Source organism: Pipistrellus kuhlii, unplaced genomic scaffold (genome assembly GCF_014108245.1).
Source record: "Pipistrellus kuhlii isolate mPipKuh1 unplaced genomic scaffold, mPipKuh1.p scaffold_m20_p_4, whole genome shotgun sequence".
Classification (NCBI taxonomy): Eukaryota; Metazoa; Chordata; class Mammalia; order Chiroptera; family Vespertilionidae; genus Pipistrellus; species Pipistrellus kuhlii.
This window is the reverse complement of record NW_023425540.1, coordinates 55,764,888-56,341,603: the sequence shown is the minus strand read 5'-3', so window position 1 is coordinate 56,341,603 and position 576,716 is coordinate 55,764,888. Positions and strand designations below refer to the sequence as shown.

General features: G+C 38.2%; 1 protein-coding gene and 1 long non-coding RNA gene across 12 annotated transcripts; both read left to right on the top strand.

The window, feature by feature from the left end:
- Positions 1–140,565: 140,565 nt before the first annotated feature.
- Positions 140,566–555,992, top strand: FBXL17 (F-box and leucine rich repeat protein 17). 11 transcript variants are annotated; one of them, XM_036410706.2, is made up of 9 exons: positions 140,568–141,728; positions 156,708–156,830; positions 158,090–158,347; positions 171,374–171,505; positions 254,396–254,503; positions 272,869–272,999; positions 409,213–409,289; positions 532,649–532,791; positions 553,127–555,992. In XM_036410706.2, the coding sequence occupies exons 1-9, from the start codon at positions 140,709–140,711 to the stop codon at positions 553,265–553,267; spliced, it is 2,133 nt and encodes a 710-aa protein (XP_036266599.1). In that variant the 5' UTR covers positions 140,568–140,708; the 3' UTR covers positions 553,268–555,992. The 11 variants fall into 11 exon arrangements, 10 of the variants coding, with proteins under 10 accessions (XP_036266600.1, XP_045427782.1, XP_045427781.1 ...); XM_036410707.2 differs by lacking the exon at positions 156,708–156,830 and having other exon boundaries at positions 140,566–141,728; XM_045571826.1 differs by lacking the exons at positions 532,649–532,791; positions 553,127–555,992 and adding an exon at positions 413,033–413,151 and having other exon boundaries at positions 140,566–141,728.
- Positions 192,814–209,384, top strand: LOC118703605. Its single transcript, XR_004983097.2, has 3 exons — positions 192,814–192,824; positions 206,845–208,842; positions 209,042–209,384. It is a non-coding gene; the product is annotated as an uncharacterized LOC118703605 (long non-coding RNA).
- Positions 555,993–576,716: the final 20,724 nt, after the last annotated feature.

Genomic DNA, 576,716 nt, shown 5'->3' with positions numbered 1-576,716 from the left:
AAGGCAAAGGTCATGGGGACACAAATTCTTCCTATTATGGATGGATTTGGAATATATTTTGGAGGTAAAGGTAAAAAATGTTTTAAAAACGTGTTTAACATTTCTTTTAATGAGACATCTACCTCTTATCCAGAAACTTATTAAAGGCCATCACATTTTCCTTTAGGATTTGCATTCATTGGTCTACAAATATACAGGATGGGGCAAAGTAGATTTGCAGTAGCAAGTATGTGAAACACAGAGTTTCATCCTTATATTATTTATTAATTATTGCATTATTTTCCATAGGAACAACTGTAAACCTACTTTTCCCACCCTGTTCTGCTTAAGTGCTTTCATTGTGCAGAAAGAGGGGAAAGACAACTATCACTCAGAAAAATTTGAATGTGGTAATAAGAATTGTGGTTTGTGAGGAAAGGACAGGATGAAATTAAGCAGAAATTTTTGAGAGTCCAAGTCACTTTTTCCACTGTTTTCTTCCATATGTGTGCTGGCATGAACAGAAGCAGAAGCAATGAATGAAGAGGAAGGTGATCTGGGCCTTTAGGTCACATATATGAGGAGGGAAACCAGAGCATATTATATTAAAGAAGGAAAGGTATTAAAAAAAAAAAAAAAAGACTCAGGAAGTTCTAATTAGGAAAAGGCCAAATAAAGGTGGAAACAGTACTGTAATAGGTCCACACAATGTCATCAACTAGCTAACCTCTTTGGAAGAAAATTTATTGAGAGGTGTACATTTCAAAAAGAAACCATTTTCATAAAAGACATCATCTCACTACCTGGAATAGAGCCTGTAATTTCATGACATTCAACTACCTATTGAGATCCTTGTCAAATACATTGTATACATACATGCATACACACACACACACACACACATTGTTTTAGGAGGGGCTACAGTTTTGTGGAGGAGAAAACCCAAGTAAAGACTGATTGGACAGCTTGATAAACCTAAGACAGGGAAATACGCTAAACCAAAGGGCCCTTGAGGGAGCTCTATATTCTCTAACAAGCACAGAGCCTCTGCAAAAATCACCCTCAACAACCACAGAAAATGCACATTTTATTTTTCTGCTCCTTCTAGCAGATACTGTTTTGGATTTCTAATGAGAAACAAGCTTGCATTCATGACCCAAATTTTAAAACCTGTAGGTCACTGTGTAGTAAACAGAGTAATAGATTTTGCTTTTCATTGCTTTGCTTTAGATCAGCTAAAACAAGTATGCCCTCTAGCCTCTAAAATCTGTACTGCAAAGACCATCTTAACAAAATTCACTTCAGCTTTAGTCTTGGTCCTTGAAGTTAAAAGTGAACAAAAATGTGGCTCACATTTACAAAGACCCCCCTCCAGGTATAAGTAAAGCAATTAATCTCATTTGGCTGCATTAATATGGCTATTGTGAGGTAAATTTGTCCTCTTAGATCTACCAGGAAAAAAAAATTTTAATTGCTTTTATGCTTTGCTTTTGTACTCATAGTTTTTAAACTTTACTTATTATAGAAAAAATACTCCCTAAAATTTGCTAAGTAGGAAGTTATCTATCATGTCCTAATAAAGGCACATTTATAAAGACAAATTGTGGATGTTGCCTGCCTGACCTTCATTAGCCATCTGACATTTAGGGTGCTGATCTTTAAAAAGCTGCCTCAGCATCTTCTAATCGTGCTTTGATTTTATCTATTTCTACTTCTTTGAAACAGTCAGTGGAAGTGTTCTGAAAACACATTCTGTTTATTTATTTGTTTCTTTGATCCCTTTATGTCCTGTCTGAATGCTGGGGCCAACCTCACCTTGAAAGAATGCAATAACAGTTCTCAGGAACAGGAGCTTCAATGCCTTCATCCTGGGCCACCTTTAACAGATTTTCTGGATTTTCCCCTTTGATTTTTGAATAGTGAATATATTTAAACACACTGACATTTTGGCTAAGTCTCTTTCATGGTGTTGGAATTCAGATAATTGTCAGTTGTTTTGTATTTTGGTTTTTTTAAATACCTTCTTACCTAAAATGAATTGCTGCTAATTGCTCTGATAAACTGTAGTACATAGTTAAGAGAGAGAAAAAAAATTTTAAAAAAGCCTTAGTCAATCTAATTTTATTTAATGGACAAAGACAAATGACTGGTTCACTTTAGTGAGGAAGACCAGGGAAGAAGAGGAGACAACATTAAGGATTAAATGTTTCCAGCATTTAATCAAGTTCTGGGTCTTTAAATCTAAGTGACTAATCTCATTTGGTTAATTTAAAGCTGCTTGAAAATAACATGGGAATGGTTTGAGATATCTTCCCTGGTGTTCAAAGGACCTCATTCATAGCAACAGCTCTGTGTACCTGAACATTTTGTGTCATACAAGCGTCTTCATTTGACATCTGCACTGGAGAGAACAAACAAACAAAAATCCCCTTACAGCTCTAAAACCTCAAACCATCCTGGCGCTTTGAAAGATCTTGTCAACTTTGCATTCAAGTATGGAAGTTGTCAGGACTTTGGCAGATTTTACTTGGGTCTGTCCTGTGGTTACAGGGAAAAGGTGGCTGGGCCTGCAGTTATCCTAAAGGTGTTTTCACTCACACAAATGATGCCTGGACTGGGAACACTTCAACAGCTGGAACCAGAAGAGTGCATATTCCTCGGGCATCTGTCTCCCTCTCTGTGCTCGCTCCACGTGGTGTAAGGTGGCCAAAGCTACTACTGTATTCTGTTCACAAAGATCTACTCTGGTTCAAGGGGAGGCTCCACAGACTTGAACAGTGATTAGAAGAAATCAAAAGAATTTGTGGTTATGTTTTTAAAAACCCATAAGATCTGTTATAAGAAAAAAGAAGAAGAAATGACCTGCTTCTCCATTAGGTTATCCTTCTCCCTGATGTCCACCCATGTTCACCAGGCTGCTGCAAACTCTCTGGCTTGGAAATTCATCGGCCTTCCATTTCCCATTCTTCCTTTGTAGAGCTCTCAACTTTGGAACTACTGTTCCAAATCCTGATGATCTCTCTCTACACTAAGCTGGTTTGGTTTCTGTTTCTGACCATTCTTTGCAGCTCTGTGTACTTATGGGCAAATACTATTCCTACCACTGGGCAGGCTACTGGGAACCAGGTTCCATCCTGGGCAAGAAATAGCTTTGGTTTTCTGAAATAGAGATTGAGTAGATATTAGAGGCACTGAATTTGAAGTGAGCAAGGCCAAAAAGGAAATATGCATATGAAAGTGGCAATAGTTCACTGGACTTCTTTCTTTGTGACTAAGAATTGGGTAGAGCACGACTGGTGTGGCTGAGTGATTGGGCATCAACCTATGAACCAGGAGGTCACAGTTTAATTCCCTGAAACATGCCTGGGTTGCAGGCTTGATCCCTAGTAAGGGAGAAGGCCTGGGGCAGGGTAAGAATCGGGTGAAGGGGGACAAAGGGGAATAAAGGGGGCAATTCTGTAATACTATCAACAATAAAAATGAAATTAAAAAGATGTATCTTAATCTTTGAACTACCAACTTATAAAATAAATGGAAACATAAACCCATGCTAAACTGGGTATGATTTGTAATAAGCAAGGATTTTACCACATTGTAATCCTGCATCAACTTTTAACACAAATTCTTCCTGGCACTTCTATTGAACTGTTTTCTTGAACAGTTCACAAAATTTTTATAGATTAATTTTGGATTTTTTAAATAAAATTCCTCCTCAAAGCAGTGCTTATTTATTACCCATAATTCAGTGAACTATTTTTTTTAGTGAACTACTTCTTTTTGCTTCAATAAGAAAAACACCAGAAAAGCAATTCTGTTGCCTCGTATAATACATCTGTTCACATTTCTTATAGCTAATTTATTAAAAAAAAAAAAATTAAAATGGCAGTCTGAACTGTGCTTCTCATATTATCTGGAAATGTTGTGTGGTTAGCAGTTCAGTCTCACATTTGCAGGGGGCCAGCTGTCGAAGATGGTACCACAGGGAGTCACTCTAATTTTAAGACATGGTGCAGAGTCACATATGCCTATAAATCTAAATGCACTAGAATGCTTATGGGAGCACAGTCATCATCAGATGTGAAAATAAATCCTTTATGGCTTTCATTTTGAACTTCACCCTTTACTTGACTGAAATTATCTTCTTCAGATAATGAATGAGAGGCCTCATAATGAGTGAACAAGTTTCCAGGAGCAATCTCATTTGCAAAACTTCTTAAAATTCTTGTCAGAGCCCATTTTGAATATAGCCAGGGCAATTATTTCTATTCCCTTTAAGAAGTATTGACCTTGCTAATATTTGTGATATGTTATAGTCAACATGTAATGAGAAACCATAAAGTGCAGATTTAAAAAGTTTGAAATTCACATGTACTGGCAGCCACACCATGAAAATATGGTGTTTCATTCCACACATAGCAAAGATCATCATGCCAACCTACAAAACTGTCTCTACCTATTTTATAAAATAATTCTTACTTATATATAAAATAGTTAAAGCTTTATTAAGAGAAGGAAAAAATGGAATTCAACTCAAACACTTCCTCATTAGTTTCTGAAAAGTCAATGTAATTCCTATTAATTTATTTAATCATCTAGGTTTATAACTATGTAAGTCATAGTCTTCCTTCTTAAATATTTCTTAAAAGGAGTACAGAATCTTGCCGGGACCGGTTTGGCTCAATGGATAGAGCGTCGGCTTGGGGACTGAAGGGCCCCGGGTTCGATTCCGGTCAAGGGCATGTACCTTGGTTGCGGGCATATCCCCAGTAGGGGGTGTGCAAGAGGCAGGTGATCAATGACTCTCTCTCATTGATGTTTCTAACTCTCTATCTCTCTCCCTTCCTCTCTGTACAAAAATCAATAAAATATATATTTAAAAAAAAAAGGAGTACAGAATCTTTAATAAGTACACATTTTAAAAAATGAAAATTAATATTTAGATCAAATGTAAGCATCTTCTTCTTGCTCCTCCCCAACAGCAATTCTAAACCTTTCAATACACAAAAGTTGAGGAAACTTGGGCATGTTCCTCTGACCTCTCTGAGCCCCCAGTTCTTCAATTGTGGGCATTAAATACTCACATGTGGGATGATTAGAGAAGATGCAAAAGTAAAGGTGGTTAGTTTATTATTCCTTCAACAGGGAGTAGTCTCCTTCCTCCAAACATGGACTTTAGTAAATCACTGTTTAAAATCAGTTATCATCACCCTCCTTTGGGTTGAGGATAGGACATTGCAGATGTTATTCATTCATAGTGTCACCAAAAGCCCAAACCGATAAAACGGCAGGTAACACACTCACCATTGTTCCAGCCCAGTGCCCCACTCAGAGCCATTGCCTAACATCACTGGTCCTGATCAGGGCTACTAAGGATGGTTGAAGAAAAATCTTGGGTTATGATTGGTGATTCCAGCCTCAGAAGAGCCCCTTCGCTCAGCCTTATACATATCCCAGAGTGTTCTTGTGTCCATTTGCCATAAGGGCTATTTCATACAGTCCTTCTTGCTCTCTACTCCTCCTTCTCTCAGCAGTTGATTGTTCCTCCTATAACGCTAAAAAAATGGAGACTTCAAGACAGGTGCTTAACCTCTCACCTTCTCCCCTTGCCCCAAACCTAACTCTATTCCTCATTTTTCCCCATTTCTAGTGACCTTCAAGTTTTCCCTTTTCATTGACTTTTCCTTAGTTTGTAAATGTGGCCAAGCCTCTCCAATCCAAAAACAGCTCCTGTCAATCCTGCTGTCTCCTCTAACCACTTTCAACCATCAGTCTTACTCCTCTCTCTTTCACTGCCAGCATTCCTGAAGGAGTGTCCTGAATTCATCTCCATTTCCATCCAGACTGGGTTCCACCCCAAGCATGTTGCTGATGCTACTATGATTAATGAGTGCATTGCAGACATCATCATGGGACAGAAAGTATAAGTGTGTGTCAGTCCAGGACCTCTGGAAACATTTGCCAAGATGAGATTAGATGTGCAAGATATTTATTGAGGGAAATGCCAGTGCAGGTTAAAGGGGCTAAAGTAGGCAGGGAGAGGTCTTAGATCACACTGCAGGTCTGATACCTGTGAGAGGAGAGACGGGAGGAAGGGTTAAATGAGAAAAGTCATAGACCACAGTGCAGGTCTAAGAAAATCTTAGCTGTGCCGATGGAATGTCACTGAACAAGTTTCCTGTTAGAGAAATCCTGTGTTGAGCAAAAGTGGGTTGGCTCTACCCTTGCTGTGCTCAGTGATTGGGAGAAGACTCTGAAAGAGGGGTCTCAGTGTTGCCCGGGGGTAGAAGGTAAAAGTTATCAATCAACTATGTTCCTTACAGCAGGTTGGAGATGTGCACAGAATATCTCCATGATCACCCCAGTCTACATCTGCGGCACAGATTCACCTCTCCGTGAATGTTCTCTGAGGTCTGCATGTGCCTCTATTCCTGAAGGGAAACCAGAAAAGGGAGTTATCCTGTAGGAATAAACTATAGCCACAGTTGCTACAGTTGATCTCAATCTTCAATGATAACTATCCTCCCCCCTCCTCCCAGGGCCCCAGGCTTCCCCAGCCTCAGCCTTTCCCCAGCACACAGCCCTCCTTTGAACATCTAACTATCACTGGAATTTGATCATTTCAACCATCAGATTTTGATTGCTCTCCCACTGCCAGGAGATGGGGGTCTTCTTTATAGACTACCAGGTAAGCTCTCACATTTAGAATTTAACCTTTAACAGCTCTTATTAGGGTTCCTAACTGTCCCTTTGTGAGGCTTCAGTACAACTCAGCAATAACCAGCCAACTCCAAGGAAGGCCATGTTCTCCCCATATTTTTCAGGCCATGTTCTCCCCTGAATCCTCCCACGGACAAAGGCATTCTCCTTCCATGATATTTCCCAGCACCATCCCAGACTGCCTTTCCAGACTCATCTGCCACCTGTCTTCTCCCACAAGCACCTTAATCTCCTCACGCTTCTCCTAGTGTGTTTTGTGGCATCATGTGTACAGGCCTTTGCCAGTGGTATTGCTGCTGCCTACAGCTTTCGTTCTTTTCTACCTTTCTCCATTATTTAGATGTAGTGCAAGCATCAGATCATGAGAGAGTCATAAAGTAGATACTCCTTTGCTTTAAGGCCAGCCAGCCTTGGGTTGTAATCCCAGCTGTATCATTCACTGCTGGGAGAATTCAGTAGCTTCCTGGGGATGCAAACTCTTCTGCTGGTACTCAAAGGACAGAGATAATGAGTCTCCTGGAAAGCCCCAGAGTGCAGCTCAGGCTATGGTAAGGGTGCAGTAAGGTGCCCAGACTGGGTGCAGATGAGAGCTGAACTGGGGTTTGGGCCTTTTAAAATGCATCCAAGGACTCCTACAGGCCAGGCTGTCTCTGTAGGCCGTGGAACCCTGAACCAGTCAGAAGAATTGGGTTAATGATTGCTGGAGTGGTGAGAGGTAAAGAAGTTGAGTCAGTTGGGTCTAGACTCACATCCTGACTATTACTCAGTTGAATGACTATGGGTAATTTACTTAAGCTTTCTGAGCCTCAGATTCCTCCTGGGAAACCTGGAAACAGTGAGCCTAGCGCATAGCATGGTGGTGAGGATTGACTGGGAATGTATAGAAAGCCTCCGGTATTCTGCTCAGCACGCTACAAGAACTGGATGGAATGCTGAAATGACAGTTATCAGTTCGCATTCCCGGCTGAGGTGAGGGTCTCTCTTTAGGTCAGAAAACCTGTCACAGATGGTGAAAGGAGGCTTCATGCCTGAGGAGCCAAGCTGGCCTGTTTTGTCTTTAAAGCTCTTTGCCCCCTTCTTCCTGGACTCTCATCTTCGGTTCATTCAGTGCTCCATTTCTCCCCAAATGGCCGAGTACAGTTCTCCCCAGCTCGTGCCCAATGCTTTGAATCTCATTTCCTCTCTCACTTCTCTCACATTCACCTGTTCTGCCTGCCTCCTCCCCACCTTTGATTAGGGCTTTGCTGGGGAACTGCCTAATTAACCTGGTGAAGCTATTAAGGTCAGGGCATTAGTGGCTGATAATGCTGCTTTCTTCCTAGGGACTCCGCTGTATTTTAATAGGAGTCTCCTTACCTTGATGGGAAGGAGTGACAAATGGGCTAATTTTAGGATGCTTGCAAGGTCAACATCACTGGGACAACAACCTACATAACATCCAATCAGAGGACAGAACCGGAGAGAGGGTGCCAGACACTGGCTGAGAGCAGGCCTCTCCTGCGAAGTTGGCTCATGCTGCTGAGGGAGCAGAGCTGCCTTAAGGAGCACACCACGCTGAACTGGGCTGCAGAGAGGGCTCATGGGTGCATTTCTGGGCCACTGCTTTGACTCAGAGCCTCAGCCTCCCTGTCCTCTCCTCAGGTCTCTCTGACTCCTTCAAAGGGTCTCTTTCTAATCTCCCCCCCACCCCCCATATCACTAATGGGAGACTGTTAGAAAATACCATTCTTGCCAAGCCAGTGTGGCTCTGTGATTGAGTGTTAACCTACGAACCAGGAGGTCACGGTTCGATTCCCAGGTTGTGGGCTCCGTCCCCAGTGGGCGTGCAGAAGGCAGCCAATTGATGATTCTCTCTCATCATTGATGTTTCTATCTCTCTCTCCCTTCTTCTCTGAAATCAATAAAGTTTATATTGATTTAAAAAAAAGAAAAAAGAAAAGAAAATACCATTCTGAGGATGTAATCCTCTTGTTTAAAAATCTGTTACCAGATCCCTATTTCCTTCAAGGAAAAGTCTAAATTCCTCAGCCCGACACAAAGTCCTTCCTGCGTGGCCCGACATCCCTTGTCCAGGCTCATCTCCTGCTACCCCCTCACACACCCACACCCCAGTCCAACCATCTGACTTGTTCTTCCCTAAGGTCCCCGGACCTTACATTTATAATCCTGACACCGGATGGTCTTCTTCACCCCAACCTCACATCGTACCCAGCTCCTCCTCCTCCTCCTCCTCCTCCTCCTCCTCCTCCTCCTCTTCCTCCTCCACCTCCAGCAGACTCCCCCAAGGGCTCCCATTCACTGGCCCTCCACCCTCCCTTCACCTGGCAAACTGATTCATTTTCTCTCTCCACTTCTAAAAAGTAACTTGTTTTATATGCTTCATCCCACATTAAGGGAAAGCTCTTTAAGCATGTGGAGCATGTCCTATCTGTTTGAATCCTCAGCCTCAGAGATTCAAGGCGATCAATAAATGTGTTCTGGATGAAATGAATACGGCTATGAACGACCCAAACTTAATTTACATTCTGTATCTACCACATATTATTGGGCAATTTATTTAATCTCTCAGTGCCTCCATTTCTTATTTTTGAAAATGAGAATAAAACAACTGCTGGTGAGGATGGAAATGAGACTTCATATATGGGAAGTGTCCTGGGGGGTGGGGAGAGGGGACAGCTGGATGTCAGCTGGGCTGCTGCCTGCACCGTTGCTCACCTCCATGTGTAGCACTCTAGTTGAGTTACAATACGTTTGAAGTCACATAAGTCACTGGAGAAATCAAGAACCTGAGGGGGAAAGCCAGGGTTTTCTGAGTACCTCTGTGTGCCTCGCCTCGTGCTTTGACATTTTACTTGCTGTTCCTAAGGCTCTTTCTCCCACCTCAGGTGTCTGACTTTCTGACTGCATGTAGTTGGAGAGTAATAGTAGTTATTCAATGAACATTTTTATTTAAATAAGTTAAATAGAATCTTTTTACATTAACTGAGAGTTTGAAAACCATTTTCTTCTGCTGTGCCTTCTCAGTAATTAAGTTACAAATTCTCCAGTATTTCCTTAAACAACTACTATTTGCTGGCATACACACACACACACACACACACACACACACACACACACGCTAGTAGCTTGGTGCACAAAATTCATGCATGGTGGGGGAGTGTTACTCAGCCCAGCCTGCACCCTCTCCAATCTGGAACCCCTCAAAGGATGTCCTACTGCCAGTTTACAGGGATTCCGCCTAGACCGACAGTCAGACATCCCTCTCGCAATCTGGAACTGCTGGCTCCTAACTGCTCACCTGCCTTCTTGCCTGCCTGATTGCCCATAACGACTCTGCCTGCTGACCTGCTAGCCTTGAACTACCTCCTACCACCAGCCTGCTCACCCCCAAATGATCCTCCCAGCCAGATCACCCCCAACTGCCCCCATGCCAGTGAGCTCACCCCCCAACTGCCTCCCCTGCCGGCCTGCTCACCCCAATTGCCCCCCTTGCTGGCCTGCTCACCCCAACCTTCCCTCCCCATTGGCCTGCTCACTCCAAACTGCCCATTCCCCGCCATCTTGGTCGGGTTAATTTGCATATTCACTCTGATTGGCTGGTGGGCATAGCGAAGGTATAGTCAATTTACATGTTTCTCTTTTATTAGATAGGTTATATATATTAGAGGCCCAGTGCACAAAATTTGTGCAAGGGGGGTCCCCTCAGCCTAACCTGCACTCTCTCTAATCTGGGACTCCTCAGACATCCCTCTCACAATCTGGGATCACTGCCTCCTAACTGCTCACCTGCCTGCCTGTCTGATCGCACCTAACTGTCCCCCCCTGCTGGCCTGGTCACCCCCAACTGCCTTCCCTACCAACCTGGTTGTCCCTTACTGCCCCCTCTGCCGCCCTGGTCACCCCATGCAGCCTACTACTCAGTCATTTGGTCACCCCTCATTAACGCCCCTGCCGGCCTCTCCTTCCCCAGATCCTGTTAATACCTCAGCTTTGATTATGTTAGGTTGTAATATTTTAATAATAAATCTAGTACCATTACAAAGACCCCATTAATATTAAGATTTCTCAGTAGCATGATGACATGGCATTTTAATTTATGACACAGCATTCCCGAAGGAGTGATACTATTAAGAAATTCAATAGGCTGAAACCATTTGGCTCAATAGATAGAGCGTCGGCCTGCAGACCGAAGGGTCCCAGGTTTGATTCTGATCCAGGGCATGTACCTTGGTTGCAGGCACATCCGCAGTGGGGGGTGTGCAGGAGGCAGCTGCTCGATGTTTCTCTCTCATCAATGTTTCTAACTCTCTATCCCTCTCCCTTCCTCTCTGTAAAAAAATCAATAATATATATATATATATATATATATATATATATATATATATATATATATATAAATTCAATGGGTAAATTTTCCTTTTTTGCATCATCTGTTGAATCGATGGAATCATCACTCAAATGTTATGTTGTGCCAATGGTTGGTCTTCAGACATATTCTGTGAATGCCACCACTTTCTTTCAGCTTCAGAATGTCAACAAAACAACCAAATTCACGATTGACAATGGGAGATGGAAACACATGCATTCAATTTGCATAAGCAAAAGCTTTATATGTATGGCACATGAGTGAGTCAACATTTATTTTTAAATTGTCAGTACGCATCATAGGTACTGGCCTGTTGGTTGGTCAGTTACTTAGCCTATTATTATATAGATAGACATATATATGTGTGTGTGCATGAGTGTTTATACTGTTATTGAAAATTGGTTAAAAGAGACTAGTGTCCTTTAAATTGGAATACATGTATTTGTCTACTGGTTTTTGCCAGCTTTGTGAATAAAAAATTCAAAGAAATAAATATCTACAACAAATTAATGTATTTTCTACTAACAACAAATATAGGAAATAAAAGAGATAAAGAGATTGAGAGAGAGATTCCTATATGTATATAACTAAATAGATAAATCTTTTCCCCATTTGATAACTATTTAGAACACACTATTAGCCTGATATCTTGGAATAGCTTATTTGTTAAATGCTGGGAGAATCAAGTAACTGTAAAGGGTTCAAATTGCTATGGAATGCCAATCTTTGAGATGTATCTGCTCAAAGAAACTGACAAGAAATCTTTCAGGAGCCAGAATCAGAAAATCTTCTAGATATAAAAGCAAAAATACTACAGTAAGTTCTTGGTTCCTGAACACTTTAAAACAATTGGAAGTGACAAGAAAACATCATTTCCTTGGCTTTGTGCAAATTCAGTTTGTCATTACCTTGGGCAAGATTCTTCCAGTCCTTCACTATCAGATATGAACTATAATATATGCTGTTACTTATTGCTTACACAAGGTTGTCTCTTAAAAAATGCATATCCCCAAGTGTACATAAATAATGGTATTTTGCTGATATTTAATTTGTGTATGTTTATGAATTTTATTTGTAAAGGGCCTCATATATGCCATATGGTGTATTAGACACTGAGTATACAGCCATAAGTCAATGTCTATTCTCATGAAGTTCACATTCTGAAGACAGGAGCTGGGGGTGGATGGATAAAATATAGCTATTTAGTAAATTGATGATCAAGAAAAGTATCAGAGAGTGAAAAGTGCTGTGCACAGGGAACATAAAAGTCCCTACAGTGTGAATAGGCTAGGCAAGTTGAAGTGATGGGTTTAGTGGTAGAAGGTGAGGTGGAACATCAGACTTAGAAACTCTAAGTATTAGTTTGGATTTTATTCTCAGTGCAATGGGAAGTGTTGGAGAGAGTTTATGCTAACTAGTGACAGAATGTGAAAAACATTTAAAAATTTGGGTGGAGAACAGATTGCAGTGAGACTTGAAGCTATATTGTATGTCAACTATAATTGAAAATTACATTTACCATAAATAGATACATGAGATTTTTAGTTAGAAGGTATGATTTTGGGTTGGGAAAAACATGATGGTGGTGTAGACCGGCACAATACTCAGTTTGCTGTCCTTTTAGATTTCATTTAACTCTGGTCTGTATAGCCTGCTGAGCACTGGTTCTTACACCAGCATTAGGGATCCATGAACTAGACATTATTTAAACTGAAGCCTTGGACCAGGAGCATCACATCCCCTGAAAATTTGTTGGAAATGCTGCATCTCAGGTCTGCTGAATCCATGTCTGCATTTTAACATGACTCCAGGTGATTCGTATGCACAACGGAGTGTGAGAAGCCCTAGACTAGAAGCTTCCCAGCAGGAAAATTCTCCTTTATCTCTTATCCTTTGTGCAGTCTTGACCCAATTGCCGACCCATGGCTGCAAGTGACTTGCATCTGACTAATCTTGTACTTTCTCATTGCTTGGCCAACTCCATGCCCTCCTCCTACCTGGGTCCTTCAGTGGTTGGCTTGGGTCCCACTTTGCTTCTCTATGCTTCACCTCTGTGTGACTGTAAACAAGTTGATTTTCCAACCTAAGTCACAATGTCCTCAGCCATTAAATGGGGATAAAAAGATCTATTTCATAAAGCTCTTAAAAAAATTAAATGAGGCAATATATATAAACTCTGTACCTCAGTGCTTGGCATCATAGGACCTCAATAAGGAGTAGTTGCTATTGTAGTTGTCCTTATTCTCTCTATAGCAGTAATACAGCACTGTACCAAACAGACAGCACCCCCTGCCCTGTGGAGCTCACTTTCTCTAGGGCACTGCTAAGTAAATGCTTGCTGGGTGCTGTAGTCACATCTTGATGTGCCATATGGTCAACACCAGGCCAACGGAGTCTCGGAGATTGTCAGAACGCTAGCTGTCAGGTTTTTGTATGCTTATGATCTTTACCATATTATGCTTTTCATTATGGCTATTCATGTATTTTCTGGCTCATCAAACTCTGAGTGTCTTGCTTCTATGACTTACTCCCTGGCACCTGACACATAGTAGGTATACTCAGGGAATGATGAAATTTTAGGAAGCCCCTTTCAGAACGCTCTGTCTTTAAGTATGAGGCTGCTGCAGTGAGGGCTGTCAAGCAGCCTTCTCCAAGGAGGGTGTTCCTGGTTCCAATCAGACACCATCCTCTTGGATTACATTGCTTTTCCCTGTGGTTGAAGGTGGACATTTGTATTTCTAGCCTCACTGTTCTTAAGCAGCTTTGCCATGGATGCTGATGGCTTCAGAGAAGACTTCCAGCTAGAATGCCATGCTAACCACAGGCTGGTGCTGAGTGCACAGGTGTCTTGTCCACTATGGTACAATATCTATCCATTCTCTCTGACTTTCCGATGGAACTTTCCTGCAATGCCAAATGACTACCATCAAAATATCTGGGAAACTTTTGGTTTAAATATAAAAATAATCTCAAAAGCAATTTCATGGAGATTAAAAAAAACAAACAAACAAACAAAAAACTGCCATATGGCTCTTTTGGCCTCGTCTGCACTACTATTAATATCTAATTAACACCCATTCCTTTTCCAATTAAATCAGCAGATTTGTTTTGGCAAATCTAAGGTAAATTCAATTCGTCCTCTCTTTACTGACCCCTTCTGTAAGGTCAGGGCTGGTGCTTCTGTGAATCAGTTTCCTGAAAGTAGATCCACAGGAGCAGAGAGGACTTGGAAACCAAGATCAGCTGGTTCACGGAAACAGCATAAAATCACTTCCCAGTGGAGCTGCCCTCCTCACTGGAGTCTCCTCACCAACATGCTGATTAGCTTCTCTTTCGATAACAAGCCCCAATAAAGCCGCATCTCTCAGAAAACACCCATTTCCTCTACATCCTCAAATCCACCATCAAAATCCAAGATGCCTGGCGAGATAATTAATTCAGACATTTGACTGAACAGCCCTTTACTCCTTATTTCTCCCAAGTAGCAAGTTATGCTAAGTGCAGGGTTAGGAAAACTCTAACTCATGAAACAGGCATTCATTTTACTTTCAAATCTCCATCTCCAGGGTGAAGGGTCAGAAAAGGCTACGACAGAAAATCCTGCAGAAGAAAATCCCCCTGTTGCCCGGCAGCCAGTCATCTTCCTGCTGCATAAATCATCACATTCATCCTGCAGAACGTGGGCTCCAGCTGTCAGCAGAGGGCCCAAAAGAAGGGCTTTCTTCAAGGTCTCCGACTGTGACAGTTGCACTTATTTTGGGTCAGCCTGACCGATCAACGCCTTTTCAAAATACCAAGATTCATTAAAGAGTCACTCCTACTCCTGCACTTGGTGCTGCCCCGGCCCCACCCTGGGGATGAGAAATCCACGTCATTGTGCATGGTCTCCAACGGCAGCCCACCAAGGCCTCTTGTTCCCCTCCAAGGAACTGTCTACATGCAGTGACTGTCTACATGCTTCTGCTTCACTTCTTTTGGCAAGAAACCGAAACATTTAAATGACAAGGAGAGTGTAGACTCTTAACTCTAATCTGAAATAAATGACACAGTCCAATAAAGCTGATTTTTTTAAAGTAAATATTTCTGGACTTTCTTAACCCCATTTATTTTTATTTTTCTGTCCTCTGTATTGTCAGACATAAGATTAATACCCTTCTGAAGATTAATAGCCAAGCAGCAGGATGGCCTCAGATACACAGGGAAGGATATGACATTTGGCTTTGGCAACCTTGCCCTGCCTTTCACATCTTTCCCAGATGGCAGCATTTCCTTCTTATCACTTGTTTTCCCATCTCACCTGCAGGCCTGTGCTCATAGCCCCTCTCTGACTGCCCCAAGATCACCACTCCTGCATGTGGAATTCTCCTTCATTATCTCTCATGACAATATACCCGCCCCCTGCCCCCGACACACACACACACACACCACAAGTCTATGACCCCACCTTGGTTGGAACTAATGCTAAAATAGTGTGGTTTATTCATGAAGGTTGAGAGGAGGACATAGCAGCACATGGGTTGGAAAGCTCCTTTTATCCTCCTCTGCTTCTGCACACCTGAATCTGATGACGGTCCTTGCCATGACAACAACCTCACTGCACCTTCAGTGAAGGTGGAGGGAGGTCACCTCACTCTTGCATCTGTTCAGGTGCTGTGACCCCAGAACTTGGGAAAGAAGCCCTGGTGGGAAAGAAGTCTGTCCACAGGAATCTCCAAATGAACTTTTTAAAGTGATTCTTGCAGGGTGACACTTACATTTCCCCAAAGTAAGAACTGAAACACAAGGCAGGACCTCATTTGGCTGCTGACTCTCTACCATGAGTTCCCACAGGTGGGCCAAGAAGGTGAGGGGAGGCATGGGATAAGAGTTGACTGAAGGCAGCTACCCCTGCCTTGACTTTTCCAAATAATCCTGAGCCCCCGGGTATTTACTGGAATCATTATGCTTAGTCATAAAGCAGGCATCCTTGCTTAAAGAGACACTGCAGACGCATGTGTGTTCACAAGGATGCTTACCCTGCTGATAGTATCTAATGGTTACTTTCAGTTCAAATTGTTGTTACAATAAAAACCTGAGGAGGCAGGCAAGTGGGGCTGTTTGGTTTCTTAAACCAAGCAGTCCCTTAATCCTCTCTTTCACAGAAACTTGTGTCTGTGGGTCAGCCCCGGCACAAAGGAATCACTCCTGTGGAGCCCCTGCTGACCAGGAAGTAAGGTTTTGTTCTTACTTCAACTGTGGTTGCCATTTGCTTGAAGCAATCTGCCATTGGCCACCATCAGGTATCCATTATGGGCAGCCAGACCAGAGGCTTGCCAGTGGGGTAGGATCTGAGTGCCACTGGCAAGAATTTCATCCCTCTTGAACAAAATAACCGTCCCACAACCCTGAAGGAAGTCTTCCCACGTCCATGGTCTCAAAGGTAAACATGCATCAGAATTAGAGAGCGGGTTTGCTAAAACATGTAATATTGGCCCCATCCTTTGAAGTGTTGGTCCAATATGTTTGAGATGGGGACTGAGAATTTGCATTTTCCCTAATTCCCAGGAGTTGTTGATGCTGTTGGTCCCAGGACTACACTCTGAGAAGTACTGTTTTAGGTAAATGTAACAGGTTAGTGTAGAAGAGATTAGTGATTAACCACCTGGAGGTTCTGAGGAAAGGGTAGCCTGAAGGAGGTGAAAGAGTGGGACTGGCCTTGGGTGGGACACTGTCTTCTGACCTAGTAGGCAGCCAGACATTTTTCTGCTGCTCCTGATAAGAGGGGTGAGCCACAGGAGTCAGGTTGGTTTCTTCCTGGCTCCTTCACTTTCCATCCTTTTTTTTTTTTTTTTTTTTTTTTACTTTTTTCTCTCTCTTCCTCGTTTCCTTTCTAAGTCACTTTATCTGAGATATCTTGTAAAATAGGTTATCTCAAAACTGGATTGACAAGTAAATCAGAATGCCATCTCAGCAACAAATTTCAACTGAGATTGGGACCCTAGGGAGAAAGGTTCTATGAGGGGTGAAATGAAAAAAACAACAACTGAAGAATAGTAAGATCCTCCTCCAGATCCACACTCCTCACTCACAAGTTATTTTTTACTAGGAGACACAATTAGGCAAGTTAAACAACACTATTGCTTCTGTACCACACCTATTTTATTCAAGCTTCACAAGGTGGTACTGTTACTAATGCTTTGTTTTCAGACGAGGAAATTGAGGTTTCAAAGGCTAATCACATGGGCACAGTCACCCAGCAATGCTGACCTGGAGCACAGGTCTTAGTCCCAAGTCTGGGATGGCTACCTTCACAAGACCGACTGGAATGAATGTGATAGACGTTGCTGGTTGGGGAGGAGTTGATAATCCATAGAGGTGATATTTTGACAAATAACTAGATACTAGGGAATGGGAAGGTTCTGCAGTCTGGCTAACAAATTTAGAGGGTTGAAATATACATGCAGAATGAAAAGTAAGAAAGTGAGAGGAAGAAATGAGAACTTTGAATTGTTAGGGGAGAGATTAAGAACAGCATCAGCTCATCACCCAATTTGCCCTGAACTCTCTCTTTATCTCTGCTACCTATCACAGTGACCAGCTGGGAAAAACCCCAGGCCCTCTACTGTGCTTCAGTACCTGTGCGGACCCCTGCTCCCCCACACACACACCGGGCATGAACATATACACCAGAGGGACTGCCCCCCTGGGATTACCTTGGTTTCCCACTGTTAGCAATTTGAACTTGGCTCTACTTCTAGAATTCCCAATGAATGCCTAATGAAAATCTCTTCCAGGAGCACAGCCTATCTTCAGACTCAGCACTGGTAAGCTACACTAATTTTAAGCCAGAAGACTTCTCTTGACTCCCCTGTTTTTACAATTGACCAGTTTGAAAGCAGCAATCATTTTGATGTCTCATTTTCTCTTCCACAGAACTCAGCCAAATACCAATCCATCTGACTGGGAATGAATCTGCAACCCGGGCATGTGTCCTGACCTGGAATTGAACCTGCCAGCGTCTAGTGTACAGGTCAATGCTTTAACCGACTGAGCCACACCAGCAGGGTTTGACTCATCCTTCTAGACACAATATTTAGTAAAGGGACAGGCAGAAATGACTTAAATGAGACATGAGTCTCTGTTCTAAAGCTTTTGTCTAAAGCTTAGAGAAAGAGAAGATCATTTTCTGTAGAGAGTGCTAGAAGTAACTATGAAAAAAGACTGGGCTGCCAGGAGTTAACAAGTATAACATGATAAAGAAGCAAAAGAGAGAAAAAAGGAAAAGTGTAGGAGCAAGGTGGGAGTCCCTGGATCCAGCTCTGACTGAAGCCAGAGCACCCGCTTGAGTTTCCAGGTAAGTGGGCCAATGCACACCTTTCTGAGCTTAATCCAGTTTTAATTACGTTGCAGTCACTTCAACCTAAAGAATCCCGACCAATACAGCTTTTGTCTCTATTTTCACACATCTCCTACCCATCTACAATTATACTGAACTATTGGCTCTTGTCTCAATAGTGTAATGACTTCACGTATTTGTGCTTTTGCTTGTGATATTCTTTCCATCTGGAACACAGTATGCAATCATCCTTTTCAGCCCAATATTTTAACATCTTTCAAATGTTACCTCCCACCTGATGTCTTTTCTGCCCTTCAGCCTCTTGCCCCCATGTGAATCTCTCTCAATGGAGTCTTCTTTGCCATTAAACACAACATGTTTCACCAGTGGTTCATATTATATGCTCAATAAACTAGTATGAATTGAGCAAAGGAAAATGAAGGGCTTTACACATAGAAATGAAGCCAGCACTTGTTGAATTAAATTGACTTTAAGTCTTGAAAAAAATAACTGAAAATAGTCTGTTACCCTTCCTGGCTTTTGTTTCTTCCAGCAGACAGGTAGGCGTTGTCACTGCTCCGTCCATAATCACACATGCTACTGTAAACTGTAATTTGGCAGCATAAAAGCACTTTAGTTTGAACTTGTGGGAAGCAATAGAACTTCTGGTTACTGGGAGACATTTGATTACGTTAATACTGGTGCTTCTTCTACGTAGAGACTTGGCTGTTTTGTTATTGTTTCTATATTTGGATTCCCCCCCTCCCCTAGCCCCTCAAAGTCAATACTGTAGATTTATTTCACTAGCAATGCCAGTACTTTTGAGGCTATTGTATTGCTTTCTTCTTTCAAGTATTGCGAATTCTTCCAGCCTTGTTGGTTTTGCTATGACACCATTTGAAAGGAATGTTCAGTTGCATTCAGTGTTTATATAACAACTGCCAGTTTATCCTCTGAGTGATTTACAGCTCCTCTGTGGAATAGCAAAGTAAGGACACTGCAGTTTGGCAGAAGAGAGGCGCCTTCTAGAAATGCTGACCTGAGTGGTTAACAAGAAAAAGCCAAACACCTTGAGTTTCTTATCTATCTGATGCCAAAGGCCCACGTCTGGTCCCTTAAATTAAAATAGTTGCTTCGATGTCACATAAACATAATCTATGGGATCAGACATTGAATGCAAAAGGAATCCTAGGACTGAAATCCAGACTTTTTTTCCCCCCCCCTTCACTGCCATAACCTACATGTACTTGAAGAGCTTCTTAATAGTTTAGCAGGAAAAATATATATATATATATATATATCAGAAGGTTATGATTGACTGGTAAGTAACTTAGAAAAGGAATCTAGATAGTCTATGCTTTTTTTTTTTTCAACTTCCTGCACTGTTATTCATGTGGGGCTTTCCAGGAAAGGCTAAAAGCCAAAGGAGCATGCTGACCTTTGAATTCCCAACATATCTTCTACATCTATTTTTAAAAATCCTCACATGAGAATGAATGAAAAAAAAAAAAATATATATATATATATATGAATGAATATATATATATATATATATATGGAGAGAGAGAGAGAGAGAGAGAGAGAGAGAGAGAGAGAGAGAGAGAGAGAGAGAGAGAGAGGGAGAAGGAAGGGAGAGGGGGAAAGAGAGAGAGGGAGAGAGAGAAACATTCATGTGAGAGAGACATCCATGTGAGAGACAAACATAGATAGATTGCCTCCAGTACGCACCCTGACTGGGGATGGAGTCCTCAACCGGAGTATGTGCCCTGACTAGGAATTGAACCCAAAAATGGGATGATGCTCCAACCAACTGGGCCACACCAACCAGGGCCATTCATCTGCTTTTTATCTCAGTCATTACTGCTTCTGCTGTTTCCCAATTTCTCTCCACTTTCCTTCTTTGTGCGGGCCAGCACGGCTAAGGGTGAACCCCAGTGGGGATGATGAAAGGACTGAGAAAAGATAGGCAAGAGAAGGAAAGTGGGGACTCGGTGGGATGCAGCTTCCCTGATTAGGGACTCAGCAGTGCCACAGACTATAAGCTGATGCAACAAGGCAAAGTAAGGGCGTGGTCAAGATGTTTACAACATTCTCTTGGGTTTCCATCCTACTCAATTACATGCAGCTGATCAAGCTTTGTTTACTTGCAGCCTGTATCACTTAGGCATGTGGAGCCATAGGTTCAAGCTTACAACTATAGCTTTTGGCTATAATTGTGCTGAGAAGGCTCTGCCCTCCAGGCTGGGACTTGCACGTGGCCATGAGAGGACTGTGCCCTCTCATTAGTCAGAGGTTTGGACCTGTCCAAACACTGTAGCCACACCCTACACTTTTTTTTTCTTCTTTTTTTTTGCATAGCTTCTGTTTATTCCCCCTCTTTAGTCTCGATCATTCATAGACTTATATGTCTTACCTTCTCTCTTGTGTATTTCACTTTGTTCCCAAAATGAACAATTCCTTATAATGACTTAGTGTTTTTAGAGATATGTGCAAAGAATTTTTTAAGGAGATTTTTTTTTAAGGAAAAAAAGGGATAGGGGAATGAGGAATGTCACATATTATTGTGGATTTACACCTCTTTACTGTCATTTCTGTGGGACGTGGAGGAGGAGAAATAAATACAGGTCAGCTTCCTGAATGGGCCCGCACTTAGTTTCTGCACTTTGATGGGCTTAGTCCACTTTAACATCATTTGCATGCTTAAAAGTAATACATTTCACAAAACAAATCTCGCTGCTCTGGTATTACAGCAACATCATAATGAGCAGGAATCTAAAATGAGGTGAATTTTAAGAAAGGCAGAGTTCAACCACTCCAGCTGAGTCACTGGACTAATTGGTGGCCTCACTTCCAGGGGAAGAACTCACTTCCCAGAAGCTTTGTTGGGACTGACCATCAGTGGATTTTTCCTGATATGCTTTATGCCTGGGAGAGAAATGAAGTCCACCTTCTATAAGGTTGAATCATATTTTCAGGATGGGCTGAAATTGATAAGAAAAAAAACCAAAAGCTCAGTTCAAGTGGGCCAACCACTGGCATTTTTTGTTTGGTTAGCTACCTTAGTGTCTTTTTTTTTTTTTTTTAAGTCAGCAAGTGGTAATGATGGCTTCATAACACAACCATGGACAAGCAGCAGCAAAATTCTCAAAACAATTAATAATGAATGTGAGTCCTTCTTCCCCTCATTTCTCATTGACATTTTTATTTTCCTCCATGGTGAGACAGACCATAGTAAATCATCTACACTCAGAGGCCACTGCTCTCAGATGGCAAACATTTGCAGGGCAGTTAGTGGAGGGCAAATATTTAGCCTTTGGCTGTGGCACAGGAATTTAATCTGAGAGAAAATAAGTGATCCATTTGAGATTTAAATACATGATCTTGCCTCCATGGACCTACACAGTTTCTTTAGGGAAAAATAAAACAAGTTACCAGAAAGTATCTACTTATAAAGCTTGCAAGTTCAGATCCAGACAATCACACTAAAATGAGTCTCATAGTGAGGCCAGCAGTAATTCTTTTGCTGGTGGAGTGCTTTGCCCTCAATTGTAAAAACAAACAAAAACAAACAAGCAAAAAAACAACAACAACCGCAACATCTGTGAGCCACAATAAAGTAAAATGCAATAAAACAAGTTATGCCTGTACTTACCTACTTAGGCATTTACTAACTTCTGTCACAGGTTCAGTATTTTGGCATGTTTTAGAGATGGGATGGGGTAGCATCAGCAATCAAAAAGTAGGATCCCCATTAACTGACCATCTAGTTGGTTAAATAAGATACATGTGAAGCAAATTTTAATAAAGAATGCAGGTGGTTTTCAGCCCTATGTTGGAATCACTCGGGAGCTTTGAAAAATACCAGCACTGAGTCCTACCTATAGAGGCCTGGTTATTACAATGTAATTTGTAGTAAAGTACACTTGACCCTTGAATAATGTATAGTAAAAAGTTCATGTATAACTTTTTACTCTGCAAAAACTTAACTACTAATAACCTACAATTCACCATAGTTTGTATGTTTTATGTGTTATGTACTGTATTCTTACAGTAAAGTAAGCTATAGAGATTATTTAAAAATCATTAGGAGAGAAAATAATTTATAGTACTGTACTGTATTTCTTGATACCATAGTTTACATCATCTGTTCACAAGATGAATTATCTGTCAGTGCCTACATCAATATTGTCTTCTATGATACAAAACACTGTATATGTTGCAATATTACTAATAGTAGATATCAATAATGAAAATATAATGTGAAAAAGAAACATTTATTCACAGATAGAACAATGCATGCATTGAAAATGAAGAAGCAGCAATATGATGCTTTATGATAGCCTCGTCTGATTAATACAATTGCTTCATGGTAGTAAGGAAATCTCCAAAATATTTTCCAATGCATTTATTTTTAAAAATCTGCTCATGAGTAAACCAATGTTGTTCAAGGGTCAAAAGTACTTGGTTGTCTGGTGAGGACTGTAAGTCTTGGAGCTTGGTTCCCAACATTGGCAGCAAAGTCACCTGGAGGACTGTTAAAAGACCTTGCACCCAACTCAGTGAGATCAGAATCTCTGGGGATAGGGCACAGCCATCAACGTCTCTTAAAGCTCTCTAGGATTGAGAGCTATATCCTTGGGAAAAGTCATAGCAAGGGAAGGGAAGCAATGTCTGGTATAAATCAAGAAGATTCCACGAAGAAGGGCATAGGATGTTTTTGGCACAGAGGAAGGGGATGGCCTTGGGTGTGAGGAAAAGCCTGGGCAAAAGCAAAGGGCTGGAACTGAGGCTGGTGGGAGCTCAGTTGAAATACATGCTGGATAATAGCTCTCATTTGAGAAAGGTGCAAATGTTTGGAGAGACAAGGTGAGTTAAAATTGGGATTTAAAAGTCAGATGTCACACCTATTGAAATGGTGAAAATCCAAAACACTAACAGCACCAAATTCTGCAAGGAGGTGAAGCAGTAGGAATTCTAAGTCCTTGCTGGAGGGTGAACAAAAAGAAGAGCCACTTGGGGAGACAGTGTGGCACTTTCAGAGAAAACAAAACATTCTTAACATACAATCCAGCAATCATGCTCTTTGGGATTTATCCAAATGAGATGAAAACACATGTCCACACAAAGACCTGCACACAGATGCTTATAGCAACTTTATTCATAACTAGAGGCCGGGTGCACAAAATTCATACATGGGGGAAGGAGGTCCCCTCAGCCCAGCCTTCACCCTCTCACAATCCTGGACTGCTGGTTCCTAATCGTTCACCGGCCTGCCTGCCTGGTTGCCCCTAACTTCCTCCCCCTGCCAGCCTGATCACCCCTCACTGCCTCTGCATGCCAACCTGATCACTCCTAACTGCTACCCCCCTGCCAGCCTGGTCACCCCCAACTGCCCCCACCTGCCGGCCTGGTTGCCCTTAACTGCTTCCCCTGATGGCCTGGTCACCCCACGCAGCCTGCTTGTTCAGTCATTTGGTTGTCCCTCACTAATCCCCTGCCGGCCTGGTCATAGGCAGCCATCTTGTGAGGGTGTGAGGGTCAATTTGCATATTACCTGTTTATTATATAGGATTGCCTCAAATTAGAAGCAATCAAGATGTCCTTCACTGGGTGATGAATAAATAAAGCTAAAAATAATGAAAAGGCATGAAATACCATAGAGAAGTCTTAAATGCATATTAGTATGTGGGGAAAAAAAAAAAAAGCTGATTTGAAAAAGCTGCTTAATGTATGATTCCAACAATACAACACTGGAAAAGGCAAAACTATGGAGACAGAAAAAAAAAGTCAGTGGTTTCCAGGAGTTACGGGAGGGAGAGATGAATAGGAAAAGCACAAGGGTTTGGGGGGAGTGAAACTTCTGTACAATACTACAATGGTTGACACATGTCATTGTACATTTGTACAACACCAAGAGTGAATCCTAATGTAAACTATGCGCTTTGGGTGATATGGTGTGTCCATGTAAGCTCCTCAGACATAATAAATGTATCATTCTGGTGCTGGATGTTGATGGGGGACTAGGGGTATATGAGGACTCTTTATATTTTCTTCTCAATTTTGCTGTGACCCTAAAAGTGCTCTTAACAATAGTATATATTTTTAAGAGGGAAGTGGAAGGGTGAAGCTAGGATGAAGAGTTGAAAGTTTAAACCAGAGAGGTGATTTTTTACCTTTTTTTTTTTTATCTCATGTCACACAAACTAGTTACTGAAGTTCTGCAGCACACCAAAAAATATATTATAATTTTTGCCAACCTGACCAAAAACAAAATAGGTATAATTTTGATTCATTCACACTGGGTGGCTATTGTTGTTTGCTGTTGCCATTTTTTTATTTGACAATACCTGCAGGGGTCCTCAAACTTTTTAAAGTGGGGGCCAGATCACGGTCCCTCAGAGAGTTGGAGGGCCGGACTATATGAACTACTAATTCCTACTGTAACTGTAACACCTCGGCTGCGCTCACTGCCCAAAAAACCTGGCAGGCCGGATCAGACTCCTCTGCAGGCCGCATGTGGCCCGAGGGCCATAGTTTGAAGACGCCTGGGGGAAAAAAGCTCAGTGCCCCTGACTAAATAGTCAGGTAGTGGCATGTTTAAAAAATCCTTGCAGCACACTGATTGAAAATTGCTGCACTGGAGGCAACAGGATGCTTTTATGTTTCTTGGACAGGGAACAATGTGGTATGGGCAGTGTTCTAAGAAAAACACCTTGGCCACAGTTTATACAGTGGATCAAAACAGCGAGAGGCTGTGGCAATAATATAGCTGCAGGATGAGAGAGGGCTGGAGATTGGGTGAAAATCTGAAACCCACTGTGAAAGAAACCTTCATGATTGACATCTCATCTTGAGCCTTATGGTTCTCTTTTCATTATCCTGATAAATTAGAGCCATGTTGAAGTTGTCTAAAAGGGAAGGAGAAAAGTACGAAAAGAGAGTTGAACCGTGCAACTAGACTCTGCAAATCCTTACTTCAGAATGAGGCTGGGAGGCACATAGGGAAAGCACTTGAGTACATTAAAAAGCCACCGTGTGAATTATTTTAAAAATCTAATTTGCAAAGGCCATTGGCACTGCGTGGGTGCATTTGTAAGTCAGGCAGTCACCTAAGTAATCTTGAACTAAAGCTAAAGCTATAATTTCCATGAAAAGGCTCAAAATATTAAAACATTAATTGAAAAAGGGCACTTGGAAAATCCTGTTTGCAGAGTTCATTCAGCTGGGCAGGATAGGGTCAGGCCAGTTTTTCATCTGCGGGCCAGGCTAAGCCTTTTTGCATGATTGCCCTGGAAAACAAATCCTTCATATGGTAAATGAATGGCTCCTTGGTCTGTTTGCTTTATTAAAGGCCATCGCAGTCGTTTTTATTTATTATGCTCTCAGTTTCTACTAAACTCTCAAACGTGCATATAAAATGTGCTGTGTTATTTAATCTGCTAGCTATTGTTTATTCCCTCGTCTTATGAAGCCAGGGCTGGCAGCCTCAGCTTTCATTATAATGACTGTGAAGTGTCTGTGGCATCTGTGATGAGGAGCAGCCTGGCAGGACAGGGTCTGCTGTTCCCTGCTCTTCTGTGGGCCAGCAATGTGGGGGAGGGGGCACAGATGCTTTCCCAAGAGCTCCCTCCCACCCCCCAACAGCTCCTGCCAAGCCTTACTACCCTTTAGAGGACAGAAGGTAACTCAATGTCAGCAACTCGCACAAGCTAATCTTTCCTCTGAGGCAGTTGACAAAAGCTGCTGAGAACAGAAGGGATTCTGGGCTCCCTCTCTGAAGGTCTTTGCCGGTTTCAAGGTCAGGTAGGTAATACACACTGTGTTTTAATTAGAGCAGACACTACAGAGGAAACAGAGGAGAAGGAAGAAGAGAACTGGCATAGCTATTGTGGTCTAAGTACTTTACATTAGCGCATTTTATTTTTCTACCATCCAATGAGAACAAAAACATTACTTTCCTCCTGTTAGAAGAGGAGGAGGAGAAGTAGGAGAAGAGGAGGAGAAGGAGGGAGAAGAGAAGGAGGAGGGAGAGAGGAAGAAGGGAGAGAGGAAGGGGGAGGATGAGGATGAGGAGTGGAAGAGGGGTAGGAGGAGGAGTGGAAGAGGGGAGATGGGGAGGAGGGGGAGGAGGGGGAAGAAGAAGAAAGGAGAGGAAAATGAAATAACCCAAAAGCAGGCATGCAGATGAGAAGTCACTGGGCAGAGATAGAGCTGGAGGTGCTAACCCAGGCCTGCCCAGCTACAGAGCCTGAGTGAATACTTCCCATCACCCTGCTCCTTGTCATGGTTCTGTTGCCAGGCCCATTGGAACCCTGGGGCTTTGCGCCTCTCTGCCTGTGGGACTCGCTCCTTCATTACTTCTGAGGTGCTTTCCCAGATGGCAGAGCCCAAGGCTCACCCAAGGAAAGTTACTTCTCTGTCCCTCCTTCACTGTAGGTCAGCTGGGAAGTTCTCATTCTCCTCGCACACATGATTTTTGTCAGTGGTAGGATCAATTTAGCCCATCAAGCACCTTCCCATCAGGCTTGTGGCTTAAGTGAGGTGTCCACATTTGATGTGTAATATTTTGTGAATTCAATTGATGTGCTACTTCTTTGAACCCTTTTCGTAGCCCATGTTATGACCATCTGGACATTTCCTTCTCTTGGAGTTTTTGGGATGGCAGCCAAAGCAAGTACAGAATGCTGAACAGATCAATATAGTTAAGCGCATTACCATAATCCACCGACATTAAAACGTCAATACCTCATTCCCCTGGCAAAGCTTAAATCAGAAGATTCCATGGCACAGTAGATAGATTCATTAGGCTGTCACCTCTAGGAATGGATTTCAACACAGCTTCGGTCACTTAAAAAAATGAGTTTGATGTTGTTAACTTTGCCAAACTTTATCAGCATTTGGGCTCCAAGCTTAATCCAATCAGGTTAGCAGCTTTTCCTTATAAAGGGGGGACTCCATATTTGTCCCACAAAACACATGATGACAACGCAGGAATCCACTTGAGCTCTGTGTGACTGACTGGTGTTCTGTTCTATCAAATGCACCTGCAAACATTAGACTGCAAAGCTTCCCATACAACCACATCAGTGTGTTAGGCCAAGATGAAGAATTCTAAAGCTCAGTGGCTATTTCTCAGGCACCCACTGTGTGCCTAGGGCAGGATTCAGAGGACTGGGGCTTCCTTTCAGAGGGTGTATTATAATCAGGGAAACAGACAAGCAAACATACACGTGAGGCAACTTCAGGTAATTGTGGATGCTATGAGGAAAGCAGACATGAACATGTGAGGTAGAGGGGTGAGGAAAAGGCTTGCTGAGAATCTGGGCCCAGCATAGAAGAGAGTGGCCATGCAGGAGTTTGGGGGTGAGGGGAAAGGAGGAGGAGGCATCCTAGGTAGAAAGAATAGTAAATGCAATGCCCTGAGTTGAGAATAAGCTTACTTAATCTGAGAAACAGACACAAGGCCATTGGGAGCCTTAAAGTCAGAGATGCTGACAGAGCCTTCCTGGACAGGGTGAAAAACCTTTGGGAGTCACTGGGGATTTAAAGTAAAAAAGTGACTTTATTTTATTTTATTTTATTATTTATTTTAATATTTGTTATCCTTATTAATTATGGCTCATTCTTTAAAATAAATATTGTTCTGACTATGGCAGTGGTTCTGAACAGGAGGTGATTTTGCCCTCCGGGGGACATTTGTCAATGACTGGGGAATTTGTTGTCACAACTGGGGTGTGCTACTGACATCTAGTGGGTAGAGGCCAGGGATGCTGCCAAACAATCCTATAATGCTAGGGGTAGCCTCTGACAGCAACTGGCAGCCAGCAGGGGAAACAGGAAGCTGGGGCAGGGACCCAGGAGAAAGTATGGTTATTTGGCTTAGAATGGCAGCAAAAGGGTTGGAGAGAGGTAGGGCGATTCCAGATGTATTTTGGAGATAAAGTTGATAGGACTTGTGGATAAGTTGGCTATGGGAAGTAAATGAAAAAGGAGTCAAGGTTGACTCTCGTGTTTTTAGTGTGAACCACTGGGTATACAGTGAAGTCATTTACCAAGATGGGACAGAACAGGCAAGGAATCAGGTGAGAGGGGAAAGACCAAGAGTTTGTTTTTGGCATGTTAAATATGAGATCCAGTAGGTATGGAGTGGCTGAAAAATGCATCTGAAACTGAAGGTAGGGGTTGGTTATAAGCATTTATTTATTTTTTTAATATGTTTTATTGATTTTCTTACAGAGGGGAAGGCAGAGAGATAGAGTTAGAAACATCAATGAGAGAGAGTCATCGATCAGCTGCCTCTTGCACACCCCTTACTGGGGATGAGCCCGCAACCAAGGTACATGCCCTTGACCGGAATCGAACCCGGGACCTTTCAATCCGCAGGCTGATGCTCTATCCACTGAGCCAAACCGGTTTCGGCAGTTATGAGCTTTTAGACAGCATTTAAGGACATGGGACTGGATAAGGTCACCTAAGAAGAAAGGATGGCTAAGAGGAGCAGAGAGGATAATGCTGACCTGTCCAATGGTTAGGGGCCCAACTGAAGAGGAAGATGCAGCAGTGGGCACTTAGAAAGATGTTAAGGAAGCAGAAGGGAAGCCAGGGGAAGGTGGTATCCTGGCGGAAATGTGGGGAGAAGGTTGGAGAATGGAGCTGTCATCCATATTGAATGTTTCATAAAATAAAAGAGAAAAAAAAATTGGGCTGGCTCAGTTTGGTCAAGGTAGCAGCATCATAGACTAGAGTAGCTTTGGTGACATGGATGGTATTGAACCCTGACTGGAGTGGGTTGAAGAGAGCATGGGGTTTGACCTAGCCAGTTTGGCTCAGTGTATAGAGCATTAGAATCAAACCTGGGACCCTTCAGACCAAAGGGTCCCAGGTTTGATTCTAGTCAGGGGCATGTACCTTAGTTGCAGGCTCCTCCCTGGCCCAGGCCCTGGTCACAGTAAGTGCAGGAGGCAATCAATTGATGTGTTTCTCTCTTGTCTTTCCCTCTCCTCCACTCTCTCTAAAAATTAATGGAAAAATACCCCTGGGCGAGGATTAAAAAAATAAAAGAGTGAGAGCATGGGGTTTTAGAAGATGAAATCACAGAATATGAAGTGCTTGATTGTCCTTGCAATAAATATTGCTGAAAAGAAAAGCAGAGAATTGGGATGGTTTGCAGACGTCCAACTGTAGAACAACAAATAAATGTGTGTGTTTTTCTTAATAAATCCTTTCTTAAAAAAAATATTTTATTGATTTTTTACAGAGAGGAAGAGAGAGGGATAGAAACCTAGAAACATCGATGAGAGAGAAACATCGATCAGCTGCCTCTTGCACACCCCCTACTGGGAATGTGCCCGTAACCAAGGTACATGCCCTTGACTGGAATTGAACCTGGGACCTTTTAGTCAGCAGGCCGACACTCTATCCACTGAGCCAAACTGGTTTCAGCAATAAATCCTTTCTTTTGTAAATCCCAATTTGTAATATTTACTTTAAAAATTAACCAATAAGAACTTAAATATTTTGTGATTTTTTTAGGGGTTGGTATATAACACATGTATTTTATTAAAATAAAAACTATTTTATGAATGAAATTCTTAAAACATTCCAGAACCACTGAAGAACCACCAAAATGTCAGGAAAATAGTTTTTATAAACATGTATTTGGAAAACCACTACACAAAATTAATTTTAACAAAATTTCATGTGCCAGTCACTAGGGCAACAAACTTTTACTCCCAACAAGTCCTCTCTCCTGAACCTGAAATTACATAACAAAACCTTAACTGTGGTGCTCTGGAGGGGAGATAATGCCCTGAATTAGGGTAGAGAATTGTCTTGGAGATCCTAACCTGTGCCTGGTACTCTTCCTGATGTAGCTTCCATGATGAATGAATCCTATCTTTAAACATGAAAGGCTCTTGAGCTTTTGCAAACATGGAAGGCTCTCACTATCATACCAAGTCAGTGCCAATGAGGATGACCAGAGTCTGGTAATAGTTTCTGCCAGGCAAATGTCTTTTATGTAAATTGTCTTACGGGGAGCTTCCAAACTCTCTTGGATGAGAGAGTGGTTAGAGGTTGGAGATAGTCCACAATCCTTCCCACATTATCAGTATCTTCGGTATAAGACTTCTGACACAGAAAAGCTTCCCAAAGCTCCAAGAAAGACTGTATTCATGCTTTGGGGGATGTTTCTCCATTTTTAAATTTTTTTTGCACATTTCACTTTCCCTTAATATCATTTTTCACACACACACACACACACACACACACACACTTTAAGTTTCAGGCTATGTAGATTAATTTTTAGCCTTGAGATAAAAGTCCATTCCTAGCCATTTAGAATGTCTAGCTTAGTGTTTATTTGACAAGTTCAAAATGTTTTCTTGTCCCCACATTATAATAGCAGAACATTTAGTATTTGTGGCCCGAGAGATTGCACAATGACAAAGCAGAAGCATCTGAACACATTGCAATAGCAACTGAACAAGTTCACAAGTTGGAAAGACACACAACACTTGCTGGTTTTGCCGAGAATGAAAGATAAGCCTTCTGGCTTGTCTTGATTAGATCCTAAGTTAATACCATAGAATTTTGCAGTGAGGAGGGACAGCACAGTGTCATCTAGTTTTACCATCTTAATTCCCAAATAAAAAATGTAAGGTTAAGGCATAAGAGTACCTGGCGCAGGGCAGAAGAGTAGGACAAAACCAGGTCCTCCTTCATAGCATCCTCCCTGGGCTCTCTCTTCCCAAGCCCCCTCTCTACTTGGGTCTTGTGGGCAGGGCAGCCCTGCTTCCTGAGCACTGGCCTCTCCCTGTGGCTGAAGGATTCTCCAGTGTGTCAGGCTGTGTCCTGCTTTTAGCACCCTCGTCATGTAACTTCTCCTGCCCAGAATATACTCCTCCCCACAATTACTTGGCAAAAATTTCTTCATTTTCAGGATTCAGCTAGAGAGAGCCTTTCCAAGGAGCATCTTCGGATCCTTATGAGTAAAAAATAAAAACAAACAAAAAAGCATTGCCTCTTTTGGGTTTCTACTATAGAAAGAATAATAATGACTAATGCATTGAGCATTTACTACATGTTGGTAATATTACAAGCCATGTCTTGAATAACCTTGTAGCATACTTATGCGATAGGAGCTATTATTTGTCTCTAGCTTAAAAACGAGGGAATTGAAGCTCAGAAAGATTAGGTTATTTTTAAGAAGTGCCAAAAGTGAGAAGCTTCCCCTGTGGGAGCGTCAAGCATCCCTCGCGGAACCACTGTGCTATGTTACTGTACCGAATAGCGGTTGTGGCACCCATAACCTGGATGTGTACTTCAGTTTGGTATATGTCTTCCTTTCCCACTAGACTGTAAGCTGCTCAAGGGAAGGGTCTATGTTGTGACTGCTTTGCCCATATACTTAGCAGCTTCTGGCAGAGGGTCAGTACTCAATGCGTATTTGCTGAAGGAGTGCATGCATGGATGGAAATCATTTTTCATAGGTGGTCCTTAAAGTGCAGTTCCAAATCAGTCCATGCATAATGATAGTTTTTACATGAGCAGGCTGGATGGTGACTTATCTGCCCGAATGATGACTTCCCCAAATAGAAGCTACGGTTTGTTGGTAAAAATGTCAGACAATTTAAAGGCTTTATAGACTAGCAAAATCAAATATTTCTGTAGGTCACTTATGAAGACTTCAGATTTCTCTTTTTTTGTTTTGTTTTTGTTTCTTGCTAGGGAAGAAGTGGAGAGGAAGAGAGGAAGGAGGTTGCAGGGGCAGGGCTATTGGAGTGGAGGTCAGGAGAGCTGGAGCCCTGCTCTGCAGTCACTGAGCTTCAGGTGGCACTCTGGCAGCTGAGACAGCCTGTGCAAAGAGCCCCTTCCCTTTCTAAGCAGGGCTACACTTCCTTGTGTTCTCTAAGGCAGTGTTTCCCAACCTTCTCTCATGATGAGAATCACCTGGTGGAGTTGTTAAAACACAGTTTCCCGGATCCCAACTAAGAAGTGCTAAACTAGAATTTTTGGGAACATATAGGTAAAATTGTATACTTAACTAGTGCTCTAAGACAGATTTTATATACAGAGCACTTAACTAGTGCTCTAAGACAGATTTTATATACAGAGCACTTAACTAGTGCTCTAAGACAGATTTTATATACAGAGCACTAAGTTAGGTATGCAATTTTACCTATATGTTCTCAAAAATTCTAGTTTAGCACTTCTTAGTTGGGATCCGGGAAACTGTGTTTTAACAACTCCACCAGGTGATTCTCATCATGAGAGAAGGTTGGGAAACACTGCTCTATATTACAGATGTGAAGCTGCTTGATAAAAGTCAGAAAATGAAGATTCACAAAATGAAACTGAATCTATGCTTCTTTTCCAGGGCAAGGCCTTCAAAGGTTTTGCGTTAATGGTGAGAACAGCCTGAGAAGCTCTCACCTGTAAGTGGTCTTCAGCCAGAAGGGGCTGGAAATATGCTGTCACCTTGAGCTAATCTCCCAGCCCATCCTGTGGGAGGGCAGGAGCTCATTAAATGTCTCTTCTAGCACAAACTTCCCACGTTTTATTTCCCTTACTCCTGAAATCAATGCATTATCTCTCTTCACACCACCAAGATGGGTGGGCACTGGATCCGAAGGCTCTGTATGACCTGCCTCTGCTTCTTCCACTGCCTTTCTATTAATGCTCTAGATTTGGTCACATCCACCCTCTCTTCTTGATTATTGCTAGTTCAAAGTCACTTGCTTCTGTTTCTTTTTCGTTGTTTTGTTTGTTTGTTTGTTTGTTTGTTTTATTTTTGTCCCTGTGTATAGGGGGGGGGGTGTTTTTGTGTGTGTGTTGTTGTTTTTTTTAGATGATTGAGAATCATCTGATGAAATACCAGGGCTCACTTATGCCATCTTCTAGCTATAAATCTTGGGATTCACACCCATCTCTTACAATAAGAGAAATACACAAGCATATATATTAAAATGTAAAACCCTTTAAAAGAAATTACTTACTTTCCTTAGTTGTTTTGAAATTGTCTTGATTTTTAAAAAATATATTTTATTGATTTTTCACAGAGAGGAAGAGAGAGGGATAGAGAGTTAGAAACATCGATGAGAGAGCATCATCAACCAGCTGCCTCTTGCACACCCCCTACTGGGGATGTGCCTGCAACCAAGGTACAGGCCCTTGACTGGAATTGAACCCAGGACCTTTCAGTCCGCAGGCCGACGCTCTATCCACTGAGCCAAACCAGTGCCGGCTAGATTTTTAATTTTCATGATTTTATCATGAACTGTATTTTATTTAAAAAAAAAAAGTTTTTTCCCAGTGGTTAGAGCATCAGCCTGCAAACTGAAGGGTCCCGGGTTCAAGTCTGGTTAAGGGCATATGCCTAGTTTGTGGGCTCAGTCCCCAGGAAGGGACATGCAGGAGGCAGCCGATCAATGATTCTCTCTCATCATTGATGTTTCTATCTCTCTCTCCCTCTTCCTTCCTCTCTGAAATAAATAAAAATATATATTTTTAAAAAGCACAAGCACTAAAAATTTAGTATTTGAAATTAACTATAAATGCTTATTTTTTAATTCATAAAAGGCTATGACATTTTCAGTGATAAGCTATGAAGCTCACAGCATACAGTTTCTGATAGATATTTTTGGACAAGGTATGTCAGCTGTTCTTAATATTATAAGCTTCCTTTTATGCTCTAGTACTTTCCTTTTTAGACTCGCTAGATATATTTATAGAAGATCAAATTTTCCTCTCAAGCTGTTTCAATTGCATCTTTGTCAATGACTAATCTGACAGACCAAGTAGGAGATTCTTTTTTTTTTTTTTCATCTTAGCCAATGCTAAGCATATTTTGTTTTGTTTTGTTTTGTTTTGTTTTTGTGAATTCTGAGAAATCTAGCAATAATAGACAAGAAATAAAGAGTCGTCCTAACCGGTTTGGCTCAATGGATAGAGTTTTAATGGATAGAAGGGTCCCAGGTTTGATTCTGGTCAAGGGCATGTGCCTTGGTTGCAGTTGATCGATGTTTCTCTCTCATCAATGTTTCTAACTCTCTCTCCCTCTCCCTTCCTCTCTATAAAAATCAATAAAATATATTAAAAAATAAAAAAGAAAGAGTCCATGTTCTCATTCTCAAGATGGCCATCCATATATATAAAAAGCCAGGGGCTGTCACGATAGAAACAATCAGACAGACAACCAAACAGGCTGCATGGGGTGACCAGGCCAGCAGGGGCATTAGTGAAGGACGACCAGGCTGGCAGGGAGGAGACAGTTAGGGACAACCAGGCCAGTGAGGGGGCGGGGGAGGAGGGGCAGTTATAGGCAACCAGGCCAGCTGTGGTGGGGCAGTTGGGAGTAATCAGGCTGGCAGGCAGTGGCAGTTAGGGGCAACCAGGCCAGCAAGGGGGAGGAGGGGTGCGCAGGGCAGTGAAGGGCAATCAGGCCAGCAGGCAGAAGCAGTTAGAGGTGATCAGGCTGGCAGGAGGGGCAGTTAGGGCAACCAGGCCAGCAGGAGGGGCAGTTAGGGGCAATTAGGCTGGCCAGCAGGTGAGTGGTTAGGAGCAAGCAGTCCAAGATTGTGAGAGGGATGTTTGACTGCCAGTTTAGGCCTGATCCCAGAGATCAGGCCTAAATTGGCAGTCAGACATCTCCTGAGGGTCGCCAATTAGAAAGAATGCAGGCTGGCCTGAGGTGACCCTCCTTTCTCCTATGCACAAATTTTGTGCACCAGGCTTCTAGTGTGTGTGTATACACACACACACACACACACACACACACACACACACACACACTGTATTTTCCGGCGTGTAAGAAGACCCCTAATTTTACAGTTAAAACATAGGTTTAGGCCTATATTCGCTGTATAAGACTACCTCCCACTTCAAAGAAAAGACTTACTTTGCCGTCAAGATCTGCAGGTAATTTTTGTGCAATTTTGGTCTTTTGCCCCTGATTTTTGGTTGACTTCTTTTTCATTTCAAAAGTCGTCTTATACGCCAGAAAATACTATATATATATATATATATATATATATATATATATATATATATATATATATATATTTCCTCACCAGAGGATATTTTTCCCATTGATTCTGTTGGAAAGGGTGGAGGGGAGAAAGGAGAGGGAGAGAGAAAAAGAGAGACCTTGATATGAGAGAGTCACATGGATTGATTGCCTCCCACATGCACCCAGACCAGGGCCAGGGATCTAGCCTGAAAAAGGAATGATGTGCCCTTGACAGGGAATTGAACCCATGACCTTTCAGTCCTCGGGCTGATGCCCTAACCATGAAGCTAAACCAGCCAGGCAAGATGGCCATATTTTTGAGATTATCCTTTTTGCAAAGTGGCAGTGCATGCTTCTGCTTCAGTAACTTTGCTGTAATGGAAAGTCATACAAGTGTTGCCAGAATCAATACTTTAGATGCGTGCATCTGTCCCAGACAGCAGGATTCACGGTAGAAATACTGTACACCTTGTGTTTCTATTTGAAATGATCCGAGTTTCTTATTTGTAGTTATGCTGCAAGATGGTGTGATTCTGAGTCTACTTTCTTCCAAAGTGATACATAATTTTATTGCCTTGTATTTTGGAAGAATGTATTGTTTTATTTCTAAGGCATTGAAAAATTATTTCATTCCTCTGTATTTGTACCAAGAAGAAGGAAGCAATTATCCATTTCTATTTCTTCTCTTTCACATTAGTTGCCAAGCTAATCTTCCTTGTGCCTCCAGTGGACATTTGTCTACCAGTTATTTATAGTGAGCTAATGATCATTCTTCAGGAATTCCTGTCTGTGCTCCACATTTACACTGTAATAAGGCAGTCAGCTGGCAAGAAAATTCAATGAGGAAGCCCCTCTCTCAAAAACCGGCTTCAGGATTTCCCACAATTTTAGCTGGTTAGAAACAGGGCTCAGTAAGTATTCTTCCTATGCATGTCACCAACAACACATCAGGAATTTACAATAAATGGAGGCATCCTTGTGTGAATGGCAGTCAAAGTTCCTAAATGTAGACTGGGTGTGCAATTGCACTTCTGCTATTGTTTACATACCTCAAGCAAATCTTAAACCTGGCTGACAGAATGCTTCTTCCAGGAAGCCCTCAGGGCAACCAGATCTCTAAACTCCAGGGTGTATGTGCTAGGGGATTTAGAACAATTGTTCTTTCTTTGGAGGATGACTTCTTCCTCTTTCTGCTGACACCTCTAAGAGCAGGAAGAGAGCCATAAAGAGAGAAGTAACACAATACTGTGTTCTTTCCTGGCACAGCCCCTTTCCCAAGCTTCTCCCATTTTTACCAACAACCGTGCATTCTCCTTACTCTCAGACATCCAACTGGAAATAAGAAAATTGTCCTCCTTGCCGGGCTCAGAGTTTGGTAAGAGGAAAACCTGCTTAATATGAAGTATCCTAAAATAAAGTGCTTATGAAAGCAGATAAGTGGACTGAGATTTCTTATCTTCTTATTTTTGTGAGGCATTGACATTTTGTCAGGAGTGCATACTGAGCTAGGACATGGGGACATGGAAACTATTAACTACAACTTAGATGTGAACTAGAACTCCATCTCTAATGTGACATTTAGAGATAAATGTATTATTCGTGATCAGGAAGATGTAGCTTTGTTAGCCACTGGCAGCCACCTCACTACCATGAAGAAAGCCAGCCTGAGGGCCAAACCAACACAAGGAGGAAGGAAGGCAGAGCCAGTGCTGCAGGGAAATGGAGCCAGAGCCCTGTTCAAGCCAGGCTGGAGACCAAAACATTGTGTACTGCACAAGCCAATAAGACACCTTGGATGTGGAAGCCACTCTGCACATTCTGTTACTTCCAACCAAACAGCCCAATGGACTCAGAATTTGATCTCAGATTAAGGTGTTGAAAGTAACAGACTAAAAAGTGATGAAGTTGCTGAGAGGAAATTAGATATTTTAATAGACACAGTTGTATTCTAGGCTGTGAAATTGACATAACTGGATAACACAGAGATTGTGACTATGTGTCTATAATATTTAGGCTATAGCACTAGAGAACCTGGTAAGAGAAACCAATAGGTCAGAATGCCTACTGCTCTTCGATCTAATCCCTGAATAAAAAGGCAAGTGTAGCTGTCTGCTCTTCACTTCTAGGCCAGCTCTGCAGAGGATCCCTGGATACCACTTTGTACCTGGAACAGTTCCATTTTAGATTCACAGATCTTGTTACTCTTTTCCTTTTTGCTAAGACATAAGCAAACCCATTATGGTTTTCAAATAGGATTTGAACCACTTTCTTAAGAATGAATTCCACCCCTGGCTAGTGTGGCTCAGTTGATTGAGCATCGTCCCATGCACTGAGCGGTTGCCAATTCAATTCCCAGTCAGGGCACATGCCCAGGTTGCAGGCTGGATCCCAAGTAAGGGGTATATGAAAAGCAGCTGATCTATGTTTCTCATCTCTCCCCACCCCTCCCTTTTACTATCTCTAAAATCAATCAAAACATTTTTTTTTAAAAGAATGAACTCAAGTATTAGAGTAGTTCATATATAAATCTGGGTTAATTTAGAATGTCCAAACACATATTCAACTAAGAAGAAAGTAACACAGGTTATGGGGAAGATGGAGTCAGAGTGACACTTAGAAATCTTCCAAGGCAGAGGCCCAGCCTCTGGTTCCGTGTCTGTGAAGTGTGGAGAGGCATACAGAAGACATCCTGGGGGGCATCAGGGAAAATGCTTTAGCCCTTCTTAAAAGAAGTTCTGGGCAATTCCAAAAGAGAAAGAGCAGAAGGAGGTAAATTTAGACAAGAAAACATAAATAACTCAGAAGTCTCAGTAAACAATATCAGACTTGGTGGTTCAAACCCATAACTCTCCCTCCAAATGCCATTCTTTGGGACCATCCATAGAGCTATGTCTTAAAACCCAGCCTCTGCCTATCACAATGCCTTTTTTTACTTAAATGTCACAACTAAGCAGGGTACCATCTGACTGCATCCCAGTTGTGACAGATTAACCACTAAATCACCCTTGCTGGATTGGATACAGTGGGAGTTCAGTACATGGACAACCGGTCTAACTTGCTCAAGGCTCCGTGCAAGGGTATCCGGGGGTCTCAGAACAGCTCTTGCTTCTCACCCAGGCAGTTACCCTGCTTCTCCAGCTGTGTAATGGCCCAGCAATTTAACCGGACGATAAACACAAATTACACTTTTAGCTGTCCCAAACTGTCTCTATTGTGAGCACTGGAATGAGCCAGCTTAAGGGAACAAACATTCAGGGAAGAACTAGTTGTTGTATTGTCATTGCTCACAAAAAAACAGGTGGATGCAAATTCCTCATCTCATTGCTTTGTTTGGTTTGTCTTGTTTCCTCTCATTCAGACCTCTCTCTTCCCATAACCTATTTTGTATGCTGCTGGGTAGATCCAGCTCCTCTTCCCCAAAGAAAGCTAAATTGTTTTTAGATAAAAATGTCATCTGCCTTCCTCAGAATGGAAAATTCAATCATACAAATGGCTGTACAAATGACTGTGGAGCCTGATTCTCCATTTCCGATGTGGCGTCACTTAGCATGAGATGTTCTTCAGCAGCTGTTGTGCATTCAGATGGAGGCTGAAGGCCCGCCCACCAATCACAGCGGAGGACACAAAGCTGCGGCTCCCGCCCGCCAACAAATCACTCCAGGCTGGAGAAAGTTAATTGTTAAGAGAGCTGCATTTGGGTGCACCAAACTTAGAGGGCAGGCCAGAGACATTAAGTAGAAACAGTGACTTGCAGTGTGGTCTAGAGACAAATAAGTCCCTCTGGCAACGGTGGCATCCCCTGTGAGGTTAAGGCATGGAGGGTCTGAGAGCCCGAAAAGGGAGGGGCCATGAAGCTAGGAGACATGTCAGCTGGTTTTCACTGGGTTTCTACTACTGAATGCTCATTGGATATTTCCCTGGAATTACTGCTCTTCTCTGACATGTTTTTTATGATCCATCTCTTTTAGTAGACGCAGTTTAAAGGCAATTTAGTTTGTGAGTACCCATATTATTCAGACTCATGATTGGAAGGAAAGGGGCTAATTGTTAAAGACAACTGCCAAGGAAAAATTCAGGGGGATTTTCAAAAAATTTATCCTAATGTGTTTCGATAACTTTTCCCCACAAGAGTGGAAGCAATAAGTTAAAGTGCATTAGGTTCCTCATTCAGCATCCACAAAGATGGTGCAAAAGGGAAACTGAGTATCCATTTGGGGCCAGGACTCAGTGGGAGGGGTTTTAGAAAGCCCTGTAAATAGGAATTCTTATTTTCATTTGCACGGGTAAGGATATTGAGGCTGACAATATTTAAAGTGCCCAAATTTCCACACAGAGAGTGAGTGAACTAGAATTTGATCTGTCTGCCTCTAGGCTCTTTGCATTACATATTTCAACTTGGGATATATGACTTGAAAAACGTAGATTTCAGTAAATCTTTCCCACCTTGGGCCTCCTCAACATTTAGAGAAAGTAATATATGGGAATTGCATGCCTTCCCAGAGCAAATTACTCATACCTAGAGAATAATTTCTCTCTTGTATTTCCTCTTCCACAACTCTCTCTTCCCTTCTCCTATTTGTATAAGCATGGGAATTTGTAGTAGAATAAGACAGTAATCCTAGGAAAAATGTGATCATTCCCACCAAAATATGCTAAAGTGATAGTCCAAAAGGTTTGATATAATTTCTTCCTTCATCAAAAGGCATCCTTTCAAAACATAAATAAATAAATAAAATAAGCACACACTGTCCTCAGTCTGGCTGGTGAGCTCCTTATGTAAAGAAATATTTAGTCTTAAACTTCATCATGGCTTTGACCGGTATCTCAGTGGTTAGAGCACATGTGTCAAACACAAGGCCCGCGGGCCAAATCCATCCCGCCAGGCCTTGCAATGAGGCCCGCACCGCGCTGTCATCACTGCACTCCGCTGCGTTTCCATCACAATGACAGTTTATGACTGTTCAGTAAACCATTCGGCCCGCGATTTAGGCTGGATTTTAGATTTTGGCCCCTTCTCTGATTGAGTTCGACACCCCTAGGTTAGAGCCTCGACCCACTGATTGAAAGGTCTCAGGTTCAAGTCCCAGTCAAGGGCATTTACCTGGTTGCAGGTTCTCCAGCCCAGTAGGGGCTTTGTGGGAGGCAATCAATGTGTCTCTCACTCAAGTCTCAGTCTCTCTCTCTCCCTCTCTCTCTCTCTCTCTCTCTCTCTCTCTCTCTCTCTCTCTCTCTCTCTCTCTCTCTCTCTTTCTCACTTTCCTCCCACTCTCTCTAGAAATCAGTGGAGAAAATATCCTCAGGTAAAGATTAAAATAAATAAATAAATAAATAAATAAATACTCAAATAAATGTACCCTGAAGGAATATCATAGAAGCAGGGGGACAGTCTGTAAATTCCTCTATCCCCTCTATCCATACTTCTTCAGAGAATCAGAGAGAGAGGTGTAAAGACCCTGGGGTGTGCCACCATGTCAGTTTCAGCAATTTTTTTTACTCAACTTTACTTCCTTTTAGGGAGAAAACCAGGGGGTGATATTGTTTTCCCTCTACAACTCTGGAACTTGCTTTGATCAACTATCTCAAATCAACACAAAGTAGGTCAGTCTCTTAGGTTTTTTAAAGCTAAAATGTGCCTGAGAAAGGTTGCTAGCATATTGAGCCAGCATTTTAAAATTTCTTCCTTTGGCCGAGGCTGGTTTGGCTCAGTGGTAGAGCGTCGGTCTGCGGACTGCGGGGTCCCAGGTTCGATTCTGGTCAAGGACCAACCGTACATTGGTTGCAGGCACATCCCCGGTGGGGGGGGTGCAGGAGGCAGCTGGTTGATGTTTCTCTCTCATCGACGTTTCTAGCTGTCTATCTCTCTCCCTTCCTCCTCTCTGTAAAATATCAATAAAATATATATATTTTTAAATTTCTTCCTTTGAATTCATGAAACCTCCTGAGGTCTTTTCACTACATTATCACACACTCCCCTTAGGGGGCTTGTTGTTGATCTGGTTAAAAGCAAATCTGAGCACTGTCTCCTTTAATGTATCTGTTCCAGGCTGGGAGACTCTTCGTAATTGTTGTATTTCCAGATCTTTTTGGTCTCTTCTGGTTTAGACGTAGGAATGCATAGCTGCAATGTGGCAATCAAAGTAGGGAAGGTGATCATTTACATTCTAACACACACAGAGACTTTGTACTCAAGGTTACTTATAAATCAAATAGATGTCATTTCATAAACACCTCCAAACAACTGTACTCCATTACCGAAATGGGAAGCAGTGCTGTTAATGGGTATCTAAGGACTAAAATCAATTTAACTTACAGGCACTCAGCTGCTACAACAGTTGTGAACATGTCTGAATGTTAATAAACACTGATTAGTATTAATATTATACAAGACCTTAAATGTGGCTAGCATGAAATTCCTAATCTAATGGACAAAGAAGCCTGTTGACAAAGATTTATTCTCTTTATTCCCTTGTCTAAAGAAATGTTCTGTAGGTTTGTCAGTATTAACATTAGTTTCACAAAGAAATTAAGGCATTTCTTGAATTTTAGAGACAATAATAGTCTCATGAAAAGGAAGTTGAACACTCATTTGTCACTCAAAGACAACACTGAAATAATACCGAGCAAATCCATGAGCAGCAAGTGGAATGTGAAAATTAGGAGGAAAGACAGTGAAGATATGCAGATCATGATAATATAGAACAGCTGGGGAATGAGGGGCTCTTTCCCAGAGAAGTTGACAGCAGCTATGACTTGAATAGCAAGTGATAATATTGGAACATGGCTCCACTTAGGTTTCCTTTCAACATGTGTGTAAAGGATCACCATGAAGGGAAGTGAAACATATTGATTAGAATTGAAGGTTCATGTGAACCCCGAATTCTGATTTCTTCCTATTTTTTTAATCATCATTAATTGCCTTGACTACCCCGTGATACAAAATGACTGGATTAAGAGTAAAGATATAAGGAGATATAAGGGTAGGATTAATATGGGTCAGTGAATTTTACTTGAATAATATCTAGGATAATTATATGTTTTAATATTGTTATTGAGATATAATTGACATAAAATTTACATAAACATTGTGAAATGATCACTGGTCTCCCCCCGCCCCTCACCCCCAACTATCCTCCCCTGCTGGCCCAGTCATTCCTAACTGCCCACCCTTGCCAGCCTGGTCAGGGGAGGACAGTAAAGGGTGACCAGGCCGGCAAAGGAGGGCAGTTAGGGGCAACCAGGTCTGTGGGGGAGGACAGTTAGGGGCAATTGGGTTGGCAGGGGAGGGCAGTTAGGGGTGACCAGGCCAGCAATGGAGGTAAGTTAGGGGCGACACAGCCAGCAGGGCAGGGCAGTTGGGGAGGACCAGGCCTGCAGGGGAGGACAGTTAGGGGTGACCAGGCCAGCATGGGAGGGCAGTTAGGTGCAATCAGGCCAGCAGGGGAGCAGTTAGGTGTCAATCAGATTGGCAGGGAGTGGTTATGAGGTGATCGTGCTGGCAGGCAGAAGTGGTTAGGGGCAATCAGGCAGGCAGGCGAGCGGTTGGGAGGCAGCAGTCCTGGATTGTGAGAGGGATCCCAAATTGAAAAGGGTGCAGGCTGAGCTGAGGGACACACACACACACACACACACACACACACACACACACCCATGCACCAATTTTGTGCACTAGGCCTCTAATCTGATAATATGTTAGTACCCAAAATATCTAAGAACTCAATCAACTCAATAACAAAAAATATACAATCTGTTAAAAAAAAAAAAAAATGGGCAGAGGACATAAAAAGACATTTCTCCAAAGAAGACATACAGATAGCCAATAGACATACAAAAAAAAAAAAAAAATACTCAACATCATTAATCATTAGGGAAATGAAAATAAAAGTAACAATGAGTTACCACCTCATACTGTCAGAATGGCTATCACCAAGAAATCCACAAACAAGTATTGGTGAAGATGTGGAGAGAAGGGAACCCTCCTGCACTGTAGTTGATTATCTAAATTGGTACAGCCACTGGAGAAAATAGTTTTGTCAAAAAAGTAAAAGTAGAACTACTATATAACTCAGCAATTCCACTTGTATATACTCATACAAAATATACTATTTTTTTTTTGCCTTTGTATAACAATACTGAAGTCTTATAACAATAGATTATAGTTCAATTTGCCTTTTTCACTTAGTGGTATATCTTGGTTAAACTTTCCCCAATCATGTTCCCCTCATTTTTAAAAACTTGCTCATGCAATATCTTCCAGTAATAAATGCATCATCATATAATCTATTTATTATTAACTATTTGATGGAAATTTAGTGTTTCTAGTTTTTCACTAATACAAATAATACTTCAAACAAAATTATTGTTCTTGTCTTTTTGTGCAACTTATGGGTATTTTTCTAGAAAAGATACCTAGAAGTGGACTTTCTAAATAACAAGTAAAATAAAAATATTTTACTAGATTATAGGACAAAACTATCCTCTCATAAAGGTTTAATCATTGCACCCAAGAATGCAGGAGAATACCTGTGTCTCTTATACTCTTTCCTTAGCAGATATTGCCCTCATTTTCTGCAAATAAGATAGAAAATTAATTACATGTGTCTATTTTAACATGCACTGCTCTCATGTCTAAAGATGTAGACAATTTTAAGTATTAATTAGACATTCTTGTATTTTTTTCTGTGTAATGCTTGTTTTATTATGCATTTTAAAGTTTGAATGTTTGTCTTTTTCTTCATAATTTGTAAGAATTCATATTATTTTTACATTGTTTTGGCTTATACATCAGTAATCTTTTAACTTTAAGATGTCATTTTGTTTTTCAGAACTTGTGATGTGCTTTTATTGATTTTAGAGAGAGAGGCGGGAAGAGGGAAAGGGAGACAGAAACATTGAAGTGAGAGAAAAACATCAGTCAGGACCAAAACCACAACAGGGGTGTGTGCTCTGACTGGGAAGTGAACTAGTAATCTTCCAGGGCTAGAATGATGGTCAACCAGCTGAGCCACACCAGCTAAGAGATAAAACGGCTTAGGTGAGCCCATGATTTAAGAGAGAGATTTTGAAGAATCAGATTTTGAAAGGGGCATGTAAGTATTTAGGTCAAACAATATATACGGCTATAGACACACAAATATATATATACACAACTTAACTATGCAATTCAGAACAAGGTGTCAGACTTTAACTAAATTCATAGTAGACTTGTATGCTAAACACATATAAGAACCCAGAGCATAAATTCGTCCCTGAGAGAATAATAATAACTGACATATAGGACAGGAGGGAGCCATTTCACATGTTCTTTCAGCAAAAAGTATAGTAAAGGGGCTTAGAGGAAAAATGTTTCAGAGAGAGCCAGGACTTGCAAAACAGGCCAGGTGAAAAGAATATTAATTCTAATATGCAAGGCAAGCATTCAAGGGTGAAGGTCTAGAGATTGTAATCCATCCTTCTCTATGCCAAATTGAGTGCCATCCATACCATGGCAAGAAAATGTTTTATTTAGGGCCATGAACTCGTGAAAAATTGAGTAGCATCTATAAATTTTATTCACTCCTTTTTCCAGATCATTAAGGGTATTAAACTCAACCAGACACAACATGGACCCTTACAACACACCAGTACACATTGCCTTAGAGTTAATTATGCCATCATTAATCATTTGCCCATTGTTTATAATCACCTGAGCATTTTTAATACAACTAGATTCTTATTCAAGCCAGTTTTAAATTAATTTTGCAAATAAGATTTGGAGGGTTCAGATGCAATGATCTGTTGACACCTACATTCACCAATTAGGCAGTGTTCTTCCTCGCTCCTCTTTGGGAGTTTTTCTGATAGAATGTGCCCTCTGCAGATCCAGCTTTATGTTAGACACAGCTCCTCTCTGCTCCAATTGTTTACAACCTTTCTCTTTCAATAGCTGCACCATGACTTTTTAATATGTTGACATAAGAACAACTAGATGACGTTGACCTGAATCACACTTTAAAAAAAAATTGATTACATATCTGTTTTGTTCCTTATTCACTTTTTATCCATCCTGCTCCTACCTTTGTTTCAGCATTGTGCCCTGGTTCTCCACTGGCAGTAACTTGTTGATGTATTTCTTTAACACTATTTAGGGCCTTACATGCCTGGATGTATGTTCTGCACAGTGCCAATTTGGATGGATTGCATATTTTATAATGTTCTCAGACTACATTTTAAAAAGAGCTATTTTTCTTCTGTGTGTGTATTCCTGACTTTACAACAGTTCTGTACCTTCCTTCTTAAATAAATTATACGTCTATAAATTTATTACACGTTCTATTTTTCTGGGTTCGACCCTTTTCCAGCTCTCTGATTCTTTTATTAATTTTTAACTAATAAAACCCAAGTATAATATGTACATACTTTAGAAGCAAATAGTTCTCCAGGGTTTGTAATAAAAAAGAGTAGCCTTCCATCCATACTCCATCATATACATCTTCAAGAGACAACAGATTTCAACTTTTTGCTGAATATTTTGGTATTTACCTTCATGACTCAAGATAATGTGCTTGAATTTCTACCATTGATTTTTATTTTAGACATTAAAGGCCCAGTGCATGAAATTTATGCACTGGGGGGGGGAGGGAGTGTCCCTCAGCCTAGCCTGCACCCTCTTCAATCTGGGACCCCTCAGGGGATGTCCGACTGCTGCAGGGATCGGGTCTAAACTGGAGTTGGACATCCCTCTCACAATCCAGGACTGCTGACTCCTAACTATTCACTGCCTGATTGCCCCTAACAGCTTCTGCCTGCCAGCCTGATTGCCCCCTAATCACTCCCCTGCCAGCCCGATTGATGTCTAACTGCTCCCCTGCCGGCCTGATTGCCCCAACTGCCCTCCCCTGCTGGCCTGATCTCACCCCCAACTGTCCTCCCCTGCTGGCCTGATGGTTTCCAACTGCCCTCCCCTGATCTTGTGATGACAAGATCTTGGGGTGGCCATCTTGTGATCATGCAAGGGCGAGATGCCACCTAAGCTTTTATTAGTATAGATTATCTCTGAGCAAAACTCTCCACTATGAAATATGGGGATTTAGCTCATTTCCCCTGTTACTACCATACATGTGTTCCCTTTCCTTTATCTCATCCTCCCAATATGATTTATCATCATTTTTATTAGGTTAATATCAGGGTTTATTAGGTAATTGCTCTCCATAGCTGAAATGTAAAAACTTTTCCTTTCTGCTTAACTTTTTATTTTTTCTGTTATCTCAATTATTATTAAACCTTTAAGTATAATATGTTATAATGGCTCAGCATGTTTGACTGAACTGCATATTCAAAATAATCTGGGTTTTCAGGGTTAAACTGATTTTTGAGGAAAATGTCAGAGGAAGACATGTGGTTTCTAAGGAGGACAGAATGATGAGCCTAATAAAAGGGTATCTTTTTAAACTGAGATTTCTTAACCCAGTTACCCTAGAAACAATTCAAAACTCCCCCACCCCCAATTCTTCTCACTTACAAAATGGATTTAGATATTCTCAGTTTATAGATTTATTCTTTTGAAAAAAAAAATTCATTTCTTTATTTGTACCCAAAGGATTGTTTTTAACCTGTCTTACAGCAGGGAATCCATTCGGAGGAGCCTCATGGTGAATGTATTTTGGAATTTGTAAAGTAAATTGTTTGTGTGGAAATAAAACTCTCCTCAAGGGCATCCAGCTTTCTGTAGCTCCTACCCATTATTTCACATATCAAGGAAGAGTGACTCTTTCTTCTGATTACCTTACTCCCTGATTTTGAATCTCAGTCATTTTCATTCATAGTCAACTCTTTGTCCCACTATTGAGCCAACTTTGAATCCCATGCTTCACTGGGAAGATTTACCAGTCTTTTTAAAAATATGCATAAAGATGCCCTGGCTGGTGTGGGTCAGTTGGTTGGAGCATCCTTCAGGGCACTGAGCAGTCACAGGTTCAGTTCCCGGGTTGTGGGTTCAGTTCCTGATTAGGGCACATATAGGAGGCAAGCAATCAATGTTTCTCTCTCCCTTCCTTTTTCTCTAAAATCAATAAAAATAAATCATAAAGATTTGTAGGTGGGAATTCTTTCTTCCTCTTGAGGTTGCTGTGACGGGGAGGGAAGCTATGTTAGCATTCACTGTGTGCCAGCACTTCTCTGCCTAGATGAATGTACTAGTAAGTCTATTGCTATTATGACGAATTTTATTATCAGCATTTTTGCCATCTGCATGGTTTTTGCACTTGTGCTGATTGCTTTTCTCAGCTTCAAATTTCAGCCTTCATTTCAAACTGGCGATGCAAAGATGCACGTCACTGTGGGATCTCTGGGCGCTCTTTGCTGGAGCAGGGGCATGCAGCCTATGCTTTGTGGGAAGTTAAGAGGAGGAGAGGGTTTGAAAAACAGTTTAGATTAGGGATCTTTTAATTGGGGCTGTTACTCATAAGGAGAATGTTTTCAGCTTGGTGGTCTGTGAGTCAATGCAGCTTTGCAATTGTTTTGAATAATTCAATTCAGTTTAATACAAATTATTTAATAAAATATATTGACTGAGTCTCAATCTGTCCTAGGTACTTCAGACTTAGGATGCTCTGGAGGCATAAACAGGAGTCTCTGCCTTGCGTTCACTCAGCTGACCAGGTAAACTCTCACCTAAATTAGAGGCCTCGAGCCGTTCTCACAGTGAGATGGCCTGCAGGAGGTTCTGGGGGACACACAAAAAGAATATATAAGTCAGACTATAGATAATTAACGTGGGTCTATCTTCAGGATGCTTCCCACTACTTCTGGAGCAGGGGAGCAAGTCCTTCCACAGGGGAGCTTTGGTGGTTCACGTTTATGGTATGCTTGGGGGTCCAGACTGTTTTTGAAGTTATACCATTTTTAAAATATATATATTTTATTGATTTTTTACAGAGAGGAAGAGAGCGGGATAGAGAGTTAGAAACATCGAAGAGAGAGAATCATCGATCAGCTGCCTCTTGTACATCCCCTACTGGGGGTATGCCTGCAACCCAGGCACATGCCCTTGATTGGAATGGAACCTGGGACCTTCCAGTCCGCAAGCCAATGCTCTATCCACTGAGCCAAACCGGTTTGGGCAAAGTTATACCATATTAATGTCACTTGCAATAAAATGGTTTTACACATAACTAGTCCTCTCTTCCTCAGACCCTGTCATTTTGCAAGCAGGTAATTTCTGTGGGAACTATGTACCATATTCAAAAGCAGCCGTTAGCTTTCATAAATCCTACAGACATATTTCTGATGGGTATGGGCCGCTTCTTCAGAATTTGAAAATATCACAAAGGTGAAACATTTTCTTCCAAAATGCACCTTTTAAATATACTTTGCATCACATTCTGAAAACAGATTCAAAGTATATTTCTTACTCAAGTGACATTGGTAGGAAGGTTACTGACATATACACTATTCTTTATTTCTTTTTTGTACACTGTAAAGTGGGAGCCTTGCTGGGGCTTCTCTCTTTCCATTTTGGTTAATCCACCTAATTTTCACTTTGGCTTAGTGATTACCTGATTAACCCAGCAGGTGTTACCATGTACCACACAACCTTTTCATAGCAGCCAGTGTCAAAAATGCATCTATTCTTGTGTGTACCCAATAGGCCTCATGGATTTTTATTTATTCAACATTTTTAAACCACAAATTACAATTATTATTCTTTTGCTAGAATTGGATCATATTTCACCAGTGGGAGCCCCTTCAAGCTGGTTCTTGTGTTCTTTTAAAATACCTCTATTAAGTTTTGACTATTTTCTTTCTGGCAAAACAACTTGTACTTTACCTGCCCTAAATCTAGAATCAGCTATTTCTCCAATTAGCCCTAATTTCTGTTAGTGAAAATTAATATAGAAGCCAAGATCTGATTACTCAACATATTCATTGATATGCTCATTGATACTTGTTATTTTTTTCTCAGTGAACCAAGCTAGAAATTGTACATATTTTAATTTCTTTTCAATTCTTTTTCCTATGGATATATTATAGTTTATAGTTTGTAAGTATGTATAGTAAGAGTTTTATGTACTAAAGCAATTCTTCTGTTAGTTACTGATTTGACATATAGTTAAATTCATTAAATTCATTTTATTTCTAAATTGCAATTTAAAAATTTTTTATTTTACTTTTGAATACATAAAACATTTATTTGGTTCGAAAGTCAAAATAAGTAATGTATATTAGAGAAATATCATTTTTATCTCTATTCTGTCCAACCCTTACACCCCCATTAAAAAATGATTTATTGGTTTCTGATTTGTGCTAACTCTCTAATATTTAGTAAATATATATATATTATTCTTATACAATATATATACACCCTGTTTTACACTCTCATTTTTTCTTGACAATATATCATGGAGATCACTTTATATGAGTTACTATTGATCTTCTTAATTCTCTTTTAATAGTAAGATAAAAATATTTCTTTTTCTTAAGTTATATACTAGATATACTAGAGTTTATACAATCAACTCCCAGGTAAGGGAGAGAGAGAGAGAAACATCAATGATGAGAGAGAATCATTGATTGGCTGCCTCCTGCATGCCCCACACTGGGGATCAAGCCCCCAACCTGAGCATGAGCATGTGTCCCAAAAGGGAATTAAACCATGACCTCCCGGTTCATAGTTGGATGCTCAACAACTGAGTCATGGCAGCCAGGTTTATGTTTTAATCATTTTTGTGTGTGGCTTTGAGAGAGAGAGAGAGAAAGACAGAGAGAGAGACAGAGAGAGAGAGAGTTATCAGAATTTACCATTTGTCCTCAAGGCCAATATGCTTATTTGGTTTGTTCATTTACAAGTTGAGGCTGAATTCCAGTATGAATATATATCTAGGTTAGTCCTTGAAGGCTACACTAAATTGGATTTCACTTGAAGAGTCTTATTATAAAACTCACTCAACCAGACCTCTAAGTCTTTGAAATTCTTAACTATATAGGAGGATGAGAGGAAATCAGAAGTGTAAATTCAGTGACACTTTTTATTTTAACAGCAAGAAAATCGAAAAGCAATCTGAAAATTGGCAATTTCTTATCTTCATCACACATAATCTTTCCTCCTAACCATTTGCAGTATGTGACTAGACTTTCATTGGCAGCATTATACACCTCAATTCAACAGAGTGCTTATTTTAGAGGAAAGAGTGGTTTGATATTAACTTTCAATGATTTGTAATAAATAAATTTCCATATTATTACTTGGTGAGTCAAAAACAAGAAGTTCTTTTTCCTTTGAAGGCTTTTCTGTTAGTTCTGTAATCAAATTAAAAAATTTTCCTCCCCCCCCCCCCCCAGTTTTAAAGTTTTTTTTACTGATTAGATCATTGGATGTTTTATCATACATACAGAGACTAGTCAAGGAGTCTATTATTTATGATCATACGTGGCATGGTATTTTTAAAATATCTACCTAGTTCTGGACTGCAAATATGCTTTGTTCAGTACAGTGATATAAATATGATTAGAGATCCAATAGCAGAAAAAAAGGTCAAATTTATATACATTATTCTTTAGAAATTGTATTAAATACAACCAGAAATGTGTTTAGAATGTTTTTGCTGTTGTTGTGTTGATCCTCACCTGAGGATATTTTTCCTATTGATTTTTAGAGAAAGTCAAAGGGAGGGACAGAAGGGGAAGAGAGAAAAAAAGAGAAACGTTAATATGAGATAGAAACATCAAATGGTTGCCTTCTCCAAGTGCCCTGAACTGGGGCTGAGAATCAAACCTGCAACCCAGGTATGTGCCCTTGACTTGGAATCAAACCTGAGATCCTTCTGTGTGTTGGCTGATGCTCTAACCACTTATTAACACTGGCCAAGGCTGTAGTTATATTTTAAAAAGAAATATTTTTCTGAAAACTTTTCTACACAAATTTTACCAACATTTTAATTATTAAATTATTGCGATCAGAAAATTGTTTTCTTCATCTACTATGTGAAGTTATCAAAGAACCCTGAGTTAGATAAACAGACTTCAGAGTTTTGCATTTACACTAGATAAAATTCTGTTTCAAATAAGGCTAATAATAAGAATGGTGTGTTTATACACTGATCAATTTCCTGATGTTATTTATGCTTCATGAAAATAGGAAAAGGCTTCCACCCTAGAAAGGGTGACCTTTTTCATTTACCAGTTAGCAAAACCAAAGGAAGATTTGAAATTGAATATAAATCTATGTAGCTGACACACATACACACACATTCAAGATCTGTCATTATTATGATTGCTGATGCATTCTGGGTTAGTCCTTCCAGGTTGATGTCTATTGGTTGCCCCCTTTTTGTTCTCCATGTGCTGGTTGTCCATAACATGGGACACGAAGCTTTGGCCCATACACACCATAGGGCTCACAGGTCTAAACCCTGACCCATATTGACTGCCACATTGTGCAGGAAACCTAGCAAGTCCTAGAGTTTAAGTGGGAAGTGTTGTTTTGATGGAGTAGGCCTCTTGTCTCCATATGCTCTAGGTATATTAGCTGGAGGCGCCAATGATCCCATAAACTGAATTAGGTTAGACAGAGATCAGAAATATGTGTCTTACTTTGACCACCAGGCATTTCTGAATGTGCGTGTCAGAAAGGAATTATATAACAAAGATGAATAGCTTTTCCTGGCTCTCCTAGCGTATCTGCTTCTTTCCTTGCTTTGTTTCAGTCAGCATTGAAAGGAACTTGGAAGATACTGTTAATTATCATTCATATTCATTCTCCTTTGCTCCTTTGACTCGAAAACATGCCTGAAGTTTTAGTTTGACACCTTACTGACCAACTAGAGATTATATTTCTCAATGTGCCTTATAGCTGTGTGAGGCCAAATAGGATTTAGGTCATTGGGATGGGAGTATATCAGATGTGGGCATTCTGGTCCCGTCCATAAAAAGAATCCCCTGTACCTGGCTCCCTCTTCCCCTCTCCACCATTCAGGGAAATGACGACAACAAGAGCAGCTGCCTTGGACCTAGAGGTGGAAGCTCCATCCTCAGGATGGTGGGGCCAGCCCAGCACCTGGTCTTGGTGTGAGCACATGGAGCAGAGCCACCCTTTCACCTAAATTGCCTACTTCTGGATTGTTACGTGAACAGGAAAGAAACTTAATGTAAGCCAATGTATTCTGGAGTCTTTTTGTTACTGTACTTTTGCTTATGTCCTCACTCATGAAACAGCTCAGAAAATCTTAACTGCTGTCTGAACCAGCAAAATCGTCATCATTTTCATTGTCCTAATGCTATTTTAATCACCTGATGTATTCACCAAGGCACTGTTCCTGTCGATTACCATATTAAAAATCAACAACACCAATGTACAGCATAAGTGCAGTATAATAATACACAGTGCAGGTGACAATGACAACAGCACATATGCATCCTGAGCAGCGTTTCTGTGCTGAGTATTGGGGCCTGTGCAGACTTCACATCTCTTCCACCAAGATGAGTGTCAGAGAGAAAATGATGTGCCTACAGATCCTTTGGAGAAGACAAGAGTGTGATTGGAAAAAAGGGCATGGAGAGGTGTGGTTCAAGTGTGGAACCACAAGTAGTATCTCTTTTGGAAACACATTTGCTGCTAAGTAACTGGTAGTAAAATAAATTCTGAAACTAAAATGAACAGCTTCAGTGAAACCTGAGGTCAAATATACTACCGGTAGAGAGCAAAAAGGCAGCGGAGTAACATCCATCACCCAATCAATGCCTGTAGGTAAAACTGTCTGCTGTTCAGACAGCTGAGGATCAGGCCTGCTCTCTACGCCTTCCCCACTTTTTATCCTTCAGAGAGAAGGCTGGCTGTGCAGAGACTGCGGGCAGCTGCAGGCGGACAGGAAGTGCAGACAGTGGAGTTCTTACAGGTTTCTGTATGTCAGAACAATTCCATTTCCAAAAACCTTTAATGCAGCTATGCAATATATTAGAATACTTGTTTTATTCACTAGTCCTGCTTAGCTATATGCCACAGACTTTATGCTGGGTCTTAGATGTGTGTATTCCTTTGTAAATCTGGTAAAAAGACCAATGTGAGAATTTCTTCTGAAACAGAAAACAGCATCAAGCATCTGAGATCTTCCTGCCACAAATTTACCCTCTCCTGAGGCACTCTTGTCTCCTCTCCAAGTATATGAATGTGTAAGGAGAATTTTGTCTGTTATGGCTGAAGACATGGGACACGTACTGCTGAAAATATCTGAAAATAGTCAATTAATACAGGAATGTGCCTCAAAGTACTCATATAGGGATAAATCAAATGACTCTTACTTTAGAAAGCCCTACAAACAATTTTTTTTGCCCACAAATTTTGAGAAATACAAGATATTAATTTTCCATGCTGACATTTCATTCATCACATGAATGAAAATTTTCATATTCCAGCAAGGGCAGTGACATCAGCACTTGTGGCCACTCTATGGTGTATCCCGTCACTCTGAGGGCAAGGTGAATGTCTACACCTTAAAAAGAATTGTTACTTCCCATTAGGTGTTGGTTTAAATATGAAAAATAGTGCCCTTTTATGAAATTTAGGGTAGCTGAGGAGCAAGATACACATAGACAAAGTGTTGACTTTTTCAGAGATTTCAAGGCCAAATGTAGTTAGCTGCTAAAAATAGAATGAGTGGTCTAAAAAAATTGTAAAAATTCTTAAAGCACCCAGCCCTGGGCCAGGGACTTCCACTTACTAGAATTGTCTCACTCAATCTTCTCCACAGCCTCTGAGTATTCTCCCCATTTGGAGAAATGAAAGCTTACAGAGTAAAGCAATCTGCTTAAATTCATGCAACTAGTAAATGAGGGGTTGGGACCAGAGGCCAAGGCTGTCTTCTCCAAGGACTTGAGCACCGTGGGCCAATTAGACTTTCGTAGGAGAAGCGACTACACTGAGCCGAGTTTTAGAGAAAAAAGCATTTGGCCAAGGGAAGAGCAAGGGCCTTCTGCGTCAGGTCTGAAGGGCATGAAGGACTGGAAGGCAGGATCCTCAATCCCAGGGGGTGATTATTTTTTTTCCTTTCTTTAAGACGTGCAAAGAGCTAAGCAGTGAGTTGTCTCTCCCATGCTTACTCTTCATTTGCTCTCTGTTTCACTGGTGGCCTAATTATATGAGTTAATTTGGAGGGCAGAAAAACCTGCATTCTATAATTCAAATGAAAAGCCCTCAATTTCTTTTTTGTAGAAAGGCATCTGGATATTAGCATTTCCAATTGTGCCCAGGAGCCAAGAAGTAGACAAACACGTCAGAGAGTTGACTTTTCATTATGTCCTTGAACATAGCATTGCAATGGAAACTCTAGTCCAATTAAGACATATGCCACAGACCTAAGGTTCCAAAAAAGCTACTCAATTTGTAAAGAAGATTCTGTTTTAAACCTCCTGGAAATATCAAGCTGGTGACTCCTAGCGCTTCTAAGACACAGTTGTCTCCAAATTGGCCCTCTGTGTTGTGCCCCGGGGCAGCACAGCAGAGCAGCAATTGTGTCTAATTAACCTCCTGCTAAACGCAAAATGTCAGAAAGGCAAATCACTGAAATAGAGTGGGATGCTGGGCTGTTGTTATTTTAAACAAGGATACAACAGGCAGTTTTAGATTTTGAGGCGACTATTCTGAAAGTTAGCAGAATATCAGTACCTTTGTGCTAGGATATTTGCATGTCAAATGGTGATGTTTGAATAGGTCTTTGATGAGGCCACATTTTAAAACCAGGAGCAGAGAAAGACAGAAATTATTATAGCTAAATATTAATTTTTCAACCAAGTTTGGCTCCATGTAAAATTCTGTTCTCTGCGTAACTCAAGGTGACTGTAGTAGTTGGATTTTTCCTTTGTTCAATCATGTGGTAGCCAGGCAGGAAGAGTAAAAGACTGCATTACTATGCAGTTGGAATAGGCCAGTGGCCGGCAAACTCATTAGTCAACAGAGCCAAATATCAACAGGACAATGATTGAAATTTCTTTTGAGAGCCAAATTGTTTAAACTTAAACTTCTTCTAACACCACTTCTTCAAAATAGACTTGCCCAGGCCATGGCATTTTGTGGAAGAGCCACACTCAAGGGGCCAAAGAGCCACAGGTGGCTCTCGAGTTTGCCGACCACTGCACCAGGGGAATGGAGCAGAGAGGGCAGTTCATTATCATTAGCAACAATAATCTTGACTTTTCCATCACAGACACATATCTGCTGTATCTTGTAAATATCTTTATCACAAGCATTTTTGCTGTGTAACGAATTTGCTGTAAAAGATAAAATAAGTGGTTGACAGTTTGTTTTACACTCAGCAGACTTAATGTATTTTGTCAGTTTTATTTCTCCATTGACAAAGAAGTTCTCACAGTATTTCCATTTTTATATTATGCAAATCTTAACTCTCATAATATTCATTACAGTGACAAATCAATGTGGTTGGCCTAAAAATAGTGGGTGACAACAACTATGTATAAAACTAGATTGCACACTTTACTAGAAAGTAACATATCTGTTTGTAAATCCGTCAGTGAGCACAGTCAACCTTCCCAACCGTTAAAACCCAAACTTTACCGCGCTATGGCAAATAGAAAAGAGATAGCTACTGATTCACAATAGTCTTCAAGCATTAATTACTGATTCTTTAGTTGGAAATTGATACTTCTCTTGATGTAGGAAGAAACTATAATGAAAAAGAAAAAAATTGTGATGCCAAATGGGATGAATCAACAACCAAAAAAGTATTTTATAATACTATCAACAAAAGACTTCAGAAAGAATGTATTTTCATTTGTTGCCATAAAGCCTTTAGTTTTGATATTAATTTTTTCATGATTCTTTATGTCCTTTTTAATAGCCCTCTCTTTTATTTTTGTTCTTTTATCTTTTTTTCTGTGAAATTGCCTTACTGGCAGTTACATAGTAAAAATGTTTGCAGTGAAATTGCTTGTGGCAAATATGTTTGCAACAAAACTACCCAGAACCCCACAAATGGATGCTACTGAAGCCGTGGAGGTAGGAAGTCAAAAGGGTCAAGGGTGGGAACTCTGCAGGAGGTGGAGACATAGAACAGAAAGACAACCTCATCACCTTTGTAACTTCTGCCATATATTTTAGTTTGCAAGTGCTGTAATTATAAAGTACCACAAATCAAGTGGCTTAACCAACAGACCTCTGTTGTCTCACAGCTCTGGAGTTTAAAAGTCTGAGTTCAAGATGTCAGCAGGGTTGGTTCCTTCTGAAGGTTGTGAGGAAGATTCAGTGCCATGCTCCTCCCTGTCTTCCCGTGGCTTGCTGGCAATCTCTGGCATTCCTTGGCTTGTAGAAGTATCACCTGGAGCTCTGCCTTCATCTTCACATGGTGCTCTCCTTATGTGACTTTCTGTGTCCCCCTTGTTATGACACCAGTCGTATTTGATGAAGTCATCCAGACTGAGTTCTGGAAGGCACTAGTTGGCTGTCTTACAGAATTTCACCATCATACATCCCAGGCCCTATGATCTAGGGCACATGTGTCAAACACAAGGCCCGCGGGCCAAATCCGTCCCGCCAGGCCTTGCAATGTGGACCGCACCGCAAGGCCTGGCGGAAATGCTGGCTGAATCACAGTAAAATAAGTTACTGTAGGACTTCTCAAAAATTTTAATAGGATAATGTACATTGTAAATTGGGATAGGGAAGGTGGTATGCAACATCTTCCTATCTCACGCTATTAAAAAAACTTTTTTCCCCCTAGAGAACTTTTTAAAACCAATCCTCTCAAGAAATATTTTGGAAAATAAAATGAAATCTGAACCCACTTCAGGAGGCCTGGCTTCCAGCTTCAGCATATTATTCAAAGAAGCTAAAACCTTTTTGAATCTTATTATCTTCCTCATCTTCAAAACTGAGGAAATTTGCTCCAAAATATTTGTTTAGGTCTTGTAAAAATAACTTACTAATTTCTTACTCACAAATGTCATGATTTAATGTCATCTACCTTTTGTGTGTGTGTGTGTGTGTGTGTGTGTGTGTGTGTGTGTGTGTCTGATTCTTTCTATTGTATTAAGGAGTTTCCACCAAATGAGGGGCTATTCTAGGCAACTTAGGTGAGACATATGAGAAAGAATCATGATACTGCTCCTCAGAAGAGTTTTCAGTCATGTAGGAGACACAGACATACCCATCTTTGTTTCTCTCAATCTTACCCATGTCTGGCTTTGGTATTCAGAAGAAATATGTGCAGCAAAAGATGCAATAAAGTGCTCTGTTATTTCTCTATTCATCTTCATTATCTCCAGTGAGATAATAAGCCAACATGAAAACCAATGAAAGGTTAACTGTCCCTTTCTCCTAATAAAGATAATATTTTAAATGGTTTCTTAGAAAAATCTGGCCTTGGTTTCTCTTTGTGACTTTCTTTAAATTAAAAACTAGCATAGAGAACTGAATGACAAGAAAATGCAATTTCATAGGAAACTTTGGATGGAACACCCAAAAAAACCAGTTTCTAGTATTAGAGAACTTTTGCACATTGTGGGCAATGGATGGCACAAAGGGCAAGTGGCTGTACCCTCACACCCTGGAGCCTGTCTCTCTTGATGATGCCCCAGTGTTCCCCAGGGTCCTGGTTCCAGATGCTGGAAGTTGGGTTTGACATCTTGAACCCACTGAGCAGTGTGGTAAGAGATTGGTACCTTCCTCTAGGGCAGGGGTGGGGAACTTTTTTTTTTTCCTGCCAACGGCCATTTGAATATTTATGACATCATTCACTTAATGTAATTCACTTAATATAAGTTGATGCTGCTATGAAAAAAGCTCCTAGATTTATTGAATTTTGAGTCCTGCCTATGGTTGCCTTGGCAGAGCCGGACTAAATGATTTCACAGGCCGTATACGGCCCGCGGGCCAGACATCCCCCACCTCTTTTCTAGGGTATGGTTGGAAGAGTTAGCAAATAAAAATACAGGATGTGTAGCTAAATATGAATTTCAGAGAAACAACAACAAAAAATTTTAGTGAAAGTATGTCCTGAATATTGAACAGGAAATATTTATGCTGAAAATTTTTGTTGTTTCTCCGAAATTTCAATATAGCAAAGCATCCTGTATTTAATCTAACAGTCCTACTCTAGGGAGCCATTTCATAATTTGTGGAGGGAATTTTGTCATCACAGTGCTATATTGTGTATGTGTTGGAGTATTTTATACAATAGGGAATTGTCCCCTAGCCACACGACTTTTGGATATCCCACTAGACACTCATAAAAACAAAGCTAGATAGTTTTAATGTGTACTGATTTAATATGCAATGGAATAATAAAAATTAGAATGCACCAACTTTTTAAATTAAGGGGTGATTTTACTTTGTTTTGTCAGGCATGTTACCAACAGTTGTTCATCATTCCTGAAAACCATGTTACTTGTGGCCACAAGGCTTGTGCTATGAGTCGCCAGTATACCACACCTGACTCAACTGTAGCTGTCACCATCACAGTGATTCTTGTGTGTGTGCAAGCCCCTGATTCTTCATTATTCTTTTTTTTAAATATATTTTATTGATTTTTTACAGAAAGGAAGGAAGAGAGATAGAGAGCTAGAAACGTCGATGAGAGAGTAACATTGACCAGCTGCCTCTTGCACACCCCCTACCGGGGATGTGCCTGCAACCAAGGTACATGCCCTTGACCGGAATCGAACCTGGGACCTTTCAGTCCGCAGACCAATGCTCTACCACTGAGCCAAACTGGTTTCGGCCTGATTCTTCATTATTCTTGACCCTAAGTTCTTACATATTAAAATATAGTATTATAAATTACTTTCCTTTTATTTCTATTTTACATTAAAATGAGGGCATTATCCATTATGTTCAAAATATTTGTGGAGATGGGTTATGTTACCTAAGAATTTCATTTCAAGAAAATAAGGGGGGCCTTGGGCTTGCTAGTGTCCATACCCACTGCCGGAGGGACCTAGAACCTCAGTTTTGTCTCCCGTGCAACATGGAAATAGGCTCAGGTGAAAAAAAGAACTTTGAAGGAAGGAAAGTGCTAAAATTTTAGAGGAAAAATAAAAAAGGTATGACTATGCAAACATATTGCAATCTCTTCACCCCTTTCTTTTTCATCTTTCTAAAGCCCCCTGAGAAGCATAAGTATTTAACTTTGATACTGCTTTGAGCATTTTTAAAATTTTATTTTTCCCCTAAGCATTTGAAGACTAATTATTATACATCATTGCATGGATGTATTTCTTTGCATTAATCAAAGTCTGTTTCATGAATCCTGAAAGATCTAAATGGAGAAGTTCAAACCCTGATGCTGCTTAGGGTTTATTAATAGCAATGTGTTCGTCAATATAAGTAATTATAATGTTGATTAGGGCTTTTTAAAAATCTACTTCTGAGTGAATACCTTGTCTCACTACACAGAGGACAGACCTAAATCCTGAAGATATCCAATATAATAATTACAATTCACATTCTAGGCTATTAAGCAATTTGCCTGGCAATTAACTCTTATATGGTATCTTAAGCCATTCTTATCATAATAGATAAATAAACCAACGAAAGAGATTGCTTGGGAGAAGGGGAAAAACAGATGCTAGTGACTAGAAGTGACAGAGAGGAAGGACAACAATGAGCCAGAATGTTCTGTTATCAAGGGCTGTGGAATAAACTCCCCTCAAAATTAGCAGCTCAAAACAATAGCCAGTTTAATTATATCTCATCATTTTGGGGGTACAGGAATTCAGGTAGGTTTCATCTGGGCCATTCTTCTGCTTCAGGCATCATCTACCAGGCACTCGGGGATTCAGCTGAAGGATGGCCTGGCCTGGAAGGTTCAAGATGACTCCCTTCCTGTGCTCGATGCCTTGACAACAGAATTAGGAGCTTAGCCATGTTAGACTCCTTGTTCCCTTCATCTCATCTTTTCTGCAAAGTAACTGGACTGGTTATTTGATAGCAAGAATGTGTCCTATAAAGTAAAGGAGTTGGTTTCATAGTGCATTGGCCCAAAAACATGTGCAGTGTCATTTTTCCTGTATTCTTTCAATCACAAATGGTACACAGATTCTGAGGGAAAGAAAAGAGACCTCACTGCTCAATGGGAAAAAGGTTGTAGAACTTGTGGCCACTTCACCAACCAGATTTGGAAGAAATAAAGAAGATGAGTGGGTTGATGGACACACATTGTACCACCCCAAAGTACCATGTCCACGCAGGAAAGAGATTGTGGAAAGAGACAGAGGGGAATGCACAGTGTAAGATGAACAAGGTTGGCAGAGGGACTGCTATGCAGTCCTGCAGAAGCCTGATAAGGTGTAAGTTAACATCATCAAAGATTACAGCATCATGCAACATGTCAATGTCACACTAGCTCAGACAAAAAAGTACAACAAGTAATATTTTAAACTATTGCATTATACAATGCATATTTTATTCCTGTAAGGTTCCTTCTCCAAAAGCCCTCTTTGGAGTGAGGAAAGAACCCAGCAAAGGCAAGACATGAAATGTTCCCGCTCGGACTTCCAAGTTAAGTTCAGGCAGCATTGCACGCAAGACTGTGAAAGAGTCAGGGAGTTTAGAGCAAGGAGGACTTGCAGTTTCAAATGAGCCAGAATTTAGGGTAATACAAATTTTGAGTTTATAAAATGTACCACAGGATAGGGAGGATAAAAATACAATTGGTTTGTCAAGAACTGGGATGTGTTATGTCACACAAACTGTTATCTACCTTTTATATGTGAATACTGCTGAGGCACAAGGCGTCTGGGCCAGAAGAAGTTCTTTATTGATACAACCACTTCAACAGCCAGAGTGGTGCTGCACATGGATCCCCCACGCCGAGTCCCACAGGCTTCTTGATGAGAATGTGGAATCTTTTAACTCAAGTGGTGAGAGATGGAGAATAATGGATTTTTTCTACTCTTTCAGAGGAGAGAAGCAGCTGCCTTCATTCCCCTCCCAGAATAAGAGGAAATAAAAAGAAAACACACATACAACTTTTGTTGCCTTGAGATAGGATGGGAAGGACCCTAACCATTTGATTGTAAATAAAATCTCTCCAAGAGTAGGATAGCCCACAGTTCCAACCTGGAGAGGTCCTGGCTTCATCTCTTTTTATATATAAATTCCTAGGAGCTAACCTGGGTGCCTATGGCAGGATGTTTGGCTTTGGGGAGATAACAGAAGTTATACTATCCTTTTGGATCAGAGCAGTTAGCTACATCATTAGGGAAACAAATGGCTACAGATCTAATCCTTATGGTATGTGAAAATGTGTCCAGGGGAAGTGAAAGCTAACATTCTCTATCTTGATGATGTTTACATTTCTGTGTCTCAGGAGGCCTGGGCTTTTTACAGGAGCACTGAGGAGTCTGGGGAAGTTTTATTTCCCTGAAATGATGTAACAGTGGTCTCCTGACATGTAGGATGACAATAAAAATACCTGCTACACTAGGAGTACAGGTGGAAGCTATATATATTTAAGGGCAGCAAGCCTACCATAAATCTGGTGCCAAAGTTAATCCATTTTTATTGCTTTTAGCTGTGTGTACAAATGACCTGATCACAGTGGCATAAGCAAACAGGAATTTATTTGCTAACAAAAAGATAAGGAGCTCAGGTCTGTCCTGAAGTTATCAAGGATTCAGACTCCAAGCTTCCTACTGCCATGTTGGTATATGGCCTGCTGGTTGCAAGATGGCTGCTCTAGCTCCTGGCAGCACAGATGCATTCCAATCAGCAAGAAAGGCAAAAGATACATATCAGGTTTTGTGTTTTTTAAGTCATGGCAACAATAGCTTTTGTGAAGCCAACCCAGTAACTTCCATTTATATCTTACTGCCCATCCCTAGCAAAAGAAAGTCTAAGAATGTGAATGCTTATAATAATGGCATTGGTACTTTGAACAAAAGTGGGTTACATTTACTGAGAGGAAGTGTGCTCAGAACAGCAACCAGCAATATCCCCATTCCCTGGGCCTCAACCTAAGGGACACCCCAAGTGGTTCGGGAGTAAACTGAATGTGGGAGAGATTTCTGCCCCACTTCCGGTCTGGAAATGGGAAAGGAGGGTCCTCTTCTTGTGCTGGAACTGTCCAGAGTGGATGGGAGGTATGTTAGGGCAGAGAGACTTAAGCACAATTTGGGTCCATCCATAAGTTCATGCCTCCCCAGTATGGCAACTCAGAAGGACCAGAAGGGCCAGAGGACTAAAAACCATCCCAGTCGGGGGTGGGGAGGAGGATGCAGAAGACATGGAGCAGGCCACCAGAGGCTCTGGCAGAATTACAAACATCAGTATCATATTTCTGCCCAAGCCCTCAGCCAGGTGTGGCCAGGTACATCAGCCATAGATGCTGTGCTACAGAGCCCAATCCCCAAAGAGCCTGCAAGGGGTGGAGGGGGTGGGTAGGGGGAGGCAGCAAAGAGATGAAGCCCCCTGCAGACCCACAAACACTGCCCCAACACTGTAATGGTCCCTACATCCCCCTGTACCCCAATATTATTGGGGTACAGGGGGATGCAAGGAAAGGCTATGAACTTGACACTGTGTTACTCTAAATCCTGAACTAATCATAATTAACCGAGAGACTAAATGTTAAACTGATTGTGACTAAATTACCTCTAACCTGCAAAATCAAGATTATTTGTCCCACCATTTAAAGAAATAATGAGTAGGATGGGGTTGGGTCCTGAATCAGCTGAATTCAGCCTAGAGACATAAAAAGTTACATGTCTACACACTAGAGAAGTATGTCAATTTAAATTCTATGGTCACTGGTAAAGTCCTGATTATGGGATGAAAGTTGTTAAAATTAGAAAGAGGTGACCATTTCTGGTAGCTATGCAGAGTGTGACGACTAAGCTAATGTCTTTACTCCTCGGAGCACAAGCACTGACTGACTGAGCCTCCCACGAGCAGATGCCATGCTTCATGCGGGCAGCCTCATTTTAACTGATAAAGTGGGGGGTACAGACTGTATATGGAGCTCTCTGAGGATGGGAGAGGGGTCCCCGCAAAGGTGAGTGAACCAAGGCAGCTTCCGCATGGTCAGGTTCTGAGTAAGGAGACTCTTGTGGGGTATGCATTAGGCTGAGGAACTCTTAACAGTTTGGGGTAAGTTAGGGGGGACGTTGTGGACAATATTTCTGCGTTAGTACCTGTTCCACTCCAAGAGAACGGATGAAATAGAATGTTTTTCAGTACCTACTTGTCATTAAGGAATTCTTAGGAGGAAGTGATAGGAGAGGAAGATGGTAAGATAATAATACTTACAATAGCTATTATTGGCTATGAATTTCTACTGTGTGGGAAACATGAAAATAATATGTATTATCTTTAATTCTTACAACAATTCTGGCATATGAAGAAGCAGACTCAGGAAGATTATGGCACTTATCCAGGAATAGACAGGGAGTTAAGCCCGGGCCAGGGACTCCAATGCCAAAGCAGGGATCTTTTCACGGTGCTGTGTGACACCTGGGACATGGGTCCCCTGCACAGCTGGGGTGACACTTAGGCCACTTACCCAAACCCTCTCACTCCAAAAACGAAAGGAGGTTTTTAGAGACAAGGAATTATATTTTACCCCTGTCCCTGGACACCCCAGTCCTGCAAAAAAAAAAAGCAGTGGCTGAAGGTCCTTACATTTAGGTCTGGGTTCCTAACCAACAAAATCTGGGTGCACAAGGAAGAGGAAGAGGATCTTCCACAGTTTGTGAGTTTGTGGTAACGGCAATAAGACTCCTGATTCCTAAAACATGCAGTCAGTCTTCCTGGTATAAACACAGTGAACTTTTTGAAATTCATAACCAATTGCATATGCATTTGGGATTTTTCCATTACATTCTTTAAGCTACTCCCTCTCAACCTCATAGCAAGTGATGTCACCCCTGGGGGGCCACCAGGGAGCACAGGGATTTCATGTGTCTTAAATCTGTGTTCAGATTACAATGGAGTCAGCCCCATTACAATATTTGCAAATATTCAGCTCATTATTTTCTTTGGATCACTGGAGTGCAACACTAAAAAAATCCAAATTTGAATTTTTGGTTTATTTCCCAGAATAGAATTCATTCTATCCAGAGCTTTATGAGTCTCTTTAGGAAGCTAAGGGCTGATCTCATCCTATCCACCACAAAAAAAAACAACCACTGAACCCTATGGTTTGCATCTCAGATATCTAACTTCCTCCTTTTGTCCAAACTCCTCAGGGTTCCCTGGGGGCGAAAAGATACTGAAGCTTGGACATAAAGGAGAGAATGACAGTGCAGGATGAGAAAGTTTATGTCACCAGCCAACACAATGTAAGAAGGTCCAATGTTTGGGAATTGATCTTCCAAACATTTTGATCTTTTCATATACAACAAAGATAGAAAAAATGTGGTATTTATTAACATGTTTCACTAATTAAATTTAAAACTTTGCTGCCACAGACTCTTGAAGTAATTTGAAACCAGGCCTACATTTAAGTATCCAAGCATATGGACTTATAATAGGACTAGTGGCCTGGTGCATGAATTCATGCACATTGAAAGGAAATTAATTAGAAGAAATATTTCAATATCACTATTCACCCTTTCTTTATAATAAAAGTGTCAACCAAATTCACAATCAACGATGACAGATCAAAACACTTGCATGTGATTGGCACCAGCAAGAGCTTTATACATATCATGCATGTGTGATTCAACTTAATCTTTTATAGATATAGAACAAACTTGCTTAATTAGACATGTTTTCTGATTTAGCTAAACTTTTTCCAACCCATTGAAGCACCCCAACTGTCTGGTAATTGTCAGAAACACAGCAGTAAACATCAACATGAAGCAGATTATTATAGTAGATCATGCAGGGAGAACAAAGGGTAAAATATCTAACTGCAGCAGTATTTGACTATATTCTGTGCAGTGAGAAAACCTAAAGTCATTTTCAAGGTCCACCATTTCTTACTTCTTTTCAGTCTGGTCAAGTTTCTAAACTTTCTAAATCTCCATTTTTCCAGCCAATGAAAAGAAAATAGGATCCCACTGAGTCTCCTATCTACCTACTCCAGGACTTCAGTGAGGATCAAATGAGATGAGGCACGGGGAAACACTTCACAGATATTTGGTTACAGTGTAAAGTGTTTCAACCTGGCTATAAAGCAAGTCATGTTCCTGGGCTGAAGAAACTACAAGGAGGCTAATGGTTGCTAGGGAGAAGAAGCTGGGTGTTGCTATGTGTTGTCATTACCCAGATGGAGGAAAGGACATTTAGCATATTAGCATTTTATATAAGTAGATAATATCATCTATTGTGTTGTCCACTGGTACCTCAAAAGTGATCCTGCAAAAAGGGAATAAGCCCAACATGCCAGGGTATGATTTTACAGCAGGAAAACTCACAATGTTTTAGGGGGTCAAGCACACCTGGGCGTGATCTGAGTTGGATCTGGCAGGTGAAGTTTGCCAGAAAGAATTTCTGGAGTAGAAGGAGGCAGATTTAGCTGGGTGGGACAAGACATTAGTGGGCAGGGCTTGGGGCAGGGTTCTGGTACCACAAGGACAAAAATACTTTAAGAAACAAAAGTAAAATCCAAGTTACAAACAGTTTACACAACCAAGGTGAAGGGGAAAGATCTGCAGTCTGATAAATTAGAGGCCACCCTTGCTACTGCCCCAAGTACCACAGACTGTGCTATTAATACAAGTGAGAAGGGGGCATTTCATGGGTTCATGAGGCTGGTTCACAGGTCAACAAAGAGGATGCTTCATTCCACACTCCAAGGGGCATCTGAAGGGCATCTCTTCCCTCTACCCAAGGACAGGGCTCTAAGGGAAGGCCAGAGAGGCAGTGTCTGCTGGGGCTGCCCCTCTCAGTGGTTCTGAATGGAAGATATTTTAATGTGCACATGTGGGGCCTTAGAACCATTAGCCTGGTACAGGTAGAGCTGACGGCACTGACTGCACATTTCCATTTATTTGTGCACATTTAAGACTGATTTAGAAATAATTCTAAAGTACCTTGCTCCAACTTGAGCATCGCATACTGTTGAGTGTGAAGAGCCAAGGAAGCAGTTCAGCTGAAGCAAAATCTATTATATTTGCTAGAGGTAAGGATCCCAGAGTTTTCAATACCAGAGTGATTTGATTCCAATCCTCTGATTTAGTTGTGTAAGTTTCTCACATGAGCCTGGAATGCTTTACACAAGAGAGATGAAGGACCAGCTGAGCAGTGAAACCAAGCAGGCCCTGCAAATTGGAATCTACCGCGCTTCCTTGCCAGAGACCGCAATGTCTGGCTGACGGAACACATTTATTTCCCTCCACTGCTGAGTCTTCGGGAGCATGCCTGTCCGCAGCTCCTCACAGCAATAAACGACTTTTTTATTCTGGTGTCCAAGCTCACCTTCCACCCAGACTGGAGTAATAAACTGCAATCTGAAGAGGTGGAAAGGTTTGCCTAGAACATAATTCTCACGCAGATTTGCTTCTGGCATCTTGTTTGGCCCCGTGTCTGAGGCTGTGATTGATTAGGGTTGGTCATGACGGCACAAAGCTGGAGCTGTTATCACTCGATGTCCCTTCCTCTGAGGAAGATAAATCCCAAGGAAAGGCCCGCGTGGCGGGAAGTGCGGAACTCAGAGCTTTCTGAGGCGTGCAAGGGGAGGCAAGTCAGCCTCGCCCACCGCCCACCGAGCTCCCAGAGAGGCCCTGGACTTTATTTTCACCAGCAGGGTAGCTACTGTTCAAAGGCACAGGGTGGCACGCACACGGGGAAAGCTTGTGTTACTTGGCTAGGCTAAATCTGCTGACAGTGAAAGGGTTAGGACGGCACTTCCCCTCTTTTTTTCCCATTGTGAATTGAAAGGCACTTTGAAAATATATTTAGTGTCTTTGAACATTTCTGGGCTCACTGCTGGTAACATTTATAGAAGCCACATGGGGACATAGAAGCCTCATTCTCAAAAGCAAGCTGAGCTGAATGAAAATAATGAACTAAATATTCTGTCCTATGTTGGGGGACGAGCCAGGCTGAGATGACAGTGGGTCCCAGTTTTCAGAAACCTAGAAATTCACCTTTGAGGCCTTTCCCCTCTGTATCCCTTATAATCACCAAGCCCTGTCAAGGTTGCCTCCTAAATATCTCCTGAATCCATCTATTGTTTCCATCTCCATCACAAATACCTGGTAGTTAGTTTTCACTGAGTCACACAAACTGTTTTCTCCCTCCTCCCCCCACAATGTAAAATATGCAGCACAATAGTATTGGTGCTTAACGATACATATTCATATAAGTATAAAGAAATACTATATAAGGTTGATCAATACCAAATCAACTATAATGGTTATATGGCATGGGCTGGTGGGGAAGGTACGTGAGGAGAGCCACACTAAGTGCATTGAACATCACTGGCACTATATCGCCTCAAACCATGTAGAAGTACATGGCATCTAGTTCTGAACTTCAAAAGCCATCACTCGGTCTCACTCCCAAATATCTTATCTTTTTGCAGCAGAAGAGATTTTCAGAATATCTTATCTGCCAAAGGTTTAGAAGTAAGTCTTGAAAATGTTTCCTACATATTCTAAATATAGTATAGTCAGCACATAGTTATTTCCCATGGGAAAAATCTCACAATTTAAATGGCTGAAAGATGTTTATAGAACACCTGCTAGTGTGTGTGTGTGTGTGTGTGTGTGTGTGTGTGTTTAGGCATGTCAATTTCATCTAAGCCACTCTAAGCAACTCTGCTTCAATGTTAATGTGTTTATGTAATCATTTTTGTTTACATATGTTTTTGTAGTTTTTAAATAGAGAATAACAACAGATGCCAAATAGGTGAACAAAACTAACAGATTTTTCATTCATTAAGATAAAATCATAGTGAAATCTTTCAGAGGTAATTAGTCGAGAGCAATCTCCACATAGTTAAGCCAGGTTTAATGAGAGAGCACATTTCTGAATTGGGTTGACTAACACAGACATGTCGAGGGCCCATTGTCCAATAAAGAAGGTTTTAGTGATAACAGTATAAGCAAATATAACTCTTGATTGTGGTCAATGAAAAAAGAATCTCTGTGTAAACCTGGGAAGTCTTGTTCTACAATAAAACTCCACTCAGCAGACCAAGTAGACTATTACTTCATCTGATGTTCAAGTTTTGTGATTATGATTGCCTTTTGTTGGTTGTATGAGGTGACTTTTATCTTGGTTTGGTGCTCTTTCTATATTAGAAAATTCTTGCTTGTCAGCCTAATAAGTTTAATAAAAAGGAAGGGGAAAAGAAAGAATAAAGGGAATTCTTCCTGATTTAGAAAGTAAACATGCTGGCTATCTTCCCTTTGCCCCTCTCCCATTGTCTAGTTTTCTCTGCCCTGCTCTGGCCCCTGGAAGCTGATGAACTGTCAGGCTGGTCTCTCCTAGATTCTGACTTTCAGTTGAATTCAAACAATGAGAGGCCCTGGGAATGGGTTGGTTTATTTCCCAGCATCTTCCCTGACAATTAGTCATGCATTATCTGCATCCCTCTACCTAAGGCCACAGCACTCGTCAGCCAATATTTCCATATATTTAACAACTCCTGGTTTTGATAATTCTTCCCCCTCTTGCCCTCAGGCATTGGGTGATCCTGCTACCTCATTACTATTATCCCAGAGACCACTAACACTGCCCTTATTAAGTTATTCTACAATTATCCAACTTAATTATAACACGTAATTCTGGCTAGAACCCTCTTTGATAGAGCTGAGCAATTTTGGTGTGAGATGAGACCTAAGAGATAGGTAGAGAAACAATTGATCTAATATGATCAGATACATTTCTTAAAGAGATTTTCCTGAGTGTAATAATAAAAACAATAATAGTAAGGAAGCCAGAATAAATATATTAGATCACTTAGGAGACTTTATCAATTGCCCATGAGAGACTATCAGTATTTGTCATAGGTTAGATGAGATAATGAAGATTATTTCCAGGTTTCCAGCTTGCATGGATGATGTAGTGGCTGTAACATGGAGATATAAGAAAAAGTATTCACTGTTTCTTCACCCTATTACCATTTCCTGATGAATCCAGAGCAGGTGTTTTGATAGAAGTGGGCCAAGGATTTTCAATGCTTTGGGCTGGATTGCAAATGATAACAATGTGGGAAAGAGTAATCAGAAGAAAGATTAGGATAAAAAGCATTGCTTGCTTTTGAATTTTGCTGAGACCCAGCCTTTGATCAAATTTGACCTAAAGAAATGAGTTGGGGTTTTCAAAATACTGAACTAGCCTCAAAAAAAGCTGATGTGTGCTCCATTCCTACCGAAGTCTGCAAGATGCCCCAAGCTTTTCAGATCACACATACAGAGCACATACTGTGTGAATAGCGACTGTGAGGTCAATGCTATTCTTGTCCTGGGGTCGAACAGGGGATTTCTGGCTCCTGCTATTTCACATTCTGCTTGTTACAAAGAGAGGTGAAATTCTCCCACAGCAGGCGAAGTTCTTTTCTCATCAGTAAAAATTCTTTTAGACGTAGTGGCTTCTAGTTATTCTCTTAATCTCTGCATCCTTGATTTTCTGATTCATGATACCTTTAGGGTAGTTTTACTACACAAAGGACATCACTCATAATGACGGTTTAGAATAATGCAAGAAATGAGTCTTTGGTGTGTTTGCTATGTAAATCAGGCCAACACGTGACGCCTCCCCCTCTCCCCCCTAAATTTACAGAATACATTTTCTTTATGATTCCCCAGGCATTCAGCCAAAGCCAAAAATCAGAACTGATTAAATTTAGGCTGGAACACACTATACTTCTATCACTTGCCTGGAATGCCTGACTCTGGAGCTTATTTGTTTCTTGTTTGTGATTTTTATGGGCTATCAAGCTGCTATAACATTGAGTATTCCTAAAATCCAGGATGGGTATGAATATTTCTTATTAAAAAGAAGTTTCTAAAGTTCTTTATATATTGACTATTGGCCCAGTGTACAAATTCATGCACAGATGGGGTCCCTTGGCCTGACCTAACAGGGCTGCAAAAGGTTGGCCAACCAGAGGCCATGGGAGGTTGGCTGTGGAGGAGCATTGACCACCAGAAAGCATCTCCTGTTTGCCCCCTGGTGGTCAGTGCACACCACAGCAACCAATCGACCTGTCATTGGGTCACTTAGGCTTTTATATATATAGATGATATTGGTTCTTCATCTGTAGTAGGCATTGCAAAATATTTTTTCCCAGTTTGGCAACTATTTTTTTTTTTAAATTTCACTTATAACACTTTTTGGCATGATAAATTTAAAAAAAATTATGTCATCTAATCTATCAATTTTTCCCTTTTAAAAAATATATTTTTTAATTGATTTCAGAAAGGAAAGAAAAGGGAGAGAAAGAAACATCAATGATGAGAGAGAATCATCATTTGGCTGCCTCCTGTATGCTCCCTGACCTCCTTCTCCCAGAGATCAAGCCAGCAATCTGAGCATGTGTCAAACCCTGGACCCTCCAGTCTGCAGGCTGATGCTCTATTCACTGAGCCAAACCAGCGAGAGCTCAATGTTTCCTTTTTATTGCCTCTGGATTTATTTAAGCTGGATTTTTAGTGCAGCTTAAATGAATCTTTCCCCTCAAAAAATCAATTCATCTTTGTTTCCCTGTGCTGTTTTATTTTTTACATTTAGATCTCTGATCCATTTGGGAAATTATTTAAATACTAGAGGCCTGATGCACAAATTTTGTGCGAGAGTAGACCACCCTTCCCCCAGCTGCTGGCACAGATCCCACCTGGCACCCAGGACTCAGGCTTCCCTTGCAGCCTGGCTTCATCTGGAAAGTTGTCCAGAAGGATACCCGGTCTAACTAGTATATTGTGCTTTTATTATTATAGATGTCTCACACAGTGATTTGAAATTCTGCCTTCATCACATACTAGATTTTATATATTTGATTCTATATATAGACTTCGTTTTATTCAATTGGTTGGTCTATTCATCACTGTACCAGAGCAACACTGTTTTAATAATAAAAGCTTCATAGCATGTTCTTATGTCTGACAGTGCTTGTCCTCTCTCAGAAATGTTACTTTTTTTTTCTTTCCTTTTTAAAAAAAAAATATATTTTATTGATTTTTTTACAGAGAGAAAGAGGCATAGAGAGTTAGAAACATCGATGAGAGAGAATCATCAATCAGCTGCCTCTTGCACGCACCCTACTGGGGATGTGCCCGCAACCAAGGTACATGCCCTTGACTGGAATCAAACCCAGGACCTTTCAGTTCCCTGGCCAACGCTCCATCCACTGAGCTAAATCGGCTTCGGCAGAAATGTTACTTTTCAATGTCTTCCTAAATATTCTTTTGTTTTTATTTTCTCATATGAATTTTGCAATCAACCTGTTTAGCTCCATTGAAAAATTAAAATTTTTTAATTAGGATAGCATTATAGTTTACAACATAATGATTTCCTTTTCCTTGAGATCAACAGAAAAGTATTTGCTCTTGCTTGTTGTCTCTTTCTGAGCTAACCTGATTAGGTCTAGTGTCCATCCAAAACCATCTCTCTCTTAAGTTACAGTCAACTATCAGAGATCTTAATTCTATCCATAATGTCTCTTGCCATATACCATAATATAATCATGAGAGTGATTTCCATCATATTCACAGGTTCAGACACACTCAAGAGTGGGGATTATAAGAGGTTGTACAAAGGGCCTAAGAATCTTAAGCGCCATCTTAGAATTCTGCTACCGACACCACAGATATATTAGAGAAAAACTAAAATATTCTACTTTTTTGTTGTAGTAACACACTCCAGTGACTACAGAAGCTGGGGAGGTGACATACATGAATAACCTGAACCAGGTCTGGCAAAGTACACTGTCACGCTTTGTTTAGCAGAGAAAGCTACTCACCTCCAAACAAATGTCACTCAAGGACATATAATAGACCACTTACCAGATCACTGATTTTTTTCAAAATAAATTAGAAATCTGAATTTGTATGTGTAATCTGCCATTTTTTTAAATGTTGGAAACTAGCTTCAATTTTAAAAATGTATATATGTTGTGGGCCAAACAATTGGTAATTAAGACTGTATTCAGATGACTTTCTATCATTTGTGGAACTAAACTATTGTGGCCCCAATACTGTATAAGTAAAATAACTGTGGGATTTTTTTGTTTTGTTTTTTGTGATTCTGAATCTTCCTTTCATCCTAAGTAATCATTGAACTTGTCCCATTTTTATGGATTCAAATAGCCCACATGAAATTCAAACTGCTTTAAATTGGTTAATCATTTCTCAAAGCATTTACCTTTCAAGCTTAAAAAAAAAAAATAATTTACCTTCCTTTTATCTTGAAACCAAATACAACAGGGCAGATTTTTATTCATGCTTCTTCTACTAAGACAAGGTATAATATATCAAGTTTTAGTAGCATTTTGATGTATTGCTTTTGAAAAAAAACCATGTGCCAAGAGATTAGTGATATGACATCTGGAGAAACAGTTGCCTTCAGGTTGAAAAGCAGAGGTTCTTTTCAATTAACTTATATCACATTAGACATTTGTAGCATGAAGTTTGACATTAGGACAAATTTATTAATAATAAATCTATTTTTCAGGTAAATTGTAAAATTCAATTAGTTACTCTCTGAAGAATGCTTTGTATGTAGGAATTGCCTTATAAACCTCATGTACAATTACTTATTAATAACTCAATATATTTGACATGAATCAAAATTTCCCATGATAATTTTGTGGTATAAATGTTGTAATTATAAACTCAATGCTTCTAAGCAAATAGGAAGGAAGGACTAGTGTAAATAGATGTAAGTATTTTGGAAATAAACAGTAATCCAAGACAATATTTAAAAGCCAAGAAAAATTGTTGTACAGGAAAATAGTAAAACTGTAGGGGAAAACAATAAGATTTGACTATGGAATGAAATAAGGGAATTAACGACACCCTATAAATTCTTATAGTATTGGAAGATTCATAAAAACACCTCAGTAGCTATAAACAGGCATCTTTTATATTAGGATTAAAAAGTGTCCCTCTCATAATATTGCCCAGTAACTTGGAAATAAAACTATTAGAACTGTTAGGACCCTGAAAAGACAATTAAAGCCGAAGCCGGTTTGGCTCAGTGGTAGAGCGTCGGTCTGCAGACTGAAAGATCCCAGGTTCGATTCTGGTCAAGGGCATGTACCTTGGTTGTGGGCATATCCCCAGTAGGGGTTGTGCAAGAGGCAGCTGATCAATGACTCTCATTGATGTTTCTAACTCTCTATCTCTCTCCCTTCCTCTCTGTACAAAAATCAACAAAATATATATTTTTTAAAATAAATAAATAAATAAAAATGGGCAAAGGATTTGGCTAGACATTTCTCCGAAGAAGATATACAAATGACCAATAAGCACATGAAAAGATAATATTTTTAGCCACTAAGGAAATGCAGATTCCAATCGCAATGAAATTCCATTTCAACCAAAGGACTTGCATGAATGCATATAAGCCTAACCAATGGACACAGACACCAGGGGGTTGAGGGCATGAGTGAAGGGGTGAGGGGGGGGGGCAGTGGGGCAACAAGGACACATATGTAATACCTTAGTCAATAAAGAAAAAAATTAATAGAAAGAAATACCATTTTATACTCACTAGGATGGCTAAAATAAAAAAGTCAGATGATAACAAGTATTGGTGAGAATATGGAGAATTCAAAACTTTCATGCGTGCTGGGGAATGTAAAATGGTGTAGTCAGTTAGAGAGCTTGTTTGGAGATTCTGGCAGGAGAGCACAGCTACTTGTATACCCTTGACTGAAAACATATCTTCTCCTCTGAGGGGAGGTCATCCTCTTCAACTGAGTGCTTACAGGTAGCTTTTGGGGAGATGCACATGGATCAGAGAGGGAGGAAAGGACACCCGCCTAGCCAGCCAGATCAGCTGAATCAGCCCTGGTGATCCATGGGGTGACAGTTGTCACAGCCATATTACCCTCACATCCTGGTGTAACCACTTTGGAAAATAGTCTGAATTTTCTTTAAATGTTAGAAATAGAACACCACTTTGTACCTACTACAATGACTAGAATTTTTAAAAGGTGATAATAATAAATGTTGGCAAGGATGTAGAGAAGTTGGACCACTCAGACATATCACAGATATTGTAGAAATGTAAAACAGTGCAGCCACTGTGGAAAACAGTCTAAGGTACTTCAGAAAGTAAGACATAATATTAATATGTATTGTAATCCAGCAATTCCAATCCTAGGTACACTCAAAATAACTGGAAGCAAGGACTAAACAGATATTCCTATATTACCGTGCACTGCGGTATTACTCACAATACCCAAAAGGTGGAAATAACCCGTGCCCATCAACAGATGAGCTGATAAATAATATGTGGTATGTATATACACAGTGGATATTATGCAGCTATAAAAATGAAGTTCTGATGCATGCTTCAATATTGATGAATTTTGAATACATCTAAGTGAAATAAGCCCCACCTGAAAAGACAAATACAAAATGATTCCACTATAAGAGGTACCCAAAATAGGCAAATTCATAAAGACAAAAAGTAAAATAAAAATTACCAGGGGTTGGGAGAAGGAGAATCAGAAATTATTACTTAATATGTATAGAGTTTTGATTTGGGGTGGTGAAAAGTTTGGAAATAGTGGTAATGGTTGTATAATATTGTGACTAATATCACTGAATTGTACAATTAAAAATAGCTAAAATGGCCCTGACCCAGGTGGCTCCGTTGGTTGGGCATTGTGCTATGCACTCAGGAGGTTGCTAGTTCGATTCCCAGTCAGGGTACATGCCCAGGTTACAGGTTTGATCCCCAATCCTTAGTAGAGGGTGTGCAGGGGGCAGGCAATCAATGTTGCACTCTCACATTAATGTTTCTCTTTCTCTGTCCCTCTCCCTTCCCTTCTCCCTCTAAAGATCAATAAAACTATTCTTTATAAAAATATTATAGTTAAACTGGCAAATGGTATGTTATATATATATATTTTACCACAATTTAATAAAATTAATAAAGTAACATACAAAAAACATTAAATTGTATACTTTAAATGGGTGAACTGTGTGTTATGTGAATTGTATTTCAACAAAACTGCTATTTTAAAAAGCTATTGCTGTTGAAGCCCCAGATACTTCTTTTTTTTAAAAACATATTTTTTTTTATTGTTCAGAGAGGAAAGGAGAGGAGAGAGAAATAGAAACACCAATGATGAGAGAGACTCATTGATTGGCTTGCCTCCTGCACTCCCTACACTGGAATTGAGCCCGCAACCTGGATGTGTGTGGGTACATAGGTCGACACTCAACCACTGAACCACACCAGCTGGGCCCTCAGATACTTCTTAAGTATCACTTATATACATACACAGAAATAAGTATTGTATATTTATGCATTGCATTTCTGATTTCCAGCAAGCTTTCCTGAATATCTCTCATCCCATCACAGTTAACTCCATTCTCTTGCTTCATAGCATTTTCTCCCTTCCAGATTACAAACTTGAGAACAGGGCCAAGTTTGCATTTAATTCACTATTGGTTCATAGTGCTTAGCATAGTGTGTGGCACATAAATAGTGTCCAATGAATGAATGATTGGGTCCAGAGTTTACATAAATATTATAGCTGTGGGTCTGATCAGTAATACTTGAAGACTATGGGTAGATAGCACAAATAGAGTTTATGTAAGACAGTGAGTAGCACATGATTTTGAAGACTGTCTTAGGAGCCCATCCCAAGAGACATATCTAAAAGCATATTAAATACAATATATATGTGAATTTATTAAAGAAAGCTCAACCCAATCGTAATTTAAAAGGTGATACAAGAATTTTCACCACCTAATAGTTAGGGTGCTATTTTATATTTGGATAAAAGGTTCACTTATATGTATGTGAAAATTGAATTTTAGAGAGAAAATGTTAACAGAAACTTTAAATTCTATAAACAAACCAAAAAATGTCAATATGAAAAGAAAACTACCAAGTAGAGGTCAAGAGATCTGATTTATTATACTTCTATTTTAAAAATGACATTTCAAGTAAAAAAATAAAAAAAGATGAATAAAACAAGTGTCTGACTTAAGAGAAAAAGAACTTTAGATTGAAGAGGTCTGAAGAACAGTAAAGCAAGAGCAAAGGGAAAACTCAAACTGAAATTGGGAAAATATTCCTGGAGCTAATTACAGTCGGCAAGTGGAACCATTTGCCTAAAGAGGTAATTATAGTAAACCCAATAACGATGTTCAAATGGAAATATGGAAATGTTAAATGTTTATGGAAAATGTGGTGTTCAGTTTTCTGATACAGGAAATTCTATTAGCTGACTCATGAATCCATTGCCCTTTTCCATCTTCTCCTTTCTTTTTGCTCCCTATGAAGTTTTGCATTTTATCTGAAACTGGGTTTGACGAGTGTTTTACAGCTGTGTGCTTAGTCAGCATTTCATATTTTATAGGAGGCATTTATCTGAATGCCCTATTAAAAATTTCACCAAAAAGATTAGGCCAGAGAAGATTATACAATATGATTTTCTCAGCTTCAGTTTAGTGCAAGAAATTCTATTTTAGCCCAAAATTCCCCAACCTAAATGACAATGTCAGTTAGTAAGATATTCAACATCTCTTATTCACACAGTTAATATTCTATGCAAATATCATACATTTATTATATATTTCAAGATACAATTTGGGATATCAAATTTAGATATCCTTTCCCACACCCCCAAAAATATAATAATAAAGGATTAAACTCATAGTATTTCAATGGGGGAGAAATTTTACCACCTATGTTTTCTTCCAGGATTTTTATGGTTTTGTCTAACATTTAAGTCTTTAATCCATTTTGAGTTTATTCTTGTGAATAGTTTAAGAAGATGGTCTAGTTTCATTTTTTTTTTGCATGTATTTGTCCAGTTTTCCCAATACCACTTATTGAATAGACTATCTTTACCCCATTGTATGTCCTTGCCTCCTGTGTCAAGTATTAATTGACCATATAAATGTGAGTTTATTTCTGGGCTCTCTCTTCTATTCCATTGATCTAGGCATTCAGTTTTATGTCATTATGCTATTTTGCTGATATGGCCTTCAGTATATTTAATAACAGGTAGCATGATTCTTCCAACTTTGTTCTTCTTTCTCAAAATTGCTGTAGCTATTTGACATCTTTTGTGGTTCCATATAATTTTTGGAATATTTGTTCTAGTTTTATGAAATTCATCACTGGTATTTTTATAGGAATTGAATGGACTCTATAGATTATTTAGGGTAGTATGGGCATTTTAATTATGTTGATTCTTCCTACCCATGAACATGGTATATGCTTCCACATATTTGTATCTTCTTCGATTTCTTTCTTCAGTGTCATATAATTTTCTAAGTACAGGTCTTTTACATCCTTGGTTAAGGTTATTCCTAGGTATTTTATTATTTTTGTGTAATTGGAAATGGGATTGTTTTCTTAATTTCCCTTTCTGATAGCTCATAATCAGCGTATAAAAATGCAATCAGTGTATAAAAATCAGTGTATAAAAATACAGTATCTAGGATTTGGAAACAGCCTAAGTGCCCATCAGCAAATGAGTGGATTAAAAAACTGTGGTACAACTACACAATGGAACACTACACAGCTGTTAAAAAAAAAAAAATTCTTACCACTTGCAACAGCATGGATGGACCTGGAGAGCATTACACTAAGCAAAATAAGCCAGCCAGACATAGAAAGATAAATATCACATGATCTCACTCATATGTGGAATATAATGAACCATATAAACTGATGAACAAAAATAGATCCAAAGACATAGAAGAACCTGCTGGAAACAAATCAGTTTCACTAAAAGAGAGATGTGGACAGGAAGCCAGGAAGGCTGGTCAACAACCTTAATTGCTCTAACCACTCACCCTTTAGTTGAGACATTGTTAGCTGAAGCAGCCTCCACCTTGTTTGTCCCGTGTAGGTTTCTGTTATTTCCTGCCTAAGGGCTACATGTAAATTTATGTTTATGTTGCCTAAGATGTTTTCCCCAAAGCCTTAATAAAAGGGGATGGCAGGGCCAGAGCAGTGAATAGTTCTCCCACTAGAGTTGGACTACCGCCTGGTCCCCCATATTGCCAAATTGAATTTCTTCAAGTCTCAAGTCTCTTCATTTGTGTGTGGCCCTTCTCCAGAACTCAAACCTTGAATTGGAACTCTTTCCACTTGGGTCGTGAAAGAGATTCCTGTAAGAACCGAACAGACCGTCAAATCTCAGAGGAAAGGCAGGGAAGTGTGGGCAGGTGGAAAGAGATCAACCAATGAATTTGCATATATGCATAACCCATACAGATAATAGGGTGGTGAAGGCCTGGGTAGGGAACAGAGGAAAGCTGGGAGAAGTGAATGGGGGGAAAAAGAGGACATATGTAATACTTTCAACAATAAAGATTTTAAAAAATAATTAAAAATTTAACTGCTTTATGACCCAGTGGAAATAAATCCAAAGAAACTATACACACTAATTCAAAAGAATATATGCACCCTTATATCCACTGAAGCATCATTTACAATAGCCAAGATCTGGACACAGCTCAAGTACACATCAGTAGATGAGTGGATAAAAACCAAGATATAAAAGACCTGTACTTGGAAAATTATATGACAATAGAACACTACTCACATATAAAAAAGAGAAATCTTACCTTTTAACAACATGGATGAACTTGGAGAGTATTATGCTAAATGATGTTAGCCTGTTAGAGAAAGACATGTACCATATTGCCGGGAATGACCTGCAGAATCCGAGTGATGGATGAATGATTACTCTGACACATGTTTCTGTGAAAGAGAGGGCTAAGAGACTGCTTGGCTCTAGGATTCAAACAGCCCCATTTGCCTGCCTCCTTAGGCTTTTATTGTCACAACAGCTTGAACTAAAATTAACCTCTAGACACAATCAGCAGGGTAAGTATCCTTGAGAAAACATGCACATCTGCAGTGTTTTTTAAGCAAGGATGTCTAAAGACTAAACATAAAGATTCTGGTAAAACACTGTCCCAGGGACTCACACTTGTTTGGAAAACTCAAGGCAGGGGCTGCCACCTTCAGCAAGATCCCTGAAGACAGGACCATGTCTTAGGCTTCTTGTGATCTATGGTGCCCAGATAGTCTTGATGCTGATGAGCATGAGATCTTAAAACACACACACACACACACACACACACACACACACACACACAAACCTGTTGAGCCCGGCCAGTGTTGTTTAGTGGTTGAGCATCAACCCATAAGCCAGGAGGTCACAGTTCAATTCCCAGTCAGGGCATATACCGGGTTATGGGCTTGATCCCCGGTAGGGGTGCAAGAGGCAGCCAATGTGCAATTCTCACTCATTATGGGTGTTTCTATCGCTCTTTCAGCCTCCCTTCTTCTCTCTGAAACCAATAAAAATTTATTTTAAAAAATACCTGTTTGAAACATTTACAGGCATTTTATTTCTATTTTTTTAAGTATCCTGATGACTTCCTTGTCTAAAAGCCTGTTCCACCACATAAACTAACTAGAAAAAAAATTAGTTTCTTGCTACCTGTTATTTAGTTTACTTCTTAAAATTAAACAATCTCAGAGGTGACAACCAAGATTTAGAGAGATTAAGTGAACATTTAAAAAAAAGTTTTCAGAGTTCAAGATAATTCTTACTTTGTCAGAATAAAAATGTTTGACATGGATAGAAAAAGAATTTAGACCTTCCTTTTATAGCTTGCTTCAGATGAAATCCTTTAGAATAGGAAAACCTTTTGGTCTTTCTTGTCTCCGTACTTCATTTGTTTATGGCTCTATGTATTATTTATGTTGTGCAAAAGCACTGTTTCTAAAATCTGTCCCATACAAAAAAAAAAAATCCACCATCCTTGTTATATCAGGCACCCTGAGAATTGATCATAAGCAGCATTAGGCAGTTAGATGAACTAAGTATAGAAATGATGATGATCGAATTGAGAAAATCAATTGCCTTTTTCCCCTCCTCACACAGTGCCCTGCAGGGAATAGATAAGTGCAGACTGCAAATAGTTTATTACTTGCTAGTTCTTCCTAATGTCGAGGCAGCACCAAAGTTGACAAGGTAACAAGTAGTCATTCAGCCAAAGGTCATTTTCTCTGGCCCAGCAGCCTCTTCACTTGGAAATACAATCTGGGTCTAATGTTGGTTTGAAAGGAAAGGTCATTATACCACCCAGCTCCAGGCTTCAACTTTCTAAAGGTTTGAAAATTGTGCTTCTTATAAAAATGAACTCAAACCTGTGATAGTTGTGCTTTATTGCCAGTGAAAAGAACTGATTACCATGGTTAGCATAACTGCTTTTATGGAGAAGGAGAAGCCAAGCAGGGGAGGATAAATCGTGTGGCTCTGTGTAGGAAGTCGAAGATAAAATTCATCACTCCAGTTAGCTTTCAGAAATAAATAGGAGGGGGAGGGGGCTCTTGATAACGATTGTCTGTGCAAGCAGATAGGGAGACAGTGAGGTCTGAGGGTGCTCCCCTGGGCAGGTCACTGGGACTACTGCGCAGAGGGGAGAAACCTCGGACAGCGGAGGCTCTTGTAGGGCAGCAAAGACTTGTGCTGAATCACCTTGTGTTGGGCACAAAGACTAGAGCCCCAAAGACAATTGGATTTACATTTACAGTTTCTTTTCTTTTTTAAATATAATTCTTTATTGTTGGAAGTATTACATATTAGTATGTCACCTTATTTCTTTTAAAAAAAATATATTTTATTGATTTTTTGCAGAGAGGAAGGTAAAGGGATAGAGAGCTAGAAACATTGATGAGAGAGAAACATCGACGAGCGCCTCCTGCGCACCCCCCACCGGGGATATGCCTGCAGCCAAGGCACATGCCCCTGACCGGAATCGAACCCGGGACCCTTCAGTCCGCAGATCGACGCTCTATCCTCTGAGCCAAACCGGTTTTGGCCCCTTCGTTCTCCCATTGACCGCCTCCAGCCTATATTTACAGTTAAAAAAAAATCCTACTGTTGAGGGCAAATCTAAGCAATTCTACTGGGGCAGAGGAAGTGAAACTTGCGTTTAAGATGCAACTTTCATCCTTTCATCCCATTCAGGGATTGGGCTCTTCTGCTTCTGGTTTTACTAATAACATTAGCGATGTTGGCCAAAGCCATTTGGCACTGACTCAGGCTTGTCTCTTTGGGAGCCAATTAGCTCCAAATTGAGTAATACTGATTATTGCATATGATATGGTTCTCCTAATCATGTTCTCTATTTAATCTCTTCACTGTTTATATTCACAAATTTTAATGCCTACTTAAATATATCTCCGATATCTGTAGATCTTCACAGCCATTCTTCAAATAAAACCAGACTTAAAATAAAACTGCTTAGTTCATAATTCAGCCCATATTACTTGAAGAGAGAAAATGACCCAGCCTCAATATATATGTGCTTCCATCGCTTACATTTTGAAACCTAACTATGGACAGATTATCTGGCATGTCCAATCATTCCTTTGGGAATTTTTCATGGGTTTGTGAATATATGTCAGAAGTGGGTTATTCAAGCTTGCTTAGATTTGTGTGCTGATCTTGTAATAACTCCACAATATATTGGCCATAATTCTTTCGGTTGGACAGCCCCCACTTGTCCACACTGCAGCATTGCAGCTTTATTTTGGGGCCATCTCCACTGCAATCTCCATCTCTCAGAGGGACAGCATCTCAGGCCACTCTGAATCACAGCAAGCTGAAAACAGAGCTGCAGTTTCTCTCTCGCCATGAAGAAAACGTGTTCCTCGGCTTTAAGTTGACTAAATGAACAGAAGGTTGGTTTTGCTTCAAAGAGAGTAAGTGCATTCACAGCGATTTATAGGTTAATTAACCCACAGGCTGGGAGGAAAACTGCCACAAATATGACAACAGGTTATATCAATATTATGAAAGAAGTCACACACATTAATAAGAACAACAGTAAGTCTCTAGTAAATGAAGTACAAAGAGCGTATAAGAGACAATCCTCAAAAAGAGTAAATGCAGCTAGTAAACAAATGTGGAGAAATGTTTGGTCCTAACAGTAATCCAATATATGCAAATTTTAAAAAGAAGATATTGCTTCAAACTTTACAACAGCACAAAATAAATAAATAAACAAAATAAAAATATCCAATGCTGCTGAAGTGTCAGAGTCCATTATGCTAATATAGGCTGCCAATCACATTTTAATTGGCTCAGACCTCCAAGGGACATTTTGACAATAAGCTTGAGAATGTTAAAATCATGCATACATTGGAGTCAATAGTTCTAAAGAAAGTAATCTAAAATGAAAAAAACACCTTTCTTGTGCATAAAGATATTCATTTCAAAATTATTTACCTTAGCAAAATTTGAAACAACTGGTCAATATGACACTTTGAACTATGTGAAATATTCCTCCTCTGCCTCAAATACATTAAAGCCTAATAGTAGACTAAAAATACAGTAGTCTTCCCCCTTATCTTCAATTTCACTTTCCAAGGTTTGCTACCTGTGATTCCATGATCCAAAATATTACATGGAAAATTCCACAAATAAGCAATTTATAATATTTAAATTGTGCGCCATTCTGGACAGGGTGATGAAATCTTGTGCCATCCTGCCCAGGACACGAATCACCCCTTTGTCCAGCATCTCCACTCTATGTATACGCCCCACAGCGGTCACCTGGCAGCCCCTCTTGGTTGTTAGATCAACTGTTACAGTATCAAAGGGCAAGAACAGTGATATTAGCAACGAATATATACCAAAGTACTCCCTTTAAGTGAAAAGGTGAAAGTTCTCAATTTAATAAGAAAAAGGAATTCTATGCTGAGGTTGCTAAGATATAAGAACAAATCTTCTATCTTCTATCCATGAAATTTTGAAGAAGGAAAAAGAAATTTGTCCTAGTTTTGCTGTCACAACTCAAACTGCAAGTTACGGCCACAATGCATGATAAGTGCTCAGTTAATAAGGAAAAGGCATTAGATTTGTGGGTGGAAGACATGGCCAGAAAACGTGTTCCCATTGATGACAATGTGCTGTGCTAGAAAGCATTGAGCCTCAAAGACTTCAGCAAGGGATCCCCTTAAATAATTCACCCTAAGCCATTTACTACATGTAAGGGATGGGTACATAGACTCAGGAACAGGTTTGAACTGAAAAATATAAAAATTTCTAAAATGGCTGTGTCTGCCAACGAAGAAGCTGCTTTCACATTTCTGGCAGAGTTGAGGAAGCTGATTAAGGAGAAAGATATCATCCAAAGCAAATCTCCAATAGTGATGACACTGGGCTCTTCTTGAAGATACCCAATAGTATGTACACTCATAGAATCACTAGGGCATAAAACATGCAAGAACAGATTAACTCTGGTGTCATATGGCAATGCTATAGGGCATAGGATAAAGCCAGGGTGTTGTACAGAGTAAATGACTCCCAGAAATAAAAACAAAACTTATCTGGGAAAAAAATAAAAAAGTATCTGCCAGTGTTCTGACAACATAATCAGAAAGTGTGGGTGGTGGCCATCATGTTTATGGAATGGCTCTGCCAATGCATCACAACAAGAAGAGTAGCACAGTACAATAAGATAATTTTTATTACAGTATATTGCTATAACTTTTCCATTTTGTTAATCTCTTACTGTGCCTAATTTACAAATTAAACTTTATCACAGTGTTTATGTATGGGGGAAAAGCAGTCCATATATAGGTTCCCTACTATCTATAGTTTCAAGCATCCATTGCAGGGTCTTGAAACTTATACCCTTACGGATAAGGGGGGATTACTGCACAGCCAAAAATGAAGTATTGAATTGAGAGATAGATGTACAAAACCCACTGAGCAAGATAAAAAGATAGAAAATGTAAGAGATATTAAGAGACATGAGGGATAGCAAGATCAGGTCCAACATATAAGTAATTGAAATTTCAGATATAAGAATAGAGAGAATGGGAAGAAGCAATATTTAAATAAATGTGGTTTATATTTTCCATCTTTAAAGAGACATGAGGGCTCAAGTGAAAGGGGACACACCAAGTCCTGAAGAAAGTAAAACCAATGCACATCTAACCACATCAAAGTGAAACCAAGAGTATCAAAATCACAGAGAAAATCCTAAAAGTTACCGAGGGAAAAGTCATACTACCTAGAAAAGAACAAAAATGGGCTCAGGCCATTCATCTCTGACGTGTATCTACATAATAATTCTAGAAAAGATTCCAAAGGTATTACTGAAAATACTGAAGCCCACTAGAAGTTGGGTTTCTCAACACTACTTGTTTCTTTATCTGCATCGGATATTTATTTCCCTATAATTTTATACCCTGGTGCCGAAGTTTCCTAGTGTTTACATCGTTACTCAGTTAGTTCTCTTGTGTTTTCCCTATATATATAATCATATCACCTTGAAATAACAATACTTTTACCTCCTTTTTAGTAATGTTTCTTCATTTGGGTTCTTGGTTTTATTTAATTGTGTTGACCAGAACTTCCGGAACATGTTAAATAGCCTTGTCTTGCTCATCACTTTATGGACCACTTCCAGAGAACAACCTTAAATTAGGATAATGTCATTCAAGGGTAGAGATGGATTCTTTTTTAACATGACAAAAGATATATATTGACTCTTGTTTTATTTATAGATTATTTATAAAGAATGGATGTTAAACATTACTAAATTCATTCTCAGCATCTATGAAGATGACTATAATTTTTCTACTTTGATTTATTAATATGGCAAATTATATTAATAGTGTTTCCTGATGTTGAATTATTCCTACACTTCTTAATAAAATGCCACTTGGTCATGGTTTATTATCATTTTAATGTGCTGCTGAGTTTTGTTTGCTGATGTTTTATTTAGATTTATTACATGGATATTCATAAGAAAGTTTGATCTGTCTTTTTCTCTATCCTGCCATATTTGGGCTCTGGTATCAATGTTTTCTCATTTTATGAGAAAGAGTTGGAAGCTTTAGTTCCTTTCCTATATACTGTAACAATTTATATAGCATTAGAACTGTCTTTTTGGAGACAAATAAAATTCTCCTGTGAAAATATCTGGGCCTGATGATGTTTGGGGGATTTTATTTTGACACATTCCATGTTTCTTCTCTGATAATGTCTGTTTGTATTGTTAAATCTCTTCTGATATCAATTTTGGTAATTTAATTTTTCCTATGGCATTACTTTTATTGAGGTAATTTTCTATATCTTATGTATTACATATGTGTGCATATTTATATAAAATCTGAAACACAGATAAAATACAATAAAATACGGGTTTTCCCAAAAAAAACACCTTTAGTGACATATTGACTTGATGCACCCTGATCCCAAGCATTAATATTGTTTTCCTACAAATAAGGAATGTCTCCTTTCTAACTAAAACACAAGCATCAAATTCAGGAAACTAACACTGATATATTATTATTATCTAATCATCAACCCCCTATTTAGGTTTCACCAATTGTATCAATAATGTCCTTTCAAGCAAAAAGGTCTAGTTCAGAGTCCTCCATTCAGTTACCACATCCCTTCAGTCACCCTCAGTGTGGAAGGAGACATTCCTTCTGTGATTTTCATGATCTTGACACTTTAAAACATGATAGACCAGTTACTTTGTAGAATGTCCCACAACTTAGGTTTGTCTAATATTTTCTTACGTTTAGATTCAAATTAAGTGCCTTTGGTAGAAATATCACAGAAGTGGTGGGAAATTTTTATTTTAGTCGTTAAATTTACCACTCCCTTTTTTTAAAATCTCTGGATTTAGAGCCATAATTATAAAGTCATTCCCACACTAAATTTAGAGGGGTTTTTCACTCATTTTTCATTGGTATTTAAACTGTCAGAATCTTACCCTTAAATTTTAGATAAACCTGAAATTTATTCTTGTCTATATTGTGAAATCTAATTTTAAACCTTTTCCCAAATGGTTATCCAAGTCCATCTTTGCCTCAGTGATTCAAGATGCCACCCTTATCATATAATGGATTTCTCTATGAAGTGGGTTTTTGTTTGGGCTTTCTATTCTGTTCAGTTTTATAATAGTCTGTCTATATATGTACTACTACTACACTCCTTTAATTATCAGGGCTTTGTTATTGTTTTTGGGTGTGTTTTTCCAGATATTTCTTGCATGTTTGTTTTTCCATGCAAACTTTACGAGCAACTTTCCTAACTCCATATTAAAGCTTGTTTGTGTTTTTCTTAGGGTGGCACCACATGAATAATTTTACTTAAAGAAAATGTCATGAGTTTTCCTCTTAAAGAGCAGAGAATATATTTTGCATTTGTTCAAGTCTTTGTGTCTTTCAGGAATGTTTCAAGGTTTACCTTGTATAGGTTTTAGAAATGCCTTCACTTTATTCTTAAATATTTGCTGCAGTTATAAGTGGGGGTATTCTCTATCGTTATGTAGAGGACTTTACTTTGAAACAAATTTGCCTCACCTCTATAGTTCCCTCTCTTTCTTCTTCTACCTGAGTTAGTTGTACACTCTTTAAGCCACCCCTCTGCATGAAGTACAGCTCATCTCTTCTATTATATTACACAAGTGGAGGGTCTGGCATGTGCTAGGCAGGGTCACAAGTAGGTGGTGCACTGCTTGTCTCCAGGGCATATAATGCTCACTGTAGTCTATGGTCCTATGCAACAGCCTTGTCAGGAAGTTCACTGTATTATCTCTATTAGGCATACAGGAAGGATAGAACAGTAAGGTCTGTAGAGTGTGGCTTATTATGGAATTACATCTGGCAATATCTATCAAACATTTGTCACTTTGTTCTCTGAACAGCTCATATAAGCAGTTATTGCCTAGTACAGGGGTCGGCAACCTTTAAGACATAAAGAGCCACTTGGACCCATTTTCGAAGGAAAAAAAAACACCTGGGAGCCGCAAAACCATTGCAACATTTAAAACAAATATAACACTGTATATATTGTTTCTTACCTTAATACTATATACCGGATTGTGCAGTTAGCTGTCAATCTGAAGAAAAAAAGGACTTTTTCACTTAACAATGTAAAATATATTTTTGCAAATTAATAGCTAATTAAAATATTTAATTTACCTGGTTAATGGGATTTTTGCTCCTGAACCTCAGTGCACAGTGTCTGCACATCAGGGCTGTAAGACGTTACCTTCATTTTCACACAGGCTTGCAAGTTGTCATCTGTGAGGCGTGATCGATGTTTGTTTTTAATATATAATAGTTCATGTTGGAGAAGACCTGCTCACATACATATGTGGAGCCGAAGATAGACAGGACTCCAAATGCATACTTTTTCATGTTTATATAAGTGTTGGGGATGGCATTCCATGTTTCGAACACAAGTTTGTCCTGTTTGGGAAGGTTTTCAATATCACTCCATTTATGATTCTGAGCCAGAATGGCCTTCTGACGGGCAACATCCTCAAGAATAGCGGCCAAGCATTTGAACTTGGACACCCATATATCTTTGTCGGCTATATCAGCCAGTTCCATCTCAAGATCAGGTTGACTTACACCTGCAAATGCAATCATATTCAATAGGGATGGATCAATCGCCAGGGGAGTGACAGGGAAGGATAATGTGTTTTTTTCCTCTCTGAACTCACAGAATTGTTTCCCAAACGAACTTTGCATTGTGGTGATTGCAGACTTCAAATATTCCAAGTTTATCATATCATGACTTTGTTTGAACTCTCTCAAAGAGGGAAAGTGAGACAGTGTACCACTCTGTAAATCTTTGACAAACACTGTCAACTTGCGCTCCAATGCTAAAACCTCCTCCAGCTTGTGCAGGGATGTGCCTCCTTTCCCCTGAAGGGTTGTATTTAGTGATTTTAGATGTGCTGTCATGTCTACCATAAAATGTAATGTAAATGTCTACCGGATTGTGCAGTTAAACTTTCCACTCTGGTTGTTCCAGCTCAGGAAAGGTGAACTCTTTGCTGGCCAGGAAAGTTTTTACTTCTTCCAAACATGCGACAAAGCGTTTTAGCACCTCGCCTCTGGACAGCCACCGGACCTTGTTGTGGAGCAGGGGGTCAGAATATATGCTTTCCACCTCATCCAATAGCAAATGGAACTGGCAGTGGTTTAAACCCTCTGCCATTATCTTATTAGCAATCTGAATGACCACATCCATCACTTTTGTGCATTCCGGGAGAAATGTTTGAGCACACAATGCCTCTTGGTGCAGGATGCAATGAAATGAGAGCAGCGTTCTACCCAGAGCCTTCTGCAGTAGAGCCACAAAGCCCTTTGGTGCTCCTCTCATGCTCAGTGCCCCATCAGTAGCCACTGAGACCAGGTGGTTGGTGTTTATTTTTTCGGCACTTAAATAGTCCAGGACAGCCTTACAGATATCCTCACCCCTTGTTTGGCTGTAGTCCGGGGAGGAGGTGGCGCTGCCACTGGCACTGTAGAGCAAGTCCCCATGCAGCGCCGGGAAGACAACAGGAGCTGCAGGGTCCGGAGCCACTGGCAGCACCACATCCTTGCAGCACGGCCGTGCAGCCAGGATGTTGTCGATGCTGAACATGCTGGCGGGCATCCCCGAACCCCACGCGGGGCTGGGACCGGGACGGGACGGGAGGAGTGCCTCAGCGTGTGGGGAGTCCAGAGCCAGAGCAAACCGAAAGAGAGCGCAGGTGAGCGCGGCTGCTCCCTCCCCACCCCGCCCCTGCGCCCGCCTCAACAAGTCACCTTTTTAAAAAAAAAAAAAAACAATTCACCAGGCCCCCAATATTTTGTAAATTAATTAGTGAGCCATGCATGCCATAAAAATAATTCATCAGGCCCTCCAATATTCCGTAAATTAAATTAAGTAAATTAAATTTAAAAATGTAAATAATAATCTAATTAATTTATTTATTTAAAAAAATTTTATATAATAGCCACAAATTTCCTACAGTGTACATCTTACAAAAGGACCTGTCTCCCTTGCTTAACCAACAACAAAAATTAGTATTAGAGGTAAGTGATACAGCTCCCCGCCCGCCCCCTGCTGTCGGCCCTGCTGGGAGCCGCAGCAAAGGTTCAAAAGAGCCGCATGCGGCTCCGGAGCAGCAGGTTGCCGACCCCTGGCCTAGTAGAATAATTATTTGATTACATATCCATCTTCCTTCACCTGAATCTTTCTTTGAGAGAAATAAAGACTTAATTATTTATGAATTAACAATGTTTGGCACGTAACACTAGATGTTCAATAAAGGTTCACTGAATGAATGAATGGATGAATGAGTGAAGTTTGTCCATCACAAGCAGGTTGTACTCTATATAAGACATAAGTGTTCCTCTTCTTGTGGTTTTATTTGCTATCCCAAATTTTAAACTTGAGAATTGTTTCCAGAGTAATAAGAGGACATACTAGTAGTATTTATACCTAAAGTAGTTCTTAGACTGTGACCACTTCCATGAATTGTTAGATCCTCCTAGTGCCTCTTTTTAGTAGACATCTCAAGATATCAAAGCCATTTGATTCCTTATGAGCCCTTTGCATGTTTTCAGACACCACAGATTATACAATAGATTTATTGCCACTGTGAAAACTTCTCTAGCTAGGCAAGAAAGATTTCTCCCAAAATGATATAAGAAAAAAAGTAACTTCAGTGAAATCCACTGAACACAACCACATTTTTTCACTCTAGTTTTTACTCTCTCTAAAACCTTAAATTGAACTCACAGTGGGTGTTGTTGTTTTTAAATCCCCACCTAAGGATATGTTTTTCTGAGAGAGAGAGAGAGAGAAAGAGAGAGAGAGAGAGAGAGAGAGAGAGAGAGAGAGAGAGAGAGAGAGAGAGGAACATTGATGTGAGAGAGAAACATCAATCAATTGCCTCCATGTGTACCCTGACCAGGGATCGAACCCACAACCTAGGTATGTGTCCTGACCTGGAATGGAACTGTACTTTTCGGTGTAGGGGATGATGTTCTAACCAACTGAGCCAATGGGCTGGGCAATTCACAGTGAGTTTTTAAAGCTTCAGAGGAATACATTGTTTTCTGACATTTTCCTGGTTTACTTCTCCAGGCAAAGAGTTGTTCAATTTCATTCTGAGTCTTTCAATTTGGTAAATATCTTTACAAATACTAAAAAGATATGTTTCATATTTTTTACAAGCACATAGCACTTTTCTTTCAAGAATCCTCAAGCAGCAAGTAAACAAAAACAGTATTCTTAGAAATGACTATGAGAGGAACTAGATGTTAGTTACCACTGAATCTCTTCTCACTTGATGGAAGTGAGAAATGAGGAGGAAAAGCAAAAAAATGTCAAAAATAAAGGAAAGAACCATGGGATGATCTGATCAAATCTAAATCTCTCAAGAAAGTGCCATCAACCTTTTAGAATCAATAGCCTAATAGTCATTCATCTTCAGATGGGCTTAGGTTTCCAGAGTGCAAGAATAGGAAATGTGAGGGGGGAGGGATTATGTGATGACTAAGGCCAGCTTATTTAGGTGGGGCTAAGCAGTGGTAGGTCGTCATCTCTTTCACTATGTTGGGGAAAGCCACTGCTTCTCATGAAGCACAGGGAAGGGATATTACCACAGTAACTCTTGAGACAGGAAGGAGGGGACAGCATTCCACTTAGTGCTATGACAAAATGTTCTTGAAACAGTGAGATAAACAAGTACAAAAACACACACACACACACACAAAAAAAAACAAAACAGTAGAAGGCATGCCATTGATGGCTACAGCCAGATTGAAGGCAACTAAAACCTGGTCCTGTGTCACTCTCAGCTGTGAAAATATAGACTTTTGCCTCTTGTCTGATATCAAGAAGGGTTTTTTAAAGAAATGTCACTTGATAAAGTTTGTCAGCATGAACTTTCATCCTTACAATTTGGGAGAGAATATATATCTCATACATCCTAAATCAATTTTATCTCTACTCATATTGAAAATACAATTAAGTCATGACAATTAACTCTAAATATTAGAGTCTGGTATCCTGTTATTTCAGGGGGAAAATGTAGACAATTTAATAGGTGGTCACAGCATAGACAAGATATGTTTCAATATATAATTATTTCTACTACCACTATTCAACATAGATATACATTTAAATTTAAAATGTATAATGTCAAAGTGAAAAAAAACAGTTTTCTGTGATGTTTTAATATTTCCACTTTTCATGGGGAAGCTAAAACTTTTCTTCAGATCCTGTTTATCACAAGAACGCTTGAAAAACACACATTGTAAGACTCATTTCTTTATGAGGAAGGTTTGCATAGTCTGTGATCATTGGAGACTAATGGCATTTAGAGCTATTATTTTCTAATTGCCTGAGAACCTAAAGTCTTGGTTCTCATCACCTTAATGCTAAAATCAAGGTTTTTAATGTTAAAAGCATATTGATACCTTTTGTTACTTAAAAAATAATGACCTAGTTGTCTTTGAAATTATTACAGGCATTCTTTTGACTTCCCTATAGCAATCACAGGAGGAATGGTTATTTTCTCTGCTTTAGTCAACTTTTTTTTAGGGCTGTAAAACAATAATTAAATTAGTCTACTAAATACACATAATAGTGCCAAGAATTTTATAAGAGATTCATGAGCTTTATAAGAGATCCATAATCACTTCTGTTAGTAGCCTGAAAACAAGCAGAACATGCAAGATAACCAAAGAAATTCTGGATTTGAAACCCCTGTGGTAACTATTGATCAGCAAAAATTGAGCAGGTTATTTATGACTAACCTCATGTGATTGATATGGTCAACAACTCTGATATTAAGTTCTTTCTATTTACCATTACATAGCCAATATTCTTAGTTGTAGGAAAACAACTGAACCACTTTTGCAATTTTAGAGACTCAGCTTGTGACTTAAGTTCAATTTAACTGCCATGTATAGCCAACACCTCTATGATCAATATCAGGAAAAAAGAATGTTCTCCTGTAATAAACATTAGCAAAGGGTAAGTATATTTCTGTTCTTCAAAGACTGAATCAGTTTAATCTAATTTTAGTTCAAAGTTCCATTCATCTCTGCTTCTGCATCAGAGAGAAAATTTACTTTATTTGATTAACTACAAGGACTGGAAAGAAGTCTCTTATATATCTTAATATTAAATTCAATGCATTCACATAGAAAGGAACAATTCTCTAACCTTAAGTAAATTATCTCGAATTGCATTGGTCAAAACAAAAATGTTAATATCCAAATAGAATTTAGTGTGCTACATAAGCATGTGAAATCACTTAAAAGTAAAACTAATTATTTTGTATCAGAGCAATAATAAAAGCTAAAGTTCTGCCTCATTGTTCTCCAGTGAAGCATGAATAATTTGAGATTCAGGTAAGTTTTCATCTCCCTGAATCTCCCACAGATTTTTACCTATTTCATTATTCAAACTCTATTTCTTTAGAGAACTTTAGCTACCTCAGAACTGATGATACCAGATTTTATACCTTCTGAAATTATCATTTTTAGATCTGTCTCCAGCACTCACACAAAGCAAATTTGACCAGGTCCTACAATACAAAGAAAGATCCCAGCGCCTAACCTTGGGATTCCCACTCTCCCTGAATCTGGCCTGGTTCCACTCCACAGTCTCTAACACTCTCCCTTCAAATCTTTTTTTGTTCAGAGGTATCGGCCCCATCTATTCTTTCCAGGAAGCTACCTATAGTAAAAAAATTTAAGTATTCTCTTTTATGGCTGAAAACTCTTAATTTATTGGGTTGTTATTGGTTAATAAAATTATATAGCTTTCAAGTAGAAAACAGCATGACATAGACTACAGAGTAACCCTGGGCTACACTTTTGGTATTCTTCCTCTACCCTATCTGGAACACATTTGTTTATATGTCATTCTACCTTTTCAGACTGTGAGTTCCATAGGGACAGGGATTGCATCTCACTCTCACTGAGTCACCATTGCCTACCAGATATAGCACTATGTGCCACATATTGAGCTAAACTGTGTCATATTCACTAGTTTATTTAATTTTCCCAATAATCCTTTGGGATGTACTACCCCATTTTACAAATGAAAAAATTCACTGGGAGAGTTTAAGTAATATGTCCAAAGTCACCTAGCCAGAGTGTCAGTAAGAGAAATCATAATATATTTGCATACATTTGCATAAGCAAACATGTTGAGTTTCTTACACAAAAATCTTCTAAATAAGAATAGGAAGATAAAATATAGTGTATTCTGATTATCAGGAAAGGAAATGTATTTTCATCTTAAATATATCTTAAAAGGTCAGAGGCCCTTGGTGTATTTAAGAATTGTAATGGTAGCTCAGTTGTTTAGAGCATTGTCTGACATGCTGATTTCTCATATGATCCCCGTTCAGGGCACTTTTAAGAATCTATCAATGATGCATGAATAAGTGGAACCACAAATTGATGTTTCTTTCTCTTTTTTATTATATATATATATATATATATATATATATATATTACACACACACACACACACACACACACACACACACATATATATATATATATATATTACACACACACACACACACACACACACACACATATATATATATATATATATATATATTATATATATATAATTGATTTTTTTAACAGAGAGGAAGGGAGAGGATAGAGAGTCAGAAACACTGATGAGAGAGAAACATTGATCAGCCGCCTCCTGCACAACCTCACTGGGGATGTGCCCGCAACCAAGATACATGCCCTTGACCAGAATCAAACCTGGGACCCCTCAGATCCACTGAGCCAAACTGGTTAGGGCTGATATCTTTTGCTCTTTCTTTCTCTCTCCCTCCCCACTTCCTCTCTCTAAAATTAATCAATAAATAATTTTTAAAAAATTGTATTGGAATATTATACCATATTCCATAAAAGCCAATAAAATAGCTAAGCATGAAAAGTTCATCAAGATATGTTATATGAAAGAGCAAAATGTAAAAATTTAATATATTATGCTGGTATTTTGTATAAAAGTAGATGGATTTTTTTATGTGCATGTATATGCATAGGATAGCTCTAGAAAGATACAAAAATGTTGATAATAGTGGTTGTGCTAGAAACAAGTAAAAAAGGAGGCTTACTTTTCACTGTACCTATGTTTCATAACTCTTAAAAATTTTTGTATGTGCATGTATTACTTATTTTTAAATAAATTTAATTTTTTTGAATTTTTTAAATGGAATTATTAATTTCAACAAGACACCCAAAATTGATAGAATAATCTTATGCATATAAATCCTTTTTCTTTTTTTTTTAACAAAGCACACATTTTCCACAAGAGAGCTTTCACTGGTATATGGTCACAATGTGTGGGCTCTTCACTTTGAAATTTCACCCACAGGGGTGAGGCTGCCACTGTTTTCTTTCTTGCTAACAGAGCAGTCAGATCACAGAGATATCTACTTACACTAAAAGAATAGTAGATGTATTTAGAAAATGAAATTTCATCAGCATAAAAACAATTGGGTTGAAATGAGGCTCTCTCGACCTCACTGTCATTAGTGTCCTATTATAACCAAATAACCCAGATACCTTTGAGTCCTTTGCTGAGTTTCATGATTTATTAAGTGGAGACTCTGATTGCTTGTGCAATTAATGATATACATTTTATTTTCAAGAAGGATTTTATTCATTTCTTATAAGTATTAATCATCTTGTGATGATAAAAAAAAAAACAACTTGGAATTTGGGTCAGAAAAACTTAAGGGATTAATGTGACTCAAGTGGTTAGAATAAGACTAAAATAACCTTTATTCAGAATTTGTAAAAAATAAATAGAGTAAATTTTTCATTAGAGTGGTTTCAAAACAGAGAAGAAACATACTGGAAAGATTCCCTTTGACAAAACATAAAGATTAAGATGGGAATAACAGAATTATAAAGAGATGTTTTTCTATATTTGAAAATATGAAGAACCCATGATTAGAAAGCTGTGCTAGTCATACATCTGGACCGTATGCTTGAGACAAAAAGTCTCTATCTGAAAAAAAAAATGTGTGAAACCATTTTATGTCTATAGGTGAATATGATACCTCATCTTTTGTGTGTGTAACTTGATACTTTAAGCCCATTTTTTCCTCCTCCCCCCCCCCTTTTTTTTAATGTTCACCTGAAGACATACATGTTTACTGATTTTGAGAGACAAGGGAAGGGAGACAAGAGATCGAGAGAGAGAGAGTTAGTGATGTGAGAGAAACATTGATAGGTTGCCTTCACACACATCTTGAACAGCCTCCCACACACATCTTGACCAGGGAATCAATCCCACAACCTAGACATGTGCCTTGACTGGGAATCAAACCCTCAACCTTTCGTTGCACAGGATGATGCTCCGACTAATTGAATTACACTGGCGAGGGCCCAAATTTTCTTTAAAGCCTTACACATGAGTGAGCAAAGAATCACTTTTTCCTACCCACTCCATTGTAGCATGACAACATCCAGACAACTTTATCCAAAAAAAGGCTTTTGCCAGGAGAAACAAAGATATGTACTAAGCCGAAACCGGTTTGGCTCAGTGGTAGTGCGTTGGTCTGCGGACTGAAAGGTCCCAGGTTCGATTCCGGTCAAGGGCATGTACCTTGGTTGCAGGCACACCCCCAATAGAGGGTGTGCAAGAGGCAGCTGGTCGATGTTTCTCTCTCATCGACGTTTCTAGCTCTCTATCTCTCTCCCTTCCTCTCTGTAAAAAAATCAATAAAAATATATTTAAAAAAAAAACAAAACAAAGATATGTACTAAGAAGAGCGAACAATTTTGTTCAAATCACTAGCCTTCTTATACTGCTCTGTAATCCTTGACTGAATAGATGTCATTTCCTTTCTGCCCAACATACTATAAGATGATGGAAAAAATATAAAAGAAACTACTGAAGAAAAGAACATACATGTACTCAGAGCAGATAATCACATATTTACTTAGAAATAATAAGCTTATATACTACCAAATAGAGAACAATAAGTGATAACATTTGGTCAGTTCCTCCAAAGTATGGAAAGATTATGCAGTTATAAGCAATTAGAATGGGAAGTGATTCATGTGGGCCAGAGTTAGAGTCATAGAAACATTAGTTCGTGAGATGACTTCAGAAACATGAGAAGATTAAAAGAGGCAGGAAATGTGGCTAAACCCAAAGCAAATATTTCAATAATGCATATAGACAACAGCAAGCAAGGTATAATTAGGAAACAATGATGAAGCCAATGATTGATTCACTAGAGAAGGCAGAGAAGGTCAATCTGGAAGAACAACTGGTATAAAAGAATAGAATCTGGATTTGTTCCTCTTGAGATTAAATGCCTCCATTTGAATGTCAAGAGCCAGGGAAAATAAATTATACATACGTGCAAAGCTTAGCTATATAAAAATTCCCTGAAGTTTTAAATTTTTATAAAAGCACTTCACTTAACCAAGGTTGCAACCTCATCTGCACATGGTTGAGAAAACTAGGTGTAAGCAATAGAAGCCTTTGACTATCCCGGGGAGGAGGATCACAAACTCATACATCAAGGTCACCTAATTTGCCATTAGAAAAGTGACTCTTGCTCAGAGCCCATTCATTCTTATTATATAGAAAATCCAACTCCCCTCTCCATTACAGATTAGAAGCAAGAAATTAAAATGGGTTGCTTCTAGACTCAGGCATTCTGACCATTGTAATATTTGATAGGTGGCAGTTTGACAATGAAGAAGGAGGTAGAAAATGTATTAAAAGCAGCCATAATTGAAAGATTTTAGTAATTATTTACTTGAAACTAAGGTCAAATTACCTCAGTAAAATATCTTCATTCAATTATTTTAATGCTTCCTTTAAGCTTTCTAGTAACTTTGTTCTTATGGCAGAAGCTCATATTGTGTAATTCAAGCCAAAAAAGAATAGCTGAAAATATGCAAAAAAGCCAACTTCCTCTCATTTTCTGACCAATTACAGATGCTACATCTTTTATTTAGTTCCCCATTATGACATGTGGTTATACTTACACTTGATATCTATAACATTTGCTTCAAGAGAGCTGAACAAAGACTATTGTGCCACTACAATATCCTCCTTGTAATGCTGTAATCACATCTTTGCAGGGAAATAACAAACTTTTAAATAACAATGTTTAAAGGCATATGTGGTCCAAGAAAACACTTTTTTTTTTCTTTACTAGACAGAGTTCTTGCCAACACAGTTTTCTTCTCATTGATTTCTTATCATATAAACTGGTCTAAGTGAACACATAAAAATGGAAATTGCTTCAAGGCTGAATACAATCCCGATATAGCAGTCATACTTCGTTGCTTTTCTGTATTAATCATTAACCCACAAGAAACTAAAAGCATGCTAAGACTTACTCTGGAGTCATGTGTTTTTACCTTGGACTGCCAAACTCATGTCCAAATGTGTCTGGAAGAGCAGGTGAGGATGGTATCATGGTGTGGGAATCTGGGGTTCTTTTCTGGGGCCATATGTTATGATTCCTAAAATTAAGATAATAATAATCACAACCAATACGTTTTGAGTACTCATTATGCCCAGGCACTAAGTTGCCACCTAAATTAACTCATTTTTTTAAAAATAATAATCTATTAGGCACCATTGTTATTATTCCTATGCTAAACATAAGGCAGCTATGACTGAGTGGTTAAGTAATTTAACCATAATCGCAAAGCTATAAATTAGAGCCTAAATTCAAAAGCATGTCCATCACACAGAAACTCTCCAGTATCTCAACTGGGATTTCCTCTTCTACAATATATATTAATTACTATACCTTTCAAACAAATACTACAAGAATTGTTTTAACATTATAAAGTTGACAAGATGATACAGCATCTCCCTAATTATTGCTCTCTGCCACACCAGCTTTATGAAAAGGGTAAGGACAGCAGAGCAGAATTCTAAAACACAGCTACAGCAACCTGCAGCGCACTTGCTGATGTCCAGGAATATGTCAACAGTTGATTTTGTAGCCCTATCCTCTCCCCTTCTTGATATTAACGGAAGTCCTCAATATGACTGTTCACTTCCTTGGAAAGGCAAATATTGCCACATAACTGCTCTTAAGATTTGGTTTGTAGTCATTCCCAGGATGTTAGTCATGATTCTTTTATGTGCAAAGGGATAAGACCAACTCAAGCAATTTAAGCCAATATAACTTGAGCCAACGTAAAACTAAGGGTTTATTATTGGTTTCAAGTGAAGCTAGATGTGGTATGCAAACACGGCTTACCCCAGGTTGCTTTCATTCTCAGGATGGCCTCAACTGGTGGCAAACCTACCAGAAGGTCTAGGTTTAGCAATCTCAGAAGACATAAGGGAGTTTCTGTTTCCCACTAATTTCAGCAGAAAGCCGTACTCCGGAGTTTATTGCTGTGACTAGCCTGTTTGAGTCACAGGCCTACTTCTGAACTAATCTCTGTGGCAAGATATGTAATGCTCTCATCTGCATGTAGAAACCACTGGCTCTAGAGAGAGGCTCAAGACAGCTGAGTCACAGGCAGCTGATTCAGTGGAAGAAAGGGTTTCCCCAGAGGAAGATGGTTTCCCCTCAATATAGGAAAAAGGATGCTGAGCAGGGATAAACCTCAATGTCCCTTATATCTACCATGCCAGAGGATAAATTGCCATCTTGTCATACCACTTGGAGACTTGGGGTTCTCTGTCAAACTGACTTCCCAAAATGAATTAACCTGTGGTGAATCAAAACAAAAGTGAGTCAAAGAAGCCCTAGCCAGTTTGGCTCCATGCATAGAGCCTGCGTACTAAAGGGTCCCAGGTTTTATTCTGGTCAAGGGCATGTACCTTGGTTGTGGGCTCAGTCCTTGGCTCTGGTCAGGCATGCGGAAGGCAGCCAACTGATGTGTCTCTCTCACATCGATGTTTCTCTCTCTCTGTCTCCTCCCCCTCTAGTCTACTCTCTCTAAAAGTTAATAGACCTCTCCCAGCCCACCCCCTGCCCTTCACCCCAGGCCTTCACCACCCTATTGTCTGGTTCCAGGGTCATACATATATGTATACAAGTTCATTGATTATACAGATATGTATACAAGTTCATTGATTGATCTCTTCCCACCCACTCATCCTCCCCTGCCTTCCCTCTGAGGTTTGGCAGCTTGTTAAGTGCTTCTATGTTGTTGTTGTTTTTTTAATCTATTTTTGTTCAAAAATAAATCAATGAAAAAATATCCTTTGGTGAGGATTAACAAAAAAAATAATAATAATAATTTAAAAAATGAAGTGAGTCAAAGAATATTAACAAAATTTCACTGAATCATGGCAATGCAGATATAGCAATAGCAGAAAATGTAGCTGATGGTGGCAATCAGAGATGTTGTGGTTATTTGGACAAAGGCGACTTTTTCTTTAGTGAATAAAGAGGTATTGCTACTAAAGTACTTTGCTACACCACACTCCTCAAATCAAATTCAGATAGCTAATGCTTATTATGAAAGTAACTGCATGCTGTGTATGCATCAGACTTTGTAGCTTTACAAATTTGCAGAAAGCAATATTGTCCAGAGTAATAATTTTAAATGCCAAAAATGCTACTTGGAAATAAAACATGATGGAGCTTCAATATTCTCCTACACACAGAGCTTTTCTAATTTAATTCAATTTGTCATGCTACATAGGTTTCCATTCATTTGAAGTTGCAGTCACCCAATTCAAGCAATTCTATTCTTGTAAATATATCATTAAGAAATTTCATTTGTAAGTTAGTGTTTTTAAAGTTGGAGTCCATTTCCCATTCAAAATTTATTATAAATAGTGACTGGATTCTAAGGCTAGCCAAAGTATTAATCAAGCATTTGAATGTGCTGGGTAAAGTGCCTAGCACATTGTAATCACTTGTAGATTATTGCTATTACTATTAGTTACAATATGATAAAAGCATAAATAAAATAATCAAAATGACTGTTTTAAAATAATAAATACAAATTAAGGTAATGAGCATTTAGAAAAATTACTGACAGGGTTACTCAGTAAGTTACTATGAAGAAAAAAAAACATGATGTCCTATTTATTTTAATTCCTAATTCTACTTCACAAAGAATTTGAATTTAATATATTTCAGCTTAAATTGTTTATTATCACTAAAAAAGAATTTAAGAAATTACCTTAATACTTTTTAAAAATAGAATATTTTAACTTGTTACATTATAATTTAATTTTTGATATTCTATGTGTTGAAAAACTCAAATTTTGTAAATATAACTAGATCCATATATATGAGACTTATACTTAATGAATTGCTTTTCATTTACCAAGAACTTTTCAGAATTTCTCCTTCCACATGCTTACATCCAGATGCAATTCCATTTATAAATTGAGGACATAGTGCATTGCTATTACAAAAAAAAAAAAAAAAAAATACACAGCCATAAATGAATTTCCATCCTAATTATTTACACTTTTCTCTCTGCAACCTTAATATTCTATTCCTTGGAGCTGTTTGCAAACAAAATATCATCCAGGATTAGTAATGCAGACATTCTTTTGACATAACTGACAAGTACATGTTGATAACTTGCATAATTTCTCAGTAATATTAACTTTATTTAAGAATTAACTCCACATATGTATTATAGAATAATTAGATGCCAATTTTGATTTTTTTTAATTATGTAAATGCTAAAGATATCTAACTGCTCTCATTTATCTGACCCCTTTTACTTTAGTGACAGTTTTGGGGAGACTTTTAAAAATTAAATGTCTATTAAAAAATAAATGTAGAGAATCATGGGTGTTTAAAAATGTCAATGAGTTAGTGTCAATAAAACTGCCTCATTAGGGTTTGAACTACTACTTTCCAAGTATCTGGCACATTGCCACACAAAAAAGAGAGGAATCAGATTGACTGAAATTTGCTTTATTCTTTCATTCACTCAAAAATCACTTAATATGTGTCAGGCACGTTTCTGGGTTCTAGGAAGACAGGAGTAAATAAAACAAAGCCTCCATCCTCCATGGAACTTGTACTCTGCTTGAGAAAGACAGACAAATGAATACATAGAGTTATTTTCCTAATGGTGAAAAATGAAGCAGGGTAAGGATAAGGTGGGAGAGGGCAGGGTGGTGATCACACAAGACCTATCTCAAGAAGTGACACTTCCCAAGAGACTTGAATGAGGAAATGAGCCATACAAAAACATCTGATCAGGAAGTGCAAAGGCCCTAAGGTAGAGTAAGCTCACTGCGTTCAAGGAGCAGCAACACTCTCGTGGCTAAGACTAGTAAGCAGTCAAGAGGGAGAATGAGCCAAAACCGGTTTGCTCAGTGGATAGAGTGTCAGCATGTGGACTGAAAGGTTCCAGGTTTGATTCCAGTCAAGGGCATGTACCTTGGTTGTGGGCATATCCCTAAGTGTGCAAGAGGCAGCTGATTGATGACTCTCTCTCATCAATGTTTCTTACTCTCTATCCCTCTTTCTTCCTCTCTGTAAAAAATCAATAAAATATTTTGTTTTTGTTTTTTTAAAAAGAGGGACAATGATAGAAGATGAGGCCCTAGAAGTGGAGAAGGCAGAACCTGTAGGCATGCAGGGCATGGTAATGGGTTTAGGTTTGCTATAGTTTCAAAGTGATGCCCCTGGATGGCTGGGGATAAAGAGTGCCATGATGTGAGGTTGGAAGAAGAGGCTCCAAGGAGGTAGGAAAAAAGTCAGCCATTTCAGGTTATAACATTGATTCTTCACTGCCCAATTTTCAAGATGAAAAATAAAAACTGTTTCTGTGCAAGTGGTGCTGGGAACAGAGAAAAAAAAAAAAACAGCTGTTTAGCTGAAGTGGTACAGATGCAGCTGGAATAAAATACCTGTTTCTACAATGACTGTAGAGAAACCCCTTGCACAAACTGCCAATTTACAGTTCTTTGTGGATGGCACAATAAAGAAGAGTATCCTAGTAAAAAGCCAGCATATTTTGAGACGCATCTACCACCTTGTCTCCCCTCCCCACCCCCTTAGCCACAGCCTGACTCCTGGGAGCTGTTATGAATAGAAAAGCAGAATGGGTACTGCAGGCACTGCACACCTTCTTCCAAAGTAAAATACTGCCATCTTGAGGTTTCCAGAGTACAGAAATAAGGCAAAAAACAATGTCTGTTTAACATGTCTATATGCAAGGTATTTGATTATAGAATACCTTTACAGTAACAGAAATAGGAAGTAAGCCCTGACAAACTCACTCCCTTGCTTTGCTTGGCCCAACCTGTACAGTATTAAGTGGGAACTTTTTACAGCTGATTTTGAAAACTTTCTGTTTCAGTGGGGTGTAAATTCATTACAAATAGAGGTAGGTTTTGTTTGGGGCGATTTCCCCCCTCTGTAGCAACTAACATTACACCTGGTACCTTTTCAAAAGGTAAATCTTCTGCATCCCTTTTATGATCAATGGCCTATTCAGGTTTTTTTGTATAAATTATATTCTTGTGGGAAACATCAACTTTCTCCAGATTGTCAAATTCATTGCCATAGAGTTGCATACGATATTCTTTTGTAAAAGTTTTAGTCTCTCATCTACTTATGTTTTTTTAATATAAATTTTAATCATTAATAGTATATCGTTTTACTTTCTCTTATTGCTGGAGGATTTTAAGGACCTGCCAGGAGAGGACCGTGGCTTAGCCGGAATTCCAACTCAGGCAGGCTCACACTAAAACGCTTCCTCTCAGCCACCAGGCAATACTGCCTCTTAGCACAGATGGAATAGACATATTAAATTTTGGAAATATGTCATTATAGAAGGAAAAATGAATTTCTAACGTATTATCAGATGACCTGATATTTGTAAAAGTGAATTATAGCAAAAGTAGTCATTTGTGTTTATATGCACATTAAAAAAAAAAAAAAATTTGTAGGCATATTCACCACCAAACTGTTGACAGCAGTAGTTATCTCCGGGCTGGGAGCAGATTCTGAAACCTTTACCTTTACCACACTCTTCTCTCTAAAGAGAGTCAGCATAAAATACTAAGTCAATGAAAAGGAGGAAGAGGGGGAGGGAAGGACCCAGAGGAGGAGAAACTGGTGGTGGAGGAGACTATTGTCAATGTTGGAGGCTGTACAATGTGGAGAAGACACTGCATGTGACATGAGGAGTATCCCTCACACATTCTCTCATCTCCAGCAGCATTTCATTCTCTCCGTCTCTTCCAGCCCCTCGCCTTCTTTAATTCCCAAGTACCCCTCATCTTGATTTTTAAAAATAAATCCTTCACCCTGTGGATTCCTCCAGTTCCCATTCTTTTCTTTTTTTTTTTCTTTCCCTTTTCAAAATATGGCCCAAGATCTCAAAGAATATTGTTTTTATTCTGTTTCTATGTCCTCTCGGCCCAATGCTTCCTAACACACCTGAAGCTCATTTCCAAGGCATATCCATGCTGAAATTGTTCTCTCTGAGGTGAGCATGGGCAGCTAATAACCTCCTCCCCACTCCCCCACCTGCTCCAAACCTGGTACCGACCTGAGTGCTGGGCTCTGAGGGAGGTGCTATGGGTCCTGCAAAAACAGGGTCTGGGGAGCTGCAGAGCGATTCCTGGTCACTGGGAAAGAGGGGGCATCCCCCTCCAGGCAGGAAACGGAACTCTGCAGGGGCAGGAGGCTGAGGGAGGGCACAGAAGAAATGCAAGCACCTGTGGCCTAGGCCCTGGCTTTGCTCTTAGGACCCGGGTGTTTTAAATTGCATGCTGCCCCTGGAAGGAGGAGAGAGATGGCAGGCACACTGTGAGTTTGAAGAAGACAGATGTTGCCCTAACGGTTGCCCAGTGGTCAGCAAACTCATTAGTCAACAGAGCCAAATATCAACAGTACAACGACTGAAATTTCTTTTGAGAGCCAAATTTTTTAAACTTAAACTTCTTCTAACGCCACTTCTTCGAAATAGACTCACCCAGGCCATGGTATTTTGCGGAAGAGCCACAGTCTAGGGCTCAAAGAGCCGCAGTTTGCTAACCATTGCCCTAACGGGTTTGGCTCAGTGGATAGATGTAGGCTTGTGGACTGAAGGGTCCCAGGTTCGATTCCGGTCAAGGGCATGTACCTTGGTTGTGGGCACATCCCCAGTAGGGGGTGTGCAGGAGGCAGCAGACTAATGTTTCTCTCTCATGGATGCTTCTAACTCTCCCTCTCCCTTCCTCTCTGTAAAAAAATCAATAAAATATTTTTTTTAAAAAAAGAAGAAGAAGAAGAAAGATCTTTCCCAGGTCTGACGTCCTCACCACAATCACTGCAGGTCAAAGATGTGATTTTATCAAAAGAATCAACATCATTTTCTTACAAAATGACGTCTTTACTAACAAATTCGATGGAGTGACCCCCCCACCTCCCAATGTCTCTTAACAAGAGGTAATCAAATTCCCCGCAGAAAGGCAAGGCGGGCAGATGCCCAGATCCTACACAGAAGAGAACCTGAGTCTTTCCCTCCCATGGGAGAAGAATAGAGGAAAGGCTTGGTTTAAGGAAACCCCTGTCCTCCCTTCACAAGTTCTTTCTCATTCAGAGCGGCCCATATTGGCAGCCTAAGGAAGGAGTGGCCCAGCCCCTGTGCTCAGTGGTTGAGCGTGGACCCAGCACCAAGAGGTCGCTGGTCCGATTCCTGTCAGGGCACATGCCTAGGTTGTGAACTTGATCCCCAGCAGGGGGCATTCAGGAGCAGCCAATCGATGTTGATGTTTCTCATGGATGTTTCTCTCTCTCTTCCTCCCTTCCTCTCTCTCTCACATCAATGAAAACATTAGGGGAGAGAGAAGGAGTGGGGGAGAGGGAGAGGGGAAGGAGGAGGAGGAGGAGTGGAAACCCTAGCAGCTGCAGACATTAGGTCTTCCCTCCTCCACTGGAGCCTTCTGAGGACTGACAAAAGGGTGGGAGTGAGACCCTGCTGGCTGTGCAGGAAGGGAAAGTCTGCAGCAAAGGCCGCCTACCACAGAGCCAGGGATTTAGGCAGTGGTCTCAGGGGGGCAGGATTACTCAAGGCTCTGTAGTGCCTGGGCCTAGAGCAGCAAGGCCCATCCTGTCCTACAAGACCCCTTCCTTATCAGTGGATACAGCCCAGCTTTCAGGCTGCGGCCACAGCCAGGTATAGGTGGGCCCACGAACCCTGGGATCCAGAGGAGGAAAGAAAGAGCTTGTGGGAATGGGATCTCCCCCCTTGCTCTTTACGTACCTGTCTGCTTCCTCTCAGGCCTCAGCTCATAGGTCACCTCCACCTTGGGGCCCTCCATGCTCACCTTGACAAGGCCCCCCCTCCCCTCAAACCCCTCTAGAATCCTGGTGGTTATCACCTTTGGGTTCTGATGATCATCAGGATAAATTACGTTGTGTATTCCTTTCTTTCACTCATTTATTGCCTCTCTCTCCACAAGAACAGGAACTTATCTGCCTTGTTCCTGCCTGTCTTTGCTTGGTTTACCCCCCCCCCCAAAAAAAAAAAGAAAAAGAAAAAAAGATTTGGCGTTTGAGGTTGATAATCCAGGCAACCTTGAGAAGGAAGAACAGAGAAGGGAAGGAAGGAAAGCCAATAAAATGAGCAGGTTACCACTAAAACCAAACTGGGTCTCAGCCCTTCAAGGTTGAGGAGACTGGCCATTTATGAAACATCTCCTGGGCCTCACTGGTTAAGGAGCCCTTCAGAGGTGCTAAGGAAGCTCCGAGCACAGGCCCAGGCCTAGAGAACACCATCAGCAGGGAAACTTGAGCAGCATTGCCCCAAATAGGAACTGTATGCAGGCAACCTCTCGAGAAGACTACGTGCATGTGGCTATGCAAGAACAAGGTCGCCTCTGCCTGTTACAGCATCAGTTCCAAGATGAGGCTCTGGCACCTGGTCACTGCTCCATAAACTACAATTGAATAAAGAGAGGATTGAGACATGAATGAATAAACGTGGGGATGAATAGGGTTCTAGTAATTATAATGCCAGAGAAGATTGGTTTTTTTTTTCTTGGTGTTGGCCTTAATTTTGAACCATGTTCTTAGATTTTGCATCTTCCTTCTGCCAGGCTGAAGGTCCATCAGATTTTTCCTGCCACATACTCCTTCTGTTCCTCTTCTTGTTCCTCTTCGGCTCCTTGGCTGTTGTTTCACATTTATCTTTCGTCATGCTCATCCCACCTTCAGGGGCGGGAAAAAAAAAAAAGCATTTTCCAATTGACTTCATCTGTACTCACTTTTCAGTGAGAAAAATATTGCTAGGTTTCTTGGAAATAAATATAGCATTACTTATTGATCCAGTTTTCCTGGAATGTAAGATATTGCCTATAAATTAGTTGGCCTACTTTCAGAAGTTGCATTAATTTTGTCCAGGCCAGTTGAGTACCCTTTAATGCACAAACCGCAAGAGAAGTTGAATTTACAACAATGCACACAGCAACCATTAATCTAGACCAATGCATACTAGCGACAATGTCCTCCTTTCCTTCTTTTTATATACGGACTTTTCATCTGGGCTATGAATAGGACATCTATCTTGTCCTGAGAAAAATTGCATTATATCTTAGGGGTAATGCATTTAATCCTTGATTAATAATAGTCAAAATCTTTTAACCTTAAATGAATATTGCTGATGTGCACATTCTTTTTATTTTTCTTCCCAGAGCTCTTGGTTCTTATAAATCTGGCTTAATTTTATTACATAACAAATTCTCTGCAAGAATGATCTTTCTTTAACCATCTATATAATAAAGAGGTAATATGCAAATTTACCATCACTCCAACACACAAGATGCCCCCCCCCCAATATAGACACAAGATGGCTGTCACAAGATGGCTGGCAGGGGAGGACAGTTGGGGGTGATCATGCCTGTAAGGGAGGACAGTTGGGGGGACTAGGCCTGCAGGGGTGGGCAGTTGGGAGGACTAGGCCTGCAGGGGAGGACAGTTGGGGGAGGGAGACCCGCCTGCAGGGGCGGACAGTTAGGGGTGATCAGGCCAGCAGGGGAGCAGTTAGGTATTGATCAGGCTGTCAGGGAAGTGGTTAGGAGATGATTAGGCAGGTGAGTGAGCAGTCCTGGATGGTGAGAGGGATGTCCAACTGCCTGCATAGGCTCGATGCCACTGGGATTGGGCCTAAATAGGCAGTTGGACATTCCTCAAGGAATCCCAGATTGCAGGCTGGGCTGAGGGACACTCCCCCACCCCCTCGCACGAATTTTATGCACTGGGCCTCTAGTGCAAACAACAATAATGAATTTGAAGTTACTAATTACATCTGCTTATATTTCTAATTGTTTTCTATGGGACATTCTCTCTCATTTATCATAATGAATAGTTTTTTTCTGGCTTCATAGTTACCTGCTACAACACTGGATAATACATACAACTTTTCTGGGAGAGGTCATTTAAGTGGTACTATTTGAACTTAAAAGTATTCAATAAACTCACTTCTCTTTATGTTTTCTGTGATAATTAATTTTTATGATAATTGGCTAGGCCATGGTATCCCAGGTTTTGGTCAAACACCAGTCTAGATGTTTCTATGAAGGTATGATTAACATCTAAATCAATCAATATCTATATCTATATCTATATATCTATATCTATATCTACATATTAAATACTAAGAGGGCTGCTGTACATGAACAGAAGCTTAGGGTCAGGAGAAAAAGACTGCCATCAGTACAGATGTCTGAGCCAGGGACAAATGACTTTGACCGTGCACTAGTCAATGATGTATGTGCCAAATAGTTCACAGAAGGCCAGCAATGACTGCCCTGTGTAGTCACCAGCCCAGGGGCAGCTGAGCAGTCATGGGCTTTAGAGCCAGCAATGACTCAGAGAACACTTCTCTGGCTACCAACTCAGAGAGTCTCTCTCTCTCTCTCTCTCTCTCTCTCTCTCTCTCTCTCTCTCACACACACACACACACACACACACACACACACACACAAACACCGAACACTCTCTGGAGAGAAGCAGGTCAGAAAAAGACAATGAGATTGAATACTCAGGCCAAAGATTATGAACATCCCCCAAAAGATAATTAAAATGGAAATAGATTGAGACACTATTGATGGGCAAGATTATAATTTGTTTATTTTTCCTGCTACATAGCACTGGTGGCTGGTGAGGTATTTTTCCATACCTAAAAGGAGTGTGATTAAGAATTTTTAACACACCACACACAATTCAAAAAAATTAATTAAAGAGAACAGTAATTAAATCAAATTATAATAAGACATCTCATAGTAGGTGCCTGCTCCTTAGAAATGTCTGTATACCAGGATCTCAAACTCAAGTGCTTTAACAAGAATCGGAAAGGCAACATAAATGAATAAAACAGACTTAAGTTTAAAAGAATCTTTGGTAACCTGAGGAGCACGTACCCCAAATAAAAGCATTGCAAATTCTGCGAACTGGTTCTGACCAATGGGCCACCATTTTCAATAATATGCAATACACATGTATGTTTGTTATATATATTACAGCTTGATATAATTGTATCATAGTTAAATGTTTTATATTTGCATTTAGGCCTCCCCTTCCAAATACTGGAAAGTGTCCTATTGATCTTTATATCCCCAGGATAGATGACTAACACAGTGACCTGCAATAAGTGATTGTGGAAGAAATGGTGAATGAATGAGTAAATGGCCAGGGCCCCACAGCAATAGATCATCCAGACCAATGCGTTAACTGAATAATGGCCGGAGGAATCCAGTCACCGACCTGAGCATGGAACACCTCCCAAAGGTCGGCCTCATTGAGAAGTGACGTGCAATCAGCCGACAGCTTCCTGCTTCATGGCAGTCTGTAACCTGAGATTCTAGAAGCTCCGTGTTTGGAAAAGGCACTCATTTTTCATTAGGTGACCACTGATTAGATTATTATTGCTGGAGACAAGCTGATTAAGGAGTCACTGAATCTTTGGTCCTCCCAGGAGGGCGGTCGTTGGGGCACATTTACATAATGACAACTTCCCAGCTGGAAGCTCTCCTGTCTGCCAGTGTCACTCAGCGATGAATGCTGGGCTCTCACTGCTTGGGCCTTCAATAAATGTTTCCAATCGGGCAGTCTATTGGAGGAAATTATTATTGAAAAACTTCATAAATGGAAATGCACCCAAAAGGAATTTCTTCATGCTTCTCGGTCTCTCGCTTCACTTTTTACTAGAATGTAAGTTTCTTGAAAGTAAATTTCTTAAGGTGGTAATGGTAGGACAGTAGAGGAAGGGGAGGGTTTATATGTTCCACCTTAGAAAGAACGGGTGCATTGGGGAATTTGTTAACAGAATATCACCTTAGTCCTGGCCAGTTTGGCTTAGTGGACAGGGTGTCAGCTGTGGACTGAAGGGTCCCAGGTTCAATTCTGCTCAAGGGCACTTGCCCGGATTGTGAGCTCAATCTCTAGTAGGGGGTATGCAGGAAACAACCAAGCAATGATTCTCTCTCATTACTGATGTCCCTCTCCTTTCCTTTCTGAAATCAATTAAAATATATTTTTAAAAAGAATATCACCTTAAAAGGGATGGGAAGGCATAGGGGTGTGTGTGTGTGTGTGTGTGTGTGTGTGTGTGTGTGTTATAGGCATTGGAGAGTGGGGGATGTATTCTCTATCGGAGAGAGTCTATCCTAAATATCATTGTATCTGAAAAGTAGAAAAGTATCTTTTCATTTAATATAGTATTTTTCAAAAGAGAGCAGTCACAAGCCTCCAAGCTGTCTTGTTACTTTTTCACCCTTACTTTTCATTTTCAAAAGCTTTTCAAGGCTCATTGTGTTTCTCCATTTCTACATAAACAGTTGATTACACTCATTAAATGAAACATTCATTGTGATACGAAAGAGAGAGGGAAAGAGAGGAGTGAGAGACAAAATTCCGCCTCTGATTATTTCAGATTAGTGAAGCTTCAGTTATTTTTTAAATGGATGCCATTAATCAAGCCCTTAAGTTGAATCATAAAAAAAAAATACAAAACTGAACTTCAAATGCAACTTTGAAAATAGCCAAAAAGATGTAGGGAAAATTAGCTTATTTGTATTAAGTCTTCCAAATTAAATAAAAGTCTAATTATTTTTTTTAAAAAAAGAAAGAAAAGAAGAAAGGAAGGAGGGAAGGAAGGAAGGAAAGAAGGAAGGAAGGAAGGAAGGAGAAGGAAGGAAGGAAGCAAGGAAGGAGGGAAGGAAGGAAGGTGGGAAGGAAGGAAGGTGGGAAGGAAGGAAGGAAGGAAGGAAGGAAGGAAGGAAGGAAGGAAGGAAGGAAGGAGGGAAGGTGGGAAGGAAGGAAGGAAGGAAGGAAGGAAGGAAGGAAGGAAGGAAGGAAGGAAGAAAACTTTTTTACAGCATTGCTAGCCAGGAGTCCTTCTGGACCACGTAATCATATTCTACCCATATGTCTGAAATAGGTGAAACATTTTTTAATGCATTCTTTTAACATTATTAATTTACTTAGTAAATTTACTTTTTTTCATAGTGATGGTTACGCTCCCATGGATCCACATTGTGGAAGCACATCAAGATTGAAAAGGGTGTATTTCAAGAATGCATGGAGTTCAACATCATAAAATCTACTAATGCAATTTGCTACATTAACAGGTTAAACAGGGCAAAACATAGCAACACCAAATCTTTATTTTGCTCATGAACCTGTAATTTGGACAGGAGGAGGTAAAAATAGTCCCTCTCAGCACCGCACTGGTTTCGTTGGGGTGACTCCACTGGGGCTGAGAATTCAACTTCCGAGATAAACTCACTTACAAGCAAGTGGATGCTAGCTGTTATCTTCCAGCCAAAATTTCTAGGGGCGCCTCAGTTCCTTTCCACGGAGCTGCTTGGGCTTCCTTTCAGCATCCTGCTGGGCTCCAAAACAAGTGTTCCCGAAGACCTACGTGGAAGCTCCTGCATCTTAGGGTTTTGCCTTGGGCGTCTCCGAATGTCTGTCTACTGCATTCCATGAATTAAGCAAGTCTCTTGAGCCAGCCTAGAGCCAGGAAGAGGGGACTACCTAGTCTGGTTTGGAGGTACCAACTTTCATAGGAGTTGGATGGGAATACTAGCTGTGCACACCTGGAGACCATGTCTGTGGGGAGGCACAGCGCCCTCTCTCCCCTGGAGCTGAAGTCATTGATCCCATGGGAAGCTGAACCTGGGAGCAGCCTTTCCACGAGGCAGAGAAAGTAAGCTGGGTCTCAGATCATTGACCAGAGGACCCTCAGTGAGCACCACAGGGAATCTGTTAGCCAATCCTCTCACTGCTCTCCAGGTCTTTCTGTCTGTTTGTGTCCATTGTGTACTGGAGGCTTCCTGGGCCTCTTGAATCTGGAATCTCACGTCTTTCAATGGCTGAATACTTCAAGTCTCTCTGTTCCTTCTCTTGGCATTCCTATTATTTGAACATTGAGTTCTCTGAACTAGTTGTTTGTTTATTTGTTTGTTTGTTTGTTTTAACTTTCTTATCTTCTTATTCCTACTTTCCATCTATTTCTATTTGCCTTGCTTACAGGGAGGTTTTTCAATTTTATCTTCCAACATTCTATTGAGTTTTTCCCCACTGCTAACATGTTTTTAATTTCTAAAACTTCTTTTTGTTCTTTATTAAAAAATTTTAGCTTTCTCTTCTTGCTTCATAGTAACATTTTATCTTTCTGAGGATATTTAGAACAGTGGTTGGTTTTTTTTTGTTTGTTTGTTTGTTTGTTTGTGTGGTTTTTTTTTTAAGTTTTCTTCTACTGGTATCTGGTTAGCTTCTGTTTCCTCCAAGTTTTTGTTTTGTTTGTGTTTGCCCTTCTATCAACGTTCCTCACGTACCTGAAAATCCTCAGCTCCCTGCCCTTGGTAAAGAGTAGGGGACTAAAAAGCATGTGAAGAAGGCTCATCAACCCAGAGCTTCTCTTTAAAAGAAGAGGGCTATTTGTTGGGACAGTTGTGATATTCATATATCAGGTACTCTTCTCTGTCTGATTATATTACCAAGAGTCTTCTGACACTGACAGAAGGGTTGACTGATCTCTAGAAGCTAAATGAAGGAGGAAGGGTGGGAATCTCTGCTTCCACCTCAGCTGAGGGTGGAATTCCATTCTGTGTTACTTTACCCAGAGATAAATTTCCAGCCTTCTGCCTGGATGGACACTGGACAGAGGAGGCATGTTTATAATCCAACCATTTCTCAAACAACATTTGCCCACACCCTTTATTATAGTATGACCCCAACACACACTCCCATCCACAGACACAATGCACCACCAGCTCCACAGGCATGGAGTCCACAGGCCTGAGCTTCTCCCAGCCCTGGAGTCAGCTGTGAGCTGTGTTCCCACCCCGCGTTCCTGGCTGTTGGCTTAAGGCCGGATCTTGCAGTCCGTTTGCTCTCAGCCTTCTGCTTCCAATCTTCCAAGTTGGTTGCTGTTTTCTCCTTTCACCACGTTGGGGGTATATTTCAAAATATACCTTGTCTCTGGTCAAAAGGTGCAAACTTCCAGTTATAAAATGAATAAGTCAAGGAGACGTAATGTACAGCATGGTGGCTACAGTTAATAATAATGTGTTGTATAATATTTGAAAGTTGCTGAGAAAGTAGATCTTAAGATTTATCATCACAAAAGAAAAATGTTGTAACCATGTAAGGAGACTGATGATTCCCAAGCTTACTGTGACAATCATTTTGCAATCTATACATATATTGAATCATAGTGTTGTACACCTTGAACTACTACAATGTTATATATCAATTGCATTTCAGTAAAACTGCAAAAGAAAAAACTTATCTGTAGTTTTAGTATGGCTTAGTAAGGAACATACCCCAGTCAGCACCTTAACCTCGAAGTCTTCATTGTTTTATTTTGTATGTATATCTAGCTGCTGAGCAGTGTTCAAGTTTGTTCCTGATGAAAATGTTAGCCTCTGAAAGCGAGTAGGTAAGACATACACAAAAACAATCTAGTCTAGTTTTACGCTTGTAAAACTACTCTAAATTACCTAACTACTGCCTATCCTATGGTAGTTTAACTTTTACAAATTTTTAAGTTTATTGGCATATAAAAGTTTATTGGATGACATAGCAGTAGGGCCTGGCACCAGACTTCATTGGTTTGAAAACCAGGTCTTGTGTGGTTTATTAAACTCTTCTGAGACTCAGTTCACCTCTAAGTTTATTGAGAAGATTAAATGAGTGAAAGCAGATAAAGTGCTTTGAATAGTGCCAGGTAACTAGTAAATGCACAGTAAGTTTTAAGACTGAGAATTGAAAAAACAATTTAACATATTGACATTACATTAAGTCACCTTACATACCATTGAACAAAATGTCCTTCAAAAAAGTTAACACTGCTTCTTTAACAGGAAAATTCAAAACTTATAATAATTTCTTTTTTTTAAAATATATTTTATTGATTTTTTACAGAGAGAAAGGGAGAGAGATAGCTAGAAACGTCAATGAGAGAGAAACATCGACCAGTTGCCTCTTGCACACCCCCTACCGGGATGTGCCTGCAACCAAGGTACATGCCCTTGATCGGAATCGAACCTTGGACCTTTCAGTCTGCAGACCAACACTCTACCACTGAGCCAAACCGGTTTCGGCTAAAACATATACCGTATTTTCCGGCGTATAAAACGACCCCCTAATTTTACAGTTAAAAATTAGGTTTAGGCCTATATTCGCTGTATAAGACTACCTCCCACTTCCGAGGCAACACCAGTTCTTTTTTTAATAGACCGCCTCTCTGACTCTGGCCAATCTGAGCAGGCTTTTTACTAGAACACAGTGTAGCTTCGGGTACAGAACATGTATAATTTGCATGCATAAAAAGCCTGCTTGGATTGGCCAGAGTCAGAGAGGCGGTCTATTAAAAAAAGAACTGGTGTTGCCTCGGAAGTGGGGGGTAGTCTTATACAGCGAATATAGGCCTAAACCTATGTTTTAACTGTAAAATTAGGGGGTCGTCTTATATGCCCAGTCATCTTATATAATAATTTCTACTTTCTACTTATATTAAACTTCATCGATTCTGACAAATTCAGAAGAAGATGGTAGTTTAAACTTTCATCATAATTATACCGTCATAAAATAAACTATGAGTGGATCATTGAACATGTCACTTTAATAAAGCCAGTACATAATAGCAAGCTAAGCTCCATGGGATAATTCCTTCATTTTTTGGTGACACATGTTTTAAAAGAATTACCTTTCTTTTGGTAATTTAAGCCAAATAAGTTTTTATCTTTCTGCTATCAAAATGAACTTTCTTTTATGTTTCATTGCTTTATCAGAGAATGTAATGCTTCCCTGATGATAAAAATATTTCACCACTTGAAAAGCAACAGCACAGTTCTTATAGCATGAAGCAAGAGTGACATCTGGTGGTCATACAAGTTTATCACATTCAACTATGCACTTGGAATTATGTTATTTGTGTTTTAAGGCTCCTTTTCATAAAAAATGAAACAACAACAAAAATTTTTTTTTTGCCCTAGCTTGATTTGGCTCAGGGGACAGAGTGACGGCCTGCAGACTGAAGGGTCCCAGGTTCAATTCCTGTCAAGGGCACATGCCTGGGTTGTGGCTCGATCTCCAGTAGGGGGCGTGCAGGAGGTAGCCAATCAATGAATCTCTTGTTATTGGTATTTCTGTTTCTCAATGAAATCCATAAAAATATATATTTTTTAAAAAACTTTTTAAGATGAGTACTTTCATATTTTATGAAAATTGTTTTAGGTAAAACAACTCTTTTTGTTTTACTCTACAGAATTTACAAAATTCACCCCACAGCAAAAAGGAACAAGAAGACAAAATGATGAAGCTGATTTAGAAAAAAAAAAAAAAAAAAAAAAAAAAAAAAAAAAAAAAGATCATAGATACAAAAGAAAGACAATTGAAAGCTAAAATATAAATAATTGGTATGAATAAGAGGATAGGCCTTAGGGAACACAATTTTTAAAACTTTCAAAAACCAGAGGCATACCTAAATCTACAGGTTTAAATGGATCACTGTATTACATTTAAAAGGTAATCAACTGCTCTGCAAGACTGTGGATTCTCAGAGGGAAGGAGTGGGTGAGTGGAGGAAAGAGCTCAACCAAAGGACTTGTATGCATATGTAAAAGGAAAGAGCCACATGCTAACCTGACAAGCTCAGAGGAGCCTGCGTGGCAGTCTTGCAAACTCAGAGACCTAAAATAAGCACAAAAGATGGTTTAAAAATTAAATATTTTAACTACAAACAGGTCATAGTGGGTAGTCCTGTCCTAGGCAGATATTTTCCCAAAGATCAACTTCGATCTTCTTTTACGAAGCCCATTTGCCTTTTTGCCTCTAAGATAACATATCTATGAGATGTCTGGGTAACTTGTAACTTCCCTTTTTCTGGAGCCCCTGGAGCACAACCAAACGTGGTGGGAGCCAAGACAGATGCCTCAAATTCCTTTCCTTATCATGTTAATTGTTCCTGCTCTCACTTAAGTACACTTCCCTCATTTTACTTTTTATCCAATCCCAGGGGTTTCCCACCGCTTTGCTTTCTCCTGCCTCCTTACTCCATCACCAATGAATTTCATGTAACCCACCTATGTCCCTCCTTTGATTTCAGTGTATAAATAGAAATATAACCCCACCATTCTTCGGAGCATTATCTCAATCCTTTGAGGTTCTGTTTCCCGGCATATGTCCACAGTTTGGCTCAAACAAACTCACAAAAATTCTCTACAGGTTTCAATGGTTTTTCTCGTTAACACATACATGCACAACCCATGGACACAGACAATAGTGTGGTGAAGGCCTAGGGGAGAGAGGGAGTGAAAGGGGTGGGGGCAGGGCTAGATGGGGTCAATGGGGGAAAAAGGGGACATATGTAATACAATAAAGATTTAAAAAATAATAATAATCAACTGCTCCACAAAATCATGTATAAATATATTTACTTACATTTAATATCTTCTTTATTCAATTTAATTATTCAGTGTCCCAACTGCTTAACTAGTAGGAAATTAAGTATCTCCCTCTTGCATGTCTATCCTCTCACAGATACCCAAGAATCTGATGGCCATCGCATCCCCCAGGGTCAGAGGTAGGGTACTCCAGCCTGCACGCCTGTGCAGGAATAGAACTGGAAGTCAGTCACGTTAGAAATCAATATTGCCAGTTCCTATCTATTGTAACTAGCATAGCCGGTGGCTTCCTCCCCACAGCTGACCACCTGCAGACACGGTGCTGAAGCTGGAGGGAGGGAGCTGTGTCCCAGTGCTAACCCCAACCCTGGCAAGCACCTGGGTCAGGGGAGTGTGCCTGGAGGAGAAGGCTCTGAGATGTGTGTGGGGGGCGGGAGTGGAGGAGGGGGGATGTCTAGGAAGAGTAGAGGAAGGCCAGGGCCAGGGACAGGCATGGGCTACAGGGCTTCATTATTCCTCCCTTTTTCTCCTCCACATTTGGCTCCCAGACAAGCCCCTGGGCTGGTGCAGTGCAGTGCATTGTGCAGCAGCCACTCCCACGTGCCACCCTGGGGTATTGGGTAGCGCAAGAACGTGGCTGCAGGCTGGAGCTGATAAAGATCAGTGCAGGCATCCAGCTCTCTCCTCTTCACTGCATCTTCCTATGTCATCGGAGCTCCACCCACACCCCCACAACCATGGCCTCGGCAGCTAGGCAGGTAGAGGCAGCTCCCGTTCCTGAGAAGTAGTCTGGGCTAGGCCATAGAGCCTGGGCTAGGGGTCAGGGGTGGGATGAATGCGTGACCTGGTGCAGATTGCTTTATTCCTTGACACAACACCACTCCTAATGCATCTAGGATGACTCAGGTGGGACCTGGGTTTTATTTTTGCAATTTTTTTTTTTAAGTTAGAAAAGGAAATGCTAAGACCCAATTCACTAGATTGCTAAACTGCTTGAGCATCCTGCATGGAGAGCACTGCCCAGGTCTGACGCCCTGTGCCTGGGGGCGGGAGGGTGCCCACACTGCGGAGGTGAGTCTGTGTATTTGGAATTGGAAGGCAAGGGAGTGTCCCCATTTCTTCTATGTATTTCCTTTGTGCCCTAGGGTCTTCGGTAATTACTTAGAGTAGGGGTGTCGAACTCAATCAGAGAAGGGGCCAAAATCTAAAATCCAGCCTAAATCGCGGGCCAAATCGTTTACTGAACAGTCATAAACTGTCATTGTGATGGAAACGCAGCGGAGTGCAGTGATGACAGCGCGGTGCGGGCCACATTGCAAGGCCTGGCGGGACGGATTTGGCCCGCGGGCCTTGTGTTTGACACATGTGACTTAGAGCAAGGTTTGGGCATACTGAGGCGAGGTTGGAGGAAATGGCCGCATGGAGACAAGACCCGAGCTGCCTGGGTGAATCCAGCCTGTCTGATGGTCCTGGGTTTGCAGTGGGTGCATCTCGCCTGCCACCAACAGGCAGCTGAGCTTCTGCAGCCACCATCAGAGCAGACAGGGGGCTTACCCAGGTAAGGGCTTTGCCAGACATGGCAGAAAGATAAAGGGCATAGGAATTTAGAGAATTGGCAAAGGTGTAATTGAAATGAAAAACCTGCCCTATGTATTCTTTCCCTAATATCATTCCTGCCCCCTTTCAGAAGTAGTTTATCTTAATTATTAAAGGCCCCAGGAAATGCATTATTTAGGAGATCTTGCACAAAGGGCTTTCTTCTTCTTTTCTTTGTCCCTTTTTTCTTTTGTTTTCTTTTTTTTTTTTTTAGAATTGAAAATTTTATTTATTTATTTATTTATTTATTTAATTTATTTTTTTACATATTTTAATGATTTTTTTTGCCCCCCTCCCTCCCTCCCACATATCCCCTCCCTCCCCAGAGTTTTATGTCCATTGGTTGTACTTATATTCTTTTGTTTTCTTTCCTTCAATTTATGTAACTACTTTTGCGAATGTTTTCCTGTTGTCACATCAACTTCGATGCCTCTTACCCTTCCAGCAGCCTAGTCTAAACGTGTCAGGTTGGTCCAATTCATATCCTTAAGTATCTAAGAAGATTTTTAATAAATCTACCATTTCCCCCCATTAACAGTATTCTCTTTGTGGTGACTTTATTTCTTTGTTTTGCAGCCAAGCCTCCTTTTTTCTACTTATGAGTTTTCACAGAGCTTATCTATTTTCCCCAAGAAACATACTATTTCCTCAGTCTTAAAGATCTAAGACTGCACACTTTCATTATTATTTTTTAATTTCTTTATTGATTAAGGTATTACATATGTGTCCTCATACTACCATTATAAGACTGCATACTTTTAATTAAGTTGTACCATTTTCTTTCTTTTTTTTTCCTTTTTTTAAATTTATGGATGAGAAGGAGGCGAGGGGGCAGGGGATGGGAAACATCAGCTTGTTGTTCCAATTATTCACTGGTTGATTTTTATATGTACCCAGACTAGGATAGAACCTGAAATCTTGGCATATTGGGATAATGCTCTAACCAATTGAGCTACCCAGGTCATTCTTGATATTGCTCTTACCTCTGTAACTTCTGCTCTGCCTCAGTCACTCTGATTCAGTTGCTGTTCTGGGACTCCAACCTCTGGACTTATACATTTACTGCACCACACACACACACACACACACACACACACACACATACACATCAGCATAACCTACTTGTTCATTGCATTCCTTGCCCTGTTCAAATGTTATCTCATCTGGAGGCTTTTCTTAATCACCTATGTAAAATAGTCCCCAGCCTCCAAAACACAAATTCTGTTTTCAAGAATGTAAGCCTCTTGACTCAATCACTTTAAGTAAGTTTTAAAAGCCTGGACAGTGTGGTTCAGTGGTTGAGCTTCAAGTTATGAACCAGGCAGTCATGGTTCGATTCTCAGTCCAGGCATATTCCTGGGTTGCAAGTTTGATCCTCAGTGTAGGATATGCAGGAAGCAGCTGATCAATGATTCTCTCTTATCATTGATGTTTCTTTCTCTCCCTCTGTCTTCCTCCCTGAAATCAATAAAAATATTTTTTAATAAAAAAAGAAAGTTTTATTCAACATTATATTTTAGAAGTGTTTGGTTCAGAGTAGATTCTCAAATGTATTTGTTGATTGGATGAATAAATAATCCTTAAAGATGGATATATGTAAGTTAATTTATTAAAGAGAAATTTGTGTTTTAAATGCTGCAAGTTTTGTTGATAAAATATACACATGCACATACATATCCTGCTTTGTTTTATGAAAAGATTTAAGGTGGAGGGTAGTGAATAAAAGTGTGGACACACCTGTCAGAATGGCTATCAAAAACAAATCAACAAATGACAAGTGCTGGAGAGGATGCAGAGAAAAAGGAGCCCTCAAGCACTGCTGGTGGCAATGCAGACTGATGCAGCCACTGTGGAGAACAGTATGGTATTTATTCAAAAAACTAAAAATGGAACTCCCATTTGACCCAGTGATCCCACTTCTAGGAATATGTCCCAAGAAATAAGAAACACCAATCAGAAAGAATATATGCACCCCTATGTTCATAGCAGCACAATTTACTACAAGATTTATAGCTAAGATATGGAAACAGCCTAAGTGCCCATCAGCAGATAAGTGGATTAAAAAACTGTGGTATATCTGCACAATGGAATACTACGCTGCGGTAAAAAAAAAAAAGAAAAAAAAAAAGAAGAAGTTCTTATCATTTGCAACAGTATGGAGGGACCTGGAGAGTATTATGCTAAGTGAAATAAGCCAGTCAGAGAAAAAGATAAATATCACATTATCTCACTCATTTATGGAATATAATGAACAACATAAACTGATGAACAGGGACAGATCCAGAGACAGAGAAACACCAATCAGGCCATCAAACCTCAGAGGGAAAGTAGGGAAGGATGGGGGCAAGAAGAAGAGAGCAACCAATGGACTTATATGCATGCATATAAGCCTAACCAATGGACATGGACAACAGGGGGGTGAGGGTGTGAGTGGGGTTGTGGGGGGTGGGGAGGTAATGGGGAAATAAAGACCTTAATATAACACCTTAATCAATAAAGAAATTGAAAGAAAAAAAAAGAATACCAGGAAATAAAAAAAATAATAAAATAAAATGTGGACACATTTACAGATAAAATTGAACCACCATTAGCCAAACTATTGACCTGTGATAGCTGTGGACGCTCAGAAGCCTGTGCGGAAGAGGTGCGGTTTCTGAGCTGGGCTGAGCTAAAACAGCAGTGATTATGAACCTGCAGGTGTGTGCTAGGCCTTTCCCTCGTAATTGCTCAATACCCATTTAAGAGGCTTGTAATGCTGGCCTTACTACAGGTAAGGAAATGGGCTCCTGGTGAAGTAATTTGCCTTAACCTTCTCTCACTTTCATATGCAACTAAGCTAGTGGATTAATGAAGTGTTTAGATTACCAAACATAGTACATTGGTGGTGACTTGCAAAATGAAATTATGCTTTATTGAATTCCTGTGAAGCAGGAAATGTGAACAAAGAGGACTAAGGGCTGACATTATAGTCCTTCCTAACAATTCACTATGGAAATAAGACAGGAAAATGAAATAGGTGGGATTTGTCTAAAGCTGAAAATTGTCCTAGAGGTAGAAAGCAAATGGAAAAAATTAATGAGAAGTGTGAAGGGTTGATTTCCTAAGAATTAGTGGTAGAATCCATCTTACTTAGCATCTTTATGAATGATTGGGAGGAGACTCTATCAAAGAACTGTGGGGTGTAAGTATTTTCCTCTTGTGTTGCAGGAAAGGCTTAGATAAGAGATGGCAGTCATTGAGACGTTAAGGACTCACCTGAGGGATTTGAATAGCTGACTTTGGGCCAATTAAATGCCCTGTTACCATCAGAAGAGGGTGTGTGTGTGTGTGTGTGTGTGTGTGTGTGTGTGTGTGTAGGGGTAGTCGGGGAAGTATCCAATGACTGAAATACTGACTGAAGATGGAATAAAAATGGAAATTTGGGGGGGGAAAGGTGGGGCAAGGCTGAGTGTTGGGCAAAAAACACACAAACAACAAAACATGCACAGAAAACAAACAAAACTATTAACATTTTTCTCAGAGGTAACTGAAACCTCCCCTATGAAATTCTGAGACAACCACCACCAACAACCTCAAAAACAACACCCTTTTCCCTACTTTTATGTAAAAGTGTGAGGTTGATATGGTTGGAATATTGCGTATTTTTTATTACTACTCTTGAAAATAAGTTTTTTGAAGAACTAAACTCACTGGAAAGATGTGGGCAGGAGGTGGCTGCTTAAAGCAACTGAGAAAGTGTGAAAATACTAGGCTGAGGAGAATTGAGGAACATGGGATGTTGGTAAGAACACTGTTTTTTGTTTGTTATTTTTGCTAGTCAATCTCTGCTAAGGTATGTGTTAGGTCGCAGAAGGAGGAACACATGACATGAGAATGGTGAGGGATTATGAATTTACTCGATCATCTGCACCCAGCACCCAGTGATGGGAGTCAGCGGCTGTTAAAGGACTTTTGGCGGGCTTTTTCTGGGCAGAGACTTCTGCATGCATACCCGGAGGGGGAATAATGGAATGTAGTTGCAGCAAGCGAAATGTGGTCTAGCAAAGGGAATATCCACAGTGCAATGACCTGAAAAGCCAGTTCCTAGGGAAGGGATATGAATTCAATTGCTCTATCAAACCTAACAGTATGCATCTCTGTTGCTGGCTTTCTGGGTGTAATTCAATACTTGACCTTCCCTGGATTTAAATTGCCTTTCCAAAATCATCTTTTATTCCAGGCCATCAACATGCAGCACTGAAGTGCATCTGACTAACAAATGTTAATGAAAATCATTGTCATTATGATCCTTTAAAAACCAACTCATCTGCCCTATCCTGTGAAGCCTTCCCAAAAGATCTGTCACCCTCCCACTTGAAGATTCACAGATGCTTTGTTCCAGCCTTACTGCTTTCCACAGCACTCTTTATTCCACCTTACTTCCTAGTTATTTGTTTATTCACATACTATCCTCCATTGTTAGCTCCTCAAGACAAGAAATCTTGTATTCAACTTCAAAATTCGTTATGTATCTCTTAACATTTTTATCAGATTTATAAAGAATAAACATGTTTATGTTTTTCTAAGATATAAGTGGTGTCTTACAAGATACGAGAAACATTTAAAGGATTTGGGTGGTGGTGTACAATGTTTATGACTTGTACACAACCAGAAAAAGTCATTCATTCCTGTAAGAAGAAGATGATTGTAAAATGATGAAAATACTATGCTTTGATATATATCTTTGGTACTTCCTCAAAAAAAAATTTTTAAATATATTTTATTTGTTTTTTACAGAGGGGAAGAGAGAAGGATAGAGAGTTAGAAACATCGATGAGATAGAATCATCGATCAGCTGCCTCCTGCACACCCCACACTGGGGATGTGCCCACAACCAAGGAATATGCCCTTGACCGGAATCAAACCTGGGACCTTTCAGTCAGCAGGCTGACGCTCTATCCACTGAGCCAAACAGGTTTTGGCTCAAAATTTTCTTAAAAATTCAGCTTAGATAAAGAAAAATGTCTAGTCTAGCTATTTGAAGAATACTGTCATAAAAGTTGGGATAGAAGAGCTGGTAAGAGGAATACAAATTTTTATTGATTGCTTTCTCTAAAAAAAAAATGACAATGAGATTCATCTATCACATCACTTCTTTTCTTGTATTTCCTTAATTAATGAAAAGCATTTACATAATTTCCCTCAGTTTTTCTCTAAGCCATTGGTAAAGAAAAAAATTCTATGGAATTTGTTAAAGATGGGTAAGGCAGACTTAGGACCATCAATCAGGTTAGGTATCAAGACTACTGCAAAGGGGTTTTATAATAGGAATATATTGTAGCATTGACAAGTGGAAATGTATAGCCAAGGTGGAAGAGGCATATGGGCATTGCCATATCAATGACTGGAAAATTACTAAGAGGAAACATCAAGATCAGGGAGATTTTAGCTAAATCAACTTAACAGGATTCTTGCTAAAGATAGGCCAGGGTGATCATGAAGTATGGTAGCAATCAACTCAGGTAGACACTGCTGTTTGGCTTCTGTACTTATTTGTTTGCTAAAACAATAGAAAGTTATTTTGATTTTCTGAACATATGTATGCTATCCCAATACTTCATTGATGATGGTTTGAATATCCCATTGATTGTGATCTCACTAGCCATCGAAGCACATTCTTCTGGGAACCAGGACAGCTCAATTATACTAAATTGTCTCAGTAGCTATGAGAAGGCTAAAAGGACTAATCCTAATGTAACCCTGATATTCAGAACCAGTGACCTGAATCCAAGCCAGCAAGCTCAGTGTACATTCCTGATAACCTATAATTAAGTCCCTTTCTCCTCACAGATACTGGTCTTGCAGAACCTGTTACTGGGAACAGTGCACTGCCCCGGAGGGAGGGTTATTAATGCTGGTGCCAGGCCAGACCATCAGATATGGCCTGGAGATTCCCCAACATCTGGGGCCCGTCTTGCAAGGCCAGCGAGAAGAACCGGAACATAATCCATGCTGGTGGGACAAAGATCACAGGGATATAAAGGAAAGCCCCATGCGTAGTCCTTCACTCAGATTTGGAAGGCTGTTCCCTGAGTCCACTAGCGTATTAAACAGTGTCCCTCCTTTTTTTTCTCAGAGGTGTCCTTGGTTTTCTTTGGTCTTCTGCAATAGCTACAGATAACGAGTTTCGGTTGACTCAGTGGTCTGGAGTCAGAACAGACCCTAAATTGTCTCAGTTTCTACAGATAATGCATTCCTGTTGACTCAGTGGTCCCGGAATCTGGATAGCACAATTGTTCTAAATTGCCCCGGTGGTCCTAAATAATGTGTTTCTGTTGATTCAGTGATTCGTAGATACTTTAGATAACTAGCTTGCTCAATTTCGCTTCTGTAAATGCTTTGCGCGAAACAGGTTCCTCATTCCAGACCCAAAGATGTAATCGATACCTTTGTGAGATTCTGCCAATATAAGCCAGATGTGGCAAGCTGTTCGGGGCTGCGAGATTTGGAGTGCTGAATTGCTCCCTCCTATGCCACTGGCTTTTAATAAATGACGCCATAATTCAACTTCTTGAGGTGTCCTTTGTAAGATGGGGATACACTGCAGCAGTCAGACACCTTCTAGGGGGTGATGGAGAAGAAGAAACCTGATCATACTGATTCAGGTTGTTTTATTAAGCTGGATGATTTATTTCCCAGGTTCTTGTCTGGATGGATTCGAGACAAAAGGTGGTAGATAAAAAGCATAGAAACTTTATTGCAAGCAAATACTACCTCTAAAACCTCACTTCTAAATTCTAAGCCTAAGACTGTGCTCCCCTTGGCACAGGGGTCCCCTAAGAAGGATGACCACTGCTTTCTTTGTCCTGAGGCATTAAATGGGCTGAAGACTCTCCTTCTCTACTGTGGGACCTTAGCCCCCAGCTCCCACAGCCCCCCACAGCCACTTCGTCATCTTATCTGTTTAAGATGGAGTCACTTTTGATTTTATCTTAGAACTTTCTCGCAATGGTGCTAGCCTGGGGATGTTTTATCTTATAGCTCTCCCAGCTGCTCACTCAGGGCTGCTTTTGACTTAACTTATGCTCATTTTAATTGCTCTGGCCAGAGATACCGCTGTCCTTGGTTTATGGCTGTTTGAATTGCTCAGGCCAGCAATGTTTCCCTCAACCCGAACCTCTCCCTCCTAAGGCATTTCTCTATCCTCTGTACAAATAAGGTAAGTACCCTGGCATCTTCAAGTCCCCATCTATGCATTTCTCCCCCTTGAGCCCTCTTTATTCCATAAGCCTTCCTAATTAAGCTAGCCAGCTAGCCCTTTCAATGTATCCCTGACTGTTGGAGCTCTTAGGACCTTTGCTCTGTGACACCAGAAATTCTGAAGATCAAGAAGAGCCAGGTTGTGCCGAGACCGGTTTGGCTCAATGGATAGAGCATCATCGGCTTGGGGACTGAAGGGATCCAGGTTCGATTCCCATCAAGGGCATGTACCTTGGTTGCGGGCTTTGGGGAAGTGATCAGGTCATAAGGATAGAGGTCTCATAAATGGGATTAGTACTTTTATAAAGAAGACATTCCACTGCTCCCTGACCCCTTTCAGGGCATGTGTGAACACAGCTAAAGTTACCTATCCATGAACCAGGAAGTGGGCCCTCACCAGACACTGAATCTGCCAGTGCCTTGACCTTGGATTTGCTAGCTTGCAGAACTATGAGAAACAAATGCTTGTTTTTTAAACTGCCCATCTATGGTATTTAGCTGTGGCAGTCCAAAAGAACTTAAGAAAAGGGTCAGTTTATTCTAGATTATAAAATAGAATAGAGAAGCCCTAGCTGGTTTGGCTTAGTGGATAGAGCATTGGCCTAGGGACTGAAGGGTCCCATGTTCCATTCCTGTCAAGGACACATCCCCAGGTTGTGGCTGGATCCCCAGTGAGGGGCATGTGGGAGACAGCCGATCAATTATTCTCTCTCATCATTGATGTTTCTGTCTCTCTCTCTCCCTTCCTCTCTGAAATCAATAAAAATATATTTATCAAAAATCAATAAAATAAAATAGGATAGTGAAGACAATTTGAAAAGTGAATTATATTTTCTTTGCTTTTGTAATACCTGAGTTTGAAAAAAGGCTATAAAGCATGTTAAAATTTTACCAAAGATTATTCAGTTTTAATGACTTACTTGCTTGGTTCACTGACTAATAACCTTTATTTATAATATGAAAGCTCAGTCTCTTTTGGTTTCATATTATCTCCCTGCATAGCAGAGATTCTGTGACTTATCAGAATAGTATTGTTTGTGCTTTATGTTTATTTTAATATATATTTTTTTAAAGAACCATGTCTTTTTTTTGAAAGAGCTAGGTTTCTTTACAATCATGTCACCTTCTATGTTGACCTTAAAAGTCTTTTATTGACATTTTGATTAAATAAGTAACCAAGTATTGTTTCTTAGTAACTTGTGAGCTTACCTCAATTAAATATTCACATATCATCTGACAACTCTTTTGAAATTGTCTACCTGATACCAGAAGCCTAAATTTTTAAAAAACAAAATAAGAATGTAAAAATATCTTTTACACCAGCAATTTTCAACCCTTTTCATTTCATGGTACACATAAACTAATTGCTAAAATTCGGCAGCACACCAAAATGTATATATTTTTGTCTGACAAAGAAAAGAAAAAAACAAGGTATTATTTTGATTCATCCACACTGAATGGCTATTGTTGTGTTGTCATTTTTTTCTTTGACAACAATAAGGAAAAGAGGTCAGTGTCCCTGACTAAATAGCCAGGTATTGTATGTTTTAAATCACTGTTTTACATTTTAAGATTTTCAAAGGGACCTCAGGAAAAAAAATGTCACAAAGATTTGGTGTTTCATGCTATAAAAAGAGAGATGCTAGAAATAAATAGATTTGTTTGCAATGTTCTTATTGTGAGAATTAGGTGGGAAGAAGAGATGCTCACCATTTCTTAGGATGGGTTTGTATTCACAAATGTCAAGATAAATTTCAGAGATTGGATGTGTTATGGAACCTCCCTAGTGCTCTGCCAGTACCCTTGCTGTCTACAATAGGTTTTTACTTTCATAGGAAATTGGATCAAAACTCAAGAAATAGCAATGTGTTGCACACCAATAGAGAATTTTCTTTCATTGTGATATATTTGGTTTGCAGTAATAACTGAACCATTACTGCATAACCTATAGATAGGTTATTTTTTTTAAATTTTTTATTCTGATACTTGCCTCCTCAGGACTCTGTAACTCCTTAAGTTACAGCCCAGAGTTTACCTCTTAAACAGATAAGGACAGGCTGAGAGACTAGTGGAAAACAACCACATCAGGCATTTCAAACTATCAGCATTTCTAAAAACAGATCTTGCTCAGGCTTCCAAGGTGATTTCACTTAAGTAACTTTCAGACCTTACCAATGAACTGAGTCTCAATTTCCAAAACTTTTTAGTCCAGAGACTCAGGTGTTTATAAGAGCAAGATCTAGCACAGCAAAAGTTATTTAGAGAGGACTGCGTGGGAAATGAGGGAAATTTTATTGTGGTTACTTGTTTAGTATACTGTTGATGTACTATTGTTCTATGTCTTGACTATATAAGGAAGTTATTTCTTTCTTCTTAAGCACCCTAACCCACAACAATTTAGTAACTGCCTTGGAGGCTGAAATAAAACATTTTTACATGGCATTTGATTCTCACTGACACCCCAGATTCACAAACTTTTTACTATGTCTTACTGCTGTTCATGACAATATATTTATATTCAATAAGAATCTGTCTCCCTTTATAACTGGACAAAATTGCTTGGAATATGTGATTTGAGAATGATGCTTTTAAATAAGCTATGACAGGCATTTTTATCGAAAACCAAGGTTGACTCTACATATGGAACCAATAAGCCCACCCAGGAAAATTGGCTTCCAGGATCCCAAGTTAACACATGATGAGAGGAAGTTCACTTAGGCAAGCCGGGAAACTTGGCCAATTTTGAGGGCCTCAAAAAGAGAGAGGAAATCATTAAATTTATAGGTACCGAACATGAAATCTGGTGAAGAGTTGTTTTGCTCCTTGATTTCTTACCCTCAGGATAGCAAATAATAGGAGTTTTTAAGATGTCCAACCAAGCTTCCTTACGAAATCTCCCAATCAGAACTGGATTTTGTGGCCTTAATGCCTAGAGCTTAAGTTTGAGTAGCAAACTCAAGGAAGCTTCTAAGGCTGGCTAACACTGCTGCTCAGAGCCTTCTCTCTAGGAGCCAGTAGTAAAAGTTCCAGACTTTCAGCGAGGCTAGGGAAGGCGAGTGAGATGCAGCAAAGTCATGCCAAGCAAAAGGACAAATCAGTAATACGGATCCTGCCTTTATTTAAAATTTTGACATTTTGTTCACTTACCGTATTTGCATTCCTTTTGATTTTCAAAAACATTGCATCAAACGATTAGTCACTCATTATTCATTGATCAGTTTTTAGTTCTCCCTTAAATCTTGTTTGGAGGCAAGTACTTCAGTTGCCTCACCCTGGTCCTGGCTTTGTTTTGTGAGCCACGTGCTCTGTGACACCTCAACTCTGCCTAGTAACAAAGCAGCCAAAAACAATAGGTTAATGAATGGGCATAGCTGTATTCCAGTAAACCTTGAACTATGAAGATTGAAACTTGAGTTTATGTGTCACAAAAAATTACTCATCTTTGGATGCCTTTTAACCATGTAAAAATGTAAAAACTATTCTTACTCAGGGGAGGTAGGAAATACAGGCATAGAGCTAAAATTGGCCCCTCGGCTGTAGTTTGTGGACTCCTCCCCTTGCTTCATCTCTATAAACAACCAAGGACACACTTAACCAAACCTGCCCTTTTGTGTGTTATTAAGAATAATCTTTGAAATTATTATTATTACCAGGAGAGAAGACTGTCAGGAAAAATTATGACATACCTTAAAATGAAAAAAGTATTACTGGGCGTCCTATGAAATGCGAGATGCGGTTTAGCCAAGTTTTATCATTATTTGTAACTTCCATTGTTTGTAAGTTTACCACTTGATTACTTATAGAGAACCACTAGTAATACAATTGATTTTTGCTGGTGAAGATGCAATTGATTATTTCCCTATGTATTTTGACCATTAAAAAATCTATTAACAAATTCATTTCAGCACTTTTGATTGCCTCTATTTGTGTCTTCAGAATCTCCTTGAACTCGATTTTTATGTGTTTCTAGTAGCCCCAATAATTGAGTTGAAACATTCTTTAACACGTTTATTTTTGTACAAGGTTTATGATTTTATCTGTTTTTGTTGTTGTTTTCTTTTTGATTCTCTCCTGAGGATTTTTTCTATTGATTTTTAGAGAGAGTGGATGAGAGAGAGAAATATCCACGTGAGAGAAACACATTGCTTGGTTGCCTTTTACATGAGCCCTTACCAGGGTCGGCGAGGATCCTACAACCCAGGTATGTGCCCTTCACTGGAATCAAACCCAGGACCCTTTGGTCCACAGGCTGACGCTCTATTCATTGAGCCAAACCTGCTAGGGCCTGATTTAATCTTTCAAATATATCCCTTAACAATGGGTTAAGACAAATATATATTATTATTAAAAGTTTAATTCCATATCCAGGGAAGTGAAGGTAGCTGTTGGATTATTCATTTAATATTTTTTGACCATCTGAAGCAGGTTGTTAAAGATGCAAACATGAATAAGGAAGACCAGTTCCTTCCTCTGAGAGTTAATGATCTAGGCCACCTCCTAGTCCTTCCTATTGATTCATCTATTGAGTTCATGATCTAGGCCACCTCCTGGTCCTCTCTCATGCTACAAATACTTATTGAGGCCTATTGTTAGTACTACAGCTCAGCCCATTTGGGTTGAATCATCTTTTTCAATATGACATTCATTGTCTTACTAACATGTTTAACCATGTTTCTATGGGGAAAATATGTTATGCATTTCAAGCAACTTATGTTGCTCAATTAAAAACCTTCACAACATCTCTATCGCTTTCTCAAATAGAAGAGGAAAAAGTCCTACTTCCATATTTCTTATTACTACAAGATTAAGAACAATTTATAAATAATTTTTAATTATTGTGTTGAAAACTCACTGTATTATCCATGGATTGTATATATTTTCCCTGTAATGGGATTATCACTTACAGTGTTTCTTAAAATCCTTTTCTGGAATTGCCTACAAATGTCGCAGTATATTATTGTTTATACCTCAGTTAGATATTCATTCATTTAAAGATAATTTGATTTTAAAAAGCATCTTAGTGTTTTGGGAAAAAATTTGGTCTCATTGTACAGATGTGAGACTAAGGATAAAAAACGATAAGGTTTTAGATGAGCTTCTTTCCACCTTAACTCTTTTTCTCATAAGAAAAGTAAAAGTTATCCAAAAGCCTTTTAGCACTTTAAAGTCTATAAAGTATTAAGTATATAGTAGTAAATGAAATTTCCATTTTAGTCCTTCAATTCCTGTTCCCCCAATTTCATTTACCAGAGAGTACCACTATTAAGAAATATGGGTACAAAAATTAACAAATTTCATGACTAGCAATATGATACATATAGACACCAAATTAAATTACTTAGGAGTTTCCAAAAATAGGTCTATAAACAATAAGTACATATATATTTTTAAAATATATTTTTTATTGATTTCAGAGAGAGGAAGGGGGAGGAAGTGAACAAAACATCAATGACGAGAGAGAATCATTGATCAGCTGCCTCCCGAACACCCCACACTGGGGATCGGAGCACACAACCCAGGCATGTGCCCTGACCGGAACTCAAACAGTCATCTCCTGGTTCATGGGTTGAAGCTCAACCACTGAGCCACACTGGCTGGGCTGCACATATAATTCTAAAACCATATTTGCCTATAATTTCCCTTTTTTTTTTATGACCATCGTAGGAACTTGGTAGATAATAAAGGTGATATTTTAGATCAGAATGTTATCACTATGCCTAAAATGCATTATCTGGTGAGTGCAGCTTACAGATTTTCTCCTAGTTTCAATAATGATCAGCATTTCTTATGTCTCCCTCCCATCATTTTTAAGATACCATTTGAAAGTAAGTTATAAATACCATATTTCACCTTAACTATTTTGAAATGCATCTCCTAACAAGAAAAGACAATCTTCTATATCATCATGGTATTCTTTTGATGCCTAACAAAATTAACAATCTACACTAATAAAAGAGAAAATGCAAATTGATTGTATCTTTGTGATACCCACCATCCAATCAGGAGTATGCAAATTAACCCAACAAACATGGCAGGTTAATTTGCATACACAGGCCCCCAGCAGCTGGGGGTGGGACGCTTGCATTGTTGCCATGGTGATGACACAGGCATTTCACACCACCCCAGCCACTCCTGGCCTCTGGGCAGCATGGGAAGGAGGAAAAGCTGTGCCTGCAGCCAGGGTAAGGAAGGCCCATTCTGCACAAATTTTCGTGCATCGGGTGTCTAGTAATTATATAATATCATCTAATATCCAGTTCATAGTCAAATATCCTTACTTGTACAAAGATAATTTTCTTTTGAATCCATTCTAGGGCCATACATTTTACTTGGTGTTTTTGTTTCTTCAGTATTTTCTAAAAAATATATTTTATTGCTTTTTCACAGAGAGGAAAAGAGAGGGAGAGTTAGAAATATCAATGAGAGAGAAACATCAGTCAGCTGCCTCCTGCACACCTCCTATTGGGGATGTGCCTGCAATCAAGGTACATGCCCTTGACTGGAATTGAACTGGATTTTTCAGTCTACAGACCGATTCTCTATCCACTGAGCCAAACCAGTCAGGGCTTCTTCAGTCTTCTTGGATTTAATCCAGATGCCCTACTTTTGTTTTCATGACATTGAATTTTTGAAGAGTCTAGGTTAGATGTTTTATAAATTATGGTTCTATATTCTTTTTTTTCTAAAGTCAGGTTTATTGAGATATGATTTATGCAGTATAAAATTCATCCTTTTTAGTGGATTGTTCTAAGAGTTTTGACAAATAAACTCAATCATGTAACCACCATCAAACCAATATAGAATACTTCGAACTCCCCCAAAAGTTTCATTCTGCATTTTTTCAGTAGATCCCTCCCTCTCTCCCCCCTGCTAAATCTTGGCAACTACTGTTCTGTTTTCTGTCTCTAGGTTTTGCCTCTTTTGGGAAAGTCATATAAATGAAATCATACACCATGTAGCCTGTTTAAAAAATACTTTTTTATTGGTTTCAGAGAGGAAAGGACAGGGAGAGAGGGATAGAAACATCAATGATGAATCATTGTTCAGCTGCCTCCTGCACACCCTCTCCTGGGGATCAAGCCTGCAACCAAGGTACATACCCTTGACCAGAATAGAACCTGGGACCCTTCAATCCACAGGCTGATGCTCTATCCACGGAACTATACCAGCTAAGGCCTATGTAGCCTTTGAATCTGACTTTTTTCACTTAGCATATATTGAAGATTTAATCAGCATGTAGATATATCACAATTTATTCATTCACTAGTGGGAAAATGAGTGGTGTGCATGTTTTGACAAATATGTTTAAAGTTGCTATAAATTTTGCATATAAACTTTTGTGTAAACATACATTCTCATTTCTTTTCAGTAATGCCTAGGACAGGGATTGCTGGATCATATGGTAACTGTGTGTTTAATTTTAGAATATTCTGGCTGCATGTTTTCCTAAATAACTGTACGAATTTGCATTTCCACCATCAGTATATCAAATATGAGAATATTGGTTGTTCCACATTCTTGCCAACACTTACGCCATTAAAACATCTTTAGCCATTCTAGTAAGACATCTTCTGAGTTTAGTTTGATTGTCTTAATGAGCAATGTTGAGCTGTATGTTTTTGAGGGCAGGACAGTTTCTGGACTAAGTGCCTTTAGAAAGACCTACCCCCCAAAAACATTAAAGTTATTCCTCTATTGTTTTTTGTTTGTTTTCTACTATCAAGCTTTCTCTCTTTTGACTGAGATAAAAAACCAAGCCCCAATGCCTATCCCAGTCTAGTCAGAAAGCTGCCAGAATTTTTCCAATCCTGACATTTTTTACTTGTTTGTGTAGATTAAAATTTGTGTAGATTAAAACCAAAGGAAGAGATAAGTTAAAGTTAGGAAGTGTCTGGTATTTCTTGAAAATTATTTTTGATGGCAGCACACACAATGAGAAGCTTTGGTGTGCCCTCTTTCATTTACACTTTCACACACACATATGCTGTCCTAATGGCACCCCAGAAAATGTATTCCATACTTGTTTTATTTTAGAAAATATTATTCCCCCATTAACCCACCCTTCAAAGTTTCTATTCAAAGGACTCATTATCCAACTTGATCTTAGCAAATGTTCCCTATAATGTGCCTGAAAAGGATTAATTTTTTTCATAGACTGTTCTCCGAAACTACACTTACAAGAATAGACTGTGAAGCATATCTCAACACTGTGGAGGTTCAGTCATTCAGAAATGAGATATTCTAGGAGTGAGGGAAAGCTGGGTGGTAATGAAAGTAGCTGAAATAGGCAATACAATTTAGAGTAGGTTTTAGGGTTAATTTCCCTTAGAATTAAAGTTCCTTTTGAAATAACATTTTTCTTTCAGCTCTTCATAGACTCTAATCATTTTCCAATAACTGTGCTTCACATATCTATTTAGTGAAGATTTGGAACACTTTCTCTTAAGACTTCCAAAGTAAATTCCCCTCTTTCATTAAAAAAAACAAACATGTAGAATGTTGTTGATGGGGAGAACGTTATTTATCCTTTCATGGTTGCCATTGGAAACAACTGTTAAGAAACAGAGCGCCTCCAGACTGCAGCACAGGACATGGCACCGATCACTATTGCGGGACTGTTACCTGCTGGCAAGTCAGCCCTGAACACCTTCGATTTGTAGTCCAATAAAGATTCAAACTGTTCAAATTAGATCAAATACATTAATGTTTAGGGATATCAACTTTAAAAATATATATCTTTTATTGATCTTAGAGAAGAAGGAAGAGGGAGAGAGAAATATCAATGATGAGAGAGAATCATTGATTAGCTGCCTTCTGGGGATCGAGCTTGCAACCCAGGCATGTGCGATTGGCCGGAATCGAACCTGGGACCCTTAAGTCCATTGAGCCAAACAGCTAGTGCAGGGATATCAATTTTTACAAATATGGAAGAAAATAGGAGAAAATACTAGATTGATTTGTCAGGGGGAATCATTGGCAAAACAATAGGAATTGGCAAGAAGCCCTAGACATACACACACAATTCTAAAATAAGGCTGAAGTACTCCCCTCCCCCCCTGAAGGGGGCCAAAAGACCCAAACACTTATATTTCACTTATTCCCATTTTTCAGGTTGGGGTGGGAGAGGTGACTCTTAATAACAAATGTTGTGGGACAACCAAATTTAAAGAAAATATGTTTATGTCTGCCTTGCCTGTTGGGTTTTAGACAATAAAATTTTAATCTCCATTCCTTTGTCTTGATATGTGGTTAGTGGGAAATAACGGACCCCAAATAGGGTTGCATCTGCATCACTGCATGCTGTAGGCATAACTGAACACACACACACAAGCTAAGTTAAAAATGACTTACAAACAGTAATACATAATCGAAAAGCAAGTAAAACAATGGGAACCCAAAGTTACTCGAAGATAACACAAGTTCTAAAATGATAAAGTGACCTAAAAGGTTGAGGGAATTTATGAGGTTAAAGAGACCAGACTCCAAATCATTTCTTCCTTTGCTTTCACACTTAGATATGGCTCTAAGTTTGTATATTTAGAGAGAAAAATAACACACACAAAAAAATACTTTATTGTCCTTTTCTATATCCAAGGAGGATTATCCACTCTCTAAGTGTAGTGACAAAGAACAACATCTGAGCATTTGGGAAGGAGGCAACAGAAGACAAAAGTCTCATAACCCAGGGATTAATAAAGCCAATAGTATCAGACATGGGATTGGAGGAGAGGAGAGTTACCAGTTTCACCACAGCCCTCTCTTCTTCTGTCCTCACTTTGTCCCAGGTGGGATTACACGTGTGATTTTAACCGGTTCTTCAAATTCATCCAGTTTGTGGGTCGTGGTTATAATTGCTTTATCTCTAGAATGGGAGATAAAGCCAGTTTTTAATAGGGAACAGGTCAGGAAGGGGCAATCTGCTATTTACTGGTCATCAGAATTGGGAGTGGAGTTAACAAATTTGGAGTGTCAACACTTAGGAGGACAATCTGTACTCTTGAATAGTTTGTGGTATTATACTGATAACACAAATCTGTCAGCATGTACAATTGGGGTTTGCCATTTGAGTCACTGAAAAGTAACTGCGTTTACCATGAGTCATTATATAACTATTTTAGAATTATACAATAAGAATCCCAATTGTTACTAAACCAAGGAGGAAAAACATGAAATTGGTTAGGGAGACACATGTAACCTACCCCATTTCCCCCTAAAGGCCTTGCTTTACCAATTAAAAAAAATCAGAAAACATCAGTTAATATAGGACATAGCTGGGCACAGAATTGAGGAAATATAAAAATACAAGTGGTAAAACACCTTTGTGGCTGATTAATTTAGTTTAAGTAGAGAAAAAAATATGTGTCTTAAGCAAAGAAAAATAAATAAATAAACACCGTGGCCTTAATTATTCCATATATTTCTATGACAATGGAAGAACAAGGAATTCTGTGTATTAACCTGTGGTTCACTATTTCCTTTCATGAGTTTAAAGTAATCTTTGTAAAGTTATGGATAATTTATTATTTTGCTTTCTCCTGTTAAACTACAAGTCTTGATTTCCAGAGGGCTGTGTTTGAGGGTTGAATACCGTACATTTTTCTATTCCCACAACCAATGATCACAAATGTAGCGATTTAAAACAACATCTATTAGTAATTTCATAGTTCTAGATCCCAGAAATGGTGACTTAGGCTCATTTGGATTCTCTGCTCAGGTCTCACAAAGCTGAAATCAAAGTGCCAGTGGGGGCAACGATCCCTTTTGTAGTTTGGGGTTATCTTCCAAGCTTATCTATTTGTTGGCAAAATTCAGAAGAGTCAGGGGCTAGTAGACCACCTGCCATTTCTGGCCACTCAGCCTTCTCCTCAACACCTTCAAGGCCAATAGCAAAAGCATCCAAGCTTTCAATCTTCCTGTATTCTTTTAAAGAGCTGGCTTGGTTACATCAGCCCCTCCCAGGATAACCTCCCTTTAAAATGCAGCTGATAAATGCTGTTGATTCTCAAGTAAACAAAGAAGGGGTTAATTCTGATGCAAGTGATAATCAGTGAAGACTGAAACACTACTAACTGCAGACTGTGGTAGCTGCTGTGAAGGACACGGACAGGGTGGTGTGACAGATTAACTAGAGAAGAGCTCTTGGGACTGGAGGTGGTGATATTCTGGCTGAGACCTGGAAGATGAGCATGAATCAGCCATGAGAAGAGCTGAGGGAAGAATAGTCCAGGCAAGCAGCTGAATGACTACGCCTGAAACCAACTATTCAAGAGTACAGATTGCCCTCCTGAATGGGATTCTCTGAAAGCTGGCTGTTTTGGCTATTATCCTTGGCTGTGAGTCTTTTGACAAAAGCACAATTCAACAAGGAATTAATTGAACACCTGGGGTGTTGCATGCCTTCTGGAGGCATACAACAATGCCTTCTGCCCCGGGAGTGTCCTTTTAGGCCACCCAGTGTACCAAGCACAATCGGTGGCATCAGTGGCATGTTAACTGTGTCCTGTCACTGGTGCCATAGGATGTTTTAGCTATTTATAAAAATCATCATTACCCCTCTGCAAGCATTAAGCCTTTTTTATACATTTATAAGCAAATGTGAATTTCAAAGGGACTATATTCTATGTCAGCAAAGAAGAAAAGGCTTTCCTGTTAAACTGTTTTCAACATTTACATTTACACAGTGGCTTTCAGTGTGAATCTATGTCCTAATGCAGGTCTACCACAAGGTTAAATTGTATTCAAATATGAAAATAAGTCATTATTTTGGAATTCTTCATCCCTCCCTAACCATCATCTTGTCTTCTCTACCTAACTCATAAATAAGTCACTTAATTCTGAAAACTCCACATAAGGAATATTTCTCAGTCCTTCCCCTACTTCATCATCCCTGCCATGACAGCCTTCATTCATACTTTTAACATTGACTCTTTGGACAATCTTTCTGCTGAAAGCATCTTCCTACTCTAGTCCATCTTCTGTACAGTTCCCAGATTATATTCCTAAAAACTGAACACAATCTGCTCTCATAGAGCTTACATTCTACTGGAAGAGACTAAAAGTTAAAAAAAAAAAAAAGGACAAAATAAATGTGTGATAACGAGGTATGTATAAAGAAAGTAAAAGCAGAGTCAGAGGAAAGAGTAAAGGAGGAAGGCATTTTATTTCATTTCAGTGTTATTAAGATATAATTGATAACACAGCACTGGGTAAGTTTAAGGGGTACAGCACAAGGAAGGAATAATTTGATAAGGTGGTGACATTTGATTACAGCAAATGTGAATGCCCTCCGGCCAAAGACCAGCAGGAACGCATCCACAGCTAAACCAAGTTGGGTTTCTTGATGTTACAGGGAAGCAGACAACACACCATGCGAAACTATGGAGGGTCTCCGTAGGAAGGGGTTGTAAACACTTATAGGATTGGCCTTGTATAAGGTGATTTGGGGAAGGATCAAAGCTTTGCCTTGAAATGGATGCTGTCAGGAAGCAGAGGTAATTTTATGATTACATATTTTAAGAATTATCTAGAAGGCAGGAAGAATGAAGCAAGGCTAAGGTTATAACTGGTCAAGAAATTGTAAGTCACTTGATATTAGCCAGAACGTTTGAACATTTTGATGGTTTGGAGAATGTTATTTGCTGTGGTTAGACACGATTATGGAGGGGCCTTACTTTTGTCTATTATGGTCACAGAGCAGCTATGTCTGATGTTGGTGTTTTCAGAAATTATGTGCAACTGAACACTCAGATCTATCTGAGAATGCCAGTGACACCAGGGTTTAGCGGTGTCAGCCCAGCTCTGGTAGTTCAGGCTGCTTTTCTTTTTGTAACAAAGCCATCAGCTTCTACAATAATCTCTAAATAATCTCGTATTTGTAATTGTTTCCTAAGTATTTAGAATATCATCAGTATTATTATTTAGGGTAGGGAGTTCTAATACTCAAACCTTTGGTAACAGTTTACTTAATCAATGCTGTAATATACAAGGCCTATGCTACATGCCTGGTAAAGAGAAAAATAGCTTGAAAGGCTCTGGAATGGAAGCAAGAACTTAGTGCTATGAATTTCAGAAACACTTCAAAAGTCTCAGAATCACGTGCCTCATCTCTAAACCAAGAAGTTAGATGATATGAGTAACTCTTGAGAGGTCTGCATGGTGCCGCGCTATCTGTGCAGTAATCACACGGGGAGGTTATCTGTGAAAATTAGATAGAGGTTTTAGGACCCCCAATCCCAAAGTCTGATTCAGCCCAAATTTCTGAGATTCATCCATGTTATTCTCTTTCTTCTTCTTCAGAAATTACTGAGTAGTATTCAACTGAATGAATATACCTGTTTATGCATTCTCTATGGATGGCCATCTGTGCTGCTTGTAGATTTTGGGGATCATGAATAAAGCTGCTGTAAACATTTCTGTGCAAGTCTTTTTGTGGATACATACTTGTTATTATTATTATTTTTTTTGGATCAATACCTATTACTGCAAATGCTAGGTCATAGTGTGTGTTCAACTTATATGAAATGAATGGGTCCATAATTTTGACATAGTGAAAAAACAAAACAAAAACAAACTTAGAATCCCTCTCTGTTTGTTCAAAGTGTAGCATCATAGAGATGGCAAACAATGTCATAACCTCAGGCAATTCCAGTCACTCCTGACTGCCTGTCCTCAAAAATTAAGCTCTGGAAGATCCGTCGACAGCCAAAGGGATGAACGCTGTGTGGATGATATCTGCAGGTAATATAGTTTGGGTGGTGCATTCGAGAGTCACAGGTAGTAACTGGTACATAAAACCCCTTCATAAATCTTTGCCTCTAGGATTCTTCATCAGAAAGGGATACTGACAGACCTAAAGCAAGTCATTCTTCACAAACAGGGCGTTATTAGCCAAGGTTTGATGGTATGCCTGTGGGAAGCCAGCCACCGTGGTGGAAGGTTACACAGGCTCAGTCAATGGTCCCTAAAGTGGATGTGCCTTCTCTTGCAATACTGCTTCCTCTCAAGTTATCCTTAGTGCCGCTTTCCTTCTGTAGGTACCCGGGCCCCACTTAAAGGAAAGCAGAGACCATTAGAAAGCAACTTTCACTTCCTTCCCAGAAACATCCACCTATCTGTACGCGTTCGTCTGTCCTTTCCTTATTCCTTCCCATCGTGGTGAAGATGGTATCCCTCCTGAGGTACTTGCCATTCCACCTTCTCAAGGGCCTTGCTGTATTCATATTTCTCTTTCTGTCTCTCTCTCTCTCTCTCTCTCTCTCTCTCTCTCTCTCTCTCTCTCTCTCTCTCTCGTAACCTCCTCGTTTGCACCGGCTTTTTCCCATCACTAAGCCTCTTCCAGTTTCTTCTCTCTTGTGAAAGCTAACCTCTCAACACCAGGTACCAGGCTAGCTGTTGTCTTATCTTTCTGGTATCATTCCAGCCAAACCTTCTGAAGGGGAGTCTGCAAAGCCTACTTCCTCTTTCTCATCTGACTCACCGAGGTCTACCTGGAACCTTTTTTTTTTTTTTTTAAACCATAAAGGAGGCATTGCACAATAATTTTTAAAAGTATATGATGGATAGATAGATGCGAGTCCAAGGGTGCTGACGGATAGCTCATCCATCACCTGAGGTTTAGGATGACCCGCTGCGTTGAGAAACTTATCTTTCCGGTGTGTACAGGTAACTTGATACATGCTTTCCTCTTGAATGAAAGTTACATAGTTAGTAGCCTAACACGAGTAACAAAGTATGACGAGTGGAGAAACACAGTAGCGTTGCACTGCCCATGAACCCTTTCCATGGGAACGCCAGTGCCCACCACCCAAGGGGTCACCCCTGGGCCACCCCGCCGAGGCGGCAGCCCCGGCACAGGCCGGCCTCCTGGCGCGACGGCTCCCCGCTGCTCCGCGGCCACGGCCTCCGGTCTGAGTCGCGGGCGGGTGGGGCGGGCGGAAGAGCCGAGCGGCTCCCGGCCAATGGCAGTTCTTGAACTTACACCTCCGGACGTCAGCGCCGCGGCTCTGCAAACGGATGTCACACAGCTGGCTCGGAAACGTCTCCGCCCGCCCCCGAAAAGGGGCGTGGGTCCCGCCGCGGCCCCGAGGAGCCCGGGGCGCCCGCAGGGAGGGTCGCGCGCCGCTGCCCGCTCGCCCCCGCGCCCTCTCGGGCCAGCCTCCCCGCTGTCCCCATCCCGGCGTCCCAGTCCGGCGGGCGGACCTCCCAGAGGGGAGCCGCCAGCATCCCATCCCCGCCCCGAGCGCGCCGCCGCCGCCGCCGCCGCCGGCTCCGCCCCTCCCGCCCCGCGCGGGCCGCGCGCTCCTGCGGCTCCCAGCCGCGTCGCGGGCGCGCGCGCCGCCGGCGGAGCCGCAGTTAAAATGGTCCGAGCGGGACCCCGCGCTGCCCCCGCCGCCGCCGCCGTTGCCGCCGCCGCCGCAGGGACGGACTGAGCCGGTGGGTCAGGCTCGGACCCGGCCGCCCAGCCTGCAGGCTCGGCCTCTCCGTCGCGCCCCCAAGCTCGCGCCCCCCCCCCTCCCCGCCCGCGCCCCCGGCCGCTCCGGGCGCAGCATGTAGCCCCGACGGGCGCCGAGCGGCCCCAGCGGACACACACCCCCGCCGCCGCCGCGCGTGTGTGTGTGCGCCCGAGGGTGCGAGCGTGAGCGCCGGGGGCCCCGCCACGCCCGAGCCCGAGCCCGAGGAGCCCGCGCCGGAGCGGCCTGCCCCGCCGCCGGGAGCCCCCTCTGCGGGCCTCCCCAAGCCCCGTCCCGGTCCCCCCTCCGCGGGGCCTTCTATATGGGCCACCTTCTCTCGAAGGAGCCGCGTAACCGCCCGAGCCAGAAGAGGCTGCGCTGCTGCAGCTGGTGCCGCCGCCGCCGCCCGCTGCTCAGGCTGCCCCGCCGCACCGCGGCCAAGGCGGCCCCGCAGCAGCAGCCGCCGCCGCCGCCGGCGGCGCCCCGGAGCCGGGACTGCTTCTTCCGCGGGCCCTGCATGCTCTGCTTCATCGTGCACAGCCCCGGCGCGCCCGCCCCCGCCGGCCCAGAGGAGGAGCCGCCGCTGTCGCCGCCGCCGCCGCCGCGGGACGGGGCCTACGCCGCCGCGGCCGCCGCCGCCTCCCCGCAGCACCTGGCGCGGCGCTACGCGGCCCTGGCCGCCGAGGACTGCGCCGCCGCCGCCCGCCGCTTCCTGCTGTCCTCCGCCGCCGCCGCCGCCGCCGCCGCCGCCGCCTCGGCCTCGTCGCCGGCCTCCTGCTGCAAGGAGCTGGGGCTGGCCGCCGCCGCCGCCTGGGAGCAGCAGGGCCGCAGCCTCCTCCTGGCCGGCGTGGGGCCCGTGCGCTTCCTGGGGCCGCCCGTCGCCGTGCAGCTCTTCCGGGCGCCCACGCCGCCGCCGCCGCCCCCCGAGCCCCCCGAGATGGTGTGCAAGCGCAAGGGGGCCGGGGTCCCCGCCTGCACCCCCTGTAAGCAGCCCCGCTGCGGCGGCGGCGGCGGGGGCTGCGGCGGCGGCGGCGGAGGAGGCCCCGCGGGAGGAGGCGCCTCGCCTCCCCGGCCCCCCGATGCCGGGTGCTGCCCGGGCTCCGAGCAGCCGCCGCTCTGCCCCCCGCCCTCCTCTCCCGCGTCCGAAGGTGCCCCCTCCGAGGCCGGCGGGGACGCGGTCCGAGCCGGGAGCACCGCCCCCTCGCCTGCCCAGCAGCAGCAGCAGCATGAATGCGGCGACACGGACTGTCAGGAGCCCCGAGAAAACCCTTGTGATTGCCCTAGGGAGCCGCCCCCCGAAACCCCGGACATCAACCAGCTGCCGCCGTCCATCCTGCTCAAGGTGGGTCTGGGCGGAGGGAGGGCGCAGGGGTGCGCGCTTGCCCCCAACCCGGCCCCTCCTGGGGAGGGGGGGTCTTCTCTCTCCTCCCTCTGAGCGCCGGGGAGGGGGGGCCCCCCCCGACAGCCAGAGACGTCCAGAGGGGAGAGACTGGGAAACCAGTGGGGGAGGATGCTTATGGCCTACTTTTAGAAGTTAGGAAAACTTGGAATCTCATGCAATGTCTTTTAATAGCTCGGGTTTGTTAGGCACAAACAAACAGGGTTCATCTGCTATTGGATTGCCAGCCCAAGTGGCTTAGAAACTCTTTGTAGCGTTTCTGTGACATGTTTTTATTAAGTGAGCAACTTGCCTAAGGGTCGGCTGGGTATAGACTTTATATATTAAAGTTCGAAAGTTTTCTAGCTACTTTCAGGTTGGATAGATGCTGGTTGATGTCACTAAGAGTTAACTTTTTCGAACATTTCCTGTGATCAGGCACTGTGCCAGAGTTTTAGATACATAATATCTAATTTAATTTCCCAAGTTACCGCGGGGAGACAGATATTGTCAATATCATTACTCTATGCAAGAAGGAACTGATATGTCATACTATGTGCCCTGCAGCACAAAGTCAGACATCTACAAGTGGTATTTGCTCTAGTGGGGCCTGAAAAGCTTGAATGACTTGCCCAAGGTCACACGTAGAAAGTAGGAGGTGTATCTGGGAATTTAGGCCTGCTTGGCTTGAGAAACCTCTTGTTTATGCTATGTTGTATTCGCTTCCTACATTTTAACCCGTACATAAAAGCGCACAGATTTCTGGAAGGTAAGGGGAGGCATTTGTTGTTGGGGTGGTGGTGGTGGTGAGCGGAGCAGAGGTGCGTGTCCTGTGGGAGCTTTGCCTCACTTTTGAATACTAAGTAACATTTGCAGTTTTGTCATTGCTGTGATAATCCTAATTGTGTGATAGAGTTTGCATTGTTATTATTAACAAGTTATTTCTTTCTTCATTTTCTCTCTTCTCCCCTCCCACTCTTTCCTGGAGCTTAATAAATGTAATCTTTCCTTGTCACAGTGATTGATATTTAAGACCAGCAGCAAATAACTTAGGTAAAAATTTGGCTACTTTTATTGTGACTGAAGTAACTGTCATCAATTACAATTGTTACTGTCTCCAATATACTTTGTATGATTAGGCTTTTTGCACATTGATAATCCCGTGTTTTTATCTGTCTTAGTGTGATGTTAATGTTCTTGACAATTATACAGCAAGAGGGGGTAAGCTAACTTCTACTTGTGTCAAAATGTAATGACTTAACTCTCATGGAGGTATATTTGTTGGAGGAGTAATTGCCTCTTTTGTGTGTCCAGGATGTGCATTTTAGAGCAGAGGGAACTTTTTTCTTTTTCTTTTTGTTTGTTTATTGGAGTTAGACAATTTTTTAAAACCTGGAATTCTTTTTTCTTTATTGATTAATGTATTACATATGTTTCCTTATACCCTCCCATTCCCCCCCCTCGCCCCGCCCCACACACACAATCATGCTCTCACCCTCCCTGTTGTCTGTGTCCATTAGGCTTATATGCATGCATACAAGTCCTTTGGTTGATCTCTCCCTCTTACCCCCACCCTCCCCTACCTTCCCTCTGAGGTTTGACAGTGTGATTGATGCTTTTCTGTCTCTGGATCTGTTTTTGTTCATCAGTCTATGTTGTTCATTATATTCCACAAATGAGTGAGAGCATGTGATACTTATCTTTCTCTGACTGGCTTATTTCGCTTAGCCTAATGCTCTCTGGTTCCATCCATGCTGTTGCAAATGGTAAGACACCCCCCCCCCCCCCCCCCCCTTTTCTTTTCTTTTCTTTTTTTTTTTCTTCTTTTTTTTCTTTTTTTCTTTTCTTTTCTTTTTTTTTTTTTTTTTTTTTTTACCACAGTGTAGTATTCCATTGTGTAGATGTTTTTTAAAAATATATTTTATTGGTTTTGTACAGAGAGGAAGGGAGAGAGATAGCGAGTTAGAAACATCGACGAGAGAGTCATCGATCAGCTGCCTCTTGCACACCCCCTACTGGAGATGTGCCCGCAACCAAGGTACATGCCCTTGACCGGAATCGAACCTGGGACCCTCCAGTCCCCAAGCCTACGCTCTATCCATTGAGCCAAACCGGTTTCGGCCATTGTGTAGATGTTTTTTAATCCACTCATCTGCTGATGGGCACTTAGGCTGTTTCCAGATCTTACCTTTGGTAAATTGTGCTGCTATGAATATAGGATGCACATATTCTTTCTGATTGGTGTTTCTAGTTTCTTGGGATATAGTCCTATAAGTGGGATCACTGGGTCAAATGGGAGTTCCATTTTTAGTGTGTGTGTTATTTATTTATTTATTCATTTTTTAGGAGACTCCACAGTGGCTGTATCGGTCTGCATTGCCACCGATGCATGAGGGTTCCTTTTTTTCTGCATCCTTGCCAGCAGTTGTTACTTGTTTATATGTTGATGATAGCCATTCTGACAGGTGTGAGATGGTACTGAATTGTCGTTTTGATTTGCATCTCTCAGATGATTAGTGACTTTGAGCATGTTTTCATATGTCTCTTGGCCTTCCTGCTGTCTTCTTTCGAAAAGTATCTATTTTTCATTGGGTTGTTTATCTTTCTTTGGTTACATTGTATGAGAAGAGGAAACTTTCTTGAGTCCTTTAAATTGGTGGGTGACATGGACAAATAAAGTATCAGCAAATATTTGGTATAGAAGATTGATTGCTGTCTTGTTATTTGTCAGGTAAGACTGTTTAAAGACAAAACAAATAAAAAAAACCAGGTATTTCCTGCTTTCTACCAAAACTGGTTATTTCTTGAGGTAAGGAACATTTGAATTAAAAAAGAAAGAAAAAAGGACATGATCTTATAATAAAGAGAATCCCCATAGGCAAACTTATTCTATATGTTACATTGTTCTTTTTTACTTTTTTTTTTTTTTTTTTTTTGCTGTGGACTATTGAAAACTTGGTCTAAGGGACTTTTGGGAATTACTCATTAGACTTGCCCTGTTGTGATGGAGAATTTGGACATGATATGTAGATATTTTACTATATTAGACACTGGAATAAAGATGGTCTATGTGGGTTTCACGGTCCTAGTTGTATTCAGCAACAAGTGAGTTGTACTGTCTGGAATGAATTGAAATCAAAGTTTTTTTTCTGTGTTTACCTGCCCAAATAGAATTTTCAGGGCTAAGGCTTTTGGGGCATAGGCTCTGTTGACATAGATCTTGTTTATGCTGTATGCCCTCCTCTAAGTACAGTGCCTGGCGTTTAGTAAATATTTATGACCAAATGAATGACCACATGTTTAGAAGTCTGTGCTGACACTCTGGGTGAATGTGCCATACCACTAAGATAAGTGTCTAAGAAATGTTTATATCTTGACTAGAGTTGTTCTGAGCTACAACAGAGCCACGTGATGTTGAGAGGATGCTGGCCATGTTTCTGGTGAGAACTGGAAGTGTCTGGCTTGGAGAAGACTTAGGCAGCTAAGGCTTTCCCTCCCTTCCTCCCCTCTTTCCTTTTCACAGTATAGGAAGGGTTGTTGCATAGAGAGGCACAAATCCATCATCTCCATTGGGAACATTCAAATACAATAGCCACTAGCCACATGTGGGTATTTAAATTTAAATTGGTTAAAATGAAATAAAATTTAAAATTCAGTTTCTAGATAACAATAGCCACATCAGTAGCCATGGGTGACTGGCCACTATTGTACTGGGCTGTGCAGATCCAGAACATTTCCATCATTTTACAAAGTTCTGGTTTGTAAAAAATTTTTTCATAAATGGCATCAAAATGTCCATGTTCTGCAGTTTGTTTGTTTGTTTATAGTTTGGTTGGTTTGGAGGTATTTTCACATTAGTGAGGGTATAGTTTCCTTCATTCTTTTTAACTGCTGCATAGTACCCCATAGTGTTATACCACCTGTATTTATTTCTCTAGTACTGGATGTTTCTAATTAATTGTTACTACAAATGATGCTAATAGATTTTTTTCCTATGTACACATCATATTTTTTCTAGGGTAGATTTCAAGAAGTGGAATTTCAGGCCCAAACTGGTTTGGCTGAGTGGATAGAGCATCAGCCTGCGGGCTGAGAGATCCCAGGTTCGATTCTCGTCAGGGGCATGTACCTTGGTTGCAGGCACATCCCCAGTGGGGGATGTGCAAGAGGCAGCTGATTGATGATTCTCTCTCATCGATGTTTCTAACTCTCTGTCTCTCTCTCTTCCTCTCTGTAGGAAAATCAATAAAATATATTTAAAAAAAGAAGTGGAATTTCAGGATTGAAGAATGTCTGTATTTGGACATTTAGAAAGTCCTATCTAACAATAAGAGCTGTGTAGAAATGAAACTAGTTCTTTCTTGAAATAGTGAGCCTCACTGGAAACCATAATTATGTAACTTCAGCACAGGAAGAGACCTTTGACAGCAGCATCTGGTCTTTCCCCATGTCTTATGCATGAAGATACAGGCTGGAGAAGTCAAGTGGCTTACTTCCCCTAAGAGAGAGAATGGCAGACCTGGGGCTAGAATCTAGCTTAGTGTTTCTAGGTCCAGAGATCTTTTCAACATCCTGTGTAAGAGGGCCTGAATAAGCTCTCAGAACTTCAATGAAAGAGAATCCTGAATGGGGAAAAGGGGCGGGACAATGGAGAGAGGAGGAGCTTACACCAGAGTCATTATGAGTCAGAGACTAATTTAAAGTTGGGCCTGTAGGGTTGAATTGTGGTCTTTAATATAAGAAATTTGAGAAGCAGGGACTAGGTCTTCAAAGGTCAACTGTGATAGTAATATTTTTTTAAGCACTTAAGTCTGTTACATTTGCTCATTGAGTGGTTATGGATTGTTTTGGATCAAATAAGCTAGCTTTGATCTTTGCTACCTGTTGCCTTTATGACTTAAGTAACCCTGCCTACTAATATCACAATTAGATATTTATATGGTAGAACCATTATGCAACAATTTTACCAAGTGATAGCAGTGGAATGTATTTCTTTATAATGGCTGTTTGAGTAACTGGATAAGTTGTGTTCTATATTTACATTTTGGAGACTTGGTGTGCTATGCTTAGATACCATTCCCTCTGCCAGCAGACCTGTTTCCAAAGAAAACCAGGTGAGAGATCCAAAATCCACCAGCACCATTAGGAAGCCGCCTCGCTGTGCACGGACCCTTGACAATGTGTCAGTAGGTGTGAAGTCTTTATTTGTACAGCTTCATGACCCACAGGTTGCTTTAGAGTTTAAGGGAGAGTTTCATAAGAGAAAGGGGCTTTGAAGGAAAGCTTACGTACCTGATTTATTTATTTTTTTCTCTCCAGATATGCGAACAAGGATGAAAGCAATGCAAATAGAGTCAAAGAAAAAAAAAATACCACTTTTTAAAGCTTTGAATGTAGATTACTAGTGGGGAAGAGTAAATTACCTGTAACATTTCATGAGTTCTTGATTTAAGGCTCCAGTACCAATAACCTCTAGAAGGCATGTCTCTAGCGTTCCAGGAATGGATGTAGCCAGCAGTGAAATGGAGTGTCCTGAGGAAGTCAGATTTAAGATTTTTCTTTGCTGAAGAATGCAAAGCAATCTTGATGAACTTAATCAGGATACCTACCCAAAGGTGTGATTTGTTTTCTTATTTTAAGAAGGCTGTAAATTTTGCCTTAACGAGTAGCTGTCAACGGGATAACCTTGAGTAGTTCTTGGCCAATTTGGAGTATTACCAGGCTGTATAAATGATAAGGAATGTAAGGGAAGATAAGTGAAGGCAAATACAGAAGCATTTAATATTAACATAAGAGTTGTGTGACTTTGGCTAAATATCCTATTTTATGTTTGACTTTGGCTAAATATATCCTGTTTTAGTTTTGCCAAAGTCTTGGCCAGTTTAAAGCCCAAGTGATATTGTAAGGCCATACAGTGGGCATTGGAGGCTGCCACTGAGAGGGCCTTGGAGCATCAATGCCCAGTAGTAATGAGTACATTTAGCTTACACATCTTTGCTTCTAGATACCATTCTCCAATAAAAGGGATCAGTGCTCCATGGAGAAATGGCAAATTTCAGGGCTAGGACAAGGAAAGTACAAGATGAGCCTAGAATATTTTGTGCCAGGACACAAGGAAGTCCTCAAAGAATGATGGACATATGTCAAAAGGATACATTGTTTCATTGTATCTCCTCCCCCGACTGAAAGTCTTCAGTGACTGGGTTTAGAATAAAACTTATTCTTATTTATTTATTTATTTATTTATTTATTTTTTAAAAAAACTTATTCTCATTTAAATTTCATAATATCAGACTTTGTGGGTTCGATCCCGGTTGGGGTGCATACAGGAGGCAACTGATGGATCTGTCCCTCCCTCCCTTCCTCCCCCTCCTCTCTCTAAAATAAAAAAGAATTTTTTTAAAAAAGTCATCATACAATATGTAGTTTGGAATATTGTGTTGCACCTTTAATACTTATCTCTTACAACACCTAGCATAGTTATTGTAAAATAGCTACAGGCAATGGATATGTCTCTCTCACATTGATGTTTTTCTCTCTCTCTCTTTCTCTTGCCCTCCTCCCCCTTCCATTCTCTCTAAAAATCAATGGGAAAAAATATTCTCAGGTGAGGATAAATTTAAAAAAAAAAAAAAAGGAAGAGAAAATAAAACCCATCACCTTTACTTCTTTTCAAATATTTATATAATTTATATACAGTTTGCCTGCTCATAAACCTTAGCTCATTTTTTTTCAGTAATATCTAATAGTAGATAAAATTTGTGCATCAAGATATGAAATGGTCAAAAGTAGGTATTGGTTTTGTTGATTTTTAAGTACTATAAGATTCTGTGGGCCCTAACCAGTTTGGCTCAGTGAATAGAGAGTTGGCCTATGGACTGAAGGGTCCCAGGTTCGATTCCGGTCATGGTATGTACCTTGGTTGCAGTCACATCCCCAGTAGGAGGTGTGCAGGAGGCAGCTGATCCATGTTTCTCTCTCATCGATGTTTCTAACTCTCTATCCCTCTCCCTTCCTCTTTGTAAAAAATCAATAAAATATATTGAAAAAAAAAAAAAAAGATTCTGTGGGATAGGTATGACCAAGTGTTAGGCAACAATGCATTTTGGAAGTTTTTTCAGTCTGAAATAATCTTATATCTTATACTAATGTCTCATTCAAAAATTGGATCTTTCAAAAGGTACAAAGTTCCAGTTATAAAATAAGTAAGTCATAGGGGAATAATATGCAGCATGGTAGCTATAGTTAATAAGATTGTATTGCATGTCTGAAAGTTGCTAAAAGAGATCTAAAAAGTTCTTACAAGAAAAAAAAAATTTCTAACTAGGTATGGTGATGGATGGTAACTAGACTTAACTGTGGTGATCATTTTGTAATGTATACAAATGTTGAATCATTATGTTGTACCTAAAAATATTATAATGTTACATGTCACTTCTACCTCAATAAAAAATAAAGAATCTTTCAAGGTATAGAAATATATGGATATCAGCCCGGTAGTGATTAATTCAGATTATATCAATAATAAGACATACGTTTTCTGGTAATTAATAGCTTAGTTCTGTTGCCCAGATCTGCCACTTAAGATCAAGAATATTAAGTTTGGCCCTGGCCTATGTGGTGCAGTTGGTTGGGCATCATCCCATACACTGAAAGGTTACTGGTTCAATTCCCAGTCAGGGCACATGCCCAGGTTGCAAGCTTGATCCCTGGTAAGAGGTGTGCAGTAGGCAGCCTATCAATGTGTTGCTCTCACATTCATGTTTCTCTCGCTAAAGCTAAATATCACTTAAAAAATCTTAAAAAAAAAAAAAAAAGAATATGAAGTTTAGTTTCAATTCAGGTCATGACTATAGGTTACTGCTGATTCCCAGGATCCATTCCCCTTACATTTTTTTTAGTAGTAACAGAATCCACCATGTTTTAGTCAGGCATGTGACCACTTAATTAGACGCTATTTCTTAGCCTCTGTGGATAGGTGTGACTGTGTAACTAAGATTTAGGTTGGAAGCTGTGAGTGGAAGCACTGTGTACAACTTTCAAGTCATACCATACAAGGCAGCTGCTTGTCCTTTGCTTCTTTCTCCTTTTTCCAAGGGCAAACTACTGGGATTAGAACAGTCAGCCATCTTTCACACTCTGAAAGATGTGAGGGCAGTGATGGAAAAGCAGCAAGATTTAAGATGATAGGCCCTGGGTTTTCTACATCCTTAATGGAGTCTGGACTTCTGTCAGGTTCAAGCCATTGCTAATGGGTTCTCTGTAAAGTAAGCCATTTCCTGGCTTGATGTACGTGCCATCAAGTTTTTCAGTGTCATCCCTTGTCCCCTCTCCCCTTGGAGTTTTCTTTATTCTTCAAATATGTTGTTCCGGGCCAGTTCTTTGCAGATGCATGCTCTTTTTTCTTCAAAATGACCTTTGAAATGCTTTTTCTTGAATCTCATATTATCCAAAGATAACTCAGAACTGCCTTTGACTATTTCATCTTAAAGCCAGTGAACAAATTTCATGTCTTAGTGCCTCCCACAGAATCCTAGGGACACGTGCACAGATGTTTGTTACGAAGATAGTTTGGGGAAGAGTGGTAATTATCTGAGGAGTTAGAATATGGGTGAGATAGCATTTTAATGACAAAGAAAAGCAGGAATCTTTAAAACATTTTAAATATATTTTTATTGATTTCAGAGAGGAAGGGAGAGGGAGAGGGAGATAGAAACATTAATGATGAGTGAGATTCATTGACCAGCTGCCTCTTGCATGCTCCACACTGAGGATTGAGCCCACAACCCAGGCATGTGCCCTGACCGGGAATCAAGCCGTGACCTCCTGGTTCTCAGATGGACGCTCAGCCACTGAGCTACTCTGGCTGGGTGAAAGCTGGAATCTTTAAATATGTTATCTATATCTGTGCAACATACTGTGTCAGGACTTAGAAGTTTAAAACCACAATCATTTATTATTTTACATTTTGTGTGGTTTTGGAATTCCCATGTGGCTTAGCTGGGTCCTTAGTATTCTTTCTTTTTACTTTTATCCATCTTTACTGGTACTGGTTTTATCTTTCCTTTACCCACTTAGTGAATTTCCTTTCACCAGGATGAAGAAGCCTCATCGAGATCCACTTAGATTTAGTCAATTACTTGTGGTTTATAACAATCATCTCACTTTTACATGAGAGAAAACTAATGTTTCAAGACGGTACTGTCCAAAGTGAAACATTTTAAATAAGGTTCTTCTTTGTTGTAATGACTATGGTCCACATATTTTCTATTCTTTAAGGAAAAAATTAGCCCTTTAAATTCATGTAGTAGTGATTTAATTGTACACAGATGATTTGGTCTCCTTAAATCGCAGTTTTCTCATGTGTAAAATGAGGAAGATGAGCATAAAAATATCCATAAGGGAGGAACTTCCAACTATGGGTGCATGAAGAGTTTGGTGACTACTCTCTACAAAAAAACAAATTAAAACTGGACAAAATTGCCCTAAATTATCTGTGCCTTTGAAATTGACCAAAGGCAGACAACATATTCTCTTTCTTAGGGAAGCTGCTAGAGCTTCAAGTGAGAAGAGCGGAAGTCTACATTCTTGCATGAGGCCTCTTCTGTAGCCCCCTGCCCCAGGACTTTTGGCAAAAACCAGAGTTTGGAAGACCAGCGTCTTTGATGCCAGAGAGGCTATGTCATTTTGGGCCAACGAGTAAAACTGCATTTGTCAACTAAAAGTGATGAAGTTGGTGGAGGACAAACAGGGAAAATCCACATACGTATCTGTAAGATTCAGGTTTTGGGGCCTACAGCTTTGGTGCCGGTGAGATGAGTGGGGGATCAGCTAGGAACTTAACAGGCAGACCTTGGAAACAAGACAACCATAGAAAGATAAGTTCTTCATCTTAATTTCTGGCTTACTGTGAAGCTATTGACATTGCAGGAGGCCCTGGGAGTGTCTAGCAGAAAGCAGGGGCTAAAGCTGACTTGAAAATGGCGAAGCCTGAGTGTGCTCTTTCCAGCCCACACAGAGATTATGGATCTCCACAAATATACTGTGTTTCAGTTGCCTGGAGTATTCAGTGCAGTGACATGCAGTGCAGATCTGTAGCCTTGGAGCAGCAGGCTTTATATACCACGTAGGCTAGGTGTATAGTAGGTTATACCGTCCAGGTTTGTGTAAGTGCACTCTGTGATATTTACATGACAAAATCACCTAATGATCCATTTCTCAGAATGCATTCCTGTTAAGTTATTTGTGACTGTGTTTAGTTATGTTCTTAGCATTTGCCCCGAGGTTTATAATTAACAGCATAATTTATAACAATTTCATTTTGGTTAATATTGTTCCGTTGGCCTGAAGCCTGTTGATGGGAGTGTCCTGGGTCAGAAATGCACACAGTGCTTGCCCAGGCACACCTCTGTCCTAGCCAGTTCGAGACATTTCCTCCAGCAGGGCCCTTATATATGTTTGGACCTGCTCTTTTGCTTCTTGTTTATGATTAAAGGTTACACTTTAGCAAAGAACCATCAGGCAACTTTGAGGAACAAGATTTATTACTTTCATATTCTGGAGGGCCCACATAGCCAGGTCATGGTTAGAGAGAATGTGGACTTGGGGCTCTGCCTTTAGTAAAGTTCAAGGGTGGGGTGTCTAGAGTTTTGCGGGTTTACTTTAATGGACAAACTTAAAGCACAAGTGCAGGGATTGGGGCAGGAATTAGAGCAGGAAGAGAGAAATGAGGCCACTCTAGGTTAGCCAGGCCTTTCTGAAGGTCAGACCTTCATGGGTGGTGGTAACCTAGTTCCTTATCTGGTTGTTTTGCTAGTAGCTGTGTCATATAACTAACAGTATGCTTACTCAAAATTGATGTATTTTGAAATAGATGTCTTGGCAATCAAAAGCTTGATGTCAGGCATTTAAACTACAAATACCAATTTAGTGTTAATCCTAATATATCAAAAGCCAGGGGCCATCATGACTGAAACAACTGTATGGACGACAAACAACAGGTTGGCTGGGGTTTAGTGAGGGACCATCAAATGACTGAAAAGCAGGCTGAATGGGACCACCAGGTCGGCAGGGAGTTTAGTGAGGGATAACCAAACAACTGAACAGCAGGCTGCATGGAGAGACCAGGCCAGCAGGAGGGCGACCAGACCGGTGGGGGGGCAGTTGGGGGGGAACAGGCCGGCAGGGGGGAGCAGTTAGGGGTGATCAGGCAGGCAGGCAAGCAGGTGAACAGTTAGAGCCAGCAGTCCCAGATTGTGAAAAGGATGTCTGACAATTGGATATCCCTCTAGGGGTCTGGATTGGAGAGGGTGCAGGCTGGGCTGAGTGGACCCCCCCCCCCACACACAAATTTTATGCACCAGGCCTCTAGTGGTATATAAAAACGTTTTCATATTTATGTTGTTATTGCTGTATATGTTTTGTGTTGATACAATTAACACAACTAATTAGATTTCTAATTATTATTTTATGTGGTTGTCATTTTCAATCCTTTAGAAATGGAGTAAAAGCCAAAAATACATTAACAATTAACTGAATTTTATATTTACCTGCATAAATACTTACCTTTATTGGTGTTCTTTATTTTTTTGGGTGTGCTTTCAAGCTACTGTGCTTTCAAGTGTTCCTTCATTTCAGTCTGAAGGATTCCCTTTAGCATTTCTTGTAGTTAGGTCTACTTGTGATAAAATCCCCCAATGTTCATTTATCTGGAAATATCTCAATTTTGCCTTCATCTTTGAAGGATAATTTTGCTAGATATAGAATTACTGGTTTAGAGTTCTTCTTTCAGCGCTTTTAAGTATGTTATCCCATTGCTTGCTGGCTTACAGGGTTTCTGATGAGAAATCAGATGTTAATTTGATTGAAAGTCTTTTGAATATAATGAATTACTTTTCTCTGCCTGCTTTCAGGGTTCTCTCTTTATCTTCTGACAATTTGATTATAATGTGTCTTAGGTAGATCTCTTTGAGTTAATCCTATTGGGATTCATTGAGTTTTATGACTGTCTAGATTTATCAGATTTGCCAGGGGACAGAAATGTTATACTTAGATTGAAATTCCTATCTCATTTTACTTGGCCTGTAATTCCATTGTTAACCTAGTTTTCAAGATTTTGCTGTGCAATTTCTTTGGGTTTCTTCTACACATGTGTAGCTTTGTGGTTAACTCAGGTTTGTTTTTGTTTTTGTTTTGTTTTTGTCACTTCTGTCACTGAATTAGGAGTGCTCTTTCCAGATCTCTCCTTTGATCATTCCTTCACACTCTGTGACCTAGTGATCTCTTTTCCTGGTTCTCTAGATAGAAAAATGGAATTTCCCTCATAGTTATAGCATGTGTTATTTGCCTGTGCTGCTATATGGATTTGCAGAATTTGGGCTGTTTACATGATGAAGTGGTAAGAAAAAGGTAATGGAGGTTCTTCTCACACTCTTTGGTCCACAGGATTTTTTCCTGGTTCTTGTGGCCAAAGATGGGCTTATGGAATTTTAGGTGCCTGCACAGCTGACACATTGCAGCTCTGTGACTGAGGCTGAATTTGGGACATGGCCAGTAGAGAGAATAGGGAAAAGTGAAAGAAAAGAGAACCCCCCGAATGGGGACTCTTCCCACATTCTCTTTTTCTTTTTTTTAAATATATTTTATTGATTTTTTACAGAGGGGAAGGGAGAGAGATAGAGAGCTAGAAACGATGAGAGAGAAACATCGACCAGCTGTCTCTTGCACACCCCTACCGGGGATGTGCCCGCAACCAAGGTACATGCCCTTGACCAGAATCAAACCTGGGACTTTTCAGTCTGTAGACCGACGCTCTACCACTGAGCCAAACCGGTTTCGGCCACATTCTTTTTCACAGAGGCTCTCTTTCTGTCCAGAGAGATGACTTTCTCTTTTTGTTTTCATTAGTTATGCCTGCCATATAGTTCTGTACTGGGGCCATCCTCAGTTCCACACTGGTAGAGAAAAGGAAACTCTGTTACTGGAAATTCTTTAAGTTTGGCTCACCTCCCCAATCCATACGTTATTAATCTTTTGGACTCCTGAGGTAATTGCATTTGCTATGTTGTCCAGTGGTTTTAGTTGTTATGAATGGGGGTGAAGGACTGCAGTGGGCCTAACTACATCTCTGCCAATGATTCTTAAGCCTGTTTCCACTTAGTCCTTGGAGGACAAAAAAAAAACAACTATCGGGTCTAGTAATAATTAATGTCGTTTTTAAACATTCGTTTAAAATCTTGCTTGGCGTTGACTTGTATTGACATAACCTTCAAACACGTGGTATCTACAGTACGTGTGAAGTGCAATTAACAAGTTTTGCTTGAAAAAGTTTGTGTTTGGTTTGGTTTTTGTTGCAAAACTAGGGCTAAGAAGATGGCGGATGAAGAGCATATTCGGCACTGCATGCTTTACGAGTTCCAATTAGGAAGAAAAGCAAGTGAGGCTGCAAAAAACATCTGTAGTGCTCTTGGTCAAGATGCAGTTAGCGCCAGAAAATGCCAGCGTTGGTTTGAGAAATTTCGCGAGGGAAATTTTTTGTTAGATGACAAGAGTGGTCGAGGCCGTGTGTCCAATTTTGATCAAGACGCTCTTCAAGCTCTTTTGGTGCAAAATCCTCAAATTACCCAACAAGAGCTTGCGACAACTTTAAATTGTTCACAAAAAACCAATTTCCAATCAATTGCGTGCACTTAGCAAAGTCCAAAAGTTTGGAAAATGGTTCCTCATGAGTTGACCGACAACCACAGTAATCAAAGAGTCACAATTTGCAGTTCGCTCCTCTCTCGTCAAAACTGTTTGCCGTTTTTAGAGCAAATTGTTACCGGAGATGAAGAATGGGTGCTGTATGTTAATTTGAAAAGGCGGCCTCAATTCTCTATCCACTGAGCCAAACCGCTTTCGACTAGAAATAATTTTTGTTAAATCATTTACTGTCTCTTTTATGTTCAGTTTTATCTGATTATCTCTGAAATATCTTATAGTTGGTTCAATTCAGGATCTCAATATGGTCCACAATTGTATTTGTGATAATGTCTCTGAATTTTAAAAAAATCAATATTGGTCCTAATCCTGACCATTGAAAAATAATTTTTACTTTTAAAATTCTTTTAAAAATAAGCATTTAATTTTGGGATAATTTTAGTCAAAAAAGTTACAAAGGTAGTGCAGACTCCTCCTTACGCACTTTCAGTTTCCCCTAAATTAATTACCTTACATTACTACGATACCTTTGTCGAAGAGTGAGATCAGCTTTGATCCCACAACATGTTTTTGTGCTTTAAAGTAGTGACCTTTTCCCAGTTCATTCCTCCTTATTCTCCTCTTATCTTTGATACTTTCTCAGCCTTTCTTTGTTTTTTCCTGATCTTGATTTTCTGAGGAGTCCTCATCACATATTTTGTGGGATGTTCTATATTTGGGATAAGCGATAGTTTCCTTGGGATTAGATTGGGTTTATGAAGTTCTGGAAAAAAATATTGTCTAGGTAAAATGTCCTTTTTATGACATTAAAAAAATCATATAAAAAGTTCACCTGGTTCTAAGGTCAGAACTATAAAACAAGGTATCTTCAGAATAGTTTCACTTTCATCCCCTTCCTAGCCTTTTCTCCCTTCCCTTAAAGATGAGTATTTTTAAAATTAATTTTTGGCCTATCCTTTTAAATTTTTTTTTTTAAATGTTGGCAAACATACACACACATACATGTGCACACTCTCACACATGCATACATCTCCTTTGCTCCTTTTCTTACGTGAAAGGTAATGTTGGTCCGTGTTTTTTACTCCTATGCCATGTTTTTCTCTTTAGGAGAGTCTCTAACAATGACTCTTCTAATAATGGCTTTTTGTATTCAACATATTTTTGTGCTTTAAAGTTAATATTTTTCTAAGAAATTAAAGCCTTTAAAATGTTTAAGCATATACATGGTTTCTTCTATATTCACAGATATTTTCCAATTTATCCCTGGATGAACGCTGCCTTTCTGCATCATTGGTTTGCAAGTACTGGCGTGACCTTTGTTTAGATTTCCAGTTTTGGAAGCAGCTGGATCTTAGTAGTCGTCAGCAGGTATATGTAATCTAATTCTCAGAAACACTCAATTTGATTTATTAAAAAAAACTTTATTCCTCTTCAGAAATTACATCTTTCATGTTGTAGTTTTTCAAGATAATTTAAATGACTGTAATCTGTAATTCTGTGCTTTAGTATCTTTGTATGTGAATTTAAGTTAAAAAAGAAGTTCTTATCGTCAAGAAGATAATTTCTAGTTTGGATTGATAATTTTGGGTTGCTTCTTAATCCTCTTTGTTTTATTCCTGTTCATTTTTCTTTTTCATTACCCCTTTAAAACAATTAAACTTTCCCCTTTTTGCAAGGGTCATATCATGAATAACAGTTTAATAGTAGAAAATGATGGCAAACATTTATATTGTACTGCTGATGTGTCATATACTGTTCTACTGGCTTTTACATATTAATTCATTTTATCTTCTTAATAACCTTATGAGTTGCACTATTATTATCCCTATTAATATATTATTGTTATAATGTTAATAATACTAACCTTATACTGTTATTATAGATGAAGTAATGGAAGCAAAATGGGATAAGATAGCTTATTTGTTTTAATTTTAATTTTAATGAAGAATTTTTTAATCCTCTTCATTACCTGGCTGCCCAAAAAGTTTATATGCTGGCATATGTTAAGGAAAAAAAAAGGGTTAATAGTGCTTATTGCAAACCATTTGCAATTCTTCCTTTAAACTTGTGTGCCAATACTTGACATTGGAAATATATAAAAATATCCAATAAGGATAGAATTTTTTTAGAGTACTAAAATTGTTCTAAATCCTTCTATGATATTTGTTAGTAGTGGTGTGCTGGTAAATGTGTAACAACTGGCTTTTGAAAATGAATGAACAAATAAAAAGCCCTAATTTGTAATAGTTGCCATTTTCTGTGATATGACTACTCTGACTGTAGTTAATTTCACGCTACCAATGTGATATCACTGTATGTAGTGATGTCATGGATTTGGAAAGAAGTACATCTTACACATCTTGTGAGTTGGAATAAGCCAACTCTCACATAACCACCATCACTCAAGAAACACCAAGGTTTTAGGAGCTCTTTCAAGAACCTAGAGACAGAAATATCAAATATGTTTTTATTATACCAAAGTTCTTACCATGCTTTAATGTCAAGCAGAAAGATTTTCTTGTGGTTTTCATTCAATAATCTAATTATTTTGTTTATTGGGGGGAATGTAATAAAACAATGGAAAATAAGGTTCTACATTAAATATATTGCTTTTTTCTCTCTCACAGGTCACTGATGAATTATTGGAGAAAATTGCATCAAGGAGTCAAAATATAATTGAAATCAACATTTCTGATTGTCGCAGTATGTCTGATACTGGCGTGTGTGTGCTAGCATTTAAGTGTCCTGGACTTCTTAGGTATACAGCCTACAGGTGTAAGCAGCTGTCTGACACCTCCATTATCGCGGTTGCCTCTCACTGCCCTTTACTTCAGAAAGTTCATGTGGGCAACCAGGACAAACTGACTGATGAAGGACTCAAACAGGTAAGTTTTAACATCTAAACTCAAAATGTCTTCTTGTAGCAGCACTTTAAAAGATTGTTGTCTTAAAAATAATTCCAAGAGACTAAAAGAAGTCCTTTTTTAATGCATACATGAATATTTGTTTGAGTTAGTGTGTAGTTGTTATAATTGATAAATTAATGCACTTGTGTTTTTGGAGTTAGTACTTGAACCTCTGTAACCAACCTTTTTAAAAAAAATTTTTGTTACTTGTATCTTGTACCAAATTTTGCTTTAGGTAACAATAGTGTGCAGTTTAGGTTTGCATGGAGCTTTAAAAATTAACCTTCAGTTTTCCTTTTATGTTACTAAACTAGAGGCCTGGTGCACTTATGTGCATGGAGTGGGCGGGTGTCCCTTAGCCCAGCCTGCACTCTCTTCAATCTGGGACCCCTCCAGGGATGTTTGATGGGCAGTCGGACATCCCTCTCACAATCCAGGACTGCTGACTCCCAACTGCTCACCTGCCTGAATGCCCTTAACCGCTTCTACCTGCCAGCCTGATCTCCCCCTAACCACCCCCTTGCCAGCCTGATTGGCACCTAACTGTCCCCCTGCTGGCCTGATTGCCTCTACCTGCCCTCCCTTTCAGGCCCGGTAACCCCTAACTTCCCTCCTCTGCTGGCCTGGTTACACCTAACTTCCCTCCCCTGCTGGCCACGTGACCCCTAACTTCTCTCCCTTGCCAGCCTGGTCGCCCCTGACTGCCCTCCCCTGCCGACCTGATCGCCCCTAACTGCCCTCTCCTTCAGGCCTGATCACCTCTAACTGCCCTCCTCTGTAGGCCTGGTCACCCCCAACTACCCTCCCTTGCAGGCCTGGTCCCTCCCAACTGTCCTCCCCTGCAGCCCCAGTCACCCCCAACTACCCTTCTCTGCTGGCCCAATTGCCCACAACTGCCCTACCCTGTTGGCCATCTTGTGTCCACATGGAGGCAACCATTTTTGACCACATGGGGGCAGCTATCTTGTGTATTGGAATGGGGTAACATGCTTATATGATTTGAAATACCTGTTTTAAGGTATAAGTGAAGTAGAAAATGAAGTAGGGAGTAGAATATGAAGAAAAAGGTGATAATTATCCATATTTATTTTATCTTAATAATTGGATTAAAAATAGTATCATAATATATTTTATGTTTGATCCACTCCCTTTGGCAATGGTTTTTAAGATTTCTTGTCAATGAATATTGAATAGCTTCTATGTGGCAAACCTAGAATTTGTGAAAATTTTGAATATTTGATAACATTCCTATTACTATACTAGGTACTTTTTGTACTTTTACATTTAGCTCTTGCAATACCTTTGCAAAATAGTTGATATTAAACTCATTTTGTAAAGGAAGAAATTAGGCCATAGAGAGATTGATGAGTTTGCCTAATGTTTAGCAAGTGGTTGAGCTGAGAATTAGCCTGGATTCTCCAAACCTACTATTGTCTTCCACATTTCTGACCAGTAGACTGTACTCTTTTGGACCCTGAAGAAGGGAGAGGTCATGTACATTACCACTCTCCCTACAGTACCCTTGACCAACATTTTTTGAAAGAATTCATTAATAATTAAATTTAAGAACTTTGTCAGGAATAATGTTTAAGTTTAGAATTGGAATGCACTTACCAATAAAAAAGAGAGTCAGTAAAGTTCTAGATTTAAATCTGATCTGAGATGAACTTAGAAATAAAAATGAAGATCCCTAAATTTAAAGATTACATATGAATTAGCTGACAACTTTGAGACTATGTAAATCTTCTCTAGAATGGTGAGGTATTTTAGAACCCCTTAATTTATAATAGATTAGATGTTTACTTCAGATTTGCATCGTGTCTGAATTATGAATTAATTATATATAAGCTAGTAATCTAATAGAAGTAGTAAAACAATCTGAATATTTTTCTTTCTGAAGTAATTCTTTTAAGTGATTGCCTTACATTAAGTAATTACAGAGTAACCTTATTGCAGTGTGGAGAATAATAATTTCCTATACCAAAGACTGCAATAGCAAGGGTCTCCTATTTTAGCCTCTTTCTTCTGATGAAATGCTTTTGTGGGATAGTAGAAAAATAATGCCTTTTCTATATATATAATAGAAATAAAAGTTTTATGAAGAAGTGTGTAGCTTTATGTACAGTACACACTGATATTTTCTATTCTATACTACAGGGTGGGCAAAAGTAGGCTTATAGTAACATTGTGACATTCTTTTGAGGTAATAAAGCTACTGTAATAATCATAAATTGCATGTACTTTTTAAAAACATATTTTTATTTTTTTTCAAAGAGAGAGAGAGAGAGAGAGAGAGAGACATCAATGATGAGAGAGAATCACTCATTAGCTTCTTCTTGCACACTCCACCCAGGGAGCGAGCCTACAACCTGAGAATGTGCCCTGACCGGGAATTGAACCATTAACTCCAGGTTCATAGGTCAACACTCAACTACTAAGCAGCACTGGCTGGACCTGCATATCTTTTTTTTCATACAAATAACTATAAACTTTGCCTACCCCTGTATTATTTTAAATAAATATTGGCCTTGATCTAATTAGGAAATTAATTTCATGACCCAGTGATATTTGATAAGTTCTGCTATGCAAGTGTATTATACTTTTAGTGAATTAACAACTTAAAAATATCTATATAATAAAGAGCCAAGGTCATATGACTATTATGACTGAAGGCTCAACCAGACCAGAAGTCAGCACTGACTGGGGCCACTGCTGATGCCCCAACCCAGCACTGTCTGCCTAGGGGGCTGTGGATCAGGCCTGGAGAGAACCTGCAGAGAGAGAGGCAGGGTGTGATCTGTAGCCTCTGGCAGCCATTGATCAGAACTTGCCTCTTTTTTCCCCCTGCCTGGCTAACAGCCGTACCTCCATTTCTCTCCAGGCCTCCACTGTAGCTGCTGATCAGCTCCACCTTTCTGATCAAGCCCTGTTGATAAGCCCAGAGATGCTGACTGGCATAGAAACTGACCAATCAGAACCAAATCTGGATGAATGTAAGGAGCCAATGGCTTTCTAGGAGGCAGAGCTTTTGACGCCAACTGACATAGAAAGTGACCAATCAGTCCCTTGTCAAGTCCCACAGGGGCAAGGGAGGGTATAGCCTCAAGTGCCTGCTGATTGCTCCTTAAGGCTCCTTATGGGAACTTGGCCTCAGCTGTGGGTGCAACCATCTTTGTGACAGAGTGATGATCAATTAGCATATCCCCTCTTTATTAGATAGGTTAAAAGGCCTAGAATGAACTATTTATAATTTATGAATTTTCTTAGGATTATTTGTTTTTACTCATAAACATAGACATTATTGAATTGTTTCTACAGATCAAGTGCAAGGTGTGTTTTTTTCTCTCCTGTTAGTACTGAAATGTTTTAGAATGCAATGCCTTTTTATTGCATTCTAAAACATTTACATTCTAAAACAATATACTTCATTGATAACATTTTACAGTGTATTTCCATCATAACTATAATTTTAATTGACTTTAATGAATACTATGTGAAAGTGTTTTGTGTTTTTTTAAAATTCTATTTACAAAAGCAGTTACATAAAGTATCTCTATTTGGAGTTCTAAGATATCTAAAATTTAATATTTTAATAATTGCATTTTACATAATAATATTTCTCAAACTTATGGTGAAATGTCTAAAAGTCAGGCTGTTTTTGGCTGAATACTGTGTGTGTGTGTGTGTGTGTGTGTGTGTTTATAAAATACCACTGTGAATATTGGTATTTTTCTTTTTATAAAAATAACTGCTAATAATTGTTTCAATGGAATGTATTTCTGTCATGCTCATCTGATAAAACTACAATCACATATTATGGGCAAGAAACAGCTAGTTAATTAAAAATAGTAAGCTATTTCACTTTTTTTAGTATCATATTACCATCTGGCCCTTGCCAGAAAAAAAGAGATAGCAGTAGCCAAAGTATTGAAATCAATCTAAGAAATTGTATCCTTTAGGTTAATATTTTATGCGACTCTGTATTTTATTTTAGCAGTATAACATCTCAATCCAATTCGTGGATCTCTATAGAAATTTCTAGAAATAGTGTCTATAGGCATCTTTTCAAATTAAAAAGGCACACAAATCAATGTTGTTACATTTAGTCTTGCTACATTACAAGATTTTAAATCTTTAAAAATAAACTTACAGAATGATATCAGGAAAATGGCAGAGTGGGCAGCTCCAAAACCTCATTTGTCCACAGAAACATGAAGAAACAAGCAGAAACGGTTAGAACCAACTTTGCTAGCACTCTGAACTGACATTGCTTTATAGCGAAAAAGTGAATGCTTAACCAAGAGAAGGGTAATTAAAAGTGGTGGGAAAGCTTTGTGGCGTTTTGATTTATCAGTGCTTCCCCAGCTTGGCAGCAGGTTTGAAGACAGCGGCTTACGTACCCAGTGTGGGATCGAGGTTCCTAATTCCAGAGGGAGACAAATTACTGTATTTGTGTATTCTAATCTGCCTGGAGCTTGTTGAGGGACTGATGCATGGTGGTGCTCTGATCTATTTCACCCAATTCAGAACTTATTGATGGTGGAAAAGCAGTGACCATTGATTGAAAACATTGTGAGGCCAATAGAAAAAAACAAAAAACAAAAACCCGCCTAAACCGGTTTGGCTCAGTGGATAGAGCATCGGCTTGGGGACTGAAAGGTCCCAGGTTCGATTCCTGTCAAGGGCATGTACCTTGGTTGCGGGCATATCCCCAGTAGGGGGTGTGCAAGAGGCAGCTGATCGATGACCCTCTCATCGATGTTTCTAACTCTCTATCTCTCTCCCTTCTTCTCTGTACAAAATCAATAAAATATATTTAAAAAAACAAAACAAAACAAAAAAACCCAAAAAACCCTTCAGATGCTTGGGGCAACAGTTTACGCCTGATTTAAGCAATGGATTACCTATGTCCTAATTGGAAAGCCAGGGAGAGAATTCCTTTGGGAAATTAGGGCTGTCGGAGGAGCTAGTATACATATGGGGGAATTTAGAAAGCCGTATGAATATACATTGAGTGGCCAGATTATTATGACCACCTGACGTTTGAGGGCAAATTAGCCGTACACTGCATAGTATGGGATATGGAAGCCGAAGGCCTGTTCAAACACCAAGATAAAACGTCTCCAATTCGCACAGGAACACAAGGATTGGACAGTCGAACATTGGAAAAGTCATGTGGTCTGATGAATCACGTTTCCAGTTACATCATGCAGATGGCAGAGTGAGGATTTCACAAAACAGCATGAAAGCATGCACCCCACATGCATGAGTACAACTCTTCAAGCTGGTGGGGGCAGTGTTATGGTTTGGGGCATGTATTCCTGGCATGATTTGGGCCCTTCAATTCATGTGGAACAACATCTGACTAGCACAACATACCTAAGTATCGTTGCTGATCAGGTTCATCCTATCATGTTGATGCCGTATCCCAATGGAGATGGCTTCTTCCAACAAGGCAATGCGCCATGCCACGGTGCTCGTATTGTGCAGGTGTGGTTTCAAGAACATGAGGGAGACTTTACCTTGCTTAGGTGGCCCCACAATCACCAGATCTCAATCCAATTGAGCATTTGTGGGACGAAGTTAAAAGAGCCATCAGGCAGCTGGTTCCACAACCATCAAATCTCACAGAACTGGACAGTGATATTCATCAGGCGTGGTGTCAGGTTCCTCACATCACCTTTCAGCATCTCGTGGAGTCAATGCCAAGAACCACCACCACAGTATTGAAGGCAAAGGGTGGCATTATGATGGGGTGGTCATAATAATCTGGCCACTCAGTGTATGTTCTAGAGCAGGGCTAGTGCTTGGGAAAGACTTGGGGAAAACATTAAACTGCCTTGGAAGTGAAGACCAACGCAGTGTTGTAAAACGGCATTGCTGAGTGTTAAAAGAGAACCCTAACATAGAACCTGTCTGTAAGGACTAGGGGAAGTATTCTTTTTTTTATTTTTTATTTTTTATTTATTGTGTGTGTGTGTGTGTATTTTTTCAATTTTATCTGGTGTTGTCTTTAAGCTCTTGGCTTTCAAGAAAATATTTGTCAGAACTTTGGAAGATCACTGGCTTGTTTCTCAGTGGTTAGAACATTGGCCTGAGCATTGAATGGTTGCGGTTTCAATTCCCAGTCAAGGGCATGTACAAGGGATTGAGCCTGCAATTTAGATATGTGTCCTGACCAGGAATCAAACCCACAACCTTTTGGTGTATGTGATGATGCTTAACCAACTGAGCCATTCAGCCAGGGCAGTGTTTTGATTTAAAAAAAAATATTTATTTGATAGAGAGAAAGAGGGATGAGAGAGAAACATCAACATTGATCGGTTGCCTCCTGCACACCCCCTACTGGGGATAGAGCCAGAAACCTAGGCATGTGCCCTGACCGATAATTGAACTGGTGACTTCTCAGTGCATGGGTTGTTGCTCAACCACTGAGCCACATTGGCCTGGCTGGGCTGGCTTCTTTTAGGTAAAGTGGCTACCAACACCCACTTCATTAACTACTTTCCTTCTGGTTGACTGGTGGGTGCCCTTAACACATTGTTGTTCTTGAGTTAGAGGAGAGTTTCTATCATGAGGCCTCTGATTTGTACATTTACTAGGGAACCAGATACTAGAATGGTATTGATAAAAATTTAGACCGTCTTAAGTGACATACTGGGGTTCTATGTGTTAGGTCCCCCATTTTCAGGGGTGAACAGTGAGAGTTAGGATTGTAGAGTGCCAGACACAAGTAGCCATGGAGTACAGGCTGAGTATGGAGAGCTGTTGTGGGAGTCAAATCCCATAAAGTTAATGACCTCCTTTACCTGGAAGGGCCCTTGGACAGCAGTTTTCCAGTATCCAGCCAAGGTGAGTGGTGCTATACATCCAGTCAACATCAACCAGAAAGGTGTTCTTATCTGATGATTACTTAGCATTTCAGAGTGTTCCTTCGTAGGATAGAAAGTATCATGGCTATAATTTCTAAGGTGCTTGTAGATTCTGTAGGTACTGACTTCTTGCTAGGATAAAATAAATAAAATTATTTACTTGACACAGGAAGAGAGCACTTACAGCTGAGGGTTTCCTTCCCTGGCACTGGCTCCTGCAGAGGGAGGTTTGTTCTATAGCTGGTATCTGCCCTGCAGGTTGTGATTCTGTGCACCCACTTTTGTTCTCTCTCCAATGGTGGGAGAGTGCTGTTCCCTGTAACATTTTCTGATGGATGTAAAGACAGTTGTTGATTTTTCAGTGCAGCTTTTTATTTGTTGTTAGGATGGTGTGGCAGCTTCTAAGTTCTTTACGTGCTGGTCTGGAAATCAGACGTTGATTTTATTTTTAAAAAGGCATTGCAATTATTGGATGATCACCTTGATTTTGCTTACACTCAATTTTATGCTTCCTATGGTTGATCTGTGAAAAGCCCAAGGTCTTTCCCAAACCCCTCTAACTTGGATGGTCTAGATGAGGCCTTACTCCAGGGCTTGGATCTGAGGTACGTGTTTGGGGCCTCAGTTGGAGGCCAGGGCTCTTATCAACATCTCATCATTTTGGCAGGGACAGAGCTACAATGTCTTTAGCACTGTCTTCTTGGAGAGAGAATGATGTATTTAGAGGAGTTATACTACTCTTAGGTAGAGGACTAATTGTGTTAAATTCAGGGCATGTTAACGGATATTCTTACAGGGTTTGGTTGATGCCCTCTGAATGTTTTCTCTGTGGATGGTTGCAGCATTGAGACATTTGAACACATCAGCAAACTGGGAAATACTTGCGTATAATGATCGACTCTAGTGCCCGGATAGTCTGGATCGTTAGGACATTTGTGGTTGGGCTAGTGGTGATTAGTGCAGAAAGCACTGATTGCAGATGCAGTCTTGCCTATTAGGTCTAAAACAGAGCATCAGTTTCTGCAGGGAGACTAAATGGCAGTAGTTATAATTATAAATGGAGCAATTTCCTCTAATAAGTGGCTTGGGCTCCCATGCTGCTAATGTCCTTTGAGGCCAGCTAGTCCAAAACATGAGGGTAATCAGCTTAAATAGCCCACTCAGGCTGCAAGAGTATGACTTTACCTGTCTTAACATGAGACTCTGCCATGCTTTCCACACACAACTGATGTCTAAGGCCCTACAAGAATACCTCCATCACTCCTTTGATGTAGATTCTGTTCTTCTATTTCTCAACAGTCCTGGTGGGTGCACTAAGTGTTGAGTTCTCTTTATTGCCTAGGATCTGAACAAATTGACAAATAAGATAAAGGAATAGTGACAGAGGAAAAGTATTAACCTTATTATTCAGAAAAGATAGATTGGAAAATGTTTGGTAATAGAGTTAAATGTGATTGTTGACTCAATGCTGGATGGTCTGGAACATTGGGTCACTTGTATTAGAGTAATGGTGATTAGTGCAGGTAGCACTGATTCAATCTTTCCTGTTTGTCTAAAAGAGAACACCAGTTTCTGCAGTGAGAGTAAAGGCTGGGTCTAGACATCTGTGCTTCTGATCAGGTGGCCAGACCAGCAGAGGCCTGCCTCTGTCGAAGTGGAGGTTGCTTGCTTCCTGTGGGCAGTTCTTGCTTTATTCCTTTTAGAACATCTGTACTGATGTCTTGCTGTGAGAGTGGAGGGTTTAGCTCACTCATCCTTCCTTCTCATCTTCCCATTATAGTTTTGGTTAAATAAGTATTCACGGTGTACATTTTACAATTATGAAATGGACCTTTTTCTCTCTAGAATTTTGTTTTTATTGAAATTAACGAATGTCCCCTTCACTTTAGTTTTTTATAGTCTTAACTAGAGGTCTGGTGCACAAATTGGTGCAAAGGTGAGGTCTGGCCGGCTCACCCCCATCACTGCTGATTGGGCTGGGCCGGCCAGGGAGAGGGACTGCCAGAGGTTGGCCAGCTGGCCCCGCCCCTGATTGGGGTGGGAGGCCCAATCAGAGGTGGGGATGGTGGGGGAGGGGAGGGGACGGGAGAGGAACCACGGGCAGTTGGCCAACCCTGCCCCCATCTGGGTGGGGGGCTAATTGGAGGGAGGGGCCTGGAGGAGACCCACTGAGCTGGAGCTGAGCATGTCCCCAGGCTTTTCAGGGAGGACGGTCTCAGCAAGGAACCAGGAACCACCAGAAGGCTCTGCAAACAGGCCCTGAGCTCCCTTTGGCCAGGTGGAATCAGAGCTGGTGTCTCTGTGTGTACATTAGACACAGCCTGGCACTAGCCTTTGTCTGTTGCTCAAATTCACTGCATCAAAAAACTTGTTCCCCTTCTTCTCTTCGGGCCCTTACAACAAATGCAGGCCAATTGGAAGACGTGGGCCCCAGTGGCAGAGCCAGGCCCCACAATCACCGGGAATTTAGACCCAAGACAACCGGGTAACAATCTCTACGGAACAGAACACACTGTTTTAGAGTCTTAATTCTCCCCTAAAATGTGCCCAGCTGCTCCTCTTTAGCCAGGAAAGACTGAACTAAGGAACCAAAGACCGAGTTTCCTCTGAGGTGGGATCCACTGGGGGCCGGCTGGTGGCAAGTCCCCTCACAGGCAGCTGCCTTCTCCCCAAGCTCAGTGTGCTCTGAGCCGGTCCATTTGTGGTGGTGATGGGTCCTGGGCTGCTGGTCAGGCAGAGGTCCACAAGGTTTCTCTCCACCACCTTCCTGGCATCCCAAGCAGTACCCTCTTGCCCGGAGTGCTAGGCGGCTGTTGCTAGAGCTGGGACTTGGAGAGTGAAGGAGCTGGCCCACACCACAAGGGACTCACAGGTGGCCAGGCCGTGACTCTCACCCATTTCTCAGTCTCACGCATATGGATTGGGCTAAAGCCCACTGCCCGAGACTGCCACCATGTGGCACGTGAAGGGGGGGTGGTCACAGCAGGGAGAGGGGCCCCTTGACCTGCCAGCCTTGGTGATGTCATCTTGGTGCCCAGTTGATTGAATTTGTTCCACAGACCCTTCATCTCAAGCTGCATGCTCATGCTGGCCACCTTCACGTTCTTCTTTACCAGTGCCTTAGCAGTGGCCGTGCAACTGGCCCTGGACCTTTGGGCATGGCAGCTGCGCTGCTGGTGGTCCCTGTGGCCCATACATCATAGCAACTGGTCATTCTGCCGTGATGGTTTCTGGGCTTTTATCTATTTCCTAGAGGGCAGTTGCACAAAGAGATTCATGCAATAGGCCTTCCTTCCCTTGGCTTCCAGCACTGGTTTACCTCTGGCACCTGGAACCCAGGCCTTTGCTCTGGCCAGAGGCTACCACCTTTGCTGCAGACTCTGGTCAGAGTCTGCCTTCTTCATCTTCACTGCAGACTCCAGCTAGCATCTGCCATCTTTGTCTTTGCTGTGGCCAGAGAGTCACTCCTGTAGATTCCTTCGACCCCTGCTCTTCCTCTCATAGCAGGCATCCTGCCCTGCCTGGCCACTCCGTGCCTGGAGCAGTTGGGTGGCCACCATCTTAACATTTTGATATGCTTACTTTACTATATATCTATACAATTATCCATTTCTTTTTAGTTAATTTTTTAGTATCTTATCTAATAAAAATGTTATGCAAATTGACCATAACTATGCTACACCCACAAACCACACCCATCGGCTAATCAGAAGCAAGTATGCAAATTAAACCAACCAAGATGGCTGTGGCCACAGAGCGAGCAGAAGGCTTGGGTTTCCTTGGCAATGGAGGAAGCCAAGCTTCCCGCACACCCTGGCTGGCCTACTCCTCTACTCAAGGCTACAAAGTTTCAATTATAGAAGATAAATAAATCCAAACAAAAATGGCAGCAGCCATGTAGCTGGAGAGAGCAGGAGGCTTGGGTTTCCCCCACTGATGGAGTAAGCCAAGCTTCCTGGCCTGCCTTGGCCTCTGCTCAAGGCTACAAAGTTTCAATTATAAAAGATAAATAAATCCCAACAAAAATGGCAGCAGCCATGGAGCTGGAGAGAACAGGAGGCTTGGGTTTCCCCTGGCGATGGAGGAAGCCAAACTTTCTGCCTGCCCTGGCCTTTCCTGGCCTCCGATCAAGGCTACAAAGTTTCAATTCTAGAAGATAAATAAATCCCAGATACCAGGGTCTCCATTTGGGTCGCTGGGTGTGTGTGGCCAGCCTGCAAACCACCACAGGCCCCTCGCCCAGGCCACCCCCCACTCTGATCTGGGGCACCTTTCAGGGCAAACCAGCCAGCCCCCACCCATGCAGCTGCCCTCTATCCTATCTAATAAAAAGTAATATGCAAATTGGCCATCACTCCAGCACACAAGATGGCTGCCCCATGTGGACACAAGATGGCTTCCACAAGATGGCCAGCAGGGGAGGGCAGTTTGGAGGGACCAGGCCTGCAAGGGAAGGCAGTTGGGGGCAATCAAGCCTGCAGAAGAGGGCAGTTAGGGGTGACCAAGCTTCCATAGGAGGGAAGTTGGGGGCGACCGGCCTACAAGGAAGGGCAGTTGTGGGGGGGCCCAGACCTGCAGGGTAGAACAGTTGGGGGGGGACCAGGCCTTCAGGGGAAGGCTGTTAGGGGTGACCAGGCCTGCAGGAGAGGGCAATTAGGGGCAATCAGGCTGGCAGGGGAACAGTTAGGCATCAATCAGGCTGGCAGGCAGAAGTGGATAGGGGCAATCAGGAAGGCAGGCAGGCAAGCAGTTGGAAGCCAGTAGTCCTGGATTGTGAGTGGAATGTCTGACTGCCTGTTTAGGCCCGATCTTACCGGGATTGGGCCAACAGGTAGTTAAACATCTCTCGAGGGGTGCCAGATTAGAGAAGGTGCAGCTTGGGCTGAGGAACCCCTCTCCCCCTGCTCTATGCATGAATTTTGTGCACCGGGCCTTTAGTATATTTAGAAAGTCATGTGTTTTTAAGGCCCATTTTAGCATTTTTAAAATTTATGGTAAGTACTCCTCTAGGAAAATTTTTATTACTAATTTACACTCTTAACAGTGGTTATTAGTATACTTTGAATCCTTGCTACACTGGGTTTTATTGTTTTTACGTAACATTTTTGTTAATTTATGATATATAGCTTGTTATTAAAGTATGTTTCTGATTGTTTTGATGAAAATATCCACTGTAGATTTTGAAAATACATTTAATTTGTTCTTTGGTGATACTTAATGTTTTTAAAAGGGATCATTGTGCTTGTTCATTAATTATTTAAGGTACAGTTGGGATTTCATTCAGGAAATCACTAGTCCTAACTAGAGTATTAGTATAGCACATTCAGCCTTTTTTCTTTTTCATAGAGTAATTGAGCCGAAGGAGAGAAATAATTGTTTGAGGTAATCAAAAGTAGAACTAGAATCTCATGAATTACATTCTTGGACTCACTGGTACTTTGCTTGACTTACTGGAACTTTTAAAAAAAAATTTATTTTAAGCCGAAACCGGTTTGGCTCAGTGGATAGAGCGTCGGCCTGTGGACTGAAGGGTCCCCGGTTTGGTTCCGGTCAAGGGCATGTGCCTTGGTTGTGGGCGCGTCCCCAGTAGGGGGTGTGCAGGAGGCAGCTGATCGATGTTTCTCTCTCATCGATGTTTCTAACTCTCTATCCCTCTCTCTTCCTCTCTGTAAAAAAAATCAATAAAATATATTTAAAAAATTATTTTAAATTCTTTATTGTTTAAAGTATTACATATAGTATTACATATATGTCTCCTCCCCCTCCCCCAATTGACCACTCTCCGGCCACCCTCACCACCTACCAGATGCCCTCATCCCCCTAGCATCTGTGGACTGGACCTTTGTTTTATTCCTTTATCTGATGTCCCACTCCCTGTAACACTATAACTGATAGAAGACTCAAGAGAAATAAGGATTTGAATTTGAAGTGTTAAGCACTCTAGGCACTTAGGAGGGCATATAGTAGTTGAAGCAAGAAAGTAGATTAGAAGGTGGAAAGGCTGTTTTAAATTATAGGTTACTTGTTTTTTATTTTAAAAGTAGTTTATAAACAATTATTTAACTTTGGTATTTCTAGAAATATGTTACCTTTGTTATTTTCTAAGCATTTAGCCAACTCTTTTTGTTTACAGCTGGGCTCAAAATGCAGAGAACTCAAAGATATTCATTTCGGCCAGTGTTACAAGATCTCAGATGAAGGCATGATCGTCATAGCTAAGGGCTGTCTGAAATTGCAAAGAATATACATGCAGGAAAACAAATTAGTAAGTACTTATATAATTTTTGTATTTTTTATTTTGTTTCTTACCTTTGAATTCCTTAGAACTTAGCTTATAAATTTTCTTCTACTTGCTATTTTTTTGGTCGTTTAAGGCAAATATTACCTAAAAGCAAGATTTGTCTCAAAACAATGATTTTTCAGATTGATCCTCTAACTGTATAGGTGCTTCAAGTTGGCACTTGCATGACAGTCGACCACTCGGGTATATTGGAAAAATTAAAGTTTAGTCGTCAAACTTAAGTATGTGGTTGTAGTTTCTTCTGATTTTCCTAGAGATTCTAATAATTCAGGATATTTGGGATTTTTTAATAATCAGGAAGATGTACACTTATAGAGTCTTTCACTAAATATAATAAAAATGGGATTCAGTGAATTGAGGTAAATAATCTTGGCAATTACATAAATTTTATATTTTAAACACACATGTATAACTTATTCACCCTTAATGTATTGTACGAAATATATTTAAAGCCATTTAGTTTTCTTTTATTGAGATATAGTTCAGATATCATAAAATTCACCTTTTTAAAGTGTATTAAGTCAGTGATTTTATTGTGCAATCATCTTCACCAGTTCTAGAATATTTTCATCACCCATAAAGGAAACCCTATGCTCATTAGCTATCATTACTCACTCCCCACTTCCTTCACCCCTAGCAACTGGCAGTCTACTTTCTGTTCCCTGTGGATTTGCCATCTCATGTAAATAGAATCACATGTTTTTTTGTGTGTGTGTCTGGCTTCTTTCACTAAGCATAATGATTTCATGGTTCATCTCTGTAGCATGTGACAGAGCTTCATTTCTTTTTTAGGACTGAATAATATTTCAGATCCACTTAATTTTGATTGAATAGATATACATTACAAGTTAACAGAAAAAGTTATCCCTAGGGAGGTACTAGTAGAATTTTCAATGCTGAGAAAAGGTGCCCTTTAAAATAGGCAAGGTGGCCTTGAATATATAGAATATTTTCAAAGAAGATTTGCTTTTTAATTGTCCCCCCCAAAAATAAAGAGATCTTTGTGTTGCCCCATTGAGTTAGTTTATAAAATTTGATAAATTCATCTTATATATTAATGTAAGTTTGAAAGGTTTCCAGAAGCATCAGATAAGACAGTGCTATTTAAAAAGATTCTAGTTAGAAATATTGAAACACTATGAATTAAAAGTAAATGCTTTTATTACTACATACAATTATATTTTTCTCTGAAATTATATGGTAAAAATATTTCACTCTTTAGTACATTTAGTTTAAACTTAATAATAATTACCACTGAGGCAGTTTGATCTTGTAGAGAGAATATGTCTTCTGGGTTAGAGAAATTGAAGTTTTGAATCCTGATATTCACTTACTTTCTTTGTGACTCTGGAAAAGTTACTTAAGCTCTCTGAGCCTCATTTGCAAATGAGGTTAATAACTGTCTTTTTGATCATTGTGGCTTTGCAGATTAAATGACATAATGTTCTAAAATTGTGTAGTACAAACTGACACCTGAAAAAGTAGTAGTTTTATGAGGTTATGACTATATTTGTTGTCTGCTGGTTTCCACTTTACAGTCAAGATAAATTAAAGGATGGTAATTTCAACTTAAAATTTTTGTATTTATCACATAATGGGAGCAATTAGTTGAGTGAATAATACTTGTTTTCTTGTTGATTAAACACAAAAAACATTTTTTTTGACACATTAAAATTTTAGTCAGTGGTTTTCCAAAGGAATTAATTGTATACCTTATATAATAAAAGCCTAAGTGCCCTGTTGATGAGTCAGCTGTTCAACCAATCAAAGTGTAATATGCTAATGATATGCTAAGGCTGCTCAACTGCCCGCTATGATGTGCACTGGCCACCAGGGGCCAGACAGTCAACCAGTCTCCCAGTTGCTGTGACATGCACTGACCATCAGGGGGCAGACACTCTGGTAGGTTAGCTTACTGCTGGGGTCCTGCTGATCAGGTCTGAGTGAGACAGGCTGTACATACCCTGGAGCCCTCCCATGCCCCTCTCCAGCTGGCCAACCTCCTGCAGCCATCTCTGGCCCTCATCATGCACCAGTGGGGTCCCTTGGCCTGCCCCTCTCACAATCTGGGAGCCCTTGGGGGATGATGGAAAGCCGGTTTCGGCCTGATCCTTCAGGCCAGGTTGACGGACCCATTGGTGCATGAATTCAGGCCTCTAGTATTTTTTATAACTGTATATGTTTTGAAGGTTCTAGTTATATTCAACTTAGATTTTTCCTAGTATTGTGTGCCATTAAAAAGTTGTTTTGTATTTGAATGCCAAGGGAATCAGTTTTGTACATAGGGTTATTTAGTAAATATTTGATTTTATTGAAACTGAAGTAATTTCACCAGATATTAAAGTTCAGTTTAATAAATTTTTTTTTTCCAATTTAAGATTCATAGAAAGAAAAATTTAGATAATTTGAACTCTTATATTGGACAGTTGCATTATTGATAACTGACTTCCCATAGGAACTTTGCTTTGTGTTTTGGGAATTTATGAAATAAGGAGAAATATTTGAATTATTTGCAAAAGTACAATTTTAAGTAGTTGGATTGTTTAACTCTGATAAGTGTTATTATTAGTCACTTAACAATGAATATTTAAAACGGGGTAAGTAGAAATAATAGTGGTCTGGTTAAAGGCAAATAATATTTATATGTGCAGTTATATAATTGATATTGCATATTTTATTACAAGTAGGAAATATAGACATAGTAATAGTTAACTCAGTATTATATAGTTAAATAGGACAAATATTTTAAATTCACAACTAATAGAAATATTTAGGAGAATACTATGTCTGTAAGGATGCCAGCAGAATTTAATCTGTGCAGATAATAATCAGCCAAGTTATTTTCCTAATAACTCTTATTAAATTCTCTCAAAGGAGTTTTAAAGCTTTATTGTGCAGTCTATGTAGCATCTATGCTATGTAGCATCATATCATAGTGTTTTTGTTTAAACATAAACTTCGTTGACTTATAAATATCCAATTGGTTGTTTTATACATTGGCAGTATTTGACTTGAGTATACTTTTCTCCCATGTTATATCTTGGCCTTTAGGTGGCAGCATTACCTTTGTGTATTTCAGTGACAGCTTTTTGTGTCCTTGGCATAGCTATAAAGATGCAATGCTTTTTACACAATTTGTACAGATATTATGGTGTATTTTTAATTTTTGTTCTTTAGGTGGTTTTAATAGTAATTTTTTTATTGCAGTAATTTGAATTATTAGGTGCAGCTAGAATGTTAAAAGGTGCACTTTCTATTTTACACGAAGTAGCAAGATATTAAAATATCCTTATTTGTGGCACTGGTTTAAGTAAGATAAACTTTAGAATAGGGGAAGGATACCTGTATTACCAAAGGGAAAACTTTTGTTCAGATGAAAATTGAGGACAATGACTTGACATTTTAAGATTAATGAATCATGGTAATGCAAAGAGTTGAGGATTTACATCTAAAATCTTTTAAAATAAAATAAAATCTTTTCAAAAGAGAATGAGTTTCTGTTTTAGTCATTTTTGAGTTACACGAGTGCCAGGTTCCTTCCTACATGGATGTATTTTGCATTCACTATAAAACACTTGTATAGGATCTAGAAATACTAGTAGATGTGAGGAATACAACTATAGTGAGGGTCTAGTATATTATTTACATAATTTCCCTGTTTCTGGCAATAGCTTTCATATCACTCCTGTGCAATACTTGCTCCAAAATTATTTAAAAGGTGTGTTTAGTTTATGTGTATAGTTATCGATGACCTAGGAACCTTATTAAGTATACTAGTATTCTCTCTGCTTCTTTCTTTGTTCTAAGTTCTGCTTCTCTCCTTTTTGAACAGAGGAGCTCTTGGGCCAGCTTTTTACTCAGTTGTAAAATAATGGGGCCAGATAGATTGTCTGTCATTTGTTATCCAATCTGATGTTTTAAAGTACTTAGGATTTTATGAATTATTATGAAAATAGCTTCTATTCTGAGTCCCATGATCATATTTGATACTAGATTATCTGTGTTATGGTATTTGTTATTGTTTTTAAAAATATTTTCTGCTTTGTAGAGTTATTATAAGTTGGGAACTAGTGTAGATTTCTGAATTATCAAGAAATTAGTCCTGTATTATGAGTAGATTTTAGAAAGTTTTAGGGAAATGTTTCTTGGTTAAAATTTGATTTTCCTGAAAGTTAATTGTGACCTTTTATTTTATTTCAACCTTCTGGTGAATTGTTTTTACTAGTGTTATAATTCTGTGACATCTCCTAGAGTCCCTTGGCTGTAACATTATTTGTAACATTGTTTTTTATTGTTTTTAATTTTATTATCCTTTGGAGGCTTATACAGATGGCATAGGATCTAAAGTCAGCTCCAGGCTTCCTTCCAGGTTGGAAGCATCAGAGGAATAATTGAGGCAAAAGCTTTATTTGAATCAAACTGAGCTCAGTTCATTACTCGATCCTGCAGTTTCTCACTCATTTGATTTGGGTTATCTTAAATTTTTACATTCTTTTCCTTGTTTGCAGAAAGGATATAATACCACTATACACATGCTCTTGTGAGGATCAGAGTAAATGAAATTAAGAGGAAAAGTACCAAATATGTTTCATGGTCCCAAACATAGGACATCTTCAATAAGGGTTACTTTTCTTCCTCTCCCTACCAGAGTTTACTTTCTGGAGTCTACCCAATTTCTTGAATTGGGCCTTGTCAGCGCCTAACATCACTACTATGTTCTTATTTCACCCATTAGCTTCCCTGCAATTTAATGATTTTTTGCTGCTTGCTTTGATTCGAGGCTCTTGCAGCAGCAAAGTAAATAGGCTGGTGGCCATTTTACCATCAGCTGGGCTATGTAAGGTAAACATTTATATCAAAGCCTAAATAGTAGTAGTTAACTCAGTATTATATGTGTTTCTTCATTCCTTTACTTTTCCACTCACAGTTCACATAGTAAAGGATTTAGTCCTCTCCTCCCCTCAGTTCTCCCCTGTACTGCTATCTTACTTCTCAGGTATTCCTTGTGAGGTAAGTTTACTTGTAATCTCATACATAAATAATTTATATTTGTGAGGAATTCTACTTTCACTTCAGCCTCCTAAGCCTCCCAGAGTAGTTATTCACCTTCATTGCCTCTTCCCTTATGTTTTTTGGAAATATTTTTTATTGAGTTTTAGAGAGATGGGTAGGGAGAGGGAGAGCAATACATTGATCAGCTGACTCCTGCACACAGGGGATTGAGCTCATAACCTAGGAATTGAACCAGCAGCCTTTTGGTGCATGGGACAGTGCCCAACCACCTGAGCCACTCCAGCCATGGTGCCCTTTACCTTCTTAACGAATGAGGTATTTACTTGCACACAGAGTGTAGTTCCCAGTGAGCAGTGATGCATGAACGTGGCATTTTAAAGAAGGGGACCTAAAGATACTGACTGCATTTTATTGTATACTGCATTTCTGGATCTTGCTGTCATTTGTTGATTTAAAAAAATAGTTACTAGTAGTTACCTTTTATTGAGTATTTATAATGTACCAGGCACTATGCAATTGTAAATAATTAATCCTCACAATTACTATAAGCAGTAGCTTATTTTTATTCCATTTTACAGATGAGTAAATTGAGGCTTAGAGAGGTTACATAATAACACCTAAATGTCAAAGTTAAGATTTTAACCCAGAGCTGTTAGATTCCCAAACCTTTGTCCCGAAGCCCCTTTGCTTTGCATGGATACATTACAGATGGGGCTGATCCATATGTCTTTGAACCAAGCAGTAATTTCCAAAAGGCATTATCTCCCTTTAAGACACTGACAGGTAGTGTGAGACATCAAAGGAAAAAGTTAATTATTGCCATGAGCAGATCATCTTTTTGCTAGGATGACAACTGATTTCAGGGGAAGCTGTAAGTACCAGTGGAGATATATTAAAATCTTTTCTGGGAAAATTAGTAAAATTATCAAAGGAGAAAACTCTTCAAGATAGTGCTTAATATTGATCTTAATCTTGTACAAATATGGACATAATTAACTTAATAGTAGAATTACACTCTTTATGTAAAAATTTTTACTTTGCAAAGTCATAGCATTTTATATGTTTTGTGAAATTTGGATTCAGATGCTAATACCATTTCATTTTTTGTCCAGCATATCTAACAGAAAATTTTACTGTATTTCAAATGTTCATTCAGTTTAGTTAACATTTGAATACCTACTATGTGCCAAGCACATATGAGAGGTGTTGAGAAATTAAAAAAGAGTCACACTGCCGAAGAGAGGTGATTTTGGCCTAGGCTAAAGTGCTATGGAAGTGCCAATCATAAAAATAGTTACTTGTGTGAGAGGTAAGGGAGGAATAGGTAATTCTATAAATAGTAGGTGACATTTGAACTGGGTCTTGAATGATATATAGCGATATGATGATTGTGAAGCAAACATTTTCTGGGGAAAAGTGATAGCAATTGGGAGAAACAGCATTAACAGAGACAGGCATCAGGAAAATATATGGAATGTTTAATAAGAAGTACATGTAACAATAAGATTAGCTTGCAGGCAGCGTGGGTCAGAGAAATGTTAATATTTGGGTCTGTAAAGGAAGGTAGTGACCAGGTTGTTAAGTTTCCAGAGACTTATGCTAAGGAATTAAGTCTTTAAGTAATGGGGATCATAACATGGGATTTCACCAAATGTGAAGCATGATTATATTTTTGGGTTTTTAAGTTATTTTTTAAAAAATTTTGAGAAACTAGGGAAAATACAGAATACTAGAAAAAATAATAACACTCTTATGCCCATTGCACAAACATTGGCAATTATTCACATTTTGTTTGTTTGTTTCTTCTTGAATTAGGAAAGAGATAAACTGTCTTTGTTGTTTTGCATCCAATGTCATCTTACTTTATCCTTTTAGTATTAAGTATATTGTTATTGATTTCAGAGAGGAAGGGAGAGCGATAGAAACATCGGTGATGAGAGAGAATCATTGATTGGCTGCCTCCTGCATGCCCCTCCTGGGGATTGAGCCCGCAACAGTGGCATGTGCCCTGACGAGGAATCGAACTGAGCAAGAAGGGTCCAGGCTTACTTTATCCTTTTAGAAGCAACTACTAGTTGCTATTCTCATTTTATTTTTAAAAAAATATATTTTTATTGATTTCAGAGAGGAAGGGAGAGGGAGAGAGAGAGAGAGAAACATCAATAATGAGAGAGCATCATTGAATGGCTGCCTCCTGCACGCCCCCTACTGGGGATGAAGCCTGAAACCTGAGCATGTGCCCTTGACCGGAATTGAACCTAGGACCCTTCACTTTGCAGATCTATGCTCTAACCACTGAGCCAAACCATATGGGGCTTCTCATTTCATTTTTAATTTGTATTATTTCCTTTTCATGTTCTCTTATCGTTTTGCTTTCTTCCAATATGTGTTCGTACCTTCAAGCTCAGCTAAATATTTTTTTTTGTCAAACATTAAAAATTCTACCAAACTCTAATGACTACTAAGAATCGTGGTCCTTTTCTTTTGTCATACATTTAATAACCTGATTCTTGAAAAGATGAAACTTAACAAGTTGCTTGCCTCTATGGTTGAGTTTGCTTAGAAGAGCTTGCTTTTATTGTTGCAGTTTAGAAAGAGATTGTTAATCATACTATTTGATACATACCTTGGTTGCTTGGTACCAAAAAAGTGCACTAAGCAGATCTCACCTAAAATTTTGTTAGAACATTGAAATTGCATTTTTGAGAGTATTATGTCATACAGAAATTACACTTACAAGTGTTTTTAAAGTTACTTTGCATAAAGTTATTAATTGCATAAATTAGTTTCATTTATTTTATCTATTTTTGTTCTTTAATATGTTCTAATAGTTTTATAGAATAAAAAATTATAGAAAGACTAAAAAGAAGCATAAACAGGTATCTTGTTAGAATAATGCTGTTAGTTTTTTCATTTTCTTAGAAGACTGTCATTTGAAAAATTTAAGGAAAAAAAATTAGTCACATGTTGGTTCAGCCAACTTTATTGTTTAACATTGGATTAATTTGTGTGTGTTTTTTTTTCAATATGGAAGTGATTTTTTTTCTAGTATACTTAGATGGCTTTCTTCCATCAAGTCCAAGTACATAGGAATCATCTATATTAAAGTCCATTTGAAACAATCAATTTTTTTCAAGTATATTTTATAGGATAATATTTTTAGATGACAAAATCAAGAATGTAATTACTGATTGTTGATCTGTATAGGAATAGGAGATTTGTCACATATAGTCTTTCACACAGAGGTAAATCATTTTCAATCTAGTGATGCATTTGCCCAGTGTCACAGGTTAATTCTTCATACCTGTGTGCCTTTCCCCTTTCTTTCTAGCAAGGCATACCTTTTTTCAGCTGTTGCTGAAACTTCCTTCACTTATTGGAATCAACATGTAATCTACTTTAATGCTTATCCTACTTTTGAGGTTCTGTATGTGTATATGTCCAAGGTTATTTATTTTTTATTCATTGTAGTATTAAAGGTACGTTAAATATGCATGCATATATTACTGGTCATGTACTTCCTCTTCTGACCCTACTTTTAAAAAGTTAAGAAAAGTTTTATTTCTTAAAAAAAAAATAAAAAAAAGATAGTGGCTTAACCTTGAAAGTGATTTTAAAAGGCTGTTAAACCAGCTTCTTGCAAATCCCTTTATTGCAGCTTCCTACAAATCCCTTATTGAATAATGAGCCATCCTTCATTGTGCATGTGTGTGTTTGGGTTAGGTTTATTAATAGATGAATATTTAAGAACCCACGCAATATTTTAATAACACTTTAAATATTATGATTAAAATGATTCCTAAACGTATTTGACCAGATTTTTATATTTTTAAGCATTTAAAAATGATTATTAATGTCTTTTTTTTTTTTTTTTTTAAAGGTTACATATACTTATCACATTATTTAAAAAAGACTAGGTCAATTTTTCAGTACTAACTTATTCTCACACTAAATTAGTATAAGAATCTGTAATTTGACAATTGGAATGACTATCTCTTGTGAATGTGTGCATTGTTTTAGGGGACCTTTCCATTTTAAGCAGTGTAAGGCAATACCCACTAAATAGTGGTGCTCGTAAAATTTTTGTGGTTTCATTTACTATTAACTTGCTCTTTGACGACTGGCCTTTCCTAATCTCACATCATGGGTTTGGAACTTCTTTCTTAAAGCTTTATAGTTGAGTTACAATACATTGTGTCCTTTGTTTTCTCCTGGAAAAGGATTTAAACAAATTTTCTGTTGCACTTGTTGAATATGTATTTCATAGTAACCACCATGAAGTTTGCAGCATTTAAGGAGATGAAGAAGCAAAGATAAAAGGTACACATTCAAGAAGGCTTGGTTTCACAGTTGGTGCATAATCCTTTCTGCTGTCATTGGTACCCTAACCCTGTACCTACCAGAACAAAAGAAACTGAATTGGAAATTGTGGGAGCTGGGGAACATTCAGTTGGCAGCCCATCGCATGGCCCATAGGCGTTGTCAGGTCTCAGTTTGATGCCCTTTATTCTTCCTGACAGATGTGAGGTAGGGTCTATGAGGGGGAAGTCATTACTAGAGAGAGGGCAGTGTCAGATCAAAAGTAACCAGTGATCAAACAAGGTAAAGGGCTGTGGAAAATAGGCTCTTTCTGGCCTCAACACCTGCCTGATCACTGAAGGGAATAGTCCTATGTGTCAGACCTAGTTGATTTTCTTTGATGTACAGTGAATTAAAAGTCAGAATGGAAGCTTAAGTGGAGTACAGAAGACTTTTACTTCCTATTCTTGAACAATTTGGTGTTTACATTTTTTACTTTAGTTATCTAGAAGTTAGAGAAGTCATTCTCTGTTAAATAAAATAATAAAGGTTGCCTATATTAACTTTATCATCACTATATATTTAGGGATAGTGATAATAAACAAACAAGTTTCAATGTAGTATGGAATGAGGTTTATAAGTCACCAAACTTAATTTCTTTCAAGCATCTAATTATAACCTTAAATCATTGATGATCTGGTAAAAGTAGTGCTTAGCAGATAGTCTAATGTATTATTTAGTAAATTAATCTAAGGGAAGTATGTTTCTGATCTTAAACGTAATACTATTTAAATGTAACACTTAAGTGAGATTTAGTGTCTCTGTTAACTTCTCTGTTTTTAAATTTTTAGATTAAATATACTATATATGTTGATCCCTTGCATTGTGCACCTTTCATTTCTAAATTATGCTCTTTCTTAGTTTTTGCTTGCTGCAATTGCAGCAATTTCTGGGATTTGATATATGGGTTAGAAAAGTTGTTGTTTTGGATGATGGGGGTAGTTGGTCAGGAATATCTAATTAATTACCAGTTTGGTATGGATTTAAGTGAAATTTAAGCTTATCAAGTAACATTTATGTTTTGTTTGTCAGTTTAGATGTCATTACTAATTCAATTAATCCAACCATTGTCATTTTTATAGGGATAAAATGATTGTACTGAATTTATTTGATTGCTAGATGCATTATTGACTCAATGACAAGTTCTCAGAGGAAAAAAAGAAAACCTACATTATTTGTATTGATTTTAAGACTTCCTTCTTCCTGTAATTTCAGAGCTACAAATTTGTAGAAAGATGTGTATCTTTTTCCTCCGTAGCTTAGTTAATTAGATTGGTCAGTAGTTTAGTATTGATCTGGTACACAAGTTTTGGTGAAATCAGATAAAAATATTTGCGTGGTGACTACAGTTGTTTTCCCCCTCCAACTTCTATTTATAACATGCAGTCTTCGTAAAATAAAAATAAAAATTTATATCTACCTTCATACTTTTGCTAATTCTTTGGAAATGAGTTATAACTAAGAATATTCAATGCTCAGAATGGTTAATTGTTTATAAATATTGAGTGATAAAACAAAATATTATTTGTACATTTTAACTTTCATTAGAACAGATTTCCCCCTTGTTTTACAAATTATGATCATTTTTATTCATTCACAAGAATGTGGAATATAGAATAAATTTTTGTACCAATCTCTGCTTTTAAGAGATTTTTCAAATGAAGAGCTCATAAATACACACCTACACATTTGTGTACATATTTGATTTCAAATTAATGTAGTATGAATTTAAAATGAGATAATTTTTGTTTCCTCCTTCCTTTATGTGATGGACTATGCTTCTTTGCTTTATAAAGTAGTCTGAGAAGTATATACATATTATCTTTGCCATCTAAAATACATCTGGGCAAGATTGCTTATCAATGATAAATTGGCACAGTTGGCATAGTGTTTAAGGTTGTAGTTTGAGAAGTTTATATAGTTTATTTAATATGATGCACAAACAAACAAAACAGTAATTTCTTCAATGATTTTAAAAAGTATTAAATAATTTTATAAAGATATAATGGTATAATTTCTTGGTTTTTCTCAGTGCACACCGATCATTTGGATAATTTAATAGAAAAAGGTTTTCATTAAATACATTTATTTATATTATTTGGGAGAATATAAGTTAAGCTTAAAGATAGAGCTTAGAGAGTAGATTGACTTTTATTCATAGAAAATAATATTGAAAGCATGGAAATGAATGCTGGTATAGATACAGGTAATATAATGCTGGAAAATATATTCTCCTTTGCTTCTTTATAATTATTATCCTAATGGATCAATTACATTTTTTATAAGTTTAACCTCATATCATTCACTTATTCATTCTTTAAGCATTTGTTGAGTGCTAACCACATAACATTGTGCATCTAGACCCATTTTTCTTGGGTGATGCCAGCCCACTTAGTTTATAGTAACTCTTAACTAGCATGAGTGATTTCCTTCTATCTTGTATTCATCTATGTAAGGGGCTGGGCTTTTAACCTTTCATATGTTGAATACTACATTTTAAGAGTAAAAATTTGAAAATGATTGCATCTAGATAATCTTTTACTTGCTAACTATGATAAGTTGTACGTTATTTTATCCTAATTACCCAATTAAGATGACATGTTTGAAGATTAAAATTAATGGAGCTATTATAGAATGTAAAACATGGAATGTTTATTACAATGACTTGTTCTGTTAGTTCTTTATAAAGATGTTTTGCTGCTAAAGAAAGACTTGTTTCACTGAGCCAGTGCAATACTTGGATAGTACAAGGTTAGTAATCCTTGAAGAATCCTATGTAATAAAAGCCTACCATGCTACATGCCCAATCATTCGTTTAACCAATCAAAGTGTAATATGCTAATGATATGCTAAGGCCACTCAACCACTTGCTATGACATGCACTGACCACCAGGGAGCAGATAGTAGACAAGTCACTATGATGTGCACTGACCAGGGGGCAGATGCTCTGACTGGTGGGTTAGTTTGCTGCTAGGGTCTGGCTGATCCGGACTGAGGGAGATAGGCTGGACACACCCTGGAGCCTTCTCATGGCCCCTCCCCACCAGGGGGCAGATGTAGCAAGCCGAGTGGTAAGGAGCAGTGAATAGGTGGGAGGTAAGAAGAGAGGGATCCTGGACTGGGAGAAAGTGTAGGTCTGGCTGAGGGACACCACCACACGCACACATTACACACACACACCCTCCCCCAGTGCATGAGTTTTGTGCACCAGGCCTCTAGTTAAATATAATGATTGGTGTTTTGGTATTATTCCATTGGGTTAATATTCTAGTTATTAGAATATAAGGTCATTGTCAACTCTATCACATAGAGTCCACCCTTACGTATGAGTAAATTCAGTTAAATACTCCCTCTGGTCATAGTATTAGAGAAATCTAGACTTCTGTGCAAATGTTTTCCTTTATTATTATACTATTGTGAATTTTAGTAAATATATTTTGGTCTCTTTTTCTTTTTTGTTTTGGCATCTGAGAAATCAAGAAATAAATAATCACCGGAGGGATGCGCTGGAGGCTTTCACTTTTAGTTCATCTACGAGAAAGCATTCAGGACTTCTGTTTTTATTATAGAATAACTTTTTTAACCCTTGTTTTCCCTTGTTTAATTTCTACTTATTTTTCTCTTGTAGGGTATATTTCCATGAGCTATCTTAATTTCTTTTTGAAAAGTGGGAGGTTATACCTAAATGAAGACAGAAGTACTTACATAAGCACATTTTAACTTTCAAACACTATCTTAGTTGGAATGGCCACTGTGTTATAATAGAAAGCACTTTAGAGCTTGAATTAGGAAGATACAGGGCTAGGTGGTCCTTTTGTCCCTTAGTTGAGTAATCTTGGACATGTGTCTCAGAGGTGGTTTTCTCATTTGTAGCATGAAAAAAAAAGTTACTTCAGATAGTTATATAAAAAGTGGTAGTCTCATGTTCAGTGATCAGTAAGATTTTTCCTTTAACCTTTAACTGTCAAGCTCTTTTTAAAAAAAAAAATATATATATATATTTTATTGATTTTTTACAGAGAGGAAGGGAGAGAGATAGAGATAGAGAGATAGAAACGTCGATGAGAGAGAAACATCGACCAGCTGCCTCTTGCACACCCCCCACTGGGGAAGTGCCTGCAACTAACGTACATGCCCCTGACCGGAATCGAACCCGGGACCTTTCAGTCCGCAGACCGACGCTCTACCACTGAGCCAAACCAGTTTCGGCTATCTGTCAAGCTCTTGATAACTATAGAAATCTAACCATGATCTTAAAACATTTGCAAAGATTCTACTCAATACTGAGAAATATGAGGCCTAAATAACCCTGTTGTCATTAAAAATACACGTGAAAGACTATAAAATTTCACTAGTCTACAAAAGTAGAAAATGAAAAGTGAAAGCCTCCAGCACATCCCTCCGGTGATTACTTTAGGAAACTTAATGCACATGCCAACTTCTACTCATATGCTCCTCTACTAGGGACGTACATTCAGTCCAAGTAGGCTTTTCCGCCTTATTCACTAATGTAGCCTCAGCCTAGGCGAGTGCCAGTCACATGATAGTTGCTCAGATGTAATCATTTTTGAATGAATGTTGGTTTTTGTGTGTCTCATAGACTAGGACATTTTAGCCATTGTTTGTTTTGTTCTCTTTTTCCTCTGTATTTCACTCATCATTAGACTGCCTCGTTTCTTTTATTTCTTTGCTTCTCTAGTCCTGCTGCTCCCTCTTTAGTCCTGGCCCCTTTGTTTTTGTGTGCGAATTGCAGAACCTCCTTATGCTTGTCAGGTGCCAACCCCCTCTCCCTATAAACCAGTTCCCAACAAATTAGTAAGGCATTTACTCTCAACAATACTACTTTTTAAACTTAAAAAACAATTAAACTGGATTATAAATGTGGAACCTGATCTTAATATTATCTTTTCCTTTGTTTTCAATAGTTTTTATCTTTACTTCTTCTTCTTCTTGGAATACTATCCCTTTCCCACCTCCCAAAACAAATCCCATTTATTTTTCAGGTCTTTCACTTACTTTTTAGATAAGGTTTTTGCCTAACTTACCTTGCTGAGTATTTGCCCTTCTGGATTCTTTCTTCCTTTGAGGTAATAGTTAATGAATTCTCCTTCATTGGCAAGGTTTTGGTTGCAGAAGTCATGCTTTTTGGTTTGATCTCTCCTTTTTCTTCCTTGACTGGATTTGATGGTGACACTGCATGAAAGGCAGTGAGTGCCTTTGTATCAGTTTTAAGCTCTTTTAACCATTGTTTTACTTTTAATTGTGGTAAGATACATGTAACATAAGATTTGCCATGTTAACTATTTTTCAATGTACAGATTAGTAATGTTAAGTACATTTGCATTATTGTGCACCAATTTCTAGTATTCTTTTCATCTCGCAAAACTGAAACTTTATACTAATTAAACAACAAGACCCGTCCTTTCTCCCTCTCCCACGTTCCTGTCAACCTCATTCTACTTTCTGTCCATGAACTTGATTCCTTCAGGTAGCTCATTTAAGTGGAATGCCATATTTGTCTTTCTGTGACTCACTAATTTTACTGAGCATAATGTCCTGAAAGTTCATCCATGTTGCAGCGCGTGTCAGAATTTTCTTCCTTTTTTATGCTAAATAATGTCCCATTTTTATGCATTTTGTATTTTCTGCATTTTGTTTACTCATTCATTCCTTGACAGAACTTAGTTGCTTTCATGTGTTAGCTATTGTCAATAATGTTTCTATGAACACAGTGTATAAGTATCTTTTTGAGACTCCTGTTTTCAATTTTTTTGAGTTTATAATCAGAAATGGAACTTCTAGATCATGTGGTAAGTCTGGTTTTAATTCTTTGAGGAACCACAATGGCTGCACCATTTTCGTTCTCACTAACAGTGCATAAGGCTTCCATTTTCTATATATCTTCACCTGACACTGTTATTGATTTTTTGATAGCTTCCATTCTATTGGGTGTGAGATGTTAACTCATTGTGGGTTTTTATTTCCCTATTGATAAGTGATGCTGAGTATCTTTTCAAATGCTTATTGGCCATTTTATATCTTTGGAGAATTGTCTATTCAAATTCTTTGCTCATTTTATTTTATTTTTAAAGATATGTTTTTAGAAAGGGGAAGAGAGAGAGAGAGAGAGAGAGAGAGAGAGAGAGACATCTATTGGTTGCCCCTAGTAACCATAACGTGGGTGTGTGCCCTGACCAAGTGTCAAACAGTGACCCATTAGTGCATGAGATAATGCTCAACCAAATGATCCACACCAGCCAGGGCTTCTTGCCCATTTTAAAATCAGGTTATTTTGTTGCTTATGTTGAGTCATAGGAATTCTTTATATATTCAGAATATATCTAAATATCTGAAGATATCATATATCTAACCCCTTGTAAGATGATGTTTAGGTCTTTGATCTATTTTTAGTTAATTTTTGTATGTGTTGTAAGGTAAGGGTTAATTATTTTGCATCTAGATATCTAGTTTTCCCAGTGTCATTTTTGAAGACTGTCCTTTTCCATTGAATGTTCTTGCCACCCTTATTTAAAGTCATTTGATAGATATGTAAAGATTTATTTCTGGACTATCTATTCCATTGGTATATAAATCTATCTTTATGTCAGTACCAGCTTTTTAATTACTATAGCTTTGTAATAAATGTTGGAATCAGGATTTGTGAGACTTCTAAACTTTTTTTTTTCTTCAAGATTGTTTTGGCTATTCAGGGTTCCATTTTAGAGTAAATTTTTCTGTTTCTGTCAAAATTGCCTTTGGGGTTTTGGTAGGGATTACATTAAATAAGTAGATTATATATATATATATATATATATATATAAATATATATATATATATATACACACATATATATATGATTGATTTTTTACAGAGAGGAAGGGAGAGAGATAGTTAGAAACATCAGCTGATCGATGACGAGAGAGAGAGTCATCGATCAGCTGCCTTCTGCACACCCCCCACTGGGGTTATGCCCGCAACCAAGGTACATACGCCTGACCAGAATCCAACCCGGGACCCTTCAGTCCCCAAGCCGATGCTCTATCCATTGAGCCAAACGGGTCTTGGCAGTATTGACATTTTAACAATATTAAATCTTCCAGCTCATGAACATGTATTTCTTTTTATTTATTTGTGTCTTCTTTAATTCTTTTAGTAATGTTTTTAGTATACAAGTCTTTCACTCCTGAATTATGTTTGTTCCTAAGTGTTTTTTTACTTTTGATGCTATTATAAATGGACTGGTAGCCCAGCGCATGAATCCATGTGCCAGTAGCTCTCTGCTGCCCTCCTGTAGCTCTCCGCCCACTGCCCGGCCTCCTGTAGCTGTCTCCTGTAGTTTTCCTACGCCTGCTTGTAGTTCGCTGCCCTACCCACCTGCAGATTCATGAACTGATGGCTGCTTGGTTGGTCGTTATGCCTCACGGTGTAATGGATAATTAGCATATTCCTCTCATTATCTAGGATAGTTTACTTAATTTCCTTTTTAGATTATTCATTGTTAGTATAGAGAAATACAACTGATTTTTGTTTGTTGGTTTTGTATTCTGAAACTTTACTGAATTCATTTATTCTAAGAATTTTCTTGGTAGAACCTTAGGTTACTATATATATATATATATATATATATATATATATTTTTTTTTTTTCATATAATCTACAAGTAGAGATAATTTTATTTATTTTTTCAATTTTTGAATGTTTTTTCCTGCCTAATTGCTCTGGCTAGGACTTCCAGTAGTTTATTAAATAGCATTGGCATAAAAATTGGCATCCTTGCCTCATACCTGATCTCAGAAGAAAAGCTTTTAGTCTTTTACTATTGGATATGGTATCAACTGTGGGACCTTTCTGTCAGTTTTTATTGGACAATATTTATCACATCTATTGTATATAGCATACTTTTTTTTAGTTATAAAATGACCATGCTATACTGTCATTCAATAAAGTTTTGAAGATTAGTCTTTTTTTTTCCTCCTTTTTTTAAAAAATCAGGATCCTTGCATACAGTTAGTTCCCAAGTAATACCTTTAATGATTGTATAGGTAGGTATTTATATGGCACTTGCCACCTTATCACTCTGTTTGGAACATCTATTAAATAATAGATGCCAATTTTATAAATGACTTTACAAAGCTAAAGTAGTAGTTTTTCCCTTCAATATCTGGCAAAGTCAGCACTTTTGATTTTATTTTTTAAAAGGATACTGATTCAAACATAAATTTATTTTAATAAACACCAAAAAATCTTGCTTTCACTGCTGTCCATCTTCTCCCTTGTTCCCTGTGTGTAAGAAATATTTTCTTTTGCGACTATAAAAAAGTAGACTTGTATATTCTCATATTCTTTTATTTTATGCAAAAAGCAAATAGTTTTGCACAAAAGTCACAGACCTCTTATAATAGATTCCAAAAATCTTTCTTTTTTTCCTCTGTGACTGTGATGTAATATGTTATTATTTGGAAGTAGCATGAGTCATTCCTTTAGTACTTGATGGTTGACATCTAGGTTGTGCTCACACTCTTGATATTATAAGAAATATTATGTCAGTTGAATGTATATTATTTTATACAAATTCAAATGTATTTGTAGAAGACATTCCCAAAGTGGGATTGCTAGGTTAAAGGGTACAGATGTTGATATACCTAAGCTCCCCCTCCCCCGCAGGGGTTTCTAATTTTGCATTCTTGTAAGCAGTGGAAATGGATTGAGATTGCTTGTTTCCCACAGCCTTGCCAATACTGTGTTGGCAGTCTTATTAGATTTTTGCCATTTTGATAGGCAAGAAGTGGTATCTGAGTTTTCATTTATGCTTTCCCCATTATGAATCTGATTTGGAATTCTTTCATATATTTAAAACCATTTGCATATTTTTTCTGTGATTGCTTATCCTTGGCTCACTTTCCTACCAAGTTGCTGATCTTTCTTTTCTAGGTTACTAGATACTTTTTATATGTTAGAGATATTGGTTCCTTGTATGTGATCAGAGTTCTAAATAATTTTTTTCCTGTTTGTCATTAGGCTTCAGCCTTTGCTTACAGAACTTTTGCCTCACAGTCATATTTAGAAAAATAATTAATATTTGTCATTTTTTTCTTTCTTGGCCTGTGAAGTTTGCGTTTAACAATAGAAAGAAGCAGCACTTTCTGAATGGACTGGAATGTCATCAGGAGCATTAACAGTGTAAATTGCATAACTTTGTGTATGGCAGAGACATTGGAATAGTCTATGACAATGGCATGCAGATATATTTCAATAATATATTCAACACCACTTTGCATTTCTGTAAATTAGGGGTTTTTATATGTAGAAAGCTTGGAAAGAGTGACCATTCTTTCAAATCTGTATGGATAAAAGACGATTTTAATTTGGTCAGCACTTGGAGAGAAGCCTCTTTCTTTCAGAATAAATGTTATAAAGTTGTGAATATGTCTCCGTGGTCACTTATATAGTGACTTCTTCCAATTCAGTGCCTTATTAGTTATATGTCCTCTAATTAAGGATTTTAGATATGAGTATTGCTATAGATTTGAACATAACAAATGCATCCATGCCTTATGATAGATGGGTAACAGAAATAAAGTGAATAATAATTTTTATTAGCAGCAACTGTTAGGCATGATGATAATTGTTTTCATTAGATATATTATTGAATAATACTATTTGGACACCTTGCTAATTGAATCAGTTGGTGATCATTTGTTTGACTTTGAAGTTTTTTTTGCATATAGGCATTAAACCTGTGCTTTAAAAAAATAATTTGTGTGAATGTTCTGAAATTAAAATCAGCATTATTATAAAATTTTAAAAAGTTAATTAGTTTTTAACAATTGAAAATAGCCAACTCAAATATGATGATATGTTGAAAATTAAGTGTATATAGGCGTATGGAATTGCTTTAGTTATTTTTTAGTTATAAAATGTAGGGCTTTTCATTTTTGAATGTTCTAGCAATTATATATTTAGTAATTGGTACTTTTATAGTTGGAGCAAAAATTATAGGAATAAGAAAACAAAGTTTAGCCTTTCCTGAAATTTAAGTGTTTAAATGAAATTCAAAATAGTCAAAACATTTAAAGTCCTAGCTTATAAAGATATTATTGTTCAAAAGACTTGTGAAAGAGATAGAATTATCATAGTCCAATTATTTTTTCTTAGTCGTCTTTTCTAGAAAAGAGAGGAAAAAAAAAAAAAAAAAAGTTGGATGCTTTCCAAGAGCTAGCTGTATGTGTGTGCATGAGAAGTTATAATCACTTGATTCAAGTCTGAGTTTTATTGGACAGGCTTGTCTGGTGGGTTAAAATCCCTTCATCCTCTCCCAGATGATAACTGGCTTGTTTTTCTCCCTTTAAAAATAGTAAGAACTTGTTTTTTATGTCTATCTCAAACTTGGTGGCATAGGCCACTTTGGCCTCCTATACTGCTGGCTTAAAGAAGGAATGAAATATGAAAAGACAAAAACAAAGAAGGGCATAAAAGAGAAGGTAAGGAAAGGAACAAAGCTCAAATGAAAGAAAAGGAGAATATTGAGGATTAAAAATGATGGAATAAATTCAAAGAAGGAAGGAGGGATAGTCTGCAATGCTAAATGTTCTAAAAGAGAATCTAATCATCTTAGAATATGTTTTTTGATGTAAGAGAATAGAGTTTTAAAGTGAAGAAATATCAAAGTTGAGTACTTTTTAAAATTATATAAAAATCATACTCAAGGCCAACATACCACTTTTGGCCTAAGACAATTTTAGGTAATGTTTGATAAACTTATTTTTTGCTGTACATGTCTCAAATACACATATTTGAGAAAAATACTGCTATTCACATTTTGATGGTGTCTAGCCTAGATTTTAGAGGTAATTAACCTAGTTTTTCAAGGAAAATTAATTGAAGTTATATATTTAAAAAATTGTTAAATTTAAAAATTATAAAAATGTTAAATTATGTTGTTTTCCTGAGAGAGAATTATCAATATATTTTTAGATTATTTTTGTCCATTTAAAGAATATTGTTATTAGGTGTGTTTATAATTATTTTCAAAATTAGTTTGCATTTAATTAGAAATAAAAATTTAAAAATATAGAAAATATTAATGTAATGCTGATAGGAAAACATTAAAATGTTCAGATTATTTCAGATCTCTGTTAAAAATATTAAATAATTCAAGTTATTTAATTTGTTAATACTTTTGCATTTCAGTGCTCAGTTACAGTCGATTAGCTATACCCTTCCCCTAATGGTAATTGCTTCCCCTAATGGTAATTAACCAAATTGAGAATGCTTTAATCCAGGAAATATGATGCTTAGCTTTTTTTTTTTTTTTTTTTTTTTTTACCATAGGTGTAATGTTACATTGATAATATTCATATCCAGAAAAATTTCAATGACAGTACATATTAATGTTTTTTAAAATGTCTTAATGGGATTTATTTGTTTTGCTTTTTCTCTGTTACTAATTTTTGCTCATAGAATGGTCATTTTCAAGATTTAGATTGGTTACATAAACCTAACACTGTTACCTACAAGAAAACTTTAAGTGGAATGCCTTATTTGAAATATTTCTTTTGTTGTCTGTATGTGTGGAATGAAACCATTGGAAGGCAGAGCTGCTTGTTCTCACCTTGTGTCTTTAGGGGAATAGACAAAGCAGAATGTTCCATCGGTATCGAAGCACACAGTCAGTCATGGTGGGGTTTGGCCCTGCTTTGGGAATATGTTATAACTTACTTGTTAAAATGAGCATATAATTTCCTCTGTGAGCTTTATAACTATAAAGTTAAAAAGGTTTTATATTATTTATTGTTCTATCATAAACATAATGAATATTAGACAGTTGTTTTCATAATCATTGCTTATTTGGCTTATAATTTTGAATGCCATTAATGGGAATGTTGAACATTTCAGTACTTGAAAACAAATTGTATCTTTATCGTGTGCTATTTATTCTGTGTACCCAGATTCTAAGTCTCATTGGGCTATTGTTTGCTATTTTCTGTTTATTATTGCGTACAGTGCCAGAAAAACGTATTCAAACACAGTTTTGGTGAGGAAAAACTACAATAATATTTCATGTTCGTAAACATCACATACAAATAGATATTAAATGCTATTAGTCTTTAAAACTAATTTCCACTTCTTGTTGTATCAAAATTCCAGGGCTTCTTTGCACATTGGTTATTAAGGAACTATTTTTAGCAATGTTGGATTACTTGGGATTTATTTAAAAATCAAAATATAAATAATTATAAATATGTTAACACATAGCACAGTATAAGGTATCTAATAAATATTGTACTTTTGGTTGATATTTGTGCATTTTACTGACTGTTTCAGCAAAGCCGTAGGAAGTGTGAAAGACATTGAGTTACTGGATCTGTTATTATTTTTGAGTTATTATATACTGGATATAGCTCAGTATTTTTTGAAGTAAGCTTGTTGATAATTATTAAGAACACAGGATATCTTTTTGTAGTGTGTGGTTTTCTCCCCCTCTATATTAGGAAACCTAACATTCATTTGTTGGGAAAGATAATTGTTTACATCCTTGATAGGCTGTCTACTAGTATATTTTATTGTATTTACAAGCATTGAAATGTTTGGTTTCATAAAAGGCATTTTTAACAAGAACCATGTACTTAATTTTAATGTTACTTAATGATCTATTAAAATTTTTATTTTGGCAAATACAATTCTATTAAAAATAATTAAGTCTCAAGTGATTGTTTATTGTCAGATAGGATGTACATATTAAATGTTTCTGCATTTAAGTCTCCACATTGGTAAGGTGTGTGTAGTTTTATGGTAAATTACATTGTTCCATTTGATTGATAGCTGAAATTCTTTGTAGCTTTTAGGAATAAATTTTAATCATATTGTTTTAAGATAGTATTTTAAATATGACTAAGTATTATATGCATATTGGTATACTTTTTTATGAATATGGCACATTAAGATGCATGGATATATTTTCTTATCATACTTAAGGTAGTTAATCTTTTTTGTATTATATCTTAACTTTTATGCTAAAATACAGCATACTTGGAGTATTTTTTTTTAATCAGATTGCAAACAATGTTCATTAAAAGTGCTTTTTGTGTCAGATTTTATGAAAAGTTATGACCAATGTTTTGGGAGTATGATTTTAACAAGTTACATAATATATATTAGAGTAATTTTTAAAAGATCTAATATTTAAACTTTACATATGTTTTCAACAACTTTATAATGAGAAATATTCTACAGAAGAGTTAACAATTAACAAAGCACCTGTTCCACTTAATTAATACTGATGGGTTTGGTGGAAACAGCTCAGAACTGGAAATTAGGACCATTCCGTACAACTAGAAATTATTATTATAAAGAATTTTAAATGTGTTGGATAAATATAGAAACAAGTAATTTTTAAAAAAGCAAAATTTGACAAATGATATTGGCTTAATGCCTAACTAATATTTTATGTAATTAGTTGGGTTTATAATAACTCATAAGATCTCTAATAGTTCAATAATTCGGTGTGATTTAGTCACTACTGATTTCTAAAATATCAACAGCATAATTACCAGTGTGTACTTTTTATTTTATTGTCTCTTCTCATATAGTGTTATCCAATTTCTGATTTATTTTATTTAGAATGTTATATTGTTTAAAAAATGACAAGGCTAAAATATATTGAGTCTAGTTTGTCTAATAATAAATAGGCATCATTGATTCCAGGAAATAAGTGTTGCCTTCCGAATTTGAAGATACTTCTCTCTTTTTTGTTTTGATATTTTAATGTTAAAATATTTACAGTTTCTATTCAAACACAGTTATCAATTAAATGTACATACATGGAATGCCTGCTATATAAAAGTTCTCTGCATAATAATGGCTCGTGCTTATGTGTGAAAGATAGGGTCATCTATTAATTGTCTTTTAAATTTAATTTGTAACTATGACAGAATTTATTGTAGCAGTTATGAGAATTTGTAATTTAAAATTTATACTGCCATGTAAAATGGTTTGCATTACAAATATAGTTTTTCTGTTGTTGTTAATCTTTTAAAAATATCTTTGCCTCACAAATATTTAAATAACAGTATGTCACCAGTTTTTTCTCCTTTGCATTTTTAGAGGCTCAGGTAAACAGGATGGATTTTATTGAAAGTCTTAATATTTCTTAAGGATAGCAATTGATGGGATTCATAGTATATCATTTTTTATGAATCATGATAGATGATGTTCAGGATAGATCTGTTGTCCTCTTTCAGAGAGCTCTCATTCCGAAGACTGTTGAATAGACGTCAGGACACAGCCTCATCAGAGAGGTGTGTGTTTGCCAGGCAGCTTCGCAGTTAGACTCAGATATTGTGCCTCTTTTGGGACCTTTAAATGAAGGCTGTTTCCTTACAGGACTTATTCTTACAGGTCAATGATAAATGTTTCCTAACATTATCAAATCTTAGGGATCTTGATTATTTCTTTTGTTTTTAAAGGATGAAAATGACCCCTTTATTTTAATACAGAAAATGACTAAGTATTGTTTTGTGTTGTCTTTTTCAAACTATCTCATATGCATTTTCTATGTAAGTAAATACAGTTTATACTATTACTCTTAAAAGCTATTTTGTGTTCTGTGATCTATGTACTAGTACTTATTGCATATTTAGGTTGTTTCTGATATTTTACTTTTTATATATTAAAAGGCTAATATGCACATCGACCAAGTGGCAGAATGACCAGTCGCTATGATACACATTGACCACCAGAAGGCAGACTCTCAATGCAGGAGCTGCCCCCTGGTGGTCAATGCACACCCACAGGGGGAGTTCAGTTCAGCCAGAGCCCTGAGCAGGGCTCAGGGCTGGTGAGTGCAGCGGTGGTGGTGGGAGTGCTAAGGATGTCCAACTGATGACTTAGCCCACTCCCTAAGCCAATGGTTGGCAAACGGCGGCTCGTGAGCCACATGCGGCTCTTTGAACCCTTGAGTGTTCTAATGCCATTTCTTCAAAATAGACTTGCCCAGGTCGTAAACCGACTTCTGTGCATGGGCCACAAAGTTTCAATTGCACTGTATGTTCGCCCCCGCACGTGGTATTTTGTGGAAGAGCCACACTCAAGGGGCCAAAAAGCCGCATGTGGCTCGTGAGCTGTGGTTTGCCGACCACTGCCCTAAGCCATCAGTCGGACATCCCCCAAGGGTTCCTGGACAGTGAGAGGACATAGGCTGGGCTGAGGGACCCCTCTGAGTGCACAAATTTTGTGCACCAGGCCTCAAGTCCTGTAATACTTTTCTATTGCCATATCAGTTTTTTTCCTTTTACCTCTCCCATAATTCCCAGGAATACATTCTGAAAGTGAAGTTTTTGGGTCCAGAGGGTATTTGCTTTAGAATTTATTGCTGTGGCAGATTGCCCTTCAGGATGAATGATTGTGTCAGTTTGTGCTCTCACCTACAGAATGCATTAGTGCCCTTTTCCCTCTACCTGTTCCACACTGTGTGTTATTTATCTTTTAATTCCTTAAAATTAGTAAATGAATAGTTATGCTTTTAAAAATTAATGATACCTGACTTATTTCCTTTCCAAGCAAGTTTTCTTATTCATTGAAGGGGAAGGATAGAGGAAGTTCGGGCAAAAGTTAATTCTGTTCTAAATAGTAGCTAGAGGTGTCACAATGCTCATGTAGATTCTCTTAGTAGTTAAGCAGTTTGGTAGAATACTTGCTTACATATATTCTACAATGGAGGGTCCCTTACAAATTAGATTAATATTTCTACCACAAATTCCATAAAGCAAAATCTATTTCACTGCACAGTATACTAGCTGGAGTCGAGTGTGTGTATTATTAAAGAATCCAACTTGGCTTGAATTTCTGTTCTACCTCTTACTAGCCATGTGATCTTGGGCAAGTTACCTAACTTCTTTGGACCTCAGTTTTTCTAAACCATAAAATGAGAACATCTTCCTCACAGGATTGTTGCAATGAGATAATGTATATAGTATGTTTAGCATAGTATCTTTATATTCTAGGCACTAAAAAAAAATAAAAACCTTTATTATTTGTCATTGTTATTCTATTTATTATTATTACTAGTACCACCATCATTATTATTTTTATTATTAATACAATAACGTTCTTTCTCATTCCTTAACTTTAGTTGATAAAAATTTTTTTTTAAAAGAGCAAGATAATGAGAAATAGCAGCAGTAGGAATTTCCTTAGGTCAAAGGAGATAAAAATATGGTAGGGTCATGTTTCTGTCAATTTATAAGAACAAATAGAATTGAGCACATGATTCTGTAAAGTACTTTCATCGATATCTGACATGTAAGAAATCATATCTCATTATTTCTCCCATTACACACTACTTAAATGAAATAGGTAAACTGTAGACTGCATTCACATATAGACAAAACTTAAGGCAAACTGGAGATACTGATAAAACTTGGCCAGCTTTTTCTTTAGTCTTTGGTATTTTACAACAACATATCTCAAAAGAAGCAATTTTTTTTATTACCTGACTTATTTCCTTTTCCTATTACTCTTCATGAGCAAAGAATAAATGTAATTTGTTTTTGTTTTTAAATATATATATATATATTTTATTGAGTTTTTACAGAGAGGAAGAGAGAGGGATAGAGAGTTAGAAACATCGATGAGAGAGAAGCATCGATCAGCTGCCTCTTGCACACCCCCTACTGGAGATGTGCCCACAACCAAGGTACATGACCTTGACCGGAATCGAACCTGGGACCTTTCAGTTTGCAGGCCGATGCTCTATCCATTGAGCCAAACCGGTTTTGGCAATAAATGTAATTTGTTATACAGAATATTTTGTCCAACAGGACTTGCTATCAGCATATCAGTTATGTACCTTTTTGAAAGGATCATCTTCAGCAAGTGGAAAGATATGTTAAACAGAATCAGGTTGATATGATATATGTAAGAAGATAGTATTGTACTTACATTACAAAAGAGTTGAAACCCTAGACTACATAACTAAAAGTCTCTTATTTGAACCTTTTTAAAAAAGGCAATTTTTGTAAAATATTTTAAACATAGACTATATTAAGATAGTATTTTCTTGTTGGCTCAAAGGATGTCTATAAGTATCAATAACATTGCTGTGTATACACAGTGGTGCACTCAGGGATAATTAAGAGGTATAGGTTACTTGACTATTAGCAGTCAGTGGTCCTAGACTACTATTGGGTTTCATCATGGATACCTAAAAACAATGTATATCATAAAAAAAAAGAAAGTATAAGAACAAATTAATGACAGAGATTGAGGAAGACATAATTATTGAAGTGAATTAGTATATTTCATGTTATAGACAATCATTAGTCAATATTTTGGATTTTTTTATATACTCAAAAGTGATAGAGAAGAGAGAGTATTAAGGTTCAAGTTCTTTATTATACACGACTTTCCAATTGCACTCAACTTAAAATACTACGACTCAGTGCTCTGTGGGTACCATGATGTAAAATGGAAGCCTGTTCCTCATGCTGAGAATGATAAAATACTTGACAAACCATTTAAAGACCCCTTCACTTAAAAGAAGTAACAGTCTGGATGTATAACTTGTTCCAAGATAAAGAATAATCCAGACGTTACATTTTTAATCCAACACTCTACAAAGCACTTTACATATTCTAATTGCTTCATTCTCATACCACACTTATTACATAGGTACTGTTGTTATCTCCACTTTCCAAATTAGGAAACTTAAAGCACAGATAAACGACAGCCAGTAAGTTTCAGAGCCTATGTTTGAATCTGGGCAGTGTCGCATTAAAATTCATGATTGCAATTAACCAAACTTTATACTGTCTCTCTTATAGCAAATTGTGTGTGTGTTTTAAAATATTTTATTGATTTTTTTTTTTTTTTTTTTTTTTTTTTTTTTTTTTTTTTTTTTTTTTTTTTTTTTTTTTATGGAGAGGAAGGGAGAGGGAGAGTTAGAAACATTGATGAGAGAGAAACATCAATCACCTGCCTCCTGCACACCCTCTACTGGGGATGTGCCCACAACCAAGGTACATGCCCTTGACCAGAATCGAACCTGGGACCTTTCAGTCTGTAGACCGACGCTCTACCACTGAGCCAAACCGGTTAGGACTCTTATAGCATATTGTTGAACCTAATGTTTTAATCCTAAAAGTAGTGAAAATTCTTCTTGGAGACCTATATCCTTTAGTAAATTATATCAAATGCTTATCTGCTAGTGTTTCTTTCTCATGCATTGCATACATCACGAAATTCAATTTTCAGGACTACCTGAGGCACTAGGAAGTCCTTCTCTCCCCCCCCACCCCCCCCCGTATATCTAAATCCTTATAGAAAAATAACAATAAATATACTTCCATATTTTTCAAGAAAATGGATATAAATTTGCCCTCAAAGTAAAACAATCCTCTAAAATACACAAATTTATATATTTCTCTGTGCACACAATTATGGATAAAAATTAAAGATCCAAATGTAATGGCTCTTAGATATCAGACTCTGTTCTTAGGACTACAGCAGTAGCATAGATAAGCATTATTCTGCCAGTAAAACATCTAATAGAGATTTTGATACAAATTTATTAGACCCAAACTGGTAGGTTGTTTTTTTATAGGAATGGAAGCAATCAGATGTCTTACACAGTAAAGGTCAATATTTTAAGGAACTTCAGTTTCAGAACTGGATGGGTAAGTGTATGGATGTTTCTTTCTGAGGAGATTAGACAGAATATTTGGAAAAGGACTACCAATGGCTGGATTTCTTACTTCAGCTAATCCCTGCGAGCTGAGACCATGGAATAATTCTCTTAGTTTTAGTCTTTATGTATATATTTTCCAGTTCAAACTGAGCATGACCAAAACCCAATTGGACTGAACTTGCGATCTAAGCCCCTTCTGTCAATGTATTTTTCTTCTGTGTTCTCATTGGGTAAAACATGTCAGTGGTTTTCCCACTTATATAGGGTAGAGACCACAGCCACATGCCTTAGAATGTTTGACAGTATCCCACTTGCATGACCTGCTTAGCAAGCCTTGTTTCTGCCAGGCCTTTACAAACCTTCTCTGCCTTGGTGGTTTTCCGAACGTTCCAGTCACACTCACTTCTTCCTTCCCCGATTTCTCTTTCCCCCTTTTGTATCAGGCTTATCTTTTAAGACTTGGTGATTTAGGACAGCTATATGAGGTAGGTATTATGATCTCTCTGTTTTCCAGATGGGGAAACTGAAGCTTAGAAAATTTCCATTTCCCAGTAACTGATCAAATTCCTCTACTTGGAATTAGAAATTGGGAAAATGAATCCATTCTGAATAGGAAATTTTCATTTTCATTTTATTGTGAAATAATGGGATGGTCTTGAGGCTTTCCCCACAGGGAAAGGGAGTCATTTTTTGAGTATGGATAAGGCTGACATATGAGGTAACAGAAAAGAAATATTGAGTGTGATAGGAAGAAACACTAAGCGAAGGAGAGAGGATAAGAGGGGTCTTGGTGCCTAGACCTTTTTATTTTATTTTTTAAAATATATTTTTAAATATTTTATTGATTTTTATTTTTATTTTTATTTTTTTTTACAGAGAGGAAGGGAGAGGGAGGATAGAGAGTTAGAAACATAGATCAGCTGCCTTCTGCATACCCTCTACGGGGGATATGCCCACAATCAAGGTACATACCCTTGACCGGAATCGAACCTTTCAGTCCGCAGGCTGATGCTCTATCCAGTGAGCCAAACCACTCAAGGCTAGACCTTTTTATTTTTGTGTCAGTGATAATTGTCAGAGATTTTCTTTTCTTTGGAGTTTATTTTAATTAATTTTTTGTTTTTGTTAATCCAAAGGTCAAAAGTAAAGCAGATGGTATATTTATGTATATTTGCTGGCTTAGTTTCAACTAAGTAGAGGAAATCTTCACTAAAAGGTGATTGTATTACACAAATTTATTTATAAAAATTTAAAAAATCTTTATTGTTGAGATTATTACAGATGTCCCTGTTTTTTTGCCCCCATACCTTTTCTCCACCCGGTTCCCACTCTGCCTCTGGCCCTCACCATCCTATTTTTGTGTGTCCATAGTTAATGCATACATGCATATTAGATCTTTGTCTAATCTCTTCCAGTCCCCACACACCCTCTTCCCCCTGAGAATCGTCAGTTTGTTCAATTTCCATGCCCCTGATTTTATTTCATTCACCAGTTTATTCTGTTCTTCAGATTTTTTATTCATTTGATTTTTAGATTCAGTTGTTGATAGATAGGTATTTGTTGCTACTTTGTTGTTCATATTTTTTTTATCTGTTTCTCCTCCTCCTCCTCCTTCAAGAATACCCTTCATCCTATATAATAAAGAGGTAATAGGCAAGTTAACCCTCACACCCTCACAAGAGGTTTTTGTTATTATATTTGTTGGTATTTTTGCATTTGAAATAAAAAATTAGAAATTTTGAGTATACATGCATACATTTCAGTAATCATCAGAATGTTATAGGTTACACTAAAGGCTTGGTGCATGAAATTCAGCTTGACCTGCACCCTTTCCAATCTAGGATCCCTCAGGGGATGTCCTATTGATGGCGTAGGCCCACGCCTGTGGTTCTCTGCTCTTTGTGGGGCCTGCCTGCTCCACACCGTGGCGACTGCCAAGGAGGCCATGCTGGGTGCTGCCTGTGGGCCGGGCTTGCCTGCTTCCAGGTCGCTGAGGCAACAGCCAAGCAGGCCGTGCTGGGAGCTGCCTGTGGGTGGGCTTGCCTGCTCCTGTATCACCAAGGCGATGACAAAGCAGGCCGTGCTGGGAGCTGCAGGTGGGCCGGGCTTGCCTGGTTCCAGGTCTCTGAGGCTGTGACCTGCTTCTGTGCTGGGGAGCTGCCTCCTCTCTGCTATCAGAGGCAATGAGGTTAATTTGTATACTCCTCCTGATTGGCTGGTGAGTGTAGCAGAGGTATGGTCAATTTACATGTTTCTCTTTTATTATATAGGATAGTTTCTGGAAAAACTCCATTTTATGTATGATCAGAGAACGAAAGTGGAAAATAATTAATGTTTTAGTATTATTAGTAACACTAGAGGCCCAATGCACAAAATTTGTGTTCTAGGGGTGGTGGGGAGGTTCTCACAGTCCAGGAGCCCTGTGGTCTGTTGCTCTGAGAGATGGGCCCCACCCACCTGGCCAGGGCTCCATGATGGATTGCTCCAAAGAGGTAGGCCCTGCCCACCCGGCCAGGGCTCCACAGTCGATTGACGTGCAGAGGGTGGCTGGGCCTTCCTCTGCGGAGTGACTGTGGGACGATGGCGGGGACCCCCTGATCGCACCCACCTCGGCTGGCCTGGTGCCAGAGTGTGTGATAGCATGGTCTTCTGGAAGGTCGTCCAGATAGTCGTTCTCCTCTCTGGTCTCTTGGTCGATTTGCATACCATGTTTTATTATTATAGTTGGACCAACAGGTGTCATCAATAGGTCCTGGGTGAGAATCCCTGGATCAAACTTAAAAACTTCGTAGTTAAAATACTACTGCTCTTTCGAAACTCTCTTGTGTGAGAAGCCTTTAGTTGACATAAAAAAAAAAGTCTTAGGAATTCATATACTATTTTATGTTGAGTGAACTCATCCCTCTTAAGTTCAGAGTTTCTTTCCACAGTGAAAGAAAGGAATTTGTCTTCTTGTTGTCTGCAGTTAGTCTTACATTGGAAGACTAAAATATGAAGAAATGGGTAGCATTGCTATTGTGTGTGTGTGTGTGTGTGTGTGTGTGTGTGTGTGTAATGATCTGGTCAAATGGAACTGGTCTGGTACTAAAAATGTGTTCTGTGTGGCTCATCTAGTGGTGGTCATTTTGCTTTCTGTTTTTAGCCATACATTATGTTTTAATATTTGGTTATTTGAGTCCTAGACCAGGTAATTTTGAGACAACAGTTAGTAAAGGGACTATATTTTGAGGCAGTCTTACACATGAGAGGATTTCAAGAACTTCTGAGCCTTGGGAAGAAGTTCAGTATTTTGAGTTGTTAATAACACTAATACTTGAATATAATGGTGAAACTGTACAATTTTATGTATAAGTGTTTCCTGAAAATGGTAGTATTTGTAACTTTAGGTGTGAGGCACTCACTGTGTTTAGAAAGTGAATGCAAATCACTGTGTTTTTTTTTTACATTGAGTTACATGTTAATTTAGTTGTGACGTTTTTGGCTTAAAGAAGTTCAATGGCTTTTATTTTTATAAAATGAACAATTACTTTGAGCTATGAATTATCACTGATTTGTCTTTCAACATATGTATTATCTATATGTGAATTTCACAGGTAACATTGTAGAAAAACTACTAGTCTGTTTATAAGGGATATATGTCATTGCTCAAATAAATATTTTGTATTAAAATATGCCACAAAGTGTAAGTATTGTATTCCTTAAAATATTCTTTAAATATAGTAAAAATTACTTAAATTAATACAATGAATGTATTTCTTAATTGATTAAATTAGATTTAAGATTTTGATGAGAAAAATTACCTTAATTAAAAAATTGTTTTGATAGAAGAAAAGTTTCAGATTTTATTTGTAGACATATTTTGTAGTATCTTAATTTTCCAAGGCTTTGGTTAGGCCAAAGCAATGATAAGCTACTTCAGTAATTTAAAAGGGTTAATTTGAAAGTGATTATTTCTTCAGGCTAAGGACTCATTTAGAAAGAATTCTAAGACTTAGTAGAAAATACATTTGGAATTTTTGGTCCAAATTTGTGGCAATATTTTCAGAAAGACTTATGATGGGTTTGGTGCACAGAAATGTTATATTTCAATCACAACATGAGAAATGGTTGGATTTCCTGTCCTAGGAGGTATTCTTAAAATTAGTTTCCTGTTATAGCAATACTTCTATCACCCATTAGTAAGGAGAAATGTTTGGATTTTGTTATTAGCAGAATTAATGACATATATTTATAAATTAAAAGACATTATCATTCTAGGAATGGGTGCGCCAAGCTTTTGGATTCCAAATTTTTGGTGGTTATACTTGATAGAAAAACCATATCTCTTAGTAAATAATTATCAACCTACTCCATTTATACTGATATACATTTTCCAGGAATAATAAATGTTTTCTTTTTAGTTACAATTAAGATAAGATTGAATACTATTACTCCAGTGTTTGTCCTTTTATATTCTTAAGGCTAGATCTATGTTTTTGCAACTGAAAACCAAAATGCAAAACTTGCCACAATTAATTTCAGTTCCATTCAGATAATAATATGGAATTTCAGTTTTTGCCAAATGTAACTTCAGGTGCCGCAAAAAACTTGCAGCATAGCCCTGCCTGTAGCTCAGTGGTTAGAGCTTCAGCCTGTGGATTGAAGGGTCTTAGGTTCAATTCCAATCAAGGGGCATTTACCCCGGTTGCAGTCTTGATCTCCAGGTGCAGGAGGCAACCATTCAATGTGTCTCTCTCACATAGATGTTTTTCTCTCTCTGTCTCTCCCCCTCCTTTCTACTCTCTAAAAATCAATGGAAAAAATACCCTTAAGTGAGGATTAACAAAAACCAAAAACAAAAAACCTGCAGAACTTGTGTGCTAAGAAATTTAGTGAAATTATTTTCTTAAAATTATTTTGCAATACATTTAATACCAACAGTTCTCCATGAAAAGATGACTTGTTTTATTTTGAAAATGCCCTTTACTAATATGCATTTTTAAAGTTCTTGAACTCATCTTATGTTTTTATCACTTACTTCATCTATATAAATATGTGCCCCCTCCATTTTAAGACTGGGTTTAGAAAACTTTGCAAAAAGGAAAACCAAAGGTCACATAATTAATAAGTGGTGAAATAGCAGATTTCAGAGATCCCTTAGTTTCATCTGTACCTTTTCTCAAATTTAATAATTACAAAAAACGCAGTGAAAAGCTGCAAAAAAGTGCTATAAAGCTGCAATTAAAATGTTCCTTGAATCAGTTTAATTTCAGAGAAAAAAACCTTCAGTATGACTGTTAGTTTTTATTATTTTCATTTATATATGTATTATATATATACTATATAATTATAAACCATATTTTAAGCTATTTTAAACTATAAATATACATTCTTTAATATTAATTTACTATGATACCTAATTATAAATTATTTGACTTATTAGTTTTATGAATTAGAAGAACTTTAGCTATATGTATATAAAAATTCTATATAGACCTTTATTATATAAATTTTAGGTAATAAAAATGTAAGCAGAAATATAAATCTTTACTTTTTTTCCTTTCTCTTTGTTATCCCTTTTTTTAGTATAAAAGAAGTTGAGTTATTTCATATTGATGAATAAATTTTAAATCTAGTAGCTTTCCTCTAGGTTTTCTCAAATAACTATCATAGCAAAATAAAATGAAAGAAAACCCCATAGAATGTATACATTTCTTCGGTATGTGGAGGATTGTCAAACATATTCACTGTACAATAAAAAGTTTTTGTGTTTCAAAAGAAATATCTTTTATAGTCATTATTTTTTAACAACAGTAAATAATTTAGTTCACATGTTTAAAACTATCATCTTTTTTTTGGAAGCATTTATTAGACAATACCAAAAATAGTACCTGAAAAAAAAAATCGCAAATTTATTTTTCTCTAAATTGGAACACTTTGAACAAATAGAAGAGAATGTTCATCTCTGTATAAAGAATCCTTCATTTTAAATCTTTGACCCAGCTGAATATTAAAGGATAGATGTGTATATATAATATATAAATGATATATATGTGTGTGCATGCATGTGTATATATACACATATATATTTCCCTTTCTGAAATAATTTCTTAAAATCAGGAGAAATTCTTCGGTATCAATTGAGGGAAACTTTTGAAAATTATTTTAATTTTTAAGTTCCTAAAATTTTTTGAGTCAGAGATACAGATATTAAATCATTTAATGCAGAGAACCAAAGATTAGTTTAAAATATATTAAAAAAAAATCTCAAGATGCTGAAATGTGACCATATGTTTCTGGTTTTAAAAATTACCCTTTTGCATTTGCTTTTGTTTTTGTGAGTTAAAAGAGATAAGGTAAAGGTTGTTTGCTATTTACACTTTCCCCCCGTTAAAATTGTAAATGCCTGAATTTGGAATTATTTGTTAATTCTAGTTGATATGTAAAGGAAGATTTGCTGTAGAAAACATTTGGATTTATAAAAACTCCATCAGTAATTTTCAGGTGATCAACAGAATAAATGTGAGAAATACTCATGACACTCTTGTCAATTGCAAAAAAAAAATTACAGGTTACATTGGTTGAAAAAGATGAAGGGATTTAGAAGTACAAAATAGAGAATAGTGAGAGATATAAATTACAGCATTGAGAATGTAGTCAATAATAATAGCCGTAATAAATACATAATGGGGCCAGGTGGTTACTTGAAACATCGGGGTGACCACTCTGAAAAGTACATGATTTTCTAACCACTATGCTGTGCACCTGAACCTAATACAAAATAATATTGAATGGAAACTGTAATTGAAGAAAAAAGCCCAGAAAAAAATATGTAGTGTGGGATCTGAGATAGGATATTGAAACAGAAGAAAAAATTATTCGGGGGGGAAAATAAATAAGACTTGTACATTAATCTTTAGTTTTTAAGTTTTGAAAATTGTACTGTGGCTACGTACATTGCTAATATTAGAGGAGGTGGATTTGAAGATATATGAAATCTCTGTTGGATTTTTGCCGCTTTTTATCAAGTCATAATTATTAAAAAATAAAAGCGTTTTTTAAAAAATAAATAAATTACCCATAACACAAACTCACAACTGTAATCAGAATTCTCTGTGAGATTGGTTACATTCTTTTTAAGCTTTGAAAAATTTATTTTCTGAAACTTTTAAGTGTAGGGTCTAAGATTTTGTTTCATTTACCCATCATTTCAGATGTTCTGGGAAGAAATATCTAATGATTTTTCCATGACATCTGCCCTTTTTTTCAGATTCTCGCCTGACATTTTATCGTGTTATTGTGTTCCACGCTATTTAGTTCCTCCGGGAGCCTTCCGACTTTCACAGGCACTGCTTCAATCAGCTTCTGCAGCGTGGATAACTTACCTAGGGACCAGGCCTTCCTGCACAAGCAGCCAGTCATGAGCAGGGGCAGACTAGCCTTGTTCTTTTTAATTTTAATATTTATATATTTTTGCATTTCAAAGTATAGAGATTCATTTTAGCAATTCATTGAAAAGTGAAAGCCACTGAGTTTCATTTAGGAAAAAAATACTTTACCTATAATGGGAGGATTATGTAGAAATGAGCCTACTTGCTGGTTTTTCTTTTCTTTTCCAAAATTTTTGCATTGTGACTTAAGCGTTTTCCTACATCAGAAATTGACTGTCTTTGTTTTTTCAGTACATAATTTTCAATGTAAACCTGCTTGTGTAGAAATTTTTTTAAAAAGTGTTTAAAAGTATCCTGTGTATGAACAAAATAGGCCTTAATGGTATTTTGGGTGGGGACAAGAACCTCAGGTTTACTTAAGGAAGAAGAGAAGTATTTGCTTAGGGAACTTTAAACTAGTTACATAGGAATTTATCCAATAAAGATACAGCTCTACCATCAGTTTAAAAGAAAAACAAGGTTTTGGTATATCTTGACTAAATGGCTTTGAAAGTACTAAAGATTTTGAAAAACTCTTACAAATCAGACTGCTTTAGAGTGAAAACAAAAATTAGGGGCTACTTATTTAAGTTAGGTATCAATATTGGAAATTTGGTAATAGAGCAAAATGTACTATATTGTATTAATAATGAAATATTGGCACTATATAAAACTGACAGTTAATTTTAAGTATTTTTTAGATCATTAAGCCAGAATTTCAATGCAGATATGGAAGAAAAGGCTCTCATTTTAAAAACTGCAAGAAAAAAAATAAATTTAAATGCTGAAATATATACTTTAAATTTTTTATTTTATTTTAAAAACATGTAAAAACTAACTTGGGTTTTAATAATGGAATAAATAAACATGAGTCTGAAAATTAAGTGAGTATAATAAATTTGGAATTGTAAAACTTCTGGTACTTTAAAATTCTGTATGAGAATAGCTTGTGTTTAGAATTCAGCCAGGCATTGAGTCTTAAGCTTATTTATTTATTTATTTATTTATTTATTGCAAATAAAGACTATAATGTTATGTAGAAGCTTGAGTTTTCAAAAATATATTAATTCTGGTTTGGCTTGATATCATAGTTTTTGTTTTAATATCATTTTCTAGCAAAGGATACAATGTTCAATACTTAGAATTCTACATTTTGAGTAAAGCTAGTACATAATGACTTAGTTATTTCTTAATTTGTAATAAACACTGGGATAATTTTTTAAAGTTTATTTCTGAGTTTCTTAACATTTTTTGCAGTACTGCATATTAATTTATAAAAGAAATGTTTTGACAACATTTTCAAACTGTGTTAGCTGAATCTCCTATAGATGAGTAAGCAGTCAGTATTAGTCTTAAAATTCATTTGCGAAGTAACCAGAATTACTTTATTGTAACATAGGAACTGTTATAATAGTGTTTTTTGCATTGAGTTTTTTGATGTTTGAGTTGTAAAAATTGCCACACAGTCTGAAAATGATTTCATTGAACTAGATACACTTTTGGGAATATTTATTTTCTTTGTAAACGGAGATTGAGCACCACCTGTTGGCCGTACTAATGTATTTCAATTTGTGAATTCAGCAAAAAAAATTTTGTTGTTGGAATGATTAGATTAATTACTTAGGTCTATATATTATATAATTCTGTCACAATATAGTTTTTCTAAAAGCTCTACTTAATAAATTCAATAAAGTGCTTTTATTATTGTAAATTATAAAATGACCCATCTAATTGTACATTTTCCCTAACTTTGCTGTATACTACTGAATAGTAAGTTATCCTTTTTAAGGAAGCAAATAGTCTTAACCATGTGTTTATTGATGAAGTTATTAAAAGAGGTCCCGAAACCGGTTTGGCTCAGTGGATAGAGTGTCGGCCTGCAGACTGAAGGGCCCTGGGTTCGATTCTGGTCAAGGGCAGGTGCCTTAGTTTCAAGCACATCCTCAGTAGGGGGCGTGCAGGAGGCAGCTGATAGATGTTTCTCTCTCTCTCCCTTCCTCTGTAAAAAAATCAATAAAATATACTTAACAAAAAGAGGTAATTATTTTATTTGCCCTATCTGGAAATTATCAAAGTAATCATCATTAAGCCAGAATTTCAATGTATTAATAGATATGGATGAAAAGACTCATACTGTACATTAGATATTTCATGTTCTTTTCTGCACTAGATTTAATTTTTAAGAATGTGAAATAATAATAATTATTTTTTAATAATTTGAAGTAAAAAAAAACCAATCAATTCTTGTGTTAAAAGCAACAATTACTATTTTTATTGCAGTTATATTTTTTGTAACTTTAGACTTTTATGTTGAATATTTTATTTCATTTGAAATAGATACATGTAACTCAAGTAGGCGTTAAGAAAACAAATTATTAATTTTAAATGTTAACTTTAATAATATATGTTATTACAAATATTAATAAAATAAGCTGTTTACTCAGCGCAAAGCAAAAACTTTCTAAAGTGACATGGATACTCTCAAGTTTATTAAAATTTATTTTCTTTAAGACTAGGTATAGAAGGCATCTGTGGTACTTCTTCCATTACTACTGATATCAAAGTGAATGCTACAGTTGCATTAATGTCCTAAACCTCATAGATTAATAATGTACAGTAAATAAATCAATGCTTTTGGGTTTTAGGGAGGGTGATCTTTTTATTTTGGATGATACTTCCTAAGAAGAAATTACTTCACGCTTAGTATTCTTAGCAATAAAGTAGTATAAGTAACACCAAAATAAACAAGTTTAAGAATCTAACCATTGGTATTTTATATTTCAGACCAGTAACACATTTTTTAAAATATAAAATCAAGACTTTTAATGTCTGATTTATTCGATTGTTTCAAAATCATGAGTCATTTCCCAATTCCCCTCAACTCCTATTGCTTTTTCCTGTTTCCATTTAATGTCTTCACTTCTTAGTTTTCTAAGCTGGAAACTTCACACAGCCCTGTCTCTCATTTCTCCTGTCAATTTTAGTTTCTAACCTTTAAAAATGACTCTTCATCCATTCTTCTCTCCACATTACTGCTCTACTTCAGTGTCCCTCATCTCTCTGATTTATTCCAGAAGCTTCCTGTTATTGTTTCCTGTCTCTTTCCAATTTTTACAGTGTTGTCAGTAGCACTGAAAAGTTTTTTTGTTTTGTTTTTCTACTGAAATATTTGGCCATATTAAAAATTCTTCTTTGGCTGTCAGTTGCCTGCCACAAATAAAATCTAAATTCCTTAGGATGGCATTTGCTGGGACCTTATAATGTGGTTACAATCTCCCTTTCTAGCCTAACTTTTCCCCTCCTCACTCTTTGAAAACAAATGTTATTTCCTTTATGAAAAGTCACTTTTGCTCTATTAGCAGTTGGAGTATATCTCCAGAAGGTCTCAATCACTAGAAGATTGTTGGCTTATATTTATATGTATAAATAGTTAAGAAAGCAGTGATTGTGTGGTTTGTTTCTTTGCTTGTTTGAACTTTGAATTTCAAGTACAAAGCATAGTCCTTGGCACACAAGAGGCTGTAAACTTATAGTAAAAAGTATAGACTCTGCAGCAAGCATAGACTCTTTGTTTTCTGGAGCAGGTACTTAATTAATTTATCAGTTCCTAAATTATACATGTAATGTGCTTAGAATATTGCCTAGTAACTAGTAAATGCTCAATGTTAACAGTTTTTTTAAAAATAAACTTTGTTATTTTAGAATTTGTGAAAGAAACAAATTTGAAGCAAAGTTCTTAAGATTTTTTTGTAATAAAATATCACATTTTAAAACTAATTTGAAATATTTTCTTAAGTACCTGAAAACCATTTGTTTACAAGTTTAGTACCTGATAATTGATATGTGTAAAGTTTTAGTAAGTCTGTCCTTCAGAGTTAAAAAGATATGCAAATGCATATAGGTAACTATATAATCTCTTTTAAAAATATGTTTTTACTGATTTTTAGAGAGAGAAGAAAAGAGAGGGTTAGATAGATAGAAACATCAGTGATGAGACAGAATCATTAATCGACTGCCTCCTGCATGCCTCCTCCTGGGACTTGAACCCACAACATGGACATTCATGTGCCCTGACTGGGAATTGAACCACTGACCTCTTGGTTCTTGGATTAAATGCTCAACAGTTGAACCTCACCAGATGAGCCTATGTAATCTTTTATTAAAGTTGTTATAATATGTCAAAGTAATGTTATTATTAACCAAAATAGTTTTTGGAGATACAAAGAAATATTGTTAAATAAATAAAATAAAAATTGGCACCATATCTTTTTAGGTAGACTTTTTAAAATTTAAAAATGAAGGCCTACCATAGGCTTTTATTTATTTAATTTTTAAAGATAGGCTGACTATAGTAATATCCGTAGGTTTTAAAGGACAGCTGTAAGATTTTTGAAGTAAGTCAGCCTATCACAAGCTTATAGCAGAAATAGACTTGTTTGTGACTGACAGTGTCTTAGATTTAATGTTTTTTGTTTTTTTCTTCCATCATTTTGGCTTGATCATTTTATTTTTTATTTTTTATTTTTTTTTACTTCTAGATATGTTCAAAATTATTTTCCTGATTTTCTTTCAGTGGGTTTTGAAGGGAGAATAGATGGGTACATAAGGAAATGCTAAGAGAAAAACAAATCTGTGTGTATGTGTCATTAAATCTTAATTTTATCAAGAGGCTTTTATTTATAATTTGGTATTGGTAAGATGAAGTTTAAAATCATCTATTGGCATTCTGCTTCTGAACCTAGACAGTTCTCCTTAAAAATTAATATAAGCATTCATAATGAATGAGAATGACTAATGTTAATATTAGCTTAGATTGTAACTGTATTTCTAAGGATCTTATAACTTTTTGAAATTATAAAAAGTATATTTCAGACAACAGAGTAAAAAGAAATTTGATCCTTTGTTGGATTAGATGTTATATTTTGTAACCTAGTATCTTTAAGAGTACATATATGGCATAATTTTAAAAAATATCATTAAATATTTTCTATGACTGAATGCTGTTAAAAATAAGTATATATTCAACAGTCTGTGCTTGTGTAACATTTTGTGTGTCGCCTTCGAATTTTTTTCTTAATGATTGACACATTACTCCTGTATGAGATCTTTATTGATAATATTCTTAAATAATTTGTGCCATTGACAATTAATAATTTAACTGCAGATGGCTCTCTGTTTACTATTTGTAAGTTTTTTCATCTTGTGATTGTAAAATGCACAATATGTTTTACTTTATAAAACACAATATGATTTCGTAAACATATAATTATTTGGGGGATATAATTAAACATTAAAGAATAAATATAGTTTAAAGACCTATAATTTTAAAGTTATACTTTATTATTTAGTTTAATGGTATGTTATTTCCTAAAAGTTGTGTGATTAAAATCATGGAGAGATATTAAAAGAAGAAACAGATATTTAAAAATTATTTTATAGGAGTAAAATTATGATTGTCTTTATACTTGACAGTATCTTTAAATTATTGGACTCACAGTTTTCACACTTTAGATTAAAATTCTTTTTAATCATGTCTTAAAATTAATGTAAAATATTTTAGTTTTTAATAAATATGCAGTATTTTACTTTATAATGGTAATTTCTCATTGCATAACTTACCAATAAATATTTTAATATTAAAGTATCAATGATAACCATATTTTCAGATTAATAAGAATATAATAGAAATATACAGTGTTTACTCAACAGATTTATTTGGTGTCTAATAAATAACTGATATTATGCTTTAAGTTTGGATATTTCCTAATTAAGTGTTATTTAGGGGGGAAAAAGACATATTAATAGAGAATGAAAATGCAGTGTTATGTGCTATAATGAGGCATGGTTTCAAAGAAACTTAGAGCAGTGCTTAAGTCTCCCTGGGGATTTAGAGAAGATTTTGTGAAATGATGATGCTTCAGTTTGTTTTCAGGGAATTGAAGTGTGTTTCTAGGTGGTAATAGAAAATAAAGAAGGGGTTTTACCATGGACACAGACAATAGTGTGCTGAAGGCTGGAGAGGGGTAGGGGGCTGCAGGGGGTCAAAGAGGGCATATGTAATACTTTCAACAATAAAGAATGTGTGTTTTTTTTTTTTTTAAGCAGGATTTTTAGGATGAGGAAGCAGTATGTGCAGAGATCTGGAAGCATTTAGAGAGCATGGCCAGGAACAGGGGCTGTGAGCTAATGAGGTTGATTGGATATGCAGGCTTTTTGGAAGTTATGTTAAGAATTTTGGATTTTCTCCTGTAAGCATTGGCGAAGCATTAAAGAATATTGAGCAGGATTGTAATGTACCCACTTACATTTTTGGAAGAGTATTCTGGTTGTAGTGTGGAGGATGAGGGTAGAAAGACCAGTGAAAGGAATCAGTGCTGCACTGCCCAAAAGAGATGGAGAGGGCCTGGACTAAGGCAGTGGCAGTGGGAGCAGAAACAGGGGGTGTTGAGGAGCTAGAGTTGGCCAACAGGTCTTGATAATTAATTGGATTTTGGATTCAGAGTTTTTTCTTAATTGCTCTGATCAACTTTTAGATTTCTAGCTTGAGCTGCTACTACTCACTAACATAGACACTAATGGAAAGAGGTCATAGTTTTGAAAGTGGGGTGGACTTCAGCAGTAAACATGTTATGTTTGAGGTGTCAGAGGACACTAGCTTAGGAATGTCAAAGGAGGCAGTTGGAGGTCTAAAGATCTGAAGCCCAGAAGATAGAGTTTTGAAAAGTAAGAATTATGGTCTCAAATTCATTTCATCAGATTTATATGATAGTTTGTTAATGACTCTCCTAAGAGAAGGGTCAAGTAATGAGAGTAAAGATAATATAGAACTTGGGTTAGAGAAATTTTGAAAAAATAAATATGTGTGTATACTCTATTTTGGATTTAAGGAGCCTGGGATTCATTTCTACTGCTAGTAAATTTCAGTCCTCTGTCACCAGGTGTCTTATGTGATTAGTGAAGTTTTCTTAAAAGACAGGAGTACAGATGATGGCCCAACTAATATAGATACTTACAAATTTAGGGGATGTCTAACTTTTTAGTATAGATCCAACTTACTAAGGATGGATTGTCTGTGATTTTCTGTTGTACATGTTAATGTTTCTTTCTGTTGGCGTGGGCAATTGAGAGTTGAGAGAACAAAAATCATTAAAGTGGCCGGGACTTGTTTGGCTTAATGGGATAGAGCGTCGGCTTGGGGACTGAAGGGTCCCGGGTTCGATTCCGGTCAAGGGCATGTACCTTGGTTGTGGGCACATCCCCAGTGGGGGGTGTGCAAGAGGCAGCTGATCGGTGACTCTCTCTCATCGATGTTTCTCTCTATCTCTCTCCCTTCTCCTCTGTACAAAATCAATAAAATATATTTTTTTAAAAAATCATTAAAGTGAACCAAAATAATTGTTTTGATTTTATTCCACTCATACCATTTATTACAAATGGAAGTAGTGCAATATTTAATCTAGTATTTTATATGTATTATGTAATACATAAGTATGGGTTTTAAAAATTATCAATTACACTTGACATACAATATTTATTAGTTTCAGGTGTACAGCATAGTAGTTAGACATTTATATACCTTATGAAGTGCTCACCCAGATGTCTAGTACCCATCTGACACCATACTTAGTTATTACAGTGTTACTAAATATAGTACCTATGCTGCATTTTACATCCTCATAACTATTTTATAATTGATGAGCATGACTATTTTATAATTGATGAGCACTGTATTTATGAATTTGTTTCTGTTTTTTTTATTTTTCATTATTTTGATATTTAGATTCCACATATAAGCAAAATCATATCAAATTTGTTTTTTTCTTATTTCAATTTACATAATACTCTCTGAGTCCACCCATGTTGTTACAAATGGCAAGATTAATTACTTTTTTATGGCTGAGTAATATTCTATTATATATATGCACCACATCTTCTTTATCCATTCATCTACCGATGAACACTTAGGTTGCTTCCATATCTTGGCTATTGTAAACTAGAGGCCCAGTGCACAGGTTTGTGCGCATTGAAAGGAAATTAATTAGAAGAAATATTTTAGAGGCTTGGGAGGAACCACAGGAGGGCTCCAGGGCGTGTGCGTCCTGTCTTGCCTCCTGGTGGTCAGAGCGTGTAATAGTGACTGGTTGAACAGTCAAATGAACTTGTTGGACACTTAGCAATTAGGCTTTTATTATATGGGATAATGCTGAAATGAATACCAGGGTATATATCTTTTCAAATTTGTGTTTTGGATTTCTTTGAATAAAGAAATAGCTGGGTTGTATGGTAGTTCTAATTTTCTGAGGAACCCCTATTGTTTTCCATAGTGGCTACAACAATTTACAATTCCACCCAAGGGTTGCAGGAGTGTTCTCTTTTTTTGCAGGGATTTCAGATTAGTTGAGTTTAATAAATGATGGAATTAATGGAATTCAGAGAAGGCATAGGCAATATAAGTACTTCTATAAAAGAGGTGATGTTGATTGTAGAGCAATGTTGTGGCTCTGTTTCATTGATAAAGTGGTATTTATTTAATGTAATTTTTAGTTTATTGTAGTATTTAAAGGCAATTATAATCTAATTTCTATATAAAAATGTTCAAGGTACAACCTAAATTTATATTACATGAAAAAAGTATTTTCTAATCACCTATGCCAAAAAAATTAAGCAGAATCTGCTTGTTGACTTATCTTTTATAGTTTTTAAATAGAATCTTACTGTTTCTGACATTGCAGAGGAGCCTTTGCACATAAATAACATCCCCATAAATCATCTAAAATGTCTCAGTAAGGACCTGAATAATAACTTCTTTGAGTAGTCTGCAAATGACATCTCCGTCAGTAACTACTTTAGGATGATAACAGCATTTTGCTAACATTGCGCTTCACTCAAAAGTCTTACCTTTAGATTGGCATATGCTGTTTATATATAGTATTTGACTTGTTTGTTAGATGTCTTTTTTTTTTTTCTTAGACATTTTACTGTTACTTAGCTTGTCAGACATCATTATAAATAGGGGGATAAAAATCTTGGTGGTGGATTTCAGTGTTTTATGCTGAGCATTATTGATCCTTAAAGACTTACAATATATTATTCTAAGGTTGTCATTGCTCGAAAGGACTGAGAAGGATTAAGAAGCTACATTGACAGAAGTCATCATTTTAATGACAGGCAATTTAGTTTGAGGTAACTGAAGCAGGGAAAAGTGCAATCAATCATCACAGCAAGGATTTTCACAAATGTTTACCAGTCTATAATGAATGTTGTGCAGATCATCAAGGTCATTTGATAGTTTCTCTGAGAGTTATTTCTTCATATTCTAACAAAGCAATTCAAGTATCTTACATGTCCGTTTCCTGAAGGTCTTTGGCACAGTGAAGCAGTGAAATATAAAGGTTTAAAAAGTTGAGGAACATTTTAAAAATCCAGCTAATTCATTACATCCTTGGAAGTAGAAATGTTTTCTCTCCAGGAATATTTCCTCAAGTATCTGGGTAAAGAGCACACATAAAGGATAATTTAATATTGATAAAATTTACTTTCTTGTTACTTGTTTTGAAGCTTTAATGCAGTGTTAAACATTTTGTGGTTAGCATCTCTTCAAATTACTTCCTCTTGATTTCCTTTTAGGGGAAATCTGCATGCAGTGTATACATTTTCTTCTATCCAGGCTCCTCACTGGCTCTGAGACAGGAAATGTGGAGGAGTGCTGAGTTAGGATATTGGAGGGAGTGAAGGATATGTGTTGCATTCTTGCATGGCCAGGGCTACTTCTGGAATCACTGGAATCACTAGTTAGTTTTGGGTTCAAATTTAGACTCCATCCTTTACTGATGGAAGATCTAATCAGGATATAGAAATCTTTTTTTGTTGTTGTTCCCATTTCCTTTTCTGCAGAATGTGAATAATAGTATGTTTCCCATGCGGTGATTGTAAGGCTGAATCTTACAGTCTTTATGGGGGCATTATAGTTCTTGACACAAAATAGTACTACCAAGATATTTGTTATTTCCCTTCCCCGCCTCTCTTGCCTGAGAGCAAAGGGAGCATGGTTTCTATTTTACATCCAATGAAAATGTACTCTGGATAAGTTACAGGAGGCTTACCATAGGCTACTGCCACCTAGAAAGTGAAAATTGTGGCATGTTATTTAAAAATTGTTTTAATGATTTTATGTATTGGTTTTGGTTTAAATTTCTAATCCTCTCACCTACACCAAAACAGCAAAAAGCCTGACCTGGCTATTTATTTGACCAAGTGGTTGGTTGGAGTCTTGTGTCATAGGCTCTACCTCAGCCAACCAGATCTCTTATTGTAATAGTTTTATGGTGGAAGAAGTGTCTTTATATCCAAAACATATAAAGAACTCATACAGCTCACTAGGAAAAGAAGAACAGCAAACAATTTGATTAAAAAATGGGCACAAGATCTGAATAGACATTTTTTTCAACAAGGACATACATTTTTTGGGGGGAAGGTTATCTACAGATACCGAGAATTTCTCAATAATTAAGGCTCCGTTTTTATTCTTAAGAGCTTCTATTGTTTTCTTAGAATCTCACCCTTTATATGGTAACATGCCTGGTTTCCCTCCTTTTCGCTTTCTATGGATGTTTTCTGGATGCTTAGAGGTTGTTTACTTTTCAAATGTCTTTCTTTAAATTAAAGAGATTGGGGTGGCATTGGTTAATGAGATTATATAGGTATCAAGTGTACATTTCTATGGTACATCATCTGTATACTGCATTGTGTGGTCACCACCCAATGTCAAATAGTCTTCTGTCCCCATTTATTTGACCCCCCCTTTACTCTTTACTAACATCACCCCCTTCTCTCTGGTAACAACCATATTGTTGAGTTTTTGTTATTTTCTTTTTGTACATTCCTTCCTTCCTTCCTTCCTTCCTTCCTTCCTTCCTTCCTTCCTTCCTTCCTTCCTTCCTTCCTTCCTTCCTTCCTTCCTTCCTTCCTCTTTCTTTCTCTTTCCTTCTTTCTTTCTCTTTTCTTTTTTTTAAAATATATTTTATTGATTTTTTCAGAGAGGAAGGGAGAGAGAGAGAGAGAGTTAGAAACATTGATGAGAGAGAAACAACGACCAGCTGCCTCTTGCACACCGCCTACCGGGGATGTGCCCGCAACCAAGGTACATGCCCTTGACTGGAATAGAACCCGGGACCTTTCAGTCCGCAGACCACTACCACTGAGCCAAACCGGTTTCGGCTGTACATTTCTTTCTTTCAGTTTTATATCCCATATATGAATGAAATCATAGGGTTCTTAAATTTTTTGTCTGACTTATTTCACTTACCATGATATTCTCAAAGCCATTCTAGTGTCTTTTAATCTGCATGTTTGAAAACTTAGCTTCAGAGTTGTTGAGGAGACCTTTTAGCTTTGGATACTTGCTGTGTATGTTGAGGGGTCATAACCACACTACTTTACACTGATATATTTAGGAACAATAGGGTGAAATGCATTTCATGGCAGCACCAAGGTTTTTTATTTAATATTTCCAGTAATAAAGTAAGTCGGTGAATAAAAAGCCTCACTTCAAAGATTTCAGCTAACATTAATCATGTACTGTCTTAAGGGCTAGAGATTCAAAGATGAATGGCCCTCTTTTTTTTGGGAGAGCTTAGTTTGTGTGGGTGTTGGAAATGGGGCAAGAGAGGGTGAAGAGATGACCCAATACCCATATTTTCATATTCTTGCCTCACCTCAGTTTCCTACAAGTGTGGAGAATCAAGATTCCAGCTTTATGATCAATTGCTGATAAGAGAAATAAATAAAAACAAAGGAACTTGGTGGAGAAGGGATGATCACAGAGGATTTCTATGGCAGTGAAAATCATCTGTATGATACTGTAATGATGGATAGATGTCATTACACATTGCCCACATCCAGAGAATGTGCAGTACCAGGAGTGAACCCTAAGGGGAACGAGGGACTTTGGGACACTATGATGTGTCAGTGTCGTTGAAACATCAGTTGTAACAAGTGTACCACTCAGTGGGGGATGCTGATAATGGGGGAAGCTATGTCTGTGTGAGGGTGGGGTTATTCGGGAAATCTCTGTATCTTCCTTTAAATTTTGCTGTGAACCTAAATTTGCTCTTAGAAAATAAAGGCTTAATTTAAAAAATTAAGCAAGTTATACATTTCTTCACCTGTATTCAATATATCTTAAGTTTAATGAAGTTAGAAATATTGGGTACATTATTACCATTAAATTCTTCAGATTATTTCTCTGCTGGATTAAGATAATGATCTCAGTACTTTTGCTCTGATCTCACATATACTAAAGATTGAAAGCTTTTTTAATAGTATAGGAAACATATATTCCAAGGTAACTCAATTCATAGAGTCACTTTTAAAGTCTTTTAGTTAAAAACCTATAAAAGAGTTATAATGTAATAATTGATATAAACTTCTTTTGAGTAATGGTTATATATCTTTAAAGAAAATTTCTCCTCTCTGCCATTTTTTTAGGGGCCGATTTCTAGCTTTTTAGTTTAACACTTAAGAATAAATTCAACATAGTTCTGACTGAACAGTTTATCAGGGAAGGAGTGAAGAATCAGGCTCTCTGCTCCGACTGAAGTATTCTGCCAAGTGTCTGATGCATCTCAGAAGAAAACCATGAGAATTTAGATAATCTAAAGTTCTGGCCCTTTTCTGATAACATTGAACGGAGCCGCTTCATAGTTACAGATTTGCCTTTAAACGGTAAACTTTGAGATAAAGTGCGTTGAAAGTAAAAGGGGAAAGTGCTAGGCCAAGTTGGGTATACGCGCCATGGCACATTTGCGCATATGTGCATACGCACACACCCGACTCCATTGCAACTGTTGTCCCTTTGGAATAAAATGAAAACAGAAATGTCATTTATCTCTGGATTACTTATGAGCTGCCCATTTGGTTTATGAGTCTTCCCGTTTCCCCCTATCATCTGCCTACATGCAAACCTCTGGCTTTTCTTTCTCATTACCAAATACTAGAGATTGGAACATGCCTAGAACACACAGTAATTTAAATTAGCCAACATTGTACCTTGTTAGTAGTTATCAAACTAAGAACCAAAATGAGTTGGGAATTATTTTGGCATATATAATAGTTTATACCATCCCTATTTTTTTTTAAATTATAATGGATAAATGAATGTTGATTTAAAAAAAATAAAATTTAGAAAATGTATTGGAAACAAAATAGACATGGTCACTGATTTTTTTAATAACATCTTAGAGATAGTCCTCCACTCAAGTGTTAGTTCCTTAATTAACCTTGCATGATAGAGAAGGCCTCATCATTTTGTGTTCTCTCATTCAGCTTTATCTCCATATGATTTATTTTTCATGTACCTGTACATACCCCTATATACTATGTTTGTCTTTTAGTTTAGATTGCAAGTGCTGTGGTGGGTTTTACTTACTCTGGCACGGTGCCTACCCCAGAGCAGGCACACAATAGTTGTTGAATAAACCATAGGCAAGGGAAGCAGTTTTCACCATTTTATAGAAATGAAAATCAGTACTGAAAGATAACATTACTTCAGTTATGTTACTACTAGAAGGGGTATGATTAAGTAACACCCTGAATTTTATAAACACATCTTGAACATTGACGATTTACATAATTGAGAATTTGAAAACATTTAAATTTGTTAATCTCTACCTAAAGTAGAAGTGGTTATGTATCATTTCATAGTAGAGCTGTTAAAATTTATTTCCAGTAATAAAAATGGGGTCGGTTTTATAAAAGTATTCTAATGCATGTCTTGGGAATACTGTCTCTGCTGTGTTTGGAGGGGAAAATTTAAACCTTTTGACTCCCTTCACCCATTTCTCCTTTTTCTTTTATACCTTAAAAAATAACTCTATTGAAAAAATAATTTCAAATAGTTAGATTTCTGTGTGTTAATTTAGAAATTTTGGAATAGCAGTAGGGTGAACATTTTAGAAATCCAAACTTAAAAATATTTCAAGGTGACATTTGCAAGTGTTTATTTAGTAAACTTATAGTTCATTCCAATCTAAAAAAATAATTAGGTGTATATTTTCTAGAAATACTTTGAATATATAGATGTAAACTCCTAGATATTTTTACTACATAATATAATGCCAAATATACAAAGTATTTATAATAGCATTAGTTTCTATTCAAGTTTTTATTATTTTTATCTCAAGAAACAGGTTATATAATGCCAACTAGATTTTTAATGATTCCATAAATAATTTCTACTGATGTTTATTATTGGAAAATTCTGAAAATATTATGTTAGTTTAAAATAAAAGTTTACTAATAATTTAATGTTAAATACTTCTAATAGTAAAAAACTGCCTTTTCAAAAATTTTTAAATTTTTTCTTTTCTTTTTTTTTTTTTTAATATATTTTATTGATATTTTACAGAGAGGAAAGGAGAGAGATAGAGAGCTAGAAACGTCGATGAGAGAGAAACAACGACCAGCTGCCTCCTGTACACCCCCTACCAGGGATGTGCCCGCAACCAATGTACATGCCCTTGACCGGAATCGAACCTGGGACCTTTCAGTCCGCAGACCGACGCTCTACCACTGAGCCAAACCGGTTTCGGCTAATTTTTTCTTTTCTTTATTAAGGTATTACATATGTGTCCTTATCCTCTCATTCTCCCCTTCCCCCACCTGTGCCCTCCCTGCCCTGGTGTCTGTGTCCATTTGTTAGGCGTCTATGCAAGTATACAAGTCCTTTGGTTGATCTCTTTTCATTTCTCCAGTCCTCCCCTGCCTTCCCTCTGAGGTTTGATGATCTGATCGATGCTTCTTTGTCTCAGGATCTGAAAAAACTGCCTTTGAAACAAGTATTTTTGTGAGAACCTTATATAGTTGCAATTTGTTATGCTGTAGAATAAACCTAAATTTCCTAACCATTAGAGTTATTAAAACTTATTTCTTAGTTATCAACACATTAAAGTTAGTAATGTAATTCCTGTGAGTAATTGCACCTTACTTAGAGCTACAGTGTGATATTTCAAGCTACTCTTAGCTCATATTTTTAAATCTAGAAAATATTAATATTTTTATCTATGCCTCAACTCTGCCACACTAATCTATCACATTCTAAATTTTAGAAACTTGAAACATTTGCCGTTAGTTGACCTCTGTAAGCAAAAGCTATAGGACAGTAAGTATCTATATCTGAAGAGGGATAGGCATTTCTGTTGAAGTTAAACTTAATTTTGGTCTTGAACCTTGCTACTTAACATCTGATCTGAGGATACAGGCATCTCTTGCAAGTTTGTTAGAAATCAGAATCTGCATTTTAACAAGATGTATATGTACATTAAAGTTTGAGATGGTCTGGTTTAGAATAAGATGTTCAAACAAGCAGAGCCTGACTTTAGGATGACTAAGTATTGTTTTTCAGAAATTAAAATCCTATATAATAAAAGCATAATATGCTAAGTGTCTGACTGATTAGTTGCTATGATATGCACTGACCACCAGTAGGTCAGCTTGCTGCTGGGGTCCAGCCAATGGGGACTGGCCAACAGGGCTGGACACCTCCTGGAGCCCTCCTGCAGTCCCTTGCCAGCCAGCCAGCCAGCCAGCCAATTTCCTGTGGTCCCTCCCTGGCCAGCTGGCCCCCATTAGGCATTCAGGACTGGGTGAGACGGCCCAATTGCCCTGATCACTGGCCAGGCAAAGGGACCCCACCCATGTACGAATTTGTGCACCGGGCTTCTAATCCTATCTAATTAAGAGAGGGATACGCTAATTGACCCTCATGCCATTGTAAAAGATGGCGGCGCCCATAGCCAATAAGGAGATAATATGCTAATTGACTGCCCTGCCCTCAAAGATGGCGATGCCCACAGCCAATAAAGAGGGAATATGCTAATTGACTGCCACACCATCAAAGATGATAGTCCCCACAACCACAAGATGGTGCTACCCAGTTCCCTCGGCCTCACCGGGGCACTCACCTCCAGAGTCCCCTAGTCCCCTCAAGCCCCAGCCACCCATGGTCGGCCGAGGCTCAGGTAACCAGGGCTGGCTGAGGTTTGCACTGCTGGCAATGGCAGCAGCAGAGGTGTGATGGGGGTGTCACCTTCCCTTGATCACTAGGTCGCCTCCTCCCCTGAAGGGCTCCCAGACTGTGAGAGGGGGCAGGTCAGGCTGAGGGACCACCCTTCCAGTGCAAGAGTTTTCATGCACCAGATCTCTAGTATTTAATAATAGCACAAGTTACATAGTTTCTGGTAAAAGTAAGCATGTTATTGTATAAGTCAGCCCTGAAAACGATGGTTGCTTTAGTTTTCTCTCAACAAACGATATGGAAAGTGGCAAAATACAATTGAGCATTGAGAATCATAAGTAGAATGTTTAGTATGTATTGATTTTGTACATTAAATATTTATAAAGTGCTATTGGGTTGAGTATACACTAGATATTCATGGAAGTAGTTGAGAAGAGCAAGTAGTTTTGGCTATGATGGCTTTTGGTTTCTGTCACTTGAAAATATATATATGATTAATTGGACCAATTGTATAGATTTAAGATTTGAATTAGTACCCTTAAATGTCAAATTGAAAGTCCTTTACTGAAGATGAGTACAAAGTAGTTTGTTTTGTTCTTTTCTCTGATTTAAGTGGAATGACTAATAAATCCATATTTCAACTAGTAAGAGAACATTTGCCTTAGTTTAATTATATCAACAAAGCAACTAAAAGTACAGGGAAGTAATTAGTGTCCAAACATGAAAACAAAAATCTTTTTAATGTAGACACATCATTGATTAAAACAAAATTATAAATTAATCTGTTGCTTTTTCTAAATAGAGTTTTATGTTCCTGACAGTATTAATTTATATACAGTTTTTAAATATAGAACAAATTTATGGATCATGGATATAAGAACTGTGGCTTTGACCCTATGACAATGTCAATAAAAATTAAAAATCTATTTCTCAACTATTGCTGTAATTTTTTATGTTTTTTTTTTTATGTTCAATAATATTATATAGTATTAGGAAATGCCAATTAGGGAAGTAGAAAATAATTGATTATTTTTTTTTGAAATTAGAGTGAATTTAATTGGTACTTTTATACTGAAATTTGTTTTGGTGAAGATTCTTACTGTCATGGGTCAATAAAACTGGCAAGTTTAGAGAGCTAATCTCATTTCTTTTCTCAGCCCTGAACCTTTCTCAACAAATGAAGATATAGCAAGACCTCCTGATGAAAATCTTGCATAGTTGCTAATTCACTGTGTCAGAAAATTTCAACTTATTTCGAATTGAAGTTCCTTTATTTTCATTTTAAGCCTCTTTATTTTTCTAAATTTAAAAAATTGAAACAAAAAGCTAGCATAGAGACTGGGATCAACTTTTTCCTTTGTATAATGATTCATATAATTGATAATACCTTGTTCTACTCTTTCTTTACCAGTTTAAATAATTTGAATTCTTTCATTTGGGACAGAGCACCTTTGAATGATTTGGGTGCTCTGAAATGTTTTGGGACAATAGTAACTATAATCTTTCTGATTCATTTGGGACCAAGTGAGTTAATTGAAAAAAGGGTGTTAATTGAAAAAGGTGGAAAGATTCTTTAAAACAAATACTCCACATTGAATGATAAAATTTTCTTTCTGTTTTGGGTTGTGTTTTCAAATGAAGATAATTTTCTCTTTGCCCCTAATTATGGTTTTTGAAGATTTAAATGACGTGAGCACTTCAGCAACCTGGTGAGGTCTGTGGAAGCTTTCTCAAATTAATGTTGAAGTACATATACATGTGAAAAATACATAGATGCAGGCTTTTTTTTTTTTAAAGTATTAATGGCTAGTGAAGGAATGCTATTTCAAGATACTTCAACAACTGTATTGTGATATGGAAACAACTGATTGCTGTTGATGACAAATGCTGTGGTTTGTTGCCTATGTATGTAATTGAAGGAAGTACTAAATAGAGGAAAGTGATAGTAAGATATAATAGAAGTTAGGGAAAGTAAATAAAAAGTTTCTGAATGTAGTAGCATAAAATTTATTTTCCCACCCAAATTTATGAATTCATTAGAGTTCATGGACTCTATGATCAGAATCCTTTAATTTATCTGACAACCTTGCAGAAGTCTCTTATGAAAATTTTGTTGTTCTAGTTAGATATGTATATCATCTAAAATACTGATTTCTCCCTTCCTTTCTTTTCAGTCTATAAAAGTGTTCTCTCCCCCCCTCACCCCCCCAGTTTTATTTTGACTAAGAGTTGGAGAACTGCATTTAAGAGTAGTGGTGCCACCTAGCCAACATGGCTCAGTGGTTGAGTGTCAATCCATGAACTAGGAGGCTACAGTTGATTCCCAGTAAGGGCACATGCCTGGGTTGCCAATAGAGGGTGTGCAGGAGGCAGCCGACCAATGATTCCCTCTCATCATTGATGTTTGTATCTCTTTCTCCCTCTCTCTTTCTCTTTGAAATAAAACAAACAAAAAGAGTAGTGGTACTGGAAGTCGCCTTATTCATTCCTGGTCTTAAAGAGAGAAAAGTGTTCTACGTTAAAATATGATGTTTCATGTCAGTTTTTGCTATACAGATATTCCCTGCTATCAAAGATTACTTTACAGCCCGAATTCAGCGGTTGGTGGAGTAAGATTATCTCAATTAATTGGTTATGTATGGTTCATGAATTTTGGATAGTGAGTGATGAGAGCTAAGATAGTGAAGAAAATTGAAAACTGAAAATTTATTTGATATTTCACTACTGAGCTTCACTATCAGGTGGTTAGCTAAGTTCAGATGGAAGTTCTCTTCCATATTTAACTTGTTAAGGTTTTTTGAAAAGTATTAAGTAGGTAATAAACTTTTTAAAAAAAATATATTTTATTGATTTTGTATAGAGAGGAAGGGAGAGAGATAGAGAGTTAGAAACATCGATGAGAGAGAGTCTGCCCGCAACCAAGGTACATGCCCTTGACTGGAATCGAACCTGGGACCCTTCAGTCCCCAAGCCGACGCTCTATCCATTGAGCCAAACCGGTCTCGGCGGTAATAAACTTTATTACGTGCTTTTCCCGTATTAATAGAACTAATCATATGATGATATACTGGTATAACCACCTTTGCATTGCATAACACTTCATGGCATCATTATTATTTTTAAATATAGTCTTGAATGCAGTTAGCTAGCATTTTATTTGGAAGTTGTTTCTCCCCCCTCTCCATAAGTGAATTGGGTCCATATTTTCTTTTGTCATAATGTCTGGTTTTGGTATCAGGATCCCATTAATTAGCCTCCAAAATGAGCCGGGAATTTTCACACTCTATTTGCTGGTACAACTTGTATTATAAAGTCATTAATGTTTCCAAAAAGTTTATTAAAGCCCCCTCGTGGGCCTTGAGCTTTTTGAAAGGGGAGTTATGATTACCATTCCAATTTATTCCATGCTTTATGGTACCTTCCAGGACTCTATTTCATCTTTTGCCAATTCTGGCAGTGTTTTTCTATGAATTTATCCATTTTATCTTGACTTTCATCTATTAGCCTATATTTGTTATGACACATTCAGAAGTCTATTTAATATTTATTAGTAGCGTCCCCCTTTGCATGCAGTACCGTATATCTTTGTTCTGTCCTCACCTCTGTCTTTGATGAAAGTTTGTCAATATTTGTTATCCTCCACCCTTCAGGAAAAGCAGCCTTTGTTAATCTCTCACATGCTTTTTGTTTGTACTTTGTTAATTTTTACTCTTTATTTCCTATCTTATTGTTTTTTGAATATTATTTTCTTGCTTATTATTTAAGAGTTTCCTTTTCTTTGTTTTAGTTGTAACTTAGTTTGTGAGACAATAGCAGATATAATACTTGCTAACCCTTATGTCATTATCAGCCTGATTTTGTTTCCTTTTTAAATTGGTTTACCTTTCTTAGAAAGTATTCAGTTTGGGCCTTTGTGAGGCAAACCTTTTGTTTCCTGGAATGCCTGAGTTATTTTTATTCTGCCCTTACCTTTGAGAAACAATTTGGTTTGAAATACAATTCTATAGTCAAATATTTTCCTTCAACACTTTAAAATGTTACTATATTACATTATGTGTCCAGTGTTGTTCCAAAGTTTATCTGCTTTCTTTCTGGAAGCTTTAGAAATTTTGTCTTTCTTTTCTGTTTTCTTTTTCATTTTAATATATTTTATTGATTTGTTACAGAGAGGAAAAGAGAGGGATAGAGAGAAACATCGATGAGAGAGAGAGACATCGTTCAGCTGCCCCTTGCACCCCCCCCACCGGGGATGCGCCCGCAACCAGGGTACATGCCCTTGACCGGAATCGAACCTGGGACCCTTCAGTCTGCAGGTCGATGCTCTATCCACTGAGCCAAACTGGTTTTTGGCTCTTTTTCTTTTTTTATTTAAAGTTTAACCATAATGTCTCATGGTATAATTTTCCTGATTTGTCTTGTTAGAGATACCTTCCTTTCTGAGATATTATAGCTGTTATATTTTTACACTAATAATTAAAATGATTTCTTATTCATGCTTTATATTACTGATGTCTGAATACTGATAAGTGTATTGTGCTTATTTTAAATTATTGGGTTCATCTATTCCAATAATTCTGCTTTAGCAGATACACACTTCTCCAAATGATAAAGGGAGTCTGAAATTTTATCTGTGGAAGTGCAAGAATGTGTGATACTCATATTGATGAAATAGCTAGAGCAAGTCTGTGGAGCAGGCCAGGCAGGATTTCTGGGCATTGGAGTGAGAGCCAAATACATCCTCATCCAGGCTGCGGTTTGGTGCCCCCTCGTGATCATTGCTTCCTTTGGTTTGAATTTCCACGAGCACAATTTAGGCACTTTGGTACGCTCCAAAACAGCAGCGGCAGTACTTTCTGGTTACTTGTCTCTCATTCTGTGTGCCAGATTGGAATGCTTAGTCTAGGATAAATCTGGGCGATAAGTCTTTAACCCATTTTCTTTCACCTTGCTTCTAGAAATGTTGTTGTGTGACATGGTTTTGCCCTTGCTTTCATTTTGATCTTTTACCCTTCATTTACTCCAATCAGTGGATATTTCTGTGTTCATTTAATTGTTGATGTTCTTCATAGTGGCCTAAGTATTTGGATTTCTAGATCTATTCTTATTCCTAGGATGTTGCTACTCTATCTCTGAATGGGAATCAGGAGGCGCTCAAGATCAGTTTCTGGTCCTTGTTAATCTGGCATTGAACTCTGGCACCACTGACTTCTTGTTAACCATCCGTTGCCTCTTCTCTACCTGATGTTTTTACCCGTACCTCCCAAGAACCCGTAAGCTGCCACATGTTACTCTGTTGGCATTAACAGCAGACCTCTGCAGCCCAGTGTTGGTGGTGTGGTGGAAGTGTGTGCTTTGCTTATCTCAGAGGGGAGGCACGAGTAGCATTGGAAGGCTTTCTAAAGTTGTGTTTTCTTACATCCTAGGCTGCAGCACCCTGACTCCAACATGCATAGTTTTCTTTTTGTTTGTCTGCTTTTTTATTTAAGTTCCTTATGCGTATTTCCTTCACTAAGCTACAGTTTCTCCACGATTGAATTTTGTGGGGGAAGCCAGTAGTGGAGAGAGCAAGTTTCATTTTTGCCTAGGTTAAAAAAACAACAACTATTAATCTCAAATTGATAAATTTAAAACTAGCATTTTATTGCATTGCCTTCTGGTATTTAAGTCTTGATTTTATTAGCTATTGAAAAAGCTTCCTTTTAGGTACTCTTGTTATTCTTTTAGGATTCTTTTTCCTGCGAATTCTTTTTGCTTTTATTTTGTTTTGCTGTGTATTTTGTTACATCTCAGTATCACATTGTGACATGGAGAAACTGAACATGCCTTAGACTTCTTAGATGCTCTTATTTTTTTTTTTAGCAACAACATTTTGCAAAGCCTTTTTACATATCTTAATCATACTCATTTCTAACTGACCTTGTGAGGAGGAAATTGTAAGGCTCATAGAGGTCGAGTTTGTTGGAGTAATGTCACAGCCAGTAAATAATGGCAGGCCAAGGAGGTGAGCCAGGGACCAGCTCAGTTCCAGGCCTCAGTCTGCTACACTGAGCTACATTGGGAATAATTACTTACATCCGAATCCTCTGAAGTCTTTGAAACTATGCTCAATTCTAGTTTTTCAAGTAAAACATGTTTCACAGTTTTTTACTGTTGAGAAACTTTTAAGATAAGGATTTCCACAAACACACATATTCCATATTCATAGGAATTTTTGATGGGTAGTACTATGTATTTTTTGAACCAACACGCTCGCTTTGTACCTGACTCTTTTCTACATGAAATCGCTTCAATTCCTGATTCTCACAGTTTTAAAAACAGTGTTGTTTGTTCTTCCTTTTCTCCAGTTCAAATTCTGTGAAAATAGCTGATAGCAGCCAAGGACTTATTGTTGGGGAAGGGGAGGTGGGTGGGGGTGTGGGGTGGGGGAGGGAGGTGGTGGTGGTGGTGGTGGTGGTGGTGGTGGTGGTGGTGGTGAACCTGCCCCTTTTAAATCACAGAAACCTGTTGTTTATATGGAAATTGTGTAATCACTTTCATTATGATCTCTGACTGCCCTGGAAATTTGTAAGCTCTGGATATAGCATATCATGTTTAGTTTTTCTTTTGGCTACTAGGACCTCATTTGTGTCACTGGAATTTCTTTAAAATTTTCTGTGTTACCACTTTAAGAAAAAATCTGAGCAGACTCTTCTGTTGACTAGTTTTCCACAACCTAGATTATAGGATCCCAGAGAGTTTTCACAGGAAAAAAAAAAAAAAAAAAAAAAAAAAGTTCATCTAGCCTGACTGCCTTGATTATATCTGAGCAAATGGAAAGATTACCAGTAGATGACTTGGTCAAAGACTTCTCACAGACAAGGTCCAAGCCTTCCTGGAGCTCAGGTTTTCTGACTCCGACTCTGACTCTTGACAGTCTACCACTTAATCTCTTAATGAACGGTAAACAGAAATTTCGTATTTTTTATTTGAATTTGTTCCTCTCGTGGTAATCTCACATTATTTTACTTTTCAACCACTGACTGCTTCTTTGTTACCTCCCCTCACCCCGTTCCAAAGTATGACATGGCAGAAAGAGGAAGAAAAGAGAGCTAGCATTATGAAGTTCATCCTAAATTCCTGCTCTATTGTAGTCTGCCTGGTTTGCCGTACAATATACCAAAAATATTGTTAAAAACAATGTAAATATTTGTGTTGCTTTCTTCTTAAACAGCATGAAGTTATTTTCTTACATTTTGGCAGCTGGAAAGTCCAAGATCCAAGTCCGGCAGAGTTCAGTTCTGGTGAGAGCTCTCCTGCTTGCAGACGGCCACTCTTGCTGTGTCCTCACAGAGAAGGGGTAGGGAGAGATGTTCTCTTCCTCTTATGAGGCCACAGTCCTACCCCATAAAGTCTAGCCTTTATGACCTGAACCGTAGCTACTTCCTAAAGACCCTATCTCAGATAAAGACATGAGGGTTAAGGCTCCAACATGAATTTTGCGGGGGAACGAATGACTGGTCGACTGGTCACTATGACATGCACTGACCACCAGGAGGCAGATGCTCAATGCAGGACTGTTGGGTGCCAGATGCCAGGCATATAGCAGGCAAGCGCAGCTGCAGTGGCGCAAGCCTCTCCCACCTCCACGGCTGGCGCAGCAGAGCCAGGATGAGTGGGAGTGGTGCTGCACCCGGCCCCACTACTACATCCCTCAGGGGATGTGGACTGAGGATTTCGGCCTGATTCCTGCTGGCCTGCGGGGGGGTCATGCTGAAATCCACAGTTCGAGATCCCTTGCGGGGTCCTGGATTGCGAGAGGGAGCAGGCCAGACTTAGGGACCCCACTGGTGCATGAATTCATGCACTGGACATCTAGTTATAAATAGGAAAGACTGTGTGTATGTTGGAGCAGGGTATAGCTCATCCTTTATTTTCATATTGAAAGACAACAGATAATGCCTAAAATGTGAAATCAAGAAGTAGCAACATGAGCACGGCGTTTAGGGAAATGGAAGTACAGTAGATCCTCTGGTTATGTCGGAGATCTGTTCCTATGGTGCGAGTAATGCAATTTTCTCCTTAAGACGGAACCCACCTACATCACTCACATGGAGCACATACACAGCCCTAATGAACTGAAAAAAATTTTTAAAAGAAAGGTAATGATTCTTGATCTTCATTTCTGACAAATAAATAATAATAAACATAAAGCACATATGTACACACGTCAAAATGATGGAAAATTTTTTTTAAAATAAATAAGTGGGAGATGGCAACATAACCACGAAACGATGTATGTCGAGTCTGACTGCCCTGCTTATACATTCCAAAATAATCATCTGAAATAACCGAAAATGCTTACTACTTCTTGGAAGGGGTAAACTGGAGAGGGGGAAGAGGAGTTTGCTATTTTTTTTTTTTTAAACAAGCCTTCTGAAAGTTACTTGTTAATTCAAGCCAGATGCATATATAATTTTAATAAAATGAAAGCTAAAAATAAAGAACAAACAAACTTTTACTCAATGATAAATATTTTGACTTTCACACAGCTGATGCTTTGTTTGAATGTCAGGATAAGCATTGATTTTTCTTTAAAAGGGATCAACAATTAATTTGCCTAATATCAACTCAGGCATAGCAGGGAATGTACCACTAAATGTAAATTAGACAGTAATCCTTGCTTCTAAGAAAGTTGTGATCTAGCCAGGAGCTGAGATATGTGAAAATTACCTCAATGGAAGAGAGGATACAATACCTGCCAGGGAGCAGACCCTCCTGAGCCTTTCTGACTCTGCGCTTTCCGTCCGGCCTTGGGCTAATAATACTACTCATGTTTCTAGTGGTCTGGGCCTTGTTTATGATTGGCAGAGAGTTGGCAGAGTAAGAGATCTTACTCTGTTTTCTCCTGGCTTGTTCTGATCAGCATTTTGTGGGGTGGAGTTTACCTAGGAAGATACTTGCAGTTACAGAAATCCTGTAGGCAGGAACGGAATGTCTTCATCAGTAGCTCCATTCCCCCCCACCCAGCCCCTCCTAATTTTGCTCTCAGTTATGGCAGAACAAATGTTTCTTTTTGTTTGTTTGTTTGTTTGGTTGTTTAGTATCTATAGGGCAGAGAATTAAGGTACTAAAAGGTTGTTTGCAATATTTATATGAGAGAGGAACCAGATGCTCTCAGATTTCCCTCCAGACCAGTCTTTTGGGCTAAGACTCTTCTGACTGGAAGGGTGAGAGCCAGGCTTTGGCTCTGTGGCCGAGAAGACTGGCCAAGACAGGGCTGGTGGCTGCTCTGAGGGCAGGGAGCTGGCTCTTTTCAGAGAAAGCAGAGAAGTCAGTATTCACAGTTTTTGCTGAAATTTGTATGTTTGTCATGTGCCTCATTTTTTTGCTGGGCACAGCAGCTCTGTGTTTTAGGTGTTATTTCTTGGCCCTCTCCAGATGAAAAGTGTGGAATCTATTTTAAGTAACATCTTTAAATCTGAGTTTTCCTTACTGATTTGTCTTAAGCTATTGTTTATAAAACCTTGAAGAATTTGCATTAGTTTGGATTCTAAGACTTTCATTATCCGATTTTCAACCAATTTAAAGCAATTGATGTGTGAAAATAAGCTTAATGTGTGGAAATAAACTAACATGTCTCACCTGTTAGAGAAAAATGACATCATGGAAGGTGCAACTGGAAAGTCTTTCCATAGACAGAACTCCAGAGGACTCCTTGGGCTGAGGCTAGATAGGAACCCAGAACAGTTCTGTTTTCACAAACTAGGAAAACCCATCGCTACTGAATTAAAACTCAGTTATTGGATTACATTAAAAAAACTCCAATACACCTGCACCCAAGTCTTTGTTCCTTATGAGAATCCCCCCAAATCTGTCTAAATGTAGGGATTAATGAGCAAACATGGAAAATCATATCAGTTTCTAAGTTTATAATTTTAGATTCAGGGAACAACCAAATAGAAAAATTAAAATCCATTTTATGGTGTAAATGTATTAAAATATATCCAAGTTAAGCCTTCAGGATACTGGAACATACTTCTTTTTATCCATAAACTAATTATCTTTTGCCACAATTATGTTCTGTTTTAATATTATTTAGGAGTTTGGAAAAAATATATTTTAATATGCCAGAGAATGAACAACAAATGTATATCGATATATATATATATAACTTTAAGATTGATGAAGTAATTTCTTTGATGGAGGTAATGTTCAACACCCTTTCCGCTAAGTTGTACAAGTCCTTCGGACATACAGAAGAGCCGCACTAAATCACTGCTAATATCAAAGATATGTGTACAAAGGAAACTGTTTAGTATGTGGGTTACACAGTGCTCTTCTGCAACAAGTCTGTGACCTAGTAGCATACATATGTAGAGCCTGTTCTGATGAACTTAGACATTGAGACTGAAGGATTTTCTGAAGGGCATGATGTAGTTTCTCCGGTGGCCCGAATGAGGAGAGAGCAGGGGGTCAGCCATCCTTTATTCTTTGTTCCACCATTATAACTAGCTTGCCTTTGTGGGGTAAAAGTATGTTTTTATGAAATTATGGCTTATGTCAAATTATTAAGTATTAATTAATGTAGTGTATCTTTCCTTGGAACAGAAATCTGAATGTTACAGAATTCATGCTTGAGGAATTAGAGGTGTTTATTATTTCCATTTTGTCTTAGTGTTTAATTCATCTCTTGGGAGTCAGTGACATCTTTAGGATGCCTTGATGATTATTTCCAATCCTTACTGGGTCATCAAACTTAGTCACCTCAGTGATTTTAACAGTAAAGAGAAGGAAAGCTTGGGGATGGGGCTGTTTCTTCTCCGGGTTGGTATTAATTGGGGAAGAAGCTATGTCTAGGCAGAGGATTTTGAAAATTGATAACGGGTGATTTGTCTGTTCTGAAACACTAGAAAATATACAGTTAAGCCAAATTCAAGCTGAACTGGGGAAATAGACCTAAATATGTTGCAGTTTTTAAAAATTTTATTCCTATTTTTTTCTATAAGCACAGTTAACCATGTTAGATCTATTTTAACTTTCTCACTTACCAGTAAGTTTCTTTAATATAATATAGCTTGAAAATTCCTTACGTTTAAAGTTGTGCATTCTATGAAATATATTCATGCCTTAATAATTTCTATGAGTTCACATCACAAATTTATCTCAGGATACATGTAGTGTATGAAAAAGTGATTTCACATTTGTTATTACTTTTATGTGGATACTTGTGTATAGATTTCTTATTTTGCCTAATTCTTAAATCATTTCTAGTTCTAATTATATCTAGTGATTATAGCTAGATGTTACAGCCAAGGGGATGGGCTAAGTAGGGGTTAGTGGCTTTCAAACTCTGACATGCTTTATTTAGTTTTTTTCTTGTAAAGAAAACAAGGGTAGAGGGAATGGAATAGAATTTCATGAGTGATATTGAAACAACTATTAAATGGTCAGACAGTGCTTCTCAATCCCAAAGGGCTTTTTGAGAGGTGATACTTGATGGTATACTTTAACAAATAGGTAAACATTGGTAAGAGTTTAAAGTAACACCTTTAGTAGGTATGAATAATTTGAAGATAGTCTTCAAGAAATTATTCCACAAGAAATTATTACCATTATAGAAAACCTGCTAATGCACAGAAATGAGGAATTTTTAAAATACCTCCCCCCCCCCCCCTAGAATAAAATGTTCTTTCTGTAATTCACATGACCTGTCTTTTTAAAGAGAAATTTTATATACAGGTTGGGGAAAGCTTTGCCTTTCTACATTAGCTTCAACAATGCTTTGATCATGCAGTAACAGTTTTGAATATTTGTTCTGAGCACGTTTTATTGAAGTTGTAATCTGCGTTTACTTGCTGAACTGATTTATGATTATAGTTCTTTGGGGTTTCATAGATAATTAATACAGAATCCAAGTTAGTCCTTTAGAAAATGTAAAGACTCTACTCAGGGGCCTCCTACCTTCATGGTAGCTTATGCCTTTTCTAAGACCCCCAGTGTAATGGATTTATTTGGATGGTGGTCCAGGTTTGTTATGCATGATAAGAATTTGAGAATTTTTCTATTAGAACATAAGAACAGTAGCAATACTGTTAGTACTAGTTTTGTGAATGAAATGGGGTTTTGTTTTGTTTTCTCTCTGCTGCAAGGGAAATTCGATTTCTATGCTCTCTCAGGGGCCTAGAATTATTTCTGTGACTTTTTACTCTCATATCAAGGCAATACATAGCCTGATATGTGTTTCATGTATCTTTCTATATGTAGTAGAATATTCTTAAATGGTTTTAAATTCTCAGGCATATGTGCACTGACAACTTTCAGATAACAATTGACTGCTGAATCCACACCAAATATATAACTACTAGTGACCCTGTGCAAGGATTCGTGCACATTGAAAGGACATTAATTAGAATTAATTACAGCTTGGCAGAAAACCATATTTGTGCTGACACTGCCCCCGCAACAACATAACCCATGGCCGAAGGTGGAATCATGTAGCCCCACGAGGAAACAGGCTCCCTCCTCTCTAGTTCTGGAGTGTGTCACCCGAGGACCGCCACTACTAAGTCACCACAGCTTGATAGTTCCTGCATTGAGTATTTGCCCCCTGGTGGTCAGTGTACATCATATGTACTGGCCAGACGGTTGGACAGTTACTTAGCCTTTTATATATATTTTAACTTCATCTTAGTAATTTCATTTGTTCTAGAAATTTCAGAAGCAATGTGAAAATTATGTTCTTTCAGAATTCTGCTTTGTCAGAGTTTGTATTTTGTCTTAATAAAAAGCTTGCTGAAGGTGGTTTTATATTCTGATGCTTTTTAATCCTGTCAAGCTCTGTTCTTCAGTCATATTAATATGTTTCCATTCTTGTTTAATTGCTCTGAGTACTCAACACCTAAGCCAGTTTTATATCTGATAAAAAATATCTCAGTTATGAAGTTACAAATATGGGAATAATCTTAAGATTACACTAGTTCAAACAGATGAAACAATGTTTCAAAATGTGACCATATTGATCTCCAGAATGCTTATGACAGTGTATGCTCTCATCAGTAATGGCAGTGAGTTCTCTTTTCTTTATGTCCTAACACTTGTGCAAGAGCTTCTTTAAGATTTAGCAGTTCTCCTGTTAGTCACTCACTGTATAATAAAGATATGGAAAATGGTTAAAGTAATGAAGTAGATCTACAAGCATCAGTATGTCTACATCTCAGCAACATAATGTTGAATGAAAAGATACAAGCAAATTGTAGAAACACACACACACACACACACACACACACACACACACACACTAGAGGCCCGTTGCATAATATTCATGCAAGAATAGGCCCCTGGCTTCACTCCCCGCCACCTGGGAGCCAGCAAGTTCTGCTCCCCACCCCAGCCACCTGGGAGCAGGCAAGTCCCTGCTCCCTGGCCGCCTGGGAGCTGGCAAGTCCTCGCTTCTGTCTGGAGCATCACTCCAGTAGCTCCCCCCTGCTGTTTCCCCTCCCCTCAGCAGGCTTCACACCATTCTGCACCTGCTTATGCAAATTAACCTCCATCTTTGTTGGGTTAATTTGCATACTCTGTCTGATTGGCTATGGGTGTAGCAGAGTGATAGTTACTTTGCATGCTTCTCTTTTATTAGGTAAGATGCTGTTTATATAAAGAACAAAACCTGTAAAACACTTACGTCAGAGTGGTGGAATATTATTTGGCTTTACAAAGGATTTATATAATGTGGGAAAAAGTATGTTATTCATGACAGGGCAGAAAATTATCTATGACTATAACTATAATAAAACAACTGCACCTTGGACGAAAGTACGTTTATAGTTATAATACATATAAATAATATAATAATTAATAGATAATAAAAGTAGAAACTGTGTTTTGCATATTCATAACTGCAAACCTACTCTGCCGACCTCTGTATGTTTACATTGTGCTTCCTTCTGTTGATAGCCTGCTTGTCTCATAGTTTTGCTAGCTTCTTTGGGCTCAGTGTCAAGTAATGTTGTGCATTTTGAAGAGTAGATATTAGACCGTATCAGAATAATAAAATCTGACTGTAGGAGGATTTTATTAAACTGGATTTTGATTCACCTGATAACGGATCAGGCATTTCTTGAGAAGGTGTTATGTATCAATTTCTAAACTGAAGGGATCAGACTTATTTTTCTGTTCTCACTAAATAAGGAAATAGTGAGGCTGAAGACAGTGATCTGTGATTAAACAGATGAAAAGATTTATATTCTTGCCAATAACAAAAGAACTCCAAGTGAGAACAACATTGAGATCTTTTTACCCTGCAGGTTGGCAAAAATAAGTGTGATAATTCCTGGTGGTGGTAAGGGTGTGCAGAAAGGGATCTTCTCTTTCCTGGCAGAGACCAATCAGAGTAGTAATACTGGGAGGCAGTGTCACCAATGTCTCCAGAATTGAAAAGGCACGTATTCTTTGACCCAGGAGTTGCACGTCAAAGAATCATTGTAGATGTTTTCCAAAATATATGCACAAGAGTATTCAATAACAGAACAAAGTAAGCAATAAAACAGAAGATAATTTAAATATACATCAGTATGGAGTTGGTTAAGTAGATTTATGTTTTCACATGATAAAATATTATGCAGCTATTAGGTAATTGAGATAGGCTTTTGCTTATTGATATGGAGGGTCTCCAAGATACTGTAAGTGAAAAAAGAAAGCTGCAGAGCAATGCATCCAGTATATACATTGTATTCAGGGTGCCCCCAGAAAATGTACACACAGCTTAGCAGCTGATAGCTCAATTCTGAAAATGAAATGTGTTTGAATGAAAACTGCCTTTATAATTATTCAAAGTATGTATACATATTTTGGGACACCTTGTATATGCTTATATATAAGTATAAAATTAAAAATAAGAATAACAATTGCATATAGTATACAAAAACCTATTCATTAAACACTTTTGTGTAAGTAGTTGTAAGAAACTTAAGAATCTTTGGGAAGTGAAAGTGAAGAGAAGATGGCTTTTACTTTTCATTTTGTGCCTTTATGTTTCCAAACGAATACCTGTTTACCTAGTATGTTTTTTAATGCCAATAGGGTTTATCTCAGATTTTTCATATCCTCATCCTCTACCCTTATTCATACTTTCATGATAAAAAATAACACTGGCTACAATAAGGAAGCAAGTAAAAATCAGCAAGTGACAGAGTGATTATATAAAACACAGAAACAGTGAAGCTTTGCATGAGCATTGATGGTCACTAAAAAAACACCCGTCAAAATAGGTCATTATTAATAGTTATTTATTGTCTTGTTAGTTTAAAACATGATGTAAAAGGTCAGGACAGTAATAGCTAAAGCCAATTGGCCATTAACTGTGGTAATCATTGACCTTAAAAAGGAGAATTGGTCTTCTAAATGATTTTCTGAAGTTGTTAATAACTGTATTTGAAGATTAGCAGTTATACTGTGATGGTGACAAGCGTGCCAAAAGACATTGGCTCCATTCATATAAAAAATTATGTTTTTAGTGTGTAATTTGCAATAGCATTCATCAAAATTATTCATTCTTTCTAAAAGGAAAAAATTGATTGGTAGCAGTCACAGTGCCAAGGTTAGCATTAATGGTGCTGAAACATCTAAATTTCTTGGCTTTTAAACCTTTTAAAAACCTTTAAAGAGATTTATATGGCTTTTTGGATATGTAACATTTAAAAAAAAAAAGGTCACTTTTTTTTTTTTTTTTTTTTTTTTTTTGTAGCACACAAAAAAAGTAGAAGAGAGTTTTCAGCTTTTCCTAACAATTTTTACAATCTCTTCAATCATTGGGGTTTACTTTTGGGTAAAGGAAAGAAGTTAGTTTTTCTACCCTAAGGTGGTGGCCTCCAGTGTGACTTTCTCTGCACTTACATTTTATTAGTATAGGGAAATGCCTAATTGTGGGCAGGTGACCTCTAATAGCATGTTCCAGATAATATGGGTCACATTATTGTTCTCAGCTCTGCACTGCTCCTCAGGGCATCTTGCTTGGAGGAGGACAGAGTAGATAGCATTTCTAGATCCAGAGTGCAGTGTTCCCTTTCTTTCTGTTTCCATGTAAATTGCTCCCTTTTGCAAGTTTATGTCCTTACGAGGGTAAAGAACAGCCAGCTTCACTGATTGAGTAACTTAACTATAGAATTCTCCTAATTTGTAATTAAATATGCAGGATCCTGTCTAATAAAGAGGGAATATGCTAATTGATTGCCATGCCCTCACAAGATGGTGGTGCCCAGAGTCACAAGATGGCAGCACCCAGTCCCCTCAGCCATCCAGCTGGAGCCCCCCAGTCCCCTCTGCTCTGCAGGGGAAGGCAGTTGGGGGCAGTTGGGCCAGCAGGGTAGGACAGTTGGGGATGATCATGGCAGTGGAGCAGTTGAGTGTCAATCAGGTCGGCAGGGGAGCAGTTAGGGGGCTATGAGGCTGGCAGGCAGAGTGGTTAGGAGAAATCAGGCAGGCAGGCAGGCAAGTGGTTAGGAGCCAGCAGTCCCAGGTCGTGAGAGGGATGTCTGACTGCTGGTTGAAGGATGGGGCCTAAACTGGTAGTCGTACATCCCCTGAGGGACATACCCCGAGGTGTCCCATATTGGAGAGGGTGCAGGCTGGGCTGAGGGATATAACCCCTCCTCGCCCCCATGCACGAATTTCATGCACGGGGCCTCTAGTACTGTTTATAATACCAATTAGATATGCTCCTACAAATTAACATGTTGGAATAGAATAAAGCTATATATTTAGTTGTGTTTGGCCAGATCATAAGTAGAAATCAGCCTTCATTTAAAAAAAATATATTTTATTGATTTTTCACAGAGAGGAAGAGAGAGGGACAGAGAGTTAGAAACATCGATGAGAGAGAAACATCGATCAGCTGTCTCTTGCACACCCCCACTGGGGACGTGCCCACAGCCAAGGTATATGACCTTGACTGGAATCGAACCTGGGGCCATTCAGTCCACAGGCTGACGCTCTATCCACCGAACCAAATCAGTTTCGGTTCAGCCTTCATTTTTAAAAGATGTTTAAAATTTACGTTTACAGATGTTCTATAAGTCAGATGCATTCTTGGCTTGTCTCACACCCTCCTAGCAGGCAAGTGACTAAAATTCTCCTTTCTTAAAGCAGTAACTAACCATTCAGGGTCAAAAAGGGGTTAGATACATTTCTAGGCCAAGAGATCAAGATCATTGTACGCAGCCCAGCAGGTGTGGTTCAGTGGTTGAGCATTGACCTATCAACCAGGTGGTTACTGGTTCTTTAACTGGTCAGGGCACTTACTTGGGTTGCAGGCTTGATCTCCTGGGTGGGAAATGCAGGAAGCAGCCAATTAATGATTTCTCTCATCATTGAGGTTTCTATCTCTCCCTCCCTCACCTTTCCTCTCTGAAATCAGTATAAACAAGTTAAAAAAAAAAAAAAAAGGTTCAGTGTATTCATTTGTTGGTTGAGAAGGGAAAGGAGTGGGAACGGGAGCATTATGATGGGTTGAAACTGGCTTTGGAAATTTTTCAGTCTGTTCCTGCTTGAATGTTTCAATGTCCAGGATAATTTGGAAAATTCAAAAGAAGAAGGAAAGTCTATTGTAGTAATCCATATTTTTATCTTTCCTCTTCCTTCTTATTTCCCAATATCCCAAGACTAGAGGCCTGGTGCATGAAATTTGTGCATGGGGGTGGTGGGGGGGTCTTCTCAGCCCCGCCTGTACCTTCTCCAACCTGGGACCCTCAGGATGGGACCCTAAACCAGCAGTCAGACACTCCTCTCACAATCCTGGACCACTGGCTCCTAATCACTTAACTTCCTGCCTGCCTGATCATAACCTAACTGACATCTCCTTCCCCCCCCCCCCCCCCCCTGCCCCTTAGCCTGGTCACCCTTAACTGCCCCCTGCTGCTGGCCAGTTTGCCTCCAACTGCCCCTTCCTTGCCAGCCTGGTCCATCCTAACTACCTCCCCTGCTGGCCTGGTTGCCTCTAACTGCCCCCCTGCCCACGTAGTCATCTCTTACTACCCTCCCTGCCAGCCTGGTCACCCCCAACTGCCCCCTTCTGCTGGCCTGATTGCCCCTAACTTCCCCCACTGCTGGCCTGGTCACCCCACAAAGCTCCTCTGCTGGCCTGGTTGCCCCATGCAGCCTGCTGTTTAGTTGTTTGGCTGTCCCTCACTAACCTCCCCGCCAGCCTAGTTGCCCCATGCAGCCTGCTTGTTCAGTCATTTGGTTGTCCCTCACTAATCCCCCCTGCCGGCCTAGTCATGGGCAGCCATCTTGTGAGGGTGTGAGGGTTAATTTGCATATTATATCTTTATTATACAGGATGCCTTCTTTTATAATTTCCTTATGTTTTAAGAACTTTCTCTTGTTATTCTCTTAGGGTAAGTCTGCTGGTAACAAATTTTATTTTTTTAATCTAGCTTTCCTATTTTAAAGGCTCTTTTTGCTGGATATTAAATTCTGGTTTGACAGTTCTTTTAGCATTTGAAAAATAAAGCCCCATTTTCATCTGGTGTCTATGATTTCTCATGAGAAATTAGTTTTAATATTGAATTGTTTTTCAAATTACAATTATAGAGGTTTTGCTGCTTTCCTAATACTTTTGTCTTTAGTTTTTAGGAGTTTGATGATGTTATGTCCTGGTATGTATTTGACTGGTTTATCCTGTTTCAGGTACATGCATCTTCTTAAATGTGTGTTTGATTTTTTTAACCAAATTTGAGGAAAACTCTCCCATCTTTTAATGTTAATATCACATTTTTCTTTTTTTTCTTTTTTCTAGTATACTAAAGATATGAATGTTAATTTTTTTGATTTAGTGAACTAGGTGTCTAAGGCTATTGTCATTTCCCCCAGTCAATTTTCTCTGTGTTTTTCAAATTGGGAATTTTCTATAAGTCTGTTGTCAATTTCACTGATTTGTTTCTTTCTTGTCTTCATTCTGCTATTAAAACCATCTAGTGACTTTTTAAAATTTTAGTTGTTTTACTTTTCAATTCTAAATATTCCATTTGTTTTTCTTTATATCTTTCTTTCTTTTTAAAATATATATATTAATTTATTTCAGAGAAGAATGGAGAGGGGAAAGAGATAGAAACATCAATGATGAGAGAGAATCATTGATTGATTGCCTCCTGCATGCCCCCTAGTGGGAACCAATCCATTAACCCAGGTGTGCGCCCCAATTGGAAATTGAACTGTGACCTACTGGTTCATAGGTTGACACTCAACCACTGAGCCACACTGGCTGATCCTTTTATTTATTTACTGAGACTTTCTGTGTTTTTTTAAACTTTGCTTTAAGCATTTCTGTAATTGTTCATTGAAGTATTTTTTATGATGGCTTATTTACCATTTCTGTCAGAAATAAGCCAGACAGATAAAGATAATTATCATGTGATCTCTCTTAAATGTGGAACATAATGAACAAAATAAACTGATGAACAGAATAGATCCAGATGTGGAAGTGTACAATAGACTGTGATGATTCTCAGAAGGAAGAGGAGAGGCAAGGGGAGAGATTAAGACTTTATAGTCATATGGTGCACGAAATTCATGCATAGATAGGGTCCCTAGGCCTGGCCAGCAATCAGGGCCAATCAGGGCCTTCTGGCTGCCAGCTGGGGTCTTCCTTCTGGCTGCTGGCTGGGGCCTTTGTTCACTGGTTGCCAGCTACAGGCCAGGGCCTTCCTTCATTCCACATCACCCCCTGGTGGTCAGCACATATCATAGTGAGTGATAGAATTCCCAGTCTCCCAGTCAAACTCACACGGGGACACTTTGCATATTAGCCTTTTACATATATAGATAGATATGCATAATCTATGGGCACAGACAATAGAGCAGTAAAGAGAGAGGGAGGTCGTGGAGTGAGCTATACGAGTCAAAGCAGGAGAAGGCACATCTGTAATACTTTCAATAATAAAGATAAATTCAAAAAAATAGTAAAGAATTAACTAAAATAAAACTTTCATTCAATATACTTTATTATTCTGCCAAAATTGACAAAGAATATGCCCCCTTTTAACAATTGTGTTACATATAATAGCATGGCTTTCTTTTTGAAGGTTAAGTGTGCAGACCAAACAGACAAGGTCAGGTGGATGACAGATACAGCATCTTACTTCTAATTATTGTAGGTGCCTATGAAAGGAAGTGGGGCTTTATAAGGAATTTGAAATGTAAGAAAGAACATTTGGTGAGCTGTGAATGTATTTGTCTGACATGATGAAAAATGTATAACCTAATTTTAGCTTTTGTTTTTTAATGATAGATTTTCTTGTTTAAATAACATTAAACATGAATATGTAGAAATGTCCTATATCCATACATTAAGATGTTTGTACTCATTTTTTTATTTTTTATAAAGCATGTGATTATTGTCTTGCATTTATGATTAAAACGCAGATTGTTAGGGCTTTATACCTTGGTAAATATTCATTCTGGGAAGCACTTTCTCGTGTTAAAATATTAAAGCCTAATCTGAAATATTTCACAAACACAAGTGACTTTTTGAAGGTTGTGCTCTTCTATGCATTTACTTTGTGCATATTATATACCAGCTTTTCAGGGAGGGATGTGTTCTCTGTTGCTGAATATTATGAATCTACTCATATATTCATGTTAAACACCTTAGTGGGAACCTTATAATCACAGAAAAGAAACTGCTATTCCACTTATTACCCAAGACAGTGTATATTTAGGAGCATGACAAAGCCTACTTTTGGTGTTTATGCCGTGTTGTGCTTTCCAAAGGCTTTTAATAGTAGGGATGTGTTGTCATATCTAAGTGCTGTTAGAATGAAATGATTTCTTAAATTAGAACATTCAAAACACAGTTAATGTACTCTAACAAAATAAAGTTCTTCCTTTTATTACCCATCATTTTAAATCCATTGCAACATACAAGTAAACCTGTTCTGTACAGTTAAACTTGTTTTCCCTGCATTGCCCCTGCCCTGACACATACTTCAGCCTGGTGAACTAACTGTATAGAGCAGAACAGTTTGCATATGTCATTTCCATTTCTAATGGCTTGATGGTAGGTAGGTTGGATACATCATAACAGAGATTTTCACTAAATGCTGATTTTTATTATATTCTAACAAGTATAATGCTAGGAATAAAAGTTAACTGTACAATAATGTCCAAAATGCCAGCCCCAAGGAATTGGGGAAGGAAGTGTATGCACTGGGTAATGGCTGACCTTCATTGAGCACTTTGTATATGGTATGTGCCCAGTACATGGGGTTCTGTTGGAATGCTCACAAGAACCCTATTTTCATACTTTTTTGGATAATAACTTCTTCACAGCTAGTAAGATGTGGAGCTGGATTACAACCCACATCTGAATACAACAGTTTCACGAGTCATATAACCATAATTTTTTGTATGTGATAAATAAAAGGTTTAATATTGCCAATTTGAAATTAGTACAATAATTATATTTAAAATCTTCTTATTCCATATTATGACCAACTAGCCAGTTAAGAAAAGTGTGACAATGGGGCATAGGAGATTCAGAAGAAACATGAGGTAAAGGGAAGGAAAAAATCAGAGGAAGGAGATAAGGTTTCAGGAAATGGCAAGGAGAGAAAGTGTTGGCGGAGGTTGAAAAGGAAGCAGAGAATGGCCAGTTACATAGGTGAGAAAAGAACCATAGGCAGTCTGGAAGACTAAATGAAATTTATCGGATCTGGCTTTCCTCTTGCTTTGTGGATTTCATCCTGCTTTTTGAAATCCTCATTGCTCTTCTACTCTTCAGAGTTCTTCCACTGAGCTTCTGGTACTTGAATTCATTTATGATGAAACTTCATTCGAAGTTATATGATTCATAATCCAAGTTGTGTGTACTATTTCTGTTTTCCCCCCTAGTTTCTTACATAATGCATGATACATTCACACAGTCAAATTTTGGTAAGTGATTTGTTTGGTGCATTTAATTTGGTTATCAATCAAAGCCTTGTGAATTTCTCTCTGTACTCATAGAAATGAATTCTCAATCTTACCATTTATGTTAGTTTAAAGGTTTATTTAGAAATAAAGTTTGATAGCATGCAAGAGACTTGACTTTTAGAGAATTAAGATCCTGCCCCCCCCCCCCCCCCCCCCCGGGATTAACCAAAGAATTTATATGCATTTATGTGTAACACCTGGAAACAGACAGTAGTGCTAGTGCAGGGTAGAGGAAGTCAATGAGGGGAGGGGAAGGGACAGCTGAAATACTTTCAACAATAAAGATAAATTTAAAAAAGATAGCCGAAACTGGTTTGGCTCAGTGGATAGAGTGTCTGTCTGCAGACTGAAGGGTCCCAGGTTCGATTCCCGTCAAGGGCATGTACCTTGGTTGCAGGCACATCCCCGGTAGAGGGTGTGCAGGAGGCAGCTGGTCGATGTTTCATCATTGCTTCTGGCTCTCTATCCCTCTCCCTTCCTCTCAGTAAAAAAACAATAAAATATATTTAAAAAAAGGATATTTTTCCTGTGATAAAGCCAAAGAATAGTATATTTATAAAGAAAGTACTTTATAATTATGTTTATGTGTCTCTTAATTGTCCACAAATTTAATATTCAAAGAGATTCTTTGTATTTTAAGTATAATATTGAGAATTTTATAACGAAAGGAGAACTGGGTTCACAGGTAACCTTGGGCTGGTTACTTTAACGTCTCTGTTTTTAAATTTGTAAAATGGAGAATGCATCTGTTTATCTTAACTGGGTGAATAGACAAATGCAAATGTGTAGTAGAAAACCCTTTGTAAATATAAGTGCTAAATACAGCTATGTCTACATTAGTATATAATATACCAATATATATTAGTATATTACTTTTTAGTTTGCCCCTTTCATTAATTAAAAGATGAGCAGATGCAGGATAGACTAATTCTTCTATTTCATTTAGATTACCCCAATATTGAATTTCAATAAACTGAAGTGGTATTAGTCAAAGAAACTTAGGGGAGGAAAGTGGTCTTATCATAGATCTTTTTAATAGGGACAGATATCTATGCCATTAATACTGTCTTTCCCTTTGACAGTACTTTAATATATTGATATAATTTATAAATATCTTTTTAGCAACCAATCTTCCTTTTCTAATCTCAGACCAGTATTAAGAAAGACAGAATGAGCAAAAAATCAGAAAGGTCAAATAAGCAATCAAATTATCAAATTTGTCATTGGTCACGAATGGAATTTTAGACTTTTAGGAAAATGATTAGTTATTAATTGTAATGCCCTGGTTGACAAGGTTTTATTTTTAAAAAAATCATGGTAAATTTTTAATGTGATTTTGAAATTACTTTGTTGGATTATTATCTCCATAAAAACTACGAGTAGTTTATTTTTCGTATTGTCTTACATGAACATTTTTGCCGAAATGATAATAGTAATATGGCTATTATTTTAAAAAGAGCCTTAACTTTTAGAGATATACCGAAATATGTACTGATAAATATGATTTTCTTTTATTCTTTATTGTTTAAAGTATTATATGAGTCTCCATTTCCCCCCTGTTAACCTTTCCCCATGAGCCCCAGCCTCTAGCATGCCATCACCTCCATACTGTCTATGTCCGTTGATTATGCTCATATGCATGCATACAAGTCCTTTGGTTGATCTCTTATCTCCTACCCCCTACCTTCCCTCATAGGTTAGTCAGTCTATTCAATGCTTGTTTTTGTTCATTAGTTTATGTTGTTTATTATATTCCACAAATGAGTGCAATCATGTGATATTTATCTTTCTCTGACTGGCTTATTTTGCTTATCATAATGCTCTCCAGTTCCATTCATGCTGTTGCAAATGGTAAAAATTCCTTCTTTTTTTGAGAAATGGAAAAGTGTAGTATAGATGTACCATAGTTATTTACATACCATAGTTTTTTAATCCACTCATTTACTGATGGGCACTTAGGCTGTTTCCAAATCTTAGCTATTGTAGTAAATTGTGCTGTTATGAACATAGGATGCACATATCCTTTCTGATTGGTGTTCCTAGTTTCTTGGGATATATTCCTAGAAGTGGGATTACTGGGTCAAGCGGAAGTTCCATTTTTAGTTTTTTGAGGAAACTTTATAATGTTCTCCACAGTGGTTGCACCAGTCTGCATTCCCACCAGCAGTGCAAGAGATTTCCTTTTTCTCCGCATCCTCGCCAACACTTGTCATTTGTTGATTTGTTGACGATAGCCTTTCAGTCAGGTTTGAGATGGTACCTCATTTTTGTTTTGATTTTCATCTCTTGGATGATTAGTGACTTTGAACATGTTTTCAAATGTCTCTTGGCCCTCTGTACGTCCTCTTTCAAAAAGTGTGTATTTAGGTCCTTTGCCTACTTTTTAAAAAATATATATATTTTATTGATTTTTTACAGAGAGGAAGAGAGAGGGATAGAGAGTTAGAAACATTGATGAGAGAAGAATCATTGATCAGCTGCCTCTTGCACACCCCCTACTGGGATGTGCCCACAACCAAGGTATGTGCCCTCGACTGGAATCGAACCCAGGATCCTTCAGTCCACAGGCTGACGCTCTATCCACTGAGCCAAACCAGTCTTGGCCCTTTACCAACTTTTTAATTGGATTGTTTATCTTCCTTTTGTTAAGTTGTATGAGTTCCCTATACATTTTGGAGATTAAATTCTTATCACAGAAAGCATTGGCAAATATGTTCTCCCATGTAGTGGGCTTTCTTGTTGTTTGTTGATGGATTCTTTTGCTGTGCAGAAGCTTTTTAAAAAAAATATTTTATTGATTTTTTTACACAGAGGAAGGGAGAGAGAGAGTTAAAAACATCGATGAGAGAGAAACATCAATCAGCTGCCTCCTGCACACCCCCTACTGGGGATGTGCCCGCAGCCAAGGTACGTGCTCTTGACGGGAATCGAACCTGGGACTCTCCACTCCGCAGGCTGAGGCTCTATTCACTGAGCAACACCGGTTTTGGCTGTGCAGAAGCTTTTTACTTTGATGTAGTTCCATTTGCTTATTTTTTCCCTTACTTTCCATTGCCCTAAGTGCTATATCGGTAAAAATATTGCTATGACAAATGTCCGCTATTTTTTTGCCTATACATTCTTCTAAGATTTTTATGGTTTCCCATCTTATTGTTTAAATCCTTTATCATTTTGAGTTTATATTTTGTGTATGGTATAAATTGGTGGTCTAGTTTCATTTTTTTTACATGTATCTGTCCAATTTTCCCAACACCATTTATTGAAGGGACTGTCTTGACTCCCTTGTATGCTCTTGCCTCCTTTGTCAAATATTAATTGTGCATAATGGCTTGAGTCAAATTCTGAGTTCTCTGTTCCATTCCATTCGTCTAATTATATGTTTTTGTGCCAGTACCAGGCAGCTTTGAGAATAGTGGCTTTGTAGTATAGTTTGATATCTGGTATTGTAATCCCTCCAATTTTGTTCTTCTTTCTCAAGATTGCTGCAGCTATCTGGAGTCTTTTTTTTTTTTTTTTTTAATTTCAGATGAATTTTTGGAGAGTTTTTTCTAGGTCTTTGAAATATGCTGTTGGTATTTTAATGGGGATTGCATTGAATCTATAGGTTGCTTTGGATAGTATGGACATTATAATGATGTTGATTCTACTAACCCAGTAAATTCTTCCATTTGTTTATGTCTTCCTCTATCTCTTTTTTCAGCGTACTGTAATTTTCTGATTACAGGTCTTTTACCTCCGTGATTAAATTTATTCCTAGGTATCTAATGCTTTTGTTGCTATGGTAAATGTAAATGTGATGTTTTATAAGTGGATGGGGCTATTGCTGAAACAAGATTGGCAGTAGTAGTAATTAGTAATCATTGTAATTAGTACTTATTAAAGCTAGATGAATGGTAAATGGGGATTTATTTTTACTATTTTTGTCTACTTTTGTATATTTTTAAAAATGTTCATAATACAAAGCTAAACAAATTAAATGTAACTGCTTTGTTAAATTTCAGATTTAGTTAATGAAATAATTATACTAACTTAAAGTCAAATTAATGAATATGAATTCTTAAATAATTACTGTTTTTCTTATGATATATAGTAGGAATGTTTATTATACTGTCTACTAAAATGATAAGAGGCATGTAATTGAATGTTTGGGAAAATCGACTTTGTAATAATTGAGTATAATTTTTTGCTTATTTCCATGTGAGCTATGTAATTATGGCATATATAGAAAGTAAAAATTCATTGACTACTGCAAATGACTATATTAATATAGGATCACACTTGTGTTGTTTAGTATTTGCTCTTTTCATTAGATTGTAAGTTCTATAAGGGTAGTCTGAATCATTGTATGTAACACAATATTTGGCACATAAAGTGTACTCAATAAATACAGGTGTCTGACTATGGTTTAAAAGAAAATTATTTATGTCTACATAATCTTCTTTTAGATTTCTTTAAAAAATTTACTAAAGATATAACATTATTACTGAAATGATTCATAAAGCAAATTCATACCAAGTATTTGTCTCCATATTTAATTATTTTATATAACAAGTAATCATTTGTTTTGTGTTTTTGTAATACTATTTCAAATGTGAAGTCTTTTTAGTGCATTAATTGTAAGGTACATAGTATACCCTGTCAAAAATATAATACAGAAGAGCAAAGGAATGTGAAAATGAAAAAAAAAACACAACACCACACCTTACATTAGCTTTTAAATAGTTGCATAAATAAATGGAGAAATTTTATGGTGTTCCACTTTTAAAACTCTAATAATGGTGTAGCTACTAGGTAGGTAAATAAAATTCCTTCTACTTGGTATTTTTAGCATCATAGTACTTCACATGTTCTTTGTCAGCTGTCTGGTGAGGGTGCTTACTGAATGTGGCCCGTGGCTAGGCCTTACTGAGGTGCTCCTGGGTGACCTGCTGCAGGCATAGCCTCCTGGCCACTCTTTAGCTGCCCTGTGTGTGCCTGCTGGACTTTGAAGTTAGTATTTCCTTCATCACCCTTCTTTTGGGGCCTTTAGCGAATAGCTTCAGCAGTTAAAGGCTTGAAGTATGTTAGAACTCAAGGGACCTGATAATTTTTAAAGCTCGTTCTCATATTACCAATAAAAAAAGACTCATTATATGAAGTCACAACCAGTCTGCCTGGCTTTCAACCCTCCATAATCAGGTTCCTCTTCAACCTCGGTTTTAGATCTAGTCAGAAGGCCTTGGCAAAACGAACTGAACTAAATTGGGATGCAATGATCAGTCTCAGATATTCCCAGAAATGTTACTAGTGGATGTGGGAGCCAGACCCGGTCACATCCCAACCTGTAGCCTCTGCTCTTGGAGTCAGGGACTGCCTTTATGCTTGCACTGCACCAGTGTTTAACATGTGTTATGCATGTAGTAAGTGCCCAAATATTTGTTGAATGAAAGGGAGTTAAGAGACTTTCAACCGAGTGAAATAGCCCTTCAATACACACATCATATATGTGACATTTTAATTTAATTTTATTTTTAAAGACATTGCTGGCTCAGTGGACTGGATACCCAATGCTGGGGTCACAGCTCTTCTGTTTTCCTGACCCACTATCCCGTTCATGTGGTTGACACCTGCTACATGTCAGAGGGGATACTTAGACAACTGAACTCGGTTCCATCTGAGTTTAGAATCCATATGGCTTCTCTAGTCTGGTGAATCTCACTGAAATGAAATACCTGGAAATGTTTTTGCTCTTTGGTTACAAAGCTCAGTTAGAACCTAGCTTAAGCAGGTTTCTTTATGCTGGCTTTATTTTACATCCAGAAGGTGAGGACACCCTAAAGGCCCGCTGACCACTCTGACTGCAAGACATGAAAAAAGTAATCAAAGGCTAGTATTCCTCCTGGAAAATCCCCTAGGAAGCAGGTTTGCTATGCCCTTGGTCTCTGTTGCTTTGCTCTTTTTTCTTGGAGGTGGAAAGAAGGCCTTGAATTGGTCTGAGAATTGGAGTGACATCAGTTAGTATCTCCACTAATTTTCTCACATTAATTTTTCAGTTCACTCCAGAATCAAAATGCTGTTTTTGCTTTCTTTCAAAATCATGCTCTTACCTACATGAATCCATTTATCTCATTCTTAGCTTCTTTGTGCCATTTGGAACCAGTAAGATCAAAATTTAAATTTTCTTGGCAGAGCTAAAGATCTTATATGCAGAACCCATAGACAGACAACAGTGTGGTGAAGGCCAGAGGAGGATGGGTGGAGGCTGGGTGGGCAAAAGTTGGGGAAACAGGGGACATCTATAAGAGTGTCAAATAAAAAAAAAGATCTATTTTCAGTATTGAACCAACAAATCATTGACGTGCATCAAGACTGTACTTCACCTGCTCTAACCTGTGTGGCTCAGTTGGTTGAGCATTGTTCCATGCATTAAGAGGTTGCCAATTTGATTCCTGGTCAGTACACATGCCTGTGTGTGCCTCTGTCCCCATTAGGGGATGTGCAGGAGGCAGGCAATTGATGTTTTTCTCTCTCTTCCTCTCTCTTCCCCTATCTCTCTAAAAATCAATAAAAATCAATTTATTAAAAAAAAACAAAAACCACTCACACTCACACACTCGCACACAAGACAATACTTCATCCACTTGTTCATTTTTATTTTGGAAGTTCCTGTTGTTGTCAGGCCCTGTGCCAGGTATGGGGCTAGAGTGGTGAATGAGATGGATGGGGAGACCGTCACATGGTGAACAAGGAGAGAAAATTGTAAGATGAAATGAGATGGGAGAGACAGGGAAGTCAGATCATGTAGGGCCTTTAGATTATAGGAGTTTGGATTTCACCCTTAAGATAATTAGTACCATGGGAAGATTTTTAAGAGCAGACTGACATGATCTGATTTACACTCCTTGAAAGATTACTGTGGCTTGATGGATGGAGAATAGATTTGTGAGGTCAAGAGTATCAGAAAGAGGGCCAGTGTGCAGGCTATTGAAGGAGTCCATGAAAAGGAGACATATCTTGGCTGAGAGTCAGGAAGGTGCATTTTTAATTTATCAGTGGCACCTTTAGTATTTAGTATGCTAAAGCATACTTTTAAGGGCGGAATTAATCTTTTATCAGATGTACTATGGATGCTGTTGGTTTTGTTATTTTAGGAAAATGCTCTTGTGTTGTTTTAGAATTAATGCTATTCACATACCTTTACTTTTCAATATATATCCAGAATGTATGAGTCACCAGTAGTAAAGCTAATGCAAAAGAGATGTAAGTTGCTACTCTTTGAAAAACTAACAGAAGTGTTCAACTTGATTTTAGCTTGACTATGAGGAAAGTGAATATGAAATTAAGTGTATGATAGTGAATATTTGGATTTTTATAAGCTACAACTTTGTGGAACAGTGAAGAAAATGTTAGCACATAATAAGATCATTTTATACATGGAAACTTTTTAGAGGTGGGGGGAGACAAAAAGGAATTTCATCCTGCCCTTTGTTTAAATATATCAGGGCCTGGTACAAATGCCAAAAGCTGTCAGTGTAACTTCTTTACAGCACTGAGGCCTCAACTTTCACATGGCTAAGAGTCATTCAGGGGCTTGTTAAAAATACAGATTCTTGGGCTTCACCCCTTTGGCTCTGAGTTTTTAATAAATTTCTTGGGATTCTAATAGGTATTGCATTAGTCAGCGTTCTCCAGAGAAATAGAATCAGTATGAGATGTGTGTGTGTGTGTGTGTGTGTGTGTGTGTGTGTGTCTGTCAGTCTGTGTGTGTATGTGTGTAGATAAATTAATGTAAGGAATTGGTTTGTGATTATGGAGGCTAAGAAGGTCCCAAATCTGCAGTTGGTAATCTGAGACACATGAAAGTTGATAGTATGCTAGAGGCCCAGTGCATGAAATTCATGCCTGTGCCCTCTCGCAGTCCAGGAAAGTTGGAGGATGCCACAGAGGCTGGAAAGGCTCCTGTTACCACTACTGTGTTCACCAGCCTGTGAGCCTGGCTTCTGGCTGATTGGTGCTCCCCCAGTGGGAGCACACTGACCACCAGGGGGAAGCTCCTGCTTTGAGCATCTGCTCCCTGGTGGTCAGTGCATGTCATAGCGACTGGTTGCTCTGCCCTTTGGTCAATTTGCATATTAGCCTTGTATTGTATAGGATAGTATAGTTCTAGTCTGAGAACAAAGGCTTAAGACATGGGAGAGCTGATGGTGTAAGTTCCAGTACAACTTTGAGTCTGAGGGTAGGAAATCTATGTCCCAGGTCTGAGAAAGCCAGAGAGAGAGAGAACAAATTCCTTCTTATTCAGTCTTTTGTTCCATTAAATGGGTTGGATAAGAGACCCTCACCCACATTAGGAAGGGCATTCTTGCTTTACTCTGTCTTCAAATGTTAATCTCATCCAGAAATACTCTTACAGAAACGCCAAATATCTGGGTACCTATTGGCATTGTCAAGTTGATGTGTAAAATCAACCATTATACCATCCAAATGGGAAAAATCTGAAGCAGTGAGGAGCAAAACTAGATTTCTTGGAAGAAACACTGGAAGGGAGAAAAACACCTTATAAACAGATCATTGTTGCACTTTAGGAACCAATTGTAAAGTGGGTGTTTTTTTTTTTTTATAGTGATAACATTTTATTCACTCTTTTGAATAAAATCTTTCTTTTTAATTTTTAAAAATCAAAAAAAATTTTTTTTACATATGTGTCCTTAAAGTTTTAATTATAAAAAAATGCCCAGCTGAAACTAGTTTGGCTCAGTGGATAGAGCCTCAGCCTGCAGACTGAAGGGTCCCAGGTTTGATTCCTGTCAAGGGTATGTACCCTGTTGTGGGCACATCCCCAGTGGGGGGGTGTGCAGGAGGCAGCTGATCGATATTTCTCTCTCATTGATGTTTCTAACTCTCTATCCCTCTCTCTTCCTCTCTGTAAAGAATCAATAAAAATATATTTTAAAAAAATGCCCAGACTAGGCAAATCCATAGACAGAAAGTTTCCAGGCAGTCGGGGGGCAGCAGGTGGAAGAGGGGAGTGATGGCCAATAGAGCCATGGGGTTTCCTTTTCCAGTGATGAACGTGTTTTGAAATTTTATATTGGTGATGGCTGCACAACCTTGTGAATATACTAAAAACCACTGAGTGGTAACCTTTGAAAAGCTGAATTTTTATAGTATGTGAATTATATGTCAATAAAAATATGTAGTGAGAGAGAGATGAAGAAGTGGAGGTAGATGGTGTCGACATCTTAGAGATGTTTTCTATGAAGTGGAAAAACGGTATGGTAGAAGAGGTGTGGGATGGAGGGAGTATTTCAAAAGCCCACAGGAAATGCTTCAGCGTGCATGCAAACTGATTCCAACGATCTAATGGCGAGGGAAGTAGGAATGGTGCAGGCTGGGCAGAGGGAATCTGAAATGCATTGGAATGCCCCTGGGTAACCTGCTTCCCATCTCTTCCCCAGGTGACAGACCAGTCCGTGAAAGCCTTTGCCGAGCACTGTCCGGAGCTTCAGTATGTGGGCTTCATGGGCTGCTCAGTAACTTCTAAAGGAGTCATTCACCTAACTAAGGTAGGTGCCCTGCTACTTCCCCTTAGGGCTTCCAATGTCATTGATAAAGGCACTGAATGAGAAATAGGTCATTATAAAAGCATGCTATTGTTTGATAAAGTTAAAACCAGTGTAACAGGCAACAACGTCAACCAGGGGTCCTCAAACTTTTTAAAGTGGGGGCCAGATCACGGTCCCTCAGAGAGCTGGAGGGCTGGACTATATGAACTACTAATTCCTACTGTAACACCTCGGCTGCGCTCACTGCCCAAAAAACCTGGCGGGCAGGATCAGACTCCTCTGCGGGCCGCATGTGGCCCGTGGGCCGTAGTTTGAAGACGCCTGGATCCCATCCTTTCTAAAATGGCTCTTTTATTTTTTTTAAATAAGCAGCTTACTTTTTTGCTTTTTTATTGCTAATAAGTGAAATATACTGAGTGGCCAGATTATTATGATCCCTGAATGCATAATAATCTGGCCACTCAGTGTATATCCTATATAATAAGAGGCTAATATGTAAATTGTCCCCTCAACCAGAATTTCCACCAGCAGGTAGGCCAGCCAAGCGCCCATGTCCCCTCCCCCTGGCCAGGCTGGCCGGACCCCACCCATGCATGTATTCATGCACCAGGCCTCTAGTATATGTACACATACACTGAGTGGCCAGATTATTATACGTTCAGAGATCATAATTGGCCACTCAGTATATATGCATGAAATAAACTGATATATGTGACAAGAATTATTTAAATGCTAACAATAATGTATTGCATTTAGAAGGTGTTTTGGTTGAAGTTTGAAGTGTTCATATGTCATTAGGTCCTCTAAACATTTGGCTTTTAAGAAGGGAATGTGGTCACTGAGTTTGTAAGGTGAAAGAGAGGCGGATGTATATAGAAAAGTAACCTTATAGCTTTCGCATACACCAAATATATGAAATCTCGTATTTTAGCACTGATGGAAATGCTAGTGCCTTTGTAATCTTGCACTTTCATGCCATCTCTTCTGCTTCCCAGAGCTCCAAAATAATTAACAGTTAATTCTTACATGTAATGAGAAAAACTGGTTACTATAAAATTTACCTTTGTATTGTATGAAATTGTCACTACATAGGTTTTAACTGTTTTATATAGTACTTAGGAGAATGAATGAGTCTTGCCTTTTCCAGTTAAAAGCTGAGATTCAGTTCACTACTGTTAGAAAACAGGTGTATTAGCAGCAAAAGGCTGACATAAAAGAGGTAAGATCCCATGTTAGTTTGGGGTTGGTCTCTTTAAGCTTACAGTTTAGCAGTAAATAATGTTTTCTTTTTTCCTTTCTAGGAAAAGAGCAACTTTTTAAAAATTACCTAGGACTGTAGCAATAAAGCACAGTGGCTAGGAGCCTGAGCTCTGTTGCCAGCTTGGGCTTGAAGCTCAGTTCTGCCACTTATTAGCTAAGCAAAAAATAAGTAAATAATTTTTCAGGGTGTTAATTGAAGTAATAAATGCGAGGTGCTTGCCTCTGTATCGAGATTGCAATAAGTGCTAAGTAAATGTTAGTTACTAATATGTATTAGCGTATGTGCTATGATACCTAAATTGCTGGAAAATCAAAGTAAACTTTGAGAGAAAAAAATCAAATCTCTGTTCTAGTCTAGTATATCTAAAACAGAGGCTGTGATAGTCCTGTGTCTTAAGTGACTGAGCAGCTTTAATTGTATTTTGAGGATCAGAACCTGAAGCCAATGGAGAGAGAGGATGGGCACCTTATTCTCAGTTATTGCTCTATGATATCATCTTAGTATAACCATGTGTAACCGTAATTTTTATTCATTTCCTGTAACCATGCCTGCACATCTTAGTAGATGAATGTTTTTCTAATCACATCTTTGCTGTTGATAGTGTAGAGTAGAAGTGCCTTAGATGAGCAGATGGTGCACAGGTGTCACAGTGACCGTATGTGGGAATTTCCATCACAGAACGTGTGCTCACTGAAAGCAAAGCAAGACTTACTGGGTCAGTGAGTGCTTCTCTGAGCATTCTGAGGTTAGCCAAAAAGTATGGTACACTGGTACATAAAAGATCAGAATTATTCTCTGACAAAATAGCAGCTACAGCACATGCCTGCACTGGATTAGATGGTGGAAACATGGGGACCCATATTTGGGAAGAAGTGATGAGAACTTTTATGGTCTTTTATTTAACGGTTGAGGATGTTAGTGGTAGAATTTAATCTCCTCTATCACAGGTATGGTTGTTGTTTTTTATTTTTTTATTGCAATGTACCTATTTATAAACATAAAATATCTCCATCTTGCTCTTCCTTCTACTTTTTAAAAACAAGTTTAGCCAAATGCAAATAAATAGTTAACCTCTAGGGCCTAAATGTTATTTGCCACTGTAGGGACTTGTAGAAACATGTCAAAAAGACCCAAAAGCCAACATGTAGTAAAGCGCTCACTGGCCTAAGTTGAGATACTGTGAGCCTCAAAAAGGAATATGATTGCAATAGATTAAAACAAACAAAATGTATAAAAGTCACAAGTCCATAGTGATATATAAAGAACAAAACAAAAATGGATTTCTTCTTTTAGCTAAGCTGGAGTAATAAGGACTAGATTTACTCTCTTCCCTGAAACAACCCCCCACCACGTCCCCACCAACCCCCCCAAAACAAACAAACAAACAAACAAACAAAACACAACAGCAACAACACACTGCTGGGGCTGACCAGCAGCGCTTGAACAATGGATGAACAGATTACTCAGACGCAGTTTGACTGTGCAGGAGAGGGCTAAGGGGCCCCTGGCTCTAGTGGCCAGAGCCGCCTCTATTGCTTGCCTCCTTAGCCTTTACTGGGATTTTTATCTTTAGATACAATCAAAAGGGTGAGTGATCTTGGGAAGACACCCGTGTTTACACTGTCCTCTTGGCAAAGGCGTCCAGGGATTAAGCGTAAGGATGCCAGTAAACACTCGGGGTCTGCACACGCACAGGCTTGTGTGGAAAAGTTAAGGAGCAATTTGGGGTGCTGCCTTTGACTCTCCCCTAAGTGGGAATTCCTATAAACAGGGCAGGTGGCCTTCCACATGCTTCCCTTTTACCAGAATGTCCTTTTTACAACTTTCCAGCTAAGTCTATTGTGCTCCCCAACATACCAGACAAAATATATGAAACAATGGTCTTCAAGACACTGGCTATCAAGGTCCATGATGCCTGAGACATGAGAAACAAACACAGGGAGCCCTGCGATTGCCTCTGTCTAATGCAGTGAAAGAGGTCCCAGCTCACAGCACTGGAGGCACCTCCAGGCGAAACTCCATTCACTGTCAGAGTGGAGACAGAAAAGAAAGTCCAGGGAGACCAAGGCAGCCAGAACTGAGAAGCCAGAAGTACCGGGGTGGCAAGAACCACATAGAGGACCTCAGAGATCTGTGGGTCCTGTGTGCATCCAACCCTGCATAACCCACGAGTAAAGAAAAAAATCAAAAGAGAAGTTAGAAAGTATTTTGAAATGAAGGATAATGAAAACACAATGCATTTGAGTTAGTGTAATACTGCTAACGTGCTCTTTTGGAAAAATGACAGTAGTGCTCCCCTCACCCATCTGCGGATTCCGTTACCTGCAGCCAACCACATTCTGAAATTATTGGATGAAAAATTCCAGAGATAAACAACTCATATGTTTTCAATTTAAAGGTCTGAGTAGTGTGATAAAGTCTCATGCCATTCTGATCCATCCTCCTGGGATGTATGTACAACACAAGAGGATATTCTGAGAGACAAAGAGACTACATGCATACAACTTTTGTTACAGTGTATTATAATAATTATTCGATTATGTTGTTAATCTCTTGTCTAACTTAAAAAATAAACTTTATCATAGGCATTTATGTATAGGGAAAAAACACACACACACCCTATATATGGAGTTTGGTACTATCTGCAGTTTTAGGCATTCTCTGGGGGTCTTGAAATGTATCCTGTGCTATTACTACTGTAATAGCCCTGAATGCCTATATAAGGAAAAAATGAAAGGTCTCAAATCAATGACATTAGCTTCTACCTTTTGACACTTGAGACAAAAAAAGAAAAAAAAAGAACAAATTAAATTAAAAGTAAACAGAGGAAAAGAAATAATAAAATTCAAAGTGGAAATAAATTCTATGGAAAATAAAAATTACAGAGAAAGTTAATAAAACCAAAAGCTATTTTTTAATAAAATAAAGTTGATAAATTTCTATTCAGAGTGATTAAGGAAGAGAGAGATATAGAGAACACAAAATGCCAGTGTCACGACTCAGCTGAGTGACATAACTTACATATTCTACAGATACTCAAAGTATAACAAGGGAATATTATGGACATCTTTATGCCTATAAATTCAACAAATTCTTTGAAATAGAAAATTTACTTGAGAGATACAAACTACCAAAGCTTACTCAAGATAAAGTAGATCATCTTAATCCCCTATATCTCTGAAAGAAATTTCATTTGTAGTTAAAAAAAATCTTCTCTCCAGTAATACTCAAGGCTCAGATTGCTCACTGGTGAATTCTACCAAATATTTGTTAATATATTTAAAAGGTTATCAGTAAGAGATGTATACTTGAAGATTTACTTGTGAAATTATACAATGTTAGGGATTTATACAATATTATACAATATTAAAAAGTGGGTAAAAAGAAGGAAAAGAGGAAATGGATAGGCCAGGAAAAGAGACAAAAAAAATGACAAAATATAGATAATTGAGTTGGGCTATAGGGCATGGGAATTGATATTAATCTCATTACATTTTTTATATTTAAAATTTTTTCATAATAAGAAAAAAGCCTGGAAGGTATCAGAAAGTTTAAAATGTTATTAATGTAACATTATAAAATCATAATATTCAATATCATAATATTAAAATTTTATATTTATTGTTGAAAGTATTACAGTTGTCCCCCTTCCCCTCCCATTGAGCCCCTCCACCCTATAACCACCCTCCTCCCCCCCTTCCTGCCCTGCCCCGCCAAGCTTTACTGCCCTACTGTCTGTGCGCATGGGTTATGCATATATATCTGTAAGTTTTTTGGGTAATCTCTTCCCATCCCTTCTTCTCCCATTCCCTCTGAGATTCATCAGTCTGTTCCATGCTTCTATGTCTCTGGATCAATTTTGTTCATCACTCTATTTTGTTCATTAGATCCCACATTTAAGTGCGATCATGTGATACTTTTCTTTCTCTGACTGGCTGATTTTGCTTAGTATAATTCTCTTCAGATCCCTCCATGCTATCTCATAGGGTGAGAGATCCTTCTTTTTTATAGTATTCCATGGTATAAATGTACCACAGCTTTTTTTATCCACTCTTCTACTAATGGGCACTTGTGCTATTTCCAGATCTTAGCTATTTTAAAGAGTGCTAATATGAATGTAAGAGTGCATATATCCTTTCTGATTGGTGTTTCAGGCTTCTCAAGATATATTTTTAGAAGTAGGATTACTGGGTCAGATAGCAGTTTCATTTTTAATTTTTGAGAAAACTCCATACTGTTTTTCATGGTGGTTGCACCAGTCCGCATTCCCACCAGCAATGGACTAGGGTTCCCTTTTCTCCACATAATAGCATTAGAGATGCTCACCATGATATTTAAGAATACAATAACCTAATATAAATTTAAAAATCAGTTGAACAAATAGGCTTATGGAGTATACAATGTCAAAAGGCTAATTATTTTTACATGTAGTTGGAGTGCAAACCTCAGAAATGTTGTGGGTTTCTGAATTTAATGCCACCTATCCTATGAATTGATTTATATCAGATCAGTTCAAATGCTTACAATTAGTCTGGAAGATCTTATTTTAAACTAGAAGCATGATGCATGAAAATTGTGCAGGAATAGGCCTTCCTTACCCTGGCTGCCGGCAATGGCTTTTCTGCTTTCCGTACAGCCCGGCTTTGTCCACAAGGATGTCCTATCTAATTAGCATATTACGCTATTATTATTATAGGTGACTATCAAGGAAGATGGCAAAGAAGTTTTGATAAAAAAGTTTATTTTTAGTATATACTATGTAAAATTTTTTATATTTTTCATAATTTAGGGATAGGTATATTTTTTAGATCATTAATATATTTTAAAGTTTTGACTGTTCATTAAGTAATAATATTAATTCTGTACTACATTAAACCTTATTGCTTCAGTTATTCAGTTTGAGGAATGGACTTCTTGGGATATGGCAGGTATGGGCTTGACTAAAGATTTTTATGTTTGCTAGTTTTTTGGGGGAAGGTGACAGCTAAATAACATGCCCAAGCTTCTGATATTTTTAAAGACCATAATCATCACATTTAAGGAATTTTTAAAAAAACCCCTCATATTTTAAAAATACTTATGCTTTTGAAAATATGAAATGTTTTCAAAAGGAAAAGAAAAATTATTATTTTTTAGTCAATTTAACATAAGTAACTGAAAGCATGTTCATTCATGCAGCTAACTCAATTTTCATCTTAATTTTCTTATTCAGAGATTAGAAATAAAAAATGGACTTTTTTGCTTTTTACATTTCCAAACAATTGATCAGTTTAGAGTGTCTTGTTCTAAAGGAAGAACATAGTACTTATTTTGCTACTTTAGGGGAGATATTGCTGTTTAGTCAGAGATTATAATTTATTTGTTTCTGACTAATTATAGTACTTGAGTGGTATTTTGTATGTGAAAAATACATATTCTTAAATTCATTAAGCTCTGAAATACTAGTATTCTGTAGTGAGTATGACCCTGTGAATACTATGAAGGGGTCTGTGTTGTTTGATCATGTTTTTGCTTCTTTCTGGTTCTTCTTTAGGAGTTTAGTTAAGCCAAAAACCAAGTGTTGAGAATATCTGTGCCCGGCCTGGTCCATTAATTTTTTTCTTAAAAGTTTGGAACAGCAAACCACTTATTGCTGTCATCAGAGCTAATGTGTAACCACTGATTATAGGACTTTGAGCAAATCACCTAATCTCTGCCTCAGTTTCCCTACCTTTAAAGTGACGATAATAATAGCACCTGCCAATCTTTAGGTTTGGAGAGGCAGAGTGCTTCACACATCGCTAAAGAAGCAGATGAAAAATAAGATTAGTTAATTACTGATAAAAATATTAATTGCATTGTATGAAAGTTCTTATGTCTTTAGTCCTCATCCACTTAATATTCTTTCATTAAAATAAAAATGAAAAATAATTTTCATGAAAATAAATCTTCCTTAAAAACTTAATGAACCTTGTTTCTACCTAAAGGTCAATGCTGGATGTTAAGATTAATAACTGTTTGTCTGCTCTTTTTTTTCTTCTTTTTCCATGCTGACTTTTTAAGGATTAATGATTTATTTAAGTTAACATACTGAACAACTAAAATCGTATTTTTTGGTATAAGTATTTTAAAAATTCCTACATAGTGATACACAGAATCAGGGGAATACACTCTTGTTCCTTAATATTATTACACAAATTAGTGTCTTTGTTTTTTATTTTTCTAAATCAATACAGGCAATGTCTACATAAATTGTATCAATTTACAACATTTACTTTTTCATTCTAAGTCAATGATACCTGTTCATCGAGGTGTTTTTCTTATATCTTATTATTCTGTTACACATACTTTAGTCGTAATGTATATGTGTTTGTATTACATTTTCATCTCAGCAGCTGCTATGGCAGAGTGTGTTAATGTGACACTGGTAGAATAAATGGATTCATCTTTCAAAATCACTCAGTTTGTGAAAGTTCTCACAAGTAAAATGAACAAATAAGTTTCTTTGTCACATCCTTTTTTGATAAAATAGTTGCTTTATGCTTAATTTAAATATATAAATATGAAATGAGGAAAGTTGGCAATCTTTTTTGAAAGGGTCTATCTTGGATCTTGGCTTTATATTTTAAATATTATTTTACTCTGCTTATATTACCCTCAGTTCACTCTTTGAATTTTGATTACACACTTGTTTCTCAATTGTGGGTTTTGTTTCAAATATTCTTGTAAAAATATGTGGATTTTCACTGTATTTATGTGGTCTCTTAACACATGAGGTCAGTCTTTATCCAGGAAAGACGTTAGGAGTTGTTGCTTCCATGTTCTTTTAGATTTTCAATTCATTCACACTGTTTTTTTGACAGAAGTTTTATTTAAGGATTGCTGTGAGTCTACCTTACTCAGTCTTGTGGTTCATGTGTGAAATTTGATGCTGGACACAGTTGGAGTCTCATCTTAGAATCAATAGGACAGACTATATGAATTAAGGAAACCAGGTTTGAGGCTTAATGAGACTAGGCATAATGTAACTTAATGAGGAAATTTACTACTGAAGAAAAAAAGTAAGCTGATCTCATTTATTAATTTAAAATAAACAGTTGCGGAGAATTTCAGAGTTAATAGAATCTAATTAATTTAAAGCATATTCAATTGATAACAAAACATTGACACTTATGTTAACCTATTAGTTTTAAATATTTATAACTGTTTTATTTTTAATTAATTCAACTATCTCATTTAAGCACTATTTTCACTTGACTTGGGCAGATGAGCCACAGGAAGTGCCTGCATGTATACATATTATGTATCGATTCTCACACACATTTAAACATAGTACATGCCCATCCTGTGTCAATTGGTCATCAATAGAGAATCCAAATAATTTGATTTTTCTTTACAATTTTGTTTAACATTGCATGATGTTTATAATGATGGTGTACAGGGGCTCCTGGATACTGAAAGGAAGATTATGTGTCTTTATTGTAGTCGTGTTCTTTGAAAATAGAGAATTCTTTTCCATAGTAACTCTGTATTAGTCAGAGGCTAAGTTCTTTATGCTACAGTAGGAGTGTGTGTTCTGAAATTTAAGGTTGGAACCTCAATATGTAACCAGAATTTAAGCCTACATGTTGTTACTCATTTTCCATATTACTTTTTGGAAATAAAGTTTGGTTCTGATCTCCCGCCTCTGCAGACACACTGGCCCAATAATAGAATCCAACAGAGACCGTTGACTAAAGGCAATTGAGCCCCTCACATGTTTGCTCTCCAGCCCAGAGGTATCACAGGCATTTACACAAAAGTTGTTTATCGCAGTGTATTTACAAAACCTTCAGAAACATAGCTGCTTCCCCCACTGTAGGCTTCCTTTCAATTGATTGTATCCCAGTGGGCTGATTGGCCAACACATTTTGTTTCCCCCGAGAAAAAGCTCCCCTCTGGAGCTTCCTCTGTTATATTCACTAGAGAAAATGCTCAGTTATTATGTTTGATCAGAGGTACTTTTTCAGCTGGCTATCCATCTTGGATCTTTAAAAATGAAACAATGTGCCTGTGCCGGGGAAAGCAGCTCCAGTTTTCACTTTTACAGCTTTCATCCGGCTCAGGGAAGAAAACAAGTTGGTTAGCACCCTGGTTTCTCAGGCAAGGTGCACGAGGACTCTGGCAATTATCCCTGTTCCTGGTTGTTGCAAAGAACTCCAATTATACCGACTACTTCTTTTCCTTGTTGGAAACTGGCCCCTCTCCCCGCTTCTTCCCTTTTGCTTTGTGCTGTTCCCAGGTCTGCTGGCCCTCAGATCCTCCCTTTCCTCTCAGCATGTTCTTCTGTAACACAGGGAGTTTCATGCTGCAGGCGGCATTTAGTGGGAGGCAGGAACCCAAAGAGAGGGAAAGCCCTCCCTCCCTTCTTCCAAGGAAGTATTGTTAGTAACACTTTAGCCTTGCCTTGGCCCAGCCCAGGACAGGTTCCCTGCAGCCTCCATTGTATGTGTGACCATGGCCATGGGTCACAGTAACATGAACTCTTCCTTTTGTCCCTCCAGCCTTGGGGTGCCTGTGGCTTCCTGCCATTGCTAAGTCTCTGGCTCACACTAGCCTCTCCAGTTCATCTCCTCAACTTCTCCTTCATCAGAATATCCAGTTTTCTTAATGAAATTCTCGTCATGTAACTTGATAAATATGTGTAGTGGCTTCTGTTTTTCTGCTTAGATACAATACATTGTCCTCTCTGTATCATTTTGTGTTTCTTACATTTGAAAAAAATAAAATTGGTGTTTATTTCCTTTCAGAGAATCTTGTGACAATGGAGATCAAAGCACAAATCATAGAATTGCACAGAATATAAGATTTAAATTAGACCTGACCCTTCTTTCGACTATCACTAGTCATACATCTTTCCTGGATGTAGACAAACTATAATCAGAGAGATAGGGGCAGCTAGCTCCATGACAACTAAGAGTAATGGAAGTACAGGGCCACGCGAGTGCCAAGAATAGGATAGCGGGCTAGCTGCCTAATTATAGAAAGGTAGTTTTTATACATGCTTCTAACAAGAATAAAATATAGATGTTTTCCTGAGCTATAGTGTATAATGCCAGTGCACAGAGGCAAATATAAAGAAAAATATTTGACTAAATAAGAAGTTATTTGTCGTGAACTAATAATTTGAGTTGGTGGTTATAAGTTACTAGTTAATTTAAGTTATACCTTAATGGTTTTAAATGACAAAAAGTAACATACTATCATGTAAGTATTTTGTATTAAGAAGTAGTGTGTTAATATATAAATCAAAGTTATAAAATTTTTCCAGTTCATTTTGAAATGATGTAATTTCATTTTTTACCTTTTTTTTAATATCCAGTAAAACTTTATAAAGATATTTTCTGTTTTACCACTTCTTATTGATAACTGATATACTACCTATAATATAGTCATCAAATTAGAGTTTTAGATCATTCACTTCTAGTTCATAACATTGGGTGTTACTAGGGAGTCAGGGACTAAAATTTACCAATTCCAGCTAGACGGGGTCAATGAGGGGTGGGGCGGGGGGGAAGAGTGGGACATATATAATACTTATATATCAACAGTAAATATTTAAAAAATTACCAGTTCCATATTTAAATATATTGTAAACAAAATGCTATTGCTTCTTGGAACTGTTATTGTAGAACAAAACTAAAACTCAGTGTAACAAATGGGATCTGATTCATGTTTAGAGGGTTCCTCGTGGATTTTGGGCACATATCCTTAAGTTCACTTTGAAAAGTTTGAGTCTTCATAGGCTTTTTTCATCTGTAAAACGTCAGTTCTTTCCTTATCATAGGCAGCAGTTGGATAGTGCTATGAATAATTAAATCAAATACAATGCCAGAAATGAACATTGTGGAAGAAATAGTTTTTTCTCCAGACCTAATTTGTTTTAGTTCATTAATATCAGATTTGTCTTCTAACTAGAAAAAGAGTATTTGGGACTTTATTTGGGGACTTCGGGGGCAGGGTGTGTGTGCGCATGGGATAATACAGGAAAGAATTATGTATAGGCTTTGGAATCTTTCTTCTCTGACAAATGGTTTAGAGACTGAGAAGAGAGAAAGCTGCTAATGGGTGGGGTTAGCTGTGGTCTTTCTGGGTGCCGGACGGTGCTCCAGATCTGTGGGGTAACCCTCACCTCAGAGAGAAGCCGCAGGTGCCTGTTGGTTGAGAGGGCCTCATGCTGCTCCTCTTTGTGTTGGGAAACCATTTTTGGGAGTATGGAAGGCCCAAGTGGCTCAGCTTGGTGGTTATCATCTGGGTGCTAGGGCTTTTTCTGAAACAATGCGTCACAGAGAGGAATACTCTTCTGAAATTCAAGCTTAGGCACTTTTTCCTCAGAGCTTTGGTTATAGGCTGAGACCCAGAAATGAGAGTGTAAGGCTAAGAGATTTTCTATGTGGAGGTGAGTTCTAGTTGCATATTCTAAAACCAGGAAGAAAGAAAGAAAAGAAGATATTTTAATTTAGAGAGTAGGTACACATTTCCATAACATTTTTGGAATGACAGAAAATAAAAACATATGCCAGAATATTTTTTCAATTAAAAATCATCATTGTCATGCCTTTGTTTTTCAGCTTTACACATTTAGAAATAAAGAATAGAATACTTTTTTTTTTTTTTTTTTCTTTAATAGTGTAAGATCAAGAGGTCAGTGTACAGGTTACTTGGCTTGGGTATGATAATTTTTCATGTTAGGGCTAAGGGCATTTCAGTTATTTTACTATTATTAAAAACTAGAAGCCCAGTGCATGAAGATTTGTGCCATAATGGGCCTTCCTTTTCCTGGCTGCTGGCACTGCCTTTGCTCTGGCCTGAGCTACCTTTCCACCTTCCCATGCTGCATATTTGTTGGGTTAATTTGCATATTCACTCCTGATTGGCTGATGGGTGTTGCAAAGGTATGGTCAATTAGCATGTTACTCTTTTATTAGGTAGTTAAAGTTGCAGCCTTACCTAGTTTGGCTCAGTGGATAGAGCATCAGCCTGAGGACTAAAGGGTCTCAGGTTTAAAAAAATATATATTTTATTGATTTTTTACAGAGAGGAAGAGAGAGAGATAGAGAGCCAGAAATGTCGATGAGAGAGAAACATTGACCAGCCGCCTCCTGCACATCCCCCACCAGGTGTGTGCCCACAGCCAACGTACATGCCCTTAACCGGAATCGTACCTGGGACCTTTCAGTCCGCAGACCGATGCTCTACCGCGGGTCTCAGGTTTGATTTCAGTCAAAGGCACATGCCCACATTGCAGGCGTGCAGGGGGCAGCTGATCAATGATTTTCATCATTGATGTTTCTATCTCTCCCTCTCCCTCCCTCTCTGAAATAATATATATATATATATATATATATATATATATATATATATATATATTAAAAAATAATAAAGTTGCAAAACTTTTATTTGGGATATAGTTCTAAAACATTCAGCACATCATAGTGTGATATGTGGATGCAAGTGAATAGAATGGATTAAAAATTCCATGAACTATCTTTTTTTTTTCTTCAAATAGATCTCTGAACTTTGTGAGAGAAAATTGACAGAGAAGTACACAACCAACAACCAGTCCAGTTAGATGAAGTGTTCTCTTTTTCCTTCCACTCATTTTTGACTTAATTTACTCTTAATTGATTTGAACTTTGGTTTATTTTTCTTATTTAAATTAAACAGTGTGAACACTTTATTTTTTAATTGAAGAATAGTTCTGTTTGTCAGTTTTTGCTCTATAAAAAAGTGGCAGGGCTTCTCAATGCTGCTAATTCTTAGTGCTCTTTGTAGCTTGTTATGAGCTCTAGAAATCTTACGTGGAGAAGAGAAAGGAATTTGGGGGAAAGAAAAGTATTAGAAAGAAAGTCAATTAGAGGCTTCGCTGCCTGCCAGAGTGGAAGAGGAGGAGCAGAGCACCCTTTCTGAATTAGTACAAGGAGCAGAAATCCAATTAACAAATTCACATTTCTGCAGCAGAAGATAGTGATTAAAATTTTGGTGAACTACTCAAAATTCTTGCCACACACATCAAAACTCTGACAACTTATGGAGGTTTTTTATTTTTATTTTCATTTTTAATGGTCTTTATTTTAAGAACAGATATGTAAATAGAGAACTGATTATGCTTCTTGTTCTAAAATGGCCTTTAATTATGCAGAATAAGAATGTTGTTTTATATTATTTAATGCTGGGGGGGGGGGGGGCGTTTGAAAGGAAGTGGGGAGGAAATGGAGAAGACAAAGAGGAAACCCCTAAGTAGTTGTAGCAGGAAGGGAACTTTGCTCCCATGGTTTCTTGGCAGTTGTTGCCAATCGATGATTCTTGCCTGATGGGCATAGTTACGTGAGGACGGCCTAGTTAGTAATTTGTGTCAAGGCAAGTATATTATATTTCTAAGGCTCACCAATTTTCCTCTCTCTAAAGTAATCAGGAAGTGAAATCTGTTTTAAAATAATGAACACCGCTCTCTCAGCACAGTGAGAACATCTTTTCAAAACTTGGGAAATAGAGTTGAGTTAGTTTAACAGATGTCAGGGAGGGGGAGGAGTGGTCATTGTAGGACCTAAATGGGCAAGCTCTGGGATTCCTTTCTGAAATTGAAATATTTTTGTTTTCTAAAGGTTTCAGACAAGGTGGGCAATATGGTCAAAGTTATTTAAGGAATATTAACCTGGCTGGTGATGTGGCAAGAAGGAGTTAGAAGGGAAAACTCTGAAGAGAAGCAGTGCAGTATAGTGTTCTAAACAGCAAAACAGAATGTGGAAAAAAATGGCAAAAGATGTCAGATCCAGTAGGAGAATGGAAGGACCAAACAGGCCTTGGATTTAGCAGCCTGGTGTGAGTAAGAGGCAGCGATTGGAAGGAATACTGAGTGAAGGTGCCAGAGAATTAAAATGGTCACTACTGTGGATAGGATAGCATTTAAGACCCTGGAAGTCCTGTTTTCATGATGAGAAAAATGTCATTGTCTCTGCTAGTTTAACAGATGTCAGGCTCTCTACTTAAAAGCTTTTATTTCTCACCGAGGCTCTCAGTTCTATGGGGTGCTGGGCGGGACTTGCCTGATGTCCTAAGTGTGGTTTATTCAGCTTTTATTACCATCTCCATACTCGAATGCCAGCTTTAACCAACCTGAGGCGCAGGCCTCATTGATGAGCGGAAGGAATGCCCTTTATTCTCTGCCTTGCCAATCCAGTTCTTCTCTAAATGTAGGCATCGGACCCTGTCAAAGTGTGGAAGCCTTCCTACGCTCAGGGACAAGAATTTCCTCTCTGCCCTGCCCTTCCCACCCGCAGCAGTCTTAGTTTTCTTTCATATTTTTTCAGTTTACCATTCAAGGACCCATGCTAAAACGCTCTTCCATTCTCCTGTGTCTCCCTCCCTGCCCCTAGCAGGAGCATCTCCCTAGTTTTCTCATAAGTGCCTTTCTCTAACCCCAGTCTCTGGGTACCTTTGGTTTCCCCAATAATCATCTTGGCAAGTCTAACAGGTGATTGGGAGATGAGTGTGTGGTACTGATCTTCAGCTTCAGTTAACCTTGTCCAGGCAGCCTGTCTTAAAACCCTTGGCTTTGATCCCTAAAGATTACAATTGGTTGTCCTAAAACTCAGCTCCAGTGAAGCCATTATCTGCAGTGCTGGCAAAAAGTAAATTAGGTACTAGTTGACATTTGAACATATTTAACTATACAGATGTATTTAGTCTCTTCAAAAATGATCACCTCCAACTGGCATCACATAAGTTATCGTGTTAGCTTGGAACAGTGGGACATCCCTGCTATCTGTCTTTGCCAAGATCCTGTGAGTCCTCTTCTGTTGCTTCATCTAGTGGAGGCAACCTGGATAACTGAGAATTTTGTTTCAATTTTTTTACTTTTCCAGAGTCTTAAGAAAATTTGGAAGTCATTTAAGGTCTTTTTATAATCCTCCAAGCCTGTGTTTCCTAGGTAACATTTTAGTGTCTCATTTTGTACTTATGTACATATACATCATACAATCATTGACTGATTTTAGTCTTTTTTGACCTGAATTGATTAAAGTAATATTTTTTTCCAAATAAAAGTGGTATTAAACTGAAAGTTGATTGCTTACATTCTGACTTGAGTTTCTTTTAAAATACTTTACTAAATGCTTAAAAACTGGAGGGAAATATTTAGAAGACCCTGTATTGTATGGCTTTGCTTCTTCAAATCCGTTGTGATTTGTATAACCCAAGACTACCAATGAATTTATAAGGAAAGTAAGTTTAATTAAAATGTCAGTTTCCTACATGTAATTACTTGTTTCAGAGTGTGAAGGATTATTTCAGGTAGCATTTTATGAAACCCTGGAGGGCACTATTATGAAATTCCCATAGCAAGGGAAAGAATGTGATGGATTTGACAGAGCTGTTTGTGGAGTTTTGCATGAAAACGTCACATCTCATACAGGTGTTCAGTATGTGTCTTCCTGGAACTGCCTTTGGATGCTGTCATATTTCAAGCTGAACTGGCTAAAATGGTCCTGGGAAGGTCACATATACGTAGTCAGTGACTGTCAGCTCATGAAAAAAATGAGCCATAATTGAATCCAAGAGTAAAACACTCTTCACGATCTCAGTAGAATGCTGGCATGTGGGAACCAAAGTCAATCTGTTTCCTCATGCATGAGTCTGTGCTCCATTGATGGGGATAAGAAATGTCCCATTTATGGACAAGAAGGATATAGGCTCAGTGTCATCTAGCACTGGGGACGAGGCATGGTTGCAAGATTTCCTATAGCTCAGGAGGCAATCTGCCAGAATTAGAGTTTTATCACATGAAGATACTTACTGGAATGGTTACTCTTTGCCATTCCATTGTTCTAGAACAGTGTTTCCCAAACTTCTCTCTTGATGAGAATCACCTGGTGGAGTTGTTAAAATACAGATTCCTGAATCCCAACTAAGAAGTGCCAAACTAGAATTTTTGGGAACATATAAATTAAGTATACAATTTTAGGTTAAGTATACAATACATATAGGTTAAGTATACAATTTTACCTATATGTTCCCAAAAATTCTAGTTTAGCACTTCTTAGTTGGGATTCAGGAATCTGTATTTTAACAACTCCACCAGGTGATTCTCATCAAGAGAGAAGTTTGGGAAACACTGTTCTAGAAGATATCTTTACATTTCCCCAACTCTGTAAGATAGTTTAGATTTGCTAACATCTCTCTCTTTATTATCTGTACTTTAATAAGTTTTTCAAACCCCTTTGGTCCTAAGTCATCTTCCCTAATGTGAGGGGACTGAATTGGCACTAAAAATGTATGTTTCTACTCTGATGGAGGAAGTAATTTTTTTTATTGTGGTAAAAAGTACATAACATGAAGTTTACCTTTTCAATCATTTTAAGGAGTATACATTTCATGGTGATTAAGTACATTCACACTATTGTGATTCAGAAATATTTTACAGTGGAGGAAGCCAAAAGATATGTAAGAATTCACATAGAAATTTTGTGTCAGAAGCTGTGCTGGTTCCCAAAATACATACGTATAGGAGATACTTTGTGTCTGGGTAAAAATTTTATGATGATGTGATTTTCTAGTTACTATAATAAGGGATAATTAGAAAAATACAGTGGAATTCTCTGTGTATTGTATGTGGCTGTATTCAGCAGTTCACAAAATACATACATGGTTATACACAGCAAAATTCATCCTTAACATTCTTAGGTTTAATAGTTATGCTTCAGGTATTTTCAAGCAGCCCTGGGGGCCTTTCCTGTGTTTCTGATTTTGCTGTGGTACCGACATGAGGCTGCTTTCAGGGCATGGGCCCAGCAAGCCGCCCGCACCTGCAATTCAGAGGCTATTTGGTTTTTCACGTGTTCTCAGAACAGTACATCTCCAACAGCAAAAAGGTTTTGGGCATTGGGATTAAAAATACTCTGTGAAAAGAGCTAACTGTGGAAATGATGTGGCTTAAGAAAACGGTGGTTTTTATATAGAAAAGGAATGGCTGTTTCAGAGCTACCGGTCTTCCCAGAAAGTCCTTTCTTGGCAGCTGAAGCTACACGTAGAGGAGTGGGCTGTGTGGACCGAGCTCCGCCTCTGTGCTTTCCTGAGCATGTGCTTCTAGAGGAGGGTAGCAACCCTCTGTGTTTAAAGGGACTAAGATTATTCTCCTTCTCTTAAGAGAAACCTGGCTTATCCTCAAGACCTTCTGTAATAATTTTTTTATTGCTGCACAGTTACCACAAACTTAGCAGCTAAAAACAATGAACGTATATTTATCATCTTACCGTTTCCACGCGTTGGGAGTTCAGACAGTACAAGCTGGTTTTTGTCCAGCGCCCCACAAGGCCTTCATCACGGTCTCGATTGGAGTTGCATGTCTTTCAAGAGCTTAGATCCTCTTACAAGTAAATGTTATTAAGCAAAAATAGCTTATTGGAAATGTAGTTCATTTGGAGAGGATAATTAAGGCCCTACCATCTTTGTGTAAACGATATGTTAATTTCCTTTAGATACTAAACATCAGGGGAAGACAGGAAACATCAGGAAAGAGTAGATGGAGAAAATGAAGAACCTAGATAAACTTCACTTCTTAAACAATGTCTTATTGCTTTCGACATGGTCAAACACACAACCTGGAATAGTATAATTTTTGGAGTACATTGATAAAATAGCACCAAGATAGCTCTGAATTAATTACTTAATTCATATTTCATCTTTTAAAAAATGAGAAAATGTATGCAAAGGTGGCATAATAATCATGAAGATATATATCTGAAATCAAACAATGTTAAAGAGAATAATCTTATCAGTTTGTGGGTACACAATATACATTTAACAGCTTCCCTATGTATTAGATTGCTAGCTTTTTATTTTTATTATTTCTCAATAGACCTGTTTGATTTTAAATGTGTTGTCATTCATATATTCATGATATTTTTATGTCCTCATTTCTCACTATGTAAAATAAAATAGTATTTAAATAGTTTATTATCTATTTTAAATATTGTACTATGATACCATGTTATCTACTTTAAATATTGTTCTATGATACTCTACTTTGAGAATGAATGTAATGTTTACTTTTATTCATCTTTCATTTTTTTTTTTTAAATCTCATTAGCTAAGGAACCTTTCCAGCTTGGACCTACGTCATATCACTGAACTGGATAATGAAACCGTGATGGAAATTGTCAAGAGGTGCAAAAATCTTAGCTCTCTCAATCTCTGTCTGAACTGGATCATAAATGACAGGTAACACATGTAATATCTTAAAAACAGTTTTCCAGAAGAAAATATGTGTTCTACGTACCAAATACTAATTATCATTATAACAAGGCATGCCAACTTTAAGGAAAATTTAAGGTAGCTATACCTTTTCAAGTAGATGTTTAAGTTTTAAGAACCTAGCTCTTTATCTTTAATTTATCCACTGTGTGTATTTGCAACACGGTTTTTATATGCTAAGTTTGCCTAAACAGTTGTAACAACAGAAATCTGTTTAATTTTTTTCTTTGTCACCCATCCAGGATATATTGCTATTTGTTAACTTTAATATATTTGCTCACTTATCAAGGAAAATAATTCTTAGAAATTGTTTCAAACATTATACACACAGATCCTTTCTCAAGGATAACATTTTGTTCTCTGTATATGTACATATAATTTTTAAAGTGGAGGTCGTGTGATGGACATAGAGTAAAAAATGTGTATAACTGGCAGGTTTTTTTTTTATATAAACAGTGATAAAACTATATTTCTTTGAAATGTTGCATGAAGGGAAAAAAGATTCAAGAACCCTTGATCGTAGACTTTTTTTTTTTAATAGTGAAAACAACTGCAAAGTATTTAACTACTGAACCATTACTGTTAGTTTAGGTAGGCTCTTATATTCAATACATAGGCACGAGACAGGTTTTTGCCCAGTAACTTTTCCAGACTAAGGTTCCTTTTAAAGATAGACCACTAAAAATATTTTGCTTTCAAAATAGAAAGCACAATTTCAGCTAAAATTAGAACCTACTTAGATTTAAATATCTTTTCACAGATAGCAACAATAATTTAAGTTTGTGTCTGATAATGCTTTAATTTTAAGACACTTTCCCCTTCTACTTAAAAAAAAATAAAATTATGTAAGTTTCACCTCCCTCCCCTTTTAATTTCCTTCTATACTTTAAAAATAATATTGCACAGGATCTGTTTTCCCCAACTATGGCTATTCTAATTACGTTTTCTTAAATTACCCTGCATTCCTCTTTAAAGTATGTAATAGCCTTTGACTTGGTTCTGTCTTGAAAAATTTACTAATCTAGAATGGACACATAGTCATCATTTATAAAATGTGTTTGTCTTTTAGTAACAGTCACTATATGAAATATATCAAAATCTAAAGGAAATTGATAAAATTTTTAAAAATAAAATTCTCTATAATGAACATCCTTCATAACAAATTATATAATAACTTTAAAATCTTTTAAATGTGTTTCATAACAACTAATAAAATGAAGTACATAAAAAATTATCCTGTGGTTTACTAGGTGTTTACCATAAGCTCAATATTGAGATAAACTTCTTAGTAATGCATCAGATTAAAAGGAGAAAACTGTTTCTGCAACAAAATGATTATGAAAATGATTGTCTTTTATTCCACAGCAGTTTTTGGTGTATACCTGCTGTGTAGCCAACTCAGGCACTCAGAGAGTAAATAAGATAATAATATTCAGCCCAAAAATTATTATATGGGTTATTTCAGGACCGTTGTACTGTAAACAGCTTGCTTAGATTTGTACCATCGAAGCAAACATATTTCCAATCCGCAAGCCTTCTTAAAGATCTTAGTTTTTACAAAGGAAACCGTTCTCCCTTAGGCTCCCTCTACCAAACCTCTTTCCGTCTCCGTCAGTTTTTCCTACTTAGCTGTAATGGTTATTTGGTATTTGGTCCTACATATATGTGCTGTAGAGATATAGTTTCAGGGAATAAAAGTGTGTTTTTATGTTTTTAATGGAAAAGTTTGGATTAATTGAGAAAACAGGCATTTTAATGAGGCTGAGCAGTAGAGTTTTAAAGATCAGACTCTTAGGTTTTAATTACACTGCTCCCACTTACCCTGTGTACTATAATCAAAGTTTCGAACATTCAAACCCACTTTGCGGTATCATCTAAATTACTCATCTCATTGTTCTTGCCATACTCTCTCACTAAGCTAAGTAATAATTGTAATTATATTGGCATAAATCTAGGACTTCCCATCAGATTTAATTATAATTTTAGCACTTAGCTCAGATGGGTTAGTAACCTTTCATATAGAGGGCACTGGGATGCACTAATGCATTTAGCCTATCAATTAGCATCTCTTTTGCATCAGTTCATTATTACCTTCTAGTAAATCAGAAGCATTTATGAACCCCTACTAAATACTTGGTCCTGTGTGTGTCTGTGCGCACTGAGTCCCTGCTGCTCTCATGGTTGCTCTCTAGGTGGCATAAGACATAATGAGATAATAGTGAACCATATATGGAGAAAGGGGAGAACAGTAACTTTATTACCCAGGTAATTAATAAGCACTTTGCTCATGTCCTCATTTAATCCTTTTGTTATGGTATTCCTGTTCAATGAAGAGGATTTGCTTGACTTTTCTTTGGCTTTTCTGATGAATGTATTTTTCCATCATTGCTGCCTTAAAAACTGGTGAAGACAAATAAGAAAAAGCAAAATAGCTAATGAGTCAGTATTTCATTTCATAGTTGGGATTCACACACAAGTGATACTTACATGTAAAATTTTTAGCTTTTTTAAAAAAGTTAATCTCATTTTCTCTCATAATTAAAGTATGATAGAACCTTTTGATAATATGTTGTACAGTATATATAGTATATGTAAAAAGGATCTATGTTTAATGCTTTAATAAAGGATTCCTTTGATACTCTTCTCAGATATTAGATATAAGTTTTATCCTGGATTTAACAGTTTTTAAGACATTCTTTTGAAGTTCAAAAACTTTAAATATGTAGTAACTGACGGTCTTGACTCTTCGGCTCCTGGTGCCTTTTAGCATTTTCAGGATCTTGAATTGATCTGTGTGACTAAGACATGCTGTTCTTTATCTTTGTTTTTCTAAAAGTACTTTTTGTGTGTTTAGAGTTAAACAGCATGATATTTTCTTGTATTCAGAAGGATGGTCTAGTAGTCATTTGACATTTACCATTGCTTTTGAATACAAATACAATCTAAGTGGTTTATAAAAAGAAGACACTGACTATTTCTACCAGTGATTTAAATTAAACATCTGGTTTTTATGTCTCCTCTTTTCTCTTTGCCTCCAAGTTTATTGAAATGTTTATTTGTATTTGATATAACTCTTTTATTATTTCACATCCAATTTGGTTTTCATTGTTTTGGCACAGAGTCAAAAGCAGCATGCTTTGAATGTAAAAAAACTGATGTGTGAAAAAATTGAATGGTTCTGAGTACTTTTATAGTGATATGCTTATAATGGCTCTTTTGTTCTCTTTTGCTAATAAGAAGTAAGTGAAATCTAATTGATTTTAATAGATCTTTACAAAATACATTTTTAATATTTAAATGGGCTATTAAAGAGGGAATTAATCTTCCCATTTTCAGTTTTTAACATTAGTCCTGAAAACAAAGTTCAGTCATATGATATATATGCCATTATTGAATACATGATTCTTCCATTGACAGTAGATCACCCTTTCTCATGAATTAAGAGTAGAGGATAACAATATAAGAAAATTGAGCCGAAGCCGGTTTGGTTCAGTGGATAGAGTGTCTGTCTGTGGACTGAGAGGTCCCAGGTTTGATTCTGGTCAAGGGCATGTGCATTGGTTGCGAGCACATCTCCGGTGGGAGGGGGGGTGCAGGAGGCAGCTGGTCAATGTTTCTCATCGACGTTTCTAGCTCTCTATCTCCCTTCCTCTCTGTAAAAAGTCAATAAAAATATATTTTAAAAAAAGAAAATTGAAAGATTCTCGAATATCCATCAGTTAAAGTCACAAACCATAACACAAGTCAAGCTGGTTGTTAAAGTAAATTATATTGCCAAGTAGTTGATCTTGCCTAGCTAGAGATTTTTGCTTTGTATTTGCAAATTAAAAAAAAAAAGTTACATTTATCGAACATTCTTTAAGGAGTTAATTTGCTGTGTGAATCTTGTGTTTCTGTAAAGGAGACTATGGCATCAGTGGGCACGCTAAATAATTTTAAATCTTAGACTGTTCTGACCAATTTATTTCAAGTATAAAATAACATTTGTAATATGTTGGTATTTCACTTTATGTATACTAGTGTTTAAAATACTAACTATAGATATTTTCTCTTTAAATAAAAGTTTTAAGATCACTTGAAGTTGCAAAGTTATGGGCCACAGCCAAGTTCAGTCCACAGAGCTGTTTTGTTTGGCCTATATGATATTTTAAAAATTGAATTATTTGCCAACACTTTAAACATTGGCATAGTTCACATGAAAATTGTGAATTTTAGCCTTCTCTTGGAAAAGTTGCATGTCTAGCAACATTGGACCACATTTCCTCATGTCAACAATTTTCCCAGGATGAGGAATGTGCTGTTCTCTTTGGCCATTCTCCATTTCTTCACCATTCCAGCATCATCTATTATTTCATATTATCTGCCTGTCTCCACCCAATCTAATATTCTCCTTTATTAACATTCAGATTGAAGAGATTTTTAAGAATTTCTCATTTTAAATTGAATGGGTTTTAAGATTGAGTCTGATAAAATATATTCAGAGCTAATGGAGTTAATCGGTTTACCTAAATTGTTTCTCCATGATTTCAGGCATCAGAACTTTGGCCAACAGGTGCAAGTTACAGGGGAAAACAGGACTCAGCTTAAAATAAGTTAAAACCTTTATTTTCATTGACTGCCTTCCAAAAATGAGAACTCACTCCCACTTAGGGTTCAAACAAGAGTGTCATAAAAGAAGTTTCCTGAATTATAAAGAAAGTTGAACTACTTTACTGAACTCCTTCGACTTTCAAGCCCGTGATTTAAAATAAATTTATTTGCAATGCTTAGTATTTAGCTCGTGGTTCCTGTGTTTATAATATTAAGAAAAATCTGAATAACATTCTTTCTCTTTTGCTTTCCCGTGTAGCCCTCTTTAGCCTTTTAGGAAGACTCAAGTTGAGTGCGGAAAGTGACAGGTTCCTCACCACCCCTTTCAGGGGGACTGACAGCACCCTGGCTCACGTAAAACTCAAGGTGGCATGCTATAAAGTCTTTTCTAACTCCCTTGATCTTCTCTGGGTGTTTATTCTGTTTCTTCTTTCAAATTTCCATCGATTCAATAAAAAACGGTGACATTTAGAAATAAAGTTCAGGGAGGATTTGAGCAGGTGTTGGTGATATAAAGTGTTTGCTGAGTGCCCATTGTGTTTTATTTCCAGGAATTGTTTTTGAACATACGCTATATATTGCATTTATAAGTGTTTGAAGACCGGGTGGATAATCTACCATCTTCCTGTGAATGTCATGTCACAGTGGACTTCAAATTTTATTTCATTTCAATCCCCTAATATTACTTAATTCTCCTAGAGACTGAGGTTTAAAGATTGCCCAAGGGGGAAACACTGTCCATTAAATCAGCAAGCATAGTTGAATTTGAGTTTGAGAATATTTTGTTTTCTGTAAAGTTAAGTGGTCTGGAGGAGAGGAATACTTTTCACCTTGGAGTATTGGATGTAATGCTGGAGCAGTTTTCTCCTATAAAAGCTTGAAAGCTAGAAATGAAGAGGCAGAAAAAATAATACCGACCATGAAAGCAGCTCTGTGTTGGAACTTACATGCCTGCTTAGAATGTAGAGCAGTATGTCTGCATACATTTGGTGCCTAATTATATGGATGGGCTGCTTAGATAGAGCTTAACTAAAACTGAATTTTGCTTATTTATGTAACCTATTGCACAGTTCTATGTTCTATGATATTGTATGTTCTATGATATTTATTTATATTTTTGCAAAAAAAAAAAAAAAAAGTAAGAAATACATTTTACCAAGTTCTGGGAGGATTGTAGGAACAGAAAGGAGTTTTTCTGAACTAATGACTCTTGTTTGAGGTTGGCACACTTTTTAACACCCTTTATATTCACAGTTATTTGTAAGAATATCCCCAGAAAATGGTATGGTGTTAGAGTAGCTACTATTCATGCTCCCAAACTGTTTACAAAGGTGATGTCTTCAAATGCATTTGAAACCATGGTTGGTTTTTGTTGTGCTAGTGAGCTCATAGAGTGTATACATTCTCTGCTTTGGACCAAGGATGATAACAAGAACTAATACCGTGTTTCCCTGAAAATAAGACATCCTCCGAAAATAAGACCTACTTACAGGTTTCCTTCTGAGTGAAATACAAGGCACCCCCCAAAAAATACAGCCCCCCTAGGCTCTGTCTCAGAATGCTATTGCTAAACATGAGAGATTTGGTCCACTGATTCTGAAAGAAATGGAGTCACAAGAAATTCACTAGGAAATTCAGGAATTTGATTGCTATGATGATGTTCCAGAAGATGATGACATGATTGTCATTGAATAAATGAGTAAATTCTTGATACTGTAGGATTCACAGTTTGTCTGGTTTATGTTGACAACTACCTTACTACCGTACCGTATACAGGTAATAAATTTCCTTTATTTTCATTTAACAATAAATGTGTACCATATTCTTCTTCATGGAAAAATAAGACATCCCCTGAAAATAAGACCTAGCGCATCTTTTGGAGCAAAAATTAATACAAGACACTGTCTTATTTTCGGGGAAACAGGGTAGTAGCTGCCAGTTATTCCAACCTGGGCCATAGAATGTGCTAAGTGTATATATACAATGTCTTATTTAATCTTTACAACAATCCCAAGGAAGAAATTAACCTCATTTTTAAATGAAGGAATTAAGGCTCTGAGAGGTTAGACAGTTCTCTGTAAATGGTGGAACTGAGCCTGGGATCCTGTTTTGTGTGTCTTGAAAGTTCACTGTCTCCCAGTGCCTTGTTCTGCCTCAGACCTGGAGTGACTGAGGTCCTGATTGGTTCAGGACCACTGCTTTTGTGGAATTCTGTCAGGTTCAGCATTTCTGTTTCTTCTGTGTTCTAGTGCCCCGTGTGTGGATGATAAATTTATGGTCAGACCCCAGATGATGCTTGAGCATTTTGAACCTCATTAGAATTGTACCTTCACTTTCCCCTATTGGATATCTGAGAGGGAACACGATTTTGGATATCTTACTGCATACAAAGAGTTGTAGATTTTTAAAAATTAATTTATCATTATTGTTGAAAGTATTACAGATGTCCTCTCTTTCCCTCCTCATTGACCCAGCCACTCTGCTCCAGCCCCCTTCTTAGGCCTTCACTGCACTATTGTCTGCCCATGGGTTATGAGTTGTAGATTTTTAAAACAAACATCGATGAGAGAGAGACATCGATCAGCCGCCTCCTGCACCCCCCCCACTGGGGATGTGCCCACAACCAAGGCACATGCCCCTGATCGGAATCGAACCAGGACCTTTCAGTCCGCAGGCCAACGCTCTATCCACTTAACCAAACTGGTTTCGGCAAAAGGCAGTTATCTTAATTAGAAGTTTTAGTACCTTTGGTAAGAAATAATTGCCATAAATAATATGCATTGCTTTTCTAGTGTATATGGCTTTTCAAAGAACTAATGATATTTTTCTGTAAAAGGGAAGTTTCTCTGATAAAATGATTTGTGCATTCATCTGCAGGGGAAATTTTTAGTGTATTCAAAGTAAATGAACGTATTTGTTCTATGGTATGTAGTGATATTGGTTCTGACATTGGTCCTTTTAATACTTCTAATTACCTAATATCATTTTCAGGGAAATACTAATTGGTATACAACACCAGAGTATTTAACCTAGTAAAATCACTGGAAAGGAAGACTCTGTGAGATGTCCATGTCTCAGCCTGGTTTGATTTTTACCTCCAACTCTGGAGATGAATGGAAATTAGATTTGAGTTTGTCTGATTGATTCTCCATGTTCACATTGTTTTGTCTTATAGAATAATGTTAATTTTATGGCATTCCTAAGATATAGTAGTAATTTTAAATTTTGGCTTTTGTCTTTGGTTCCTAGTGAGCAAACATTATCCAAATAATAACAACCAAAAGCTTCTATAGAATCATATTCTTGGTATTCTTGGATATACTACTCTACAATAAACATGTGTTTTAAGGCAATATCAAGATGAGTAACAGATATATTAAGAATTTAGTTGCAGGACTAAAAAACATGTTTTAAGATTATGACATAGAGTTTGTGATCCAGTTATGGGAAAGAATGGGACACATTTGATATGATGACGAAAGCAGAGCTATATACCCATGGATATGGAGGCTTCCTAATCTCAAACCTGTTTTTAAATTGTCAATAATGAAGAAAATCTTCATTTATTGATGAAAATAATAATAGTGTATTGCTGGACAATTTTACAACCATCTCTCTCTCCCTTACTTTCCAAGGAAGTTTTCTTATACTTAATCCCTAACCAGAAATGATAATTAAAATATTTCACTGTTGTCAAAATTTTATAATGCATGATAAATGAAGCCCAGTAAATAGTAAAAATATGAGAAAGGTGATTAAATCTGACAATTTTCTTGTAAAAGGCTTGAGATGATAAATATCTCCTGTGATTAGTTATTAATTTAGTGGAAAAGATTTTGCTTCAGCTTAAAATATTTTATGAACAGTGGCATAAAGAAATATTTTAGAAGATAAGTATACAAATGTTTAATCAGAGGAGAAATTACTGGAGCTTGATTGGTGATAATTAAAAATGGCAGACCTAACATGTATGTGACTGGCCTATTTTCCATGTGACAGTTCCTTCAGAAATTAAGAAAGAAGATATGAAAACATGAAAAATGACAGAGTACTTTCAGCTTGAATCCTTTTGCAAAAGGAAAGGATATATCATTTTTTAACCAATAAAATATTTAATTTAATGTAATAGAATAACTCATCACTGAAGTAGAAAAAAGCAAACTTGTTTCATTAACAATGTTAGTTGCACTGTGAATCATTCCTCTTAAAATGAATGTGAATTCTTTTATATTTAAAGCAAAGATAAAATAATAATGGTGTTTGTAATGGATTGCTGTATCATGTCACTGTCAAGCTGAATGGGGGACCAGTGTGTTCATCTCTGGGCCTCTGTTCCCCACCTGAGCCGCTGGCACCTTGCTCCGAGTAGTCATTTAATACCTGTGTCTTGAGAGGACTATGCAAGTGTTTATGTAGGATTTATAAATATGCTTTTAAATATGGCTTGTGCGCTGGCTGAAATCCAGGCAATTGGTTCAAATGCTCCCTTCCTTCCAGATTTGTTTCTGAGTAAAGTTGCTACTTGATAAAGTGAGGATTTCATGTCATTGTCTGGATTCAGATAGAGCTTGCTTTATGCATTGCATGCAATTTATCTGAGAGCCTTAGCCTCATTTTATTTTTTAAACAATAGATAGGATTTTAATGTTGAATCATTGGGTTTTGTCCTTTTAATAAGGTCTTTGTAATACTTTTATATGCAGAACTAGAAACTTTATTTGCCTTTCATATATAATGATATCTTACATTAATTAAAAGTAGCAAAGAAGACAATCACAGCATTTTTTTCTGCTTCTTGGTGAGAAAAGTCAGGCTGTATGATAACCAATATTGCCAATTTTTCTTTAGCCTTTTTGTAGTGGTGCTAAGTGGTGCTTTATAAATGTATGCTTAATATTCGGTTGTTTGCCTCTATGAACCTAAACATACTGATTCAGGCCTAGGTTCACATTAGAACAATTATCTGGTTAATTGCTCTGGTGTGAAAAATAGGCTCAAAAATCATCAGAACATCAAGTTGTGAAAACACTGGCAGGAGTTTCAAAACCACCAAGCATACCTACTGCAAGCCACATCAGCAAAGCAATTAATTTAGGCTAATTGCTTTTCTGTTTATTTGAGGTGCACTCTGGAAATGTCTTTTGAAATCCTGGCAATTAAGATTTGTAAGCAATATAATTATCAAATGTTAGAATAGTCACTGTTTTTCCCCCCAAAAGTGATAACTCTTCCATGTGAACCTGTCTATATAGTATCTATCACCCATATAGGACTCTGAAGTAATTAAAGCATCATAAGAGGATTCTAGTCATTTACAAGATTTCCTTTAAAATAAGTTGAGTAGGTTACCTATTATGGAACTGTAGTATGGGGCTATCTTAATCCCTAGTTATCAATTGAAATAATCTAATTTCATAAATTCACACCAAGGAGCCCCATCAGAGGAGAGATACCCAGCCCTACAGACTGGGTATCTGGCTAGTGGCGCTTTCTCCAAATGAGTGTGTATTTGGCTTCTCCTATAGCTTCTCATAATGTAATTCAGATTTCTAAATGTCTTAAAAAACTGCATGTTATTGAAATTTTCTCTCATTCAGAATTATAATTCTGGCAGCACCAGTTTGTCTAAAATGGAAAACTATTTGATTTTCCAACTCTTTGTCAATGAAGCAATAACTGATCCTCAGCTGAAAAAAATGGCAAGTTTAGGAATCAGGTCCTCACTGGAGAATGTAGAAATGGTATTAATGGGGTAATTAGCCTTTTCCTAAATTGCTTCTCTGTTTGCTCTATTGCCAGGCAGCAAGCAGCTTTTTCTTTCACCTCTTTCTTCCTTTAAGGAGCAATTCCTATGCAGTATGTTTAGTGGCATATCCTGTCCCATGAAATTCTCCGAAACAAATAAGGTTTGGCTTTTGAAGTATATATTTTAGAGACACACATCTTAAAGGAAGTCCTGGTAGCAATGATCATTTTGTGACTTTCTGGGCTGTGACAAGAAATTTGGAAAGGTATTTTAAAAATGAGATTTGATACAATAAATTAAAGATAACTTTTCAATTTTTGTTTTATCATTCTACTGTTTGTTCAGAAAGTTAAACATTAATTTCTTTAACTTATGTTTTCTTTATCCTTAATTCAGTATGAGTGGATCTCTGGGCCCAACTAGTTAACAGCATCACAAAGCTGAATTTTTCTCTAAGAATTATTTTCATGGAGAAGTACAAAAATGTATGTACTTTTTTAATGATGCATTTTTCTTTACTTCTTTTACAAACTTTGTAGTTTCTAGAAGGGCTTTATACTTGATCCAGATTTCTTGGTGATATTACTTGTTGTGGAGTGTTCAATTAGAAAGTTGCTTATTGAAAGAAGCAAAGCATCTGAAAATAAATTATTGACTATATCGAATAGAAAAGTGTCGAGGACTCTTAGAAAAATAAGGAAACCTAAATGAGAGTCAGTCACTGTGTCTGGATGTGGCTCTTATTTTGAAATCTGTTATTGAAACAGCCTAGCAGTGTTCCTCTAGTTTGGGGAAATACTTTTTGGCCTTCAAAACTTGAATTTTGCAATTATTTATATTTGCAAGATGGCATACTTTGTGAAATGTGGCATCGCCTGTCATCACATCAAGAGGCAGCATTTGTTTCTCTATCCCCTTGCATCTAGGCTGTCTTTTTGACTTGCTCTGACCAATAGGGTGTGGTGAAAATTATGTTGTGGAACTTAATAAGCTTTGGCTTCAAGACACCTTGCCACTTCTGTCCTGGCCTTTCCGAAATGCTGTTACCACCTGAAGACATCCAGAGTAGCTCTCTCAGAGGATGAGACTTCACACAGAGATAGAGGTCTAGCCAACAGCCACGACTACCTGTCCGACCCGTGAGGAGTGAGGCATCTTAGACAATCCAGGCTCAGTCAAGCTTTCTGATTCCTGTGGTGCTGTGAGCAAAACCAGTAGAACTGCTCAGCTGGGCCCAGTCCAGATTGCTGGCCTGCAGAGCTATGAACAAATAACAGCTTTTTCTTTTTTTTTTTTTAACTACTAAGTTTTGATGTGGTTCGACAGAGTCTAACTTTCTAGCTGCTTTGTGTTGAGAATTTCATATTAAGCTAGGCAAGATTATTTTATTCTTTATCTCATTTATTTTTATTTTTAATCTTTATTGTTGAAATTATTACATATGTCCCTCCATTTTTCATTTAATTATCATATCAACTTAGTGACATAAGTATCATTACACCCCACTTAATAGAAGAGGTAAAATAGTCTCAGAGAGATGAAGCATCTTGCTGATTGATGATCACAGCTAATAAGTGCAGTCAGGAGTGAATGGAGATCTGTCTGACCTCAATTCCGTCTATCCAGCTGCCTTTGGTAGCTTATTCTGTGTTTAAAAGTAGTTAGTTGCAATAAGCAGTTAAACCTACCAAAGGAGTCCACTCAGTATAAGTGGTAGCTAAACAGTATAACAATAACATTATAATAAAATAAATATTACAATGAAATGGCATCTATTTTCAGTTTCTAATATTATTTTATCATAGATAATCATCTAAGGATACAGAGGGAAAGGTAGCTCTTCGGCCTCATAAGGACCTTGAGCCTGAAAGGAATAGTGCAAATACAGATTTAAAAATACATAAATACAAGGCCTTGATTTTATATGTATTAAAAATAGATTGCAGTGTTTTGCAGTATTAAGAATACATCATTTTCTGTTTTATTGTCCTTAGGGAAAGATGGAATTGAAAAGACTCTTAGCAGAGTTGTGGCTGAGGCTTAATCACCCTTATGTTTTTGCTGTCAACATCTATATCTTCTATAAATAAGTCTTAGAGGGACATAACTTCTATGTCATATAAGCAATAATGGCACTAATACCGACCACAAAAATTCCAAGAATAGAATCTTTTCAAATGCTTTTATTTTTATATGCATTATCAAATTTTTAATTTTCATAATCATACAGTGACCATATAGCAACCAATTAGTTAATACTAATAAGTGGTTTTGTCATCTGTAACATAGCTCATCTTACCATTTACCACACCAGCACGCGAATCAGACCTGCCTTGGGGTTTGTCGCCTCTTAAAATAAAGCCTGGGAGCATTTCCTGCATGATTTATTAAGGCATTTTGAAAATTGTTTTCATTTGGGGAAATATAGTTTTTATTTATTTTTCCTTTTAACTTAAGTTTAAACTGAATTCTTATTTTTTTTATTTTGTTTGATCTATTTTTTTCTACCAGAAGTGAGCAGCGTATTTTATTATAGTATGTTGATATTTTATTGTATTACACATAAGTGCTTTGTGTCGATACATATCTGGTGAATCTTAGTTTATGTTTGGGTTGAGGAGAGAAAGTTCCATTTTTTTCCTTTTCCTTTTAATTTAGACTCAGATGTATTATACATCTATTATAATGTTACATTGATAACAGCATAAAAAATAAAACTACATCTGGGAATTGTGACTTTTCCACAACACTGGGCCCCTACCCAGAAGCTCATTAAATCTCTGTTGATAGATTAGATGGAAATAAAACCTAGAGAACATATTGTAGCTTGTGTTCAAGGTAATAGGAATAAAGCAACAGCAGAACAAACTGCTCACGCTGGTTAAGAAATAGCACAAGTCAAAATAAGTCAGTCAAAATAGTCAAGTTTATTTAATTAGTGTAGACATAGCCTTTAAAAATGCTGTATACATCACTGAATTCTCGAACATCGAGTGGTGGTTTGTGTGTGAGGTACCTGGATACAATTTAGGCTGATTGACAATATGGTAACTTTACTGGATTAAAAAAAAACCAAACAGAATGAAGAAGGCAGGGGAGAAAAACCCTAGAGAAAGATGATATATCCTTGTGGCAGTAATTTATTCTGAAAAGGGGTGACAAAATATGTCAGGACAGCACCCTGGCTTTAATTAATAAAATGTAGTAATGAATTTGAAGGAAACAGAAAGGACTTCTATAACATTTCTTTCTATTGATTTATAGACATCTGTGAAATAATGGTCTTTGAAGAAATACATATTACCTAACCATACAGTTAGTATTTTGGATATTATGGTTTTAATAGAAGTAGAACTGTTTAATAATTTACGTCTTTAAATAGATGTCCATCTTTTATAAGTTTATGCCTAGTACAGAGACATCATTACTGTATAGAGAGGCATTTTTCTTTTCTTTTTTGGTGATGGCTTTGGCAGCCATCCGTCCCAGGTCAGATGTAATAGTGAACTTGTTAGAAGCGGAGAAGTGTAGAGTTTATAAAGTGTCACCCAGCAGGCCCTGACAGGCATTCAGGCAGCCACAGGGACACTGCTGCTGCTCGGCGCCACCTCCCATTTTGAAGAGTTAGCCGCTCCAAGAGGAACAGGGTCCCAATGGCTTTGCTGCACTCCCGTTGCTTATTGTGTGCACACATACTGTACTTGTGTTTCTTCCCCCACTGACACTAGTTTCCCAGTATTTAACTTGAATGGTTGCATTTATCTCATCTAACTTGTCACTGTTAGTTGTACACCACCTTTCATTGCACTTGGTATTTAGAATCTGTTATGACCCACACTGATGGCCTTGGGGAGTGTGCGTAGGGGAGAGCGTGGGGTTTGCTCCGTGGTAACAGGAGATCCGACATGCACCTCTCTGTTTTATTAATGTCATGTAAGCATTGCTTTCACTATATTGTTGGGAGAATGGTGTCCTGTAAGCATTTAGGTGGACGAACTACCTAGGAGTAAACCTGGACAGTGGTTAATCCTCAAATCGGTTTGTCCTTAGGCACTGTATTTGTGTTATTTTGAAAGTTCTATTAAATTTATTATTTGAATGTGCCAATCATATACAGATAAAAATTTCAGTATATACAAAAAAATACATTCTTATCAGTAATGAACTTGAGTCATTGATTTCAGTAATCAATGCTTATTGATATTAAAGAGAGGGGAAGGAGGAGAGGGAGGAAATAAGAGAGGGAGGGAGGGAAGGTGTGAGGGAAGAAGAGAGAAACATGGATATGAGAAACATCAGTTGCATTCCATACATACCCGAACCAGGGATCAGACCTAAAACCTAGGCATGTATCCTGACCGGAAATCAAACCTGTAATGTTTCGTTGTTTCGGACAATACTCCAACCACCTGAGCCATGCTGGCTGGGGCTAAGTAGCTCCATTTTGAATAAATATCCCAAGTCTTAGTATAAAACCAGTTTTCTCGGTGCAGTCATTAAAATTTTTTCCCCCAAGGATTAGGCATGTCCTACAGGGTTTGTTTGATTTTAAGAATTTGTGCAAATGAAACTCATTTCCAAAGACTTCAACTTGGGAAAATCAACAACCTTTCACTTCCTATTTTAAGGGTAACAAGGAGGAAATTTTTGTTCAATTTCTATTTAATTTGCTGTGCTACTTTTGACATTCAGAAATTATGTCTTTCATGTTGACTTGCACGTGAAAAGGCGAGTAACTTTGGGATTCTGAGCTGAACAGCTCTCACAGGTGCCTATTTATTGTACATGCTGCCTCCATCTCTGCACTTTTCTCTCTCCTATGATCAGGACAATTTCTAAACAAGAATTAGTTTTTCCATAGGCCTTTGTAAAGGCCTTCTTTACCTTTCTGATCCATTACAGTGCATATTATTCTCAGCTAATGTTTTCCCTTTTAATTTGTGTAATCTTCCCTTATTTAGGCTGTTTATTTTACTTTATTTATTTATTTTTAATGTAGTCTCCAATGACATTTTCTCAGGTAATTTTCCCCCTTTAACTTAGATATTCTTCTATTCCTTAAACCAGTGGAATATTTTCTTTTATTGTTGTCAGTGTCCCTGATGACATTTTCATCTGATTCTTGACATATTCATTTTATAATGCATAGCATTGTAAGGAGTCTTTTGGTCAGTGACATTTTAGCAAACACCAGTGGCCACCAGAGAAGGTCAGTTAGACTCCAATGGAATAAACTACCCTGAAAGGCTTTTCCATCAGACTAATGAATAGAGCTTTCTTCCTTGTTCCAAACTTTTATCTTTGAGTCATTCACCGTATCACCTTGGGAAACTTAAGTTCTCTTGTACAAGGCTGGGGTAATGAGAGTTTACCTTAGTGAAATCTTTGAAGGCTTAATCATGTTTCAAAAGCACCTTGAGTATGAATCATTAGTTCATTACAGAATGGTGGCTTGGGTGGTACCATCCATCATGGATGCTTTATCACCATCACAGCCACATGATTTCCTACAAATTAACAGCGAGTGTCTTAAACTTTTTAAAGACACTAGGAAGTTACTTATTATTTATTGTGTAGTAACACTGAAGCATTCACAGTCCTCTGAAGAAAATAAGGCAATCAGGGGGTACTAATTACTATGTATTTTCATATTAATATGTAATATATTACACATTTTCATTATTAGATATTTTTAAGTAAGATCCCTTAATAAATAGATACTTTATCTTTGTGAAGTGTTTTTTACTTGCAGTTTTCATCCAAATATATTTTAATGAGTTGCACTTTTCAAAAATATTATTACATTATCTACACACACACATATATACACATATACAGTGGACTAACAGGAGATTAAAGGAAATTCAAAATGTTCTAGGGAATAGGCTCTTATTTTCTAATTTCTAGTAAAATAGAGAAAATTTAATAAATGAAAATTAAGGAAAATTAACCTCTCACTTGGAGTATTTCTGTAATTCTGAGTTTGATGTAGTTCACAGAACCTGTTTTGGAAATCATTTGAAAGGACATTGAGTTCAGCCTTCTGTCTGTAAGCTCCTGGATCTTCATCTATTAGGCTCTTCATCTTGTTCTTCTTCTTTTTTTTTTTTTTTAAATCTTCTTACCACGTTTCCCTTCATCTGTCACTGGGTCCGTTAGTTAACATATTAAATCACACTTAAGACTATCTGATACAATGATTCTTGTTACTACAAGATCAGCACTTTCTTGAAGTATATTTAAAATCAAGTTATTTGTTCTCAATTTTAAAGAAGTCTACAACACAGCCCCTTACCCTCAGAGCTTGGGCAGGTGTACGAGAGGTCTAAGGTACAGAAAAGTCTCTGGAGGGTGTTTCCCGGGAGTGGAGTGGGGAGGGCACAGGGGAGTACTGAAGGGCAGGCAGCTGAGGGAGGGACCCTGCACCCGCGGTTCCCTTTGCGTCATCTTGTTCTGGTTTTCCAGCCTGTGGCTTGCAGGTTTGTTAAAATGCTAATGAGGTTTGTTCTATTTTTATTGGCAGCTCTCCAGATTTGATTATTAATATATCTGATTAACAGTGGAATGCAACATCAGCTTGTCACTTCACTCTTTTCCTTCGATTTTTATCAGTAGAAATATAAATACCACAGTGTCAGATGGATATATACACATTTTTTTTTTAATCTGTATAAAAGTGGGATGTTGTAAGAGAACTGTCAACTGTTTAGAAATGAGCTTTTCTTGGGATGGTGGTGGGTCTCTCAGAGGCACCTTCCTTAGGGATAACAGTTTTCAGTAAGTGCCAATTGTTCCTTTTCTGGGCTTTGTTTTTCCTTCTTGTACAAACTAACGTGTAGGCTAATGTACTTCAGAATTACCCACTTGTGACTAGAAAGGGATTGAGCAATGGTCATATTCCTACCTGCTCTTTCTGAAGATTTTAACCACAGACCCTTAAAATGGAAACAAACTTCTAAGAACATCTTGAATGACTCCTTCATTTGGCAGTTTTGAAACCAAGGTTCAAAGGTCATGTGACTTGTGCAGGTTCATGAAGCTGGTGGCCAAAGTGGGGTCTGAACAGGCTTCCCCTTGACCCTAAGGCTGTGGTGTCCCATGATGCTAACCTTTCCCTCGTCAAACTAGGTACTTATTTGCCCCATCATTTGTTTTCTTTCATGGCCCAATATCTCTGGATTGTAGGCTCCTGTATTTCTTTTATGCCCCTTTAAATGGCAAAATAACAAACCACACATAAGTAGGTCTTTAATACATATTTTTTTAAAAGATTGAGACTACCTAAAAATCCCACTATCCAGACATTTTCACTGTCCACATTTTGGGAACATCCTTTCAGGAGTGAATGTGTGTGTACTCCTCTCTTCCTTCTTTTGGACTGACATTGTGTGTGCTATTTTGCAGAGTTTCCATACGTCAACAATATACTGTGGATTTATTTATTTTTTATATTTTATATATTTTATTGATTTTTTACAGAGAGGAAGAGAGAGGGATAGAGAGTTAGAAACATCGATGAGAGAGAATCATCAATCAGCTGCCTCTTGCACACCCCCTACTTGGGATGTGCCCGAAATCAAGGTACATGCCCCTGACCGGAATCGAACCCGGGACCCTTCAGTCCGCAGGCTGACGCTCTATCCACTGAGCGAAACCAGTTTCGGCTGTGGATTTATTTTTATAAATATAGATCTATGTCACCATTTCTCATGGATTTTTTGGTAGGGTTTTAGCATAGTATATTTAATTAATCACTATTGGTAGATATTTTAATTATTTGCAATATTTACTCCTATAAATAATTGCATGGTAAACATTCTTATGCCTATTGCTTTGCATACTTTTAGTTTTGTCTCCTGAGGGTCAAATTTTTGAAACAGAATTTCTGCATGCAAGGGCATACATATCTAAAATTTTTATACATCTTGCTTAATTTTCTTTAGAGATTATATAGCATGTCTGTATCCCTGCGAAGAGTGTTTGTCCATACCTATACCAACTCTGGATGCTATCATCAACTATTTTGGAGCATTTAGAACTGACTTTAAAGTTGAATAATTGAAAAAACAACAACCTTTGAATAAATTATTTAGGTACAAGTGTATTTTCCACTAAGAGGTAGTTTTGGGTAGTGGTTATAAACACAGACTCTGGAAATAGGCAGCCTGTATTTGAATGCTGGCACTGCCTCTTCCTGCTTGTTTATTTATTGACAAGTTACCTCCCTCTGTCTTGTTTTATTATCTATAAAATAGGGATGGCAGTAGTAAAGTTTGTGTGATTTAAAAGTGATTACACAGTTTCTGGCACATAATTAACTACTCAGTACATGCCCCCATAATAGTAGTTATTATTATTTCTATCAGTCAGTGAGCATTGATTTCTCTCCACAGTTATAGTGTGCAATGCTGGCATGAGGGATTTGAAAAGGAACATAAGACATTGTCATGATAAAAAAAAGACCCACCATATACCAGAAGAAATAAGGTATACGTAAATGAAAAGTTACATAATTAAGTTAATAAACAACACAAAACTACATCCTAAGAACAGGATCAATTACCAAATGGACGATACATTCATGAAATAGGGTTTCTTTGTAACACTTGGAAGTTTGCTCTGCTACTTCATATTCTTATTTTCCAACAGGACCAGCTCCTCTTGTAGTTTAGGGTGACTCCGTGTCTCAGCTGGTGCTGCATGGTCTTGGTTTGTGCCCGTCCTAACAATTAGGTGATAAATTGTATGGTTACCCTCTTTTTGATTGACATCTTCTTTCTGTAGGTGTCATTATGATTATGATGTGATGTAAAATTTTTGCTTTGGCCAAGGAGCTATGTTGACTGTTACTTTTGCTTGTTTGTTCTATTTTGGATTAATTTTGTAGTTTAATTTGGAGTACAATCTTACTTTCATTTCCTCAGAGGAAAGCTCATTCTTACCTGTCATGTACTGCTTACTATTGTTAGGAGGGAGACTCCAGAAAAATACTTTATTGCCAGGTTTTAGGTGATCCAGCATGTTGCATCATGGTACCTACTTAGACTTTATTTTTCTGAAACCAAAGAGAGGAATATTTCAGGGTGAATTAGACAGTTAGGTGGAAAATTTTAAATTTATAAATAAAACAAATCCAATATTTATTAAGAAGTCTAACGTTATTTTTGTACACAAATGTACTTGTAATGCTAAGCACATTTTGAACAATGTGTAATTCTCCATATCTTCCTTACAGGTTTAAAAAAATATTTTAAGGTCCTGCATTGTTGACATCTTAGCCATTTCCTAATATTTAATTGTCAGTTGAATCTTCTTATCTGTTTTCCTTGCCATTAATGTCACAATGATGCATTTAAAGGATTGAGGGTTTAGTTTTTGAATGAAATAAATGGTAAAGAGGAATATAAAGGAACTAGAGGCCCGACGCACAAAATCCGTGCAAGGGGCTTGGTCCTCGCAGCCGCAGGGGCTGCCCTTGGCTCTTGCAGCCCCAGCTTCGTCCGAAAGGTCATCCAGAAAGTCGTTTGGCTGTCCGGTCTAATGAGCATGTTATGCTTTTATTATTATAGATAGAGGTTGACTCTGTGATGGGACCTGGGAAAAATGAGAAACATTTTTAAGCTCTTTTATTATAACAGTTGCTTAATTAGATATTATCAAATGTTAGAGAAAAATGCTTATCACATTTGGATTATTATCTAGGAAATTCAGGCTCAGAATCATAATGGGCCTCAATGACTTTTTTTTTTTTTCCCCTGATCGGATGATAACACTGTAATTTTGTTCGATTCAATGCAACATTTATTCCTTTTCATTGGTGGGGGGACATTTATGATGTACCAGACACTTGCTTCATAGTTTAGTATTTGCAGCCCCTTGCTAAATAAGAAATGGTCTCTTCTCAGGAATAGGATAGAAGGGAAAGGGCTAGTAAGACTAGTGACTGGCCGTAGGATTTTTAGAACTCCCTGCATATTATTCCAGAATAACAGCATATACCACCAGTATTTAACATAGCTCTGACTCTGCTGGTCACTGTTCTGAAGGCTTTTGCATATATTAAACTAGTGACCTGGTGCACGGATTCATGCATATTGAAAGAAAATTAATTAAAAGTGGCCTGTGGGGTTGAACTGGGTAAGAGGGGCTGGACACATCTTGGAGCCAACCTCTCTGGCTGGCCGCACCTGTGGTGGCGCTGTGGCTTGAAGGGTATCTGTGGAGTGAGCAGTGTCCCTCCAGTAGGTGGGGTCCCTCAGCCTGGCCTGTGGGAATTGGGCCGAAACTGGCTCTCTAACATTCCCTTAGGGGTCCTGGAGTGCAACAGGGCACTCTGCAAAGTTGCTGTCGTACAGGATGTGGAACGCCAGTGCAAGTGTGCAGTAAACCAGATTTGGGGCTGACAGTGCCCCAGCAATGACATAATGGCCCAAGGTGGAATCACGTGGCTCTGCGAGGAATCAGGCTCCCTCCTCTCGGGTTTCAGGGTGCATAGCCTCAAACTCACTGCTGCCAAGTCACTGCAGCTCCCCAGCTCCTGCTTTGAGTGTCTGCCTCCTGTTGGTCAGTGCACATCATAGGACTGATTGGGCCATCGGACAATTAGCATAATAAACATATATATATATATATATATAAAATTTCTAACAACTGTGAGGTAGATGCTGTTTATTATTCATTCCCATTTTTCAAATGAGGATCCAAGGCCCATTGTCACTATTTCCTATTCCAGGTGAACTCTTCAAAGAAGCATTCATGATGATTCACATGTCTCTTTTGTGTCTCATAAATGTTAATTCATTACTTGTGTGAGTCAAGATATCCGAGAGAAAATTACTGAGTGTTTTTATTCATTTACCATGGCCAGGCGTTTGGACAGGGCAGTGAGCAGAACATGTGCATTCCCTGCCTTCACAGAGTTTATGGTTTAGCAGCATGTGCCTCTGACATGGTTAAGGGATTTCTGAATCATTGTAAGATACTTTTGTCAGTTTTCATTTTTATCATTTTGATTCATTCTTTTTAACTCTGTTGAGCATACTGAAATCTTGTTTACTATTCCTATAATTGAAGGAATGAATGGACTCTAATTTGCATGTGTGGATAGTTTTCAATTACTGTACATTAAACTTTATATATCCTGGATTTACACATGTTGCACTATTACTTCCTTCAGCTGCCTTGTATATACCAGCTTTCATTGCTCTCACTGGTAAAACGTGTCGCTGTCTCTAAGTGTATGAGAAAGGACCTTCCTCTGGGACTTTTTGTCTTTAGTTAGGACATTAAAATAAACATAGAACACAATTTTTAAAAAACTATTAGTTGCTAACTTTTTCCCAATAGAATGCCAACCTAATTTTACTCTGCATTCTCAAAGCTGGTGACTGAGAGCTTTCTTCCGCTACTCCTTTTATCAGAAGCAAGTACTGGTTTGTCTAATTACTGTACTGTAGCTACAATTATAGAGAAAAGGTCAGCGTAGTCATGGTCAATTAACGTAGGGAACAGCTACATTTATAACCACTAAGAGCCATTATGCCAGTGTAGCGCTGTTCATCAGCATGTCCCCCTTTTCCTAGGATATATAAATCTAATCTTGGAGTATAGTACACTCACCCTGCTAAAGGCCTTCGGTGCTGTGGAGAAGAGATTAGAGCAAGCATCTTATAATTATAGATCCTTTCACTGCGTCTCATCATGGATTTTAAAAAACTTGCTTACAGTAATGAGTAGACAGGCACTGCAAGTCCCTGGTTGGCCCTTATATTTTTAGGTATTTGGCAAAGCAAAGTAGCCTGTTGAGATTTAGGTTTTCTGACCTTTTTCTGGTGACTAACAGGGATGTACTATTTAACTAAAATTCTTATTGCAGTCATGCTTCATTTTATATGTAGGAAAAAAATATAAACCTTTTACTATCCAAATGAGAAAATATTCCTGGGATCTTAGTTAACATTGCCATTATAACTTTTATATATCTTAATGTAGTGTTTAAGGATTTTAACATAAAAAACACCATTGGGTTTAGTTCAAGTTAAGAAAATACGATAGAAATGAAATGTTCATGTTAATTTCACCCCTTATGGAAAGTCTGAACACTTCTCAGTATATTTTTATGTGCTGTGCAGGTTGTACCACACACCACCAGGTTTTTATAAATCTGAAGGCTGTCTTCCTAAGTAATCCTTTTGTTTCGGTTGTTATTTGAATCAAATTGCATAGTGTTTGGAATCAAGGAAAAGGAGGTGGGAAAATTGTCTGACTTAGGCTTGTGAGGGATATGAGACCATACCTACAACTTGATGTTCTGGAGTAGATTCCTCTATTCACTGTAATTGTTTGTGGGTATTATCAGGCCAAAGACATTCTGACCTTGATTTTCTGAGTCCTTTACAAATCTTAAAGATGGTTCTAATTGAAATACTATTTACTTGCTGGGAGCAGGACCTTGGTTCCTCTTTCCTTGTAGGTATAACTCTGGGCCTTTGGTGCTCCCCATAGCTATATATCTTTTCCAGTATCTTCCACACCCAATAGAAAAACGTAAAATTGAGATTTATCAAGGCTTTCTTTTATTTTAGGCCTTAGATGCCATCATCTTGAACTCCCTGAACTGAAAGTCGTGTTAAACTCATTCAGCCCAGTTAGCTCTAAATCAGCCTGGATCTGAGACATTTCATATTACTGCACAGTCAGTGACAGTAACTTTGTTTTTGATGCCATATGAATTAGCTTTTGGATTGAATTGATTTTAGGATCTTCAATCTCCAGTCTATAAGTCACCTTGGAATATAGTCCCTAGTTCTGCTCCTTCCGCTTCAGACTCTACTTACTAATGTTTGAATAAAAATGCCAACTACCCCAGTGACCTATGCACATATGCACATGGACACGCACACAAACACACACAAGATGTCAAAAATTGGTTGTGATTGCTTTATAGTATTATTTGTAAAAATTTGATGATATCTTAAAATATTATAAGATATAACACTTCCTTTTTGCTTATTAAGCCCTTTCTGAGGTTTATAATTTTCTTATAGGTTCTATATATTTCATTTAAAAAATTTTTTTTATGTATTCAGTAAGTTTTTTTTGCTATTTTGAATGTTATTTCAATGTTTTGTAACTGGTTATTATTGGCAAATGCGAGTACACTTTTTGTACATTTTACATATATTTTTGTATATAAATTTGTAATTGACAATCTTTCTGATTTTTTATTGTTTCTGATAATCTTGCAGTCAATTCTTTTGGATTTAAAGGTAGACAGTCACATCATTTGGAAATAATGATAATTACCATCTTTTCCCCCAAATTTTGCCTTTTATTTTCTTCATATATTTTATTTCAGTTTTAGGATATCAAGAGCAAGTTATAGTCTTAAAGCTTAATTTTAAAAATCTACTTTTTGTTTTTCCTAAACTTTTTGCCTCTTTTTAAAATTTTTATCTTTTATTGTCTAAAGTTTTACATATGTCTCCTTTCCCCCCAATTATTCCCCCCCCCCCCCTGCCATTCCCACTCCTGGCAAGCCCCCACCACCCCAGTGTCTGTGTCCATTGGTTATACTAATATGCATGCATACAAGTCCTTTGGTTGCTCTCTAACCCACCATCCCCTATCATTTGTCTCTGGATCTATTCTTATTCATTAAATTATGTTGATCATTATATCCCACATATGAGTGAGATTTATCTTTCTTTAACTGGCTTATTTTGCTAGCATAATGCTTTCCAGTTCCATCCATGCTATTGCAAATGATAAAAGTTCTTTCTTTTTTATAGCAGCAAAGTATTCCATTGTGTACATGTACCACAAGTTTTTTAATCCAGTTATCCGCTGATGGGCACTTAGCTGTTACCAGATATTAGCTATTGTAAAGTGTGCTGCTATGAACATAGGGGTATATATATCCTTTCTGATTGGTGTTTCTGGTTTCTTGGGATATAATCCTAGAAGTGGGATCACTGGGTCAAATAGGAGTTCCATATTTAACTTTTTGAGGAAACATATCCAGTGTTATAAAGCTAGTTGGTGCCATAGTTGAATTTGAATTCAGTTCAGTGCCTTGTATCATAATGCTTTCAATTTGTTGAATCAGAGTTTCAAAAGAGGAAAATAAAAATTTCTTATATAGATCCATATTTGAAGATTCAACATATATGCTACCTACCACTTTAGGATTGCCAAGTAAAATACAGCACACCCAGTTCAATTTGAATTTCAGATAAAAACAACCGATGCTTTTTAGTATAAATACAGGGGTGGGCAAAAGTAGATTCACAGTTGTTCATATGGAAAAATAAATAATAAATAACAATGTAAGAATAAACTCTGTTTCATGTCCTCACCACTGTAAACTTATTTTTGCTCACCCTTGTATATCCATGCAATGTTTGTATTTTCATTTGCTAAACCTGGCACCTTACATTACTTTGGGGGGCGAGGAGGTTTCTTTTCCTAACTCTCATTCTCCCTGTCCCTCCAGGCCCCTGACTGAGGAGGCTCTGATCTCGAATTTCAGAATTTTGGTTTTCTCTACGGTCCTTATCATTTCACTTCACTTGTTTGTAATACTGATTCTTCATTTCTATGAGGTATTTAACCCTTTGCACTCCGCTGTCCCTTCTCAGGGGACATCGGAATTCTAGCATATCATTCGGATGTCCCCTCTCAGAGGAGATTGCAGTTTATTAGTGATTACAGGGAATTGAGTTTCCGCCGCAAAGTAGTGTCGAGTAGCTGGTAGCCAATGTCCAGAATGGTTCGGAGTGCAAAGGGTTAGACTTCAACTTTTCAGTGCTTTACCCATTGAATGAATGAATCCTTACATCTACTGCCCTGCTGAGCCATATTATAGCCTGAGGCAAAAATTTTAGAATGTGTGCTCCTGTATCCACTTATTAAAATATCCTCTCATAGTTTGTAACAAATAGAAAAAGTAAAAGTCTATAGTTAAAAAAAATATGATATGTAAAGCATATCAGCCTCTCTGCTGGACACTGTTTCAGCACCAGTAAACCTTGTTGGTGAACAGACTCATGGCCTGGGAGGTAGCCGCCAGCTGGTTGGAAATGATGGTGTCTGTTACACAATAATGCAGGGTCTTAAAGCAAAGAGCAATGAACCATCTTTGTTTAAAATTTATGTTTTATTTATCATTGATTTGCTCATTAATTTTTATTCTTTAATATATTGTACTAAATTATTATCTTGATTTATAATATTATTACCTTTTTAAATCTTGTGCTTCCAGTTAAATCTTTGGAGGATTTCAAGAAGTTATTTTATTTTAGTATAAACTTATGTTTTTATATCTTGGTCACCTATATATTCAGGTTCATCGGTGACCTCGAATATAAAATCTGTAGAACTCATGAAGTCTAACCTCTTTTTTATAGATAAATTGATCACAGTGGCAAAGTTGAGAGTAGTATTTCTTGCTCATTGTGGTTTCTGCAGGCCATTTACATTTAGGCTTCCCTGTGGGAAAATGTAGCATTTAAGTCCTTCTTCTTCTTTTTTCTTTTTTCTTTTTTTACCTTTGACATTAAATTCCAGAGAATAAAGACTGTCACTGGAGTCTATTGTCTTCATTATTGTAGGGATTAATGCATATTGCTTATCTATGGATCACTTATTTTAAAATTCTGCCAGGTTTTTCACAGAGGAAAAAATGTGAAAAACATAGATGTCCTAATTTAAAGTACCTTTCTGTTTTGTAAAATAGATTGTTTTTGATTTTTATGGGTAACATTGGATGCTAGGTCATAGTTACATTCTCAAAAAGTTCCACTATTGTAATTATCTGTCTAAGTAAACTTTCTTCTAGGTGTCTATAGATGGCTGTTCTTCCTAGGATTGCCCTCTTGACTTCTGATTTGGGAATTAAGATTTTGATAGAAACCTTAACTCACCTTCCTGTATAACTTGCTTCATTAGAGCTGATGAAGTAAGATCCACAGCAAATTCAGAACTCTGGAGATATGACAGACAACCTGGTACAAATCTTTTAGGAGACAAGCTGAAGAGTTTGATTGATAGGTTGTCTTATAATTTTGTGAAGCAAAGAGAATTTTCTTATTAACCAATGAGACAGATGGGCTCAAGTTTGAAGGGCTTAGTTTAGTTCTGCTTGTATTTGGATGACTCTTTATCCTTTTTATAGTAAGTAAAGCAAGCAGAGACTAGAGTTTATCCAATATGAATTTTGAGGCAACTAGTATGTAAATTATGATACTTGATGCTCTCATTTGAAGAAAGTTCAAATATTTATAAAAGGAAATAAAGGGATTCTTCACTGAAGACTTCAGCAAACTATTATGCCAAAATTATAGGCCTCACAAAAGAAGCTATGGCATGTTATTTAATCAGGCAATCTGAGAAGGGCAGTTTGGTTAATAGAGCAGCCATAAGGAATGAGAGGCCCACATAAAAACTAAGGTTGTCAGGTTCATCAGTATGCTAAAATAAAACCATTGTATGGAAAGTTGTTGGGGGGAAAGATAGTTTTGTAATATTACAGATTATTATTTTGAAGGGCAAAAACTACCTTTACAAATGGTGAAATCCAGCAGGCATCACCTCAATCAACTGATCAATCATCACCATCAATAATGGGGAAAATGGACATTATGTGCCTTCAGATGTGATCCTGTGGATAGTACAGCATCTCCAATAGTCTTCTTGTAAAAAAAAAAATGCTTAATATGAATTTAATTACAAAGCAATAATTAGTTACATGGAGATTATGGGACATCCTATAAGACAATTGATGTGGAATCTTAAAAATATGTCAATATGATGAAAGGCTAGAGCAAAAATTAAAGGACTGTGACAAATGCAATGCATGATCCTTCATTAATACCAAAAAGGCATTAAGAACATAATTGGGACAAGTATAGATTGTATAAGAGAAAAATGTGTTAAAGTTAAATTTCTTGGGTATAATAGTGATATTGTGATTTAATAGGAAGATGTTTTAGTTCGTAGGAAATATGTTTTGAAGTATTTATTTTAAAAAATTAGATGTTTGAAACTTACTTTCAGATGATTCTGCAAAGAAAAACAATGTGTGTTCGAAGCAATACAGCAAATGTGGTGAAATGTTAACAATTATTAAATCTATATAAAAGGTTTACAGATATACCTTTCTTTTGGTTTTTCTTTTCAGTATGTTGGGGAAATTTTTCAAAATTAAAAGTTAAAAACAACAAAATAAGTATCAAATCCCTAACTATATACAAGATTGAAAGCTAAGGGGCATAGAATTTGGGGAAATCTCCCCAGAGTTCTCTGTCAATGGTTTTTCTCTCTCTAATACATTGGACTTTGGAGCAGAAAAAAAAAAATTAAGGTAAAAAGGGATATTTTTAAAATATGAGCCACATGGTACATAAGAAAATTCTTAGAGAACGTAGGCTATCATAAAGGGCACATCTTTCCTATTCATAATAAAGTAATGAATAATGAATTTGAACTTAGTATGAAAACGAATAGAGGTGACTTCCAGAAAGTGCAGAGTGTGGGCTGTGATATGAGGGTTGGTGTTTGGAATGCTAAACTGCAGCCACTGTCATGGACTGTCTAAAGAGACTCATGTGTCTAAGGTAGCAATGGAAGCTAGGACTAGAGCCCAACTCTTTTATGCTTAACACACACAAAATATGGAGACCGAGGAATGTAAATGGGTGATAATGAGAAATCCAGTACCAGCTAGAAACTATCTTTGAAGGAAAAAATTGGTAGCTAAGGCATTCTTCAGATGGCAGTTTATCTTAGTGTTTGTATATAAAAATGTCTAATCATTTATATTGTTGTGCTATTTTGACTTTAATAAAAGTCTCCTTTTCTTTCATAAAAACCCATAGTATATATATTGTTAAATGACTTACCCCAAGGTTCAGCTCCATTCTTCATGATGGTGACATGGTTGATTTGAGCCTATGTCATCTGATTCAGCAGTCCTTTACTTCAGTATGTTTCTGACACATCTCCCTCAGAGAATTTGTTAGGAGGTTTAAATGATACCATGTATGTGAAAAGGCTAGAGAAATTAAAGGATTTGCTCCCTACATAATTCAGGTATTTTTAAAATTGAATGTTTACTTTGGAGGCCATAAGGAAAGCTAAATATAGTTCCTACCCTCAGGGAATTTACAGGGTATTGAATCAGATATGAGTATCAATCACTGTCATCCTACGAGCTACACTGTGGTACGTGCCACAAAATAGTAGTGGAAAGAGAACAGGCTTTCTTTTCACACAAATAGAACCATAGTGTTTCCCATGTACCGTGCAGCCTTGACAAAGTGACCCAAGTCTTGGTTTTATCATGAGGAAAGTGTGAAACCCTGCTTTACTCGGGAGTCATGAGGCGTGATACTGTCTTAACAGAGCACAGTGACTGACAACAAAGCTAGCATTTCATAAGTAATAATGATGTTGTTGTGACCTATTTTTATTTGGCTCGATATTCTATATTTTTCTCAGCACCAGTAGCACCATTTGGTGGCCATCAGGTTTACATATGATAATGTTGAGAATCAACTCAATTGACCTGTTGTACCCTTTGAGACCTTTATAAGGTATTAATCTGTAAATCTGGGGATGCATTTATTTATCTTTTCTGTATTATATTTGGTTTGTTTTCAGTTTTTGGTTATTATGAGCTGCTGATGTGGAAAAAAAATATTTTTTAGATATGTTTTTACTAGAGCCCAGTGCATGAAATTTGTGCAATGGCAGGGTCCCTAGCAGCCAACAGCCGCTAGCTGCAGCTGGGGCCGACCTTCATTCTGCACCTCTGAGAGAGAGAGAGAAAAACATTGATGAAAGAGAAATATCAATTGGCTGCCTCTTCACACGCTCTACTGGGGGCCAGGCCTGCAATCCAGGCATGTGTGCTGACCAGGAATTAAACCATTGACCATTTGGTGTATGGGACAATATTCAACCAACTGAGCTACACTGGCTAGGTCGAATATTCTTTATATATATGTCTCAAGCACATGTACAAAAGGTTTTTGAGGGCATAGAGCTAGGATTGGAACAGTTGTAGGATGCCAAACTTTTTCAAAGTAGTCAAATAAATTTATACTCAAAACAGCAGTGGATGAGACTCCATTTGTCCCATATTCTCACAAATGCTTGTGAAACCGCCTTCATCATTATTACTCAAGAAATCTCATTGTTGTTTTAATTTGCATTTCCCAGATTAGATAACACCCTTTTCAATTTATTTAGTTTTTTAAAAAAAATGTCTTACACAATTTCATAATTTTCCTCAGCAAGAGATAGTACATATTTCGTTAATTATTCTTAGACGTTATTTCTATCGTAAGTGGTATTTAAAAAATATTTTTCTAACTTTTGCTGATATGTAGATATATAACTTTTTAATGTTAATTTTTATATCTGACAACTTTGTTATTCTCTTATTAATTTAGTTGTAGGTTCTTTGGGGTTTTCTACATAAACACAACATTTATAAATGATAACAGTTTTGTTTCTTAACTGTTATGTAACTGTTCTTGGTTTAGGTACTTGATTAGATTCTTACAAGTTTAGAATTTCTGTATTTTTCTGTTGAGAATGTTTTATTATTCCGTTATGACCTTTTCTCTATTAATGCTTTTGACTTCATGTGTCTTTTGTTTGATATTAATGTAGCACATTGGCTTTCTTTTAAAGAATTTAATATTAGCTACAGAGTTTAATTCATTTGCACTTATGTGACTTCTAGCATTGGGTTTTTAAAAACTGAGTTATTAGTTTTTAAATTTATTTAACTCTCTTAACCTCCCCACTCCTCTCCCATTTTCTCTTACCTTCTTTTGGATTCACTAGCATTTGTTGTTGTTTTTTTCTCTCTCTCTCTCTCTTTTTTTTTTTTTAATATTGATGGTTACCTCACTATTTTAATATACATGCTTAACAGAATATAAAGGTAATTAGTATGTATTTTTTTTTGTCAAACTTACATTTCCCTTTTCCCATGAGAAATTATTATTGTTTTATACAATTGATGTTTATTTAGGTTTACCCATATACTTATGAGTATATTTGTTTACCATTTCTTCTTTCATTTCTGTCCTTACATCTGGGGTTATTTCTCCATGGTGTTCATTATAATATCTTTTAGAAGAGGCTCATTCTGTTTTTCTTTTGAGTATGTTATTACTTTATTCTTTTGGGAGATAGTGTGACTGTGTATTGAAATTATGGTTTATTTTCTTTCCTCCCAATGAAGATATTTTAGTGTCTTTTGGCATTCTTTATTTTAGTGTCTTTTGGCATTCTTTATTGCAGTTCAAAAGTTATTGTGAGTCTAATTGATATTTCTTTATAGATGATTAGTCTTTACTTTCAGGCAGATTTTAACATCTCTTTATCTCTCATACAATGTGGTTTTATGATGTATTGAGTGAGGTGTGAATTTCTTTTTATTATGCATATAACCTGTTGGACTCTTCAGATCTGCAGATTGGTTTTCATCAGTTCTCAATAATCTTTGCCATTATCTCTTTGAAATTTTTAATTTACTCACATGCTATGTGATGTGATTACACATGTGTTGTTTTCTTTTATTTAATTCCTACTTAATATCTCATTACCTCTCCATCATATTTTTTTTCATCTTTTTATCTGTCTGGATTATTTCTTCAGACATATCTTAAACTACTTGATGTTGATATTGATTGTTTCTAAATTTTAAAATATATAGTGAAGGCAAGTGATATGTAGAACTATATTCTACAAGAAACTGAGTCATTAAAATGAATTAATTTGCCCTTCTCTCCGTGGCTTATTCCAGCAGCATAATCACAGTATCTTATAGAAAAATGAATTATGTGGATTGATATTTACATTTATTGTATCTAAAAAGTATTTCCCACTTCTTAATTTGAAAAACAAGTCAAGTCCTTTTATTTTCTAAAATATATATTAATAATTTTAGATGCAATCAAGGCTAACCTTAAGGTTTACCTTTTATTTGCTGTCATATCTATCAAATTCTTCTAATGTGAGTTTTAAAAAAAATTTCTCAATTTTTAAAGTGCTCCTCCAGCTGGAAGTGAACTTTATACATTTTCCCTACATCTTTTTTCTTTTATTTTTCAATAAGAAATTTCAGTGATTATTTTATAGGAAAGTATCTGTATTTCAAATAATTTCTTAGTCATTTATGTGAAAGTAAATATATTATAATTTTATCTATTTGATTCACTATTGTGACACCAATGAACCTTAATCATTTTATTAATATTGAAAGCACTTATTTGATTTTGAGTTGCTGAATTATTTAATATTACTTTAAAAAATTTAATTACATTTCAAGACGACACTAAACGAACAAAACAGAAAGGTTCTTTAAAGGGAAATTAAAATCATGATATAGATTTTATTTTATAGAAAGTTCTTTTAAAACAGAGGAAAAAAAACTCTAAAATAACTGTACTATAATGACACATTAATAATAGTTATATAAAAACATTTATATACATTATGTAAAAACAGAGTAAGCCTTTAAAATACATAAATAGTTTAATAACCCCAAGAGAGGAGTATCTATAAAATCTCTATAAAAGTAAATGTAAGATATAATTTGATAAATGTTGCATTTTAATTTTTGAAAGAATTATAATTGTTTCCATTTTTCTGTGAAGAAAGGTCATCAAAATTATGTTCCTGCCAATTTTCTCTTAACAAAATAACTGTCAATGGACTGTGTATGGTGGAAAAGAGGGGGTGTAGCAGATAAGAGAGTAGGGTGCTGCTGCATTAGCAGAATTTTATTCTGCTCCAGCTTTATGTTGGATATGACAGATCTCTTGAGTTTTTGCTGTTTTTCTGGTCTTTGACATGATTTCACGATCTTTTTCTGCTTTAATTGGTCTGGGGGTTTCCAGCTTTCACTATCAGTGTTTCCACCCCAGGACACAGCTTCTCTGAATTTATATCTTTTCCTCTTGTGGGGAAATTTGAGATAGTTTTGGAGCTGAGGGGAGTGACTGGCTCTCCAGAAGTGTTCTAGATCTTTGGTTGTTGGCATCACCCTTATGGCTTAAGTCTTTAAGACTTTTGAAACTTAAAAATCAGGGCATTGCAACTCAAAAGCCTTGGTTTATTAAACTCAAGGAAGTGTCTGATTCTGATTTTTCTAAGATTTGTCTAAAGCAGTGACTTGGATTCCTACCTCTTAGATGAGGGGATGAACCATGGCATACTAGGACCTGTGCTAGGAGGGAGAATCACCCCTTGTGCCCATTTACATTGATAATGAAATAGGAAGTTACCCCAGAGTAATTTTAGAGGCCATGAATTAAAACAATCCTCATTTAACTATGGGGATTTATCAATATTTTTGTGCCAAAGAGGTGGTAGATTAATTCAGAGTTTAAGACAGTTGCTTTGGTGATAAGAGGCTTAATAGCCTGTGCATAATTCTGTGTATTTCTCTGTCTTGGTTAATGATTGTTTCTGAATTGTAAAGATTTATTTTTTTGGACAACAGAGGTGTCGTGCTATATTCTGTAAGGGTTTTTTTTTGTTTGTTTTTTTGTTTTGTTGTTGTTTTTTTCTTTTTCTTCCCATCCTTTAAAAACAGCTTTGAGGCACCAGAAGTTCTGATTTCAAATAACTGTTGAAAACTCATCTCCCTGTTGTATAGAATAATTATCTTTATCTGATAATCCACATTCTTTTTTGCAGAACTGGGGCTAAATGTATCTGTTTTATATCCTTGACTTCCCCACAGTAATATACATTGAGAAACACTTCTTAACATTTGTGAAAGTAAATGAAGGAAATTGATGAGTTAGCATGTGTTTAGTTTGGTGGGGAGATACAATGGAACTCCTGTTGATTTATTTGATGTTGGATTACGCAAACTAGCTCTAACAGTTCTGAGATGTTGGTGTAGTAAAGAATAGAGTTCTGATTTTTGCCACATGATCTCTACTCAGTTGCTTTTGTTTTTAAGTTAATTATTTTGTTCTTGATGTTTTTATTCTACAAGTACTTCTTAATTCATGATGACAGAAGTAGAAAAGATGTGTTAAGTAAACTTCATGTATACATTTAAAATCACAAAGTATGTTCCTCAATTCATCATTGGCAAATGCCATAAACTAGATTAATGAAGCAGCTGTTTTATCTAATGCTATTAATTTATTAGTTCTGGTGGGTTTGAATTAAAGCTTCATAATTCTAAAACAACGCATCGAAAATGTTATAATGTTTCTGTACTGCATTTGCATTTTTAAATATAAAAAACTTTGCAAAATTATCAGTCTGTGAGTCTCACTAAATTACTAGGATATTAAACATGTTTATTTTCAATATATATGGAGATTCAGAGTCATGAACTCCATTTTACTAGTTTCTCCAGGTACCATAGGCCAACTAAAAGATTTTGTCAGTTTCATTCCTATTATGATTTCATTCAGTTGGAGAATTTCAGTAGATTACATGTGTTAAAGAAGTTTCTGATAAGAAAAAGTATGCAAAATCTATTAGACATACTGTATAAGTAATATTTATGAAATAGTTTAAAATATATTGGCCATACAGAATTACTAGGTACAGTATTTTGCCTACAGCAGTTGACTATCAAATGATTAGAAATGTTGGAATGATTGGCACGTTTTTGAAAGAAAAATCTGCAAAAGTCTATATCTACCCTTGGCAAGTTGCCAAATCGATGTTGTTATGGCATTTTAATATAATTTTATTCTTATAGCCAACTTTTAAATATTTTTTTTGCTGTGGGAAATTACTTTCTCCAGTTGATAAATGATTAAATAAGGGCATTTTAATGTTAGAAATAATTCCAGTATAGTTGTATTAGTTCACAAAAGTACATAAATATAAGCCCAAATGATTTAACATTTATCACATCATTTTAAATTCATACAGGCTTAGCTCATTAAACACTTTTTAAGAATCACCTTCCTCCAGATAATCATTGGGATGTAAAGTATAGCAAAGGGAATATAGTTTATAGTATTGTAATAACTCTGAATGGTGCCAGGTGGGTACTGGAAATATTGGAGGGAACACTTTAAGTATATGGATTTCTAACCACTATGCTCTACATCTGAAACCAAAACAAAATAATAATTATTTTGTTGGATATAAAAGATCATAAAAAAATAAATAAGACTAACTCATCAAAGAAAAAAATGAAAAAGCAACACATTAACTCAATGAAAAGGCTAGATTGTTCTAATCAATGAACTCTACAAGAATAGTTTATTCTTAGCTAATACGTGTTTATGTCTCCTATTTATTAACAACAACAAAAAGCATTCTTTGTAAAAATCTGATTTTCTAAGAGAAATGCAATCTGTGAGAGAGAGAGAGAGAGAGAGAGAGAGAGAGAGAGAGAATCACTTTCCCTCAAAACACGTACTACATTGACTCTTAGAGGGCATTAGAATAAAACTGAATGTGCTAGATCACAGTAACCTAATGGCGTAGACAGTTCCCTCATTTGTTTGAGAAATGGTTCAAATTAAAGAAACTTGTATTTAAACTTTGATTCTTTTTAATTTGGTCTAAGTGTGTCGGAAATAGCAAAGAATGATAGAGCCAAAGAAAGTTTTCCAGGATTATCAGGCATCCTTAGTTCTGCTATCATCTTAGAAACATTGGTTGCTTTCTATATACTTTTTAATAGTTGTAGAGGAAAAGATGTTGTAACATCTTTCTATAATTTTTTAGTCATAAATTCTTTCCATTAGCTCAGGTATTTAAAAAATCAAGATCTCTTTATCTGTTTCCTGGGACATAAATTAAATAATTAAGCATGTGGGTTGTATTTTCTCTGCCAAAATGGAGTCTTCTCCCTCATTCACCTGGAGGAAAATTGAAGAAGCTTCCACAGGCAGGATGAGTATCCATCTAAGAAAGCCTCACTTTGTTTTCCATGAAGGATTGCAAGGTAACAGGAGACCAGTAGAAATACCTTCACTTCATTTAAGGGGCTCAGTGAAGGTTTGTTGTTAGTGACTTTGTTGGAGTGGCCTGGGCTTCAAAATATACTTAAGTATTCACATAAATAAATGAGAATGGAGTTATTTTAGATGCTGATGTTGGTAAAGGCAGAGCAGGAGAGAGCAGGGTAGTCAGGAGATTATTTCATTGTATGAAGTGTGGACATAAACAGATGCTTGCGATTGCACTGGGTTCAGATTCTTTATAAAATACTGCAGCAATGAATAAATACAGCAATAGCATGTCTGTTTGATTTAAAATGTGTATGTGAATGCTGTTCTTCTGATAAAATACATTATTAGCCCACATTCATTTGTTAAAGAATATATTTATTATCTTAATAATCCTTCCTGATAGTATGTCATAAATTTCTTGTTCAAGCATTGAAATTCATTATCAAAGGACTTTTTACATTTAAAAGAAATCTTTTCAATTCCTCATCTTTTTTCTTTTTTTTTTTCTTTTTTTGTTTCCAATTAGATTTTAAACACAATGACTAGTATTATTTATTAGTATTACTTATGTAGGCTCCAGGGGTAAAAACAGTTCAGAAAATTGATATTCACTTTTAAACAAACAGCAGTTTTGGGCAGAGGGGCCCTGTGGTGCCAATGCACCGCTGTTGGAGTTGATTTAAGGAAATAATAAGGAGGATCTGGAAATTCAAGCTTAACTGGTTTACCATTTACTGTATCATTTTGGTTCTGTACAGATTTAGCTCATTAAACACCTTTTCAGAATCTCCTTTAGCTGGAAGTAGAGTGGGAAAAATTCCCAAAACAGTCTTTGAAAAATTACTGTTTGCAAAAAAAAAGATTATAGAGGAAGCAAAATATTGAATTCAAAGTAATTATAATTAGAGTGTAGCCTCTTGTAGTTTCTAAAGCACCAGTGCAAAAATGATAAGAAGAGAGGAAGAGAATGATTTAAATGTAGACAAATTAATGCCAATTAAAGTGGGGTTAAAATTAATGCCCACTTTGTATTATTGTGTTTGTATATGCTTGTCGTCTTACACACCCTGCTAGCACTTTTAGCATAGGTTTTTATATGCCAGGATTTTAAAGATAAGTGTAATAGTCCCAGCTCTGAAGGAACTGACATTCTAATAGGAGAAACAAACTTTTAAAGAAATAATGAAAGTGCATGAAGTAAATACGTAAAGTTACATTAGAGCTACACCAGCGGGCAGGTGAATCCACTCAGCCTGGGGTGAGATACTTCCCAGAGGTGGGATGCCTGGACACCAAGGGCTTTATGGAGGTGGGATGTCTTCCATGATGAGGGAGATTTTCCCATGTGGCCCCTGTTGGAGTGCAGTACCCATGTGTGTAGTCCTGGAGGCATAAAATAACACTCCTCTCATATTGCTGGAATGTCTGATTTGAGGACGAAAGAGTAGAAAGTGATTATGGAGAAGCTAACAGTGTTCTAGTAGGTCATGCAGTTACTTGGGTGCCATCTTGAAGTTTTTGGAAAGACCTTCAGAGATTCCTTATTTCTTTCAGATTAATTAGGGCTGAGGCCTGATCAGATGTGTGTTTAGAAATAGAATTTGCCCTGGCTGGAGGGCTCAGTTGGTGGGAGCATCATACTTACTCCAAAAGGTTGCAGGTTTGATTCCCATATCTAGGTTGTGTGTTAGATCCTGGTTGGGGCATGTATGGGAAGCAACCAATCGATATTTCTTAATTTCTCACTAGAAATCAATAAACATATATTCGAGTGAGGATAGGGAAAAAATAATTTATATAAACGTATAGAAAGAGAAAAGATCAGTGCCCTTGTATCATTGAAAAAAATATATTGATTGGTCCCTATAGTGGCTTGAGCAAGGTTTAAGGTCCTGAGGTTATAAAGCAAAGAAAACCTTTTGTGGCCCTGCTCACATGATAGCAACCACACAGACATTATAGCAAATCAGAATACAGTGTGGGGAGGTCTAGAGTCATAGCAGTTCTGAAAAGAAAAGAAATGTGATTAGCTGTCAGATCAGTGTGTGTGTCACAGGTGTCGGTCAGGGGAGGGAATACAAGGGTGGCTTTATATGAAGAAGGTAGAACACTCAACCTGAGATCTGGAAGATGAGTGGAATTTGTCAAGTAGATGAGCCATTTGCCAAGTGAAGAAGCCATTCTGGGCAGGCAGAATGAGGCATGCGTGGACTAGAGGTAGTTCATTGTTACTAAACAGAGAGGATAGGGAATGGGACAAGAAAGGTAAATAAGGGCCAACCTGAAGAAAGCTGTGAGCAGAGGAGTGACATCGCATTTCCTTAGGACAAACAAGAGTTCCAGATCGTAATTTAAAGGTAAGTGTTGTAAGGAAACAATCTGCATAGTCCAGCAAAAGATGTTGATGCCCAGACTTAGAGCAGGGATAGGGTGGAGTTATTAGGGGAAAAAAGGTAAGAAAATTGGTTAGGAGATGGAAATAGAGTCTTGGCATCTGGTTTGATATAGGCAGTGAAAAAAGGGATGGCTCAAGTTTCTTTGGATGTAATCCCCTGAACAAGGTAAGTCATCTTTAACTTTGTGGGATATCCTTAAGTTTATATTTACTCGGCTATTGAATCTGGAGGGTAGAATTGGGAGGGAAATCTGAGTCTGGTTTAGGGAGATGTCAGTATATGGCAGCTATTAAAGCCTAGGTATGGACACACTTTCTCAGAATTACTAGAGCATAAGGGACCAGATATCAGCTCAGTGAACACCATTGGTAGATGGTGGGCAGAAGAAGTTGAAACCCCAGAGAAAATGAGAAAAGAGGACTCAGAAAAAAAGTTTTTGTTACTTGAACCCAAAGGTAAGTGCCATATGCCTCAGAGATGGTTATGAAATGAAGGCCTCGGAGAAAGACCTTTGGATTTAGCATTATGATCGTGCTGACTTTGTGAAAGCTGTTTTATTAAAGAAGTGGAGGGGGAAAATGCCAGAGTATAGTGGATTGAAGAGTTTTGTGTAGTGTTTTTTATTTTTGTTTGTTTGTTTGTTTTAAGGTGGATTTAGAGGCCAAGTCAAAGGAGGAAAGAGAAAGAGAAGATGTAAATGAAAGGAGAGGGAAATTCTAGGAGTGAGATCTAAGAGGAATGCAAGGGGCTTGGCTGGGAATAAGGAATGTCAGGAAGAATTAACCTTGAGGAGGAGAGATAGATATCCTCTAGGTCTGAGAACAGATGGTAGATGCTGATTAACATTTGTAGGGTTTGAGGGGTGAAATAAGTTGAAAGGAGTGCATGCTCCATGGTCTCTAATTGTTCTTTGAAAGAGTTCCGAGATAAAAGCTTGAGTCTAGGAAGGAATTGGGTGGGGCCCTTAAGACAGGAGCTGAAATTTGGAAGAGCTGCTGTGGGAAGTGGCTGAGGGAACTGACCAGCAGAATGTGGAATTGTTGAGTGGTTTTGAGAGCTTGGAAACCATAAATTTGTACTGGCACCAGTCCACACGATTGTTGTATTACCTCCAGCAAAATTCAGCAGCCCAGTTATGAAAACTCAAAAAATTGTTGACTTAAACTGATTCTGGAAAGGCTGTGAACCCAGGATGGCATAAGATAGCTGTCAAAGTCCATGAATTCAGCTTTGTAGATGGCAGAATAGACTCAATAATTATGTGAATTTTAAAATTAGCAAATGCTGTATCTCAGGTGCTAAGTAGACATGATTTGTTCCCTTAGTGTTTCCTACTTTTTTCAGGAATATTCTCTGTTACTTAACGATTGTACATAATCACAGCAAAACACACACACACACACACACACACACACACACACACACACACAATATGATGTGATTTTAGTTCTCCAAGTGCCTGTTTTATGCCCAGAAGCTTCTTTATTTCAGTCATATCATTTTATCTATATATTAAAGATTTCTGAAGTGGTCATGTAAGAATACCAGTTTATTCCTTGATGAATGAAGTTATCTGAAGGAAGATAAATGCTCTTTCCCAATGACGTAGCAAATCTGAGACTGTTTTTACCTCAAGTCTAGCTCTTCTGTGGCCCTCTCCATAAAGCTTGCCCAGGTCTTCTCTTTTAAGTTGGTCACCTGATCTCTCTGCCACTGTTCCTGTGGCCTCTTTTCATACCGTGTTCATATGGTAGTTATCACAGAATTTCATGCCTTTTCCCATATAATTTTGAGTTCCACGAATGCAGGGACTGAGTCATACTTATCCTTGTATTTCCAGTGCCTCCCTGTTGCCCTGCACAAAAGAGACACTAAAGCAGCAGTAGGTAAATGACTCCTTCATTCCTCACGGCAAAGGCCCCTGAATGAGAGACAGAAAGAATACAATTATGTGGCTAGTTAATAACTTCTCTTTGCCCCTTCTTCCCATTGTATTATCATCAGGTTTATCTTTGACTAGTTTAAGAGGTATTTGTCTGTTTGATTTTAATCCCAGTTATTCTAGGCATTAGAATAGTAGGAAAGCATAAAATCTATATATATAATCCAAAAGCCCACACAAGATCCTTTACCAAAATTACTGATAGGCAAAAATTTGAGTTTTATACTTTCTCTTTTATACTCTATACTTAAGTTCTCTGGATAATGCATATTTAGAGTAAAGCCAGTGAAAAACTAGCCAGACATTTCAGGGAGAAAGAGAAAATGGGAAGAAAAGGTTTTCTAATAAATGTCTGTAATTTTGATGTTTGTAGTCTGAACCATATTCTCTTTACTTGACCTTGTTTTACTTTTGCTCTTAAGATTACTTTCCCCAATTACATAGAGTCTGTTTTTAAAATAACTTTGGGCAAATTACTGAATAATATATTAGCTTGCCAATACTCTCATTGTCTTTTTTTCATTTAGCATCTTTAAGATATCTTTGCATTATAAACATCTTAGTCCTGAAAACATTTATAGGTAGTGACAAAAAATAGCACAAAGATTCTTGAAAAATACTACAAAGTAACTTAAAATTCAAGTAGTAAGCAGTTTAAATTTTTAATAGTTGTAGGATTTTTATTTTAGAAGTATATCCATATTATCAACTAGAAGTCTGATGCACGAAGATTTGTGCCAGAATGGGCCTTCCTTTCCCTGGTTGCTGGTACCGCCTTTGCTCTGGCCAGAGCTGCCTTTTTGCCTTCCAACGCTGCTCAGAGCCCAGGAGTGGCTGCATATGCAAATTAACCCGCCATCTTTGTTGGGTTAATTTGCATACTCACTCCTGATTGGCTGGTGGGCATTGCAAAGGTATGGTCAGTTAGCATGTAACTCTTTTATTAGTTAGATGGTTTAGTCATAGATTGTATTTCTTAGCAACTCAATCAATTTTCACTGGACCTAAAGATAAATGTGATGGTGCTCTTTTTCCTCCAAATTTGAAATTTCATTTTGTTCAGCAAATAAAGTATGAAATAAGTGTCTATGTGGTCATGTTAGACTATAATGAGGAAGAGGGGCACTACTGAGATAGCGGTCCAGAAACTGGTAAATCTGAAAACTGATTTCCTGACTCTCACTAGAAGTGGCAATTCACAAGTATAGTGCATTTTCCAAAGCAGATAATTGTTAGGCGGTGATAAGCTCTGGAATAATTAAATACTCTCATCAGTGTGTAGTTATCATCTTTGGTAGTTTTTTCAAAAGTGGCAGCTACTTTACTCTCATGCATAAGATTACCAGCAGATGATATCGATTTTTGAAAATATAAGAGGTTAAGGGTGACATTCCTGATTTTGTGAACATGGGTGGTAGAGAGGTAAAGAGCAACATCATGACATGGAGGCAAAGAGCAGGGGAGAGGCTTTCCAAGTAATGCAAAGGAGAGAAAAAGCAGCCTTAGGGTGCTGTAGATCATGTGCAGATTAACCAATTTTTATAGCGTTCGAATGAAATGAAGGACACTTATAAGAGCTTACACTGAATGCAATTATCTTTCCTTAAAAATGACATTTTTAGATTTTTCCATATTTCACCATTAACCTTATGATTTTTATCGTAGAGGAGATGCATTTAGTTCATGGAGAATTTCAGTTAATGCAACTTGTACAATGTTACAATGTAGAATTTCTGATAACTCTAGTTTTTAATTTTTATTATCTTTTGTTTAAAAGATTAGATGATGTTATCTAACCAAATGAGTTTATTAGAATTGAAAGTAAAAGTTACCTTTTCTTTATATATAAATGTAATTTTAAGTTATAGTTTTAAAGTAATCAATAGATTAAAAGTGATTTCAAAATAACAATTCTGGATTTGTTAATTTTAATTCTTTTTTTTTGCCATATTAAGAAAAAATGTAATGAACAAAACAATTTCTCAGACTAACTTAGAAACATGAGGTTCCCTCTGAGTTTAGACCACAGTCCTAATAATAACCACCCACAGAAACTTCTGGGACTGCTGAACCCTCTAAATTTTCACTGGGTTGGGCTCTATTCACAGTGCAAGTTTAATATCATTATCAACTTTTCTTCTGAAGGATCAGCTTTATATATCTTTGGTGTGTACAAAGACTACATTGTTTGTTTGCATGGAGTGGCTATAGTAGTACTTATAGCTACTTCTTTGACCATAGTCCTTCATAATGTTTGCCTACTTCTTATGGTCACAACCCACTTTGGAAGAAGGAATACCAATGTTTAAACTTGATTACAGCACGCCAAGGAACATGTTACTGAAATTTGCTATCACTGCTACTTAGTGGTTTTGGATCTGATATTTGAATCCTTTTTTTTTCTTCTTTTTTTTTTTTTTTAAATATTCAACAGGCTTAAAATGCATTAGCCTATTTTCCTTTTTGTAAAAATGAGAATTATTTGTAAGAAATGAATGATTGAATGATTATTAACCAGTAGTAATTTGAATTCTTTATAAAGGTAAATTTATAATTAGATTAAAAAGAGTCTTCCCATTTCTAAATATAAGAGGTTTAACTTATCTGTAATATTTTTCTTTTACATATAGACATCACACATATATGTATATATGCATTTTGAGAGTAAGTAAAATATATATTTTTAAAAGTAATCCTACTTTTTCTCTCTACTGTTTTGAAATATTAACCATTATTGCTTTATTGATGATTGAACTACCCCTTATCTTTGCCATGCCTACAAAGAACCATGTAGGAAGCATTGACAGCTATAGTGGTGACTATTTTAGAACTTCTTTGTCTCCATCATGCTACCTCCTAAAAATGCACAACTAAAAAATGCGTTTTTCTGGGAGTTTGGAGATATTCCTTACTCCAGAGATTAGAGGAGTTGATTAGAAAATAAGTAACTACCTTATTCTTCTGCTCCTCTACCCCATAAACCCCCAATCCAAGATTGAGAAGAAAAGAAAATGCCTGATGCAAATGTCACCTTTTATAATAAAGATCTTTCTTCCCTTTCTGTCTCTGGATCTCAAAATTCCTTGTGTATGTAGCCTAAGTTCCTTGCTGTTGACTTAGAAAGACATTTCAGGAGCATAAAGAATGGTGAAGGACAATAGGCAGTAGAAAAATCTACATTTCTTCACTTCACTACTGATGAATGCTTAGGCATTGGTGGAGGACTGAATCTCTCACAGACATGGTTTGAAGTTAGCCATGGCTCTTTTCCCATCAACATCCCAGATGCTGCATCTCTTGTACTTTTGAATGTCAAGGAAAAATCACCAGGAACAAAAATAGCACATTCAGTCCTGCTCTTTATTGAAACCATCCTTTTAAACACGATGGAGATGTATCAGAGAAAGGTTTGTGGGGGTCTCAGCTCCCCTCAGAACCAGAACCAGCTTTCTCCCTCCAAATCTGTGCTGACAGGTAGCATGTAAACGCTGGGAGCCAGTTATAGAAATGCACTGGTAAGATGATTTCCACAGGCGTACCTCCTCCCATCTGACTGATTCTCCCAGGCTCCTCTAATGAAATTCTGAAGCTGCCAGTACACGTGGGATATATTACATAGGTGGCTGTTAACCTTTTTAAATCTGTGGGTTTCTGATCAGAAAGCATTTATTTGGACCATAAGAGTAGCAGTGATATTTTATATCTAAAACATTATGACAAAAATGTAGTTAGATGATGTTTTGATCATTCATATACAAAATCATTAAATACTAAATTTTTAGCCGTTTTTGTCAATAAGGAAGAGAAAGAAAAGGAAATACAGTGGAGTTCGATGTGTAGCAGAGCGGAGGGTGAAGAATCATACTTTGAGGGTTTCTACTGAAGAAACGGCTAACTGTGGGTGACTTCAGGGGCCAGGAGGATGTTGAAATAAGGGTTGGAAATCAATGGATTTAGCAGTATAAGGCACATCTTACACATATGTAGGATGTTAAAATCAACTTCTTCATAGAGAATTTCCAGTGTTTACTCTTGTCACAAAATAGTCCCCTACGGTGCCTCTGCAGACACAATTATGTTTCTTCTTTTCTTCATTATGCTGTGCCAGGCTCTTCTTGGAAAGAGAGCTCTGCCATTATCCCCAAAAAAGTGGCTGCAGTTCAGTTATGTGGTTTGAGGTAAAAAAATCAGTTGCATTTTTTTTATTTGTCATTTTCTAAAATTACATCTATTTGCTATTTTTAAACGTATGGGTAGACATACAAATATGCCCTAGTTAAAAAAATCCTATGTATTAAATTACAACTTTAAAATGAGACAAAGTCAAGAGGAGATTGTTCTTATTATAAATTGATTTCTTAAACAAAAAGAGATTCACTCTGTGACTCCCTGATATATTTTCTATATATTTTTTACCACATATATATTTATATATTTTCTTCCAACTCAAATTTTGAGATACATTTTCCCTTTCATATAGTTTCCCTCAGTGGACTATTACAGTCATATAACAAATACTAGAGTTGTTTGTCATGGGACTTACCTTAAGAGTTGCTATTCATTGTTTTCTTTTGCCATTTTCGGAAAAAATGGAACTAAATCTTTCGGCTTTGCTAAATAATCTTCAAAACAGCTAATAATGACTGCCCATAGTCAGTCTCATTTTTAGTAGTGCTTAAATTTTTAATATTAGAACATTAGAAGTGATTTAAAAGTATAGTCTTTAAGGTGTAGTAAGGCATTACTACTGAGCACCTACTATTGTTGGGCTTCTTATCCTTTTACAGATGTCAACTCATTGGACTGTGATTTCAACTGACGAGGAAAAGGGAACATCAAATTTAAATACAGTCAAGATTTTCAACTAGTAATACAAAATGGAAGCTGAGAATGTTTGGTTCCATAGCCTAAGCATTTTTTCCACTCTTTTATTCTGTTTTCTTTTCATCTTCCTTCTCCCCACCTTCTTTTTATTTGCTACAAACAGAATACCATCTTTCCCTTCCCTTTGCCTCACTCCATTTTTTTTCTTTCATCTCTTCCAATCAATCTCTGCATGCTGTCTGTATTCCTGACTCTGTGGTTGGTACTGGGAATTCAGTGTTACCCTCAGGAAATTTAAAATTTATACTCCAGAATGGGCTGTTCATTTGTGCTCTGAATGAATGAGTGAAAGATCAAATGAATGAATGGAGAAAATAAAATAGATACTTTAGATTTTTCTCATTTTTGAATAGCTTATTATTGGTATAAGCAAATAAGACTATTAGTAAATAAGACTAAATTGACAGCTAGAATCCCAATGCAGAAACTATTAGGAACGATCTACAATAATAAAAGAGAAGCATGCAAATTGACCACACCTCTGCTATGCCCAAAAGCCGCGCCCACCAGCCAATCAGGAACAAGTATGCAAATTAACCCAACTAAGATGGCTGTGGCCCACAGAGTGAGCAGGGGACCTGGGTTGCCCCCAGTGATGGAGGAAGCCAAGCTTCCCACAGCCCTGGTTTGCCCTGGCATCTGCTCAAGGTTACATTGATCACCTGTCTCCTGCATGCCCCCTACTGCAGTCGAGCCTACAACCAGGGTATGTGCCCTTGACTGGAATCGAATCTGGCACCTTTCAGTCCACAGGCAGATGCTCTGTCTACCGAGCCAAACCAGCTAGGGCTAAAATATATTTCTTTGGAAAAACAGATTATTCTTCTAGTAGAATACTAGTTTGAATATGATTATACATGTAAATTTGTGTGCCAGTTACTTTAAATGATTACATGAAAAAAAAATCCCTAATATTTAGCCTGGACATTTATTGAGATAAGTTTAGAAATTACAAGAGAAATCTGGAAGTTATAATGGAACTGTAATTACTGTATCTCTATAATAATTAGTATTCCTGATTATAACAAATACTGTAATAACTATTTCTTACCAAATGGTGCTCTTAAAGTCCCTCTGTAGTAAGAATTTATATTTTGATGAAAATGTGGTCTCTTGCTGCTTTGAGAATATAAGGGAATTCACAGTGGTGATTAGCTTGTGTGGAGTGTATCTTCTCCCCTCCTCCCACCACATTTTTTTCTAATGGAATGTTTTATTAGGGTTTTCCTTTAGAGGTGTGAGTTCTCATTATTAAAACCAATAATGCTATGTAAGTTGTCTTTCCGTAGAGCATCTGCCTCACTGCAATTTTAAATCATTCATAGTCACCCTATTAATGAGGACTCTGGGGTCTCTTCATTTGTGAATTTGGTGCCTGAATTCCTGGGCTGCTTGCACATCTTTCACAAATCACTCTTACAGCAAAATATTATTACCAAACAGTCATGGGCTTATTTATAATGGAATTCAGGCCTTCCAATGGTGAATAGTCAAGGAAACACATTTATTATTTAAGATTCATTAGATGCTCAAGGAACCTTTTAATGTAACCGGGGAGTAATAATTTAACTGGTGTCAGAAATAACTTGAACCAAGAAGTTTGTGTCAGAATAGACATAAAACAGGAGCAGTACTAAACTTGCAAAATTGTTCCTGTTCCTGTGTAAAATATGTTATTTATTTCAGTAGCAGAGTCAAGGATTGCATAGAGATTTATTTTGATATGTCTCTTGAGTTTTGCTGTTTTTCTAAAATTTGAAGGTTTAGAAAGACAAAAATCTGGGGTAATAAAAATACTACTTTTTCTATCTTTACTTGTCAGAAGCAAAGTCTAAATGAGAAACATATTAAAAATGAGGACTAGTACTTTAAAGTCCCTCATTTAGGTTAGGTCACAAAAATATGGGGCTATTAATTGACTTGTAAGAGCTATTGTACTCTCAGCACACTGGCTGATGGGGTTGTGGCCATCTGAATGGGATATTACAGCAGACTTTGTTTATCAGTTTTGCCTTAGAAGTTGATAGATTGCCTACAAGGTAGCAACAGAAAATAATTGGGTTGAGAAGTTTTCAGCAGCTGTCTTTACATAGGAACTTGTTCTAGGTTTTTACATTTTACTACCTGGAGTAACATCTTGAATAGATAGTCATTTTCTCTTTATCCATATAAATTGAGTACACATAGAACATCAGCCCCTGACATCACATCCCTGGACCTAATGATTACATTGGCAGATCATAATTTTATTGTAGTTTCAACATCATCTCCTCAAAATTATATTACTATATCCAGATAGGTATAAATATCTTTTCCACTCCCACTCTCAGCTTCTTGATTACTAAAATATGTGATTCTCTGCTAATTTTAAGGTTTGTGTTTCTTAGGTTGGGATGGCAAGTTCATGTTTGTATGAGAGAAAGAGAAATTATTCTTTCAATTTTTTCCTATTCTAAGTCTGAGTTCTGGTTTCACATACTTTTTTAGTGTGTCTTTCTTCACTTATAATAAACATTATATTTCAAAACGCAATTACATTTATTATTATGTACACAGTTATATACATATGTGTGACAAAGTTGGGAAGAATCATGAAAAATAAAAATAGTTTAAGTATAATTATCCTTCCTTTAAGACAAATTTTCTCCTGTTAAAAATTATTATTTTAATACATAAGATAATTAAAAATAGAATTGTTTTGTAGAGTTATTAGAATATGTGCACTGATTCTTAAATTTCCTGATAACTTTTATTAGGTTAAATATATATAATTAAATGACATCATTTATTTAGGAAAAAAAGACTACAAATAGTTTTTAAAAACCTATTCAAAAATAATAATTTAATGTGATGTTAAATTTAAAAGACTTTATTTAGTATGCTGGCCAATAGTATTTTCATTTATTTTGAAAAATCTTTGTTCTAGACAGAGTTGAGTGGATTTTTGCAATCAGTCATGGTAATGAATTATTGCATTAAGGAATGATGTTTGATATAATCTCAGGAGTTATGTAACTACCATGACATATTTTTACTCAGTAATTTTCATCTCAGTAGAGACATATTCAAATTACTAATGCTATTCAAAACTGTTCGTTGAAATCTTTTGACTCCTTTTCACTGTATAGAAAATATTAAGGTTAAAACTGCAAAGTGATTGAAGCTAAATGAGAGCCTACTTTGATTATAAAGGAAAATGATATTCAATTAGACAGTCTCATACCTGCGAGACTTTTCAGCAGATAGTGGTAAGTCGTCTATTTTAAGAGCATAAATCAGATTGCAAATGGATTCCTCAGAAATATGTATATGCAACCCTGCTTCAAGATGCATCCCCTTAATTTACAATACTGTCATCCTGTGATTGACAGTTAGTGAATACATAGCATTGATTTAATAATACCTGACAGCCTATACAACTGCAGAACAAATTGGTAAAATCCTACTTCCTGAAAAGATGGTTTTATAAGAGCCTTTCTTTTGGTTTTCTCTTTCTTAACTCATGTGCTCCGTCAGGATGCAATGTGGGTAGATTGATTGCTTACAGTTGAAAGAAAATACTTAAATTCATATTTTTTGCTAACAATAATCGACTTCAGTGCATTTTAAGTCAATCTATTTGATACAATTCTCTGAGAATGCAATTCCCTGTAGCAATTGGTATCACATCTACTTAAAAATCACATCAACTAGAAAATTCCATTTAAATAGCTAGATGGGGAAACGACTTCTTACATAACTGAACACAACTGTATTAATTGGATTTGGTTGAGCTTGTTTTTATATTGCAGATATTTAAATATCAAGATGCTCCTGCTGAAATTATATATGTTATTGAAAAGTTTATTTTCCTTACAGCTGGCATTATCTGCAGAAATATACCTTGGTAGCTGTGCTTTAGCTAACGATCTATATCTCATTAAAATTTGAAAGCCTTTGAAAAATATTGTGCTATGGATCTTCACATAACTTTTAGCTGTGCTTTGTAGACTCTTGTGGATCTAGTTATTTTAATCAGCCATCATGATAAGCCATCAGAAGTACTGTGTTAAGTTAAGGGGAGTGCTTTTTTGGTTGTTTTTTATCACAGAGTTTCTAGGTGCACAGGGCGAGTTATAATAAGGTGATAAATTACTGTGGTTATATTAACCCTTTCACTTTTCACAGCTTCTTTTTTATTGTAATAACATTTTTAGCATTGAAGCTGAATCACGCTAGATGACAAAAAAAAATCCCCCGTTGCACAACTGACTTGTTATTATTAGAGGAAACAATACTGGAAATGAAGAACATAAAACACTGGGCCCATCACAGGCGAAAATCCAGTGAACAGCTAAGAATTATGACTGGGTGATGATTAGATTTTCTGGTTAATGGAGGATTATGGAGAAATTCTTCATAATTCAAAATTAGAGACAGCAAAAAAATATTTCATGAAAACGCACAACTCGGATTAAAAAAACACACACACCTGATGTGTTTATTATTCAACATTTGGATGAATTTACACCCAACATATTTAAAAATTAACTTTTAATCCTAGCTTATTTTTTTTACTAGGTTGATTTTATTAAAAGAAATTGGTATTAGGAAATAAGCTTTTTAAAAAATGGTGAAAACTGTGATCTCAAAAAAACTCACTCTGATTTCTGGTTCATACCATATTACATATAGGTTTTTGAAGCAGAATTCTTATGATGCATTAAGCAAAGATGGCTCTTTTTGGAAACAATGGCCTACCACAGAATATCCTCCTTCCTAGTTTTTAATGTTTTCTAAACACCTTTTCCTCATCATCTTCCTAACGTTAAGGGAACGAGTATGTGCCAATAACCTTTGAAACCCCCAAGTTCTATTAGTTATGCTGCCTGTGCATTTTACTTTCATGAATAGAGTGAGCCTTGATGGCTGCTTTGAAAAGGGAATCGATACCTACCCGCTTTGTGCCTGCCCAGCCTTTTCTAGTTTTCCATTGTATTATGTTTTGAACAGGACAATGGCAGCGGTTTGATATTAGCCATCATTGTAGTTGAATATCAGATTTTATCACTGTGGGCTCACCATTGCCTCAATTTATACTGTAGTGAGGACAGTAAGCAATTAGAAAGCTATTTCTACAAAGACATACATGTTTGAATCTGATAAATTTATAATTACTTTCTTAGATAAAAATGGTTTTTTGAATTTAATATTTATATCTTTCTCCTTATTTCTACTGGCATAAGCCAAACAACAAAAGCAAAGTGTAATTCAGAGAAGCAAAGACTAGATTGAACTTGTATTGATTTGAGGGTTTTTGATACCCAAAGGCTTTTGGTGGCTCTAAGTGGAATCTGTGTGATGTTTGGAACACTCTCTTCAGTGATACTGAAATGTTTTCTTCTAAGTTTTTTCTCTCTCTGACCTTTTATTTTTCTAAATGTGTCTTTCAGTGAACTGGACAGTAGGCTAACCCTGGTTATCTAAATTGTTGTGTGTTAATAGTGTTAAAGTCGTTAAGCTTTTTCATCTGACCCTTCTTTTAGAAAAGTAGGACTTTAGCTGACCCATGCTAAATATTTGCTCTAAGAATTAATGATATATGTACATATATAAAAATAAGCTATGACTATGGTGAAAATATAAAGTGGCAGTTTCTCCTAGGGTTTTAGTAGTCTAGAATGTTAATAAAATCAATGTTAATAAAAGTAAAATAGTGTGATTCGAATTGAATGAAAATTTCAGGTTTATTACTTTAGCAGACAATTTTTAAAAAACGCTTAGTGGTTTAACAAAAGAAACTGAATCTTAAATGACAAAAAGAGAGATGTGAGTGAACCTTATCTAATTTTACCTCCAAGACCTCCAAAATAGTTTCTAAGAAAATGATTTCTTGGCTGATATATGCCAGGTTCTAGGCTAGCGCCCACTTTTTGTTTTTTGTTTTTTGGACTGATTTTTAAAGTGATTAAATTAGAGGCTAAATTATGCTTTCTATTTAGGTAAGCCATGTGCTATTAGCAGGGTACTCTAGAACTATCTCTGGTTTGCAGCTGACCAGAAACACTTGTCTGTGCACCTCTCATAACCACGCCTGATTGCTCCTGAAAAATTCTCAAAAGCCCCATTTCGTCAGAGCAATCTAAAATCAGGGAGTTGAGAAACAGGATTTGTTACACTTGTGGGCTTTCAGAATTTTTGTTGCCTGGTTGGGCCCTTTGGACTGAGAATATACAGGTGTTGTGTTTTAGTTGATGTCATTTCTCACGAAAATAGAACATTTTATGGACTAAGCAATAGTTTTCTAATGCCTTTTTGGATTTAAATACTATTTGAATGATAAATCCATTAAAAAGGATTCCCCCCTTCAATGCACAAACTATAAAATAGTTCTGATCGCACAGTGAACATTATATGCAAATACCAAACAAAATTACCATTACCATGGCTGACCAGAGTTACCACCATCAATCAAAACTACGTCATTTTTAAAAGCTCTCATAAAATATTGTTACCTATTCCCTCCCAAAGATTCCTATAGCGGTTCATAGATATAAATCTCATTTAGGAAGTTCTTATTTCCATAAAATATCAATAACTCTGTTGATATTTAGATATTTTCAAATTGTTCCGTTTTGACCTGACCTACTTTCAAGCTTTCAAATTTATTTCTATGTATACGTTCACCTTGCTGTTCTTCTGGATCGAGCAGGCAGAAAAGGCTCGAATGCTTAAGATTTCTTTCCTGGGCTGCATTATAGTTTTTTAGATGTACATGTCTACAATTTAAAGAAGATTTCTTTTCTTTTTAATAAAACGCAGGATTTTATAGCTTCTAGTACACTGATAACAAGGAACAATGTTATTAGCCAGGTTTCCAACCTACAGCCTTTTTCCTTGGGTAATTAGTTAGATAATTTCAGGAATGGTTTAAATTTGACAGGGAGTTTTATACTTAGGATATTGCTTTAGTAGATTTCCTTTCTCCAAAAAGGGGCATTTGATTGCAGTTAAATTGTGAAGTTCTAAAGCTATGTTAGCTAAATTTTTTTACTATGTCAGCAAGCAGAATATTGTTTGCACTTCTTTGCTTTTTAAATGCTGCTCAGGGAGCTGTGTAAGTTATAATTGATGCACAGAAGAGATTTTGAATTTTATAGCCTACAAATTGGTGTTGCTACATAGACTAGAAAGATGAGATTGGAGAAGTTATTTTCCCATGAGAATGATACAAATTACTGTCAAACTGTTTATGCTTGCTGTAAAAATATTTTCAATATACAGGTATTTGCTTACTAGCTGGGTAGCACTCTTATTAAAGTACAATAACATGTTGAGCCAAAGTGAAATGTTTTTAGTACCGTTGCATATTTTTAAAAAAATATATTTTATTGATTTTGTACAGAGAGGAAGGGAGAGAGATAGAGAGTTAGAAACATCGATGAGAGAGAGTCATTGATCAGCTGCCTCTTGCACACCCCCTACTGGGGATATGCCCACAACCAAGGTACATGCCCTTGACCAGAATCGAATCCGGGACCCTTCAGTCCCCAAGCCGACGCTCTATCCATTGAGCCAAACCGGTCTCGGCACCATTGTATATTGTTGTAACGGTCCAATTTAGTTATTCCACGGCTTAAATGCCTGTAATTATGTTTGTTCTTTAAAGCTCAGATACATTTGCTTAAGTTTGAGTTTAAAAATTTTAAGGAATCACCGAGTTTATCTGGTCTAGCATTCTCATTTTACATATGAAAAAACAGGCCCAGAGGGGTTCAGGAGTATGCCAAGGTGAAAAATTTAGAAATTTGCGTGAGACTAAAATTGAGTTTTCTTGCATAACTTTGATTCTCTTCTGACATCTCATGTCTAATGAAGTTGCCATGCTTATTATGTGTTTATTTCAGGCATATAAATGCCTTTTTAATAAATCAGCTTAACTTCTGGATGACCTGACGTCTGCAGTGTTTAAGATGAATTTGTAGGATTTATTGGGTGAAGTTAGTCAAAACTTTAAAACCATAGTCTCAAGTAAGCAGAAGAGAGTCCAGTGTTTATCTTACTCTGTCAAGCAGTTAAGTAATGTGAACACTGAGAGTGTGAGGGGATTCTCTACTCCAAATAAACTGGCTGTCACTGACTCCAACCTTTGCATGCTAATTGGTGGACACCCTGTTGTTGGGACTCAGGAAAGGTACCCATTTCCTGAGATACTCAGGAATCTCACTTCTTCATTTTCCTCCTAATATAATGTGGTATGTTCTATATAGGAAAAAAGATACTGATTTTAACTGGCCATTTAGGAGTGCAGGTTCTTGATTGTACTTCTCCTTTACCCAATAGCAGAACCTAGGAGATCCTGTGTTTTGCAAGAGATTTATTTTATTTTATTTTTTATTGGCCTATGGAAGAGTCAGGAATAGGGGTCATCAGCTGATGGTTTGAATTTTGCCAAAATAGGATGAAACTAGGGTTTGCTGGACTTTTCTTTCATTCTGGAAAGTCAGCTCTAAGGAAAAGACACAGTGATGGGTCTTTACTGAAAACCCAGTAACACAAAACAACAGATTGTAATTTATTTACATTAAAATTATCAAAGGGAAATGTAAACATAGTAGCTGAGCATAGTTCAGTGCCTGCAGGGATGTTTACTGTAAGATTTGTCTTTAGAAATTGGCATACATCACGACTGCTGATCTTTGGATAGCCCCCTTCAGTTATTTTAAGAGTTGCCTGATGTTACTTTTTGGGGCTTTGCCTGTACTGAGGCGGGGGGAAAGGTGAGGTTAAAGGAAATTAACAGGCTCATATACTTCTCCCAGGAGAAAGTTGCATTAAACACAGAGATATTTGAGTCATTCCTACAGAATCCTGTGTTTTTTATGGAAGGTTTTGCCACAACTGTGTGGTGGCAATTAAAAAAAGAAAGGGGTGTAGGGGGGGAGGGGAGAGAAACCAAGCACACAACAGCAAAACCAGAACAAAAAGAAGATGTGTCATGATGAAATAGGAAATCTTATATGACATGCTTCTAAAGGATAAAGAGTAAAAGTTAGACTAGAAAGTGAGAAATCAGAAAGCTTGTATCCCTCAGCTCTGATTAAGGTCATGTGTTGGCAGAATGAGAAGCAGATGCTCTAGTGAACTAAGCGTTAGGCTAATGAATGTGAGAGCCCCGCCGATGACCAGGAGTAGCCATGGGAGCACACTGCTCCCTTGTGCCTGCTTTTCTGAAACGCTGTTGGAACGAGAGCCCTCCATGGGAAGGAGGTGGGGCAGCTCCTCATGGGCTTATTTCTTACAGCAAGCGTGTCAAACTCGTGGCCTGCAACGAATGTTTTTGCAGCCCAGCCCGTTTAACAGTATGTAAGAAAAGCATTAATAAATATTTTGTAACTAAGTTTTTACAATATCCTGTTTTACATGTTTATAATAACAAACTACAAAGTTCGTTGCATTCATTTCCCTTACCTGCCTTACGCGCAGGCCCACCATTTCTCTCCACTAATACCAGCAATGAATATTTTGGCAGCCGGTTGCCATGTCACTAGTCTCGGACCGACTTGTTTGGTGTGTGCAACAGGAAATATTTTGCTTTTGGAGAACAAGGTTTATTTGCATTATGCCTATTAATTTGTGCAGTTATTCAGTGTCTGGTAAGTTAATGTTCAAGAAAAATAGCAATTTTATTAAAATGTTCTATTTATGTTAATGATTACTCATTTATTTCAGCCCTTTGTATTCAGCACGTCTCTATTGAAATAAACCTATGTTTCTATGAAAATTGAAGCTTTTGGTTTTTTGTTGCCCACATAAACCTAAACCTTGTTTATTTGGCCCATTTTAGCCTTTGAGTTTGACATGCTTGCTGTAAAGCCTTTTGCTGAAAGATAAGACAGCAGACGCTGTTGAGAGTCATTTGCCTCGCTGACTTTGAGTATATGTTACTCAAAAGTATTATTTTTGTATGAATACAAAATTGGCATATAGTATTAAGTAATTTTGATTTTTTTTTCTAATTTCAGGTTTTTCTCCCTAAAGGTGGTGTGTGTGTTTCTGTATGTATGTACCTCCCATTCATGATAATATAAGTTAGGTGCATATTTTAAGAGAAATTCATAATTGGATTTATTAGAAGACACTATAAGTGGTTATCTTTACATTTTCTAACAATGGCCTTAATTTATGATACTTTCACAAAAAATTAAAATCCATTTCTGTATGAAATACAGCATAGTGATTAAGAACATGAACTCAGGAGCCAAATTGTCTGACTTTGGTTAATGGCACTGCTACTTACTAGCTATATGACTTATTAGCAAGTTACTTAACCGCTGTGTACCTCAGTTTCCTTATGTTTAAAATGGAGGAAATTATCGTAATCTATTTCATAAATTTTTGTGAAGATCAAATATATATGTATATATATTTGTATGTATATATGTCTATGTGTTATACATGTTACTTGATATTTTCTTTTATAAGATACAAATTATAAAATAAAAACTATATTACAGATAGTATTTAATTATACATAATAAGCCCTTTATAAGAGTTTGCTATTGTTGCATTTTTATTCTGAAGGCACAATACATTTTCAGAATTTGACTTATAATTTAAAGAATAATATTTCAGTGCTGTTCAAATATGTTTTTAGTATTTATTAATTTGATTCAACCTTCTTCCAATGCATGGAAGTAGAGTATAATTATCTAAATAAATGTAAAATATTTGGGATGAATATAAAAATACAAAGTGTAATAAAGTGTCTCTTTTTAATATCTTTAAAAATAAGGTGATAGAAACATTGTAACCACATTTATATATTAATATATATTAGATTTATGTAGCCTTTTACCTTTGTATAATGAAGTTACATTAAAATATTCATAGGATTGTTTTGTATAACAGAAATATTTTCTTTCCACTTTTGTCAAGGCTTTGTGAGTATACACATGTCTATATATCATCATTTTATATATTCTATTGTTATAAAACATTAAGACTTCTTAATGTTGTAGCTACTTACTTAGAAATTATTTTACGGTGATGGACTAAATCTGAAACCCATTTATTCTTTTGAGCTTTTATCTAATATAAATAATATAATAAACATGGTGATAAGGATAGACTAATTTATTCATTCCATCCACCAATCAATCAACCAATCACTCAATCAGTCAATCAATCAATGCTGCCAGGCACTGCTGTAGTCAGATATCAGTGAAAAATTTTATCAGACAATAAACTAATAAGATTTTTTTCTCCATGATATGTGAACTTCATGGTCATAATTGTTAATAGCACTCAAGTACATACTCAGTACCCGGAGCTCTTCTCTACCAGTTCTATGCAGTTCAAATGGCTTTTATTCTCTTCCATAAAATACCTTGCTTATTATATAAAGTAGTTAATCTGACACACCATCACAAAGATGAGATTAAATAAAACACAATGCAATTGCTCCTAGAGCTTCCATCTGATATAAGCTACATTTTTCATGAAATTGGATAAATCGGGTGCTTTGCTACCTGATTTAAACTAGTTTTTTTTAGCGTATGGACCAACCTCTGTGTTCCTGAAGTCTTCAGAGCTGGAATAGGATCATTTTTTGCCCTCTCCCTATGCTATAGGACGTTGGAGTTTATTGTGATGAATTTAAAGTGCTGCTCTCAAGTAAATCCCCTTCACCCGGCATCTAGCTTTGGCAACGGGATGAAGGGTAGGTGAATGTTAATTGTGAAGGCAACACTAATAGCACAAATGCAGCATATGTTAGCACTTCGGCAGCTTAGCGGTAACGCACAGCATGAAGCAGGGCTGGTGCCAGGGCCTGATCAACAGTGTGTGGGAGCCAGTCAGGCAACATTATCTGCAGCCCAGCTAATACATTTCAGGAAGTTGTCTATCAGAAATTCAGTGACAGGTTAATTTTTATTAAATCTTGTTTTCTGGAATTATAGAGAAATGATCAGGAATTGTTATCATTATAGTGTTGGCGGACTAAATAAGCATCAAAATGACTAGACATGCTGGCCCGTGTCCTCATTACTTACCGTGTTTCCCCGAAAATAAGACATCCTCCAAAAATAAGACCTACTTACAGGTTCCCTTCTGAGTGAAATATAAGGCATCCCCCGAAAATAAGGCCCCCCTAGGCTCTGTCTCAGAATGCTATTGCTAAACATGAGAGATTTGGTCCACTGATTTTGAAAGAAATGGAGTCACAAGAAATTCACCAGGAAATTCAGGAATTGGATTGTTATGATGATGTTCCAGAAGATGATGACATGATTGTCATTGAATAAATGAGTAAATTCTTGATACTGTAGGATTCACAGTTTGTCTGGTTTGTGTTGACAACTACTGTATTACCGTACCATATACAGGTAATAAATTTTCCTTATTTTCGTTTAACAATAAATGTGTACCGTATTCTTCTTCATGGAAAAATAAGACATCCCCTGAAAATAAGACCTAGCGCATCTTTGGGAGCAAAAATTAATATAAGACACTGTCTTATTTTCGGGGAAACAGGGTAGAAACTTCTGCCAAATGTCTTAATTCTTGTAACACCTTACTATACAGCCAGATCCCCATTGGACTGTGAGATGTACTTATTTCATTTTTTGACAAACATATTAATGCTGCAATTTCATTGATCCTTATGGTCTACATTCCAGAACTTTCTTTACTGAGTTTAGGGCAGATGGGAAATGCATTCTTTCTAAAGTTGAGACTTGATTTTCTCAGTGTTAACAATGGGCCCTATTATGCTGCTTCCAACTGAGCAAGGCCAGGAGGAACTTCACAGCTGGCTGGGCACCTGACGTGCTCGGGGCAGGTGCTCTGACCTGCTCATGCAGCCCTGGTTCCTCCTGGGGAGAACAGCAGTTTCCATCCCCTGGAATGCCTAATTTATTCAGGCTATGAATAGAACGGGCTTGTTGATTTGGGACTAGTGGCATTCCCCTTGCTCAGCCTCAGGACATGATTATCCATGCCAGGGTGAGGTGGGAGCGTCCCATCTGACCCTGCGCAGCCCTGGCCCTGGGCACTTAACAATAAGAGGCTATTGGAATGCCACAGTCTCTCACGTTTATTGGCATTTTTAATATGGTACTGACATCCTCTTTTGCTTTTGTCTCAGCCTGACTTTGTAGTAACTTGATTATAAAAAGTGTGTTAACTCAGCGAGTTGTTAGTTGAAGTATATGAATGCATGAATCAGGCAAATCATAATCCTGGAATATTGCCTTTTATAATCATGTGATGTTGAGTTCATAATGTATGCAAACCACTCTACTAGGTTCCTGCAGCAGCAACAAATATAGCAGGAAAAAGTGTTACTGCTTCCAAGAGAAGAAAAACCCTAGAGGCACAGAGAAAAATTGAGAAACAAGTAGAAGTAAACATACTAATGAATAAAATCTTCTATCCTCCTGTCTAACTTTAACTTAAGTACCTAAGTTACATTTAAACTCTAAGGACAAATCACAGAGGGAAAGTGACTAGGAAAGGTTATTTGTAGGTAGGAAATGTACTAGAAGCCCTAGAGTGCTGAAATAGGATCCAAAAGAATGGAAGGCTAGCAGTCATGAGTAGTTTTGCCAGGTAGGAAAACTGACAAGACTCCTATCATCTCTCCTAACAGGGTGACTTCTCCTTAGTGGTTGTTCAGTAAATATTTGTCGAATTGAGTCAATTTTCTCCCAAGGGGAAGAGAGACCGAGGTCTCTGATGCTGTCAGCTGAACCAGCTCAAGCCCTTCAGATCCTCACATCCTGCAGGCATATGGATTTGTGACCAAGAGAGTTTTATATTAAAATTAAGATATTGGAAACTTCAGCACATTTTGTGCTTTAGCTGTAGAAGGCAGAAGAAGACATTTCTGATTTATTGGGAAGGAAAGAAAGGAAGACATGGAAGGAAGGAGAAAGAATGAAAGACATAAAGGGAAGGCAAAATCAGTGGAAGGAACAGACAAGGATGTGAGATAGGCGTTTTAACTGCTAGGGAGTTAAAAGAAGGTAAGGATGAAAATGGTCAAATTACAAACTTAAGATTTTAAAGATTTATTTTAAGAGGTATTGACTCAATTTAGGTACTGTACTGGGTATTTTTAAAAATTCTCTTAAATACCTAGAAAATACCTTATGCCACTCCTGTCTTAGAGGGTGAGGCAGATATATACAGCAAGTGATTGCAGCAATTTAAAACCAGTGCCTTTTAAAAACAAAAACAAACAAACAAAACACACCCCAGTGCCTTTTGCACTGAATAAAGTCCAGTGAATTAACACAGAGGGAAGTATGCAAAGGGCAGGGAGGCTCCCCAGAAGACATGTCATTCACTTGAGTTTTAATGAATGGAGTAACATCTTTTGGAAGAAGAGAGTAATAAAAGCTTTCCAAACAAATATGTAAAGATTAGAGGCCTGGTGCATGAAATTCGTGCATGGAAGGGTGGTGTCCCTTACCTTGGCCTGCACCCTCTCCAATCTGGAACCTCTTGGGGGATGTTTGACTGCTAGTTTAGGCCCAATCCAAGTTGGGGCTGTGGGTTCGGGCCTAAACTGGCAGTCGGACATCCCTCTCGCAATCTGGGACTGCTGTCTCCTAACCACTCACCTGGCTGCCTGCCCTCCCCTGCCAGCCTGATTGCCCCCAACTGCCCTCTCCTGCCGGCCTGATTTCCCTCCCAACTGCCCTCCTCTGCTGGCCAATTTGTTTCTGATTGGTCAGTTCCATGCCAGTTAGTTTCAAAAGCTCTGCCTCCTAGGCAGCCATTGGTTCTTCACAGCACCCACATTGAGTTCTGATTGGTTGGTTCCTATGCCAGTCAGCATCTCTGGGCCTATTAACAGGGCCTGATCAGAAAGGTGGGGCTGAACAGCAGCCCTGGTGGAGGTCTAGAGAGAAATGGAGGCACAGCTGCTGGCCAGACTGGGAGAGAAAGAGAGAAGCAAGTGCTGATCAAAAGCTGCCACTGATCATTTTCTGCTTCTCTTCAGGCCTCTCTCTGGCCCTTATCCTCAGCTCCTTCAGCAGTCAGTGCTGGTGCATCATGCCTGCAGTGGCAACACAGAGCTGACTGCATGACTGACCTCTGGATGGTCAAGCCTTGGTCTTTACTGGTCATTACGACCCAGGGTTTTTATATATATTAGGATGATTATGCCTCATTTTTCTTCTAGTATGCCTTGAATTTACCCAGTTGTCAGATGATTGATGTATTCATTTAAAAAATTGCTTAGGGATTGTGATCTTGTAAACACACCATATTGAAATGGCAGGTTTTTTTTTTTTTTTTTTTTTTTTTTGTACATTTCTGTATAGGATTAGAGGCACTGTGTTAATATTCTAGATAAGAAATCTGCAACCTGTTTGTCATTTACCTTGATTCTCTATACTTGGGACATGGAATTCTATCTGGCAACTTGAGAGCAATATTAAAAATGATGTAGCATCACAAGTCAGTGGTAAATATGTTCAACCTAAGAATTTAAATGTGACGAGTAGATGCAGCAGTGTGATTAGCATGCAGTGGCCTGTCTCTAATTCCCTTTTCAAGCATTGAGAAGCCAACCAAGCTTGAAACATTTTTGCATTTTTGTGCTCCATTCAATATCAGGGTAAATTTTGCCCATTTGAAAGTCTTTCTGATACACATAGTTTGAAAAACAACTCTCCACAGATAGGAATATAAAAGTTGTTTAGTATCCAACACCATCACAAGTAAAGAATGCGAGGCTACTGAATATACAACTTTATTTCTCATTTTTGGCCATAAGATTATTTTCATGCCTAATCTGTTTCAACCAGACATTTAGTGATGCGTACCTAATTGTCTTTCAATAACAATAACAATCAGTTAATGTAAACGATGATTTATGCTCGATGTCGTACTAAATTTATAGTAATTTGTAAGCTAGGTACTCCAACTTATAGGGAATTGAAGGAAATGAATTCACTAATATGGAAACAAATCAAAAGTACTTTATGAATAAATAAATTGTTGCTATGCACAATAAGTTAATAAATGTGGTGATAGTAGTTAGAATAAAGCATATATGTGTTATATTCACAAAATTGTGTATAAAGTGTTCTGGGGGTATTTTATTATTTATTTAACACAGATAATGATGACCAGTGGTAGCTTTCTGACCTTCATGTACAAAACTGCTGTGTAAGCCAAATAGTTATCACCATGTCTATTCCTAAACCGGAAAATGATTTTTTTTAAATGACGCTTAAAATTAAATTTTATAAATTTATTCTACATGCAAAACTTCTATAAAATAGACAAAATAACAATGTATATTTCTTAATTATTATGCCTTAATTCTGTTGTACTTTTTCTCCTGAAAAAACAGTTTTCCAAAGAACAGCTTGCACAGCTGCATTCCTGGGTGGCTCTTTCGGGCGTGGTGGTCAAAGCAGAGGACACACTGCATAGAGATTCTGGGGACAGACTTTCCAGGGTCGCAAGAAAGGAGGATTTAAAAATAGGCATCCTTAGAGTTGAGTCATTTGTGAGGATTATTTACTTCTAAGGGGACATTTCTCAGAGGCTCATTGGTTTGTGAGGGTGTCTTGGGGTCTGCAATGAGGGTCCCTCTGTAGTTTTCCTATTTAAGAAAAAGAGTACTTTTTGCTTCCCACTTGCCAATATATCTCATTTGCTTTACTGGATTGATTCATAAATATTATCCCCATTCATGTTTCTTCCCATCCTTAATATATTTATTGAAAGCAAAATTTAAGAAAATAGAATTTTCCAATACATGATTTTATATCCAATCTATATTGCCTTTTTCTGTATTCACAGATATAATCGTTAATCCTTTTAAAACTACTGTGCCTATTAGTAACAAGTACTCTTTGCTAAACTAGTGGCTTTCTTAGCAGTCAACTACCCTCTATATAGGAACTACATTAGGGAGGTACAGTAATATTTTTCTGATTATTAAATTGATGTAGCATATATTCATATTTTATACTAATAAACACTAGGTTACACCTACTGTAATGAAATATACTGTGTGTTCCTCTCTTCCCTTCTTGCTTTTCTTATAGAGCTCCTTATTGACTATGTTCTAGAGTTATGTCCCCAGTGCCTCACCTAATAACTGACACCCACACATCTGGAGGACAAAGGTCTAGATAAGAGTAAAGTAAGAGATAAGAGAAAGTTGGATGAGGTGTTGACAAAGTCTAGATTGCATTAAGGGGATCGTGATATGCTGTGTAATTTCAAAGGAGTAACTTTCTAACTATAAATGGGAGTAGAATGATGAGAAAAATTATAAAGATTGATTAAGAGTATATGACAGATTAAGAAAAAGTTTGTACAATGAGATATGACATAGTTATCTATCCCCACTTTACTCATTTTAGAGGTTAAATATTAGAGGAAGTTAAAGACTTAGAAAAATATAATATTTGTTAAATGTAGAATATTTTGACCTTTAAGTATGTCAGCATACCATTTCGTCTCTAGAAGTTTGAATTGAATCTTTTTACATTGTCTAGTTCTCTCCTGATCACGCTCATGCTTTCTCTTTTTTGAGCAGCATTATGTTTATAATACCAGATACACTAATTCTGTCATCTGTGCCATTTCTGACTATTTCAACTGATTGCTTTTTCTCCTGGTTATGGGGTATATTTTCCTCCTTCTTTTCATGTCTGATAATTTTTTGATTAGATGGCAGATATTGTGAATATTGGATTGTTAGATGCTGCCTTTCGAATTGATGCCCTGTGTAGATTAGATCTAGGAGAAGTCTTGGGGATTTCCAGGCCTATGTGAGCACAGATTGTTCCACTTACTCCTAAATGACAATCCTTTAGCCTCAGTAGTGTCCTTCTGTGGACAACCAGGCCAATTTTTAGCCAAAGACTCGACTGGACTTCTATTCATATCTGCAGAGCTTGCTCACCTGCTCTTTATGCAGCTCATGCTTTGTGGTACCTAACCCAGCTGATTCTAGCCACCGTGGTGTTCTAGATTGCTGAACTCTGCTTGGGATCTACTTCCCTATGCATTGATCTGGAAACCCTCTAGGCAGTGAGTATCTCATGTATAGGGCTCACTTGTTTGCTTCCCTGTTCTCAGATATCACTGCCATGCATTGTCTGTTGTTCAGGATCTCAATATTGTTTTTTATATAAGTTGCCTATCTTAGGTAGTAGTAGGGTAAATTTGGCTCCTGTTTTCATCATGACTAGAAGCGGAAATTGCAGAATCCATTGAAACTTTATTGTTATGACATTTAAAATATTTAACCTAGAGTTAATTTATTTCAGATTCTTGGTCACTTAATGAGAGCCTGAAGTCAGAATCTTTCGTTAGTTCCAGATCTGCTAGAGGGTCCTAGGCTCTGACACTGAGCTCTGAACCGAGCCAGGGAGTGGGTTCTCTGTGAACAGGCCTGAACTTCCTTCTGTTAGTTCCTCCAGGGCTGGGACTAAGTAATCAATCCATTTGGCAAATATTCATTGAGAGTTCATTATTATGATAGGATTTTGCTACTCACTGAAAATCCAGAAATGAACAAAAGAGCAGCTGCTGACATGTACAATTTTATACATTGAGCAGATAGATGATAAGATTGAGAAAATGCTGAGAGACCAAAGGTCTTAGAACATTGTTTGTTTGCAGGAAGTACCATATCATTAGACCTTGTGCACAATAATATTAAATAAGTTTTTGTGGGTGAAGCGTACTGCGGCTAATTTATAGTCATATTCTGCTCAGAAATATGTGAACTTGCTTTTTTCTTAGTTATCTATAAAAGTTTAGATACACAATAAGTATATGTTATGTTTTAAGAAAAAGTCCAACGTAGTTTAGCTTACGTTATCATAAACATTATTTATTGACAGTTTAAAGACTTTAAATGTCACCTTGATAGCTGTTATGTAGACCTGCTTTGTTTCTAAATTGTCACATCAAACATTTAAAAGCACCAATTCAGTCAAACCTTTTTTCAACTACAGCCTCCCCCCACCCCATTTTTTTCTTATTCCTGTTCATATTTGAAAAGCAGCATCTGCAGATAGCTATTTATATGTATGAATTCACTGGTTCATTCTAGTGCGAAATAGGTCATTCTGGAACAGTGAGAAACGTGATTGCTGAATTTCAAGCAGTTTTTGCTGCTCAGCTGGATCTGTAGAAAAAGAAAAGGGGTCAGGCTAACACTTGTTGAAGATTTCTTGTTACCATTGTCCTAGTGAAAGAGACGTGATGCTGATGAATGTGGACTCTTCTGTGGATTGACAAGAGGGACACGGAGGCTTAGATCCCAGGTTTCCTAACTATTGGGATGTTTTATTAGAACCACTAGTTAGAATCAAGGAAACACATATAAAATGCCATCCTAATTAAAATGTGTAGGCTTTTATTTTTTATTTTTTAAACTTAGGTACAGAAAATGGTGGTGTGATATTTTTCAGGCACAATCATTTTTTAAACATGTAAATGTATTATACTAAAAATAAAGAAAGAAAACCACTCTAGGATTGAGAAGTGATGATTCTCAAAAAAAAAAAAATTCTAAAAAAAAGTAGGGAAATAAAAAATACTTTGAAAAATTTCTGCATTATTCAGCGTTTGAAAATTGAAATTATTTAAAACCTTTTCCTCTGTGTGAAAATTAGGGCTGTAAAAAGGAAACTACTTTCAAGCAGGGCCCATTAATTAAAATCTAATTCGCACAATCAAGTGGCACATTTGTTTACGATACATGTATTAGTTAGTTTCTTTTTTGAATAGCATAGTTATGCACTGTGATTATTTCTATTAATATCTAGTTAAGAAATGTCAGAAATTCTATATTTGAAAATACATATTTGGTTCATTTCAATTGTTAATATAAATAAATATCTTGGGTTACTAAATAATTGATTTCAAATTAACATTGAAGAGAGGATCTTATAAGATATTAATTTAAACTTATGCTTCAGGTTCTGCGTGGTTTTTCTGAAGTCCTCTGTGTTGTTGTTTCCATTATTTTTAAGCAAGTGAGGAGGAGTGCGGACAGTGGTGAGGGCTTTGCCGGCTGGCCCGGGAGCAGGGGAGCGGGGCTTCCATCCCTCAGGAGTTCTGTGAGGAGCAGCAGCTGCGTGTGGTGTCTGTGAACCGTTATGCAATGGCTTTAGTGACCCATTAGCCAAGATAGAATAAAGGCATTTGACCATGTGTCATAAGACAGATTTTAAAAAGATAATATATTACAAAGAAAAGGAATTATTTCTCTTAATTTTAACAGAGCCCCACCTTCAATGGGTTTAATGTATTTGATGTGTGAAAAGTAATTCCGATAAAATGTAAATGTGGTATTTCTGTTAAAAATATCATAAAGCACCATAATCATATATTGTCTTCATATACATTGTATAGGTTGAGCATATCTAATAAAATAATTAAAGATCACAAGTCTGCATGTTTAGAAGCCCTGGGAGCAGAGGGCTGGCCAGTATTTCATTATTTCCATCACCATCTGTCCTTCCTTTTGCAAACCCCAGGCATTTGTCTGAGGTTCTAGTCCTTTGGCCACTGGAGAACCAGATCCAATGAGGGTGCTTTCCCCCAGTTAATCTTGTTTTAAGTGAGGACACTGATCTGGAGTATCTAAGGAGTGTTCTTCTTAGTGCTGAAAAAGTGGAGAGGATTTTAAAATTATTTATTTTTTTGCCATAGGAAAGCCAAAGGAAAATTTAAAAACCTTTTGTAGTAGCTATGTCTTTATTTAAAAATATAGATATATCCTTTCCACGTTATCCTTCAACACACTCCTCTCCTTCACAAATCTATCTGCCCATCTTTCAAACATCCCAGGTGCTCAGCCCCAAGCGTCAAAGAAGATTCCTGCATCTGAAGAGCTCAGAGTGTTTCACAGTTTTCTAAGCACTGGGGTTCATCTGATTGTTCATTCATTTATTCAGCAAGTGCTTGCTGAGCTACTTATTCTTGGCACGGGGGTTACAACAGTGAACAAAACAGACAGACACTGTCTTTGTGGAGGTACATTCCAGTAGGAGGGATAGGTAATGAACAAGTAAAAATATTCTTTACAACGGATGGTGGTATGAACAGTAAAACAACTTAAGTGGATGTAGGGAGGAGGGTATGTGCCTAGGGGTTATTGTTTGCAGTTTGCTATAAGATGGTGAGGGGTAGGCCTCATTGAGGAGCTGGCATTGGAGCAGAGACTTAAGTGAAATCAAGGAGTGAGCCGTGTGAGTGAATGGGGAAATAGCAGGTACTAAACCCTCAAAGCAGGACCAGCTTAGTGTACCTGGGAAACAGAACAAAAGATGAGTGAAGGAAGGAGGGGTAGGAGATAAGGTTGGGGTGCTAAACAGTGGGCAGATCATGTTGTACCTCATAGTTCATGCAAAGGGGTCTGGATTCTTAGATGTGATGGGACACTTGGGAGATTTGTATGAGAGAATGGCATGATCTCATTTACGGTTCAAAAGAATCCTCCTGGCTGATAGGTAGTGAATAGACAGTACAAGGGAAAGGATAGAAGCAGAGAAATGAGGCTGTATTATAATAGCTTACATAGATATCATGTGGCATGGACCTGGATGATAGGAGTGGAGGTTGTGGGAAGTGGTCAGAGTTAGTATAAATTTCAGGGCTAGACCAGACAGCATTGCTGCTGGATCGGGTGTGGGAAATAGAGTCAAGTTGAGAATGACTACTTGTGATGACTCTTGGTATTCAACACCAAACCCCATGTCGCTGCTCCACACTGCAGCTCCGGTAGGGAACTTCCAAGGTGTTAAGTGCTTTCTCAAAGCTTGTTCTGTTTCAAAATTTGGACTAGCTCTGAAAATAAAAGTGTCAAGCTCTTTCTAGTCCATTTTCCTCTTCTCCTCATATTCAGAAAACTAAGACAATTCCATATTTAAGCAAGGACGTAATAGTCTGGATATCAGCATTATCAATATACTGAATAGTTATATTATTATTTTGTTACCATAAGGATTACAGCAAACTTTTTTTTTTCAAGATTCTAGATCAGTTTCTTTAAGATTGTTCCCTCTTTTCCATTCCTGTGACCTTTCCTATGCAGAACAGCTATGACTGACAGCCATAAGTAATTGAGAGGGAGAAATGAATACTTAGAAAGGACTTTTATAAACAAGAGGAGCAGAATAGTAAAAGGAGGCAATAGTGGATAATAAAAAAAAACATTGGGAATTAAAATAGCTCATTTATGTTCAGGTTACTTGGTTGTGTATTGCTCTCTCTCTATAGTGATGGAACCAACAGCCTTCCTTCTCTCTGATACAGACCCCCTGGTAAAGGACAGTTTGGCTGGTTTTCAGTGGGATGGGCAGGACAGGGGACAGAAGCGACAGTCCTGCTCCTTGTCCTGTGCTTTGTCAGCAGAGATTGAGGCTGACCCTAGTGCAAGTGCAGGCTGTGTCTGTTTTCATCACTAAGGAATTTGCTAACTCTTAGGATGTGCTTATGCTTATGCTATATTATGCACACAACACTGATTGAAGCAGTGACATATATTAATTCATGTAATCCTCACACGACCTTGCCAAGAAATTACTATTATTTTCTTATTTTAAGATGAGAAACCGGCCCCCAGAAAGTTCAAGTAACTTACCTTGAGTTCATAGAATTATAGCCAACTAGAAGCTTGGTGCATGAAATTCATGCAGAGGGGGTGGGGGTAGTAGGGGTGTCCCTCAGCCCAGCCTGCATCCTCTCCAATCTGAGACCCCTTGAGGGATGTCCGACCACCCAGGGGAACTGGCCTAAATGAGTGGTTGGACATCCCTCTCACAACCCAGGACTGCAGGCTCCCAACCGCTCGCCTGCCTCTGCCTGCTTGCGCCTAACTGCTTCTGCCTGCCAACCTGATCACCCTCTAGCCACTCAACTGCCAACCTGATTGATGCCTAACTGCTCCCTGGCTAGCCTGATTGCCCCTAACTGCCCTCCCCTGCCAGTCTGGTTGCCCCTAACTGCACTCCCTTGCAGTTAGTCCTTCACTTTCCGCCAGTGATACATTGAAAGAACACTTAAAACCAATTTGCACATATGGAACATCAGACTCTTCCTCTTGGTGCTTCTGTCACTGTCCTTTTGACTCTCTTGGATGCATATTTCTTAAGTAAATAAATAGAGGGAAATATTAAGTATTTTTATTTAAGGGCATTGTTTTTTCCTAATAGAATGTAAACTGTAAGAAAACTTTAAATGTCTTTCCTGTCTGTCATTTTTAGTTAATGTTAGAAATAGTTACATCAGCAAAAATGTTGAAAGTAAAGCTTGTCTGCTCCTATTGGGAGGGCAATTTTATAAGTTGTCTAGCTTAAGAAATGAATACAGATAATTAACAGTAGAATATAGTTCTCTTACTTTTCTAGTATTTAAATTTCCCCCTACATTTTTCCTATTTGTGTTTATAACTTGAATTCAAATAAAGCTATGTTTTCTCCATTACCTTCTTTTGTACTTAAAAACAACTTTGAGAAATATATGCAAGATCTAATGGCGTAATGACAACATTATGTCAAGTCCTTTGCCAGTTTACACAGCATTCAGACTATTTTATACAGCAGAAAATTGGCACGATTTCAATCCTTTGCCAAGTGCCAACAACTTTTTTTTCAATAATGCTTTGCGCTTTCTCTGCCACCAGTCTGGCCTATTACCTCATGCCTATCTTTTAAGGCCCACTCCAGTTTTGCCTTTTTTAATCTTCACCCAAGGGTATGTCTATTAATAGAGAGAGAGAGAGAGAGAGAGAGAAAGAGAGAGAGAGAGAGAGAGAGAGAGAGAGAGAAGAGGAGGGGAGGAGAAGGGAGGGGAAGGGAGGAGTGAGATAGATAATTGAGAGAAGAGAGTTGTGAGATAGATAATTGGTAGGTTGCCTCCTGCACATGTCCCGACTGGGGATCGAATCAGCAACCTAGGTATGTGCTCTGACCAGGAATAGAACCTGCAACCTTTTGGTGTAGGGGACGAAGCTCCAACCAACTGAGCCACCAGGTCAGGGTGGTTCTGCCTTTTTCAAGAAGCCTTCTCTTCACCCACCTGAGTCTATTTTATTTAACATCAGTTCTTTTTTTTTTTTTTTTTTTTTTTTTTTTTAATACCAAAGGCAATTCATACTTTAAAAAACAAACATCTGAATTGTGTGAAGAAAAAGGCGAAGTCCTGTCTGGTCCCAAGTCCCTGTGTTTTTCCTTCCAGTCATTTGTCATACACAGCCAAATACATTTTTGACAGAAATGGCAACATCAGCCAAAACCGGTTTGGCTCAGTGGTAGAGCGTCGATCTGCGGACTGAAGGGTCCCGGGTTCGATTCTGGTCAAGGGCACGTACCTTGGTTGCGGGCACATCCCCGGTAGGGGGTGTGCAAGAGGCAGCTGGTCAATATTTCTCTCTCATCAACGTTTCTGGCTCTCTATCTCTCTCTCTTCCTCTCTGTAAAAAATCAATAAAATATATTGAAAAAGAAAAAAAAAAAAGAAATGGCAACACCATATACATATTGTTTTGTGACACTTGCTTTGTCACAAAACTGTGAATCATCTATTACACTCATTGAATGAGTCCAACACTCTTGATATCTGATTTTATTTAATTTTAAATGTGTGTTAGTGTTACTCTTCCAACTAAAATAAGAAGCTTCTTGGAGGACACAGGCTGTATCTTAAGTTTTTGTTCTTCCCCATTAGGGATGCACAGAGGTCCATCCTGTAAGAGACACTTAATAAATATTGTTGGTTGAATTGGATATTTTAACCCTGTGTCATAGTGTGATCTCCTATAAATTCAGGAAAAGTCTCAGATGATTCATTAACTTATTTTCAATATAGATAGTCTTTCTGATAAACAAAATCTTAGAAATGCAATTATCTGTAAAATTAATATTTGGATGAAGGGAGAGAAAATTGGTGCCCGAAATTTGAGAATGTCCAGCCAAAGGCATCATGTCGGGAACAATTTGGTTTGTGGAAGAAGGGAAGGATAGCAGCTAGAGGGGAATAAAAAAAGGAAAATTAACAGAAAGCTTAAGAATGGCTGGCTGTGGACTGAGAACGGGGTGAATGAAGGGAAACTTTCTGAGATGTAAAATAAAAAGAGCCAATACAAAAACTACAGAAGAGACCTATTATACTTTCAAGTTTAAACTAAGAGCCCTACTGACTTCCAAAATATCTCCTCCATTGAAATAAGAGAGATGTAAGCTTTGTGTCAAATGAAAGAGACAGTATCTTATTTGTCCTGGAACAGTTGAAAAATAGAAAGTTTTATTGCAAGGATCTGAGATACATGACGTGACATAAAAGTTCAAAATTAATATCACACTTTCTTTTACTTTTGATACTCACCTCACAAATCTCTGTTGAACAATGCTTTTTTTAAAAAAAATTAAATTAGGTAAGTGGTGTCTTATTCTAAAGGTTTACATTAGAGATATCAGTGAGAGGGTGCACTGACCAAACGGTCATTGGAAAACAGCAAATGCACTGTTTTCGAAGCGGAAGCAATAGCCCAGCCTTGTGTTTTCCAACAAATGCTGTTTGAACTTGAAAAGTTCTTCATGCCAGTGGAAAGCGAAATGGCTGCAGCTTCAATTGTAAACTGCAGGACGTTTTTGGAAGTTTTAGAAGTTGCATTACTAAATACAGGTGACCTTCTGCATAATTGCATAAAGCTGATGAAACGGGTCTCTTTTTCTCTGATTGCTTTCCAAATTCTATCCTAGCAAATTCACAGATGATGGTTTTAAGCAGAGTAAGGACAGAAGAACTTGTTCACATAAAGTTAAGCTGTTAAAGAAAGAAAAACTGAGTAGTCCTACAGCTTCACAAGGAATTATACACACTTACAAAGTACCCAGTAATTCTGATGGCAGATACCTTCTTTCCCTCCCCTGACTGGCTTTTTTGTGGTATTTATAATGCATTTATCTTTTCCTATTAGTCAATATTACCTCTTTTATGTAGTCTCTCAACTCTGACTTTACAATATTTAGAATAGTAAATGCTATTGGCAGAAAAAAAGTCAGGAGAAAATTGCTTTATCATAAGATTTTCAGTCTTACAAAAGGTTTGCTTTAACCTTTTTTTTTGGTTTTGTTTTATTTTTATAGGAATTCTTTAGACAGTTGAGCAACAGGGAAAAATTATGCCTGTGTTGTGTTTGCAGAAATGTCTCCTCAGGGAGGTTTTTGCCTTGTGTTTGTGTTGTTGGTACCTTGGGTACAATGGTGAGTGTAAACGAGAGCTACACCAAAGAGAGGCCAAAATGAGGCAGTTGTTTTGGACAGAAGCTTTTCTGATCACCAGAAGGGACTAAGCCTAAATAGAAAGAAATTCTACTATCACACGCACTCCAAATTCAAAACAACTGTGTGGGTTTTATTTCTATTTTACAATTAAGGAACCTCTGGCTAAGAAAGATTAAATAATTTCTCCAAGGTTCCAGGTAGTGGTGAAATCAGGGTCAGAACTCAGCTATATCTGATTCAAAACCCCATTTCTTTAATCATCACACTCATGGTTTTGTTTCTTCATTCTAAAAATTTGATAGAAGTTAAAGCCATTTTTAGTAAAAGGAAATGAAAACTTATAAGAAGTCCCCCCCACCCCCCTCTTAATTTGAGACTGAAAATTGGGACTAGAAAGTTTAGTTATTTAAAGTAGTCACTTAAGTGTTTGTCTTGATTTAGATTAGTATCTCTGATGCCTCCTCTGTCTCTCCATATTCCATTTCCATGAATCTTACTCCTTAGTAATGACCATCCCCTCAGGATTGGGGGGGTTGAGGTGGGGTCTGTGTTTGGTTGCATTTCTTGAGGACACTCACATTTCAGTTGATTGAATACCCCACCCTGGGGCACAGCCACCCTGGTGAATGATTCACATCCATCTCTCTTAAATATAGCATTTTCTCAAGTGGTTTTTTTTTTGCTTCTGTGGTGTCTGTTTTGTAATTTTTAGAAAGCATTTCCTTATCACTTCTCCAAACCAAAGTGTCATCCTATGTACATTCAATTCTATACTTTTAGTGGTTTTGAAAAATGTTTGTTAGTTCAAATAAAAGCAACAGGTTAGTATAGGTGATGATTAAAAGTTGGTATTTATTGTCCAGTTTCCCTGCCAGTTGTGAAGTGTGGGAGAAGACTGGTTAGAAAATTGCTATCTCACATTGTATTTTAAAATGACTTATTATAAACATGTTCTCCTTTTCTGTGTCCGTGAATGTTAAAATACAGCAGAGAGATAACTCAATTTAGTTCAGATGCCATTTTATTAATGAGAAGAATTAGCCGGGAACAGAGTTACATGAATAGACACTGCCAGCGGCTGGAGTCCGCACACAGAGCACTTGTCCTGTTTTCCTTGAGTTCCTTTGATTGTGCCCAGCGCTAAGTTCATGCTGAATGGGCTCAGCTTGGTTCTTGGCAAGCACCAGGGAGTAATGAATAGTGGAACATCGAAAAGCTGAGCCCTCCTGGCACAAGCCCCGTGTTGGTCTGATGAGCTAACCGTGGCATTGTTCGATGAGAAGGCCCTTGTGTCCTTTGGAAATAAAATCTTGGCCTGTGGACAGAAGTCCATGTACACACATTGAGCTTCTCTGTTTTCCTGCTATGCTATTCCATTCACAATTAAACTTTGAAAGCAAACTTCTGAAGAGGTTCTTGAATGCCTTTCTTCTTGGATGCCCAGAAATGAGTGGCTGATGTAAAAATGACAAACCCTACCCTTTCATTTGGTGGCTCTCCGAAACTTACATCAAAGACTCCCAAGAACAAACTCTTCAGGCTAGAGAGCAGTGCACACACTCACTTCTTTCTCCCCCAAAACTGTTCCCTCTGAAAGCTGTGCTGATTTACCATAGTTTTGCTGTGGAATTTCTGATGTTCCAATCTTTCATGTTTATAGTCAAACGTCTAAATTTGTCTCAGTACATCTAAATTCTAAGAATGAATTGATCTTCTTATGAGTATTTTCGTTTGAAAGCAAAGCGGAAAAGTTAAGCTGTAGTGATTGATTAAAACTATGACATTGTAACTTGCTTTCCCTTTGTAATTTTTATTATTTTTTTAATATGTTTTTATTGATTTCAGAGAGAGAGAGAGAGAGAGAGAGAGAGAGAGAGAGAGAGAGAGAGAGAGAGAGAAACATCAGCGTGAAAGAAACATTGATAGGGTGCCTCCTGCAGGTCCTCTACTGGGGATCCAGCCTGCAAGCTGGGCATGTGACCTGACTGGAAATTGAACCATAACCCCCTGGTTCATAGGAGGATGCTCAATCACTGAACCATACCAGCCAGGCTGTAATTTTGATTCTTAAAAACAGAACAAAAATTATGTAATCAGAGCCTGCCAGAAAGTACCTGAAGAAGCCAGGAATATAAACTTACTTTAGCTGTTTTGAAACTGCTATTTATATTGTAAATTATCAAGAAGAGCCTCCTAGGAGTCCTTTTATAGTGAATTTTAGTTCTATATTTTAAAACCATGCTCCTGGAAGGGCATAGACAGGTAAATAAAACCATAAAAACCTGCATTGTATAAATATTAAAAATCTGAGGGTATGTTAGAAATATGATATGAAGTACTTACAAATATAACAATATAATTTCTGTGATTTGCTTAAAAAAACACACATAAAAAACTTGAAGGGGGGAAGGGTATAGGAAAAACAGGTCAGCATATAAATGATGTAAGATTGGCCGTGAGTTGATCATTGTTGATCTGGCGGAGGTGAGGGATGCATATATGAGTGTTTATTATACTATTTCCTGTACTTTTTTTTTTTTTACATGTTTGAGATTTTTTTTATAAGAAAAAAATAATTTTTTTCCTGATAATTCAGAATGATGGTTTCAGAGAATAAAATGTCTTACTAAAAAAAACAAACAACTAAGATACTTTTAAAAACTTTAAAATGTTTTCTGATATGCAAATAATTCTGGAATATGTAAATAATTTTTCCTTCAGTGATTGCACTTAGAATGCTAGTGGAGGATATGGACATAAAAAATCAAGCTAGAAATAATGTTAACTAAAATGATAGGGTCATTGAGTTAGTTGGCATAGTTAAATTAGTCTCTAATATAGGCTATCCACAGTTGCACAATCTAGAATATTACTATGTTGCAATACAAGCAGTAAACCATATGAGGCATATAAGATAAGTAAGGAAATGGGTGTATTTTTATAGGTATGACCTGTCATAGCATTATGGACATGAAAAAGGGTTGGTCAACAGAATATCAGTTAAGAGAATGAAAGATGCTCCATGTGCTAAAAGTAGCTCATACATATGTTTATGTCTATTTATATCACATAATAAGCTATTTTATACTATTTTTGTTTGGCTAATCAACCACATTAGAGTTTCAGGTTTGAAAACTATGTTTACGGTATTGCTTGGTTGAGGGCATGTGCTGATGGATTCCCGGTGGGGAGGCTGTTCATTTAGGGATCAGATGCAAAAGAAACCACCAGTAGACACTGATGACTGTCAAATAAGCACAGTGAGTCTTTGCTATCTCTGCCTCACTCTGATTCTATGCTTAGTATTTCTTTGAGTAAAATATTTGAGTCTAGGTAACTGGTTATCTATTAACTGAATAATGTTACACCCTTCATGTAGTCATGGTTATAATCTTTTACTCCCTCCATATAAAGTTATTTTCTTCAGTTTGGAAAGTTTGGCAGCATGCTATTTGAAAGATATTTTCAAAAAACACTACTTTCTATGGCAGGTTAACTCCAAAATAAAAGGGACAGGAGGTGAATGCTCAGAAATTAAAGCCATGTCTGTCTGTTTTTTAAATGCACATACTATATCATGTGGACTTCCCTAACTAGATAATGAAAATCATGTTTGTAGATAATGAAAATCATGTTTAAATCTGGTCTTTAAAGAGTACAATCATCAAATATTTATTGAGGACCTACAGAAGTGACTGTTTCCATCCATCTAACCCTACACTTGTCTATTTGTCGACTCAGCAAATATCCACTTATTTACTGATAGTTTACGACGTTTTTTAAGAGACCAAGTGTTGAATAAAATAGGCAAGTTTCTTGCTCTGATAAACTTTTCATTTTAGGAGTTCTGGGTAGATAAATAAGCCAGAAACTTACGGGATAGTAGAAACTGTTACTTAGAGAATTAAAGTAACATGCTGTGACATTTTGGGACAATAACTCTAAGTTTGGTGTTTATTTTCAACTGTGACCGAGGACATGATGGAGAAAATGGGCCTTTTAGCATTAGGGTTGTCCTGTGTGGGCGACTCTCTAAATTAAGACTGTTCCTGCGCATGTCTGAAAAATTCTATATTTTCCATTTGCATAGGAACAGTGTTTTTTTATAATGAACGAACGGTTTCTTACTGAGCTGAAAAATCATTTTGTTAGTGCTTCATGTCTGGGCTCTCCTTGCCTAAGTAAGTTGTTGTTATAGTGAATATGCAAAGGATAACTGGCATTTATTAACAAAATCAGGTGGGATATTTTGTGCTGCTGTTATCAATCATGTGTTTTTGACTTCTTAACTTTATTAAATTGCTAACAAGTATAGCAGTTTTAAAATAAAACACTGCATCTATATCTAGGAAGATAACTAGATTAATATGGCCATCACACTTTTTAAACAGACTAAGTGTATTTTTGGCTTTTTAGAATTTTAAAGGTTTGAAAAACAAGTATGTCTCTATTTTTAAAAATTATGTTTTGACATAGGTAGCATGTCCATGTTCAGCATTGATTTTACCTGTCTAAGAAATAGATTTCTCAGTTTGGCTTATTTCTAAGAAGGCAGTTTTCTTCATAAAAATGCCTAGTTCCTTTCAAACAGTTGAATTAGTGTCATTTTGTTCTAGCATCTGACTTAAAGATGAAAACTCTGCTTGATGCCATCTTTAAAAATATATATATATTTTATTGATTTTTTACAGAGAGGAAGAGAGAGGGATAGAGAATTAGAAGCATCAATGAGAGAGAAACATCGATCAGCTGCCTCTTGCACACCCCCAACTGGGGATGTGCCTGCAACCAAGGTACATGCCCTTGACTGGAATCGAACCTGGGACCTTTCAGTCTGCAGGCCTACGTTCTATCCACTGAGCCAAACCGGTTTTGGCTTGATGCCATCTTTTATCACATAAGCCCTCATTGTGAATAAAGTGTACTATATTTGCCACTTACTACCTTTGGCCCAATGTTAACAGTTATAAATTGTACATAAAAGTTCCTAACATAGAATATATTCCTAGCAGAACAAATATTAAGATCTCTTTAAGTAACAGAGACATGATCTCAGTTGTCAGAAAATTATCCAATCAGTTAAATACTAGATAACATTCTGTTAAATTGAATAGCTACTTGTTTGCTTTATTCTGTATAGTAATCAGGCTTAAGGCCAGAGGAGATGTCTGTTCTTTAATTTTTTTGATAGTAAGTTACTAAAATAATTTATTTAAATTTTACATACCTTGAGTTTTCCCACATAATGGGCATAAATACTATCTCCTCTACTTCTTCCTAACAGTATGGTAAAAATGCCTAAATAAATACCACATATTAAACAAGAAAGTGTCTGATATTCTGATTTCTGTTACCAATCTTTCTTCATTTTCATATTGTTGGTAAACAACTTTGCCATCTGATGGTATTTATAAAAGTTACTTAGAGATCTCCAAATGTAGCATTCTGTAAAACATCTACACTGATAAAAAGAGAAAGATGCAAATTGACTGTACCTTCATGATGCCCACCAGCCAATCAGGAGTGGGTATGCAAATTAACCCAATAACTATAGTGGGTTAATTTGCATGCACAGACGCCCAGAGGTGTTTCTCACCGCCCCAGCCACTCCAGGCTCTAGGCAGCATGGGAAGGCGGAAAGGTGGCTCCTGGAAAAGCGAAGGCAGAAAGATGGCTCCAGGCCAGAGCAAAGGCTTTGCCGGCAGCCAAGGTAAGGAAGGCCATTCTGCACGAATCTTCATGCATCAAGTGCCTAGTTGATTATAATAGGAAGAAAAATAGATGTCCCTCCTGTCCCCCAAATCTAAACCTATAACATGTTATGATTTTAAATTAATGTAATAAATGGCACATTTGCTTTTTAATGTAAGTCACTTATATAAAAAATAGAAAAGCTAAATATATCACTTACCATTTTTGGCCAGAGAAGCAAGCTTTTTCCTTTGTGTGATGATCAGTAGTATTGCTTCTCTATCAATTTTGAAATGCTCTGATAATATTCACAAGAACTAGGCATGCTAAAAGGAATGTTAAGCTGAGTTTCCATAGAAGATCACTTTTTTGTTCCCTTGTTTCTATCAATTTTTGATACTGCTTTTTAAAGTTTAGGCTTATACAATTGTTTTTATTTTTGCTTTAGTTTCCATAAGGTTTCCAATCATAGTAAATCACGTAATTGATTAGCCCCAGGAATGGTTTAAACTAACATTTTAGAGCACAATATGAGAGCCTCTTACTACCGATTTTAAAAGTAATATATCTTTAATTACAAAAGACCTTTCTCCCATTAAATACCAGGAGCCACATTTGCAGCTTTTGTGTTAATCACAGACCCATTTTTATACATGAATGAGAAGCTACTATTTATTGTGAATGAACAGAATGATGTTAGAAATAGTTTTCTGTAAATAAATGGAGAGAAATAGAATGAGTGAGTAGGGAGAAGTTTCCTGGACTTTTTTCTCCAAATAGCCATACTGTTTACATAGTGCTACATACTTGACCTGCTGGCATTAGTATTCAGGAAACCTGATCATAAAATAGTTGCCTCTCCCTTATAGAATCATTCAGTTTGAACAAGTTTCTGTATATAAGTTACACAGAGATACATAATTAACTTAATCCATTTTATCAGAAAGACTAAGGCCCAGTTCACGAATTTGTGCATCTTGAAAGGAACTGTGGTCTGTGAGGCACAGGGGTGGGTCTCAGCCCATCCTCCACACCCCCACCTTGCCCTCCTGCCTTGGTCCCCAGTCCCCTGTCTGCGGGCAGCCTCACTCCCACCACCACTGCTCCCACACGCTGACAGCGCCAACTCTGCTCACATCTGCTGATGGCATAGAGCAATTGGGGCTGGTGCCAGTAGTGGGTGCAAGCAGGATTGGTGCCGTCAGTGGGTGCAAGCAGCAGCTGCTGCCTCGATCACCTCTTAGAAGCAGGGAAAGGTGGAGAAGCCTGAGGGGTGATCAGGGCTGCCAGCCACCTCTCACACCCACTGACAGTGTTGAGCTATGGGGACTGGTGCCGGGTGCCAGCAGTCAGGGGACAGTGCCTGGTGGGAGCAAATGATTTTCAGTAACCACCAGAAGCTCACCCTGATGACAGCCTTGATCTAGTGCACTGATCACCTTCTCCACTGTCCCACCATGGCTGATGCCCACCATGTTTCATGCTCTGCTGACAGCTTCCAACACCTGCCATATTACGTGTGTGCACCCCCCTCTCCCTCCCAGTGATCAATGCTTGTCATAGCAACTGGTTGTTTGGTTGTTCTGCTGTTTGGTCTATTTGCATATTAGGGATATATATATATATATATATATATATATATATATATATCCCTAATATGAAAATGATTTATATATATATATATATATATATATATATATATATATATATATATATGATTTTGTAACTTGTTTGTACAGAAGAGCTTTTCCCTTGCTTCTTAATTACATAGACAGTTGCAAGGAAGCTTAATTTGAACAAAATAATGACTGAAAAGACACATGCTGCTAAGTGCCACAGACTGTTTGATATCAGCGCTTTAGTAAGTATTCTAAATCTAAGAGCCCCAGGTTCTTAGCTGTGTATCCTTCACAGAGCATAATGTGTACAAGGACAGATTTTGACGTTTAAACCATAGACTTCATGGTGCTCTTTTGAAATAATGTGTGATCAAGGAACTACAAGGGAGAACCTGGACATCTAAATTTAAGGACTGGGGTATCTGCAGATGAGTCCTGGCTCCATCATCCTGAATCTGTGGCTTTTTAAGTATTTAATGGCTTTGATTTTTAAAAACCATTCTCTGTCTCTTCCCACATTATCATACATTTTACATTACATCTTGAAATAAAGTTGTGCATTAGACTAAAACATGACACCCTATTGAGTTAAAGATTTTAAATCTTATTCTATTGTCCTTACCCTTAGACAGATCCACCCACTTAATTCTCAGGTCTGCATATAATCTTTGCAAATATAAATGCAGTAAAATTACTAAATCAAATGATGTTAAAACTGTCAGTGTAGAATGGTGAACATGAATGGGTGCTAAAGAAAATTCTTCTAAGACGCTAGACAAAACTCTTAGGGAATGTCTGGCAGTGTAAATTACCTTTTCAGTTTCTGAATACATTTCAAGATAGAGTTCCTTATTAGAAATTTAAAGGAAATACCCTTTATTAATCTTTTTTTTTTCTTTTTCTCTGCATCAGTGGATTTGACTTTGGTTTCTCATAAAGTTTCACTTTTCCTGAGTACATCACTGACAAAATGAAGTGGGGGTGGTGCAGAACTATGCACTAACTTACTGCATTGTGTTGTTTAAAGTAGGTAAGATTTTTATTGGGATTATTATAATCAGAGTTGACTAGGCATGTAAAATACAGAAAGACGATCTTTTTAAACACCAAAGTATGTAACAAATTTTAATAAATTGTGAAAATGGAATTTTAATGGACTCTTCCGAGGACACTTAGAAATATGCACGAATAGCATGGTAGCGGGGTGTTGGAGAGAGAAGATGTGAAGGGTATGTGTATGTGTAAGGTCAAAAATCTAATTAATAGTCATTTTATTATTTGTCTAAGAAAATGATTTAGGAACTTTTTTATTTTCCTCTTCATTGTTGACTCTCTGAGTAATTATCTCACAGATTGATTATATATTTATTTAATTAGGAAATCAAAGAGAGAATACTTTTAATTAGTCCCTCAATTCATAGTTCTTTCTTCAAAACAAAATTAATGTAAGTAAACTTAAAAAAATATATATGATACATCTCAACAGTATGCACAAACCCAGTACTCACTGCTTATTTTTATTCCATTCGCTTTGGGAAATATTCGTCCCTCAGGTATGTAATTGAAAAAACTATTTGTGAACTCATTTCAGGAAAGTCTTTAATGAGCCCTATATGTTTCTTGGCAATGAAAAGAAGACAATCCCACATTTTGTAAATTCTGTATTTATGTAGATATAAACCTGCTCAGCCCTAGCCTCTTCCCCCTTTCTTCTCAAGGCTGAGAATGCTGGTCTCAGTTAGCAGCTGCCATTGTGTCCACATTTCTCTGGTCATTAGAAAATGTCCAGATGTGGACTGGTCCAAGCCTATGAGCCAGAGGTTTTGTAGACATTCTTTGATTGTTAATTGCAACAAAGACACTGGTAATTTTGGTCAGCATATTAAAACAAACTTTAGTATGGAAAGTAATATATGGAACTGAAAAAGATGGATGTCTGAAGGCACAGTTTTTCTCCCCCTAGCAGATTGTAGTATGATGCCAAAGCTAACACCCAAATATAAACAGAGAGGGACAAAGGAGTGTGACATATAAACAAACAAAAGAAAACATGTTATAGATTAGTTTTTACTGTTACTAAAACTAAATATTTTATTTTGCTACCCACATATTATTTTAATCTGCAATATAATGCAAGGATTAGAGTTTATTAAATTTTTATAAGAATTCTTATATGCACCTCATTTTAAATGGAATGTGTTTAGACAAAATGTAGATTTATGGAATTCGCAAATGAAGTTGAAAATTCTCTTACATAAGCAGCAGTCTATTTCTTGGGGGCCTGGGGTATATGCTTTGTGTGTAAGGAGTGAGAGGATGTAGTATAAAAAATGGGAGGAAAAGCTTAAGGTCTGGTGTCTGTCCTCAAGGAGTATATTTAACAGCTTGCTCCTAGAAGAAGCAAGAGTCATATAAAACATACAGCAGAGTAGTAAACAGTAACAGTAACAAGAACATGCAATAAAGTGCCAAAGTGGGTGGCATATTAAAAGAAAAATAGTATCAGAGAGCAGACCTCCCTTTCCAAATGAAATTTTATGCAAAACCCCAACACAGAAAACAGAGAAATGTAATTTAAAAAAATATAACTTTGCCATACAAGTTTAAATATATGTGCATAATATTTATTCAAGATGTTATTCAAAAAGTAAGGCCATTTAAATAAAAAATTTTAAATTTAAGTAAGTAGCAAAGGGGCAGATCTATAGCAAGGACTCAATAATTGTTAGTCTTATGATTAGTAGTAGTATTTTTAAGTTATGTGCTTTGGGTAGCAGTCACAATGCAGGATTGGTCTCACCTTTCAATTTATTTCTGTATTTTGTTCAGGTTGCACATTTCTAGCAAAAATCTTAATTCACATAGAAAAGTAGTTGTACTTGCTCAGGTTTTGCTTTTTTCAATAGCTTGTGTTGCTAATTTCACATTGCATTAGACTTCTGTTAAGTCAAGATGGCAAGAGAAGAGATTCTTTTAAGTAAAGCCCACTCCCCAAATGGGAGTGGGAGAATAAAACTCAGTGGCACAAGTTAACTTATTTGTTATTTTAGTAATAATAATAATTAAAAAAGGTTAAGTGTGTGTATGTTGTTTTGTTAATGCATAACAACCTACAAAATAGAACCAAGCATTTGAGACCTCGTCCAAACACCGTCATGCAACACAAATTTAGTAAGGTCTGAAGTGAATACTCCTAGTTTATTTTACAAGACCCTTATCAATAATCTAGTGTAGGTCAACTGTAACTCACCACCAATTTTTGTGTGACCCATGAGCTAAAACAAGCTTTTACATGCTCATTGGTTGAAAATAAATAAATAAAAAGAACTGATCCTGACAGGGATATTTTGGAGGCAAGACCAGCAGAACTTGGTGATGAATTTGGCTGTGAGGAGACAGTGGAGAGGAGACAGGTCACTCAGTGGACTACTCGGTTTGAGTTTTTCGTTGCAGGATTAATAGTAGTACCATTCTCCGAGATAGGCGGCTTGGAAGAATGGCCTTTAAGAGTCCAGTCTTTGGCATGTGGAATTGAAGGTGCTTTTGAGGCATTCACTGAAATGTTCTGAGTGGTCCGCACATCTGTGGATAGATGCTGCTCCAGAACCATCACTATGGCTGTAAATTCTAGGGATTCCTTATAGGATGAGGACAAGAAAGAGCCTTGGACCAGGCCTTAAGGGATGCCTTATAATGACTTTATAGAAGAGAGTGAGCCTGGAAAGTGTAGAGGAGAGGCAGAAAAGGGAGAGGAAACTAAAAGGGTGTTTTGTCATAGAAGCCAAAGGAAGAGACGTGTCAAGGGAATGATACTGCTTTAGAGAAGTCAACAATGACTTCTTGGTGTGTCCCTGGATTTTGTGTTATGAATATCTTTGGTGACTAGAGTAAGAAGTGTTTTGATGAGTCAATGAGAATATAATCCCTAAATATTGTTTTATTGGAGTTATACATTTAACTACATTAGTTTGAAAGAAAACCTACATTCCCAAGTGTGATTATTTTTATTATTCAATTGATCTCCACGTTTACTTTGGCAGTTAATTAAAAAATGGGATTCACTTAAAAGAAATGTGTTTCACAGCAAATTTTTATTGAAAAAAAACTATTTCCCATCACCTAAATTCTTGAAACTTACCCAGATTATACATCAAACCCCCTTTAATTAAAGAGGACAATAATGAAAAGTTGTTAATGCAACATTTAAAGTGATTTTTAAAAATAAGCATTTTGGTGACTCATGGGAAATATCACACCACTAGCAGGCCTTGTCAATTTTAAGTAGGTTCCAAGCTAACTCTATTGTGTTACTCTAATTTATTTAAGAACTAGAGGGCCATTACATGAAATTCATGCACAGAGAAGGGGGGAGAAGGGGTGTCCCACAGCCTGGCCTGTGCCCTCTCACAATCACTTGTTCCTAACTGCCTGCCTGCTCACTTTTTACCTCGTCTGCTCGCTCCTTACTGCTTGGCTCACCGTTCCTTAGTGCTGCTGTGGAGGCTGGAAAGGCTCTTGCCACTACCGCTGCAATTGCCAGCAGTGAGCCCTGCTTCTGGCTGAGCAGCGCTCCCACTGAGGAGTGCACTGCCCCCTAGGGGGAAGCTCCTGTGTTGAGCATCTGCCTCCTGGTGGTCAGTGAGCTTCATAGTGACTAGCATTCTGGTCATTCTGGCCATTCTGCCTTAACAGTCACTGGGCTTTTATATATATATATATATATATGCTTTCTTCCCTTAGCAAGATTTCTTCTATTATATATGTGGAAGAAGGAGACTGTATTATTAAAGGAAGTGTGGAAAGGGGGAGGGAAAATGTTTGGAAAACTATATTATTTAGTTTACAGGGATTTGGCAAGAATTTTTCTTCTATGGTTTCCCATAGCATTTGTTTTTCTTTTGTTTCTTTATTTTGTTATCATGTGTTATATGTGAAAGTGGACAGAGACTATCTGTCACTGTTTAGTTCTTTGGAATCAGACACTGAGATAGAGGTCGGGGCCTAAGATATTTATTAAGGAACAACTCCTGTGAAAGGAAGAAGGACTGGGCAGCAGGGAAACTCAAACGGTGATGCAGGTGAAATAGGGCTTTGGCCAACCCTGCAGGGAGTTGTGAAGTGAGCATTGCTAGTCCAGGTTTCCTGCTGAGGGCTAAAATGGATGGGTCTTTATGTCCCCCATGCTCGGCCACCGTTGCAGGCTGCTGCTTACATGAGATGGCTCTCTGCAGCCAAGGACAGCTGAGGCAGTGCTCCTGCACCCCACACTTGGCAGCAAATCCTTGCTTGAAGGGGGATCTGAGCAGTGCATCTAGTCTCTACCACACTGTCTTGAAATGTTACACAAATAGAGTTGAATGCCTTGTATTGCATTTATGTTGGTTTGGATTCTTTATGGTACAAGTAACAATAGCTACTCCCACTCACTCAGGAAAGTCACTTGATTATGTAAACAGAGGCCTGGAGATTGGGTGGGTTTCCTTAAATCAGAAGCTCCAGCTCTACTCCCTGGGATTCTTTTGACTTTGTCGTCTTCAGTGTCTCCAAGGCTTCTTCCACCTGCGGAGCTCTCTGGCTGTAGCAAACAGGCCATGGTCCCACATCTGCACAACTCCCACCCCCTGGCCAGCCCAGGAAAGAGCATCTGGTGTGTGTGCCCCAGGCTCAGGCATAATCTTGAGAATGCTCTGCCTGGACTACAGGAAGTTGAGTTCAGAGGCAGAGGTAGGGAAGGCTCTCAGGAGAAGAGAAGGAGGTGGGGGCAGAGTCTCTTTCCCATGGGTTTCCAGGAGAAATCCAAGGCTGTCAGAAAGGGAGGGAAGGCCACCAACAAATCCTGAGATGTGCATGGGTTTTTTGATAACTTATCCCTGGCTGTGTGGTTGCTGATTGTTTTTGATTTTCCTTACTTTGTGGCATAATTACAGACTAAACTATATACTGAAAACTTAGTTGCCAAAAACCCAATTCTCCTTGTTTTCTGAGCTGTTATTTGTAAACAATGAAGCTGTCAAAGAGTTTGAACATTCAGTGTAGGGAAGGAGGATGGAGGACCTATGCAAGACATTATAGTCAACATCTGTAATTGGTATGTTTGAATTTCATCTTGTCTTTTTTTGCTCTGCTTCTCCTTTGGGGTGGTGATAATAATGAGGCGGGTAGAGGAGAATAAAAGACACAAAGAGCTTAGATAATTCCACAATGTAAATCCAAATTAAATCACTGACAGCTGACTTTGGGTCAAGTTGAAACTCCAATGAGAAAAGAAAAATGAATAATACTAGAATATAAGAATTTTAAGTGTTAAAATATTTATCCACTTAAGTTTTAGTCCCATCTGAGATACCTATTGTATAGATATAGGAAGTAGACTCTATAAAAATTTCATCGTCTTAGAGAATTTTTTTTTTGAGTTTTTATAAAATATCAGCATTTGAGTTCTTTGCTTTTACTAAGTGGTTGAGATTGCAGACTGACACTTATTAATTATACCAGATTTCTAGTTTAATTAGAGGATCTCTTCTGAGACTAAACCTTTGTACCACTAGGCTGTTTGAAACCTATGAGATAATAAAAAAGGGAGAGTTCTTTTTAGAAATTTATTTACATGATTTTAATTAATGATTATAATCTCCATGGTCATTTTTGCAAAAGAGCATTTAATCCCTTAACCAGTTTTCATGATTTGCATTTTGCAAAAATATGTCAGCCCTGCAGGCTTATTATCTCAGAGTTGCGATTTTTTTTTTCCAGATGAAACTTATTTTGAGTGAGTTTATTTTGCTACCGTTCGAAGCCCCATTTCATCCCTTACACCTGTTTCTCATGCAGAGCAAACGGATTGGTAGAAAAGTAAAGTTTGCTTTCTTTTGCCAAGACAGAACATAGCCCTTGGCAAGGTTAGCTTTGAAAGCAGTTTTTCATGCAGAGACCGTACACAAGTAGCACTGCTGTTGCCAAGATCCTCTGACTAATGAAGGGTCGGAGCGATGGTGTATTCTTTCTCATTGCTCACGGCACGTATGTGTAGCATTTCTTCTGAGAAAAGGCACTCTAGCGTTTCAAACAGAAGCGAGAAGTTTAACCTTCCGGGAGGAAGGTCAGTTTTAGTTTTTATTGATAACACAAGAAGAAAGCCCCTTTATACGAATATGAAAGATAAATTCTTTGCTAAGTAAAAACGATTAAACACAGTGAGTTTTTCACCTTTCTTATGAAAATCAGTCTGAAACTATTTTCCATATTTTAAGTTGTTTTTCCTCCCTTCCCTAGCTAACGTGTCAGTCAGCCTTTATACTGACTGACACTGCTAAAGCTGGTCTCTAAACTGTGGAAGGTTGGGATTCATGGCCCAGATCCATGTATATGGTTGCCTGCTCTATTGTGGTGCAATGATGCCATATATAGTGTCGGTTGTTTTTCATCATATTTTATGAGAACATTTACATTTCCAGTATCCCTCAATCTATCTATAGTTTAATGGTTTCACAGACTGAGACTGATTCTTTGTTTACAAGTGGGAAAATCTCAGAGAGCAACGTTTTGTGAGTATGCATGGAGCTGGAGAAGAGGAATGGAAGATGTTTATGTATATGTACATGATCAAAATAGTTGCTATTTTAAATTGTATGTGTGTGTGTTTCTGAGATGGAGTGAGGGAGAAGCTATGGAGGGAGGGTGGTCTAATGGTTCTTGCTTTATTTCCCTCTTTTAAAAAATATTCATTAGGTGAATTTTTCCCACCCTTTGGTATTTTTCATATTTTATAACTTAAACAGTGATTATTCTGGGGTTATATCTTTTATTTTTTTTTTCTTATCCCCTTTCTCTTTCAGTCATTGGCAAGGACAAAATAATGTGTTAATTCCATAAAATTTTAGCAATATCACACACGGTGTTTCTTTCCTGAACAAAAGGCAACTAGCTGATTAACAAGTGCAACCTTTCTTAAAATAACACATTTTATTATCTGAATTCCCTAAATATTGCATGAATTCAACTATTTTCACTTTAGTTCCAAAATCTTTACTCTTGGTCAAAGATGATCTAAAGATAGCAAAGTTCAATATGTTCATTAAAGGTTGGGAAATAAGTTTTACAAAAAGGATTGGAGACAAAACAGTAATGCTCTCATGATAATTTTTGTTTACATTATTATTATTTCGATGTTTATAGGGGGGTCATTCTGGGCTATCATTGCAGTTGATGTTCTAGAACCAATTACAGATTATAAAGGAATATTTTCAGCACTGGAAATAAGAAAACTTGAAATAGTACAATAGATTGCCGCTATGTGAAATTTTGTCTACAGTGAAACAGAGGAAGCACGTCAGGTATCTCCTGCACACCTATCTGTGGTTGGAATTTTGTGGAATAAAAACTTACATATATTGAGCATTTGGTACATGTCAGGCATTATTCTGGGAAGAAATGGACAGTATTGAGTAATTTAAGTTTCATAACAATGCTGTGAGATGTTTCATCATTTTAGAGATGAGAAGCCACACATTTATTGCTTGGGCTGAGATGTGAACCAGACAGTGTGAGCCTACAGTCTGCATTACGGCATTAGTGTTTTAGTACTAGAGGGGACTTGGAGAAATCCTCTGTCACCCTTCTTACTTTACGTATGTTCTCACGTACATCCATTACTGGCTCTGAGACAATGAGTAACTTTCTGAAGGTCAGATAGGAGGGACAGAGGTGGGATTACAGTGGCGCCTGTGTGTTTCCTCGTTCCAGTTTTTCTCACCCTCTCAGGCTGCCCTGGGGAAGGCAGTTTCTTCAAGCTGTGAGTAGAATTGAACTCAAGCTTTTTCTTCCTGATAAACTTGCAGCTCAAAGAGTGCAGGAGTTCAACTCAATAAGCAGAGGAGAGTTACTTGGAGAGGGGGAAAAAAGAAAGAGAAACTAGATGTAGTTTCTCTCGTTGCTAAGTAGAAACGTTGCTCGTTTAAAGAGCCACCGTTTTAACATCCAAAATGACCAAAGCCTCGACTGAACTCCAGGCTGCATGCACAGTAGATGAGTGGGCTGAACTGCTAACATTTTGGAGAGAGAGAGAGGGAGGGAGGGAAAGAGGAATAGAGGGAGAAAGAGAGGGGACAGAGAGAGAGAGAGAGAGAGGGAGAGAGAGAGAGAGAGAGAGAGAGAGGAAAAGAGGGAGAAAGAGAGGGAAAGAGAGAGAGAGAAAGAGAGAGAGAGAGAGCGCGAGCGCGAGACAGGGCTGATCAGCAGTGGCAGTGGCTGCTGGTGAGGCCCAGAGAGAGAATTAGGATGATCAGACTCTGCTCTGCCAAGCCTCTCTTTCTCTCTCCCAGAGGTCAGCAGTTCAGCCTGCTCACCAGCAGCCTGGGGTGGCTGCTGATCAGCCCCGCCTCTATGATCAGGCCCAGAGATAGTCCCGGAGATGCTGACTGGCATAGAAACCAACCAATCAGAACCTATTCTGGGTGAACTGTGAAGGCAGAACCTAAGGTGGGGGCTGAGGATGGGTTTCAAGGGCAGGAGCTGTTTGGTGTAAGGTGTAAGAAAGTGATTCAATATTTTAATGACCGGTTTGGCAGTATAGTGCATATGGCTGGTTATCATTCCAGATATAGGGATTATGTGTTTTTGTCTGCCAAGAGCCTCTCCTCATGCTGAAAAAGCTTCCCCTACCCCATTTAAGCAAGCCTATCCTATATAATCTATCTATAGTAATAAAAGTGTAATATGCTACTTAGACCAGGTTAACTGGCCATCTTCCAGACATCTGACTTCCTTCCAGACAAAACTTTAGTTGGTGGGGCTGAGGCAGAGGCAGTTAGGGGGAATCAGGCCAGCAGGGGAGGGCAGTTGGGGCCAAAATCAGGCTAGCAAGGGGGCAATGTAGGGGTGATTAGGTCAGCAGGCAGAGGGGTTAAGGGTAATCAAGCAGGTAGGCAGGCGAGTGGTTAGGAGCTAATTATCCTGGATTGTGAGAGTGATACCAGATTGGAGAGGGTGTAGTCCAGGCTAAGGAACCCCCCTCCATGCATGAATTTGGTGCACTGGACCTGTAGTTGTTAATAATAGGAAAGAAGCAAAGGGAAGTCCAGACATTACAGGCATGTTCCCTGCAAGCATTGGGGGAGGAGGACTGGACAAAGGGAAGATAGAGACATGCCCACTAAAGTTGGGATGACCAAGGAAGGGGCTTGCTGTCAGTCACACCTGGGAACAGAGGTCATTGGCCAGATAGGCAAGGACACTGCAAGCCCATGAAGATTCGGGATACTTAACCCCCTAAAGACAGGAGCTCACCCTCCAGGTGCTCTTGTGCTCTTGTCCTCCGGGCACACTTGTGTCATGGCTCACATTTGGCTTCCTGACACTCACCTCGGGCCATGTGGACCCCCCACACAGTGGATTAATGCACTGTAAATAGCCTGATGCTGGACTGGACCCAACTCCAATATGGAAAGGGAACTCTGGACTCGGGCTTTGCTTCCAGCTTTACTGAAGCCCCAGCTATACTGCTTCTATGACTGGACTAAGGGAAGTGGGAGTTTAGAAACACAGAGATTTAATTCCACACAAATAAAAATCACTCATTCTCCACGTGAGTCTCAAAAAACTCTTTTTCTCAGGATATTGTAATAATTCCACCCCCAGCAGCACCCAGAAGGGAAGAGGACCCTCTCTCCCTGCGCGGCCCCCCCCCCCCCCCCCCCCCCCCCCCCGCCCCACATACACACTTCCCCAATAACAGGTATAAATGCAACAGGGACTGGGGAAATGACTCGAACATTATTTGTGACCCTGTTACTGTCAAATTTATCTTAAAGGCGGGTAGGGTAGGGCCCTAACTTCTCAAAGTGCAAAAGGCTGTGTTGATTTCTCCCTAATGGAATGGAAAGTGCACATCCTTGTTGGAACATAAGAATTGCTTCCCCATGCCAATTTGGTTGGAAACATCTAATTGCAGAGGAAAATTCTACTCTCGGTATAGACAGGAATAATCAATCCATAAGCCAGATCATTGTCCTTGGTATATGAGAAAATTAAAAAAATTGGGTTTTGTTTTTTTAAAAGCACCTCTTAATAAGTTAAGTTTTCTCTGTTTTTACTTCTTCTCCAAGATATTTACTTTAAATTCTATTCATTCATTTATTCATGCACTGAATAAATCAAGTGCCCCCAGACAGTAGGTGGTGGTGTTCAATCCTCAGGAAAGTGCTGTATAATGTAGAAATACTATGCTTAATAGCTGCCTCCCTGCCTTGTTTCCTAATTGGATCTGTGCTCTAGGGGGCATTAGGTGGAAGTGAACAATGTAGAAACAACATTGCATTCCTGAAGCCAAGTCAATTAATCACAGGATGAGGGTTTCAGAGGTGTTACTTCTAAGTAATTGTTGTGTAAATTAGGCCCATTGCAAGTGCTGGGTATAAACAAGAGACAGGCCTGCTGTACCTCTTAACCCAAGATACTGTACTTCACAACTTTTCCAATTCTAAACCCCCTTTGAGATAATCCTTAAAAATCTCATTGCTCACACACACAAAATGACTACAATTTTTTATACGCATGTTGGTTATGTTTTTCCAGTAAGCCTATAATACACATTTAACTTTTCAAGCAGAGGTTAATAATGATGGGATTTTTTTTTTAGTTTGGGGGTATATTTTATTTTTTTCCAATGACTTTCTCTGGTCCTTGTATAATAGAAAGGATTAAGACATAGATAAAGAAGGCCTTGTCTTTAACAGCACTGAAACTCCATCCAGTGGCTTTCATCACATCAAACAACATAAAGTACATTATTTATAAGTTACTATTAATATTTTTATTTTTAATCTCTGACAGGAGCCAGAGATTATATCTTGAGACTTCCTATTTCAGGAATATGTCCAAAATTCTAAAAAGAGACCCATGTGGAGAGTTTCAAGATCCTTTTGCCCCATTATTATACAAATCGGCTTTCAGCACCATTGTCAAGGTGCTCAGTGAAAGTTTCCCACTGCTCCCATTAGGAAGCACCCAGCTTTGTTGTCAGCCTAGGAAGTAGAATTCCCGCCGAAATAATACTGACTGTGTCAACTTTGCTGTTCACATTTCACCATCTTCTCTGACATCAAATGTGTTTGGCTCCAGATCTTTGAGGTAGTTTTCCTGAAAGAACTTGTTTAGTGATTGTTCTATTATGTCTAGTAATAATTAATGTAGTTTTCTAATACTTTTTTAAAATCTAATTTATTTAAACAATACAACAAAATTTAATCAACAATATAGTTGCCGTTGTTTTCTACTACTTGTGCCCAACGCTCAGGAAGCATTTTAATCCCTCTGTTGTAAAATTCTTATGATTTTGATGCAAAAAATTCAGTCAATGCATTTTTGAGGCATTCTTCATTATTAAATTTTTTTTCCAAGAAGTAAGTTTTGCAAAGAACGAAACAAATGGTAATCGGAAGGGGCAATATCAGGAGAATGTGCAGGTTGAGGGAGAACTTCCCATTCCAACTGGCGCAGTTTTTCAGCAGTGATTCTTGCAGTATGCGGTCGTGCGTTATCATGGTGAAGAATTACGCCCTTCCGATTAATCAGCGCGGGTTCTTTTTCTCTTAAAGCTTGGGATAACCTTTCCAATTGGGCACTATACACTGCACTTGTAATGGTTTGGGTAGATGGTAAAAGTTCATAATGAAGAATTCCTTTAAAATTCCACCAAACACACAACATCACTTTTTTCACATGCAAGTCAGGTTTTGGCATGGCTTGCGGAGCCTCATTTTTGTCCAACCATTGAGGCCACCTTTTCAAATTAACATACAGCACCCATTGTTCATCTCCGGTAACAATTTGCTCTAAAAACGGCAAATGGTTTTGACGAGAGAGTAGCGAACTGCAAATTGTGACTCTTTGATTACGGTTGTTGTCGGTCAACTCATGAGGAACCCATTTTCCAAACTTTTGGACTTTGCCAAGTGCACGCAATTGATTGGAAATTGTTTTTGGTGAACAATTTAAAGTTGTCCCAAGCTCTTGTTGGGTAATTTGAGGATTTTGCACCAAAAGAGCTTGAAGAGCTTCTTGATCAAAATTGGATACACGGCCTTGACCACTCTTGTCATCTAATGAAAAATTTCCCTCGCGAAATTTCTCAAACCAACGCTGGCATTTTCTGGCGCTAACTGCATCTTGACCAAGAGCACTACAGATGTTTTTTGCAGCCTCACTTGCTTTTCTTCCTAATTGGAACTCGTAAAGCATGCAGTGCCAAATATGCTCTTCATCTGCCATCTTCTTAGCCCTAGTTTTGCAACAAAAACCAAACCAAACTCAAACTTTTTCAAGCAAAACTTGTTAATTGCACTTCACATGTTCTGTAGATACCACGTGTTTGAAGGTTATGTCAATACAAGTCAACGCCAAACAAGATTTTAAACGAATGTTTAAAAACGACATTAATTATTACTAGACCCAATAGATCAACTGTAAAAAGGTCAAGCTCATCAGTCCAACACAAAAGATGGGATGATATGAACCCAGAGCTTACTCAGCCAATTTATAGAGAGAAGTGGAAAGATATATTGACTGAGATAGGGCACTAGGTGTTAGACCTGTGGAATCAGACCAGGTCTTGGTTGAGCAACCTTTGTACTTTAGTTCTGGCTAAGAAAGAATTCAGAGCCAAGACTCAAACTATAAGAAAAAGTTTATTTAGAAAGAGAAGTACAAGAAGTGAGTCACAGAAGAAATGGACCCAGGAAACATGTCATGGAGGCAAAAGAAAGGACCCTTGGAGCTTAAGAGAAAGAAAGGCAGACAAGGAAAATTAGTCTGGGGATGACTTGAGGAAAGGCATATGTAATCTCCAAGGATTACATATTCTTGAGCTTTGAAAAACAAGGTGCTTTTTCAAAATAACCAGTCAGCTTTCTAAGCTTTTGTGGGCTTTTGATGGGGCCACCCCCTGGGGAATGATCCCTTTCCAAGTTAGACTGACAGGCTTCTGTGGTCAAGCACCTCCTCCTGCATGGCTTTGACACCTGTTGCACACACCCAGTACCAAAAGGGAGGAAAGGAAGGGAGTTAATCCTTGGTGGGGCAACGCTGAGATCCCCTGGAGCATGTGTGAGGCTGTAGCTTCCTGGTGAAGCAAACAGGCTCGGTGTCCCTACCTGACCATCTTTCACAAGGCCTGACTTCCCCTGCTCTCTTTTCTTTTTTTAATACTTAGCCAACTAGTGTACTAACAAAAGTATAAGCAGAGTTTTTCATTTTTTATCCTGTCCTTTTTATTCTGCCATTTAACCAGCTATTGCTGTTGTGGGAAAGGAAGAACATTTCCTGTACCCGTCTAGGTTCTTCTGGCTAGCCAAACAATTAAATTGACGTGAGACAAATTAACTAGAGAAAATAACCAAACTTAATTATAGACATATGTATGGGAACCCCACATATGGATAGGAGAGAATCAAAGACCACACAAATATGATCATTTAGTCACAGAAATTTAGACATTCTGAGCTAAGGAGTGAGGCAAAGCACCCGGGGCTTCAGAGGGGAGGAAGGTCATTGGCAGCATGATAGGAAGAGCAGATGTTCAGTAATTAGAAGTTTGTCTTGCCCTATGGGTAGGTCACAAAAGGTTATCTCTGATGATAGCTCGTATTATGGACAAGCCTCCCAATTTAGATTTCTCTAGGTAGTTAAGGAAGGAGCAGAATTTTCTCCTGAACCCACAGGTCTCAATTGCCTTTTGCTCAAAATAATCCATGTTGCACATTTTGAGGAGGCCTGTTATGAAATCCTTTACTATGAAATATTAAAACATAGCCTGACTAGCATTTCTGACTTTTGTTACTTTACATAAGAGTAGCAGTATTCTTCCTGAAGCAAAAACTTGACGTGGAAACAGTCTCTCATGAAATAAGCATATCTATTTCAATAATTTTTTTGTATGTGATCCCATAGAACAGTGGTCAGCAAACTCATTAGTCAACAGAACCAAATATCAGCAGTACAATGATTGAAATTTCTTTTTCTTTCTTTTTTTTATTTTTATTGATTATGACCTCACATAATTGTCCTTATTCCCCCATTTCCCTCCTAAACCCCTCCCTAGATCTGCCCCCCCCCCAACCCCCGTTGTCCATGGCCACTGGCTAGGCCCATATGTATGCACAAAAGTCCTTTCGTTGATCTCTTCCCCTTACCCCCATCCTCCCTTACTTTCCCTCTGAGGTTTGAGAGTCTGATCGCTGGTTCTCTTTCTCTGAGTCTGTTTATTTTGTTCATTATTTCCTCTAGATGTGTGAGATCATGTGATCCAAGAAATACCCTTGTAAGAACCTAAACTGAGATAAGCCATAATGGTTATGCTGAGAGGCAAATGAATCAGTCTGTAGTGAGTTCCTTTCTGGGCCAACAGTTCTTTTGAGTCCCGATTTCAATGCCAGATAGTTCCTTATGTGACATGCCAGCCATGATATTTCAGATCTGGTTAGTGGACAAGTGGTGGTAATGCAGGTCCGCCCGTCTCTGGTTTGGTCCTGGGCATCCTTCAGCAACCCGCAGCTGCTGTCTGTTATTATGCTGAGGCGTCATCAGCATCTTCCATCTCTGAATTGTGTCTCTTCTGTCTTCATGGCTGGAGCGCTTCTGTCTATTCCTCTCTGTTACAGGATTCCAGATGGTCTCGGAGTTGTTTTCTGAGAATATACAAACATATTCTTGACCAAAAGGGATATTTTCTTTAAATTTGATTTGGGATTCTTTTCTATTTTTTCTTCCCCAAATGATTTTCCCCTAGCTTGTTTTGTCACCATGTGTGTATTTTCATGGGTATCTTGCTATTAGCATTTCGAATGAAGGTTAATTTTCTAAAGCACAAATTTTTTAGATGTAAATTATTCTCAGGATATTTTTCCTTACATGATATTCTTCCACTGTCACCCCCTTTTTTACTTTAAATAATAGGAAACTTTTGGAAATTTTATGCTGTAGTTTTGATAGCTTTTACATTTTAACTTATTTGCACTACACTATGACTACTTTAGGTTCATAATATGTTGTGCAATTTTACCGTGGGACGCTGTGCCAATAAGAATTTTTGTTAACCCTTTAGGAACAGCTTTTTGAACAGTAAATCAGTTTTTTAGAATATTCATTTATTTCCATTAGCCACATCACTTTCCTCTGAGAAACTGGCTACCAATCATCTGTCATACTCAGCACTCTAGCATCAGTCTCCTTCACCATCTGTGTATTAGTGGAGTTGATTATTTCCCTTCTTGAGAAGGGCCTGAGCATTCCTGCTGCTAGGCTGGACCTGGATATTAAAAACCCACTTGCCCACGCCATGGGTATGAGACCTCTCAAATAAGTCTTGTTGACCTCTCAAAATTTCTTTTGAGAGCCGAAAACAGACTTCTATGCATGGGCCACAAAGTTTCAATCGCACTGTACGTGTGTGCCTCCACATGGTTTTTATGGAAGAGCCACACTCAAGGGCCATAGAGCCTCATGAGGCTTGCAAGCTGCAATTTGCCAACCACTCAGAGACCTTTACCTTTTTACCTTAGATGTGGTGTCTAGTTATTTAACTCTATAGCATCTTTCTGCTGAAAAAACTTATATTTGATGTCAAGAAGACCAAGTGCCCCTTAGTCTGCCTCTAGGCATCTGAAATGTGTCTAATGCAAAAGAATTAATGAGGAATAAATTAAAAAGTATTGTTAGTGGTTGAAATCTAGATACGACTGAGGATTTCCTTGTTATACCCTCTAGGAATGTTTCTGCAGATGGTGTTCTTGACTTTGCTATTGTATTGCTCACGCTTGAATTTGTAGTAATGAATCATAAATTGTGATGACTTGGGGGTGTTGATAAGAATTTTTTGGGGGGACTGTTGTTATTTAATTCTTTACATTTTGTCAGTTGAGCTCTTTAAAACTTTAGTTAGGTAAAGTAAAATATGAAAAGATAAAGAGGATGACTGGTTTTAGACATGTCTGAATGTGAGTGAAGTCTATGGGGTGGGAATAAATAACAAGGATAAAGATCAGGGCTTAGGATGCATTTGGGAGTCATTCAGGCAGAGTGATCTACCCACCCATCACTTGAAATATATGAGGTTACTGTATTCCAGGGAGCTGAGGAAAGACCTCCGACATCACATTATGAAACAAGAAGCGATCAGGAAGATGGGGAAAGAATCAATCTGATACTGTCTCATAATAGGGTATTTGGCAAATCCAGATTATTTGAAAGTTGTGAAGGACGAGATCCTGATCTAGACTTTTGGTATAGAAAATTATGTGACATTAGGCAATTTTCTGGAGTTATACTAAAAAATATAGGGGATAAAAACTATTATAATGTACGAATGAATAATGACAGATGAGGTAGAAGGGACACCAAATAGCAAGTTTATTATTATTATTCCTTACAAAAGGAATAATAATAAGGAGTAAGGATTCTGCAAATACGTGAGGGTATTCTTGTTATGGCAAATTTCCAAGCGGTGGGAAGAAGGACAACCAGGCTCTCAGAAGATTCAGAAAATACACTTTTTATTACAGGAAGCACCGGTGCCAGCTCAGGGGACTTGGTTCCCAAAGCTGAGCTCCTAATGTGGTGGGGGTTTCTCTTTTATCCCCCTAGTTTCTTTGTCTCCCAAATATGGATGAGGCTTCTGTACATTTTTCAGGCTTTTGCAGCTTCTATGAAGGTTGTTAGGCGGGGAGGAAGAGAGATAGTGACCAAGACCCCATCTGGCACTGGCAGTCAGACCCCCTTGTGGAGCTGGGTATGATTTTATGGCTCCTGTAAGATAAGCATTCAGGAACCAGGTTCTGCAAAGCTAGTTGGACACAAGCGGAAAGGGGGTTAGGGCTTAATTACAGACTAGCCAGCACATACATCAGAATGCAGGTTGAGGGGGAGCACGGACCCTCGCTGCCAGCCCAAGCTGCCTTTATACTCTCACACCTATAGGCAATTCTCTAGTACCAGTGGGTGTTCTGCAATTTAGATTAATTCTCAAACTATCTATCCAGAGATATTATAGATTCCATAGTGAAGGGTCCAGTCCCACAAGACTGGTCTCCGCTTCAGATGTCAATTGCCAGCTTAAACTGTTACCTATGCTTCTGACCAACTAGCTATAAATTGAAGGTTCCAAACAACCCCCTCCTTGTTCAGTTAATTTGTTAGAGTGTGTCACAGAACTAAGAGAAGCGTGTTACTTACTGAATTACTGGTATAGTATAAAAAGGTAAAACTCTGGAACAGCCAGATGGAAGCCATGCATGGGGCAGAGTGTGGGCAAAGGGTGTATAGTTTCCAAGCACACTGCAAACCAAACGTGCCCCTCTTCCCATATTTCCCAATATCACCACCTGGAAGTTCTCTAAATTCTATCCTTTTGGGCTTTTATGGAGGCTTCATTTCATAGGCAGGATTGAGTAAAGCACAGGACAGTGATGATTGATTTAGCCTCCAACCCCTATCTCCTTCAGGAGAGGTATGTGGGGAGGGGCAGGGGATAGGCAGGGACAGGAAGTTCCAACTCTTTAATCACAGGGTTGTTTCTCCTAGCTACCAGCTCATATCCTTAAATGCAATCCAAAAGCTACCTCATTAACATAAAAAGGGTTGTTTCTACTAGCTACCTCATAGCATAACACCTTTAGCCCTCTAATTACTTAGGAAATTTTAGAGTTTTTAGGAGCTCTGTCCCAGCTCAGCTCTATACTATCTAACAAATAGGGAATATGGTAATTGACCATCTCACCTTCACAAGGATGGAAGCCCCCACAGCCAATAAGGAGGGAATATGCTAATTGACCTCCACCCCCTCAAAGATGGTGGCACTGACAGCCAGAAGATGACGACACCCAGTCCCCCCAACCCCCCAGCCTCCCAGGGCAGCCCGAGGTGCAGGCAAGCCTCAGATGTTGGTTGCCCAGCCATCCAGGCCCAGCTGGAGGTGCAGGCAAGCTGCCATTGGTGGCTGCCCAGCTGCCCAGGCCTGGCTCAAACCCCAGGGAAGCCTCAGATGGTGACTGCCCAGTCACCCAGGGCCACCCAAGACTCAAGTAACCAGAGCTGGTCAAGGCTTGCACTACGGGCAGTGGCAGCAGCAGAGGTGTGATGGGGGCATCACCTTCCCCTGATCCCTGGGTCGTCTCCCACCCCTAAGGGCTCCCAGACTGAGAGGTGGCAGGCCGGGCTGAGGACTCCCCCTCCAGTGCATGAATTTTCATGCACTGGGCCTCTAGTAATAATATATATTCTTATCACACATCACAATATCACAGGGGGATTTAAGAGATTAGCTATTATCTCTGTGACATCAGGACAAGTTCAGAAGAGGACAGAATGATTCTTACCAGCCCCACTGCTCACAGTGCTGTGGATGAGGAAGGTGACTTAAATCAAGTTGGTGTCAATTTGGATCTGGATTGAGATCGGCACAAGGAGAAGTCCATGCACTTCAATGAAGTTATCTTCACAACTGGAGATGCCAATAATATGATGAAGTTTTCTGTCTGATTTCATGCCTAAACATGAAATATGTGGCACATATGGAATTTTATTTGTCAAATGTCATGAGGCTTGGTGCAGATTCTGCTACAGATTTTGTTTCATTGTCTTTTACCTGCAAAATCCACTCAGATAGGTCAAGTATAGTAGGATCACAAAAATATTAGTTGCCTTCCTACTTTCCTAAAAGGATGTTAAATGGCAGGTTTTGGCAACCAAGCCAAGGTTACAGTTTGGGAATTTCGGTGAGGTGACTGAGTTTGTCCCAGCCGTGCCACCTGTGGGTGGTAGGTAGTGCCATTTGTATCTTAGAAACAAAACGTTTTCACAAACTGGTCTTTCATTTTGTGAAATTTTATCTCAAGTTGCTTTGGATTCTAACTAGCTCAGACAGCTCTTTTCCTATCAAGAAACTGCATTTGATTTGGTTTTTTAAAAGAAGTGTTATAGCAATACCTTATCTGCTTCATCTACAAACATACTGAGTTTCTTTTTTAGAGACTCACTTTTATTTACACCAAAGAGTTTCCTTAAAATCCCGCTGTAAATTAAAATTTCTTTTCCCACTAATAGTTACATACTGATGGGTATTCTGGGCTTGGATTTCTCTATTTTAGAAGGTCTTAGTGCTCTGCTGCAGTCTGCAACTACTCAGCCCTAAATTATCTCAATCTCCCTAGTCTAGATAATAAGGATCAGAGTTAGTAAAAAGTGTCCAAGGCAAACTATATATTTTTAATTAAGTGACATTAACTTGGATATCTTTATAGCTGTGTTTTCAGAAACGCTGAGATCCTTGCAATTGAGGTTTGGTGTAACCTAATGAGTTTATACTAATGAGTACTGTTTTGATCTATGCAATAGAAATGACAGTAGGAAAAGCAGATGCATCTTCTGAGATGGGTTCAAAGCATTTGTAGTGATAAAGAATATCCTTGTTAAATAAACCCCGTTGGTGCCTTAAACACAGTATAATTTTTCACTTTTCATTTTACAGCAGTTTCTTTGTTTATGCTGTCATAAAAAGCCTTTTGCATTTGCCAGTATGAAAGATCAGAGTTTTAGTAATAGGGAAGAACTGTTAAAAGTATCTTTAAAAGTTAATGTCTCTGAACCTAACAGTGGTTTTTAAAGACAACCACGCTTTGTGTAGATGAATGCAGTTCTGAAGGAAACCATCATTAGCCTCAAGATTAGATGATTTTGAATCTTTTCCAGAATTTGACTTTGCAGGACCTTATTGGATGTAATAGAATGGCAGAGTAAATATATTAATTTTTGATGAAATATCAAACTTTGAAAGATTCATTTACAAATTGGTTACATGGAGAAATACTTCTACTTAATCTGCTGTTTTAATGCATAATATTTTAATTTGAAATATATTACATGTGTCCAAAGAAATAACTTAGTGCAGCAATAGAGAAAGAATCAAGCAAGTAACTCAGATGAGTAATTCTCTTTTAAGAATACTCTACAGATTAGTTTTATTATTTGACCATTGAAGTGCTGTCTAGCTTCAAACTTATTATAGCTAGAAGATAAAGTGGAAAAAAACCACAATTATCAACACTCTAGAATTTGGTTTTAGGTATCTGCACAAGGTAGTTTTGAAATTAGAAAGATATATATATATGGAGCTGTCAGCTCTCATTTCTTTCTTCAGCTATGTGGGGATGACAGCCTTTGAAACCACAAAAAGTAAGGCAGCTTTCTCTACGGACTAAACAGTGAAGGCAGGGGTGAGAGGTGGGGTTGGGAAAAATAATTTTTCTTTCCTCCAATGGATCAGCAGGAAGTTTAGCTTACCTCTGTGATTGCCTGACCTAGAGGTTATAGAATCTAGTGTGTGTTTTAAAATTTAATTTTAATTTTTTTAAATTTATTGGGGTGACATTGGTTAATAAGATTATACAGGTTTCAGGTTTCATTTCTATGATACATGATCTGTATATTTCACTGTGTGCCCACCACTCAAAGCCAAATCATCTTTCGTCGTCATTTATTTGGCGCTCTTTACTCTTTACTACCTCCCTATCACCCTTCCCTCTGATAACTGCCATACTGTTGTCTGTTTCTGTGAGTTTGAGTTTTATATCCCACATATGAATGAAATCATATGTTTCTTAGATTTTTCTGACTGACTTATTTCACTTCGAGTAATATTCTCAAGGTCCATCCAAGTTGCCACAAATGGCAGTATTTCATCTTTTCTTATGGCTGAGTAATATTCCATTGTATAAATGTACCACATCTTCCCTATCCAATCATCTATCAAAAGACACTTTGGCTGTTTCCATGTGTTGGCCACTGTGAATAATGTTGCAGTGAATATAGGGGTGCATATATATTGGTGAATGAATGTCTTCACATTTTTTCAGGTAGATACCCAGAAGAAAGATTTCTGGGTCTTATAGTAACTCCAGTCTTAGTGTTTTGAGGAACCACCATACTATTTTCCATAGTGGCTATACCAGTTCACATTTCTAACAGTACTGAATAAGAGTTCCTTTTTCTTCACAACCTCTCCAACACTTGTTATTACTTGTCTTGTTGATAATAACTATTCTAACAAGTGTTAGGTAGTATCTCATTGTTAATTTTTTTCTTTTAATCCTCACCTGAGGATATCTTTCCATTGATTTTTCAGAGAGAGTGGAAGAGAGAGGGAAATAAAGAGAGAAATATCAATGTGAGAGAAACACATTGAGTAGTTGCCTCCTGCATGAGCCCTAACCAGGGCCCTGGCTGGGGAGGAGCCTGCAACCAAGGAACATGCCCTTGACTGGAATCAAATCTGGGACCCTTTGGTCAGCAGGCTGACACTCTGTTCACTGAGCCAAACTGGCTAGGGTTCATTGTAGTTTTGATTTTCATTTCCCTAATAGCCACTGAAGTTGAGCATCTTTACCTATATCTGTTAACCATCTATATGTCTTCTTGGGAGAAGTGTTTGTTCAGGTTCTCTGCCCATTTTTAATTGGATTGTTTGTTTGGTGGTGTATGAGCTGTTGTTGGCAAATATCTTTTCCCACTTGATGTGTTGCCTTTTTGTTTTGTGGGTGGTTTCTTTTGCTGTGCATAAGCTTTTTTAGTTTGTTATAATCCCATTCATTTATTTTTGCTTTACTTCCCTTGTCTTTGGGTCAAATTCATAAAATCTTCTCTAAGATTGGGGTTCATAAGTTTAGTGTAACTTTTATTCTATGTAATTTATTATTTCAGATCTTATATTTAGGTCTTTGATCCATTTTTAAATTAATTTTTGTGCATGGGGACACACTGTATTCTAGTTTCCTTCTTTTGTATGTGGTTTTCCAGTTTTCTCAGCACCATTTCTTGAAGGGGCTTTTCCCCCCATCATATATTTTTGGTTCCTTTGTCAAAAATTATTTGTCCATATACATGTGGTTTTATTTATGGACTTTCAATTCTGTTTTATTGATCTGTGTGTCTGTTTTTCTGCCAATATAATTGGATTATTGTTGCTTTGTAATATAATTTGAAGTTAGGTAGTGTGACATTCCTAGCTTCGTTTTTTTTTTTTTCTTCTTTTTTTTTTTTTTTCTTCTTCTGAGGTTTGTGGCTATTCGAGTTATTTTGTTGTTCCATACAAGTCTGATGATTTTTTTTTGTTATATTTATTTTAAAAATATCATTGGGATTTATAGCAGCACAATTTGCAATAGCTAAGATGTGGAAACAGCCTAAATGCCCATTAGCAGATGAATGGATTAGAAAACTGTGGTACATCTACACAATGGAATACTAATGCTACTGTAAAAAAGAAGGAATTCTTACCATTTGCAACAGCATGGATGGAACTGCAGATCATTATGCTAAGTGAAATAAGCCAGTCAGTGAAAGAAAAATACCTCATGATCTCACTCATTTATGGATAATAAAAAACATTATAAACTGATGAATAAAAATAGATACAGAAGCAGAGAAGCATCAAACAGATTGTCAAACTATAAAGGGAAAGCTGGGAGGATTTGGTAAGTGATCAACCAAAGGACTTATATTCATGTATGTAAGCATAACCAATGGACGCAAGACACTGCAGGGGGGGTGGTGGGCATGTGCGGGGATGTGTGAGGAGTAGGAGGGGGAGGCTGGGGAAAGGTCAATGGGGGGAAAAAGACATATGTACTGCTATTTATAATACTTTAAACAATAAAATAAAAATTTTAAAAATATTTTGGGATTTAAAATAATTTTCAATATATTTTATTGATTTTTTACAGAGAGGAAGAGAGAGGGATAGAGAGTTAGAAACATCAATGAGAATCATCAATCAGCTGCCTCTGCACACCCCCCACTGGGGATGTGCCTGCAACCAAGGTACATGCCCTTGACCGGAATCGAACCTGGGACTCTTCAGTCCCCAAGCCGACACTCTATCCACTGAGCCAAATTGGATTCAGTTATTTTGGGATTTTGATAGCGATTGCATTAAATCTGTATATTGCATTGGGTAATATAGACATTTTAATTATGTTGATTCTTCCAATCCATAAACACAAAATATTTTTCTATTTCATTATGTCTTTTTCAGTCTCCTTTAATAATGATTTTTTGTTTTCAGCATATAGTTCTTCACATTATTTGTTAACTTTATTCCTAGGTATTTTATTTTTTTGTTGTTGCAAATATAAAAGTAACTTTTAAAAATTTCTTTTTCTGAAATTTCATTATTAATATACTAGAGGCCTAGTGCATGAAATTTGTGCATTCAGGGCAAGGTGTGTGTCCTCCAGCCCAGCCTGCACCTTCTACAATCTGGGACCTCTTGAGGGATGTCCCAAGATTTAGGTTTACTGTGATCAGACCTAAATGGGCAGTCGGACCTCCCTCTCACAATCCAGGACTGCTGGCTCCCAACTGCTCTCCTGCCTGCCTGCCTGCCTGCCTGCCTGATTGCCTCTAACCGCTTCTGCCTGCCAGCCTGATCACCCCCTGACCACTCCCCTGCCAGGTTATCAATGTCTAATTGCTCCCTTGGTGGCCCTGTTGCCCTTAACAACCCTACTCTGCTGGCCTCGTCAACCCTAACTGCCTTCCCCTGCAGTCCATCTTGTGGCAGCAATCTTTTGTCTACATGAGGGCAACCATCTTTGACTACGTGGGGGTGACCATCTTGTGCGTTGGAGTAATGGTCAATTTGCATGTTTTCTTTTATTAGATAGGATAGGAATGCAATGAATGTTTGTACATTGATTTTGTATCCTGCAACTTTACTTTCTTTGTCTATTGTTTCTAATAGTTTTTTAGTGGAGTCTTTAGGGTTTTCTATACAGAGTCATGTCATCTGCAAAAAGTGACACTTTAACTTCTTCCTTCCAATCTGGATGCCTTTTATTTCTTTCTTTTTCCTTATTGCTCTGGCTAGGACTTCCAGAACAGTGTTGAGTAAGAGTGTCAAGAGTTGACTATGATATTAGCTGAGGGTTTGTTATATATGGCCTTTATTATGCTGAGGTACTTTTCTTCTATGCCCATTTTATTGAGTGTTTTCATCATAATTGGTTGTTATATTTAATCAAATGCTTTTTCTTTACTTATTGATAAGATTACATGATCTTTATTCTTTGTATTGCTAATATCATATATCATATTGATAGATTTGCATATGTTGAACCATCCTTTTATTCCTGGAATGAAGCCCACTGATTGTGATGCATTACTTTTTGTTGTACTATTGTATTTGATTTGCTAGTATTTTGTTTAGGATTTTTGCATCTGTATCTTGCATCTGTACAGATATTGGTCTGCAGTTTTCTTGTTTTGTCTTATTTTTTCCAGATATTAGGGTTTTGTTTGCCTCGTAAAATGTTAGGAAGTATTGTCTTTTATTCAAATTTTGGGAAAAGTTTGAGAAGAATAGTTATAAAATCTTCTAGTGAGTAAATTCACTAGTGAGTGATGCCATCTGGACATTTATTTTTGGGGAGGTTTTTTATGGTTGTTTCAATTTCCTCACTGTTTGAATTAGGTGGCATACAGTCCTTTCATAGTATTCTAGTATGATCCTTTGTACTTCTGTGTATTAACTTCTCTCCTTTCATTTCTGATTTTGTTTATTTGAGTCTCTCTTTTTTTTTTTTTTTCTTAATGAGTCTAGCCAGGGGTTTGCCAATTTTATTAACCTTTTCAAAGAACCAGCTCTTTGTTGTATTAATTTTTTGTATAATCTTTTTTTTTTTTTTTTTTTTTTTTACTAGATGTCATTCAATTCTGCTCTGTTTTTTATTATTTCCTTTCTTCTTCTGACTTTAGGCTGCTTTTATTCTTCTTTTTCTAGTTCATTAAGATGTATGTTGTCATATCTCCTGAGGTAGGCCTGTAATGATATAAAATTTCCTCTTGTTATTGCTTTCCTGCATCCTGGAAGTTTTGATAAGTTGTTATTCTCATTTGTCTCTATATATCTTTTCATCTCACCTTTTATTTCTTTTTGACCCATTTTTTTTAATAGTATGCTATTTAGTCTCCACATATTTGTATGCATTTTTACTTCCCTTTTGCAGTTGATTTCTAATTTCAAAGCATTGTAGTCAGAGAATATGCTTGGTCTGATTTTAATTCTCCTAAATTTGTTAAGGCTAGTTTTTGAGTCCCAACATATGGTCTGCCCTTGGTAATATTCCATGTGCACTGGAGAAGAATGTATAATCTGATGTTCTGGGATGAAAGACTCTCAAATATCAATTATGTCCATTTGGTCTAATGTGTCACTTGTGGTTGATATTTCTTTATTGATTTTCTGTTTAGATGATCTATCTGGAGCTGTTATTGGAGCATTTAGGTCCCCTACTATGACTATATTTTTTTGTTTCTCCCTTTATTCCTGTTAATAGATGCTGTATATATTTCAGTGTTCTCTGATTGGGTGCATATATATCAAGAAGTTTCTTTTATCATTATAAAGTGTCTGTCTTTATCTGTTGTTACCTTTGTTATCTTGAACTCTATTTGATAGGTATAAGTATGGCTACACCTGCTTTTCTGTGGATGCTATTTGTTTGGAGAATCATTTTCCATCCTTTCACTTTGAGTCTATTTTAGTCTTTGCAGCTTAGATGTGTCTTTTGAAGGCAGCCTGTGGTTGGGTTTTGTTTTTAATCCAGTCTAATACTCTGTGCCTCTTTATTCATTAATTCAGTCCATTTACACTTAGGGTAATTACTGGTGTATGAGGATTTCCTATAGCCAGTTTATCTTTTGTTTTCTGGTAGCTCTGTGCCTCCATTGGTTCTTTTCCTTTGTGTTTCTATCTGTTTTTGTTTGGTCGTAGTCCATACTTTCCCCCTCTGTTTCCTCCTTTTTAGCATTCTATGTCTCAGTTTTTTGTGTGTGTGTGTGTGTGTGTGTGTGTGTGTGTGTGTGTGTGTGGGTGGTTACCACTAAGTTTATGAAAACAAAAGTTTTACATATACAGTAGTCCTTTTTCTTTTGAATGCATCTAATCTCCATCTTCCTTTGCCAGTTTAGACCTTTATTTCCTCCCCTTTTATGTTTTTATTGTCACACATTGTCCCTGTTCATGCTATAAGTTTGTTGGTGATTTTACTTGTAGTTTTGTGACCTTTTGCTCTTTGTTTCAGATAGAATACTCTGTTAGGTATTGCCTGCAGTGGAGATCTTCTGGTTCCTCAGCTTCTGTATACCTGGAAAAGTCTTTATTTCTTCTTCATATCTAAAGGATAACTTTGCTGGATCTGATATTCTTGATTGGTGATTTATCTCTTTCAGTAATTTGAATATTTGGTTCCATTCTCTTTTATAGAGTTCTTGCTGAAAAGTCCAATAGCTAATGGGCTTTCCTTTATAGGTTACTTTATTCTTTTCAATAATTGCATTTGTCATTATTTTTTGACAGTTTTAATACGATGTGTCTTGGAGAAGGCCTTTTTGGATTAAGATAATTAGGTGTTCTGCTTGCCTCTTGGATTCGAGGATCTAGATTTTATTGTAGTTTTGAGAAGTTGTCATCAACTATTTGTTTGATTAGGCTCTCCGTTCCCTTCTTCTTCTCTTCTTCTTTATTCTTATATTGCTCTTTCTGATGGAGTCATGCAATTCTTGTAGGGTTTTTTTTTTTTTTAATTTTATGCTCAAGTCTCTCTCTTCTTCTCTCTGCATCATTTCTAGATTTCTATTTTTGATATCACCAATGGTTCCATCCATCTGATCAGTTCTATTACCTATGCTTGCTCATTTATTCTTGATCTTTTTTTTATTGAGTTCTTTATCTCCAGAACTTGTATTTGTTTTTGTTTTTTTAAGTTTCAATCTTTTTAGTAAATTACTCATTTTTTTTTTCTGAGTTCATTAAACTACCTATCTCTCTTTTCTTGCAGCATCTCATTGAGTTTTTTCAGAACTGCAATCTTGAATTCTCTGTCATTTAAGTCATATATTTCTACGTCTTTCAGCTTATTTTCTGGATGCTTTTCATTTTCTTTCTGATTTGTCTTGTTACCTCAGTTATTCATGGTATGTCATTGACTCCTTCTCTGTCTAGCTATCTGTGTATGAGTGGCACTTTTTTAGATTGATAAGTAGTAGTGTTTCTATTGTGTTCCAGTAGGTGGCACTAGATCACAAGTTTGTTTTTAGCATTCTTGTATTTCTCTGGCTATTCAGATTTTTGCAGGGTGGTGAAAATGGCCTTTGTTTCTTGGGAAGATGGGTGGCTCGGCTGTAATATGGTCACCTTGATCCCTGGGGACCAACCTTTTAAGGGAATGTAATGGGGAATGGGGTTCCAAATCCATGAAATTCCAGTACTGTCCTCTGCAGCCAGTCAGTCATTGGCAGTGCAGTCTCCATGGGTGGGGGTGGAGTCAATTTTCAAAAAACACACTGTATAAAATATTTCTGTATACAAAAAAATAAATGATGAGGTAAACATAGACATGATGAATCAATTCAAGAATCTATTAATACTACATTTCCTCTTATTACATATAAATATAATTTCATTTATGAGCATTCTATTTATAGGTACTTTTTCTATTGATAGTAACACATTCACCTTAACCTTACAAAAATAGCATGCAATATTTATTTTTAATCTTGACCTTAAACAACTGCACATAATGACACATGAAAGACTACTTTGGGAAAGTGACACATGGCATGAAAGTGACAGATTGAGTGTTCTTTGTGTTATGGTGCACTTTATTGAAAATGTGCTTCTATCTCATTAACCCAATACGAAATATATACTTAAGTCAATTTTTCATGTAAACTTCTAAAGACATTATCATAAAACATATCATAGAGACATTGACTGCAAGTTTTGTTGTTTTTTTGTTTTAAGGTTGACTTGCAATTAAAACACTATGGCATTTGTTCAAAGCATGCTTTTAATATACCTGTGGTCAAAGACTGGGAGGGACATGCAAAATGTCATCAGTTAACAACAATTATCTTATGACACTCATTAAGTTCTAACTTACCAAATGTTACTCTCTAGAAAGCCAACATTTGATTAAGGAACCTAAGATTAATTTAGGTATTTGCTATGTAAAGAATAGAGAACTGATGCCCATTTTGTAGCATGAAGATACTACTGAAAGGTTACAAAGTGAGAATAGTTAGTACATTTATTTTTAATGAGATACACCATATTGAATGGCCTATTAACTTAAATGTTATTGGAAGTTAAGTTTCATGAGTTTGCACCTTTACCAAAAGAGATGTCCCACTCCTGAAGGAGGCACAGCAGATACTGCCATTCGGTGATTCTTTCTGGACCACCCTCTCCCTGAGCATCTCTCACACCGGGCAGGTTTCCTAACTGGAGAGTAAACAGGAGTTGTAAAGTCATATTTTCTAATATATTGAGGAATGACTATCACACAAACTAGCTCTTATGGAAATATTTTGTTTCTTCATTTATATAGCAAAACATGTTTTAATTTAATTTGAATGTTTCTTGGAGTACTTTACAAATGGTTTTCAAATAGAATAAAGCCTGTAATATTTTTGATATGCACATTTTCTTTATGCCACTAAGAAATAAGATGTTTAAAGCTTTTCCAAAGGGGAGGAAAGAAGATCAAACTAATATTTTTGTTATAAACTTGGCTCTGGCTTTAATATTTCAGATATATTTATCCAAAAATCTTGTTTTTTAATTTTTTTCCAACTTATTCTTTCTTTGCACACAGACATCACTCATTTTTTTTATCTTCTTAGATTTAAAAAGGGTTTGTCCTTAATGTTCCTACTTTAAAAATAAAACAAGCATTCTTTTAAAAATTGTAACAATTTCTTAGTCTTATTTTTCAATAAAATATTCACATAATGTCAAAAGAATGGAATGATAGAGATGTAGCCAACTACCTTTAACTAATTTCACATAAATATTTAAAATCTAAAAACTTCAGGAATCATTAGATTGAGCCAAAATTTAATTCTTCAAAGCAAGCATTCCTTTACTATTGTCATTAATCCCAATAATCTGTAGTGGTGAACAAAATGCTTGCTGATTTATTTTTGGAAAGCATTCTAAAATAGACTTACCATGAGAAAAACTGTTAAATTCATTTCTGTTCTCATAAATATTTTGTTGTTGTTAATCCTCACCTGAGTGTGTGTGTGTGTGTGTGTGTGTGTGTATGTGTATTTTTCCCCCATTGCTTTTTATAGAGTTGAGGGAAGGAGGGAGGAAGGAAGAGAAGGAAGAGAAGGAGGTAGGGAGGGAAGGGGACACAGAGAGAGAAACATCCATGTGAGAGAGACACATCAAATGGTTGTCTCCCACATGTGCCCGGACTGGGGGCTGGGAGAAAACCTATAACCGAGATAAGTGTCGTTGATGGGAAATTGAACCCATAACCATTTGGTGCACAGGCCAACACTCTAAACCACACAGTGAGGGCTCTTAAAATTTTAATATCCACCTTTTAAAATATAAAATATTTTACTTAATGTAGATATAGCATAAAACAAGAGAGGAAAGTAAATGATGTTATAGTTGCACAAAACATAATTCAGTTGTTAACTCTAGGGCATGTTCTCCATGTAGGTTTTCTTATTTCTCTTAGCTTTGTGCCAAAATAACAAAATGTCCTATGAAAAACATAAAAATATTTCTTGCTGTAGACCATGGTGTGTGCATGTGTGTGTGTGTATTGTGTGTGTGATATCACAAACACACCTTCGGGAATTTGTCTTAACAAATAATTTTATGATATTGTTTTCAGCAGAATCAGATGTTCCCTAAATATTTTCTTGAATCATTTCAAGGCTAAGAGTATTCTAACCATCCTTTTACCTAATACTGATATACAAATAGTTTCTTTGTTTTTTTGTGTTTGGTTAAAACTGTTATTTCTATTGTAAATACCATTTTCCAGGCATCAGCATAGGCTGTAAACATTAATTTTGAGCTAATGCTTGTCAGAAAACGTCTGTTAGCAATAAGGAATATTTTATTGGTGCAGAGAGATTTTTTTTTCTTTTTTGCTAGCTTTAACAAAAAGATTGTTGACAAAGTGTTTCATGGTTCTTTTATGATACTTAACTTTTGATATTTTAGTAGAATAAGCACGTCAAAACATTTAACTGAAAATTGAATGTCATATATATATGTATTTTAGTTACTGCACATTTTAACATGACATTCTAAATTACACAGGCAAAAACCACCAACTTTATGGTATTTCACAGGCTGAATGAAACAAAGATTTAAAAAAATATTAACGTGTGTTTTCTTCAAGTACCTTAGGCTATCTAAAAATATGAATAAATGTGAAATGTTGACACACAAAATAAAATAAGTAGTAGAGCAACTACTGTCACTAAATGTCCGAGCATAACTAATAGAAAACTGAAATTCGAGAAAATGTGCCAATGCATAATTGAAATCTCACTACATGATTTATTAGATGATAAACTGTATTTCAGAATGCTGTGTTAGCTCATAATGTAGAATTCGTGATATTTTTACTTTTTTAACAATAAATGACAGATATAAATGTAAACTAAACCTTTGTTACCTGCCCAAATAAAACTAGTTTTGTTTCAGTTCTTGTGTTAAGATATATTCAGTGTGATAGTGACTGAAAGGGGTTAATCGCCATGTTGGGTTTTCAAATTTCAGGTTTGACTTATAAAATATGTGTAAATATTTGGTAATACTTCCTAAATAAATAAAATGTATACCCTTTGACCTACAATTCAAACAGATAAACTTCCACATGAGTGAAATAGTATTTAAGTATATTTATTGTATGTATTATTTGTGTGTCCAATAGACATGTTAAAAGTAAAAAGTTCTATAGATGAAAGTTTAAAAGTAAAAAAACCACCACAAAAACAGCATGTATACTATGCTGTAATTTATAGGGAGAAGACTATCTACCTACCTACCTACCTACCTATCTATAAAACATACACATACACACATATATATGGCATCCTATATCATAAAGAACTAATATGCTAATTAGTCCAGATGGCAGAACAACCTCTGGAACAACCTTCTAGAATGACCAGTTGTGGGGCAGGGGGGCTTGTGAGACAGCCAGGGCTGCAGAGAAATTGCTCACATGATAGCTAGCTTCCTATGAGAAAGAAACTGGGCATATATGGAGAGAAGTGGTAGGGAGGTGGACTTCATTTTCACTGTCTTACTGTTGCATCATTTAAATGTAATGCCTATCTAAAAATAGAATGTATAAAATTAAGTTTAAGGAGTTAAAATGAAAAGAAGCAGTGCAGATGAGAACCTCTGACAGATGGAACCTCCAGGAATGAAGACTGCTCTGAACTGGTTAAGCCTGGAACCCTGAGAGAAAATCACCAGCCTTGTAGGCCTAATTCTGTCCATCACGCAAACTCTGTAGAACTCACACATTTCTGTGGGTGGGAATGCACTAATCTGACAAGGCCAGAGATCCAGCCTGCTTAACAGTGGTGCGTTAATCTAAATGAATAAATTAGCTTTACATAGCAGTTCAGTTTTCACGAGTTTACCCCGGAGAGGCCTCTTAATTTCCCTATAAGCACTGAGTCATTTCTGGAATGCTAAGGTGGGAACTAGGTCCCTACGTAGTGACTTGGATGAAAGTGCTGCCTGGAGCGGCCTGCCAGGCCTCCACTCGGCATCTTCAGATGCCACTTCTGCTCCGTGCCTGTGGCAGGGCTGGAAGACATGTGGTTTACCTCCCGTCCGTGGTCTCTCTTGCCATGGGTTCTTTCGTTTTTATTTAAAAGAGTACAATAGGCTCAAATCCCAAGAGAAGCGGGAAAATGAGTACACATCTGTATTATAAATTGTGAAATTATTTTTCAGGAAGCAAAATTTGATGGACTCATGAAATAATATATCTCTTTGGCAGAATACCTCAGAATAGAATATAAAGCACCATAAGTGATTGACCTAAATATAAGAGTGCCTGCAGTATATATTAATAAACAGGACTGTAATGTTAGGCACCTGAAGCAATCTATTTCATATTTTAAAATACTAAGTAAAAATTATCTTTATAATTATGAATACTTAAGCAGTAGTACTGCTTCTCAATATATAATACATGCAAACATGCCACAATGATTTTTATTGCCAAAAAGGAAAAAAAATAATTAAAACGATAAAAAGCTGTTTTTACTGTCATTTTATTGTCTTTGTTATTGCCACTTATCTTGAGAAATAATATGAAAAAAGAAATTGAGAAATAATGCACAATAGATGATCATTTTATTCATACTAAACTTCACTATTTTTTTTATGCAAAAGAACAACAGAAAAAATAAGAAAGGTATCTATTATAAATGTTACATTTCCATCATTTTAAAAATAAAGGTTTGTTTTTCTCGAAATAATAAATTTAGAGCATCTTTTATGTGATTTCCATCTTACCTAATTTTCTTAAACACAAAGAAGAATTTTATTCATTTTAATACTGTATATGTGAAGGAATTTCTCTCCAATACACATTTGCACTATATATATATATATATATATATATATATATATATATATATATATACACACACACACACACACACACACACACACACACACACAAACCCTTCACTTGTGAATATGATAAAATAGGAATAGTACTTCAAATATTGGGCTATTTCCTTACACATTAACCATGGCAGGCTGAGGATCTCTGTGGTGGGAGAGTTGTGGAAGAAAGATGGAGAGTTCAGGTCTCTAAAAGCCCAGTTAAGGTAAAGTCACTGACAAGCTTTTATTAGTATTTTATACTTCACCTCAGGCTTTCCAGTATCTGAGAGATGAGACTAAATTCTTAGATAGTTGAGTAGGGGAAATTTTGGTCTCTATCTAAATTTAGATACCAAATGCATCATCTCAATTCATTGGGGAACAATCAACTTTCTAGACAAATGATAAAAGTTCTGGGGAACTTCAGCATTCCATCGTGGTAGATAAAAGAAAGGGGAAAAATACATCTTAAGTAAAAAAGAAATGCATTTTCTGGGTATAAAATACTTCTTGACATTTTTACTGAAAAGACCATGATAAAACATTGCATCTCTACTATAATACTGTATGAGATACAAGAAAGAAAACAAATACATATACAAACAAATAAAAAACTATGTATTGGAGCACAGTAAAAGGAAATATATAAGAAAAGATTAACGACTAAAGAAGTTTACTATTTCTTTTATTTTTTCATTTTCCTGAACTCCAAAATTTATTTTATGACCATTTATCATTTACATAATGATGAGGTAAATGATCTGCCCGTGGGAAAGTTAATAATTTTATATTTCTGTTTATGTTTTTGCAATTATTTTTTTGTGCATTCTCTTAAAATTCTATAACGTATGTGTTATGTGTCTAAAAGAAAAAGTAAGAATGGAAAATAAGCCAAAGAAGGAAATAAATACAACAAAAACATTCAATAAATGGTTTCTTCTTTCCCAAAAATGTTGGTATGAAAACTGCCTTAGTATTTTAAATCTTAGATAGAGTGTATTAAATTTCATTAGGCTAGGGATTTTATCTATTTGATGTTGCCTAGAACATAGCATCCAGCTCACTATCAGCTACCAAGTAGCTTGTGATTATTATTGTAGATCTCTTTAGAGAGTCTCCCAATTCCTTTCTTTTCAATTCCTGATAGAATAGTTGGCTTTGTCATTAGAAAATTTTGTTATTTTTAGTTAATAATTATACTATGAAAATGTGAATTTTATATAGATTGATCTAGCTTTATGTTGGATAACCTGCATATCCATGACCACATAAACATGATGTCTGTATGCTAATATGCTTACTTAATCTTTAATACATTACATTTTAATAATATAGGAATGCCAAGCTACGGAAGAGCAAATGGAAAGGTCATTTTTTATTCATGTTCTACTGCATGTACCTTCTGCTTGTAGCTCATTATACATGCAGTTGAGCCCAATTTTTTTTATAAGTGGAAAGCATGTCAAATTAAACCACAAGTTTCATAACTAATATTCCTTTTCTAAAAGGAGCTCTCTCCATCTTTTCAATTTTATTTATTCTGACTGCTTGTTACTCATTTGTGCTTCTCTCTTCTCTGTTATAGCCAGAATTTCTAATCCCATTTCAAGCAGAAGGCTGCCACTTTTCATCAGAGAAGAGGCAATAAACATGCATTATACTTATATATGCGGGCTTTCATCTGGGAAGCTCAAAGAGTTTTATGCATAAGTAGCATTTTCCCCAGCCTTTTTTTTTTTTTTTTTAGTAGGAAAAATAAGCCTACAGAGCTTAAATGACTGAAGGAAGCCCACACCTGCAGCAACGGAAGTCGTGATTTTAATTAAACATATATCTGTGAGAATATTCAGGATTCCTTGACCTGTATATCAATTTATATGCTGCGCTCAGAAGAGTAGCAAAACTGTGGATAGTGAAAAATCAGTGCTATCACATTCTTGTCATAGCTCAGTTAGGGAAAATAGTGACATAACAAAAATGAGCTCTAATAGAGAGTAACTTCATGAACATGACTCATTCATTTATTGCCTTCAAATACCAACATTATATAAAAGAACTCAATTTGAAAGAAAAAGAATTTTAGGGTCAAACTTTTGAGAGGTCTGTGACTGGATCAGAGGTCTAGAGCAAGAGCAGCCAGCCGGTGGACAAGATCTATCAGCGAATGAGCCCCTCCCTCAATTAATCTCAATCTCCCTTCCTCCCTCCCTCCTTTCTTCCCTCCATCCACACCTCCTCTCTCTATTGCTCTCTCAGCAGTACTGATTCAAATATGGATTCTTAGTTGTCAGAGAATGAATAAGACATTAATAGAAAATAGAGAATTTGAAAAAATAAAAATAATGCTACCATCAATAATAAAAGACCATCTTGTTCAGAGGATGTCTGGATGTAGGTCTGTGGCTCTCATCCTGCCTTGCACTGGATCTGTGGGGCAGGGCCTTGGGGATGGAGAAGATCAAAGGAATGAGGTCCCAGAATGTTCTTCTCTGACCTCCACTTTGGTGGTGTTGTGCAGACTGGTTCAGTGCATGGCGGTGGGGAGTAGAAGGTAAAAGGAGTCTGGGAAGTTTGATTTATATTGAGAAGGGAGGCCTAGAGTGTGGAGGAGGAGATGGAATGAGGAAAATTAAAACTAAGGAAGGCTGTGTCTTTGAAAGAGTGATGGGGAAATTTAGAGATTTAAATGTAGGGGTTAGAGGTTGTTGCTTTCTGTGATGAGTGGGACTTTAGGAAGATGGATTTCTGGAAAGGATTTTTAAAAAATGTAACTTGATAGTGGGAGATGTGGCTAATACACTACTATGTAAGGTGTTACTGAACTCACTAGCGAGTGACACTTCTTGCCTGTTGAAAAATATATATTAAAAAAGTACTAGAGATGTCCCATGCATTCATAGTAGAGGTGGGTGTCTGAGACCTAAGGATATCAAATATGAAGTGGTTGAAACAGCACAGGGATGTCCACATGATCTCATTGTAGCTCTTTTCCATTTACAATGCAAACCTGTTAATTTCTTAAATACAATAATTACTGAATCAACTAAGAAAACTTGCCTTTACTTAACCAAAAAATGAAGCAGAATTTACTGATACCCAACAGTATATTTTTTAGTTGTGAGATGCCTATATATTGTAGATAGACATATATATGGGTATAGAGATATTTAGATAAAATGTAGATATATACTTGGCATAATATTACTACATATATAAAATCTTAGAATTTCCTACTGAATTCCAAGTTATACATTTATTTCCACTAGAAAAGCACTCCCAATATAGATTTGTCAAAAAGTACATAATTTCTTCTCTTCCTCCCTCCAATTATTCTTATGCTAGGGGCCCAGTGCACGAATTTGTGCACCTTGAAAGGAAGTGTGGGTCACAAGGCTGTGGTGGGCACAGGGGTGGGTCTCAGCCCATCCTCCACACTCCTTCCTGGCCTCTCTTGCCACAGCCCCCGGTCCTGTCTGCCAGTAGCCTTGCTCCTGCCTGCCTTTGCTGCTCCCATGCGCTGGTGGCGCCAGCCCCGCTCACACCTGCTGACAGTGTGGGGCAATTGGGGCTGGCACCAGCAGCAGGTGCGAGTGGGGACTATGCTGTCAGTGGGTGCAAGCAGTGGCTCTGGTGTCAACAGCAGGTGTAAGAGTTGGCTGCCAGCCCCAATCGCCCCTCAGGAGCAGGGGAAGGTGGAGAACTTCTGAGGGGCAATTTGTGTGGAAAGTCTATACACTGGTGCTGGCAGTGGGTGCGAGCAGCAACTCCAGTGGCAGCAGCAGGTGCTGGCGCCAGGTGGGACCCCAGCACACTGGAGCAAAGCATTTTCAGTAACCACCAGAGGCTTGCCCCAGTGACAGCAACCAGTGCCCCACCTTGGTCTGGTGCCCCTGCTCACCTGCTCCACCACCCCTCCAAGGCCAACACCTTCCATGTTCTGTGCACATCCCCTGGTGGTCAGTGCATGTCATAGCAACTGATTGTTCTGTTGTTCCGCAGTTCAGTCTATTTGTATATTAGCCTTTTATTGTATAGGATAATTTAGAAATGCTTTGGGATGTTATAAATGCCTGCCAATATAGTAGTTGAGAGAAATTGTGGGTATATTAGCCTAGAAACAAACATCTTAGGATGTCAGACACATGCCTGATATTCTCACTGCAAACATTGCATGGTCAAAATTGCAAGCTGACCATGTTTGGGATGGTTCTTTTGGAGAACAGAACAGCAAAGCAAGAGGGCAGAGCAGCAGCCTGAAGCAGTATTCTGTGTCCCCACAGTTACTCCTTAGCCTTCCACATAGTGGCCCTGGACCAGGCCAGCAGACGATGACAGAATGTGCTGGAAGTGGAGCCTCTAACATATCAATCTGCTAAGGCACCCTAGCCTGGCTGGTGAGGAAAGGCCATCCCTCGTTGGCACAGCAGCCACTTTCCAAGGTCCTGTGATCTTGGAGCAGGTGATTTTCAATCCCTTTAGGCTCTTTTTTTTCATATGCAAATGAAGGGATGAGACTCTTAAGGCCTCGCCAGGTTATTCTTTGTCTTTTCCTTTAGAAGAATGCTGTACAGGTCAGTACCTAGCAGATAATGCACTATGAAAGACTCCACTATGTAGTAATTGTTCTAAGAGAAAAGCACAGTATGGTTCATACCCATAGATTACTTTCAGAGTCAACGATGAAATATCAGAAGTTGTTCCCTGGCATATTAATAGGTTTTTCACTTGGAAGTCGAGTGAAACAAGCCTTGGTTCTGCAGTACTGCCTAGGGCTTTTTCTATGCTTAAATGCACGGTGACCCAAGGGTCTGAGGGTTCTAGAAATTCAGTGTCCTTCCACCTGATTTTGGTGGTTTCTCTTTTTTTGAATGGAATGTCTGTACACTTTGGTAAAGGATGCTTTTGTTCTTCTCAATTTACCAATCAAATGGAGTGAGGGTTCCTCTTCCTCAAATCTGCCCTTCTCCTAGCTTCTGCTAGCCAAGTCTGAGGCAACTTCAAGTCACTGGGCTATGTTCAGTGTTAGGAAGATGTGTAGGAATGTCAGAATATAGTACTAAGAACCTCAGACCTGCTCCCTTTTACCTGGTGTTTGAGTGGGTTTCGCTCTCTCTTTTCTCATGTAATAAAGTATCCATGTAGACAGAATAGTAGGGGAGGATGCATATCGTAGTTTCTTAATTATATCTAGCTTTAAGTTTGTTCTCTTAGGGAAAAAGCATGAACTTTGTAATCCTATTCATGCAGGTCTCAGCTTAAAGCCACTTACTCTCAGACTGAGCTTGTGGTTCTGCAGTTGTAATATGGACATGAAAAAATGGTAGAATGTTAGAATTAAATAAGTAAATATTCAGCAAATTCCCAGCAATTGAGTGCTCACTAATATTAGCTACCTTTATTCTTCCATTTTCTAGCTGAGAGGTCCTAGATGTAGAAGGGACTAATCTGGACTCATTCCATCACTAACTCATTCTTAACGATCACAAATGTAACATCACTGGAACTTAATGTCTCCTTTACTCAGTCCTCTAACCTATCAAATGGAGAGAAAGCAACTTTGCATGTGTTTTTTTTGTGTGTGTGTTTGTTTTTTTAGGTATACACCAACATATAGATGTATAATTAATTTCAAAATATTGTTTTGAAGTTCCAATGAATAATACTTACTTTTAGTAGTAGTAAAATTATTACCAACTGTTAGTCTGATAGTGAAACCTTTTTGTTTCCAGTGAAATATCTGTTGCAGAAGGATTTCTGAAAAGAACATACTTTTTTAACAAAATCCGTGAGGACAGTTTTAAGATAATGGACTAAATCCCTTGTTTTCTATATTACATAGGAAGGCTTTGTACTTTTAAACATTTGTATACAAGTTCTTTCATCTTCAACTGCACAACTGTAAAAAATTTAGAGTTTTTGAAGATTGTGCAGTTAATTTTTAGCTGAATTGTATATAGATCAAATCCATGCATCATCAGAAAGGCTCCAAAAAGGGGAATTTATAGAGCTTAGGGAGAAGGAGTTAAAATTTTATAAGTCTTTGGGAACTTTAAATGTGAAAGAAGTGAAAAATGTGTTTTGGGCTTAAAAGTTACATTTTAGAACTATGGGAAAATACTCTCTGTAAATTCTTTCATGAAAACCATACTGTTTATTTTTTCTATCATATTTAAGGTATGTCATTATTAAATCTGTTAATTTCACAATAAAAGATACTGTTGGCATTGAAATTTTGTTTAAATGATTTTAAAATATTTTCTGTTGAAATTCATTTCTCATGTGAAATTTTAATAGTTTTGTATAAAAAGCTTAGGTCTTTTTTATTATTTTAAAAATATATGTTTTTATTGATTTCAGAGACATAGGGAGAAGGAAAAAGAGATTGAAACATCAGTGATGATAGAATAACGTTTGATTGGCTGCCTGCTGCATGCCCCACACTGGGATCAAGCCCACAATTTGGGCATGTGCCTCTTGCCTCATAAGTTGACACTCAACCAATGCTGGCTAAGGAAGCTTAGGTCTTTAAAAAAGACCTTCTTAGTTTCTTAACAACACTAAATTTTTAAATTTATTTTAAGATGTGTTATGTTTATCTTACACTTTTTTGTGTCAAACTTTTTTGCCCAAGTTTTCTATATCTGACCTCTGTGAATAGACTAATGCTTTTGAAGTCATTTGCAAAAATTTTGGGTGGTAGATAGCTTACCTGTTTTTTGATAAATCTGCATTTCCTTTTTTATTTAGGAAAGAAATCTAGATTAACTGGGTATGTCTCTAAAGTCCTGATGGCCTGTCCTGTCTATTGCAGCTATATTTTCATAATCCACTTAACAAGGGTGAAATTAGGTGGGCATTTTATAATTTGCTGTAGGAGTTAAGTGGATAGACAGAAAAGTCTTAAAACAGTATTGTTGAGGAAACATTTCAAAACATGTGAATCATTGATAACATCATGTTCCATCTAAGATGTGCTTAAATTGATGACATTTCCAAAAACCATAGAACACATTCTATATTGATACCATAAAAGTTGACAAAGAGTACCTCATTGATGTTTTTCAATGTGTTTATTGTAGAGTATATGAGTCCATGAATTTCTGTATAGTAAGTTCCATTTCTGGGTATAGCACTGTATCAACAGATTGGCATGAAAAATTCTTTCTACTTACCACTCAGTCATGAAAGTTGACTAAGCATGAGCCTCCTTTGTTGGAAGAAGAACATTCTCAGGTTGAGAATTTTAATATAAACAACTAAAAGAAAAAAAGAAAAAAACAGACTGAAAATATTTGTTTCCTGATGTAGAAGTATTTAAAATAGCTACCTATTTAAATAATAATTGAGCACTTGTGAATATGAAACACTGTTATACCATTGAATCCTCAAAATAATAACCTTATGAAGTAATTATCCCCATTCTTTTATTAAAACAATGGACCACAAAGGTTAAATAACCTGGTCTGTGGCCATTAATCATGACACAAAACCAGATTTGAGCTGAAAACTGACACATTATTACAGTTTTTAAAGCTGCTTATTTCCCAAAATATCTAAACCAAATCAAACCACAGCTACGTTACCAAGTAGGCACTCTGTATTCTTTTTTTCTTTTTTAAATATTTTATCTATTTTTTTACAGAGAGGAAGGGAGAAGGATAGAGAGTTAGAAACATCAATAAGAGAGAAACATCAATCAGCTGCCTCCTGTACATCCCTCACTGGGGATGTGGCCGAAACCAAGTTACATGCCCTTGACCAGAATAGAACCTGGGACCCTTTAGTCCATGGGCAGATGCTCTATCCATTGAGCCAAACCTATTAGGGCTGCCTTTGTATTCTTACACATGTAATGTCTGTTCATCAACTTCAAGGTAAAAACTTTATGCACACAAAGTCTCAGAAATGATCTCTTTATTCCTATAAACCATTTGGCAACTAACTTACTGCTTTGAAAGAAAGATATTTGAATCCCAACCAATTTAAGAATATGTAAAAACAAAAAAACAAAACAAAACAAAAAAAACCAATTATGTGGAAAGGATCACATTACTCATCTTGCTTTGTGATGTTCATTTTTAGCAAATCTTTATATGTTAAGTAACATATGTATCATCCTATTACATGCCTGCATCTGGATACCATAATTCAGATAAGGTATCTATTGTATCTATTTGTGTTTGCAGTGATATAATTTCTGGGTCATAGGACATACTCATTGAAAAGTTTTCTTGATTTTGCTTATCCTGTGCCTCTAGGATTTAGTATATCCGCTGGACATGGATGGTAGACATAAACTTATACTAGTAAATGAAACTGTGATTTTGCCAATTTACTAGTATACTTCTGCCATTTGTATTCATTTCCTCATATTCTTCCCACAGCAAGGTATGAAGGTTGACAACTAAGTCCACGGTGTCTATTTTTTTAAACTGTATTTTATTGATATTTTACAGAGAGGAAGAGAGAATGATAGAGAGTTAGATACCTCAGTGAGAGAGAAACATCTATCAGCTGACTCCTGCACATCCCCTACTGGGGATATGCCCACAACCAAGGTCATGCCCTTGACCGGAGTCGAACCTGGGACCTTTCAGTCTGCAAGCCAATGCTCTATCCACTGAGCCAAACCGGTTTTGGCCACGGTGTCTATTTTATATAAATAAGCCCATTCTCTAGTGAGGGTTGAAACTCCAAATGATCAGAGATTTCTATTGGTAACTATGTTGGGTGTCTCCAGGCAGTAGCCTACTGCATTTCTGAGGACACAGTAGCTGACTTCTAAATGCTTATTCATAATTCAAGATTTTATTAAACCTAAATATTTCTTATAATTTTAAAAGTTTTACTTGGAGACACTATAATATAAGCTTTTGTATTTTGTTTCCCCAATATATAATGTAATATACTTAATCATTTTTTCTATTTCTTATATAACCAAGCTTGTCATCTTAAAATTGATAATGATGAAGAATTCTGGCATGGGGCTTTAGGCACTAATTCACTGTGTATATATATTAGCTGATTTGCTGCTTTGTCATGTTTTTCCAACAGTTTTGAGATGGATGCTGTAATTAAATCAAATCTATAACAAAATATATTTTGAGATCAATTTTTTTTCTACTTAAGTTTATTAGAACATACATATCAGGATTTTGGTAGCTTTCTGTGATTATAGTATTGTCCTCAAAGTGTATGAATGAAAGTCAGAATTATGCTAGTGCTGACATTCAGCTGTTTTAATGAAGACTGATAATTTTTAACAGGAAAACATTAAATTTCTGGTACTTAGTAAAAGTGACTTTGAATATTTTATATAACTTGGCTTTGGAAAAGAAATTTGTTTTAAAGTATTGTCTTTCTTTTTAGAGCAAAGTTCAAAGTTATCTCATTGTCTAATAACTAGCCAAAATGAACATTTATTTTGTTGCCAATTCTTTCTTAAGTAGGAAGAATATAAATAAATTATTTTTCATAGCTGTGGTATTTACCATGTCCAGTTGATATCAGTACATTTAATTGTATATTTTGTCTTTGGTCAACTGCAAAACACAGCTGTTTATAATTTAGAAAGGCTTGTAGCTTTTAGATTATATTTATTGAGGCCATAGGTTTCTTTTTAGAAGAATAGAATAATTGTTTATTTTTGGTATGACTTACTTTGCTGGCCTGTTTTTGCAATATAGAAGTGTGTATTCTTTGAAAAGCAGTAGTAAATAGAAATTTGATCTTTCTACTTTGGGGTGTAAATAGAGCTAAAAATTATATACCAAATCCTCCTTAAATATTCTTTTAAATTGTTGAATTAATGTGGATATTAATCTTGTTCAGCAATTTTGGGTAAATGTCTAAATACGAAAAGTTGTTTAGTAAGTACCACACACTTACTACTTTAGCTTCTTGAAAAATCAGAAGTATTAGTAACATTTGATTGCACCTTCAGACAGGCTATAGTTGTGGTTATATGATACTCGTTATTAAAACCATAAAACATGTTTTCCCAATTTATACCATTTTAATTGTATTATGAATTAATTTAAATAGTTGAAATACTCTGAACAAGATTTTAAAACAGGTAATCTTTGGACTCATTAACTTACAAAGGGGTCAAAACTTTTATTAAAAAACAGCAAAACAAACATTTACTAGGAGCCCCTCTTTTCTGCCCTGATGTGGATTAGTATTTGTTTATTTAAAGAGTTAAGTAAGGGATTATAAAACAAACAAACAATAAATAAGACACCTTAGAATTTGCATCATTTAAAATTAAATAAATGCCCGTTTATTCATGAGTCCTCTACTAAAGGGCTAAAACCTTTTACTTCTATAAGAGGTACTAAGAGTAATCTAGATCTTGATAGTGGTTCAAAGTAGACAGATATATGCATTTGTCAAAAATAAGTGCATTTCAGATTTGTGCACTTCACAGTAGGTAAATCTTACTAAAAAATAACTATTATAAGCATTGAACACTAGTTAATGATGTGTATGTTAAAGTGTTTAGGAGTGAAATATATTGATGTCTGCACTTACTCTGAAATGCATAAAAAAAGTAAGATAAATTGATGGATATTTAACCTGGATGGGTAGAGAGAGAGATAGATATTGTACATCTGCGATAAAGCAGATGTATAAAATGTTAATTATAGACTCTAGGTAATGGATAATGGATTTTCACTGAACAATTTTTTCAACTTTTTGTATACTTGAAAAATTACATAATAAAATGTTGGAGAAGAATAAGTGTTTATTCTAAAATAGTTTAGAAGACTACACCTGCTGGAATTCTAATTAAGGCTGAAGATATGATAGATAAGGTTTTCTTTTTTGGCCCTTTTACAACTTAACATTTTAGCTTATTCAGTTACATTAATTGAAACTAGTTTGTTACCTTTAGAAACCATATTCTTTGGTGCCATATGTGAAATACAATGTTATTTTAATAACATTTATTAGGCATTTATTAATTATGGCTACTGTAACAAATTGTCATAAACTTGGTACCTTAAAAACAAACAAACAAAAAAACAAACCCCACTGTATTTATTCACTCACAGTTAAGGAGGGTGGAACTCAAAATTAGTTTCACCAGACCTAAATTGAGGTGCCAGCCTTCCTCTGGAGATTCTGGGGAAGAATCCGTTTCTCTTTTTCCCAGTGTCGGGGGCTTGAACCTTCCTTGGCTTGTAGCCACATCCCTCCAGTCTGGGTGTCTGGGGTAATACTGCCTTTTCTTCTCATTGTCCAACCTCCACCTGCCTCTCTCCCGGTAAGTACAGTTCGAATTGTAATTAGAGCCCATCCCCGTAATCTAGGATTATCTCCCATCCCCAAATCCTTAATTTAATATCATCTGCAAAGTTCCTTTTCCTTATAAGGTAACATTTATAGGTTCCGTGGATTAGGACCTATTATCTTTGGGTGCCTTTCTTCAGCCTACTCCAGGCATTTAAAAAAAAAAAATATATGCCCAGCTCTGGGCTAGACCCTAAATAATAATTATTAATATTTAATTGGTTACTTTGTGCCAGGTACTGTCCTATGTGCTTCACACATTTTCTCTCTTTCTCTTCCTTCCTTCCTTCCTTCCTTCCTTCCTTCCTTCCTTCCTTCCTTCCTTCCTTCCTTCCTTCCTTCCTTCCTTCCTTTCTTTCTTTCTTTCTTTCTTTCTTTCTTTCTTTCTTTCTTTCTTTCTTTTCTCTCTTTCTTTTTTAGTAAGGAAAATTTTTATTAGATTTTACTGTGAACTTACTGGACCATACATTTCTTTCTAGCATACATCAACTATTACAGCCCCCAAAGTGCTAGTTTTCTGAGAAATGTACTTTAGGAAATTCTGTTCTATTATAAATAACCTTGTCTTATTAGTATGGCATATGTTCATTTGACTAGATTGTGAATTCCCTTTAGGTAAAGACTTGTCTTATCCATCTTTGTATCCATATAGTTAGGGGCATACAAGGGGTTAGCAAAGGGGTCTGTTAAATAACTAAAAGCACCTTTGCAAACATCATAAAATGTAACCTTTACAAAATCCTTGGAAGTAGATATTGTAATTTCCATTTTACAGAAAAGACTTAGAGAAGTTGAATTATATTCCCAACCCCAGGATGTATATGTCACACACACACACACACACACACTTTGACAATCTGAGCATTTGAAACATTTTCCCGTTATTCATAACTGATTGGTTTTGTACATAAAACATTAAAATTTAGTAAAAATCCGATGTAGCTAGGCATTATCTCTGCTTATGATTATATTATTTATCATGTGCAATATACTTTTTACCCTTCTTGAGAGGCTAGTTTCTCATGGATCAAGTCCACAGTGATATTAAGAAATGAGAGGAATTTTTCTAAATAATACAGAATATTTTGATGCTTTCTTAAAACTTCAACCTTTTCCTAGAAATGCCTCAGGTATATCTAATATTTTTATACCTTCTTTTGAAAATCAGATTTAAAAAAAAATGATTGATATTATGAATCTTATAAATAGTTATACTTCCTTTTGATTCCTTGAAAGCTTATTCCAATACCTTATCCCACTGATAGAAGCATCTTAGGATTGAATCATGTGAATCCCTGAGGGTGAGTATATCCCTAACTTTGTTATTTTACTTTCCATATTTCTGTCTTCCTTGTCTCTCTCAAATATTCCTTTTATAGTATTGTAGGCATTCTTAGTGGAATAAGGATGGATGGAAGTAAACAAATAAAATAAATGTAGGCCCCTGAGTAGTTATGAAATATTAGAGGCCCTGTGCATGAAATCCATGCATGGGTAGAGTCCCTAGACCTCACAGGTGATCAGGGCCGATCAGGTTCCCCACATCCTCACCTCCCAGCTTTCCTGCCTCCTCCTTCCCTTGCTCCCTCAGCACCCTGCCACTGTTGCAGCTGGTCGCCTGCCATATTCCATGCTGCCCCCTGATGGTCAGTGCATGTCATAGCAAGCTATCGAAGTCATAGCCAGTGATCCAACTCTTGGTCTCTCTGTCAAACTCCCGAAGGGACAGTTTGTGTATTAGCCTTTTATTATATAGGATATGAATATATGTGAATGTATACATATATTCATATTATTTATATAGTCTACATATTGTTTTTCTTCTTTTTCCTCTTTACAATATTATTTATACAACCTTCATTCAAGCCAAGTCTTCAAATAATGTGTCCCTAAGTATATTGAACATTCACTGACTTGCGTATATTAGTATCCTTTATAGAGTTTTTTCAGCTTTTTCAAAATATGACATGACATTGAATTGCCATTATTTTTCACAAAGCCCCATGTTTTGCCACATGGCCTAAGTGTATTGTGTCTGATGACCATGTATTTACCTTTTAGTAAAATATCATAAAAGGAATTTGTGCTATAAATTCATTTTTTAAATAAAACTCTGTTAGTAACATGACAAAACTCACAACATCCTCAGAACTTGTAGAGGCACAGCACTGATCGCTTGGCTCCACACATTTTCCTGACATCCCTTTCAAACGCCTGGCATTACTCTTTCGTCTTTATCCCACAAAGGACTTTGAAAACAATAAACTGCTTCTCTTCAGCTCTCAGTCCTGCTTCCTCCTCAGAATACCAGAGTATTCCTTTATTGTGTTGGGTACTTGAGAGAAGTGTGTTTCTTTTGTGTGGAGCAGAAATATTAATACTGTTACTCCATTTTGCTACATGATTTGTTGATTATGCAGACGGATCAGTAACTATAATAATCAGCAATAGAACATTTGGAAATATACCAGAAATGCACTGTGCACTTTGACTTATCTTTTAAAATACCGTAAAGCTTAAGTACAGGGTTGAGAGGGTTGTTTGTTCCTGCAGGCTGCCAGACATGATGTTGCCTGCAAGGTACCCGCTGTCTGACAAACTAGTAAAATATGCCTTCTCTTCTTTCCCCTGTGTACTTACTGTCGTGTTTTTGCAACTTTTTGAGAGGAGAAAATGGGTAATGCTTACCCCCCATGGTTTCTATCAGTCTCACGCACTGGTTTCATTAGCTTTCCACCACTCTCTCTAGGAACAGAGTTTTATTTTCCCTTTGTAAGGAACAGACTTGATGACTAGCCAAAGCAAAAAACCCTGGATTTTAGTGATTGTGGCAATTCAGGGGCTAGGCTGCTAAAATTCCTTTACCAGGTGCATTTACAATTATATTTTTGTTGATTTAATGATGGTATTGGTAAGGGAAAAATGTATTTGTTAAGAATTATAAGTGTATACACATACAAGCATCCATATACTATATATTCCTTTTATCATAAATTAGATTGTTGATAACTAAACCTCTGCATTGATAGGTAAAGAGCTAAGAAAGAATCCTCTAGAAGTATATTTTATAGACAAATAGACTTTTAATGCCATGAATCATTGAACTGGCCTGGTAGCCAGAAAGGTAAGAATAAGCTTGCCAATAATTTTTTCTGGAGTTTCTAAATCTCATCTACTAATTTGAATATTATTTGAGAAGCAATTAGGAGGGACTTTGGTTCTCTGTCCGTCCTTCAGATAAATAAAAATTAACTGAAATAAGCTATCATCTTCTGGTGGGACTTTAAATATGTAAACTGCATACTTTTCATAAGATAATTCTTAGTAAATGCCCCTTATTTTCATTTATAGAAATACTAGAGGCCTGGTGTATGAAAATTCATGCATTGCGGGGGCGGAGGGAGGGTGTCCCTCAGCCTGGCCTGCTCCCTCTCACAGTCCAGGAACCCTCAGAAGCGGGAAGTGACCCGGAGATCAGGGGAAGGTGATGCCCCATCACACCTCTGCTGCTGCCACTGCCGGCAGCACAAGCCTCGGCCGGCCCTGGTTACCTGAGCCTCAGGCAGCCCTGGGCGGCTGGGCAGTCACCATCTGAGGCTTGCCTGCGCCTCGGGCAGGCCCTGGGCAGCTGGGGGGCTCCGAAGGCAGGCACATGGAGTGGCTGGGCCTGCCTGGGGGTTGGTCCAGTCTTGCCATGCACCTGCTGCCCCAGCAAGACTTGAGGGCACTGGGCACCACCATCTTTGAAGGTGTGACAGTCAATTAGCATATTCCCTCCTTATTGGCTGTGGGCACCACCATCTTTGCGGCAGTATGAGGATCAATTAGCATATTCCCTCTTTATTTTTTATTTTTATTTTTTTGCATATTTCCTCTTTATTAGATAGGATGTGGCTATTTTTTTTCTTTTTAAAAAAGTGTAAATGTTATTTTTTAAGTCAAAAATTTATCTCTTTGTGTAAACATAATGTACCAAAATAACTAAACGTGATCTGCTTCCTTTCTTTCCTATAAGTGTTTAAGCAAATGTTATTTTACCTTTGACATGAACATTGATAGGTAATGATATGGGAGAAAACGGGAAGCAAGCAGTGGCAGAACCAGAGCCTTCTAAGCAGGTTTTATCAATTCAGCAGGGATGATCCTTAAGCCTCAAACTGTTTCAGAGTTCAACCTAGCTCAGTGTCAGTAAGATCAAATTTATGTAGCATCCCTACCTTCATCAAGTCCATGTGATATTCCTTCTTTCCGAATAAATATGTGGGTCACTTTGTTCCCACTGCCTGAATTATTTTTCCCCTCCCTAACTTAGAACTCCTTCCTCATGCTGTCTTTTTTTTTTTTAGAAACCAACAAGACACCTTCACCTATTCTTTCTTCCCAGTTGTTGCAGGATTAATTCATTTTACATAATTACTACTTAAAAATCACCTGTAAAAGTCATTTTATTGGCTTTTGATAAGGCCAGAAAGTTGCTAAAAAGAAATGACAAAGTACAGGCTTCCTGAGTATGAATACTTGAAGCACTTGGAATGGCGAATGTTGATTTTTTTTTTTTTTTTTTTTTTTTTTTTAATCTTATTACACCTATCTAATTATAAGCTTCCAACAATGTCAAATTAGGTGCTGTCTTCATTGCACCAATATATTGCTAATATCATTTCTTAAGCACAATTTTGAGTTAGTACTTTGGGATGTTGAGAATCGTTGTTAGCTAAAGTATAACCCTTCTTTTGACTTTTATAAATTGTCTTTACCTACTGTGTTTTATATATAATCTTCTGAGAATTTGGCTTATCCAGAAAGAATTCCTGTACCTTCCCAAGTGAGAAGGAAACCTTTTGTCAGCATCTTGTCCGAGTTAACTCCTTGGCTCCGCAGGTCATGGGAGGTCTATGGTGAACATCAGTCTCTGGCTGTACCACAAAACCCATATTGAAGCATAGGCCAACTCCCTGAGTACAGGGGTTAAAGAGGCAATTAGTCACCACAAAGCTGGCTTGTGGCATCTTATGGTGAGGAAATACTTAACTCTTTCCTAGATGCCGCCTGAAATATCATCTTCTGGTGCCTTTATATTCCACTAAGATATTATTCTTAGCCACTTTAAATTAAAGACGAGCTTAAAATATCGGATGTCCTGCATTGAGACTCTCTTACCAATACTTGTAACAATGAGGGTAAAGAATGTTGGAATGGGCAGGGATATGACCAATTCTGTGTTTGATACTCCACCTAAATTTTATTTTAGCTGTTTGGAAGCCTAACAGGTCTTTGGGAATTTTATTTATTATATTATTAGCAGGGGGGCGGGGGGAGGAGGGGGGTGGTAGAGGTGGAGGAGGGTAAGGGAAGTGGGAGGCAGGGCGTGTTTGGAACCTCTCAGAAATTTGCCTTTGCCTTTTACTGTCTTAAGGGCCCAGGCTTTTAATTTCACTCAGTAAAATTTTGTTAAATGTAGGGTAATATAATTTTTGCTTTTGCAATCTATCTTAAAATATGCCAGAATACCATAAGATAGCACCAGTCTTAACAGTATCATCATTGCACACTATCTGGATTCCCTAGTTATTGGCTATGAATTGATAGACCTTGCCCTAGCCAGTTTGGCTCAGTGAATAGAGTGTCTACCTGAGTCCTGGGTATGATTCTGGTCAAGGGCACATACCTTGGTTGCAGGCTACTCCCTGGCTCAGGCATTGGTCAGGCTTATGCAGGAGGCAACCAGAATGTGTTTCTCTCATATAGATGTTTCTCTCTGTCTTTCCCTCTCTCTTCCACTCTCCCTAAAAATCAATTAAAAAAAAAAAAAAATCCTTGCTGAAACCGGTTTGGCTCAGTGGATAGAGCGTTGGCCTGCGGACTGGAAGGTCCCAGGTTCGATTCCGGTCAGGGGCATGTACCTTGGTTGCGGGCACATCCCCAGTGGGGGGTATGCAGGAGGCAGCTGATCTATGATTCTTTTTCATCGATGTTTCTAGCTCTCTATCACTCTCTCTTCCTCTCTGTATAAAATCAATAAAATATATATATTTTTAAAAATCTTTGGGTGTGAGGATTAACAACAGCAACAACAAAATAAATAAATAAATTTGTGGATCCCAAAAATCATAAAGGAGGAGCTTTCTGAAGTAATTTAAATAAATAAATAAATAAATAAATAAATAAATAAATAAATAAATGTAATTGCATATTTTCCCTATTGAGAAATGAATGAACTGCTAAATTCAGGAAGTCTTATCTTTACCTTTTTTCCTTCTCTTTCTTTCTAGCATTTCCTTTGATCCTAAATTATAATTGTTCTTAGTTGCTTTTTAGTAAATATAGAAATAGTGATATGATTTTTCTGCTCCTAGGTATCAACATTAATAGCAACAAAATAATAGTATTTGATCTGTCAAGGTTATAAGTGTATTTTCATCATTTAATAACAATGTGGCTTTCTGATTATATCTTTTATTATTTCTAGCACATAGTTTATACTCAATAAAACATGGTTGAATTAAATAAATAAGTAAAAGCTTAGACTCTTCTTTTGCCTATTGCATGTTTGAGGAATGCATAGAAAAATTAGCTCATATTATTATATTTAGTACAATTGTGGTGAAAGGGTGGAACAATAGCTAAAATTAAAAATAAGACTTTTGGACAAAATTTCTGAAATATTAAAGCCAGAGCCAAGTTTATAACAAAAATGTTTGTTTGATCTTCTTTTCTCCTCTTTGAAAAGAACTTAAAACATCTTGTTTCTTAGTAGCATAAAGAAAATATACATTTTAAAAATATTACAAGCTTTATTCTATTTGAAAAACATTTTAAAATACTCTAAGTAACAAAGTAAATTAAAACATGTTTTGTTATATAAATAAAGAAATAAAATATTTTCATAAGAGCTAGTTTGTGATAGTCATTTCTAAAGACAGTGTCCCCCCAAAATGTATATACATTTTAACAGCTGATAGCTGTTAAATGAAAATGAAATGTATTTTAATAAACACTGCCTTTATAATTCTATTCAAAGTGTGTACACATTTTGGGGTATATCTTATATATTTAAAAATATGACTTTGTTGTTGAATTCATCCCTTTTCAGTGCTGACTCCTACTTACTCTCCTGTTAGAAAACCTGCCCTGTGTTAGAGTTGCTCAGGGAGAGGGTGGTCCAGAAAGAATCACCGAATGGCAGTATCTGCTGTGCCTCCTTCAGGGCTGGGACACCGCTCCTGATAAAGGTGCAAATCATAAAACTTAAGTTTAAATAACATTTAAGTTTATAGGCCACTCAATATGATGTACCTCATTAAAACTAAAATACTATTCTCATTTTTGTAACCTTACAGTATCTCCATGCTACAAAATGGACATCAGTTCTCTACTTTTTACACAGCAGATGCCTAAATTAATCTTAGGTTCACTAATCAGGTCCTGGCTTTCCAGAGAATAACACTTTGTAAGTTAGAACTAAATGAGTGTCCCAAGATAATTGTTAACTGTGGAGCTGGTGACATTCTGCATGTGCCTCCCAGCCTTTGCCCCCTGGTATATTAAGAACATGCTTCAAGTAGATAACTTAGCATTTTAATTGCAAGTCAACCTTTAAAAAAAAAATCTCTCCGGCAGGCAACATTTCTATGATGTTCTATGAGGATATCTTTAGAAGTTTACATGAAAAATTGACTTGAGTATATATTTGGGACTGTGTTAGTGGGATAGAATCATATTTACAAGAAAGTGTACCATAACACAAAGAGCACTCAGTGTATCACTTTGATGCCACGTGTCACTTTCCCGAAGGAGTCTTTCATGTGTCAGTATGTGCAGTTATTTAAGATCAAGATTAAAAATAAGCATTGCATGCTATTTCTGTAAAGGTAAGGTGGATGTGTTACTAGAAAAAGTACCTATAAATAGAATGCTCATAAATGAATCTGTATATCTGTGTAATAAGGGAAATGTACTATATATAGATTCTTGTGTTGATTCATCTTATATATATTTTCCTGGTGATTTATTTATTTATTTCTGTACATAGAAATCCTTTATATAGTATGTGTTTTCTGAAAGTAGGCATACCTGTAAATCATTCCCATTCATTTGCTGTACTGGGATTGGATCATTCTCCAGTAAAACTTGACTTGAGGCTTTAGAAAAATCAACCAGATATCATTAATCTTTTTGTAAAATGCCAAATTGTGTTTTGGTGACCTTCTATCATTTAAATGACCCCATATGAGTTAGTCAGGAGGAGCTTACACAGCACTGAATTGGACCGAATTTGCTCCCTTGTTACTCTCTTTAGATCTTCTGGACCCTTTTTATTTCTCTCTCTCTCTCTCTCTCTCTCTCTCTCTCTCTCTCTCTCTCTCTCTCTCTCTCTCTCTTTCTCTCTCTCTCTCTCTGTGTGTGTGTGTGTGTGTGTGTGTTACAACTTCTTATACCTTTACCCATTTACAATCTATGTGATGTGGGGTGGCTTGTTGGCTTGTTTAGTTTCAAGAAATGATGAAAATGAAGCTCCATTTCAAAAACCCCCAGATTTAGATCACTTTTATGATGTGTTTGTGTTTCAGGAGTTTTAAGGTTTGATCTACCCGTTTATTCAACCTTAAACATATGAAGCTCCCCGTTGCACTTATTTGCCAATTACTTTATAGCACTCTTTATACTTTTTGTTTAAAATCGGTGGGGTTGTTTTGTCTTGTCGTATATTTTTCCCCTCTTTGCTTGAAGATAGATCAATTATTCAAATATAAAAGTGACTTGGGGGAAGAACATCTTAAAGTTTATTTAGAAATTCAGCAAGCCACATACTAATGCATCTCTAATGGGCATTTCTTTTCACACCTCTAAGGTGATTGAGCCTGTCCTTTAAAGTGAGATCTGCAAACCAGTGTCTGGCAGCTCCAATTAGCTTCTTTTGGGCTTGAAGCACATCACAAACAGTAACAAGGTCTCCTAGGACACTCCTCTTGCAAGCAATGTAGTCATATTTCCTCATTAGTTCTTTTCAATTGTCACTAATGCCATGTTCCTGCTTTTAAGCAGGAGACAAAAAAAAAAAAACAACCAAAACACAAACCCATAAAATTGGTATGTATGTAGGATGGGCCATTGTTTTCCATAATTCAAGGCTCTTTTGAATTCCTTTGATACTTTTGAAGCTTACACAGCTTAATTCATTAACCTTTACCCTTCACATAAATCAGGTGATTAGGAATCTATTGCTAAGGAGACAGATTTTCCCTCCACTGAAACTAAGAAATGCCTTCTCTTCTTTAAAAACAAAACACACAAAAAAAAATAACCCTGTTTGGCTCATAAAAGAAAGTTTTTTCTGGCTTTTCAAATTTCATCAAATATTTCAGGTACATTTTAAAACATTATCAAAGCAAGTGAGCATAAAATTATGTTATTATAAAGAAGATTCTGGATACTTTGGAACAGGTTTTCTGTCCCTTTTCAGTATTCTAACGGAGTTTATATGTGTGTACTCAACAGCTGTTACTCAGGGATTTACAATGGGTGCAATTTTTTTTTTTATTCTCTTCACAACCCTGCCAAAACATAAAAGTAGGAAAATAATCTGAGGGGTGGCAGTTCAGAATAAACTAAAATATGTTTAAATGCACCGAGGACATTTGGCCTAGAGGAATTCTTCACACAGGCCCCTGTTTTATAGAGCTTGCTGATGCGGGCTTCCTGGAAGGCAGGCGGTGATTCTGTGGTTTCACGAAGGTGAGGCTGGGATGCATGTCTTCGGATTCTTTATTGCCTCTCATTAAGATGTCTCCCTTTGTTTCTCAGAACTCAGGAACATGGTTTACTGGGTTTGTGTTTGATGTTCATGGGCCACTGTAACAGTATTTGCTATTCTTCCTCATTGTTCCCCTATTCCAGTTTTTTCTTATGAATTTCTCTTTAATAATAATATAGGTTGTCACTCTCCTTAAGGATATACTTCTTTCCCAAATTTTTTGATTCCTTTGATTGTCGTGCATGAAATGGGTAATCCTTAATGTTCTGACCCATATTGGCCATATGGTCTTCTGAGGTTTGCTCTTAGGGATGGTGGGAAAAGGGGTTGGGGGTAATAATGGGAAATATTAGAATTCTGGAATATGAGTTTAGGGACTCATTGCTTGCCCCAGTGACTAGCTATGGTTTATCACGGAGACGAATGAATGTTTTCCTAAGTGGTATCCTTGAATAGGAGAGGGAATAGAGAAGCAAACATTTGAAATGTGGTCTTTGGTTCTCTCACTCTCCTTCTTATAGGTCATCACCTTGTAAATATTTCTCTCTCTTGTTGCTGCCATTTTTAAAACACTCCTTTAACAACATACATGAACACCTATAGTTTAAATCATTTTAAGCTTAAACGATCAGTAAGCTTTAGTTTAAATAGTTGCTAAGCTTTTCCACCTTGTTTGTTGCCTACAGACCATATGTACAGTGAACTGGGAAATGCTCTGATGTTAACTCACTGAAGGCCCTGGCTAGAGCCAACATTCTTTTAAAACTGAGTAGAATTATTTAGAGTGAATGTGGTACACGGACTTGTGTTATGTTAGGGTATTTCTGTGAGTATATTTAAGAATAGACTCTCCTTCAGCTCTTCTCTCCCCCCATCACCACCCCCATCATGTGCCATCATGACTTGCTGTAGGCACAGGCTGCCTGGACACGAGGCCTAGTGTGATCACAGCACTTCAGGCAACAGCCAGAGTCCTGACTTGGGGTTCCATTTATACACCAATGTGTCATAATAGGATAATGCAGACTAGTTCCATTTTCAACTCTGGAAACAACGGCTCTTTTACCTACCAATTTGAATCTCTCAATTTTGTGTTTTATTATTATGTTAACAATTTCAATCCAGATTCCCAGAACTTGGAGTTCCTCTCCTCAAATATCGTATCAGTAAATGATGATATTCAAGTTCAAAACATTAAAGTTTTCTATAAATCTTCCAAGAAATAATATTTCATGAGTTCTTGTTTGAAGAGTAGTTTTGTGTTGTACATAACTTCCAGCATACTGTAATTAAAAGTATTTGGAAAACCGTGTAACTGAACTGTCAAAAACAGAGCAAAAATCCTAGGTGGTCCTTTGTAAAAGCAAAAGATCTTATAGTTTTCTTCTTTTTCTTTCTTCTTTCTAAAAGGTACTTACTGCTTGCTTCTAATCTTATCTCTCAGTTATTGCCCCTTGAGTAAGCTTAATATATTTGCAGTATCTACTCATAATCACTTTTCTCTGCTGTGTAGAAAGGAAACTCGATGCTCATGGCCTTTCATCAGCTTTAGGACAGTTTCCATCCAGTGATTGATCATCTTGTGTTACATGAATACGGGTTCCTGTTGCCTATGAAATAGCATTTGATCTGACTTGTGCAGTAAAATCAATTTGTCTTATTTGCTGTTGATAGTCTGCCCTGTGTATCTTTAATGTTTACATGTGCTTGTAGCATATCTAATATAGAATCAAGTAGCAGGAACATAAATAGGATATTGCATTTGTTTGTTTTTTTCATAATAATATATAAATTTGGGCATTTTGAACTACTTGAAAAGAGAATGAGAACAAAATAAATGATATGATGATTATTTCTGCACTAATTTCTTTTATTTTGGCCGTACAAAATATTGATTTTACTAACATTTTTTGTTGGTAATGGAGGACTGTGAAATATGTTTCTTTGAAATAATAGAAATTAGTCAGGCTTTTGTTTTAACTAAAAATTTTACAATCATCTAGGGCCTATATTTTTTATTCTTAGCATGTGGAAATTAGTTTTTAAAGTTATATAGAAATTGTGGTTATTGTCAGTAATGTTTCCTTTTTCCTTTTATCCTTCCCTTTTTCTGATTTTATTAAAATGCTACATTAAAGCCAAATGTGGAACTAGGTTTTTATTTTTATTTCAGTTTTTTGTAATTAGGTTTTTAAATTTCTCTTCATAATAAACTGTATCAATCATAATTATATTTTATTAAAGCTTTAAGTTTTCTTTTATTGCTATGGAAATCCTTATCAATTTTTATCATATTTTTAAAAAATACTCCAAAAAGAATGTTTATCCAGTTATTCTGAGGAACTCTGAAATGTTTATCATTCCATTAAGATAATATTTTATAAAAATACATTTTAAAGAAAAATATGCCTTTTTTATAATGAATTTAACCTTCAATAATGAATTTTTGGGAAGCAAAATTGCATGCAATTTCCTGACATTTTATGAGATACCTGAAAATAAGCCAGACAGCAAATAAAATATCTGAAAGACAGAGATGGCTGCTCAGTAAATTTTTGATGGATTATACACATAGGTATCAAATTACTTGATCCTTCCTTCCTAGAAAAGGTTAATGACTCTTTTTGCTTTTACCCTTTTACTTACCTGCTATTTATAAAGATTAAAACAGAGACTGTACTGAAGGCTGCATGTGCCTGTGTGTCACTGTGATGGTTCAGGTTTTTCTGATATTATAGGGAACTGAGCCACAAAATGGATAGTGTTGTTAATCATTATTTTAAAAGTTCATTCAGTTCTGCACTACATATCCCGCTAAGGCTATTAGAGCAGAGTGTACCATTCAAAACCTTTTAACTTAAACCAGAAAGACTATAAATCTTACATATCTATATTAGTATTATTGAAATGACCTGTGTCTATGCAATAATTCATTAAAATATTAAGTAGAAACCACTTTAAATGAAAAGATCTTAAAGCTCTTATGTGTGCAAAGATTTTTCTTTCTGTAATCAATGTTATAGATTTTTAAGGCAAATTTTATGTTAAATTTTATGTTAAATAAAATTTCCCAAAACAATGTGTGTTTCAGTTATCCAAGCCCCATATTCATAATTGAACTATAAGCAATATTGTCATCCACTTATAATCACCATCCATCTAATATACAGTCTACACTTCATTATAATCATTTTTATATTATTTTATAATATTAACGATATATTCATTATATAGAAAATATTTACTAGCCTTTTATGACCAAATGTAACATTATTCTTATAGGAATATCTCCTTTTTCATCACTTGGTTGTAAAAGATGCACTAGTCATAAATGTACTTAATTAAAGTCATTTAGGTATTAGAGCACTTGAGTTTAAAGCTGGAATATAATACCTTTTCCTGAAACACCTTGAAAGAGGATTGTTGAAAGAAGAGAGCTATGGCATTCATCAAAAGCTGACCTCTTCCTGTTACGGTCCTGACCAAACTCTCCTAATTTAACTTGAAATACATTAGTGCATCTCACCACTTTTTGTGTGTGTTCCAGGTGTGTGGAGGTCATCGCTAAGGAAGGACAAAACCTGAAAGAGCTGTATTTGGTGTCCTGTAAAATCACCGATTATGGTATGTAATGGGCCATTGTTCTAATCCTTTTCAAGAATAAAAAGTTACAAAGTCTTTGAAAGGTTTTAAAGAGACATCAAGAGCAATATTTCCTAGAGACTTTTATCTTTATTTGGGCTAATTCTGATCATAACAGTGAAAAAGGCAAGAAACTGTGAAACTATACAAGAGTAAAATAGTATATCAATTGATTGCTATATGTAATCACACATACATGTACACATGATGTATGATTACATGTAGGATTAAAACCTATGGCTAAAAGATCTATACAATGAAAATATCAGGATAATTAAGTATTTGATTAATAAATATAACTAAAATTATTACATTGAGTTGATTTGCTTAATTTAATGTCATATCACATGCTGATATTCCAAATGCCAAACATCTTAATGCTTTAATTTTTTTTAAAAGCATTGGAAATGTCTGTGTGTAGATATATTGAATAAAGGAAAAGACAAATATTTGTATGCAACATTTTAAATTAACCTAATTTTTAGTGTCCAGTTAAGGTGGAAAAAAAAAACATTTTGTTTTATAAAAATATAAAAGGTATAAAATCATTCTGTTGGAGATATAAAGAAAAAATGAACTAGTTTTTGTATTTTATTTAGGTTTATATTTGTTCAAAGTTTTAGCCAGATATCTGTCTTTATAGTGTCCAAATGGTTATTTTTTTCTCTGTTCTAATATTTTATTTGTCCATTTATATTTGAGAATATGCTCTTTACCTTGAGGGAAACTAATGACCTGTTAAGTTTTTATTGTTAATGGTGACATATGCTACTACTCAACTCCACTCCTGAATGTCAGGCTGCCCAGCTGCCCTGAGTAGGAGTGTTGTATTTTATCAGCTGCTAAATTCATCCTTTGGAAAACTCTACTGAAACTATAATGTAAACATAACATTAAAAAGGCTTGACTTAAAAATAACCCTAATTTCTTTTCAGAGTTTATGTTTTTGAGAATAGTAAATGTAGATTTGTTCATTAATTAGTACAGTCATTCATTCCAGACTCTTTACTTGGCATTTAAGATCCTTTACCATTAGCCCTCTATCTGCCCCTTCAACTTTATTTTCTTCCCTTTACCTGTTCAATGCAATGTTAGCTTGCTAATAGCCAGGAGAGCTGTGGATTATGTTTCTTAGCATGAAACCTTCAAGATCCCACAGTGGAAAATGTTCCTTGAAATTACACTCTGTCCCAGCACCTGTTAAGTTAGCCAGTACAGAGAAACGTACCAGAAGACATGGAGAAGAGAAATCTATGCACTTGAGACAGATCTGGGATCAAGTTCTGTCTTTGTTTGTTGGCCTTGACCTTTCTGAGGCTCAGTTTCCTCATTTGAAAAGTGTGGGATTGATGTTTGACTTCATACTTCTTTATGGGCATCCAGTTTAATGGTTAGCACAGAATATTCTACTGAAAAATGTTGCTTTCCTACAGGAGGGGGGTGGAGAAAAGTTTCACACAAAATTCTTCTCTCTCCTTTCCTTTTGTAGGTCTTGGAAGGGGTTTTTGTTTTGTTATTGGTGCCACTGTTCATTGTTATTGTTTATTGTTAGTGATAGTCTTGGTCTCGTGTTTTGAGATTGTAGGCTTCCTTTTCTTCTGGTGAGGCAAAAAGTATGTTGAAACCTTGCCAATATGCTTTGCATTTATTCATGTCTCTCGATTATTTAGATCAGTGCACCTTAGAATCACTTGGGGAGTTTGCCTGAGCTTCTCTCATGAATCAGAATGTCTAGGAGATAAGGCCCAGGCAGCAGTTTTGTAAAACTTGCCTCAGTGACGTTATGTTGGCCAAAGGCGAGAACACCTGATCCAGTCCAGGCGAGAAGAACCAGAAGTGAACACTGTGGGACTTCCCTCTGTGGTGATGAGAGCCTCATCACGATTTTCCTCAGTCCTTCAAGGCTCTTTGTCCCATCTGGTCTCTCCTCCTTCTTTTCCAGGGTTTGCAGCCTTCAGAGGGTTTGTGGTGAATGTCTCTGTGCCTGTTTTGATTCTGCTGTTCAAAATGTTGGATCCCCATAGAGGATGAGAGGAAAAGGTCGATAGTTTATGAGATTGTCATATAATTGCTATTTGATTATAAAATTTAAACAAATTACTGAAAGCTCGCTCAGCTCATCTCTTTTTCCCCAGTTCCATGCCAATAACACATGAATAATTTTTCTCAAAAAAAAAAAAAAAAAAGACAGCAAAAAGGATTATTCACCGTAACCAGAGAAACAGCATGTTATTGAGGTAACTGCTCTGCTAGGGAGGGCTGACTGTGATCCCTCACCCTGTGTGAATTATAAATGTTAGCAAGGAAAAACACATGCCTCACTCCTTCTTTAACTGGATAAATAGAGATGTGTTCTGTAGAACTTTATGGAGGCTGCTGAGAAACTGCAAAATTGTTTTTTAACTATTTTACTTATTTTCAGAGAGAGAGGAAGGGAGAGGGAGAGACAGAAACATTGATGAGATAAGAGAGAAACATTAATGGGCTGCCTCCTGCACACCTCACACTGGGGATCAAATCTGTAGCCTCCTGGTTCCTGGGTTGAGGCTCAACCACTGAGCTATGCTGGCCAGGCTGAAATTGTAAAATTTGATGTTACCTGATACCTGGAAAATGCCCTCCTTCAAGAGGACTACTCCCTAATCTGCTTCCTGTTGCTCTACTCATATTCCAGCTACTTGGTCTCCTCTCTTCTCATGTTTGTACATGTTTTCAGTATAGAATACTGAGAGTTTTGAAACTTTTTTTGTAGGATGCATTAATTTAGAAACAACAGCTTGCCTGGCATATCATTTGTAATTTTTGTCAAGATTCTCACAGATGTTGAATGTGTTATTATAATACTTAGCAACACCTGGCCAGGTCGTTATGAAGTTGTGTTTATTTTAATTTATATATGATGTAGTTGTCATGAAGAAAACTATCATTCCAACAGACTTCTTATTCCCCAAACTGAACATAAATCTTTATGGTAAGGGATAGCAATTATAAACGAATCAATAATTCAGACACAGCTCAATGGAAAATACAGTCTTGGAAAATAGTTCCCTGAAGAGAAATCTAATATTGTCACTCTTCTATTACTGAACAAATATATGTTATGGGCAGTGCTGTGGGAAAAACTCAAACTTAAGAGTGAGAGATTAGGTTAGAATTTCAGCTTTACCTCTTCTATCCTTTGTGACCTTGAGCAAGTTACTTAACCCCCTAGTTTTGTCATCTGTTAGGCACATGATAATACTCACCATCAAAGGTAGTGAAAATGAATATAAAACATCTGTGTCATTCCTGGTGACTTATGGATGCTCATACCAGTTGGCATTTCTTAGGATAAAAATCATCTCTTTTTAAAAGAGGATTCAGCTCTCCTCCTCCTCTCAGGGTGACTTTTCCGCTTGTGGAATCATTATTAGGAAGTTTGACCTGTTAGTCTATACCCATCTAATTGACTTCTATACCTAAGTTGTCTAAATCAAGTTATAGGGAATAATGAGAAAGTTATAGCAGAAAGTTTAAAGTCTTTAATTTGCTGGTTTAGGTTTCTGCCCTACCTCTTGTCCTTGTTATCTTCCTTTTTGTTTAGGTGTTTTTTTTGGGGGGGTCCCCTTATGCTTTTCTTTGTTTCTATAATAATTTATCAATTAAGAGCTTCCAACCCATCTTTCCACTCACCTTTCAACACTTTTCTGTTGAAATTTTTCCTCCTTGGGAAAGTGTATATTGAGGGTTCAGAGGAAGACAAGGAACAGAAATCAACCTGGACCGTTCAAGCCATGGAGGTCAGAACCAGTCTTTGTCTTGGGCTGCGGGCACAGAAGGGATGATGTAATAAATGAAATGGACGAGTAAAGCACTTAGCTTTATTTGTGGTCTCCATCGTGAATTTTACCAGCGTGATCCCATTTCAGGGGGCAGGTGTAAAAAGGACCCAGGTTTCTTTCTGGATTGTCATGCATTTCTTTTGACTTGAATACCCCCGAGGGTCCAAGAAATACTCTCTAGAGGACATCCTTTGGTTTTTCTTCTCAAGTTGTCAAATAACTTTTAATTAAGGAGGACTGTAAACCCTCAATTACTGACATTGCTGTTTGGGGCCTACAAGGTCACTGACAACCTATGGCTCACTCTGTGCTCTTCACAAGCGTCTCTGTCACTCCCACAGGCCTGGGCTGCTCTCCCCAGACAGTCTTCCACTGACCCTTATTCTGCCTGCTCCAAGTGCGCTTCTGCCTGACCTAGGCCTTTTAAACCTAACCCAAAAGCTTTCCACAAGAGCTTTTGGGTTGCCCTGGACTAAAGGTCTCCCAAGTCAACAAGGTCATTGTTCTCATGCTTATCATTGGTCTGTTACATGACAAACATGATATATTCATTCTGTCAACAAATATTGATTCAGCACCTACTATGTGGTGGAGGTAGGCCATGCATAGTTTCAGCATTCCTGGAGCTTTCATTCTGGTGGGATCCAGAGGACAGGGCCAGCCTACTTATTTTTTTAAAAGAGGCGGGGGGCAAAGGGTGGGGGGAAGGTAATGCATCTCCTTTCAGACAAGAAGAATGACAGAGAGTGGTCCGCTCACATTAATCTTTGCTTTGGTGTAACCCATGCCTCACCCCAGCTTTATTGACCTTCTAAGGCTATTGAAAGATTAATAGTTCTGCATTCCCAACCTCTTATGGGGATACCAAACCTCTTTAACTGTTAGCTAATCCAAAATGGGGACCCAGGATACATTATCAAAGTAAGCACACTGAAAAAAAACAATGAAATCCCAGCAAGCTTTCTGGGTTATATAGAGTCAAACCAACACTGATAAATTATCCAAGAAAAATACATTGTACCAAAAATAATTTTGCTTTATGTTATATTATCTTTTTTTTTATTATTAGGTATGCATTACATGCAATGATGTTACATTTAAAACTAAATTCCTGTCTTTTCCCTTTTCTCTTTTATGTTTTGTTTCATTTTCGAGTTGTATTTCAAAGATTGCTGGATAACATTCAACTTCTCTTGTCAGCAAGAATAACTCTAATAGTTATCAAGTGACAGAAAAGAACTTTCAGAGAGTACATTTGCAAGTCAAAAAGAATATCTTATTGTTTACTGTTGACTATCCAGGCTTTCTCTCCATTCTATCATTTCAATATAGATAGCTTATATTGTTTCTAGCAAAATAGTATTAAATTGCTAAGTCTGTTGTTTCAAATTTTCCTTTTTTATATGTCTATCTTAAAGTTATTTCTCTTCACTTCTACTTATTTATTTTATTCCTGGAGTTTCTCACTACTGAATTTCTATGTCTACTGCTGCACTTAGCAAGTATTATGTTGTTGTTTTTTCCTTTCTTCTAAGTAATGGTTATGATTTTTCAGCAAAGATTTGAATTTAATTACACACTTTTCTAAATGCTTTTCTTTGCTCAACAACAAAAAATGTGACTTTCTTCCCTATTTCCTAGCTCATGCTAGATCTGCAGCTACATAACCTAAGTAATAACAATGGTTATCATTATATTTTACCATCAAAGACTACAGATCTCAAATCTATTGAGAAAGACATCTTAAGACATTTCTTTAAGAATATATTCCTGTAACCAATTCAAAGGCCAATTCTATTTTCATATATAATAGGTTTTTTTTTTTAGAATTAAGAAACTTTTAACCTATATTTAAAAGACAAATGCACCTACCCCTAAACTTCCTTATATCCTCAAATATTTTTAATAATTTTAATAATCACTAAATTTCCATATTTAACTGAATTAGTAACTGAAATATTAACTTTTCAACTTTTCTTTCCTCAATTACTTTTTTGAATTTCAAAAATATTTTAAATTTTAATTAGCTGTTTTTAACATTAATCTCATGAAGTTCTTTTCTAGATAACATAATTTTTTTCAATCACATAGTCATCTTCTTCCAGTACATTGCCTAGAGTATGCAGACTAAGCATTTGTTTTTCTTGTCTTATCCTGTGGTATCAATAGAAAGAAATATTATTAGTAGTAGTATTTATCACTAATGAGCAGTGCTAAAGGGGACTGCAGTGAAAACCAAGAAGTTTGCAGTAATACTAGATTTCTAGTATTCCACACACGAAACAACTTCCTAGTGTTTAAAGTTTCTTGAAAGTAGATGTCTTGTGTGGTAGTAAGTTCCTTCTTCCAGGAGTTATTCAAGCTGAGGTCATCTCTGAGGGGGATGTGGGAAAATAGAAGCATTTGGGTAAGGGATTGATCTGTATGATGTTTCAAATCTTCTTCAAATCCTGGGACTTATCCTCTACTGGTTTCATGTTTGTTTCATTCAGCAAATATTTGCTATCTGTGTGCTGGCTGGATGCTGTGGAAAATACTGAGATGGCTGAGAAGTACCTGCTCTTGTTGAGAAAGAAAAAGTTGTCTAACATTCAGCAATATGATGGTGTCAGAGATTAATATGGCCCTATAAGATGCTGGGGCTCAGGCTCTCAGGGTCATCAGAGGTTGAAATTGTTGGGAAGGATTTGTGGTATAGGAAACACTGTGGCGGTGTGTGTGTGGGGCGGGGGGGGGGGGGGGGGGGGGGGGGGCAGAGACGAGCAGGAAGTGCCTTTCAGGCAGTACTACTGCCCTGGGAAAGCCTCCGAGCACCAACAGGTGCCTGAATGGATGAGTTTGCATGCATTGGCTACTCTAAAGAAAGAACAAAAATCAGCCAAAGAAATTACGTACACACATGGGCAAATCTTAAAGAAACTTTATTTCTTCAAGAAATATTCTAGTTGAAAATTCAGGGTAAGCTCCAACTTTCATCTCCGCTTTTCCTGTTGTCTTCACCATTCCCATGGTAACTACTTCACTTAACACATATAAAAGGAAACACTGCTTTGGTTTTAACTACTAATTAAGTATCCGGTTTAATTAGAAGAAGTCCAATGTAAAACTTTTAAAACAATAATCATAATAGTTAACATGTTTTGGATGTTTTCTGTGGACATTATTAATATTCATGCTTACAGATGTGGTGACAGGCCTGGAAAGACTCGGGTTCATGTGGCTTGTGAGCAGTGGTGTGGTACAGATTCACTATTAAGTCGGTCTCTTGCATTATCACTTGCAGGTCAGTGATGTGCTTAGGTTTATTACTAGAAAACTTGCATTTTTCCTGTTGTCAGTCTTAAAAATATAACAATTTTATACTACCATGTTTGTCTGTCTGCATATAAAATATGACAACATATAAATAAAGTAACGACTCCATGGGATCTAATTATATAGTTATGGAATTTAATGTGCTTATTCACATAACTTTGTTATGCTGACAAGAAGTATCAGTTACACGCTATGATTAAGCACTCCCTAGCCAGAAGCTAGAGACAGCTCTCATTGATGCTCAGTATGTATTCATATATTCAACAAATGTTCTATTAATCATTTCAAAACCACATGTAATTCTTCATGATTAATAAAATTTTCTTACATTTCTTTTTGAAATTATTACCAAAAACTTATGAAGGAAGAAGAAATATTATTACTCTTCTTTAATAGATGAGAAATTTGAGCCTGGACAGCTTTTAATTAATTAAGCAATGCTGGAACTAAAAATCTCCCCACTGCAAATAGTTTAATGGGTTATGTGCAGATAATTCTCAAATTTCTCTGCTTTTCATATAGAGATGACTTCTTCATTCAAATGACCTTTCAAAAGCAATTTTAGCCAACATTAGATAATTTCATAGCATTTTTTTAAAAAGTACAGTGATTTCTAAAGGTGCCCAGTTGTAAAAACAAGCAATTATTCTCTTATATTCATCTTTCTTATACCTGACTCCGAGGTTTGCAGGGCTGTGTCACAATCTGCCTCAGTTGCCCTTTGGAGACCCTCTTCCAAGAACGTTCTCTGCCAACTCAGATTGGCTCTCTCTTCAGCGAAGATTTGCTGTCTTCCCTATTCCCTTAATGTTAGTGCTGCTCATTTTCTGAGGTGTCATGAACAGGAGGAGCAGAAAGGGAGGAAAAACCCAAGAGCTGCATGCCTCCTACTAAAGCATCAAACCATATCTCTTCCACCTGCTCTCCAAGAGTTTCACCTTCTCTTTGAGATAATCTTGCTCTTCCCAGTTGATGTTTGACTAAATCTCCTACACTATTTACTGGTTAATTAGACTGCTTAACACACTTGGCATCTGATTTATTTTGGAAAAAAACAAATAAACATCTGCTAAGTTTCCTATTAAAAAGTGAAGGAAACACTCATAGCAAAATGTAAAGTAAGCATTAAAATAATTGCTTCTACTCTATAGACTTCCATCATTATATCCACTAACAATGATATAATTAAGCCTTAGCAGGTCTTTCTCTTTTCATTTGTTAGCAGGACTTCCTTATATTAAGAGCACCTTTTCATTTTTATTTATTTATTTTTTTTCATCAGCCTTTTGGTTTACCTGAGTTTAACGTATATGGGAAAGGAAGGAATAATATGTGAATCTGTCTCTTTATTTACCAGTTTTCAAAGTATTGCTTTGGTTTTCCTCATCCTCCAAAGATGAGCAATGAGAAATTATTGTTGCTTTCTTAAATTATCATCATAAACTGAGCAATCCGTCTCAGACATTTTTTTTCTTGATATCCAACTTGTCTGTCTTTGGTAGTAGACACTTCTTCAAGTTGATTCCCTATTCTTTTACATATACTGATTCTGTTGAGATATACCAGGTTTAGCTTATGTGTTTCATGCCAGGGACATATCAGCTGTTTTTCTAAAGAACTCTGTTGTTTTTTTTGTGTTTTTTTTTGTTTTGTTTTGTTTTTTTTAGTGAATTAGGCTTGTGTGTGTGGAAAATTTCATCCTCTCTGCACCCTGAGTCTTGTATTTACTGCCTTTTATTCCTCCAGCTTAATGCCTATTCTATATCTCATCACAGTGCGGCCTCCCCATTACAGCTCATCACCATCAGCATCCTTATTAGGGGAATCCCAACACACTACAAACTTCCCATCTTCCCAACCCCAATACTCTCCTAATCCTTCCCACATTTTCTGCTTTGGGAGAAGTTAGGGGTGGGGCATGGGAAGGAGAAGTAGTTTTATATTTTAGCTACGCCATCAGCTTTCTGGAGATTTCCTTCTGATTTTATTTAGCTCAGATCCTCTGCATTTGTTTTAAGTGCTAAAATTAGACTCCTTGGGCCCATTTTCGAAAAGAGTAGAAAAGTGTTCAAACTATATGGCCTTATATAATCTCATTTGGGGCTTTCAAACTTCCTCATAATGCAGTGAAAAATACATTTTGCATTTAATATGCTTGTTGGGTTCTCACTAAATTTGATTTTATCACTTACTAGAATGACCAGCAGTTTGGAAAACACTGCTCTGGTTCCATTTCTCCTTAGGCATTTAGGTAGGAAGCAGATCAGTCACTCAGTGACCTGCCCACCAGCAAAAAAATGGGTGGATTTCCTTGGTGAAAGTGGACACCGTTCTTCTCAAGGTAGAAGGTGCCAACCTTCCTAAGCTTGTCAAGTCCCATATGTTGATCTTACTACAGATGAAATAAAGGCTTAATATCTTTCCATCTTGTATTTTTTGGAGTAAGAGAATTGAACAAATTCTTTTCATGATTTTAGTTTAGGATAAATATGAAATGGCACTTCTTCCTGAGGCCAAAAAGTAGCTTTATTCGTTTAATTTCCTAATTAAGTAAATCAGACTTGCTTTTAACTTTAATGTTGAACTATTCATTTTAAGCTTTATCCTCAAACAGTCCCCTGGGTTTGTAAAACTGAATCACCTAGAATTCATCTGTCAAATTTGTTCCTTTTCTTGGGTTTATCTGCATGACATTAAATAAATAGTTTGAACTTTTCAACTTTTCAAACAATTGTGTTGAGTTGACGTGGCTGATCCAGTGTGTGCCTAATGCCTGGAAGCAGCTTGTCTTTCCTTGAGAATGACAGAGTGTGGGCAGAGAAATGGAGATTTTAAAAATTAGCAGTAAGGAGTAAACAAAAGAAAATCCTCTCCGTCTTCAGGGTGTTATGGTACTTTTCTACTTGTTATTACCTACCCTTTTAAAATTAGCTCTCTTCATATGGATATAATATAAATTTCACTTGCCAAGATACTTTTATCAGGTAAATAATCCTTAGAAATAGAAAAAATTATGTAGAAAACTGTCTAAATACAGGTTGATTTTCACTACTTGTAGCATGTTTTAATCATCTCTATTCTCTTAATTAGATAAAATTTTCCATTTCTTCCCCTTTCTAATACCCTTTCCTTACATATGGCTCTAGGATCTTCTCCAAGAAAGCAGGTTTGCTCTGGAGATATTTTACATTCTCTCATAGAGTTTACTTCTGCTCTTTTAGATTTAAAATAACTAATCTCCTAGTAGGTTCCAGCCCCTGCCCTGCCCTCTGTGTGTCTGAGGCTCTCTTCACAGTCAGCTTTGGGAAGTCACATTTGTGATGTGGAATCCAGAGGTGCTTCTCTGTGTCCTGAGGACCTGACAGCCATGACCATCCAGAATGGTACTTCATGGACATGCTTGCAGGGAGTGTACTTGAAATTTTCAGTCACTTACATCTTTTAATAAGCAAAAACTTATTTTTAAAACAAATATGTGTGTGTGTGTGTGTGTGTGTGTGTGTGTGTTAAAGTATACTTTTATTGATTTCAGATAGGAAGGGAGAGTTTGAGAAAGATAGAAACATCAATGATGAGTGAGAATAATTGTTAGATTGCCTCTTGCACATCTAACACTGGGGATCAAGCCCACAATCCAGGTTTGTGCCCTGACACAGAATAGAACCGTGACCTCCTGGTTCATAGGTCGATGCTCAACCACTGAGCCACACCAGCCGGGCAGCAGAAACTTCTTTTAAATGAATGAGGAGAAAAAAAGAAAAAAAAATATATATATATATATATTTTACTTTCATTTACTTATATTTATTAGTATATATATCATAATAAAACAGCAGTTATAATTGCATATATACATGATATATACACAAATATATCATAATAAATAAGATTCAATTCAATTTTGAACAGAATAAGGAACTTAACATTTCAGCTCTACAAAATAAATGAAGTTTGAAATTCAATCAGTCCTATTTTATGTTGAGGCAAATGTACTTGGCTTTTTCTGAAAATCATACCTTCTGCTCTAGTTTACAAAATAAATTGGATGAAGTGCTCTAAAGCATTTGTTTTCAACTTTGCCATTGCAACACACCTTCTAATCAAGGTTGGCAAATGATTTACTTTCTAAAAAAAATTATAAATTAGAACAGATTTCGTGGTTTCTTCTGACTCACTTGTACTCTGATAACATCTCTTTCTTGAGGGGCAGAAAGAGGGGTAAGTTTAGCAAGCAGGCTGACATTTGCACATAAGCTGTGGCTTCTTTGTTGCCACAGCTTTCCGTGTGTAGTGCTTACCAGGACACCATTATGAGTTATTTACATGCTCGTGGAATGTATCGTGATGCAGACTGGTCTCCTACTCCCCACATGCATATTTCGCCCACATTTCTGTCTTGCTCTTTTACGTCCGCTGTATTTGGGGGCTAGAGCAAGTTCAGTGAGTGCTACACTTGTCAGTATTATCCATCACATCCATCATTCTGTGGAAGAAAGCACTGACTCTAGAGTTGGGGGCCTTTGAGGACAGATAGGCTACCAACCAGCACACATCTGAGGAAAGACTCCCGCCTGCGTACACACAAATTACGTGGGAAGGCGCAGTCTTTCCACAATTATGCTGCTTTTCCCACGCAGCTCATTCTTCATCTCTTTGCTGGATACACTGTTGATTTGGAATCTATTCTACTTTCTTGGATAAATGCAAAACTACAATTTTAACTTTTTATTCAGGCACGTGGTCTTGATTTTTAATAGCCTACACTTTAAAATTAGTTATTTTAAGATACAGCATTTAAATTGGATACCTATTGTAATTTCTCAAGGTTTCCCAGTACTGGCTAAAGCTCCTTAAACCATCTTTTTTTTTTTTTTTTAACATGCAGTGGGCTCTTCAAATATTGACCTCTTTTTTATTTCAACTTGAGGAAACCAGTTGAAAATGGTAGAATCAGACTTTGGAGCTGCGTAATGTATTTTTTGGACTATTACAAATCTACAATATCTAAATCTACAACCTGCTAGGAAAGATCTAATCCCCTCCAGCTTGCTGTGATAATGTACCATTTGTGTGGACTTGAGTGTTTTGTGAACTGAGCTTCTGTTCTGTGCCAGGCAGGTCTCTAACTGTGCATGCTCGGTCCCCTGACTGGCTGACGGAGAGCCAAATCATTCTCGCCAACACATACCCAATCCCCAGCTACTGCGGGGGATGTGGGCTCCGGAGCCCACAGTGGACCCTCGCTCACAAAGCTTGCTTTCTGCCACTAGTAATGCTTGCACGGTGAACGAGAATTCAGTGACCTGTATTCTTCCATTTGAATTTCTAAAGTTTTTAGTTAAAACGTTGTCAACAGTAACCCTAACCATACTGAAGCAAAAAGAGCCTTCCCTGCAACCTGGCAGCACTGAGTGTAATTCATAACTATCGAAAACATGTTTTTTGTGTTTTTTTTGTTTTTTTTTTTCTGCATAACTTTTAAGAATGCTCCCGACGTCTTGAAAATTCCACGCAATTTTCTTTAAAAGTTGGTTTGGAATATGCCACTGTGCATCTTGAAGCCCACATACAGGGAGTTAAATTACAGCAATCGCATATTTCTCAAGCACCATATAGCTGCAAATCCTTTATCCTCAAGTACATGGCGACGGATTTTCTCCTTGAACAGCTACGGAAGTTGAACTTTGGGGTGGTTTCCCTTTAACACATGGTGTGCTGCACACGTAAACCTTTTTCTTCTCTTTGTTACAAAAGAAATACTACAATTTAAACATGTAGGTGCCTAGGATACCATAAGATCTTATGAGGTTCAACTGAACATTTAGACAACTAGACATGGGTCATCCTTGGTCCAGTCTCCGCAGCCGGGTCAAGCATGGGAACTGCTGGCCACAGCGCAGTGCCAGACAGCCCTCTCCAGTGGGACACCTTGCGGCAGTTCCCCCCGCAGCCAGGGGAGCATCTTTCACCCACCAGATAAGGGCTGCCGTGCAAGGAGGTGAGTGCCACTTGGCATGGGTGTGGGCCTTGCCCTGGCTTGGAAGCTCCTAACCTCCAAGAACTAGCATCTCTTGGAACAATCAATAGGCATAGCATCTAGCATCCCCAAAAGTTGGACCTGGGGAAATCTGAAGCAGTGTTGCCCCTCCAGTCCTAATAGTTCCCTCAAACCAGATAGGCGCTATCTACCAATTAGAGTCGCTCTTACCATAAGCAACGCCGCCTAGTTACATGGTTAATGGACCATTTTAAGGGAGCACATCTTTAGGACATTAAACAAAGACCATATTCTCACTCAGAAAGGGAAATGGTTTTGTTACTTCTTGACTCACTGTAAGATTTTAAAATCAGCTTTAGATTTGACTTTAAATATTAAAATTATTTTTTATTTTATAAGAGGGAAGACATGTAACCACTAGCACACTATAGTTCTTGCCTCCTCTGCTCAGTTTTATTTTTTTAATAAACAGTTGTTTTACTCTTAAGATTGAGATGGAGTGGGTTAGCCATCTGACAGGATGGCACTGCTGTCTCTGGACTCCTCTGCTCCAGCCTCGGGGCCAGCCAGGCCCAGCCTCACAGGGAACCCTGACACCTCACATGCAGCCCAGACATGGCTGCAGGCACAGATTTCCAATTTATTTTTGCACCAGGGAGAAAGCTTAGCTAATATTAGGCAGCAGAATCACTAAGAATATTGCTGTGCCTAACGTATTAATCTGGACCCAAAATGTCATAACTAAGAAAAAGGGAAAATCTTTGAGATGTGGCCAGTGTAGCAGTTTCCTACACTGTAGTCAGGAAGACCTACAGTTGGGAAAATGGACTGACACCTTGTGCATTCTAACGAGTGTCCTCTAACCAGTGTGGTGTTCTTGGGGAAAGTGTCAGTTTTCCAAACATCTCTTAAAGTAGGTGTTACCATTATTAAGTCTCTTGGGACTGGGGAATGAGGAATCAGGATTGGAAACTTTGTACTTGATATAGTTGCCAGTGGGAAAATATTGCAAGAATCTATACTAATAAAAGGGTAATATGCTAATATGACCGGGAGACCTTCCAGAAGACCTTCAGGACGTCCTTCCGGACGTCCTTCCGGACAAAGCCATGGTGGTGGGGCCAAAGCAGAGGCGGTTAGGGGTGATCAAGCCGGCAGGGGAAGGCACTTGGGGGCTATCAGGTCAGCAGGGGAGGGCAGTTGGAGGTGAGCAGGCTGGCAGCGGGGGTATCGGGGGTGAGCAGGCCCACGGGGCAGTAGTTGGGGCTGAGCAGGCCAGCAGGGAGCTCAGTTGGGGGCGAGCAGGCCAGTGGGGGTGGGGGGCAGTTGGAGGCAGTAGGGCCGGCAGAGAAGGCAAGTAGGGGCAATTGGATTGGCAGGGGGGCAGGTTGATGATCAGGCTGGTAGGGGAGCAGTTAGGGGACGATCAGGTTGGCAGGCAGAAGTGGTTAGGGGCAATCAGGCAGGCAGACAGGTGAGCAGTTAGGAGCCAGCAATCCTGGATTGTGAGAGGGATGTCCGACTGCCGGTTTAGGCCTGATCCCACAGGCCCAACTGGGATCAGGTCTAAACTGGCAGTCAGACATCCCCTAAGGGGTCCCAGATTGGAGAGGATGCAGGCTGAGCTGAGGGTGCAGGATGAATTTCATGCACCAGGCCTCTAATCTATGTATATATAAAAGGATAATATGTTACGTGTCCATCTGACTGGTGGCTGTGCTGCACACTGACCACCAGGGCACAGACACTCAATGCAGGAGCTGCCGAGCTGCAGTGACTTGGCAGCAGCGGTTCTCAGGTGACACACCCCAAACCAGAGAGGAGGGAGCCCGATTCCTTGCGGGGCCACACGATTCCACCTTCAGCCGTGGGTTATGGTATTGCTTGGGCACTGTCGGCCCCAAATCTGGCTTATTGCCCACTTGCATTTGCATTCCACACCCTGTAGGACAGCAAGTTTGCAGAGTACCCTCTTGTACTCCGGGACCCCTCTATGGATGTCGGAGAGCTGGTTTAGGCCCAATTCCCACAGGCCAGGCCTAGGGACCCCACTTGCCGGAGGGACCCTACTCACTCTGCAGATGCTCTTGAAGCCATGGTGCCACCCCAGGTGCAGCCAGCCAGGAGAGACCATGGGAGGTTGGCTCCAGGGCACGTCTGGCCGGTCTCACCAGTGCTGCCCCACCGGCCACCTTCTAATTAATTTCCTTTTAATGTGCATGAATCAGTGTACGGGATCACTTATTTGAAAATAATAACTTGCAAGATAGTGATAATTTGTGCATTTCTGTCTTCCCTTTTCTCTCTCTCTTTCTCATTCTTAGAGTTATCAAAGACCTTTAATAGCACAGGAGGAAAATGCCAATAGAGTATTGAAAATATTACCCATGGGATGTTTGTTTGTTTGTAGTTTATTTTTTTTCTAGGACACGGGAGAGCTGACCCTAAAAAACTAATTTCTCTCTGCACTTTTAGCCAAAGAATAAGGTTAAAAGAAATACATTTTTAATTTTCTCAAATATTCAAATTCAGATTATTTAAATTTTGTTTTTGTTGTTGTAATGAGCATAACTTTAAACATTTGTAAGGATGAAAACATTTAATAAGAAATTAATTCCATTTTGAGACTTGGTTTTGACTTGTTATGCTTTCATTAAAAACATAAAAATACCCGCACATACCATTTTTACTTCTCTGTTTGGGATCCCTCCCCCCAAAAAAATTAGATCACAACTAGTAAAATGGTTACAGTTGTTATACACAAACAATATTACAAAATTAGCAAAGTCTACTGCCATACATGAAGAGAATTCTTCTTTCCTCTACCTTTATTTAGGTTACTTTAGGGCCACGAGGACAATATTATAATATTGTTAGTTGCTTCGAGGTTTTATATTTGCAGATCAATTTAATGATCATGCGCATCAGCTACTTCATAAGTTTCATGTGTCTTTGGTAAATGGCAGTGCACACAGGTGGTCTTGATTAGCTGTCACCTTTGAGCACTTCGTGATTCCAAGCCTTGGGTTAATTCTGTCTAGCAGATGATGTTACTTCTCCAGCCAAATGCTTTAATATAATTTATTGTGCTGTGTTTCTCTTTTCCTTTACAACAAAATCATTTTTTAAAATCCTTTATATGGATATTGTTTTGTTCATGGAAAATTTCAGGAACATAATGTTGATTTAAATGCTTTTAACCAGTCACTTATCTTTAATGCACTGAATCATTGTGGAGATGCTGAGAGCAGCTTAAGGTTCTGGAATATGATACTCTCTAGTGAGATTTTATTGTCTTGAGATTCTGGCCTTTCTGTCTTCATAGAAAGTTGAAGATAGAGTTTCAACTCATTGTATGGATTACATTAGTGTAGGATGTTCTGTAATTTACTTTTCCATCAAGTATATGTATTAACTTTTAGCAGTAATCAGATACCCATTGTCATTTCTAAAATATTATTATTGTGTTTTTGAGTGTGCCATCTATAGAAGAAACTTGACGTTGCTTGGTAGACTACCTGAACAACCAACCAAACAAAAAGGTGTCTGTCATATTGATGGGAGTAGAATTAGTGCTCCTGAAAGGAACCTGTTCTCATTTCCTGCCTACATACTGCCCCTTACAAAGTTTAACTACTTCTTTCCCTCTTACCCTCGCCTCGTGAAACCTCAGCAGTAGGTAACAAGAAGCTTCTGGTTAGACAGCCTTATTTTCAAGGTTGCCAGGGTGATGTTGTAGTTGTTGTTATTCCCATCTGCACTCACAAAAATAATAAAGCAGCTTTCATCTATGGAGCAGGATGCATCTTTACTTAAAGGAAACCTAAGAAGGGACGGAGCATTAACCATTTTACAGATAAGAATACTGAAACCCAGGAAAGTCCTGTGACTTGCCCAAGGTTATTCAGCTGGAATGCACATTTAAAATATCTGATTCTAAACTCATTCACACAACTTCCACCCTGACTTTTTTGATTTGGAGGATTTCCTGGTTTCTGCCCACCTTGTCTTACCTTCCATTATCTCCTCCCTACTTGTTCTAAATTGGTATCCCATTTTAACTTGTTTATTTGCCTTCACTGTGGTATATGAATGCATCTCCACTTCAGAATGTTGACTAGTTTGTGCACAAGCACCAAAGAGCATGAATATTCACTTATCCATTTATCTAGTCAACCAACAAGTGTTTGAGTATCTATGATGTGTAAATACTCTACAAGATATTTGAAGCAGACATGCCTTCTTTTACCTCTGTCCTCCTCGAGAGGCCTGAGGGAAGAATTTAAAAAATACTAGAAAAGTTGAAAGTAGTTGATTTCAGGAGGTAGGTTTTGGAAATGGCACTGCTGGTTGAAGTATTTAACTTTAAAGTAAACAGTATACATGTGTTAGCCTATTAAAATTAAAACAAGAGTAAACATTTCAAAAAGAAAAGTATTCTAAGTTGTGGTAAAACAATAGGGATGTAGGTCACGATTGCAAGAAAGTGTTAGATGCTTTAGAATCATGAGAGTCTTATTTTATTTCAGTCAATATATCTTTATTGAAGACTTAGTTCATGTCTGTCACTATACTAGATACTAGAGACACAAAGGTGAAATACCACGGTTCTCATCTTCACTCACTGTCAGACTGATCTTTAGTGTATGACCTGTATGTACACTATAATGTGATGAGTGGTATATGATGATATCCACATACCAGATGGCTGGTGAGTATAAGAGAGGCCACCCCGAGTCACCAAGGTATCACTGAAGGAAAGGAGAGATCACCAGCAGACAAGGAGGGAGACGGGCAGCAGAGCTATGTGTAAGCTTGGTAAGATTGAAAAGGGCAAGGCTGGCGCCTGCCTTAGAGAATTCTCAGAGATGAGAATGGAAAGGTAATTTGGAGTGAGATGTTGGCAAGCTTTAACTCTAAAGAATTTGGGCTTTATTGCTATAAATATTGGGAGTTATTGGAGGTGTTTGAGGAGAAAAGCGACAGAACCAAATTTATCTTCCAAAACAGAACTCAAAACAGTGGTGTGGAGAATGAATTGTACTGAGATGAGTGAAGAGACCAGTAATAAGGCAGATATCGGAGCAGCTTAGGGAAGAGAGAACAAATCTCAGGTTTCTTAAGGTTTTTGCTTTTTACTTTCTGACTTCCAATTTTTTTATATCTATATCTATTTATATTGAACTCTGGTGTTCCAGTGACATCTTAACCAGCATTTATATTTATATATTAGAATTAATTCTGAATATATATAGTAAATATATATTATAAATTTAAATTATTTAAATGTTTTCTCGGCAGATTGTAATCTTAGAATGAAAAAATGTTTCAGGTGGCAATATAACATGCTAAATACCCACTGTAATATCACATTAACATTTATGATTCATGAAACTGTTAGCTAATGGAATTCTTAATCAAGTTCAACCCCTCTTGTTTGAGTTGAAAAGACTTATTTCTCACATTTTGGCACTTACCTGAATATAAAATCTTTTTTTAATCCTCCGCCAAGGACATGTTTGTTTATTTTTAGAGAGAGAGGAAGGTAGAAAAGGAGAAAGAAACATCCATGTGAGAGAGCAACATCAGTTGGTTGCCTCACTTGGTGTACAGAACGATGCTCCAACCACCTGAGCCATCCAGCCAGGGCTCCAGAACCTTTTCTTCTCTTTCTTAGCCAGCACGTTCCAATAGAAAGCCATAAACGTGAGCTACACACGCAGTTTAAAATTCTCTGGTGCCACATTGAAGAAAGAGAAAACAAATAAGTGACATTTATTTTAGTATATTTTATTTAATACAAATACCTCTAAAATGTATCCAAAATATAATTACTTCAGCATATAATTAATTAAAAACATCACTGCTGAGATATTTTACATTCTTTGTGTATATGCTGTCTTTGAAAGCTTGAGTGTGTTTTGAATTTCAGCACATCTCAATTTGGACTATTTCATATTTGAAGTGTTTAGCTATGTGTGGCTAGTGGCTACTACTGCATTGGAGAGTGCAGCTCTAGATTAACTGTTTTTTAGTGTAAAATTATATTTCAGGGTTTATTCTAAATGTAGTGTTCTGTTTTCTTTTTTTTGTGGCACAGATGCAAACAGTCACTGAATATGGACCTTATTCTTCTTCTTCTTTTTTTTTTTTTTGGCTTGGTGACTTGTGAATTCATCTGTCTAGTTAATAGACATTATGTTCACTGTTTTCTTCATCTTTCCGAGGCTTTTTTATTTTTTATAATATCCTTTTGTTCTTAGCTGAAGTGTTATTTATACATAAAGCAGACTGTTTATCTCACATCTTGGAAGACAGGAACAAATCAGACAGAAATAAAAAAGAAAACGATGTCCTTTCTAACTCCTTGCCCTCTTGTAATGAAACCTGCATTGTTTGGTATGATAATGAATCTTGAAATTGTTTTCAAGATGTCATTTCCTTAATGCTCTTGGGTAATGAATAGCAAGGAGCCCTGTTCTCTCATTAGGATGCCTGCAGGGGTCACAGGAGCCCGTGCAGAGTGGATCCCCTGTAGAGGACACACACCTGATTTCCAGGCTGTGCTTCATGCTGAACCCCTGAAAATGAGGAAGCATTAGTAGGATAGCAGCGTCCACCATTTCAGCAGTAAGTTGGGAGGGGGCAGAGACTAGCTCTGAGCATTTTGTTACCACGTTTCCCCGAAAATAAAACATCCTCCGAAAATAAGACCTGCTTACTTACAGGTTTCCTTCTGAGTGAAATATAAGCCATCCTTCTGAAAATACGCCCCCTCTCCCCCCAGGCTCTAAATACAATCTTTCCAACATGATTGCTATGGATGAAACTGCAGTGTTTATGGGCCAATCATCTCAAACAGCAATTGAACAGCGGGGTGCCTCCTTAGTGTACATTCCCTCCACTGCTTAGGAAAGTACACGTGTTTCCTGTATTTTGGCAGTTCGTCTGGATGGCACTAAAATCCCACCTTTAATCATTTCTAAGAGCAAGAAGGAAAAGATTGAAAGTGTTTTGGGTGTTTTTATTCTTGAAACTGAAAAAGCCTGGGCAACACAAGCAGTTATAAGGAAGTAGGTCAATTTATTGCTGCCGCTTGTTATGCGAGGGAGCCAAAGAGGTCTGCTAGTCTGGGATGCAGCCAGCACTCACTGCGCTAAAGACATGAATAAATTTCTTCACGAAAGAAAAATATTGTAGATCAGATAATGATTCCCACAGGAATGACGGCATATCTCCAGACTCTTGATATTGCAATAAACAAGCCATTCAAAGACAATTTGTGCATGGAAATTAATGACTACATTGAAAATAGAATGGAGAGAAATCAGCGTGGAAACTTTGTGAAACCTAAACTGAAAGAAGTTGTGACTTGGGTGAAGAATTCATGGGAGAAAATCACTGACAGTTGCATTGCAAATGCACTGCGAGCAGGCTACCTTGACAAGAAGTACTCATTTAAAGACAGATTCTGAAAGAAATGGAGTCACAAGAAATTCACCAGGAAATTCAGGAATTGGATTGTTATGATGATGTTCCAGAAGATGATGACATGATTGTCACTGAATAAATGAGTAAATTCTTGATACTGTAGGATTCATAGTTTGTCTGGTTTGTGTTGACAACTACCGTACTACCATACCGTATACAGGTAATAAATTTCCTTTATTTTCATTTAACAATAAATGTGTACCATATTCTTCTTCATGGAAAAATAAGACATCCCCTGAAAATAAGACCTAGCACATCTTTGGGAGCAAAAATTAATATAAGACACTGTCTTATTTTCGGGGAAACAGGGTAGCAATTTGATGTACTTGAGCTCCAGTAGTCTTCACATTATAATCCTTCCATATTCTATATTACTTTTGTTGTACTGTTAAGGAAATATGCTCGGGATATTTGCAAACGTCGTCTAAGGTACAAAATAATGGCAGAAACAGGATTTACTAGTAAACTCAGCTCTCTCTGACCTACATCTGGTACCTTTTTCACTAAGATGCTTAGACAGGGTCTTTTATCCTTGAGAGCTCTGTGCTGTGAGTATTCAGAGGAACATGGCCGTGAAGGAGCCAGTATCTAGTCCCTGCCCCACCACTGACGGGGTGTATGTACATGTGAAAATCCTTTATCTTCCTCCTAATATTTAAATATCTACATCTGGCTCAGGCAGTGTGCGAGGTGTAGTGACTCTAGGAAGGCAAGTTCTTTCTGGGAGAGGCACCAGGGAAGTGTAATTCTTTCTGTCCTCCAAAGTCACCATCTACTTGAAGGCAGAGGTGTTAATACTTTGGAGTCAGATTCAGAGCCCAGTCTTGATTCTTAACATCTGTGTGAAGACAGGCAATTCAGTTTCCCTGAGTCTCAATTTCTTCAACCGTGTATCAGACTGTTCGAAAGATTCAGTGAGAAAATGGGTAGATAAAATTTGTTCTTTCTTCTCCCATTAGAAAAAAAAAAGAGTTTCATTCATAAAACACTTACATAAAAGTTAAGTTCTTAGTGTCAGAGGGATTTGGAGAAGGAAAAAGATAATTGAGTGTGCTCAAGAAAGATTTCAAGCTAGTGGGGGCAGGATTTGGAGAGAAAAATTGGGCAATACAATGAGCAGTATTGTATGAAAAAAGGTGAAAATCAGGCATGAGATATATGAGAACATTCAGAATTTGCAATGATTTATGAGCATTTCATTATGGTTCAAGTTGTTGAGTTTGTGGTCATAAGTGAACTGTAAAATTAAGTGGCTTCTGCTGCTGCTTTTGTGGTGAGCTGTCTCCTCCACTCAGCTCTCCCACTGTCCTGCTCCAGCCCCCGCTCCAACTTTTTGACTCCTTTAATGTTGACATTTTTCCAAGTCTGCGTTTTTTTCATTTCCTATGTTCCATGTCCAGAATTTTCACCTTCTTTTAGAAGAGCCATTTTATGCCTTTTATTAGGTTTCACAGAACCAATTTAAATATGCATTGATTTAATACTATTTACTTATTTAATTTATTTAATGTTATTTATTTTATTTGATAATATTATTAAATTAAACTTTAAATGAGACCAGACTACTTGAATTTCTTACTGCACATCTCATCATTTTTCAAAACTCACTTTTTAAAGATCTTGAATAATTATAAAAGCTCTCAGAAATTTGAGTTTATTAGGTTTTTGGTTACATTGATACACACATATACAAACTCTTATGGAACATATGATATTTTTTCCTTAAAAGTAAAGGAAGTTTTATAGTCTCTAAAATAAGGCCTACTGGAATAATGAGGAATATATTCTTGTTTTTTGGTTCTTTTGATTCACCTGATAGAGATAGTTTAAATATTCTATACTGAAGAATTCATTTAGTTGCTCTTAAAGGTAGCTAAGTCATATACAAAATTATTCCTAAACCCTCAGAAGAGCATGTATTTTAAGTAAATTAGGTTAAATAGAAAATAATTAATCTTGTAAAGTATGAAGAAGGCAAAAACAACAACACACACAAGAAAGATTCATGAACACAGATAACAGTATGGCGATTGCTAGAGGGAAAAGTGGAGATGGAAGAGGGTAAAGGGGGACTAAGTGGAAGGAGACTTGACTTGGGTGGTGAACACACAATACAATATACAGATGATGTCTTTTAGAATTATATACCTACAACCTCTATAAATTTATTAACCAACTAGAGGCCCAGTGCATGAAATTTCTGCACAGATAGGGTCCTTAGGCCTGGCCAGCGATCAGGGCTAATTAGGGCCTTCCTTCCCCTGGCTGCTGGCTGCTAACTGCTGGCCAGGGCCTTCCTTCATTCCGTGCTGCCCCTGGTGATCAGTGCACATCATAGCAAGCAGTCAAGCTCCTGGTCGGTTGAACTCCCGAGGGGACAATTTTCATATTAGCCTCTTATTATATATGATGTCTCCCCATAAATCCCATTAAAAAAGAACAGCTTCTATATTATATTGTGTTATATATGTTTTTAATGTAAAATGTGTATTATACTAATATACAAAAATTCAGAAATAATGTAACGCTTCAGGTGATATAATATAAAATGGTTTAATACCATTTTAATTCATTTTGTGCTTAAAAAATGCTGGTTTGAGGGGGTAAGTGGCAGCAGCCATCGGGAGTGCTCACAGCCACCACCACCATGTGGGGAGTACAGGCTGCCCTCCCCTGGGCCCGCCTCTCCCGCCCCCGCAGCTGCCATTGTGTCCCCAACGCTGCAAGTCCCTGCCCACCCGTGCCTGTTTATGCATACACCCTGCTGATTGGTCCTTACTGTGATGATGTCCTGACCAGTTTGCATATTACCCTTACATTAATATAGATAATTCGCGATAATTGGAGCTAATATTTATTGAACTCTTGTCATGTGTCAGGCCTATTTTAAGGGTTCCACATTTATTAACTTAATAAATGTTCACAACAACCCTACTAGGGAGGTTTTATTATTATTATTATTTTCATATTACAGCTAAGAAAACTGAGATACAAATAAATTATATAACTTGCACCAGGTTATGCAGTTTTTAAGTGATGGAGCTAGAATCAAATTTACAGAGACTGACTGCATTGCTTACACCCTTAATCATTACCACCTATTAATACACGATGAACATCATGGTCCCAAACATAGTACACAACTCTAATTAAAAACTCCAATTGCCCCAGACACCAATCTCAGAATGAGCAGCTCCATTGAAACCAAAGGCACATCCTTCTGCCTTTCCTCTCTGGGCAATAGTGCCCGTTCTGTCTGCCCATACTGCCGGGAACAGGGAGGAAGGGAGGAGTGGAGCCTCAGAGAAGGATGCCAGAAGAGAGAATAACTCCACAACAGGTAAAGAAAAGATCTTTCCCTTGAAAGGTTTATCCTTAGAGCATGTCACTCAGTTTGTATCCTGAAATCAGTCTTCGGGTCCATACTCTTCCTCCACGGAGAGAAGTGAAAAGTGGCTGGAGGAGGAACGGAAGGAAATCCAAAGCTTCCTCCTGGAGCCCACGCGGGCGGTTCTTTCAGAGGAGAACTCCACGAGTGGCTCTAACAGCAGGACCTGGTGGAGAAATTAACTTAATTCAGTGAGTCACAGTGTGGCCTCATTTTTTATCTAGAAATATTATAAACTCCAAATACATCAAATACATTCCTATTTACTAGTAGATGTTCCTATGACAACACCCCTACGGGCAAATATAGATGATATGAGGTTAACTGGCCATTTGGGAATATCTTCTTCATTATCAGGTGTAATTAAGGGTAACTTATTTGCACAAAATTATTTCTTTGGCAAATTTTGTTGCTGTTGAAGAGAAAATGTAACTTGGGGTTAAATTACAGGTAGGCAGTCATCTATATTAAGCTAATAAAAAATATCAGATCATCATGCTGTTTTTCACTTTTACATTGAATTAATGGAGCAAAAAATTCAAATGTAGTACATATCTAGATGAGTAATTTTATTCTTTTAGTCCATTGAAGCAAAATTTTCACACTTAAAAACCGAACATCCAAAATTGGTCTATTATCCTTAGTACTGGTTATTTGTGTGTTTGACGATTTGTTCACATGTAATAAAAGATCTGTAACTTAAATGCAGTGTTCTACTTATATAAAAGCATTTCTTTGGTACTCTATAAGAATACTACTTCTAAAACTAAACTACTTTTAAAAAGGACCATTTGTAGAAGCCATACAGTATATTCAATTCATATCTTTTTTTTAAGTTATGTAAAGGTGTTGATTTTTTTTTTTTTACAAAAGCATCAGCACATTTTATCACACATTCAAAAAGAAATGATAGAGCAATTTTTTATATTGCAAAAGTATAGGAAAAGTATTTGACCTGTAAGCTCTCAAATCTTTTTCTGCAGTAGAAAAAAGTGATAATGAGTTGAAAGGTGATAGCTTGCCAGACTCCTGGATATACATTTACTGGTTTCAGACTAATCACATAATTCAGGATAATGTATTGTAGCTGTATTATATACAGCATATATTATGAAGAACATTTCTGATTTTTTTTTGTCATTTGATCTTTTAAAGTTATGTTTGTTTGTTTGTTTGTTTTTTGTTTTTTTTTAAAGGGGCATTATTAAGTTGGACCTGTGCACTAAAGCAACCTGGTAATATTCTTGTTTGTATTGGTGATTTTAAATTATTATTAGCAGCCTGGCCAGCATGGCTCAGTGATTGAGTATTGACCTATGAACAATGAGGTCATGGCTCGATTCCCAGTCATGGCACATGCCCAGATCACAGGCTTGATTCCCCAGTGAGGGGCCTGTAGTAGGCAATTGAACAATGAGTCTCTCTGATCACTGATGTTTCTCTTCTCTCTCTCCCTCTTTCTTTCTCTCTGAAATCAATAAGAACATATTTTAAAAAAATTTTCATTAGCAGATTTTTGTTTTCAAACATATATAAAAAATATATATAAATGCAACAATAATCTCTCTTAGTCAGTAATTCTCCTCACTATCAGCATCAATTCAATTTCACCTAATACATCCAGGATAAATTAAACACAATCAAAGTACCGTATTGTCTTTGATTAAAAATAAATACAGATTTATTCATTGTTTAGCCTGAGCAGAGCTTCTCATTTGTTCCTAAGGACATTTAAAACAAATTCTCCCGTTTTCTCACACCTAGCCATGGTCGTCACAGTGTCTATTCAACATGTGCTAGAATACACTAAATTACTTGGCTTTACATATCTGTATTGTAGACATTACACATGATGTTTTATTGTAGACATCAAACAATAAACATGCTGCCTACTGCAGACAGGCTTGATTGCTGGACAGACAATATGCAGAGTTTGAGCAGGCATCAGGCCAACCCACTACTGCTGTGTTCCTCCATGTGTGTTTTGAGCTACTAAATTTACATGAATTATTTTTCTCACTTGAATAAACATGCAGCATTTTGGAAGGAGGACATGAGAGAACTTTGACAAAGTAACTGCCTTGTGATAGGTTCCATTCTGTAATTAAGTGTTGTTATTCTTTTAAAATAAAACTGTACTTTTTTCAGAATAGATTTCAGCACCCGGGGAGGAAAAATTTACTTACCCATCTGACCATTTTGAATCTGAATATTTAGGAAAGTTGAGTGTTTGTTAAAAAAAATTAAGCAATAGCAGGTAAGAGTAGCTAGAAATCCACATTGCTTACCTGGTTTTCAGCATCTGCATGTCACTTAGAAAATATATTTTCTTTTAATGACACTTAAAACAATAACCAAGGACTGTACAGACAGAATATTTAACGTGTTTGAGCTGTACTATATTTTAAATTCCCACTCCTGTGTTTCCCTGTCCCTTCTCAAAGGAGCAGATCATTTCCAGCCAGTCTTTTATTAATTCTTTTGGTTTAAAAATGTGTTCAAGTTTCACTTATGAGACTTTCTTGGCCTGAGTTTATTTACCAGTAAATTCAAGATGTCAATACATTTGTATAGACTTTTGAAAAATTTAGTAGTATTGAAATTAGGAGGAAAAAATATTGCTCATCCACATAAACATAATTTTTCCACAATTGGTCTTACAGATTAAAATTACATTATTTGTTAGATATTTCCATCCTCAAGTATGATTCTTGGACTATATTGTTACATTTTGAACGATAGTTTTTGAAATTGTCATTATAAATAAGGCTACATATTTGTAAATATGTTACTCTATTAATTAAAAAATTAGTGTGTTAATGTACTGTACTATGTTTTTTGAAATAAGAATAACTGTCAAGTTCTCAAAGTAATTCCAATAAAATATCATTTAAAATACTATTCTACATAAACTTACATTTCAAGTGGTGCAATTTAGGTCTGTTTTATAAGTTTATTAGATTTCAATATGTATCACTGTTACATTTTAAAAGATTATCAAGATATGCTATTGAGATTTGAGTTCTTTTAGTGTAAAGGGAAATATTTCTTACAACCTGATTCACACTGACAAGAAAATGATAAATATATTTACATGTGTGTTAGGTTTGTAATACACATGTAAATATATTGTTCTAACATTTGAATGAACTGTATTTTTTCCTTGTGTTTAAACTTATCACTTTCCTTAGCCTTAAAAATGGTTTAACTTGAAATCATTGACATCTTATATGATTAAACATTAAACATGCCAACAAAAAAAGTCTCTATTCTTAAAATAATTGTTTATTTCAACTTTCCTTATATTAACTTAGTTACGGTTGGTTTGACAAGTCAAGAAGTACATTTATGAACATAAAAAACATCAATATTAGATATTGAAATATTTACTGTAGCTACAGATATATTTTATCTCAAATTTATTATGGTTACTATGCAAAGTATATTTAATACTGATGATTCAGTAGATTATATTCCTAGTCTGTAAAATAATTTTAACCATACTAGATAATAATATAACCTTCTAAAGCTGCTACATTTTATGTATTTGTCATCAAAATTTTCAAGCATTAAAAAAGTCTCTACAAAATACTTTAGTCATCCCTAAGTACATATGACCCAGCTTTAACTGTTACAATAGACAGCTAAACTTATTTCATCTATTATCTCACCTTCTCTACTCTCTTCCCACAGTGAATTATTTTGAAGCAAATCCAAGAAAAATGATGATATATTTACAAGCAACAATTTGTATGATATTTAATCATTTAATGACCAGCATTTTTGGCGGTATTTAACATTTGACTGTAAATTTGCTAGCTGCAAATGTATAGATGGTTCACCATTTACCTCTTGCGTAGCATTATTGTTTTCAGACAAATGGAAAACTTTAAGAGTTCTCGTAGGGATTAGTTGTCATAGTTTAATAGCAAAGCATTCTGACATCTATAAATCATTCTAAAGGTGGAAAAAGATATGTGGATATTGATGGCTTGAGCCAGTGCCTGAAGTTACTTTATATTATGTTTCTCAGCAGTATGGCAAATGGGGGGGGGGGGCGGGGGGCGGGAAAGACACTCACACTAAAAAACAAAAACAAGAGATCAATCTGAGGAGGTCCTCTTAGGGCAGTTTGAAAACTCGTATCACACACACACACAGAGAGAATAGATATGAAACTCTGACAGGCTTTCAACAGGAAAGCCAGAATGTTCTCCAAGGTAATCCTGGAATATCTACAGTCCGCACCAGCTCCGCTGAACCTTTAGCTCTCTCCTGAGACACCTGGCAGCATGCCATCTCAGCCTGATGCCTGCGGTGCCAGGCTAATCATCCTCAGACAGGGCGTGCTCTGAAGGTGCGTATAATTCTTTCAAAAACTGAAATGGGATCACAAGACTGAGGCATCTATTTCCAATTAATTTGCTCACAGGAGTTTATCTGTCATCTTTGTTCTGTCACAGCAGTTTGTAGTAAACCTGCTTCCCACAGATTATCAAATATTAAGAACAGTGGATTGCAGAATTTTCCCTCCAGTCAGTTTCTATTTTGTCACTTTTAGTTTAAAGTAGATGAAACTAGCCATGGGTTTAAAAATGAACTTGACATTTTCAAACTTCCATGAAAAAGAACTGGTTGAACTCCTGGCACAGTGACATAGTAGGTTTTCGTATACCCCATACTAATTCATTCTGATTTCCTGTAAAAGGTTAATATAAAATGTTCACTCTAAACAAGGATATGCATCTTTAGCAACAGAGTTTCTTGTTTTAGCACACACACAAAACATGCACATATGAGGATTCTGTGCACACTATTCTTATTGTTTACTAAAATGAATACTAATTTTCTGAATAGTAGCTCTCAATCCTATATAATAAAAGCCCAGCAACTGAAGGGCAGAATACCAGAACAACCAATAGACCACTCGCTATGGTGCACGCTGACCACCAGGGGGCCGATGCTTAATGCAGGAGCTGCCCCCCAGTGGTCAGCGTGCTACCACAGGGGGAGCGCTGCTCGGCTGACTGGGATGAGCGGCTGCTCCCCCTCCAAACCCTGGGCCAATGGGCAGGAACCTGAGCTGTGCTCCTCGCCCCAGGCTCCTCCTTCTCACTCCCTGCTGTGTCCTCCAGACACCCGCAGGCTGTGCAGCGCTGCTGCTGGGCTCCCAGAGCTGACCCTGGAGGCTGGGAGGCGGGTTTGTGGCTGCCACGTGACTGAGGCCTACTCCGCCTTCTCTCAGCGCTATTGTCCCAGGGCCTGGCCCCAGCTGAGTCCCCTGGAGAGGCGAGTGCTCTGGCTCCACAGAAGATGCCAGAGCAGGGAGCATCCACTCAGAGGGCAGGTCCACAGCTGCTCAGCTAACCAGGATCAGCAGTGCTCCCACATCAGGCTGATCCTTGCGGGCTACACCCCCCACGAGTTCACGAATCCTGTGCACTGGGCCTCTAATATTTAAATATCTTTTATCCATCTTAAAAGTATAACAAATTATTCCCCCAATCATATAATTCCAGCACCAAAGAGGTAGAAGTTTAGATGGCATGATAACTATTTTTTAATTTTTATTTGACTGACTCAATTATTTTAGGCTATTTTATTTTATTTTATTTGTTTTATTGTTTAAAGTATTACAAATAGTAGTACATATGTCTTTTTTCCCCCCCCATTGACCTTCTCCCAGCCTCTTCTACCCCCTGGCACATGCCCTCACCCTCAGTGTCTTGCATCCATTGGTTATGCTTATATGCATGCATACAAGTCCTTCAGTTGATCTCTTATCTCATCCCCCCTCAACATTTCCCACAGTCTTCTCTGCCTCTGTATCTTTTTCTTCATCAGGTTATAATGTTTTGTATTGTCCATAAATGAGTGAGGTAATGTGGTATTTTTCTTTTACTGACTGGTTTATTTCACTTAGCATAATGCTCTCCAGTTCCATCCATCCAGGCTGCTGCAAATGGTAAAAATTCCTTTTTTATAGCAGCATAGTATTCCATTGTGTAGATGTACCATAGTTTTCTAATCCACTCTTCTGCTGATGGGCATTTAGGCTGTTTCCAAATCTTAGCTATTGTAAATTATGCTGCTATGAACATAGGGGTGCATATATCCTTTCTGATTGGTGTTTCTATTTTCTTGGGATATATTCCTGGATATTACAGGGTCAAATGGCAGTTCCATTTTAAAATTTTTGAGGAAACACAATACTGTTTTCTACAATGGCTGCGCCAGTCTTGATTATAATGGAAATGCTGCCAGACCCTTAATTATGAAAGTACAACAGGGCATTAATATATTTCATTGCCTTTTAGAAGTAGCACTTGTGGGCTATTTACTAGAAATCTATTAAATATGACATGAATACAGATTGCACTCCATTTCTTAACGTGACATTGTAATCAGGATGCATGCACAGTAAAATGGTTGTAGCTCCTTGTCTGGGAGTCCTATCAACTTCAAATCTGCATAAGTGAGGTGTAGCCAGGCAGCACCCTAAGTAAGTGGATGTGTTCTTGCTCTGGCTCTCAGTAGGCAAAAGCTCTATTTTGAAATATTAGTGTTTTTCATAGCAAGTTCATTGCCATCTATAATAATAATCTATAATAATAAAAGTGTAATATGCAAATTGAATGAAGAGAAAGACCATCCGGACGACCTTCTGGACGACCATGCTATGACACCCACTCAAGCCAGGCCAGCCAAGGCAGGTGTGATGCGATTGTTGGGGGAGCCTGGCCATCGCCCCATGATTGCCCTGCAGAGGGAAGTCCAGACCATTGGTCGATGGGGCAGTTGATCAATTGGGGGGCTCCACAATCACCCCAAAGAGGGAGGCCCAGGCCATTGACCGACACACTGTGACAGTGGGCGGGGCCTCCCACTGTGGGGGTGATCCATCGTGGAGCCCCAGCCAGGTGGGCAGGGCCTACCTCTTTGGGGTGGTCCATCAAGGAGCCCTGGCTGGGTGGGTGGGGTCTAGCTCTTTGGGGCAATCAGTCATTGGGCTCCTGGACTATGAGAGGGCACAGGCCAGGCTGAGGGATACTCCCCTGCTGTGCATGAATTTTGTGCACCAGGCTTCTAGTCTATTATATTTGTCCAAGCATTGGGCTAAAGGATTATGAAACAGTGTACTTCTTAGTTATGTTACTGAATGTTGATGGATTTGTTTTTATATGGGCCTGGTACTTTCCTTGGCATCCTAATATAAAAATCTTTTGTGCAGATAAGATCAGTATCTATGGTCTGGTACTAGAATCATGTAAGGTAGGATCTGATGTATGTTAAAGTACAAAAATCTTTTAAGCTTTTCTGTTTACAAATGAAAGAAAAGCCATTCACGTATTTTCTGCAGACCAGTTGAAGATGAGAAGCTCTCTGACTTTAAGTGGAGAATAATGTTATTTTTCAAATATATTTTGCCCTGTGTTCATCCCTGTCTTTCCCCCCCCCCAACCTAAAAAGTATTCTGTGAAACGTTTCTCATTAAGTCATCATTGTAATCAGGACCCCACTCCGTATTACTGGAACATCATATTTGAAATGTTTCACAGTGAGCAAGCAGCTGTGTCTGTCATTTTCCTAAATGGGCTTAGTTCAGATCTCTTGGGACATATTTCTCTAATAAAGTTAAATGCAGACATGCCTTCTCCGTTGGGAGGCATTGTGTCTTCGGCTATAAGGAAGGGAAGTGGTGGATGAGGTCAACCAGTGTGGCGGAGTGTCAAAGTCAGCTGGGCGTGGCTGTAGAATAAACATTTGTTTTTCCTTACTATGTTTATTCATTGGTTTTTCTTCCCTTCACACGCTGGCAAGAATATCAAGGAGAATGTTTTTCTTGTATAACGTCCCCTGCCAGGGTGCCATATTATATTATGCTTTAAAACAGAAGCTGCCTCTGCCAACCCAGGTTTCTGGAAAGAAAACATACTACTTTCATCTGACTGGAGGAGAGCACGTGTGCATTATGCCGTTGGTCCGCTCTGAGCTGAGTGGCGTGGGTGGGGGCTGTTAGTCCTTCTTCCCCCACCTTTCCCTGCCCCAACTGAGCAGCTTCCACCTTTCTGTTCTGGGCCCAGCGAGGATTTACCCCCAGGTCCCATCTGTCCCTGTGGAGTCTGACAGGAGCACTGACCTCCCCCTGCGGCCACTCCTCATGATCACCTTCTTAGGTTTACCGGTGACCAGCACAGAGGTGCAGCATCAGTAAAGAAGGGAAAAAAACTGAGGCTGACATCAGGCCTGGCAATGAGGATAATCCACTCCACAGTACTGTTTCCTCCCCTCCCACCCCCCCCCCTTTTTTTTTTTAGCCTTTTCTCTTCTCTTCAACGTGAACTCCTATTCAGACCAAACTGGGCTTCTTTTCACCCACTCCGCCTTAAACATTTCATCCTCGGTCCATTTTCTGTGACCTCAGCCATGGCCCAGATGTCCCCCCTCTTCCCCTCAAGATCTTGTCTCAGCTCCTCTGTGAATACAGTAGAGTCCTTACCCACTTTTGTATGTCTCCCAGAATTAAATATAGGATACTTTACTAAGGAGACAGGAGACATAGGAAATACCTGTTGAGTTGAAAATGTTATTAAATAAAATCTCTGTGTAGTTGTAGACCTTTAATATCTTTAGAATTGAGATTAAGGATTTGTGATGTGAAGGCATGAAGATGCTTTTACATTTTCAACCAAACTTGTTAAATATTATTATTTTTTATTTATTTTTTATCCCTGTTCCTTTTCTTTGTACATTGTAAATGTAAGTAAGCAGGATATATTTCTTGAAACCTGAAGACATTAGATTATTTTCTTTCTGAAGAGCACATTGTGTTCTACTGTATACATGCCCCCCCAATTTAATGTTGTATGAATATAGTTTAGAGTTCATGAGGAATACTTGTTAAAGTGAACACCAAAAGTCCTAGTTAGCTGTTAGTCCCAAAATAGAAACGGTCATTGTCAGTAATCAAGCCCCTGCAGTAGACTGGTCCTCTTTTCCCGGAGACCGTGATTCTGCAGCCTCGTTTCCAGAGGGGCCTGAGAGGGAAGTGCCCGGCGTCACAGCTGTGGCACCCGGAGCCGCAGCAAGGCATGCTGGGCTGGAAAACCAGCTTTGCAAAGGGTCAAGGAAGCAGAAACTGATTTCTCACACATCATTACACAGTTTAACTAACATAACAAATGCCAAATAATTGCTGGCACTAATGGGTAGGTGGATGTTTACTTTGTGTGGTTTCCATGGATTCCCTTAGCATTGAGGGGCTTGCCATGATTGAAATGCTACAAATTTAAGGAAATAGCAATGATATGATTAGCCTGACTCCATAATTTATAAAGAGTCAAGACAATTTAAACTACAGCCATCCCTTGGTATCTGTGGGGGACAGGTTCTAGGATCACCACCCTCTCCCAGCAGTTACCAACATCTGGATGATGCTCAAGTCTCTTGTAAAAAATCTTGTATTTTCTTTCTCTTTTGTTTTCTTTATTAAGATATTAGATATGTGTCTTCCCCATTGCCCCACCCCCACCCCACTCCCATCCATGCCCTCACCCCCCTGGTGTCTGTGCCCATTGGTTAAGCTTATATGCACGATACAAGTCCTTTGGTTGATCTCCTCCCCTTATCCCCACCCTCCCCTACCTTCCCTCGTTTGAGGTTCTGATCGATGCTTTCTCTGTCTCTGGATCTAGTTTTGTTCCATCAGTTTATATTGGTCATTATATTCCACAAATGAGTGAGATCATGTGATATTTAACTTTCTCTGACTGCCTTATTTCACTTAGCATAATATTCTCCTGCTCCATACATGCTGTTGCGGTGGGAGTCCCTTCCTTTTTATAGCAGCATAGTATTCCATTGTATAGATGTACCAAAAAATGGTGTATTTTCATAAAACCTATCACATCCTTTTGTATACTTGAAATCATCTCTAGATTGCTTGTCATACCTAGTATAATTTAAATAGTATGTGAACAGTTGTTATACTATATTGTTTAGGTAATAATCACAAGAAACGTCTGATATATATATATTCAGTACAAGCACCATCATTGTAGGCCTAATTACAGAATGCCCTTAGCAACAACATAACATTTTTTTAAAGAATACTTTTGGTTGAATTAATGAGTGCAGAACATGGGGATACAGAGGGCTGACTGTATAGTATATCCAGCTTGCTTTTATTTAATATGTTATCCTATCCTATGGGAGTTGCTTCACTATTATATAATTCTGTTTAATCCAAGGAGGTTTTATATATATGTTTATGGAGCCATTGAATTTATGGATTCATGTATAGCATCTATTCAGCTCTTAATGTATACTAGAATAATCACTTCACGTGCATTATCCCACTTAATCTTCATTATGTAAAATCATCCCCATTTTACAGATTAGAAAACTAAGGTAGACAGAAGTTAAGTAACTTGTCAGTGATTTCACATCTAGTAAGTAGGGTTTGACCCTATTGGGCCCCAAAGCCTAAGCCTCAACCCTTATGTGTGGTTGCCTATCCAGCAGCATCACCAGTACCTGGAAACTTGTTAGAAACACAGATTTTGAGAGACCCCCACCACAGCCCCATTGAGTCAGAAATCCTGGGGATGGGGCTAGCAACGTGCTTTAACAGGCCTCCAGGTGATTCTGATCATGCTAACGTTTGAGACTCTTGGCTTTCCACTACTCTTCCCCCCTCAAGCACAGCTTCCCAGCCAACTTTCCTGGCCTGGACTGGTCTGGCTGCAGCTGCTTTCTGATTCCTCCCTGCCCCCTCCCCCCTCCCATCCTCCCTCAACCCCTCCTAATCCCCCAGCTCCTCCTTTAATCATAGTGCTGTCTTTAAGGAAACCAGCCATACATGGAATTTTACTTACATTTCTTAAAAGAACAAACGATGCCAGTTTTCTCTCTTGAACAGCACTTTATCTAATCATTTTCTGATCAATGTTATAAACCTCCTGCCCAGAGGAATGCACACCTTTGTGTCCATGTAGTCTGTTAATCATTTTTTCCAGGAGCCAGTTCGTGGAATAGCCATGGAGATCAGGTGAAGGCTCTTGGGCAATGCCATAAAGAATTGCCAAGGCCTATGAATGCCCCTCATGCATCAATAATGAGCAGTTCAGCTTGGTTCATTAGTATTATTTCTTTGGGGGGGGGGGGCGGGAAATCTGACCTCTGACACATAATTATCTATACGTGAACTTAAGTAGGACTAACTAAACTGAGCCTCAGTTTTTTCTCTGTAAGCTACAGGTAACAACACCCACTTGTAGGATCTTTAAAATTTAACATTAATCAATTTAAAGTTTCTAACATGATGGTGGGCACTTACTAAGTTGTATTGTGTATTTTTTATCACTTGGAAAATACATAAAATTACAAAGAAAATAAATCACCCATAAATAAATCACTCAGAAGTTATCATTTGCTTTTTATTTTTAAAACATATTGTGATATGCACAGTTTAGTAAACTTCATTTTTACCAAACAGTATATTATGATTCTTTGTAAACCTGCTTAGAAAGAATTGTCTTCAATGAATAATTTAGTATAATAATAAATGAATAAGGCTTACCCCTTCCTGTATATACCCAACTATGTATTTTTTGTCCTATAATTGTGGCAAGGGATAAGCATTTTTTAAATTTTAATTTGGTACTTAAGTAGCAAATACCCTTGAAATGTCTAGACCTCTTTTCTAGTCAATTCCCAATGACAATGATAATGAGCTTGGAAAGAGGGGAGGGAGAGAAGGGGCATGTGGATTTAAATGTCTCATTCTCCTAGTGTATTCTAACACTTAAAATTTCCCTCTGCAAGACTAGAACCAATTGTGTTTTATCTCTAGATGTATAGCTTGAGACCTCAGTTTAAACACTATTTATTCATATTGAAATCTGTTCCATGATCTTTTTTTACTGTCCTTTTTTCTTTCTAATTGCTTGCCATAGCATGAATTATCTCAAAAAAGAGAAAAATGTCTTAAAGCATTTTGTTTTTTTAAAAATGAAATGTGTCTCTTATTCTATATGCATCTTATTTCCCATAATTGTTTCCTCACTGTTGTCTGGAACAGGCCTCTCCGAATAGTTAGACGGAAGCCCCAGTGGTAGAACCGCTGGAAATCATGGCTGACCCCTCCCGCCGCAGGTCCTTGCCACAAGTGTCACCTCCACCTAGTCTTTGAGTTTATACATGATGAGCCTTGAGAGGGTAGCGTCTTTTTAAATTCACTTTTGTCTGGTAGCTAGTGCTGCGTAAAACTAACAATTTACCCCATAACTCTTTATTGTAGTATTCTGTGTTTTTCGTCAAATAAGCATGCCCAATTCAAATATCTTTTTTCCTCTTTACTTCAGTCATTCTTATATCAACTTCAGTAATTTGGCATGAGGGGAATCCAGCAGTGAGAAGAAAAATTGCAGAAAAAGAATCCTAGATTCTTCTGATTCCTTAATACTTAAAACGTTCTTTATATGTGTGACCAGTGGAGATAAGATGGAGTTTTAAAATGGAGTCGTGATTTTTCCAAGTGGCTGTGAATCAGCCTTGGCAGGCATCATCGTGCGTCACATAGGACATTTATGGCCCCTTGGAGAATGCTAGCAGAATTCCATTCTTCTCAGAATTGTATTTGGCTTGTAAAGTTTTTTGCATTAACACCTTTTTCTCTGTCTATAAAAATGGTATCTATTCATAGACAAATATTTGAAAGATATAGATATTGTAAGGGAAAAAACCATCACCACCAGCATTCAAACATACAAACATAACCCTTCTAACCTTTTGTTAAATTTCTTACTGTCATGTCCACATTTGTTAAATGTATTACAAAACAAAGGTTGGTGTAAACTAACATTCATATTCATTTTGATGTTATACAACCATTTTACAGCATTCCCAGTATTGGTACACTGGTAATTATCTTCATGTTGGCATATTAAATATATCCCCCATAAAACTTGGTTACCTATATTAGGTTAACCATCTTTAACTTTCTTTTCTAAATAATCAGATTTATCTAAGCTAGGAAAATCGAAAAATATAATAAGAGCAAAACTCCTCGTTGAATCTTATAAATGGAGTCTTTGGTATAATAATTTATTTTTTGATATATTTATAAACTTGTTATTTCAAAAACTCAATTATCATTTAATAAAAAAAACACTAAGTTTACACCTAGATGAGTTTAGATTCCATATATCCTTTTTATTTCAAGTTCTAGAATTCTTTTTCTATTATTCAAGAAAACTAAGTTTATTCTTTCCATTTCAATTCATAAGTCAAATTTCATGAATCCTATTATTTACCGAACAGTATATTATGATGCCATTACAATGAAAAACACTATAATAATAAAGTATTCAGGCCTGGCCAGGTGACTATTAGTTGGAGCATCATCTTGAACACCAAAAGGTTGCAGGTTCCATTCCTGGTCAGGACACATACCTAGGTTGCGGGATTGGGGCGCATAAGGGAGGCAACTAATCGTGTTTCTCTCTCACGTCGATGTTTTTCTCTCTCAAACCAGTAAACATATCCTCAGGTTAGGATTAAAAACAAAAGTATCCAATCTCTGGGAATGTGGAATTTTTTCAAATACTCTTTGATGAGATAGATTGGGCCCAAACAAATTAAATAATATGTATTAATTTTAAAAAGTTTCATCTACCTCTTCATTCTTGAACATTTTATAAAATAAAATAAAACAAATATCACATATTATTTAGCAAGAATACATAATATACACTGATTTGTTAGAAATGAAATATATAATTATGATATTATTTCTTTATATTAATAAAGAAATTATTTTCCATTGGAGTTAATCCTATTAGTTAAACATATTTCAAAGACCTGAATGAAAAATAAGATTATCATAGGGAAGTGGCAGGGCCTATAAATTGATGGATGTGTGTCACTCAGCCTGTGTTGTCCTCCATGTGCAAAAGAGCAGTCAGAGCCAATGCAGGAAGGAAGAGCAGAAGTATTTGAGCATATTTATAGGCAATCATAGCTCAACAATTGGACACTGAATATCTGAGAGTTTATTTGATAAAACAGCGTATTTTAAGATTGAGAACATTTGCAAGTCCTTTTACTCTAGAACAAAGGCTGTAATCTTACTATATTTTTAGGATGCTTGTCTAAGGCAGGCTTTGATATAAATAAATGATGCATTAACATTACATGCAGACAAAGTGTAATGACAGCAGAAACTAAACGGGGGAGAATTGTATGTTTATAGAATATAATTCCAAGGTTAGTTCACTCACTCTTTGCTGAACACCGCAGCTCAGATTTTTTCTTCATTTCCTTTTTCTGTTAACAGCAAATACCCCTTTATCAAACATTCCGTAAATCTGAGTCCAGTGAGATAATTTTTGTAATTCTCCCTTGACCCATTTCTGAGCAGTTTTGTAAAGATCTAACAAAGAGTTAGTTGCACAACATAACCAAGTAGTCTAAGATTACTGAAGTGACTAAAACTGGAACTAAAAGAAATTAGGAAGTAATCAAAGATTGTATAAGGATGGAATCTTCAGTTAATAAATATATTTTCAGAAAAGAAGAGAGAGGGAAAGAAATAGAAACATCAACGATGAGAGAGAATCATTGATTGGCTGTTTCCTGCACATACCCCCACCCCCACCCCCAAACCCCCACTAGAGAGCTAACTGGTAACCCAGGCATGTACCCTGACCGGGAATTGAATCCAGACCTCCTGGCTTTTCGATGCTCAGCCACTGAGACACACTGGCCAGGCAGTCAAATATTTTTGATTGAACAGTGTTGTTTAAGGACATTATTGTCAATTAACTCTAGGTGTGTTGTTTATATCTTTTGGAGCTTGTCGCATTAGTGACAGAAATGTTGTCTTGATAGAAATTGCCCTAGGATCAAATATTTTTGAGTGGAAGTTAACTCACCTAGTTAAAAAGTACCAGTAAAGAAAGTCTTTACAATTATTAAGACTATTTCTTTATTCTTCCTTGTTTAACTGTATAAATAGGATATCCAGTTTGTTGCTTAGAAGGAAAGGGGATTTTTTTTTTAGCTGAATGTATTTAATTTTAGTTACTTTTCACTAGTTTTTGCCTGTGTGTTTTGTTAAGTCATTCAGCAATTTTATCTCATGTCAGCACCACTGTCAAGGCCAACTCCATTGCCAAGATCACTTCCTTTAGCTTCTTAGATTTTACATCTTAAGTAGTTAAATAGTTAGGTATTGCTTTATTTTTTAAGTTCCTCAGTGACAATAAAGTATAGTAAAGGTCACCATTAAAAAATCTTAGTTATAATTTTATCTTTCTGTTTGGTGGACAGCACATCCACCCAGAGTTGTATAATTCCCTTCTATGATGTAATAACCCACATAGGCTAAAGGAAAGCAGCGGATGGAGTCATTATCAATTTACTATCACCTTTAACTTCACCTCACAAATTGTGACCCTTTGTCAAAAACTTAGAAGATCTTGTCTGTGCAGATTTCATCACAATCAGGAACGTGTGCATTTTTTACCCTCTAAAATCCTTATCACACGCCACGGGGGCCTTCAGGATCTTCAGGATTCAGTCTGGTGCCCACATTAGAGCCCGTTCTGCATTTTCATTCTTTCCTGGGCGAGAGAATAAAAGGCATACTGATTAAGTTTGGAGATTACACTAAGCTAACAGGGTTACAGACACTTGGAAAGCTTGAACCAGAATTCAAAATGATCTTAATAAATTATATAAATCACATTTCAAAAATACGGAACAAAGTCAAGGTTATACCCTGAGAGAGAAAAGCAAACTCTACTGTCAGCAGAGGGAGGAAGATTATCTAAGCACAAATAAAAAAGGAAAAGGACTGTGAGCTCAAGGTGAATCGGCAGAGTGGTGCCCACCCTAAAACCAGACCACAAACACCAGCTTTGCTCTGCAAAAGGCCCCTTTAGCTCCTTTGTGCCAGAGCTACAGTGTTAAAATGAGGCACACCTGGACTGTGCTTCACACCCCAAAGCCCTAGTTCAGCCAGCTGGCGAGAGCAGACAGAGGGCATTGCATGTGCTCAAGGCACGTTGGAACAGCTATTCACTGAGAGAGCATGGGTGCAGTTGCCAGGCGTGCAGAGAGTGCATGAGGCCTGGCAGGCAGGGAAGGTGGTACGAGCTTGTTGGCTTTTGGTAACGCGTACTATAAAACACATATGATGCTGGGATTTGGGGAGTTAGGAAATAATCCTTTATTATGTTTGGCGTTGCAAGCGCTTTTATTAAACTATTTTGTTGACTTTCCACATTTTAAGAGGAAGTGTGAAAGTTGGAAAAGGTCTGTAGAAGAACAACAGAAATGCTTAATGGGATGTAAAATAGGTCATGTGGGGAAAGATTAAAGGAGTTTGGCTGCTTAGCCAGGAAAATAGAAAGCTAAGAGTGACTTAATGACTGTCTCATCATATACAGAGACATAGACAGAGAGTGGTGACCAGTCCTCCATTCCCCCAGAAGAAAGAACAAAAAGAAAATTAGTTTAAACTAGCAAGGGAGCGCTTGTCTTTCCATGGGAAGGGATTTCTAGATTATAAAATATCACTTAGCATTGCTAAGGCGACCAAGAGACAATGGAATCTTTGAAGGTGTTTAAAGTGGAACAAACACCCACCTGGTTGGAAGGCTTTGGAGTTGGCCTGCTTCATGGTAGAACTGAGCCAGACAGCCCTCTGAGGGATTTAACAAAATACCACGGTTACAAAATATCACAGTCCTCTTCCTTTGTGATCCATCTAGAAGAATAAATTTACATTATTTATCTTAAGTCTTTGACAATTTCGAGATGACTTTGCTTACTATTTTCCTATCTATAAATAAGTATACTTTTTATTTTCTGGTTTCTTTCATTCAACAAGTATCTGTTGATTGTGCTCTCTGCGCACAGTGCTATGCTCAAGTCTATGAGTGATACAAATGACTGGACATTCCTTTATTGTTCCTTTGCAAATACTTGCTGGGCACCTTCCCTGAGCTAGACACTACGCTGCACACCCAGAATTAAAATAATTGTGCAAAGAGGCCTCTAAAGAGCTCACAGTCAAGCAAGCAGAATTTCAATGTGCAATGATAAGGCTTGAAACACAGGGGGCCTACTGGGTACATCTTATACAGGTTGTGGTTGTTTCCAGAGTTTGGGAAGGGTTTGAGGAGGAATTGACATCTGAGCTGAATTAGGGTGTGGTAGGAAGGTAGCCCAGTTCTCTAAAATGCCAGGAGAACTCTCATATGACCTGATTGTTTCTACCGCGCAAGATCTATAAAAACATGTTTTATTTTTATCAGTAAAATGTTATTGATTCTGTCCTCTGCCTTTTCTGTAATCTTTAGTAAGACAATGATATCTGATTTACAGTCGGTTCTGTTATAAGGTGACATACATGTTTCTAAATTAATCATGATGCATAGAAAACTGTAGGTTCTGGAGAAATGGCGTTAGGTGCAAGCACTCAAACACGTCATCAGGGACACACAAAACTTTAAAAAGATAGGAACCTAATAACAAATGGTAGCACAATTTTACACATGTCAAATAGCCAAGGAATACATTCTAATACTACAGTAGTACATATGGCAAACACTACAATAAATATGGCACGTGTGGCAGAAACCTTGAAAGAGATTTGATTTACCATATTTTTCGGACCATAAGACGCACTTTTTTCCCCCCCAGGAGTGGGGGAGAAAAGTCCCTGCGTCTTATGGTCCAAATATAGCCTACACATATACTTTAAAAAAAAGATTTTTTACTTGCCCGGCTCTGTGTGGTCTCTGTGTGCTTGCCCGGCTCTAAAATGATTCTAAATGCTGCTGTTTACTTTACAGGGTTGATTACATGTGTTTATGACTGTGATGTTGGGTTTTAATGCACATAAAATATTTTAGGACACTATTTGTTTCAGAATCTTTTTTCTTCATTTCCCTTCTCTAAAAACTGGTGCGTCTTATGGTCCGGTGCGTCTTATGGTCCGAAAAATACGGTACTTGTGGGAGTCAGAGTTGGAGGTGGAAGTGGTGGAGGGAGGTGATCTGGAATCCAGTGGGAAGTTGTGACCACAGACGGGCATGGATGCGGCTCATGCTGCATCATAACACAGTAAGTGCAAGGAGAGATTTGAGGTGGGTGCTTGCGTGTGTTTAGTAACCCTCTCCATAGTAAAGCTGGGTACAGCTTCCTCTGCTCACCTGGTGTAGCTCACCAAGAACTCGGCGTAAACAAACATGAAATTTGTATCATGCACAAATTGTTCCCTAATATATCCTGTTGGGACAAACTAGCAATTTCAAAACAAGAACTGACCGTATAGGGTTACAAATTAAGCTCATAATTTTTTTAAATTTATCTCCTGAAATTTCCAGCATAATGTATTTAGATTCCATTGGACATATCAGGATTCCTCATAAATCCAGTTTTCTTCTTAACTAATTGCAGACATAAGCCACTTCCATTTCTTCCAGAGCAACATTTTCCTATCGGCTTCTCTAACGGGAGAGCATCCGCAGGGAAGTTGGCAAAGCAGGTGAAATAGTGTTTTGCAGTCTGAGCCTCATGCCTGCCAGCAATCCCTGGGGAGAGGCAGTAACAAGGACAGCAGGTGTTTTTCACTCTGGCAAGAAAAATGGGCAAAACTGCAAAGGAAAAATCATGGAAGTGTGGCCTCCATCACCAGGCACGCCGAGAGCAGTGCCTATAGGAATCAGTGTTGCCTTGTAGTGGGTAGCGGGTAGTACGAACACTGGTCTCTTCCTTCTGCTCTCCCTCTGGCAGTGGGCTGAGATTCCAGCCTAGGCGAAGAGGGAAACCCCGCTGCGGGAAATTCAAGTTAAGCACAGAGGAGGTAGCAGCTGGGAGCAAGTCAGGCCATGCCCCTCATTGGACCCCTGTCTCCTTTTGAAATAAAAAGGATGTTTTACTACCTATGCAATGCGGTGTATTGTTTTTCCACCCAATTCAAGTGTTCCTGCAAGGGAGGCTGCTCTCAGTTGCATTATCAGAGACAGTTTTTGGATTTGGACTTGTAGCAGGGTCTTCACGGGCAGTCATGGTGCATTCCTGAAGTGGCCAGAGTCTCTTTGTTCTGCTGAAGCCTTGAACCACAGGCCCAGAGAGAGGAAAAGGTTTTGTCTCCCTGATTAGACAGCCCCACTCTAAAAATTGGGAGCTGAGTGTTAACTTGCACCAGACGATAAAATCCTTACATAGCCTCAAGCAAGCATTCAGCTGACAAAAAATGTTACTGTACGTTCTCTGTTGAAAGCCTTAAGATATGCTCGGGTTAATTAGATTTCCAAATATGCAAATATGCCCTAGTGAGGCTTTTCTGAAATGCACCGTCTTAAAGTTATGTAGCATGGCATTAGTGTTCAAAATACAGAATTGTAAGACTTAGCCTGGATAGCTTACTAACATAGCACATAAATTTTTAATTGATCAAACCATTTATTCCCCACCGTCCACATTAGACTGTTCAAATTGGGTTGGAAAGTTTTATGGAAATTAGGTTCTCTGGCATGCTTTGGGGGGAGATCAAGAAGTTTAAATTGCAGCAACAGTTCTTCCAAAAAGTGCCCATTCACTTGTCTGATATCAGTGTTTCCAACATGCTCAGTTTATTAGGGAACAGGAGTCTTCTATAGTCTTGAGACATGGATTACCTGAAGGGAATTAAAGCACAAACTTTCATCTTATGGGTGGGGGAAGGGGATGATATTTTAGCAAGGGCACCTGAAATTACTTCATATTGTCCACCAGCTTTTTCCAGTGAATATTTTTTTTTAATATGGTTTCATTGATTCCAGAGAGGAAGGGAGAGGGAAGAGATAAAACCATCAATGCTCTTGGTTCAAAAGTGGACATTCAAGCCAGGCACCAGGGAATATTTTAAGATTTCAACTTCTTCTTCTTTTTTTTCCTTTTTAAAAAAATATATTTTATTGATTTTTTACAGAGAGGAAGGGAGAGGGACAGAGTTAGAAACATCGATGAGAGAGAAACCAATCAGCTGCCTCCTGCACACCCACTACTGGGGATGTGCCCACAACCAAGGTACCTGCCGTTGACCGGAATCGAATCCGGGACCCTTGAGTCCACAGGCAGACACTCTATCCACTGAGCCAAACCTGTTAGGGCAAGATTTCAACTTCTGAATAGTTTTATTTTTTGAAATACTAGGCTTTCCTTTAGAAATATGTCATTTATTTGGGCATTCTCTCTAAACAGCTTTCTGCTTAACTCAAATGTTTGGGCTGTGTCAATTAAATAATTAAGCATTTTTTCCTAGAAACCTTCCTAAAATGCCTCACATCTTTCAATGCTTTATTAAACAGTGTTTATATACTAAAGTATACTAAACATAAGCCAGCAGTTTCTGGGTAACTCAAATGCGCCAAGCCCACCGGGGCCAGTGAGGTATAGTAAGCTATGTATTCATACTTTTAATGAATTGGACCATGAGCTTGGCAAACATTTTCTGTAAAGGACCAAATAGTAAATATTTCAGGTTTGGAGGCTATTCCCTGCAGCTGCTACTCCGCTCCCCAGTACCCTGCCAGAGCAGCCATGAGCGTGTCTAGTTGGTGAGCACAGAGACTTCCCAGAGAACTTTATTACTGAGCAGGCGGAGGTTGGATGCAGCCCACAGGCTGTGGTTGGACAGCCTCTGACCTCAGCTACCATTTTTCTCCAGTTCTTTTGTTTTTAACTTTTTCATTCTCATTTCTTTATGTTTTAATTTTTCATGTTCTTACTTTTAGCACTATCACACTTCTTTCTGTTTCTTGCTTTTGGTGTGCTCTAGAATACAAGAGAGAAAAAATCTAGCTTGTTAGAATTGTACCTAAAGTAAGACAGACTGAAGTCTAAGGGAGGGTCTGAAGGCTTTCCAGTGGAGAAGGTACATAGTGCACTTACTGTGACTTTACTTTTGAATGCTTGCTCAGTGGCCATTTTTAATTTATTTATAGATTCTTAATCAAATTGTTGGTGTGTAAAATAATTTTTGTGTTAAAAGAATTTTGTTGTGGTTTGATGGTTTTTTTAACTAGACATTTGCTTAAATATAAGAACAAATTTTCAGCTATATTTTCATGGGCATAGTTTGGTGTGTCTCGTCCAGTGTTTTCCATATTTATGAATAGTTTATCAAGAGTAACAGATGTGTCTACTTTAAAAGAAGAGACTAATTTGCTTTCCAAATGAGAAGAAATTGCCCTACCCTCACCATGATGAGTCTACTATAATATTTTATGCTTACTCTTACATTTACTTTATTCAAACAACTAAACTTTGTTTTAGAGTTATTGGGAACTCTAATCTGCCCACATAGCTGAGTTGTTGAGAGCACTAGACCTGTGTTCAAATTGTAGCTCTATCACTTATGGCTGTGTGATGTTAGGCAAATTACTTTACTTCTCTGAGCCTCAGCTATCTATCTATAATAATAAAAGGGTGATATGCTGATTATAGCAGATGTCTTCCAGGCATCATTCTGGACATCCTTCCTGACAAAGCCGGGCCCAGAGCCCTGGCTGCCTGCAGGCAGTCAGAGGGAAACAGCCTGGGCCCCTGGTGTGTGCGAGTGGCCTGAGGAAGCAGCCCCAGTCATAGATGCCTGCCAGTGGCCAGAGGAGGGAAGCCCAAGTCCAGGGTAATGGAGGGAAACTGGTGCTGGTAGCCTGGGTCCCATGTGCCAGAGGGAAGCCGGTACTGGCAGCTGGAGGGAAAAGAAGGCCTACTCTTGCACAAATTTTCATGCATCGGGCCTCTAGTCTACACTAATAAAAGAAAAAGATGCAAACTGACCATATCTCTGTGATGCCCACCAGCCAATCAGGAGTGAGTATGCAAATTGACTCAACAAAATGGCAGATTAATTTGCATATGCAGGCATGGAGAGAAGACTAGACTGAAGACTCCACTGGGGCCGGAGCCAAGCACACAGGCTGAAAGCTGAAGGCTTGGCTCCACTGAAGGCTGGGTCTCAGGTGCCGGAGGAAAACCGGTGAAGGAGGAAAACCAGTGCCTGCAGCAAGGGGAAGGAAGGCCTATTGTACAAATCCTCATGCAATGGGCCGCTGGCATACATATATATATAAAAGGCTAATGTGCAAAGTGTTTCTGCAAGAGTTTGACCAGGAGACCAGGAATTCTATCACTTGCTGTGATGTGTGCTGACCGCCAGGAGGGTGGCACACAATGAAGGAAAGCCCCACCCGGCAGCTGGGGAAGAGAGGCTCCAACTGGCAGCAGTCGGAGGAAGGCCCTGATCAGCCTTGATCGGCAGCGAAGCCTAGAGATCCTACCTGTGCACCAGGCCTCTAGTTTCATCTATAAAACAGGGGAGACAAGGATACCTACCTGAGAGTATAGTTGTTCTGTTTCTTCAGTGTTGTCCTTATTATTCCTACTCTTTTTTTCTCCTCCTTTCCTCGGATCAATTATAGGTTTAAAGCTATTTAAATTACACTATCCTTTTTCTTTCCATTTCATCAATGCAACAGATTTTACCTGAGATTAGATTCTATTATTTGTCTCCTTTTCAAATAGATGGCCACAGCGATATATGGAATAAGTGCTGTAATGACTTGTAACATAAGCATAGCTACATCCAAGTACAGAAAATATCAGTTTATCACTTATGATATTACATTATCGGATGTTTAAGGTATTATTTACATCTCATTTTAGATGCATGCTAGGTAAAATGGAGAAAATGTTGTATTAAACAATTCCTAAAATAGTCTGCCAGCTCTAGGAGAAGGTGATAGTTTAGTTGTCAACACTAGTCAACAAGTTCTTCCATGCCTGTACACCTAAGAAATTCCAGAGATTTAATTCTATTATTCAGTTTCCTGGTTGTTGTCACCATAAGACTTTAGGAAGATCTAAGTTACTAAGCAGCATTTACGGTTACTGTTCTAATAATTTCTACAGGAATCTCTCCCATATATAATACACAATTTAAAACTGTACCAAAAAATGATGACCTAAACTTACAAGCTGCCCAATGATGATCTAAGTATTATAGTATAGTAAATGGAAAGTGCCCTACCTGGGCAATTAGGCGAATAACATTATATTTAGAGCAAGTTGTTTAATTTTTTCCAGGCAAGAGCTGTCCTATCTTTAAAACAGGGAGATAGGCCTTTAGGTATTACAATGATAGAGTAAAAGAATTTCTGCACCCCCCTCTTGACCCAAACGTAGAAAAAAGGAGCACGATTGTGATTAAAGTAGGACATTATCTTAGCCCCAAAATACAACCTGTGAAGATGAAAAGCAAATGAAAGGTTGGTAAATAATTGGGATAATGAAAAAGTTTTGAAAATAAATAGCGGTGTACAATGTTAGTATAATTGCTGTCAACAAGTCATGCATTTAAAAAGTGGGCAAATTTTTAATATATGTTTTTATCACAATAATTTTTTTTTAAAGGAATGAGAAGGGATCTAGTAGAGAGAAGGAGGTCAAACAAAAATGCTTACAGGTTGAGAGTATCAAAGAATAGCTAGCCAGTTTGCCTCCCAGAAGTCTCCAACACTGAAGGATAGATAAAAGGTAAGAATACTGAAAACAGGGGCTGCTGGAAAATATGTTCAAATTGCAGCTGGACCTCTGGATCACCCCTCCCCCACAGCTCACTGGTCAGATGACCTCACCACATACATACTCCCCTGTAGGGGATGATCTGGAAGAAGGAGCGGGAGAGTCTCTGAACTGGGAGACTGAAGGGAGGGACTACAGAGGGTGAAGGGCCATGGCAAAAACATGGTGCAAGTCTATTCTGCCCTCGTGGCTGAGCTGAGCTCCAAACTGCAGGTAGTCGGGGCTCATCCCTGTGAGCTGTCTCACCAGTGGAGTCACAGCTGATTTGAAAACATGGAGGCTGGAGGAATTGGAAGTTGTTTCCTCTGGAGAGGAGAAGGGAAGGAATAGGACAAGTACTCCTGGGTATTCAACGGGCTTTTTATTATTGTTTGATTCCTAAACTACATGCTTATAAAACTTTGGCTTTTTTAAAGTATTAAAATAGAGTTAAAATACATAAAATAAGGAATGGTTTCTAAGAGCCCATCTGGCCTATTGTTTGTTTTAGTCATATTGAATCATATTTCCCTTTATAGAAAATACTATTTCTAGACGCTTCATTTTTTTCTACATCGCCAACATAGCTATTTCTAAAGAGTGCTAATTGGTGTCATTATATTTTATGTGCAGTGTAAATTTGTATTTAGATACATATTTTCCACTCTGATAATTATGTCTGTGCCCTGGACTTTATCTGCTTCAATATCACTAAATTGGTCTTAATTCAGAATGTTTAAATAGTATTACTTGAACCAGGCTTGGCTTCATTTGTATTTTTTTCTATGAAGAAACCACGGATAAGTAATGGAAGGGGGCACATTTAAACGCATGTTTGAGGGAGAACTGTCCTCACTGACATCCAGCTGCTCTATATTTGCATAGAGGATGTTTGCTAATTACAAAGTGTCTTACCTATACCTTCAAGAAGTTACAGGATTTTATATTTTGCAGCATCTTATTTCCATGTACGGATATCTCATTGGCCTGCTCACTAATAGGCTGATGTTTTAATTCATTTCAATGTATCTAAACAATGAGTTGATTTACCAGACACTGTTATAATAGGTATTTTTCAGCAGACTGCTGCAGTTGATTTATGCAGTTCTTTATGTCTGCTCCTATGAAAAGACCATTTTCATCTTTTGTTTTTATTTTCCAAACATACAAGGGTCACTAAAACTCTTTAGAAATTGCTTTTGAATAGTCCGTCTTTGTGTGGAAAAATCTACAGTATATTCCTTAAGTGAAATTCAATCAACTACTTTTATGGTAACTGGGCTTAAAAGACATCAGTGAAAATACCCACACAAGCTCTTAAGATCAAGGCATTTGTTTCAGCTGACTTTAGAGTGTACTTATCCATTGTGCATCAAATAATGAGCAAAATAGCCAGATTTCTAATAAGTAAGTACAATATAGACAAAAGAGAACACTGATTTAAGGTCCTAGTGTCAAATGCGGTAAAACATTCTGTTTATAGCAGGTCAGGCCTGGGTTTACAATTAGCACTAATTACTGAGAGAAAAAAATCAAAACCTCAGCTTTAAGGAAGGACACTTTTCACTGCAAGATCAAAGCCAGTCTCTGCAGAATAGGGAAGCCTCTACCACTTAATTGCACTGAAGTGCTAATTGGATTGTAAGGAACTTTCATGAGTTCCTCCAATTAGCCAGCCATCCCTGACGAAATCAGAAAAGAGGAGATTATGAGTTCTTAGAGCTTTTGTCTGTGTGGTTGCCATTTGTATACCTGAGTGAATGTAGCCTTGCCTTCCTTTTATGCAAATTGAAGCCTTTGGGGTCTCAGTTATTAGCTTCCTATAAATAGCCTGGAAGGTAAAGCTATCCATTCTATAGAAAGTCTTAACTGTGTGCTAATGATAATGCGACAACGTTTAATGGGAACGATCATTTTTATTAAGATTCTTCATTTAAATTATGAGTTGGTGCAGCTTCTTGGCTCAGGATTGTCACTCATGCAGTTAGGATCCAGTTAGGATATTTGTATTAGATTTAAGTTTTTTTTTTTTACTTTGGAAAAAGTTTTTGGAAGGGATAATCAGTAATTTCATGGTGTTTATTCTCTAAGTAATAATTTTTATCCTTGAGAATTATTCATGACTCTAATTGTGCTTTGCCCATGCACTGCCTCCCCTGTGAATTTTATTGTTGTTGTTTGATCATATAAGGCAGCAACAAATCTGCCAGCTCACCACATGAAAGCACATAGGACAAAGTGATCTCTGGGCAAAATTATCCATTTGGATCAACAAAGTGGGACCATGTACTTGATGCCAGGTCGTCCATACACAAAGTAAAGTAAAAAAACGGGCAGCTGTGCGGTGAATTCCCGTCTGTGTTACATTGGGACTGCAGCAAATCCTAAAAAGCTCTTTTTAATATAAAAATGATTCCACTTTATTCACATTCCTCCAACTTCCTTTCTTTGGACATTTGCCTAGGTGGTAAACACATTAGGCTCCTTAGTCCCAGCAGAGGAAGACACACATAAGCATTTATCCAGAATTTGTAGATGTTCTGAATTATCTGATCATTAACCTCGTGGATTAGAAAAGAATCTACTTCCCACACTTGTCTCTCTGTTGTATAAACCCCTAGAGTGAGTTTCCAAACAATGACATTGGTGAATCGCGTATCCAAAATTCAGGTTTACTAAAGATAATAGGAAGCAGTGTCACAGTGTTGTAGAGAAGTGTCAGGATTGATTTTCCATGCTCCCAGAGATAAATATTCTGCGCTCGGTTTTTGTGTTTTATAATAAATGGTTGGTAGCTATTTATATAGTGGAATGTTAGTAGTCACAGAAAAAGCATGGTTTATTAAATACTGTTGTTGATGGCAAACATAAAAATTTTAGTACTCTACATCTTAACATATATATATCTTTATATATATATATATATATATATATATATATATACATATATATATTTTTTTTAATTTTTGGTAAAACAACAACATTTACCATTTTAACTATATTTAAGTGTACAGTTCAGTAGCATTAAGTACATTCACAGAGTTGTATGAGCATCATAACTCTTAGGTTCTAGGACTTTCCAAAGAGAAACTCTGTATATATTTTACTTTAAATGATTTTCATTTTTTAAAGAATTATAGAACAAAAGTGTATTTAACAGCTATATAGTGAACATTTGCTGTGTTACCCTTTTATATTAGAAAGGCCTTTCACTCTCTTAGGAGTCACATTTACCTTAAGGAATAAATACAAATAACTATTATAAAATTCTTGATTTTTTTTTCCTTCCCCAAACTCTAAGAACCCATCTCCTCCTCTTTGTTCCCTCCCACTGTTCCCAAATACATATATCCCAACCATTTGAAATTAAAAAAAAAAGTTTAGCTGAGAAAGCCATGTAACTAAAATAGGCTTTCTTACATGCAAAGCAAAACATTCTCTAAAACAGGTGACTTTTAAGAAGTAAATGGTTAGTAGGGAAAACATGTTACATTACTTTCAACTTACCACATTGTTCTAGGTTTTAACTGATTTTTGTTTTAACCTGATTTTGTTTGAATCATCTATGACTGTGTCCCCTCTCCTTGCTACGCTCTTGGTATCCACTCCCCTTGGCCACCGCCTTGGTTAATAGGAAGTTAACTGAGCTGGATGTTCCTTCTTGCATGTATTGCATATTCTGTCTGAAGTACCCCTGGACCTCCTCTTCTTTGCAGCCACATTGGCTCTTACTGTGGCCTCGTGCTCAGCTTGGACTTGACTTTCTCAAGGAAAGTCCCTAGACTGCCTGCCTCTTCTCTGTGCTCCCATCACTTCCTGTGCGTACGCTCTGGAAATCCGTATCACCTCTACTGAGAAAAGTCCTCTCCTCCTTCCTTCTAGATTGGGAGCTACCTAAGGGTTGGCATTGTGACATAAATATTTGTATCTCTATTTCCTAGCACAGTACCTGCACTGAGTCAGTAAATAGTTGTTAAATAATCATTACAATATTTTTCCAATTATACTTAACCTGTAAAACCCAAGCACAGTGGATTGCTATATTGGTATTTTGAGTCCACTGGTAACCTCTAGGGATTACTCTTAAGAGGAGATGAGTAAGCAAGCATGCATGTCAGGAAGCTCAGTGAGAAAAAGGGGAGACCTGGAACTGTGAAGAAATGAGTGAGCTCTGGCTCCCATGGAAAGCAAGATATACAGGGGAGTGAAGATAAAAAGGAATTAAGAACCAAGAAAACCCACAAATTCTCCAAATTTGCCTTCTGCCCACCCATATCATCCCTTTTCTTGATTAACCTTAATATCAGTTTCCACAATAGAGTAAGGCTCTGGGACTCGTGTGCCATGTGAGAAGGAAGGTACACGGATTAATTTAGTCACTGAGAAGAGATCTACTGCAACATACCCTGCAGAGTATGGATTTTATTACGAAGTGCTGAATACTAGTAAGTCTCCCAGAGGTTTTCTTCTTTGTGAGGCGATGTTCATCTTCCAAAGGCAGAAAGAAAGAAAGAAAGAGAGAGAGGGAGGGAGGGAGGGAGGGAGGGAGGGAGGGAGTGAGTTTTTGTCGACAATTTATTTGTCGCCACTTTCTTCTGTCTTTCCTTCCCTATTCCTTCCGTCCCCTTCCTTCCTCCTTCCTACCTCCCACATTCCCTTCCCTCCCCCCCCCTCGCCCTCCAGCGACCCTTCTAACTACCTTTTCAAATCCCGTTACTTTCTTCTGTGTCAATCAAGACCCCATTGGAATGGACCTGAGACTGATGTTTTTAGTAACAAGTGGCAGCCGTAGTCCTCATGTTATAGAAGAACCATTGCAACAAAACTTTGTACATTAGGGGATGTGAATTTTTTTGCATAATAAAGCTACTCCTATTACAATATAACATTAGATGGGAAGATCAACTTGTTTTTGTTTTTCACAGTGAAATGTACAAAGCAAATAGTGACTTTGATGAGTGAACTGCTAGAGCCAGGGTTCTGTGATTTGTAATTTCACCTTTCAGCATCCCTAACTAAAGTTAGTGATCAGTCCTCAACGCAGAGGGCCCCCACCTATGAGGAGAACAAGTCCATGGCCCAAGCACTCCTCAGAAATAGCATGGGATATTTATTGTGCATGTAAGAGAAGGCCTTTGATGTTAGCACCAAGGCTGTTACCATGGAGACCACATGATTCAAGTCACTTTCTGTTGCTAAAGCTCCACATCTTCGTGTCTCCACTAATTTCCATAGGACCTTGTTCATTCTTGACATTTTAAACTCTAATATGGCAGAATTTATTTTTAAGAAAAGGTGTGATCTCCCCATCATGCATTAAACCAAAGATGCAAAATCTGGAAAGATGTGCAATAATTCCTATAAAATTTGCACTTGATGCCATTTTTCTTCCATGCCTTTATTTTCTTATTTTTAGAATTTGTCAGGACTATTTTCCATGTCATCTTAAATGTTATACTTTTTAAGTTGGGTTCCTCTGAGAAAGCACTGGCCTCTCTAGCAGAAAGAAAAGTTATCTCTTTGGGCCACAGGGTGCCAGCTGGCAGCCACACATTCTGTGAAGAAACAAGGCCTAGAAGAAACAACGGGGAGGGGCATGCCAGGAGCACCCACAGAAGGGTTCCTTTAAGAGCTCTTGCACCATTTCTCAAAGAAGGGAGGCCAGGCGTCAGTGATCCCAAAGCCTCGGCGAGATTTGTCCTCCACTTAGGCTGCTGATGGGCCGGGCACAGATTGGTAGTCTTGAAGGAACAGCTATGGAAGGATAGTGGAGGAAGAATTCTGACAACTTTTCATTTGGGGCTTGAGAAAGGAGTTCTTAAGATAATTTTTTAAGGTGTACAAGATACAAGCATGCCACAGGTCACATTTTTAAATAAAATAAAGAACCTGTGATTTCTTACACATTCTTTCTTATTTGTCTTGTCTCTACCGAACTCTAGTTGTGTAACATTAATTTGAAATAAAATTAAAGAGAAGTGGATGATACTTTTTTAAAGGAGACTCTACAGACAGAGAAGTGCATAATAAGCATATCTGCATTAAAAACAGCTAAGTCATTGGTGTTTGGGTCCTTTTAAGTACAGTTAGCTTGTGGCTGCATAACTATAGAGAGATCCATAATTCAGGCTTTTCTTTCTCCACAAAAGGAAGTAGGGAAAGCTGTATGATATATGGATTATCAAATGTTACGCTGGTCAAAATGCAGATCACTTTGAGGTCAGCACTGCATATCTTTAGTTCTGAAAGTGTCGTCAAGAGGAGTCTTAGAGTTAAATAAGGGGGAAACATTGATGGCTGATAAAAGGTAAGGAGATATTTAAACTTACCAAAAAATTACAGTTTTATGTGCTGAGAACAACTGACAAAAACACACACACACCACACAGAATCTAGGCTATCTTTTCTGCTATTTATATTCCTGATTCACTCCATGTCTTTGTGCCATAGTTGACTCATCATCATACGGGAGATAGTTATGCTTCCCACCTGTATTACATGGCACTGTACTGTTTCAACCTGGATCTTTTCTCTAGCGTGCCAATAGTTAAGAGTTTATTATGTGGACACAGTGCCCTGCACAGAATACCTGGGTTCCATACTGCTGTTCAGGAACACAACATTCTGTGTGTTGCTCTCTCTCTCTCCATAGAATCAACGAGGTCATCCTAAAACTGCTCAGTGAAAATGGGAAATGAGGGCTGTGTTTAAGCATCTTTCTTTCTCAACCCAACTGAATCACTAGGAAGTTTCTACCACACTTATATTTTAGATTTTTACAAACTATGTAGTCAAAACACAATCAAAAGTGCTTACTTTTGTTCTGTGTACGTTACTGTGCACTGACACTGGGTTTGGGCACAGAGCAGCTTGGGTTGTTCCTGAGTTAGCTAGAGAGATGGAATGCTCCCCTGTGTGAGGAACAAGGTATCCTCAATGAGTTAAAATCTGCATGAAGCTCTGAAAGATGGCATGCAACTTCTTTTAGGTGATAGTACTTTCTAAGTAATGTATGTCTAAATATATATTCTTAATAGGCATTAAAGATTCTTTTCCTCCTGAGTGATTTTCTTTCGTAATTTGGCCTGAAGCCATTTTTTTCTAACTCATGAAAAAAATCTTGTTTCCTTTCTCTTTTTTCCAGTGTTAGAACTGTTTATTAGCCTGTTACTTCCTGATCACACTAATTGGCTGAATATCGCAGAACAGTCGGTGGGAGCAGATGTTGTTTACACCCACTCTTCCTGGGTCTGTGTCCCCATTACCGTCACCTGGAGCACTTATAAAGCCAGTGCCCTTTGTCCCCTTAGCTGTGTACTTCTGATAAAAAGATTCTTAATCAGTGATACCAGGTTGCTGAAGCACAAAGGAAAGAAAGGAATAATCAAGAATTGACTATATTAAGCAAAGCAGTAAGACTGTGTAAATTTAAAATTAAAGGGATCCATCTCACAGTCCTGAAAGGGATAAATTATGTCCTAATTTTAAGTGTGGCATTCATGCAAATTGACTTGCTACCTTCCCAACACTCTCAGTGCCTAGATTTTTGGCATGGGGGAAAAATTTTTTTTTTAAATTACGTTTGTTTTGGAACCATTTCTTTTTTAGTGCTTTTCTTGATTTTCCCCTAAACTGTCCAATAAGCTAAATTAATATTGTGATGTGGGAATAAAACTTCTCAGGGTTTCATCAAATCATCTCATCTTGAGGGAGTTAGGAGTGTACCACTCCCCAAAAATAGTTTTCTTTATTGGCTGCTGATTTGAAGTACATTTTGTGGGCCAGCTGCAGAACAAGTTAATTGTCACTGTGGACATTGAACTAATAATACTTTCTTTGAGAGCCTTCTGTGTGCCAGACTCTTAGCATAAATGTTGTTTAATCCCAAAAGCACCTCTTTGAGGTACTAAAATTCTTATTTTTCAAGATGAGGACCCTGAGTATCAGGGATTTTAAGTCACTTGCCAAAGTTAAATTTGAAAGGGAAGGAAGAGTGTTGGAGCCTTCAGTCCACCTGTTCTTTAACCACTTCACCTTTTACCTTGGGAAAGAAAGCTAGAGATTGCCAGCACCGAGCTGTGTACAAGGGAAGTGGCCAACCAAGTCCTTCTACGACTCTGGTTCTGAGATCTTATTGTGCAGAATAAGTATGTGGGAAGCAAAGTGAAACTACAGATTCCTTGCCATATCTGCAGAGATTCCAGGAATCTGAACTGTTAACAAGTACACCAGGTAATTCTGATGTCTATTTCCACTTTGAGAATCACTTTTCTAAAGTTGTTAATAAAATTATCTGTATCCATCCATCCACCCACCCATCCATCATGTGTATGTATGTATATCTGGAAGACTTACAATGATTTTTACTTGAAGGAAAAATAGATTTCTCTTGCCACGTGACGGTTAAGTTTTAAAGTCAAGACATTTATAATTTCAACATTCCTTCTCTGTCCACTTTCTTTCTCCCAAGAAAGCTGAAGGGCTGGTTTTGTGTTCTTTATATTAATTCAAGAGGTCACTTATTGGTTTCTGAGTTGTCATTTCAGGTATTGCTAAAGATTTTTTTCATTTTAAGAAGATCATAATTTTATTTAAAAGACTGATATCAATTAGTGTTTTAAGGAACTATTTTTTGGTCATTTTTAGCCATAGACATTGATTTTGATTAGTGAATGCACCTTATTTTAAAAGCTCTTTGAGGCCAGCTATAAGAGTAGGCTATCTTGAGAATCTGAGTCTGAAATAATGAATTTCGAAAAAATAGGTATAGTGACACTTTTTTTAATGAGAAAAATGTTTTAATTTAAAAATTAGTTTTCCACAGGCCAGTGCATTTTTCATAGAGAAAGGCTGTTGATGACACTAAAGTGCTGCAACATTTTGCTAATTTAAAAAAGGCCTGCCTCAGATCGATTGCGACCTTATCAATGGGATGATCTCATTCATCTCCTTTGGTGAGTCTTGGCACTGTGAGCTGCAATAGTGGCTGCCTCTCCTCTGATTACAAAATCAACATTTAGGATGGTTTCAGCATCAGTCTGTGGCAAAGTGAAGCATCTTTGCGATCTTTCTCAGTTATTCATTTTTAAAAAGTGAAACATGTTTGGTTTGGGGGTTTTTGTTTGTTTTTTTAATATATATTTTTATTGATTTCAGAGAGGAAAGGTGAGAGAGAGAGAAACATCAATGGTAAGAATCATTGATCAGCTGCCCCCTACATGTCCCCTACGGGGGATTGAGCTCCCAATCTGGGCAAGTTCCCTGACCTGGAATTGAATGTTACCTCCTGATTCATAGGCAGCCATGCCAGCTACCTATGAATGAATCTTAGTTGCTTGTTGTTAAAAAATCACAAACTCATGCTACTGATATTTTGAACCATCTTTGAATCTTACTTGTTTGTTGTTAAAAAATCACAAACTCACTATTTTCCTTAAGACTAAGAGCAATTAAGGTGAGAGGGAGAATTGATTTGTGAAACATATTGAGTTGGTGGTTCTTTTGGACCAGTAATTCCTCTTGCTTGATACATTAATTTTGTTCATATAAATTATTTTGTTATTTGTTGGAAACAATTTTCAAATATTAACAGATATGATAAACAATGAAATTCTTTCAAGGCCACTAGTTTTTAACACTTCTAAGCAATTGTTTTATAATTCAAAAGGATACTTTTATTTCCTTGAAATTGAGTAAAATTTAGAGAGTAAATTTTCAAAATATATTACATGTTCATTACTTAACATATCTAAGGTGTGTTGAGAAATTAATGAGATGAATTTCCTGCATGGCTTTTGGAGTAAATCTCCAGCTTTAGAGTCGCATTTGGAATCTGAGCAGTAATTATACAATCTGTAGGTCCTTGAGCCTAATTTTATAAATAATAATAAAAATGAGAAAGTTGGTTTTTCTATAATTAACTTTCTTTCATTTCTTTTTCTGCTTTTCAGATCTATTAATTTTGTCCTAAACATTTCAACTTTCTAATATTAGTTTATCTCAATTTTCCTTTATTCCTAGTCATCTGTGATCAAAACCATTTTCTCTCCATCTGCTATCCTTTCATTCATCTCTTCTTTTTAATTTTGTTTCCTCTCTTGTAGACTCATGAATATGCCATGGTATGTCAACTTTCTTTGACTAATTAGGAGGGGGAAGAGAATTTACTTTTGAGATTGTCATTCTCCCTGTGTACAAGTCTGAACAATTAAAATCAGCAGTCTTTGCCTACTAATGATTCCTCAAGTTAGTTGTGGGAAATTGAAATAGGATGTTTTCCTTTTGAGGAGCCCAGTATTCTGTAACAGTGGACTCTCCATCATTCTGTAGGCCCGTTTACTGCTGTTCGGGGCACAATGCAGCCCCACCGTCTGAGCTGATTTTCCCTAACAAGCAGCATTGCCCTCTTAAAGCTGTTGCTATTTAAAATGATTCTTTGTGTGTTTTAAATACATGTCAGGAAAAATATTTATTTAAATGGCCCTGGTTTTATAATATCTATAGTATTTGATAGAATATTTTATCTCCATTTTATTTTATGGATAAGTATTTTATCTCCATTTTTTGTGTAACTTTCTTCTCACTTGAAAATATTATATTAAATAAGATGATGTGCTAAGAGGAATATTTATTCAGAAGTCAATTTTTTGCATTAATATCCAAAACTGTCAGAAAATATGTACAAGCATCTTACTCATTTTTGAGATGTGTAGCCAATATAAGTTACAATGAAATGTGATTCAACACGATGAGAATTTATTGAGTACCTGCTAAATGCATAAACTTTTCTAGGTCTTATGACAAGTGCAAAACAATTTAGTTTGTTAATTAGTAATATCGAAAGATATATGATTATCAAAATAATTGGTAGACTCAATCAGTGCTCCATGATTTTAGACAAAGAAAAATCCGAATGAATTAATGATTTCTCAATATGAAAACCAGTATGAAAGCTTGGTTGAAGAATAGTATTTGCTTTTGTCCTTGAAAGATGAGTATATTTCTGTATAATCTCGATACAGAGATTAATTAGGTTCAGAAATGTTGGAGGCAGATGAGGAAAATTTCCAACATCTGAAACATCCACTTTAATTTTAAGACTACTAGCAATGCAAAAAAAAAGTCAAAATTTTATCCTATCAAAAGAGATAAAATTATAGGAAGGTCACTATAAAGACCACAAAGAGTAAATATAAAATTTTGAAGGAGAGGAATCAGTTATTTTATGATTCTACTCTTAAATTGGCAGATATGTTCATATGTACACCAATGATTTGACATAAAAAGGGGTTTGTTTTTCTCTTTATATTTCTATCCTTGAAGTTTGCAAGTGTTAAAATAATTAAGTTTCAAAAAATGTGTTGTTCTAAAATGAAGCAAGAAATGTATATTCAAACCAATATTTACTCTATGAGAATGTATTGGTTTTGTATAGACTTTTAAAAAAGAATTGTAAGAAAAATGCTAAAGAGCCAATTAGATTAAGAACAACAACACTACTTTAGTCAAGTACAGGCTACTTGCCGTCACCTCAGACAGTGCAATGCAGAGAACGTTTGCTGCCACCTTTGCTCTATGAAAAATTACCATCTTGGACTTTTTCTCTATCTTCCCTTCCCTCATACTTTATAATCACCTTTCATCATTACAGTGTATTTGTGGCAATCAACTGACATTTTTTAGCACAACTGTACACTAAATATTTTAATTATTTAATTTAATCCTCTCAACTGTTTTTCATTTTTGCAGAGAGAGATGGAGACTTGAAGAGTTGAAATAAGTTGCCTGGGGTCATCATAGGCTGGTCAGAGTCAGAGCCAGTATCCCCAGCCCATGTGCTTTGGACTCTTTTCTATCCTGTCCTTTATTTCTGGGCCACCTACTCCAGGCACCGTGCTTCGTGCAGGGATGTGAAGATGAAAAAGCTCTTGTCTCTGATCTCGTGGCACTCAGTCTAGCAGCGTAGAGTCATTGCCTTTTCTTTTGTGGTTCGCCCAGCGGTACCAAGACTGCCACTGCCTGCCAGAGTGGGTGTTCCTCCTCCCCCCTTCCCCAGCAGGGAGCAAGTGACATCAGCTGAAGTCCCTGTTCTCACAGAATCTGAGGGGAGTTTCCTATCGTAACTCCAACGTGACTTGTTGCCATAAGCTAGCGCTGGCTATGACACTTCCAAATATTTTCCGTGTCTTCTGGTAGTCTCTGAAACATATATGTTCATATGTATATGAAAATAGGGGAGCAGTGTTGTATAAGAATAAAGGGGGAATATTACCTATGTGCAATAAAAATATATTTATGCAGCATGAGTCAGAACTCTCAGGCACACTGAGCTCTGGGCCTCAGTCAGTAACGAGACTGACTCTTTTCTGTACCCTGTGACCCACCGCCTGGCCAATCCATTAGGACAGCAGCAGCGACAACTGTGCTCAGCTCGCCACATGGTGACAGCCTTTCTAGTGTGTGCCTGCCATTTATTAGGACATTAGTGGCCGGCCCTCGTCCAGATGTCCAGCCGCGACCAGCACACAAAGAAAACATTAGCTTTCTTGGATGTGGCTCTTATAATTTGGAAATTAGTTTTGCCTACATGGCCGCATCGCATTTGGAATCTCTCTTTGATGTTGTTATTAGTTGGGGCTCGTGGTGCTCCTGATAACTGTCACCCATTAATCACACCCATCATGTGATTCTTAATTTGCTCTATTATGACAAATGGATTTAGATGCAAACTTGCAATTACCTATTTTGAGGTTAATAGCAGATATGGGGTTGTAATTGGTTCCCAAATATTCAATTTAGGGAAATTATTTCTCACCCAGCTCTAAAACGTGTTCTAAGTGAGCAAATTCTATTTTTTTACTATCACTTCAGTACTGTGCCAGATAAGACTATACCAGACATCTGAGCGGAGTAATGCACCAAAAGTTTCCACCGGAACAGAATATCTGTGCATTCTGTGGGGTGCTCTGTGCTGCCATTATCTCATTTATCCTCCCCATTTTTATCTGGGTCTCAAATTACTTCAGAACATTTTACTTCGTAAACTCTTTCCTTCTGGGGAATATTTTATAGCGATTATTTTCAGAATGTTAGCATTTTAATAACTTCCTGCAATTATCATTTTTTAATCTAATGGCAAGAAGAAGATATTTTTAAAGGCTGCTATACCTCTTGATTTTTCTCTTGGACCTCTTTAAGTATTGCATATTTTAAATGATTGCATATCTAAAACAATCTCAGAAATTCTCTTTCTGAATGATCAGCGGCATCTCTTGCAGGGTCCTTTTGGTTAAAGAGATTTCTTTTTCGTGGGGGGGAGGGTGTGCTAAGCCCCATGTTCCCCTTCTGTACATATGAATTCCTATATGTCACCAGGAAATGTTATTCATCCATCTATTCCAGAAAAACTTCCTCTTCTAACAAATCTTGGTAACAGGAAATTGCAGGCATATGGGTGCCAGTCAACAAGGGACTGCAGGAAGTTGTGAGAGATGGAAACAGGGAAATTAGAGGTGAAAAACAATCATAAATTGACTAGTTCAGAAGTTTGTGTAGCATGGAGGCTAACAGTCCAAATTCTGGAGTCAAGCAGCCTAGATTTGGCTCCTGTTTCTGGCTATTCCCTGTTGGACCACAGGCAATTCGCTTACCTTATATCAATTTCCTCATCAGCAAAATGGTAGTCTCTCATAAAGTTGCTGTGAGGCTTCAATGAGTAATTTTGTAAAGCTCTTAGCACAGCATTAAGTGCTTAGTAAATGTTAGCTATTATTATCTAGTCCACTCTTATCCAAAAAGGAAATTCTTTCCACATGGTTTTCAGAGGCTGACCAGTCAGCCTGTATTTAAACTTTTCCTATGAAGAGACAATTGTTACTCTCCCAAGTATTTTTCCTCCTGTTTTAGAACAGTTCTACTAATGAAAATGGAAGTCCTCTTCCTCAAGACCTCTGTACTTTGGGTCCAGCTCTGCGCATTAGAATATGTACAGTGTCTTTTATGTAAATGGGCTTTTCATATATTTGAAATGTTTTGTCTATCCTTTCTTCTAGGTCTTTTCTTCCCAAAGCTAATTATTCCTGAATTATCTCAGTTATCTTAACTACCTTAGATATTTTATTTTTTACCAGCCACTTACCTTCCTCCTTGTCCTGAATTAGTTCTTAATTCACACAATAATGTCACTATTAAAATATGGTTCCTATAATAAAACTAAATATCTGACCAGTGCAACATGTGACTTCACTTGTTTTAGATATAAGTAATATCATGGCCTAAGATTACTTTGTGTGTGTGTATCTGTACATTGGGATAGAGAGGGTGTGTGGAAACCACTGTGCTCTTTTCTCTTACTTGCTTACAATCAACTAACATCCTTAAGGGCTTTTCACATTAACAATGAAAGTGTCCTGAGCCATTTTTGGTGCACTATTGGTATTTTAAACCAAGTGCAAGACTTTATACTGTATAGTTCAGTTACATGTAATAATCTTTTATTGATATAGCAATGAGAAAGGGTATATGTTGGGAGAAGCTTTAGAAAGGGTTGAAGTGCTTAGTGTAGTACACAGAAGGAATGCTCTGTGGGTCTTTATTGATTATAAAATATTCAGATAGTTAACACTCACTGAGTACTTGCTCTGTACCAAGAGCTTTCATAAGCACTTTACAGGCAGGTTCTACATCTTAGCTGTGTTTTATAGCATGAAATTTATAATGTAAAGAGAGATCCCATAACATGCTGGAGCTCCCATAGCTAGTAAAGAGAGAAACAGACAGGAACCAAGTCCTGCATGCCTTGAAGGCTATGGAATGAGTGTAGATGGCATCGAAGAGTGTTCCTTGGGGAGTGGCACAGCCAGGTGTGTGGGTTGAAGACCCACAGGTTCAGGCTGCTCTGTGGAGTGGAGAGTGGAGAATGTCCACAGTGCAGAGAGGCCACCAGAAGGCCCTTTAAGGGTGTTGGCAACATATGCCTGTGCAGACAAAGAGCAGCAAAGCTGCTGGTTCAAGGTCAGTTCTGTAGTGTGAGTCCTCAGGTTTTGGCGGTTGGTTGGATGTGTGGCCAAGGAAAGGGAGGACTCCAGGGTGGCTCCCAGGTTTCTAGTTTGAGCCACAAAGGTGACAGTGATGCCTGAGAATACAAATTAGTTAGAAAGAACAAATTAGCTACATGGTTTTGGGCCCAGAAAACATCTTAATGAGTGACTGAATGGATGGATGATACATGTTAAAGTTAAAATAAGAGACTACATGCTTTCCAGAGATTCACTTCTTTTATTACTTTACTAGAGGCCCATTGCACAGACTCATGCACTGGCGGGGTCTCTCATCCTAGCTGGCGACCTCTCACAATCTGGGACCCCGTGGAGGGTGTCAGACTGCTGATTTCAGCCCAATCCCCACAGGCCTGTGACATCAGAAGTCCAACATCCCCCAAGGGATGTAGTAGTGCACAAAGCGCAGGCAGCCAGGGAGGAGCCCGAGCCCAAGCTGGGCAACCCACAGCTCCTGCTCATCCTGGCCCTGCCGTGCCTGCCGCCCATCTGTAACGCTGCTTCACAGGCAGGAGAGGCTCATGCTGCAGCAGCTGCACTTGCCAGCCATGAGTCTGGCATCCAGCACCCATCAGTCTATTGAGTGGCGCTCCCGCTTTGGGAGCACAATGACCACAAGGGGGAAACTCCTGCATTGAACGTCTTTCCCCTGGTGGTCAGTGTGCATCATAGCGACGAGTCATTCAGTCAACTGGCTTTCAGTCAACAAGTCAAACGGTCACTTAGACTTTTATATATGTACATGTACTTAAGGAAATGTATATAGGTCAGTGTCTTTAGGAGAAAATGTAGTCTTATTTTTTAACCATAATTCCTCAAGATATTTTTCTTTCCACACACACACACACACACACACACACACACACACAAAAATGCTTTGTTTCCCATGAGGAAGTTTGGCAGGTAGTAATTCCCATTTGTTCCTATATGTTTTCAAGCTTTTTAGTCTCCACTGATATATTTCTGAGATTAAATCATGGGTACATGTGTCTAAACATCTGTTCCATTGAGTATGTGTGAAATGCTTACTAGTAGATGGGAGATGGAATAGACCTGAAAGGAGGTTTGAAGAGAATAAAAATTTTGAAAGGGAAGTCAGAATTTTAGCTCTGTAAGGCCCTTTATAGGTGGTGTCCACTAAACTGCTCATTTTAGAGTCAAGGAAATAAAGGAACAGAGAAGTTGCACTGTATTTAACCTGGAGCCCTAGATCCTCAGTGTAGGGTTCCACATGTGCCATGGTTATTTTTCAAGCTATGATCTAGGACCCTACTGCTCTTATAAAAGAATTGTAGAAGAGAAAACCAAATTCTAAGTTAAGGAAGAAGTAGCTTCTATCTGTTTGATTGAAATGATCATAGGAAAAAATTATAGGGTGGAGCAAAAGTAGGTTTACTGTTGTTCATCTGGAAAATAATACAATAATCCTAACATATAAAATCCCTGGGTCCATTACATCCACAACGACTGGAAAGCTCAACCAACCGGAAGTCAGTCCTGCAGTCAGCGCTGGGTTGCTGTGACGACCTAGCACTGACTGCTATGGCTATAGGTTTGGAGACCCAGTGCTGACTGCTGGAGGGGCTGTGAATCAGGCCCAGAGAGAAGCAGGATCTGACCTATAGTCTCCATGGCAGCTGTTGACTCTCTCTTTCTTTCTGGGCCTGGCCAGCAGCCGCACCTCCGTTTCTCTTCAGGCCTCCACCAGGGCTGCATATCAGCCCTGCATTTTCTATCAGGTCCCATTGATAGGCCCAGAGACACTGACTGGCATAGAAACTGCCCAGTCAGAACCAAATTGGCCTGCAGAGGAGGGCAGTTGGGGGTGAGATCAGGTCAGCAGGGAAGGGCAGTTAGGGGTGATCAGGCAGGCGGAAGCAGTTAGGACAATCAGGCCTGCAAGGAAGGGCAGTTGGAGGCGAGATCAGGCCAGCAGGGGCGGGCAGTTGGGGCAACCAGGTTGGCAGGGGAGGGCAGTTGGGAGCAGGGGAGCAGTTAGGTGTAAATCAGGCCAGCAATGGAGTGATTAGAGGTTGGTCAGGCTTGCAGACAGAAGCAGTTTAGGGCAATCAGGCAGGCAGGCAGGTGAGCGTTAGATTGTGAGAGGGATGTCCGACTGCCAAACTGGCCGTCAGACACCCCTCCCTCCCAGTACATAAATTTTACGCACTGGGCCTCTAGTTAATACATAATAATACAAGAATAAAATGTGTTCCACATACAACTGTATACCTACCTTTGCTCACACCTGCATATCAGTGAGGATTCTACATTTTAGGGATCAGTAGGTGAGACAGGTGAGAAGAGAGGGAATAGGAGCTTAGAGTGGATTCCCTGGTGAGAATCATCAGTAGAGGGTCAAGGGCAGCTAAATCTAAGACAGGATAAGAACAGCCAGCAAGCACCCAGGAGCTAGGGGTCAAGGTGTGACAAGGTTGCCAACTAGACTGGCAGGCATATTCCAGGCACCAAAAGAAACCCAAGTACCTCACAGCCAGGGCAAGGCCTGCACCATGTTATCTGTCAGCAGAGCTTAAGGTTTATAGGCAGAAGGCAATAAGCATTAGGCATTTCAATTTGGGAGTGAAAATCAAAATCTTTAGTACATAGGAAGCTGAGCCCTTGAAATTGGGGCCCATAGCAATGCCAACATAATGGCCATGTACTCCACCTGTCAGGCCCTGACCAAGAGCCATCATTTACTGATCAGTCCACGAGAAAGGCCACATAGACATAAGAAGCTGGAACTGGAGTTCACTGAGAGAAGAAAGTGAGAAAAATAATGTCTTTCATAATAAGGGAACTATAAAAAGGTATAGAGTGAAAAGTCACACTCCCAGTTCTGTCATTTGCTCTCCCAAATACCCATTCCTGCTAACAGCTAGCCACTGTTCTAATTTATACTTTTATGGGTATTTTTCCACACGTGCAAGCCAAACATATACAGTTTTCTTGTTTCCCTTCATTTTTTTTTACAAGGTGGTACTGTATTATACACACTATTTTTATTTGATAATTTTAAGATCTCATAATACAAAGCCACCTCAAATCCAGAATGTATCCAGGGGATTCTGTCCCTAACAATGGTTTCAAGAAACACATCTGTGATTTAAGATTAAGTAAGATTGATAAAATTACTTAAGGCCAGAACATTGTCCCTTGTGCTTGAGAATTCCCTTATTTTATTAGACTCTGGATCTGGGAATGTACCAGTAGAAGCGAGGGTGCAGGCACCACTGTTCTAACCCTGTCTGACCATACTGAGTGACTGGGACCCCCACCATTTTCTTACTTGTAAGTAGGAGAGCATGTCTAGCCAAATACTAGAGCTGATAACACTGTCTGAGGAGCTTAAAATTACACTTTTGTTGTCAGAAACTAGAATATGTCTAGCCATTAGATTTAGGTCATGTTATGGCAACTTCCTTAAAAAGTATTTATCTTCCAAGTGATTGTGAAAATTGCAGTTATTCAGAAAAGCATCGAGAATACTACACAAACATCAGTACACCTGAGTCTAAAAAAAACATGATAGCAGGTACAATTAAAATCCCTAATTAAGATCTGTCTTCCCCCTCCAAAAGTAACTACTCTTGTGGTTTTGGTATTTACCATTCCCATACACATCTATATACTTTTTCTTCATTTGTATGTTATCTCTGAACAATACACATACTTGCTTTGTAGGTTTTAAAATTTCATATAAAATGGAATTTCACTATATACATTTTATTCTCTTGCTTTTTTGTTGTTGTTCAGCATTATGCTTTTGAGACTTATCCACATTGGTATGTGTCTTAATTCATCTATTTTTGCCATTCTATAAATAGTCTGAAGTTGATGGCCAGTAAGGTGATTTTTCTCTTTTCCATTACAAACAGTGCTGCCACAGATATCCATTTATATCTTTGTATCTAAGAATAAATGTAGGAGTGCTTCATCAACTTTACTAGATGTTGCCAATTTGCTCTACAAAGCTGTGCTAATTTACATTCCCACAGTCAGGTATAAGATCTCTCTCATTGCTCGACATCTCTGCCAACACTTGGTGTTGCCAGCTTTTAATGTTTGCCAGTCTGATTGGTATGAAATGGTATCTCATTATGGATTTAATTTGTATTTACTTGATTCCTGATGAGGTAGGGAATTTTTAGGTATGTTTCTTGGACCTTCAAGTTTCATTTTTTTTTATATTGCCTGTTGACATATATTTTTTTCTTGCTTAGATGATTACTTTTATCCTACTGGTTTATAGTTATCCTTAGGCAATCTGGATGTTAAACTTTGTCAGTTATATGCTTTGAAAATGTCTTCTCCAAATCTGTAGCTCTACTTTACTTTGTTGATGGTACTTCTGCAAGCAAGTTTTTCATTTTAAATTTCATTTTTAGTTGGATTTATCATCTTTTTTTTTCTTTCAATTTTACCTTTTAAAGGCTTTTCCTGTTCAAAATGTATAAAGATCATTTTCTCCTGAAAGTTTTACTGTTTTTTATACTTATATTTGTTATCCATCTGAATCCAATTTTTCACAAATGTGGTTAATCACTTCCTGAGTTTTTCATCCTTTACATAGTGTCCTTTAATTAATTAAACAAAAATACCTCCTGACTTATGTAGCTTTCCTGTCAAAGTTAATAGCCAAACAAAAATATTTATTTCAATATGGTTGTCATTGCTATTTTTGAAATTCCTTTTTTTTCAAATTATATAAAAAACCTACTATAAATTATTTAACATCTACCATATTGGTAAATTTTCTGCTTAAGGGCAAATTTATTTTTGGAAAGGATTAAAACTCCTTTAGAATAAGTTTGGTGATGAAACTAGAGAGTTTAATTTTTAGATAACTTAAAATTCTCTGTAACTGCAAACTGTTAGGACTGCTTTTCTTGTATGAATATAGTGATTCTGAAGGCAGACACATAGGAGAAATCCTCAAACTATTTTGAAATAGCAGAAACCTAAATATGAATAAGGTCATGAAATCTTCATTGTGTTCATTTGGAAGTTTAATCCTGGTATATTTAAGCCAATTCCTAATGGCTTAGAAAGGCAACTAGATCAGTAGATAGATGGATGAATATATATTACATTTACTTATATATATCAAATGCAATGGAAATAAATATATATATTACATTTACTTATATATATCAAGTGCAATGGAAATAAAGAAGGTGTCTAGGGAGGACCTGACCATTGGCAAGAGAAAAAGAGGGCTTCATGGTAAGGATAATATTTGGACTGAGCCTGAGAGGATAAGCAGAATGAAGGGTACGATGTGCAAAACACACAGCATGAGCACTGAAGGACAAAGTTAGCATTGATATGCAAGGCACCTTCAAGATCAGGAGTTTATTCAGTGTGGTCAGAAATACTGTTTTTGGATACTGCAGCTTGGTCACTCACCACCAAATGTAGCCACACGTCTTTTAAGCACAGAAGTAGGTGATCAAAAACATACTTTTGGGAATGTAAATACAAAGAGGTATTTTGTGGTGATGGAACAGTTTGGTATCTTGATTGAGATGGTGGTTACATGAATCTGTACTTGGGATAAAGTTGCATAGAATTGTATATTCCTTCACACACAAATAAAGATTCTATGGGCCATATAGTCTCTGTCACTATTGCAGCATGAAAGAAGCTATGGATGGTACATAAATGAATGTGTGTGGCTACGTTCTGGTTACACATCATATGTAGAAACAGATAGCAAACAGAATTTGGCCATTGGCCATAGTTTACTGACCATTGGAGCAGAAGATAGATTGAGGAGAAAATATACCGGAAATAAGAAGATAAATTAGAACAATTAAATGACGAGGTACCAAACCAGGACAGCGAAAGTAGGGATGAAGAGGAAGGGATGGTTGAGGAAATGTTGCAGAAGTCTAGTTGGCATAGTTGGTGGTGTTCTGGAATGGGTGGGGTTGAGGGTCCTGTCTTTGGGGAGTCTTAAATGTCCATGGAAACCCCTCTATTTACATTCCCAAACTTCTCTAAACTCTCCAAGAAGTCAAAGTCTTGTTTGTTCCTTTAGCTGGGGTGCAGAATGTCTGGCCTGTAGAAGGCCCACAAAATCATTTGGTCTTGCTCTGCCAAGACATTAGAGGTGAGTTAATTAAATGTTTGACCAATTATAGCAGGCTAATTTTTTAAGTTGATAAATTTGTATGGCCTTCAAATGATGATGTCCAAATGGCTCTTGTCAGAAAAAGGTTCCACACCCACCATCACTGCTTTACAGCCTATCCTACATGAATGAGGGACCAGGGTGATGGGGAAAGGCCTCCTGAGGGAATGACAGGAGGGAGCTCAGTAGATTAGCCGGGATTGCTTATGTTCAGACCTTAGCCCTGTGCCATGAGGTGGAAGGTCCACACAGGAACATCTGTGCACAGCGGCCTTCCATGGGCAGTGAACATCGTGGCCCCTTTGACTTGGCTGTAGACATTTTCACATGCAGCCAGAACTCTTAGCCACTTGAGAGTTCCTCCACGGGCTAAGGGACCATATCTGTAACAGGATTTTTAGTCATGTCTGAATGAGGCCCACAAACTCTGTCTTCCTCTCTCCAAATAGCTGAAATAATTTAGCTGTACTCTGCCACTTGAGCTCTTTTGGGGGAAGGGTGTGTGTGTGTGTGTGTGTGTGTGTGTGTGTGTGTGTGTGTAAGATGCTGAATTAGGTTCCACTTGAATTCCTTAGTCCTCTCAACGCTGAAAGGTTCTTCTTATCTTTTGAAATGCGAGTGTTAACTTGAAGACAGTAAAGCGCTTCTCTGTCTCTATCTCTAACACGTGATCAGGATTATATCCATCCTCAGCCACCAAGTCTTGTGTTAATGGAACCGAAAGCCTCTGGGGAAGCATCCCAAACCTATTTAATGTGCCCAGGCACTGAAGTTTGCATCAGGACTTTCACATTAGCTGAGGTATCTGTAAAAATACATGCTTGCAGCCAGCTCCCTCGTGGCTCTGCATCCGAAGAATCTGTGGAGCATCTGTCACTCTACCCCCAAGCCGGACTAACCGTTACCACTGCAGGTGCTTCCATACGTAACTCAGCAGAGAGTGTCTGCCACTGCTGCCGCCAAGATTAGTCAGGAATCTGTAGAATAGTGTAAAGTATCATCCATTTTAACCATTGTCACCAAGAAGCTCTGATAGAGAATTGTGGAATTTTAAGAGGGGGGAAAAAAAAAAGATTTTAAAAATGTGGTTGATTTTCTTTTTACCCTTTTCAATGTCCTGGCTTTTCCACACTGCCATCATAATCTGTGCTGTACACATCTTGCCAGCAAACCCTTACCCCTTCAGTATGTAATCACAAGCAAAAAGTGGTGTTCTTTCCCCCCTCACTTGATTTAGCAATGCTTTCATTTGAGGCCTTATTTAGAATCAATATCTTAGGCAAATTTTTTTGAATTGGTGATTACATCTTGCTGTTTACGTGGCAAATGTTTACTGAAAGTCTATTTTTTTGTTGTTGTTGTTTCATCCATTGGACACTAGAAGCTGAGAAGCTGTGGTTTCAGTCTGGGCTGCACGTTTGAATCACCAAGGGACCTTTTAAAAATCCCGATGCCCAGGTCCCCTCCCTCAGATGAACTGAATTTGATTCTGTGGGAGTGGGAAGGAGGCTCCAGTATTTCTGTAAAGGCTTCCCTGATGATTCTAATGTGAAGGCAGATTGGAGAACCCCTGCCTTTTAAAATGCAAATCAAAACAGGAACTAATGTAGGTCTTTCATAAAAGGAAAGTGGCATAAAGCAAACTTGCGAAAAGCGGGGCCCCCTATATAAGTGCCATCTGTGATAGCGAAAGAGCATGAAACAGGTGAAGCACGGCCAGTGAAGTCTGCATTAGTCTGATCCAGTTGGTTGCGTCCGCCTGCTCTTCTCCTCCAAGGCCTGATTGGCTGGCTCTGAGAAAGGAGTACACAGAGCTACAGAGAATCGCTTGGGAGAAGACTGAAAGACAGAGGATCCTGGATTTGAAAGGATATGCTACAGAAAGAGAGTGAGGTAATTGAGATTGTAGTGAGACAGAATTATTCTATACAATTTTACATGATTGTAAATAGAAAATAATGGAAATAGTGATACCTCTCCCCCCAACCCCCACCCCAAATAATCTGCCATGAAATAATGAGAGTCTTCCAAGGGTAGAGACTGACACTGGATTTCCTATTCTAAAGCACCTGAAATAAAAAGTTATATGCACACTAATACTTTATGGCTGTGGTCATCACCCAGAGGCATTCACTGAAACCAGATCCGCATAGCCCTTTCCCGCTCCATAGTCTGCCTGCAGAGGCTCTGGTAGTGAGTGAGAAGGCTAGAGGGAGAGAAAGTGTGGAGACAAAAGACAGAGAGCAACCGAAGAGATCATTCATGTTCTCTTCCTCGTGTTGCAGGCCCAGGAGCACGGAGATTGTAAATTCCACCTGAGAATTGTGTAGCTGTAAACAGCATTACTACATTTTTTAGGTAAAATGAAGAATGACATACTATATCCTGTAGCACAATACTGGGCTCGTCATCTGTACTCAGTAATTATAAACTGTTGTTGATTTCAGGAGGTTGATGAAGATGATTGATGGTGATTATCTGTGACTGATTCACCAATAGGAGAAAATCCTCCACCTCTAGAATTTAGGAACATTGTTTGGGATAATGCATTAAAATTTGTGCTAAATTCTGTTTGACCCAAATAGCTATATTAAATAAAAGGGTAATATGCTAATTAGACAGGATAGACCAGCCAGCAATCTTCCAGGCGTCATTACAGACAGCCACAGTGGCAGGGGCTGAGGCAGAGGCAGTTAGGGGCAATTAGGCAGGCAGGCAGAGTGGTTCAGGGTGATTAGGCCAGCATGGAGAGTGGTTAGGGACAATCAAGCTGGCAGGAGAGAGCAGTTATGGGGCGATTAGGCAGCAGGTGAGGACAGTTAGGGGCAAAAAGGCAGGCAGGCAGAGGTGGTTAGGGATGATCAGGCAAACAGGCAAAGGGGTTAGGGGTGATCATGCAGGCAGAGTGGTTAGGGACAATTAGGCAGGCAGACAGGTGAGCGGTTAGGAGTCAATGGTCCCAGATTGGAGAGGATGCAGGCTCGGCTGAGGGACCCCCACCCTCCCATCCCCCATGCATGAATTTCATGCATTGGGCCTCTAGTAAATAATAATTCTATTTTAATATTCAAGCTTGAGAATTTTAGAAAATAAGTTTGTAGGTCCTAGAAATGCAGTATTATGAATAACAGGAATTACATTATACTGGTTTGAAAAGAATTCTTTTCATATTTAATTTCTATACACATTTCAAAATCCACAGAAGAGGTTACAACCAAAGGATACAGAAGGGCCACTATTTTCAGGTATATTGAAGCATATGGCTGTTTTCTAGACGATATGTTTATGGTAATATAACATATGGGTAACATATGGAGAAAATTAGGTGGGAAGCTCTGTGGAGATAAACTAATGTATCACCGCCAAGCAGATGTAAACCACAGGCCCTTTGTCACCTACTGATGTCACTCTTAGAATTACAGGCGCTATACAATGACTGAAAGTGAAGTTGCTTTTTTTTTTTTTTTTAGGTAAAATTGATGCAAAGACATTTACATACAGTGTGTTTATTTTTGTCTTTAGTATTTAAAGACAGGGCTACTGGTTCTGACTCCCGTTTGTGAAGACTGCTGTAGCTGAAAGACAGCTAAGTGACTGATAACCCTTTTCACCCAAGATTCATAGAAACTAGTGACTCTGTTGCCTCCAATCGTGTTTTCCCACATCGTATTTCTCAGTGTGAGCTGTCTCATTGCTTGATTACCGATCACAGATTCGTCTCAGCTTCTCTGTGTTCCCAGGATTTTGAACAGCTTGGCTGTATCATGCTGAATGGTACTTCACTGAGTTCTTTAGAGAATTTCTAACACTCATCCGGCTTACGTTAATCCCATTTTGGGTCACCGTAAAGCAGTTGTTTTCATGTCTAATCTGTAGGCTTGCGTAATCCGCAAGAAGCCCGTTGTCAAGTGCACTCTTGCAAGCTGGTAAACTTGCCGTAGTCTGAGATTGTGTTACTTGCGCTTCTCTCTCATTGTTTGCTATTAGCTCAAGCATTACTCTCAGGTGATACTGATGAAATTGCACAGATAATCAGAAGTGGTCAGCGGCAGGTCTCTAGCCATGAATTAGAAGGTTGGACATTCGTCACTTTGATCTTGACCTTGTTGCTGCAGTGAGTGTGTACCCTGCCTGCCCGATTCAAAGGTCACCCTGGCCTTCTTGATTTGATTTTCTACTCTGTCAGTCAGCACACCATTAGGCAGAGTGCCGCCAGCGACCCCTGTAATCTCAATATTGCCAGCGAGCAGTGTGTGGGGTTCTGCCAACGGGGACTAGTATGTGATCTCATGCTGTAATTCAGTTCAACTTACGTTTATTGCACACCTGCCATTTGCCCAGAATTACACATGGTGACACGGGATAGAAACACAGACACAGCTTCTACCTTTAAGGAGCTTACAGTGTTATTGCATGAAGATAAAAGTCCATCTCCTGATTAGGAGGGACAGATAAGCTATGTTGTTGGGGGTGAGCTTGGCAGCATTTTGGCCACTGGACTTAGTCTGTGGGAAGATCTGTGGCAACGAGCTGTCTTTGTGCCCCTGCATTCTGAAAGCTCCCACACAGCCCGCAGCAGCCCTTGGCTGACTGTCTCACGGGCTTTTAATGATATTCAGAGTTGTTAAGTGGAGTTTCCCAGAAGACAAAAATCATAGTCTAACACTGGCTTCTGAGCCCTTTATTCTTCTCAGAGAATTGCTGTACACAATGGATTCAATAAGATGGGGCTGATTTGCATCCCTGCTTCACTGATTGGTGACTGAGTTTCTCAGCCTATTTATGTTCAGATGGTTATTGGGTGTTTCACACACATTGAATAATATTTTTATCTCTAAGTTAATATACACTCTTTTGTGTTTATAAATGAGAACATGGAATTTTTGCTAAATAATAGGAATTATTTATTACCCAAGTTTTATCTTGATTTCTTTTTTAATTTAAAAAGCATTTTTCCTGTGCTAACTCTGCTTTTTGTGTTTCCATCTCAGCCATTTTTCTTACCCATGGTTATTTTCAGTAATGAAGTGTTAAATCTAATTTTTTCCCCTTTGACTTTTCTTATACTGCCTGGTAAACTCCTGCTAACCTGCTTAATATCAGACAAAAATAAATGTAGAAGACAAGTTCATGGTAAAGCCGATCATCTTGTTTCTGTTGTAATTTATAACCTGCGGAGTTTACCATTGTAAATATTTAGGAAAGTTGTCTTGCCACCCACCTCATATTTACACTTGGGATTTGCTGGTCCAATGTTAAGTCAAAAGTCAATATGAAACAGGAAGGAAGGCTCTAATGTCTTGTCCCTTGGAAATGTTTTCAGAAAATTCCACAAGCAGATCACTGCACTGTGAAAATAATGGGCTGCTTAGCATATCTCTAGACCTCACCTACATAGGGGCCTTTGTGTAGCACATCAGTCGTCCTTCTAATGTAGGAGCATCAATAGTTTCGCATTCAAGAAAAGTAGGACAAAAGAATACTTGTTAGATCTGCTGAGGTAGAAGGTGGCGCAAGGGGAGGAGGAATCGTTAGCCAGAAGGCAAAAGAAAAGCAACAAACATAGAGAATTCTGGGCCCCTGGGAATAATTTTAAAAGAAACAAATAGTAAATTTATTTGACCCCATTCAGCCATAAGTTGATTAATCTTGCCACACAAAACCAATAAATCTTAGTAAAGCATTTGTACTCTGACATTTCAAGCTAGTAAGAATTTGAACAGATGTAAAAGTATAAAATACACAGTTATATAAACATTGCAAGCAGAGAATGCTTTAATGAGAGATTATAAAATATTGTGTTTGAAAACTCAAGTTTATTTTCAAATTCATGCAGTAGTGCAATTTAACCCAAACTCAAAGGAAAATTTTAATGCAATTTTTCTTACTGGTTATCATGCTTTCAATAAGAGCATCAAAATGAGATTTCTTTGGAGCAGGCAGGATACAGCAAAGTGGTATAAATTGCAGTATTACTAATATATGGGTGTCAACAATATGATCGAATGAATGTTATGTTGAAAAGAGAATTCCCAATTAAGTTTCTGTGTGTTATTGAACTTTTATCTAAAGCAGTATCTCTAGTCCCACCCAGATTCTTCAGGATTCTTGAATTTGCAAACAGTTCTATTTGATTAGCAGGTGGTGTTTGGTTCCCTAGCCCTTCCCCCACCCTCTCAGATTGCTATGGTGATATAATCTTTGCTTCCCCTCCATTGCTTCTTCCTCCATTCAGTCTGAACTGTAGAGTGAGCTCTTGTGAACCTATTGGACAGACTGGTGCTAGCATTTCTATTCAGATGTGCTACCTAACATTCCTCTTTGGCTTCGTTATTAGAAGGTGGTCCTGTATGCCAGCTCACATCTTTTCATCCTGCTAAAGTGTCCAAGAAAAAAATTGTATGATTCTGCTGGATATACCTTTTATTTTATCATTACTTCTAAAGTACTAGAATATAAAATGTTATCAAGGCAAACCTTGAAAGCACATTCATCTTCTTTCTTAAAGATTTCTAATGATCACTGTGGAAAGTATTCTGTTACCACTGACAGCACTTTTTAAGATGGATGTTACCCAATATTTTGAGATAAGGTATATCTATCTGTATCTATATCTATATATCTCTATCTCTATCTATATATCTATATCTATATCTATATCTATCTATGTCTATGTCTATGTCTATATCTATATCTAATCTATATAAGGGAGAGAGAAATATGTGTGAGCCTTTTATTTTAAAATCATTTTGACAATCAAGAGCATGATTTTAAGTGCTGTAGTTTGGATTTTGAAGAAAAGCTAACATGAGTCAATAACATTTATATTATACACCTCTGTTAAGTCTCCTGCCAATGTAAAAGGGACAGCAATTACTTTCAAATCAATTCTTAAGAATTATTGATTTTTAAAGGCTGTTGTTCACACACAGCAGCGGCCAGAGTCTAATCTGGCACACTTTGCATGTTCTGTAAGGAAATAGACATTTCAGTAATATATAACAACACCACCCCTGATTTAAACAGCACCTTGTATGTACAAAGGACAATAGAACAAAACACATTATCTTGTTGGTCTACTGACCATTCTTTTCTGTGGATAGATGGCAAGGATAACCTATAGAACAACTCATTTCACAAACCACCTGCCTTGAAGTTTACATTTCAGAGCCAATGTTCTTTCTAATCACAAGAGTACTGTTTTAAGCCAGCATTTGGCACCTACCTTTTTAACACAAATGCAGGTACTTTACAGAGTACATTATAGCATGTGATAAAATGTGTGTAAGTAGGGCAGTAGTTCAAAATGCATTTCATACTTTTATAGGAAACACAATACATACTGAGAGATTTCCAGCTCCTGAAACTCCAGCAGTCAGGGGCCCTCTGAAATGCAGTCAGAGCCATGCTGGCATTCCCTCCCTACCCCCTTCTTACCCCCTAAAGAGGACCTCAGGGCTGCCCTTCCCATGTGGGGACTAGAGCCAGTCTGCGTAACAACCACTGCACAGCGAAAGAATCAGAAGAGAGTGGAAGTAAGAAAACAAAATAGGAAAGCAAGTAAAAAAACAGCCTCTAACTTTGGGGGTATGTACCTGCTTTTGAAAAGAAACAACACCCTCGATGAAGTTACCCTGCTTCAAAAAAATGTCTAAGGCATAACTGAGCTTTTCTTGTCTGCTTATTCTACCATGCCATTTTAAAATTAAGAAAAAGATTCATTTAATTCACATAAAATGTCCATTTAATGTCTTGAATGACAATTAAAAAAACTAGCATTGTTCACTTTGAAATCTGTAATGCACTATATATGTAGTTAAATGTCATTTGAAATAGCATTTTTGCTTAATCTTCACTTTTAGATTATTCTACAATGACATAATTCCTTCCTCAATGCCTAGATTTGTCATGGAAAGTGATTGAGGTAAAGCAAATCTGAGATAATTATAGAGAAAAAAAAATTGGCTACCACAGAGAGATACAGAGTTTTTCGGGCCTCACAGTGTGCGCCCGTGATGTCAGCAGACAGGCTGTACATAGAGACTCCTGAGTGCCTGTCACATGGCAGAACAGTGACAGACCCATGTCTTCAAGGGCAGTCACCATCCTCATCTCACTGTAACAATCCAGACCTCTTCCTTTACATAATGCTTGTGTGAAACTGAATATGTGGGGTATGACCTCACAACCTTTCCTCCTTTCCCCCAGCCACATCGTTTTTTTTTGTTGTTGTTTTTTTTTGTTAAGTTTCTTAAGTAAAAAATATAGTGGTCAATGTCAGACAGTTAAGGAGTGCTATATCCTGGAATAGATCACAGATTTTTTAACTTTTAGCACTACCTTACACTTTGCAAAAGGAGGAATAGCAAATTAAGATGAAAACCCACAGTGGAATCAAAGACAAATGGTAAAAAAAATAAGAAATAGAATACATTTCAGTGACAGTATTTTAAACATTAGAGGCCTGGTGCACGAAATTTGTGTACAGGGTCTGGGGGTGTCCCTCAGCCCAGCCTGTATTCTCTCCAATCTGGGATCTCTCTCACACATTCCAGGACTGCTGGCTCCCAACTGCTCACCTGCTTGCCTTCCTGATTGCCCCTAACTGCTTCTGCTTGCCACCCAGATCACTCCCTAACCACTCCCCTGCCAGCTTGATTGATGCCTAACTGCTCCCTTGCCATCCTGATTGCCCCTAACTGCCCTCCCCTGCAGGCCTGGGTCCCCGCCAACTGCCCTTCCCTGCAGGCCCAATCATATCTAACTTCTCTTCTCTGCTGGCCTGGTCACCCCCAACTGCCCTCTCTTGCAGGCCTGGTCCCTCCCAACTACTTTCCCCTTCTGGCCATCTTGTGGCAGCCATCTTGTGTTCACATGGGGTCAGCCATCTTTGACCACCTGGGGGCAGCCATCTTCTGTGTTGGAGTGACAGTCAATTTGCATATTACTCTTTTATTAGATAGGATGTTTGGGGGACAGGGTATTGTTTAAAGTCTATATACTTACCACAAATCTCTCATATACATGAAATAATTAGGAAGACAAGACAGATTTAGAGTTTCCATTTCTCTGAGTTCTAGTTAACTTGTCAAGAAGCCTCTTAAGTCACATTATCTTAGGTGTAATTTAAGTGACTGTTTATTGTTGGTAAGTCAGTAGTGATGCATCTTCCAAAGCATGTGTGTTAGATGATCAGTGAGGGGTGAATTTTGAGTGGACTGGTGAAACTAGTTTGGCCCATCAACATCTCCCAAGTTCATCTTGTTCTTTGCTTCTTGATTCTGTTTTTGTGCCTCAGTGCCGGTAATCCAAATTATGACAGTCAATTATTTACAAGACATTCGTAACATATTTTGGACCATGTTCTTGGACCATTTAGTACCATTTCATAACTCAAATCAGAAAACTAAGACTTCTTTAAAGTGACTTTGCCAAGGTCACAGTGCTAGACTTTAAACTTATATCTTCTGATTCTAAATCCCATCCTTTTGTTACTGCTGCCTTCTCCTGGCTTCGGATGCTGTTCTGTTTTCTCTCTTCCAACCACTTACCTCTCCATTTTTAGCTTTCATAATAGCTAGGACCTTATATCCTGTTTCTAGAACCCCTAGTTTATGCCCACCATCAACACTGAACTAGACATTCATTATATTTTTTAGCCAACTCGTTGCTTTTGATGGTGATAGATTTTTAGGCTTAAAAGTCATTTGGATTCTAAACACTGTTTTAGAGATAGTTTATGAGTATCCCCCCCCCCCCACGTGCTATTCTTTCTAGTGTCTCTTTAATCTTATTTTAACAGATATCTCTTATTTTGAAATAGATCATGTTCAATTTGAATATTTTAATACTGTCTTTGATTCTTAAAAACCTTTTCACCATATGCTAAAGGAGAAAAAAGACTGTCTTACTCCAATGACTTGAGATAGATAATGCTTTCAAAACAAATCAAATTTATTTTATTAAATACATTTGGGGTTGAGAGTTCAGTAGACAACAGTCAGCACTTTATTGCAAACCATTTAATGGAACTGCATAAAACAGATTAAGTAGTAAAGAGCACTCTCCTGTTCCTCACAGTAATTCCACCTGCTGCTAGCCACATGGCGGTCATTAAAATATCCAATTTCATTGTATTCATAGAAAGTTTAAAACATAAATATACTCTTTAAATGTAGTCCTTTTTAAAAAATGACTATTAGCTAATATTATTATTCAAAAGATAGATTATACCAATGAGAATATTCCATTAGATCTTTCATGAAGTCATAAACTTTCTATTCTCGTGAACAATTGATTCAGCAAAAATGTACCGATGCTTATGAGATGCCAGGTAATGTGCGAAGTGCTGAAGGAGGCATTGGAAAGTGCTCGGTAGAAGTCTTTCTGCTGAGGAGAAAAGACCCGTGTCCTTCAGCACGTGCACCTCTTTCTGTCAACAACAGCTCCCTCAGGATTTGTTAAAAATGCAAACTCCTGGACCCCACCTCAGACCTGTCGAATCATGATCTGCAGATTGGATCCAGGAATCGATACTTTTAAATAAGTTATCCAGTTATTCTGTGGGTCATTAGTTTGAGAGGCACTTGTATATCAAGATGACAGACATAAAAAGAAATAAGTATATCCCCAAGAGATAATTATTTTAATAGATTGGCATTCATTAATACTTTACGTTTATATTTCTAATGGATGTAAAATGTGAACATGTGACCTATCATATGGAGTGAGCACATGGATAAATATTTATCTAGAATTCCATGCCTTAGGTGTCTTTAAATTTTAACAGAAATTAATTAAACATATTGTTCTAGAGATTCTGTCTGTTGTGCACTACAAATTTCAGCATGAAGTCTTCTTTACAAGGAGTAGGATTAAATCTGCTGTGCAATAAAGTAGACACATACCTGTTTAAATCACTCAATTAAAAAAAATCTCTTTAACAGAAATAGCTCAAAAATGCTAAAAAGGTCTGGGTTTCTTACACATTCCATAGCAAAAACAGTATCAAGTGACTATTTGGGGTCAGTGCTGCTGCCTGGTCTGTTTTAGAGTGCAGCTGGTGGGGTCTCAAAAGTGTCCATCCCTTGGGCTTTACTGTTCAGTTCAGCCAATCACTCAGCTCAACCAACAGTGGTGGTTTGCAGAAGCTCCCCACCAAGGCTGAATAAACAGTCCCCATTATTTACTTCTACCCAGCACTACAAAACAATAGAGCCAAGTTCCAAAAGGTGCTTGGTCAGACAATAGAAAATGTCAAACGTATCGGCACATCTTTTCAAAAAAGGATATAGCTTTCCAGTACTTATTAATAAAGCACTAATTCCTATAAATCAGTCATCTTTCATAGAGAAGCATGCTGTGACAGTTTGCACTGTAGGTCACAATTATGTATAAATAGGTAACATGGTGAAGTGAAATGCTGGATCTCCAGTTTACATCACTCTTTTCTTGTGTGTTTATTCATTTAACAAATGCTCCCTGAGTGACAGTGCCAGGCGCTGTCCTAGATATGAGGCCGTAGCCTAGAATAAACACACAGAGTCACTCCTACCACTTGAGTTTGTATACCTGTTGGAGTATAATCCATACAAGCATGAACTAACCCAGAAATAAAATAGTTTTTAAGGTAATTTACAATATTCTATGACAGTAAAGAACAAGGTGGGCGTACAGCTACTTACACAGAAATATCGGAAAAGGCTACACTTAGAAGGAAGTGTCTCAGCCCCAGCCTGGCAGATGAAAGGGAGCCAACCACAGGAAGAGTTGGGTAAAGAAGCTGAGGAAATGACCGCCACGAAGGCCCTCCACAGAGAGGGAGTTTGGTAAGTTGAAGGAGCTGAAAGAAAACCAGTATGACAGGAGTGACAGGGAGAATGCACAAGGGGTCAGATAAGTAGGCCTTGTGTAGGTAGTGGCAATGCACTTGGCTTTTATTCTAACTTAAGTGAAAAACCATTGAAGGGTGTTATGCAGAGAAATATGATCAGAAATAGTTTGTTGTTTGTTTTAAATTTACTTTGGCTACTGTATGCAGAATTGATTGGAGGAGGGAGTAGAAGAATGAGCCCTCAGTTACTGTGGTGCAAGGAGAGACGATGGTGGTCATATGGAGGTGGATAAAAGGGAACGGCTCCCAGGGATAGTTTGGAGGTAGAATAAACACACTTTGCTGATAGAATGTCTTTTCTTCTGGAATTTACACGAAGTTGTTAGAGCATTGTTTTCAGGAAGAAAACAATTCGGTCTATAAATCCAGGCTTTGGAGGTATAGGAATGTAGGGAAGGGGAGAATAAAAATTTCACAGCGGCTAGCTCCCAGGTCCCATCCTTTCTTCAGCCTAGACTCTGTCCTCTTTCGGGCGGTGATCACCACAGAAACACTTTGCCTTTGTGTCCACAGATGGGGAGAGATGGAGCAGCCCCTCTGCCACAGCCCCTCTCCCTACGACCCCTCTCGCAAAGCCCTGTGGGCCCTGTGGTTGTATCAGCAAGTGTTTCTTGGAACCATCACGTCTCATAGGCATATGATGCCAACTCCTATTTTTGCCTTTTACACCATGTTCTTATTTTCAGTAAATCAACATTTCATATTGAGAGTAAAATCCAACAAAATCTGCTGAAGCATGTAGAAACTAAAAAAATCAGAAAAATATACATATTTAAAATATTTTCATTTTATTAGCATACACGTCTGTACCCTATCATAGTTAAATATTGTTTTTATAATAATTTAATATGTTTTCCCACTGAGTAGTAGTAAAAGTAATTTCAGAGCCTCCGGGTTAATTTATCAGCTTTAATAATGCGAAACAAATGGGGCTCATTCTAAGTAATGTGACTGGAGCAGGAAAAGAAGCATCAGGAAAATGCAGAACTCATAGAATAATTAGATTTAGGTTTTTAGAGGCATTTGACTGCATATCCTCCACCCTGCCCGAAGGAAATAAAAGGACAAGCCATTTAAAAATGAATTCTCTCAAGACTTCCCTATTGTGCCTGTTTAGGCTTCCCAGTTTCCAATATTGACAGCGAGTTTCTTTTTAGCATCCATATGGCAAGTTCTTTTGAAGTCGAGAGAGATTTCACCTTTCATTGCTTTGCATGATTTCCCCTCTACTGAGCTATGTAAAGAAAGGTAAATGGTACAATGGCAGAGCAGAGGAAGGAGAGTAAGATTTTTTACATCTACGCCAGGAGATTGTTTTCTTTCTTCTGGTGTCAATGTATGTTAGGGGTGGGAAGAGGAGGGACAAAAAAACAAACAAACAAAAAACCTGCTTTAGTAAGAAATTCTTCCAGAGAAGTCATTAAAAAATACGAAACTTCTGTTTTAAGAGCAAGTTTGGTACAGACACTGTATCTCTCACCGTGCTGACTGCATCATCCTGGCAGGCCCAGGGCTAAACAGCAGAGATCAGGCATATGTGTCTTTTGCTCTCACAGAAATAATACATTAAGTATTTATCCTGTTAAAACCACTGCCTCTTTCTCTCCAGACTCTGTCCTTCCCATAAAGTAAAATCCTGAAACTCTTTATCAGTGACCGAAAAGTGCAAACGAAGTGCCTTCCTAAGCCAGAGCCTATGGGAACACTTAGAAGTAGTAGCAGTTGTTGTGTTTTTGTAGGTAAAATGAAAATGCGGTATTTCCAAATACAACAGAGCCTCTTCAAAAGGAATATCTAAGAATATTTTTGGGAAGGTCATCTTTCCTGACTTTAAAAAATCAAAGAAGCTTTTTTGTCTCTTAGAACAAATCCTAGAGCCAAAGTCTCTTAAGTAAATAAAGATTTAGAAGAATAAATGTTTCACAGCTAAGGGTGTGACGGATTGCTATGGTGTATGTGTTTTCCTGCGAAGCTAGTCACTGGCTTCTCCCACTCCCTCTTTCATCTCAGAGACAGCTCTCCTCAGAGCTTGCGCAGGCTCAGGCGCCTTGTTTCTCTGTCTGTGCATCTACAAGCTGCTTCTCTTTACCTGATTATAAGATATACCCATGTTTGGTATACCAGCACTCAATGAGTGATCATATTTTCTCATATTACTTATTATTTAAAATTTTCTTTGTTATGATAAAGAGGAACTATTTTTGAAGGTTCTATAGATAGATGGTCAGAAATTAATCACTTTATAATATAATTGCCATCCTTAAAATATTTGGATATTTAATATCTACATGGCAAATAAGGTCGGTTATAAGAACAGGTGAATTTAAAAGAATAACTGAGAATATGCTATGAAAAAAGCTATGCACCTTCTTCTTTCTTGCTCCTTAACTTCTTGGAAGATATGGAGAATACCAATCAGCATGTGTCAGGAAAAGATTGGTTATGGCCGAAACTGGTTTGGCTCAGTGGATAGAGTGTAGGCCTGCGGACTGAAAGGTCCTGGGTTCGATTCCAGGCAGAGGCATATACCTTGGTTGCGGGCGCATCCCCAGTAGGGGGTGTGCAAGAGGCAGCTGATCAATGATTCTCTCTCATCGATGTTTCTAACTCTCTATCCCTCTCTCTTCCCCTCTGTAAAATGTCAATAAAATATATTTTAAAAAAATAAAAAAAGATTAAAAAAAAAGATTGGTTATGTTGAGTGTCAATTATCATCTTAATTATTTTTTACTTGAGGGTTTTTTCCCCTAAAAAGAATACTGTTTTTGAAATTGAAGGATTTTTTCTTTCAGAAGAATATTACTGTTAGTGAAAAATGTAACCTTGTAATAGATAACTCTTATATTCTCAGCGTTATTTACTAGAGAATCTTTATGTGTTTACAGTTAAGGTCTTAAGAGAGCTTAACTGGAGAAATTCTTGCATGTATGTTTTGATTTATACATTTGGCTCATAATCTTTTATAATATATAAAAGGCAGTGGTTGTTCTTAGCTATTGGGCAAATGGGATTCTCAAAAATCAACACTTTCCAAAGGACTCTAAGGACTTGCTCAATTCTCTCCAAAATTTGGGTAACATATTCTGGAGTAGGAGTTACCATTGCATTTTTTCTCTCCAAGGGCCAATTGCCTATAGCACGGGAGTTGGCTCTGAGATGTTATTTAAGTAATGTAGTAACGGTTTTTATTAATAAAGACTGTTTATTGTTTATAGTGTGTCACTTTGTCATGACTAGTTCACCAAAATATTCAAGATTAACCTTTAACATTTTAAATATTTGAAGAGAAATTGATTTAGCATTTATATTTCTACTTAGTGTTTTTATTTAAAGTCATAGGACTTTAGGGGCATCATTTTAATAACCACTAAGATCTGTTCTACAGATGACTTTAAGTGTAGCATATTTTTAAATTACTCCTTCACCTGTGCGATTTACTCTTCTTGTTTTTGATACATTATTATTTATATATATATATTTAATAAGTAATTTTATTGTGCTTCTTTTTTAAAAAGACAAAACTCAAGTCAGTAGTCCAACAAAATAAATAGGTTATCAGTTGATGGGCCAGCAAAATCATTAACTTAGAGAAATCATATATAGATAGCTAAATAATGTGTGTTAGTGTCTGGGAAAAAATTTCTTGAAGTACTAGCTATTCCTAATTTATTTTGAAGCAGAAAATAAATATTGCCTCTGGTAACCTCTCTACCTACTTCCCTCTATATTACTATCTTTATAATGGCAATACTCTAATATATAAAAGGCCAGGGTTGCAGTGACCAATCATGACCAAAGGCTGACCAACCTGAAAGTCCTTCAGTCTGCTCTTGGGTTGCCTAGGCAACCCAGCACTGACTGTCCAGCTGCAGCCTGGTGACCCAGCACTGATTGCCCAGGGTCTGCAACCCAGAGAGAGAGGCAGGGTCTGATCCGCAGCCTCAGTGGCAGCTGTTGATCATTACTTGCCTTGCACTTTCGTGCTTTATCTCCGTCTTTCTTTCTGAGCTTTGCCGGCAGCTGGGCTTTCTTTCTCTCCTGGCCTCCTGGTTGGGGTGGTGGGGTGGGGGTGGGGGTGTTAAGCCCTGCCTATCTGATCAGGCCCAGAAAGAGGCCTGGAGATGCTGACTGGCATAGAAATAGACCAATCAAAACCAAATTGGCCTGCAAAGAAGGGCAGTTAGGGATGAGATCAAGCTGGCAGGGGAGGGCTGTTGGGGGTGATATCAGGCCAGCAGGGGAAGGCAGTTAAGGGCAATCAGGCAAGCAGGCGAGTGGTTAGGAACTAGCAGTCACAGATTGTGAGAGGGATGTCCACAGGGATTGGGCCTAAACTGTCAGTCAGACATCCCCCAAGGGGTCCCCAATTGGAGAGGGTTCAGGCTGAGCTGAGGGAACCCCCTCTTCATGCACAAATTTCACACACTGGGCCTCTAATAATGATAATAATCAAGGAGAGATTTATTTACTTTTTTACATAAGCACAGGTAGGCTAGTTATTCTGCCCTCCTAACTTTTGACCTAAGGAATCGCAATGAGACAAGTAGGACATTTGTCAGAGATCACAACACATGCTAGTTACCAAATTAATCATTGAAATACTCTTATCCTACCCATGGGCAGACACATGAATTTACTTACTCAGGTGATACAGGGAGAAATATTAAGGAAATGCAGGTAGCCAGAAGAATTGTATAATCAGTAAGTGAGGATGCAAGTAATGTCAATTTTTGTGTGTCTATGACAGCAACTATTGATATGTTGGCAACTCCACCTATTACTTAGTCTCCTGCAAGCAAACAAGTATTCATTAAACAGACCCCCCCACTCCTCTTTCTCATGTAGGCCATCTCTAGAATAGTATGGGTTAAGAGCTTGAACTCTGGAATCAGCCCTGCCATTTACAACTGCAGAACCAAGAGCAAGTGACTTACCTTCCTAGTCACTATCATATCATCTGCAACATTGGATTTATGCATCAGGTATTCAATGAATGTCTTATATGTGTTAAGTAATATTCTAGGAGCTGAGTCTTAACAGTGAACCAGATCAAGTCTATGCCTTCAGTAGTGTCTACCTCACAAGGCTGTTGAGAGAGAGTCAATAGGATGTAAAGTTTGGCACTGAGCACATGGGTGTTAGATGCTTCCTTCTTCATTATCAATGCCTCGTTTCATGTACAAAGTGCTTCTTTAGGTGTTATAAGGAATGCCAAAAAAAAAAAAAAAAAAAAAAAAAAAAGTCCTGTACTGGATTTATCCTTTAGCATTAATAGTCTCTTTGCATGTTTAAGATATAGATTACTTTAGGTTGTCATCCCTGAGAGTAGACTTTCATGCAAAGATTTGAATGCAAGAAGTTTTTTTTAGGATGTTATACCAAAAAGCTCTAATGAGAAAATGGAGATGGAAAAGCAGGCAGGAAAAGAAAGCCATTAGAGGTTACATTGATGAACACTTGACTACAGTGGCATCTGGGCCTCAGTCCTACATGGTGGGGGGAGGGGAAGGAATGGGGGGCAGGAGTCTCTGGAAGATGACATATAGCATGCATCTGAGTTGTCTCCCTGAGGAGAAGAGAAATCAAGTGTTATTAACCATTGCCTTTCTGTCACTTCCATGGCATTTCCAACCAGCACATATACAGTCCAGACATGCTCGGGGTCAGAGCGTGCTCAGCAGCAGTCACAGGGACTTGCAGCAGGAAGGTGATTATTGCAGGGGTGTGGGCAGGCTCCAATGGCCATTGCTGCATAGTCGTTCACCCCAAAACTACAGCGTAAGGCTGTATGTGGCACAGTCAAAACTCATACAACATAAAAGGAGTGCACAAATGTTGGATCTATCATTCCTTTTTTAAGAAAAGGGGTGAGCATATTAGTATGGAAACATAACACCTGACTTCCATCAAGGAAATATACTTAAGCATTTGTTTTTCTAAAACTAGGAGGAGTAATTTTTTGGCACCAAGGAATATTTCAGAATGGTCACCACTTTTTGATCAGCTCTTTTTATCAAATTCAAACTTAATTATATAACATGTATATGAAAAATCAATCCATTTTTTTTTTTCTTAGTTGCTGAAGCACTTGGACACTCCAAAGTAAATTGAATCTTTACATCAATTTTCCGGGAAAAGAAATGATAAAATCTTTGTCCTTGAGGTTCCACTTGACAGGGTCAAAGCAATTCTTTCATTGCATTATACCACAAATCAGAAAATGCAAAGATTCCAGAATCACTCTATTTCACATATTATCTTCTTAGCTTGAGCAAGAGCGTTATTAGGCACAAGACATTTTGTTGAATTCTTAAATTGGTCTCAAGAATTTTGTGATGGATGGCTCACTCAATTTAAGACAGATCATCTGGCAAAATTGCTTTTAGGTTAAAGGGAGGGTTCCTCAGATTCTTTTCAGGGCTGATCCTTGCAATTACTTGGTTAAGTCAAGAATTGCTAAACCGTAAAGTGTGAAGACTGGGTACATTGGTGGTGAATAGGATAAATTCTATAGGGAGTATAGAGCAGCCTTAAGGCCAAACCTTGTCTGCTTGCAAGTTTTACAGAGGGTTGGTGCTGGCCTGACCACTTATCTTTTTTTCAATCCTGCTTATGCTGAAAAAATCTAAGCCTTAATTAATGATTATTAATTTGACATGAAGCACTATGCAAATGCCCAGATACCATCTGGAGTATTTTACCCAGTCACATGTAATAAATATTTCTCTAATGAGACTCCTTGTACTTGATTAGAGATGTATGTGGCTCTCTGCCATGAAGTTTAGCCTTTAGTGGGAACCAAACCAAATGAATGCAGACAAATGAAAAAATATTTTACATACTTCCTTCCTATTTTTGCTCTTCCTGGTGAAGACTACAGACTGAGGCCTCAAAGAACACTCTCAAAAGTCTCCCTGAGCCCAGATGTCACCTCCACAGGGAGAACTCCTCTGGTTACTTCATGTGAAATGGCCCCTCATCTTCATCACCCTCCCTCACCACATCCTGTTTAATTTTCCTCAGTACACTCATCACTATCTTGTGTTCTTTATTGTGTTCTTGTTCTTTTGTTTCTTTTATATGTTTTTCTGACTTCTCCCACTGGAATATTATTGCCATGAGGGGGAAAAATATTATCTGTCTTATTCATTGTTATATCCCAATGTCAAGGACAGAGCTTCCCACAGAGTAGGCACTCAATAAATTTTTGTTGAATGAATCAGTGAAAGAATGGATATTAAAAATCCTGTGTCCTTGAAAATAAATGTAGCATGTCAAGTACTACAGTGTTTTAGGGATGAGCCTTAACCTTTTCTAGTTTAAAAACATGCATTTTATCTCACTGCAGCAATAATATAAAAGTCTGGGAAAGAGGTACTCTCTCAGTACGAGAAGCTGAGCTGTCAAACCTGATTTTTCTGACAGAGGAGCAGTAAGTGCAAGGGTTGGGTGTAGGGGTGGGGTGGCCAGGAGCAGACACTCTTGTTCAGTGTGCAGCTGTGGAAGGGTATTTGGGAAGTAGTTGGGGGTTAAGATGACATGAATCAGCCAAGAAACAGGAGGTATCAAAGGGCACCAGACAAAAGGACAGGCTGAGTGTATTTGAGGCAACCACACCATGAGACTTCAGAGCATTTCCTGAAATACTAGATCATTTTTTTTAAAACAAATATTTATCACATTTCACATATTTTGTGCACTAACACTATTTGGACTCCAGGCTCATCCCTTCCCTCTCCTCCTTTCCCCAGTGCACTTGCATGCCCATTGCCCCGGAGGCATGCTGCTTTTGATTTTATTATTTATTGGCCTTTCAGGTAAAATTCGGTTTGGCAAAAGGCTGACAAGCCTTCTCTGCATGGCCAATGAATGCTAGCTGGGAGTGCTGTAGGCTCTAGATAGAATGCACCTATTTCAGAACACAGAATGAATGCTGTATGTCCTACTAGAATATTCCTTTCTGCCCCCAAGAAGTTGGGAAGTCTCCAAAATTATTCTTGAAATTGCATCATTTATGTGCAGGCCTATTTTTTTTTTTTTCCAAAGCTGGCAGATGACCCTATGCCTTGTGGGTAATTGAGATTGAAGTTAGCTTTTTTCCTGATCCAGTAAACTGAGTCTGGTTTCTTATTTTACTGAATAGGAAGGAGCTGGGATTTTAGCATTGCTTCTGTTATATTTTTGAAGGTGTGAGAGTGACAGGAAATTTTATTTTAAAACAATACCATAATCCATGTACTTACCAACAGAAAATGTTGGTTTAAAAGAAAGACAATGTCAATATTTTCAAAATTGGGTGCAGACTGTTAAACAGACAAGACAGTTGCTGAAGATGTCTTGTCCCCAGTCAATGAGCTCTCAAGAGAGTTTTATTAATTACTGTGTTTTCAGGGTCTGTATAGTCTTCTGCCCAGTGGGCTATAACCCAGTGCGCTTGAACTGGGTGAGATACTTGCATAGACTAACATCTTCTTAACCATAATGAAAACAATATCATATGGCTTTTGAATCTGTTTGAAGGGAGAAATATTTCTAGGGGAGGAAAAATATAATTGAAAAGCTCTGCATTCATCTTTCTGTGCCCTAGGACATTGATCTTTCAGACTCTGCAATGTATTACATGGTGAAATCGTCCCATGGACTTTCATACATATTAGTGCCTAGAGCACACATTGCAAACCTTCCACACACAGAGATTCAGTGTGCCTTGTGGTATTTGTCTGGCCTCGATCCATTTTGGAAACAAAGCGTTTCACACGCAAAGGGCCTCTCTCTGGCTTTCCTGCCATCCCTGTACCTGGGCGAGGAAGCCAGCGTCAGGTGTCCTTGCTCAAAATCCCTCTGGTGATACCCTGGCCCCTGCCTCCAGCTTCAGGACCCATGTTTCCCTCTGATGGTGCCCAGAGGTACTATCCCACCTGTGTGGCCACAGGAAATGTGAACTGGGCATTCAGCTGGTGCTCCATGGCTACTGAAATGGAGTTGAATCAGGAATCAGTAAATCGGAGCCAAATCGGGTTTGAGTTGTGTGACTGTATCAGCCCTGGAAAGCTGGGGGTGGAGGGAGGACCAGCAGTGGTAGAAGAAAAGGGGAGAATTCATTTGTTGTTGTTATTGTTGTTGTTGTTGTTGTTGTTTCCCCAATTTCAGGCTCAGGAGGCCCCAAGCATGAAAGAGAGGAGACTTCCTTTATAGAGAGACTGTGGAGGAGTGTCTCCCCCGCCATCCTAAGTGGTGAGGGTTTGTTCCTGGCCAGACTTCTGGCCCATGCCAGGTTTCTGTTGTCAAGTGCTTCTCTTTGGATCACACCTCTCAGTTGCCCTGCTTTCTGCTAGGATCACAGATGGGATGCAGCGTTGGTCCTGGGCCCCTTCCTTGAGCATAGGAGCCCGCCCCACTCATCATAAAGCCTCACCAGCAAAGCCTAAGTCTCGGGCTCTTCCCCCATCAGCTCGTGCTGCCTCTTCGCCCGCTCGGTTTTCAGTATCCATAAGAGTTATATCCACTCAGATTTAACTCTTCAAGTTCCACGTGGAGTTGTGTTTTGTAAAATAAATAAGACAGTTTTAATTTGCTCTCTCCATTTTCTCAATTCTATTCTATAACCACCTCCCCCCTTCATGCTGACCCACCTGCTCTTCCTTGCCCTTTGCCAAATTGTTTTCTGCTTCTCAGCTCATTACATTGAGCTATGAAAAATCTATTCAGAGAGCTAATGGATACCAAATTTTGTGTTACTGATAGTCTAAGATCATATATGAAAATAAGTGGACTATATGCATATATATGTGAGTGGAAATTGAACCCGAACATTTTGGTGCATCGAGCAATGCTCTCACCAACTGAGCCACACCAGACAGGGCTCAGATTCCATTTCTAAACAAAGGACCTCCTGTAAAAAATCCGAAATTTTAACCAAAAGTTGAGGGTAACCCAGCCTGAATGGCTTAGTGGTTGGGCAGCGACTTATGAACTATGAGGTCACATTTCGATTCCCGGTCAGGGCACATGCCTGGGTAGTGGGCTCAATCCTCAGTGTGGAGCATGCAAGAGGCAGCTGATCAATAATTCTCTCTCATCATTGATGTTTCTCTCTCACACTCTTCCTTTCTTTCTCTGAAACCAATAAAACTATATATGGTTTTTAAAAGTTGAGGGTAAATTTTAGAATTTTCACAAACTAGCACCAAATCTCCTAACACGTTATTCTAAAACCCTACCCTCTGAATTAACATCTAAGAAAGGTTCCAGTTTATCATTAATGATAGAAAGCTTCTCAGACCTTACCAGTCCTCTTGTGTCTATTAATAAATAGTTACAGTCATACATTGATTTCTCCCTAAAAATAGACTTTGGTGTCCATTAACTGTGCTTGTGTTTGTAAACTTTCACAATTTTTAAAATTTGTTTGTTTTAAAAACAGAATAAAATAAAAATAAGTCTCTACAAACTACATTTTTAATTTATTATTTGTTTTAAAGAATATTTTTTCTTGATTTCAGAGAGTACAGGAGAGGGAGAGAGGGATAGAACCATTAATAATGAGAGAGAATCATTATCAATGATTCCTGCATGCCCACTCCTGGAGATTGAGCCCCTAACCATGGATGTGCTCTAACTGGGAATTGAACCATGACCTCCTGGTTCATAGATCAACATTCTACCACTGAGCCACATTAGCTGGCTTTAAAAAAAAAATTATTTCAGAGAGGAAGGGAGAGGGGGAGAGAGATAGAAACATGAGAAAGGATATTTATTCTTTTTATGTTTTTGGCATATAAATACAAAAAAATTCTCTTTAGGCTCTTGCACCATTGACTACTATTGCACTTGGTAAATATAGCACACATTCTCTTTTACAAGCAGTATGATGAAAATAACTCAGGGATGTTCATCCTTATAGAATTCCTGAATAAGCCTCATGCACTATAATATAGTCACTGTGTTAAGAATATGTGAATAGCCTTGGCTGGTTTTTTTTGTATGTTCGATTCCTGGTCAAGAGTAATTACCTGGTTGTAGGCTCGATCGCTGGTAGGGGGCATACAGGAGGCAGTTAATCTGTAATTCTCTCTCATCATTGATGTTTCTATTTCTGCCTCTCCCTTTCTGAAATCAATAAAAATATATTTGAAAAAAATAAAAGTACATACCTTGGTTGCAAGTTCCCTATCCCCAGTAGGGGTGCATATGGGAGGCAACCAATCAATGAGTCTCTCTCACGTGGATATTTCTCTCTATCTCTATCTCCCCTTATCCTCCCTCCCACATTCTTTAGAAATCAATGGAAAAAATATTCTCAGGTGAAGATTTAAAAAAAAAAAGTATGAATAATTAATTTTTGACTAGGTTGGAAATAAAAATCCATAACCACTTCCCTCATTCCATTTAAATCTGAAATCTTCTATTTAAATTATGCCTTCTCAGATGAACAATATAATGTTTTTATTTAGTTTATTATAGTAAAACAGTGTTAGTTTCAAAACATTTTCTCTTTTTAATATTTGTATGACTATAACCTATGGCTTTGTAGTATATATAATAGATATATTTTTTCAACAAGGAAGTGTTATGAAAATATAAACAAATTGTATACCATGGTCCTGACATGAGCAACCTAGTTCCTAGTGAGATTGTGGAGCAATTTTCATGGCTTTTAAAGCTGTAGTAGTGATAAATTACACCGTGGAGACCTCTTCAACACTTAGCCTCGGTGAACATTCAACCTGTCTCTTCAATAGGTTTATTGTGGGATTAAGCATTTTCTGCAGGAAAATTCACTTTGTCTTTGGCATTGATGTGAATTTGGTTTCTGCTAGATTTATAAAAGGTGCTATACAGAAATCACTCTATTTTCTCCAAACTTCACTTCAGAATTTGGAGTATAAATTTATTCATATTCTAGATGTCAGCCCATTGTCCCTTAAAGTTGACCATTTAAAAATATTCTAACATTCATATTGAACTAGATTGTTCCAAACCTTTGTAATAATTCATCTTAACCAAAAAATTGTATTAATTGCTGATTAGATGACAGGTCATTGCTGCTAAGACTTGTGACCATATATTAAGATCCACATACACAGTTTCAGTATGAAGGTGGCAGGTCCAGTCACTTCTTAATTTGCAAATTTGTCAAAAAAGAACTAATGTAATTTTGAAATATCTAGTGGTTAAAGAAGAGTTGCAACACTAAATAACTTGCCTGTTTTGGCTAAAGGTGTGAGTTTTTGTAATTGTGGCATAAAAAAAATCCTAAAAGGTTGCTTGATTGCTCTATGTAGCCATCATTTGATTTATTCTTTAATATTTATTGAGCACAGCAACCCTAGGCGCTGTCCTAGGTGCTGGAGATAAATCAGTGAAGCAAACTGGCAAATATCCTTGCCCTCAGGGGCTTTACATTCTAATGTCGGTAAATGAGGAAATCCAGCTAAGTGATACAGAGACAGGAGGGATAGGAGAGGGCCCGGAAGAAGTGCCATTTTTAACAAGGGGAGTGAGGGAACTCTAAAAGGAAGATCTAAAAGAGCTGAGAGTCTGAACAATGCAGATTGGGGTGAGGGAGGACCGGATTTGTCTGGGTAAAGGGAACAGCAGGCACAAAGGCCATGAGAGGGAAGGATGGAGAGTTTGCTGGAAAAAAGTGATGAGAGCCATGTGTCTGGAGTGGTGTGAGCAAGAGTGGGAACAATGAGAGACAAGACCAGGTGGTAAAGGAGGCCAGAGTGTGTAAAGCCTTTCTGGCATTACTCCAAGCGAGGGGAGAACCCATAGATGGCTCTTGTGAGGAGGAGGGACTTGTGCTGACTCACTTTAAAAGAATCTCTTTGGATGTTCATGAGAATAGATTCGAGGGAGACAGTGGCAGATGAGAAGGGCCAGTTAGGAGGCTGGCAGGGGAGGAAATTGGCTCAGACTCTAGTGGTAGCAGGGGAGGTGAGAAGAAGATGTTGGATTCTGGACTGATGGAAGGCAGAGCCAAACAGGACTTGCTAATGGAGCAAATGTAGTTGAGAGCAGAAGAGAGGAGTCAAGACTGCCAGAGTTGTGGTCTCAATTATTTGTTATGTGGCAGCCAAAGCAAGGAATCCAGTCTTCATTTAGTCAGGGCCCTACATATTTTTTCCTCTTTCTGACTCAGAGAAAAATCTGTTTCTCTGCCTATAAAAAGAACAGCCTGGTGCAAATAGTATTTGTTGCAAAGTAAACAAAGTTTTACTATGGTATAACATAAAATACAGATGCTACTTGAAAATTAAGTTATCAAATGCCCAGGTTCTATAATACAACCCCACTTCCCGAAAGTACAATCCACAAGTAATGCAAGCAGAGGAATGGTCAAGTTTAAAATATAAGTAAAACAAAAACAAGAGATCGTGCACGAGCTTCCTGGATTAGGAGACTAAATCCAGAGGAGGGCCAGGCAAAGATTGGTTGGTGTAGTTACTCCCTCAGCCAGGTTAAGTGCTGGAAGTCAACAAAGGACTATGCCACATTCCTGGTTTTTGAAAAACTTAAAGTCTAGTGGGAACACTTTGCTCCTATAACTCAGTGGAACACTAAGATTTTATTTCTACCAGTTTTAGAGATATATATCAATAATGTAACTATTTTAAATATCTAGATCTATTAAATATAAATCTATATAGATAGATATTTCAACATATTTTTACATATTTAGGGTGGTGCAAAAGTAGGTTTACAGTTATTCATATGGAAAACACTGCAATCTACCTAATAAAAGAGTAACATGCTAATTGACTGTACCTTCGCAATGCCCACCATCCAATCAAGAATGAGTATGCAAACTAACCCAATAAAGATGGTAGGTTAATTTGCATATACAGATGCTGAGGGGCCGGGGATGGGGCGTTCCTCACCACCCCATCCGCTCCTGGCCTCTGGGAAGCGTGGGAAGGCAGAAAGGCTGCTCCAGCCAGAGTGAAGGTGGTGCCGGCAGCCAGGGGAATGAAAGCCCATTCTTGCACAAATACTCATTTGTGCATCGGGCTACTAGTAATTAATAAAAAATTTAAAAAAAATCAAGAATAAATTGTGTTTCACATACTCACAATTGTAAACCCACTTTTGTCCCACCCTGTACATAAGTCAGCAATATAGGTATCTGAATGCAAACATCCATATTCTTGTTCCAAATATTTGTTCTCAGAAATGGATTGGCTACTAGCATCAGTAATAAACTAAGAGTTCATATAAGCTACACAAAGTTTTTTATCCGCAAAAGAAGGCCTGTTTGGAAAGTTAGTACCCACATTAATGAGAAGATATTTATCTAGATTCTTTGCACATATCTTGGGCATTGAGTAACAGGGTCCTCCACCCTCAACAACAATCAGGGATGTGGGGGAGTCCCCAGCCAGCTCTGAAGGGTGGCCCTGCCTGGATTCAGCCGTCAGAGGAAGTTGGTGAGCAGTTGTGTTGCAGACTCTGTGTCACTTCTGGCTTGGACACGGTGAGGGTTCCCCCAAAAGGGACATCTGTTTTCCTTCTTCAGCACAGGCCCCCTGTGGCATCCACCCTTCTCCCACCAGGGAACTAACTGAGGAGCAGCTTGACTTCCTCGGTGTCAGAAGATCTGCCTCTGCCCTCACCGAAAGATTCCTCAGCTAAGAGCGAGGCACTTGGAGTTGGCAAACCACAGTGAGGAAGGTACAGGAGTTCTTCACGGAGGGTCATTGCTGGTGGTTCTGTGACCCCGTGCCAAACAGGAATAAACCTTTCAACTGTGATTTCTCAGTCTGCCCAGCGGAAGCTCAAGTCAGTCTATTTGTTTCTGAAAAATTCTTGTGAAATTTGACTTCTGTTTAACTCATATAAGTTCCTGAGGGTTTTTTTCCCCCTACCCCCTCCCCCTCCTAGTTCTAAGCTTCGTTGAACTTGTTTTAGAATAAGCCAAAATGAAACAAAATCACACATTCTAAATTGAGCACGTAAAACGGAACTGGGCTCATTGATTAAATAGGAAGGGGAGCATCTTTAGCAAAATGAAAGCCAAGCTTCTAAATCTTCACTGAACATTGGTTCATTTTCAAGCGTCTTGGCAGTAGCTTCTTCATATGGTTTTGCATATCAGGTGTTTACAGACTAAATAGTAGATGAGCCCCAAGTACACTGTGTCGTTTAATGTCAGTGAGCTAACCCTATTTATCCGCCTCTGCGCTTAGCAAAGGAAATAATCTGCACAGAAGCGCTCAGTGTGCTACCATTAAGAAGCCTGCTTGTGGAAGGCACACTCTTGGTTCATTCTGTAAAAAGACCATCTGTTTCTTGGTACGCTACTTGTGCAGGCTTTACTTTCATCTTTCACCTTAAAAAAAAAAAAAATCCATAGCTTCCTAAAGCCTTTGGTATTATTTCCTCCGTGGGTTTTATAGAATGCTCATTCTCCAGGTTTTCAGCTGTAATTTTACCAGCATCCTCACAAATCATCTTAAAACCTTCAGATATCCTAGAAATTAGAATAGGAAAGTAGGAAAGTCCCCCCCCCCCCCTCTCCAATATTTGTTCGCTTCCAGAGAACTCAAAGTTCTGTCAGTAGCCGGTGAGTAGATATAATAGTGGTGGTAGGCGCAGTCTATTACTGTTTGTGAGTTAAAAGGGTAAACTATATTTAAGATGCATATAGTCAATAAATTTTCACTTGTTTCTTTGAGGCACCCTTAGGAAAGGCTAGAAATGCCCTGACAGACTGTGAAATAGGAAATTCTAACTAGGATCCTTGGACCCAAGTTCCTCTGCCTTAGTGACCCACTTTTGAGCAGGCTCAAAGACTACATTCTGAGAATGTTGAGCAAACGGTTTCTCATTCTGAGTATTTGTAATTCAGAAAACACACTTATTTATCCACCACGTATGTTTGAGGCATTTTCTCATTCGATCTATTCTGAAGGTGAAGGATATTTTGTGGGAAATGAGCGGGATAAAGGGAGCAGGTAAAATATTCTTTAGTTAAATGGTACATTTTATGTCCAGCAGCCATGGGAAGTAGGATAGTTTGTTTAAGAAATTTATTTTCTCATATAAGAAAGAAGATGCTTGTATGGGTGTGCTCTGAAATAAAAACAACAAATTTTAGACTTGACTTCCCATAATATGATTAAACACAATGCCTGTTTATTGTTGAGTTTCTTGGAGGGAAGGACAGTCTTCTCAGAAATTGTATATGGCCAAATCCCTTTATTTGGTGTCATTTGTTGCTGTTAATCCTCATCAGAGGATATTTTTCCCATTGATTTTCTAGAGAGTGGGAGGAAGGGAGGGAGGAAGGGAGGGAGGGAAGGAGGGAAAGAGAGAGAGACAGAGAGAGACAGGTGAGAGAAACACATCAATCAGTTGCCTCCTGCACACACCCTGACCGTGGCCGGGAGAACCAACAACCCAGGCATGTGCCCTTAACCAGGAATTGAACCCGAAACCCTTTGATTTGCAGGCCAACACTGCAACCACTGAGCAACACCAGTCAGGGCCAGTTGGTGTCATTTTTATGTGGTAAAACTAGATTAAAAAAAAAAAAAAAGCAGAAAATAGTGCAACCTTAAAGAAATTTACAATGTCAGAAAAGAGATTGGAGTAAATGGGACAACCCCATCTCTGCGCTCTCCGAGGATGCAGATAAAGTGGGGTTCTTACAATGGCTTTAGTCCCAACTCAGTTGTAAGAGCCTTCCCTACCTCAGCTGTATACTTTGTTTTAGACTTTAAAAGCATGACCTTAAAAACATGTTTAGGTGGTCTTACATTTTATAAAACCTTGTGAAAACAAGGGATTGATGATTATCGTCTCAAACCACCTACTCTTTATTGAATAAATATGGACATAATCCTTGAGATCTGGGCTGTGTGTTTACAGCCCCATCTGCACCAGACAGTGGGCTTAGGTGAGTCTGCACTACACAGAGGTCTTAAGCCGACAGTGTAGGTTCTTATTAGACTGCACCATCACAAGCAGAAAAAAATCTATTGTCTGGAGCAAGGAAAGTAGTAAATGAGCCTTTCTATAGCGAGAGAAAATAATCTGCAAAACGACAAAGCGAGAAGTCCAGCGGTGCAATCGACGGGTGAGCGTGGAGGTCTGGCCTCAGGAGCCTTTTTTTGCTGGCAGATGTGTAAGGTGCTTTAAACCAATCGTCGTCGGCCTGACTGAACGCAGGCAGAGGCGGCGGGAACTGGCAATCAGGGTAAAATCTTTGGGAAATCCAGTTTGGATCAAGGTTATTTGGTACTAGCAGCTGAATAAAACTAAAGTAAACACAGCTATTCTGTTTAGGTATTGATATATTATAAGAACCAAAATCACTTGTATTTTCACATGCAAAAAGATACATTCAGGTTCTAAAATTATATGTCCTAAGACTGCGCAAGAGCAATGTTGTTCATTGTAAATTTCTTAGAAGCAAAGGGAGAAAACAATCTCATTACTTTCATAAGTTGTATATTTTTTCCCAGACAATTGGTGGAAATTTTCCTTTGCATATAAAGAGTAAGCTATTCTGCCACCTCAGCCTCCACCTCATCTGGGAAACTGCTTTTATGAAATAGTAGTTCTCTGAAATAAAAACACCAAAGGCACATTATCTGAGGTCCTTTTTATTTTTTTCTCCTATTGTTGGCATTGAATGCAAATCAGCATTGAATCTGGGATCGTTTTTAGTATCAGATTCCCAGATCTAAATAAGGTATACAAATAAAAAAAATTGGCAAAAATGTTTTACTTATGTTTTATGCAACTTGTAATGGTTGAAGCTTCTCATTTAGAATTCAAACATCCCCCTCCAGATCCCATATGGAGTAAATTTTTGGAAGTGCCAAAAATAATGAAGGAATGCTTGGGTTTAAGCAAATAATCCTATATAATAAAAGGTTAAAAGGTTAATATGCAAATAGACCAAACTGTGGAACAACTGGTTGCTATGATGCACACTGACCACCAGGGGCAGACGCTCAATGCAGGAGCTGCCCCCTATGGTTAGTGTGCTCCCCCTGTGGATCACACCACTCAGCTAGAAGCCAGGATCACGGCTAGCAAGCACAGTGTCAACTGCAGGAGCCTCTCCCGCCTCCGCAGCTGTGCTAAGGATGTCAGACTGATGGCTTAGCCCACTCCCAGTGCCTAAGCCATTAATTGGACATCTCCCAAGGGCTCCCAGACTGTGAGAGGGTGCAGGCCAGGCTGAGCACCCCCCCCCCCGCCCCCGCTCCACCACCAAGTGCACAAATTTTGTGCACCAGGCCTCTAGTATATTATAAAATTTCAAATATGGTAAGAAAATAGTGTTTGTACAAAATATCATCAATTTGTGTCTCCATCAAAGATGAAGACTGTAGTTCAGTGTTCTATCCTTAGTTGTTTTTAACATTGTTGATCAAATAAGTGGAATATTGTCAGTTGGGTATCATTTGGTTGCAGTTAGTAAAAACACCAATTCAATTGATTTAAGCAAATAAAAAAGGAGGGGTGGCTTTGATTGGCTCATGGAACGGAAGAAGTGCCTGTGCGGTTTAGACCAGCAGTTCTTGGTCCTCAGGCTCCAGCTCTGGTTTTCTACAACCCTTTCCATTTGGCCTCCTTCTGTATATTTTACTGTCCTCAGACTGACTCTCCTTGTGTTAGCAAATAGGGCTGTAGTAGTTCAAGATCTAATACCTCATAAGTGCACCTCCTGAGGAAATAAGAATCTGTGTCACGGCATTTACTGCAAAAGGCCTGGGGTTTGCTCTGGTGGGGGTGGCTTAGGTCACATGTCCACTATGGGATAGGATCCGCAGGTGTCCTTAAGCTCTTCAAAGCCTTGGCCCCTGAGTTGAAGCTGGGTTCAGTCCCACCTGAGTTCTTCTGAGAATTGTAGGGTAGGTTGAGTCTTAAAGGAAGACCTGAGAGCTCGTTAAGACAAGGGCAGGAGGGCGGTTGGCTGAATTTAACAACTGTTCCATACATTATGGATACGTGGCTTTTATCCCGGAAGTAGAGGGCAACTCGTGGTGGGTCCCAGTGGGGGCTTACTGAATCCGGAACAGGGAAGCCTCATTATTGTCGCTTAATGTCCACAGCCTTCCCATTCCTGTGGGCAGCCCTCCACTCCCCTCTCCTGTCTCTGCATTCCAGCTTGATGTTTTATTCAGACTCTCAGAATTCAGTGGTCAGGAATGGGAAGGAGACGCTGCCATTTGTATTATGTTTTCTCAAATGATCCCTGAGGCAGAAAGGCCTTAATTAGTAAGAAAAGTAAGATTGTGCTACTTAAGCTTACGCTGCAACATAGGCTGGAGAAATGTTTCAGGTCCGGGAGCAAATGTTTCAAAGGCCGCAGAACCAAGGGCTATTCTTTGTATTGCCATCATTCACATTGCTGCTTGAGGATTCTGAAGATTTCATTCAACCACCTTCCTGAAGTTCTGTGCGCTCGTTAGGCAAGCCAGCTAATTACGGTTGCAAGCTCTGTGAGTCCAAAGAACACGCAAGTTATGTGTAGCCACCAAGCAATAAACATTGTTCACATATCGTGGGTTAACATTATTGGAAACCAATTTAACAGTCTGGAGGCTCTGTGCAAAATTGTGGCTCTTTCCATGCAAACTTGGTGCAATTGTTCTTCCTGGAGTCCTCAGGATCCACTTAGCGTTAATAATGAGTCTTCAGAGGGCCCGACTGGAAGCACTCCCTTCGCTGTGTTTACTCCGTCTGCCTTGATTCACAGTATAGGATTCTGTTAGGTTTTGTACATTCCCCCCCCCCCACCCCCCAGAATCTCATAGGTTGCTCTAAACATCTCCTTATGTTTGTTTAAATGTACAAGTGAGAGTATCACAGGTTTGGTTAGGCAGAACCTATCACTGTGGCCAGTTGCTTGGCTGCAGCCAGCAAAGTTTGTGTCAGCACAGCAGAAAAAAAAAAAAAAACATTTCCAAAGGGGACTGCTGTTCCCAGATTCATAAGTGTAAGGCCTTGAGGGGCTTTCAATATAGTTCAACTTCCCAAACAGCATTTAAGACTCCCTTGGGAAGACCCAGTCTACATCTACCACTTTGATGCGCACTGTTTCTCTCCATAAATGAGCCATGAACCACGAGGTTCCCACTCAGAGCCTTTGCTTCCCCTTCCTTCTTTCTAGAATGCCCTCTCATCACTCCTTAGCCCATCTCTGCCCACGGCCCAGCTCACAGCCCACTTCTAAGTCCTCACCGCTCCAGCACACATAGGAGCATCCCTGTCTTTGAACACATGGCTCTTTATGGGGAATTAATTATAAACAGATTTTTTTTCATTATATATCTAAGATATATATATATATATATATATATATATATATATATATATATATATACACACACACACACACACACACACACACACACATACTTGAATGAGCTCAATATTCCTTTAAATTTGAATAGATGTACATTTTGGCTTTAAGATACTTTTTTTTTTTCATCTGTCTCCCACCTGATGGATTATTTTATATTCCAATCCCTAAGAACTGTGCCTGGACCCTGGTACATACTTATAGTCATTTATTGAATAAATGAATGGATATCTCTGCCTGCAGAAGGAGGTATTTGAATATCATTGAAATTAGCAAGTAAATCATTTTGCTAGGTATAGGAGACTCCAAATTGAATCCTTTGGTTATTTTTTTCTTGATTGATTCCATTGGTGGTGGTGGTGGGGGGGTTGCTTTGCTTTGAAGGGAGATTAATTTGCAGTTCCTTTGAGCGGGGCACTGTGCTGAGATTACACAGGTGTGTAGTACTGAGCCTGTGTGTGTATATTGTAGCTATGCATATATTGTAGAATTGCTCAATAACAAAGGTCATCTTTAAAGCAATGTGACTGATCTTTAACCAATAAACTAAAATGTCCCTATTTAGATCACTGTTACTGCCTTCAAATTAGTAATCTTTTAAGACTATTCCTTATTCATTACATTGTAGTCACACTTCATGGAGCTTTACAAGGTAAATGTGTGAAGTGTAAATGGATAGTGTGGTCAAGGAGAGGTAGAGGACAATAGGGGTGCAAGTTAGCTATTAATATTTCGCTCCATTCATCAACGAATTAATGTGTATGTCATAGGAGTTTTATCTGTTTTACTAAGATATTAATTGTGATTCAAAAATTGAGTGTATGTCTGAGTCTGACTAGGAAATGTCTGGCCTTACGTGTGCATCCTATATCACATTATTTTCAGTGCAGAATGGGAACTACTTTAGAGATATGCCAGATTGAACGAAAATTAAGTTAATGTAACAGTAGTATTTATTATATTTATTATAAGTTAGCCAAATATTGTAAGTGTGTACAATGGTGTAGCTTCTTTGTCATCTTCATACTTAAACATCTTCATGTTTAAATGAAGGGTTATTTTACTCCATATTTGCCTTTGAATGTCTTTGTTTGCTTTGGTTTGCTCTTCAGAGCATTTCCCATTTATTAGCCACGCTCCTGGACATGCTCTCCCCACCAAGTCATTTTGCCATCATTCCTTTATGAGTTGTATCAAGTTATCCAGTGGATGAGGTGAGAAGTCGGAACCTGGAACAGTCAACAGACCCAGGCTCCAGACCCTGGCACTGCCTTAACAACCTATGGTGCTTAAGTTGTTCGATCTCATCTGAAATGTGGCCTCCTCATTTATCTGATGCAAATAGCATCTAATCAAAAATAGGATCCGGATTAATTGAGTGAATTACTAAAAAGCACTTAACACAATGTTACCAGATAGCACAACTTCATAAACTCGCTCCTTTGGTTATTATGTTATTTATAGTCTCTATATTGCTTTATATTTATGTAAAATCGTTTTTACCCATTATGCTTTAGTATATGAAGCTTAAAGTAATAAATTCTAGATATATTTTATTTACATTTAGCATGCACATGCTAAATATAACATAGCTTGAATATCCGTGATGTTTAAGGTTTGTGCTTTCAAAAAGTATTTATTAATAGAAATTATTCTCATTATTTTACTGGCCTGTCATCTAGCTCCCAGGAAGAGGTTAAAATGTACCTTTGCCTGTAGGGAGTTTAACCAGATTTGCTAGGCTCCCTGAGGGAAAATGGTGCACACCAGGCACGAAGTCTGCCTCTCCTCCTTTGCAGTTCATTTGGGCAGAATAGCAGGCTGGTTCCCTGTGGGGTCCTGCCTTTATGTGCCTGCCGAATCTGACTGCGGTCCTATATTTCACTCTCAGGAAATGGTGCCCAGAGGCACAAAGGTAGACCTACAAATTACCAGAGGAGGCCGCAGCTGTCTGAGGCAGGTGAGGCCCCGAGAAAATATGAAACAGAATATATGAAAAGGCAAGTCTCCACCCCAAAAACATGATATGAAATTCCATTATGAAAATAATTCCAGATGGACAAAGGCTTTAAAATGATCATTATGACCTCATCTACCTATACAGAGAGGATACTTACATATATTGTACAAATGCGCGCGTGCACACACACAGGCACACACACTCCATGATTTTATGCTCAGGTGTACCTGTTACTGGTTGTACTTAACTACAAATGTCTGTAATTGTGTGTATTTGATGTATTTGAAGGTCTCATTTTCGCAGCGTATACTGAATTCTAAGGTATACGTTATTGCATAAATAATAAATACATATTATATTAACTAATATGGAAGTTTGAGGAGGTATTTCACACACCTTGTTTTAAGGATACTCCTGTTTAATAATTAAAATTAGATTGTGTGAGAAATGAAAGCAAAAGGAATCAATCAAAATAATGTTGAATACAATCATAATTTTGGGATAAGGTTCTTTTAGATATATCAAATATTTTGTAAACAGAAAATCTTTAAGAAGACACAGAATAGACAGTTTGTAGTTGTGAAAGAGGGATTGGTTTTGTGTTAATGTTTATTTAGTTAAAAGCTGCATTTTTTGAAGAATCATAATAGAGTTAGGAAAAGAGAAAGAGAGCTGAACTTTCCTGTTTGAGTTGGAAGCAGGAAACCAGGAGTCCAACTTCAATTTGGAATTTCCCTTTTCCCTTCCCTCTGTTTCTCTTCTTCACCCTTGGCATTGAGGGGTCTTTAGCAATCTACAGAATATAACTCTTAGAATAAAAAAGTCATTTTTATTGCATAGAAGTTGATGAAATACACAAGGAACATTTCCAGACTCATAAATTACTGAGATAAAACACAAAATTTCTGTTTTCTTTATTTTTTACTTAGTCACTGCCATTCATGGTGATTTTTATTATTCAAATTACACTAAAACTTCAATTACCTGAAGAGCAATTATTAGCCAACTTCAACTAGAACACAAACTAAAAGCCTACCGCTTATTTTAAAAGAACACTTTGTGTAATTAAAATAGATACCACAAAGTGCATGCATAAAATCTTTGTTTTAAAATTTCCATAATAAAAACTTTAAAAAATAAAGGCAGATGATATGAAATGATGAAAAGATTTTTTAAAGTGTTCGTTAAGAGCACATCACTTCAGACAGTTGTTTTACTTTGTGGAAGGAGGAATACAGCCTTGGAGTTACTCATGCTTTGCTTAGGTACTGAAGGATAATCCTAATTGTGCTCTTGGAAATCTTAGTGTTAACAATTTTGATCACATCTACCCTGAAAGGGGATTCTGTGATAAGGTCATAAAACATGGCACCCTCATTCTTGTCTGCCCCTTACACTCCCGGTTGCATTAGTACTGCACCAATAATAAATATTTTTTAAAACCCGCCCTGTGCTGTCATGATGGAATCAATAAAGTAAATGAAAGTATTTTTCAAGAAACTTCTTGTCCTTTACTCCTGCAGAAACCATTCATTCCAACTTTATGTACTGTTGTGGTGATTGGGATGATCGGATTTCTCAACCTGCCCAATAACCTTAGGAGCCATTGAAAATAGCTATGACAACAGGAGAGAGAGAGAGAGAGAGAGAGAGAGAGAGAGAGAGAGAGAGAGAGAGAGAGAGAGAGAGAGAGAGAGAGAGAGAGAGAGAAACATAGACTTAAAACCATGCAGCATAGTGTGGGAAGAATTAGAGCAGAGAAGCCAAACAATTGTTTCATAGGCCATATTCTTCTCATAAACATGTTTTACTTATATCCTATTATTTTGGTGATCTACCCAGTACTTTTTTGCTCCTTTGTTTTATTCCTAGCACTTATGTATAGGTGATTCATGTTTGCTTTTTGTTTTGTTTTTTTAAATGATTTCAAGTCTCTCCTAAAAAACTGAAGATCTGGTAGCACTGAATCTATACTCGTGAAAGACATCCATTCCTGGACGTTTAGATTGACTGTAATGTAGTTGGGATCCAGTTTCCCACCACCTCCACTTTTCGGGAGGGCATTTTAATATTCGCAATCCCCACTCACCTCCATTCTCTCCCTAACACTTAGTGTTTATTTGCTATTTATCTTTGTTCATTGTCTTAACAGGCTGGCTTAAAAGAAACTAAACAACTTATTTGTTGCATCTGAGTCTCCATCAAGAGGGATGGATAGGAAGGCAGGGTTAGTGGGCTAAATGGTATAGAAAGAAAAAGAGCAAGTGCATTTTTTTTTTTATGAAAGAGAATATTTCTGCATGTGATATGCAAAAGAAAAGTGTGTCTGTTTCAAAATAAAGCAGCTTTCTCATTTATTTTACCTATATGGTTCTTCAAGTCTATAAATAAAGAGCCCTTTTATAGTTCTGAGCACAGCTTCTTATTTCAGTTAAATAAAATCATAATAATCAAGGAAATGTTTGACTAGGCCTAATACATGCTGTTTAAAAAGATAAAGAAGTATGTAAAAGTCTCCAGAAATATTTATTTCTAAAAGAGTTAATATAAGAAAATTTTGGTATATACGTTGAACCATATTAAATTGCCAATATTTAATAAGTGTCCCACAAAAATGGAACCCTCACATTAATTAACCAAGTGAAATAGAGCAAGTTTTTTTCTGCCTGTTTATTTCATTGGAATGGAACTCCTTCTTTCCCACAATACCAAATAAATGATTTAGTGCTTTATGTGGGTTAATAAAATTCATAACATACTGATAAACAGTTACAGATATTATATAAACATTATAAAAGCAATTAAAATGTAAAATATCATTCTTCATTACAGTCTGCAATATACAATAGCTTATGATCATGGATATGTTTATATACTCAGCATCTAATGATTGAAAAATTTGCAGTTGATAAGCCCTTCATTAGGAGAAGATAGTAGCTTTACAAGTCTTTTAGCCCCCTGAGATGTAATTCTCTCCCTGGAGAGGCTTACCCTGTTTAGCATCTAATAAATATGTCCTAGAAATTAACTACACTGCACTTCGTTAGTTCCCTTCTATGGATGCACCATTCTGCTTTTATAGAGTTCACCTAAAAAAGAAATCATCACCTGAACTTCAGTAGATTTTTTTTTTATGAGGCTTCAGAAAATACATAGGATTTAAATAGAAGCTTTGAGGGGATACAATTTTATTTAAAATCTTTCATTTCTTGGTGTCTGGACAATTCTTCCAAGTAATATATTTAGTGCATACAAATACTTTTAAGCACTTAATGGTTACTGTATGTTGCATGTTTATATAAAAAGATGAAATATAATAACATTATCTAATATTCTTTAGTTGGAGCAGTTAGCTTTTATTGAAAACATGAAATTCCAGAGAATTAAATTCTCCATTTTAACTTTTAAGCTACTATCACTGAGGATAAATTGCATCACTCAAACTAATAATAGTTTGTTTATAACTATATATATAAATATTTATGATATTACTGATTTGAGGGAACCATCAATCACAGCCCATTTTCTTGGAGACATTTCTCTCTGAACCTGAAAAATAGTTGACTGTATTTAATGACTATTACATACATTGTGAATAGATGACGGAATTAAGTAAATAGAAGCACGATGTAATTTATCAAAATTTGCTACAATTAGGAGGATCCAAGATGGCTGCGCCCAGGTGAACACCTAGCCGCAGCAGCACATAACAATTTCAATAAAATACAACTAAAACATAAAACGGACATTGCCCAGAACTACAGGAAGGTTGACTGACTGGAAATTCTACAGCGAGAAGCAAGGAGAAAACCAGAAGGAGGCGCGGAGGAGCTGGAAATGCCCAAGGTACGGAGACACGGCGTCCAGAGAGGACGGAGCCGGAGAGGAGGGAGGCCGAGTGCCTGGCGAGCGTTCCCTAGCGGGAAGGAGATAAAACTCCGACTGTGCTGGGCCCCCGACTGCTCTGAACCCCAGTTCTAGGCCAGACCCCGGGGACTCAGGCTCAGCCATAGGGAGCCGGGCTGTAAGGCAGAACCCCGGGGAGAGGCGAAAGGAGGCCCTGGCAGTGCGCACACTGAGAGCAGAGAAGGGACGGTCGGCTGTGCCGCGGGATTGCCCTGACGGGAAGGAGACTGGGGCTCCAGACTGCTCTGAACGCCACCTCCAACTCCACTTCCAACTGAACTGAACCCCAATACCGGGCTCATTGGGGGAGAGCATAGACTGTTTGGCAGCAGGCGAAAATCGAGGGCACCTTTCTCTCAGAGGCGCTGGCAGCGAGCACTGAAGGACCCGCATAGGGCGGGGCTTACAGAAGCCAAAGCTGCAGGCTCCACCCTGAAACCCCGTCCCATCTGTAACTGCGAAATGAGACAACAAAATAGATCACAAATGAAAGAAATGGAGGACAAAAAGCGTCTGGATATAGAGTTCAAATCTACGCTTATAAGGTTTTTCAAGAATTTCCTAGAAAAGATGGATAAGACCTATGAGGATATGAAAAGAGATCAACTAGAATTAATAAGGAGTCATCAAGAAATGATAAGGGATCAACAAGAAATAAAGAAGACATTGTCTGAAATAAAAAATATTTTACAGAGTCCTAAAAACAGAAGGGAAGATCTCAAGAATCAAGTCAAAGATTTGGAACATAAAGAGCCAGAAGACACTCCTCCACAGAAGCTAGAAGGCAAGAGAATCCAGAAAACTGAAGATAATGTAAGAAACCTCTGGGACAACTTCAAGCGAACTAACATCAGAATTATGGGGGTCCCAGAAGATGAGAGAGAGCAAGATATCGAAAACATACTGAAAGCAATAGTAAGAGAAAACTTCCCCCACCTGGTGAAAGAATTAGACTTACAAGTCTAGGAAGCACACAGAACTCCAAACAAAAGGAATCCAAAGAGGACCACACCAAGACATATCGTAATTAAAATTCCAAGAGCAAAAGACAAAGAGAGAATATTAAAAGAAGCAAGAGCAAGGAAGGTAGTTACCTATAAAGGAGCACCTATACTATTGTCAGCTGACTTCTCAACAGAAACCATGCAGGCCAGAAGGGAATGGCAAGAGATATTCAAGGTGATGAATAGTAAGAACCTACAGCCAAAGATAATCTACCCAGCAAAGCTGTCACTCAGAATCGAAGGTCAGATAAAGAGCTTCACTAATAAACAAAAGCTAAAGGAGTTCATCAACACCAAACCAGAATTATATGAATTGCTGAAGGGGGTTCTTTCAGAAGAGAAAGTAAACAAAGATAAAAATTATGAACAACAAATACGTAACTATCAACAAGTGAATCTAAAAACCAAGGAAATTAAAAAAAAAATCTGATGAACAATAGTAACTGTTGAATATAATAGAATCAGAGGTATGGAAGGGGAGTGAACTGACGATTCTTGGGGAAAAGAGGGGAGGGGGGCGTGGGAAGAGACTGAACATAAACTGTGCACCTATGGATGAGGACAATGGGGAGAGGGGAAAGGGCAGAGGGCGGGGTGGGAACCTGGTGGAGGAGAGCAATGGTGGGGGGGAAAAAAGGAACATTTGTAATAATATGAACAATAAAAACTTATTTAAAAAAAAATTGCTACAATTAAACTGAGTTAAATCTCTTACTAAAAGACATACCTAATCAAGTTATGTTAATACATTTATCTTAGCAAAAACTTGTGTCTTTACTGAAGATATTATTTTGCATAAAATAGCAGATGTTTACTTGTTTGTTTTCAAATATCTTGAAATAAAAATATTTAGTATAGTAAGGTGCTGGCAAAATTAGAAAAACTTTCAAATATGTTATAACAGAAAAATTTAAATTGTAGAAACTGTTCTTTGAGACTATGTGGATAATTTTTAAGCAATTGGGATTTAATTTCAAGTCCTATTTTATTTACTGGTAAATATAGTATTCTAGCTGATAAAATAGTTAAAGTACATGCCAATGGTTTTTAAAATATTGTACTTACCTATACAGATTAACCTAAATTTAGAGCAGAATAATACAAAATAATAGAGCAGAGTAAATGCAGGGACCAGGAATCACTAAAATGATATTTTTATTATTTAACTATTAGGTTTACATTTTTCAGAATATACTACTCACCCTTAACAATAAGTTGTCCTGTTTTTATTCTGCCTTTGGTTTTTTGCTCTGAAGAGACTAGGTATGTGACATACATACATATAGAGAGGCTGACCTTTCCTTTAATTACATATTTTAGTCAAGCCCAAAGGAAGCAATCTTTACTGAATGCCTAAAGCTGGAACAATTAGGAGAGACCACAGATTTCCCATGCTCTTTCTGAGCAGTTGAAGTGGCTGATAGACCACATGCATTTATCTTCTCTCCCTTTGAATATCTTGCTGCAATGATATTGAAGGGAAGAAGAAAGCAGATAAGAGAGGATGAGAGATGTCAACACATTTTTAGAAAACAAATCTGAAGTATTTCTTAACAAAGCAGAGAAATTCATAAAATAAAACTTAAAAGGGAGATATGAAAACAAACTGAAAAATGAGGTTAAGAGGAAGCAGAGGCAATGCTGATAGCAAAAGACAACATCAAAAACCCTAAGTACTCTTGTCAGAGAGAAGAAAAGCAATGGCATCCTTGAAAGAGAACAGGCTGCTATGAAAGAAAGAAGGAATTTCCAGCTTGAATGTATCCACCAAATGCCCAGCACCTTGTATGGAAATTGATCTAAATGAAGGTATATCATGATGAAATTTTAGATTTCTAAAGATCGAAAGGAAATTCCAAAAGTTACCCAAGAAAGAAAACAGGATCCAAGCTACAGATTAGAAATGAGTGGCTCCAAATCTTTTAAAAGCTTTTCTGGGGGAAAAAAAATCTCATAAAAAGTAATCATTTTTACTATATATAAGTGTATCAAGTCAATACATTGTATACCTTAAACTTACAGAATGTTATATGTCAGCTATTTCAATAAAGCTGGGGAAATAAAGCAACATGGTAAGCTAGAAGACAATTTAGTAGTGCCTTCAAAACTAAGGAGAAATGGTTTCCAACCTAAAATTGTATACATTGCCCAACTATTAATTAACTGTGAAAGTAAAATAAAGATGCTTTTAGACATTTAAGGACTCAAATTTTATCTCCCATTAACCCTTAATAAAATGAATAAAATTTATTAACTCACAATAGAGGGAAATCCTGGGACCAATGGGACAGCTGAAAAAGAAAATCTTAGGATTTCTGTTCACTTATCTCTAATAATCTTCAATTCAGCCAGAAACAGGTGTTTAGAGGATTTCAGAAGGAGAACGTGGAGATAGGAGAGTGTGTTTGGGTAACGGAACTAATAAGTTAATGTATTTGAGCTTTGGAGGAAATATTGATAAGGATTTGAACTATTTGTGGGAACATTTAAAAAATAATAATGATAGACCAAAAAAATAAGCAAAATATAAGGCAAATATAAACTCCAGATAAAAACTGAGAAATGAAAGTTGGCTATAGTATACTACTTGGCTCAGCAGTGAAAAGTATTTACATTATTATAACAATATAGATATCTTCTATTTTATTTATTCTCCCTAACCACACTGTAAGCAAGGAAAAGGACTTTCTTTTACTCTGTTATTTTATACTAGTGGCCAGGTACGAAATTCATGCATGGAGGGGTGGGAGTGGAAGGGTGTTCCTCAACTGCTGCCTCCTAACCACTAGCCTGTCTGCCTGATTGCCTCTAACTTCTTCTGCCTGCCAGCCTGCAGCCTGGCCAGAGGGAGGGGACAAAGGTGGTTGGCTGGTCATACTCCTGGTCAAGGGGACAATTTGCATATTAGCCTTTTATTATATAGGATATACACTGAGTGGCCAGATTATTATGTGTTCAGAGATTATCATAATTTGGCCAGTGTATATTTCAATAATATCTTCCAAAAATATTCATATTTTTTGCTGATGTGACTCAGCTGGGCTTTTTTGAGAATCTTTTGGGGGGTTTTATGTTATCATGGAGAACAACCAAGTTGTCACGTGCATAGTTTTCTGTTTCCTTTAAGATTCTTTGGTTGCAAGTAACAGAAGTCAGCAGAATCTACTTTAAGTGAAAACAAAATCAGGAACAAAAGCCAAGAAAGTATTGGAAGAACATAGGATAATTCCCAGAATCAAAATAAAAACGAAATAAGGTAGGCCTTGGTAAAGACAAGAATATGGGATCAAAGGGAGTTGGGACGAATGGGAGTCTCTAGTGAACCTCCCCAGGACTGATCATCTCCAGCTGCTTTTCTTCTGAAGTCATTCCAGGCAGAATTCACATATCTGCCCGTGGGAGTCAGGTTTGGGACACATGCCCTCCTGCAGCCTGGGAAAGCAGGGGGGGTGACGGGGGGGGAACTTTGATGACAGCCCCCCACGCTAAGGAAAATTGAGGGTTTGTTACCAGAAAGTGGATATGGAGACTAGAGAGAGAGAGACTACTGATGTCCCCTATCTTTGCCTCCCTTTAAACTTGCAGTAAAGTAAGCCTCTCTCCCACTTATTAGTATGCCCCTGGGGGAATTAGTTGATTTAGTTTCTTTATCAGATCTGCTCCTTCATTCCTTTCAAAGTAATTACAGGCTGCTTCTTCCCTGTCTCCTGACACTGATTATTAGCTAAAGCTAATTCATCAGCTAGATATAGGTGAAACACCTTTAGCTATCTTTTCCAAAAAGCTTAGTAAATTATTTGTCATTCTCCAAACCAAGAATTGTTCTCCCTATAAGTAAAAGTTTATTAGCTACCGTGAGAGGTCTTTGGGTTCAGCCATTTTCTGTCCCAGCTATAATTAGAAAGCTAGACAAATTGTATTAACTCCCAGGGAAAAAATCCACACACACACACTCTTTTTAATAAATCCAATTTACTCTATTTGCTTGGTGTTAACAACTGTTAATGTTATGTCCAAACTCCTTTCCTTCCTTGTTGAAAAGAACTGTATCGCCACATCCAGTACATACAAATGGGTAGTTAATTACGCGGCACAGAGGGTGCTGTGATTCATCACAGCAATGCGAAAGCGACCGTTGCCAATTGTCAGCTTTCTCCAAACTGCATAGTGTTATACGGTTTATGGCCTAATCAATAGTGGCAAAGCTCCAGAAAGAAATACTACCTAGATGTCAGGGGCTCATTAAACTGATCAGTGTGCAGCCCTTCATCAGTGATTTCCAAACCTGGCTGTGTATCAAAATCACTTGATGACATTTTTTTTTAAAGCAAGATAAGGGAAAGCCTCCTGGCATTCACCTCCAAAGACACTGAATCAGAATATTCTGGGTTGGGTTGGAGACAAATTCAGAATTTTTCAAGGCCTGGGGTTTATATTCTTTGGATTCTCTCTTTAAGAAAAAAGAATACAGAAGTATCTTTTACATATTTTATGAAAATATATTACCATGTGAATACACTTGTAGGACCCAGACCCTTGTAAAGGTCCATATAAATGATGGGTCCCGAAGCTTCCTTAGCCTCAGAATGAGTCTACCTGTGTGTCAGGGCCCAGGAGTAAATGCGTTTGTATGCCGGGCCTGTGTGCGCAACCGAGCACATACACCTGTGAGCATGGTTCAAGCTCCCAGGTGAGAGGGACCCTCTCACCAAACGGGGACCCTCCCTTCTCTCTCAGAAACAAAAAGAATATAGAAAGTCTCGTGTTCTGCACATTTTAATCAAGTTCTCCAATAACTTCAAAATTTCAAGTTGAAATACTCTTATTTGCATATTTTTATTTCCCTTGCCCCTTCCATGGTAAAATGGCCCATCAGCAAAAATAATTGCCAGTATCTAAACTAGTGGAAGCTCCAGACAACAGCCCCTGAGTTACAACCGCTCTGGCTACAGTCAGGGAGGAATGATAGTTCAACCTTCTGCATCTAGTTTTAGTTTGCAGATAGCTTCATGCTTTTTTTCCCCCACACGATTTAATATGATTTCAGCTGTTGCATTTTGGCGGCAGCAAATGTGTATGTTAGCCTTGGGAGCACTGGGTTAGAGAAACCCACTGTAGGAAATGGTAAAACTAAGTGATCTGTCCATTAGCACCTTTTTAAAAACTTGTTTTTAATCCTTTGTAAAAGTAAAACATGCCTAGTGTTGAATTTTTTAATGCAAAAACATATAAGGAAAAATATATATTACCTATAATCTCTCAAAGATAACTTATAGTCATCACAATGATTGACATACTGTAGCTATTCAATAATTTTTTTTTTTATTTTTTTTTATTTTTTTTTAGAATAAAAGAATGAGTGTGAACTCCAGAGAATACAAAAAGACCCTTCCTGGGCATTTTTCCCTAAGTGCTTATAATTGTGATATCTATTGTAAGATGCAGATATCTAAGTGAACATAGTATATTGAACACTAACAAGTGAAGGCTATATGCTAGACAATGATGTTATAAAGATGAGTGAAAGTGGTCTTTGCCCCTCTCAGTGGAATTCACATCCAGTGGGAGAAACTAATATATTCCTAGCCGTACAAGGACATTCAGACACACAAGGGCACAAGAGCTGCTATGTAAAATCCCATGTAGGAAATGTCTTTCAGAGCTAAGTGCTAAAAAAAAACACACTTCTTTTCTCTTTACATCCTTGATTCTTCTCTTTCTCTCAAGCTACATCTAGTCTATCAGCTGATACAATTGTTCCTCTTTTAAAACATCTATTCACACAATTCTGTTCCTTCTCTCCGTCTCTGTTGTGCAGCCCTGGACCGAGCCGCTGCTCATGTCCTCTGCAGAGCTGCAGGGGCCTGCATATTGTCTCCTTGCTTTTCCTCTTGCCCCCTTCCACTCTGTCCTCCACCCAGAAGCCGAGAGGTACCTTGACTATTCAAATTACATCAGACTTAGGACCCCCAAATCTCCAGTGGATCCCCATTTTATTTAGAGTGAAAGCCAGTGTCATTCAGTTGGCCTGTAAGATGATTTTGTCCACTCCCTATTCTATCAATCCCCTAATCTCACATCCACTGATCATCACTTTGCTCCTTTGCTCATTCCAGAACAAGCCTGCGGTCGCCTGGCACGAGGTTTTCACCGCACAGAATGCCTTCCCTTCCTGGATGACTAGTCCCCCAGCCCCTGGCAGATCTTTGTTCCCGTGTCACTTTCTCCGTCAGGCCTTCCCTGTCCACCCTCATGAAAATCGCAGCAACCCGCCCCTAGTTCCTGCTTTATTTTTCTCCAAATCATTATCGCCTCATTGTCTAGTCTAGTTATTTATTTGTGCTCATAACCCAAACTCTGTGAAGTCAGGATTAGACCTTTTCACTCCCAGCTCCTAAAACATTCCCTGGTTCATATGTATTCATTAGTAACTGTAAGAAACAAAGTGGAGGTAATATTCACTCTGCTGACATCTTCCATGGTTTCTTTCCCTTTCAATATCGAGATACTTTTGCAGTGTGTATCAGGCACTCTGACAACCACATCTGTTGTCCCTAACATTGGCGTCTGCTTAAGGGGTGGTCGCTGCTGACATTGCATCCTGCTCTGTGCATGCTGGGTTGGTGCATGCGTGTTTCTGACACCTGCTTGGAGCATGCTCTGTCTGGATGGTGGTCTGGAAAGTCCAGTTCAGAAAGATGGACAAGGCAGGTATATGACACTAACATATGTTTCCATATCCTCAAACCAACATAGGTAAGCCCATAATTCACTTCTCATAAAGTCAGAAAAGTCTGATGTCAGGTTGATGCAGGCTGGAATGAAAAAGAATAATTGTACCCGGGACTTAGGGTTCTCAGCTCATGTTAGAGTGGTAAGGCTTTTATTTTATTTTTCTTCCTCATCTTGAATTCTAAAATTTAATAAGGGAACTGTCAGGGGAACCTGAGGTTCCACTCCAAGGCTTGGTCACCACCACACACAGCACCCCTGAGACCAGAGCCGCCGGCCAGGATCCTGCTGAGTGATGGTCAGTTCTAAACATATTCAAACATAGTTTCTACCTAGCCAATCAGATTTGTGTCTTTGTGCTATTAAAATAAAAATAATTAGGAAGGGATAAAGGAGGGAAAATCCTTGCTCCTGATGCATTCAGAGACCTTTAAAAAAATCCTTCCCTTGAACTCTTATTTTTCCACCAACTTGTTTATTTCAGAGGAAGGAGAGCAGATGCAGCCTTATGTCTAATTTCCGTTTCAGGGCACACAGGGCAGGAGGGCCTCTCTGAAAGGTGCAGGCCACACCCCGCCTGCTCCCTCTGCGAGGCAGTGCCTGCCTGCTGCTGCTCTGAGTGCAGTGAGCGGAGCTGTGGGGAGTGGATGCCCTTACGTGTAGCATCTTAAAAATTCTAGTTCAAGGCAAAGTTTTCACTGTAATGCTATCCACCATTGCTGGACAGTGTTTGTATTATGTTATTTTTCACTTGACTTTCAGAGGTCTAGAGTTCCTAAATAAAGAATATTCCGCCAGCTTTGAAATTTCCACAAATAAACGAGAATTTAAGAAGTTTTTGGTAACCTTTCTTTCCTTGAATTTACTTTCTTGTTTTAAGAAACGTTAAGACTTTCCACATCTCCAAAGAATGGTCTAGTTTATTTTACTGATACTTTCCTTCAAAATGGCAAGTTATCTGCTGTCCAGGAAACTACTCTTTGCTATAGTCTAAAAATGGAAAAATTATCTATATTCCTTTCCTATTCATCTATAGGCAATAAGCTATGATTTAAAAACAGTTCTTGACACCTTGAAAGTAGGCACAGCATCATTCGTCTTTAATGAAATGAAAATCAAAACCCACAGAGAGGTGCCACTGCACACCCACTAGAATGGGTGTCCTCAAAGAGACAGACATTACCAATTATTGGCATGGATTTGCAGACACTAGAATCTATTTATGTAACTGGTGGGAATGTATAGCTGCTTTGAAAAACATGTTGGCAGTTTCTGCTGAGTTAAACTTTTATTCATGCAACCCAGAAATCCCACTCCTAGGTATTTACCCAAGTGAAATGCAAGCATATATCCACACAAAGACATGTATGCTAATGTTCATAGCTGCTTTATCCATAGTGGCCAAAGAGTGGGGAGAGCCCACACGTCAGTCTGCAGCAGGATGGAATACTATACAGCACTGAGAATGAACTACCAGTACACATAGCCGTGTAGATGGATCTCACGAACATAACGGGCAGCAAAAAATCAGACACAGGAGTGTTGGGCTTATGATTCTATTTATACAACAAGAACAACCATCTGTGTGTCAAGATGGTGGTTATCATGTTGAGGGAATAGTAGTGACCAGAGCGGGAGATGACAGGGCTTTGCCAGAGTGGGTTATGCCCTGTTTCTGATCTGGAGACTATTCCACAGCTGTGTCAGCTTTGTCAAAATTCCCATCAAGTAACACCCTTGGGATTTGTGCAATTTTTTGCATGTATGTTATAAGTCCAAAAAAATTCATTAAAACTATTAAAAAAAAAAAAAAGTGACACTGATTTTCAGAGATCCAGGGGTACTAAAAAATCATTCTTTGTATTTTCCACTTTGAAGACTTTACAATCTAGTAGCAAGACAGGCCTGTTGATAAATAATTCTAATATGAAACAAACTCTGATAAAGTCTGCATTAGAATGAAAGAAAGAAAAAAAATATTTACAAAAAGGGACAGCCTGGAAAAATATAATAGAGTGTCATCAGTGTTGAGTTTATGGAAGGGAGGTATATAAGTTAGAAATAAAGGGTGAAAAGGTATTGTTTTCTCTGCAAGAAGTCACTACTGTTTGAGAGGCAGCGCTGCTTTACAGTGTCAGAACACATGAGCTATTTATATCCTTAAAGTGCGTTCTTTTGTTTTTAGTTGACTGACTTTGCCTGAGTTGTAGGTTATTCTGTTCAGTGGTGCTCAGCCCCGCTGCACGTCGGGATCACAGGAGCTTCTGCAGCTGCTCCAGAGGTGGGACTCGGGCATCTGGACTTTTTCTAGGCGCCTGTGCTTCTCCTGACCTGCGAGGGCTAGGAGCCTCTGCTGCTGTACCCACGGGCTAGAGGGGGGCCTCACGGGGACCATCACACAACAGTGAATGTCTCTGAAAGTGTCAGTTCTTTGTTTTTGGAGCTTCTGTGGTTTCCACAAAGAAGAGCACTTTTCATATTTGTCTCTTTGTATGCGTGCCAAGAAATTTCTTTGCAAGTGGCTTTTATCCAAGTATTACATGAAAGACGTTAATCCTACTGCTAAATTTTAACCCTAATTCTTTCAAGCACTAGGGCATTTCTTCTGATTTTATTCCAGATACCTAGATCCATAGCAGAAGGTAGGACTGGGAAGGACAAAATGACCCATGCAGGTCACTCGTTAATGCAGTCATATGACTCATCTTCCTATGAGGGAAAAAAAAAAAAAGAGTATTTTTAGTCCCAGCATTTATATATCAGATCTTTCAGTATGAAAATAATACCTGCTTTTACTTACAAAAGTAAAAGTCCTCTACTTAGTTCACTCACTATCTATTATTAGCTTCTCCATGTTTTAATCTCTTTGTTTTGAAATAATTTTAGAATTATAGCCAAGTCGCAAAAATAGTAGAGGCATAGTCAGCGACCTCTAAAGTTACAATTTATATAACCATAGTACAATTAGCAAACTAGGAAATTGACATTGAAACATTAAGATTAACTAAGCTGCAAATCTTATTTGAATTTCACCAGTTTTCCCCTTAATTTCCTTGTCTGTTCTATAATCCAATCCAGGGTACTACTCTGTATTTTTTAAAATATATATTTTTATTGATTTCAGAGAGCAAGGGAGAGGGAAAGAGAGAGGAAAAAAAAATCAATGATGAGAGATAATCATTGATTGGCTGCCCCCTGAATGCCCCATACTGGGGATCGAGCCTGAAACAAGGGCATGTGCCCTAACGAGGAATTGAACCATGACCTCCAGGTTCATAGGTCAACACTCAACCAGGAAGTCATGCCAGCTGAGCCATACCACTCTGTATTTAGTTTTCTTGTCGCCTTAGATTCCTTCAGTCTGTGACACTTCCTTACTCTTTTTTATTTTCCATTATCTTGACCCTTTTGATGAGTACTGGTGAATTATTTTGTAGACTGTTTCTCAGTTTGGTTTTGTGCAATGTTTTCTGATGAGTAAGTTGATATTATTCATTTTGGCATATATGTGTTGTTATTGATAATGCTAACCTTGATCATTTGGGGAAGGTGGTGTCTGCTGGGTCTCTCTACTATGAAGTTATGATTTTTGAAAATTGTTAAATGTCTTTGGCACTCTGCCCATATTCTGTTTTTCCTCAAACTTTCACCAACAGATTTTAATATCAACTACTAGAGCTTGCCTGCAACAGTGATTACTGTGGTTTTCGCCTGATTTTTAATTTTTTTTACTTTTTTAGTATTTCTCTTATTCCGTACATTTTTTAAAAAATTCTTCTGTAAGGAAGATCTGCCCCTCCTTGTCTCTTTATTTATTTGATCATTTATATCAGTAAGGACTTATAGATGCGTTTCCAATTTTCGAATAATAATCCAATGCTATCATTATTTGATGCTCATATTGTTCCAGATGTGTCATTGGCAGCTCTTTCTGGTTGGATTCAGTGTCTTTTTGGCATGCTCTCATTCCTTTTAAGCAATGTGTGTGTGTTGCGTGTGTGCGTGCGTGTGTGTGTGTGTGTGTGTGTGTGTGAATATATGATGTTCAGTCTTATCTTGTATTTTCCCTGCCACAGACCTGAAATCAGTCATTTCTCTAAGAAGCCTTGATTCCTTTTATTGGAGAATGATGTTTTGAAAAAAAGAAAAAAGATCTGGGTGCTAGTAGATCATTGTTTCTGGAGTGTCATTGCTCTTATCCCTCTCAGCAGAAAAAAAATAGGAAATATATGTATGTGTACTAAACCATGAATGCACATACATGATATTTATTGGTTATTTCTATGTGACTATCTGTGTATATGTGTGTAAATACAAAATATACGAGTTCATTTAATACCTCTGATTTCAGTTCAATACCACAGGTTCATTATAATCTTCTCTCCTTTTCTTATTTGTAACCTATTTCTCTAACAGTTCAAAGACTGACACTCAGTATCTACAATCCTAGATTACACATAAAGTTGTTACTGAATTGCTCACTCACACCTCTGTGGGAAATATATTTACTAACTAGAGAACAATATTTGGTGGCAGTTCATTTTGGTTTTGCGCCTTATAATATTCAGTCAAAATCATGTTTTCCAAAGCGATTTAATTCCTATCCCTTCAGTGTGATTATATCACTCTGCAGGTTCAAGCTGCTCATTGGTAATACACTTAGGATTGATTTGTTGCTGTTTGTTTTTCACTTTGGGTTCCCCCACATTCTAGTTGGCTTTAATTTTTTTTGTGTGTGTGTGTGGGAGGTATGTAAAGTGTTACTATGGTTCAGAGATTCAAAGCTATAGCCAAAGAGATATTTCAAGAAGTGTCTGTCCCTCCTCACACTCCACCACCACATTTGTGTCCCTTTTCTTTCCTCTCTTTTCCCACCATCCCCCTATAGTTAAATAGACTCTATGTTTTCTGGGTAATCTTTCCTGTATTTATTTCTCACAAATGAGCAGATTCAGGTTTTTTATTATGTTCCCTTTTGTATGGTGGTAGCACGCCTTATAAGCTCTTTTGCACTTTCATTTCTTCATTGAATGATGTGGAAGTTCCCAGTGATCTACCCCATTTTCTTTTTTTTTTTTTTAGCTTCTTGTGTTCAATTATGAGGGTGTGGCATAGTTTATTTAACCACTCTTATGTTTGAGCATTAAGGCTGTTTTCGTAAGTTTGCAAGTACAATAATGCCCCCATGAAAATATATATATATATTATATATATATATATATATATATATATATATATAATGTATATATGTGTGTGTGTATATATATATATATATGTGTGTGTGTGTGTGTATGTAATTTTGTATAATTAGAAGTATATTTTCAGGGTAGGTTCCTAGAAATGGAATTTATTAGTCAAAATTAAGTGCATGTGTGCCCGTGTTTTTCAGTCACTCTGTATGCCTATGGAAATGCCTGTTAGTGGGTTGATCTATATCTTTCCCTGATCATCATATGAGTTGCTGAATTACAGCTTGTAATTTGTGTAACTTTTTAAAATTTAACTTTATTTGATGCACTTAGCACATAAAGAAAATATATTAACATTGCATGGGATTAGGAATTAGTCTTGCATAATTTATTCCCTTTCAGGGCTCAATAAATATCATTGTAATGTGTCAACAGTCTCTAATGAAGGTTGTAATCATACATACATTTACAGCCCTGTCATCCCAGGGTCTGTGGGTTTCATGAACACCAATGGAGAGTAGACAGTTCAAGAACTATAGCAGTGACACAATGACCAAGTACTTATATAATGCTCTCATTTGCCCGGAGCTGTTTATTTTTCAAAACTCTTTCAAGTCTTTTCATTTTAGTCAACTGCACTACTGTAGGATGGTTTGGAAATATCAAATTAATCATGACTTTTCTGTAGTGCAAAGTCCCTTACATGTATTATCTCATTTGAACCTCAAGCCAACACTGTGAAGGCAGGTCTCCATGGAGTCAATATCCCCATTTGTCCAGGTGAGAAAACGGAGACTCAGAAATGTTAAATGTCATCCTGAGGCCAGACATCTACTTACAGTGGTCGGCAAACTCATTAGTCAATGGAGCGGCAAACTGTTTGCCGACCACTGGAGATCATTGTGAGGTTACATGGTTTGAAATTGCACTACACAGTTCACAGCTAGCATAGTGAAAAAATATCCAAAGGTAGTATAGAGTCACAAGGAGGTAAATTATTCAGTATGCATTTTAGAATTTGAAGATTCCAATAAAGAATCTTATAGTCACAGGCAAATACTTGGCTACCTATAAGCTGTCGTGTTTCACTCCAGAATCATGGTAAAGGGAAATACATCCTGAACACATGTAGCTAATTCCCCTCCCCCCAACCTCCCTAGTGACTGTTTATTTGTTTGTTCCTCATTTCCATCCAAACCTCCCATCACCCACACCACACAGCTGGCCTCTGAGCTCTGGGAATTGTTCTGCCCCCGGTACCCAGCACGGGACCCCTGTGTCCCACCACAGTTCCGCATGTGAATTACAATGGCCTGACCACTGATTCCAGCTTAGTAGGTTGGATGGGCACCCAGGGCTGAGAGCCAGCTCTGAGCTTATTATCCACTTCCCCATTTGCTATCTTGTTCTACTGGGAAAGTTACTTGGTCTTTCTGTGGCTCATTTTCTAATCTTTAATATGGAAATAACAATACAACTGCATAACATTGCTGTGAGGATTAAGTGAGATAATGCACCTAAAATTCTTAGCCTAGTGTCTAGTATGTGGATAGTCTATAAATATTGGAGAGAAGGCTGTAGAGTGAGAGCTCATGAAGTGTTTGTTGAGTAAATGAACAAGTTAAGCAACAACTATGACAAAACAAAAATTGATGTATATATCTTCATTTTTCTTATTTACTGTTTATTTTAATTTGGACAAAAAAGAAAATTCCAAACACCAGTGTTTTTAACACATAAAATAAATTGCTGTTGACTCTACTTGCTTAGGAAACAGCCTCTGAGAACTCCTCGGATTATGTGGTTTACTTTTTTCTAGCTACTGCAGGGCTTTCCATGTTCTAGCCTCAAACCTCAATAAAAGTGCACGATCTACCGCCCCAAGGCCATCTTGCAACTTGTGCTTTGTGGTCTTTTGAAATCTCAGTTTGAGCACTTTGTATTGAAAGGAATGTCTTTTATATATCTTCTACTTCATTCCTCATAGGAGATCCTCAGGACATCATAACCAAAGTTATGACCATAACAGAGATAACAACAGTTTTCTTAGGTCAAGAACACCAATGGGATTGACCTGAGACATTGCTTCTACTACACAAAAATGTCTTTCAGACCATTCAGCAAACCTTTGGCAGATTGCCCCGGGCCCTGCCTAATCTCCTAGGAAAACTAAATGCCGAAATAGCTCACACGAAGAAGAGAGCATCTGCAAATTAGTGGCATGAGGGACTTCCAGGAAAAACTTTTTCTCTGCTTTTATAGCATTTTCACTGGAAAACACTGGGATCATGATTATTGTTTTTGTAAGCTTTTAATATATGTCTTTGATATTTGAAGGAATGGGCATGAGTTTTATGGTTAAAAGAAAAATTACTGAGGTAATTAGCAAAGTGATTTTGCCAAGTATACTTTTCTCTGAGGTGTAAGAGTTAACATTTATTCACATGAATAATTCACTCTGCTCTTATTAATCTAGTGAATCAATTCCTCCTATCATAGAATGAGGAAATAATTAGCAAACAACTTCTTCCTTTTTAGTATTTGTGGCATTGCTTTGGGGGTTTTCATTTACATACCAATGCACCATAAACACACTCTGGATGGAGTTATTGAAATCTTTTTTTCTGCTCACAAAGGTAGAGGCATGTGTGTCTGTCCAATCAGAGGTCCACAGCAAAGATCCACACTCACTGATTGGTCACTCTGATGGGGCAGCTGGTTATGAGCAGTGATAAGGAGGGTACCTCAGAGATTATGGGATGAGCATCTGCACATTAGTACCAGGCTAAACAGTCAAAGAGACTAGAGATGCTGTCATAGTTTTCAGATGACAGGTTTCATTTTATATGTTAGTGGGAAGAATACTTCTGATATGAGGAAGAAATTCACCAGCACAAATGCATTCCCTTTACTGCACTATAGCATGGCATCAATTAAATTCAACTGTATGTATAATGTACTCTTAATTCCTAACAGTCCCAAGAAGGTCTAACTTAAAAAATATTATGTATTCTTACATTTTAAGATCATGAACAGATGGAAAAATGTATGCCAATCAGTAAAGAAATTCATATGCAGTGTTATACACCTCAAAATGGTGTTTATATGGGTTTTTCTTTCTTTTTTTAAATTAACATTATCTTGGGTAAAGTTTAATTACTACTTGGGGTTTTCTGTAGCACTTTATGTGTGTAATTCATTTTAATTTGTTCCTTCTGCAGATATGTATGTTTGCAAGTACAAGTAACCTTGCAATGAGTAAAACTGATAAAAGGTTGTGTTCCAATGAAAGGGACATTATGGAGTGATCATTCACTTTGTAAAAGGGTTTGTCATAGGGCAAGCTTTCCGGAAGTATTTAATTTTGTTTATAAAACATGCATTTACACACACCATTTCAGGAACAAGTTTAGTGAGAAAATGAGAGCAATGGTCATAATGAGTTAGAAAATCCTTCCGCTGCTAATGTTTATTCTGCCTTTTTCCCCCCATCTCTTCCCGCAGCGCTGATAGCCATTGGGCGATACAGCATGACCATAGAGACGGTAGATGTCGGATGGTGCAAAGAAATCACAGACCAAGGAGCCACCCTGATTGCTCAGAGCAGCAAGTCTCTGAGATATTTGGGGCTGATGAGATGCGATAAAGTAAGAGTTACCTTTCAAGTTAATTTTGTAAATATCAGTGTAGTTAATAGCTGGATATCATTCTCTCTCTCTCTCTCTCTCTCTCTCTCTCTCTCTCTCTTTTTCTTTCTCTCTCTCTCTTCATATACATATGTGGTTATGTATGTATAGAGGTATATATGTAGGTATATATATATATACACATGTATATACATACATGCACTGTTAACAGCTATGGATTTTAAGATGCCTGGCTTTCTAACCTAATCTGACATTATATTTTCATTACTCTGTTTAAAAATGAATTTTGTCCTTATGCAGAAAGAAAAGGCAATCATACTCATAGTCAACTTTGATTTTGACTTCCTACCCTTAAAGCCCATGGACAAAATGAATAATGTTTGCATGGCACATTGCAACGTGCAGGGTCTGACAGTAAAATTCTGCTCTGGGTTCCAAGTTCCCTGCAGCAGTAAGGCAGAAAGAAAGTGCCAGGTTGTTTTCCCCCCAATTCAAAGTATGAAGTTTCAGTGCCCAACATCTATGTATTCTGACTATCTGGGGGACAAAAATGGGCTGGAATGGGGAATTTGCATCTCTCCACACTTAAGCTGCTGCCTTTAGCATACTCTGAGAAACAGCCCCAGAGGTCCCACTGCACGTCGGTAGAGCTGGCCCAGAGACTTGAACATGAGTTTGGGAAATTGGGCCATATTTAATTTGGGGCCCTTTGAAGATGTTTCCCCTATAACAGATCTAAGGAATAGTTATTCATGCTGTGAAGGCGAGAATATAGAGTCTCAGAAAGACCACACATGGCTCCAGGCCACTCATCCCAGATGTTGCCCCAGGTCTTGGGCGCCTGTGTTCAGGCTCGTGGCACATCCTCAGGGCATCTCCAGGCACAGGGACCAGTTCCTTGAAAAAGAGCCACCTCAGATACTTGCTCAGAAAACGCTGGCGTCTTACAATAATTTACACAGGTGTGATACTTTTGCAAGTGGTGGTTAGGGACATATCTAGCAAACGAGAGTGAAACTAAATACTATATGTATCTCAAAGGACATGCATTTTCTAAATGTAGCAAATTTGGGGCCAATAGAAGGAATAGCCCAAATCCTTTGTGTGTTTTATCATATTTGTTAATTGACCCCATTCTGTTCTCTAAATGCTCGAAAGTCACTTTAAAATCCAAACTTATACCAGGCCTTTGCCCATTAGTAATGTTTAGAGAGATTTTATTATATAGTCTCATCCCAGCTTAGAAAGCTGACTGATTTTGTTACTAAGCAACAGCACTGAGACCCAAGGGTTACAAGTCTCCCTCAAACTTCACTACTAACTAAACCTAGCACTACTACTAACTCTGTCACTTTAAAATAAAATTATTTTTTTAAAAAGTTAAAGGGAGGGCCCACAGTCATCAGAGTATCCTAGAAATGTTGAGCAATGACAGCAGATGTCCTCGGTCTCAGCCAGAGGAGTTCAGACATGAGTACTCCATGAGCAAGGACACCAAAACGTGTGTGTTCAAAGTGGGTCGCTGTATCCCAACAAACCAGTCTTTGGATGTGTTGAGATCAGCTCCACCTCCAGGGATGAACTGTAGAAATTTATGTCCTAAACAGAACGGGACCAGACTCCCAGATGCAGAGAACAGACTGGTGGTGGCCAGAGGGGCTGGGGCCTGTGGGACTGGGTGAAAAGATGCAGGGATAGAGAAGTATAGATTGGTAGCTACAAAACAGTCACGGGGATGGGGCGTATGGCAGAGGAAATATGGACAGTAGTATTGTAATAACTACTAGTGTACATGGTGCCAGTTGGGTATTGGAAATATCGGGGGGAACACTTTGTGAAATATAGGATTGTCTGATCACAATGCTATACACCTTGAAACTAATACAGACTGGTGTAGAATGTAAACTGTCATTGAAAATTTAAAAGCAAAAACCAATTTAAAAAACATTTCTTTTAAAGAAACTTACGTTCTGATTAGTATAGGAGATTATTTCAGATATATTTGCTGACCAGCATTTTGCTAATTTTAAGTTTAAAAAATGGATCCTTTTCTACCCAAATACAAGTTAGTTCAAAGGGAGATGGGGCGACTGTTCCGTTTGGTGGTACCCCGGAGGGTTTGGGGCAGCCTCTGAATCCTCTCTCCAATGTGAGAGCTGCTCTGAGCGAGCGGCCGTGGCTCTAGCACCAGGGGTCTAACCATAGCCTGTGGCCAGCCAGGGGGCTCAGGGCCCAGGCTTGCTGCCCGGCGCCCTCAGGCTTAAGGCAGCTCAGAGGCAAACATGAGAGGTTCTGTGAAGAGAGAACAAGTTTCCAAACCACACACAACGTGCAAGTGAAACCTTAAATTGAATGGAAATCAGCTTTCAAAATTGGTATCAAGCTATCCATTACCTGCTTTCGAATTTTTATTAAGACTCAAAAAAATTTGCCTTTTCTTTCTGCATAAGGACAAAATTCATTTTTAAACAGAGTAATGAAAATATAATGTCAGATTAGGTTAGAAAGCCAGGCAAAGAAAAACAGTTTGTAGTGGAGGGTATGGACTCTGGAACCAGAGTTCAGGTTTAGATCTGGGCTTGACACTTGGTTGTGTTATCTTAACATCCCGGTGTCTGTGTTTCCTTGTCTGAAAAATGGCGGTGACAATAGTACCTTTCCTATCGAAGTGCTGTGAGCATGTCAGTGAGGGCACTTCTATCAAGTGAGAATATTGTGTGTGATATATAAAATGCTCAGTGTTGCTGGTTATTCTTATCATTAATATCATTATATTAACCTGTGGTTTAATATTTGAATTTCCAAAGGAGAAAAAAAAAAAGTGTATTGCCTGCTCTCCTGTTTTGAAAGGGAATTAAAACGAAGGGGAGAAAATAAACTCAGATTACAGGAGATTTTGCCCTTTTACTTTTTCCTCACTTAAATTTAGCCTTCAGATTCTTTTCTGTACAAAGATACCCGTAATCACATTTCTATACATTTCACAAAGGAAAACCAATGCATCCATGGGACACACAGTATTGGGGATCAACTTACTAACTCAGGCAGAGGAGAGAAGAAATAATTGTAATGGGAGGAGGAAAGGGTGAGCTGGAGAGCAGACAATTCAAATAGGTAAACAAAAAGAAAAGTACTAAGAAAAATAATGGGGAAAAATAATAAAAACAGGAAGCACAGAGACATTATGATTAGGATATGGAGGCAATAATTGACTACCTCGATGTGATCATTTGTGCCAACAAAGAACTAACTAAATTAATGTGGGCCTTTCACTCTTCTCCCTGTACCTTAACCAGACCTGCTGACCACTAATAATTCGCAAATAAGAGTAATCCTTCCCCTTCGTCGAGCCAAAGGAGTGAACGAGAGGTCTCAATGGTCTCTGCACACTTGCCCCCACTTCAGAAATGCCATCCCTGGGTCCCTGCCCTGGGATGAGGGGGCCGGGTGTGTGTGTGTGTGTGTGTGTGTGTGTGTGTGTGTGTGTGATATCTGTATGTCCCAGGACGTGTGTGCTGTGCTCCTACAGTTCTGAGAAATATTGAAGGCTGGTTATGTTTTCTTTCATGTGACGTCAGTTTCATTTGGGGCCTCTTATCCTTAATCTGAAAGCTATACTTGACCCAAACTTACGCTGTTTTCCTCACTTGAGTTTTTGAAAAAATTGTAAGAATAACAAAATGCATGGTATTTGTTGTAGGAAGGTGTTTTTCCTCCGTTCCTCTCATTAGGTAAACAAAGAACAGATGAGAAACATCAAACATATTGCTTGCAGACGAAAGCAACATGTACTTAGATTATCAGAGGATGTCTAAGCAAAACAGCAGTAAAATTTGCTGGGCTGCAGCAGCGATGACGGAGGAGTCCTCCCGCCATTTGACGATCGTGGCGCTCCCTGCGCGCTTGTAAAATTAGGAAGTGCGTTAGGAAGCCCCTGTGTGAATAGCTTTTCTGATTGCTGGATGGATAAGCACGTTACAGGCGTCGCTTTGGGTTTTGAAGCTGAGGCCGCTTAATCTCCTAAACTTTAGTGCATTGTGAGAACCAAGAGAAGAACACGCTGTGTGAGATGGCTTTGATGAATTGGGGTGAATTTATATCCTTAAAGACTGTTCAAAGGCTTACTTGGCCTTGGGAATTAGAGCTGACCCGAAATCACCTATCAACTTAACACACATTTACTTGGCGATTTAGTTAAAAACTACTTGTATAATCAACGGGAACTCTAATCGGAGCAATATGTTGACTCCGCCTGCCTTAATTATAGACAGCAGCTTCGGTTATAAAAATCATTTTCACAACTTCAGCGAATGCTAGATTCTATATAGATCTGTTTCTTCTAATAATATATTTTCCTCATTTCTCGCAAGGCAGTTTGGATGGGGAACAAAACTGGAAAAGACAAAAAAAAAATTTTTTTTTTCATGGAAAAGCTGTAGGGCAAATGGAAATACAGCGTTCGAGGTTAATGAAAAAATGTTTTGGGTAACAAGGCTGATGAAAAGGGAAGGAGCCCGGTGGCATAACATTGGCTGAGAAACCAGACCTCGCCAGAGGCAGGCTGGCTGGTTTGGGAAACCTCGGTGATAAAATGTCGCGGTGGAAACCTCTGCAGTGCGTGTTAATACAGAAGTTTGGAGACAGAGAGCCTGAATTATGAGCAGCGAATAACATCATAAATGTAGCAATTCTCATATGCCAAACCCTTGTGAAAAGCAGTTGGAATGGAGAAATGCTAGAGCTTTTAAAAGCTCCCTTTCACTTACTCTCTTTTTTTAACTTCATGCAGAACTAATTTTATACACTGTTCATTTGATTTGAAAATGCCAGCGTCTGGGGTATCATTAAAGAGCGTTATTGAGGGAGCCACTCTTGGCAGAGCATTTTGCTTAAAATGCTTATTAGTTCCTCTGTCCCTGCAGGGTTGTAGACAGGATGGAGAGAGTGCACCTCCGTCTGCTAACGCCATCCCTCCGCCTCTGTCTGCAGCAGGTAGCTGCCCTTACGCTGGACGGCCACTTCTCCCGGCCCCTTAAGGCGCCAGGAGGGCAGGGGAGGCCACGTTACTTAAGGAAGAGACATAAATAGGTTTTGAAAGGTCCGCCCCGATGTCCTATGACCAAAGCCTCTCGGAATTTCTTTGATTTCTAGTTGACATAAATTAGAATTACACAGGCGTGAAGAGTCCACCCCGAAAAGATCAGAGAGGCTGCCGGGGGAGGAGAGGGCTTCTCTGTGATCCTATTGATTTTCCCAGCTGCCTCCAGGCCAGGGGCCGCTGCCGAGGCGACTTGTTATTGATCCACACCATGGAAATAATGGAATTAATTCATTTCTCATCAAACCGCCATGGCCAAGACCTTTCTCTTCACCTGGCCTCATTCCCGAAGTACTTAGCCGGGAGCGAAATACGTGATTTCTTGAAAATAAATTCTTTCTTGAGATCACATGGAATCTTTGCTTTCACACAAGTTCCCCATTTAAATGGTAGAGATATTTCGCCTCATTAAGTCCATGAGAAGCCAGTATAGAAATGCAAGAAACAGAAACCTGTCAGCCCTTTAGAGCCAGGATCTGCCTTACAGCCTTTGACGACTGCCCCGGTCCACGTCGTGTGTGCCCAAGTTACTGTCAGAATATTCAGGGGGAAACTGACCACTGCATTTCTCAGGAAGTAATCACGGTGAGAGAAAGCCTCAGCCAGCTAAACATTTCTGTGGAGAAAACGGAGTTTTTATCAGCTTGGTTAGGAATCGTAAGCAGGAAAGCCCTATGGGGAAAATAATATAGGACTCCGTAACTAATACACAGAACTAACTGGGAAAATCAGTTTCAGGGAAAATAATTTGCGGGGCACTGTGTCCGGGACTGTTTTGGTAGCAATTCAGCCATGAAACCAAGTGTGTACCTGCAGGGGCTCACCCCTCCCCTGCAACGCGCACACAGCTGTTTCTAGATTGCCCGTAGCCAAGTTTTAAGACTGAAAATGTATGCCTTATCAAAGAAAATAAAGTGTAAAACACACACACACACACACACACACACACACAAAATACCAAAACATTCTCTCCTAACAAGGCAGAGTGGTCTGACTGCACAGACCCCGCAGCCCCGGCCGGGAGACATCCTGCTATGTGAGCTGGCCCCAGTGCCATGTGCTCCACGGAAAGGGGAGAGGAGAGATGGTGAGAGCGTGTGGCTGGCTCTCAGATCTGAACCTAAGTCTTTCACTTGAAGTGTCAGCATCTTGTTTCTTTTGCTGATAAAACAGTTTCTCCTGGTGCTTTTTCACACAGGAGCACTTTAAAACACATTTTTACAACCCTCTCCTGATTATTCCTGGTAATTGAAACGGGGGAAAGCACATCAGCTGAGATACAGAGGTTACCACTCACAACCCCATTTTAGCCCAGTGTTCCCATCTCTTCCACCTCAACTGTGGTGAAGTGGCAGCCGAAAGGCCTTTCCTGCCTTTAGATATTAAACCAAGACGATGCTGACCTGGAGCTTTTTTGACAAGTTTATTTGGTGAACATTAGTGTTTTCAAATTCTACTTCCATTGCTTTACTGGACTTTGAACAACTTCCTCATTAAAAGCCTCAGTTTCACCATCTGAAAAATGGGATAATATTATGTATCCTATGGGTTTAAATGAGACATTGCAACAAAGCACTTAACCCAAAGATATGCACACTGAAAATACTCAATAAATGTAACTGCTTATTAACTTATTATTCTCATTATTATTATTCATGTAGTATACATATCTGCTCCAGAATAACATATCAGATATTTAACCATGATATGAACCACCTAGCTCATAATACTTTAGCCACGAATGTACATCTTCTATGCTAAGATCTTACCAACCAACAAACAAACAAAACCAGGCCCCTGAGACTCAGACAACAATTCCAAAATAACCCATAGAATCTGTTTTTTTAAAAATAGTTAAGACCAATCAATTTACAATCAAACTTATAGAGGAAGAAGAAACCCAGAGACCAGCGGATCTCAGTTCTCTCCTGTGAACAGGAAGAGGAAAGATTCGCCAAGTATGACAGCCAGTCGGTGTCTAGGCTGGGGCTTGTTTGGTTTGTTTCTTCAGGAAAATCAACATCCCCTGAGAAGCTTCTAAGGGTGGGTGCTGCAAATAGCTGCTTCTGCTTTGCTCACTTCTGTTATAGGATGGATGTAGAGTGAAATTGTGTGTGTGTGTGTGTGTGTGTGTGTGTGTGTGTGTGAAAGGAGGAAGGGAAGGGCCTTCTGTTCCCCAAATGCTGTAGGGTGGATAGACTGGTTGGCGTTTGCCTGAAGGCACCCTGGAGCATCATTGCTTCGCAGTAAATAATCTCCTTGGAACCTTGACTCGACTTAAGTAATTATACAAAAGAATGAGGTTGCAGGATCATATTATTTTTCTAATTTAGAAATAGGAAAGGTAACAGCAATATCTTAACAGAGCTCAGATCGAATCCCAGAACTCGTAAGCACCTGACTCTGCAAAGCGAGAACAAGGATGGCCGCGGGGGCTCCGGAGGCTGGGGGCCGCTGCCCGCCGGGGAGGAACGGCCGGCCAGCCTGCTCTCGAGGCCCGCCGTGCAGCAGCTGGTTTCCGGGGCTGGCCATGCCGTGCCTCATGCAAATTTTGTTTGGCAAGTAGTTTTTCAAAGAGAAAATCTAAACTTCCCCCCTGCCAATTTTGATTAAATATTTTATTCATTTATTCAAGACATAGCTATTGAGCTGCTTACTATGTTCCAGTCACTCTGAACAGGTGACAGGGTCAGGAAAAATCAGTGAACAAAATCGAGTTCCTACCCCATGGAGCCTGCAGCCTCCTGGGGGAGACAAGCAAACGGGCAGCCACAGTGCTGTCTGACTGCAAATTAACTTTCAAAACCAGCACCCAGACTTGCCTTGCTTCCGCAGGAAGAACCCCTTACATAGCACACCTGCCTCAGCGGTCCTCTGGAGCCCTGCTTCCCGGCCATCCCGGGAAGCTCCCGAACGAGACTGCTGTGGACAGTGGTCCTTTCTTTTTCACCACCTAATTCCATCCTCACCTCGCCCCCGTTTCTGTTCCCGTTCAAGGTCACCAGTGACTTCCATGCCACCAAATCTAGTGGCCACTTCTCTGTCCACAACTTGCTCCATCTCTTAGCAGCTGCCCACATGGTAACTGATCCCCCTTTGTGACAATGCTTTCCTCTCACAATCCCTATCACCATGCTCCTGGCCTTTCTCTCTCCAGATCCCGTACCTCCATGGCCTTATCTGGAAGTAAAAATAGCACCTAGCTCAAAGGCTATTAAGAGGATTAAGTGAGTTTATCTGTGCAAAGTTTCTTACATGAAGTAAGCGATTAACTAGTAGCTCTTATTTGTTGTGATGGTTAATTCTTACCTTTTTAAACCCCACCCACCACTCTCCTCCTCATTAGAACGTAAGGTCCCTGAGTGTCTCCTAATATTATGTATTGTCAGGCCCTGCCATAGTGGCTGGTATATTGTAGTTCCTAACAGATATGTATTGGATGATGGATGGATGGATGGATGGATGGATGGGCGGATGATGGGTGGGTGGATTGGATTGTATTTCCCACCTGCATTCTGTGTAACACTGAACTTCTGAGGAGGCTCCTCAGGCTGCCTGAGCTTTATAGCTCTCAACCAGACAGCCTTACTGCTATTGCTTTATTTATTTATTTACTTTATTTACATAGTTTATCTGCTTAGTTATTATGTGATTTATAGAAGTATTGTTCAGCTAAAAGCAAGTTTGATAACCTTTAGATTCCACTTCTTCTTAATAATTTGATTGGTTATTAAAAAAAAGTATCAAAGCAAATGGGAATAAATGAGTGAGTAAGAAAGATGACCCCTTGGGTATAAGACCAGTTTCCTGAAGCTGGGAATTCTGTAGCCAAATGCTCTCTGGGTTCAGGACAGTCAAAGAGTTCAGGCAGCTGATGTGCCATGGGACTCAGCATCCTTCAGAAGCCAACCCTGAAATGCTCTGATTTATGTAGTCTCTCTTCTGAAAACCAAAAATAGCACTTGTTGTATGTAGGGTTTTTAATATATATATATTTAAACTATATTTTATTGATTTTTTACAGAGAGAAAGGGAGAGGGATAGAGAGTCAGAAACATCAATGAGAAAGAAACATAGATCAGCTGCCTCCTGCACACTCACCACTGGGGATGTGTCTGCAACCAAAGTACATGCCCTTGACCAGAATCGAACCTGGGACCTTTCAGTCCGCAGGCCGATGCTCTATCCACTGAGCCAAACCAGCTAGGGCTAAAAATATACTTTTATTGATCAGAAAGAATGGAGAGAGAGAAAGAGATAGAAATATCAATGAAGAGAGAGAATCATTGATCAGTTGCCTCCTGCACACACACACACACACACACACATACACACACACAACCTCCCCTACTGGGGATCGAGCCCACAACCCAAGCATACACTCTGACCTGGAGTTGACCAATGACCTCCTGGTTCATAGGTTGATGCTCAACCTCTAGAGCCATGCCAGTTGGCTGTTGTAGGGGTTTCTTAATCTACAGATTTACAGATTACTTTTATGCAGAATAAATTTTTGCTGATAATAAATGTGTTTTAGAAAACAGGTCAAATTCATAAATTCTACCTGATGGAAACTGCAATTTTAGAAAGAAAATTTTCTCATCAGGTGTCCACTGCCATAAGCTTTGTATAAGAAAATTAAAACTGAAAACAAGAAAGCCATTAAGCACAAGAGAAAACACATTTTTTAGTTCTGAGAGTTTTCTCCCTCAGTTGTACTTCCCAGCTTAAGTTTGCCAGTTTAATTTAGAAACACCCAGATGTGTTCCATAAATACATCGCACTTACCACTCAGCGACTACATTAATTATCTTATTAGGGCACAGGTTTTCTCACAGACTTGGTCTTTTGCCGAACCCTTTGGAGCGCTGCACATGAGTGCCCGAGTGGTTTCCTGCATCCCCTGTCCCACACGTGTCTGCCATGGCTCTCATATGCACCACACATGCAAATCTGTTTTTAAAAACGTGCAGTCTTGCACGGTGGGTCAGCTCCATGGCTGTGGGCTGTGGCCTCAGAACGGCCTACGCAGGGCCGGTGCCTAGAACTCACACTTGGGCTTGAAACATCTTTTTTGGCGGAGGATCGCTGGGTAAAACAGGGAATGAAAATGTCACTAATTTTTCTCGCTGACAGGGCGGCTGTGGGGCTCCTGTCACACTAAATCTCTAATTAGAGGCTTCAGGTCGGCGAGCCCGGAGCCCCGATTCTCCCTTAACACTGCGGGCGTTTCTGTGATCCCCATCCTCCGGGCTCGCCGCCGCCTTCTCACCGCGCTAATTCAAGTGAAGAGAAGCAACGCGCGTCCTCGCAGGCAGCCCGCATTTCATGAAAAAAGAGACAGCATGAAGCCAGGCCTGTTGTGATATTGACAGAGCATAGCACTTCCAATCATTGCAGATTCTGAAATGGAATGACTGCATTTGACAAAATTGACTGAATTCATGAGCCTGCCGCCCTGCCAGGTACATTGCCTTCTCGGTATCTGTCTCTTTCTATGCTTTGGGCTTTTAGATGAGATTTTTTTTTTTTTTTTTTTTTTTTTTTTTTGCCACACAAGAGTCAGAGCTCTTACATCTATATTTTAAAATGCATTCTTAGAGGCCTCGGGCTGTCGGTGTGAGGTTTTTGTGTGAAGCAGGGTGCATTATGGGTAAGCCTGCAGTCAGCTGACTCTCATGGTTAGCAAGTGGCTTTTAGGCTTCAATAAGACAATCCAGTTTTCTTCTTAAATGTATAATAAATACTTAGTCTTCTCCCACCTCATGAGTGGCCCCTTGAAGAAGCACAGGGTCCATGTGAACACTGGTTTGGGGCACTTTTTCCCCTCCCTATGCTGTTGGGAAGGCCACGGGGCTGCCTCCCCTGGCCACACCTAACTAGAAATCTAAGACAGTGCTGAGAGAGGAGAAACCAGAAATATACTTTTGTCTCGGGCAGTGATGGATACTTGTGGGGAAAGAGAGGTGGGCTAATAAGCTGCAGGAGCAGCTTTCTTTCTCTAAAACCCTGATTCAGGGTTTAATACAGAGGGCAGCCCGGGAGGAGGTGCTTGCTCCTTACCTTTCAGTAATCTTAGATCAGATCTTGCCTTCAAACCTCCACGTGCAGAATCATCCGCACCCTGTAGGGACTCCTCACTGGGAAGCTCAAACCAGCAGATCTCAACCCGCTGCCCTGGGGCATCTCCCAGGAGCTGTAAAGACTACTGATGTCTGGGCCCCAACCCCCCCCCCCCCCGCCCCCCAAGATTCGGATACAGGTCATCTGGGACTGGCCTGGGCAGTGGGAGACTTATTAAAAGACCCCCCAGGAGTAGCTGGGCTGAGAACCACTGTGTTCCTGGTTGTGATCTTGGTTGCAGTCATAGTTTAAGTCATCCCACATCAGTCAACATGTGTCCGGCATGTGTTGTAGCTGAGTCACTGGTACGGCTCATGGAGAAGGCCTGGGTTTGACTGAGGAAGGAAGAGCGAAGGAAGGGACCTTGAAGTTGCCTGCAGAGTAGAGGAAGGGAGCAGCCAGGCTGCTCTCACCCCAGAGTCATTTCCACGGCCCACACCAGGCTGGGCAGGCCTGCAGCCTGTCTGTGTAGCGCCAGCTTCATCCGCCTCGCTCCTCACGAGAAAGAGAGAGGCAAGCTGGGAGCCTGTGAGCAGGGTGCTGATTCCTGGCGTGCCGAGTCCCCCTGCTCTGACTGCAGAGAAACATCACCAGGATGTGGCATGTCGCCTGAAAGGGGGCGCGAGCCGTCCTGCGACAAAGGGAGGGAAATGGAATCATAAAAGCCTCCCGGCGCCTGCAGTGTGCACGCTGTCGGCTGAGCAGGGAGGGTCCTGGGAAAACCCATGTACTGTCTGCTCTTTTATTTTTTTTTTCATAGTGTCCTATTTAAAATATTTTAAACTGCGCTTAGATGACTCATCTCATTTACGTACAAATTTGAGCTATTACTAACAGTTGCATTCCCCCTATTTCGCTCATGTCCATGTGTGCCCAGCTTGGGGCCAGTGGAGTCCCATTTGAATGTGCGTTGTCCAGGATGAGTTCCAGGGGCACCTGACGGATGCCAGGGTCCATAATGGCCAGAGAGCCAGGACGCGGAGAGAGGGGGACTGCCAGGGAAACAACACTCTGCCTCTGGGCCTGCAGCAGTGAGTGACGTTGCCCAGGGCGTCTGTGGCGATGACAGACCTGCGTGAGTGAGGGCAAGGGCCCTGATTCGGAAGGCAGGCGCTGAGTGTGCTGTTGGCAACATCTTCACAGACATACTGTGGGCTCCTTATTTTCCCGTTGCAGACAGGGGGCTCCGTTTTCTTAGCTACCCGCCCCCCCTCAGAGAAGTGCCATTTGAAACAAGAGCATATCTCACCTCAGTCATACATCCAAGTTGCTATGTGCACTGGAGAAACTGACCACAAAGCTCACAAAGCAAGGGGGAGGTCCAATTTTTATTCTAGCCGACGAGTGGGTTTCCCTCTTCCCTGAAAAACACGTGCACATGGTTCCTCCTTTGTGCTGCACAAGTCACTTAAACGTCACTTCCTCTGCAAAGCCCTTTCCAGCTCCCTGCGGAGGTCAGGTGCTGCTCGGCTCTCCCGCCCACAGCAGCCTGCGCTCCTCCCAGAGGCCCTTTTCGGGGTTTGCTGTTGCTTTGTTGCTGCTGGCTTCCTGCTGGCTTCCTTGGTCTCCCCCATCTCAGAGCGTGGGCCCTGTCCTCCCTGCTGGCCTTCTCCCTGTGGGAGACCAGACTGTTTCCCTGGGCGGGAGGCAGGAAGGGAAGGTGCAGTTGAAGGCAGGGGACAGTTGGCTGCCCAGAGGCCCTTGTTCGTCTAGAACACATGTGTCAAACACAAGGCCCGCGGGCCAAATCCGTCCCGCCAGGCCTAGAATATGCCAGGCAGTATAAGATTGAAGACAAAGGGATGGCTACAATACTCCTCGTTGTCAAGGCAGTTATAGTCTAGGAGTAACGCAATACATTTTATTGTTGTTGGTATTGGTATTTTAAATAGCGTTCAGTTTTTGCAGGGAACTTTTCTCCATCTAAAAAAATAGTGATTTTAAGTGCTTTGCAGGCATACCTTGGAAATATTGTGGGTTCTATGCCAGACCACTGTAATAAAGGGAGTAGTACAATAAAGCAAGTCATAATCTTTTTGCTGGTGGAGGGTCTTGCCTTCAATTTGTTTAAAAAAAAAAAAAAAGCAAACATTTTGAACATTTTGAAGCACAATAAAGCAAAGCACAGTAAAACGAGGTATGCCTGAATTATATCCCTAAGTGTGATTTTAATATACTCACATGGGTCAAATAGTTGTCCCCTTACAATAAGCATGTCCTATTTCACAACATGAATCAAAGAGGAAACAAGAGTCACTTAATATAAATGGACTAGGGGCCCAGTGCATGAATTGATGCACCTTGAAAGAAACTGTGGGCCGCATGGCTGTAGCGGATACAGGGGCAGGTCTTGGCCCATCTTCTGTGCCCCCACAAGACCTCTCCCATCACAGCCCCTGGTCCCCTCTCTGCCAACAGCCCCGCTCCAACGCACTGACGTTGCCGATGCTGGCCTCTCTCACATCTACTGATGGCACAAAGCGATTGGAGCCAGCGCCAGCAGAGGGTGCAAGTGTGGCCAATGCCATCAACTGGTGCGAGCAGTGGCTGCTGCCCTGATCACCCATCAGGAGCAGGGGAAGGTGGATCGGGGCTGGCACCAGGCTCTGGCAGTGGGTGCAAGTGGGGCCAGTGCCAGCAGCAGGTGCAAGCACCAAGCAGGAAGGTGGTGCATGGGAGCAAAGAATTTCAGTAATCACCAGAGACTTGCCCGGATGATAGCAACCGGTGTCCTGCCTTGGTCTGGCACCCCCGCTCACCTGCTTCACCATCCCGCCACAGCCAACACCCATCATGTTTCGCTCTCTGCCACCTCCTGCCAACACCCGCCATGTTCCATGCATGCACCCCCTGGTGGTGATGCACATCATAGTGACCGGTTGTTTGGTTGTTCTGTTCTGCCGTTTGGTCTATTTGCATAATAGGGTTTTATATATATAGATTCTTCAGCAAATTTTTGTCAGAAATTCTATTTTTTTGAGCAACACGTATCATTGGGGAGATAATTCAGGCCAAGGCTAACGCTTATCTGGAGCTTTGTGGGGAAAGTATTCCTAAGGACGGGAGGAAACAGTATGATGATCTGGATAAATTGGTTAAACTGAGTCCTGGAGACTCTGACAGTGCTTCCCTCAGCCTCCCATAGCAGCAGCAATAGAATGAAACCATGGCGTGATTTTACCTTAATTAGCACAGCAATTTGCCTCATATTTTCCAAAAGTACTGATAGATGTTAACTCAAAAAAGATTAAAATACCAGACAAATTGCCAGTATCTTAAAAAGAGTTATAATAATTTTGAACATGTAGATGATGGTTATGCAGTCTTTTGAGAGACCTGTAAAATCCAATATTTCTTATATTTAAAGAAAAAACCCTGTGGTACATGTTTCCCCACACACACACACACACACTTAAATCACAGTAATTTATTCAAATGACACTGCTACATACTTTTTAGGAAGATACACTGCATTTTTCAAATTGCATGTGTAATATAGGTGGTACCATTGATAGTTTTCAGCAAGAGGAAAGAAAGACATTGAATCCTGAAAACCAGGGAACATGGGGAAAATGTTTTTAAATTTATTTTTATGGCCTTTTTCTATATTACATATATTTTATGAGTTGGAACAGAGAACAGTTCTTTTCATCCTAACTAATGGAGCTGTACGTGACAACAATGCCTGCAGACTTTGTATGTGGGCGTAATGATTTAAAACAATGTGGACCCTCCTGGTGTCTTACACTGAACTCCTTCTCAGAGGCACGGAAACGCTGAGAGAGTCAGTACAAAGAGGTGAGCATAATTTGTACTTCTGAGCAGATAAAAGTAACTTTAGTGTAAAGCTTGCCACACTGTAACGCCAGGAGACACCGTAAGTAAAAGATGGAACTTTCCCTAGTGGGGCCCCATGTATTTCCCTGAATAACTTCTACTCGATAAAGCTCTCAAATGGAATATTTGCGTTTCCCCCACTGCTTTGTTTTCCAGAATTTACAGAGTGCAGTTAGCAAAAAGATTGCTTAGAAGACTCACTTATCCACAGAGGAGCTGCAGTACCGTTTTTTCATGCAGCTGTACAAAGCCAAAGCTCTGTCTGTTCTTGCCCATAACCTATGAAAGCCAGAGAATTAACAGTCTCAACTCTAAGTGTATCTTCCTTTGTACAAGAGAAATAGGTAAATTGAATCTTGCTAAACAAAAGGATGTATAAAATACATTGGGAGAGCTGACAAAATAGGTTAACCCTACCATGAAAGTCTTTACTAAAGTGAACAATGGTTCTCTAATTTATATACTTCATAAATCCATATTTTCATGTATCAAGTTTGCTCTAGGTGAATTGTATCTCCTTGCAAAGCTGTTATCACATGGAGATGTTTTCTATTTTTAAAAATTGGACCTTCAAAACAAATTGCCTGTCAGCCTGGGTGTAAAACTTGTTACAGGCCCTCTGTAGTGCAGAAAGGATGTGCCATAGAAGACAGCCCCGTTTTCATGGTGGGTTTAATCGTGTCCCCGTCTCCATCCTTTTTTGTTATCTCTTTTCAGTTAGTCGTTCCTTGAATGCTAAGTGGCTTGGCGCATGTTTATTTCCTTTGCAATGTGATACAGATTTTCTGAGTATCCTCTCTGATAAGTGACGTCAGCTCTCCCTACCTAGATCTGCACCCTTCTGGTTTATTTATGGCAGGAGGGGGCAAGGTGACCTAACCGTAGCCTGGGAACATCAGGTAAAGAAAAGGGAGGATTTCCAGAATGTGTGTTATTGAGGAAAATTCTGTAGTCTCCTCCAAAGAGTCTTAATGTAAAATAGACCCTTCTCATATATGAATTGTATTTTATTTAAATAATCTTTATTGATTTCAGAGAGGAAGGGAGAGGGAGAGGGAGATAGAAACATAAATGATGAGAGATAATCATTGGTTGGCTCTCTCCACTGGGGATCAAGCCAGCAACCCAGGCATGTGGCCTTGACCAGAATTGAACCTGGGACCCTTCAGTCCACAGGCTGACGCTCTACCCACTGAGCCAAACTAGCTAATCTATGAAGTATATTTTATTTTATTTTTTTAAAATATATTTTATTGATTTTTTACAGAGAGAGAAAGAGAGAGGGATAGAGAGTTAGAAACATCGATGAGAGAGAGTTATCGATCAGCTGCCTCTTGCACACCCCCTACTGGGGATGTGCCCGCAACCACGGTACATGCCCTTGCCCGGAATCGAACCCGGGACCTTTCAGTCCGCAGGCCGACGCTCTATCCACTGAGCCAAACCGGTCCCGGCTATGAAGTATATTTTAAAGGTTACTTCTTGACCTGTGATTATTTTATTTTGAACATTATCACTAATGTTATAAAAATTTATTTCTGAAATATCTCAAAAGTGGAGCAATATTGAGTATTACTGTAGAGAATTGGTTGTCCTAACATGTTGACAGTTAACTCATGCACTCCATAATCATGCCTGCTGCAATAATAAGAGCTACCATTTGGGATCCTTTTTTTTTTTTTTTTTTTTTTTTTTAGAAATGTTTACTTTTTGATTTGAGAGAGAGAGAGAAAGAGAAATACTGATAGGATGTTCTACCCATTCACGCACGCCTTGGTTGAGTCTTATATATGCCTTGACCAGGGATCGAGCCCACAACCTTGGCATTTTGGAATATTGGGACAATATGCTAACTAAGTGAGCTACCTGGCCAGGGTCTTGCAGACTTTTTTTAAGTCAGGCACAGGGTTAGGCATATTATTACAGCTAATCCTTTATAACAATCCTATGATATAAGTACTTTTATTCTGTTTTTACAGTTGAAAAAATAAAATCTTAAAGTGAAACCGGGATTCAAACCTGTTTCTAGTTGACTCTGAAGTCCATGGTGTGAACGCAGTTGCCATGTTTCTGCTTTACATGTGCACAGCTGAGAGCCTCGGTCAAAGGCAGAGGCGTTAGTTCAGGCAGAAGAGATGGGCGAGTAAGGGGATGATGGCCATGCAGTGTGAAAGGGCTCAGATCCAGGACAAAGCTCACAGGGGGCCAGCTATGGGTGCACCGACAGGGGTGCCTAACTCAACCTCGTGGGCAGATAGGCCTGCTGCAGAAAGGCTTCCTGAAGGAGGGAATTCTTGAGCTGAATATAAGTTCCTGCGGAAATTACTGGTCTTTGTGGTTATGATTACTTTAGTATCTAGCTTGGCCTTGCTGTTGGATTTCTAATTTTTATTTCGAGTTTGTACTGTTATACTAGATGCCTGATGCATGAAATTCATGCAAGGGACTTGGCCCTCGCAGCCGCAGCAGCTTGCCTCAGCTCTCACAGCCCCAGCTTCATCTGGAAGGTTGTCCTGAAGGATGTCTGAGAAGGTCGTTGGGCTGTCTGGTCTAATTAGCATATTACAGACTATTTTTTTAGACTAGAGGCCCCATGCACCTTCTCGAAATCTGGGACCTCCTCAGGGGTTGTCCGACTGCTGGTTTAGTCCCAATTCCATAGTGGGGATCAGGCCTAAACAGGCAGTCAGACATCCCTTTCACAACCCGGGATGCTGGCTCCTAACTCCTCGCCTGCCTGATCACTCCTCACCACTTTGCCTGCCTGACTGATTGCCCCTAACTACTCATCTGCCTGCCTGATCACCCCTAACTACTCGCCTGCCTGCCTGCCTGCCTGCCTGATTGCCCTTCACTGCTTGCCTGCCTGCCTGATCTCCCCTAACCGCCTCTGCCTCGGCCCCCGCCACAGCGGCTTCATCCAGAAGGACGTCAAGAATGAAGACCAGAAGGTTGTTGGCTGTCTGATCTAATTAGCATATTATACTTTTCATTATTATAAAAGTATATTTTTTATAATATACTTTTTTATATACTATACTAATTTCATTCATTAGTAAGTAGGCCTGGCTCATAGGTTCAAAAAATGATATGGCTCTTATGGATGTTACATTGGAGCAGGAGAAGTAGACATTAAGCACGGCATTTATAAACTAACTTTATAATATAGGTGCTATACAGGAGAGGTTGGCAATATTGAAAGAGTGAGCAGCCTGGAAGTCTTACTTCATTTGGGGAGAGGACAGTGACCAGAGTTACCTGGGGAAATGAATTACAGCTAAGTACTCAAGAATGAGTAGGGTGAAAGGTGATGGAGAATATAGTCAGTAATATTGTGATAAACTTTGCATTGTAACAGATGGTGAATAGACTTGTGATTACATAATAAAGTATATAAATCTTGAGTCGCTGTGCTACCCACCTGAGACTCCAAAATAGTTTAACAAATTTAAAACAATGAAGAGTAGGAAGTATGCATGAGAAGGTGGTTTTAAGGGGGAAGTGTATTAAACAGTATTCAGGTAAAGAAAACAGCCGAAACCGGTTTGGCTCAGTGGATAGAGCATCGGTCTGCGGACTGAAAGGTCCCAGGTTCAATTCCGGTCAAGGGCATGTACCTTGGTTGCGGGCACATCCCCAGTAGGGGGTGTGCAAGAGGCAGCTGATCTATGATTCTCTCTCATCGATGTTTCTAAGTTGCTATCTCTCTCCCTTCCTCTCTGTACAAAATCAATAAAATATATTTAAAAAGAAAAAAAGAAAAAAAAGAAAACAACATGTGCAAAGTCCCTGAGACCAGACAGAACTTGGAAGCTTGATAACATGAAATTCAGTCAGGTGAGTGGCTAGTATAAAAAACAGGCTAGAGAGGTAGGGCGAGATGACACAATGGCCTTCTAAATGTACTGTTATAAGCTGCCTCAACACAGGCAAGTCTTAGAACATAAATTTAAATTAAATATATATATATATATATATATATATATATATATATATATATAACTTAAAAATCCTCTTAAGATCATCAGCTGATATTCTTAACTCTATATCTGTTCTTCCTTTTCATTCACAATTATTTTCTTCTTATTTTTTAAAACAAAATGTTATGCACCATATCTATATCACAAAAAGAATTAACTGCATGTCTTGTTTGAATTTAGAATAAAAGTTGATTTCTATACAAGCAAATTTTGAATAGAGAAATATTCTGACAAAAATTAACTATCAAATCAAATTTATTAAAAAAAAAAAAAAGATATCACAGTTTTCCAAATACCGTATTACTTCAGAATAGTGCAGACGACGGAATGTCGTGGTCATTATACTTGTAAGCAGGATGCAAAGGCAAACAGCAAGGATTTCATGTTATCCTAGGGCTTTTCTGGTGGTTCTGATCTTTCCCCGTGGTGGACAGATGAGGAAAGGGAGGAGAGAAATGTGTACAAGAAGTCCTGTCCTTTAGACCAGCTTACTTAGTCTAAATGAACTATTGATGTATTTGGAAATGCCCAAGTGTTTGATAAAGATTTTAAATAAAGCCCCCTAAAAGTTGTGGTTCTCAGGTTAATCATTTATTTATCTAAAGGATGAAGGAAGCTGTCTACTTCTGTGATATGAACTGCAATCAGCTTAAAAATAATTGACAAATTAATCCCTTCACAGCACAGCAATTGTACAGGTGTTAGTTTTAATTAGGCCCTGTCTGATTGCCTTGTCTAATCAAGAATCAAGGTGGTATCTTTGATGGTTAAGGTCTAGTGGGGCCATCTCTGACCTGCCAGCCATGTATGTTTTAATTATTGATTCCTCCCACTTCAGCCCTTTCTCCACGGAGGGACTTGAAGTCTGGAATACCTTAACATTTAAAGGGGAGAAAAATAAACATTTCCCCCCCAGCGTTTCTATCTACAATCTTGTCCTAAAAAGCCCAGCAGGTTGATGACAAAGTCAAATGCACATTTGAACGCTCACTTGCTGCAGCCTCGCCTTCTAAGCGCTGCTGGTAGATTTTCAATGGACACACATTTAGGATCTCCGCAAGTCCCAGTGATTGATGCTTCTAGAAAACACATTTGATGTCTACATATCCTATGTCTTCTTAAAAGTCTGTAAGGGCGAGTGTGGTATTTAGCAAACCAGGGCGGTCAGACAGAAAGGGCCGCGGGTCCTCTCGCTGAGCCCTTGCCCACACAGTGCGGGGAAGGACTGCGGGGCGGGCAGGGCGGCTGGTGGTTGCAGCAGTGCAGGCACATGACAGCCACTCTTGTCTGCTTGCAGGTGAATGAAGTGACGGTGGAGCAGCTGGTGCAGCAGTACCCCCACATCACCTTCAGCACCGTCCTCCAGGACTGCAAGAGGACCCTGGAGAGAGCCTATCAGATGGGCTGGACCCCCAACATGTCGGCGGCCTCCTCCTAACAACCCTGCCCGCGCTCAGGTCCACGCGGCCGCCCGGCGGGGCGGGAAGGGGTGCAGACGTGGGCTGCGTGGTCTCTCGGAAAGGTTTTAACTGTCACGTGTCCGTGTGTGTACCCGAATGTGTATATCTGTGTCTTGTTCGCATACTGCCTAGCATAAGCGCAATTGCTGTTTCGTCCCAGGTGAGCTGGTTGTTTTTCTTAAAACTTGAAGATTTTGAACGCTACAAACCTTTTAATTTTTAAGTTCAAAGGTTCATTTCTCTCTCTCTCTCTTTTTTTTTTTTTTTAAGTGTTTTTACTGTGGGATAAAAATAAATATATTATTTTGAGCTTCTAATTCCTACCACTTGGTGATGCCCTAAAGTGAAGGCAACTGCGTTCTTTCCCAGTGAGATAGACTAGCGCACTTCTGCTATGACAACCAGAACATACGTGATGTTGCAGTAGTCAGAAGCCTGGGAACTAGCTTCTCTCACTCCCACATGCATATACACACACATGCACACACACCAGGACGGTTTCTTTCTGCATCATTTCGGACATAGGGGCCTCCCTCCAGGCCGCTGGGAGAGCATGCTGCCCGCTGAGGCTCTGCTAACTCCATGTCCCCAGGAGGGGCCAGCCTGCTGTGTGGTAGGTGACTGGGGGACTAGAGAGGATAAAGCCTTCTGTGAAATTTATCTGGAGGTACCAGTCCCCTGGCCAGCTCACAAAAGTTAATTATTCATCATTCTACAAATGCGTTCTGTTGAGTATACTAAATATTTCGGTTGAGTTTTACATTAACATTGTGTTAGTTTTTATTTCATGGATAGTAACTTGTCTTGGATGTATTTTAATGGTATTTGGAGCTAATCTTCACATTATTCACATTAAAGTCACCAATGTAATTAATAGTGTGAAGTTATTTTTAAAAAAAAATCTACAGATCATTTAATTATTTTTGTTAATTTGGGTAATTATGAAATTATATTTCTGAGATTTGGGGGTAGTCACATTAATAGAATATTAATGAGTGATATAAATAGACAATCTTTCTTTTTTTTGCTTTGGGCTTTCGAGCAGGTTTTTTTGGTTATATGCATGTTATTTTTAAATAGTTCTTACGCTACTGCAAAGATCTATTGCTGGTTAATGTATGAGTTAAGAAAAATTATAAAATTTTTTCTTTAAAATTCTGTTTACACTCGTCAGAAATAAGCATTTCTTTGTTTAAAAGTTGACACCTGTCAGTTAAGAAAAGATCTATGTAAATGAATGTTTTGATTTCACACATATTTACAGTTAATCCATGTAGAGACTCAGGCTCAAATAACCTTTCCTCTGTCTAGATTTATAATCAAGACAGCAGGGAGCCTTTTTATGCTAAAGAGTGATTATCTTTCCCAGTAGAGCTAGATACAAAACCCTGGCTTGTGAGTTTGCTATTTATTCTTCCCCAGTGTGGACTAGCTGGGTTTTTTTTGGTCTTTAACAGGTATACGAAAGTTTGAGTTTAACTTTCTATAAGCCCAATATTGCTAAAACGAGACTATCTGTAAGAAACAAAAAAATAGCTTTACATTCAAATGCCATTCACTTATTTATAATGACTCCAAAAATATTTAAAACAACTGCTTTTTTTGATTATGTCAACATGTTTCTGATATGGTTTTTTTTATTTTTTTTTTTTATTCTTTGCTTTTAATCCAAATCAGCTAGGAAAATATAGTCAGTACCCACCAAGGGTATTTTTTTCTGTCACTAAATGGATTATTAATTTAATTTTAAGGGAATAAAGTTTGTAAGGGAAAAAAAACAATTTACTATTAATTTCTTACACATCAAACTGTGTTTTCATTTCTCCTCCACTGAAAAATATCTTAAATCATTATATTTTAACTGGTTTTTAATCCAAAACTAATTTATAAGACCTTATGAATAGTAATTGTAGCTTGAGTGAGTAAGCAAAAGTTTAATTTTTATATATGTCACACTATATTTTAAATAGTTGAAGAAAAGACTAAAGAAGGGAGAGCCATCGATGATACAGATGGCGCCATTTCAATTCAAAATTGTTATAATTTTGGAGTGTTACAATTTGGTTGTCGAATGGTTTAAGAAGCGTATAATTGATTTTTTTTTTTTTTTATGTTGCAGTGTTTGATCTAGCGTGCAGCACTATAACATGCTTCAGCGTGGGTTGGGTGGGGGGAGTGGGCCTTGCACTCTTATTCTTTAAAATGTTGACTAATCCAGAAAGCCTGATGCCACATAACCTGGAAAACTGCTTTGGTATATTTGTATAAATCTCTAGAAATGTCATAGCCAGCCTCAGAGCATTAATCTTAAAAAGAAAAAGAAAAAAGAAAGAAAAAAAAAACAACCAGAAAAAGCATTACCTTGAGTGATCCTGTGGTGGTTGTTGAATGTGTTCTTATTAGATGCTTTCAATTGAGGCTGAAAATGATTTTTCTGGGCAATATAGAGTTTTTGTTTTGTTTTGTTTGCTTAGAATGTTATAAATGTATGTGAACACGTTTAATGCAGGGCTTTTTATCCTCTCCAAATGTCAACAGTATTTTCAGAATAAAGGCTATGAAATATATTGCTGTAGTGGAAATTCTGGTCCTTTGTCTTTAATGTCTTTTTGAGTGGATAAAGGAAATTTACTCGGTTTGTAGTTTCTATATTTCTGTGAATCTTTTGACCTTGCAATGGGTTGCAATAAAAGAGAAACAAAACTACTGCGTCTTTTGTGTGTGTGTGTTTTTTTAGAGACAATCGGTGGTCTCCCTGATGCTGGTCGAGTGTGAGGCAGCCAGTGGCCCATGCCCTGAGTGTTTCACTGGGATTTGATGTAGGTTTGACTAACCGGGAATAATAAACAAGACCAGGTTTAGGAGGTTCTAGTTTGGCTAGTGATTACTCAGATAAGATTAAAACTCAAGGATTTAAACAAGGATTTACAATCCTATTCCCTAAAAACTTAGTCATTATTCACTTAGTTTATTCACTTAGTCATTAATGTACTCATTTACTTTTTTTTTTAAAGTAAATTAGTACACTTATTGAGTAAAAAACATATGCCAGACACTGGGTATTTAAAGATGTTATCCTCAGGTTGCTCATAGCCTAGCAAGAAGAAATTCTTGAAAACCAGCAATAGCAATGGAGTACAACAGGTATAATAATGGGCACCATTAAAAAGGGAGCACACACAACAGAGTTGCAGCTTTGAGAAGGAAGAGCTTCACAGAAGAGGAGCTTTTTTTGTTTGTTTTTAATATATATTTTATTGATTTCAGAGAGAAAGGGAGGAGGGAGAGAGAGACATCAATGATGAGAGAATCATTGATTGGCTGCCTCCTGCGTGCCACACACTGGGGATCAAGCCCACAACCCGAGCATATGTCTGAATGGAATTGAACCATGACCTCCTGGTTCATAGGTCGATGCTCAACCACTGAGCCATGGCAGCTGGGTGAGGAGGAGCCTTTTTTAAAAATTAATTTACTGGGATAAGATTGGTTAATAACATTATATAAGTTTCAGGTGTACAGTTCTATAATGCATCATCTGCATATTGCATACTCAAAATCTAGTCTCTTTCTATCATCTTCTTCATCCTCCCCCCGCGCCCCTTTTCCTCTGGTAACCACCATACTGTTGTGTGTCTATGAGTTTGTTTATTGTTTTCTTTGTTTATTGTTTTCTGTTTTATATACCACATATCATGGTTTTGTCCTTTTCTGTCTAACTTATTTCACTTTAGCATGATACTCTCAAGACATGTTGACATAGCCCTGACCAGTTTGGGTTTGGCTCAGTGGATAGAGCATTGGCCTGTGGACTGAAGGGTTCTGGGTTCGATTCTGGTCAAGGGCATGTGCCTTGGTTGCAGGCATGTCCTGAGTGGGAGGGGTGTAGGAGGCAGCTGACCAATGTTTCTCTCCATTGATGTTTCTGGCTCTCTATCCCTCTCCCTTCCTCTCTGTGAAAAATCAATAAAATATATTTTTAAAAAAGGAAAAGACATGTTGACATAAATGGCAATATTTTGACATTTTAAATGGCTGAGTAGTATTCCATTGCATATATGTACCACAAATTACCCAATCATCTGTTGAAGGACACTTCGGTTGTGTCCATGCAATGGCTATTGTGAATAACACTGCAATGAATATAGGGTACATATATCCTTGCAAATAAATATTTTTGAGGTTTTGGGGGCAGATGATCAGAGAGGGATTGCTGGGTCATACAGTAGCTATATTCTTAATTTATTGAGGAACCTCCATACTGTTTCCATAGTGTCTATACCAGTTTACATTCCCACCAGCAATGAATGAGGATTCCCCTTTTTCCACAGCCTCTCCAATACTTGTTGTATCTTGTCTTATTAATAATAGCCATTCTAACAGATGTAAAATGGTATCTCATTGTGGTTTTGATTTGCATTTCCTTATCACTAGTGAGGTTGAGCATTTCTTCATATGTCTGTTGGACATCTGTATGTCTTCTTGTGAGAAGTGTCTGTTCAGATCCTCAGCCCATTTTTTAATAAGATTGTTTATTTTTTGTTGTTGTTGCATTGTTTGAGTTCTTTATATACTTTGGATATTAACCTCTTATTAGAGGTATTATTTGCATATATCTTCTCCTATTTGGTTGCTAGCCTTTTGTTCTATTGATAGTTTCTTTTGCTGTAAAGAAGCTTTTTAGTTTGATACAGTCCCATTCATTTGTTCTTGCTTTTATTTCTTTTGCCTTTAGGATCAAGTTCACCAAAACACCTTTAAGCCCAAGGTTCATGTACTTCATAGCTATGTTTTCTTCTATGTATTTTATTGTTTCAGTTCTTATATAAAAGTCTTTAATCCATTTTGAGTTAATTTTTGTGTGCAATGTCAGATAGCAATCTAGTTTCATTCTTTTGCATGTGCTTGAAGAGGCTTTTATTGAAGAGGCTTTATTGAAGAGGCTTTCCTTTCTTAATTGTATGTTTTTGGCTTGTCAAAAATTAATTGCCCATATATGTGTGAGTTTATTCTGGGCTTTCAGTTCTGTTCCATTGGTCTGTGTCTCTCTTTTTTTCCCCTGCCTATACAATACTGTTTTGATTATATAGCTTTGTAGTATACTTTGAAGTCAGAGAATAGGATACGTCTGGCTTGTTTCTCTTTTTTCTCTCTCTCAGGATTGCTTTGGCTATTCAGGGCCTTTTATGGTTCCATACAAATTTGAGGATTTAAGTTCCATTTCTTTGAAAAATGTCATTGGGATCCTGGTGGAGATTATATTAAATCTGTATATTGCTTTAGGTAACATAGCCATTTTAACTATGTTAATTTTTCTAATACAAGAACATGGAATATCATTGTGTGTATGTGTGGGTGTCTTCAATTTCTTTCAACAATTATCTTGTATTTTTTAGTGTATAGGTTTTTCACTTACTTTGTTAAGTTTATTTCTAGGTATTTTATCTTTTTTGTGGCAATTGCAAATGGAATTGTTCTTTTTTTCTGATATTTCATTGGTAATATATAGGAATGCAACAGATTTTTGTACATTGATTTTGTATCCTGCAACTTTACTGTTTTGTTCTTTGTTTCTAATAGTCTTTTGATGGAGTCTTCAGGGTTTTCTTATATAAAATCATGTCATCTGTAAATAGTGACAGTTTCACTTTATTTCCAATTTGGGTGGGTAGGCAATAGGGTGGGACTGCAGGATCACAAGGAAGATTTCAACTGAATCTGTAAGTTCTATTTCATAAATTGAAGGGTGGCATCACCAGTATTTGTTTTATTAATGTGCTATATTGTGTATCAAATATTGTATTACATTTTAAAAGTGAAAAATGTTTTATTCTTTGAACTGATTACCAAGAATTGCTAAACCTAGATGCAAGGTTCCCAACCCATTGGTAGTGGAGGTGAGCTCCGTGTGAAGCAGAGTTTATGCAGTGCCACACCTACGCACATGGTAGAGGTCAGAGAACATACTAGTCTCTTCTTCCCCTCCCCTGTGCTGGGAACATCACGTTCATAACTTTCTGGTTTCTATCTGACCATCATTAGAATTCTAAACCCAACAGCTGTCCATGTGGTACTGAGACAGCTGTGAGCATTCTTGTGGTATAACTGTCATGTCATTAACACAGGAATCAAAGGACCACTGCACTGTTTTGTAAAGCGGCAGGGGTCCCTTTCATTTTCAATTATACATGTAAGTCCTGGTATCAAAAGTTTTGAGTAATACAAAACAATCCTCTGTTAACGTGATCATCTATTGTTAAAATGAACAGTAAATGAATAGTAAATTAGGGTCCAGCATGTATACTTCATTATTTGAATAAACCACAATTTATTTACTCATTCTACCTTTGGTGGGTAGTAAGTTCTTTCCTATCTATAGCATGCTTATTAAAGTCAATCTCAACTTTTTTGAGATATGTATCATAGTAGATACAAATGCAGCAATATAGCTTCCTCAGTTCTTGGAATGCAACCAAACCCAGAAAATAAACTTCAAAATCGCTAAGAAATAACCCTAATTTAGTTAGCATTTCCTGTGATACCGCTTGGCTAATAAAACTATGTATCCGTGCCATCAGCCCAAGAAAAGAGAAACATCCGAGAAGAAGCATTTGTTTCGGCTTTTTTATTCACCTTATAAACATGGGTGGTTGTTTCTTGTATTTTCCCCACAGTTTCGCAACACATGAGATATCTGGAGGTGAAAACCATGGCTAGACGTGGCTAGACCAGGCGGATGAGCACCCACTGAACCATCCATCTAGCCTGAAATATTCCAGTAGTGTGGCTGTGTGCCTACATGTATGTGCACACATTCAAGGGCCCATATGTACCATCTAACTTTAAATATGCCCATGGAAAGCAATCTATTCAGTTTTCTTTCTTACAGGCTCTCTCATTATTGCATCATCATTTAGATGACTGGATTTGCTCAACTGCATTCTATGCCATTGAAGGCTACTCTCCCCGTTTCTTCCTAGCTCTACTTCATTCTTATAGTTAACCAAAGAGTCTAAGAAAACTGGTGTAGTTTGGCTTTGCCTGGTTTTTACCTTTATATGGCCTTTGTATGTAATGTTTTGTGACTTTTTTTTTTTTTTTCGTAATAGTGTTTGTAGGATCCATCCATTTTGTTGTGTATAACTCTAGTTTACACAGTTTCGTTGCTACATAAATTTCTGTTGTGTGGACATATCACTATTTATCCACTCTGCTATTGAAAGCATTTGCTTTGTTTCCAATTTGGGTCAATTACAAATCCTGCTGCCAAAAATATTCTTGTACAGGTGTCATTGTACATGACAAACACACATGTCCAGGATACACACCTAGGAGAGGACGTGCTAGTGTTCACATATTTTCAATGTTATTAGGTGATGCCATCTTCCAGAAAGGTTGAACTGATTCACATTTCCACCAGCAGACTATGAAGGTCCTTACTGTTTGCTTTTGATTGCCATGTAGTGGCATTGTATCATATCATGGTTTTCGTCTGCATTCCCCCCCAAAATTAGAAAAGTGCCTTTTCATATGTTTATTGGCCACTTAGGAATTAATGGTTTTAAAGAGCTTTAAGCCAACAATTGTCCTCTCATATCAGAGAAAATAAAGAAAATAGACAGGAAAGTGTAGAGAGGATTGCCACAGTTGCCCTGTGGATTACAGCATTGGTGTGAAAGCTTAGCAGAGGACAAGGGATGTGAGGGGCCCTTTAAGTAAGAGGTTTATAGGTTTAAAAAAACCAAGCTTTCTTCCCCATTCCTGTGAGTTTATTACATTTTGATGTATGGAAGGAAGCCATTAGCTTGGATTTAAATGAGAAAGGATCTGATCAGTGCCTAGATGTGAGATTTTATGGTTATTGTGATGATGTAATTAAAGTAAATATCATGTAAACCAATAAAATAAAGGGAAAAGAGAGTTTCCACTCTTCTGCTATGAAAACAAAATTAATTGCTTTGGGAATCCAAATGAATAGTCACAAAAAAATCTTTCAAATAAGTTATAGGGCACACAAAACTTAGAATGTGGCAAAATGATAAAAACCAAGAAGGACTTTGCATTTAGATTGCTTCAGAGATGAATTTAATTTCTTACTCCTTTTTAAAGACACTGAAATGAGAAATCATAGATGTTATGTTATGCAGATGGTTATATGAATGCAAATCAAAGAAAAAAGGCTTTGGCTATACATCAAAATATTAGCAAATGAATATACATATAATACATGCACCTTCTTAAAATATATTTTATTGATTTTTTACAGAGAGGAAGGGAGAGAGATAGAGAGCTAGAAACGTCGATGAGAGAGACACATCGACCAGCTGCCTCTTGCACCCCCCCACACTGGGGATGTGCCCACAACCAAGGTACATGCCCTTGACTGGAATCGAACCTGGGACCTTTCAGTCCGCAGACCAACGCTCTACCACTGAGCCAAACCGGTTTCGGCAATACATGCACTTTTATGTTAAAAATAAAATACATACATATATTTTTAAAATAATTTTTTGTAAGTTTTTAATGAAGTAGTTGACTAGCTCTCCTGACTGTGTTAATAAGGCTTTCACCGTACTCACTTAGAACCAAACAGATACCCAACTAATGGGAAATCATGTTTTAAAAAACAACATTTTTTTTCAATTGAGGTATAATTTACCTAAAATAAAATATAGTTAAATACAATTTTCTGTATTTTGAAAAATGCACAGGCTTTTGTAACAAATACCCCAAACAAGCTATACAATAGATATAGCACAGAATATAGAATGTATGTGTATATGTTTATAGAGATACAGATACGTGGGTGTGTGTGTATGTGTGTGTGTGTATGTATATATACACCACCAAGAAATTTCCCCAAACCCTTTATTTCACCATAGACAACCAATGTGCTGATTGCTATTACACTATTTTTGCCTGTTTTTCATATCTTATAAATAAAACTATACAGTGTATATTCTTTGTTTAATGTCTTTCTCTCACTTGATTGTTTTTTGAGATTCATCCATGCCATTGTGTATTAATCATTGCTGAGTTATGATTAATGGTATGAGTATACCACATGGTATGAGTATACCACAATTTACTTACCCATTTTCCTGTTAACAAACATTTGAGTTGCTACCAGTTTTCTTTTACTGGTATAATAAATTATGCAGCTATAAATATTTTCATACAGATACTTTTATGGGATATAGTCCTAGGAGTGGAATTTATTAGTCATAGGACATGTTAGACCTTATGAGAAACTGTCAAACTTCTTTTTAAATTGTTATACCATTTTTCAACATACCAGTTTCAATGAAAAAGAGTCCCAATTATTCCACATCCTCAGCAACATTTGATGTTGTCAGTCTTTTAAAATTAGCAATGTTAAGGGCCCATTAGAACTTTAACTGGAATTTTATTTTAATGTCTAGATAAATTTGAAGATAATTGACATCTTAACAATATTGAGTCTTCTTGTCCATAAACAAGATATATTTCTCTATTGAAGTGTTCTTTAATTATTCTCAGCAATGTTTTCTAGCTTTCAGAATAGAGGTATTGGACTGATTTTATTAAATTTATTCCTATATATTGTGTGCACTTCAATCTACTATAAATATAATTAAATATTTTTCCATTTTAAATTGTTTGTGACTAATGTATAGAAATACAATTTATTTTTATCCAGCAAAGTTGCTAAATTTACTTATTAGTTCTTAGCAGTTGTGTTGCAGTTCTAGGATTGTTTTTATTTTTAAAAATTCACAATAATAAGGATAATGCTCATTTCCCCCAATATGCATGTCTCTTATTTCTTTTACTTGATTTAGTGCACTAGCTTATCACCTCCAGTACAATATTGAATAGACCATGAGAGCTGACATCTTTGTTCACAATCTTACAAGGGAATCACTGACTCTTTCATACAGTTAAGTATGATCTTAGTTGAAGGATTTGTAAGATCTTAGTTTGTAGTGTCCTTCATAAGATTGAAAAGACTTGTTTTTAGTTTGCTGAAAGTTTTATTAAAAATGCTTATTGAGCTGAAACCGATTTGGCTCAGTGGTGGAGCATTGGTCTGTGGACTAAAGGGTCCCAGGTTCGATTCCGGTCAGGGGCATATAAGTTGGTTGCGGGCACATCTCCGGTAGGGGGTGTGCAAGAGGCAGCTAGTCGATGTTTCTCTGTCAATGATGGTTCTAGCTCTCTAACTCTCTCCCTTCTTCTCTGTAAAAAAATATATTTTTTAAAAATGCGTATTGAATTTTGAACCTGGTATGTGTCCTGGCCAGAAATAGAACCCTTAAACTTTTGGTATATGGGATAACTCTCCAATCAACTTGAGCCACAGCAGCCAAGGCTCAAATGTTTTTCTTCATCTTTTAATAGCTACCCTCAAAGTTACCATTTATGGTAACTTTCATTACTTCGTATTTATTATGTTTCTCTGACATTTTTCTCCATCATTTTCAGTATTTCTTGAAATCAATTGACATAATCATTTTGATTCTCTCACTTATTTTCCTTTTTATATTATGGTCTCATATTATTTATTTTATTTTTGAAAAAGCTTACATAAAATTGGTATTATTTATTTCTTAAATGTTTTAAAGAAATCCCCTAGTGAAATCATATGGCCTGGAGTGTTTCTGTGTGAATGTTTTTTATTTGGGGTTTTTACTTTTTACTTTTTTTTTTTTTTATATCAGAACAACACAAATGATTCTTAAATTTCATCTGTTATATAATTTTTTTTTTAAATATATTTTATTGATTTTGTACAGAGAGGAAGGGATAGAGATAGAGAGTTAGAAACATCGATAAGAGAGAGTCATCGATCAGTTGCCTCTTGCACACCCCCTACTGGGGATATGCCCGCGACCAAGGTACATGCCCTTGACTGGAATCGAACCCGGGTCCCTTCAGTCCCCAAGCCGACGCTCTATCCATTGAGCTAAACCGGTCCCGGCCATCTGTTATATAATTTTAAAATAATTTAAAAATAGTTCAGAATCCCTGCTATCTTTTTCATGTTTGCAGGATCTATAAAGATACCCCTGTCCATCAGGCATTTTTATGTGATCAAAAAATGCCTGTTGGTGATAAGAGTTTTCTCTCTAAACCAGCCTCAAGGTCAGTGGCTAATAATCTAACTGCCTAATGGGAAAAAAGTTTAAAAATGATTAGAAGATAGCAAAAGCCAGAATTCTACAACATCTGCTCTACAATGTCCTGTGTGCAATAAAAAAAAAAACTAATAGATACAGGAAGAAAAAGGAAAATCTGAATCATACTTAAGACAAAAAAAGAGCAGTCAGTTAAATAGACCTGATATAATTCAGATATTTGTAATTAGCAGTCAAGAACTTTAAATGAACTATTATAAACATGCCCAAGTACTTAGGGAAAAATGGTCATAACGAGTGAACAGATGGGGAATCTCAGCAAATAATGGAAACTATATTTAAAAAATAGAAATTCTAGAACTGCAAAGTATTAAAGCTGAAATAGAAAATTCATTGAATATACGTTGTAAGAGCAAATGCGAGTTGTCAGAAGAGTCATAGGATATGATTATATACCAATAGAAACAATTTAATGTGAAAAATGGGAAGTAAAAGCTGGGGGGAAAGAACAAAGCCTCACTAGCCTATAGTGCAAGTGGCCTAACAATATGCAATTGAAGCCCCAGACAAACAGGAAGAAAAGAATGGGGGAGAAAAATATTCAAAAAAAATAGCAGCCAAATCCCTGTAACTTAGAGACTTAAACTCCCAACTCTTTCTCACCTAAATGACAAAGCTGAAGTGTCTTTTTAATCTTTCAGCCTTCCCGTTGTTGCTTTCATTGAGCTGTTTACAGTCTTCCCATGTGTGTGCAGGAGTCAGCAAAGGATTGGTGGAGATTTTATATGCAGATTCTGAGTCTCTTTATTTTCAAGATTTCCTCACTCAATTTTTCATCTCTTGGAATCTTCACTCACCCTCCTAATCTCTAGAGAGCAGCATTCTGCTCAATTCCTAACCTTCCTCAGTACCATACAGACTGGGAGTCCCCCTCAGGGGAAAGACCATGTTAAAGCAGACCTTGCCCAATGAGTGTGCTTTCCTTCTTTAAATGGTTGAATTCCTTTAATAACTGCCGTTTGGGTTGTTCCACAGTGACTTCCAAGTGTATGTTGTTTGTTTGTTTTTTCCAGCTTTATTATCTGTGGGAGGGTTAGTCCAATTCAAGGTGTCCTTCCACTACCAGAACCGTAACTCCTAATGATGTCTTGCCTCTAAAGAGGCTAAATGTAGACATACCAGAGGAGCACTTTTAATACTGTGCAGAGTTTTGCAGTGACAGAGACAGCTCATGGCCCTCCAATACCTACATTCTCTTTCTTCCTTGGGACTAGAGCCCAGTTTCATGTAGACTTACAATGCCCATTTCTCAGTCTCCCTTGCAACAAGGAGAACTAGCAAGTTCTGGCTAGTGAGGGAGGAGTATACATTCTGGGAGACTGAGAGACAGACAGCAGAAGAAAAATCCCCTTTTCTCTCTATCATTCTTCTCATCTTCCAGCATGTGCTGTGGACATAATGTTTGGAATTTCAATGTCTATGTTGAATCATGAATTGACAATCGAAAGATCAAACAAAAAGAAGAGTAGGTCTATCATTTCTTCAGAATCTACCAGATCTGCCTACCACCAGGCTTCTTTTAAGTGAAGGAGATACACAGTGTTCTGGCCACAGTTAGCTGTAGTTGATGCTAATCCTAACTGACCTGAGTGCAGTGAGGCCCTCCTGTCAGTAATGTGCCGTTATGTACCGGCATACACACTGTTCAGGACTTTTATCAGGGAAGAACGGAGGTAAAGTAAAGAGGCCATCAGCTTGTAAACCAGGAGACCTGAATTCTAGTCCTTCCTCTTCCAATGGCAGCTACATAGTTTGGTGAAAATGTCTCATTATTTAAATAGTCTCTGATTTTCTTTTCCCCATTCCACTGAAACTTCACGATGTACTTCAGATTTTTGGTATTTTAAACAGTTATGGAGATTTGTGTGTGTGTGTGTTTTTCTTTAATTTGATCACACGTCTTCAGTTACAAGCAAAATTTCCTTTGTCCCTTGGCTTCCAAGGATATATGGTGACCAAAATCAAAGAGTCAATGTTCCCATTGATCTATGCCTCCTGACTTTATGTTTTAAATGGAAAGAATACATATTTGTGGGGGTACCTCTCTGCTCAGAAATACAATAATTCTCTAATTTTTTAATAGGCTAGAACCAGTCAGCAGTACAAACCAAACAAGTAAAACACATTTTCAACAGCGCCGAGGCTCAGAAGTGCAGCTGAGATGATTAAATGGTTTTATTTTCTAGATGACTATTTTTCAAACTAGAAATATGTTTTGCATCAGTGATGTGTTAAGGTCAAGTCAAGACAGGAGACAGTGTGTCCCATGTCACGGAGACCAGGATAATGAGAGTGTTCTCCGAGAACTGGCTCAGAGGCTGTTCATTTCACCCGCAAAAGGTTAGAGCAGACAGATTGCTTCTCATTTGATGTCTCAAATTAAACTGCTGGCATGGCCTGCCTCAAAGTAAGAAACACACGTGTTTGCCAAACAGATCCTAAAGAAAATCCCTGAGTGGGAGAGTTGGTTCCTCTAGCTGCAGCCTTTGATGGGGAAGTGTGCTGAGGACCTGAACCAGGCTTTCAACGGCAATGCTGCTCTAACGTGCTCATGAGGGTGGCCTGGTGGGTCTGAGGCTCGGTGCCTTGTCAAAGTGATGTGGCATAGAAGTCCACAAGTACAATTTAGAAAACCACACATTCAAGATGCACATTGAGATCAAAGAGGGATTACTGAAGATAGAAAATTATCTAGAAGAGATTCTTCTTAGCGAGTCCCCTCTATTTGGCCTTACCTTGCCCTCCTCTATGACCATCCACCACCAAATCAGAGCTAAAATGGCCGGTTCATGGTCCCCACACCAGCAATAGCAGCACCACGGGTCCTACCAGAGGTATCAAAGTCTGTATCTGAATTAGATCTACAGGCCATCCAAAAGTCTTGGTCCGTGCCTATCAAATAGGACTCATCCTGGTACATCCCTCACAAGGGTGATGTGCCAGTCACCGTTCCAAGGTTTGGAGAATACAGAATAATAGACAAATTCTGCTCTCAGTGAACTTGCATTGTAATGGGGGAGGGGAAGAGATCAATAAACTCGCAGACAAGTATTTGGTTTTTGTAATGGTGATGTTTTAGGGCACAGAAAAGGGATGAGGAGTGTTAGGGTGGAGTGAGGATTTGTACTTAGAGATCAGGGAAACTTTCACTGAGGGTGAAATTTGAACAGAAATGGAAACAAGCCACTGGTGAGTGGCCAGAGGACCTGGATTCCAGTCCTGAGTCTCCTCCTTACTACAGAAGGCAACATTTTGCAAGCTATTTAAACTTCCCAGCCCTTGGCCTCCTCATCTGCCATCTAGGCGTGAAAATACATCATGCTTTGGAAGGTCAGGTGTGATGCCTCTATGCATGAGTGCTACTCACCCTGTCAGCCAGGGTCTAGGCTTCTTGGCTCTTTGCCTCTGACTCAGGGGGACTAAACTGGTGTGGTTTGGAGTTGCAAATGGAAGTGTAAGAGATGGATCTTTGTGCAGTCACTCTAAGTCTTTCCTGATTACCTTACACAGCAGTGGCCTCACTTTCCAGAATGGAGGTGCCCTCACGTGACTTCCCATCACCGGTTTCCTACCTGACATCCTCCCTATACTTCCTCCTTCTCACCTCCATGTCCAGATCTCCTCTAACATCTCCACTTCACTTTTCTCAAGGCTTGGTCCTTCCCTGGGATGAGGCTGCTTCCACTTTCCTTCGGTGGAAAGTGTTTCTCTCCACTCAGAAGCTCTTGCTGCGTCTACATGTCCTCCTTGCGTCCATTCATTTTGGGCTGTTCAATGTGTGGCATTTGTGTGCTTTAGGACCCCTGGAGCTGCAAGGTAAGCCCTCTTCTATGAGCGTAAACTTGGGATGCTCACTCTCTCTATCCCGATTGCTGGGTCAGCAGATGAAGGGACAGTAAAGCTGACCCACCTGTAAAATTCCCCCCGCTAATGTCACCTTTGATGGAAGAGACCCCTAGGCAAGGACTGTGCTGCAAGGTACATTGTGGAGTTTGTTCCTTAATGAAAATCAGTTCTTTCCATAATGTCTATATTTGGTGTTTCTGAATTTTATTTTGTGTTTCAGTTGAGTCAGTGTTGCTGAATATCTGTGGAATGTGCGATAATTTTTTGTAAAAAATGCAATAAAAGAAACATTAGCATAGGAAAATATTTTATGTTGTGTAAAACACTTGGCTGAGAAAAATGTTTTAATGCATTATATCAACGTGCTGCAGACACTGAGCAGGCGTGAGCTCTGTCTGGCTCTGAAGAAGACCCAATCAGTATTGCCAGGATGGGAGGCCTGGATCAGGAAGAGGATTGGGGATCAGAGGTTTCTCTTCAACTGAATCTGCACATATTCAGCACCTTCACTGCAAAACACTGTTCTAGGCTCCTTGGCAGACATATTGATGAAAAGGACACCCGGCCTCTCTTCCTGTGGCTTACAAGCTAGGGGATGCTCTGGGTATAAACATTAATGCATTCGGCCCATCTTCATGGGAGTTAATATCAGCAAAGCACTGGCTTGAGTGCTGGGAAATGAAGATAAAACAGATGTGGACTCTGTCCTCGGTTCTAGCAGGGCTGAGAAAGCAGATTCACAAGTTGCCGTAAAAAATGTCACATGTGATGAGTGGTAGATTTTGACATTAGTGATTTTGTATCATTTTTAAACAGTTCATAGCCCTGTTTGATGGGCTTTTGTTCATAGAATTTTTGTGACTTACAGGGAAGAAAGGTCATGCTTTCTTTCTGTTCATGCTTCCTGTTCTCATTAATGTGCCCTTCTCATCCCTTGCACCTCTCCTTTTATCTGACCTCGTGGGTTTCTCCCGTAGTAAATGCTCAATAAACATGTGTGCAGCGGATGAACCGGACCTGCTGTGTGCTTGCCGGATATATGCTAGCATCCCAGTCCACTTAACACACATGTGGTCTCCCGACCTTAATCACAACTCAAGCTGCCTTGCTGCAGTGTTAAAAGGAGTTTAATAACAGCATTCTCTCCAGCGAGGAGGACATATGGCCCTATATTTAGACTTCAGTTGAAGTCTCAAGGGTTCTTTGCGGAGGCTGCAAACTTGCACAATCCAGACCACAGACAGCAGGCATGTTCTGTTTCTTTGAAAACATTTGGTTCTAAATGGCTGAGGCATTTACCAGCAACTCCACTCCTAGTATTCTCTACCAGCCCCTCCCTTCTTTTATATTACTTGACTGGAAACTTAACACACTCAAGCTGTCAACCCCCGAGAGCCAGCAATCCCTGACTTAACCCATCTTGATTCAGGGTCTGAATATTCAGGAGCATGTAGAGCATTATGGCTCCAAGTCCGTGTCATTCCTAGACCACGAAATTTAATGCTGCAATAACCTCCATTCCCAGATCATTGGGGGGGAAACGCTGAACACTTTAGTCCACCTCTAAAGGGATGCTGATCCCCTGACCTACACAAATGCAATAGTCATGGATAAAACATTGGGAGGCCTAGGATATTGGAGCCTTAATATTCTGCAACCAACAGGCTTTTAAAAAAAGGGTCCTATGACTTAAAAGCATCAATTTTTTTTCACTTTGCATAAAAATAATCTAACATCAGAGTAAAAGAAATAGGAATATCAATTTTTAATAAATACAAGCCACAAAATAAATTTAATAAATTATGAATGAGAAAATTATTGAAAAATTAAATATTAAACATTCCCACATAAAAATGTAGAACATTTATTAATTAGGGAGCATTTTCAGAGTAATACTTGCACTTTAAATTGCTCGTGACTGTTTCAGCACGCAGAGCTGTAGACCTATGGAAAGCGGCCACTCCACCTTGGCACGGCTGGCCAGACCAGGGGGCGGACACCCTCTGGCCGTTCCCTGCGGGATGGTCCGCGTGGCACCCCGGGGAGATGATGGGGGGGGAGGGGAGAGGGAAGTGGGGCCAGTGGTGCGATTTCTAGAACTGGCTTTTATGGAACCAGATAAGACATCTCTCTTTTCCTGTTTGGCTTTCTAAATACAAGGCAGAGCGAATTTCATTTGATTGGACATTTCCGCCAGGAATCTGAAGAAAGGTCCATCCAGGGGTGTGTGATTCTTTTCCAGGAGATTTAAAAAAAAAAAAAAAAAAAAAATTCCAGCCCAGATGCTTTCAGGCTGGGCCTTGGGCTAGGAAAGGTGGAGAAGAAGGGATAGTGGAAGAGGGTGTCTGGAGAGGGACAGGCTTTCATGTTTCTCTTCCTCGGATTGTTGCAGTGCTTTTTCTTTTTTCTTTTCTTTTCATTTATTATTTATTTATTTACTTTTAATTTTTTCTGTTATTTTTTTATTAAGATATTATATGTGTACATATCTTACCAATTCCCCTCCTCCCCATCCCATAGACCCACCCACAATTACTCTTTGGTCCTCCCCGCCTTCTCCACTCCTCCAATGGGAAGATGAGGCTCAGTGGGTAGGCGGAGCTGGTGTGAAGCGCACATGCGCTGTGCTGCCCTTGGCGGTGTGACGCTGTGGGGGGGAGAGAGGGGGACGCAGTGATTAGTCCCCGCCCCCTCGCCATCCTGGCTGAGGCTCCTTCAGAGCCAGGCTCACCTGCAGGATCCACTAGGCCCTTCACGCTCTTCCGGGGCAGCCCGCCCTGGGCTCCCAGCCTCCACGTCCCAGAGATGGCACCTGCACCAGGTTCGCTAAATGCTGTCAGGCCTGCAGCGCAGGTCAACTTCTTCCTCCGACCTACTCCGTCTCTTCCCCTTCCACATCTAGGCATTCACCCCTGACTCATTCCTTGCTCCCCAACGTGTTCAGTGACTGACTCAGGTATGCCTGGGACTGAGAAGACTCTGAGAAAGCAGGGGGTGACAAGATGGGGTTTGAAAGCCGCACCCTCACCGCCTGGCTGTGGACTGGGGCCCGTTTTGTGGCACCGGGTGGTGGTCCAATAGTGAAAACGTGCCTCAGTGGTGACTGGGGCGGTGCACTCGGAGCAGGGAATGTATTGCTGAGAGCAATAGACAAGGCACCTGAAACTTATTGCCGAGCGGTGTTGCTACTTCAGAGAAAGATTGTGAACAGCTGAGAGAAGTAAGCGGCTGAAGGTCAAGTCGGGGATGGAAGCCTCCTCGCTGCCCGCAGTGAAGCTCTCATCATCTCCAGCCGGAGAGCGCAGCCAGCCGAGGACCAGGCCCAGGACTTGAAGTCAGAGGGGCTCAACCAAGGAGACAGGTCTGTAAAACCAAGGTCAGGGCCCCAGCTGAGAAACCTGGGACCTTGACACATGGAATAAGAATATCCGGGTGGATCCCTAAAAAAAAAAAAAAATGTATGGCAAATCCCAGTGGGAGAACAATAATGCAGTCTCCCGGGGTTCTAGAACAAAGCCATGTTTCCTTCAGTGGAGAATTATGCACCTTTTGAAATACAACTCCTAGCATACTAACTTCATAGGGCCTGACCATGGGTAGGATGACCAACACATCCTGGTTTGCCCAAGACTTCTCCAGCTTTCCAGTTTGAGCACTGAAGTCCTCACCATGGGCAACACCTCAGTCCTGTGCAACCTGGGCAGCTGTTCACCTGAGCACAGGGCATGGAATAACCAGGCAGCCTGTACAGGTTTGGGTCCTGTCAGAACCACCACTTCAGAAGGTTGGGTAGGCCGAGCAAGAATCCATCATATGATGGCTGTGATTCATCTGGGATCCAGCAATCGCCCACTGGTTTCCCCTTCCTCAAAGAGGCCCTTGGGACCCTGGAGGACTGGCCCCCTGAACATGTATGGAATATGGATCCAAGCCTCCCAAAGGGTAGACCTTAGTGAACACTGTGGTGTGCCTCCCAAGCCCCCCAGGGAAGGATTGCCGCCCAGCTGTGGGGAGCACGGTGGATACACAGCTCCCACTGTCAGCTTTGTTCCCGGTCTGTCTCAGCGGCAGAGGATGCCTTGCTCAGGGTCATCCTGCTCCTGGGGCCGCTCTCATGTGGTGACTGATGGAGACAGAGCCATATGAAGGCCTGGTCATTTCAGCACAACATAGTGTATATTCTGGTGGACAGTGCACCCGGCTGGCTGAGGTTGGTTGTTCTTGCACCATAGTTTCACTTCTTCCTCTAATCCTGCATTTTCTGCCTTCCATTCATAGCCATTGTTCCCTAGAAATCATCTTGTACCAAAAAACACCATCTATGCATCTGCTTCTGGATGGGTTCCTTCCAGCTCAAGCTTTGAAAGGATCTTTGGTCCCAGAGCCAGGCACCAGGAAACAGAGCTGAAGATTGCCTTTGAATCCCGTGATGGATGCTTAGGAAGCCGCCTTACAGGTAAGGGTCTGTCCTGAAGCAATCACAGGTTAGCAGGGCTGCAAGGCAGCAAGTTGGGAGTTATAGAGAAGCTCTAACCCACCTCTGGGCAATAGTCAGAGGAAGGCCACTTTCAGAGTTTGACAGCTCCTTGGCTGTGAAGGTTTGGAGCATATGGGACAGGCAGAGGCTGCTGACATGAGTGACCTGCATTGGCACAGATGTGGTGGGCAGAATGGTGTCCAAAGAGAATGTGAAGAGAAGCTGTGGGGGACCTGCAGATGACCACAGAGGCCTGTTAATTGGTCTGTCCCACCTCCCTGCCCAACTGCCCTGTCTCTTTTTCATGGCAGTGACTAGGAGTAATTCCCTGTGGTCACTCCAGGGCCCAGCATAGAGCCTATACACAGGAAATATATTTGTAGGACTAAATAAAAAAACTGAAAGTATCCGACAAAGAGGCCTTGTAGCACAGATGACCCTCAGCTTTCCAGTGCTACCTAGAAGGAGTCAGTGTTGCCTCCTGAAGTGGGTCAGTTAGGAGGGCAGCACTAGTAATCGCTGAGAGGATTTGATGGAGCCCGGGAGATCTGTGTGTGGGTTTAGTTAAAATTCTGGGGGTGAGTTTGTTTTGTTTGTTTGTTTTGTTTTCCCATGGCTGGCATGGCCTGAAAAGTAAGGGTTATATTTTATTGTCACATGGATGGATGGATGGATGGGATGGGGTGGGTGGATAGATAGATGGAAACAAAGAAAGATACAGAGAGAAGGAGAGAGATAGATAACCTCTTCTGTGGTGTACCAGGGAGGATGCTTTTGGCTGCAAATAAGATAACATATGATTGGAAGGGGCATGACAATATGATGTTTATTATCTCACATAAGAAGTTGATGACAGACTCTTTTTAAAAAATAATGTATTTTTATTATTTCAGAGAGGAAGGGAGAGGGAGCTAGAGAGAGAAACATCAATGATGAGAGAATCATTGATCAGCTGCCTCCTGCAGGCCCTGTACTGGAGACTGAGCCTGCAACCAAGGAATGTGCCCCTGACCTGACTCGAACCCGGGACCCTTCAATCCACAGGCTGAAGCTCTGTCCACTGAGCCAAACTGACCAGGGCAATGACAGACTCCTACAGGTTTCATTTTGTGGTTTTATGATATTATCCAGGGCCTACTGTCTTTAGGTTTTTATGTGTTGGCTCTCTTCTGACCTGAGTGGATTTGCAGTCTGTCCCCTCACAGTTGCAAGATGGCAGCAACAATCCCAAGAGTCAAATTCTAACAAAATAGTGTCCAGGGTAGGAAAAGGGGTTATTTGTTCTTGTATCTTATGTCTATTTCTCAAAAGCAAGAAAAGTTGTATTAGTCATGATAAAGTAGGTTATGCTGTAGTAACAAATAAACCTCCAAATCGTCATGGCTTAATACAATACATGTACATCACTTGCTCATGCTCCCTGTCTGGAGCAGAATTGCTGACTCACCCTGAGGATGCAGGCTGCTTGAAGCTGTTCATCTTAAAAAGAACTTCAGATTTTGTGGTGGTGAGGAAAGAGAAGGCTGGAAAGTCTTACTCCGTGGTTAAATCGTTTGGCCTGCAGTGACACATGTCACTTCCTCTTAGATTTCACTGCCCAAAACTCTGCATGACTTTGGCTCACTTCGAGGGAGGAAGGAAGACACAATTTGCCATGTTTGGGAAGGAAAAGAGAATTAGATATTAGGGTGGTTTTAAAGATATTATCCATCAATTAGTGAACATAGGCTATCTCTTCCAAAACAGCTTCTTCTCCCAAAAGTCTCACGTCTCTTAGATCTATTTGTCTAGAATGGGATCCCATTGTCATGACTAAATGAGAACCCAGTCCAGGAGGCATGGAATCACTCTCATTCTTCTGCGACAGAGAAACGTGTGTGCCTGCAAGGGGCTTGGTCGGGTAGGCAAACAGCAGTACTCAGGGCTTGCTTTAGGAGGGTTTGTGTAGCAACACCTGTGAATCAACTTAAAGGTCCTTCATAAAAGGGTTTCCTTTCAGATTTGGAAAATATTGACTTCCATGGATTAGCACTGCACTCATTGACAATTCCTTAGTCACCTTGGTAGGATTAGACCAAAAGAGCTTCGGCTGTAGCTAGTGTTAAGGATTTTTCCTTCATCTTCTAATGACTTTGCAAGATAAATGATGAATGTTAGACAATAAAAGCCCTGATTTATTAGTTTTTTCCAGAAAAAAAAAATAATTCAAACAAACAACCAGATAAAAAGTGTTTGGAAGAAGTCAATCAGTTGTCTTATTCCAAGTTAATGAAGAATGGTTGACTTCAGAAGGTTTTGTGTTTTTTTTTTTTTAGTTTTTTCCTTTTCCCCTTTCTCTTTACCATCCATCCCTCTCATAAAATATAACTACATAAGTGCCTTGCCCTATTTTGCCATGGTTTGAGGCCTCAGATGTTTATGATTCTGTGGCAGCATGGGGGCAGTTTAAGTGGATGGTTGAAAGGGGAGAGGAAGAATTGCAGCAGATGGTTGAAATTCCAGAAAAGTCAGCCACAGCACCCCCACCGAGATTAAAATTGCTCTGTTTCTGGGTAGGCCCAAACCTGGAAGCTTTTTACCTATAGTCTCCTTGAAAGAAAAAGCAAAAGGTTGAAAGTAGAGTCCAAAGTCTACAGTAACACCTTGATCCCAGCACCAAAACAAGTGCATGCATGCGTGCCTGCATGTGTGTGTGTGTGTGTGTGTGTGTGTGTGTGACATACGGCAATTTGAAACAGTTAAACTTATGAAGAATGCTTTTCACTCACAGATGGTTAACAAAAAAAAAGCACTTATTTTTTCATATAACACATTCCTTGGTTTGAGAGCCAACTGCCTTCAGGGAGGGTGGCAGATCCCCTCAGTGCCCCCGACAACTCAGGTTTGTGTTTGAAGGCTGGCTGCAGCTGAGAGATGAGTAAAACTGTGGTTAAGTCAGACATTCCCCAGTGGCTTGGGGGGCCTAGGGGTTCTGGATATTTCAACAAGGCTATATGAAAAGTCTAATTCGTAACATTTGCTTCAGATGGAGCCACCTGCTTTAGGCAGCCGAAGGAACAAAATTTATCCATTGGGCTAAACCCTTCCCGTGGCATTTAGCTGGCACCTGGTGCCACAGCTCTCTCTTCTTGGAGGGCATCTGAGGCTGTGACAAGGAGGATGGAGGTGGCTTTTCCATGGCAACTACAGTCATGTGCCATATTCCACCTTACATTCGACTACAGACTACCTCTCTGACGGTGGTCCCATAAGATTATATTGGCGCTGAAAAATCCCTGTCACCATTAGGTCATAACAGTCCCAATGTCATAGTGCAGTGCATTACTAATGTGTTTGTGGTATGCTGGCGTAAACAAATCTGTGCTGCCAGTCCTATGAAAATATATAGCATGTACTATTAAAATAGTAGGCTATAGCACCTAGGTTTGTGTAAGTGATGGTCACACAACAAAATCGCCTAATGACACATTTCTTAGAAGGAATTCCCATTGTTAAGCAGCACTTACCTGCTTAACTGTTCTTTTCTCTAGTGAATCAAGTATTGCTGCTTTTCAAGGTTTTTCCTCCTGCTGCTAGGAGAGCAAATTGGGATCCATAGTGTCCAATCAGGGTACCAAAGCGCTGCAGGACTTGCAAAGACAATTATCCCACTGGGGCTTTTGACAGTAGGAATGGAGAATTAATTAAATCTCATGGTAAAATTAAGTAGCATAACTACAATATATATTTTATAACCACTGCGATTATGCCGAATCTCTGAGTGCTGTAAATTCTTTTACATTGTGATGTATTAGCAGACATTTTGATAGAATTCTAAAACTCAAGGGTCTTTAGAGATCACACAATTGAGCTACTTCCTTTGATAGAGATGAGAACAAACCCAGAGAGGTTATGTGACAGACTAAAGGTTAAAACAAGTCTCCTGAC

What these genes read in the sequence shown, in the direction of transcription:
- FBXL17 (XM_036410706.2), top strand. Translation starts at nt 140,709, where the DNA reads ATGGGCCACCTTCTCTCGAAGGAGCCGCGTAACCGCCCGAGCCAGAAG. An exon ending in GAGTCATTCACCTAACTAAG is followed by an intron (nt 254,504 to 272,868) that starts GTAGGTGCCCTG and finishes AAATCTCATTAG; the next exon opens with CTAAGGAACCTTTCCAGCTT. An exon ending in GGCTGATGAGATGCGATAAA is followed by an intron (nt 532,792 to 553,126) that starts GTAAGAGTTACC and finishes GTCTGCTTGCAG; the next exon opens with GTGAATGAAGTGACGGTGGA.